The sequence below is a fragment of the Aulonocara sp. 'chitande type north' Nkhata Bay genome, linkage group LG20, assembly GCF_057382095.1.
Source record: "Aulonocara sp. 'chitande type north' Nkhata Bay isolate Kocher_YH1m ecotype deep benthic linkage group LG20, A_spYH_male_GT1.1, whole genome shotgun sequence".
Classification (NCBI taxonomy): domain Eukaryota; kingdom Metazoa; phylum Chordata; class Actinopteri; order Cichliformes; family Cichlidae; genus Aulonocara; species Aulonocara sp. 'chitande type north' Nkhata Bay.
In genome coordinates, this window is record NC_141363.1 from 37,594,673 (window position 1) to 38,171,388 (window position 576,716).

Sequence of the window (576,716 nt, forward strand, 5' to 3'; positions counted from 1 at the left end):
GTGCATACTTTATTTATCACAAATTCGTGACTTCACGTACCTTTTAACAGTAGTTTCTAACTCATAACTTATTTTTAATTAAGTTGGTGGTTAAATGGGATTATACTAATACAGTGGGGCAAAAAAGAATTTAGTCAGCCACCGATTGTGCAAGTTCCCCCACTTAAAATGATGACAGAGGTCAGTAACTTGCACCAGAGGTACACTTCAACTGTGAGAGACAGAATGTGAAAAAAAAAATCCATGAATTCACATGGTAGGATTTGTAAAGAATTTATTCGTAAATTAGGGTGGAAAATAAGTATTTGGTCACCTCAAACAAGGAAAATCTCTGGCTCTCACAGACCTGTAACGTCTTCTGTAAGAAGCTTTTCTGTCCCCCACTCGTTACCTGTATGAATGGCACCTGTTTGAACTCATCATCTGTATAAAAGACACCTGTCCACAGCCTCAAACAGTCAGACTCCAAACTCCGCCATGGCCAAGACCAAAGAGCTTTCGAAGGACACCAGGAAAAGTATTGTAGACCTGCACCAGACTGGGAAGAGTGAATCTACAATAGGCAAGCAGCTTGGTGTGAAAAAATCAACTGTGGGAGCAATCATCAGAAAATGGAAGACATACAAGACCACTGATAATCTCCCTCAATCTGGGGCTCCACGCAAGATCTCATCCCGTGATCATGAGAACGGTGAGCAAAGATCCCAGAACCACACGGGGGGACCTGGTGAATGACCTGTAGAGAGCTGGGACCAAAGTAATAAAAGTCACCATCAGTAACACACTACAACGGCAGGGAATCAAATCCCGCAGTGCCAGACGTGTTCCGCTGCTGAAGCCAGTGCATGTCCAGGCCCGTCTGAAGTTTGCCAGTGAGCACATGGATGATACAGCAGAGGATTGGGAGAATGTCATGTGGTCAGATGAAACCAAAGTAGAACTTTTTGGTATAAACTCAACTCGTCGTGTTTGGAGGAAGAAGAATACTGAGTTGCATCCCAAGAACACCATACCTACTGTGAAGCATGGGGGTGGAAACATCATGCTATGGGGCTGTTTTTCTGCCAAGGGGACAGGACGACTGATCCGTGTTAAGGACAGAATGAATGGGGCCATGTATCGTGAGATTTTGAGCCAAAACCTCCTTCCATCAGTGAGAACTTTGAAGATGAAACGAGGCTGGGTCTTCCAACATGACAATGATCCAAAACACACCGCCCGGGCAACAAAATAGTGGCTCCGTTAGAAGCATTTGAAAGTCCTGGAGTGGCCTAGCCAGTCTCCAGACCTCAACCCCATAGAAAATCTGTGGCGGGAGTTGAAAGTCCGTGTTGCTCGGCGACAGCCCCAAAACATCACTGCTCTCGAGAAGATCTGCATGGAGGAATGGGCCAAAATACCAGCTACTGTGTGTGCAAACCTGGTAAAGACCTATAGTAAACGTTTGACCTCTGTTATTGCCAACAAAGGTTATGTTACAAAGTATTGAGTTGTATTTTTGTTATTGACCAAATACTTATTTTCCACCCTAATTTACGAATAAATTCTTTACAAATCCTACCATGTGAATTCATGGATTTTTTCTTCACATTCTGTCTCTCACAGTTGACCTCTGTCATCATTTTAGGTGGGGGAACTTGCACAATCGGTGGCTGACTAAATACTTTTTTGCCCCACTGTATGACTTAAAAATAATAACTTTTTTGGTTACTTGAACTCAACACTCAACAGACACAGTTTAAAGTTTGCTTTCAAGGACAAAATTTTCCAGGAACAGATCCATGAAAATGAAAAACATCATCAAATTTAAATGGGACTGCACTGATCCTTAAGGTTAACTATTCTGAATTATTATCTGAATCTTTTCTGGGGGTTTTTGTTTGTTTGTTTGTTTGCTTTTTGTTGTTGTTGTTGTTTTTTTTATTATTTTGTGGTGCTGTTGATGCCATTCCAGAGAGGTTTGGGCTTTCTGAAAAGGAACTGAGAAGTTTAAGTTTGATGATTTCATTTACATTCCAAGTGATTTGTTATGTCTCTGTACTCTATAGACGCTACATACTTTTATAATATTATTAAGCTGCATTGCCACAACAACCGTGAAAACCCCTTTTGGGTGATAACCTTCTAACTTGTGTCTATATAATATATATATATATATTTTTTTTCATTTTGTTTTTTTCACTGAAAGGAAACAAAGGACAACATTAAGGATCAATTGTAAAGATTTTGTTCAGCCTCACCATTGCCAAAAACCTTTTGGCCACTTTTCTACTTGTTTTATTTAGCTCTCAGTTTGGCATGTATGTCATCATGATATTATTTATTCCACATGTATAAAGTATTAGACTAGTGAGAAATTTGGCATTCACTGTCATTTACTCCTTTCAGCCTCTTGGTGTATGTAACAATTACGTAACTGTATGTTCATTAAAACACTTCGACCAAGACCACAGGGGTTGTGCTGACTGAAGTTGTTATTTGTTGGCAGTACAATTAAAGAGAATTTAAAATCTGAACAGCATTTATTAATTTTCCTTGAATTTGTACCTTATTTGGAGTAAGCACATACATTATAATCAATATACACTAACACTAATAAGAAAACAAACCAGGCAAAACTGGCCAGTAACTGAAACTCAAAGACACTCTTTTGCACTGACTATTCAAAAGTATGGTCAGTGTTGGGAAGGTTACTTTTAAAATGTATTCCACTACAGATTACAGAATACATGCTCCAGAATATATTTTGTAACGTATTCCGTTACATTACTCAATGAGAATAACGTTGTGCCGTTATGGGTGCTTGTCTGATGCAGGGGCGTTAACACCTTTCTTATATCACAACTCTGAAGATCGATGAACGTTGTTAACAGGTTTACTGACATTCAAAAGGGTGAAACTAAAAACAAGACAAACAATACAGTCATGATATACATATGTGCAGCATAATATGCACTTATATACCACATTGCTACTACATAGCATATGTCATATGTCTTATTATATAAACTTGTACTATCGATGCTATCCCAGATGACCTCCAAAATCGCGGCTAACTAGCTTAACAAAGGGACTAGCTTTACAGCCAAATATTACATTAGCAGGCAACTTATTGCACAAAAGCAAAGTAAGAACTTATACTTTAAGTACATACACAGCAAATTCAAAAGTGTTAAATGTTTTGGTGTTAATAGTCTTCTTGCAAAAGTAGAGTTAATTTTACTCTAAGTAGAGTCACATTCTTTTAATGTAACTCTGAGGTGTAAAATGATAGTAGTTAAAATCGAGTGTTAAAAATGAGTGTTTCTCTGTCAAATCTGGAGGTGTTAAAATGGAAACATTAACTCTTGACCTCTTAACTCTGAACTCCTACAGGGGCTATGACACCAATAGAGTAAATTCACAGACTCCGCCCCCAGCACGGCTCCAATCGAAGCTGAAGTGAAGCCGTTTCAGAACATTTTGCTCTACATATTTGAGTTGTTTGCCATGCTTGGTAAGTCATTTTTTTTTACTGTGCTGCAATTGTTTACTGGATTATTTGTGCCATTAATTAGTGTCAACTAATTTTTATTCAATCTCCGCACAGGATATGCTTGTGAAGATGGAATATGGGGGAGAGCAGAAGTGCGCTGAAGTTCCACAAAGGGATGAATGAAGGACATGCATATTGTATTGAAGAAATAAGTGATGAGAATGCTGTTATTTGCATTTACCATGTCAGACCTTTTGATAAACACAATTCTAATGAAAGTGAGAACATGTATACTGTTACATCTTTCAGAAAATGTTTTGAAATTGTGGTGCACAGTTCAGAATAAATGTTTTTCAAAAACCATTGCATCTTTTTAGTAAATGTTTATTTCCAAAATAAATTTCTAGAAGTTCAGAACAGTAAAATTCCCGCTTTTTAGAATGAATTAGAAGATAACTCTTACGTAGTTAAACTAAAATAATCTTTGAGAGTTAATATATAAACTCTTAAGACCAAGTGTTAAATTATCAACTCCAGACAGATTTGGTGTTTAACACTAAATCGGAGTTAACGTACCAACTCTCCAAAAAGAGTTAAATTAACACTTTCTGGTGTGGACCCATATAGACACTTTAATAGTGTTGAAATCAAATCTGACAGTGTTAATTTGGACATGCTGGATGCTGGATGCTGGACAATCCATTATTATTTTCTTCCTGCTCAATGAAGTTTTTTCAAAATAAAGCAGTTTCTAAAATGTATTGCTTGGAGCAACCACAGAGGGTGCTGTAAACACATAATGAATAACAAACTGAGTCAAAATGATATTTTAGTGATACAACATTTTACAACTTTTATTTATAACAGAACAAAGGTATTCTGAATACTTTGGATTACTGTTGTCATGCTTTTTACAACTACATTAATGTACTATTGCTGTGTGATTTATTACTATTTCTGAAGGCTACTCGCCATATCTATACCAACTATATTTTTAAATTTTAATATAAAATGAGTAACAGTGGGTTGACATTAGATAAGACTGCACTTTTTCCAGCGATTTGTTATAGAAAACTATTCCGCGTATATATAAAACAGGTACGCGGCTCCAAACCGTAGTAAAGAGACCTCTGGCTAGTACATTGGGTTCCGTGTCGGGCTCGTGGCCGAAAATTAGCTTTACTTTATTCCCTGGTTCAACTTTGCTAGTGAGAGACAGAGTGAGGTGTTGAAAGGCTGCTCCAACTGAACTTATTGTTTCGGAGGAAAACACAAACACAGTATACAGTCAAGTCTTAATAGCTTACTTACAACTGGGCTTGTCAGGCACTCTTATAGGCTGCAATGGTTATTATTATATTTACATGCTTCCATCTCCTGTTTCTGGTCAGTGACAACTTGTACTTGTAGACTCTCCTGGCGCTCACAGACACATAATGGGTATGGCAGTCCATTCTCCCTGCAGCACAGACTACACTGCCCATGAGGCTACATTCTTTAGGGCTATGCCTGTAACACTCTGCCTATTGCCTTCATTTTAAAAAATTTTTTGAAAAATAATTTTTAAAAATATTTCTTCACTTCAAGCAATGTGGCATCATGGCAAGTAGAGGTGACATGGGCCGCGAGATTGAGACACAGACATTAGAGCCTCTTAATGCGTGTTTTGTTTAGGTTTCTACCCGCGTGGAATTACCAAAAATAGAGAGGGCATAGCTTAACATATGAAACAGGAAAAAGCTGCTGTGTAATCCTTTTATTTTAACAAAGTAACTGTATTCTGAATACCACCTTTTAAAACGATAACTGTAATGGAATACAGTTACTCATATTTTGTATTTTAAATACGTAATGCTTGTACATGTATTCCGTTACTTCCCAACACTGAGCATGGTAATGTATACCGCTTGTCACAAAAGTAAGAAGAGACCTACTTCATAACTCAAGGATTTAACCTGTTATTATGACTTAACATGCTGCAGGTTCTAATCATGTCATCACCTATCTATGCCAGATCATTTAGCCAAAGTTCTATGGTCATTTCTTTGGTTTTGAGGGGGGGGGGGGGGTTGTAGTTTATTTAACTTTTTAGAACATTTTATACAAAAGGATGAACAGACAAACAGAAAACACAATGAAACAAGGAGGAGATCAGTTTGAGAACAGAAAAAGAAACAAAATACCTCAGCGCCTACAAAAAGCACATGGCTATCAATACACCACAGAAACACGAGACAAGCAACAGGGGCGGGTAAAGGGTAATAGAGAGCTGGTGTAGACATCGCATCCGGTCCTGCAGCATGTCTGCGCTGGTCCAGTCGACCGCCATCTTCCCCGGGAGGGGACAAGCATTGAAGGCGTTTGGAAAGGGAGGGGGGATGAGTGTGTATCAGTTTTTGTGTATGCGTGTGTGTCCAGAGTTCAGCTGAGACAGTGTCCTTCGCCCTGCCAGGCTAAGTAAACAGTCTTCCAGCCAACCCAGGTGGCCTTGCATAGGGGAGGAACAGTCTAAGCACAGTCTGTTATCAGGGTGTTTTTGTTCAGCTCCAGCCTTGAGATCATAGCTGGCGCCGAAGTGGTAGCCGCATGAAGCGATGGTGGTTTTTACTTTAGTGCGAACAACTCATGTGAATTTCAAAGCTGTTCTAACAGTCCGACACTGGTCTCTCAATCTCCTGTTGGAGAGATGTGAGCATCTCCATGATGTTATCAAACTTACGCTCCGTGATGTTGTCCTTCTTGTGCTCAAAGAGCAGATTCTGAGAACTCACGACCGCAGTGAGCTTCTCCAAGATGTAATCAATTTTCGCTCAGAGGTCTTATTCTGAGTGCTTCTCCAAGGTGTAATCAAATTTTCGCTCAGAGATCTTATTCTGAGTGTTCACAGCAGCCGTAAGCTTCTCCAAGATCTTATCTGTGCTGCGCTCAATGAGCCCATTTTGAGAACTCACCACTCGTCCCATCGATTCAATCCCTGCAGGCAGCCTTGTGGGGTTTTAAACAGCCGATTCCGCTTTCTTTAATCTTCGATAAGCCAGGGCCAAGCCAGGGCCAAGCCAGGGCCAAGCCAGCTCCGATCAGCAAGAACCCTGTTATCATGGCTCCGAATAGCTAGATATCTTCAACACTCAGGCTCACCCGAGCCCAGACTTCTCGTTGAGAAAAGGGTGTCAATTGCATTCAGGGACCAGTTGATCAAATCCATAATTCCTCTTTAGGTTTTAGAGAACAGACTGTGAGAGAGTGTTCCAGGGAAAAGTAATACAAAATACACAAGACTGGAAAAGGACACAAGAGGCTAAGCAGGGAAGATAAGGGAGGAGAGGAGAAAAGTGCAACCGACTTCGCCAAGAACCAGAGAGAAAAAGAAAATGTATACAAACAAGAGAAAGGCACACAGAGAACAAGTTGCTTGGAGCAAAGAAAAGACATAAAAACATCTCAGAAGTGCTTTTTATGTATTTATTTGTGCAGGTCGTCAGTATTCCCATGTTTAGGCTGCTGCAGACGTTGGTTATGCAGCAGCCCCAACATCTTGTCAACAGGAAAGGTTTATACCTTTTATATTAGATTATTGATATTGTAATAAGAGGGTTACCTGTTCATTTGTTTTTATTGATAATCATGGCTCGGTGTTGCTTTTGCACATATAGCCTTTAGAACAACGACGAAACCCATATCACCCAATTGAAGCACTTCGCTCTCGCACTGCAGGCTCCTAGAGTATTTAAAAGTAGAATGAGAGGGCCCTCTTCTCTGGAACCAGCTTCGAGTTTGGATTCGGGGAGACAGACACTATCTCTACTTTTAAGATTAGGCTTAAAACATTCATTTTTGCTAAAGCATATAGTTAGGGCTGGACCAGGTGACCCTGAGTCCTCCCTTAGTTATGCTGCAATAGACGTAGGCTGCCCGGGGATTCCCATGATTGCATTGAGTTTTTCCTTTCCAGTAACCTTTCTCACTCACTATGTGTTAATACACCTCTCTGCATTGAATCGTACCTGTTATTAATCTCTGTATCTCTTCCACAGCATGTCTTTATCCTGTTTTCCTTCTCTCACCCCAACTGGTCGCAGCAGATGGCCACCCCCCCTGAGCCTGGTTCTGCCGGAGGTTTCTTCCTATTAAAAGGGAGTTTTTCCATCCCAGCCTGGGATGGTCAATTTAGTAAAGTAAATCCGTTGGGCATCTTTCTTTGCCTTTAGACAATAATTCTGATGGCAAAAAAGCCAAACGGGGCAGGCAAAAGAAAAAAAAAATAAATAAATAAAAGGGAGTTTTTCCTTCTCAGTGTCACCAAAGTGCTTGCTCATGGGGGGTCAAATGATTGTTGGGTTTTTCTCTGTATCTATTATTATAGGATATACTGTACAATATAAAGCGACTGTTGTTGTGATTTGGCGCTATATAAATAAAATTGAACTGAATTGAAACACAGGGTTGAACATTATATCACCATGTTTGGTCCCCCGGTGTTTGCACAGGCGTGCCTCCTCAACCCTACGAAATTGTCGTGGTCTGGGTGGTTTTCCACAGCATCGGCTCCTCCCCACTGGGTGGAGTCTTTGTTGTTCCTCACCTGATGGCAATCGTACCAGCAGTATTTATGACCAGCGCACTCAACTGGTCTTCGCCAGATTATCTGCCAACTTTAGTCAGTTCTCGGCCTCATGTCCGTTCCTTGGTGACTCATCGTGTGTATTAACCGTATCTCTGTTTTTCTCGTCAGCCTCTGAAACCCACCTACCAAGTTCTCCTGGATACCAGTTTGCTGCCGCCGGTAATCCCTCTCCGTTTTGGAACTGCCATTCTCTCCTGCCTGCCTCCCTGCATTGCATACAGCACCCACCTGGACCTCTCCTGCCTCCCCCCTCCACGCAACCCCACCTGCAAGCTTGTAAGACAGCTCAGTGTACTATCCTTAGATTCACTCGCAACCCTCTGTGGGATTCCCCTGACTGCTCTCTCCTCTGTTTCAGTGCCCTGGCCCGCCACAGTTTCCCCTGCCCAGTACCTGCACCCAGTTATCCCTGCCATCTAGTTATCATCACAGTATTTTCTCTCGCCTCAGACATCTAGTTTATGTTCATTGATTCTAGTCTGCACTTTCTGTTAGCCTCTGAGCATTGTAAAATAAAATCTCTTTTCGTTACACCTCACCCCTGGCCTCCGGTTTTGAATCTGCACTTGAGTCCATCCCATTTCCACAGGCCACTGCGCCATGACAGAAATTCCCCATCGCTTGGGAAAAGTTTGCAACCATGGAGCGCCTCGGCATCGTACAGCGCTCGAATAGTGCCTGGGCCTCTCCGCTACACATGGTGCCCAAATCAGACGGTTGATGGTGGCCGTGCAGAGATTTTCGCAGTTTGAATAATGTCACAGGTGATATGTAGGGCTTTCAATGATTTTGTCCTATCATTGCCTATACCCAGGGGATACCATACCCTGCATTTACGGACTTCCTAAGATCCACAAAGAAGGTGTCCCACTCAGACCCATTGTTAGAGGCATAAACTCAGCCACTTACAACATTTCGAAACACCTTGCTACCATTCTAGCACCTCTTGTGGGGAACACCCCACATCACATCAAGAACACCACTGACTTCACCGACAAGGTCCAGAAGCTTACTCTGGATCCAGATGAAACTATGGTGTCCTTTGATGTCTCTTCACTTGCATGCCTACCACGGAGGCAGTGGAGACTGTCAGAAAATGACTACAAGAAGACAGCTCCTTGGAAGATAGAACCAACTTCACTCCCAATCAGATTTGCACACTGTTAGACCTCTGCCTTACCACCACATATTTCATATACAATGGGGGTTTCTACAGACAAAAACATGGATGTGCCATGGGCTCCCCGGTGTCACCTATTGTAGCCAACATTCACATGGAGGAAATGGAAAGAAAGACCCTTGGCTCTTTTAAAGGGAGAGTACCTAGCCACTGGTACAGATATGTAGACAACACCTGGGTCAAAATCAAAACATAAGAAGTGGAATCCTTCACTGCTCACATTAACGCTGTGGATAAAAACATCAAGTTCACCAGGGAAGACACAAAGGATAACTGTTTGCCATTCCTGGACTGTGCCGTGTGCATTGAAGAGAATGGAAACCTCAACCTCTTTGACTCCCACCACCTTCTGGAACACAAACTTGGAGTAATAAGGACCTTACAACACTGGGCAGAAACTGTTCCCTCTAAGTCTGAAGGGAAAAAGAAGGAACACACACATGTAAAGAAAGCTCTTAAAACATGCGGTTTTCCTAATTGGTGTTTCATCAAGTCAGCAAGTCAGCAAAGATGCACAGAAAAGAAGACCAAACACCAGCTAAGGGGGATAAGAAAGACAAATGCAACAACATCCTCTATGTAGCTGGTATATCGGAAAAACCCAGGAGAGTCTTCTCCAAGCACAACATCCCAGTTTACTTCAGACCCAGCAACACACTCAGACAAAAACTGGTTCATCCAAAAGACAAAACGCCTAAACACAAACTTAACAATATAGTGTATGCTGTACAGTGTAGTGAGGAATTCCCAGACCTCTACATTGGAGAGACCAAACAGCCACTTCATAAACGTATGGCACAACATAGAAGAGCCATCCTCCACGGGACAAGACTCAGCTGTTCATCTGCATCTAAAGGACAAAGGTCACTCTTTTGAGGATGCAAGTGTTCACATTTTGAACAGAGAAGACAGATGGTTCGAAAGAGGATTGAATGAAGCCATCTATGTCCACTGTGAATGGCCATCTTTGAACAGAGGTGGTGGTTTACGACACCAGCTGTCTGCCATCCGCAATCTAGTTTTGAAATCCCTTCTCAGGCGCCTTAACGCCCACTCGCATCCTGGGCCATCTAACCTCAGGAAATCACATGATAGGTTGGGGCTAGGTTACACAATGAACTCACCTGAAACCTTGGCTGATTGTGACCTACACCCATTTTCACACTTTAGCTCGTGTGTTTAGGTAGAGGATCAATAGGGGGTCCTTTGTCCCTCTTGAAGGGACACTCCCTTAGGGCTTAAATCTGGGACTCTCCACAATTTGACCCTAGAACTGAAACATCTTCAAATAACTTAAAGAAGTCCAGATGCTTTTCTTTCCAAGCTCCTCCCTAGAACTAACACGAGGAATTTTGCTACTGCTGTGTCAAAAGTGAAAAGGGAGGTTGACCCTGCATTGAGGTAAGAACGAGGTTCAGATGTAGCAAAAGTCTACTTGTTTTGTGGAGCTGGGCATATGCTAAATCTGTGTCCTTCATTTGAAGGAACATTGCACAGTGAAAGATTTTCCTTTTTGAAAGAGAATGGGGTGTATTTTATAGCTGTATGAAGCAAGGACTGTAGGAAATGTGTCGTGTAATCAGAAACACCCATGTCCGCCCCAAGAAGGGAGAAAGTTTTTCAGTTCAAACTAAAGGAGAAGGAGAACCATCACATGAACATGAAGGGTCTCTGTATTCTGTTCAAAGCAGTGGTGTTACTGGGGTCAGTGAGCAAAACAGTGCTCTCTCCATAATCCCAGTGAGTGAAGTCCAAGAAAGGCCCCCAGTAACTGATAACATATACTTTTCTGGATCCTGGGAGTTCAGCATCATTTTGAAGGAAAACTGGCATTCTCTTATGTACAATGGGTCAATAGAAAATGGTCAGTAGCCATATCATCTCAGAATTGCAAGTAGTTGAATTGGATTTAGAGAACTACTATGAATTGTCAGATTTATTTACACAGAAAAGCATGCCTGTTCATCGATGCAACATTCCCCAACAGGAAAATGTCAACAGTTGACCACACTTACAACATATTAATGTCTTGGAGATAAATTTCGGGGTTGACCTACTGATTATGACCAATGTTGTTAGAAGTCAGGATGGAGGTCCCTATGCAGTATAAACTATACTAGGGTTGAATGGCGAATTGCCCTCTTAAAGGAGATTGTAAGACTGAAATTGCTGATGTTATGCTGCTAAATCTATGCAGACCAAGCTCCTGCAGCATTGTATACGGATCAAATAGCCCATAGAAATAGGTAAGCGCCACCCACACGGACCTCTGAGGGACATGGTCGAATGTATTCTCCAAGTCCACAAAGCACATCTAGACTGGTTGGACAAACTCTCATGCAGCCTCAAGCAAGGATAAAGAGCTGGTCCAGTGTTCCATGACCAGGATGAAAAGCCCATTGTTCCTCCTGTATCTGAAGTTTGACTAACAGATGGACTCTCCTTGCCAGCATAGACTTTCCCAGTGAGGCTGAGGAGTCTGATCCCACTATAGTTGGAACAAACCCTGTGGAAACCACCATCCCAGTCTGCCAATCCAGAGGTATCACCCCTAATCTCCATGCAACATTGTAGAGGTGTGTCAACCAAGACTGCCCTCCAACATCCAGAGCCTTCAGGCTCCTGCCACCAACACCCAGAGCCTTCAGGCCCCTGCTACCAAGGAGTTGTCTAACTGCCTCGGTGACCTTGCCCCAGAAATAGACATCTCCGAACTCCTCCCACACCCAAGTTTTTGCTTCAGCCACTGTGTGAGTCATGGTGGCTTCCTTTACCTCTGGTGTCCATCATTTGGGGGGGGGGGGTTACCACTACGACAGGCACCAACAACGTTATGGCTAGGGATGGGAATTGAACACCGATCCTTGTTGAGAACCGGTTCCCACTGTTTCAATACCTTGGAATTGTTTGCCATTTTTGCAAACAATTCCCCTATCGATTCCAGTCGCCTCGAATGATGTCACCATGTTGTTTTACCCAGTAGGAAACATGGTGCCTAAGCGGCACAAACGCTCAAACGCTTACTCTACAAATATACAGAAGCATTTGCTCACAAAACACTAGATAACGTTAAATGAATGTTGTGTTTTTGATTCGCTCCGAACTAGTGAAGCTCAACCCAGCAGCAGCGGTAACGTTTGCATGTCTTCTCCTGTTAATAGGGCCGGTAACTAATCAACTAACATTGCATATTATGTTAGCGTGATTTGCCTTATTGCAAAACCTGCTATTACTGTGCATTGCATTTAGATAACCGTGACAAGAGAGAGAAAGACAGAGTCTGGCTGGCTCAGATGCTGGCAGTTCTCGCTGCAGTCTACCGGTAGCTTCTCCTGTCACAGAGGCAGGGAAAAGTAAAATGATGCAGGCCAGGATAGATGAATGTCACCGAGTAGTGACTAAGTTTGTGGTAAAAGGCACAGTAGATGCCCCCGAGTTTCGGTAAGTGAATGTGTTTAGTTGTAGGCTAAGTCAGGGAATGTCAAAGTTGCATGTTCTCCTCTTACCAAATGTTTCATCCGTTTCCATTTGTATATTTTTTAGAGAAATGATAAAGACTCTGACCCCTAAGTACAAAGCCCCAAACAGAGACAGTTTAACCAACCACTTGATCCCTGCTTGGTATGCAGTTGAAAAGGCAAATCTGATTTCTGACCTGAAACATGTGTTGAAGGTAGCCATCACTGCAGATGGATGGACAAGTTTTAGTCAAGATCATTACCTCACAGCTGCATTATGTCAGGAATGGCCAGGCTCAAGAAAAAGTCCTCAAAACCAAACCAGTGTACCAGGCATAGACAGGAGCAGCTGTAGCAGAAGAGATTGATGAGATCTTGGAGGAGTATGGTATCAAAGACAAGGTTGTGGCAGCCACTGTTGATAATTAGGGATGGGTATCGTTTAGGTTTTGTCCGATACCGGTGCCAAACCGGTACTTTTGAAACGGTGGTGGTACTTAAAGGGTGCTCGAACCTGTGCTTAAAGAATGTAACACACAAACTTTGTCCAAAAATGTCTTATGCTTATATTTTTAGCAGTCTCTTTTTTCTGCAAAATGATAACCAAGTTAGCCTTTTCTGTTGATATAACATACCTGCTTTGGTTGGAACTGGTGCTTAAACAATGGAAAACACAAACTTTGTCCTAAAACCTCTCATGTTTAGCTGTGTTCTTTTGTAAAATGATAACAATGTTAGCCTTTTCTCAAGCTAAGGGCATATATGGTATCACTCTTGGCTGGAAGCAGTGCTTAAACAATGGAAAAAACACAAACATTGTCCACAAACCTCTCATGTTTAGTTGTTTTCCATTTTTTCTTTGGTCATTTTAGCCTTTTTGGCCAGGGCAAAGGGAGTATCTGCTATCAAGAAGACAGCCACATGTAACTACGACAGTGTTTGCTAGTTCACCTTATGTGTATTAATTTAATAACGTGGTTAGCCTACTCACCGTAATTTACACACGAAGCTACTCACCCAGAGAAGAACGGCTGCTGCTGCCATCATCATCCGTCATCATTTCTGCTACACTGGCAGGGCAAGGGCCAGGACTCTCCTCTTCGGGTTCTTGGGGGATGTTGCTAACTCCAAGTCCGATAACAGGCACCACACCCGCAGTAGATGTGCTCGGTGTGAGGTCTTGCAGCAAGTTATCAAATACGGTGCATTTCTCAGCTTTTAAAAAATCGGTATGCGTTGCCAGGTGTTTTATCAGATTCGAGGTGTTACTTCTTTTGCACAATATTACCTTAAAGCACTTGCTGCAGGCTGCTGAGTTTGCATATTTTGCTGTGAAGTATAGCCAGACTTTTGACCGCTTCGCCTTGGGCATTTTTAATCTGTAGCTCTGCTCTAAAAGAACGTACACCTGGGTCGGCCTACTGTCCTTGGAAAGGTAAAATGATTGGCTAGAATCCAATGTGTATGACATGTCAGGAAAAAAAAACACTGAAATAAAGCACCGAAATGTGCACTGCTTTTCGGTATGGTTACTACCATTTATGTCAGAACCAGTGCCATAATGGCACCGGATATCAGTACCCATCCCTATTGATAATGCGGCCAACATGGATGTAGCTGTCAAAAAGCTACAAATTCTCAAGTTTCCATGCTTTGCACACACCCTGAACCTTTGAGCTCAGAAGCTCTACAACTGTCTTGCCATTTCCAACTGGGCGGCAAGAAGTCACTCTGTGATTGTATGGATGAACAACATGGCAAAAGTGGTCCTGAAGGAGAAGCAAGAGTTGCTCAGTAAGCATAGTAAATAGTTTGTTCAGATTGTGTATATGTAAATCATTAGATCATGATCAAAGTAAATGTATAAACTAAGATAAGGAATATTACATTAGCATTTAAGTTGTGAATGCAATACTCCCCAGAGCTGCCCAAGCATATGCTGCTCCTAGATGTAAAGACCAGATGGACCTCTCTGTATTTGATGATGGAGAGATTCTAGCAGCAGTTTCCTGCCATCCAGGCTCCAGCCATCGATCCACAGATAAGAAAGTCAATGGAAAAGGAAAGCTGAGTAGTACTGAAAAATAATGGGTATATGGCTTAACTTGTACTCAGGTTCGGCAATGACGACTTAAGAAAAGTAGAGGAGTTTGTGGTACTCATGCAGAAGCACTACACCTCCACACTAGCAGTTTCCAGCGACAAAAGTCAGACCTGTGGTGAGATTTTGCCCATCCTGCAAAAGCTACAGCAACACTACACCGTACAAGAAGATGACTTTGCCTTCACAAGGAGCATAAAGGAGAACATTTGGAAAGATCTTTCCAAACGATACTAGGATTCATTTATCATAAATAAAATGACAGTTATAAATACTTAAGGATAGTCATGATGTCACATTTTCCTCCCTTTTAAAATTTAAGGACACTGATATCCAGAGATTCATGGAGGAGGCCACTGTCTTGGACCTCCGATTTACAGTGGGGCAAAAAAGTATTTAGTCAGCCACCGATTGTGCAAGTTCCCCCACTTAAAATGATGACAGAGGTCAGTAATTTGCACCAGAGGTACACGTCAACTGTGAGAGACAGAATGTGAAAAAAAAATCCATTAATTCACATGGTAGGATTTGTAAAGAATTTATTCGTAAATTAGGGTGGAAAATAAGTATTTGATCACCTCAAACAAGGAAAGTCTCTGGCTCTCACAGACCTGTAACGTCTTCTGTAAGAAGCTTTTCTGTCCCCCACTCGTTACCTGTATGAATGGCACCTGTTTGAACTCATCATCTGCATAAAAGACACCCGTCCACAGCCTCAAACAGTCAGACTCCAAACTCCGCCATGGCCAAGACCAAAGAGCTTTCGAAGGACACCAGGAAAAGTATTGTAGACCTGCACCAGACTGGGAAGAGTGAATCTACAATAGGCAAGCAGCTTGGTGTGAAAAAATCAACTGTAGGAGCAATCATCAGAAAATGGAAGACATACAAGACCACTGATAATCTCCCTCGATCTGGGGCTCCACGCAAGATCTCATCCCGTGGGGTCAAAATGATCATGAGAACGGTGAGCAAAGATCCCAGAACCACACGGGGGGACCTGGTGAATGACCTGCAGAGAGCTGGGACCAAAGTAACAAAGGTCACCATCAGTAACACACTGCAACGGCAGGGAATCAAATCCCGCAGTGCCAGACGTGTTCCGCTGCTGAAGCCAGTGCATGTCCAGGCCCGTCTGAAGTTTGCCAGAGAGCACATGGATGATACAGCAGAGGATTGGAAGAATGTCATGTGGTCAGATGAAACTTTTTGGTATAAACTCAACTCATCGTGTTTGGAGGAAGAAGAATACTGAGTTGCATCCCAAGAACACCATACCTACTGTGAAGCATGGGGGTGGAAACATCATGCTATGGGGCTGTTTTTCTGCCAAGGGGACAGGACGACTGATCCGTGTTAAGGACAGAATGAATGGGGCCATGTATCGTGAGATTTTGAGCCAAAACCTCCTTCCATCAGTGAGAACTTTGAAGATGAAACGAGGCTGGGTCTTCCAACATGACAATGATCCAAAACACACCGCCCGGGCAACAAAGGAGTGGCTCCGTAAGAAGCATTTGAAAGTCCTGGAGTGGCCTAGCCAGTCTCCAGACCTCAACCCCATAGAAAATCTGTGGCGGGAGTTGAAAGTCCGTGTTGCTCGGCGACAGCCCCAAAACATCACTGCTCTCGAGAAGATCTGCATGGAGGAATGGGCCAAAATACCAGCTACTGTGTGTGCAAACCTGGTAAAGACCTATAGTAAACGTTTGACCTCTGTTATTGCCAACAAAGGTTATGTTACAAAGTATTGAGTTGTGTTAGGGAAAATATTCTAAAACACTTCTTCGGTAAAGACTCAGAGAAGAGAAACACACAGAACTTCTTGCTAGCAAGGGCAGTCTCAATGACTCGCGCTGAGCACTGCCCCTGGTCTTTATTTTATACTCCATTGAACGTGTGTGTGTGTGTGTGTGTGTGTGTCCTGCTGATCAAAGGGTCATAAAAGGTACATCCTTGGTCAGGAGAAGGGTGAAGAAGTCCAGCAGTTAAAGCACTTAGACTAAAACAAACGTAACTACGTTAATCCTGCCATAAAACAATAAAACCAGGTACAAGCTCTCTCGTTCTCCCAGGACGTGGGGGTGCATTCCTGAGGTGCACGCCAAGCCTGCAGCCTGCTAGAGATCACACACAATTGATTATATGCCTCTAAGTATACATGGTTGAATATTTCCTAATACAAATAACTACATGCAGTATTCTACCATATGCAAACTTATATCACTAAAAGATTATACTGACTACTAAATACAATTTTCCATAGACAAGTTGTATTTTTGTTATTGACCAAATACTTATTTTCCACCCTGATTTACGAATAAATTCCTTACAAATCCTACCATGTGGATTCATGGATTTTTTTTCACATTCTGTCTCTCACAGTTGAAGTGTACCTCTGGTGCAAATTACTGACCTCTGTCATCATTTTAAGTGGGGGAACTTGCACAATCGGTGGCTGACTAAATACTTTTTTGCCCCACTGTAAATTCAAAGTGGATAAGGATGAAGTCTGGGACAGGAGATGAGGTATTTCAATATGACAGTTCATTTTTCATTGTAGCACATTTCCATTGCGAGAGTGATACCTTTCATCTATGGATCCGTGGTACTTTGATTTGTTTGTTTATTTGTCACTTTCTACTCAAGCACCTAGAGCAAGGAGTCACACAGGGAGAGTTGCTCGAAGATGAAGATGAGGATGAAGAAGACTATGTAAGTTTAGTTCATTGTGATAATAATTTAAATGTCATGGATTTTTCATTTTTTGCTTCATTTTTTATTATGTCCATTTAATTTCAGGCGCTACCAGTAAAGCAAAAAAACAAAACAAAAAAAAACGGCCTTGGAAGAACTCTTTGAAGAGGAGGACAACGAGCTGCAGTCATTCCAACAATGGCAGCCCGTTCTTTCCCTGGCCCAGAGAGTGGATCAGGAAATCCAGCAGTATAGAAGCCTAACCCCCATCCCCTGCAAGGATAACGCTGTTAGGAGGTGGTGGGTAGGTGTATTGTTGTTGTTTGGGTTTTGTTTTCCTTTTGGTTGTAGGTAGGCGAGGCGGGGCTTGATGGCATTCCAGCACACCTGCGACGCATCGGACGTCATCAGTGAGCAATTTTAGGGAGCAGAGTCACGGACGTCTGGTGTCGGAGTATTGTCGCTGTCACAAGTGGTAACGAGTCAGCACAGGCTGCATCTGTTGATTTTACGCTGTGGAGCTGTATGTTTTAAAGGATCCACATTTCACCTGCTTCTCTTTGTCTTAGCCTGTTCCATCGCCTGCCCGCCTACCTAGGATTTTGTGTTGGCTATTGTGGATCCACGACGGAGTGCTACGTACCATCAGGCGGCGATCACCGCAGCGGCTGTGGTTTGGGTGGTCAAGTAAGCTCTCCAACTCTCTCCGTCCACTTGTGTTTAACGTTCGGCTATCAATGGTACGCCATAAGCTGTGTTTTGTTCCCTGTTGTCAGGTAGCTCCGGTGCGTCTGCTGCCTACCTGCATACTTCGGCTCCGTCTCATCTCCTCGGTGTTTATCTCCTGGCACATTTTTATCCATCACTGTATATAGCCCCTTCCCTTGTAAATATTCCCCCACTCGTGTATATATAAAGCTTGCATCACAAACTATTTTGCGTCCGTGTGTGTTTCTGCCACGTAATCCATCTATGTAATCCAGCAGACCTAACAGAATACTCCGACCATTTTGATGGATTCGGCAGAACACACAGGTCCAGATTTACTCCAGAAACACGAGGAGTCTTTGTCAAGCTTGTCTCGGCAGTTGGCGGCGTCCGAGCAATGGGCGGGCCGGGTTAATGAGACCCTGTCGGCCATTCAAGAGACTTTGGCTCAGTTAGTTCCTCCTACTGTTCCCGCTGTTCCTGCCCCCCCGCCCGTACCGTCTGCCTCACGGGGTGTGGGCTCTGTTCGTGACCCCGCTCCCCCGGCTCTGGTGCCTTTTACGGGAGAGTTGGGCCGTTGCGGGGGTTTTTTGATTCAGGTTTCTCTGCTTTTTCAGCGGTATCCCCAAGCGTTTTCCGATGATGCTTTTAAGATTTCTCATGTTATCGGTGCCCTTCGTGATCGTGCTTTGGACTGGGCCGAGTTTTATCTCGCTCTGCATCCCGTGGAGACTGTCACGTATGAGCAGTTTGTTCGGGATTTTAAGGCTGTTTTTCATCACCCCCTGCGCTCGGATGAGGCCGCGCGGCAACTGCACGGCCTCCGCCAAGGGGGCCGGTCGGTGGCGGAGTTTTCTATTGATTCTATTGGTTAAGGCCGCGGAGACGGGGTGGGGTGATGACGCGTTGCGCGGGGCTTTCGTCATCGGATTGACCGATCGCATGAAGGATGAGCTCGCCACTCGTGACGAACCGGAGAGTTTCGAGGCTCTAGTTAATCTGGCTATTCGTATCGATAATCGCCTTCGCGAGCGTGAGAGGGAGAGTGTCCCGTCCCCCTCCTCCCGGTCCGGCCCACGCATGGTCTCCTCCGGCGCCCGCCGCTGAGGAGCCTATGCAGTTGGGTCGTACACGGCTGACGCTGGAGGAGCGTCGGAGGCGGTTTGAGGGACGGTTGTGTTTGTATTGTGGCCAGCCGGGCCATTTTGTGTCCACCTGCCCGTTGCGGGCACTTTTGGATTCTGGCGCTGAGCAGAATTTTATTGACGGCGGTCTCACGCGGCGTCTCGGTATTGAGACGAAACCCCTGCAGGTTCCCGTCTCCGTTGTGGCTCTCACCGGTCAGTTACTGCCCTCCGTCGCTCATGAGACTGAACCGGTTTCGTTGATTCTTTCTGGTAATCATCGTGAGGTTCTTCGTTTCTTTGTTTTTTCCTCCCCGGAGTCTGCCATCGTTTTAGGTTACCCGTGGTTCGAGCGTCATAATCCTCATATCAATTGGTCCTCCCGTCGCATTGAGAGTTGGAGTAGCCACTGCTTGTCTCACTGTTTACAGTCTGCTCTTCCGCCTTCGCCTGTCTGCTCGTCTAAGCTGGCGCCCGAGGAGGTGGATCTTTCGTCTGTACCTGAACAATATCATGATCTGGGGGTGGTTTTCAGTAAACGCTGTGCGCTCTCGCTTCCCCCCCATCATCCTTATGATTGTGGCATTGAACTGTTACCTGGAGCTCCTTTGCCCACCAGCCGGCTGTATAACCTCTCTGGTCCGGAGAAGGCAGCCATGGAGAGGTATATTACGGAGTCACTGGAGGCGGGCCTGATTCGTCCATCGTCTTCGCCGTTGGCGGCAGGTTTTTTCTTTGTGGATAAGAAAGATGGATCTCTCCGACCCTGCATTGATTTTCGGGGTCTTAATGACATTACTGTGAAGAACAAATATCCTCTTCCCCTGATCTCTTCTGCTTTTGAACCTTTACAGGACGCGGTCATTTTTACGAAGCTGGACCTTCGCAATGCGTACCATCTGGTGCGCATGCGCCAGGGAGATGAATGGAAGACGGCCTTTAACACTCACCGTGGACATTACGAATATCTGGTGATGCCTTTTGGCCTGACAAATGCGCCGGCAGTGTTTCAAGCGTTGATTAATGATGTGCTTCGGGACTTTTTGAGTCGGTGTGTGTTCGTTTATTTGGATGACATCCTTGTTTTTTTGCGGTCTTTTGAGGACCATGTTCAGCAGGTGCGCAGCGTTTTGCAGCACCTTCTGGAAAACAAACTTTTTGTGAAAGCGGAGAAGTGTCAGTTTCATGCTCATTCTGTGTCGTTCCTGGGCTATGTCCTTGCTAAGGGGCGGGTGGGGCCTGATCCTGGCAAAATCAGAGCGATTGCTGATTGGCCGACTCCTTCCTCGCGCAAACACCTGCAGAGGTTTTTGGGGTTTGCTAATTTTTATCGCCGATTTATTAAGAACTTCAGTCAGATCACCCTTCCGCTCACCCGGCTTACGTCCCCGGCTCGAGTTTTCAGTTGGTCTCCTGAGGCCGAGCAGGCGTTTGCTCGGTTGAAGGAGTTGTTTTGTTCCGCGCCCATTCTCGCCCACCCGGATGGTGCCAGACAGTTTGCGGTGGAGGTGGATGCTTCTGATGTGGGTGCGGGGGCGGTGTTGTCGCCGTCTCCATCCGTGCGCATTTTTTTCGCGGCGGTTTTCTCCAGCTGAGCGGAACTATGACGTGGGTAATCGGGAGCTGCTGGCGGTTAAGCTGGCTTTGGAGGAGTGGCGTCACTGGTTGGAGGGGGCGGAACAGCCGTTTGTGGTTTGGACGGACCATAAGAATCTCTCTTACATTCGGAGTGCGAAGCGGCTTAACTCCAGGCAGGCCCGGTGGCAGCTGTCTTTTAGCCGGTTCCATTTTACAGTCTCGTTTCGCCCGGGTTCTCACAATGTTAAGCCGGACGCCTTGTCCCGTCAGTTTCCCCCCCGCGTCTGAGTCTATGGGGGTGGTTCCGATCATCCCCTCGTCTTGCGTGGTGGGGGCCGTGACATGGGAGATCGAGAGCCTGGTGCGCCAGGCGCAGCGGCAGGATCCGGACCCGGGTTCGGGCTCGCCGGGTAGACTGTTTGTTCCGGCGGCCGTGCGCGCGCGTGTTTTGCACTGGGTGCACGCGTCTCGTTTTGCTTGTCATACTGGCGTGCGTCGTACGGTTTCCCTGCTGCGGCGCTTCTTTTGGTGGCCCGCTTTGGCGAGTGATGCCCGCGAGTATGTGCTAGCCTGTGACACTTGTGCGCGCAATAAGAGCCGTCACCTGGCCCCTCCCAGGTTGCTGCATCCCCTGCCTGTCCCTGGTCGACCTTGGTCGCATATTGCAGTTGACTTTGTTACCGGGTTGCCGCGTTCCGCTGGTCACTCGGTGATCCTCACCATTGTGGACAGGTTCTCCAAGGCGGCGCATTTTGTCCCTTTGTCTAGACTTCCTTCTGCCCTGGAAACTGCTCGCGTGCTCGTGGATCACGTTTTTCGGTTACATGGAATTCCTTTGGACATTGTGTCGGACAGGGGGCCTCAGTTTGTTTCTCGGATGTGGAAGGCTTTTTGTACTGCTTTGGGGGTGGGGGTGAGCCTTTCCTCGGGCTATCACCCACAGTCTAATGGACAGACTGAAAGGGCCAATCAGCAGCTGGAGTCCGCCTTGCGCTGTGTGGCCTCCTCTGACCCCGCTTCCTGGAGTGGTCATCTTGCTTGGATTGAGTATGCTTATAACTCTCTCACCTCGGCAGCTACTGGGTTTTCTCCGTTTGAGGTCTGTTTGGGATATCAGCCGCCGTTGTTTCCTTCTCAGGAGGCGGAGATTGCGGTTCCGGCCGTGCGGGATCATCTACGTCGCAGTCGGAGGATTTGGCGCCGGACTAAGGCGGCGCTGCTCCGGACAGTGTCTCAGACTCGCCGGGCTGCTGATCGGAGGAGAACGCCTGCGCCTCAATTCACCGTGGGCCAACAGGTTTGGCTGTCCTCTGCAAATGTTCCTTTGAAGTGCGTGGCCAGGAAGCTTGCCCCTCGCTTCCTGGGTCCTTTCACCATCCAACGCATCATCAATCCTGTTTCTGTGAGGCTGCAACTACCGGCCTCCATGAGGATTCATCCTACGTTCCATGTTTCTCAACTGCAGCCAGTCTCTCGCAGCCCGCTGTGCCCACCCGTGGAACCTCCTCCGCCCGCCCGGGTGGTGGACGGGTGTCCTGTCTATTCGGTCCGGCGGCTGCTGGATGTGCGCCGTCGTGGCCGAGGTTTCCAGTTCCTGGTGGACTGGGAGGGGTATGGCCCAGAGGAGCGCTCCTGGGTCTCTAGGGCCTTCATTGTGGACCTGGCGCTTATTGTGGATTTTTACAGGAGGCATCCTGACAAGCCTGGAGGACCGCCGGGTGGCGTTCCTTGAGGGGGGGATACTGTTAGGAGGTGGTGGGTAGGTGTATTGTTGTTGTTTGGGTTTTGTTTTCCTTTTGGTTGTAGGTAGGCGAGGCGGGGCTTGATGGCATTCCAGCACACCTGCGACGCATCGGACGTCATCAGTGAGCGCTTTTAGGGAGCAGAGTAACGGACGTCTGGTGTCGGAGTATTGTCGCTGTCACAAGTGGTAATGAGTCAGCACAGGCTGCATCTGTTGATTTTACGCTGTGGAGCTGTATGTTTTAAAGGATCCACGTTTCACCTGCTTCTCTTTGTCTTAGCCTGTTCCATCGCCTGCCCGCCTACCTAGGATTTTGTGTTGGCTATTGTGGATCCGCGACGGAGTGCTACGTACCATCAGGCGGCGATCACCGCAGCGGCTGTGGTTTGGGTGGTCAAGTAAGCTCTCCAACTCTCTCCGTCCACTTGTGTTTAACGTTCGGCTATCAACGGTACGCCATAAGCTGTGTTTTGTTCCCTGTTGTCAGGTAGCTCCGGTGCATCTGCTGCCTACCTGCATACTTCAGCTCCGTCTCATCTCCTCGGTGTTTATCTCCTGGCACATTTTTATCCATCACTGTATATAGCCCCTTCCCTTGTAAATATTCCCCCACTCGTGTATATATAAAGCTTGCATCACAAACTATTTTGCGTCCGTGTGTGTTTCTGCCACGTAATCCATCTGTGTAATCCAGCAGACCTAACAAACGCCACCCTATGGTGGTGGAGCAAGAGAGAGACTCTGCCCCTGCTGTCAGCACTGGCTGAAAGGTTTCTGTGTGTGCAGGCATCCTCCACCCCGTCTGAGAGGGTGTTCTCCACAGCTGGAGAGTCCAGAAAGATCACATAGCCTTCCTGACAAAGCAGATATGCTTATATTTCTGCAAAAGAATCTTTAATTCTCCATAGTTGATGAATTGCACAGTGCGCAGTTCCATTGGACTTGAGCTGATTGTATTTTTTGCTGGCTGGTATAGTTTTATTTTTGAGTGTTTAGCTCATATATACTTTTAAAAAGGAGAGTGTAAATGTTACTGGACATTCTTGTATAACAGCCACAGAATAATTTATGTTATACTTTGTTATTGCTACAGAAGAATAATTATTTTACTATTATTTTACATTTACAACTTTTTTTCTGGGGACCTCGTGGCACCCCATCGAGGAGCCATAGGCTGTGGACCTCTTAAGATCTCACTGTTGGGTTTGTAAGGTCATGTTACTCATAAATTTCTATCTTGTTCAAAGATAAGATATAAAACAAAATTCCAAGCTAATCGACCTGTGTGTTCTCCTTTTTTAAAAATAAGAATCGATAAAGAATCAAATTGTTAAACAGAATGGAAAATGGAATCGGAATCATGAAAATCTTATCAATTCCCATCCCTACTTGTGGCCATAGCTCAATGCAGCAGCTTCGGCAATGGAAGTGCTGAACATGGTCTATTTGGACTCAGTGTCCAAAGTCTCCCTCAGAATGCTGTTGAAGCTCTGCCGGAGGTGTGAGTTAAAGATCTTGTGGACCAGGGCCTCTGCCAGGTGTTCTTAGTGCATCCTTAATATAATTAATAACTTACCACCAGGTGGTGATCAGTTGGGGGCAAGGAATGCTGTTTGTATAGTCACTCATTAAGACCATGTTGAACACTAATTAAACGCTAACTGTTAATTCTCTCCTCCCTGTCAGCATTGTAGTTGTAAGAGCAGTACCAAAGCTTTGGTTTCCTTCTCCTGCAGTACAGTGTCATTTCACTGAGACCCAACATTTTAGGACATATTTCTTGCATATTTCATTATGGCAGAATGCACAAGCACATACATTGTTGTTGCTATCATGGTGCTTTCTGTCTGGTTTGCCCTTTTGTATAACTACTCAATTTGCATTTAAATTTAGATTTTATTGAATAAAAAAAACAAAAAAACAAAAACATCATCATGCCATGCTTTCACTTTCAGAAACATTATTCATCAATAACTATAGAATGCCAGCATCACTTTTTGTTTTATTGCTTTATCTTGCTTGTTCTCTCATGACCTGGCTGGCCAAGACAGGGAAGAGGACACAGGAAAGAGGATGCAGACACCACACTGAGCCTCGTAGGCACAGTGAACACAAGATTTTATTTTGGCATGCGAGGGTGACACACAGGGATTAATTGTAAAACACTAAACATGAACTAAAGGTGAGAGGAAAGAAACCTAACCTCTGGAGTTGGTCAAACTGAAATACTTGCGCAATACTACAAACCTAAGAAACTGAGAATTAACTCATTCTATGGCAGGCAAGAAACTCAGAGTTATTAGATACAACACTAGTGAATTACTATGGGACACTATGAACAAAAACAGAAATATGAAGCACTAACTATACTAGAAGAATCTCAGCAATTCACTAAACAGTCACAAAACATGAAACAAGAGTCACACTACAAGTGCGGTAAGAGAGCCCACAGGAAAAAGTCTGTTTAGCTGGCTGGAGAGGCAGCCAGGGAACCCGACACTGGGTATTTTCCAGAACAGGCACCCTAAGTTGCAGGGCAGGTGGAGGATTACGGAGCTACGCTCACAAAGTCATTTTACAGGTGGAGGCGAGGCTTGGGGGAAGTAAGGTCTGTGTGATGCTAAACCAGTCCAGATTAACTAACTGTGGAAAACTGGACAGGGAGGCAGACAGGTGAGTAAATGCCGAAAACAGCGAGCAGACCAGCAGCTGCGTGTAGGGAAGGTAAATGACAGCGGGATCCATCCGTGAGGCTGATATGAATAGAAAGACAAGATTAGCTCAAAAACTACTATGACGATAAGTATTTAACTGTGGCTTTCAGTAACAAGGGTTAGCTGACGTTCCGGCAAGGAATGTTTGTGAGTCTTAAAAGTCTGTCTGCTGATTACTCACAGGTGGAGCAAAGACAGGAGGTGTGGCAACTCTGCCCAGTGGTGGACTCACTGGCACGGTGGAAAACCCAGCACTCACCTGGACTAGGACATGTTCAATGTGTACAACCTCTGTTATATTTATAGAAACCCTAATCGTGCATGGATATATGTGTAAAAAAAAGTGAATGAATTTCCATTAGCTGCTCATCACTGTGTTTGATGTGGAGTTCCGGGAAGAGAAGAACATGCTCCACTCTGAGCTTCTGCAAGGCGCCAAGAACTTTTTGAATTTTCTTCACCTCTGAAGACTAGTCAAGGGAGATGAGGACCCTGTTACCTTTGTAGGTGAGTTGCTGGGTTTTTGACAGATGCAGTATTAATTCCCTATTTAGCGTGAACTAGTAAGGACCCGAGACGAGTGGTGAAGTTCATTTTATTATGTCTTTCACAAGTGTTATTGTTGATTTCCCCTGGTAGCTTTGCCAGATCCTACGCCGCACTCCTCGTGACCGGTGGACTTCCTTATTGCAACTGACTCTGGTTTTCTCATCATCCTCGTTCTTCTCAATCTGAATGTGACCTTTAATACAATTTCTCACTCTATCCTCTTTGTATCCTGTAGACTTGTATCCATTGGCATTAGTCATAACCAGTGTTAGGACTAACGCATTATTAAGTAACGCGTTACAGTAACTACGTTATTATTGTGGTAACGAGCATGGTAACTAGTTATTATGCCAAAACCAGGAACGCGTTACTCGTTACTGGGATTTAAATAGGCTCATTATTCGTTACTTCGTGTGGTGGCTATCGCGGAGTTTCCACAGATTCAATAACATTAGCAAGTGGTGGAGGCCAGCAGGTGGATGAAGGAAAAGGGAGGCAGGAGGAGCAGAGACCCGAAGCGGCTGCCAGTCTGAGTATCAGGTGAACTGAACTTCAGGTAAGAAGTTATGACCTGCAGTCTGAGTCAGATATAAACAAAGTTTAGGTGGAGTTTATTATCGTTGTGCTGACTTTTTCGTACCGCGTACTAGCTAGCATGACGGAGTTTCTATACAGCTGGGTGGGTGCTATGTTACTGATGTTGAACTTTATTTTGTTCATATGGTTAATTATTAGATTTGCCAACTGTCCCGTAAAAAACAGAATCGTCTTGCATTCAGAGAAAATATTACGCGTTTCGTATTGAGGCGAAAAGGAACATTTTGTCCCGTACTTCAGCTACAATGAAAAAGAGACAAAGCTGGAGTTATTCTGTGTTTATGCTGCACAGCTGCCTCTTCTTCTCTCATCCTCTCCCCTCCCTCTCCTGTTTCTACTTCAATCATGAAACTGATCAGTGATCAGCTGATTGGCTTTTCTCTCTTGTTTATTAATCGCCCACTTTGTGCCAGAAAGAGGAAACCAGCGGATGTCGCGCTAACGTTTAAGCTTGATCAGCTGATGTTAGAATTTATTTAATATTACTTTCTAGTATCAGCTGATGTTTGTTGAACAGGTGATGGAGAAACAGGTTTACCTTTTAGGTGACATGAATGAGTTGAAGGGAAGTTATGAACTGTTTCTGAGAGACAAATAACACCAGGATCCTTTTCTAAGTAGCCAACAGCTTGTAACTGTGCAGGGGCGGGTCTAGCAAAGTTTTGTCAGGGGCCCAGGTGGGGCATTAACAGGGAGAGGGGGGCACAAAGAAATACTTTTCTTTCTTATTCTCATTTAAAATGTCTAGCTTTTAAAAAAATAATTATCTGAGTCTTACAACAAACAATTGATTGATTGATACATATATACCATCAGAACAGTGTACATCACTGTCACAACAGTGTTTGTTTTCATTCAAAGTCTGTATGATTTTTCCTATAATGGTGGGCCGGTCTCTAGTCAAATTCCCCGGGACGATTTTTTTTTTGTCCCAGTCCAGCCCTGTATGCAGTTCATTTGCAGTCTGGTGTTACCTACTGAAGGAAATTGCCGTCCCGGGTTCCCTCCGTGGCGTGAGCGATAAGCAGAGTTTTTCCCTTTCCTTATAAGATTCCTAATTATTCAAAGTAACACTCAGGTATGCCGTTCAGCGGGTTAGTTACAGCGCCGGGAGCAGTTAGGAGAACAAAGTGACACATAGACTGTTTCAGTTTGCTCTCCCACAATCAACTCAAGGTTTATTAAGTACACAACAGCTTATATAGAGGAAAAAGGTTCGTGTGTCAGCATGTTCTCAGTTCAAACCGGTACAGACCAAATAAGGAAACGTCTTCCTGCCTTGTGAGCAAAGAAGTATCCTTTGTGTAGTTTATCTCTTCAGTTACAATTTATGGTCATCCCAGCAAAATACACTCCTAGACATAGAATACAGAGTTCTTTCATTAGTGAATTCTGAAACAAACCACCTGGCTTTTTAACAAGCTCTTTTCTAAAAGATAAGGAAGGGAGGATGGGAGTAAGGAAGTGGTCTCGTCTCTGTGGTATTTTCGACCTTGGGGTACCAGCCTGTGATTCTTACACATCAATTCTTGGGTCACAGAGAAAGAGAAAAACAACTAGTAAATGGGCCTTATTGAGTAACTCTTTTCTGTATAATATCACTACAAAACAATATCCTGTAAATGCTACCATGGTATCAAAATATCACAACACCTACATCTTCCTATTCAGAAAGCAGAATTTCCGAGTTCTGAGTAGGGGAGACCGGGGATAGTTGTAACATTTTTGACATTTCTGTCTGTAAATTGGAGCTCGTTTAAGGTAGTGGATTCAAAATGTAATGCAAAAGTATTTACATGTCTCTGCTATTAAATAGTGCAGCTATTTTCTCTGCAGCACAATTACCCATTGCATGGTATGGCCTCAAACACAAAGAGTGAAATGTTACAATTAACCCCATAGTCTGGGTTAGTTGTAACATATCCTGGGGTGAAATGTAACACAATGAAATAAGGGTATACTGATAAAATATTAACATGTAATCTTTGTTTATTCAACACATGAATGCACTTACATCCATTTATGTAGCTATGTGTGTGTGTGACAGAATGCAGAAATCTAGCTTTTGAACACATTCCAACCCCCCAAAAAAGACAAATTATGGAATTTTCTGCAACTGAATATTTCATTAATTTTGGTTGGTCTTCCTAGAGTTTGGCCTCATTGGCTCAGTGGGCATTATAACCTACAACTCTTGCACCAATTTTGAACATAACAATGAAGCTGAAAAAATTTCGTTGTGCACCAGCATCGCAATTCCATTACTTTTTATCATGGCTTACCTTGGTGTGGTTTGCAAAGTGCTTCAGAAAGATGAGGAAATCTGTTTCTTGCATCCATCCTGATTTATTTCCACTACCAGTACTTCCTACTGGTCCATCTCTGACACAGTGGTCTGCATAATGTATGTGTGGGAACACAAACAGTGGAGGAATTGTGTTGCCAATGGCCTTAACCGCATATACAAATGCGACCAGTGAACCTCTCTCTGCTGATGTCGTTGCCCCAACTTGTTTAATATAAGTTAAAGTAATAGTGTGGTAAGTTGTAACATCTGCATTATTGTTACAACTAACCCAGACTGTTGCTGTTACAACTGACCCAGACTCCTACAGCCATGAACTAGCTAACATTACAGCCAACGGCTAAAACATTAGCACTAAAGACCTACACAGAATAGACATACAAATAACATAATTTAAGTTTGATGAGTTTAACTGCAAAGCAAATAATGCTATTAAACATTGAAATAAAGTTGAAAAACTTACTTTTTGGCATACAAATTACTTTTTTTCATGTTAAATTATCTGTGTTTGACAAAATGTGCTGATTTTTCACATGTGATAGCAGAACTGAGTTGGGCATGCACAGGATGAGTCACATCATGTGAAACTTAGCCCTGATTGGAGAAATTGGAAGCGTTACAACTGACCCGCGTTACAACTATCCCCGGTCTCCCCTACAATCGAAAGCACCACGACTGCAGTTTTTGTGTTGGATGTAAAAAGCAGTCTAGAATCATGTGGCGGTCAACGACAGTCCAGGCGTGGGATTTCTCTCGTGGAAATATGCACATTATTTTTTTCCTTTCTACACAGCAAATCCAGCATGTCCAAATTAACACTGTCGGATTTGATTTCAACACTATTAAAGTGTCTATATGGGTCCACACCAGAGAGTGTTAATTTAACTCTTTTTGGAGAGTTGGTACGTTAACTCTGATTTAGTGTTAAACACCAAATCTGTCTGGAGTTGATAATTTAACACTTGGTGTTAAGAGTTTATATATTAACTCTCAAAGAGTATTTTAGTTTAACTACGTAAGAGTTATCTTCTAATTCATTCTAAAAAGCGGGAATTTTACTGTTCTGAACTTCTAGAAATTTCTTTTGGAAATAAACATTTGCTAAAAAGATGCAATGGTTTTTGAAAAACATTTATTCTTAACTGTGCACCACAATTTCAAAACATTTTCTGAAAGATGTAACAGTATACATGTTCTCACTTTCATTAGAATTGTGTTTATCAAAAGGTCTGACATAGGTGAACTGGTAAATGCAAATAACAGCATTCTCGTCACTTATTTCTTCAATACAATATGCATGTCCTTCATTCATCCCTTTGTGGAACTTCAACGCACTTCTGCTCTCCCCCATATTCCATCTTCACAAGCATATCCTGTGTGGAGATTGAATAAAAATTAGTTGACACTAACCAATGGCACAAATAATCCAGTAAACAATTGCAGCACAGTGAAAAAAAAAGGAATCCTCTTTGAGCCATTTCTTGTGTAAAGTATTTTCCCAAAAGACAAAGACACAGGCAACAGGTAATACTGAACTAAATGTAAAACCTCAACCTTTTTCATTTTTACCTAAACCGTGTGCACAAAACTCTGGAGGGATCTATGCTAACGTAGAATCCAGTCAGGACGCCTGCTACTGCTGTTTGCTCGTTTTTTGTTTTTTTTATGGGAAATCGTTTTCAGGCTTCAAGTAGCACCATTATACCAACATTTCACATTCTAGACATTGTTTTAGGTGTATTTGACCAAAAGTTTGACTGAAAATTCACATGCAAGCTTTTTTCAAGGCTGTGGTATTTGCCCGCAAACAATACCTTTCAGCTAGCTAAAACAGAATATTATGCTATAAGTGACCAACATGGCTAATGCCTTTCACACAGCTTTGTCTCAACTCCAAAGAGCCACAGAAGTAAAAGCTAATAGAAATAATTGAAACAATCTTTGAAAAAATGACTTACCAAGCATGGCAAACAACTCAAATATGTAGAGCAAAATGTTCTGAAACGGCTTCACTTCAGCTTCGATTGGAGCCGTGCTGGGGGCGGAGTCTGTGAATTTACTCTGTTGGTGTCATAGCCCCTCTAGGAGTTCAGAGTTAAGAGGTCAAGAGTTAATGTTTCCATTTTAACACCTCCAGATTTGACAGAGAAACACTCATTTTTAACACTCGATTTTAACTACTATCATTTTACACCTCAGAGTTACATTAAAAGAATGTGACTCTACTTAGAGTAAAATTAACTCTACTTTTGCAAGAAGACTATTAACACCAAAACATTTAACACTTTTGAATTTGCTGTGTATTGGTAGGTGGCACAGTGCACTTGTGGCAATAAGCAAGCTAGAAGACTGGCAAAGTTATGGAAGCAAGAGAATTCTGAGTAAAACCAAAGTTACTTTCCCTAGGAAGTAGTTACTCTGAAAGTAACGAGTAACTTGAAGTAACTGAGTTACTTTTGATAGAAGTAACTAGTAATGTAACTAAGTTACTAATTTAAAGTAACTTACCCAACACTGGTCATAACCCCCTTGCCTAGTTCACCTCATGTCTCTCAAATCACACTTAGTTTGTTCAACTTAAATCTCACTCTTTAAATAATTTTTTTTTCTGTGCTCCAGGGTTCAGTACTTTTATTCATTATTTGCATGCTTTCTCTCGCGCTCCCTTAGGTCTTCCCACACCACTCACTTTATTGTCCCCCCTGCCCATCTCACCACTATGGGGAACAGAGCTTTCAGCCACTCTGCTCCCCGACTCTGGAATTCACTTCCTCCTGATATTAGGAATACAGCATCTCTTCCCTTATTTAATTAATTATTATAGCCTTAAGATTTTCTTTAGTGAGACAGCACCCTCACCCTGAGAGCCACCCCACCCTTACATGCAAATGCAGTGCTTAAATATGATTAATTTTACACATTGATGTTGATGGTATAATCTATAGCTGTATTATTAGTGTTGTTGTTTATTTAAATTAGGCCAATTGGAGATCTGGCAGGCCAAGTAAGCATTCCTTTTAAGCCAGTTATACTTTCTGGTCTACAAGTCTGCTAGAGCCCACTCAGGTCCGAGTGACATAAATAGAATCCCCAGCTGGTGAGTGTGAGGGTCTGTGCAGACATGTGCCTGCCTGCCTTTCTTATTGTCGTCTGTGGATAATTCACATTAAAATGCACTAACTACACATGTGCCGCAGGCGGTGGTTTTTAAAGAAATATAACAGGAATGACTATTTTGCTGTTGGGTCTCAAGCTGTCCATGTCTGCAGCAGAGTGTAATCAATGCTTTATACTTCTTTGAAGTTCAGTTGAAGTCTTCTGCCCATGGCACATGTAGCTGGTGGAAGGTAATGTAAAGTCTCTGCAGAAAAGTCACATGGTCAAAAAACCATTGCGGATGTCCACAATGACCTGTACAGTCTGTGTTGATGAAATTTAGATGACTTTCATCGCAGACCCCAGTAGACTCATGAACATGTGAACTAAATTTGAGGCTTTAGTGAATCGGCCCAAAACACAATAGTAGAGTATATATACTAAGATAAAAATGGGGAAAGGATACAGGAAAAACTTCCTCTCATGCTGTTCTATTTTACAAAAATGGAATCAATTTACTAAAATCATGTAATCATGAACTTATTAGACATTTAATCTCTAATAGAAAAAATGTTTTGTAATTGCATGATAAAAGTCAAAACTTACACAAATCCAATGTGTTTATGTGAAAAACAAATGTGTTATAGCAAGACAGAGAAATTCTCATCTTTGTCATAGAAAAAAAAATGACTGTATAGCGGCTATGAAATTGAATATCTTATATTTAAATATTTAAGTGAGCAATGCATTTTCTAATGAGAAACACCATTATCCTAATGCTAGTCCACTAAGTAATTCTCCTATCAGCTGACATAACTGATAGTCACCTTTACATGTAGGTGACCATCAATGATAGTAAATTAAAGCATTTGTTTTCTACTAACTACCAAAAAAAAAGTAGCTATCGCTCTTCAGATGAAATTTGAAGACTACATGAATACTGCAATATGAATCACTAACTCAAGGACATGGCTGTAGAAGTTCAACCCCCCACCCAAGCCGGACCAAGTATATTGTGCACAAGGCATACCGCTGTGTCAAACACACAACACTGTCACAATGAAAGTCCTTACAAAGCGTAATACATCCTTAAATCGCATAATTATTCTAGGAAACATTATGTACCTGGGCTCCAGCTCTCTGATCATGACAGTAAGGGGATTTCTACAATCAGCTTACTGAAGACAGATCATTGTGATTGGCTAATAATATATACATGTAAGTAGTGTGATTAAGCAGTATGAAACCGAATAATAAGCGTGAAATAAATTGCAGGATTCCTCTCCCCCTCCTTTGCACCTGGTGTTTGTTGGCCACTATTGTTTCCTCTGTCCAGTGTTTCATTTAGCTCAAAGATTTCATTTTCACTAACAGCAAAAGAAAGTGACATAATATCTTATTGTAACCAGGTTTTCCACACTTGTGCTGCTATCACCTTCCTCATATTCCATTTAGTGTAATTTCATGTTTTCTCTTAAGTCTGGTGTCTTTTATATGTTATCTCAGGGGTCTCCTAAATATATGATTACAGTGCTTTATAGCATCTTCTGTTGTTTCAGGCCTTGCTCTTGTTCCCTACCCCTTCATTCACAACACCCATGCCTAATCTTTTCACTCTGTTAGCACTTTCAAATTAAGCTTGGAGGAAATCAGGTGTCTTAATAATCTTGCTGCTCTAGACCCTCAATCAGCTTCATTTTGGAAAAAGACTTTAACACAACTAAGTCAACATATCTCAGCTGACAGCTACTCTATAAACATAGGTTTTCAAATGTGACAGAACACACACTCCAACTTGCTGCATAAAGTAAAAAAAAAAGGTGCAGATAAATATAACATACTCCTTTATGTAATATATTAAATGCTGCTGCTACAACATAATTAGACAGCAGTGATCTTTTGTTAAGCATGCACTGGCATTTTTAATAACCCCATTTAGTCTTATGCATTCTTATTTTAAAACGTGGAATGTGTCACAGTCTGCGGGGGCAGACAGTTTGGAGTGTGTGTGGATGAGACATGTGCAGACACAGGCGAAGAGAGAATTAATTCCAACAAAAGGCGAGCCTTTATTTTGGCTGATATACGTGGAACATAAATCAAAGCAAAAAACAAACTAGACTGTGAAACTATGACTTAACAAAGAAAACTAAGCATCAGCTAAGATGACCATGAACTGACTATGATTTCTATGACGAGGGGAAGTTACACAGACGACGTGACAAGGAATGAATGGAAACACACAGACTAAATACACAGTGGTGATGAGGGGAAGGGAAACAAATAGCTGATACAAATTAACATGATGACACCACAGGAGAAAGTGAAACTAAAATAATAAACACAGAACTTTACCTTGGTCTGCAAATGAGCTATTCAATTAAGGGCCTCTGCGCAACAAAAATCATCCAAAAGGTACAGAACCAGCTCCTCAATGAACAGGTGAGACAAACAAATTTTACCATTGATGTGCTAAAATCAACAGAGGAGTGATCGGAGACAGACAATGCTTCTAGATGGGAATACTCTTCAAAAGATGTTTTAATTAACTGAGAAGGCTCATCTAGCACAGACTGAAAAGTCTTAGGCCAGGCAAAAAAGAAATGACAAAGGAATCAGATATGACTTACTTGTTGTCCATCGGAAACCACAGTAAAATACGGAGACTGTCCTCAGCATCCAGAAAAGAGAAGGATGCCACACTATGGACAAGTGGGTGAACAACCTGTCTGACAGACAACTCACACAAGCAGAGTAAAATATAATTGTAAAATGGTTGAACTTCTCTGTGACACCAAGACAAAACCCGCTAGTGGTAAAAACATTGAAACCACATCTCGTCTCTAGATGCAGAAAAAATATTTGATAGCGTTGATAGAGTAGCAACTTTACACAAATTTGATTTTGGAAACTTGTTCACAAGTTGGTTATTATATAATTATTATATAATTTCCCAACAGTCTCATAACAAATGACCAAACATGTTTCAGCGTCTCTCTCCAGAGGAGCACCAGGCAGGGATGCCCACTCTCCTCCTCACTGTATGCAGTTTTTATAAAACCACTAGCAACAGCAATTAGACAGGCTATGGTGAATAAGGCATAAAATGCAATAATGTAGATTATAAAATCAGTTTTTATGCAAATGATGTGTTACTTTTTCTCCAACACTCACAAACCACTCTCTCTGAGGTAATTACATTAATAAACTTGTTCTCAAGAGTTTCAGATTATTCAATAAACTGGCTAAAATCTACAGTTCTTGGGATTAATTGCTACTTTCGTAATTCCTTTGATTGTTGCTGATTGTTTTTCTTCGATTGTCCAGATTGCCACTGCAATCTGGAAATATTAAATACAGTGGAACCTCAACTTACGAAATTAAATCGTTCCCAAGGGTCTTTCGTAAGTCGAACATTTTCGTAAGTCGAAACACCCACTGCGCGTTTTGAGTGAGGCGATGCTGATTTATTTGAAATGTAGTTTTTTTTTTTTTTACCTTCGGGGCCTTATAAGCCTATACTGATGGCATTACTGGTGGTAATGCCATCCAGAGTAAGAATCTAGTTAGATACCATATTTCTAAGATTTTCAGGGCCGAGTACAATAACCTCAGTTTGATCTGAATTAAGGAGCAGAAAGTTAGAGGCGATCCAGGTCTTTATGTCTTTAAGACATTCCTGTAGTTTAACTATTTGGTGTGTATTATCTGGCTTCATAGAGCTGGGTGACATCAGCACATTTGAGCTACTCACTCCCTCCTTTCCTGTGCTGAATCGTAGCACAAACGAATCACTCAGGACTCACTAACCCCCTCCCTCCTGGCTCACAGCTTCTTCCTCCTTCTTCTTCTTGGTTGGCAACAAATGTTCAATGAGTCACTCACTTTGGTGAGTGACTCATTAAAACTCGATTCAATAAGAAGAATTGAATTTACCATCACTAGTCCAAAGCCATTTTAAGAAGTGCAAAATCAACTTCCTTACCACCTGTGAAAGGTAATGCTGGTACAAGTTGGCAATTAGCAGTTCCATCAAGTTGTTGCCTGGCAAGGATCCACTGTCAGTAGGTAGAATCCCTGACTGTAAAGGTGGCTCCATGGGCCCACAGCCAGTTTGTCCAACTTTATACCACAGGTGGAAATGTATATTAGGAGGTGGCAAAGACTGACTGGGTGATGTGTATGGTCCTGGCTGAGATGATCCCTGAGGCTTCAGCTTTTCAGGAGGCTGTGATTATCTGCTGGGAATGTTAGAGCTGTCCACCTCTGTTGCAGGTGGACAAGGCTGAGTTGAGTAGGTGGTAGGAGAGGGATTTACACCTAGCTGCAGACCATATTGATGATCAGCTGAGGGAGAATCCATAACAGGACTAACATGCTGTGTCGGACAGCGATTGGAACATGCTGTAGGTATATCTATTATATATATCAGATATATATATATATATATATATATATATATCAGATATATATATATATATATCAGATATATATATATATATCAGATATATATATATATCAGATATATATATATATCAGATATATATATATATCAGATATCTATTCATATTAATGTACAGAATTCACCTGCTTGCTGCTACTACTGCACATTCACCCAGTGTATATACTATATGTGTATATATATATATATATATATATATATATATATATATATATATATATATATATAATGTTCTTCCTCTACACCCCCCCCCCCCCCACACACACACACACACAATTTTTGCACATGTCGAGGAGCATGTCAGGCTACATTTCACTGTGTGTTATGCTTGTATAACTATGCATGTGACAAATAATAAAGAACCTTGAACCTTGAACCTGGATCCTGGACTTTCTGACCGGAAGGCCTCAGTCAGTACGGATCGGGAACTGCACCTCCAGCACCACCACACTGAGCACTGGGGCCCCACAAGGCTGTGTGCTCAGTCCTCTGCTGTTCACACTGCTGACTCATGACTGTGTAGCAACACACAGTTCAAATCACATCATTAAATTCGCTGATGACACGACCGTGGTGGGTCTCATTAGCAAGAACGACGAGTCAGCGTACAGAGAGGAAGTGCAGAGACTAACGGACTGGTGTAAGGACAACAACCTGTCTCTGAATGTTGACAAGACAAAAGAGATGGTTGTTGACTTTAGGAGGACACGAGGCGACCACTCACCGCTGAGCATCAACGGCTCCTCTGTGGAGATCGTTGACAGCACCAAATTCCTGGGCGTACACCTGGAGAAGGACCTCGGCTGGTCCCTCAACACCAGCTCCCTGCACAAGAAAGCCCAACAGCGTCTCTTCTTTCTGAGAAGACTGAGAAAGGCCCGGCTTCCACCACCGATCCTGACCACCTTCTATAGAGGAACTATTGAGAGCATCCTGAGCGGCTGCATCACTGTCTGGTTTGGGAGCTGTGCCATATCAGACCGCAAGACCCTACAGCGGATAGTGGGAACAGCAGAGAAGATCATCGGGGTCTCTCTACCCTCTATTGAGGACATCTACACCACACGCTGCATTCGCAAAGCCACCAGCATTGTGGCTGATCGGACACACCCCTCTCACACACTCTTTACACTCCTGCCATCTGGAAAAAGGTACCGAAGCATTCGGGCACGCACATCCAGACTGTGCAACAGCTTTTTTCCACAAGCCATCTGTCTCCTCAGCAAAAAGGGACTGACTGATAAACACGCACACACACACATACACTAACATTATCACTCAGCTTAACTCAAATACCTCAAAACATTGAGACTGGACTGACTAACCAACACAAGCGCAAACACACTGACCTACACCACCAAACCATCGCACACACCAACCTGTAAATGCTCTTTTGCACAATATTATTACTAGATATATTATATATTATTATTTTTTTTGCACTAACTTGTCTTGTAGCACCTTGGTTCCTGGAGGAACGTTGTTTCGCCTCACTGTGTATTTTTAAACTGTATATGGTTGAAGTGACAATAAAGTTGAACTTGACTTGACTTGAACCCTTGAAAGGTATTAAAGGTAGTGCGCTGCAGCGGTTTGTATCATATATATCTAATACAATCCAATTTATTCATGTAAATGGATAGTCCTCTTTATACACTGAGGTTAATTATGGAGTTCCACAGGGTTCAGTGCTAGGATCAATTCTGTTTACATTATACATGCTTCCCTTAGGCAGTATCACCAGAAGACATAGTATACATTAACATGCTAACATGCTAACATGCTAGCATGTTAGCATGTTAGCAGAGCGATGCTACTGTGAACTGAGGAGCTGTTGTCTTGATGTGAGCTTTCTACTCAGAGTTTTTTCTTCCAGTTCAGAGTAGAAATTTTTCTGTTAAGATACTGGATGTTGTTTCTCCACAATTTTAATTATAAGCTAGCTATATTCTACTAATGAAATTAGTTTGCTAACAGCAACAGGGATGAGTCAGTGAGTCAGTCGGGCTTGTAAATCATGATTCACGAGTCAGTAAAGTGATTCTCGAGTACTGAACGATTCGTTCATGATTCGCACATCACTACTTTGGACCCCCTGCTTGGTAGTCATAATAATCTCATAGAGCAGTTCAAATATCAAATCCTTCTGGAGCAGTTAAAAATATGAAGTGCTTACGAAGTAGCTCAATCAATCAATCAATTAATCTCCTGCCATATACTGCAGCACTCCAGGCTCTCCAAGATAAATATAGTCAACCTCGCCAGCTCGTACAAAGTGAGCTAGGTTCTATTCTGAACTCTTTACAAATGTCCCCAAGTGGGGGACCCAGAAGCCTTTGACACTGTTGCTCTGTATGTGAAGGGTTTAGTAGGCATGCTTCACTGGAAGGTGAAAGTGGCTATGAACTACAATATGTGGTTCTCATGTTGATAAGCTACTGAGCATGCTCCCAACAAGCTATAGAGATGGATTTATTGAGCCATGCGATACTGAGAACTGGAACTGACAAAGTTTATACCCCGCCAGATTTCTCTGCCTGGCTCCAAGTGATATCACAGGCCAAATGCACATCCAGTAGAGGAGCTGACATGTTTCAAGACCAGACCAAACAAGTTCATACAGTGGGGCAAAAAAGTATTTAGTCAGCCACCGATTGTGCAAGTTCCCCCACTTAAAATGATGACAGAGGTCAGTAATTTGCACCAGAGGTACACTTCAACTGTGAGAGACAGAATGAAAAAAATCCATGAATTCACATGGTAGGATTTGTAAAGAATTTATTCGTAAATTAGGGTGGAAAATAAGTATTTGGTCACCTCAAACAAGGAAAATCTCTGGCTCTCACAGACCTGTAACGTCTTCTGTAAGAAGCTTTTCTGTCCCCCACTCGTTACCTGTATGAATGGCACCTGTTTGAACTCATCATCTGTATAAAAGACACCTGTCCACAGCCTCAAACAGTCAGACTCCAAACTCTGCCATGGCCAAGACCAAAGAGCTTTCGAAGGACACCAGGAAAAGTATTGTAGACCTGCACCAGACTGGAAGTAGTGAATCTACAATAGGCAAGCAGCTTGGTGTGAAAAAATCAACTGTAGGAGCAATCATCAGAAAATGGAAGACATACAAGACCACTGATAATCTCCCTCAATCTGGGGCTCCACGCAAGATCTCATCCCGTGGGGTCAAAATGATCATGAGAACGGTGAGCAAAGATCCCAGAACCACATGGGGGGACCTGGTGAATGACCTGCAGAGAGCTGGGACCAAAGTAACAAAGGTCACCATCAGTAACACACTACAACGGTAGGGAATCAAATCCCGCAGTGCCAGACGTGTTCCGCTGCTGAAGCCAGTGCATGTCCAGGCCCGTCTGAAGTTTGCCAGAGAGCACATGGATGATACAGCAGAGGATTGGGAGAATGTCATGTGGTCAGATGAAACCAAAGTAGAACTTTTTGGTATAAACTCAACTCGTCGTGTTTGGAGGAAGAAGAATACTGAGTTGCATCCCAAGAACACCATACCTACTGTGAAGCATGGGGGTGGAAACATCATGCTATGGGGCTGTTTTTCTGCCAAGGGGACAGGACGACTGATCCGTGTTAAGGACAGAATGAATGGGGCCATGTATCGTGAGATTTTGAGCCAAAACCTCCTTCCATCAGTGAGAACTTTGAAGATGAAACGAGGCTGGGTCTTCCAACATGACAATGATCCAAAACACACCGCCCGGGCAACAAAGGAGTGGCTCCGTAAGAAGCATTTGAAAGTCCTGGAGTGGCCTAGCCAGTCTCCAGACCTCAACCCCATAGAAAATCTGTGGCAGGAGTTGAAAGTCCGTGTTGCTCGGCGACAGCCCCAAAACATCACTGCTCTCGAGAAGATCTGCATGGAGGAATGGGCCAAAATACCAGCTACTGTGTGTGCAAACCTGGTAAAGACCTATTAAACGTTTGACCTCTGTTATTGCCAACAAAGGTTATGTTACAAAGTATTGAGTTGTATTTTTGTTATTGACCAAATACTTATTTTCCACCCTGATTTACGAATAAATCCTTTACAAATCCTACCATGTGGATTCATGGATTTTTTTTTCACATTCTGTCTCTCACAGTTGAAGTGTACCTCTGGTGCAAATTACTGACCTCTGTCATCATTTTAAGTGGGGGAACTTGCACAATCGGTGGCTGACTAAGTACTTTTTTGCCCCACTGTATAGGCAAGAAAAGCCAAAGACAACCTCCAACCTAGTGATATCACCCTATGGAGTGGCTCAACAACAGTTTTGACTTGGATCCAATCTGATTCATGCATCTACAAGGTCTTCGTTGGTACTCAAGTTGCCGTAATAGAAGATCATACTGAGGTGTCAAATTGGAGGCACCTTAGTCCATTGGTTTGGTTGACCCAGTTCAAAGAGGGTTTTGCCCTGATGCGGGGCAAAACCCTCTTTGAACTGGGTCAACCAAACCAATGGACTAAAGGCCCACCTTTCCTTTTAATGAACCCTGATACTTGGCCAACTCTCTATGAGAGTGAGGCCAAGAGAAAAATTAGGAGGTAAGTGGAAAAACACTTTATGGAACCACGAATACATGCAGTCCACATACAACAGTGCCAATTTCCAGTTTTGTCAAATGGTTGTTAAGGCTACCCATGAGATCCTTCATGGGACGGCCACTGATCACAACAACTATGCCATGACTACTGCTGATGCATTAGCTGCTGAACTGCATCACCTGAAACAGGCTCAAATTGATCGTTTCCCAGAGAAATTACAGGCCCTAGCTGCTTGTAAGGCAATTCATAAGCAGACTCTTGGGCTGATAAGAGTCGGGGGAAGGCTCCGAAGAGCAGAAGGTCTGGACTTGGATGCCATGCACCCCATAGTTCTTGAGCCACACCATCCGGTCACCAAACTGCTGATCAGAGAATATGACGATCGGCTCCTGCACCCTGGACTTAAATGAGTGTTTGGGGAGCGGCACCAGCACAGCTGTGGAGAGTGTCAGAGGTTCTAAATAAACAAATAAATAATAAACGAATGCTAATAAAAATCTAATAAACTATGATAATCAAGTGGACCAGTAAAATAAAAGGTCCACTGGGGAAAATCAATCTGGACCTCAGATAATAATTCTGATTGTTAAACCGCTGGACAGGACAGGTTAAAAGAAAAAAAAAAGACCCAAACAAAACAGTTTCACCCAGTTACATTAACATTGTACATAAACATTGTATCACACACATTAAAGTTTTAATGCCTGTGGTGCTCTTTGTTTGGTCTCCTGCGGAAATGAAGAGAACTAATTTTGAACTGCTTAGCAAATTATAAAATTGAGAAAATGTACTTTGACTTTACAGAGTCTCCTCTAAAAAAACAAACCAAAAAAAACCAAAAACAAACAAACAAAAAAATCCTGACAAAATGGAGGAATAAATTGATTGGCTTCAAGAGAAGAAGGCAACTGGAAAACAGGGCCGGACTCGATGGCGGATTGAGCATCAACGGATCTTCTGTACCAACCAATTGATCACTTGCAAGAGAAAATGGGTCCAGACTAAAAATTAGGCACGATCTGCAGCTATGAAAATATAGTTCTACAATTTGGTTAAAAACTCTATCGTGAACAAAGGTTTGGTGGGTATCAGAAAATTCTTATAAGCTGATGTTTTATGAATTCTAAATCTTTTGACTGTAAAGGTTGAGTTTTTCTAGTTATAAAAGGAGAAATGAATAAATATATTGTGGCATGCAGAGGAATCTTTACAAAGAAGCTCACAGAGAGAGATGGAGCTTGTTATTCAACCCCAAGCTGGTAGGGGAAGCTCTTTACACATTGTGCACATTGTAGCACAAGCAAGTGTAAAACACTTGCTTGTGCTACAATGTGCCTCAAGGTTCAACAACAGCACAACAGAAGTCACTCATGGTACAGCACTCTCTCTACAAAACAACAACTGTCAGTGACTCTGCACCACAGCGTAAACACAACATTCAAGATAACAGTTAAAAGTAACGTAACCATAAACAAAACAAGAACATCTAAACAGCAGCATATGTCCCAAGGCATGATGGGAGAGAACTAGCTGTTCCCCCAACACGCCAGAAAATTTTATATTTTCATTAATTTCACCTCTGTATTTGTAAGAAAGTCCAATCTAAAGTGTTTTTGAGATATATGGGGGGGGGGGGGGGGGGTCTTTAGTTTTTTTTTATTTTCATCTCTGCTTTGGAATGTCCAAGCAACAATTTTTTAAGATATAGCGTTTTTAAAAAATGATTTGTGCCATGATTAAAGGCATAAAGTTGATTGTTGAGTATTTTAGGAAAAGTTTTTGGAAATTTAAGGTTAAAGTATGTTTTTTTATTTGAGAAGCGTTTGCTTCTCCACAGCCCTTTGTTGTCTGTGTTTTAGTTTGAAAACGGTTTGTTTTGTTTTTTAAAAAAGGTGTACAGCCTCATGTGAAACCTGCAGTGAAGTGACAGAGCACTGAGGAAAAGTGAAGAAGAGGAAAGAGGAAGAAGGTCTGTTCAGCAGAGTGCGACAACATGTGTGCAAAAGAGGGTTTTACAGATAAAAAGTTTTAAAATGGTGAATGGCCTGTATTTATATAGCGCTTTACTAGTCCCTAAGGACCCCAAAGCGCTTTACATATCCAGTCATCCACCCATTGGTGATGGCAAGCTACATTGTAGCCACAGCCACCCTGGGGCGCACTGACAGAGGCGAGGCTGCCGGACACTGGCGCCACCGGGCCCTCTGACCACCACCAGTAGACAACGGGTGAAGTGTCTTGCCCAAGGACACAACGACCGAGACTGTCCAAGCCGGGGCTCGAACCGGCAACCTTCCGATTACAAGGCAAACTCCCAACTCTTGAGCCACGATCGCCCCACGATCGATTTTAAAGATAAAAAGAGCAAATTAGTGCCAACCTATATGGAATGCCAGGAGTGCCGTTGTAGAGAGCCGCGGCCCATTCCTGAGCCTGGCCAGACAAGAGAGAGGTTAACATTGCAACTTTTGCACGGGCGGTGGCGTATTTAGTGGGTTGACATTCAAACAGCATGTCTAAGGTGGCGAGCAACCCATCAGGCCGGCCATCTACTCCGTTCCACTTATCTGGTAGTCCGATCCGGGGCTCCGCGCTCACCGGTGCTGGCTGACGTTGCAGCAAGGTGACGGAAGAGGAAAGTTGGAGGACAGTTTCAGTGAGAGACTCCATCTTTGTGCTCATCCGATTTACCACACCGCGAAGATATAATACTTCGGCTTTCAGCCGTTCGAATTCCGCTGGGTCTATATGGGGCTCAGACATCCTGTCACGATCGGGTGGAAAAACACTCACAGTTGCTGAATCAGGCGGCGACTGACGTCGGCGAGGTTTCGGAGCTCCTGACATGAAGAGAACGATGTCTGAGCGGCGAACAGGTGGGTGATGTCTCTCTTTTAAACCCGGCCCCGTGATCAGCTGATCACTGGCTGACACGATAACATCACAGAAAAAATCCAGAAGATTTTTAATTCTGTTTTTAAATGGTCAACATTACAGTGTGTTTAAAGAGTAAAATAGCTGCTCGGACTCCAAAAGTCCAGAAGAATCGTTAAAGAAAATTAGAGAACAGGAGTCAACCAGACGGCTTACTTAAGGTTGTAATGCAATGGGTAATGGCTGAATGTAAACCAATCAAGCAAATTTGATTTGATAACTTTCCCTTAAGGTGCTTATTCGATTTAGATGGATTCTATTAAAAGTAAATCTGTAGAAGTTATAGTTGATGGCAGTGACCCTCTTTTGTGTTGTGCACTGGTATTTTAGCAGGTGATGGACATCATTCCAGGCAAATGAGGACCACTACTGTTTCCCGCTCTCTGAGATCTTCATCTGCCATTCATCTTGCTGTTCCTTCTGCTCGTCTCACCACAATAGGGAAAAGAGCTTTCAGTCGCTCTGCTTCGTGTTTTGTGTGTGTGTTTGTGTGTTGTGTATACTAAGCTGCGACCTATCTGCTTATGCGCCTATGTGTAATTTGATGATTGCAATGGGAATGGTCAAAAACAAGTATTGTTTATGGTACATAGACGCAGGCGCTTTATTGATGACTCTGTCATTTTTAAGTTTTCTTCTCTTTTTAATTTTAAACCTTCTTCTGATGATGTTGACATCCTTATTAATTCTTTTAATGAACACTGTCTTGCCATTTTTAATCAGGTTGCTCCTTTCAAAACTAGTCATTGCACTGTTAGTTCCTGCACACCATGGTTAAATAATCAAACCCGTGGTCTTCGACAGTGCAGAGCATCTCTGGAAGTCCAATGGGCTGGTTGTCCATCGGGAACACTTCAAAGAACTTCTTTACTTATATAATGAGTCAGTTAAAGAGGCCAGATCCTCTTACTTCAATAATCTCATAAATCGTCATAAAAATAACCCAAGAATTCTATTTGATACTATCAACAGTATTGTTTCTCCTTCAACTCAGCACGCTGTGTTACTTCCTGACGAAGATTGTAGCACTTTCCTCAATTACTTTGTAAATAAGGTGATGGACTTGAGATCCAAAATCTCCTCAAGTGCCTCCCCTTATGAAGATGCCCCTTGTTGTCCCAGGTCATTTACTTCTTTTTCTCCAATCACACTCAATAACTTAATTGCAGTAATAGGTAAAATGAAATCCTCATCATGCTCCTTAGATATATTACCTCCCTCTGTCCTGTCTGGGACTCTCACCAGCATTGGTCCCACACTACTATCCATCATCAACAATTCACTGAGGGAGGCAAGGCTGTGTTCCGTCCTATTTTAAACATGCTGAGGTAACCCCTCTGTTAAAAAAACAGAATCTCAATCCTACCTCCCCTAGTAGTTATTGTCCTTTTTCATGATTGCCATTTATAAGTAAATTACTAGAAAAAACTGTAGAAAATCAGTTCAGGTCCTTACTATGCTGATTGCAGATTTTCAGTCTGGCTTTCAAAAGCAGCACTCTACGGATACTGCTCTCTTAAGGGTCTATAATGATCTACTAATGGCATCTGATGCAGTAAATTGTTCCGTGATCATTTTGCTAGATCTTAGCGCAGCCATCGATACCGTTGACCACAAAATCCTACTCAACAGGCTGAAGGTTCTGGCTGGTATATCTGGCACCGCCTTAGACTGGTTTTCTTCCTACTCATCAGACAGGACCTTTTCTGTTAGGACTGATAGGTTCTCCTCTAACACTGCTGCCCTAACCTGTGGGGTTCCACAGGGTTCAGTATTGGGTCCATTATTATTTTCTTTTTATATGCTTCCTTTAGCTGGCATTATTCAGTCTTTTAGTGACCTGTCTTATCATTTCTATGCCGATGACATTCAGCTGTATATGTCCTAAGCCTCATCAGCCGGATAGGCTGTCCACCCTACTCCAGGCTTTAACTCAAATCTCTGATTGGCTTTCTAACAATTACCTTGTTTTAAACATGAACAAGACAGAGACCATGATCATAGCTCCTCCTGATCTATATTCTAAAATCAGTCAGGTTCTTGCCCCTTTCCGTTCTTCTGCTAAGCCAAATATTCGAAATCTTGGAGTAATATTTGACTCTTCTTTGGGCCTTGACTCACACGTAAAATCTCGTTCCTGTTTCTTTCATTTAAGGAATATTTCTAAACTGCAACATATGGTCTCCTCAGCTGAACTGGAAAAAATTGTCCATGCATTTGTGTCATCGCGTTTAGATTATTGTAATTCCCTGTCTACCAGCTTGGATAAATCATCTCTTTCTCACCTCCAAGCTATACAAAACGCAGAAGCCAAACTACTAACTCGCTCTAGCAAGCGAGCTCACATCACTCCTATTTTATGTTCTTTACATTGGCTCCCAATAGATTTTAGAATTCGTTTTAAAATTATTGTTTTAACATACAGAGCACTAAATGGCCAAGCCCCAGATTATTTATCCAAGCTTCTCACAAAATACACTACTGCTTGCCGTCTCCGTTCACAAACTCAGAGTTTGTTGGTTGCTCCCAGAACACGTCTGAAGATGAAAGGGGACACAGCATTTCAGTCTGTGGCACCAAGTCTGTGGAACAGTCTACCTCTACAACTACGTTTGGTTGACTCTGTGGAATCCTTTAAAAAACAGTTAAAAACTTTACTGTTTAAACAAGCTTTCTGTTGACCAATGCTTTTTACATTTTTATGTTTTTAATTTACATTTAAACTCTATATTGTGTATATCGTGCATTTTGCTATTTATGGTACTGTTTATTTTAATCTCTGTGTGCAGCGCTTTGTGACTACCTGTCTATGAAAAGCGCTTAATAAATAAACTTTACTTACTTACTTACATGTACATCAAAGTCCTAGGCTTAACCCTAGGACCCTAAGACTCTTTCAATTTAGTCTCGTCTCCAAGTCGTGAATTTGAGTCCCTACTCAGCAACCACATAGCCCTTCCATGAAACCTTTTCAGGATGGTTTTCTTGTCATTATTTAGTGATTGTAAAATCACTAAATAATGAGGCATGAGGCATGACTTGATAGTTGTTTGCATGCACAGATGATTGCTATGTTGTAAACTCTTTATCATTGTGTAGTGTTTGTCAGTGTCCTGGGTCTGAGCGACCCAGGACCCTGAGCAGTTATGGACTAGTATGCTTTATTATATGTATTTTGGTATTGCTGTCCCTCGTTCTCCCTGCTTGTAGATATATGTGTGTATGTAGGGTGTGGGTGTGGCCCTGGCAGGCAATTGGCCACACCTGAAGACCGTGACACACCTGCAGCTGATCAGGCCTCGTCATAGGAGCTACTTGAGAGTGTGGTGGAGCTCTCTCCAATGCTGGATCATTGCGTGGCTTCACGTTAGTCTCTCAACCAGCTAGTTTAAGTCTGCTGCATTATAGTGTGTCTGATAGCTGCCTTTCTCTTATGTTCCCAGGAGTAGCAAGGAGATGAGAGGACAGCGAGCACGGGGTGCTCATCACGGAGAAGCGGAGACAGGAACGCAAGCACTGGGAAGAGGACACGACACGGGGATTTACTGTTATTGTTCCACTCACTGTAAATAAACGCACTGCTTATACACAAAGTACTGCGCCTGGGTCCTCCTTCCCTACATCCCCACGGTTTGCCCTGCCAAACCGTGACAGTGTTTCTGTCTTATCATTAATTGGTTATTACTTTTAAACATATTTCAGGCTCTTAAGGTAGTATTTGCTTCACAAAATCTGGACATTTTTAGTACTAATATAATGTTTGTCCATTCTTTTTTTCAAACATCCCTCAGAGATTCGAGAGACCAATAAAATGTAACATGAGATGCAGTGACCTCCTTTACCAGCGCAGTGATGCACCAATCACATTTCTTCCATTTCAAATATGATACCATTACCTTAGCTTCAGGTTATCTGTAGATATGAGCACAGATCAAAAACCTGCCTTGATCTAATAAACTAGCCCAACAGAGTGGGAACCTTTCCAAGGTGTACCCTGCCTCTAACCCTATGGTACCTGGGATAGGCTCCAACCCCTCCACCTCACCGCCCTGATAAGGATAAAGTGCAGAGGGATGAATGGAAATTGATAAGCTCTGTTCATCAGAGATGGAGAATAAATATTTTATGAGTAAGGTAAATAAGTCTTGAACATTGCTGTCTTAACTTCTATTTAAATATGCTCTGCATTGTTCTCTTAACTGAAAATTCTCTTCCAGCATGTTTTCCTTCTAAAACTGTAACGTCGGACCCAAGAAACATAAGCTGGAGCGAATATTACGACAGCAGAACTTTTATTTAATATTGTGGTTTTGTACTGGGACACAGACACTCCCGCTCTCTCTCACTGCTGTCACGTCCGCTCTCCCCCTCCGACTGTCACTGCCAACATATAAAGAGAGACAATCACTGACAGATCCCCAGCACACCTGTTCACCCCGCCCCTGCGTCGCCCCGGGAGCTCACTGCATCACCCCTCCTCTGCAACTAGCCAGAGACCACACCCACGCCACAAACTTATTTTTAATTTTCGTGTTAAACTGTTGTTCTGACATAGTTTTATTGTTAGAGCATACATAATCAGATTTCCAAAACACCTACACTAAAACATTCAGTTTGTGAGGGGATCTACAAGAATTAAATCTGACATGACCTTGTCCTTTTGATTTGTCTTGAGAATATATTAGCTCTACACTGATAAAAGCTATTTTGGAGAGAGGTATATATCATCTATGCAAATCATATGAAATTTACTCTATTATTGCACTCAGCCAAGGAATTATGAAGTAATGGGTTTATTATACCCTTTTCTGAAGAGTAACAACATTACATTAAAAAATGCAGTAAAATATACCCCCAAACCGTGAGTCTTATGTCCCTAATTGCACATGCGCCAGACCGCGCTTTTTGACTGAGCGGGACTGCAAGAAAATTCTGGGTCTTTTTTTCGGCTTCCATCGAACCCGATCGAACCACAGAAGTGAAGGTAAGCTATTTACATAGGGTGTGTAAGGAAGAGGACTCCCTTACTGCATTTATTTATATTGTATTGTCTGTATAGCACTTTAGAGCACACCTTTCACTTTATTAAAAGCACCTTATCAAGCACTTTATGTAGCATTGCACTTTAAGCATGGATTTGCACACAAGAAGTTTAAATATTTATTGACTATTTATTGGGAATTTTAAAATCAGTTGGTGGCCTTGTTTCAGATCCTGCACAGCTGCTCCTCATCAAGGAATGTGGTGGTTGTCTGTCAGGAGAGAAGAATGGTGATTGAGATTGTGATTAAGGTTTACCAATAAGGAAAACTAGTGATGTGACGTTCTGTATCGAGGCTTCGAAGCGTGTGTCGAGTAATGGAGGGGGCGTTTCCGCGAAGCGCGTATCGAGGCTTGCTTCATTTATGGGAGGAGCTGAAAATGATGACGTCCGAAGCCTCGCTGCCCGGTTGTACCACGTGACTGGTTCAGGAAGCGGTTCGAACTTTGCCGCAAATAATCATTTTCCATACTGCCAGCATAAATATACACAGTATACTGCATCACTACAATATAGATGTTTTACATACTCCTCTTGTTGTTGACATTTACAGGCTGTGTGCAAAAGGCCACACTCTTCAAATTCATGCCAACTAATATTTTTACATCCAGTAGGTGTCCTACTAGAGCAAATGAAGCTTCAAGAAGCTTCGCGTTGGGGTGAACCAATTGGATGGAAAGCTTCAGTGCTTCATGAAGCTTCATCTGCCCATCACTAAGGAAAACTAATGCAAATGTGTGTGTGGAATCTAGGGAAAAGTGTTGCAAATAAGTGTTTGTAAGTTAATGATTACTCACCTTTCTTGCCTGTGTCCTCTTCAAGGTGTTTGGGCAAATGTTTCCCCGGGGGTCCAGACACCATTTAAAGGTTCCGGGAGAGACCATTGGTAAAGGGAGTGTGGTGAATCTTTTTGTGCTTGGGTTTCTGGGTTTTTATAATATTGGGTTTGGTGTAACATTAAAGTGTGAAGTATTTATTAATATGTAAATGTGAAAATGTATTTATGTATTTATTTATTCTTATTGATATATTGTATACTGTGGTGGAAGGTTGGGATTTAAGAATTTACCTGAGAGTGGAATAATGGTTAAGTCTGTGACAGCTGAACATATTTAAGGCTGCCAGTTGTCATTAGGGATTTTTTGTGCTGTGAAGAAGCTCGACAAGTTAATTGTTTTAAGGAGAGCCATATAGCAAATAAATACTTTGTTCCACTACACTTGCCTTGGTCTGTCTCACTGTGTTTCCAGCCGCTAAGGGCTGCCCTGTTACAAGTGGTGTCAGGAGTGTGTCACTCATGCCACAGTGAGAAGATGATGACAAGAGGTGGAAGAAAGCCAGGCCAAGAGGAGCAGCCTGATGAAGGAGTTGGAGCTTCATCTGAGCTAGAGGCCATGGCAGCAACAAGCCCTGAGAACAAATTGGAGGAGTTAACAGGGTTGGTGAAATCTCTTATGTGGTCTCAAGCAGCCAGAGACCAAAAGTGGGAGAAGGATTTGTCACGTCAGGAGCAAAGGTGGAAAGGCATGCAGCATCAATTTCAGCAAATCCAGCTACAAGTTAACGCTGTAACTGATAAGCCTGACCCACCAGAGGCGCCAGCGCCCCCTACAACATCTGAAGAACAAGAACTTGGATTCAATGGTGAAGACATTCCAGTGGCCAGTGGGTCCAGGTCTTTAATTGAACCAAAACTTTTTCCTCTGTCACCAGAAGATGACATTGAACATTTTCTGACTACGTTTGAAAGAATGGCAAACGTGTGTCGATGGCCCAGAGATGAGTGGGCTATTCGTCTGGTTCCCCTGTTGACAGGTAGAGCCCGCACAGCCTACATTCTTATGGATTTAACAGACTCTGAGAATTATGATAAGGTGAAAGAGGCAATTCTGGCAAAATATGAGATCACTGCTGACACCTACAGACGCCGCTTCAGATCTCTGAAAGTTGAGCCAGGTGAGACGCCACGTGAACTTTATGTAAGATTGAAAGACCTGTTTTCAAGATGGATTAAACCTGAAAAATCAACTGTAGAAGAAATATCTGAGCAGATAATTCTGGAGCAGTTTTTGAGAATGGTTAATCCAGAGCTGGAGATTTGGATACGTGAGCATGACCCGAAGACTGCAAAGGAAGCAGCTAGCCTCGCAGAGGTTTTCACTTCAGCCAGAAAAGGAAGCAAGAGCACCTACTTCAGCCGGGAGACCCACTACGCCCAACCAAGTAAGTCCACTGGGGGTGAACAGGGTTCTGGTCAAGTTCAGGCTAGAAATCTTTCTAGTTCTAGGCAGCTCCCTTCCCATAGACCTCACAATGTGAAGAAATCCTTTAAATCTTCAGTTCAGGATATTAAATGTTATCACTGTCATAACTTTGGCCATACACAACAATTTTGCCCTGCACTTAAGTCAAAACCATCTCTTTTATGTGCAGTTCCAAGACCAGCCACAGAGCCAGTAGGAAAGAAAGCTTGTACTGTCCCTGTTTTAATTAATGGGCGTAAAGAGGAAGCTTTGCTTGACTCTGGGTGCTTTCAGACTCTTGTACACTCTAGCATAATTTCAGGAGAAAAGCTAAGTGGGGTTGGGGCTACAATAAGTTGTGTGCATGGAGACGAACACAGGTACCCCACTGCTGAGGTTTACCTGACAGTAGGAGGTCAAACCTACTTGTTAGTGGTAGCTGTTGTTCCCAGTTTGCCATATTCAGTGATACTTGGTAATGACATCCCCACCCTTTTTGATCTAATACACCAGTCAGATTATGACCCTCAAGTGAGTGCTGAGAAAGACATTCAAGGCTTAGGTGATGAATCTGGAAGCTCACTTCCTCTAGATATGACAGTTGAACCATTTAAACCCTGTCATGTAGTCACAAGAGCACAAAGTGCAAAGGAAAGGATGCAAGAACTGCCCTTTTTTGAGGAGTCTCTCGAAACGGAGCCAGGGAAGATTAGGAAGTCTAGGGCTCAGAAAAGAAGAGAAAAGTTCAAAGGCTCAGAGGAAAAAGGTACAGCATTGTTCCCTAAGCCAAATAACCAACTTGAGTTTGATGTTCCCTCAGATTTAGGTGCACTCCAAAGAAGCGACCCTACTCTAAAACCCTGGTTTGAGAAGGTAACAGAGGTAGAGGGGGCTAGTCAAGGTCAGGTAAGCTGTCTTGCAGACACTGTTTACTTGATTAAAGGAGGCATCTTGTACCAGAGAAAGGGGAAGTGCGAAGCTGTGGCACTCCCACAACAGTTCAGAGACAAAGTTATGGATTTGGGTCATTCAATTCCATGGGCAGGTCATATGGCTTTTCACAAAACACTGAATAGGATCAGCAGCCGTTTTGTTTGGCCAGGGATGTATGTCCAGGTTTCTGAGTTTTGCCGTTCCTGTGAAAAATGTCAGTTGACCTCAGGCAAAGGAGTAGCGCGAGCCCAGTTGCAACCACTGCCAATTATTGAAACACCATTTGAGAGGCTAGGCATGGATATTGTGGGCCCTTTAGAGAGGAGCTCCACAGGTCATCGCTACATATTAGTCATATGTGACTATGCAACACTGTTTCCTGAGGCCTTCCCACTCAGATCAATTAAAGCTCGTCACATTGCTAATTGTCTTCTGCAGCTTTTCTCTAGGGTAGGCATACCAAGAGAAATTCTGACGGATTGTGGAACGAACTTTCTATCCAAGTTGTTGCAGCAGGTTTATAAGTTGTTAGGGATAAAGGGACTTAAGACCACCCCTTATCACCCCCAAACGGACGGGCTAGTGGAGAGATACAACCAGACTCTCAAAAGTATGCTGCGCAAGTTTGTCTCTGACACAGGTGCTGACTGGGATCAATGGCTGCCCTACCTTCTGTTCGCCTACCGGGAGGTCCCGCAGGTTTCCACTGGCTTCTCGCCTTTTGAACTTTTATACGGTCGCCAAGTGAGAGGCCCTCTGGATCTGCTTAAGGACTGCTGGGAGGAATCCAAAGCAGAGGGCGAAAACATCGCAGCCTACGTCATCACCATGAGAGAGAGGTTGGAGAAAATGGCATCATTGATGCAAGACAACATGAAAGCTGCACAAAAACATCAAAAGACTTGGTATGATCAGAAGGCCAGGGATAGGGTCTTCCTTCCAGGTCAGAAAGTACTGTTATTGCTTCCCACTAGCGATAACAAGTTGCTGACAAAATGGCATGGACCATACGAGATCATCAGACAAGTGAGTAAAGTCACTTATGAGCTGAATATGCCAGAAAGAGTTAAAAAATATCAGACATTTCACGTGAACTTGTTGAAGGCATTCCACAGCCGACAAGAGCCGGTCTATCAGTTACTGGTGCGTTTAGTTAAGGATGAGGAGGTGACTGAGAAGTTCTTTTCAACTAACATTCAAGTTTGTGCTTCAGTTGACCTTTCTCATTTGTCTCCTACTGAGCAGGCTGATATAAAACCACTCGTGGACCCACAGCTCTTTCGAGAGACACCAGGTTTCACATCACTGGTTCAGCATAAGATACGGGTGAAGGAGGATGCACCCGTTCGACAAAAGAGCTACAGAATTCCAGAACGGTTGGTGCCAGTGCTGCAGAAAGAAATAAAACTGATGTTGGACCTGGGAATCATTGAGGTGTCAAGTAGTGAGTGGTGCAGCCCGATTGTTTTGGTACCAAAGAAAGATGACACCCTGAGATTCTGTATTGATTTCAGATATTTGAATGCAGTATCCAAGTTTGATCCCTACCCAATGCCCAGGGTGGATGACCTGCTGGAGAGAGTTGGATCAGCAAGGTACATTACAACACTTGATCTGTGTAAAGGATACTGGCAAGTGGCTTTGGCGCCAGAAGCGAGAGAGCTGACAGCCTTCAAAACTCCTTTTGGTATGTACCAATTTAAAGTCATGCCATTTGGGCTTCAAGGTGCACCAGCGACATTCCAACGATTAATGGACCATGTACTGAGAGATGTGTCAGCATTCTCTGCAGCATATCTGGATGACGTGGTGGTGTACAGCCAGTCCTGGGAAGAGCATGTCATTCACCTACAGAAGGTGCTACACTCCATCAGAATGGCTGGACTGACTATCAATCCCAAGAAGTGCTCCATAGCCAAGAGAGAAGTGGAGTACTTGGGCTTTGTAGTTGGCTCTGGGAAGATAAAGCCGCAGGTTGGAAAGATTGAAGCAATTCAGTCCTTCCCAGTTCCGACAACAAAAAGGAAGGTGAGAGGTTTTCTGGGTCTAGTAGGCTGGTACCGGAAATTCATACCTTCTTTTGCAGAGCGATCCACTGTACTTAATAACCTCACAAAAGGCTCAGCCCCTAACAAAGTGCGTTGGACGGAAGACTGTGAGCAAGCATTCAGAGACCTCAAGGAAGCAGTTTGCACACATCCAGTTCTACACAGTCCAGACTTCAACAAGCCATTCATCTTGCAAACTGATGCTTCGGGAGTTGGCCTTGGTGCTGTCCTTCAGCAAGAGGTGGATGGTGAAAGAAGGCCTGTGGTGTTTCTGAGTCGGAAACTACTCGACAGGGAGAGGAGGTACTCGACGGTGGAGAAAGAGTGCTTGGCCATGAAATGGGCTATTGAGGCCTTGAGGTATTATCTTCTGGGACGTCACTTCACTCTGGAGACTGATCATCGTGCCCTCCAGTGGTTGAACCGCATGAGGGATGCGAATGCCCGCATTGCAGGATGGTACCTGTCTCTGCAGCCTTATGACTTTACGGTCCAGTATAGGCTGGGGAAGTCAAATGTGGTTGCTGATTGTTTATCTAGGATGACAGAGGACTGAAGCACTTCGTGCTTAAGAGAGGGAGGAGGAAATGTAAGGAAGAGGACTCCCTTACTGCATTTATTTATATTGTATTGTCTGTATAGCACTTTAGAGCACACCTTTCACTTTATTAAAAGCACCTTATCAAGCACTTTATGTAGCATTGCACTTTAAGCATGGATTTGCACACAAGAAGTTTAAATATTTATTGACTATTTATTGGGAATTTTAAAATCAGTTGGTGGCCTTGTTTCAGATCCTGCACAGCTGCTCCTCATCAAGGAATGTGGTGGTTGTCTGTCAGGAGAGAAGAATGGTGATTGAGATTGTGATTAAGGTTTACCAATAAGGAAAACTAATGCAAATGTGTGTGTGGAATCTAGGGAAAAGTGTTGCAAATAAGTGTTTGTAAGTTAATGATTACTCACCTTTCTTGCCTGTGTCCTCTTCAAGGTGTTTGGGCAAATGTTTCCCCGGGGGTCCAGACACCATTTAAAGGTTCCGGGAGAGACCATTGGTAAAGAGAGTGTGGTGAATCTTTTTGTGCTTGGGTTTCTGGGTTTTTATAATATTGGGTTTGGTGTAACATTAAAGTGTGAAGTATTTATTAATATGTAAATGTGAAAATGTATTTATGTATTTATTTATTCTTATTGATATATTGTATACTGTGGTGGAAGGTTGGGATTTAAGAATTTACCTGAGAGTGGAATAATGGTTAAGTCTGTGACAGCTGAACATATTTAAGGCTGCCAGTTGTCATTAGGGATTTTTTGTGCTGTGAAGAAGCTCGACAAGTTAATTGTTTTAAGGAGAGCCATATAGCAAATAAATACTTTGTTCCACTACACTTGCCTTGGTCTGTCTCACTGTGTTTCCAGCCGCTAAGGGCTGCCCTGTTACAGGGTGAATAATATATAATAGCGCATGCAAATGCTAATTTTTGAAGTGATGAGCTATTACACTTTACTTGTATTGCTTAGGTCTGTGTAATGCACCATTACTTGAAATGAAACTTTGAATCTGTTGCTCTCTGTTAACCGTCTAGACAACTGCCAGTAAGTTGCAATGAAATGTGTTCGTGGTGCGCTTTTTATCAGTCAGCATGCATGACCAGTCCCGGACTGGTAATCGGAACACTGAGGTCATGTCCAAATTCATGGGCTGAATCCTCCTGAGGACCCGGCCTTCGCGGGCTATGTGGGCCGGGTCCTCAGAAGGTCGGGTAGGCTGGATGTAAACCTACGTTTAACCTGAGTAGTGAAAGACAGCGGTGATCTGAAAATGATGTGCCGGGAGTTGTGCCGTTCTCGGTGGCTCTAGTGACCCTCGAGCTCTCGGCTAGCTATCGAGCTGTTGGGTAACAGACGTCTCCAAAAACGTTGAAGCACTTTTGCAAATATGCGATATTTTGATAAACCGAGCAGATATTTGAAGTTTACACACCCACATTCTCGCATGAAAATATGTTAAAAGTTTATTATATGACCCAGAAAGAATAATAAGAGTAATTTCAAAACTTAGTAGCGGCCGCCATTGCCGGAAACTGGAGTTTGGCTGAGCCGCGCTATGAATTCTGGGATATGGTGGGCCACGAGTGACACACCCAACCCATCCTTCAAATTCGGGGAAAAGGAGGACGCATTGGTCAGCCTTCGGCACGTTGCTGTGACGTAATCAGTCTACAAATGCGTCCCCGGGAGGATACAGCCCATGAATTTGGACACCCCCAATAATTACAATCACGGTCTTTGCAAACTACTTTCCTGCCTTGATGGAAAAGAAAATGGACATCAGACGATTTTTTATTTTTTATTTTTTTTGAGAAATGAGAGCGGCAATCCTTAAGTTGTGGTGGCTCTGCTTCTGGGTCAACACATAAAGCAGGTAAACAAACTTAAATCCGGTATGTCTTTGAGATTCTATGAACACTGGTAAATGGACTGATTCTTATGTAGCGCTTTTCTACTCTCCCGGAGTACTCAAAGCACTCTGTACAACATGCCTCATTGCCATCAAACACGACTGTTGGGCAGATTATTCCCAACAGTCGTGTTTTAAAACTCTTAAAAAACAGCTGTTGCATCCGTCTGCGTCTCCCCATTAATCTTCACTGTAGCTCATCATCCCGGAGAGCTCACTGAAAGCTTTCTCCCAGCTGTAACGGGCGGCTTTGTTTTAGCAGCACCAGAACTTTCTGAAAAAGCTCTGAAGCATGTTTTCTTGTATTTAAAAATGTGCGCGGCAGTAGTCGCTTGTTCTGTCATGCAGATACAGCTTTGCTCCCGTATCTGCTTCATAATCCGCTCAGCTGTTCGCACTGCGGGGAAACACTGGGACAAAGCAGCATCACGAACTCCAGCTATAGGGAGATTTTTCAGCAGCAAAACAAATAAAGCCAATGCAAAACGATCAGTAAAAAACAAAGACTGCTCTGAGAGTTTGAATTATTAACTGTATTTATTGATGTGTTGTTAAAGAGTATCTTACTCATCAGTAAGTAGGGGCAGGTCCCGCCTTCCTCACCACTGATTGGATAGAAAGTGTCTCCTACTTACTGATGATTAAGATACTCGCTCACGGGGACAAGTATGTCTGAGAGAGGGAGGGCGTCTCATGAGACCATCAGTGCTGCCAATGGTCTCTGACAGAAAGTAGCTGAAGTTCCCTAGGGTGTCACACCAAAATAAAAGCAGGGGGGGTAAAGCTCTCAGCCTGAAATGTTGTCCCAGTCCAGGCCTGTGCATGACTGTCTGACTGCTTGTTTTAAGTTTAAAAATTAGTCAATGCTAGCTTTTTCTAAAACATTGAATCTGGTCCCGTCATTAAAGAAATAATTCTGAGCACTTTGAGAAAACATGGCTGTACATTGGAAGACTCAGTGATTTCAGAACTGGTCAAAGACCTTTGCCGGCTAAGCCCTGTCTGTGCTGCTTTAAGAGTGGAAGGGTCTTTATGCAGTCAGTTCAGGAGAGAGCAATTTAGAAAGGAGCATCTCTCATTGACAGAACCTGTTGAGTACATACTTGATAGTACAGATAATAAAACATTTCAGTATATACCAATCCTCCCATTATTATCTCAACTTGTGGACAACAGAGACATTCAAAACACAATATTACAAAACAAAAGGCCATCTGATGTCTCTTTGGAATACAAATCATTTAATGATGGATCTTTACTAAGAGAAAACAGCTTTTTATGTGAAGACGAACTTAAACTCCCACTCATCCTTTATATAGATGACTTTGAGATATGCAACCCTCTGGGAACATCCCGCAAGAAGCATAAAGTCACAGCTGTGTATTGGGTATTGCCACATTGAGATCTACACTGACTTCCATTTACTTAACCATTTTATGCAAGGCAAATGATGTCAACCAGTTTGGCTATGCAAAAGTTTTGGACCCACTGCTCAAAGATTAGAAGTCCTTTGAAAATAATGGTATTTTTGTTTCAAGTCTGGGCAAAGTGGTCAAGGGCACTGTACTTGCTGTAGTCGCTGACAATCTTGGCGCTCACTCAATAGGCGGGTTTGTTGAAAGCTTTTCAGCTTCACATTTCTGTCGCTTTTGCATTGGCGAAAGGTCACAAACCCAGGAGCATGAAGTAGGAGAAGGACTGTTTCCTCTACGGACTAAGTCCAACTATGCCATCCATGTCAAAGCAGCACTGTCTGATCCTGCAGAAGCTCACCACTGTGGAGTTAAAAGACAGTGTCCAATCTCAGACAGACTCAGTCACTTTCATGCTACATCAGGTTGTCCCCCAGATGCTTTGCATGATTTGCTTGAAGGGATTGTACCTGTTGAAATTTCACTCTGTCTTGATGTGTTAATCAGGAAGAAATACATATCTCTTGAGCAGCTCAACCATTCCATCCGTTGCTTTCCTTACAAATGGAGTGACAAAACAAACTGTCCGCAACCCATTGCCCCAAATTTCACAGCGCGAAAAAGTGTAGGAGGTAATGCATACATGGGGAAAAGAGACAAACAGAAAAGCTCAGCAGAAGAACGTGTAAACGAAGGGCCTATGGCAGCGGCATCGCCATCTCGACATGAAGTCAATACTAGGGCCAATATGGATGAAGGCTCGGGCTTGACCATGATACTGGAAGAATTACGGGACTTTCGAAGAGAGTTCCAAGAATTTAAATCCGACTTGGTCAGAGCCAATAACAGGATAACCGAAGCAGAAACCCGCATTGCAAAGCTGGAAGACCGGGTCCAAAACGCGGAACAGGTGATGCTAAAGATGTTAAAAATTATCAACGAGCAAGAAAACAAAATTGTGGATCAGGAAAGCCGGGCCCGGCGAAAGAATCTGAGGCTGTATAATGTCCCTGAAGGAGTGGAGGGGTCTTCGATGACAGTTTTTGTGGAAAAAGTATTGACGGAATGCCTCGACCTCCCCCAGGGCACAGAGCTTGGTATTGAGAGATCACACCGGGCCCCGGGAGCAGTGAGGAACCGAGAGGGAACCCCACGTTCGATATTGATTTGTTTTGCACGTTACAACACCAAGGAAGAAGTTTTGCGTAAAGCGTGGGCCAAGAGGACTGTTCTGTTGAACGGTCAGAAAATATATTTTGATCAGGATTATGCACCAGCTATTCTGCGAAAACGTAAAGGCTACGCTGAAGCTAAAAGAGCTCTGAAACAACAGAACATAAGGTTCCAGACTCCTTATCCTGCTAAATTAAGGGTCTTCTATCAAGAGGGAACCATGCTTTATGCGACGGCGGAGGAAGCAACCGCGGACATGCGGACAAGGGGATTTCAGATTGATAAAGTTGCCCAGAAGCAGACCTTAACGGAACAGCTGTCAAATTTGACGTGGGCGAAGATTGGAAAGTCGCAGCGGTGTGACTCGGAGGGACATAGAGAAAGTCCCAATAGTGAGCAGCTTCAGCTATCTAGAAGGTGCTCTCCCTCTACGACAGGAGACTAATGGAGATATACTGTGCGGCCGCAATGGGTGAGATAACAAATACTTTTCCCTTATTAGATGATTAAGATTGCAGAGAGACTGTGGAGAAATGCACCTTAAAGGAGCTAGCAGGGGCCCTTGCCCTCCAGTCAGGGGAGGTTTCCCCCTGTCTATGGGATATACGTGCCAGGGTCTGTTAGGACTGACCCCAACCTTGGAATCACATATTATTTTTGTTTTTTTTGTCTTGTTTTGTTTTTTCTTTGTCCGATTCTGGACGATTGTGGTTGTTTATTATTTGGGTTGTTAAAGGGAGTTTACCAGTTGATAAATTAATTAAGTCTGGATATTTTATTTCGGATAAATGACTACTAGAGGAATTAAGGTTATATCTTTTAATGTGAATGGGCTCACGAATCCCATTAAACGAAGTCGAATCTTGAATAAAATGAAGAAAGATCGAGCACAGATAGTATATTTACAAGAGACACACTTGAATAATAATGAACATGAAAAACTCAGGAGGATGGGTTTTACAAATATGTTCTCCTCAGCGTATGAATCAGGCCGCAGACGGGGCGTGGTAATCTTGATTTCCAGGGCACTGAACTTTGAAAAGTCATTTGAACTTAAAGATAAGGATGGGAGATTTATACTGGTACGGGGAACAGTTGATGGTAATCAGGTTACTCTAATGAATGTGTACGCCCCACCAGGAAGTGACCTAAGTTTTTTTAAGTACATTGTTAACATAATGGTGACAGAAACTCAAGGCCCTTTAATTTGCGGCGGTGATCTGAATATACGCCTACAACCGGACCTAGATAGCTCTAAAAGAAAGAAGCCGGGATCGAGTACATTATATAAAAGAATCTCAGCACTGTTCGATGAGGTGGGTTTAATTGATGTATGGAGAAATCGCTTTCCTACAAGGAGGGATTACTCTCATTTTTCAGCCCCACACTCACTTTACACGAGGATAGATTATTTTTTAATGTTTGGAAGAGATAGGGATAAAATCTTAACATGCGAGATGGGCTTGATAGATATAAGTGATCACGCACCGCTGTACCTAACGATTGATATGAATGTACACCCAAAAGTTTCAATTTGGAGATTGAATTCATCCCTGCTTAAAGATGTAGAATTTAGGAAAGTAATAAAGGCAGAGCTCAAAGATTACCTTGAAATTAATGATAATGGGGAGGTTTTACCCCCGATACTATGGGACGCATTAAAAGCTGTTATGAGGGGGAAGATTATAGCATTTGCCTCCTTCCAAAAAAAAGCAAGAGAGAAAAAAATGGAAGATTTACAAGCGATTCAAAAACAATTAGAAAGTGAGCACAAACATAAGCCTTTAGCGGGCACCTTGCAGAAACTAACAATGATTAGAAATGAAATAAATACGCAGAGTATACAGACGATAAAGAGAAAATTGTTATATTTGAAACAGAAACATTATGATGGAGGATCGCAATCAATGAAAATTTTAGCATGGAAACTTAAGAAGAAGATAGCGGAGAATACTGTAACTAAAATCAAACACCCAGAGACGGGGAATATAATGACTCATCCTTGCAAGATACAAAACGCCTTTGAGTCATTTTATAAAACATTATATGCGGGAGTCCCAGGGGGGGCTGAACAGGAAATGGACAACTTCCTGAACTCTTTATGCCTACCAAGCTTTAACGAGGAACAAAATAAAACGATGATAGCGGAGGTGACGGAAGCTGAACTTATGAATGCCATCAATAGGCTGAAATCAAATAAGTCACCAGGCTCCGATGGTTACACCGCGGAGTGGTATCGGGAATTCAAACAGGACTTGATCCCTACACTACTTACTACTTTTAACTGTGTGTTAAAAACAGCGCAAATTCCACCGAGTTGGAAGGAGGCAATTATTTCGGCTATTCCGAAAGAAGGGAAAGACAAAATGGAGTGTGGCTCATATAGACCTATTTCTGTCCTTAACATAGATTATAGATTGTTTACTTCGATAATGGCCAGGAGAATGGAAGAATTTTTACCTGACTTAATTAGCAATGATCAAACGGGGTTTATAAGACGACGACAGACCCAGGATAATATACGTAGAACTCTTCATGTAATACATCAGATACAGACATCTAAGAGTACAGCCATGCTTATGAGTATTGATGCAGAAAAAGCCTTTGATTCTGTAAATTGGGACTTTCTATATAAAGTCCTGGATAAATTCGGCTTACATAAGGGAATTGTTGATACGGTGAGGGCACTATACACTAACCCCACCGCAAGAATTAAAGTTAATGGTTCTCTCTCAAATAGCTTCGTTCTGCAGAGAGGAAATAAACAAGGCTGTGCTTGGTCCCCGCTCCTGTTTGCATTGTACTTAGAACCCTTGGCACAATCAATTAGACAAAATAAAGACATTAAGGGGATCACTATTGCAGGACAGGAACACAAGCTCGCTTGTTATGCGGACGACATATTGATCTATTTAGATCAGCCCACTAACTCCTTGCCTTCGCTGATGAATCTGTGTCAAAAATTTGGGAAACTCTCTGGATATAAAATTAATATGTCTAAAACTCAAATTCTCAGCTATAACTACAACCCCCCAGCTCACATGGTTGTTCAATATCCAATGAATTGGCAAGCACAATCATTGAAATATCTAGGAGTTGTTATTCCCAAGGATTTAACTAAACTATCTGAGGAGAATTTTGGTTCACTACAAAGGAGAATAGTGGGTGATATTAGGCGATGGAACATGATCCCCTTTCTTTCTTTACACTCACGAGTTGAATCTATTAAAATGAACATCTTGCCAAGAATATTATATTTATTCCAAACACTACCAATATCCATTGATCCAAGTCGTTTCAATGAATGGGATAAAATAATATCGCGGTTTATATGGGGGGGGGAAGCGGCCGAGGGTTTGTTTTAAAACTTTACAATTACATAAGAAGGTGGGAGGATGGGGGTTGCCATCACTAAAAAATTATTATCGGGCTGCTCAGTTGAAAACGGTGGTTAATTGGTGTGATACAAGCTACCAAGCACACTGGAAGACTATAGAGGAGAATATGTTTTCCTCCCCAATACAAGCTGTCCTGATGGACTCGAATATTCGAAAATATACTGACAAGACTCATAACCCCTGGGTGTCGTGCACACTTAATATATGGAGAAAAGTCGTGAAAGAATTCAAACTTGAACAGGATTTGGCTTTATTCAAATGGTATGCATATGATTCTGATTTTGCCCCGAATAAATTGGACTCACGTTTTAAAAGCTGGCCTGCTAAAGGGTTATCTACATATGATAGTTTGATAAAGGATGGGAACCTTATTAGTTTTGACACGCTGAAACAGAGACACAATCTAGAAAAACAGGATTTTTTTCGATACTTGCAAATAAGACACTATATAAAGACAACAATCGGTCAGATGTCAAATACTAACGTGGAATTGGTAACTTTATTTAGACAGGCGTACAGTGGGGATGTTGACACAAGACTCATTTTTTTTTGGTACAATTTTTTTATGAATAAGCTTCCACACTCAACTGATTATGTGAAGATGTTATGGGAAAAGGAGGGAGGGATGTGTATTTCTAGGGAAGAATGGACTCAGATGTGGGAATGGCAATGGAGGAGTACTTCCTCCAAAAGCTGGAGGGAGTTCGGATGGAAAACTCTGATAAGGTTCTTTATCACTCCATGTCAAAAGGCTCACTATGATGGGAATCCTCCCATGTGCTGGCGAAACTGTGGATACCAAGGAGCCCATCACACCCATATTATGTGGGACTGTCCTGTGCTACGGACTTACTGGAAAGACATTCATGGTATATTACAAGGCATTTTTAACTGTACATTCCCTCAGGATATGAAGACAATTTTTTTTGGCTGTATACCGCAGAACTGGTCCAAAAATGACATATGTCTGTTAAGAGCTTTATTGGTTGCAAGTAAGAAATGTATAACAAAGAAATGGTCCTCGCAAGACATACCGACTTTGTCATTATGGTGGGAAATTACGTTAGAGATATATAGGATGGAGGAAGTAACAGCTCATGTTAATGACAGGATGGCCTGGTTCCATCTGTGCTGGGATAAGTGGGTCCAATACGTTAATACCTATAAACCGAATTTTCTCTTTAAAGCTTGAAACCACCAATTTAGTTAATTGTTTACTCCCGACAGAGCTTTCTCCTTTTATTTTATATATATATAATTTTTTTTCCTTTTTTTTTTTTTCTTTCTCTTTCTTTCTATCTGTCTTTCTTCTCGTTTTGTTTCGTTTTTCTCTTGTAAACTGTGTTAATTAATGCCTGTAATCATCTTTATGAGGTAATATTGTAGAAATAAAGAATATAAAAAAAAAAAGGAGGTAATGCATACGAAAACTGGTTTGTTGAGAATGATACCACTCATGATTGGTGACAAAGTACCAGAAGATGAGCCTGCTTGGGAGGTTTTGATGACCCTGAAAGATGTTGTTGAGCTTGTCATGGCTCCTCTCCACACAGATCACACAATAGGATACATGCAAAGTAAGATCTCAGAACACCGTTACAGATATTTAGAAGTGAGCCCAGAGGAGAAACTGAGACCAAAACATCACTTTCTCGAGCACTATCCTTTGCTTACAACTGTTTACGGGCCACTTGTACATTTCTGGACTATGCGATTTGAAGCCAAACATCGATTCTTTAAAAGGATTGTGAGGCAGATTGGGTGTTTTAGAAACATCCTCATGACAATGGCAAGAAAACACCAATCGATGATTGCGTATCATACCCACGATTACAACCACCAAAGGCCAGCACTGTCAGTGTTCCAGAAGACTCAAGTGGCAGTCGATGTTCTAAAAGACAGCATTAAGGAGTCCTTTGCAAGGAAGTTCCCCAGGGAAGACTTTGTGAACATAACAAATAAAGCAACCATTTTAGGCACAGACTATAATATTGGCATGATGCTGCCGTTTGGCTCAACAGGAGGTCTACCTGACTTTGCAGAAATCCATCAAATAATCATTGTGCACGGAACTCCTGTCTTTGTTCTGAAGTTGCTTAGAGGCTGGTACTGTGAACACCTGAGGAGTTTCAAAGTAGAGCCCACAGGAGAGACAGAAATCCTTAAACATTCTGAACTGAAAGAAACATACCCCATGGCTGCATACAATACAGCAGATGGCCGTATGGTGTCCCTTAAACACTTCACTTGCACATTATTTTATTATTATTTTTTTTGTGTCTGTTTGGATCTTTAGCCATCAGAATTGTTCTCTTAAGGCCAAGAAAGATGCCAAGCGGATTTATTTTACCAAGTGGATCATCATGGCCTTGCCATATTGGTCCATTTGATTGACCTTTAATATAATTATGAATTTATTTTATTTTCAGTTGCTACAAACGGGACAGACATGACTGGGGGGTAGGACAGGGAGAAAGAATGAAAGAAAGAGAGGGAGAGAAAGAAAACCAAAGGGGAGAAGAGACGGTGAGAAGGGGGGGGGGGGAGAAAGAAAAACAAAAAAAACAAAAAAAAACAAAAAAAAACACCTGGGTCACCTGTATGGAGAAAAAAAACAGAAGAGAAAGCAAACAACAAAGAGCAACATAATAAAAAAAAAACGGCACCATCACAATAAACTAGCTAGCAGTAGATATCAGTAGATACTAAATAATAAACGATATTGTGCAGCACGCAAGATAGACAGCGCACAATGTGCTTTGAGGCAGCAGCCAAGAAAGCTGTAGTCCACATCTGTGAATACCCGTGTGTACACCTGTGTGCATACCTGTGTGGATCAGCATAAGATAAGATAAGATAAGATAAGATAAGATAAGATAAGATAAGATAAGATAAGATAAGATAAGATAACCTTTATTATTCCCACACGTGAGAAATTTGTTTTGTCACAGCAGGAAGTGGACAGTGCAAAAGTTATGAGGCAAAAATTAGAATACAATAAGAATAAATACAGTACACAACTGTACAGAATAGAATAAAATAAAATACTATATACAGTAGAATAAAATAAAATAAATATACAATAAGATAAAAAATAGAATACAAATACAAATACTATATACAACTGAGTAAAAATACAACGATGACAGAAAGGATTATTGCATGCTTGCATTCCAGAGGTTTCTCCATGTAACGATCTGCTAGGGAGTGTGGGGAGCCACAGCCCCGTCCTTCAGGGTATGAAGCAGGTGTGGAGGAGATCAAAACTCCAGACATCCAGAGGCCCCCAGAACACAAGAGACCAAGGAAGACCAACAGAGGGGCAGCCGCGCCACTGTCCCAGTAAGAGCTGAGGAGAGTCCCAGATGAGGGCTCACTCAGCAGCCGCGGAGCAGAAGCCAGGGGGAGTTGCAGTGACGCGCCCGTGAGCTCCGCCGGCAGCCAGCTGTGCCTGAGTGACCGAGCCCCAGGCCGAGAGGCTGGGGGCACCCCACCTCCGAAGTGGCCCGAGCGAGCCCCAGGCTCCAGGCCCCGATAAGCGGCCGCCAAGGAGTGAGCCGGTGTGTACCCGGACGCCCACCCCCAGACACAAAGAACCACCAACGCACCGACACCTGAGGGAGTCCGCCACTGGCAGGGGAAGTGGTGGTGGGTGGAGATAGGCCTCCAAACCTTGGAGGGCTTGAGATGTCCCCAGAGAGGTGGCGTCTGATACCCAACCTGACATATAGACACAGACATACAGGCACACACAGACACAAACATCCATTCCCACCCTCATGCTCTCATATACACTTACTCCACACTCACCCAACGTGGAGACAGACATAAAGAGACGCTGTACACAGGATCACACTCCCCAAGCGTACTCTACGAACCGGGTCTAGGTACCCTTGCCCCTGGAGGGGGGGAACTGCACCCAGACCCAGGTGGTGTTACCCTTTTCCCTGCGGTGGGGAGAGGCAGACCGCCCCGACTCCGCAGCAGCAGGGAGGCCCCACACTCCAGACCGCAGTCGGACGGCCAACTCCTCCTAGCCCCCCCGCTCCAGCAGGCCGCAGAGAACGGGAGTGAGAGAAGACTCCAAACCTCCCTCCACCCGCTCATTGTAGTGTTGATGCATGTGTGTTCTAAGGTGCAATTAAAACCCAGGAGGGCATGGAGCTACCTGCCAGAGAGCAGCAGGTAAGCGCATAGTCCCTCCTGCTAGCCCTCAATGTCTACGTGTATTCAAAATTGAGAGGTGGGCAACGACGCCAGGGGTGAGGTGTACACCCTGATGGTAATTTGGACTCTGTGTATCGTGCCCACCCCCAAGATCCTATATGTATGTGTAATGAGAGTGTGAGTCACTTGCACATTAGAGTAAGTGTAATGGGTTGATTATTTCTGTTATATCAAATGTTTGTGCACTTATTGAAATTATTGAAAAAATATATTATTTTACCAACAACTATATGGCTAGGCGTCCTGTCTTATTTGTTTATTGTAATGTTTATTTAACAGGAACAATACATATAACATTGAAAAAGAAAATGGAAACATGTGATGCATACTTAACCCTCTATTCCAGGGGTGTCAAACTCAAATACACAGTGGGCCAAAATTCAAATCTGGAACAAAGTCGCGGCAGGGCCGTGCAGAGAGGTTTAAAGGGGCGGGCGCTCAAAGTTCAAAAGGGGCACATTGAACCAGGTTGAATAACAACAACACACATTCATCAAGAATCTAATATGGGAAGGGCAGGGCTGTGTTGATCTGAGACTGTAGACATTAAAAAGTCCATAGGAGAGATGGTAGCTGATTAAACAAGTGTCATGAGTAATAACAAAATGCAAAGATTGGTGACAGCGCTTGGAACCATAAGGCAACAAAAAACTGTGAGAAATAATTTAGGCTCTGCCTGTGAATCACTCTTTGCTTCTCTTCTTCCTTCCATCCCATCATTTCCAGTGTTGGGAAGGTTACTTTTAAAATGTATTCCATTACAGAATACAGAATACATGCCCCAAAATGTATTCTGTAACGTATTCCGTTACGTTACTCAATGACAGTAACGTATTTTGAATACTTTGGATTACTTAACATATTATCATGCTCTTTACAACAACGTGAATGTACTATTGCTGTGTGATTTATTACTATTACTGAAGGTCCGCGACTCCGAACCGTAGTAAAGGGACCTCTGACTAATACGGCGGGGTCCCTGTCGGCCCGTAGCCGAAAAATAGCTTTACTTTGTTGTGTGGGTCAACTTTGCTAGCAGAGACAGAGAGAGGCGTTGAAAGGCTGCTCCAACGGAGCTTATTGTTTTTGGAGGAAAACACGAACACGGTGTACAGTCGAGTCTTAATAGCTTACTTACAACTGGGCTCGTCAGGCTCTCTTCTTGGCTGAAGTGGTTATTATTATATTTACATGCTTCCAGCTCCCATTTTTCCTCGATGACAACTCGTACCTTTCCACTCCCCTTTTTCTCCCTCCTCGCGCTCACAGACACATAACGTGTATGGCAGTGCATTCTCCCTGCAACACGGACTACACTGCCCATGATGCTACATTCTTTAGAGCTATGCTTGTAGCGTTCTGCCTGTTAGCTTAGCACAACAACAACAACAACGAAAAGGCGCTCTCTCACCCAGGAAACACACAGTTGGAGAGAGAGAGCGTCGCCCTGTAACCATGGCAACCGTAACGCTGCCGCCTGGAACAAAAGAACGTAGCTGTCAAACAAAACCCAAACAGTCCTGACCCGCGACAATATGAAACAGGAAAGTACCGCAGTGTAATCCATTTATTTCAACAAAGTAACTGTATTCTAAATACCACCTTTTTAAACGGTAACTGTAACGGAATACAGTTACTCATATTTTGTATTTTAAATACGTAACGGCGGTACATGTATTCCGTTACTCCCCAACACTGATCATTTCATATATCACTCTCCACTTGCTGTCCATCTGAGAACAAGGCACAACTTGCTATTGCAATAAACTATAATCTAATTATCCACACCTAACAACTCTTGCACTTAATCTATAATAAAATGATGACAGAAAAATGTTATAGCACTGCCTTTAGTAGCCTCACACAGCTCCTACTGTTTCCTCCTCATGTCCTTACCAGGCACGTCTGGACAATGTTATATCATGAGTAATAATTTAAAAAAATCTATATACATAAAACACACACATGCACGCACACACAGTGACATTTTAGACCTTCTTCAGAATACTGTATATACTATGGGCATCACGGTGCTGATCCAGAATCCTTACATATTTTTTACTAGAGCTACAATAATAAAGCAATGAGGAGGGGGAAGTAATAAATATGAAATAATGTCATTATGATGATTCCATTTGGGGCCAGAGTTTGACACCTATGCTCTATTCTATTGCCCTTATCTCCCTCTTCTTTAAATGACAATCAAAAATTATTTATTCAAAATTCTACTGAACTAAATCTCTGCTTTTATTTCTCTGGCAGAAGATAATGAAGAAAATATATGCATGTAAGCTTATCAACTATTAATAACCTGTCTCAATTTCTTTTCTTTCTCTGTCTCTACAGCTGAGGAAACACAAACCAAACAACAATGGCAGTCCAGTTAAGAGTCATTTTAGAAGAACACAGCATTCAAAAGTTGACACTTCCAATAGGAATTCCTAATACAGTGGAAGATCTTGTTTCCATAATTACTGAAACTTTCCAGTTGCTTGGGGAATTTGGACTGCTATACCAAGACAAAGACTTTGACAATCAGTTTTTCAGTGTCATCTCAACTGCCGACTTGTATGACAAGGCCACTGTTAAAGTGATCCTTAAAGAGCCAGTAATCACCCTTGACTTACAACCAGTATGTGAATCAGGATTATGGTCTACATTGAACTCTTCGACTTCAGTGAGCACTCATCCTGCAAGTACTACTGAAATGGACATCTGCCCTGCCAATCATGATGCACCCTCACAGGTGTCCGACTGCGCATCATCAAGTTCCAGTGACACCATCATTCTCCCTGATTCATGTCACCCTGCTGAATGGCCAGGGCCATTTCAAGTACCGGAGTTTTCCCGAGACATACAACTAATCCTCGCTGAGGCAAACAACTCATATCACAACACTGGAAGACCTTTCATGGATGCCAGTGTTAAATCAGCAATAATGCAAAGATAATTGCAGAAAAAATGAATAAAATGTTCTCTAGCCGAAGAGTTGAAGTGGTCAGCCTCTGCCCCTCTGTGGGTGAGTTAAAGGAAAGGTTGCCAGCATTATTCACTGAGGCTCAGGTGAGTATGTGCGATAACTATTCCTATCCACCAAAAATCAAATGTCAAACAAATGTCAACAAATTGAAATGTCTTTTTTTTTTTGTCCACTTACTTCTTAGCTCATCGAAGAGTTCAGACGCATCACCACAGTTTCTTTGGTGGAGACATTCATGCTGAAACTTGATGAGTACACATCAGGTCTTTTGCAGCTTATGCGTGCCAAAGGAGGAGCCGCTGGTTCCAAGATGAGACCTCTGCTGGACACTTTGAATGACATATGTTATTTGACTTTTTTCACAAATATGTAATTATGGAGGGCTGCAGTGGGTAGCAAGAAGGTCCTGGGTTCAAATCCCGGCCCAGGGTCTTTATGCATGGAGTTTGCATGTTCTCCCTGTGCATGTGTGGGTTCCCCCCGGGTACTCCAGCTTCCTCCCACAGTCAGAAAGCATGGCTGTTAGGTTAATTGGTCTCTCCAAATTGTCCTTAGGTTTGAGTGTGTGCGTGCATAGTTGTTTATTCTATGTTTCCTTGTCATTGACTGTCCAGGGTGTACCCAGCCTCTCACCTGTTGAAAGCTGGAGATAGGCATCAGCCATGTTTTTGTTTTTAAGTAATTCAGTCTTGTCACTAAATTGTATCTCCCTACAGGCACAGAGCATTTAGAAGGTAGCTAATGCTGCCTCATTAGCTACCTCGGGGAAAGACAAGATCTTTTTCATGACTGCCAGGTATGTCATATTCATAACAGTTTACTTATTAACTCAAGGGATCCTAATGTTCTTCTCTCCTGTCCTCTCCTATCCCCTGTTCTCCCCTTCTCCATTCATCTTCTGTCCACTCCCCTCTTTAGATCAACTGAAATGTATTGAAAAAGCATCTTAAATAAAATAAAACATGTGCATGGTTTTTGTTTCTTTCTTTTTAACACGTAGGAATGTGAGGATTACACAGACAATATGATGAAGGTGATCGTGATCCACAACATCATGGCTGAGGAGGATCCATCAGATGTGTCCATTGTGATTGAGGGAAACCAAGTGATGGAGGGATGTGGAAGCCCAACAAAGGCATGTGTACTGCTGATGGGACTGATATATGCCCTCAACCTCGAATATCCGAAGGAGCTTAAGAACACATTTGACACTTTTCAAAAACTGTTTTTGGAACTTGACGGGGCCAAACTACTGAAAAGGGTCCACGGCCTCAAAAATAAGCTTATGCAATGCACACACATTTCCCCTCTTGTTCCCAGAGGACATAGCTTGATGGAGCTGTAATTTTTCTTCTGACAGCAAGCACAGAAACTATTGAATGTTGGTGTTAGTGTTCTGTTCTATCTATCCATATGTTTGATAACGTACATGCACAGAAACAACCTTGTAGAGTTTCTGTATGTGCTTTTGGCTTTTAAAATGGACTAAGTGGCCTTTGAAAGTGTTGTCTGCATTAGCCGTTGTGTAGCACTTTATTCTGTATTTTTATGGAATACTGGCGACCTGTCCAGGGTGTACCCTGCCTCTCGCCCTATGACAGCTGGGATAGGCTCCAGCGCCCCCCGCGACCCTGAAAAAGGATAAGCGGAAGCGAATGGATGGATGGATGGATTTTATGGAATAAAAACATTGAGATGAGGAACCATTTGAATATCTTTTTTTGGGGGGTACATTTTACCTTATATGAATAGGTAATGTTTATCAACTGATAATAATTACATTTTATTACTAATTATCAGGTATTACCAACTAGCAAACAAGAGATAATTTTACCTAATTTCAATGAGTAAGTAGCTGTTGAATGTATACATAAATATGGGGTAAATTTTACCCAATTTAATTAAGTATTTCATAGCTTTTTATTGAAGTTATTTTATACACAATATATTAAACTAAATCTACCCCAAAAAAGTCAATGCAAATTGTTACCTCAGATTTATTGGGTAAATTCTATAGATGACTTCTTACAGTGTACCCAACCTGCCTTTAGGAAGGAAGGTAATTACACTGGGATTTAATGTACACCACAGTTTAGGATTACAAAAGCCTTGTATCAGAAATAGTGTGACCCCACCCCCCATTGTAGTTCCATCGTAGGTACCCGCCATGCTCAGTTGGGATGAGGATATAGCAGACTTGAAAAGTAAATGTAATTTTTAAATATCAAAAGACTTATGATAATTGCTTCCATTGAAGCAATGGACTGTGGGAGATTTCAAGAAACAGGATTACCAGGTTTCACAACTTATCTATACTCATGGCCCTGTTGACACACTGCAAAACTATATATTTCTGTTGCCAGTATAGTTCATTAAACTAATGTTTACTGATAATCTAGAAAGCTAAACAAATTCCAACATTGTGTGGGCTCACAATGTTGTCTATGGCATCCTTTGACAATTATTTGGTCTTAATTGATTTCTATATTCTATTTGGCTCAAAATACAAATAACATGCACTTTTTTGGGTGATGGTGGTTGGGTTGGGCGGTCATTTTATGTCTCTAATCTTTATGGTAGTTTCATGTCTATTAGACTAATAGACAATTCATTCATCAGTGTGTGAGCAAATGTACAAAGTCAATAGGTGATCAAATAATTATTTCCCCCACACAGAGGAAAATAAATTTAAAAATGTGTAGCTGTTTTAATATGTCCAAGATTCAAGAGCTTTATTGTCAATACAGTAGTATACACAATATACAGTGTACCGAAATGCTATTTCACCCTAAGCCCCCCATGGTGCATTTATAAATATATAAAGGATATATCTCCAAGAGATATAAAACTAGGAATTACAAATAAATAACATGCTAAGTTTCGGTAAAAATTAAGAGATAAAAAGGTACTAATTACTAACTATACAATTCTATACAATACTATAATGGTAACTATACAATTCTATGCAATACTATAATGGTAACTATCAGTGATGGGAAGGTTACTTTTAAAATGTATTCCATTACAGAATACAGAATACATGCCCCAAAATGTATTCTGTAACGTATTCCGTTACGTTACTCAATGAGAGTAACGTATTTTGAATACTTTGGATTACTTAATATATTATCATGCTTTTTACAACAACGTGAATGTACTATTGCCGTGTGATTTATTACTATTACTGAAGGTCCGCGACTCCGAACTGTAGTAAAGGGACCTCTGGCTAATACGGCGGGGTCCCTGTCGGCTCGTAGCCGAAAAATAGCTTTACTTTGTTGTGTGGGTCAACTTTTCTTGCGAGAGACAGAGAGAGGCGTTGAAAGACTGCTCCAACGGAGCTTATTGTTTTCGGAGGAAAACACGAACACAGTGTACAGTCGAGTCTTAATAGCTTACTTACAACTGGGCTTGTCAGGCACTCTTCTTGGCTGCAGTGGTTATTATTATATTTACAAATCAAATCAAATCAAATCACTTTTATTGTCACATCACATGTGCAGGTACATTGGTACAGCACATGTGAGTGAAATTCTTGTGTGCGAGCTTCACAAGCAACAGAGTTGTGCAAAATACAATAATGTAAACAAGCGAAATACAAGAATGGCTACATCTGAAACTAATAAATATATGTACAATATATAATAGTATATGCATTTCTGGATGTGTATACTAAATATTTTTCTACGTGTGTGTGTGTGTGTGTGTGTGTGTGTGTACACATATTTTACAAATTAAATAGAGTAAACAATGAATAGAATATATAAAATATATAAAATAAAATATACAGAGTGAGACATGTGCAAAACAGTGGCATTACTGTACAGTATGGAGTGCATAATGTTAAAGTTCCAGTAGTGAAGCTGAGGTGTCTATGAAGTGTTCAGCAGTCTGATGGCCTGATGGAAAAAGCTGTCTCTCAGTCTGCTGGTACGGGACCGGATGCTGCAGAACCTCCTTCCTGATGGAAGTAGTCTGAACAGTTTATGGCTGGGGTGACTGGAGTCCTTGATGATCCTCCCCGCTTTCCTCAGGCACCGCTTCCTGTAGATGTCTTGGAGGGAGGGAAGCTCACCTCCAATTATCTGTTCAGAGCACCGCACTACTCGCTGGAGAGCTTTGCAGTTGTAGGCAGTGCTGTTGCCATACCAGGTGGTGATGCATCCAGTGAGGATGCTCTCAATGGCACAGTGATAGAAGGTCCTGAGGATGCGGGGGCTCATGCCGAATCTTTTCAGTCTCCTGAGAAAGAAGAGGCGCTGCTGCGCCTTCTTCACTGTTTTGTTTGTGTGTACTGACCACGTAAGATCCTCAGCCAGGTGTACGCCAAGGAACCGGAAGCTGCTCACTCTTTCCACAGCAGCGCCGTTGATGGTGATGGGGGTGTGTACTTCTCTGCACCTCCGGAAGTCCACTATCAACTCCTTTGTCTTTGCGACGTTGAGGGTGAGATGGTTGTCTTGACACCAGTGGGTCAGGGCGCTGACCTCCTCCCTGTAAGCTGTCTCATCACTGTTGGTGATAAGACCCACCACTGTAGTGTCGTCCGCAAACTTCACAATGATGTTGGAGTTGTTAGTAGCCGTGCAGTCGTAGGTGTAGAGTGAGTACAGGAGAGGGCTCAGTACACACCCCTGTGGAGCACCAGTGTTCAGTGTGACGGGGGATGAGGTGATGCTGCCCAGTCTGACCACTTGGCGTCTGTCAGACAGGAAGCTAAGGATCCAGCTGCAGAGGGAGCTGCTCAGTCCTAGATCCTGCAGTTTCCTGTCCAGCTTCGAGGGAACGATGGTATTGAATGTTGAGCTGTAATCTACAAACAGCATTCTCACATACGTGTCTCTCTTCTCCAGGTGTGACAGGGCAGTGTGTAGTGTCAGGGCTATGGCATCATCAGTGGACCTGTTGTGGCGGTATGCGAACTGTAGAGGGTCCAGTGAGTCGGGTAGTGCAGAGCAGATGAAGTCCCTGACCAGCTTCTCGAAGCATTTGCTTACGATGGGGGTCAGGGCTAAAGGTCGCCAGTCGTTCAATGAGGAGATGGTGGAGGATTTGGGTACAGGGACGATGGTGGCCATTTTGAAGCAGGCTGGGGCTACAGACAGAGAGAGGGAAAGATTGAAGATGTGCGTGAACACTCCAGCCAGCCGCGCATGACTTGAGGACGCGGCCGGGAATCCCGTCCGGACCAGTAGCTTTGCGTGCGTTCACCTTCCTGAAGCACCTCCGCACATCCTCCTCAGACACAGTGTGCGCACTGACGTCATCCGCGGTACGCACACTGTCCGGTCTCATGGTGTTCGCTGTGTCGAATCTAGCGTAGAATACGTTTAGATCCTCACACAGAGAGGCCGTGGTCTGCGGTGTGCTGGTTTTCCCTCTAAAGTCTGTGATCGTGTTTAGTCCCTGCCACATACTCCGAGGGTTGTCAAACTGTTGCTCCACCCTGTCCCTGTACTCACGTTTGGCTGCTTTGATCGTCTTCCGGAGTTGGTAATGTGCGTGTTTGTAGTCCGATGTGTTCGCGGAGGCAAAGGCGGGGCTCCGTGCCGCGCGAACATCTCCGTTAATCCAGGGTTTTTGATTTGGGAAGGATTTAACTGTTCTGGATGGGACGACATCTTCCACGCATTTCCTGATAAATCCGCAGACTGAGTCTGTGTATTCATCAATGTCCCTAGCAGCCACGTGAAACATTTCCCAGTCCGTGTGATCAAAACAGTCCTGCAGCGCAGACTTCAATTGGTCCGTCCAACAGTGCACCGCCCTCCGGGTTGGAGCTTCCTGTTTCAGCTTCTGCCTGTAGGCGGGCAGGAGCAGGATGGAGCGGTGATCTGATTGGCCGAATGGGGCGCGGGGGAGGGCTTTGTACGCATCCCGGAAAGAGGTGTAGCAGTGGTCGAGTAGCCGATTTCCACGAGTGTTAAAGTGGATGTGTTGGTGGAGTTTGGGTGAGACTTTCTTCAGGTTTCCCTTATTAAAGTCTCCGGCTGTGATAAACGCCGCCTCTGGGTGTGCGGTTTCCTCGCTGCTGATCGCGCTGTACAGTTCCCTGAGTGCTCGGTCAGTGTCGGCTTGTGGGGGAATGTAAACAGCCGTAATAATCACTGCTGTAAATTCCCTCGGTAGCCAGAATAGCCGGCACTTAATCATCAGGTACTCCAGGTCCGGTGAGCAGAAGGATTTGACCGGGTGCACGTTCGCATAATCACACCAGCTGTTGTTGATCATGAAACACACACCACCGCCTCTGCTTTTCCCAGTAAGATCCTGTGACCTGTCCGCGCGATGCACGGAGAACCCCGGTAGTTGTATTGCGGAGTCCGGTACCTTGTCCGATAGCCAGGTTTCTGTGAGGCAGATCACGCAGCAGTCCCGCATCTCTCGCTGGAATGAGATCCGTGCCCGAAGCTCGCACAGCTTGTTCTCCAGAGACTGCACATTAGCCAGTAATAAACTGGGTAACGGTGGTCTGTTAGTGCGCCGTCTCAGTCGAACCAGAACGCCAGATCTTCTCCCTCTGCCTCGGCGTTTGCGGCCTCCAGGGCCAGAGAACAAAGGCGTCTCAGGTGAGATGAATGGGGGGTCTGCAAACGGAGCGTCCGTGTTGCAAAACTTGAACTCCGGAAAGTTATAAGAAAGACCGTCTTTTATGTCCAGTAAGGTTTGTCGGTCGTACACAAGGAGACATGTGCTACTCGCGAAAAAATGAAGGAAAAGTAAAATTAAACACAGAAAAAAGCTGTTGCTTGGGGGAGCTCGCGACAAGGCTGCCATGCTCGGCGTCATCTTGAATCATAACATTACATGCTTCCAGCTCACGTTTTTCCTCGATGACAACTCGTACCTTTCCACTCCCCTTTTTCTCCCTCCTCGCTCACAGACCCATAACTTGTATGGCAGTCCATTCTCCCTGCAACACGGACTACACTGCCCATGATGCTACATTCTTTAGAGCTTTGCTTGTACCGTTCTGCCTGTTAGCTTAGCACAACAACAACAACAACGAAAAGGCGCTCTCTCTCCCAGGAAACACACAGTCGCAGAGAGAGAGAGCGTCGCCCTGTAACCATGGCAACCGTAACGCTGCCGCCTGGAACAAAAGAACGTAGCTGTCAAACAAAACCCAAACAGTCCTGACCCGCGACAAAATGAAACAGGGAAGTAATCCATTTATTTCAACAAAGTAACTGTATTCTGAATACCACCCTTTTAAACGGTAACTGTAACGGAATACAGTTACTCATATTTTGTATTTTAAATATGTAACGGCGGTACATGTATTCCGTTACTCCCCAACACTGGTAACTATACAATATTAACTGTACGATAAATAAAGATAAACAAAGACAGGACAGAGACAATACAAAGTGGAATGTGCAGTAGGTATTGAATACCAGTTTCAAGTTATAGTCAGGATATTATTGACGAGACATAACAAAGACATGTGCAAAATGCAAAATGTGCAAATATAATATAATTTAGGTGTGTGTTCAGAACTATGTGACGGAGTGTGCAAATAAGAATATTGCTCCAACGTCCAGTTTGTAGTGGATTTGTGGTAGTTTTTGTTGATTATTGTAAGGTGTTTGTAGAGGTGTAAATAGGCTGCGAATGGTCTGCATTTGTATAGCGCTTTACTTAGTCCCTAATGACAGTCAATCATTCACACACTGGTGATGGCAAGCTACATTGTAGCCACAACTGCACTGGGGCGCACTGACAGAGGTGAGGCTGCCGGACACTGGTGCCACCGGGCCCTCTGACCACCACCAGTAGGCAAACATCGGGTTAGTAGTAAAACATAATGATATTATTTCAATGAAGTAAGTAATTTGCCTTAGTTAAAAGTAGGCAAAAGGTTGAAAATGGATAGGATGATAGGATGTGGCTGGACATTGGGTGATTATACTTAGAACAAGGACTGGATAGGATAGACAGAAGGAGAGGAAGGGGTAGGCAAAAGAGCATAAAAGAGGGTGCCTGAACATTTGAGGTTGCTTTTCCCTCTAGTTGTTGCGATGAGCAGAAGACATCATCTGAAGATTCTGTCCTGAGGGTCCACAATTAGAAAATGCAGCAAGTAATGCCAGAGGAACCACTACTACACGGCAAACACGGTGAACCGACAAAGTGGTTTTATGATTTTTTTTTACTTGTGCAAGAGGATTTGTATTTGGAACATAGAGATGAGATATCACTGGCCAAGGCATGCCAATTTCTCTCTCTAATCTCTTCCCTTTCCAAAGATTAGAAAAAGAATCTGTGAAAATACCAAATGTACAGTGACAGGGTTAGACTGGCCATGAAGCAGCAACATTAGGGTGATCATATTTTGATTTCCAAAAAAGAGGACACTTGGCCCAGTCATGAAGAACTTTAATAATATAGTTTGCTTAATCATAATGTTTCAGGAGACTCTTTTAGACTCGAGTTCAGAATATTCTGAAGCTAGGTATGTAGAAGGATGCAGAGGTAACCATGAAGAAATCCTTGCTAATTCACTTTATTCTAAAGCAGTGAAGGACCTTATGGGTGAATGGATGGTCAAAATAATAACAACCACTCAGGATTCTACACCCCATTTTCTAACTTCACCTGCTGTCTGCAGCTCACCATCTTCACCAGTAAAGCAATTCTGCTCACCAGCTGATTCTCCTTCGCTTGAGGGTGGATTGGCCACCCACTCGCCAGCTCCATCACCAGCCTGTCACCCACCACTGCAGCCTGCTTCTCATGCAAACAAATTTGGTTCTCGGCAGCAGAATCAGGGTCAACAGCCAATAACCTTCTATCATCTTAAATGTTCCTGAACATTTAAGGTCCTTGGACTTGGCTTTGGGGCTCATAGACTGTCTGTTGCTCAGCCTTCCAGTTTCAGACCAACTCTAGGGTGACCAACTGTCCTCTTTTTTTGCACTTGATGACTTGTAAAAACCTGCATGACCTTTTTTTCCCCAGCATTCATTAACCTCACAAGGAAGGCATCATCATGTTAAAGTTTCTTTAACTCACAGTCAGAATACAACCATGACCATTTTCAGAAAATTTGTTTTTTTTCCCTAAGCCTCTAAACACTGATCTATGAATCATTCAAGCATTATAAAATGACCTAATTCAAAGGATGAACCACTGCTGCTGTTAACAGACAACAGCAAAGTACCAGTTTTAAACTACATCTTTAGATACTAGCAACCTGTCACAAAAACACATAATTCTTTCACATTTCTTTAGTCCACAAAAACTGCCAGCGATGACATTGTTTGACACCTACAAAATGGTATTTTTGCACAGTGTATTGGAATCTGAGCATTTCATTCTTCTCTATTCCCTGTGGCACCATCTAGTGGTGAATGTGACCAGCAAAACTGGTGAAAAAGTGAGCTTGGGGTTTCATAAAACACTTTAAATGCATTGTTTATCTCTAATGGGTCTACTATGATATTTTCATTTGAAGTTTCAAGTTTTGTAATTGCCTTTTCAGATTCCCGCTGTTTTATACGCCAAGCCAGGAGTTTGCTGGGTTTTTCACCTTGGACAAAGAATTGTTGCTTTAATCTCAATAGATTTATAGCAGCTTTTTCGCTTGTAATTTCGTTATATTGCGTTCTCAATAACAATAATTATTTTACATTGTTCTCATTATTTTGGCCTGATTGAAAGCTGGTCTTTTATAACATTTTTATTTTTTCTTCCAGATATTTTATCTTTTGGTTTCTTTCTCTTGTTTTCTTACTAGAATAGCTTATGATATGCCCTATTAAGTATGCCTTGAAGGCTTCCCATCTCACATTTGCCAAAGTTTGATTTGAATTGTGCTCAAAGTATTCATTAATTTGCTTAAAAACTCAAGAAACTGTTTGTCCTGCATCCACTTCAGTTGAAACCTCCATTCAATTCAAGTTTTGATTAGTTTTGGCTCTATGAAAGTCAAAGTAACGGCTGCATGGTCAGATATTATTATTTCCTTATACTGGCAATCTTTTATATAATGAGCCAGCTCAGTTGATACCAAAAAGTAATCTATTCTGGAATACACTTTGTGTGTACCTGACCAGCAAGAATATTGTAATTTGGTTGGATTTTGATCTCGCCATATATCAGTTATATTTAACTCCTTCATAAATTGTTTGATCACCTTTTGTGTTCTATTATGAGTGTTATCCATGCCTGATGATTTATCCTTCTGTGAATTCAAAGCACAATTTAAGTCCCCAGCAATTATACATTTACCTTGTAAATCTGAAATTTTAAGAAATAAATTGCTATAAAAGTTTGGGTTAATAATAATGGATTGCATTTACATAGCGCTTTTCAAGACCCTCAAAGCGCTTTACAATTCCACTATTCATTCACTCTCACATTCACACACTGGTGGAAGCAAGCTACAGTTGCAGTCACAGCTGCCCTGGGGCAGACTGACAGAAGCGAGGCTGCCATATTGCGCCATCGGCCCCTCTGGCCAACACCAGTAGGCAGTAGGTGAAGTGTCTTGCCCAAGGACACAACAACCAAGACCGTCCAAGCCGGGGCTCGAACCGGCAACCTTCTGATTACAAGGCAAACTGCGAACTCTTGAGCCACGATCGCCCCATAATGGTGTTTGGGCCATAAATATTAATTAAATTTAGTCTGGTAGATAGTAAGTTACCTTGTAGTATTAATAAACGCCCATTAGAATCCTTAAGCACATGCTCAACATGAAAGGGTATAGATTTGTGAATCATTATCATAACGCCCCTGGAATTGGAGGAGTAAGGCGCTGAAAAGATTTGACCTGGCCATCTATGTTTCATTCTATTTGTCTCACTGCCTAGCATATGAGTTTCTTGTAGAAACACAATTTTGGCTTTTAATTTCTTAGTCCTACTAATGACTTGTTTTATTTTTGCTAACTTACGCAGACCTCTACAGTTCCAAGAAACAAAGTCAATCAAGACTTCTGCTATATATATTCACTTATGTTAAAGCTGTACTAGTAAATAAATACATATATTAAAAAAAACAAAAAAAAAAACAAAAACAAAAAGCATTGTACCATGTTTAGAATTTACCGATTTGAGAGAACAACCCTTCCCACACCCCAGCCTGTGTAAGAACATACAGGCATCCCTTGACCCCAAAAATACTTCCGCCCTCTTCTTGGAACAGGTCCACCCTAAACCGAGGAACTATTCACCCGCGTTTCAGCAACAGTTGTTAGAGTAACTACAATTGAATAAAAGAATTGAATTAAAGAAAAGAATAATAATAACAATAATAACTAGAAAGCGAAAATTTCTGAAGAAATTTTAAGTGTGCCTATGCCGCCGCTAATCAGTGTAGTTTGCCATTCAAACGGCTACAGAGAGCAAAACTCAGCAGAGCAGCCATTCTCCACCATGAACTATGGTAAAACCAAACACCGCTTGCGCCTCACAGATGACAGCTTACAGTTTTGTGTAAAGATGAGGTGACTTCGTACAGCCCCGATTTGCAGATGCTGTGCGCAGAGGTTCATAAGCAGACCCGACAATGTTTGCATGAACACGCTTTGAAGCATTACGTTATGGACCACTTTTCACAAATAGTTGCTGTACCCACACAGCCGGCTGTAGCTTTTAATCTCACAGCTCGACACATACAAAAAAACAGCCGAGAGAGCACAGACTTTACGCCTGAGAGGCGTGATTGCAGATGCCGCTGAGGTGGGTCCACCTCCCCTGCAGCGGCACTGCAGACCACGCCCTGCCACACACATCAAACGCGTAAAATAAATATTTATGCACTTTTGCATTCACTTTTTGTTTTTTGTTATTTTTACACAGTGTTCTGAATGATTAACAATGGTCTACAGCCAATCTTGTGTATTATTATACAAACTTTGGTTGTAAGATTCAGATAACTATTTAATAAAAGCTAAATATTCTATATGAGAATAAGAAAGAAAAGTATATCTTTGTGTCCCCCTCTCCCTGTTAATGCCCTGCCTGGCCCCCTGGCAAAAGCTGTGCTAGATCCGCCCCTGCACAGTTACCAGCTGTCAGCTACACAAAAAAAGGAGTTTGGTGTTAGTTGTCTCTCAGAAACAGTTCATAACTTCCCTTCAACTCATCCATGTCACCTAAAAGGTAAACCTGTTTCTCCATCACCAGTTCAGCTCTGATGATTCAGTAAGGACATCTCCTGGTTTCGACCAGCCCTTTTTTACAGCTGTGGCTCCAGCAAACATCAGCTGATACTAGAAATTAAAATCAAATGAATTCTAACAACAGCTGATCAAGCTTAAACTGCTGCTGTTGTTTAGCGCAATAAACACACGAGAGAAAAGCCGATCATTGATCAGTTTCACGATTGAAGTTGCAACAGGCGAGAGAATGACAGGGGAGGCTTAGTAACGACAGAATAAATCCAGCTTTGTGTCTTCTTCCATTCTACCTGAAGTACGGGACCAACTGTGTTCCTTTTCAGCTCAATTCAATTCAATCTTTATTGGCAGACTTCATGTCCATAAAAACAAGACAAGAAACACACACACAACTCCCCCCCCCCCCCCCCACACACACACACACACACACACACACACACACACACACAACACAAGGTATAAACCATTAAATATATGTATATAAATAAGTATATAAAACATTAGTAAAAATATAAAACCATAATATACATAAAACACAATTACTTAAAATAAATCAATAAGTACACAAACACTTTAACCAGTGCTTTCTGAGACTGGATGAGTAACGGGAACCACTCACTGTCAGATCTGTAAGTGCTAAAATTATACTGTTACTCGAACCATCCAGTCGTTCTCTAAAATTGAACATTAACTTTCTTAAAAGTGCTTTAAAAGTCCAGACACCCACAGCTACAAACATCTGGCTGGCACTACCACTTCTAGGTATCCTGCAAAGGATTCTCATTGCATCATTATATGCAACATGCAGCTTCTGCATGCTACATTGTTTGTAAGATGATCACACGGGGGCAGTATATAGCGGTGTGCAATACGCTTTAAACAAAGCCACTTTAACTGGAAGTGAACAAAAGCTGAATTTGCGTGCAATAGTATTTGCCTGCACATAGAGCTTACATCGTTGTCTGTATATGTCATCATCATCATTCATTTGCTCAGTAATAAAGTGACCGAGGTATTTCACCTTTTTATGAACTTCAAGAGTTTTTTGTGCCAGTTTAAACAAAGTGAAATTTAGCTGTTTATCCTGCTTGGTTCTACATATCAAAACAGCACTTTTAGCAGCATTGTACTCAATGTCATATTGCACACCATATTCAACGCTAAGAAACGCGTAATATTTTCTCTGAATGCGGGACGATTCCGTTTGCACGGGGCGGTTGGCAACCCAATAATTAACCTTATGAATACAATAAAGTTTTCACCATCAGTAACACAGCACCCACCCAGCTGTATGACTTATTGTAACTGATGTAAAAAGTCAGCACAACGGAAATATACATAACGTCTTACCTGACATTCAGTTCACCGGACACTCGTACCGGCGGCGTGAGGGTGAGGGGGGTGAAACCAGACAGAGAACCGCTCTCGGTGTAAGCCAGGGCCAGTCGCTTGGCGGCCGCCTCGCGTCTCTCTTTTTCCCCATCTCCTTTCTGTCATTTTTTCCACATCGAACAGCATCTGGACAATCCACCACCTTTCACTGTTTTTACCGTTACTAAAATGAATAAATGAATCACCAGCCCACATAAATGAAAAATAAATCCAGCAGCCAACCCAAGAGTCATCAAGAAAGACTAGGGGGTGGAACGAGAGCGTGAGCCGGCCTGGGTGTCAGCCGGCCTGGGTGTCAGCCGGCCCGGCCTGGGTGTCACACAAGCCGCGCTAGCCAGCTAGCCGGCTAGCTGCCATCCGGCGCTAGCAGTAACATCGTGAGAGAACTAATATGGGACTTCTTGATAAAACGAGCAGATATTTGAAGTTTACACACCTACATCCTCGCCTGAAAATGGCTTAAAAGTTTATTTTGCGACCTAGAAACACTAATAAAACACATATAAAATGAAATGGTGGCCGCCATTGCTTCACTCGGTAGAGGCGTGCTATGCATTGTGGGATATTGAGTTTTAAGGCAAAGCATTGTGGGATGTGGAGTTTTAAGGCAAATTTGCACTAAAATGTAATTATTTACAAAACTATAAAAGTTATGAACACCAAAAGTCATAGCATAGTAGTCCAGACCCAGCCGCACAAAATGATATAACATATGTAACCCTTGTGTCAAAACTGTGCGGTACATGAGCGTGGGAAAATTTTCACTAAAATATTCATATTTAAAAAACTATAGAAGTAATAAACACCAAAAGTCATAGCACACCATTCCTGATCCAGCCGCACAAAATGATATAACATATGTGAACCTTGTCTCAAAACTGTGGGGCGAGTTACGCGCGGAAATTTCAGGCTGAAAAAGGAAAATAATAATAATAATAATAAGAATAATAAATCCGAGCAATAGTAATAAGTGTGCCTTTTGGCATAGGCACACTTAATAATAATAATAACTAGAAAGCGAAAATTTCAGAAGAAATTTTAAGTGTGCCTATGCCGCTGCCAATGAGTGTAGTTTGCCATTTATACGGCTACAAAAAAAAAATCCAAATAAGGGTAGACAGGCCGTACTACTGCTGGCATACCACTAGAGTGAGCCAACACACCACAAATTAAGTGAGTGAGCCAACACACCACAAATTAAGTTTCACTTTCGTTTCAAGTTAAGTTTCACTTTCCTTCCCATTCATTTCAATGGGCAAAAACTTGCATTAAAATATTCATTTTAAAAAACTATAGAAGTAATAAACACCAAAAGTCATAGCACACCATTCCTGATGCAGACGCACAAAATGATATAACATATCAGAAGCTTGTGTCAAAAATGTGGGATGAGTTACGCTGCAAAATTTCAGGCGGAAAAAGGAAAATAACTAGAACTAGAAAAATTTGCAATTCCTACGAAAATGCTGTGTGGATGCCTTAATGCTGAAGATGTCGGCTGAAAAAAGCTGAAAAAGTTGAATGAAGAAAAAAACAAACAAAAAAAAGTTGCCCTGAGCAGGATTCGAACCTGGCCCTCCTGAGCTAATGGCAGCTATTTAGCTTATTTAGCTCGCTGAGCCAAACTCATTCTCACAAAGAAGGAGTGGAGAGACTGACAATTGTGCTGAAATGAGCAGAAGAGGCAGAGAATTGTGCTGATAAGAGGTGAAAAGGCTAAAAACGTTGCAGAAAAGCGGTGAATCAGCAGAATTTCTGCTGAAAAGAGGTGAATGAGCAGAATTCTGCTGAAAAGAGCAGAAGCTGCTGAGAATTATGCTGATAAGAGTTGAAATGGTTGAAAATTTGTCAGAAAAGAGGTAAATCAGCAGAATTTCATCTCAAACTCATCTCATTGAGCCAAACTGGTTCTCATATAACTGAAAAAAGGTGAAAAAGCTGAAATTTCTTATTAAAAACAGCAGAAGAGGTTGAGAAAACACTGAACTTTCTAGTGAAAAAAGGCAGAACAACCTGGTTCTGCTCAATTTCAGTCCACCAATCAGAGGTAGTGCTTCTGTCTGCTTCATCAGGCTGTGTACTTGTATGTATTTCTGCCATGGAGCGTTAACAAGAATCTGAGGTCCATATTAGAAAAGCTGCCAAAATCATAAAACGTTGCCGAATTGTAATAAATTATCAATATGAATTACTGGTCTGTGATAGTGTATCAATTTGTAGTGAAAAAAACATGTGGGCCAAGGTGGAATTGAACCCATGAACTTTGGTCGGAAGATCTGTTTCATTTCATTGCCACTGGCAAAGAGAGCAAGCGGCTGGAAAAAAGGGTGATGAGCAGTCAGAATTAGATCGCGGTGAGAGGCGAAAAACGCCGTTTTTTGGAGTTACAAAACGTCGTGTAACTCAAAAACTAGGTGGGATAGAAGCATAATTCTTGCACTGGGTGAATCAGCGGACTTTGGTGAACTTTGACTGCGATTTACATAGTTCTTTGTAACTCCGTCATGGAGATATGACGAGAGAAGAAACGGCTTCATTTTCGGAGTTTGAAAACTGAGAGGAGGACAGATTTCCACCCCTCAAACAAACGTAATTTATGGCTCAACGGTAAGATGACTGCAAAAACTGCTTAGACCGTGAGTGTCAGCAGTGTCTGAAGATGAATTGGCACAAGCCTCGTGTCTTAACTTTGCTTCGTTAATTAGAGATGACGATTTGAAAATGCCTCTCATTTTAGAGTTCCAGCTGTGATTTTGAACAAAGTCCCCATTCACTTTCTATTGAGAGTTTTCAGACATTGTGTTATCTGAAAGCCAGCAAAAATACCTACGTTTTGATGTATAATTTGAGGAAGTTGAGTGGAAATTGAGCGAGTAGCAAGAAGTTGTTTGGACATGAAGAGAAAATTCGCAAAGTTTCACTGTCCACTCTGAGTTAATTGCATAGTAACCATAGCAACACATGTATTTTCTGAAAAATCACAAAGCTGCAACTGAGAACTTAAAGAGGCATTAAATGAAAACGGTAACAGATATGAAAAAGCTGAATCACACAGGAATAGCCCAATCATTTGAGAACGTTTTAAAGTTTGAATGGAGTTTCAAATCAAATCAAATCAAATCACTTTTATTGTCACATCACATGTGCAGGTACATTGGTACAGCACATGTGAGTGAAATTCTTGTGTGCGAGCTTCACAAGCAACAGAGTTGTGCAAAATACAATAATGTAAACAAGCGAAATACAAGAATGGCTACATCTGAAACTAATAAATATATGTACAATATATAATAGTATATGCATTTCTGGATGTGTATACTAAATATTTTTCTACGTGTGTGTGTGTGTGTGTGTGTGTGTGTGTGTGTGTGTACACATATTTTACAAATTAAATAGAGTAAACAATAAATAAAATATATAAAATAAAATATACAGAGTGAGACATGTGCAAAACAGTGGCATTACTGTACAGTATGGAGTGCATAATGTTAAAGTTCCAGTAGTGAAGCTGAGGTGTCTATGAAGTGTTCAGCAGTCTGATGGCCTGATGGAAAAAGCTGTCTCTCAGTCTGCTGGTTCGGGACCGGATGCTGCAGAACCTCCTTCCTGATGGAAGTAGTCTGAACAGTTTATGGCTGGGGTGACTGGAGTCCTTGATGATCCTCCCCGCTTTCCTCAGGCACCGCTTCCTGTAGATGTCTTGGAGGGAGGGAAGCTCACCTCCAATTATCCGTTCAGAGCACCGCACTACTCGCTGGAGAGCTTTGCAGTTGTAGGCAGTGCTGTTGCCATACCAGGTGGTGATGCATCCAGTGAGGATGCTCTCAATGGCACAGTGATAGAAGGTCCTGAGGATGCGGGGGCTCATGCCGAATCTTTTCAGTCTCCTGAGAAAGAAGAGGCGCTGCTGCGCCTTCTTCACTGTTTTGTTTGTGTGTACTGACCACGTAAGATCCTCAGCCAGATGTACGCCAAGGAACCGGAAGCTGCTCACTCTTTCCACAGCAGCGCCGTTGATGGTGATGGGGGTGTGTACTTCTCTGCACCTCCGGAAGTCCACTATCAACTCCTTTGTCTTTGCGACGTTGAGGGTGAGATGGTTGTCTTGACACCAGTGGGTCAGGGCGCTGACCTCCTCCCTGTAAGCTGTCTCATCACTGTTGGTGATAAGACCCACCACTGTAGTGTCGTCCGCAAACTTCACAATGATGTTGGAGTTGTTAGTAGCCGTGCAGTCGTAGGTGTAGAGTGAGTACAGGAGAGGGCTCAGTACACACCCCTGTGGAGCACCAGTGTTCAGTGTGACGGGGGATGAGGTGATGCTGCCCAGTCTGACCACTTGGCGTCTGTCAGACAGGAAGCTAAGGATCCAGCTGCAGAGGGAGCTGCTCAGTCCTAGATCCTGCAGTTTCCTGTCCAGCTTTGAGGGAACGATGGTATTGAATGCTGAGCTGTAATCTACAAACAGCATTCTCACATACGTGTCTCTCTTCTCCAGGTGTGACAGGGCAGTATGTAGTGTCAGGGCTATGGCATCATCAGTGGACCTGTTGTGGCGGTATGCGAACTGTAGAGGGTCCAGTGAGTCGGGTAGCGCAGAGCAGATGAAGTCCCTGACCAGCTTCTCGAAGCATTTGCTTACGATGGGGGTCAGGGCTAAAGGTCGCCAGTCGTTCAATGAGGAGATGGTGGAGGATTTGGGTACAGGGACGATGATGGCCATTTTGAGGCAGGCTGGGACTACAGACAGAGAGAGGGAAAGGTTGAAGATGTGCGTGAACACTCCAGCCAGCTGAGCCGCGCATGACTTGAGGACGCGGCCGGGAATCCCGTCCGGACCAGTAGCTTTGCGTGCGTTCACCTTCCTGAAGAACCTCCGCACATCCTCCTCAGACACAGTGTGCGCACTGACGTCATCCGCGGTGCGCACACTGTCCGGTCTCATGGTGTTCGCTGTGTCGAATCTAGCGTAGAATACGTTTAGATCCTCACACAGAGAGGCCGTGGTCTGCGGTGTGCTGGTTTTCCCTCTAAAGTCTGTGATCGTGTTTAGTCCCTGCCACATACTCCGAGGGTTGTCAAACTGTTGCTCCACCCTGTCCCTGTACTCACGTTTGGCTGCTTTGATCGTCTTCAGGAGTTGGTAATGTGCGTGTTTGTAGTCCGATGTGTTCGCGGAGGCAAAGGCGGTGCTCCGTGCCGCGCGAACATCTCCGTTAATCCAGGGTTTTTGATTTGGGAAGGATTTAACTGTTCTGGATGGGACGACATCTTCCACGCATTTCCTGATAAATCCGCAGACTGAGTCTGTGTATTCATCAATGTCCCTAGCAGCCACGTGAAACATTTCCCAGTCCGCGTGATCAAAACAGTCCCGCAGCGCAGACTCCGATTGGTCCGTCCAACAGTGCACCGCCCTCCGGGTTGGAGCTTCCTGTTTCAGCTTCTGCCTGTAGGCGGGCAGGAGCAGGATGGAGCGGTGATCTGATTGGCCGAATGGGGCGCGGGGGAGGGCTTTGTACGCATCCCGGAAAGAGGTGTAGCAGTGGTCGAGTAGCCGATCTCCACGAGTGTTAAAATGGATGTGTTGGTGGAGTTTGGGTGAGACTTTCTTCAGGTTTCCCTTATTAAAGTCTCCGGCTGTGATAAACGCTGCCTCTGGGTGTGCGGTTTCCTCGCTGCTGATCGCGCTGTACAGTTCCCTGAGTGCTCGGTCAGTGTCGGCTTGTGGGGGAATGTAAACAGCCGTAATAATCACTACTGTAAATTCCCTCGGTAGCCAGAATGGCCGGCACTTAATCATCAGGTACTCCAGGTCCGGTGAGCAGAAGGATTTGACCGGGTGCACGTTCGCATAATCACACCAGCTGTTGTTGATCATGAAACACACACCACCGCCTCTGCTTTTCCCAGTAAGATCCTGTGACCTGTCCGCACGATGCACGGAGAACCCCGGTAGTTGTATTGCGGAGTCCGGTACCTTGTCCGATAGCCAGGTTTCTGTGAGGCAGATCACACAGCAGTCCCGCATCTCTCGCTGGAATGAGATCCGTACCCGAAGCTCGCACAGCTTGTTCTCCAGAGACTGCACATTAGCCAGTAATAAACTGGGTAACGGTGGTCTGTTAGTGCGCCGTCTCAGTCGAACAAGAACGCCAGATCTTCTCCCTCTGCGTCGGCGTTTGCAGCCTCCAGGGCCAGAGAACAAAGGGGTCTCAGGTGAGATGAATGGGGGGTCTGCAAACGGAGCGTCCGTGTTGCAAAACTTGAACTCCGGAAAGTTATAAGAAAGACCGTCTTTTATGTCCAGTAAGGTTTGTCGGTTGTACACAAGGAGACATGTGCTACTCGCGAAAAAATGAAGGAAAAGTAAAATTAAACACAGAAAAAAGCTGTTGCTTGGGGGAGCTCGCGACGAGGCTGCCATACTCGGCGCCATCTTGTTTCTAGGTGAAAGTATGAGGAAGTAGTTAAGTTTCAAAGACAAGCAAGTTTTAGCAGAATTGTGGAAGTTTCCCATTCATTTCAATGGGACAAATTAAAGGAAAAAGTGTAATATTTTAAAAAGTATAATAGTAATAAGTACCAAAAGATATAGCAGTCAAAAGCAGAAATAGCAGAACAGTTTAGAGTTTGAACGGTGAAAATCGGCTGAAAACTGAGGGAGTAGTTAAGCGGCAAAGAAATGGAGCAACTAGAATAATAAAGGATAAAGAATAAAGAGAAACAGGATCTCAATAGAGATTGAAAATGTGACGTCACTCAGGGGTAAAACCGCAAAGAATTCTGGGAACTCGTGGCAAGAGGTACTAGCGCACGCAGGCTTTCAATTGAAATCAGTTATACAGCGATAAAAAGAAACACAAAAAATGGCAAGAAGCTGTTGTATTATTAACTGCAATAGCCGATCGCATGACAGCCACGGGAAGCCGACGGGTAAAGAGATCGGTTGTTATCGGATTACGTCGCTGAAGAGAAATTGTTCGAGCCATGTTTCCGAAGTAACAAAGAGGCGACGGGTGGCCTGGATTGCAGCCATTCAAAGACAAAATATAACGTCCCAGAACACTCCAGCTCACAGGTTAGTCTGCTCCAAGCATTTCCACAAAGATCAGTCTGCTGTTGTAGTTAAGGCGTCATTTTTCTTAACATAATTGGTGATATAGGTTACAAGCAAGTCTGGTGCTGAACAGAAATTGTCGCGCTATGCTCCTTTGTTTATTGTGCATGAATAGTGAATTGTCCTGACACAATATTGTGTTTCGCTTCTGTTATTACCATGGTACACTGACAAAAACATATACTTTTATTCCCAGGATAAAACAGTTGTTTTGTATCACTAATTGCCCAGTGCGATTACAGCATACAATATTATTGTCACTGCTACATTTCTGTGATGCGTACCAGAAATTATTTCTACTACTAATTAATTACCATTGAGCTCAAAGGTCCTATCAATAAACGGTTAACGAATGTGTATTTATGAAGACGATTTGTGAGACTGGTAAACTTATGATACGTACGATGGTCTTTACTTTCTACACGGTGCATTTCAAGGTCCTGTACCCATCCGTCGGTAAACTGTACCTGGGCTTGTTGCAGTGACCTGAAGTTACTAAACTTCACAAGTGTATGCACTCACTCCAAGAACCGTATGATTATAAATATGAGCGTGGTGAAGTTGGGCAGCACGCTAACGTATTTTGTCCCTCTGTGTGCTCGTAAGGATCTAACACTTTCACTGGTTTGATTTTAAATTAATACTATGTTTTAGCACAAATACTATCATTTGGCAGAAATACTATCATTTGGCAGAAATACTATGATACAGCACAAATACTCTGGTTTAGCACAAATATTATAACATAGCAGAAATACAATTATATAGCAGAAGTGCTGTATTTAGAAAGAAAAATATAATATAGTAGAAATAGTATGATTTAGCAGAAATACTGTAATCAGCACATATACTGTAACATGACAGAAATTCCTCCACTTAGTAGTAATACTTTAACATAACACAAATGTTATGATTTGGCACAAAAATCATGATTTGTCAGAAATACTTTAGCAGAAATACTATGATTGAGCAGAAGTACTAAGATGTAGTAAAAGTACTTTGATTTAACAGAAATACAATTATGGAGGAGTAATACTTTAAAATGGGAGAAATATTGATACACACAGACATACACAGAGCCTAAAGGGAGTATTTGTGCCATGGAGTGTTAACAAGAATGTGAGGTCCATATTAGAAAAGCTGGTAAAATCATAAAAGTTTGCAGAATTGTAATAAATAATGAATATGAATTACTGGTCTGTGATAGTGTATTAATTTGTAGTGAAAAAAACATGTTGACCAAGGTGGAATCGAACCCACGACCTTTGGTTTGCAGACCCGTGTCATTACCGCAGTTGGTAATGACACGGGTCACTGGGAAAGAGAGCAGGCACCTTGAAAAACAGGGTGATGAGCAGTCAGAATTAGATCGCGGTGAGAGGCGAAAAATGCCGTTTTTTGGAGTTACAAAACGTTGTGTAACTTAAAAACTAGGTGGACTAGAAGCATAATTCTTGTACTGGGTGAATCAGCGGACTTTGGTGTACTTTGACCGTATTTTCATTGCTCTTTGTACAACCGTCGCTGAGATATGACGAGAGAAGAAACAGCAGACCTCAGATATGATTGGCTGGCTGGGAAGCCGTGCAGGCCCTGATATGTGCATTTGAATGTCTGAGTCCTCACAGCGGATTGGCTGCCTGGCAGAAATATATATAAATAGTATGATTAAGCATAAATACTACATTTAGCAGAAATACTATATTACGCACAAATCCTATAAAAAGCAGAAACAGTATATTAAGCACAAATCCTACAAAAAGCAGAAATACTATATTAAGCACAAATCCTACAAAAAGCAGAAATACTATATTAAGCACAAATCCTATAAAAAAGCAAAAATACTGTAATATGATTTGGTAGAAAAACTATAATTAATCAGAAATACTATATTTGGCAGAAATACTATATTACGCACAAATCCTATAAAAAGCAGAAACAGTATATTAAGCACAAATCCTACAAAAAGCAGAAATACTATGTTAAGCACAAATCCTATAAAAAAGCAAAAATACTGTAATATGATTTGGTAGAAAAACTATAATTAATCAGAAATACTATATTTGGCAGAAATACTATATTTAGCACAAATCTTATAAAATAGCAGAAATAGTATGATTTAGCACAATAGTAATAAGTTAAACAGAAAAATTGGAAAACCAAAATGAACAAATGCTGAACATGCTGAGGGTCCCTCAAATATACTTGTTAAATGAAAAAAATCAGCAAAAAATATATATAACAGCCACACAATCACAAATATGTACACATAAGGAAACACACATGCACAGAGAGACACACACACAAGATCCAATTCAGTCAACCAGTCTAAATATATTGAATTTGAATCTTACAATGAGATCATCCCATTAAAAGGCTCTCTTTCTCTCTCGCTCTCTCTCTCTCTCTGTCTCACACACACACACACACACACACACACACACACACACACACACACATACGGAGAGAGAAGTAAGTTTCTAGCTCAGTCAAGTAGCCTGAGAGCTGCTGAATTTGAATCCACCAATCAGAGAGGCTGTGTACTTTTTCCCGCCAAAACAGGTGCACGCAGCACAGAGAGACACAGGATTTTTGCAGTCTATTTCTCATAGTGACGACTCCCCTCAAACAAATGACCATAATTTCCTAACCGTAGGGGCTAGGCCGGTCATTCTTACACCGTTTTGTTCAGAAGAGATGGGGGAATCTTAAAGTGTTAACAATTTATCATTAAAATATGAATTATTAAAGATATTTGACTTCTAATGCACCATAACTGAGTAGAGCGAAGCAAAAACTGCCTTGACTTGCCCTAAAACAACGCTTTGTAACTCTAAATCTATTTGGAGTATCGATATCATTCTTTCACCGTAAGAGACAGCAGGCTTTGGTGAACAGTCATGGAAATTTTCAGGTCTCTGTGGAAATCCAACAAAAAGTTATGATGAGAGAAAAAAGTGGTTCATTTCCAGAGTTTGAAATCTGAAGAAATCTGAACGAAGGACGAATTTCCTACCTTCAAACAAGTCCAACTCATTTCAGAACGGTACTAGGTGAGAAAGAAATTCTTTGAATTGTGAGCGTCAGGAGTGTCTGAAGATATACTGGGACAAGCCTCATGTCTTAACTTTGCTTCGTTAAGGAGATATGACGATTCGAATATGCCTCTCATTACAGAAATCAAGCGGTGATTTTGAACAAACTCTCCATCGACTTTCTATGGAGAGTTTTGCGACTTTGTGTTGGTCTGAGGAGATTTGCCAAAATTCTATAAATTCCACAACAATGATAGTGACATTTCCTGAAAGCCAGCAAAAATACCTACCTTTTATTGTGTAATTTGTGGAAGTTGAGTGAAAATTGAGCAAGTAGCAAACAGTTGTTCGGACATGAAGAGAAGACTGCAAAACCTTCAGTGGCACACTGGAAGCCAAGAGCATAGCAACCATAACAACGCATGTATTTTGTGAAAAATCACAATTTTGCAACTCAAAACTTTAAGAGGCATAAAAGTAAAACGGTAAAAGATTTGAAAAAGCTGATTTATACCTGAATAGCCCAATAATTTGAGAACATTTTAAAGTTTGAATGGTTGTTCTAGGTGAAAATATGAGGAAGTAGTTAAGTTTCAAAAACAAGCAAATTTTAGCAGAATTGCAGAAGTTTCCCATTCATTTCAAATTAAAGGAAAAAAGCTTAATATTTTAAAAAGTATAATAGTGAAAAATACCAAAAGACATAGCCGTCATTAGCAGAAATAGCAGAATAGTTTAAAATTTGAACGGTGAAAATAGCACAAAAATTGTGGAAGTAGATCCACGGCGAAAAGTGTACGGAAACATCAAGAAGGAACTCAATAGTGTGGATGCTTAAAGCGAAAATTTTAGAAGAAATTTTAAGTGTGCCTATGCCGCCGCTAATCAAAACCTTTCACTGTTTTTACCGTTACTAAAATGAATAAATGAATCACCAGCCCATATAAATGAAAAATAAGTCCAGCAGCCAACCAAGAGTCATCACGAAAGACTAGGGGGTGAAACGAGAGCGTGAGCCAGCCTGGGTGTCAGCCAAGCCGCGCTAGCCAGCTAGCTGCCATGCGGCGCTAGCAGTAACATCGTGAGAGAACTGTTGCTAATATGGGACTTCTTGATAAAACGAGCAGATATTTGAAGTTTACACACCTACATTCTCGCCTGAAAATAGGGGAGGCTGTCAAAAAGTTCAACATTAGTAACTTAGCGCGCACAGCTGTATAGAAACTCTGTCGTGCTAGCTAGCACGCAGTACGAGTTATTGTAACTGTCAGCACAACGAAAATAAACTACACCTAAACTCGGTTTATATCTGACCCAAATAGAGTGCAGTTCATAACTTCTTACCTGAAATTCAGTTCACCTCACGCTCCGACCGGCAGCCGCCTGCTTCTCCTGCCTTCGGTTTCCCTTATCCACAATTGAGCTCCGCGTTAGCCACCACCGGTCGATCGGCGGCCGCCTCGCATGTTTCTTTCCCCGCATACGAGGGGGAAGAGACATACACCGGTGGCTAGCTGCCCTCTGTTGTAGCTCTGCGTCAGCCACCACCTCACGCTCCTGCCTTCGGTTTCCTTTATCCACGATTGAGCTCCGCGTTAGCCACCACTGGTCGATCGGCGGCCGCCTCACATGTTTCTTTCCCCACATACGAGGGGAAAGAGACATACACCGGTGGCTAGCTGCCCTCTGTTGTAGCTCCCCGTCAGCCACCACCTCACGCTCCTGCCTTTGGTTTCCCTTATCCACGATTGAGCTCCGCGTTAGCCACCACCAAACAACTCAGGTATTTTTCCCACATCGACCAGCATCTGGACAACCACCTTTCACTGTTTATACCGTTACTAAAATGAATAAATGAATTATCGGCCCATATGAACGAAAAATAAGTCCAGTGTGAAACAATCGCTTGGCGAGCGATCGGGTGGTGAAGCGAGTGTCAGCCGCTTAACTTTAAGACAAGGCCGGCTGCTTTTGAGCGAAGCGGCGCTAGCCACGCTAGCTAGCCGGCTAGCAGCAACATCGTGAGAAAACTGTTGCTAATATGGGATGTTTTGACAAAACGAGCAGATATTTGACGTTTACACACCTACATTCTCACCTGAAAATATCTTAAAAGTTTATTTTGTGACCTAGAAACACGAATAAGAGGAATATATTAAACGAAGTGGCAGCCGCCATTGTTTGACTCAGTAGAGGTGTGCTATGAATTGTGGGATATGGAGTTTTCCACCAAGCATACACCCTTGCGGTTACCGTAACTATTCAATGGTTCGCGCAACCTTAAAAGTTCCAATGGCTCCTGAAAGCAGCGACGCTGTGCGCACCGTTGATATTGTCGTCATTACGGTAATCCAAATACGGGTAAACAGGTTGTACTACTCCCGACATACCACTAGAGAGAGCCAGCACACCACAAATGAAGTTTGAAATCTGTTTCTAGGGGGCCAAAAGTTGAATCTTTCTCATGGGCCTAGAAATGGGCCAAAATTTGCACTAAAATCTAAATATTTAAAAAACTATAAAAGTTATAAACACCAAAAGTCATAGCATACTAGTCCAGACCCAGCCGCACAAAATGATATGTAACCCTTGTGTCAAAACTGTGCGGCACATAAGCGCGGGAAAATTTTCACTAAAATATTAATAATTAGTTACGTGGCGAAATTTCAGGCGGAAGATGGAGAATAATAATAATAAGAAGAAGAATAAATCCGAGAAACAGTAATAAGTGTGCCTTTTGGCATAGGCACACTTAACTAGAAAGCGAAAATTTCAGAAGTTGTTTTTCCCATAACCGCTAATCAGTGTAGTTTGCCATTCAAACGGCTACAGAGAGCAAAACTCAGCAGAGCAGCCATTCTCCACCATGAACTATGGTAAAACCAAACACCGCTCGTGCCTCACAGATGACAGCTTACAGTTTTGTGTAAAGGTGAGGTGACTTCGTACAGCCCCGATTTGCAGACGCTGTGCGCAGAGGTTCATAAGCAGACCCGACAATGTTTGCATGAACACGCTCTGAAGCATTACGTTATGGACCACTTTTCACACATAGTTGCTGTACCCACACAGCCGGCTGTAGCTTTTCATCTCACAGCCCGACACATACAAAAAAAAAAAAACAGCCGAGAGAGCACAGACTTTACGCCTGAGAGGCGTGATTGCAGATGCCGCTGAGGTGGGTCCACCTCCCCTGCAGCGGCACTGCAGACCACGCCCTGCCACACACATCAAACACGTAAAATAAATATTTATGCACTTTTGCATTCACTTTTTGTTTTTTGTTATTTTTACACAGTGTTCTGAATGATTAACAATGGTCTACAGCCAATCTTGTGTATTATTATACAAACTTTGGTTGTAAGATTCAGATAACTATTTAATAAAAGCTAAATATTCTATATGAGAATAAGAAAGAAAAGTATATCTTTGTGTCCCCCTCTCCCTGTTAATGCCCTGCCTGGCCCCCTGGCAAAAGCTGTGCTAGATCCGCCCCTGCACAGTTACCAGCTGTCAGCTACACAAAAAAAGGAGTTTGGTGTTAGTTGTCTCTCAGAAACAGTTCATAACTTCCCTTCAACTCATCCATGTCACCTAAAAGGTAAACCTGTTTCTCCATCACCAGTTCAGCTCTGATGATTCAGTAAGGACATCTCCTGGTTTCGACCAGCCCTTTTTTACAGCTGTGGCTCCAGCAAACATCAGCTGATACTAGAAATTAAAATCAAATGAATTCTAACAACAGCTGATCAAGCTTAAACTGCTGCTGTTGTTTAGCGCAATAAACAAACGAGAGAAAAGCCGATCATTGATCAGTTTCATGATTGAAGTTTCAACAAGGCAAGGCAAGGCAAGTTTATTTGTATAGCACAATTCAACAACAAGGTGATTCAAAGTGCTTTACAGAGACATTACAAACAAAAACAAATAAAAAGCATGATTTAAAATTGATCAAAACAAGCAAACAAACAAACTAATTAACAAACAAACAAAAGAGTATATAAAATCAAAACAGATAAAATCAGAACAATAGATAAAATCAGTAGTTAAATGTAAGTTTCGAAATTTAAGCTTAAAAGTGTGGATTTGGTGCTTTATTCAAATGCAGCTGAGAATAGGTGAGTCTTCAACCTGGATTTAAATAAACTGTTTCAGCTGAGTTTTTCAGCTGATCTGAGGCTTTCTGGGAGTTTGTTCCAGATATAAGGAGCATAAAAGCTGAATGCAGCTTCTCCGTGTCTGGTTCTGACTCTGGGAACTGATAAAAGACCAGATCCAGATGACCTGAGGGATCTGGAAGGTTCATACTGGGTCAGGAGGTCACTGATGTATTTTGGTCCTAAACCATTCAGAGCTTTATAGACCAGCATCAGAACTTTAAAGTCTATCCTCTGACGGACAGGCAGCCAGTGTAAAGACCTCAGAGCTGGACTGATGTGGTCCACTTTTTTGGTCTTAGTGAGGACTCGAGTAGCCGAGTTCTGATTGAGCTGTAGTTGTCTGACTGATTTTTTAGGTAGACCTGTAAAGATGCTGTTACAGTAATCAAGCCTACTAAAGATGAATGCATGGACTAGTTTTTCCAGGTCCTGTTGAGACATCAGATCTTTTATCCTTGAAATATTCTTCAAATCAAATCAAATCAAATCACTTTTATTGTCACATCACATGTGCAGGCACACTGGCACAGCACATGCGAGTGAAATTCTTGTGTGCGAGCCCCACAAGCAACAGAGATGTGCAAACACAACAACACAAACGAGCAAAATACAAGAATGGCCAACCTGAAACTAATAAATATATGTACAATATATAATAGTGTATGCATTTCTGGATGTGTATACTAAATATTTTCCTACGTGTGTGTGTGTGTGTGTGTGTGTGTGTGTGTACACATTTTTACAAATTAAATAGTAAAAAAAAAATAAATAAAATAAAATAAAATAATAATAATAATAATAATAATAATAATAAAATATATAAAATATACAGAGTTGAATATGTGCAAAACAAGTGGCATTTATATACAGTGTGGAGTGCATAATGTTGAAGTTCCAGTAGTGAAGCTGAGGTGTCTATGACGTGTTCAGCAGTCTGATGGCCTGATGGAAAAAGCTGTCTGTCAGTCTGCTGGTACGGGACCGGATGCTGCAGAACCTCCTTCCTGATGGAAGCAGTCTGAACAGTTTATGGCTGGGGTGACTGGAGTCCTTGATGATCCACCCCGCTTTCCTCAGGCAGCGCTTCCTGTAGATGTCTTGGAGGGAGGGAAGCTCACCTCCAATTATCCGTTCAGAGCACCGCACTACTCGCTGGAGAGCTTTGCAGTTGTAGGCGGTGCTGTTGCCATACCAGGTGAGTATGGAGGTGATAGTAAGCTGACTTTGTTATTGTCTTAATGTTTTTTCTAAGTTTAGGTCTGCATCCATCACTACACCCAAATTTCTCGCCTGGTTTGTGGTTTTTAGGTGTATAGATTGAAGTTCTCTGGTGACCTGTGATTGTTTTTCTTTGGCGCCAAAGACTATTACCTCAGTTTTGTTTTTGTTTAGCTGGAGAAAATTGTGGCACAGCCAGTCATTAATTTCCTCAATGCATTTACCAAGAGCCTGTACAGGGCCTTGGTCTCCTGGTGACACTGTGATATATATTTGTGTGTCATCTGCATAGCTGTGGTAGTTTATTTTGTTGTTCTTTATAATCTGTGCCAGTGGGAGCATGTAAATGTTAAACAGAAGGGGTCCCAAGATGGAACCTTGGGGAACTCCACATGTGATACTTGTCTGCTCAGATGTGAAGTTACCTATTGATACAAAGTATTTCCTGTTTTCTAAGTATGTTTTGAACCAGTTTAGTACAGTTCCTGAAAGACCTGCCCAGTTCTCCAGTCATTTGAGTAATATGTTGTGGTCAACTGTATCAAATGCTGCACTGAGATCCAGTAAAACTAAGACTGACATTTTTCCACTGTCTGTATTCAGACATATGTCATTAAACACTTTGGTGAGAGCGGTTTCAGTGCTGTGGTTCTGTCTAAAACCTGACTGGAAGGCATCGTAGCAGTTATTCTGTTTTAAGAAGTAACTGAGCTGTTGAGAAACTGCTTTTTCAATGATCTTACTTAAAAATGGGAGATTTGAGATCGGCCTGTAGTTGTTCATTTGTGTCTTGTCAAGATTGTCCTTTTTCAGTATAGGTTTTATTACAGCAGTTTTTAGTGGTCCTGAAAACACGCCTAATATTAAAGAAAAGTTGACGATCTGTAACAGGTCTGACTCTAAAGTCTTTGAGACCTTTTTGAAAAAACTTGTTGGCAGGACATCTAAACAGCAGGAGGAGGAGTTCAGTTGACCTAAGATGTCCTCCAGGTCTTTGCTGTTAATAGGGTGAAACTGTTTCATGGTGTTTAAACAGTTTTTCGGTGGACACAGTACATATTCTGTCATGAACCGGCTGTGTGGAGGCAGATGAGGACCCAAACGCAAAACTCACGGAGGCAGGAACTGAACTCAAAATCATTGCTTTATTGCAGGTTTCACAAAGGAACAGAACTAAACTGGGAATACTAACAGAAAACCGTGGGAACACAGAAAGACACACAGGTTCGGGGAGAAGACATTGACGACGCGACACTGACCTGATGGAGACATGCACATAAATACACAGAGGGTTAACGAGGGAAGTGGGAGCACACGGGGAACACAACTGACACAGATAATCATAACGAGACAGGGCAGGAGTGAACACAACATGACGCATACTGACGAGAGACTGTCAAAGTAAAACAGGAAGTACACAGAGGTTCAGACAGGAGGAGAGAGAGCACGGGGAGAACACAGACATGACAGGCTGGGGGAAACATGGAATAAAACACAAGGAGAGACGAGGGCTCATAAATACACAGAGGGGCACACAGGAGGTAACCAAATAAGGAACATCTTAATTAAATAACCTAGGAACCAAGGCATAAATAGGGAACAAAATACAAAAACACACAAAAACTAAGAATACTGGGCCAACATGGCCCAGGACCATGACATATTCTGGATCTGCTGTTGATGTACCAATTGCTTGTCTAATTTTTTGGATTTTTTCTGTGAAGAATTTGGCAAAGTTATTGCAGGCCATGGTCGAATGAAGTTCAGCTGTCACTGACACAGGAGGGTTTGTTAGCCTGTCAACTGTAGAAAATAAGACCCGAGCATTATGGCTGTTTTTAGTGATGATGTCAGAGAAGTAGGACCTCCTTGCACTCCTCAGTTGTAAATTATAATTGTGAAGTTTCTCTTTATAGATGTCATAAGGAACCTGGAGGTTTGTTTTTCTCCATCTGCGCTCAGCTTTCCTACACTCTCTTTTTTCATTTTTCACTAGTGTGGAGTTTCTCCATGGAGACTTTTTCCTTCCAGAGATAACCTTCACCTTAATGGGAGCAATAGTGTCCATTACATTTAACATGTTAGCATTGAAGCTATTGACGAGCTCATTGACTGACCCTCTGGACAGGTCAGGTGTTAATGGGAAGACCTGGTTAAAAATTGTACTACTGTGTTCAGTTATGCACCGTTTTGTGATCACTGTTGTTGATATATTTATGTGGGCTGAGATTTTACTTTCAAAGAAAACACAGTAATGATCAGACACGCCCACATCAGACACAGTAACCTTTGAAATGCTCAGGCCCTTGGAGATCAGTAGGTCAAGAGTGTGTCCTCTATTATGTGTGGCCTCTGTTACATGCTGAGTCAGCCCAAAGTTGCCCAGAGTGTTACTCAGGTCTTTAGTCCCTTTGTCCTGAGGGTTGTCTACATGGATGTTAAAATCCCCAACAATAATTACACAGTCGAAATCAACACAGATCACAGACAGCAGTTCACTGAGGTCATTAAAAAAGTCTGTGCAGTATTTGGGAGGCCTGTAAACATTAAGAAACACAACTTTGGATGGGGCCTTCAGCTGTAAAGCCACATATTCAAAAGACTGAAAACGTCCAGGAGATAGCTGCTTACATTGAAATGATTCATTAAATAAGACAGCAACCCCTCCTCCTCTCCTGCTCACCCTGGCCTCACTGATAAAACTGTAGTTAGGAGGAGTCGTCTCGATGAGAACAGCTCCACTGTTACTTTGGTCCAACCAAGTTTCAGTTAAAAACATAAAATCAAGGCTGTGCTCAGTGAATAAATCATTAATTAAAAATGTTTTCCCAGCTAAAGATCTAACGTTTAATAAAGCCAACTTAAGTGTTTTAGAGGTATTACTTGTCCCCTCGTGTTTGGGAGCAGTCTGTGGCACACAAGGTATGTTTACTATGTTTAAAGATCTTTTAGAGTGCAGCTCTCTGTGTTTTGACCAGGCCACGTGTCTCCTGTCACTTAAAGTACAGAAATTTTAAAACCTTCTAGTAAACAGGGTCCCAGCTTCTCCTGGGAAAAGTCACCACTGTCATAATCCTCGCAGCCCGGACCCTCCACACATCACACATCAGACTGCGGAGACAGGGCATGAAGGTGGTAAGGAGGAACTAAGGGGGGCGAGGCTGGGCAATGTGACTTCGATTGCTCTGTTGAGGGTGGGGCTCGATGGCGAACCTTTGGCTGCTCTGGTGGGGGGTTTATGGGGGACAAAAAGGGATTGGGACAAAAAGGGACAGGCGAGAGAATGACAGGGGAGGCTGTCAAAGTTCAACATCAGTAACTTAGCGCACACAGCTGTATAGAAACTCCGTTGTGCTAGCTAGCACGCAGTACGAGTTATTGTAACTGTCAGCACAACGAAAATAAACTACACCTAAACTCGGTTTATATCTGACCTAAATAGAGTGCAGTTCATAACTTCTTACCTGAAATTTTTGCTTTCAACTAGAAAGCAAAAATTTCAGAAGAAATTTTAAGTGTGCCTATGCCGCTGCCAATGAGTGTAGTTTGCCATTCAAACGGCTACAAAAAAAAAATCCAAATAAGGGTAGACAGGCCGTACTACTGCTGGCATACCACTAGAGTGAGCCAACACACCACAAGAAGAAGAAGAAGAAGAAAGTGTGTACATTATTGTACTTTATTGAGCCCCGTGGGGAAATTGCTCTCTGCATTTAACCCATTCACTCAGTGAAGCAGTGGGCAGCCATTACAAAGCCATTACTCACAAATTAAGTGAGTGAGCCAACACACCACAAATTAAGTGAGTGAGCCAACACACCACAAATTAAGTTTCACTTTCCTTCCCATTCATTTCAATGGGCAAAAACTTGCATTTAAATATTCATATTTAAAAAACCATAGAAGTAATAAACACCAAAAGTCATAGCACACCATTCCTGATCCAGCCGCACAAAATGATATAACATATATGAAGCTTGTGTCAAAACTGTGGGATGGTGGTGGTCAGAGGGCCCGGTGGCGCCTGTGTCCGGCAGCCTCGCCTCTGTCAGTGCGCCCCAGGGCAGCTGTGGCTACAATGTAGCTTGCTATCGCCAGTGTGTGAATGTGTGTGTGAATGGGTGGATGACTGAATGTAGTGTAAAGCGCTTTGGGGTCCTATGGACTAGAAAAGCGCTATACAAATGCAGGCCATTTACCATTTACCATGAGTTGTCAAAGGAGCTTGCAAAGAAAAGCGTCTGGACTTCTTTAAGTTGCTTGAAGACGTTTCACCTCTCATCCGAGAAGCTTCTTCAGTTCTAAGGTCAAATGCTGGAGAGTCCCAGATATAAACCTAGTGGGAGTGACCCCCCACAGAGGGACTGTTACGACCCCCTCTGCTAGGCGTCAGGGAGGGAGTAACATACACGAGCCCCCCAACACAAAACTGAGTAAAGCAAAAGGTTTTAATTACAAACTTTAAACAGAAAACCGACAGGGCTGTGCAACAGACCACTGGGCAGACAATTATTACATAAAGAAAGAACAGTCACGAGTAAAAGTTAAAGGGTAACTAAGGCAGGCTGGCCGCACACAAAATAAAAGCTAGGGTTTTAACTAAGGCAAGCCAGCTTCACAAAATCCTACTCACAGCCCGCTAGCAGCTCAAAACTCTAATCAGGCTAAGTTTAAAGCATGCACCAAGGTTCGACAAAGTTCAGCAATATGAATAAGTTCAAAAAAGATCGACGAGGGAGGCACGAAGGGCAAACTGCATGTTCAGTCCTAAGCAGCAGCCACTGAGTGAAGGACCTCCAGCCTTTTGTAGCCACAGGTGGGTACGATCAGCCACTGATTGCCTCTTGGAGCATCATGGGATCCCGGGGCAGCCAATCGTCCGTGTGGTCTGGCACACTTCATTCTGCATAAGAGAGGGTTGGCACGGGTCTCCCAGTAACCAATCACACACAAGTCCTGGAACACATTGATTTACCTAGAGGAAGGCGGGGCCACCTGAGGCCGGAGGCCGTAACACCCCTCCCCTTAAAACACCAACTATGTCGGGCAGAAGCGGACGTTGCAGAGTGTGAACAACAACAAAGAACAAACACAGTAAAACATGTTTACAAGCGGGACAGACCATCAGCTAAAACATTTTCAGACCCCCTTTTATGGCGAATACTTAAGTTGTATTCCTGCAACAACAGAGCCCAGCGCATAAGGCGCTGGTTATGATTAAACATACGAGCAAGGAACACAAGTGGGTTGTGGTCGGTGTACACAACAAGAGGCAACATGCTGGACCCCAGGTACACGTGAAAGTGCTGAAGAGCCAACAACAAAGCCAGGGTCTCCTTTTCAATGGTGGAGTAGTTTAACTGATTTTTATTGAACTTGCGGGAAAAGTAACAAACGGGGTGGTTCAAACCCTGCAAGTCTTCTTGCAACAGCACTGCCCCAGCCCCGACAGCACTGGCATCAACCTCAAGTTTGAATGGTCGCGTCAAATCAGGTGCAGCTAACACAGGAGTATGGCAGAGGAGGGCTTTTGCACTCTCAAAAGCATCCTGACACTCACTTGACCAGCCAAACTCAACCTTTGGGCTGAGTAGGTCAGTCAATGGCTTGACTACAGAGGAGAAATTCTTACAAAAGTTTCTGTAGTAGCCCACCATCCCTAGAAACCTACGCAACTCATGCCTGGTGGTAGGTGTGGGAAACTCTTTAATCACTGCCACTTTGGCATCTATGGGCCGGACCTGTCCACGTCCCACCTCCCTGCCTAAGTACGTCACTGTAGCTTTGGCAAACTCACTCTTAGCTAAGTTGAGAGTTAGAGTAGCTTGAGCCAAACGGTGAAATACCTGCTGTAACATTTCCAAATGATCTTGCCATGTTTCAGTGTAAACTACTAGATCATCTAGGTAGGCACTGCAGTTGGACAGGCCACGGAGGACTTTATTTACTAGCCTCTGGAAGGTGGCAGGAGCGTTACACATGCCGAACGCCATGACTGTGTATTGTAGAAAATCATCAGGTGTAACAAAGGCAGAGATGTTAGAGGCACGTTCAGTTAAAGGGACCTGCCAGTAACCTTTAAGAAGATCTAACTTTGAGACATACTGAGCAGTCCCAATACTGTCCACACAATCCTCAACTCTTGGGAGAGGATGTGAGTCAGCCACAGTCACAGAGTTCACCTTCCGGAAGTCTGTAATAAAACGGGGCGAGCCATCTGGCTTAGATTCCACTATACAAGGCGAGCTCCAGGGGCTTTGACTGGGCTTCGCTAAGCCATGTTGCAGCAGATAGTCAGCCTCCTGTTTCATGAGCAAGCACTTATGGGGACTGGCTCGATAAGGATGCTGCTTAATAGGTTTAGCTCCCTGGACATCGATGTCATGCTCTAGCACCGTAGTGGAAGTTGGCACATCCCCGAATAAACAGGTGTGTTCCCTAATCAAGGCAATTATGTCTTCTTGCTGCTCTGAAAACAGATGCTCAAGCAAACTTGGCAATGCCTTTAGCATTTCAGAGTTAGGCAGACGGGGTCTAGAACAGGTGGGATAACGTAGTTTTAACCCATCAACCTCGTCCACCCCTCCTTCCTCTAGGTGGCTTGAGGCTACAATAGGAGCACAGAACCCAGCAGGCTCTGGCGTTGACCGAGGATGGTACAGTTTCAACATGTTTATGTGACAGACGCGTGTTTTGCGTCTGCGGTCGGGAGTGCAAATTACATAATCTGTCTCCCCTCTCTTTTCACAAACTTTAAAGGGGCCACTATACCTAGCAGACAAGGTTGAGCCTGGAACAGGCAAGAGCACAAGAACCTGGTCCCCCACCTGAAAGGTTCTTTTAACAGAAGCCTTATCATAATGGCGTTTCATCTTTCCCTGTGAAGCGGCAAGCCAGAGCGTTGGCTTGATTCAAACGCTCACGGAAGTGCTTTACATAACTGCTGACATTCACTTTGAAAACCCCATGTGGGCTCAAAAACGCCTCTTTCAGAGCTTTGAGGGGTCCCCGTGGCCTATGGCCAAATACCAGCTCAGAAGGACTAAAACCAAGTGACTCCTGAACGGCATCACGGGCAGCAAATAACACAAATGGAACACCCTCATCCCAGCTCTTTTCACTCTCCAGGCAGTATTTGCGTAGCATCGTCTTTAAGGTCTGGTGCCACCGCTCTAATGCACCCTGCGATTCAGGATGATACGCAGAGGACACGACATGCTTGACACCTAGAGTGCTAGCCACTTGGTTGAACAACTTAGACTGAAAGTTTGAGCCCTGGTCGGTCTGTATGACCTTTGGCAAGCCAAACACTGAAAAGAATCTTGTCAACGCCTTAACGACTGCTTTTGCTGTAACCTTATGTAACGGGACAGCCTCGGGGAAACGGGTAGCTGCACACATGATTGTGAGAAGGTATTGCTTTCCTGATTTTGTTCTAGGTAGTGGACCCACACAGTCTACTATGACATGGTCAAATGGCTGATCCACTACAGGAATGGGACACAACGGAGCCAGGGGTATGACCTGATTAGGTTTACCTGCAACCTGACATACATGGCAACTGTTGCAAAATTTAGAAACATCACGCTTCATACCAGGCCAAAAGAAATGTTTTAATAGTAGCTGGTATGTTTTCGTGATGCCCAAGTGTCCCGACCACTGGCTTTCATGAGAAAGGGCCAGGATCTTTTGCCGGTACACAGAGGGAACTACAATCTGCTTGACCTTACTCCAATCTGCACCTTCTGCACCTGGTGGAGACCACTGACGCATTAGAACATCATGTTCTACAAAATAGGCTTGTTGCTCTTTCTCGACTTGCTCAGCACTTACCGTACGTTTGAAACAGCTCTGTAGTGTTTCATCAGCTAATTGAGCTGCTGATAGCTGGTCTCTAGTCAAGGGCAGCAAAGAGACCTTAGGAAATGGATCAGGCTCCTCAGGTTTCACAGAGTCTGGGGGTGACAGAACATTGTTTCTGTTAGTGGGCACATCATTCTCCCCGGAAAATGTGGACATCAACACAGAATCAGAGAGGGCAATATCAGTATCTTTACGAGCTTGTGCTCGAGTAATTGCACAGGCTGGATACAGCCCAGGGGGCATAGAAACATCAGAGGCTTTCTGATTCAGGGGGTTGTCTAAAACCTCCAGACGAGGGAGCACTACCCCTCCTGTGATATCATTGCCCAACAGCATGGCCACACCCTCTATTGGCAAGGCCGGGCAAACAGCAACAGGGAAAAATCCTGTAGCAAGGTTTGATTTAATAAAAATTCTGTGAACTGGTCTGGGAGCGTAACCCATCTCTATCCCCCGTAGAACAGAATTAAAACCACATTCACTTTCAGCAGAAAATGGTAATACACTTGAGAGGATGACAGTTTGAGAACCTCCAGTGTCCCTTAAAATACGCACAGGTTTTAACTCAGATGGATTCTCTGTTAGCGATACTGAGCCATCAAAAATGAATGGTTTGAAACAGGGGTCTGGCACCCTACCACCACAACCATGGACCTATGACGGGCCTCAGCTTTTACAAAACCCACCCCTTTGGGTTGCTGAGCATTTGATGTTTTGCGTTTTAAGGCTAAACAGTCAGCAATCACATGTCCAGTTTTATGACAGTAAAAACATTCACGGTTTTCCCTAGACCCAGACACTTTAGCTGTGTGGCGCTGTTGCACAGGGCTAACCCGTGGCTTCTCACTGTCAGTAAACGAGGCTTTATGAGTGAGTACAAACTCATCAGCAAGAACAGCAGCAGATGCGAGTGACGTCACTTTCTGTTCATTCAAATATAGCACAATACGCTCAGGAATGCACTTCTTAAAATCCTCTAACAAAACTAATTCGCGCAGAGTGTCATAGTCACTCGCTTTTGAAGCAACACACCACTTATCAAAGAGAACCCCCTTTTCTCTTGCAAACTCCACATAAGTTTGAGTTGGCAATTTCTTTTGCTGGCGAAACCTTTGCCTATAGGCCTCGGGAACTAGCTCATATGCCTGCAAGACAGCTGTTTTAACGCACGCGTAATCTAAACTGTCCTTTAAAGAAAGTGCAGCCACCACCTCTTGGGCTTTGCCGGACAGTTTGCACTGTAGCAAAAGAGGCCAAATCTCACTAGGCCACTGCAGCGCGCCAGCGATACGTTCAAATGCTGCAAAGTATGTATCAACCTCAGTTTCTCTAAAAGTGGGCACTAAAGAAATGCACTTATTAATTTTAAAAGCAGAAGCGGACGAGGAGGTGGGACCGGAATTGTCAGCAGAGACAGATGAGGCTTGAGACTGAGACTCCAGCTCAAGCTTTCGGAGCCTAACGGCTTTGTCTGCCTCTATTTCCAGCCTTCTTATTTCGAGCTGAACCCGCCTGTTCTGAGACTTCTCCTCAGCCTCCAATTGGAGACGTGCCAGCCGCACCTTCAGCCGAGCTCCGTCTCTGCCTTCTGAACTCCCAGAAGAGAGTGGGTCATAGCGAGGAAGCGTGCGCGGCGTTTTTCCCCGCTCATCCCCCTCACCATCCCCACTAGAACCATTTTGGCCCTCTTCAACTACGGCAGCTTGGCTTGGCACACCAGAGACCACAGGTGAAACAGGCACTTGAAGCACACCAGCTCCCACCAACTTGTCCACCACTAAGGCTTTTATATCACACTTACGGAGGGTTTTTGAAACCTGCAGCTGAAAGTGATCCACAATTTGCAGCAAATCATTTTTGCGACAGCTATTAATAACCTCAAGAGATGGGGCAGCTATAAAGTGCTGTAAACAAAACGCAGCCGACATAGTGCTTAATCTCTAGTGATAAAACAAACACCCCCCCCCCTTTTCTTCTTCTTTTTTATTTTTTTATTTTTTATTTTTTTAACCCCCACTCCCAGGAACAAAGACCCCCTATGAGGGATCCCGGACGAGCCCCCACTTATGTTACGACCCCCTCTGCTAGGCGTCAGGGAGGGAGTAACATACACGAGCCCCCCAACACAAAACTGAGTAAAGCAAAAGGTTTTAATTACAAACTTTAAACAGAAAACCGACAGGGCTGTGCAACAGACCACTGGGCAGACAATTATTACATAAAGAAAGAACAGTCACGAGTAAAAGTTAAAGGGTAACTAAGGCAGGCTGGCCGCACACAAAATAAAAGCTAGGGTTTTAACTAAGGCAAGCCAGCTTCACAAAATCCTACTCACAGCCCGCTAGCAGCTCAAAACTCTAATCAGGCTAAGTTTAAAGCATGCACCAAGGTTCGACAAAGTTCAGCAATATGAATAAGTTCAAAAAAGATCGACGAGGGAGGCACGAAGGGCAAACTGCATGTTCAGTCCTAAGCAGCAGCCACTGAGTGAAGGACCTCCAGCCTTTTGTAGCCACAGGTGGGTACGATCAGCCACTGATTGCCTCTTGGAGCATCATGGGATCCCGGGGCAGCCAATCGTCCGTGTGGTCTGGCACACTTGGCACGGGTCTGGGGCCGGAGGCCGGAGGCCGGAGGCCGTAACAGGGACAAAAGGACCCCCTGATGATCCTCTAATCGTCTGAGCCAAGGTGGGAAACTGGGCGTGGGTCCCAATCAGCCAGAGTTTCGGGTGTGTTCATTGTGAAACCTGGCCCCAACTTACCCTGGATCCAGATGAAACCATGGTGTCCTTTGATGTAGTCTCTCTCTTCACTTGCATACCCACCACGGAGGCCATGGAGACTGTCAGAAAACGACTACAAGAAGACAGCTCCTTGGAGGACAGGACCAACTTCACACCCGATCAGATTTGCACCCTGTTAGACCTCTGCCTCACCACTACATATTTCAAATACAACGAAGGCTTTTACAGACAAAAACATGGCTGTGCCATGGGCTCCCCCGTGTCACCTATTGTAGCCAACCTTTACATGGAGGAAGTGGAAAGGAAGGCCCTTGGCTCTTTCAAAGGAAGAGTACCTAGCCACTGGTACAGATATGTGGACGACACCTGGGTCAAAATCAAGACACAAGAAGTGGAATCCTTCACTGCGCACATTAACGCTGTGGATAAAAACATCAAGTTCACCAGGGAAGACACAAAGGACAACTGTCTGCCTTTCCTGGACTGCGCTGTGCACATTGAAGAGAACGGTAAACTCAACATCGAAGTTTACCGGAAGCCCACACACACGGACCAGTACCTCCTGTTCGACTCCCATCACCCTCTGGAACACAAACTTGGAGTAATTAGGACCCTACACCACCGGGCAGAACATGTTCCCTCTAAGCCTGAAGGGAACAAGAAGGAACACACACATGTAAAGGAAGCACTCAAAATGTGCGGCTATCCTAAATGGGCGTTCTTAAAGTCAGCAAAGAGGCACAGAAAAGAAGACCAGACACCAGCGAGGGAGGATAAGAAGGACAGACGCAACAACATTGTCATCCCCTATGTAGCCGGTGTATCAGAGAAACTCAGGAGAGTTTTCTCCAAGCATGACATCCCAGTGTATTTCAGACCCAGCAACACACTCAGACAGAAACTGGTTCACCCGAAAGACAAAACGCCAAAACACAAACTTAACAATGTGGTGTATGCTGTACAGTGCAGCGAGGAATGCTCAGACCTCTACATTGGAGAGACCAAACAGCCACTTCACAAGCGCATGGCACAACACAGAAGAGCCACCTCCACAGGACAAGACTCAGCAGTCCATCTGCGTCTTAAGGATAAAGGACACTCTTTCGAGGATGCCAATGTTCACATTTTGGACAGAGAGGACAGATGGTTTGAAAGAGGAGTGAAAGAAGCCATCTATGTCCACTGTGAGCGACCATCTTTGAACAGAGGCGGTGGTTTACGACACCAACTCTCTGCCATCTATAATCCAGTTTTGAGATCCCTTCCCAGACGCCTTAACGCCCACTCACATCCTGGGCCATCTGACCTCAGGAATTCGCATGATAAGGTGGGGCCAGGTTTCACAATGAACACACCCGAAACTCTGGCTGATTGGGACCCACGCCCAGTTTCCCACCTTGGCTCAGACGATTAGAGGATCATCAGGGGGTCCTTTTGTCCCTCTGTGGGGGGTCACTCCCACTAGGTTTATATCTGGGACTCTCCACCATTTGACCTTAGAACTGAAGAAGCTTCTCGGATGAGAGGTGAAACGTCTTCAAGCAACTTAAAGAAGTCCAGACGCTTTTCTTTGCAAGCTCCTTTGACTACGATGACCTGGATGACTGAGAACCTTCACAGACATGTGGGATGAGTTACACTCCAAAATTTCAGGCGGAAAAAGGAAAATAACTAGAAAAAATTGCATTTCCTGCGAAAATGCTGTGTGGATGCCTTAACGCTGAAATTGTCTGCTGAAAAGAGTTGAAAAAGTTGAAAGTTGAAAAAAAAAATGTTGCCCTGAGCAGGATTCGAACCTGGACCTTTTGGTTTCAAGGTAGCTACACATCTCACTGAGCCAAAGTCATGCTCACAAAGAAGAGGTGGAGATGCTGACAATTGAGCAGAAGCGGCTTAGAATTGTGCTGATAAGAGGTGAAAAGGCTGAAAACTTTGCAGAAAAGAGGTGAATCAGCAGAATTTCTGCTGAAAGAGTTTTTTTTTTTAAAAAGGCCGAAAAAACTGAAAATTTTGCTGAAAAGAGTTGAATGAGCAGAATTTCTGCTGAAAAAAGTTGAATGAGCAGAATTTCTGCTGAAAAGAGTTAAATTGGCAGAATTTCTGCTGAAAAGGGGTGAAAAAGCTGACATTTGTGTTGAAAAGAGTTAAAAAGGTTTAACTGTTAACTGAAAAAATTGTTGCCATAAGCGGGATTTGAACCCGGGCCTCCCAGTCCGAGAACGGATGCTCATCTCACTGAGCTAAAACACAGGTCAACCCGGCAAGGAAAATCAGTGAGGCCACTGATAATATGGCAGAAATGGGCAAAAAAAATTGCAAAAAAAATTCAATATCTCAAAAAGTATAGAAGTTATGAGCACCAAAAGTCATAGCACGCATTAGCAGAAAGAGCAGAATTTTTTAAGATTTGAACAGTGAAAATAGCACAAAAACTGTGGGAGTAGTTAAGCGCCAAAAAGTGTACGGAAGCAACTAGAATAAAATAGTGGATTAAAGAATAAAGAGAAACAGGAACTCAATAGTGTGCCTGAGGCATCCACACAATAACTAGAAAGCAAAAATTTCAGAAGAAATTTTAAGTGTGCCTATGCCGCTGCCAATGAGTGTAGTTTGCCATTCATACGGCTACAAAAAAAAATCCAAATAAGGGTAGACAGGCCGTACTACTGTTGGCATACCACTAGAGTGAGCCAACACACCACAAATTAAGTGAGTGAGCCAACACACCACAAATTAAGTTTCACTTTCCTTCAGATTCATTTCAATGGGCAAAAACTAGCATTAAAATATCCATCCATCCATCCATTCGCTTCCGCTTATCCTTTTCAGGGTCGCGGGGGGCGCTGGAGCCTATCCCAGCTGTCATAGGGCGAAAGGCGGGGTACACCCTGGACAGGTCGCCAGTCTGTCGCAGGGCATTAAAATATTCATATTTAAAAAACCAAAGAAGTAATAAACACCAAAAGTCATAGCACACAATTCCTGATCCAGCCGCACAAAATGATATAACATATGTGAAGCTTGTGTCAAAACTGTGGGATGAGTTACCCTCCAAAATTTCAGGCGGAAAAAGGAAGATAATAATAAAAATAGTAATAAGTGTGCCTTTTGGCATAGGCACACTTAATAAAAATAATAAATCCGAGAAATAGTAATAAGTGTGCCTTTTGGCATAGGCACACTTAATAATAACAAGAAGACGACGAATAATAAATCCGAGAAATAGTAATAAGTGTGCCTTTTGGCATAGGCACACTTAATAAGAATAATAAATCCGAGAAATAGTAATAAATGTGCCTTTTGGCATAGGCACACTTAATAATAAATCCGAGAAATAGTAATAAGTGTGCCTTTTGGCATCGGCACACTTAATAATAATAATAATAATAATAATAATAATAATAATAATAGAAATAAATCCACCTTGTCAAATACTTACTCTGACACATTTGACACAATAAGTGAAATTACTAGTGAACCTTATTAAGAGAACAAAACAAACAATGTCTAACCCAGCATTGTATAACAACCCTTTGGCAATAAAACAAATTGTTCTGTCCAGTATGGTTCATGAATACAGTTAGAACAGAATTAGTAATCTACCATCATATACCTTATCAAACATCTTGTACTTGTTTGAGGCTCTTAATGTAGGCGTCCACGTCCGCTGATGTATCGAATACATGTGTACATTCCTCGTTGGTCAAAAGCAGCCTCGCTGGATAGATGATCCGATGTTTCGACAGTCCGAACTCTAGCAGCTTCTTCCACACACCATCGTACTGACGCTGCTGTCTATACGCCTCTGCAGGCAGGTCCGGCAGGAAGCTTATCTTGTTGTCCTTGTACGTCAGTTCTTTTGTCATCCTAGTGGCTTTCATGATGCGTTCACGGTCTCTGTAACTTAAGCACTTAATTCGAAAAGTTCTCGATCGGTTTGCAATAGAGCTTTGACTTGTGATTATCCGGTGCGCTCTCTCAAGGACAGGAGGGAGGATTTTCAAAATGTCCGCTAAAAACTACTCCATGAAAGTATGTGCATCTGTATCTTCTTCTTTTTCAGGGATGCCGAGGATTCAGATGTTATTACGCCAACTTCTTCCTTCCAAGTCCTCCACCTTTTTAGTCAGAAGGACTGTCTTTCAAGGCATTCCAAATAATTTTTTAGTAAGGTGATTTCATCCTCCGCATTGGAGATTCTTTTTTCAGCCTCACCCAAGGACACAACAACAGAGACTGTCCAAGCCGGGACTCGAACCGGCAACCTTCCGATTACAAGGCGAACTCCCAACTCTTAAGCCACAATAGCTCTGTCCTAGTACTGACACACCTCCCATTAATCACACAGCTGCTGGTGATGACCTCATAGGGCCGCTTCTAAACAATTTAACATGACTTTCTACTCCCTCCTGAATATAAAATAAGCAGCAGTCAGTTCTTACTGGGTTGTTGTTAGAGAAACAGTTAGTTCAGCCTGTCTCCCAATCTTGTTGTTGTGTCTGCCTGTCTTTGTGCCCAGATTTACTTGGGGATTTCACAACATGGGGTGGTGAGATGACTTTTGTGTTTATTTGAGAGATGATTGGATTCTCTTTGGATTTTGAGGAAGCCTTCAAGGAAATTGGATTGTTAATACTGTTAGATATGGTGGTCCTGACAGGCCAAACAGACTGCAACTTAAGAACACAACGGAAATAGGAAAAGCGACAATGGAAATAGGAAAAAGGAAAACAGAAATAGGAAGAACGAAAACAGAAATAGGAAAAAACACAAGGGAAGTGTTTCCTGGGGAGAGAATAACCCGACGGCCAGATGCAGGAACCCGAAATATGGTAGGCATGTTTTATCATGATTCATATAATACTGATGATGGATTTTTAGGCTAACAGTTAGGCTAACACACTTACCTCTCATCTTTTCTTTTGTCGAGCCCTGCGTCTCCTTGTCAACAATAAAATGACATTTAAAAGAAAAATCGTCTCTGTTATTGAATCCAAGCACAACACATAAAAGTGCTCAGACATGCCATCACACATTCTGTTAACTTTGTCTAATATTAAAATTTGTTTTAACAAACAACTACAACTGAACAACTACACCGCACTGTTGTTCCTTATATTCTTACAGTGTCTTATTTCTTGGTCTTTATGTTATCCTTTATTGCCCCTCATTGGGGAAATTCAAATGTTCCAGCAGCAAAGTTCCAGGCAGATGGAGCATCTAGATTCACACTAAAGTAAAGAATATATTTCTATTCTATTCTATTCTATTCTCAGAAGTAGAAGTATAATTGTATTCCTAAATAGCAGCTAAATCTTTAGGTTTTTCAGTTTCTAATTTTAATACTTGTGTTACCCTTCTTTAAATATTCTCATTCGCATGCTTTTATAAATATAATATGATCTGAGCTGACAGAAAATTAAATTACAAAACCCATAGCTATGCAACCAATTGTTTTTTAAAAACGTGCACAAAGGTGAATAGCAACTTGCACCTATTGTTAGTTTGAAAATAATAATAATACGGTAAGTGACGAGTAAGGTAAGCGACCCATGTTGTAGGTGACGTCAGACGCCGGAGAATTGGCGGAAAAAAAGCAAATGGTAGCATAGAGTTTAAGAAAGGTTTTTCAAGCTTCAGTATTACCAAATATACTAATCAATTGTCATATAACTAACAACATCTGTTTTATCATCTCTAACACACTGGAGGACAACAGGGAGAGTTTAGACGCTCTCCAAGATTACATCGACCGCTGTTTTCAAGATTTAGTAATGAAGAAGGCTCAGAGTGCATCCTCCCCGGCCAAAATTGAGACACCATCATCGAAGAGATGTCGCCCGGCAGACTCCCCCGGTACAACATCGCCTGCCGGCAAAGACATCGCAGACATCCTGGAGTCAATCGACAAGCGATTGTCCAGTTTCGATGCGAGGCTGTCCCTGGTGGAGATTTTACACCGGGAATTTAAATCTCTGAGAGAATCCCTGGAATTCAGCCAGCAGCAGGTGGAAACGCTTGCCGCTGAAAATACCACGCTACAGGAGTCGGTCAAATCTCTCACCGATAACGTGACCCAGCTAAACATTGAAAATAAAAAAATAAAAGAGTCCGTTATCGATCTACAAGCCCGTAGCATGAGAGATAATCTTGTGTTTTCTGGTATTCCAGAATCTGCCGGAGAGGACGCGGAGGCAACGGTGAAAAGCTTCATCAAAATCCACCTGAAGCTGCCGGAGGACACCGTAAAGAACAGACTTTGATAGAGTACATCGCTTGGGGGGCGTGAGGTCGCGGACCGGGAGACCACGGCCTATTGTGGCCAAATTCGGTCAATTCAAACAGAAGGAATAGGTGAAGAGTCGCGGCAGAGAGCTGAAAGGAACGGACTTCAGCGTGAACGACCAGTTCCCCAAAGAGATCCTGGAATGACGCAAGGTCCTGTTCCCAGTTTGACGTAGCTTCATCCAGAAAGGCTCCCGTGCTGTCATCGCCGTCTATGTGGACGGACAGCTCTACCGCGACCCTGGCACCACACCGTGGTTATATTGACTGCACTCCAGATAAGAACCCGCTACACTCTTTTCTTATTCATTCACACTTTCTCCTTGAACATGGGTTTAACCTAGTAATATCAATATGATGTCATAGCAGATATAGGGGCAGGGATAGCTCAGTAGGTAAAGTGGTCGCCCCATGATTGGAAGGTCGGCGGTTCGAATCCACTTAACGGCTACCCTGAGGTACCCCTGAGCAAGGTACCGTCCCTACACACTGCTCCCCGGGCGCCTGCTTAGTGGGCTGCCCACTGCTTCACTGAGTGAATGGGTCAAATGCAGAGAAAAAAACAAGTAATTTCCCCATGGGGATCAATAAAGTATCCATTATTATTATTATTATATAACACCGTCACCCTCCGTCATTACTTTAATTGGAATGTTTCCGTTTCGTTTCTTTTTTTGTTGTTGTTGCTCACAGTTCATGTGGTTTCTTTCTTTCTCTTGTCTTTCACTACTGCGATCACCTACTTCCCCGCTCACCTACAAACAACACCCTCTATTTCTCCATATTTTCACACCATGATCACGCAAACACATCCGCTCAACGGCAGCACATTCACAACAGCCTCACAGCACGCACAGACTTGCAGGACACATAACACAAGCCACGCTTGTTCATATTAGTGAATATTCACACACATAGTCAGACTTATGGAGCCTCTCACCACACTTTTTTTCTCTCTCTCTCTTTCTATTTACAAACAAGGGATGTTTCCACATTATCTCCACCTGTCTAAACGAAACACCCAGCGTACATCATTAGACATACACACACAATTATGGGCATGCTGAGGTTTGTTACATGGAATGTAAATGGAGCTGGCACCAGAGGAAAGAGGTTAAAGATATTTAACCAGCTTAAAAAACTACAGGCAGATGTTGTTTTATTACAAGAAACTCACAGACCTGTCACAGGTTTAAACGAACTTAAAACACCTGAGTTTCCTAACGTGTTTGCAGCCTGTTATAATTCTAGACAACGGGGAGTAGCAATTTTAATACATAAAAATGTTAAGTTTACAGTACTCGATACAGTTATAGATCCAGAGGGTAGATTTCTAATTATTAAACTATCAATATTGAACAAAAAACTATGTATTGTAAGTATATATGGTCCAAATGTTGATGAACCCTCATTCTTCCAAGGATTTTTTAGTGCACTCTCTGAACACCGCGATTGCACACTCATTCTTGGCGGTGACCTCAACCTTGGACTAAATGAAGAAATGGATAGGCTCAACACAACAGGAACTCAGCGCAACTGGCAATCCACAAATATAATCAAACAGTATATGAGCGACTTTGGCCTTCGCGATGCATGGCGCTCCCTTCACCCCAACAGTAAGGAATATACTTTTTTCTCGCATGTTCATCACTCTTACTCTCGTCTGGATTATTTTCTGGTCAGCAGCTCACTGCTGAGTGACATTTCAGACACTGAGATAATAATAATAATAATAATAATAATAATAATAATAATAATACATTTTATTTAAATAGCGCCTTTCAAAGCACCCAAGGACACTGTACAACAGATAAAAACTGGAAATATACACAATGATAAAAATAGAAGATAAAAGTTAAAACATACAGAAATTTAAGAATAGGCAATTTTAAACAGATGAGTTTTGAGGGTGGACTTAAAAAGAGAGAATGAACTAATATTTCTGAGGTCCGGGGATAGGGAATTCCAAAGTCGAGGGGCAGAGCAGCTAAAGGCCCTCCCTCCCATTGTGATCAGACGAGCAGAGGGAACAGAGAGAGAAAGAAAAGATGAAGATCTGAGGCAGCGGGATGGGAGCTTCATCTGTAATAAGTCAGAGAGGTACGGTGGAGAGAGAGAATGAATAGCCTTGAATGTATACAGAATTATTTTAAAATGGATGCGAAATTTGACCGGGAGCCAGTGAAGTTGCTTCAGGATTGGGGAGATGTGGTGGGTAGAAGAAGTCCTAGTAATAATACGGGCAGCAGAGTTCTGGACACGTTGGAGCTTGTTGATAGATTTTTGTGTAAGGCCAAATAATAATGAGTTGCAGTAGTCAATTCTAGAGATAACAAGATTATGGATGAGAATGGCAGTGGCGTGAGGTGTGAGGAAGGGGCGGAGGCGATTAATGTTACGGAGTTGGAAATATGCTGCACGTGTAATATTATTGATATGTGAGTTAAAAGATAATGTGCTATCGAGAATGACACCCAAGCTTTTCACAGAGGGAGAGATAGGGACCAGCGAGTTATTGATGGTGAGAGAGAAATTGTTAATTCTGGATGGCAGTCGTTTAGTGCCAACCAGAAGAAGTTCCGATTTATTGCTGTTGAGTTTAAGAAAGTTGGAGGAGAACCAAGAATTAAGTTCAGCTAGACAGAGGATGAGGGAGGGTGGAGGAAGAGTAGAGTCAGGTTTGGTAGAGAGATAGAGCTGGGTGTCATCGGCGTAGCAGTGGAACTGAATATTATATTTACGAAAAATATGTCCGAGTGGAAGAAGGTAGATGATGAAAAGAAGGGGCCCGAGGACAGATCCCTGGGGCACCCCAGTGGATAAAGGAGAAAGCTGAGAAGTGAAGGATTTTAATTGAATGAACTGAGTGCGGTCAGATAGGTATGATTTAAACCAGGCTAGTGGAGTGTGAGAGAGACCAATAGAAGCTAATCTGCTAAGGAGAATGGGATGAGAGATGGTGTCAAAAGCTGCACTCAGATCAAGAAGGATAAGGATGGAGAGGAGACCAGAATCAGCTGCTATAAGAAGGTCGTTTGTTATTTTTATAAGAGCAGTTTCAGTGCTATGTAGAGGACGAAAGCCAGACTGGAACTGTTCGTAAAGGTTATTATCAGTTAGGTGAAGATGGACTTGTGAAGCAACTATTTTTTCAAGGATTTTTGAGAGAAATGGTAGATTGGAGATAGGACCAAAATTATTAAAGTTGTTGGGATCTAGACCAGTTTTTTTCAGAATTGGGGTAATAGCAGCAACTTTGAAGGAAGCAGGAACAGTTCCAGTGGTGAGTGAAGAGTGAATAATAGCAGATATGAGGGGAAGGAGAGGGAGTAAGCAGGCTTTGACGAGGACAGTGGGGATAGGATCGAGCTGGCAGGTAGAAGGCTTTGATTTATGGATGAGATCAGCAATATCAGCTAAGGATGGAAGTTGAAAAACAGAGAGGAAGTGAGAAGGGGGAGAAGTTAGGACAGAGAAGCTACATTGAGCATTAGGGTCCAGGTCTAAGTGTATTTTATGAATTTTATCAATAAAGAATAGCATTAGAGCATCACAGAAGTTAGATGAATAGAGATGAGCAGGGAGAGAATCAGGTGGCCTGTTAAAAGAGTTGAATAGTGAGAAAAGGGTCTTGGTAGAGTTCTCACTTGAGCAGACAATAGCAGAGTAATAAGCAGATTTGGTTTGACTAATACATTCCTGGTAAAACAGAACGTGGTTATTAAACATATCCTTATGAATAGTAAGGCCAGTTTTCTTATAGAGACGTTCAAGCTGTCGGCCTTTAGCTTTCAGTAGCCGGAGTTCAGGGGTGTACCAGGGTGCAGAGCGAGAAAAAAGTACAGTTCTGGTTTTTTGTGGAGCCAGGGAATTTAGAATACTACTAAGGCTATGATTATAAAAAAGTACCAGGTCCTCTTGAATAGCTAAGTTGTTAGAAGACAAGCAGCTAGAAAAAGCAGAGGAAAGGATATCAAGATTTATATTCTTGATATTCCGGAAAGAAATAATACGGGGATTGTTAATTACAGAGAGGGTCATGTGAACATTAAAGGAGAGAAGTAGATGGTCCGAAATTAGCAGTTCGTCAGCTGTACAGATGGAGGGGGTAAGTCCAGAACAGCAGACTAGGTCCAAAGTGTGGCCCTTAATGTGGGTATAGATTCATCCTATAGCTGTCAGCGATCATGCTCCTGTATCTTTAACACTAATGCACAAGAATAATACTACGCCAAGTAAAAACTGGAGATTTAATACATCATTGCTTAAAGATGAAGACTTTATTAAATATTTTAAAAAGGAATGGACTTCATATTTAGACTTTAATGAAACTCCCGGAATATCTGCTTCTGTTCTATGGGAAGCAGGGAAAGCTGTGATGAGAGGTAAAATAATTTCTTTCTCATCACACAAAAAGAAAGAAGAAAACAAAAATATTCAGGAATTAGAAAAAACCATCAAATCACTAGAAGAAGCTTACGCGTGCGACCAAGATCAGGAAACATTGAACAAAATACGCAAGACAAAACTAGAATTAAATGAAACTATTAATTAAAAAACACAATTCCTTATACAAAGACTTCGCTTGCAGAATTTTGAACACAGTAACAAATCAGGTCGATTTCTAGCTAACCAGTTAAAAATAAATAAAGAAAAAACAACTATATGTGCTGCTAAAGATTTATCGGGGAACACAATATATGACCCTGGAAGAATAAACAACATTTTTAGGGATTTCTATGAAAGTTTATACTCACCACAAATAAACCCATCTAAAAATGAAATTGATCTGTTTCTTGACAACGTAACTCTTCCAAAATTACTAGACAGTCAAGCAATGGAACTGGATTCGCCACTGACGCCAAGTGAACTCCAGGAAGCCCTGATAAGTATGCCCAATAATAAGGCTCCAGGTCCAGACGGCTTCCCTGCAGAATTCTACAAAGAATTCTGGCACCAGTATTCCACGGAATGTTGCTGGAAATCGAGGAAAATGGCAGACTACCACCAAATATGAATTCTGCCAACATTAGTCTCCTGCTAAAACCAGGCAAAGACCCTTTATTTCCCTCAAGCTATCGTCCAATTTCTCTTTTAAATGTAGACCTTAAAATAATCTGCAAAGCTCTATCAAAGAGATTAGAGAAAATAACCCCCCTCTTAATTCATCCTGACCAAACTGGTTTCATAAAAGGTCGGCACTCCTCAACAAACACTCGTAGATTACTTAATTTAACAGACTACTCATACACTAAAAACATCGAAACCATAATATTATCTCTAGATGCAGAAAAAGCATTTGACAGAGTTAACTGGAAATTTTTATTCGCAACTTTACACAAATTTGGTTTTGGAAACTCTTTCATAAACTGGATAAGAATATTATGCAATTCCCCAACAGCTCGTATCAGAACAAATGACCAGACATCCTCCAGCTTCTGTCTCCTGAGGGGCACCAGACAGGGATGCCCACTCTCCCCTTCACTTTTTGCAATTTTTATCGAACCTCTAGCAGCAGCATTTAGACAGGCTACAACAATTAAGGGCATAAAATGTAAGAACATAGAACATAAAATCAGTCTCTATGCGGATGATGTGTTGCTTTTTCTGCAAAACACACAAACCAACCTCTCTGAGGTAATTACTCTAATAAACTGGTTTTCAAGAGTTTCAGATTATTCAATTAACTGGCCAAAATCTACAGTTCTCCCCATTAACTGCTCCTTCCATAATTCTTCCTCTGCCCCACTGCAATCCGGAAATATTAAATATTTAGGTATTAATGTTTCTCCTAAGCTCTCAGACTTAACTAAATTAAACCACATCCCACTTCTAAAGAAAGTAGAAGGCGATCTGACTAGATGGAAATCTTTACCCATATCACTCATGGGAAGGGTCGCCACTATAAAAATGATGATCTTGCCAAAAATAAATTACTTATTTTTGATGATCCCTAACAAACCATCACAAGATTGGTTCAGATCTCTGGATTCATATATTTCCAAATTCCTTTGGAAAGATAAACCCCCGCGTATCAGCTTAAAAACGCTACAAAGAACCAAGGATAGAGGAGGATTAGATCTGCCTAATTTTCACCAATACTTCTTAGCCAACAGGCTTCAGTTCATCTCAGAATGGTCAAAACATACCTTCTTAGATGAGCCTTGGCTAGATGTTGAACAGGCACTATGCAAGGATCTAGAGATTTCAGACCTACCATTTATTAGCTCAAACATCAAAAGATATGAATGCTTTAAAAGTATCAACATCAGCTTCTCTCTGACAGCATGGTGGGAGTTTCTAAAATTGACGGAGTCTTCATTAATCCCATGCAAACGTACACCTATCTGGAACAACCCTGACATATTACAAAACAATAATATGATTAATTTCCCAGAATGGAGTTGTAAAGGAATTAAATACTTAGAACATATATTAGAGGGAACAGAATTTATTCCATTTGACAGACTAGTTGCACAATATGGGATCAACAAGAAAAGATTTTTTAGAATATCAACAAATTAAATCCATAGTAAAAAGGAAATTTAACCTCAGTCAAGTTGAATTACAAACACCACCAAGTGCGGCACATTTCCTTACTCTTAAATCCCCCAAATTATTATCTAAAATATACAGAACACTTTCTAAATTAGATGAATCAATATCCCTTCCTATTGCAAAGTGGGAAGCAGATTTATCAGTCAGCTTAGACCAAAACTTCTGGTCTCAGGTATGCTTAAAAACCTTTAAATTGATTAAAAATCCCAGTCTGCAATTAATACAATACAAAATACTACATAGAGTGCACTATACAGGTCATCGGATGTTCAAGATGGGCTTTACATCTTCCAACAACTGCTCACACTGTCAAGGCAATACACCAGACAATTACATTCACGCTCTTTGGTTCTGTCCACCAGTGCAGAAGTTTTGGCGCGAGATATGTGAGGACTTATCAAAGTGTCTGAAATGTAACATTCCAACTTCCCCCTTAGTGTGTTTGTTGGGCAGCTTAGATAATGTCACTTCAGAAAAGAATATAGCCCATATGGTTTTCACTGCCCTATGCATAGCCAAGAAAACTGTCCCCATGAACTGGAAAAATAAAAATCTTAATTCTAACCAATATAGAAATTATCTATTAGATTGCATTAATCTTGATACAGCCTCTGCCACCACATCAGATCAATTGCTCTGGGCTCCTTTGATCAGCTCCATCACCTAGTGGGGGTGGGGGGTCATAGTTTGGTCCCGCCTTCACTGTTGTGATTGGTGTGGGGGTAGGGACAGGCTTAGGGCGTCGAGGGGTTCCCCGGAGGCATCTTCCTTGGGGGGCTCATCCCGGGGTAGCGGTCATGTCCGGTTGGGGGCTCTTTTGGCTCTCGGGTGACTGTTTCCTCGTGGCTGCGTGTAGCGGGGCTAGGGGAGGGTCTGTGCTGATGGACGTGGGTTACTGACCTGGTAGCCTGTCTGCCCCTGGGTGGGTCCGGGATGGGCGTGAGGTTCTGGGGGTGCTCCATCTCTGGGCTGGGGCCCTGGCCGGGCCTCGGGGCCTTGGGTCCTGGTTTGTGTGTTGCCGGGGTTGTGGGCGGGTAGGTGCATGGGGGCCCATCCCTGGCGCTGGGTGCCGCCGGTGCATCGAGCCGCCTGGGGGACTCTTCAACTGGTGGGGGAGATTGTCACACCTTGCAGGAGCTTTCCTCTCCTCAGGAACTCTCTGCTGGAGGAGGAGATACAGGAGAGGTGGAGGAAGATCTCAGCCTGGGCGTCTATTGTCTCATGTAGTCTGGAAGCTGAGTGGATGGTGGGGTGGGTGCAGTTTTTTCTGTGGTGGGGTTGGGTGGACTGTCCAGCTCTGTGGGGCTGGGGGGCGCTGCTGCGCTGGGCCCCGGTCTGGATGGGCCTGGGCCCCCTTTCCCTGGCGGGTCGCGGAGTATGGGAGTGCCTACTGGGGTCAGCGGGGGAGCTGGCCCCAGGGAGGGGTCACCTGCCCCTCCCTTCTTCCCTCCCCATCTCCAGCTGCCTCCCTCTCCCCGCTCCACCACAACCACCCACACATGCAGGGCCTTGGAGTAGGGGTATGTCACCAGGGTGCAGAGGAGGTTCCCCCCCCCTCTGTCCCCTTCTGGCTGCCTCTGCCTCAATTTTATCCCACAACTTAGACATTCACATTACTCACACTCTCATTACACATACATATAGGATCTTGGGGGTGGGCACGATACACGGAGTCCAAATTACCGTCAGGGTGTACACCTCACCCCTGGCGTCGTTGCCCACCTCTCAATTTTGAATACATGTAGACATTGAGGGGTAGCAGGAGGAACTATGCGCTTACCTGCTGCTCTCTGGCAGGTAGCTCCATGCCCTCCTGGGTTTTAATTGCACCTTAGAACACACATGCATCAACACTACAATGAGCGGGTGGAGGGAGGTTTGGAGTCTTCTCTCACCCTCGTTCTCTGCGGCCTGCTGGAGCGGGGGGGCTAGGAGGAGTTGGCCGTCCGACTGCGGTCCTCTGGGTGTGGGGCCTCCCTGCTGCTGCGGAGTCGGGGCGGTCTGCCTCTCCCCACCGCAGGGAAAAGGGTAACACCACCTGGGTCTGGGTGCAGTCCCCCCCTCCAGGGGCAAGGGTACCTAGACCCGGTTCGTAGAGTACGCTTGGGGAGTGTGATCATGTGTACAGCGTCTCTTTATGTCTGTCTCCACGTTGGTTGAGTGTGGAGTAAGTGTATATGAGAGCATGAGGGTGGGAATGGATGTTTGTGTCTGTGTGTGCCTGTATGTCTGTGTCTATATGTCAGGTTGGGTATCAGACGCCACCTCTCTGGGGACATCTCAGGCCCTCCAAGGTTTGGAGGCCTATCTCCACCCACCACCACTTCCCCTGCCAGTGGCGGACTCCCTCAGGTGTCGGTGCATTGGTGGTTCTTTGTGTCTGGGGGTGGGCGTCCGGGTACACACCGGCTCACTCCTTGGCGGCCGCTTATCGGGGCCTGGAGCCTGGGGCTCGCTCGGGCCACTTCGGAGGTGGGGTGCCCCCGGCCTCTCGGCCTGGGGCTCGGTCACTCAGGCACAGCTGGCTGCCGGCGGAGCTCACGGACACGTCACTGCAACTCCCCCTGGCTTCTGCTCCGCGGCTGCTGAGTGAGCCCTCATCTGGGACTCTCCTCAGCTCTTACTGGGACAGTGGCGCGGCTGCCCCTCTGTTGGTCTTCCTTGGTCTCTTGTGTTCTGGGGGCCTCTGGATGTCTGGAGTTTTGATCTCCTCCATACCTGCTTCATACCCTGGATGACGGGGCTGTGGCTCCCCACACTCCCTAGCAGATCGTTACATGGAGAAACCTTTGGAATGCAAGCATGCTGATCCACACAGGTATGCACACAGGTGTACACACGGGTATTCACAGACGCGGACTACAGCTTTCTTGGCTGCTGCCTCAAAGCACATTGTGCGCTGTCTATCTTGCGTGCTGCACAATATCGTTTATTATTTAGTATCTACTGATATCTACTGCTAGCTAGTTTATTGTGATGGTGCCGTTTTTTTTTATTATGTTACTCTTTGTTGTTTGCTTTCTCTTCTGTTTTTTTTCTCCATACAGGTGACCCAGGTGTTTGTTTTTTTTTCTTTCTTCCCCCCCTTCTCACCGTCTCTTCTCCCCTTTGGTTTTCTTTCTCTCCCTCTCTTTCTTTCATTCTTTCTCCCTGTCCTATCCCCCAGTCATGTCTGTCCCGTTTGTAGCAACTGAAAATAAAATAAATTCATAATTATAATAAAGGTCAATCAAATGGACCAATATGGCAAGGCCATGATGATCCACTTGGTAAAATAAATCCGCTTGGCATCTTTCTTGGCCTTAAGACAACAATTCTGATGGCTAAAGATCCAAACAGACACAAAAAAAATAAAAAATAAAAAATAATAATAATAATTAAAAAAACCAGACACATTACTGTAGAGACAAGCAAAATTTCAGGGCCTTAGTATGCTTTCCTGTTAGGCAATCACAAGCTTTTAGTGTAGATGCTTGTTTTAGTGCTATTAAATAATTTACTTGTGAGATTATTTTTTGCCCACTGCAGTGCAGACAGGCTTGGTTATAGGGCTCTGTGTGCCACGTGACCAAGTAGGAGGGAGTAGATAAGCCATATTAACTTGTTCAGTAACTACTTTTAAAGCAGTCCAGAAACTGCTAGCATTAGGCTGACTACAACATACTGCTATATCTGCTAATCACAATCTCTACCATGAGCAGCGTAGTCCAGAATCCCTATATCAGCCGAACACCAACATCTCGGGTAAGTATTGTTTTGGATACACTGATAATGAGAGGGAGAGAAAAAAACTTACGCTCCACAATGTTGCATTATGTAGCCTCTACAATAAAATACAATAGCCTCTACGTGTTCCATCATCATTACCATGAGGAGAGAGGCTTTTAAATTATTGAGTGACTGAGGATTTTCTGATGTAGGTCAGAGGTTTTTAAAAAATTGAGAGGGCAAAGATGATACTGTTTCTTTTATTTGTATGGTATGTATATTGTAAAGGTTGGATTGAGTTGTACTCAAGTATTGTACAGCTAAATTTTACTTTGTGTGGGTTCATGAAGTTAACAGTTGCAAGCTTGATACCCTCTCTTTGAGTAAAATTTGATTTCTAGAGCTTGGAAATATATCATGATAAAACACTCCTCATTTATGAGTTACATCTTTTTTGAATAGTGTCTTCTTTTGGCGTGGTCACTCTGGAGTCTCAGCAGCACAAGGAATATGCCGAACAGTTTGTTGTCAGCTTGTCTTTGTGTTTCTTGGTTTCACATTTACAAAACAACATGATTATCTTAGCTGCAATCCCAATTTTGGGAGTGGGGTGCTGTGTAAATATAAATAAAAATCTCAGAAACATAATTTTAATTAAAAAGGATAACTAGTTGAGGGGGGCAACTGGGAGCCCAGTGGTGGTTATGAAGTGCTGTGAGGGCCAGCAAGGAGGCCAGTCACAAAACCCTCCAGTGCTTTAGCTTGAAGTCAGCTTGAGTGGAGTGAAAGGATACCTGAAGAGACTTTGAAGAAGGAGTGAAACTGGACAGAAAATTGAAAGCAAGACGAATTGAAAGTAGAAACTGCACAGCAATATAAATGAAATATAATTGGGGAAAACTGTAGACAGTGTTTTTGATGGAACTAAAAGAAATGGGCTGAATGAAACAGGGTTTGGATACAGAAAAGCAAAAGCAAAAAGAGTGCTAACACCTAAATGGAAGAAAACAAGCTTACAGTAGGTTAAATTTTGTTCAGCGATGGATCACAAATGTCTATTTGTGCAGTGCCATTCCAGTGAAACCACAAATATATCTGCCTACAAAACATAGTAAATTTCCCCAGTCATTTATAATATGAGAATTTTTCTGGGAAAATGGCAGTTATTAGTGCCTTGAAACGCCTTTTGTTGTGATTTGGTGCTATATAAATAAAATAGAAATATAAATTTATTGACCTCAACAGTTAATACACACATTCTGAACTCCATATTTCAACACTTGAAACACTGCATGAAACTGACTGAGAAAAACTGGCTGACATAGGTTTTTCTTTCTTTCTTTTTTTTTTCAAATCCAACACACCTTTATCCCCACTCACCCATGAATTATTCAGTTTTAGCACTTGAATATTGAAAGCAGCATAGATTGAGTAGATACCAAGAAAAAAAAGCTGTGATTGTATTACAAACTTATATGCATGTGGGTGTGCTACAGTTTACTAAATGTATGATGATGTACTTAATACAGGGTTTTTGGACTCTTGTTTAATTTTTAAAAAAGTTGTCCTCTTACTTCTAGATGCCCAAACCTGGGACCAGTGGAGGGGTGGCACCTGGAGGTCGAGACAGTAATGGAATTTATCGAAGCGGTAGCATCAGCAGTGGAACTGGAGTGTCTGGCAAGATACTTTCCCTGTCATCAATGAGTGAGAGTGTGCACAGTGGCCTAAGCTGTTTGTTGTCAGAGCAAGCAATGGAGCAGGAAGAAAAGCAACAGCGCAGTCGCCACGTAGCAGATTATCAGCGCCTGAGAGAAGTTCGTGCAGCTGCTCAGCTCAAAAATCTCGAGGACTTCCTTAGGATGAACCACATTTCACTTAGGGACAGTGTGTCTTACACCACTGGCATGATTTACAGGTAAGATACACTTACAGATAATTTAGAAGAGATACTGTTAGTTTCTTATACTACCACTATAAAGGTAGACAATAAACTTATTATTGATCACCGGATTATTGTAAAGGTTGTTTAACATTATTCAATTATTGTAAACTGTTTTGGTGAGCAGGTATACTTTACATACAAGTACACATATGTTGTAATATTATTTGGCCTATTCTTGCTGTTGGTAAATTGATATACCTAATCAAGTTGAGAAAAATAAGAAAATAGGGACGCCAGATGTTATCTATATAAACAGAAGATAAATACCAATTCATTTCAATTCAGTTTTATTTATATAGTGCTAAATCACAACAACAGTTGCCTCAAGGCGCTTACATATGGAACTCCTTGTATGTTTATATAGCAACATGTATTCACATGTATGTATATTAAAGTTGTTAACCATCCATTGTCTAAAAAATAAGTGCACACTCAACACTCTTTGACCCGATGCTGTCCACTTCCCATTAGGGGATAAACCTTTTCTAATAAAAACTTTGTATACGAGAACATATAGTACCTGCATCATAGTAGAGGATTTCACAAGTTCCTTTCTAATATCATTACTATATATTTTTCATTATATGTTCCAAAATTTTCACTCACTAAAGTGTGTTTTGTGTATATGTTTTATATGCCAAACAAAGACTCACAACTTGGCTAGCCGCTTGAATAGGTATACCTGAGAAAGAGAAGGCAGGAGAATAAACCAGCTGTTCTCCACAGAACCATCCAAGGTGTACTTGGATGGCTCTCTTCCACAGCATGTCTTTTATCCTGTCTTCCTTCTCTCACCCCAACCGGTCACGGCAGATGGCTGCCTCTCCCTGAGCCTGGTTCTGTCGGAGGTTTCTTCTTGTTAAAAGGGAGTATTTCCTTCCCACTCTCGCCAATGTGCTTGCTGATAGGGGGTCATTTAATTGTTGTTTTTTTCTCTGCATGCATTATTGTAGGGCCTACCTCACCATAAAAGCGCCTTGAGGCAACTGTTGTTATGATTTGGTGCTGTACAATTAAAATTGAATTGAAATGAATTAAATAAGCTGACAACATGAGAACAGCACCACCAAGGCTGGATACTGAGCAATACTGGAACAGCATATGGGAGAAGGACCCAATCCATATTGGCAATGCTCAGTGGCTAGAGGACCTAAGAGCAGACAACAGCAACCTCCCCGAACAGGGTCCAGTAACCATCACAGTGGCAGATATCCAAGAGAGGGTCTCATAGCATGAGTTGGTCAGCACCAGGCCCCAACATGATTCATGCCTACTGGCTGAAGAAGCTGACTGCAATCCATGAGCATCTGGCAGGACAAATGAACCCACTGTTAGTCAATGAGAGACAGCGAGAATGGCTAACCAAAGGCTGGACAGTCCTGATCCTCAAGGATCCCCAGAGAGACTAGTCCCATCTAACTACCGGCCAATAACCTGCCTCAGTACCACATGGAAGCTCCTGTCAGGCATCATAGCAGCTAAGATTAACAGGCACATGGCCAAATACATGAGCGGAGCACAGAAAGGAATTTGTAGGAATACCAGTGAAGCAAACACCAGCTACACCTGAGACTACAAGAAGCCCTATGACTTGATGCCCCACACCTGAATCCTGGAATGCCTCAATCTGTACAAGATCAATAGAACCTTAAGAGCCTTAATCAGGAACTCGATGGGGATGTGGTATAGAACACTGGAGGCTAAGTTCAACCCAATATCACAAGATAGCATCAAGCGAGGGATCTACTAAGGAGATGCTCTGTTTCCACTGTTGTTCTACATAGGCCTGAACCCCCTCAGTGAGATCCTTTACAAAACAGGCTACAAATACCAAGTACGGAATGGACCTAAGGAGCTTGCAAAGAAAAGCGTCTGGACTTGTTTAAGTTGCTTGAAGACGTTTCACCTCTCATCCGAGAAGCTTCTTCAGTTCTAAGGTCAAATGGTGGAGAGTCCCAGATTTAAGCTCTGTGGGAGTAACCCACCAAGAGGGACAATGGACCCCCTAATGATCCTCTACCTAATCACATGAGCCAAGGTGTGAAAATGGGTGTAGGTCACAATCAGCCATGGTTTCAGGTAAGCTCATTGTCAAACCTAGCCCCACCCTATCATGTGATTTCCTGAGGTCAGATGGCCCAGGATGTGAGTGGGCGTTAAGGCATCCTGGGCTAGGTTTCACAATGAGCTCACCTGGGACTCTCCACCATTTGACCCTAGAACTGAAGAAGCTTCCCAGATGAGAGGTGAAATGTCTTCAAGCAACTTAAAGAAGTCCAGACGCTTTTCTTTCCAAGCTCCTTAGACTACTATGACCTGGATGACTGAGAACCTTCACAGACATACGGAATGGACCAATTGTCAGCAAACTCCTGTACATGGATGACATCAAGCTGTATGCCAAGAGTAAATGAGACATTGATTCACTGATCCACACCACAAAGATCTACAGCAATGACATTGGAATGTCATTCGGACTGGAGAAGTGTAGTCAGATGGTAACGAGAGAGGGAAGGTAGTCAGAACTGAGGGGATCGAACTACTAGAAGCAACATTGCATACACTGAGGACAGTTACAAGTATCTGGGAATCACACAGGCAAATGGGAACCATTAGGAGGCCGCTAGGAAAGCTGCAGCCACCGAGTACCGGCACATACTTAGACAAGTCCTGAGGAGTAAGCTGAATGAAACGAAAGAGATCCGGGCTATCAACACCTACGCCCTGCCTGTGACCAGGTACCCTGTTGGGATAATAAGCTGGTGAGGAGATGGAAGCCACTGACATCAAGACAAGGAAGCTCCTGACCATGCATGGAGGGTTTCACCCCAAGTCCACCACCCTGAGACTGTACGCTAAGTGGAAGAAAGGAGACCAGGACTAGTCAGTGTCAGTACCACGGTCCAGACTGAGACAACAAACATCCATGAATCCACTAGGAAGATGGCAGCTGACCTCAGCAGCACAGAGGCGCTAATCATGGCAACACAAGATCCATTGAGAATGGGGTCTACAGCACCAGACAAGAGCCCAAGTGCAGGCTGTGTAAAGATGCCTCTGAGACAATCCAGCACATAATAGCATTGTGCCAGGTGCTAGCAAGTGTTACTGGCCCCACTATGGTGGGCGTCAGCCAGAATACAATCCTGTAAAACAAGAGAGAAAGTGAACACAGGAGACATGCTGTCATTTGCCTGGTCAGTCTTGCCAGAATTTATTCATACAACACAAGCATATGTTCTCCACTCTTTTTGTAACTCAATTTCACCAGAACTGCTCATTCCCTCAAATAGCTCGTTTTCCACCAGTGCATTTCAATATTAAGCCACACTACTGGCATAAAACAACAAAAGCTTGAAATGAATGAAACAAATGACAAATGCACCTCTTTCCCCTTAAAACTGATAAATAAAATAATTCACATCATCAACGTTGTGTCTTATCATAGAAAGGAAACTTTACCTTCAACATTACTGCACTTCTTGTCCTTGCCAGCATTTTTGTTAGCTGTAGCTCTTTTGCTTTATATGTATTTTTCAGGCTAGTTAGATTCTAACATTGAAACAGCAAGTTTCCACATGACTTCAGGCTGGCCCGGAACACTTTACAGACACGTTATACAAAACATTTGTCATGGACACAAAACTACAAGTTTATCAGGAACTGTAAACCCAGCCGGATTGGTGCGTCTTATTATTATATGGAGACGAGCGCAGTTGCAACAGCTTGCTAGCATTACCCAGGCATACAGCTTAGCTATTACATTCCACAGAGCTAAAGTAGTTTGCATAGCGAAAGTGACATATATCACATATCACACAGCCGTCTTATGTCATGAAAGAATAAGTATCACAGTGTCCAGCTGTGTATTTCTTTATGGTTTTGACCACATTACTGACCTGTAAAACAGGAGAGAAAGTGAACACAGGAGACACGCTGCTGTTGGCCTGGTCAGTCTAGCCAGAATGATAAGCTTATGGCAGCTATGCACCCGACTCAGTTCCCAATAGTGGTGTGTGGATCGATACTGAAATATCGATTCTTCCGATACCAGTAATTTATGTTCTAGAATCGATTCTCATATTAAAATATCAATATTTTAGTACTTTGGGGTAAATTTGTAGTTTATAATTAACAGGAGCCCAATGGAAAGAAACTATATCATTTGGATCGTCTAAATTGGAAGGAACTACTTCCTCTTACGCCTTTCATAGTCATACATATACAGCTGTATAAATGTGTTGCAGGCAGCCCCTGGCGTGCACACTCACAACAATGACTGAGCGTGAACGGAGTCCTGTGTGGACGTATTTTACCTCCACAAACAGTCAAAACGCAGTTTGCGATACATGTGGCAAGACAGTGAGGTGTTGTGGCAACACCACTAACCTTGTTAAACACCTCACAGTAAATCATATCACAGAATATGATGAGCGTATGTTGAGGCCAACTGAAGAGGAGGAGAGGGATAGGAGAGGGTGCTGCAATATTAAGCAATAAGAACAAGTAGTCTGATGTCCTGTAATCATTATGAAGCTATATTATTATTACAATTACATAATACAATTATATATGAAATACAATGAAACATTAAGTTTTTTGTACAAAGTATCTGTATCGGATCAGTATCGTTGATACCACCCTGAATTTTTCTTGGTATCGTATCGGAAAAGAAATCAGTGGTATCGCACATCGCTAGTTCCCAAAGCACACTGCTGCCCCCTACTGTCCAAAGTGTTATAGACTCTCCTGGCAACAGAGTACTTGCATGACATTGTGGACTTAAATTCCACCAATAAACCAGCAACATAAAACATGCATAATAATCTCCATATATCACACCACTTAACTCAAAATTGTGACCACATATTTGTGTGGATCACACAAGCAGGGCATACATTGAATGCCATGTATGGATTCCACGTATGACCACATCCTGGGAACATCTGTGCCGAGTATAGCCTGGAAGTCCCTAGATCAAAATGGGAGACACCGCCTAGGGTAGTCAAGAATGCATGAAATGGACAAACTGGTGATTGCTAACCAAACGGACATAGTAGTGGTGGACAAGCAGAGGAAAACATCCATAGTTAAAATAGAGTAGTGATACAGAATGACAGAAACTTCAGGAAGAAGGAACATGGGAAGCTGGAGAAGTACCAAGGACTCAGAAAAGAGCTTAAGAAGATGTGGGGGGTAAAGGAAACAGTTGTGCCAGTGGTAGTTATCGCACTCGTGCAGTGACCCCCAAGATAGACTAGTAACTCCAGTAGATCTCAGGGACAACATCTGAGATCTTTTTTCAAAAGTAGAACTGATCACGTCTAGTCCTCTCTCCATATTTACAATAATAATAGTCATCTTATTTCATGACAACCTTACCTTTATATAACCTTAGCTTTTATAACTACTGTACGTATGATTAGTTAAGCTAATGTTAGGTACTCAACTGCTGTTAGCTATTCTAGCATTAGTGGTGTAAGTTGATAGTATGTGGCATAAGTTAATGACTACCAGAGAAACTGTCCTAAATATAACTTAAGGAATAAAAACGTTTTTTTCTTACCTTGCATTCATACAACAGTATGTAGAATGTGGGTTTGATTCCAAATTTAGAGTTATAATCGATTGGTTTATACAAGCAGATGGTGCCCCACTTCTTTTTTGTCTTTATCCAGGGATAAAATAGAAAGTCCAGACTCCCAGAAGGCAGCAGTCTGCCATCTAGGTCTGGCTATCATCGATTTTATTATGGTGGAAGCAAAACAACAAACGTAAGAGGGAATTAATGAGGATGTTTATCAAATGTGAAGCGCAGTTTTGATCTTCATTTGTTGCTGGTTCAGTGAATTTTGATTGGAGACTGACAAAATAGTGATGTGTCGGTCGCAAACAAAATGGCTCTTAGAGCCGGGTCTTTGACGTGAACGACGTGAGTCGGCTCCTTATCGTGAGCCGTGGGGTTTTTTTCTTATTCCTTCTCTCATCCTCTCTCGCACTTTTTTCCGCTTCACTCCACACGCGAGTCTTGTGTTTTGTGCTGGGAAGAGGGGGAGGGGCGGTAGTTACACTGGCAGTAGCACAGGAACAGAGCGGGAGGGAAAGAGAGAGAAAGAGAGCCAGGGACACCAACGTCACATTAGAAAGGTATAGTAATCATCCACAACTATTTTCAGTTGCAGATGATAAAGGATTCAGAAAGTTTATTCATGCAGGCTCATATGACAGAGAATATGCATGTTCTTTTTGTTTTCATATTTTAATTTATATTTAATTGTGTTGTGGTTTGCAGCATTTTGTGTTTTGTGTTTCACTTTAAATTTGTTTAAAAGGAAAAAGCTGAAAATGTAAATAGTTAAAAGTTGAAATGTGAATAGTTGGTTTTTGTATTATATGATTTATTTATTACATTTTATGTGGAGTGAATAAATAAAAGTATATTTACGGTGGCCCCTAGAGACAAAGCACTTACAAACACGTACGCACTTCGAAGCACGTACAAACTCAAAAACACGTAAAAACTCAGAAGCACATAAAAACTCAAAACACGTGCAAAACACAAAAGAAGTGCTCCAGGATGCTAGGCGCAGTGTTGAGCTTTTGTTACCTAGTGGCTACACAAGCCAGCAAGTACCAATGACCGGATTTGGTGTGTGGTAGTAACAGGTAAATGAACATTTTTTAAAAATTATTTGAATATATATGAGTGCTTGTGTATAAATACACAAACAATACACATATGCTTTCAATTGTGTAATTTAAGTCAGCGGTCCCCAACCTTTTTTGCGCCACGGACCGGTTTATGCCCGACAATATTTTCACGGACCGACCTTTAAGGTGTCGCGGATAAATACAACAAAATAAAACTAGTACCGGTACCGAAAAAAAGCCGACCCTCGTCAGTGTAACCCCAGCTCTGAAGTGTTTTCACAGCGATTTACCTTACTATCCCTTCGTGTCTCTGTGTACAGATTCCCTGGACCTACCCCTGTGTTACCCGAGTGAGTGGAGTGTGAAGAGGAATGGACGGAGTGTGTGTGTGTGTGTGTGTGTGTGTGTGTGTGTGTGTGACTATCGGCGTCTTTCCCGTTCGTGTGTGGACCCCCGGAGCCCGGCTTTCCCCTCACTTTTGTAAATAATCACCTGGTGTATCATAATAAAGACTCTTGTGCTTTCAAGACCTAGAGCCTGCGCGTGAGTCCGTTCAGTCCCGTTGTGACAATAACGCTGAAAACCGATAAAAACCCTGAAAACCATACATTTCACACCTGAGCCTCAACTCTCGCGGCCTGGTACCAAACGACTCACGGACCAGAACCGGTCCGAGGCCCGGGGGTTGGGGACTGCTGATTTAAGTGATCTAGGTAGCTCTGTTTTGGAAGTTCAGTTAATGCTAGAAATGTGTTTTGGAGTTTGTTAGTGTTTTGGAATTTGTACGTGCTTTGTCTCTAGGGGCCACCGCATATATATAAACATATATAAATAAAACCACTTTTTTTTTACATTAGTAATTACTTTTGTGCATAATTTTATATTATTGTTAATAATAAATTAATTAAAGCAACAAGACAACCTGAAGAGCCGGTTCTGAGCCGAAAGACCCGGCTCTTTTTAGTGAGCCGAGCCGAAAGAGCCGGTTCTCTAATAAGAGCCGGAAATCCCATCACTATGACCAAACATGCAGCATCAGAATCTGTGAGATGTCAGCTTTCAGACCTGATGGCAGGTCTGCGTACGTGCCATCAGGTGAATGATCCACGCTTTGTGTTTACATCTTTGTGCGAAATCCATTTACCTGCTCTCATTTGCTGTTTTAGCTGTTTGGTTGTTGCTGAAATAGTTTTGTGAGCTTTAACCTGAGATTGTTGGGTTTCTGGCAAAATATATTTATATTTAAAAATCGATTCAGGATTTAATTAATCAATATTGCGTTATTTAAGCTAAAATCGATTTGAATTGGAAAACTGATTTTCTAAACCCACCCCTACTGCCAATTACTGGCAGCCGGCTCTTTGCAGGCTGTTTCCAACTATGCTGATTAAAGAGAAACTACCACAGGTTTTTTATAGGTAATAATGCACACTTTTTAGGTTGCTTCAATAAATATTAGAGATGGCACGATACCACTTTTTTTATGTCCGATACCGATATCATAAATTTGGATATCTGCCGATACCAATATGAATCCGATATAGTGTGTTTGAATCAACAAAACTGTTTTTTAAAATATCTTGCTGCATTTTGTATAAGTTCATACTCAAGTTTAAAACAACAACTACACTAAAGCTATTCTGTTATACCTGTATGCAAAAAAAAATATTTCATAGTTCAGCAATACTGATCAATCTAATAAACTTAAACCTACACCATCTTCCCTATTCTGGTATTTTAAAGAGTACTTAGCGTAAATATTAAGCAACCTAACTAATAGGGTTCCAACTCCCAGCAACAACAAAAATAAATAAATAAAAAATAGGGAACCACCCTCTACCTCATGATGCTTAATCGACGTAATCAACCTTAATTTGATGCAGTGTGGAAAAAAATGCACAGAAATAAATTATTTTTCAATATATTAAAATATTAAATAGATTCAACATCTTTCTTCAACAAAATTGCAGACTGCACAGATGGTACCTTCCCAAAGGAAAAAGTACTATAGCTTACTAGGGTATATATATTAGACTTAATAGTTACTATATACAGTAATGGACTTCTATTCATTTTGCATCAAATTAAAACTTTGGGTGTCAGATAATTATTTATTAAAAGCTAGACATTTTAAATGAGAATAAGAAAGAAAAGTATGTCTTTGTGCCTCCTTTTCCCTGTTAATGCCCTATCGGCCCCCCTGGCTAAACTGTGTATCCGCAGATACACAGTTTAGATCCGCCCCTGCACAGTTACCAGCGTCAGCTACGTAGAAAAAGATCCTGGTGTAGAAAGTAATATTAAACAAATTCTAACAACAGCTTAAACGTGCTGCTGTTGTTTATCCGCTGGTTTCCTCTTTCTGGTGCAAAGTGGGCCAAAAACAAACAAGACAGACGGACTCGCAACAGAAAAGCCGATCAGCTGATCATTAAGCAATTTCATGATTGAAGTAGCAGCAAGAAGAGGCAGTCGCTCCATATATCGTTTGTTAAGCTTAACGCAGGAATACTTTACAAACATTCAGAGATGGACTTACACACTTGCTTTACTTCTCTTGGGATAACTTTGTCGGAGATGAAATGCCGGGTTGCTAGCGAAGCTCCACATGCTATCCAGACCACCGACAGGTCCCGCATGCCACAGCCGCTCTATCACGTGATGCATACTGCTCCGACGTGCTAACGTTCTGAGGCGAGTTACGGCGTGTTGCAAGTTTTGTGAGGAGCTTTCGTGATATTTAATGGATCGGATTACATTTTTTATTTTTCTCCGATATCCGATCCAGTAATTTAGGTCAGTATCGGACCAATACCGATACGTAATATCGGATCGGTCCATCTCTAATAAATATTAATATGTTATTAAATAGAAACCGTCAGTTTTGCATTTTGCAGCTCTGTTTTCCACTTATTACACAGAAACTACCAGGTAATTGAGTGGTAATAATTTAGAAACTACCAGATTATGACATTCTTGTGCATTGTGTGTGTGTGTGTGTGTGTGTGTGTGTGTGTGTGTGTGTGTGTGTGTGTGTGTGTACTATTGCCACTTTATTATTGAGCTGTAATAGGAAATGTTACCAAACTTTTTTTATATACATAAAATATACATTTTTTTTCTCATGCACTTGGTCAGTGATCACCACTCTCATGCTTTCAATAGAATAAGTTGCTCATTTAACATGAGTGAAACTGTGACAGAGCATATTGGCACAGCTCAGACAGTATCCAACTGGACAGCTTCATACCCTGTTCTAAGGTAACAGATGCTGCCTTTTCTGTATTCTCAGTATTTTTGCTTCTTTGGGAACTTTTAAAATAACACTTTAAAATAATGGAAATTCAACAGACATTTCCTGTAATTAAAAGAGTTCAAGAGATAGGAAGCTCAAGTTAGAAGCTTGAGATAGAAGTTCAAGCTCCTCTTGAGCTTCTATCACTCACACACACACACACACACACACACACGCCCTCTTACAGCATCCATAAGTGACTGAGACTCTCTTCTAGACACCCACAGGCACAATGTACATTTCATATTTTTAATTTAAATAGTTCAGATTGTCTATTTTATTTAATTCATTTAATGTACATAATTCACCCACTTGCTGCACTCAATGCCACTTACTGCACATAGTGCCCCCCATGTATATATTCACTTAATGTATATAATGTTCTTCTCTCCCCTTTTGCACAGTCGAGGAGTGTGTCAGGATACATTTCACTGCATGTTGTACTTGTATAACTATGCATGTGACAAATAAAGAATCTTGAATCTATCTTGAATCTTGAGTTTCAAAGTGTTCATGTATGTATTTTGTTACAGTTTTTATGGTAAATAAATCTATTCCTACTGCTTATTATTTCTTCTTTGTTAACAGAAATCTTGGTAAATCAGGGCTCAGAGTATCCTGCCTTGGATTAGGTAAGTATGGTATATATGGAACATATACAAATTTAAGGTGTATTCTGTATTCAGTTTTCTTTAAAATGACAAAATACCCGGTATTCCCTTGATACTGTGTGATAAGTCATAAAAATGTGAATCATTTTAAAAGAAATGTTTTACCATGTTAATTATGACGGTTCAGTATGTCCATTTTCAATTTATAAACTATGGCTGTAGTGATGCTAGCACATTTTAGCAGCTCTGGTAACCTTATTGATGTGATAAATATGAACAGATATTCTTTCTCTGACTTTTTGGATCAACAACAAGTACTGTAGAAGTTTTATCTCGTCTCTATCTTGTATCTACTTACTTTTAAGAAGTGTTGAGACATCCAGCAGTTGATGTCATTAGTGCAGCTTATTAATTTGTGGATGGATTTTTTATCATCAGAGGAAAGTGATAAGTAATACTGTGTAATGTAATGGACCGAGGACTGACACAACTGATTGAATTTTTCATTTGTGCAGAACTAAAATTGCGAATTGAAAAATAAAAACTGTTGAGCTGTTGAAATTATTTTTAAAACAGTGAAATACAGATGGGGATGGGGTTGAGTAAAGAGGTATAAGACTTGATGAATGACTGCTTCTTTAGGATTTACAGGTTAGAATGTGAGCATTGAGCCTGTGGCAGTAATTAGATCATTATGTGAGGGAGTGCTAGATAGATTACTATGAGAGGCTAAGATATTACACAAGACACCAATTCATCACACCTATTTGTTGAAAGAAATTCAGTTGGTATGTTTTTGGAGGCATTAAACAGTTTATCAGTGGATGAAGACAAAAAAATGGAATAGACTGGATTTTATTGATCAATTGGGAGATGTAGGATTGTCTGGCTGATTTGATTCCATTGTTGGAGAAGTAAAGTGCATTATTTCTTTTTTTTATTAATTTATGATGATGATGATTATTGCATCATTCTGTAGGATCTCCAGCAGTGTCTGTTTACCACGTTTACCTTTACATTGTTTCTCTAGGGTGCTTTTGATGAACCACATTCATTAATAGTTTTGACAGGGGCAATGTGGTCAATCATTTGATAAATGGTACTACAGAATGTGTCCATCATTTCATCACATAATTACAGTAGTGTACACTTTGAAAACTCACTGATGAATAAATTCAGCTTTGCTGTCATTGATATGATGCTTATTGACAAATCAATTTGTATTTGTTTTTGACAGATGAATAAAATATTTATGAAAAGAGAAAAATAGCTCACCAATTTCTTCCAGGAAGCCGTGTCTCAGTCTGGGAGGATGATATATAGTAAGCAGTAATACAGCAGGAGAAACTGACGTTATAGAATAAATCGACGAAATAGAATTATTAAATCTACATAACTAAATATTTAAAACTCAGATAATTTTCAAGTAGCAAAGTTTTACAATAAAAAAATTTGTTGTTATAAATCACATTGCCCCTCTTGTTTTTATGGATGCAATGTTCAAAAGTGTAATTGGTGGGTGATGCTTCAATCAGCTCTATATTTCCAGTGTCATGAAGCCAGGTTTCAGTAAGAAGCAGTCTGGTCCTGGGCCGGGACCACCTGATCATCTTGCATAACATGTGCAGGCTTAAGTCTGTCAACAGAGACACCCTCCTGCCAACCGCCAAAGTCCAAAAAGAAATGTTTTTCGCCCAGTTTAAGAACGCTGTGTGGCCCGTCATATGGTGGACACAGTCCTATGGGCATCATGCCTGACGAAAACGAAACGAGCAAAGTCCAACGACCTCGGAACAAAAGTGTCAGGCAGGCAGTGGTGCACAGGACCAGGAACAGGAAATGAGTGTCTTGGGGGGCGAAAAGGCAACATAGAGGTATCGAAACACGGGGGGGGGGGGGCTCTCATGTAGTGATGTTCGATTCGTGAACGAATCGTTCAATACTTGAGAATCACTTTACTGACTCGTGAATCATGATTCACAAGCCCAACTGACTCACTGACTCATCCCTGTTGCTGTTAGCAAACTAATTCCATTAGTAGAAATATATCTAGCTTATAATTAAAATTGTGGGGGAAAAACAACAGCCAATTTCGTAACAAAAGCATTTCTGCTCTGAACTGGAAGAAAAAACCCTGAGTAGAAGCTCACATCAAGAAAATAGCTCCTCGGTTCAGAGTAGCATCGCGCTGCTAACATGCTAACAACACATTTGAGCTACTCACCCCCTCGCTTCCTGTGCTGAATCGTAAGCATAAGCGAATCACTCAGGACGCGCTCACCCCCTCCCTCCTGTGTTGAATCAAAGAGCGAGCGAACGAATCACTCACTCACTCACTAACCCCCTCCCTCCTGTGCTGAATCAATGAGCGAACCAATCACTCAGGACTCACTAACCCCCTTCCTCATGTGCTGAATCAAAGAGCGAGCGAACGAATCACTCACTCACCCCCTCCCTCCTGTGCTGAATCATAGAGCGAGCGAACGAATCACTCACTCACCCCCTCCCTCCTGGCTCACAGCTTCTTATTCTTCTTGGTTGGCAAACAATGTTAAGGCGCATTACCGCCCCCTGGCTCACAGCGCAGTGGACATTTAGATGAGAAAATATATATTTGACACACTTAAGGAAAATACTAATAAAATACAAATAAACAAAATAAATGTTTATTAAGCAATTTTGATAGGAAGTTGCTTAATGTCAAAGGAGCTTGCAAAGGAAAGCGTCTGGACGCTTTTCTTTGCAAGCTCCTTTGACTACGATGACCTGGATGACTGAGAACCTTCACAGACGTAGAAGTTGCTTAATTTTAGAAATGTTTTTGCTCTTTTTTCTCTATAAAATAGTTTTGGTTTTTTTTTTAATCATTCATCTTAGCAGTGGGATTTACATGAAAAGCGAAACAAATTAAGTTTGAGTGAAAATGTAAAATTTTGGCACTCTCTGGTCAACTGACTCAGTGAATCAAATGACTCAAAAATCTGATTCACTTTGGTGAGTGACTCATTAATACTCGATTCAGTAAAAAGAATCAAATTTACCATCACTACTCTCAGGTAAGAATTTCCCGGGGACCCGGAGGGGCTGGCCGAGGGAGACCCCGAGGTCTTCTTTAACCGCACTACTCAATCCCAGTAAAACCCACGGAAGACGGTCGACCCAGTCGCCACCTGTTAAGGAAGCCCAGAGCACGGCCTTCCCGTTAGCTTGCGGGTGGTATGCTGTGGTGCGGTGGACCTTGACCCCCAGGCCATCAGCCATGGCAGACCAAAGCTCAGAAACAAACTGGGGGGCCCTGTCTGAGGTAATGTCAGCAGGGGGACCGAAACGCGAAACCCACGTTGACAAAAATGCTCTGGCCACTGTCACCGCTGTCGTGGACACAGGGGTACCGCCTCCGGCCACCTGGTCGTGCGGTCCACCACAGTCAAAAGGTGCGTGAAACCCTGTGACTGCAGCAAGGGACCAACCAGGTCCACATGAACGTGATCGAAACGCCTACCGGGGACACGGAATAGTTCGAGGGGTGCCTGCGTGTGCCGGTTGATTTTCGAGTGTTGGGATGGGATACAAGCTGCCGGCCATTATTTCACCATTTTGCGAAGGCCCGGCCAAACAAACCTGGCGCTGACCAGCTTGACCGAGGCCCGGACGCTGGGATGAGAGAGGGCGTGCACCGAGTCAAAAACACGACAACGCCATGAAAGGGGAACCACCGAGCGGGGGCGGCTGGTGGAGACATCGCAAAGCAGGTGTGGACCGCCGTCCCACACAGAGGTGTCCTCCAGCAAGAGGCCCGTTTTCGTTGACTGAAGGGCAAGGATGTCCGGGTCAGCACGTTGTTCAGCGGACATGGCAGCGTAGTCGATGCCGACATACACCAGAGAAACCAACACGCGTGGGAGACAGTCAGCGACTGGATTGGACTTACCAGTCACATGCTGAATGTTTGTGGTAAACTCTGAAATGGCCACCAACTGGCACTGCTGACATGCGCTCCATGGGTCAGAGACCTTGGACATGGCAAAAGTCAAAGGTTTGTGGTCAACGTACGCAGTAAAGTTGCGACCCTCGAGGAAAAAACAAAAATGTTGTGTTGCGAGGTGCAGGGCCAGCAACTCCCTGTCAAAAACACTGTACTTGCGTTCGGCATCCCGGAGCGTACGACTGAAAAAGGCCAGCGGTTGCCAGAGACCTGAAACCAGCTGCTCCAACAAGGCAACCCAAATGGGCAACATCAATATATCATCCAGGTAAACAAAAACGAACGGCAGCCCGCGCAAAACGGAGTCCATCAGCCGCTGAAAGGTCTGGGTGGCACCTTTCAGGCCAAATGGCATGCGCAAAACCTGGTGATACCCCCGCACCAAGTCAATTTAAGAAAAAAATCGAGGTTCCGGCGAGATTGGCCGAAAAATCCTGAATGTGGGGGATGGGGTAACGGTCATTCTCCGTGGCATTATTTCAACGCCGGAAATCTCCGCATGGCCGCCACCGAGCGACCGATTTGGGCACTATGTGAAGCGGAGAGGCCCATGCACTGTTCGAACGCTGTACAATGCCAAGGCGCTCCATGGCTGCAAACTCTTCCTGAGCGACGGACAGTTTCGCGGGGTTGAGCCGGCGCCTCAACCCTGTGCTTCGTTACCGTTAGGGTAAGACAGCGATGGAAACTCTAAAAGCAAACGCTGAAAAGCAACCCCGGAGGTCACTACATTAGCCCGAATGAGGGGCTCGGCGGCCCGAGTAAAACAGGGTAGCGAAGAAAACGAGAGAGCACAAACATACTGTGGATGCAGGGGCGGAGGACAGAAGAGGGAGACAGTGAGACGGTGGTGGCCTAAAGAGAGAAGGAGGTATAAGCTGTGTCTCCCATCTATTATATTGGGGAACGTTCTGTCACTAGCAAACAAGATAGATGAGCTAACAGTGCTAGCATGGAGTCAAAGGGAATATAAGGAGTGTAGCTTGATGTGCTTCACTTAATCAAGGACGCACCAGGATACTCCTGATGAAAACTTATCCTTGAAAGACTTCCACACTGATCAGACCAGGGGGTTTGTGATTCTTGTTAACAACAGAGAGTGTAACCTTGCTCATATAACAATCAAGGAGCGGATTTATTTTGTCTGCCTTTCTTTGCTGTCAAATAAATTAGTTTAAGGACTTTAAAAAGTCTGTGTTTTGTGTCTGCCTTTGGGCCCATCCTCACTTCGCTCATGACAGTACAACCTGGCCAGTCATGGACCCAGCAGATCCAATATTTGCAGCCATTAAGTCACACGGGGTGCTTTGTCGGGCTCACACAAGCAAGTGTTGCAGTATTTAGACAAACAATGCCAAGGAATCAGCGACACACAAGACAAGATGTGTTTGGTAGTTTGTGACATTCATCCTAGTGTAACTGCTTAGGCACCAAATCTTGAGTGCTAGCGCGGCCTGAGTCTTACTATATATTTTGACCTATTGCGGCGTGCCTTAATTTGTTCACGCCGTTTTTGAAGACAGTTCCACATAGTGACTATTAAATATCCATCAGGGCAGTTGCTGTGAGGCTGATTTTGCAACTATAAAATCAGCCACACATCAACTGTTCCCTGACTTTAAGACAGAGGCAGCTGAGACATGCTGGCCTGAATATGTGCTACTGGGGTTTTAAATAAAAGACCAATTTGTCTCTCATGATGAGCCTCCTTGGTTTGAAAAATTTGTTTCCCTCATGCTCTGTATTGACATTAATGATAGGTTTGTAGCTTAAACCTATTCAATATAATTTAATTACACAGCAAAGCAAGACACGAATAGGCAAAGTTCTTTATGTTTCTTGTGCACGGGAGAGAACTGGACAAACGCCGTTCCTTCGCTCGACCCCATTTGCTCTCGTCTGCTCCCCCGTAACACTGCTCTTTTATTGAGGTTACATGAATATACATAGGTTCATTAACATATGACGTCTACATACACACAAAGAGTACCTTGCCTGTGCGTTGTGTAAGTGTGTGTGTGTGTGTGTGTGTGTGTGGTCAGTGTGTGTGGTCAGTGTATGACCCCATAAAGACTTCCCTAAATCTGCTGGTCTGGAAGTCCAGCAGTTCATCTAAACAAAAGGCACTTAGCCTAAAACAGATATAGATAGGTTTATCCTACCATAAAACAATAAGACAAGGTACGACCTCTTCCCATGCTCCCAGGATGTAGGTGTGAATGCCAGAACACTCTGGAATGCACACCAAGCCTTTGCAGACTATTAAGGATCACACATCCTATCACTACACAATCGATTATACACCTCTAAGCATATATGGAAACAAGATGGCGCCGAGTATGGCAGCCTCGTCGCGAGCTCCCCCAAGCAACAGCTGTTTTCTGTGTTTAATTTTACTTTTCCTTTATTTTTTCACGACTAGTACATGTCTCCTTGTGTACGACCAACAAACCTTACTGGACATAAAAGACGGACTTTCTTATAACTAACAAGTTTTGCAACACGGATGCTCCGTTTGCAGACCCCCCATTCATCTCACCTGAGACGCCTTTGTTCTCTGGCCCTGGAGGCCGCAAACGCCGACGCAGAGGGAGAAGATCTGGCGTTCTGGTTCGACTGAGACGGCGCACTAACAGACCACCAGACCAGTTTATTACTGGCTAATGTGCAGTCTCTGGAGAACAAGCTATGCGAGCTTCGGGCACGGATCTCATTCCAGCGAGAGATGCGGGACTGCTGTGTGATCTGCCTCACAGAAACCTGGCTATCGGACAAGGTACCGGACTCCGCAATACAACTACCGGGGTTCTCCGTGCATTGCGCGGACAGGTCACAGGATCTTACTGGGAAAAGCAGAGGCGGTGGTGTATGTTTCATGATCAACAACAGCTGGTGTGATTATGCGAACGTGCACCCGGTCAAATCCTTCTGCTCACCGGACCTGGAGTACCTGATGATTAAGTGCAGGCCATTCTGGCTACCGAGGGAATTTACAGCAGTGATTATTACGGCTGTTTACATTCCCCCACAAGCCGACACTGACCGAGCACTCAGGGAACTGTACAGCGCGATCAGCAGTGAGGAAACCGCACACCCAGAGGCAGCATTTATCGCAGCCGGCGACTTTAATAAGGGAAACCTGAAGAAAGTCTCACCCAAACTCCACCAACACATCCATTTTAACACTCGTGGAAATCGGCTACTCGACCACTGCTACACCTCTTTCGGACCCTCTTTGCCTGAGTGGCCGCCGTTGCCTTCCGCACGGCCGGCCCCGGACCCTCTTTGCCTGAGTGGCCGCCGTTGCCTTCCGCTGGCTCTGGGTGCTGTGGCTGCAGGTCTGGGAACTGAACAGGATGGTAGACGGGCGACTGGGAGACAGGAGGCGACTGGACTACAGACTGAGCAGGAGCAGACTGGACTGACTGGACTACAGACTGGACCGGAGCAGACTGGACTGACTGGACTACAGACTGGACCGGGGCAGACTGGACTGACTGGACTACAGACTGGACAGGGGCAGACTGGACTGACTGGACTACGGACTGACTGGAGGGGACTGGAGGACAGGAGACGGAAGTACAGGGGGCTGGAGTGAAGGCTGAACAGCAGGTGAGGGAACTGACTGGAGTGGAGGCTGAACAGCAGGTGAGGGTACTGACTGGAGTGGAAGCTGAACAGCAGGTGAGGGAACTGACTGGAGTGGAAGCTGAACAGCAGGTGAGGGATCTGACTGGAGTGGAAGCTGAACAGCAGGTGAGGGAACTGACTGGAGTGGAGATGCTAAGGGATGAACAGAGGTAGGCGAGGCTGACGACGGAGCTGAGGTTGGTGTGGCTAATGGCTGAGCTACAGACTGAGCTAGTGACGGAGATAAAATTACAGCTTGGGCTAGTAAGGCTGGTGCCTGGGCAGGGGACAGTTCAGCTAATCTAACTAGGGATAGTGCGAGGGTGTGAAAGGCTGGGTCAGGAGGTGGATGAAGTGGTGAGGTAGCAGGTGAACCGGTTAGCTCTTCCAAGCCTCTAGGGAGGTCTGGCTGGGTTCTGGCTGCCCTCAGCCTGGGCGCTGGGACAGGCACCCCCACCCGAGAAACAGAAGCAGGTGTGGAGGTAGACTGGGTCACAGCTGCCCTCGTCCTGGGAGCTGGCACAGGTTTGGGTGTAGGCTGACTGATAGGGGTGGAAATAATGACTGGGTGGGTGAATCTGCCAAGTTTCTCAGGGATTATGCTGGTCCTTCTGCCACCACTATTTACAGTCTTTGGGGGAGCAGAGCAGAACAAATCTTCCCAGTCCACAGAATCCTCCAGGAGGGAAACATCCCATGAATGAGAGATGGGTTTATGATTGGTTTTAAGTGGAGAGTCAAATGAGGGTGGAAAACAGTCACTGGAACTCACCACCGGGAATTGCTGGAAATAGTCCATTTTATGGCGGCGTGTGCGCCGCTTTCTCCGGGAGGAGGAAGCGGGCCGGGTACACGTCCGAGCCTCTGGCACGGGAACCTCTGTTGAGCCGAGGTGGGAGGCGGAGCCGCTGTGCCGTGGCGAGGTTGAAGGTCCGGTGAATGAGGCAGGTGACGTGTGAGCGAGGAGCGGACTCGCGAGAGAGGGAGCCGCCGAAGCGCGGCGCGAAACGCCCACTCTCCGCGGCAGATGCTCCGGTGCAGGTGAGGCAGCAGGTGGGAGAACGTGGTGTCTCCGAGGTCCGCCCAGAGCCAGGCGAGTACCCTCGAAGATGTGCTCTCGCTCCGTGAAGAGCCGCTGTTTCTCCTTGAGCTTTTCCGCACACAAGGAGAGCGCTACCTCCTGCCCCTCGTAGAGGTCCGAGTCCGCTGGGTTCCAATCGTGTCTTCGTGGCACGGGTCGTGTCATTCTGTCAGGCGTTGTGTGGAGGCGAGGAAGAAGGAACCCAAACGCAGGACTGGCAGGTAGGTAAAGGTTTATTATAGGGAGTGGGTGAACAGAGGGTGAACGGACACTGACTGGCTGGACAACTGAACGGCTGACTGAAGTGAGGGAACACACGGGAAGGACAACGTAACATCAATGACACGACAGTAAACGGGTAGAAACAGAGTGCTTAAATACACAGACTGATGAGGATGATAATGAGAGGCCGGTGGGTACACAGCTGAACATAATCTGGCTAATGACACAGGAAAAGCAGGAAGTGAGCACATGGAAGTGGCAAAATAAACTGAACATTAACAAAACTGAAAACACTGGGTCACCGACCCAGGAACCCTGACAGGACCCTTTTAAATTTTAGTTGAACACCCCTGTCTGCTAGTTTGGTGTGGCATGTTTAATGTTTACTGACACCAAACAAAATTCTACAACAAATATTTGTATCTTAAGGAAGACCCATTGTATATATGAACAAACTGGGAGCCATTGGATCAAAATATAAAATATCAAAATTTTATTGTCTTAGGAGGACAAGTCATCTTCTTTTATACACTCTGTTTTTATGTAAAAATGTTTCAAAGTTGTAGTAATATTTACAGCCTAAACATGTTCCCCCAATCAGAATTTTGTCCAATGTTTAGAGCAAATAAAAGGTATTACATAATGTCTGCTAAAACATGTGTTTGCACACACACACACAGAAATTTTGATATTTTATTTTTATGTTACTGGAACTTTGGAGGCCAGGTCTGCTACAACATGTGCCACACACACACACACACACACACACACACACACACACACACACACAAACAAAGAAAGTGTAAAGTTTTTATTCTTTTGCAGGAACTTGGGTTACCTTTGGAGGTCAGGTCACAGATGAGGTAAGAGACAACAAATACCTTTTACTTCCGCATGTAAATTCAATCTCATTGTGAAATGAATGGACCCCATGTAGCCTCAGGTGACAGTTTTGTTGTGCTCTATTTGCACAATACATCCTTTTTTTTCTTTATGTTGGGAGATCAGCTTTTCAGCTGCTTCTCCACTCAACTCTGTACTCAGCCACTCTCTCGAGCCTCTGCGTCACTGAAAATAGGGAGAGTCTACGGCGTTATTTTTGTGCCACTATTCTGAGCGCACATAAAAAAATTTTGCAGGTGTTGCATTTTGAGGAGAAATTTATTTTGAGCGAAGAAAAGCTAAATTTGAGTGAAAAAATTCATTGCTGTGTGCAAAAAATGTATTTCAGTGTTTGCTGTTATCCATACACACACACACACACACACACACAATAGCAGCTCCTCTCGCTCAGTTTTTGCATTTGCGCTTGCTCGCATTGTGTTGCTTGCAGTCTCAACATTTCTGCCCATGCGCGTTCAACTTTGATTATTCTATTCTATTCTATTCTATATATTTGTATGGCTCCTCCACTTTAATCAGGTCCAACATCCCCCGTGGAGAAAATTCTGTGAAGGCCTGGGGCACCTCTTGCACTCCAAAACAACAGAGGGTCTAACCAGCAATCCCAATTGCATTCATCCTCATGAATGAAATTTCGAATTTTAAAGTCTTATCCAGCCGCTTCACCACCCTATCAGTCTGAGAGTGGTAGATGCTGGTCCGAATAGATTTAATGCCCAGTAATTCATACAGCTCTTCCAGTGTGCGAGACATGAACGACATGCCCTGGTCAGTCATTATCACAAGATTACCTGAAACAGCGCTTGCGCTACATTCATTGCAGAAATGGTGAGCAGCAGCACTGCTTCCAGGTATCCCCTTGCATAATCCATCAGAACTAATACAAAGCAATAGCCGTGTGCACTCCGGTAAAATAGCCTGATGAAAACCATTCCAATGCACCACCCCTCCACTGCAGCAGAGCCACAGACCAGACCCCTGCCACACTCATGTTTAAGATGGTGTTCCTATGATTCAGATGAATATGCAATTTCTGAGACAATCATGAAATGACAGCAAATAAGAATGATCTGGTACTAACTGTGACTTTGCAAAAATTATAGTTGTTGTCAACAAGCATGTGCTCCCTTAAGCATATTACTAAAAATCTAGATTTAAAATTATCCATCGCTTAAAGGAGAGGTTTAAGAAGTATGCATTTCCAGTTTGTCATTTTAATATTTTGTTTTGTGTCATAAAGAAGTATAATTGAGGAAGAACAGAATAAACAATGTCAGAGCCCCACAAAATGACTTCCAGTTGACCACTGTTATAATTTTCTCTGATAAAAACAATCAGAAACAGACTTCATGAGGGTGACCTGAGGGCCTGATGAAATGGCCCCTTGGCTCACTGGCCAGATTGTGGGACCCAATTGGCATTTCCCATAGAATACCAGAACTGGCAGGCCCTCCACTGGCACCCTGTGCTTTTCACAGATCAGTGAAAGCAAGTACCAGTACCAAGATCTAGCTGGACAAGCACAAGCACAAGAGCACTGTCAGAAGCCATAAGAAGGTTAAGGTCAAGGTCAAATTTATTTATAGAAGTAGACGACATAGGTCAATATAAACAACTTAAACAACAACTACAACTGTTAAAACCAAAATGTTTTGGTCAAAGCGTGTTAAAAGCCAGACCATGAGACTTCCGGTCTGTCGGGCCGAGTGATGGCTGTGTAGAGTAAACACTCCCAACTTTATTACTCTTTTCCCCAACTTATCTAACTTGAAACCTAAAAAACTTGGACTGTAAGTGCTGGATACCTTTTTCCAAAACAAAAATGCCCAGAAAACTCAAGAAAAAGAACATAAGTGAACGTAGAGAAGTGGGATAAGACGCCTCATCCCAAGCTAGTAGTAATATGGAAGAAGAGCAGCAACCTGATGCAAATGCTAATGTGAAAGACCTCCCCCCCTACTAGGGATATGATATTAAAAGAACTGCGTGCTTTCAGAAAAGACACAAATGAGTAGTTTAATGCCATAAGGGAGGATGTGAATGACATCGGCAAAAGACTTGATGAAGCAGATGGATGCATAGTGGAGAACTTGAATCTAGGTTTTGGAGGAGTTGCTAATGGAATTAGCGATATGAGACAAAGCTGATGGATCTAGAGTAATGTTCATTTCGCAAGAATCTCAGAATATACGTCGTGAAGGAAGGGGAAGGACACATTTCCATCGGAGACTTTTTTGGAAAAGACATTGGGTCTCTCTTCTCCCCCCGCGCTGGGGATTGAAAGAGCTCCCAGTACTGTTGCTGAGACAGTACTGGGACGGAACCCTGCCACGCTCATTTGTTGTGAAATTCGCAAGTTATCGTACCAAGGAGGATATTCTCAAGAAGGCTTGGCAGGCTAGGGTGCTTTATTTTCCAAGCCCCAGGATACATTTAGACAATGACTATGCTCCGGAGATACAATGAAGAAGAAGAGAATATGTGGCAACGAAGAAGGTGCTTTGGGACAATAACATCCGCTTTCAGTCCCCTTTCCCGGCCAGGCTGAGAGTGTACTACAGTGATGGAGCAGTGATGTACAACACGGCGCATGAAGAGACTACAAATATAATGAAGAGAGGATTATCGGTAGACGTGAAAGACAGGGCTACACTCTTGGACCAAATAAGACAGCAGACTTGGCAAACAAGTGCGAAGAAGAAACAGTGAAATATGATCCAAAAGCAGGGCTTCAAGGAGCGTCTTCAGGCATTTAGGCACCAGTGTGACTGTGGGTAATTAGGCTACTTGAGATGGAGCATCATATTGGAGGTAAATTTAGGACTATAGAGATTTAAGAGTAACTGAGATCACAGACTATATTGATAAAGATGTTTTAGTTATATATTTTGATAATTTCATAACATGAGCATATAAAAGTAGATTAAAGTTGGGTCACTCATATGCGTAGTGAGCTGGACTCTACAGACCATTGTGCTTTTGGCCTTTGGGCTAAAGAGGGCACTCTTCCACAAGTGGATAGAAGAGCTTTTCCCTCACCAATTACAACTAATATAATGTTTTTGTTCTTGGGAGTCAATGTGATTGTATGTTTTTGCCTTATAGTGTTCTTTTTCACACGTGTTGTTTGTTTGGGTTGTTTTTCTCCCCAGGAGTGTACTTTTCGATTTCTTGTTATTTACAGAGCTTAAAATCACATAATGTTGTAAAATACAGTCTCGTAAGCAAAGTAGTGTCATACAATGTAAATGTCTTGGGGAAACACATTAAAAGAAGCAAAATCATGTCAAAATTAAAAAGAGAAGGAAAAGAAGTTGGCATTTCACAGGAACCCTACCTATCACAGCTAGAGCATGAAAAACTTAGGAAATGGAAATTTAATTAGTATTCACCTTCTTGTCCTCGGGGCTCCAAAAGGGGTGTGGCAATTCTAATATCAAGCAGGAGGGGAGGTTTGTGCTAGTAAAGGGATACCTGGAGGGTACACTGATTACTTTTATTAATATATATGCTCCCCCAGGATCAGAGTTAAAATTCTTTAACCTCCTAAGACCTGAACTCTTTCACGGCATGCATTTTTAATTTCTCTTTGATATTTGGGCTGATTGGGACCCGATGAATGTAAAAACAAAGAATTACCAGATTTTTTTACCTGATTTTTGTTCCTAAGAAAAATGAGAACCACATACAGGGAGTGCAGAATTATCAGGCAAGTTGTATTTTTGAGGAATAATTTTATTATTGAACAACAACCATGTTCTCAATGAACCCAAAAAAACTCATTAATATCAAAGCTGAATGTTTTTGGCAGCCTGGGATCGAACCACCGACCTTCTGATTAGTGGCTGACCTGCTCTGCCACCTGAGCTACAGCCACCCATAAATCAGGTGAACAAGGTGGCCATGTCATTAGTTTTTCTTCTTTTATACCCTTTCTTGCCAGCCATGCTGTGGAATACTTGGACGCGTGTGATGGAGCATTGTCCTGCATGAAAATCATGTTTTTCTTGAAGGATGCAGACTTCTTCCTGTACCACTGCTTGAAGAAGGTGTCTTCCAGAAACTGGCAGTAGGACTGGGAGTTGAGCTTGACTCCATCCTCAACCCGAAAAGGCCCCACAAGCTCATCTTTGATGATACCAGCCCAAACCAGTACTCCACCTCCACCTTGCTGGCGTCTGAGTCGGACTGGAGCTCTCTGCCCTTTACCAATCCAGCCACGGGCCCATCCATCTGGCCCATCAAGACTCACTCTCATTTCATCAGTCCATAAAACCTTAGAAAAATCAGTCTTGAGATATTTCTTGGCCCAGTCTTGACGTTTCAGCTTGTGTGTCTTGTTCAGCGGTGGTCGTCTTTCAGCCTTTCTTACCTTGGCCATGTCTCTGAGTATTGCACACCTTGTGCTTTTGGGCACTCCAGTGATGTTGCAGCTCTGAAATATGGCCAAACTGGTGGCAAGTGCCATCTTGGTAGCTGCACGCTTGACTTTTCTCAGTTCATGGGCAGTTATTTTGGTTTTTCCACACGCTTCTTGCGACCCTGTTGACTATTTTGAATGAAACGCTTTGCAATTTTGAGACTGCTGCATCCCTCTGCAAGATATCTCACTATTTTTGACTTTTCTGAGCCTGTCAAGTTCTTCTTTTGACCCATTTTGCCAAAGGAAAGGACGTTGCCTAATAATTATGCACACCTGATATAGGGTGTTGATGTCATTAGACCACACCCCTTCTCATTACAGAGATGCACATCACCTAATATGCTTAATTGGTAGTAGGCTTTCGAGCCTATACAGCTTGGAGTAAGACAACATGCATGAAGAGGATGATGTGGACAAAATACTGATTTGCCTAATAATTCTGCAATCCCTGTATGAGGATATTCGTTGAAAATTTTGATAGAACAGTAGCAGTATAATGTCCTTGTAAGTGGGTATCAGGCCCTTGTAGAGCAAAATTAAATATTTTGGTCTAAATAACCCAAAATGTGATGTCCACATATGTGGACGCCAGGTCTTAGGAATTGAATTGATTGAACTGATTGTTGTTGTCACAATCAGTGGGCGCAGACCGTGTGGAGGGTGTTTGGAGGACCCAGTTGCGGCAAAACCTTTATTGAACTCAAAGTGAGCCTTTATTGGGGCCAGTAAACAGTAAAGCAAAAATAACCAAACATAAACTATGGCAATGACCTTAACAAAGAGCCTAAACTGGGAAACAGCTAAAGACTAAGACAAACTAAGACTCTAACTTGAACTGTACCTATGAGCTATGAACACGACATGAAAAAGCAAAGAACAGAATTCTGGACTGGCACATGAAAGACTATGAAAACATGACAGGAGCAGATTACTATGAACATGACCAGAACAGAGACTGAAAAACTATGAATCAGTACATATAGCTAGAGTGACAGGAATGGTAACAGACGACGCGACACACTGAATGAAACACAGGGACTAAATACCCACAGGGATGATCAGGAGAAGTGGAAAGGAAGAAGAACAGGTGACACATGAACCTAATGACAGGACAGGGGAAGTGAAACTAGATACAATGAACAAAGAACACCAGACTCTTTTAAAATAAACAGGAAACATGGAGACATAGACATGACACGAACTTGACAACAAGGACAGGTAGACACATGGACCAAGGAGACTTAGTATAGGGGAGATGACAAAAACAACTAAGAAACAAAGGTCTAAACTGCAACCTAGAAATTAACTAGATGAGCTAAACTGGAACACAAATGAATACAAAACATACATAAAAACTCAAACACAAGACATTTTAATTTTGGGAGGGGATTTCAATGTTCGACTCAATCTATCCTTAGAATCTTCAAACCTACATGACCCAGGACTAAACAAAATAACCAAAAATGTTAAATTAATTTTAAAGGATTTAGGGCTTATAGATGTTTGGAGAGATTTAAATCCCATAAAACAGGATTATACTTTTCTCTCTAACCTGCATTCATTCTATTCTAGATTGGACTATTTTTTTATGTTCAAAAAAGACCTTAACAGTGTGGATAACTGTAGTATAGGAGTGATGGATTTATCGGACCGTTTATAGCATCCTTCCATGCAATTGCGTTTGTCCCTAACCACCGGAAACCCTCACGTTAACTTTTATCGAGTGGAAAAAAGTTAGCGTTCATCCTTCAGCTGCACTGTGCTAATGTTATGCTAACATAGCTGTTTTGCTAGCGATCACATAGGACATCATTATATACCAGTTAGTCCAACTTCAGTAACCCTACAAAAGTCACTGCTGTTTAGTTTTCTGTCTTAATTTATTTTGGAAGTGATAGCGTTTTAATTTTTTCAGAAATCTCTCAGTCAGAACATGGCATATGATGTTTAGGTGGAAACTAGCGAGCTAACTTCCTGCTAACTTCTAACTCAGTTGAATTTAATATATTCTGTTTTCATGGATGCCTGGATGTTAAACTTAATTGTTACACCTGGTAAAGCAGCAACACTGATCATTTTATTAAAGATGAAAGAATTTAGACGGTTTTTAACTCTCAGTGATGCCGCAGTGTTCCTTTGACTTTGGGACCTGAAGCAGACATAGTTTTAGACCCAGCTTACTCCGCAAGGCTCCTGACTACGGCAGCCGTAGTGCTCCGGCAATCCATTAAGCGGTGCGCCTTCATAGCTTACCAAAGTCGTACTAAAACATTTTCTAAAACATTTTTTGACAGATTTCTGTCGAGGTCAGTAAGCACAACCAGAATTCATACACTGTTGATTTTTCAGGAAATTAAAGGATTTTAAGTGTGCCTTATAGTGTGTAAAATACGTTATACAGAAGAAAAGAATATATCGCGATATATATTGTTACCGCGCATGCTTCAAATTATACCGTGATATGGATTATAGGCCATATCACCCAGCCCTACTATGAGACAAGAGGGCAATCAGCAAAACTATTAGCCTATAAGTAAAAAAAAAAAAACAATTAGAAAAGATAATTTACAAAATGAAAGAACCTCAAATGAACAGTATACTGTATAAATTGGAAGACATCCAGCTAGCTTTTCTAACATTCTACAAAGAACTATATGCACAATCTAGAGTAGATGATAAATGTATGATATCCTTCTTGGACTCACTCAACTTACCAAAGGTGACTGAAAATCAAAATGCAAACTTAATCAGCAAAATATTCGAAATTGAAATTAAGAAGGCTATCTCAAACTCAAAAACAAATAAATCACCAGGACCGGATGGATTTCCAACATTACATATAATTGACTATGTAGTTAAACATAAAAATCAGAGGGTTCTTATTAGTTTAGATGCCAAAAAGGCTTTTGATCAGTTTAATTGGGAATTTTTATATACAGTTCTGGGGAAGTTCGGGTTTCTTCAGTCATGGTCATTCACGCATTATATAACTGCCCAAGGGCAAGAATTAAAGTTAATGGGGCACTTCAAAATCTTTTGATCTACAGCAGGGGTAGGCAACCTTTTTGATGATGAGTGCCATCTAAAATTTCCTCTGAAGTCAATGTGCCATATAATTGCATTAGCAATAAATTTAATAATGCTCTATATTAACAGTTACACACTATATAGAACAACTTTATAGAATTATATTTTTTCGCAGATGTTGGCAGCTATCAGCAAATAGTTATCAGCTATTTTGAAACAAAAAAAGACACTTTTTATCCAGTGTCCAGCGTTCAGACTACCTGATGACACTCATGTGAGAGAAAATCTGCTCACACAGACATGTAGAGCCAAATACTGTCAATAAAGGCCTCTGCAATGTTCTGAAGACAGTTAAACTTGTCAGGTAGTGATGTCCAGCAGGAGAAAATGCAAGCTCCATGAACATGCACAGCTGTGGATTCCAGCTGCATCTGTAGTACTGCAAAATTTGACCCCCACAGAGTCGAGCTTTTCAGTTCAATCAGCTGCATTTCGATGTCCTCTGTGTCCAGGCGGTTAATGCGAGACAAACCCAGTTGTTCATTAAACCTTTCTGGTTTGATTAGAAATTAAAACATTGGCTTCATGTCACAAGTTAAATTTTCCGGATAGGCAATGAGAGGGTGAAGACGCGTATGCCAGCAGCTCCTGCACCTGATTTGATGAAATTGCGATAATCATCAAAGGAATACATTTTTCTCCTACAAAGTAATACAGGGGTTGTGAAGAGTTCATTCTTCTCCAAATGCCACCAAAAAAACCAAATCCAAAGCAAGCAGCAACCGAAACGGCCGACTTTGGCGTGGCCTCGGCTGAAAATGACAGTATTAAAACCGGCACACCAGCCATCTCCGCATTTGAGGAGTATACACAAGGTAACAACAAGTGCTGTCAACGATTGCTTCTTTGGACACCAAGATAACTCAAATGAAAGCAGACATTTGTGATACCCTACGCGGGGAAATTGCGGGCTGAGGGCTGAAAATGATGAGACCATCTCAGCTTTGAGAACCGTAATGGAAAACCATAATGTCCAGCTGAAAGATTTATCAGAATCGGCGACAAATACTTCGAACTCCGTGGTGAAATTAGAAGAAAAAGTCAAACAACTTTCTAACAAAGTGGAACAATTGTCTGAAAAATGCATTGACCTGGAAGGGCGTTCAAAGAGGAACAATATAAGGTTAGCCGGGGTACCTGAAGGCAGAGAAAATGGACAGCATGTTAGAGATTTTGTGGCAAAGCTGTTACGAGATCTATTGGACCTGGATGAAACTCCGCTGTTGGACCGAGCACACAGAGCCCTGCGAGCGACCCCAGAAGATGAAGCCCCGCCACGACACTTGATTGCAAGGATACATTACTACCACACCATGGAAGAAATACTACGAAAAGTTTCTACCAGAAAGAATCTGGGTAGGGCGGTGGGGGGGGCGAGGGTTGGGGCCCATATCTTGACTGCATAAGTATGGAAAGTAATAGAATTAAGCCGCCTTAATTTATTCAAATGCAAGACAATGGAAATGTAAAGAATGTGGATTTAACCTTTTGTACATGGAATGTGAAAGGTGTAAATGAGCCTATTAAGAGAGGCAAAGTGTTATCACACTTGAAACCTCTTAAAGCGGATATTATTTTTTTACAAGAAACTCATCTGAAAAATGCAGCTCACAATAAACTTATTGTGTAGATGGATGAAACAGGTGTATTATTCAACATTTTCTGCTAAAACTAGAGGGGTAGCTATATTAATTAAGAAAGATACCCCGTTCAAGCATACTTCCACCATAGCTGACAAGAATGGTAGATATGTATTAGTGACCGGGGAGCTGCACGCTACTCCGATTACCCTACTGAACATTAATGGGCCTAACCATGATGATCCAGAGTTCTACAGAAAGGTGTTCAGCTTAATTTCGGATATACCTAATGGTAATTTAATAATTGGAGGTGATTTCAACTTAGTGTTAGACCCATACTTAGATAAATCCCTCTCCAAAAGAACTACATCGTGTAAAGGTAGCAACTTTATCAAAACATACATGAACAATATGAATATCTGTGATGTGTGGAGAACTTTAAATCCATCAGGCAGAGAGTATTCCTTCCACTCTCCTGCACATAACAGTTATTCAAGGATTGACTATTTTTTGGTGGATGGAAAAATGCTCTCCCTAGTTCGTAATGTAACCTACCACAATATTATTATTTCTGATTAATTGCCCTGCCACCTGCTCCTTTGCACTTAGTGATCTCACTAAAGCATGCAGGACTTGGAGATTCGACCCACAACTACTGAGTGATTTAAAATTTCAACAGTATATAAGTTCTCAGACCTCTTTATTCTTTGATATAAACGATAATGCCGAGACCTCACCAGGCATATTATGGGAAACGTCTAAAGCTTATATTAGGGGGTCTGTGACAAAGTGGGTGAGAAGACCATTTGTCTATATTCTATATTCTTGTTTTGATTTAACCATATTTCACATGTAATCTGCAATAGGCAAACCTCTACTATCCCGGGTTTGTTTATGTTCTGCACTTTTACAGATTATATAATATAACATCTTGGTTTAAATCAATTCATACAAGTTTGTTAAGTTAACATGTTATTTATTTCAACTGTTAATTTGTATTGTTTAGAACTTACCTTACCTACCTGTCTTGCAGAAGCAAAAGGAGGAAATGTAGTTTTACTTCCTGCTTTATACCTTCTGGGTTCATCTGAGGTCACAGGAAGAGACCAAGTGCAGAAGGGGAAGAATTCTTGTAATTTAATAAAGTTGATTTTAGAGGGTTTATAAAGAAATAGATTTACTGTTGTGATATGTATTGATTACACCACAGAGTTTATGTTGCCAGTCAAGAGGAGTAGTAGAGGATTGAATATAATCATGTTCATCTTACCTACCTACTGAATGGAATAGTCCAGAGGAGAAATTGTTTGATTAAGTGGACTATTTAAGCAGACGAACTCAGGTGTTTCGAGAGAAAGGTTCAGGTCAGTGTAGCTGTGTGCAGTTTGACCTTAATTTCCGTTGATGTAAGTTCAGTTATGTTTATTTGAATTGAGTTAATTATAGAGTTGAGTTTCTTATTTGTTTCTTTGTAAAAATTGTTTGGGCCACAAAATGGTGAATAAATCACTTGCTACACTGGACAGTAGTGATGGGCAGATGAAGCTTCATGAAGCACTGAAGCTTTTCATCCAATTGGTTCACCCCAGCACAAAGTTTCTTGAAGCTTCATTTGCTCTAGTAGGACACCTACTGGACGTAAAAATATTAGTTGGCATGAATTTGAAGAGTGTGGCCTTTTGCACACAGCCTGTAAATGTCAACAACAAAAGGAGTGTGTAAAACATGTATATTGTAGTGATGGCAGTATACTGTGTATATTTATACTGGCAGTATGGAAAATGATTATTTGGAAATGCTTAAAATGGAAATGATCATTTACTGTGAGGTGAGGTGTGGTTGGGTGTGGACAGTGGTTGTGCTCTTTAACGTTGAGGTATGGACAGCTACACACTGAGGCCTCAGTCCTGCCCATATTTTATTCAGTAAAAACTAAATATTCACTGCTTTTATAACCTTTAGTGGGGAGAACATAGCTAGGATTTAATGATTTAACAAATCTTTTGAATCCTCTCCTCCACAATGCTAAATGGCTGGGAGTCCTCAATCACCATGCTAACCAGGTCTTCATCTATTTGAGATTGTTCTCCTGAGGAAAGACAATAAAGACAAAGCACAAATATAAATATCACACACGTAACTTATTACAGCTGTATAATATTGTTATATCATTTAGTAACATTACTGCATGCTATATTACCATGGCATTTGATGGCTCACCTGGTCTTGCTCCACAATCGGTGTCCCCCTTATTCTCATGCAAAGCTCTGTAGTGCCTAAGCATGGATGAGGTGTTGTTGTTATATCCCAGCTCCCTGGCACATAGCAAACACTTCACCTTGTACAAAAGTAAAGCCGCGTAACATAAATTGTATTGCACCATCAGTGTTATGAAAATACATCTTCTGTAGAAATTTACATACCTTGTTGGGAGGAATAAAATCAAAATGTTCCCACACAGGGGAGGACATCCTCCTCTTCTTAGCTGGCTCCATTCTCTCCTGACTTTCTCTCCTCACTCTCATAAACCTCCAAACTGTCTCCAAACTCTCACTAACCGCAACTCTCCATCAAACACACTCACATTTTGATTGAAGTCTGAGGGGTTTGTATCGCTGTCATAGCTCGCGGCAAAGTTTGAACCGCTTCATGAACCAGTCACGTGGTACAGCCGGGCAGCGAGGCTTCGGACGTCATCATTTTCAGCTCCTCCCATAAATGAAGCAAGCCTCGATACGCGCATCACGGAAACGCCCCCTCAATTACTCGACACACGCTTCGAAGCCTCGATACAGAACGTCACATCACTACTGGACAGCATCAGTCTCCTGCACTTCTTTGACTGCTTAAGTCGAGTCCTACCACAGGGTCCATAATATCATATCAAGCTTCACGGAATAAAAATAATAAACTAGAACAGTTAAAATTAGAAAAAATAATCCATGATTTGGATAACAATGCAAAGGCTCCCTCTTTAGATAAGTACAACACTATTTGTGCATTAAAATATAAACTAAACCAGATATTAACTAGCAATATTAATAGAGCGTTCATTTTTGTAAGACAGAAGTATTTTGAATTTGGGGATAAACCACACAAGTTGTTAGCTAGACAACTAAAGAAGTTAGAAAATGACAGAACGATTCACAAAATTAGATCACGTAATGGAAACCTGGTCACATCGCATAGAGATATTAATGATAACTTTAGACAGATTTATGAATCTCTTTTTACCTCTCATCCCACTGCAGGGCCTAAAGATATGCAGGATTTTTTAGATAAGTGTGATCTTCCTGTGTTAGATCAGGTGAATCGCAATATTTTGAATGCCAAGATTAGAACTGAAGAAATCACTAAATCTATTGGTTTATTAAAAAATGACAAGAGTCCAGGTCCAGATGGGTTAGGGAATGAATTCTACAAACACTTCAAGATTAAACTTGTTCCATATCTATCTAAACTGTACAACCATGCATACAAAGAGGGCACCCTAGCACCAACTTTGAATGAAGCAATTATTATAGTACTCCCAAAAAAGGTAAAGTCTTGGAGGAAGTGGGATCATACAGACCTATTTCTTTATTAAACTCAGATCAAAAAATCCTGGCTAAAATACTAGCGAGTAGACTTAATACGGTAATAGATAAACTGGTACATCCAGACCAAACAGGCTTCTGTCAGCGGTGTGTGTGGAGGCGTGGAAGAGATTACCCAAACGCTGGACTCACGGTGCAGAAATGAAGAGGATTTATTGGAGGGTGAAAGAATAAAGCAGGAACGATGGAGTAGCTGGCTGGCTGACTGACTAACTGAACATACTGGCGGAGAGACACATTACCATCAGACGTACATCAATGACACGACAGAGAACTGGTGAAACCGAGGAACTTAAATACACAGGTTGAACGATTACAATGATTGGAAGCAGGTGAGTACAGGGCTGAACATAATCTGACTAATGACACGGGAGACAAGCTGACACGGGGAAAAAACAGGAAGTGAGAACATTAAAGTGGCGAACTAAACTGAACATGAACAAACTGAAATGACTGGGTCAACGACCCAGGAACCCTGACAGTACCCCCCTACAAAGGCCGGCACCCGACGGCCAAAAGAAAAAAAACCAGAACAGGGCGGGCGGAGGGGGCCCAGGACGGAGGGACGGAGTCCACACAGAGACAGTTCAGGCGGGCGGCCACGCGGCCCGAGGCCAAAACGAGACAGTTCAGGTGGGCGGCCACGTGGAAGGCAGCAGCGACCACTGAGCCGGTCCGGTGGGCGGCTGCAGCGGCCGACATGAGACAGTTCCGGTGGCCGGCCACGTGGTCTGTGGCCGAGATGAGAAAGTTCAGGGGGCCGACCGTGCGGAAGGCAACGGCGGCCACTCAGGCGAAGGCGGTCCGGGGCGGTCCGGTGGTCGACCACGCCGGTGACGAGGAGAAGGCGGCCGAGGAGCAGCTGCAGGAGGCGGCACGGGAGCCGGCGGAGGCTGAGGAGCAGCTGTAGGACCAGGTGAAGCAGAAGCCGAAGCCGAGTCTGAGGCCGGACCAGGCGAAGCAGAAGCCGAAGCCGAGTCTGAGGCCGGACCAGGCGAAGCAGAGGCCGAGGCTGGACCAGGCGAAGCAGAGGCCGAGGCAGAGGCCGAGGCCGGACCAGGCAAAGCAGAGGCCGAGGCCGGACCAAGCGAAGCAGAGGCCAAGGCTGGACCAGGCGAGGCAGAAGCAGAGGCCGGGCCAGGCGAGCAGAAGCAGAGGCCGGACCAGGCGAGGCAGAAGCAAAGGCCGGACCAGGCGAGGCAGAAGCAGAGGCCGGACCAGGCGAGGCACAGGCCAAAGCTGGACCAGGCGAAGCAGAAGCAGAGCTAGGTGACAGCGAGGCAGCCGCAGCGGGCTCCTCGGGCCCTCCAGCTGATGAGGCATGAGGCTGGTGCGGTTCTCCTGAACCCCCAGCTGACGAGGAAGGTTGCTGGACGGGCTCCTCGGGCCCTCCAGCTGACGAGGCATGAGGCCGGACGGGCTCCTCGGGCCCTCCAGCTGACGAGGCATGAGGCCGAACGGGCTCCTCGGGCCCTCCAGCTGACGAGGCATGAGGCCGGACGGGCTCCTCGGGCCCTCCAGCTGACGAGGCAGGTTGCCGGACGGGCTCCTCGGGCCCTCCAGCGAAAACGGTCTCAGAACCAGTGGGCACTGGAGCCCCTGGCACACACAGGACAGAACCAGCAGGCTCTGGGTGCTGTGGCTGCAGGTACGGGAACCGAACAGGATGGTGGACGGGCGACTGGACTACTGACTGGACAGGAGCAGACTGAGCTACAGGTGACTGGACAGGAGCAGACTGAGCTACAGGTGACTGGACAGGAGCAGACTGAGCTACAGATGAGTGAACTGACGGGGCAGGAGCAGACTGAGCTACAGGTGAGTGAACTGACGGGGCTGGAAGCTGAACAGCAGGTGAGTGAACTGACGGGGCTGGAAGCTGAACAGCAGGTGAGTGAACTGACGGGGCTGGAAGCTGAACAGCAGGTGAGTGAACTGATTAGGCTGGAAGCTGAACAGCAGGTGAGTGAACTGATTGGACTGAAAGCTGAACAGCAGGTGAGGGAACTGACTGAATTGAAAGCTGAACAGCAGGTGAGGGAACTGACTGAATTGAAAGCTGAACAGCAGGTGAGGGAACTGACTGGAGTGGAGATGCTAAAGGAGGAACAGAGGTAGGCGAGGCTGACGACGGAGCTGAGGTTGGTGTGGCTGATGGCTGAGCTAATGACGGAGATAAAATTACGGCTTGGGCTAGTAAGGCTGGTGCCTGGGCAGGGGACAGTTCAGCTAATCTAACGAGGGATAGTGCGAGGGCGTGAAAGGCTGGGTCAGGAGGTGGATGAAGTGGGTTCAGCTGGTCGCTGATCAGCTGTCTCCCCCTCTTTCTCTCTTCTCCTCTCTCTCGCCACGGCTGAACTCATTATGGGTTCACGCCCTTGGCCCACGCCCTCGGAGGAAGAAACACCTGCGCCTCATCAGTGTGGTATTTAAGACGGGAAGCAACGGCTGGTCTTCGCTGGATCGTTGTGAGAATCGCGTCAGTGAAAGTCGAGCGCCCCAGCAAGTATTTTCCCATGCAGTGTGTGTTTAGCATTTAACAAGCGTCTCTTTGTGTACAGATTCCCTGGACTGTTTACCTGGTGTGCGAGTGGATTCGTGTCTGGATTGTGTGGAGAGAAACGAGCGTGTTCCCCTGGATTTTCCCCGGACCCCTGCCCCCCTCACCTTTTGTACATAGGACTGCCCCGCACCCTTGTAAATAGCACTGCCCCGTATCTGTGTATATACACTCATTGGACATTGTTCTGTAATAAATTCTCTTGTGTACATCATCCCCGGAGTCCTACGCGTGAGTCCACCTTGTACGTCGTGACAGTCAGGCATCATATCGGCTAAGATGAACAGGCACATGGGTCAATACATGAGTGGGGCACGGAAAGGGATTGGCAAGAATACCAGAGGCGCAAAACACCAGCTACTGGTAGACAGACTGCAAGACCAGACTGACCAACCTGTGCACTGCCTGGATTGATTACAAAAAGGCCTATGACTCAATGCCCCACAGCTGGATACTGGAATGCCTAGAATTGTACAAGATCAACAGGACCCTAAGAGCCTTCATCAGGAACTCAATGGGGATGTGGCGTACAACACTAGAGGCCAACTCCAAGCCCATAGCACAAGTCACCATCAAGTGCGGGATCTACCAAGGAGATGCCCTGTCCCCACTGCTGTTCTGCATAGGCCTGAACCCCCTCAGTGAGATCATTAACAAGACTGGCTACGGATACCGACTACGGAATGGAGCAGTTGTCAGCCACCTCCTGTACATGGATGACCTTATGCTGTATGCCAAGAGTGAACGAGACATTGATTCACTGATCCACACTACCAGGCTATACAGCAATGACATTGGAATGTCGTTCGGACTGGAGAAGTGTAGTCGAATGGTAACAAAGAGAGGGAAGGTAGTCAGAACTGAGGGGATTGAACTACCAGAAGGCAACACTGGAGACATAGAGGACAGTTACAAGTACCTGGGGATCCCGCAGGCGAATGGGAACCATGAAGAGGCCGCTAGAAAGGCTGCAACCACCAAGTACCTGCAGAGGGTCAGGCAAGTCCTGAGGAGTCAGCTGAATGGTAAGAACAAGATCCGGGCCATCAACACCTACGCCCTGCCCGTGATCAGGTACCCTGCTGGGGTAATAGGCTGGCCAAAGGAGGAGATAGAAGCCACTGACATAAAGGCAAGAAAGCTCCTTACCATGCATGGAGGGTTTCACCCCAAGTCCAGCACCCTGAGGCTGTACGCTAAGCGGAAGGAAGGGGGGCCGGGCACTGGTGAGTGTCAGCACCACAGTCCAGGATGAGACAACAAACATCCAAGAATACATTGGGAAGATGGCCCCAACTGACCGAGTGCTCAGTGAATACCTCAGGCAGCAGAAACCCAAGAAAGAGGAGGGAGACGAGGAACCATCATGGAAGGACAGGCCCCTGCACGGTATGTACCACCGGCAGATAGAGGAGGTGGCTGATATCCAGAAATCCTACTAGTGGCTGGTGTTATGGTTCAAAAATATTGGGGATGGACACCAGAGGAAAAACCCACAATAACAACACTGGTCCGGTCGGGTTGAGTCAAACGATGATTTAATGATCACACACGTGGGAGATGGACACTGTATGCAGACAGTCTCAGATCTCATCTCAAAAAACACATCTCCATAGTTTTATGAAATCAGGGTATTAGAACGCCCCCTCATGCGTAGTGACAGGTGTAATACAATCAATGTTGACAATTTTATTTAACACAAAGAATAACATTGTCTCCTTCCCGAGGGCAGACGCTAACTGCCCCCCTTCTCCTGGAACCGTCTGTACCCTGCTGAGACACAACATGGCAACTACAAGGACTCTTTCATTTATTAAGACCATCAGTGTGTATTGCTCTAAATCAAGTATATAATATTAAATGAATATTGCTGGATCAGCTACTTCTACTTAAAACATATTAAAACATGACTAAGCACAAAATCACCAAGAATGACATCTTATAAGTGCTGTGTAAGCGCGTGCGGCCTTCCAAGCTCAAAGCCTTTGCCCTCCATAGATCAGCCAGACTCGCGCTGGCTGTAGCTTTTAACCTTTAATTACCTTGAGCACAACTCTAGAATGAGCAACAAACTGCAATGTGTATGGAATGATCATGGTTACATCTGCAATGGAAAATCATGTTATTATTCTGGTACCTGTAAGAAAAGATCAAACTAAAGTTATCACCATCACTGTAATGCAAAGAATAATGTAAGATCAAAAACTTCAATTTATGCTTAATGCAAAGCTGGTTATATACTTCTAAGGAACTAATAATGGCATATTAAAATATTAAATGATAATGAGAAAAACATCCCCTCCTTATTCTACAATTCCCTCTGTTGACCTCTGGAGAATCCAGAGGTCACAAACAGTTGTGTCCCTCCTTGGCCTACACATTCAGTTCCACATGCATCATTGGCATCATGGACATTGGAGTAATGACTCCAGGGTCCACTGCCCTCACAGACATACTTTTGAACATTCTTCTGGCACAAGGGATGAGACAACAACAAATAACCATAATACCCACCACAATAGACAAAGAAAACATGACCGAAGCGATGACCCCCTTCCACCGTCCGAACACTGAGGTCAGCCAGCCTTCTAACGGATTACCAACACCGGAGTGATCATGCATAGTTTCAGAAAGGCTCTTTAGGCCCTCCAGAGCCTTGGTTACCGACCCATCTGGAGCAGTATTGTTTGGAATAAAGGTGCAACACTGGTCGGCAAACATAGCACATACGCCCCCCTTTTCCGCTAACAACATGTCAAGGGCCATTCTATTCTGCACTCCCATTAACGAGGTCGGACCCACCTGCTCCGCTAACCCCTCCAATCCGTCTCTGGTCAGGTTAGAGAGCCTCAGTACATTGTAATGAACATAATTAATCCTATCTACATTCTTGTTTGGAGTCACTGGAAAGAAAGCAGAAATTATTGGAATATTTTCAAACCCGGCTGCTATTTGGTCAACAAGTTTAAATTCATTTGGAACCCCCCTGGGCACTCCAATGGAGTCGATCCAGGTGGGGGAATTCATTCTAGGGTCATAAACATTTGTGTCTTGTATTCCTCTCTTTCTCAAAATGTGTCTTTTGCGCTTGGCTGCCAAAGTGCGCGTATTGTGTGAGGGAATTGATTTTACCTTATTTCCGATTAGCATAAGTGGCGCTCCTAGTCTCACCATCGCGCACGTCCCCACGCTCCCAAGAGGAACACGTACCAGTAGAGTCCTGTGCCCGCAATAGTAATACAGCCCGCTCCTAGCCCAAGTTCCAATTAGGGTGGCTACATCACTCACATTGTTGGTGGTCCTCCCAATCTGGGTGACCGAACACCAACTGGGGTCAATTTCCCCCAACCGATATTTAACTTTATCTGTGGTAAACTTAAAGCACGTATAATTATCCTTCCGGGGCATAAACGGCCCTACTTGCGTGAGCTTGCCAATAGGGGGAAATAGACTGGACAACACAGTGCAGTTCCCCGTATTCACAGCTCCTCTAGTTATTTGCAACATACAATTATAGCCCCACTGATCCTCTGGATGCAGAGGTGCAGGCTCTATAAATAAACGCGGCCTTGCCGAAGCGCAGGCTACACAATTAGCCACTTTTTGTTCTCTAGCATTTTGGGCTATCCAGTCCAGCCAGATGTTACTGTCACTGAACCCGGTAGCGCGTTCAATCAAATCCTGAGGTTTCAGGGTGGTGTAGTCCACCGACACTACTCGCCTCTCCCTTGGTTCGTGCTCCTCTGGTGTAGCTTCCGATGACCCGCTCCCCTCCTGCCCTGTAAAAGATGCAACAGAGCTGGTGGGAGTAGAAATCACACGAGTTGTTATGTCTTCTCTACCTGACGGTACGCGATTAGTTTTTTCTAGGAAATTAACTTTAATTAACCCTTTTGGATCAACCCCCGCTATTTCCACCCCCAAAATTAAATACATAGATTGTTTGCGATGCCAATTCCCCAATGATAAAGTTAACGCGTTTCCAGAGGGGCTAAAATCCCTCTGTAGTTTAAGCCCGTTTTCTGATCCTGATTCTAACGGTTCCCAATTTTGCCCAGTGTAACCCCTTACCTGGTCCCAATTACGGCACCAGCTGTCATAAGGACGATTTCCCCTCTCGCAGTGCGTACTCACTGAATAATCCCAACAGACCCACACATTGTATCCCCTCCAAGCACTGCCGACGTCCCTGCAATTAACAACATCACACAGATCAAACGTAAAGGAAGTTGTGGAGCCACTAACATAATCTAATTCTAAACCACCATATGTGCTGAGACACTCATCCTTTTTACCAGAGACCTCGCGCTTCACTCTTGCCCGCAACCTTAAATCACTATGGACCACGCGTGATGTACTTGGTGTATCAAACAACGCCGGACTGGCATGGCCTCCGTGCTCAGACTGGTTTCCCGGGTCGGTCTGCAACAAACAAATCAAAAAACAAATAGCCATGATTAGCAACATAGTTAACATCAAACTCATAATAATTTTAAACATTGTGATGGCTTTTGAAACTCTTCTTTCATCACCAGTGTCTAATTGTTGTGATGGCATGGTGGTATGTGAATGTTATGGTGTAGTAAAAAGTTCAAAGCCCTTTATCAGAGCCTCTCTCTTGTTTTAGGTGTTCAGTGTGGTACCGCTCCTTTTCGTTGGCGCGGCGATCTCCTCCTTGGCTGCTCTTCTTTCTTCGACCTTCCGGGTAGACTACCGGTCGGTCCGTTGCACAGGTGTGAGGGATTATTGTGCCGCTCAATTTCACCTGCGTCGGGTTGAGATTGATCCTTCCCCACCAAGCCCTCGTGCGCAGCTGCGCACTGTGTCCAGTGATACCAGGTGTCGCCTTTCCCCTTCAGTTGGACCGCTGTCGCCGTCCGAGCCGATACCTCATATGGACCAGTCCAGCGGGGCTCCTTCCACTTTCGTTTGATGACTCTCAGCCACACTGTTTTCGCGTCTGGGACCTCTCCTTCTCCTGTGGGCCCTTTACAAGTCGCCTGTTTCGTGTAACTGGACACTAGCGCCTTTAGCTCGTTCCAGTAGTCTGCGTGGGACCGGTTCCCCTTTTTGTCCCGTTCACCCGAGCCCACCGTCCAAGGTGCCGGAAACTGTCTCCCGGTTTGCAGCTCGTATGGTGTAAAACCTGTGGATTGATTAACAGAACATCTTATGGTCATCAACGCAACCGGCAGGGCTGCGACCCAATTTAGCCCTGTTTGCGCGCAGATTTTTGCCAATTTGTTTTTCAAATTTAGGTTCATTCTTTCTACTTTCCCCTGAGACTGAGGATGATAGACCGTTCCAAATTTATGCTGGACGCCCAACATTTTTTCTACTTTTTCCAAATCTTGATTTTTAAAATGGGTTCCATTATCTGATCTAATTCTTTTCGGGAACCCATGACGGGGAATGTAATGATTGATTAAACACTTAATGACAGTCTTAGCATCCTCCTTTTTTGTAGCCCAGGCCTCTGGCCAGCCGGTCAAAGCGTCAACACACACTAGCAAATATCTTACACCGCCCGGCCCGGAATCAATCATATCAGTGAAATCAATAACAATCTCCTCTCCCGGCCTCTCAGGGGGCCGAAACTTACCCACTTCCGGTTTTACTGCTGGCTTAGGATTGTGTGCCCCACAGATTAAGCACATCCTGGCCTTCTCCCTTATCATTCCTCGCAGCTCAGGATGCCACCAATGACACAAATTTCTTTCCATCTGGGCTCTCCCCACGTGAGCAAGTCCGTGGGCTTCATCCACCTTCTGTTCTGCCATTTTGGCTGTCAGCACGGGGCGCCCATCTGGCCCCCTCCACAAATGTCCATCCTGCCAGGCTCCTTTGTTTTTCCACACCCCCTTTTCCTCTGGGGATGCCTCCTCCTGGGCCCGTTTAACTTCCTCAATCCGGTCAACAGGTATCTCTTCTTCTGGGGTTACCTGTATCATTTGTCTCCGTCCTTTGTAGCCTGCGGCCTCCTTTGCGGCTTCATCTGCTCTCTGGTTTCCTTTTTCCACCATGCTGGTTCCTTGGGAGTGAGCTTTGCATTTTATAATGCTCACCTCCTCTGGGTCAGCCAAGGCCTTTTCCAGTTCCTCCATTTCATGTTTGTGGGAAATAGGTGCATTGGTTGCTGTTCTGAATCCTGCTCTTTTCCACTGAGGCAGCTCCACATGCGCTGCTCCAAACGCATATGCCGAATCGGTGTAGATGTTCACTCTCCTGTTCTTGGCTAGTCTCAAAGCTCGAGCTAAGGCTATCACTTCAGCTCTCTGGGCCGACTGCTTTCCCTCAATCCTTCCTGACTCTCTGACCTGATAATCTCCTTCTACTCTGCAGACCACCGCATACCCTGCTTTCAGTCCTCCTTCGTCTCGGTGGCAACATCCATCGGTGAACCAGTCCTCAGCTCCCGGTATGGGTTCGGCCTTCAGGTCCTCTCTAATCTTTTCCTCGATCTGTGCTCTTTTGGCGCAGTCATGTGGTTCCCCTACACCCATTAAATCTGCCATGTTAATTCCTTCATGTGTGAATGTCAAATTTGGGGCCTCTAAGACTTTGCTCAGTCTCTGTTGTGCCCGTGGTGACATACAAAATGCTTGTGAATTTACGTATGCCACTATGCTATGTGTAGTGAGTATTTTTAGTGGGTGTTCTCTCACTACATGTGCTGTTTTTTGGATAATTCTAGCGACCCCTGCTGCATGTTGTGTGCATGTAGGATGCTTTGCTTCTGTTGGATGTAGTTTTACACTAACATACATGAGCACTTCTCTACCCCCCCCCTTTTTTCTGAAACAACACTCCATTTACAATTGAGTTTGTTTCAGAAACATCCAAATAGAATGGCTCATCATAATTGGGTGTGGCTAAATCTGAGGCCCTTGACAAATCCTGTTTTACCCTAATAAATGCGGCTTCAGCTTCAGGCGTCCAAGGCAACTCAGCCTTAAAGTTTCGAACACCAACTTGCTTCATTAGGCCCCTTAAAGGGGCAGTTTTGCCTGCATAATCCGGAATGAACTGCCTGCTGTAACCTGTTAAACCAAGAAAAGAAAGCATTCCTCTCACAGTTCGCGGTTTTGGGTGTGTCAAAATTTGGTCTCTGTGTGTGTTCATCAAACCCACTGATTTGTGTGCAATTACCCGGCCCAAAAAGGTCACTTCAGGGCGAACTAACTGCAGCTTGTCTTTACTTACTTTAAAGCCACATTCCGCCAACCTATTCAACACAACGAACGATGCCGCTGTACAATCCGCTGCTGACGGGGCTGCAATGAGAAGATCATCAACATATTGTATTAATGTACAATCATTAGGCAAATTACATGACGACAGGGCTTCTTTAAGCACCTGATTGAAAATGCCTGGAGAAAGTGCAAAGCCTTGTGGCAAACGTGTGTATCTGAGTTGTTGGCCTCTGTATGTGAATGAAAAAATGTCTCTGAGTGACTCATGCAGAGGAAGACAAAAGAATGCATTTGCCAGGTCTATGCACGTGAACCACTTTTGGTCACATGAGATAGCTGATAAAGCTGTGTACGGATTTGGTACCGGTGCAGTAGTAGAGAGCAATATTTCATTAATGGCTCTCAAATCATGTGCCATACGGTATTTTCCTGTTCCATGTTTCTCCACTGGTAGAATTGGTGTGTTCCACAGTGAGTGAGAGGGCTCTAACACCCCGGCCCTTAACAGGCCTTCTATTGTTTCTGTAATTCCTGCCTCTGCTTCAGGTTTGTGTTTATACTGTGGTCTATTGATTGGTGTGTGTGACTTGAGCTGGAACAAGACAGGAGGACACTTAGCTAGGCCAACATCCGTGGGCCCTTTTGACCATAGACTGTCAGGCAGATTCGACAGTCCAGCAACTGCGTGAGGATGATCTACACACTCCTCACCATGTGTTTTTGAAATTTCTTTATGTTCCAAGATCACTGTATCCTCACAGGCACAAGTTATGCGATAGGTTTTACAATTTGGAGCATAAGATAAGTTAGGAATTTGGGTTCTTTGCCACCCTGTGTCGTCCAGTGCTCGCCTGACCATTGGACCTAGATCACCTGCACCATGACCTTGGTGGACCGCCAATGTAATGTGAGGGGTTGAATTTTCTTCCACATTGTACCAAGGCAGTTGTTCATCAGTTAATTTCACAGCCGCGGCTACACCTTCTGGTCCGATGTAGATGTCATGTGTTTGCACATTCCACGTCTGACCTTCAAGATCAGATTGAAATAATTCACGATAGGTGTCGTCATTCTCTTTATCATAAAACAGGGTAACGTGGTAAGGGTCGCGCGGAGGGGAGTAAACTGCCAAGCTCATTATCCAGGGTCTCCACAGCTGAAATTGCCTCAGAACATCCTCTTTCACTAGTCTCCCCCAGTAGATATTGAGTTTTGCTCTTTCACAGTCTTGAAGCAGGTATTGAGTCTTTGAACTTGTTCCCAGGCACGGAAAATGCTGGCCCCCTGGCAGAGTCACAGATAATCCATCTGCTGAACATGTGATTGTGGCGCCCAACTTCACGAGCAGGTCCCTGCCCATAAGATTTACTGGCGCTTGCGATGACACCACATAGTTGTGTTTCAAAGTCTGCTTGCCCAGCTTTGTCAAAGCTGGGTCAGTCACTGGCAGAGTTGTCGGGATCCCGGAAAAACCCACCACCTTCACTGTGTGGCAGGACAACGTTGCACTGTCTGGTGCTGCTCTCAAGGTTGAATATGTTGCTCCAGTGTCTACTAAGAAGGGCAATTCTGTCCCTTCTACAGTCATTAACAGCATGGGATCTGCCATTACCATACTGTTTGGTCCCTCCGGGTCCCTTCAGTACTGGTCCTCCCTCCAGTCAGCCACTGGATACTGCGCGGCTGGTGCTGCACTCGGGTTTGGGGCCTGATATGCTCCCCTAGAGCCATCTCTTGCTCTCGGAGCTCCACGTGCCTGGGATTGGTAGCCTCGTCTTTGATTGTTCTGACGACGTTCTGGGCAATTTCTGTTCCAATGACCCTCTGCTCCACACCTCCAACAGACATTCCAAGGCACTCTGCTGAGATTCCCCGTGTCACGAGCTCTTTGTACTCCCCCCGCTGAGCCACCACGCCCTCTGTACGATCCACCGGTTCCCCAATTCCCTGTGGGTTGGTTCTGCCTTGGTGCATTGGCGGGCCATCCATCATTAGTGCAGGGACCCGGGCCACTATCTGGCCATTCAGGCCCAGGACCAGGCTGGGTCGCAACTATCATAATTTTTTCTGTTTTTTCTTTTTCCTCTTTTTTCTTTTCGCTGGCTTTGTTTCTGGCCTCCACCAACTGTAGTTTGAGTAGAGACGCTTGTGCCTCCTCCAACTCTTTTTTCTGCTTGTTCGCCCTGTCCTGCTCCAGCTGCAAACGATGTGAGACGTGTCTTTCCCACTGCACCGAATCTGCTACGGCAAAATCTGGGTTTTTCTGTAGATCTTCTGTGACCTGGTTTGGCAGCCCTGCCAGCACCGCTGAGCGAAACCACGCCCGATGCTCACCTTCTCTACCCGGATGGGTACCTGTTTCTAACAACCACTGATCTCTGGCTTTTTCTAAAAACTCTCTAGGTGTGTTTTGGGGGTCCCAAATTATTTTAGGTATGGCTCCTGTATTAGGGGTTGGGTACTTTTCATGGACTGCGTCAGACAAAGCACATTGCACCTCATGATAAGGCAAATCATTTGCATGGCGAGTTGTGCGAGCTATAGCCTCTACATCTGCTAGCCCACCACCGAGCATACACCGCGCAGAAATGGCGCGAAAATCGCCAATCGCAAGCTCCTCTCCTTCTGTTAGTCTGCCTAATTCACGCAACCACCTTGCTCCTCCTCCAGTTATAGGTGGAAGCTGTTTAACCAACGCCTCCAAATCTCTTACTTTGTATGCGCGGTACACTGGTTCATTTTTTGCACCAGCCACTAAAGGCAAATTATAATGAGTACCCGCAGCTTTTTCTGCTTTGGTCACAGTTTTACACTGTCCCAATTTTCCCTTGCCTTTTGAACTCTTAAAAATAGGCCTTCTCTGTCCCTGCTCTTTTTTCACCTGTCTTGACCTAAGATTCCTGGCTATACTTGGTTCTGACGCGACTCCTCCTCTGTCGTTATCTTCATCATCTTCTTCCTCCTCTGTGGTAGATGAATCATTGTCGCTCTCCTCTTCTGCCATGCTTTTGGTCATTTTGTCCTTTACGGTCTTCAGTGTATTTAATACTTCCAATAGCCCTTGCGGGGCTTCAAGCATTCGTCTGAATACTTCTCCTGCCCATGTGTCTGACTTGGCCATTGCTTTGGAGTGTTTTGACCTGGTTTGGGCCTGCTCTTCTCTTGCTGGTGTTGGCAGTCCGATGAAAGCCGGTTGTGCCATCCTTTCCACCGGTGAAATCATTTCCTCGTTTGTTGGGGTCCAATCCGCTTCTCCAGTCTGGTCTGGCAGGCTCTCTCTTGATGCTTCGGCTTTTGGCCTGTCTCTTCCCTCATGTGAACAAGAAGGCAAAGGCAAGCCTTCCTCTGCGGCTGATGTTATCTCTTTCCCTTCCCCATTCAGGGACTGACATTTAACTGTCATAGGCCCTTCATTATGAAACACCCGTGGTGCTCTGGTGTATTCAACATCAGCTACTCCTCCCACAACCACTGCCGTCTGTCCATCCTTGAACTTGTCCTCCTCTGAGGGTCATTACAGGCATGACATATTGTCGTCCTACGGCATTAGATGTTAATGTGGCCCAAGGAAGAATCTCTGCTGTGTGATACTTGTTAGCATCTCCTGGTTTTGGAATCCAGTTCTTCATTTGGTTTTCCAGCTTCTTATTTTGGTCTTTCAGTTGTTTCAAAGCCTCCATTATGCTTTCCATATCTTCTGTTTCAGGTGTGTCCTCCTCCTCCATCCAGGAAGATGCTCCATTCCACAAGAACATCCACTTGCAACACTTTGCATGTGTTTGCTGTAGTTTCTTGATTTGTTGTTTAATCTTCCAGTTAATTGAACATTTCTCTGCCTCGGCTTGCAGTTGTTCCAATTGCTGCTCACATCTCTCTCCTTCTATTTTGAGCACAAGACTTAGGGCTATTTTGTCATCCAGCCCTCTCTGTTGGGAAGCAATAAGCTTGTTTAGCTCAGCTTCCATTGCTTTGCCTTCCTTCTCAGCTAACTTTGTTGATCCAGGGGAAGCTAAGCGAATAGCTTTTTTTAACTGTTGCTGCTGCTCCTTTAGAGGCTTATAGCCTCTGTGCCCAGTAGGTGTCGTGTTCGGGCCGTCAGCCATTATCCTAGAACACAAGCTTACCTCCCTTTTTTGTGACGTTATACGGCTCCTCCTTCTGGATCACTCCGCAATGTCTGCCTGTTAGCTTTCAGAATTACTTTCGCTCCTCCCAGGGTCACTATCTCCTTGTGATCTGCTTGGTAAGACACACAGCCAACGCAGTGTGTCAAGACTTAACCAAGCCTCTTTCAATATTCACTTTTAATAACTACTTTTCACTCTGTAACATAAATGTTATAAACTCATACACACTGCATGTTAACTTTGGGGCACAAAACAATAACACAGCTCGAATGCATTCACACAGCCTTAAATTTTTCACAGAAAATTGCTCCAAAGCAATATCATGTTTGCTCACAAACTAACAAATTCACTGTGTTGTTTACCGAGCGAGGGAGCAATGGACCAATTAATTCCAAACTCTTCAATAATTAGCTGTATAGCTCGCTCTACTTCAATGCCAAACCATAGTACTGTGATTAGCTTTATTCAAATCAAATCTATGTTTCAAAGCCTTTCAAACGCACACCCACACACACAATTTCAACCACGCACTCTCAAGCACACATTTGTCTCCTTTAAATCTACTAATCGCTTGGAGACATCTCCACAGATAATTACATTATTTCCCAAGCAAGCATATCAAAATCAAAACCGTCTAGTACCGACTCTACCATAGCCTGAGTAAAGTGGGCGGCCTCTGTGGGCTCCCAATTTGGATCATTTTCATGCTCAGTCATCTCCTTTAAGCCTTGAAATAAAAATAGGCAACGTTGTATATAGTCATTTAGCTCATGCAGCTCAATCTCGGACCACACTGTCATCTCATAAGGTGAAACACCTTCCTCAGTCACTATGTGACATTTACAGGTCACCTCCAGTCGACCCTCTTCCTCTGCTATTTGTATGTTACAGGTTGCAAAATAAAGCACAGGCATGTTTGCTTATTCTATTTAAACAACGATTTAACAGTATTAAATGGGACTGTTTAGTGCATGGGACACAATATAATCATTTATTGTTGAAGGGACAAATGTCAAAGGGGTTCTAACAGGTCCACTTTATTGCGTGCTCATAGATTATTGTTATCTGGGTTACTCACCCAATATGCTTTATTGTTTGAAATTATTAATTATGTCACGCTTATTAGTGGCTCATATTTATTTAAGGCCTATGTTTGAACTTGACAACAAAGGCAGAGCATCATTTCATCCTTTCAGGGTGAAACACTCCACTTTCTCTGTGTCATGGCAGCTCAGAAAACTTCATGAACTTTACTTATTTAAAGATATGGCTTAAAATCAGTTGTGTTATCAGTATAAAATGTTTAAGATTTAATTAAATTGTTTTCAATTGACTTACAGCAGCTTACTCTGATCTAGGAACACTCTCTTATGCTCCTCAAAAACTGAAGTTACTCAGTCTTAAATGCTTTTTACATTACATAAATCAACTGTGATTAACAAATAACCTTCTAGTGATTCCCACTTGGTTTAAAACATTCAAAAGCCTTCTAGGGACCTATTCTGATCATAACCTATGTGTTTGTAAGCTTGTTTGCATTTAACCCTCTGCACTCAAGGCATTTACTACACTTTATCAATCCGGACAGTCACGCCGAATGAAGCTTCTGACCTTCAAAGGCCGAGTGCCAACTCATTATAAGCACATTTGCAAGGTGTGTCTGAAAATTATTTAAACCACTCTTTTTAAATCAAAAACTATTTACATTGTTATAACATCAAAACCAGCAGCATATTTACAAACTTTCAGCAATAAAAAGCCTTCTGCTTATAAGGCTCACACACTCTGGGCAGGAAGTGAAAAGCTCCGTTCTCCTCCCAGCCACACGCTCATTTGCATGTTCACACCGTCTAAAAATAGCTCGCAGCGCTGCAGCTGCGCTCTCATCACACACAGGGTCACACAAAGCTCAGACAAAACTCTATTTTATATCACAAAGACGTCTTATATTTACAATCACTGACAGGCCTGACAGATTCAGCACCTAACAAATTTCGACAAATTTAAGTTAACGGGTCTCACCGAAGAAAGTTTAGCTTTTTTGTAATCAATCAAACAGTATCTGTTACTTCTGGGAACAGTTTCTGACCTAACTTCTAAATCCCTAACTCAATTTAACTTTGTCCAAACAAGCACATGACACCGTTTTAAACGATGAGGAGTCTCGGTAACTCCTAGCTTATTTCGGGATGCCCTGTACCCCACAGTTAAACCAAAACTGAACTATCCCTGTTCGCCGACAGGTCAAGACCGCGCGTCCACGGCCAGGAGGGGGCGTAACCCCCGGGCTATGTGCTTCTTAGCAGACTTCTGGGCTGCCGTCCTATAATAATTTTAACCTAACCGATTTTGAAAAATTTTACCATAACGGATCTCACCGAAGAAAGATAACTTTTTTACGACCAATTAAACAGTCTCTGTTACTTCTGGGAACAGTTTCTGTCCTAATTTGTAAAACTATTAACCAGTCTCTGTTACTTCTGGGAACAGTTTCTGTCCTAATTTCCCTACCAAACTACCTGAGCCTTCAGCTCAATATCCAGGGACTCAAACCCAACATTCTCTGTTACTTCTGGGAACAGTTTCATATTTCTTCAACTTCATTAAATACTCTTAAACAACTTTAACTGCATAACACACGGTGATTCTCATCAAAATCAAAACAGACACCCACCAGCAACGTCAGTGAGCAGGCTTTTAATTTAATGCAGCCCAATTTGGCACAATTTGGGAATCAACTCAACAGGCAGTGCCTTACCTTTTAGATGCACCCGGGAAGCTCACTCACATCAGATCCCTGGTCCGTGCCTGTCCGCTCGACAACCTCAGACCGTCCACACCTCGCACGTCCACCCCAATACCACAGGACGAGCCCCCAAAATGTTATGGTTCAAAAATATTGGGGATGGACACCAGAGGAAAAACCCACAATAACAACACTGGTCCGGTCGGGTTGAGTCAAACGATGATTTAATGATCACACACGTGGGAGATGGACACTGTATGCAGACAGTCTCAGATCTCATCTCAAAAAACACATCTCCATAGTTTTATGAAATCAGGGTATTAGAACGCCCCCTCATGCGTAGTGACAGGTGTAATACAATCAATGTTGACAATTTTATTTAACACAAAGAATAACATTGTCTCCTTCCCGAGGGCAGACGCTAACTGCCCCCCTTCTCCTGGAACCGTCTGTACCCTGCTGAGACACAACATGGCAACTACAAGGACTCTTTCATTTATTAAGACCATCAGTGTGTATTGCTCTAAATCAAGTATATAATATTAAATGAATATTGCTGGATCAGCTACTTCTACTTAAAACATATTAAAACATGACTAAGCACAAAATCACCAAGAATGACATCTTATAAGTGCTGTGTAAGCGCGTGCGGCCTTCCAAGCTCAAAGCCTTTGCCCTCCATAGATCAGCCAGACTCGCGCTGGCTGTAGCTTTTAACCTTTAATTACCTTGAGCACAACTCTAGAATGAGCAACAAACTGCAATGTGTATGGAATGATCATGGTTACATCTGCAATGGAAAATCATGTTATTATTCTGGTACCTGTAAGAAAAGATCAAACTAAAGTTATCACCATCACTGTAATGCAAAGAATAATGTAAGATCAAAAACTTCAATTTATGCTTAATGCAAAGCTGGTTATATACTTCTAAGGAACTAATAATGGCATATTAAAATATTAAATGATAATGAGAAAAACATCCCCTCCTTATTCTACACTGGACAATCATTACCTTCTGGAATGTTTTAAGCCAGGCACCCACACCTCCACTCCGCTGCATCTCAGCCACTATCGCTCTGGCAGCAACGGCGCTAGAGCCAGAGCAGGGGAGAACAAACCATTTTGGGAGGGGGGTAGGGGTTATCTATACTTTTGTTGTTAAAATGTTCCATCTCAATTAAGTACTGTATGCTTTTTATATTTTTAGTAGTGTGTCCCACAAACAGCAAATATTGTCAAAAAAAGTAAGAAATCTTGGGTGGTTCTTTGATTCCCGACTATGTTTGCTACCCTACAATCCGTCCTGCTTCCTTGGAGAGGAGGTTCGTACACCACAGAATTCTTCAGGGCAATGAAGGATTAGGCTAAGTGCAGTGAGATTGTATATATCCTTGATCATAATTGATCAGTGGTCCATTGTGGTATCAATCAGACCACTGGTCTTTGATAATTATGATTGACATGGCAGCACTGAATGCACATGTGCTGTATCAAGCATGCACCGGGACAAAGGAAAGACGGGTGGACTTCCTGGTGGAGCTGGATTCATCATTGCTGGGAAGAAGGCAAGAAAAGAACAGTTGCTTCGGACACAACCCTCCACACCTAGCCCTGGAAAAAGAGCCATGTGTCAGGTCAAACACAAATGCAAGAACAATCATGCCACTGTGCGATGTATTCACTGCTACAGATACACATGTGGTAAATGCAGACTACAGATACCATGGCAGTGCCAGGATTGTGAGCGATTGCTGAAGATGTTGAAATGTACTCACTCACTTTTTATTATTATTTGTAAATATGTGTACAAATGGTTGGGGTTCTTTTGTACTGTTTTTATCAATAAATCTCAGCAACAAAGGAAATACACCCATGTCTGTTGATTTCTCCCTAAGATGGCAAACTGAAACACAAGTTTCCTTGTGGCTCAGGAAACTAACCACTCCAAGTTGGTGACTTTTGGGGATTTATTTTCCTGGATGATTGAGAATGCATCAAGACGAACACAAAAGGAAGTTCACCGCTTTTAGCAGCTCCCCCCCCAGACAAACAAAGAGGCAGTTGGCAGTTAGAAATTAGCAATCCTTCACACACCCCCACTCCCCTCCAGAATTCTCAGGTAACAACCTAATTTACATATGAATGACTAGCCAATTTAGCTTCCACTTGGCTGAACCAGCCATTTGGCTTGTTGGGTCTAAAGTCAGACCCCGCTGATCCCAGAACTTATTCCCGTGAAAGAAAAACAAGGCAAACGGCGATCAATCGTTTTACTCGCAAGGGAGGCCTTGTCGGTATCTCAGCTCATCACAAATGACGACGGCCCCCTCTCGCTCCCTTTTATTGACAACGTTCACACAATAAACAATAGTTTACAACACATACCTTCCCCACGTAACCCCCCTTGGTTACAAAAGACAAGGCACTGGGTGTGTGTGTGTGTGTGTGTGTGTGTGTGTGTGTGTGTGTGTGTGTGTGTGTGTGTGTGACCCTGCTGATCAAAGGGTCATATAACATATGACGCACAGCAGGAACATCCTTGGTCATAAAGAGGGTAGTCTCCCCCACACCCTAGATGGTTCACCCTAGATAACACAGTGAAGCCATACAAAGGGGAGGAAGTTTGCCAACATCAAACAAGGGTGTTCCTGTGATAAAAAAACACTACCACCCCCCCTCCCAGAATCTTAAGGATCTGGGGAGGGGAGGACTAAAAGAATACTTTAAAACTATGTACAAATGATAAACATAAAAATGACAAACATTTAACATTTCAACTTAATATGGCTGGTGGCGGGTTTTAAAGGTAGAAGCCTGGGACTTCCAGTAAGGGGGGAAAAGGGGGCACAGAGTTGCTAGATTGCAAATCTCTCATCTGCTAAGCGCCGCAGCAAACATCGGCACCGAGTTGCCAGGTTCTCGGCTACTCATCCCTCCTCTGCTAAACTCCACAGCAAACGTTGGCACCAGGTCGTCAGGTTCTCAGCCACCTATCCCTCCTTCACAAAATTCTGCCGAAAACCTTGGCACCGAGTTGCCAGGTTTCCAGCCTCTCACGCCTCCTCGGCTAAACTCTGCAGCAAACCTGAGTTGCCAGGTTCCTTTATCCCTCATTCGCAAAAGCAGCAGCAGCTTTTCTACCATCAGGTTGGCAGTTCTCTGCATAGACAAAATAAATTGTAAGGTTCACATAATTGAGGAAGGAGAGTACAAACAACCAGGTCCAGAAGATCTTGGTCAAACAATTGATTTTAATGAATACACGCGTGGGAAGATGACTCTGTACGCAGACAGGAATTAATCTTCGACTTAATCAAAGCATACACAGATTTTTATAGCATCAGGGTTTGAATTAATGACGCCCCTTCATACGTCACAGACAGAATATATACATACGTCAAATCAAAACCACAATGACTTTTAACACAGTTTAAAAGAACATTGTCTTCTATCTTCATGGCCGGTACTTCCTGTCACTGCCGGATGCTCTCTTGTCGTCTTGACACCTCAGCAGCAGTTCTGCGACAAACTGCTCTTTTTGCAACCCCAAGCAAAACATGATTAAACTTCCACCTATAAATGATTCTCTCTAACTGAGTGTGTGTGTGTGTGTGTCGTCCTCAAATGCTCTCTCATCTCACCCGTTGCACTTCTGACCTTTTACCAGACCAGAGGCTCATCCTTATGTGTAATAACCTAACTGAAACTACATGTACTATGTTGAATAAATGTTTTAATCAAGAACCTCTACTAAGAGCTTAATAAAAGAATATAAAAGTATAACAGACAATTTGAATAACCTAATAATTCAAATAGCCTCGTCTAACCTGCTCCTCAGAATAACTTAAACTCTGCTTTCACTTCTGCAAACTCTCTGCAACTTCCTGTCAACTCCTGCAACTTAGTCTTTCTGAAAGACACACACTGTTTAAACCTCCGAATGCAATATCAATACTGTAAATTATATTATTAATACAATGGTAATGATGATGATTATTTAACAATAGCAGTAAAATAATTTCCCTGCTCCACAAAATAAATAAGCAAAAAAGCACCAGGTTGCCAGGTTTTCCTTCATCCCTCATTTGCATGCAGCATCTAGCTTCCCTACTACTGAACTGCCAGTTTCTCTGCATCTATAATTGCAAGCAGCAGCAAACCCTTCTAGCACCATGGTGTCAGGTTCTTGCCATATCTGCCATGTGCAAATCATAGCGACAAGCTTCTTACCCCTGAGTTGCCAGTTCCTGTCCATTCATCATGGCTAAAGCAGCAGAGAATTCTTCTACGTGGTTCTTTCTATATCCATCATTCTTAATCGCAGCAGCAAACTTCTTCCACCACGTTGCCAGTTTCTCTGCATCCATTATTGCAAAGCAGTAGTAAAGCCCTCTGGCACCGGGATGCCAGCTTCTCTTCCTCTGTCCCTCCTTTACGAATGCAACATCAAGCTTGGCACCGAGATGCCTGGTTCTTCTTTATCCCTCATTCGCAAATACAGCAGCACACTTTCTAATATAGAGTTGCCAGTTTCTCTGCATTTATCACAGCAACGCAGCAGTGAATCCTTCTACCGCTGGGATGCCAGCTTCTCTGCATCTACCCCTCACATGCTAAGCAGCAGACGTTCCTTTCGGCCCCAAAATGGCAGGTTCCATGTCTCTATTCCCCATTTGCAATGCAGAAAAAGCTCTTTGCCCCGAGATGCCAGGTTCCATTCTTTAAGCAGCTTACCCTTCTGGTACTGGATTGGCAGCTTCTGCCATCAATCACTTGAGCAAAAAAAAAATCCTCTCTCCAGAATGCCAATTTCTCTGTTTCGTCCAGTCTTCCACAAGATGTAGCAGCAAACTGCTCCAGCACCGAGATGCCAGTTTCGCTGCCATCTTGCCTGACTTCGCAAAGCACTGGCGAACCTTCGTGGCACCGGGATGCCAGGTTCTGTCCTCTATCGCTCCTTTTAAGGCATCCAAACTTCGCCATGTGCATAATTCTTCATTGCGTCCCTTCACTTCTCATGTGCTTTCACTAGCATCATCAGGCATCCACCCTCGACACAATCATTCAAGACGGCTCTCTAAGTCGAAACGCGTCTAAACGGCTTATCATCTCCCACAAAGTCCAGTGGGCTCACACTATGCTCTTGAACAATTTTTGGGGGTTATTATTATAGAGATTATTTTCCTCTAATCAGTCTTTCAATTCATCAACTCTTCCCAAGCTGCTGCTGTCACTTCTGTTCATTCAGAAATCCGCTGGTCGTGGCAGATGGCTGCCCCTCCCTGAGCCTGGTTCTGCTGTAGGCTTCTTCCTGTTAAAAGGGAGGTTTTCCTTCCCACTGTCTCCAAAGTGCTTACTCATAGGGGGTCATATGATTGTTTCCTCAAGACATCATTGTAGGGTCTCGAGGCGTCTGTCACTGTGGCTTGGTGCTGTATAAATATGTCGAATCAAAAATCAAATTATTCCGCTGACATCTTCGATCTTCGTATTGCACTGTTATTACTGCTTTTAGGGGATGCCTTCTTAGGGGATCTGCCATGCCCGGGAACCGTCACCAGTCCCCTTTGAGGCCTTCCCCAAACCGCAGCTCAATTCATGTCCAGGCATTCACCTTTACCTACTAAAACGCTGTCAAACCTAAAATGAGGACGTGGGCCCAGCTAGTGAATTGGAGATTACATATTGGAATTTCAGGAGCGGGACTACGCCTCCAAACACGCTCCTTCCTGTTGTTATCTATGTAGGTTCCCCCAGTTCTGCAAGCTGCTCATTCTTGTTTATGTGCCCCACCCTCCTTCCCTCCTTGTTCTCAATTCTTTAAGTTCTTCACTCCTATTTATTACATGGGGATCTGCAAGGCCTGGTAGCTGTTGCCAGTCCCCTTCGAGGCCTTCCCCCTATCGAAGCTCAATTCATTTCCAAGCATTCTCCTTTACCTACTAAAACGCTGTCAAACCTAAAATGAGGACATGGGCCAAGATAGTGAATTTACATATACAGGCCAGTGGACACTCTGATGAGGACATACACATCCTGGACAGGGAGGAACGCTGGTTTGAACGCGGAGTCAAGGAGGCCATTTACATGAAAAGGGAACGACCATCTCTGAATCGAGGAGGACTAAGGGTAAATCCTTCCCCATTTTACAATGCTGTGATTGCAACCATTCCCCAACTCTCTGTGAGTGGTACTCATAGCCATTGATCAGTGGGCCTTGATCAGTGGTTGTTGATCAATGGTCATGAGAATTTGCATAATTTTGATGAAGGTGACCTCCCAGCCCATTGTTCCTTCAGTGGGCTGGTTTCAGTCATTATGCAAATGTACTCTTTGTAAGACTGGGGAAACCTGCAGTCAGCTGAGACTGAAGAAGTCACTTGGATGAGTGACAAAATGTTTCTCCCACTGAGAACGCTACGTCCAGATGAACAGAATCAACTTTTGTTAGTTATGAATAATTTTCTTTTTTCTTCTGGTTAAAATTTCATTTAAAAAAATCATGAAGTCATTACTAGAAAAGTTTAAAAGAATGCTTGGCTAACCAGGCTCTGACTCTTTGACAGCTTGGCTACAGTGCTGTAAATAAACCAAGCGTTTTTCTTATTTTCTTCAATCAATGATGAATTGTTAGATGTTGTAGAGGTCCGTTGTTAATAAACCCTCAGACAGGATGGAATACTGGTGGTCATGAAAGGGAACAGATGATGGAAAAAAGGCATCAACAGACTTCAGCAGTTTTTCAGGGCTCTGAATATAATTCTTTTAAGTAGAAAAAGGTTCAACAATCTCACCAGTGGTACATCTTAACGTTAGCCACAGCTTATGTCAACCTTGTCAAATCCCCTTATCAAGCTTAAATCTTCCTTAAATAGACACAGACCATGCCACCAACAAAATTAAGAGATCCGCCTCAACACTCCACCTACAAATAAGCATATACAGTGAAATACTGCTGTCATTTTAATACACTACACATAAATCTGACTACAAAACTAATGGCAATTAAATAATATACAAACAAACTAAATAAAATCAAAGTAAACATTCAGTCCTCTCCCACCCTCAGCTCTCAAACCCTCAATGGTTTACCCCACTGAAGGTGGACAATTAGGGAATTCCCTTCAGATGAACATAATTAGCCTATGGACATGCAAACACTCCATGAATCTGGCCTTCAGGAAGTTGAGCTCAAAAGCGAGACTGGTTAGTGGACTTTAAAATAAAAGCTAACAAAACCAAAACAATATTTCTATCAGAGATTGTGAGACAATAATGACAAATAAAATTGTTTTTTTTAGTTTTCCAATTAAGGTGGACAAGGCTAAGAGTCAGGCTTTGAAATGAGCTAAAACTCTGTCTGGTTCTATGGTTGATTATTAATTTCGAGTACAAGATTATCACTACTCCTCATCCTCGTCCAAGAATTCTGACAGTTAATATGACTGTGGTGCTTATTCTTTTATTCTATCACTCTTCGTTACCCCCAGCTGGTTGAGTCAAATGCCTGCCCTTACCAGAGACTTGCTCCTTTCTGTTAAAAGGGAGTTTTTCCTTCTCATTGTCATCAAGTGCTTGCTTAAAAATCCAAAGTAGAAAAAACTTATATATTTTACTGTAACAACGACAAACGTTTAATGAATCATTTTCATAATTTGAAACGAAAATAGACAGCTGGGATATTCAGCATGATTGTTTTCTCATTGAAATCTGAAATGTTTTCTAATTATTCCTGTACTTGTTCTGAGCATAGTATATGTACAAAAAGTGCATGACTGCAAGTCAGAAAGGCTGAGGAAAGTATGAAAAATATCTTAAATATCTTACTTTGGCTACAGTCAGGTGTATGCTTGGACAAAACTAGCAGCACTTAATATAAAACGCTCATATTACCACCTAGTCAGCTTCAGCAAGTTGCTGGGTCAAAACCTTTGCATTTAGCCATAGTTACGACTTGTGTCCGTAGTGGCATCGGGTGTTTTCTTATTTAAAGTTAAAGTAACTGTCAGAAAAACTGACTTGTAATTTAGGTCAAGATTTGCAGTGCAAATGTGAAATATCAACTGGCTGGAATCAAATTGTGGCTATGTATATGTGTTTTCTCACTCTGGTTAAATTTCTACGGTTTGAGATCTTCTCAAACACAGACCTGTGTTTTGTGTTCTCAGGCCATCTGATGTTGAGGATGAGTCGCAAGCACTTGTTGATGAAAATGCTGGTAGGGGTCTTGGTCACCCGCCACGTCTCGGACCCAAACAGAAGGACTGCTTTCACATTGCTGTTGAAGATGCAGATCTTGCTGTGCTGAGATAAGGCTTTGGAGTTCCGGATGGGTCGCAGGGTGTTGAATGCAAGCCTTGCTTTGTTGTTCCAGCTCCTAACGTCTTCATCTGCGTCGCTGTTGACTATGCTTCCTAGGTAGACAAAGCGGTTGGTTTCCACCAAGCCTTCTCCCTGTAGTTGCAGTGGATATTCTTGTCGGTTGTTCAACCGCATCACCATCGTTTTTCTGACATTGATCCTGAAGATCTTTTCTGCCTCTTCAGCGAGCCGGGTAAGCTTGTACTGTGCATGTTGCTGCTTATGGGACAGAAGATTGATGTTGTCTGCAAAATCCAGGTCCTCCAGCTGTTTGGTGAGGGTCCACTGGATACCGGTGTTGCTGCCCTCTGTGGGTTCTTCTCATGATCCAGTCCATGACAATCAGGTGTGGTTCTCTATTGTCTCTTTGTCCCCCAACGCCTCGAAACTGTTCCTGACTTCCCAGTTGAACTCTTTTGCTTTCTTGACGTCTTTCAAAAACTGTATGTTGAACTTATGGTGTGGTCTTCCAGAAGAGTCACAGATGGATCTCAGCTTGGTCTTCAGTGTTGCCACTAGCAGCTGATGGTGTGAGGCTGCATCTGCGCCACGCCTTACTCTGACGTCCAGCATACTTTGTCTCCACTTGCCGTCGATGGTGTAGTGGTCGATCTGGTTGTCAGTATTCCCATCTGGTGAAGTCCAAGTGGTCTTATGGATCTTCCTGTGTGGGTAGATGGTGCCACCTATGACTAGGTCATTGAAGCAACAGAAGTCTGTTAACAGCTCTCCGTTCTCGTTGCAGGTGCCTATGCCTTGTCTGCCCATGATGAGTTCTCTGTCTATGTTGTCGCCTCCCACCTTCGCATTCAATTCGCCCATGACAATCTTTATGTCTCTTCGTGGAGTCCGGTCAAAAAGGGATTGCAAGGAACTGTAAAAATCTTCTTTTTCTTCTGCTTGTGCTGCGTTAGTGGGTGAATAGCATTGAATGATGATGATCCTTCCTGCCCTTGGAGTTGAACCTGGCTATCATAAGTCTTGGTGAGATGGGTTCCCATGCCATCAGCACCCTCGTAGCCTCTGGTGCCAACAGTAGCACAACTCCTTGGGTGTGATTGTGGTCCGCATTCTCGTGCCCGGAGTAGATTATGGTTTCCCCTGAAGACAGTCTGGTCTGGCCGCTTCCATTCCATCGGGTCTCACATAGTCCGAGAACCTTGATGCTGTATCTTCTCATCTCACTGGCCACCTGTGCTGACTTGCCACTTTCATACAGGGTTCTGATGTTCCAGGTCCCTATCCTGGTCTTGGCCGTAAGAAGACTTGTCGGCGAGCTGGCTTCCCGAAGGCTTTCACCGGCATGCGTCATGAGCCCCACTGAAGAGGAGTCTTCCCGTCCAGGCAGTTGTTGGGATGTATTTGTTGTTGTTGCAGTTTCTGTAGCATGGGGTCTCACATAGTCCGAGAACCTTGATGCTGTATCTTCTCATCTCACTGGCCACCTGTGCTGACTTGCCACTTTCATACAGGGTTCTGATGTTCCAGGTCCCTATCCTGGTCTTGGCCGTAAGAAGACTTGTCGACGAGCTGGCTTCCCGAAGGCTTTCACCGGCATGCGTCATGAGCCCCACTGAAGAGGAGTCTTCCCGTCCAGGCAGTTGTTGGGATGTATTTGTTGTTGTTGCAGTTTCTGTAGCATGGCTTATTTTTAAAATGTGGGGTTACTAGCCCCACGCCCAACCCTCCTCCTTTCTCATCCTGGACTTGGGACCAGGCAATGGCGGAGTTAAAAAACCACAACACAATTAAATATAAATTAAAATATGAAAACAAAAAGAAGATGCACATTCTCTGCCATATGCATGAATAAACTTTCTAAATCCTTTATCATCTGCAACTGAAAATAGTTGTGGATGATTACGACATTGTTGTCCCTGGCTCTCTTTCTCTCTCTCCCTCCTGCTCTGTTCCTGTGCTACTGCGAGTGTAACTACCGCCACTCCTCTCTCTTCCCAGCACAATGCACAAGGCTCGCATGCGGAGTGAAACGGAAAAAAGTGCGGGAGAGAGGGTGAGAGAAGGAAAAAAAAGAAAAAACACGGCTGGCGATTAGGAGCCGGCTCGCGTCGTTCACGTCAAAGACCCGGCTCTAAGAGCCGTTTCGTTCGCGACCAACACATCACTACAAGATACAGCCAGAGGTTGGCCATAAGATAGACTTCTTCTCTTCTGCTGCCCAAAAAACGGCTCTCGATCAAAACATAAACAGATCATCCATATTGAAAGGTAAAAGGAGCCGTCCTCAAAAAAGAAAAATCCCACCTGCTACTGTGGAGGAGTTGTCATTGCTATTGGATACTTTGCTGGAACACAGTAAAGCTGTGGGTTGTGGGAATGACCCATAATGTTTTATCTAGGGGTCTAGATTTATGGCTGAAGTGCACTGCCATGTAAATAATTTGCCTTTACTGAATATGTACTGACTGAGTACCACTGTTCAAAAGTTGAATAAAAAAACAAACTAATTTTTGCCTTTTTTATTTTTATTAAAACCACTTTATAGAACATCACATCAGTTACAATGTAGAATCCATGTCATTTATAGTTTACAAATGACAAAATGTTTACACAAAATCATGACAGCATATACATGATGTCACCCACTACTAACACTAATTAATTTACTGTATCTTTTGAAAAATTACCACTATTTATACAGCACAAGACTTAAGAATATTTAACAAGAGCAAGTTTAATTTTTCCCTTGTTTTACTACCACACTGTTCACCAAAACCCAGCAAACCTTCACCATCTTATCCAGAAGGGTCACCTCTTCACCCTCACATGAAATAAGTAATCTGATTGGCATGGTGGTATGTTTGAAGCAGGGATTTCGGAGTGCCCCTTGTGTAGTGCTGGAACCCAGTCACGATGTGTTTTATCCATTTCATAGGCTGGTTTTCTTGCAATAATGCCAAATAATTAGCAACTCTATAAATAGAACATAGTTCTGCAAAATTACTCATTAGGATGTTTGTTCTAATTTGCTATGACCTCAGAGTGCATCGAAAATAAAACAAATGGGCTATCCGGTCTTTAAGTGGTGGCGTGAGGAATCCTGCTTCTGGGCCTAAAGTAGTCTGCATTTAATATGGCTTTTGTGTTGTTAACATGTTTAATGTTTTGTATTTTATTCTATTTAATCTAAAAAAGCTCCTAAAAACAGTCAGTGATCACTGTTGGCCTCCCTTGGCTTTTATTACCGCTAATCATTATTTATATATGTGTGTGTGTTTGTGTGTGTGTGTGTGTGTGTATATATATATATATAACAGTTCTGTAACTGTAACTTCGGTCGTTGCTGTGCTTTTTTTGGAAGTCGAATTTCCCAGAGGAACCCACCCGAGGGATTAATAAAGTTCTATCTTATCTTATCTTATCTTATCATTTTAAAGCTCAGTTTTGAAAACCTTACGATGTAGCTACAGCCCAGCCCATGCAGCAGTATATGATTGACTAACCTATTCATCCTTGTGGATGAATTATCTCAGTTGTTCTCCTGGCTGAAGTTTGGTCGGTTTACAGCAGCGGTCCCCAACCCCTGGGCCTCGGACCAGTACCGGTCCGTGAATCATTTGGTACCGGGCTGCGAGAGTTGAGGCTCAGGTGTGAAATGTATAGTTTTCAGGGTTTTTATTGGTTTTCAGCATTATTTTGTTATCGTTTTTATCGTTTACTCTGTTTTCCTTGGTCTTTTCACATGTGTTATGAATAAATTTTCTTTTTTTCGGTACCGGTACTAGTTTTATTTTGTTGTATTTATCCGCGACACCTTAAAGGCCGGTCCGTGAAAATATTGTTGAGCATAAACCGGTCCGTGGCGCAAAAAAGGTTGGGGACCGCTGGTTTACAGCATTCTGCCATAAGATTACATTTGTTCCTGACCACCGAGAATCCTCACTTTAACTTTCATCAAGTGGAAAAAAGTTAGCATGTTTATATTATGCTCACACAGCTGTGTTGCTAGCGGTCACGTAGCACATCATTATATACCAGCTAGCCAAACTTCAGTAACCCTACAAACGTCACTGCTGTTTAGTTTTCTGTCTTCATTTATGTTGGAAGTGAGAGCAGAGGTGTACGTTTGAATTTGTTTCCAAAACTTCCTGCTAATTTCTAACTCCGTTAAATGTCATGAATTCTGTTTAGTTTTCATGGATGCCTGGATGATAAACTCAATTGTTACACCTGGTAGAGCAGAACGCTGATCATTTTATTACAAATGAAAGACTTTAGATCGTTTTTCAACTCTCAGTGATGCCACAGTGATCGTTAGATTTTTGGACCTGCAGCGGAATTTGAGCCCAAACACGGCTAGTGACGTCAGACTTAAAGACCGGATAAAGAGTGATATGAACATATGTAGAGCTTACCGGAATGAAAATTTCTGGAGCACACCAACAGATATTTGGAGATGGAAGAGAACTGGATATCAGCTCGTCTCACAGCTGCTATCCAGACTAGACGCCTTCTTTTGGTAACATCCGATACATGAGCGGCCTCATATTGCTTCCAGGTGGGGAAAGAATGAAAAGATAAACCTTTTTCAAGCTTATTCCCTTGCCGGTGTTGTGCGGTCTAACATTACAACCGACCGCACAGCAAGTACGAACCATAGCTGGTGTTATCCATGTCCTTTGGCTCCTCTTTCACTAGCGCTTTGTTTGGCCCAGAAACATGGCACCTCAACCAAAAATCCTGCCCATGCCCTCTTTCGTGACATACACAGGGGAATAATGTTTACAAGTGTCACAAGCAAAAGTAAGTGTACTGGAGAAAGTAAGAAAGTAGCGCCACTGGAGATTCAGTTCAGTGATTAAATTTGGAGATAATATTTGGAAGAACTGAACATGATTTATTGACATAGAAAAATTAATACTCAGGAAAGTGATGGTGAAGCAAAGAATAAATTAGCATCAAAAACCCAGGAAAGCAGGCAGATGAATGCATAGGTGTCCTTATTGAACCTATGCATAAACCTAATTTATACAGTGCCAAATCAGAACAGCAGTCACTGCAAGACCCTAAAATATTGTGAAGTTTGCGGACGACACTACAGTGGTGGGTCTTATCACCAACGGTGATGAGACGGCCTACAGGGAGGAGGTCAGCGCCCTGACCCACTGGTGTCAAGACAACCATCTCACACTCAACGTCGCAAAGACAAAGGAGTTGATAGTGGACTTCCGGAGGTGCAGAGAAGTACACACCCCCATCACCATCAACAGCGCTGCTGTGGAGAGAGTGAGCAGCTTCCGGTTCCTTGGGGTACATCTGGCTGAGGATCTTACGTGGTCAGTAAATGGCCTGTATTTATATAGCGCTTTACTAGTCCCTAAGGACCCCAAAGCGCTTTACATATCCAGTCATCCACCCATTCACACACTGGTGATGGCAAGCTACATTGTAGCCACAGCCACCCTGGGGCGCACTGACAGTACACATAAACAAAACAGTGAAGAAGGCGCAACAGCGCCTCTTCTTTCTCAGGAGACTGAAAAGATTTGGCATGAATCCCCGCATCCTCAGGACCTTCTATCACTGTGCCATTGAGAGCATCCTCACTGGATGCATCACCACCTGGTATGGCAACAGCACCGCCTACAACTGCAAAGCTCTCCAGCGAGTAGTGCGGTGCTCTGAACGGATAATTGGAGGTGAGCTTCCCTCCCTCCAAGACATCTACAGAATCAGAATCAGAATCAGAATGGGTTTATTGCCAGATGTTGAGGTTTACAACATTAGGAAATTGCTGCGGTGCTTCAGTGCAGACAATAAGAATTAAAGTGCTATGTAGAAAGAAAGATATGTGCATGAGATATACATGAGATATATACATGAGAATATGAATTATGAGTGCTACGTAGAAAGATATATACATGAGTGCAGGTGGTGATCAGTGCCAAACATATATACATGAGAATAAGAATTATGAGTGCTACGTAGAAAGATATATACATGAGTGCAGGTGGTGATCAGTGCCAGACATGAAATGATGCAGTGACACAGCGTAGGGTCATGTGTTAGTGGCGGGGACAGTCATGTGGTTATTGTTCATGTGTCCAACAGCAGAGGGGAAGAAACTGTTCTTGTGGCGAGAGGTTCTGGTGCGAATGGACCGGAGCCTCCTGCCTGAGGGGAGCAGGTCAAACAGACTGTGTCCAGGGTGAGAAGGGTCAGCTGAGATCCGGGCTGCACGCCGCAGTGTCCTGGAGGTGTACAGGTCCTGCAGAGATGGGAGTCTGCAGCCAATCACCTTCTCAGCAGAGCGCACAACACGCTGCAGTCTCTGTTTGTCCCTGATAGTGGCTCCAGCGTACCACACGGTGATGGAGGAGGTGAGGATGGACTCGATGATTGCAGTGTAGAATTGCATCATCGTCCATGTTGGCAGGTTGAATTTCTTCAGCTGCCTCAGGAAGTACATCCTCTGCTGGGCTTTCTTGATGACGGAGGTGATGGTGGGCTCCCACTTCAGGTCCTGGGTGATGGTGGTACCCAGGAAGCGGAATGAGTCCACAGAGGTGATGGGGGTGTCAGTCAGGATGATGGGGGGGAGTGGGGCTGTGTGCTTCCTGAAGTCCACAATAATCTCCACTGTCTTCTGGGCATTCAGCACCAGGTTGTTGTGGCTGCACCAAGACACCAGACGTTCAACCTCCATCCTGTAGGCAGACTCATCCCCGTCAGAGATGAGCCCAATGACGGTGGTGTCATCTGCGAACTTGATTAGCTTGACAGACTGGTGGGTGGAGGTGCAGCAGTTGGTGTACAGGGAGAAGAGCAGAGGAGAAAGAACACAGCCCTGAGGGGAGCCGGTGCTGATGGTCCGGGAGTCCGAGACATTCTTCCCCAGCCTCACGTGCTGCTTCCTGTCCGTCAGGAAGTCAGTGATCCACCGGCAGATGGGATCAGGCACATTCATCTGGGAAAGCTTGCCTCGGAGATGGTCTGGAAGGATGGTGTTGAAGGCAGAGCTGAAGTCCACAAACAGGATCCTGGCGTAGGTTCCTGGGGAGTCCAGATGCTGCAGGATGAAGTGTAGGGCCATGTTGATGGCGTCGTCTACAGACCTGTTGGCTCTATATGCAAACTGCAGGGGGTCCAGGAGGGGGGCCGTGAGGGTCTTGAGATGGGAGAGAACTAGGCGCTCAAATGACTTCATGACCACAGATGTCAGAGCCACGGGTCTGTAGTCATTTAGTCCAGTGATCCTAGGTTTCTTGGGGACAGGGATTATGGTAGAGGACTTGAAGCAGGCAGGCACATGACATGCCTGCAGTGAGGAGTTGAAGATGCCAGAAAACACTGGGGCCAGCTCGTTTGCACAGTGTCTGAGGGTGGCAGGAGACACACCGTCTGGGCCGGGAGCTTTCCGAGCATTCAGACTCCTAAACTGCTTCCTCACATCTGCTTCATGAATATGAAGAGTTGTGGTCGGAGGAGGTGGTGTGAAATCCTCTTTTGTGTGGGGTGAGGGGGCGGGTGTTGCAGGTGAACAGTTTGAAGGTGGTGATGGCTCTATGGAGGGGGGAGAGGTGGGGGAATGAGTGTCCAAAGTGCCTCTATTGTTGGGGTCGTTGGAGGTGTGAAGGCTGCCTGATGGCTCGTCAAAACGACAGTAGAAGTCATTAAGGGTGTTGGCTAAGAGCAAGTCATCAGTGGAGTGGGGGGTTTTAGGCTTGTAGTTTGTAATATTCCTAAAACCTTTCCACACAGAGGCCGAGTCATTCTCTGAGATCTGCTGCTGCATCTTCTAAGAGTGCTGATGTTTGGCAATGTCCACTTCCTTAGTGAACCTGTACTTGGCCTCTCTGTAGCAGTCCCTGTCTCCGCTTCTGAACGCCTTACTCTTTTCCAGCCACAGCTTTTTGAGTTTAGGGGTAAACCAGGGTTTGTCATTGTTATAACTCACCCTGGTGCGTGATGGCACAATGCTGTCCTCACAGAAGTGGATATAGGAGGTGACAGTGTCCGTAAACTCGTCCAAGCTGTTAGAAGCAGCCTTCATTGTGTCCCAGTCTGTGGTCTCCAAACACGTGCGAAGCTCCTCCACAGCCTCGTTGCTCCACAGTTTTTTGGTCCTCACGACAGGTTTGGAGAGCTTCAGCCTCTGTCTGTACGCGGGGATTAGGTGGATCATGACGTGATCAGAAAGTCCGAGTGAAGCGCGCGGCACCGCGCGATAGGCCCCGCTGATCGTACAGGAAGCGCTGCCTGAGGAAAGTGGGGAGGATCATCAAGGACTCCAGTCACCCCAGCCATAAACTGTTCAGACTACTTCCCTCAGGAAGGAGGTTCTGCAGCATCCGGTCCCGAACCAGCAGACTGAGAGACAGCTTCTTCCACCAGGCCATCAGACTGCTGAACACGTCATAGACACCTCACCTTCACTACTAGAACTTCAACATTATGCACTCCATACTGTACAGTAATGCCACTGTTTTGCACATGTCTCAACTCTGTATATTTTTTAGGGGTGCAACGATATTCGTATCGATATTGAACCGTTCGATACAGTGCTTTCGGTTCGGTATGCATATGTATCGAACAATACAAAATTTGTAATTTATTTTATCAACTTTCCTTCTGACGATGCTGTCTGTGTTGAGCGCTCAGTGAATCTGCGTTCGACTACTCCGCCTAGGCTCGACAGTGCAGCCTAGGCGGAGTAGTCGAACGCAGATTCACTGAGTGCTCAACACAGACAGCATAGTCAGAAGGAAGAGCGCAGGGCACCTCCCCCACTCTCATTCAGATCTGGCGTTTGGAATTATTTTGGTTTTCATGTGATGTATGACCCTGAAGGTAAGCGAGTCATGGACTAAAGTAAAACAGTATGTTGGATGTGCCATGCAATGCTCAATTACATGGGTGGGAACTAGTGTGTTAGCGCAGTTAGCTCGTTAACGTGTTGGCGGTCTAGCCCCATGCACGGGGCGATCGGCGGTAGCTCGTTAACGGAGATTTGCCGTGTTGTGGCGTTAAGGTCATTTCAACGAGATTAACCTGAAAGCACTAGTGGGAACACAACGAATATGACTGCACATTTACGCCGACATCATCCTAGTGCAAAGACAAGTGGAAGCAGACAAAAAAAAGCAAGCATGCTACTAACTTTAGCCGAGTCATTTAGACAGCCGTTAGCACATGATTCTCCTTATGCTGCTGAGAATATAGCCCAGAAGAAGTGGATAGTATAACTTTTATTTTGGAAAGAGACATTTCTCTGTAATAAACTCTCTTTTCCAAAGATGAGTGATTCCTCAATCAGATACAGGGCTCGCAATATCGCTAGCCCGACGTCCCGGGGCTAGCGATTTTTCCAGTCGGGGTACCAAAATCTATCTCTGCCCTGCCCGTCGGGCTATTGTAGGAAGGAAAAATATATGTCAATGCTTTTGCATTCTTTCGGAAATGTAGCTGGGTTATTATGTCATTGGCATCGGTGAGCCACTGTCAATATGTGACATATTGAAATCGCGTTTGAATTTGCGCTTGTTTTTTGCTTTCACTTTGCAATACCGCGAACTGTGTATAGAGAGCGACAGCACTGATCTGTGAGTGATGATAATTTGTGCACCAATTCCTCTGACATCGTCTTATTAATCTTTAGCTTACTATGCAAACATGACAAGTGAAATCTCCCGCAGCTTAAACATGTGAGAGGTTGATCGCGCAGAGAATCGCTGAGCTTATGTGAGTGCGTGTGTAAAAGCAGCAGGATATATATTTTAGTTCTGCTGAGCCAAATCAGGGTGAAGAAGTGACAGCCAAAGAAAAGCTTACCACAAAACGGAGAAGTTATGACAAATCAGACTATAAGGCAAAAAGAAAGTGCAGCTTTATGGTTTCATGGACAAAATAATTTCTGTGGCTGCAATATGACGAGCTAAATAACCAGGGCTGCACATAAGTGGTCCGCAGGTGCGCATTCGCTGTCAAAATAAAAAACACGCACAAGGGTTAGCGTTAAATTTAAAAACTGTACTTTTGAGTTAAAATATATATTTATAATTTTAATAAATGACAAATTAAAAAGGCATGAACATTTTTTTGTATCGAAAAAATATCGAACCGTGACACCAAAGTATCGAACCGAACCGAACCGTGAATTTTGTGTATCGTTGCACCCCTAATATTTTTATATATTTTATTTTATTGTTTACTCTATTTAATTTGTAAAATATGTGTATACACACACACACACACACGTAGAAAAAAATTTAGTATACACATCCAGAAATGCATATACTATTATATATTGTACATATATTTATTAGTTTCAGATTTAGCCATTCTTGTATTTTGCTTGTTTACGTTATTGTATTTTGCACAACTCTGTTGCTTGTGAAGCTCGCACACAAGAATTTTACTCACATGTACTGTACCAATGTACCTGCACATGTGATGTGACAATAAAAGTGATTTGATTTGATTTGATTTGAAATAATACAGAGAAAAATCCTAACAATCTGAGGAGACAAGAGAAAAGATACACTGTGGAAGAGAGACACAGATTAATAATAGCTAATGATTAAATTCAAATTAACAGTTGGTAAATAACGAAGAAATGCTCAGTCCATCCTGGTAACCCCGCAGCAGCCTAGGCCTACTGCAGCATAACTAAGGGAGGATTCAGGGTCACCCAATTCAGTGTCTGTCTCCCGAATCCAAAGTAGGAGTTGGCTGAGGAATAATTCTTTGGAGGATAAACTTGTGGTTAGCAGGAGCCTAGTAAACATAGCACAGAGAGAAGCTTTTTCTGAAGCATCCGAAAAACTGTTTTAGGAGGTACTTGAGGTTCTTTTGTTTTTCATAGAGAGGGTGTACTAGGAACCAAGAGAGATACTAATACCTCACAATAAGGCTGATAAATAGTACAGAAATTACAATAGACACACCAAAGCTGAACTGATTTTTAAATGAGTTAACTTTACAATCTGTTTTCAGATTGTTCTTCAATCTTCTGAAAAAGGCACTAATAGGTTTGCTACAGTTGCAAACTTGCAAAATATGGTGGTAGTAATCTAATACATTTTCGTTTATTATTATTTTTTCTTTCAAATAATGTAAGTCATCATTTTTAAGCAAGGGATTATGTAGTGTAAGCTAATATTTATCAAATGTTGACTAAGGTAAAAATGTTCCTAAATATAATTGTGCAGCAGCTGCTTATCTTTATAGTTATTATGTTTTTCTTCTGAAGGTGGCAGAAGAACTCATGACAATAGCATACGAGAATGGAATCAACTTGTTTGACACAGCTGAAGTCTATAACTCTGGAAAGTAAGTATTACTATATTTCAATTTGTTTGAATAAAAAGTGACTGGACAAATGTTTTGTTTATGCAAAGTTACATACATGCATCCAAGTAGTTGTATTGCATTGGATGCTGCCTAGTTATTTTAGAGATATGAGACAGAACAACTAACTTTGCAAGACAGTAACTGTAGGTTTGAACTACTGATCCATCAGTTCATTCATTTCCTTAAGGGTTAGGATTAATTCAAGGTCACAGGGGGACTGGAGCCTAGCTGGATGTCATAGGGCAAAAGAATAACTTTTTGGTGTATAACATTTATTAATTTAATTGAGTTTTTTTTTAATAGCCACATTTTAAAAAATCTCTCTCTCTCTCTTTCATTAATTCTTTTCCAAGAGCTGAAGCTGTCTTGGGAAGTATCCTAAAAAAGAAAGGATGGAGGTAGAGTTCTTCTGGGCCTTGTTTGTGATTGCTTGCAATTTGTGATATTAAAAGTAGATTTACATTATTACTTTGAAATGTGTACCCATCTTTTGGGATTTTTTTTTGTTTTCAGATGATTGGATAGCACTCTATTACAGCTCAGTAATAATATGGTAGTAGTGGAATACCAAGGGGGCAATAATAAGGTAATAATTTGGAAATTTCCAAGTTACTACTACTACTCAGTTACCAGAAAAAGGAGTTGGTAATAGGGAGCTGGTAATAATCTCATTATTCAATAGTAAGTTAATTTTGGCTGATGTTTTAGCATAATATCATAGTTTTACCATTTGATAATTCTTTATATAATCCTAACTTGGGTTTCCAGCATTCAACTTTTCTTAAAAATAATAATAGATTAAATATAGTGTTCAATGTTCTGGCTTATTAAAAGGAAACATGTATGGAAATTTCTGTGTAATAAGCATGAATCAGGGCAGCAAAATACAAAGTTGCCTGTTTCCATTTATTATCTTGTCAGTCACTGATTAAACGGGTGAACAGGAAAAAAAAAAAAAAAGTAAAATCCAAAAGCTAGTGGTAAAAATATCAATGCACCCATCCATCTTCATCCGCTTTATCCGAGGCTGGGTCGCGGGGGCAGCAGCCTAAGCAGAGAGGCCCAGACCTCCCTCTCCCCAGCCACCTCCTCCAGCTTATCTGGGGGAACACCCAGGCGCTCCCAGGCCAGCCGAGAGATATAATCTTTCCAGTGTGTCCTGGGACCTCCTCCAGCTTATCCAGGGGAACACCAAGGCGTTCCCAGGCCGAGAGATATAATCTCTCCAGCGTGTCCTGGGTCTGCCCCGGGGCCTCCTCCCAATGCACGTTATGCGATTATTGATTACAATATACATTTTATTTTACAATGTTCATTTATTATAAATAGTATTTCAAAAACCTTCAAGAATAATACATATGAATACATATGTAGATATATCTCAGAAGTAAACTGAATAAAAATTCTTGCAAGGGAGCAAAAGCACCAAATACAAGGTTTCATGCAAGTGCTCAAAGGGGGAAGGTACCAGTGAGCTTTTTATTACATTTTATCACTTCCACCCTCCTTTGCCTTAAAACTGTCACACAGTACCATTTTTCCTTCTATGGGCTTCTCACAAGAACAGTTATGAGTGTGTGTACTTTAACGAGCATATATTACCTTTTTTTTGCAACCTGGGCATTCTTCCAGGCACTAAGTGTACTGAGTGTGTCCTTGAAGGCACTCAGTACACTTGTGCCAAATAAAGGTTATTTCCTATTTCAATACTTTCTTTTTCTTTTTCACAGAGTTAAAAAACAGACAATCAATCAAAAGACACTACAGGCAACACTGCGCGTTATGATTCGGACTTGTTAACAGTTCCCTGTTCATATTTTCTTTCTAATACAGTTCAGTGTTATGTGAGTAACAGCTCACACAAATTTTGTCAAATCGCATGCCAAAACATTTGGGGGTTATATTTGACAGCAATTTCACCTTTGAAAAAAAAATTAGCTCAGTCGTACAGCGGTCCTTCTTCAAACTGAGGCTTTTATCTAAGGTGAGATCATTTTCATCTTTTAAAAACTTAGAACGGGCGATTCATGCTTTTATTATATCCCAGCTGGACTACTGTAACTCCTTATACTGTAGTCAGACCTGCCTGGCAAGGCTGCAGTTGGTCCAGAATGCTGCAGCTCGTCTTCTGACACGTACTAAAGGATGTGAACACATTTCCCCAGTGCTCGCCTCTCTTCATTGGCTCCCTGTCCGCTTCAGAATTAACTTTAAAAATTTATTGTTGACCTACAAAGCCCTGAATGGACATCCTCCTGTGTATTTGTCTGACGTCTTGCAGACTTATACCCCCTTTAGATCTCTTAGATCAAGTGATCTTTTGCTTTTAGCTGTATCAAGGTTGAGGCTGGTTCATAGAGGTGATCGAGCATTTGCAGTCGTAGCGCCTAAGCTGTGGAATAATTTACCCCTATACATCAGACAGGCTCCCACTGTCAATCTTTTTAAATCTTATCTTAAAACGCATTTTTATTTATTGGCTTTTAATACAGCATGAGAGTTATTTGTTATTTTATTAGGTATGTTGTATTGCTGTACAGTTTTTTTATTATGTATGTTGTATTCTTGTACAGCACTTTGGTCAACGCTCCTGTTGTAATTAAATGTGCTATATAAATAATTAAACCATTAACCATTAAACCATTAGTACATTGCATAATATATTTTTCCCATAAATATATAAATATAAAATATAATAAAATGGCCAAAGAAAATCAAATACTAAATACATGAAAATACTAAAACTGAAAACATGTGTGGTGTGGGGTGAAATTATTGTAAAGAATGTAAGGCTTTTATATCCTTTAACAAATCACTATGGGCTCCATTTCTGTCTTTACAGAAATGTTTACCCAGTCAGGAATTCCATTCAATAAAGTGTAACATCTCTCTCAGTAATTTCAAATTGATGTTAACTCTAAAATGGTATACCTCTCACTTAAAGATCCTCCAGGCTATCTGCTTCTGTTCTGAGTGAACAACCTCAAGAAAATGACTCGGATGTGTACATACCCATGTCTCATAATCAGCCACTGGTCTGTAAATGTTTTTTCCTTTACTGTTGAGATGTGCAGCAGAGATACTCTGCCACTGTGGAGTAGAGTCTTTCTGGTTTCTGAGCAGACCACCTGCGATCCATCAGCCACAGTTCAAAAGGAACAGCGTTGCCATTCAGATGTGATCAGATTATCAGCTTAGTGTGATAAACAGGTCGGCTATTTGTGCTCTTCCCTCATGTGCTAACTTCTTATTCTTTTGGCAAGTAGAGAGGTGAGTATTTCCATGGTCACCTGCCTACGCGCTTTCTGGTGGCTCCCATGAATCCTTTTTATACTCACCTGCCTGCTCGACGCCTTCTTGCTCCCTCGGACCTCTGTCAAACTCTTCTGTCTGCCCACTCTTCTTTGGCTTCTACAACCTACCTTGAACCAGTCACACTTTTGGCCATTCCCCAAGGCATCTCAATAATTTCCTACTTCAAGTAAGCCAAGACTCTGAGCTCTTTAGCATACTAGTTGGAGCTCAACACATTCTCATCACTTAACACTTTTATTGAGTTTATTGATACTAAGGTTTCTTCTCTTTCCTCCACAGATGAGACAGTCATGGCCTCCCCCATGGCAGCTCCATATGCGGACAGCAACATTGGTTACACCAGCTATCCATCTGGTGGCATTAGAAGCAATTTGTCATAAGAAGCAGAGCTGACCAATGGAAAACACACCCCTTGGTCACTTCAAGTACCTAGTACCTAGTTATGCCACTCACTCGCACAATATATTCCACAAACTTGTTAATGATGCTTTAAGGGATTTCCTGAATGTGTTCATGTCTTTAGATCAGGGGTGTCCAAACTTTTTTCACTGAGGGCCACATACATAAAAATATAGGAGGGCCTGGGCTGGGCCACTTACTAGAAATTAGATAATAATTAATAATTAAAAAGTTAGAAAAATCAATTAAAAGTGGTCAAATATGTTATATTGTTGGATATAATTAAAGAAAAAACTGCCTTCATCACAGCTTTCCATAAATGGATCTTTATTGATTTATTCAGAAAAAGCTTTGGTAGTTCATTCTCACAACAGCAGCCTCAGATTTCTTCTTAGACAGAATTTACAATACAGAGAAAAAACAATAACGGGTAAATTTCAAGCCTGTTATTTGAATTATTAGGCTTAGGCAACACACCTATTAACGTTCGTATCAGCATTAGCAGACTGAACTGGACTTAATAACAGGAGTGCATATAATTTTAGTAAATTACTCTGGTTAATATCAGCTGGGCTGGGTATGAAAATCGGGCGATCCACCTGCGGTGCTGATCCGATGCCACTCGTGCCAAAAATCCGGACAAATGTCACTTGATCAAGGAGCAAATCTGCATCGGATGAGATCAGCTGACTTTGCGTGTGCAATGTGTGCTCTGTGTGTTAACAAGAAAAACGCATATAAGAAAGTGGTGTGCAAAAGCAGGGTAGTGACTAGTGATGTGTCGGTCGCGAACAAAATGGCTCTTAGACACGGCTCTTTAAAGTGAACGACGGAGCCGTGTTGTTTTTTTTCTTTCTCTTAACCTCTCTCTTGCACTTTTTTTCCGCTTCACTCCGCACGCGAGCCTTGTGCTTTGCGCTGGGAAGAGGGGGGAGGGGCGGTAGTTGCACTCGCAGTAGCACAGAAACAGAGCCGGAGGGAAAGAGAGAGAAAGAGAGCCAGAGACAACAACAAGAGACAACATTGTCACATTAGAATAGTGATGGTAAATTTGATTATTTTTACTGAATTGAGTTTCAATGAGTCACTCACCAAAGTGAATCGTGTTTTTTGAATCATTTGAATCACTGAGTCAGTTGCCCAGAGAGTGCAAAAAATACATTTTCATTTAAACTTAATTTTTTTCTCTTTTCATGTATATCCTACTGCTAAGATGAGTGATTGAAAAAGAAAAACAACAATTTTTATAGAGCAAAAAAAATTTCTAAAGTGCACATTTATTTTATTTATTTTTATTTCATTTTATTTGTATTTTCCTCAAATGTATCAAATATATATTTTTATATATATTTAAATGTCCACTGAGCCAGGGGGCAGTAATGCGCCTTAACATTGGTTGCCAACCAAGAAGAAGAAGAAGCTGTGAGCCAGGAGGGAGGGCATGAGTGAGTCCTGAGTGAGTCCTGAGTGATTCGTTGCTACTGTCACTACCCGATCCGTACCGGAAACCCGATCAGTACCCCGCATGCGCAAATCTTACGTCACTTCCTCTCTTTGCCAACATTGCGACATTCAATATATTTGAATGATACGGTTAGCGCCCAGTTAGCTCCTAGCATTTCTCAACAGCTCTGCCTACTTTTCGACTGCCCGGGACATTTAAACAATGGATAATCCGTACACAAAGAAATTCATGCTTTTCTCCTCAACAGAGAGCGTCCCCCGATTGAGCAACAGCGCCGTAAAATAAGAAGAATGGCGCCTAATTACAGAGTTAATAATGCAGACTTTGTAATATCTCACGTGTAGATTCATCAACCAGATTAAGTGTTTACTGACAATTGACAGTGATAGCGCACATCATCATCACTATTCCAACAATCCTCTCCTCACAGACAAGCATAAACACACTCGACTATCGCTAAATCAGATTTAACACACGTTTGTAATGACGATAATTCAGTTTATAATAGGGTTTATTCGCTCAGTCAGCAGGTGGCGGTATCCTCGTACACTGGGGAGTAAACTGCCATTAAACGAACAGAAGAAGAAGAAAACATCTGCACATGCGCGGTACAGATCGGGTAGACCCGATTTGTACGGTCAGACTTTACACATGCGCAGTAAGGATCGGAGAGTCCTGATCCGTAACTTTCTTTTTATTTTTCGTTTTTGTCTACATTGTACTGAAATGCTTCATTATTGCAAACATTTTAAGATATACTTGTTATTCATCTTAACAGATACTCTGACCCATAACTATCGTAAAACGCTACGACCGGAAGTAGAAACCTTTCGCGCATGCGGGGTACCGATCGGGTTTCCGGTACGGATCGGGTAGTGACAGCTACGATTCAGCACAGAAAGGGAGGGGGTGAGTAACTCAAATGTGCTGTTAGCATGTTAGCTGAATGATGCTACTGTGAACCGAGGAGCTTTTAGCTGTGTCCCAAAACGTAGGCTGCATCCTTCGGAGGACCCAGCCTTCGCGATCTACGATCTACGGGCTGGGTCCTTCGAAGACCGAGAAGGCCGGAAGTGCGAGGCTTTGAGATTGGATGGTCTAGCCTTCAGATTTGCATCACTGCTGTGTCGGTGGAGTTTCATAAACTCAGCCGTCTGCTCCTTGCCATCTAAAATACAACAGGACACTGCCGTAAATTCTCGACCATCTCACACTTCTGTTTAAACAGTTTTCTGTTTGATGTTTATTCAGCTGTGTGAAAATCCCGGAGGAACCCACCCGATGGATTAATACAGTTTTATTTAATCTAATAATCTAATAACTTTGATCTCAGCCAAACCGATTTGCTCCGGAATGAATAAAACCCCGAAAAAAGCCAAACAATTACATTTTTAAGTTATCCGAGTGACTTATGTATCATGCTTAACCTGAGTAGTAGCAGCGGGGTCTGAAAACAATGAAGCCGGGTGTCCGCTGCTCTCGCCGGCTCGAGTGACCATTGAACCCCTGGCTAGCTATTGAGCGGGTGGGTAACATATGTCTCCGAAAATGTTGGCGCAGTTTTGCAAATATGCCATGTCTTGATAAACCAAGCAGAGACTTGAAGTTTACACAGCTATTTTCTCGCCTGAAAATATATTGAAAGTTTATTTTGTGACCCAGAAAGATTGGTAAGAGTAATTTTAAAACTTAGAAGCGGCCACCATTGTTGGAAACTGAAATTGGCTGGGCCGCGCTATGAATTCTGGGATATGGTGGGTCACAAAGGACACACCTGACCCATCCTTCAAATTCGGGGAAATGAAGGACGCATTTGTCAGCCGCATTTGAAGGAGTCGACGAATTGGGACAGCCTTCGTTGCCTAATCGGCAGAGGTGTGGACTCGAGTCACATGACTTGGACTCGAGTCAGACTCGAGTCATTAATTTTATGACTTTAGACTTGACTTGAAAAAATGTTCTAAGACTTGTGACTTGACTTGGACTTTTACACCAATGACTTGGGACTTGAATTGGACTTGAACCGGTTTACTTGAAAAGACTTTATATTTTACCCCAAATATAAAATTTAACATGCATATTATATAGAGATTGAAAATGTGACGTCATTCACGGGTAGAACCGCAAAGGATTCTGGGAACTCGTGGCAAGCGGTACTAGCGCACGCAGGCTTTCAATTAAAATCAGTTATACAGCGATAAAAAGAAACACAAAAATGTCAAGAAGCTGTTGTATTATTAACTGCAATAGCCGGTCGCATGACAGCCACGGGAAGCCGACGGGTAAAGACATCGGTTGTTATCGGATTACGTCGTTGAAGAGAAATTGTTCAAGCCATGTTTCCGAAGTAACAAAGAGGCGACTGGATTGCAGCCATTCAAAGACCAAATATAACGTCCCAGAACACTCCAGCTCACAGGTTAGTCTGCTCCAAGCATTTCCACAAAGGTCAGTCTGCTGTTGTAGTTAATACGTCATTTTTCTTAACATAATTGGTGATATAGGTTACAAGCAAGTCTGGCGCTGAACAGAAATTGTCGCGCTATGCTCCTTTATTTATTGTGTTTATTGTGCATAAACAGTGAATTGTCCTGACACAATATTGCGTTTCGCTTCTGTTATTATGGTACATTGACAAAAACATATACTTTTGTTCACAGGATAAAACGGTTGTTTTGTATCACTAATTGTCCAGTACGATTACAGCATACAATATTATTGTCACTGCTACATTTCTGTGATGCTACCAGAAATTATTTCCACTGCTAATTAATTACCATTGAGCTCAAAGGTCCTATTAATAAACGGTTAACGAATGTGTATTTATGACGACGATTTGTGAGACTGGTAAACTTATGATACGTACGATGGTCTTTACTTTCTACACGGTGCATTTCAAGGTCCTGCACCCATCCGTCGGTAAACTGTACCTGGGCTTGTTGCAGTGACCGGAAGTTACTAAACTTCATGAGTGTATGCACTCACTCCAAGAAGCGTATAATTATAAATATGCATATAAATATGCTACGATGAGATAGCTGACTTCATCTAACTAGCAAATGTTTTCCAGGCTACGTTGGTGATGCAGTTTTTTTTTTTATGATATTTTTAAAAAAATATCATTTATTTATGTATGATATTTTTGTCATGCGATTTTAAAGCCAGTCCTACAACCGCATCCAAGAATAACATGCAGCTTATCTCAGAACTGTCGGTGAAAATTATTCTTGGAGCTAGGTTTAATTGAGCTGCATTTTAAAGAGGTGCAATTTCACAATTTGTGTATATTTTCTAAGTTCACTATTTTGTCATGTGTTGAGAAAAACACAGATTTAAAAATTACATGGTCTAATATTTACATTTAGCATATAACTGCAACATGCTTTTTTTCGGGGGTTTTTTAAAGACTCGAAAGGACTTGAAATTCAAAATTTCAGACTTGTGACTTTACTTGGACTTTTACACCAGTGACTTGAGACTCGACTCTGACTTGCCTGACATTACTTGAGACTTGACTTGAGACTTGAGGATAAAGACTTGAGACTTACTTGAGACTTGCAAAACAATGACTTGGTCCCACCTCTGCTAATGGGCCTTCAAATGTGGCCTCCAAAGGATGCAGCCGACGTTTTGGGACACAGCTATTGTCTTGATGTGAACTTTCTACTCAGGGTTTTTTCTTTGAGTTCAGAGCAGAAATGTTTTTGTTAAGAAACTGGCTGTTGTTCTTTTTCCCACAATTTTAATTTTAAGCTAGATATATTTCTACTAATGAAATTAGTTTGCTAACCGCAACAGGGGTGAGTCAGTGAGTCAGTTGGGCTTGTGAATCATGATTCACGAGTCAGTAAAGTGATTCTCGAGCATTGAACGATTTGTTCATGATTCTCACATCACTACATTAGAAAGGTATAGTAATTATCCACAACTATTTTCAGTTGTGGATGATAAAGGATTCAGAAAGTTTATTCATGCAGGCCTATATGACAGAGAATGTGCATCTTCTTTTTGTTTTTCACATTTTAATTTATATTTAATTGTGTTGTGGTTTGCAATGTTTTGTGTTGTTTCACTTTAAATTTGTTTAAAATTTAAATAGTTTAAAGTTGAAATGTAAATAGTTGTTTTTTGTATTATATGATTTATTTATTACATCTTATGTCAAGTAAATAAATAAGTTTATTTACGGTGGCCCCTAGAGACAAAACACGTACAAACTCCGAAGCACGTACAAACTCCAAAACACATACAAACTCAGAAGCACGTAAAAACTCCAAAACACGTAAAATCTCAGAAGCGCCTACAAACTCCAAAACACGTGCAAACTCCAAAGCGCGTAAAAACTCAGAAGTGCGTACAAACTCCAAAACACAAGAGAAGTGCTCCAGGATGCTAGGGGCAGTGTTGAGCTTTTGTTACCTAGTGGCTACACAAGCCAAGAAGTACCAACGACCAGATTTGGTATGTGGTAGTAACAGGTAAATTAACTTTTTTTATTTTATTTGAATATATATGAGTGCCTGTGTATAAATACACAAACAATACAATATGCTTTCAATCGTGTAATTTATATGATCTAGGTAGCTCTGTTTTGGAAGGTTAGTTAACACTAGTAATGTGTTTTGGAGTTTGTACGTGCTTTGTCTCTAGGGCCACCGTATATATTTATATGGAAACAGATAAATAAAACCATGTTTTTTTTACATTAGTAATTTCTTTTGTGCATTATTTTATATTGTTGTTGATAATAAATTAATTAAAGCAACAAAACAACCTGAAGAGCCGGTTGGAAGCTGAAAGAGCCGGCTGTTTTTAGTGAGCCGAGCCGAAAGAGCCGGTTCTCTAAAAAGAGCTGGAATTCCCATCTCTAGTAGTGACAGAATGGATGCACATTATTGATAATTGATGCATGTGTACCAGCACATTAACACACGGGTACTGTGGAAGATATATTTTCACTCATCTAAAGTGAGCACAAGCTTTATCAGACAGTTGCAGTTTAGTGTTGGCTGACAAGTTTTCAATGCATTAGTGATGGTAAATTTGATTCTTTTTACTGAATCGAGTGTTAATGAGTCACTCACCAAAGTGAATCGGGTTTTTTGAGTCATTTGATTCACTGAGTCAGTTGACCAGAGAGTGCAAAAATTTTACATTTTCACTCAAACTTAATTTGTTTCCCCTTTCATGTAAATCCCACTGCTAAGATGAATGATTCAAAAAAACAAAACAAAACAATTTTATAGAGAAAAAAGAGCAAAAACATTTCTAAAATTAAGCAACTTCCTATCAAAATTGCTTAATAAACATTTATTTTATTTATTTGCATTTTATTAGTATTTTCGTTAAGTGTGTCAAATATATTTTCTCATCTAAATGTCCACTGCGCTGTGAGCCAGGGGGCGGTAATGCGCCTTAACATTGGTGGCCAACCAAGAAGAAGAAGAAGCTGTGAGCCAGGAGGGAGGGGGTTAGTGAGTCCTGAGTGATTCGTTAGCTCGCTCTTTGATTCAGCACAGGAGGGAGGGGGTGAGTGAGTGAGTGATTCGTTCGCTCGCTCTTTGATTCAGCACAGGAGGGAGGGGGTTAGTGATTCCTGAGTGATTCTGTCGCTCACTCTTTGATTCAGCACAGGCGGGAGGGGGTTAGTGAGTGACTGAGTGATTCGTTCGCTCTATGATTCAGCACAGTAGGGATGGGGTGAGCGAGTCCTGAGTGATTCACTTATGATTCAGCACAGGAAGCGAGGGGGTGAGTAGCTCAAATGTGTTGTTAGCATGTTAGCAGCGCGATGCTACTCTGAACCGAGGAGCTATTTTCTTGATTTGAGCTTCTACTCAGGGTTTTTTCTTCCAGTTCAGAGCAGAAATGCTTTTGTTACGAAACTGGCTGTTGTTTTCCCCCCACAATTTTAATTATAAGCTAGATATATTTCTACTAATGGAATTAGTTTGCTAACAGCAACAGGGATGAGTCAGTGAGTCAGTTGGGCTTGTGAATCATGATTCACGAGTCAGTAAAGTGATTCTCGAGTACTGAACGATTTGTTCACGAATCGAACATCACTACAATGCATCGCACAACTGTATTACTGGACATGCTGACGTTGTTGAGGTCCTGCACTTTTTCCGGGCACATTATGTCGGCGACTTTAAAGAAGCAGCGTTTTATGAGGTCTCCATCTGAAAAAGGCTTGCCATGTCTTGCGATGAGTTGGGTGACCTCATAGCTGGCTGTAGCCTTTTCCTGGACTTTCTGAGCACGAAAAAAAAATACTGTTGCTGACCCTGCAGGAGAGCTACCATTTGCTTTAATTTCTGCTCTCACTCAGCACCAGTGTAGTATGCATAGGCCTGATGTTTGGTTTCATAATGACGTCGTACATTATACTCTTTCATAACTACCACAGTTTCAGTGCAGATCAAACAGACACACGTCCCCTTGAATTCTTTAAAGAAATATTCACTCTCCCACCATGTCTTTAATTTTCTGCACTCACTTTCTACCTTTCGCTTCTTTGGTTCTGCCATGTTCAGTAACTTGGGGTAAATTTCTCGTGTGATTGTCCTTTTTGGTGGAGTAACTGCCTTCATCAACAGTAGCTCCCCCTGGTGTTAAAACTAAGAAGTGCAATACACTCAAGCAAAAGTTGAAGTGCAGGCCATACTCTATTCTATTTAGAAAATTTCTTACAGGCCAATTAAAAATAGACCGCGGGCCGCAGTTTAACCACAAGAGTTGCTTGTAGTTAAACTAGCAGTGGAAGAGTGGTGTCATTGGTTGGAAGGAGCCAAAATCTTATTAGTAGTAGGACAGATCTTAAAACCCCCTCTTATCTTAAGATTGCCAAACACTTAAAATCCTGTGAGGTTCAATGTTCATTGTTTTTCAGTTGTATCAAAGTCTCTTTTTCATAATACCCATGGCGTTGTTTTTGTGCCACTATTCTGCCAAAAATTTGTTTTGTACTGTTCAGTCTATACTGCTGCTCATTCCTGCCACTGTGCTATATCCCATTTGCCCCCCCCCCCCCCCCCTCGCATTCCTATTTAAGATTTTCTTTATTTAATCACTAGTGTGTACATATATTTATATATACATATATATATCTAGTCTGTTAACTGTTAATCTTTTTTCTTTTACTATATTTTATTAATATTTTGCTCTTTACTATTTTTTCTACTGTACCATTCTGCTGAGTGACTGTCTTCTGCTCGTCAAATACATTTCATTACGATTTTGACCCTGTACTAAATTGCATATGACAAATAAAACTGAAAACATATATACTAACAAGACAGTGTACATCACTGTCACAATAGCATTTCTTTTCATTGAAAGGCTTTATGTTTTTCCTATAAAACCGGGTGGGCCGGTCTGTAGTCAAAATTAGAGATGGACCGATCCGATATTACGTATCGGTATCGGTCCGATACTGACCTAAATTACTGGATCGGATATCGGAGAAAAATAAAAAATGTAATCCGATCCATTAAATATCACGAAAGCACCTCACAAAACTTGCAACACGCCGTAACTCACCTCAGAACGTTAGCACGTCGGAGCAGTGTGCATCACGTGATAGAGCGGCTGTGGCATGCAGGACCTGTCGATGGTCTGGATAGCATGTGGAGCTTCGCTAGCAACCCGGCATTTCATCTCCGACAAAGTTATCCCCGAGAGAAGTAAAGCAAGTGTGTAAGTCCATCTCTGAATGTAAAGCATTCCTGCGTTAAGCTTAACAAGCGACTGCCTCTTCTTGCTGCTACTTCAATCATGAAACTGCTTATAATGATCAGGTGATCGGCTTTTCTGTCGCGAGTCCGTCTGTCTTGTTTGTTTTTGGCCCACTTTGCACCAGAAAGAGGAAACCAGCGGCTGAACAACAGCAGCACGTTTAAGCTTGATAAGCTGTTGTTAGAATGTATTTAATATTACTTTCTACTCGAGGATCTTTTTCTACGTAGCTGACGGCTGGTAACTGAGCAGGGGCGGATCTAGCAAAGTTTAGCCAGGGGGGCCGATAGGGCATTAACAGGGAAAAGGGGGCACAAAGACATACTTTTCTTTCTTATTCTCATTTAAAATGTCTAATAAATAAAAGCTTTTAATAAATAATTATCTGACACCCAAAGTTTTAATTTGATGTAAAATGAATAGAAGTCCATTACTGTATATAGTGACTATTAAGTCTAATATATATACCCTAGTAAGCTATAGCACTTTTTCCTTTGGGAAGGTACCATCTGTGCAGTCTGCAATTTTGTTGAAGAAAGATGTTGAATCTATTTAATATTTCTTGAAAAATAATTGATTTCTGTGCATTTTTTTTTCACACTGCATCAAATTAAGGTTGATTACGTCGATTAAGCATCATAAGGTGGAGCGTGAGGGGTGGTTCCCTATTTTTTATTTATTTATTTTTGTTGCTGGGAGTTGGAACCCTATTAGTTAGGTTGCTTAATATTTACGCTAAGTACTCTTTAAAATACCAGAATAGAGAGGATGGTGCAGGTTTAAGTTTATTAGATTGATCAGTATTGCTGAACTATGAAACTTTTTTTTTTGCATACAGGTATAACAGAATAGCTTTAGTGTAGTTGTTGTTTTAAACTTGAGTATGAACTTATACAAAATGCAGCAAGATATTTAAAAAAAAAAGATTTGTTGATTAAAAAACACTATATCGGATTCATATTGGTATCGGCAGATATCCAAATTTATGATATCGGTATCGGACATAAAAAAGTGGTATCGTGCCATCTCTAGTCAAAATACCCGGGCCGATTTTTTGTCCCAGTCCAGTCCTGTCAGCCGGTGATCGGCTGTGATCAGCTGATCACGAGGCCGGGGTTAAAAGAGAGACGCCACCCACCTGTTCGCCGCTCAGACATCAGTCTCTTCGTGTCAGGAGCTCCGAAACTCTGCCGACGGCAAGGCAGACGCCCTCTCCAGGCAGTTCGCCCAGGACGACTTCACGTCAGACCCTGGACCTATCCTACCGTCTCATTGTTTCGCTGCCCCCCTTCGGTGGCCCTTGGAGGACTCTATCCGGGATGCCCTGACCGCCGAACCGCCTCCGCCGGAGACCCCAGCTGGGAGGCTCTATGTGCCATCCCGGTGCCGTCAGGAGGCCTTGCTCTGGGCTCACTCCTCCCCGCTCTCTGGTCACCCAGGGCCCGACAGAACCCTCCAGCTCCTCCGTCGTGCCTTCTGGTGGCCCTCCATGACTCGGGACGTCCGTGACTTCGTTTCCGCCTGTGACACCTGTGCTCGGGCCAAGTCCTCCACCCAGCCGCCCGCTGGCGACCTTCACCCTCTCCCGGTGCCGAGACGTCCCTGGTCCCATGTCGGCCTTGACTTTGTTACCGGCCTCCCATCTGTGGACGGTCTTGACACCATCCTCACCTTTGTGGACCGGTTTTCTAAGGCGGTGCACCTGGTCGCCCTGGCCGGCCTCCCCTCCGCCAAACGGACGGCCGAGCTCCTCCTGGACCATGTCGTCCGGCTTCACGGATTCCCCAAGGACATAGTCTCCGATCGGGGGCCACAGTTCACCGCCAGGTTCTGGAAGGCCTTCTGCCGCCTGATTGGAGCGTCTCCCAGCCTCTCGTCCGGCTATCACCCTCAGACCAATGGGCAGGTTGAACGGACCAATCAACAGTTGGGGCGCTTCTTACGGTGCTTCGTCTCCGCCCAACCGTCGCTATGGCCTCGTTACCTGGTGTGGGCTGAGTTGTCTCATAACCGTCACATCTCTTCCGCCACCGGTCTCTCGCCCTTTGAGGTCTGTCATGGATTTCAACCTCCTATCTTCAGCCATCAGGAAGCGGAGGTCGACGTGCCGGCTGCTGAACGGATGGTCTGCCGCTGTCGCCAGGCCTGGATCAAGGCGCGGGCTGCCATTTCCCGGGCCAACGCTCTGTACACCCGGCAGCATCATCGCCGCCACCGCCCGGGTCACCCCTTCCGGCCGGGGGACCGCGTCTGGCTCTCCACAAAGCACCTACGGCTGCGCAGTGAGTCCAAGAAGCTCGCTCCCCGGTTCGTCGGCCCGTACGAAGTCACTGCCCGGCTCAACCCCGTGGCTTACCGTCTCCGGCTTCCCCCCGCCATGAAGGTCCATCCGGTTTTCCACGTCTCGCAGCTTAAGCGGCACGTCGCTTCCCCACTGGCGCCCCCCTCCCGGGCCCCGCCCCCGCCCAGGATCGTCGATGGGGGTCCTGTCTACACTGTCCGTCGGATCTTGGACTCCCGTCCCCGGGGCCGGGGGGTCCAGTATTTGGTGGACTGGGCTGGCTACGGCCCTGATGAGCGCTCCTGGGTGCCGTCCCGCTTCATCTTGGATCCTTCCCTCATCTCGGATTTCCGTCGCCGCCGTCCTGGCCCGTCGGGTGCCGGTCCTCGGGGGGGGGGGGTCCTGTCAGCCGGTGATCGGCTGTGATCAGCTGATCACGGGGCCGGGGTTAAAAGAGAGACGCCACCCACCTGTTCGCCGCTCAGACATCAGTCTCTTCGTGTCAGGAGCTCCGAAACTCTGCCGATGTCAGTCTCCGCCTGATTCAGCAACCGTGAGTGACAATCCCTTTCAATCCTTTTTCTCTTCCCGGCTCCGCTCGCTCTCTGTCTGTAACGACAGTTCCGAAGCCACGCTTCGTGCACTGATCATTACTAGAATAACTGCGTGTCTGCTCCAAACCCACCGCTAGCCTTCGCCGCGCTTGGGTCTAGCCAGCACGCCACACGGGCACGCCGAATTACTGTGTGTGATCCGCCCGCCCGTGACAAGTCCTGGCTGACCAGGTGGCCAAGGCGTGGACTCCCAGCATAATGAATTAATTAAATACACCATTAAATAATTAATTAAATATGTCAATATTTAATTAACTAAATGTGCCATAAATATTAAATAATTATTTCCAATTTTAATTAATATTTGATGGTGTATTTAATTAATTTATTATGTCAGTCCTGGGGTTCCATAGTCTTTTGCTACTGGGGTTAAACATGATATATAAATCACTTAGATAACTTCTAAATGTTAATTTCAGTTAATTTCAGGTTTATTTCAGTGTTTGATATTCCTGAGTAAATGGGTTTGGCTGAGATTAAATTTTAACTTCATAACTGGACCGTTTTATTTAATACTGAAGTCTTACTTGGAGAGCTGTCAGTCTATTTTTAATTTCACCCGTCATATTATGAAAATGTTTCCTCCTGAATGTAAATATTATTTTATGTTAGATTTAACTCAGAGTCAGCTGTTTAAATGAGAACAGAACAGGGGATATGACGTGAAAATATCTTAAAATTTATTTTGTGATCCACTGCCTCGTTTGAGTTTTGGACGAAATGCAGTCTGGGATATTTGCCTGGCTGTGGCTACAGTAGCTAACAAGCTGATTGGAGACCAAAACAGCCAATCAGATTTTTTTGCATCCAAGTCTGTGATTGGTTGGCTTTTTGGCAACAATATAACGGTGTACAGAAAGAGTTGAACGCGCAGGGGCAGAAATGTTGAGAGCGCGAGTGACACACTGCAAGCAGGTCCGCAGAGATCTGCGCAAGAGCAAATGCAAAAGATCTGAGTGAGAGGGGCTGCTATTGTGTGTGTATATGGATAATAGCAAATAGGGATGCAACGATACCAATTTTTTCAAACCGATACGATACCGATACTTGGATCTGAGTACTTGCCGATACAGAGTACAAAAACCAATACTTCTACCACACACACACACACACACACAAATGCAATGAATTGGAAGACAGGTTTTATTTTATTCTCTGCTGATAATAAATAATATCTTAATAAAAAATGACCACAAAAAATTTTCAAGTGAAAAATAAGCACTTCTGTTAAATTATTGCAGAGTCTCCACATTGTAATTTAACAAAATATCACTGAACTATTGGCACTGTCTCGAGCTTTCGGAATAATAAATAAACACTTCTGTTTGGAATAAAATAAATACAAATTAGGTTTGAGAATAAAATAAACTTTTCAATTGTTGCAGAGTGTCCATATTGTAAACAAACAAACAAAATAACGAAAGTATTTGGCATTAACGAACGAACTCCCCATCTGCCCGTGGATCATCAGTCCACTTTGCCGTTATACCAAGGACTGACATCGTGCGCACACTACTTGTCTTTACCTCTTTAGAAAGTTTTGGCACCATTATCTCCCTGATGTGTGGGTGGCTGGGAATTTCATATCGCGGCTCAAGTATGCTGAGAAGAATCCTATGTTTTCCACGACTGGCATTGGCTGGTCATCCAGAGCGATAAAATGAGTCAGAGCCTCTGTTATTTTAACTGCCCGTGGATTTTCTCTGGACATTTTTCATCGCTTTTCCAAAACCTGAGTTAAAGTTGGCTGTTCTGTCCACACTGCTGACATTTTGTTTAGCCTAGCTACAGCATCCTCCAGTTTCTCTTTTTTTATCTGGAGCAGCCAGTCTGACTCGTCTAACCCTGTGCCTGTTTAGCACGGGATGTCCCCCTAGTGGCCAATCTAAAAAACTACAACAAAAATGACAAGCCACCCTCTGATTACCGTATTTTCACGACCATAAGACGCACTGTACTAAAAGGCGCAGTCTCAGTTATGTGTGCCATTACTGTATTTAACACACACATAAGGCGCACTGGATCATAGGGCGCATACAAGTACCGTATGCGTATTTAAAAATAAAGCGGGAGCAAACCTGAGTTCGGTACCTTACTCACATTTTTATTACCAGTAATCGTCATCATCAACAACATACAAGCATACAAGTGTGCATATTTAAAAATAAAGCAGGAGCAAAACAAAGTTTGGTACTCACATTTTTATCATCAATCAAACCCATCGAAGTCCTCATCCTCTGTGTCTGAATTGAACAGCTGCGCTAAATCTCCATCAAACATGCCAGGTTCACTTTCTTCACTGTCAGAGTCACTTTCCGTGCCGTGCGGCTCCTCGGAAATGATGCCGGCTTTTGCGAAAGCTCGAACAACAGTGCCAGCAGACATGTTAGCCCAAGCATCTACAATCCATTGGCAAATTGTGGCATAACTCGCCCTGCGCTGCCTTCCACTCTTGGTGAAACTGTGGTCTCCATCGGTCATCCATCGCTCCCAGGCCGCTCGCAGCCTTACTTTGAACGGGCGGTTCACACCGATGTCCAGCGGTTGGAGTTCCTTTGTCAGGCCTCCCGGAATGACAGCAAGCTCACAGTTCATTTGTTTCACTAGTTTTTTCACATCGGCTGTGAGATGGGCACGCATAGAGTCACAGATTAAGAGCGATGGTGATGCGTGGAAAAAACCACCTGGTCTCCTTACATACACCTCCCTCAGCCACTCTTTCATCATTTCCTCATCCATCCAGCCCTTTTCATTTGCCTTAATGATGATTCCTGCTGGAAACTTCTCTTTAGGCAAAGTCTTTCGCTTAAAAATCACCATAGGCGGCAGTTTCTGTCCATTAGCATGGCAGCCAAGCACAACAGTAAAAGAAGACTTTTCATACCCCGTTGTGCGTATCGCTACCGTGCTGGTCCCCTTCTTCTCCACAGTGTGACTCACCGGGATGTCAAAAGTGAGCGGGACCTCGTCCATGTTTGTGATGTGGCTGGGCTGGATGTTTTTGTCGCCGATGTGTTTGCTGCAGTAGGAGCGGAAGATGGCCAGCTTTTCATTATAATCCGCTGGAAGTTGCTGCGCTACCGTAGTCCTGGTCCGGATGGAAAAATGGCACCGTTTCATAAAATGAAAGCACCAAGACGGACCTCCTTGGAAATGTTCAATGTTCATCTCTTCAGCTAGTGAAACTGCATTTAGCCGAATGGTGACCGTCGAAACGCTTCTCCCACTCGTTCTTTGCTCAATGATCCACCGCTCGAGTCTTTCCTCCAACTCGGGCCACCTCGCCTTATGTCCGCGGAAACTCAGCTGCGTTTTCTTGACCTACCGGAGCTTGTTTTCTAGCTTCCTCCATTCCTCCAATCATCGATTCGTTAATCTTAAATTCTCTTGCCGCTGCTCGATTTCCATGTTCCTCCGCGTAGCTGATGGCCTTCAGTTTAAACTGTGCTTCGTAAGCGTGTCTCTTTGCCATTTTCAGGGTTGTTAAAACAACGATGTCCTGCATAATGCACATACCTGTTCTTTTATACAGGTATGTGCGATAAAGTCAACGCATACACTTCACCCTTTAGCGTTCTCATGGTGTTTTCTACTACGTCCTCATTACAACACACAGGGCGCACTGCGCTATAGGGCGCGCCGTACTTTTTGAAGAAAATCTAAGACTTTTAAGTGCGCCTTATGGTTGTGAAAATACGGTAATGAAATAAGTTAGTATCGGTTCATGATATCGGTTAACTTTTACGAGTATGAGTACACACACATTTTACAGTATCGGCCCCGATATCAGTATCGGTATCGGTGCATCCCTAATAGCAAACAGTGAAATACATTTTTGCACACAGCAATGAATTTTGTTCACCCAAATTTAGCTTTTCTTCACTCAAAATAAAATTCTCCTCAAGATGCAACACTTGTACTTGCAAAATTCTTTTGACGTGCGCTTAGAATAGTGGCATGAAAATATCGCTATAAATACTCACCTTAAAGCAGATCACTCTTAAGCTGTAGAGGAAATGGTGTCTCGCTAATTTTGAAGCTCATCATTTAACCTGAAAAAATTGTTTTCAGAAAAATAAATTTGATAAAAAATTATTCCTAACCATCTCATAGGTGTAAAATTATGTATAGCTACTTTTAATATCACTGATATTTATTTTGACTCTTTTTTCCAATTGATCTTTCTGTAATTGCTTCCTCAAACCATGAACATGTCTTTTAGACCCTTCCTACAAGACTGCTCAAAGAAGAACTACCATTATTAATGTGTCGATCTAAATATGACCAGTCTATCTCTATTATTGGTCTCTTGTACCACAAGTGTTCGCAATACCACCACTACTTAGAAAGAACTTGACTATACTACTTTGTTACAGGGATTAGAGCACTTGGTAGGTAATAAAGGTACTGAGCTCCAGTGGTTTGAAACATATCTGTCTAGCAGACTCCATTTTGTTCATGTAATTTGGGAGTCCTCTTCATACACTAAGATTAATATAGGAATTCCACAGGGTACCATGCTAGAACCAACTATTTTTATATACATGCTTCCTTTAGGCAGTATAATTAGAAGGCAAATCATACATTTTGACTGTTATGCAGATGGTATTAAACCATGAAGCCAGATAACACACACCAGTTTGGTAAAGAAAAGTCTTAAAGACACAGAGAGCCCTTTTCTGTGGAACCAGCTTACAGTTTGGATTCGGGAAACACATTCTACTTTCAAGATCAGGCTTAAAACTTTTCTTTTTGTATGGTTAGGGCTGGATCAGGTGTCCCTGAAATTGTCTTAAAATACAATAGGCCCAGGCTGCTGGAGGTTTCCCATGATGCGCTGAGTTTCTTCTTCCATCACCTTTTTCACTGTGTGTTTATACACCACGATGCATTTAATTATTACCTATTCATCATCTCTGGCTCTCTTCTATAGTGTGTCTTTGTCCCTACCCCAACCAGTTGCCGCAGATGACACATACTGAAAAAAAAGTAAAATTTTGAAACAAGGACAATGTTAAAGAAAGCATGATTTGGACAACCTTTGATCAAATTTCATAGATATTGATGTATTTTTGTATGCACCATTATAATTGGTTTATAAAGTAAGATAATTAATCCTTATTTTTCCTTTTCTGCGTAAATTAATATAATTGAAACACATTGGAATATTCACTTAATTTCATTATTAATTAGTAATAATGTCATAAAATATTCTTAAAAACAGAAATGCACAGAAAATTTCATATAGAGAAAACTTGTTAAACCTTTATGGTCCTAATTAATTAATTAATTAATCAGTTAATTAAAAAAAAAACTTCAGGTTACCTACATATTAGTTGTAGTGACAACAGACTGACTAAAAGTCTGTACACAAAGTTAATGTTAAGAATTTCAGTTTTGTTTTGATTGGTTGGAGGATTTGTATAAAACTTATAAAAGTCACAATTAGTTAATTCCTAAGTATTCCTTATTCCTTCTTATTCTTCTGTTCCCACAATTCATTTTAAACGGGTGTAGCCTGGAAGTGTGAAATTCACTGAGGGGTGAATAACTGTAATCTGACTAGTCCACACCTGCAACCACCTCACCCAAACTGCTGGTGCTTAATTTTTAGGTGAATACTTTAAATAACATTAGCCACATTATATAAGTGTTATTTTACAGTCTAGCTAACCATAGCTACCAATACCAAATATATTTATGATGCTACATCTATAGCATTGTGCTGTGTGATCAAACTGCTTATTTCAGAGTGGCCTTTTGTTGTGGTTAGTCTAAGGCCCACCTGTGCAATATTCATTCTGTCTAATCAGCACCTTGACATGCCACACCTGTGAGGTCGGATGGACTAACACAGATCTAGACAGATTTGTGAACAATATTTGAGAGTAATGGGTCTTTTGTGTATGAAGAAAATGTTTCAGGTCTTTGAGTTCAGGTCTTGAAAAACAAAAGTGTTTAGTTTTTATATTTTTGTTCAGTGTACATACCCAGAATAAAGAAAGGTCATTCATTTCTTTTTGGGGCAAAAAAGTGGTCTGGTGATTAGCAGCATGGCAATGATTTCCAGGGTGTACCAATGACAGCTGGGACGATAAACCTCTCTTGTCCCACATAACCTTGAATTGCAGGGGAAAGAATATGTATGGCATATTTTTGCTTACTGGGCATTTAAAGTATGAATTCAATTAAGATTTTTTTTAGATATAAAATATGCTGTGATAGAAGATCCCCTACACTCCAATGACAACACTTATGTATTTATATGTATAATTCCGTTCAGCTTTTCAAAGACAGTTTTAAGTAGACCTCTTTCTCATATATATAATAATATCAGCCATGATAAAATAAATCTGGTATTTTCTGGCTAGCTTTTGATTTCTTTATACATGTTTAAGATTTTTGCATTCAAACGGGTAGTTTAGGATTTTGTTAAACACCTGTTTCAATTTCAATTAAAAAAAATTCCTTTAAGCAAAGCGGAACTTAAGGTAGGATTAACAGCATTTTCACATGTAATATTATCTCGATATGCTAAAACATCAGCCATTATTCTTATCTTATTTTTTATGACGTTATTACCATTTGAAGCCTGTCTAAAACAAACAAAAAACAAAATTTAAAAATTCAAATACACAGAAACACACAGAAAAACACAAGTTATTATATTGTTAGCATGGTATCAGGCTACTATTACTAATTGGTTTTGCTTCATGGGCATATCTTTAATCCACATCATTACCCTTGATTTTGGCCCCCTTTTTTATCCAATTACATATATTTTAGTGTAATATTGCTCAGCTGTAACTATTATGCCACCATTGTAGTACTTGGAAATTAACTGGATACTACTCTGATATAATTAAGTTGTAATAACTTGCAAACATCCACATTATTACCTTCTTATTTCCACCTTGTTACCACTCCATTTTTACACAGCTGTATTAGAAAGTGCTACTGATCACGGTCCAGTGCACTCTGTTGCATTTGTTTTAGTTGCACTGGTATTTAGTGTTATCACTGGTACATATTCTTCCAAACACCTGGACAATAAACTCTCGTATACACAGGTCATCTGTGGGAACAAAGTAGAATGGGATTTGAAGGAGCAGGAAGGATAACCTAAACATAACCTAAACATATACTGTAGGTAACTGTATGAAAATGACTAGTGTTGAAGTGGTTTATTGAAAAATTAAAATATAGAACCTTACAGACAGGAAGACCGCTTATGAGACAGAACAAAAAAGGTGTCACGGTTCTGGGTCCGTTGGACCCAGTATTTTGAGTTTATTGTGTTTTGATTTAAGTTTGCATCAGGGATTGTGTTCTTGTTCTCTTGTCGTGTTATGGTAATGTTTATGTCTATTATTAGAGTTCCATGTTTCTGTTTATGTGGGTTTAGTTTCATATGTCATTTCAAGTCTGTCTCTGTCTAGTCTGTCTTAGTAAAGTGTGTTTTGTTTCCTGTTTTATTGTGAAGGTCTGCGTCTCATGTGAGTGTGTTCAGTTTTACCTTTGTCTCGTCTTGTTGATTATTCCCAGCTGTGTCCACCACCTGTGTGTAATTCCCCTGTGGTTCTCTGTGTATTTAAGTCATGTCTTCCGTCATTGTTGTTGCTGGTCCGTCTGTGTTTCCACCCTGCCTCATCTGTGTGTTTCCCTGCAGTCAACCATCATCTGTTTCCGCCCGCTCTCATTCAGGTTTGTGCTTTGTAGTTTTAGTTGTTTCCCAGTATAGTTTAGTTCTCCGTGTTGCCGTTTGCCTCTCCTTTTGTGTTCAATAAATCACCTTTTACACCTTCACGACTGCCTGCGTGTGGATCCTCCTTTTCCTCCTCCACACGGCTCCTCTCACTCGCGGTGACAGTACGGACCAGCCAGATATGGATCCAGCGGCAGTCACCCCACCCAGGGAGCTTCAGGAGGCCGTTATCCGCTCCGCCTCTAAGTTGGTTTACCGGCTGCTTGAGCATGAGGGAGGGGCGCCTCTTCACTCCGTGGAAGCCGATCTACAACACCTCCTTACCTGTTATCCCTGGCTACTGGACTCTTTGCATCCGCTCGTGCAGGATTACGTTCTCCACGAACTTCACCTCCATCCTCCAGCCGCTACCGCTTCCCAACCCAGCCGGGCGGTGAAGGTTTTTCCCGGCCCGCCGGAGGTTTTGCCCGGCCCGCCGGAGGTTTTGCCCGGCCCGCCGGAGGTTTTGCCCGGGAGGAAGCGACGATCACGCCGCCGGCGCGTCACCCCACAGCCGGAGATTAGGACTCCTGAGTTGCCAGCTGTGGTGAGTGGAAAAGACACACTGTCTTTTTCGCCAGATCTTGTGACTGTTTATACCGGGGCTGGGTTTGTTGAGTTAGCTTCCCAGCCAGAAGCTCAGTTAGCTGCCCAGCCGTCACCTCCATCGCATTCAGCCTCACTACCCATAGCCCAGTTACAGTCTCAGCCAGACTTAGTAGACACTATGTTACAATCCATAGCCCAGTCAATAGCTCAGTTGGTATTAGACTCATCAGCCTTATTATCAGCTCAGCCACCTATTCAGCCATCATCTTCACCAACTCCTCCTGCACAACAAGTTAAGTCCATTCAACCCGAAAAGAACTGTTTTTCATCTGTTCATTACAAGCAGGGAACACACTCCACCACAACATCTGCTGGTTCTCTTACGCTGGCCATGTCAGAGACAGTTGCTCCCTCTAGGGCCTCCCCAGAGGCTGGGTGTCAGTCACCAGCCAACTCTGAACCCCTAGAGGTCAAGACGCCAGTGCCAGCAGCCTCACCGGAGAACTCACCTGACCAGTCTCAGCTCTCAGCACCCCCTGAGAGTTCAAGTGAGTTCACCCGTCCGCCTCAGTCCTCTGCTGAGCGTATTGGGGAACACTTTCAGCCCTCTGAGGACTGCATCCCACTGTTGCTGCCTGAGTTTAGCCACTGTGCTGCTCAGTCCCAGCCAGTGTCCACACTGGCAGAGGTCTCCGTACCTGCTGCTTCAGTGTCTGTTTCCACTGGAGGGCCCGAGGAGCCCGTCCAGCCTCATGCCACGTCTGCTGGAGGGCCCGAGGAGCCCGTCCAGCCTCATGCCACGTCAGCTGGAGGGCCCGAGGAGCCCGTCCAGCCTCATGCCACGTCAGCTGGGGGTTCAGGAGAACCGCACCAGCCTCATGCCACGTCAGCTGGAGGGTCCGAGGGGCCCGTCCAGCCTCCCGTCTCCGCTGGAGGGTCCGAGGGGCCCATTCAGCTGCCTGCTGCTCCATCAGCATCTTCATCAGCCTCGTCTGGTCCGGCCTCCGTGCCTTCATCAGCCTCGTCTGGTCCGGCCTCCGTGCCTTCATCAGCCACGTCTGGTCCGGCCTCCGTGCCTTCATCAGCCACGCCTGGTCCGGCCTCCGTGCCTTCATCAGCCACGCCTGGTCCGGCCTCCGTGCCTTCATCAGCCACGCCTGGTCCGGCCTCCGTGCCTTCATCAGCCACGCCTGGTCCGGCCTCCGTGCCTTCATCCACGCCTGGTCCTGCCTCGTCTGGTCCTGTGGTTGCCACGCCGCCGTCAGAGCCAGCTCGACCTGTTCCGCCTAGCCTCTGCCGGCCGTTTTCCAGGCCTATAAGGTGGCATCATGGCCTTCGGGGACGGCCTCCGGAAAAGGTTTGTCACCGCCGCTGGAATCGTGGCCGCCCTCCGGACTTTTGTTGCCACCCCCGCCTTCTGCGTGGACGACCTCCTACGCACCGCCACTGCCTTCCGCATTGCCGGCCTCCAGAACTGCATTCGCGCCGCCGTTGCCGTCCGCACGGTTGGCCCCCGGACCTGCTTCCTCGCCGCCGTTGCTGCACGCACGGTCGGCCTCCAGAACTGTTTGCCCGTCGCCGCCGTTGCCGTGTGCACGGTCGGCCTCCAGAACTGTTTGCCCGTCGCCGCCGTTGCCGTGTGCACGGTCGACCCCCGTGCTTTGCTGTGGACTCGTGAATAGTCTTGTTTTGTGTTGACCTGTTTTTGGGTTGTTCTGGTCTCTTGTGCTCCTTGTGTTTTGTTTCGGACCTTCCTTCCTGGACCCCCTCCGCCCGCCCTGGCTTGGTGCTTTGTGCTTTGTTTGTTCGGGGCTGTCGGGAGCCAGCCCTTGGAGGGGGGGTACTGTCACGGTTCTGGGTCCGTTGGACCCAGTATTTTGAGTTTATTGTGTTTTGATTTAAGTTTGCATCAGGGATTGTGTTCTTGTTCTCTTGTCGTGTTATGGTAATGTTTATGTCTATTATTAGAGTTCCATGTTTCTGTTTATGTGGGTTTAGTTTCATATGTCATTTCAAGTCTGTCTCTGTCTAGTCTGTCTTAGTAAAGTGTGTTTTGTTTCCTGTTTTATTGTGAAGGTCTGCGTCTCATGTGAGTGTGTTCAGTTTTACCTTTGTCTCGTCTTGTTGATTATTCCCAGCTGTGTCCACCACCTGTGTGTAATTCCCCTGTGGTTCTCTGTGTATTTAAGTCATGTCTTCCGTCATTGTTGTTGCTGGTCCGTCTGTGTTTCCACCCTGCCTCATCTGTGTGTTTCCCTGCAGTCAACCATCATCTGTTTCCGCCCGCTCTCATTCAGGTTTGTGCTTTGTAGTTTTAGTTGTTTCCCAGTATAGTTTAGTTCTCCGTGTTGCCGTTTGCCTCTCCTTTTGTGTTCAATAAATCACCTTTTACACCTTCACGACTGCCTGCGTGTGGATCCTCCTTTTCCTCCTCCACACGGCTCCTCTCACTCGCCGTGACAAAAGGTCTATGAGAGCCACTGAAGGCATAAAAAAATGAGAAAGTATAAAGTATTTTTTGCAAAATTTTCAAGTAGTTCATTATCATTAATAGGGATGGGTATCGTTTAGGTTTTATCCGATACCGGTGCCAAACCGGTACTTTTGAAACGGTGCCGGTGCTTAAACGGTGCTCAAACCGGTGCTTAAAGAATGGAGAACACAAAATTGGTCCAAAAACCTCTCATGTTCAGCTGTTTTTTTTTTGTTTTTTTTTTTTTTTTGTTTTTTTTTGTTTTTTTTTGTAAAAAGATAACAATGTCAGCCTTTTCTGCAGCTATGGGGCATATATGGTATTGCTCTTGGCTGGAAGCAGTGCTTAAACAATGGAAAAAACACAAACTTTGTCCAAAAACCTCTCATGTTTAACTGTTTTCCACTTTTTCTTTGGTCATTTTAGCCTTTTTGGGGGAGTATCTGCCCTCAAACAAGAAGACAGCCGCATGTAGCTATGATGATGTTTGCTAGTTCACCTTACATGCATTAATGTAATAACGTGGTTAGCCTACTAAACGTAAATTACACACGAACAACATTAAGCTACTCACGCAGAGAAGAACGGCTGCTGCTGCCATCAAATACGGTGCATTTCTCGGCTTTTAAAAAAAAATGCTATGCGTCGCCAGGTGTTTCATCAGATTCGAGGTGTTAGCTCCTTTGCACAGTATCACCTTAAAGGACTTGTTGCAGGCTGCTGTGTTTGCATCTTTTGCTGTGAAATACAGCCAGACTTTTGACTGCTTCGCCTTGGGCATTTTTAATCTGTTGCTCTGCTCTAAAAGAACACACGTACCTGGACCCGCCTACTATCCTCGGAAACGTAAAATGATTGGCTAGAATCTAAAGTGTATCACAGCTCAGGAAAAAAAAAAGCACCGAAATGTGCGCTGCTTTTCGGTCTGGTTACTACCGTTTATGTCAGAACTGTTGCCATCATGGCACCGGATACCGGTACCCATCCCTAATCATTAATGAAAAAGACCACAATTGTGGTGCTGCCACACCAGCAGGTCCTTAGCAGGTCTTAAAATTAGGTAAATGTAACCTGAATGATAAATTAGTAAACATGACATATCATGCTATGTTATTATTATTATTATTATTATTATTATTATTTGTATTATTATTATTATTATTATTATTATATATGTAATAAATACATTGAATTGAAAACTACAGGCAAATGAAAAATGGGGTGTATTTAGTTTTGCACAGATTGTTTCTTCTTTTTGGCATTCACCCTTTCTAATTATGTAATTGGAAAGATGTGTTAGGTCCATTTGATCACATTTTTACATTTTTATGGTCTTAAAAAGCTTGAAAATAGAAGGCAACTGGACTTCTTTAAGTTTGTGGAGATGTTTCACCTTTCATGTTAGAAGCTTCTTCAGTTCTAAAAATAAAAGATGGAGAATCACAAGTATTTAACACCCGGTTTTGCTTGTCCCCTTTGGAGGCGGTCCAAGTAAGTAAAATTTCATTTATATAGTATCTTTTAAGACATACAAAGTGAATAACTTAGTTGGACTCAAGTCCAGGACTCGGGGAAGAAGCAGCAAGATGCAGAAAAAGCTTTGTGATACTTTACTGACTTCAACACAAACTGAGGAAAACAATAATTTCTTAAATATGTGCAAAAGGAAATTAAGAGTCACTTGGAACACAGAGTTTAACTGGGTGAGAGACCAGCAAGCATATGGGCAGGCTGGATCTAGGGAAGGAGAGGTTAGATCAGGCAGAGCAGGGAACTCAAGAAGAAAATGTTATCCCGAGTGAGATTGTGAGATGCCTTACTTGGATTCTGAGCGAGAGGGAACCAGGGACGTATTGAGAGGAGAAGCCTTGGTTGAGTCTCTAGAGATTGGAGGAGAAACAGAATTATCCACTTGGCATGGAATCATTCAATGAAAGTAAGACTAACAACTAGCCCATTTACCACTCTAAGAGAGCTGATAATCTGGTGAAGTGTGGATGGACGCACTGGTCCTCAAGTATGGCAGTTCATTGGAGATGAGTAGCAGGTGAACAGAAGAGGAGAGAAGGATGCCCCAGCTCCGCCCAGGTAAGGCAGGGATAGTCGCTGCCTCTTACCCACTGGAAACTTCAAAAGGTGAGAGACCATTGGCTGAGCAGGTCAGTGTGTTGTACGCTACTACTCTATCTACTCCGAGTAGCTGATCACTCTAAGAAGCCACATTCTGTGATGCCACAGCAAAGAGCTGCCTCCAGCTCTTGATTCAGGCGTTCAGTCTCTCAATTGTTCTGAGGATGACATCCTGAACTTAAGTGCACTTTATCTCCTACAGCAGAACAGAAAGCCTTTCACACCTGAGACAGAAACTGGGGACTCCTGTCTGAAACTATTTCTACAAGGAGACTGTGCAGTTTGAAAACATGGTCTATGAGCAGTTTAGCAGTGAGCATGGCACTCAAGTGCAACAAAAATGGGTCGACTTTGACGGATGTAATAGACCAGATGGAGGCTTAATGCTGCTCTTCCTTCTGGAGAAAAAGTAAAGGCTGACACATACTCCTTGGCCGCAGCCCTAGCATGGGCCTCAACCCGAATGACGACTACTTGAAGTGGCACCTGGGACCTGTAGTTAATTATCAAACCTCAAAATGAGGGAAACGAGATCCTCAAAGGAGCACATCTCATCCTGGGATTTTAGCTGGTCCTTCATGGAGTCATTGAGGAAATTCAAGAACGCTCCATGGAGTATGTCAGCGGGCCAACTGGAACTAGCCCCAAGTGTGCGGAACTTAAAGACATGCTCGTCGACACATTTGTTTCCCTGCCGAAGGGCCAGTAGGCGCCTTTGCACTGTGCCCCCACTGAGAGGGTGAGCAAAGGATGCCTTAAGCTTCTAAACAAACTCTTAGAATGAACATATAGAAATGGCTCACGACAGTAAATAAGCCTCTGCCCACATTAGACCCTTATCTTGTAAGTAGCCGACCTCAAAGGAATTACAAAGGCATCATCAGAAAAAGAGCGATGCGACGCACAAAGGCCAGCTAGCACTGGAGCAGGAAACTGACCTCCCCCAAGAAAGGCTTGTGAGAGAATGGGTTTCCATGGCTAAGCAGCTGCATCAAAAGTTCAAAGTGTTGAATGCAATGGTGTAAAGTACGTCACTGCTGGACTCTAGAGAAACCAAGACGTGGAGTGATGAATTACACTTCCCTGTCTGGCAATCCGATGGAATAGTCTGGGTTTCACAGTTGCCATAAGAAAAGCACTTATCTGATTGCACTGTGCCAAGGGTAAAGTTTGGTATAGAGAGGATTATGGTGTGGGGTTTTTTTTTTCAGGAATTGGTGTTGAACTCTTAAATGCTTTGGCATACCGAGACTTTTTGGATAATTTCATGCCCTCAACTTTGTGGAAACAATTTGGGGATGGCCATTCCTTTTCTGACATGACTGTGCACCGTAGCAAAAAGCGCGGTCTATAAAGCTTGGTGTAGAAGAACTTGACTAACCTGCACAGAGTCCTGATCTCAACCTGTTAGAACCAGATTGTGATGAATTAGAGCAAAGACTGAGAGTCAGGCCTTCTTGTCCAATGACAGTTTCAGATATCATAAATGTGCTTTCAGGAAGAATGGTCAAAACTTTCCGTAAATACAGTGTCAAGGCAGACACATATTTACTTCAGGCAAAATAGTGTATATTTGAGAGTGTGCAAATGAAGACCGAAGCCAAAAAGCTAAAGAAAGTCATTGAGTTTCCTATTTCAAACTTTCAAACTCATAATAAAGCATGAGGTGGATGCTTCAGAACTTTATGGTGGGGATATTCTTTCACCTTCTTTTCTCATTGCTTATCCTCACCTGAAAGGTGTCATGACTTTTCTGAGGTGAGGTGAGGTGAGGTGAGGTGAGGTGAGGTGAGGTGAGGTGACGTGAGGTGAGGTGAGGTGAGGTGAGGTGAGGTGAGGTGAGAAGGAGCAGCTCTTGTGGTGGCCAGCAGGCTGTCCCTATCCTATCACTCAGTGTCATCCAATTTATGTGTTGTTGCTGAGTAGACATGCTGCAAATCAATTTCCTATTGGGGACAATAAAGTCACCAATTAACCATAAGTTACCATGAGCTGCTGGTTAAAGAGAGTTAGAAGCACTGGTTAATGGGGGGTGAGCACCCTTTTAAGGTCTGGACCAACCACAAAAACCTGTCCGCCTACAATATGCTAAAAGTTTAAATTCAAGATGAGTGAAGTGGTCTCTATTTTTGGGTTAGTTTTGGGTTGAAAAGTGTAATAAAATGCCCTTAATGGAATGACAGAGGAGGGTGTGAGATGCGGGACGCTTGAAAGAAGAGGTCAATCAAACATCTCCAGTTTCTTCCTCTTGTTAGTTGGAAATTATTATTTTATGTCACGTCAATTAAATACTGAATTATCTGTGGAGTGAGAAATTGTGACTCAAGATCGACCGAGCTGCGTGAGCTGGCCCCAAATCTCGGGAGTCTGATCCATGATTCCACCTTGAGAACCGTTTGCCTAGTGTACCAAGAGCTGTCCAATTAAAGCCACACGTCTTCCCATACCTGGCTGCACCCACCTCGAAAAGTGTCAGGGTTCCTGGGTCGTTGACCCAGTGTTTTTGGTTTTGTCAGGTTCAGTTTATTTCTCACTCATTTATGTTGCCTGTGTGTTGTGTTCTAGTTATTTCCATGTATCATTAGTGAGATTATGTTCAGCTTTGTACTCACCGGTCTCTCATCATTACCATCAGCCTGTGTATTTAAGTCCTCAGTTACCTTCTGTTTGTTCTTGTGTCATTGTTGATGATGTTAATTCCGTGTGTTCAGTTCAGTCAGTCAGCTAGTCATTTCAGTCAGCCATCTTATGTTCTGCTCATCCCACTCACTATAATAAACTCCATCAACTCTCACCATGAGTCCTACATTTGGGTCCCTTCTTCTTTTCCTCTCATCGACACACAAAGCTATTAATTCCTAAATAAATTATGTATGATTGAAGGAAAGCTATTAAAACAGACAAAAGCACAAAGTAAGAACAAGGAAATAAGTAAGAAAAAAGTTGAACTAAAGAGAATGGTAAATGGCCTGTATTTGTATAGCGCTTTACTTAGTTCCTAAGGACCCCAAAGCGCTTTACACTACATTCAGTCATTCACACATTCACACACACATTCACACACTGGTGATGGCAAGCTATATTGTACCCACAGCTGCCCTGGGGCGCACTGACAGAGGCGAGGCTGCCGGACACTGGCCCCACCGGGCCCTCTGACCACCACCAGTGGGCAAACATGGGGTTAATATCTTGCCCAAGGATATTTGGCATGTAGACAGGAGGAGCCTGGGATCGAACCACCGACCTTCCGGTGACCCGCTCTACCACCTGAGCTAAAGCCACCCCAGTTTTGTTGAGAAAATCCCCAAATTTTGTTGAGAAAATCAACACACACCGAAGTACCAGGTCCTGGACACAGAGAACCACCAATCTGGAAGCAAACTAAGGCTTATCATCTGAGAACCCAGTCCTGCAATCCACACCTGGTCACACATTTGGACATAACGTTTTCAGTGGGAGAAACATTTCGTAACTCATCTAAATGACTTTTTCATTCTCAGCTATCTCCAAGTTTCCCCAACCTTAGAAACACTTCCTTTGCACAATGACTGAAACTAGCACCACTGACAAATGCATATGCAAATTGTCATGACTACTGACCAATGACCACTGATCACTGGAGCACAAACTGGATATCATCAGGATGCTACAACACAGGGCAAACACCATCCCCACATTAACAGCGGCCAGGGAAGCAGAAAAACATCAAGAAGGCCCTGATTAAATGTGATTATCCCAGCTGGACATTTTTCAAAGCTGGGCACCTAAAGAAAGCTCCAGGTGATCCAGGAGAGAAGAAGGACGACTGCTATCTAAGCGAAAACCCTTAATGATCCTCATTTGATCTCAGTGAGTCACATGATAGGGTGGGTAAGTTTCACGATGGGTTCACCTGAAACCTTGCCTGATAGTGACCGACACCCGTTTTTAAACCAAGACTAATCATACTAGATCAGAGATTCTTCCACACTCTCCTCTGTCCCAGATAATTTTTCCTTTTCTCTTTCACAGATTTTTTTGTTCAGTTTCTGCAGTCAGTTTTGCCACGCTAGCCTCTCAGGAAACTATTTTTCATTTGTAAATACATTTTCTAAAGTTTCTCCCGTTGTGCTGAGTTTGAATTTAGCAGTGTTGTTTGAGTTGTTTTTTTAAAAACAGCTACTGAGTCCACAGTTCTTAATGCTTGGGGGAGAGAGTTCCACAGTCTAGGGGCCACAGTGGCAAAAGCTCTATCCCCCTTAGTCCTCCTCTTAGTATTTTTATAGCAAGTAAGCCCTGATCAGATGACCTCAAAGACCTGCTAGGGACATAGGGCTGTAGCAGATCAAAGATGTAGGCAGGTTCCAGTCCATGCACAGCTCTGTAGGTCAAGACCAGGATCTTAAAATCAACTCTAAATTTAACAGGAAGCCAGTGTAACTGAGATAATAACAGTGTCACATGTGAGTACTTGGAGGATTTTGTCAAAAGCCTAGCTACAGCATTTTGCACAACCTGCAGACGATCCAGAGAACCTTTGCTTAGACACATAAACAGCGAATTACAATAATCCAAGCGTGACTCCTCCCAGCAGAAGGGAACCTTGAGTGAAGTGAGACGGGTTAGTGGCAGAGCAAGCTTACTATAGTCACGAATGAAACGTCAGTAAAAATGTGCAAAACCCAAGAAACTTTGGAGCTGCTTACGGTTTAATGGGGCAGGCTAGTTAATGACAGCTTGAGCCTTAGCTGGGTCGGCCCTGAGATTACCTTTTTCGATGATGTAGCCCAAAAAGGAAACAATAGTTACAAGAAACTCACACATCTCTCCTTTCACGAATAGACGATTATCGAGGTGGCATTGCAAAACCAGTCTGACGTGACATTCATATTCGGGGACTGAACGTGAAAAGATGAGGATGTCATCAAGATAGACGAAGACAAAGTGATTTATGAAATCCCAGAGCACGTGGTTGACTAAGGCCTGAAACACAGCTGGGACATTGGTGAGGCCGAATGGCATGACAAGATACTCAAAATGGCCTAAATGTGTGTTGAAGGCTGTCTTCCACTCATCCCCCTCCCTTCTTCTAACCAAGTGGTAAGCATCCGCAGATCCAGCTTAGTAAAGATTGTGGCTCCCTGGAGAAGTTCATATACTGAGGTCAATAGCGGCAGCGGGTACTTTTTCTTTGATTGTTATGTGAGACCCCGATAGTCAATGCACAGTCATAGGCTTTTGTCTTTCTTAGTAACAAAAAAGAAACCCGCAGCAACAGGGGATGATGACAGGCGAATTAGACCTGCGGCGAGAGACTTGTTAATGTTTTCTTCCATGCTTTCTCGTTCTGGCTGTAAAAGACTGTATAATTGGCTGGTTGGGAGTGGTGCACCCAGGAGAAGTTTCAGAGTGATTACCAGAGAGGGTTAAGGATATTGGCTCCGTAATGTGGGTGATTGGTTTCTCTCAAAATGTAAAAGAACCCACCCACCACTTTAATCACATTCTAGATCTTGTTTTAACATATGGCATAGAAACTGAACATTTAACAGTGTTTCCTGAAAACCCTCTCCTGTCTGATCATTTCCTGATAACATTTTCATTTACAATAATTGATTGCACAGCGGTGGAGAGTAGACTTTATCACAGTAGATGTCTTTCTGAAAGCGCTGTAACTAAGTTTAAGAATATAATCCACCCACTGCTATCATCTTCAATGCCCTGTACCAACACAGAGCAGAGCAGCTATCTGAACGCTACCCCAACAGAGGTCGATTATCTTGTTAATAATTTCACCTCCTCACTACGTACGACTCTGGATACTGTGGCTCCTGTGAAAACTAAGGTCTCTAATCAGAAGTACCTGACTCCGTGGTATAATTCTCAAACACGTACCCTAAAGCAGATGACTCGTAATCTGGAGAGGAAATGGCGTGTCACAAATTTAGAGGATCATCATTTAGCCTGGAGAAATAGTTTGCTGCTTTATAAGAAAGCCCTCCGCAAAGCCAGAACATCTTACTATTCATCACTGATTGAAGAAAATAAGAACAACCCCAGGTTTCTCTTCAGCACTGTAGCCAGGCTGACAAAAAGTCAGAGCTCTTTTGAGCCAACAATCCCTTTAACGTTAACTAGTAATGACTTCATGAACTTCTTCACAAATAAAATTTTAATCATTAGAGAAAAAATTACCAGTAATCATCCCACAGATGTAATATTATCTACAGCTACTCTTAGTACCATTGATGTTAAGTTAGACTCTTTTTCTCTAATTGATCTTTCTGAGTTAACTTCAATAATTACTTCCTCCAAGCCATCAACGTGTCTTTTAGACCCCATTCCAAAAAACTGCTCAAAGAAGTCCTGCCATTAATTAATTCTTCGATCTTAAATATGATCAACCTATCTCTAATGATCGGCTATGTACCACGGGCCTTCAAGCTGGCTGTAGTTAAACCTTTACTCAAAAAGCCATCTCTAGACCCAGCAGTCTTAGCTAATTATAGGCCAATCTCCAACCTTCCTTTCATATCAAAAATCCTTGAAAGAGTAGTTGTCAAACAGCTAACAGATCATCTGCAGAGGAATGGTTTATTTGAAGAGTTTCAGTCAGGTTTCAGAGCTCATCACAGCACAGAAACAGCTTTAGTGAAGGTTACAAATGATCTTCTTATGGCCTCTGACAGTGGACTCATCTCTGTGCTTGTCCTGCTAGACCTTAGTGCAGCATTCGATACTGTCGACCATAATATCCTATTAGAGCGATTAGAACATGCTGTAGGTATTACAGGTACTGCACTGCAGTGGTTTGTATCATATCTATCTAATAGACTCCAGTTTGTTCATGTAAATGGAGAGTCCTCTTCACACACTGAGGTTAATTATGGAGTTCCACAGGGTTCAGTGCTAGGACCAATTCTGTTTACATTATACATGCTTCCCTTAGGCAGTATCATTAGAAGACATAGCATACATTTTCACTGCTATGCAGATGACACCCAGCTCTATCTGTCCATGAAGCCAGATAACACACACCAATTAGTTAAACTGCAGGAATGTCTTAAAGACATAAAGACCTGGATGGCCGCTAACTTTCTGCTTCTTAATTCAGATAAAACTGAGGTTATTGTACTCGGCCCTGAAAAGCCTAGAAATATGGTATCTAACCAGATTCTTACTCTGGATGGCATTACCTTGGCCTCCAGTAAGACTGTGAGGAACCTTGGAGTCATTTTTGACCAGGACATGTCCTTCAATGCACATATTAAACAAATATGTAAGACTGCGTTCTTCCATTTGCGCAACATCTCTAAAATTAGAAATATCCTGTCTCAGAGTGACGCTGAAAAACTAGTTCATGCATTTATTACTTCCAGGCTGGACTACTGTAATTCATTATTATCAGGATGTCCAAAAAACTCACTGAAAAGCCTTCAGCTAATCCAAAATGCTGCAGCAAGAGTACTGACAGGGACTAGAAAGAGAGAGCATATTTCTCCTGTTTTGGCTTCCCTTCATTGGCTTCCTGTTAAATCCAGAATTCAATTCAAAATCCTGCTCCTCACATACAAGGTCTTAAATAATCAGGCCCCATCTTATCTCAATGACCTTGTAGTACCATATCACCCTATTAGAGCACTTCGCTCTTGCTCTGCAGGCCTACTTGTTGTTCCTAGAGTATTTAAAAGTAGAATGGGAGGGAGAGCCTTCAGTTTTCAGGCCCCTCTTCTGTGGAACCAGCTTCCAGTTTGGATTCGGGAGACAGACACTATCTCTACTTTTAAGATTAGGCTTAAAACTTTCCTTTTTGCTAAAGCATATAGTTAGGGCTGGACCAGGTGACCCTGAATCCTCCCTTAGTTATGCTGCAATAGACATAGGCTGCCGGGGGATTCCCATGATGCATTGAGTTTTTCCTTTCCAGTCACCTTTCTCACTCACTATGTATTAACAGACCTCTCTGCATTGAATCATATCTGTTATTAACCTCTGTCTCTCTTCCACAGCATGTCTTTTATCCTGTCTTCCTTCTCTCACCCCAACCGGTCGCAGCAGATGGCCGCCCCTCCCTGAGCCTGGTTCTGCCGGAGGTTTCTTCCTGTTAAAAGGGAGTTTTTCCTTCCCACTGTTGCCAAAGTGCTTGCTCATAGGGGGTCATATGATTGTTGGGGTTTTTTCTCTGTATCTATGAAGCGCCTTGAGGCGACTTATGTTGTGATTTGGCGCTATATAAATAAAATTGAATTGAATTGAATTGAATTGAATTGAATTGAATTTCCGGGAGACGCTGACCACTGAGGGCGGTGAATTGGAGTGAGTAAGCAACCGAGGCGTCAATGAAATTTTGCTCTGCCACAGAATCAATTAGTGCATGGAGCTGGTAGGAAACCGAGTGAACAGTTAGCTTAGCCGCAAGCATTAAACGTGGAGGGGACCATAAATAGGAAACCTCGCCAACCCGTACTCTCCTCTCTACTGGCGGGTGCAATCTTTTGGCTGTGCTGGACAAGAGATGGCAATATGGACTCTGCGGCCGCAGTAGAAGCACTCATCGGCCCTCCACCAACGTTGTCGCTCCTCAGGAGATGATCTGGAACGCCCATTTTGCATGGGTTGCTCACCCTCGTCCTCAGAATTCCTGTCCCGTTTTCCCACGCCACTGCCTGCGTGTCATTTTCCCGCATCCTAGAGGCCTCTGGGAGTTGTAGTCTCTTGCTCCGCGACACGTGTTCATCCACCTTTACACACAAATTCATAATAGCAGAAAGAGTCACAGGCAATTCTCACAGTAGAAGCTCCCTTTTTAGCATAGGTTATTCAGTAGAGTACTTATCAACGCTGGCTGACCCCACCTGGTCTCCTCAGGCAAGGTCCAAAATTCAACCGAGTAGTCGGCCATGCTCCTTCCCAACACTGGAATTTAGAGTCCCATTTGTGTCAAAACATGACACAGAGCTCTTGTCTAAATCTCGATCATGGTCAGCTTTGCTCACTAATGCAATTGGTATATCGGTACGTTAGCATGGTGCTTTGTTACCAATAGGAGGCTTGTCTGCTATGATGATCAATAAATGAATGTTATTTATTTACTAATACCAGCTGTGTTTCTACACAAAGCAAAAATAATAACTGATCGCATAAAGCATTGAAAGCAGAACCAGCTGCATCTTGCCTCATAAGCTTTGTCTCCGATAACTTTACTGAGAAAGGCCCGAGGTTCATCTGCAATGTGCATATGTAAGCCACCAGAAAACAGTCTGAGATGAAAAGACAGATATCCCTTTGTTTTAATCTATGTCTATTTTTAGATTTGATGAGGTAAGCACTACTTGCCTTCCTTGTCAGAGCAGAACCCTGCAGGTAATGACCAAAATTCATTGAGGTCAGGTGACCTCAACAGGCCACCTTAGCTTACATGATGACTCACATGAACAATAGTTGGTCAGCAACCCTCAGGACCACCACCAAAGGGGACAATAGTTGTCAGTGAACAGGAGGGAGGACAAACACATAGGGATTTGCGTTCCTTTTATATGTATATATAATAAAAATAATTCCCCTCTTACCCCTTCAGATGGTCTATCCTCAAAGCTCGGGTCCTCTACCACAGGCCCGACGGCTTGAGGGTCCTGCACAGTATCTTAGCTGGATCCTAGGACTGCGCTCTTCTGGACAGAGATCTCCGATGTTGTTTGCCACACCTAGTGCTCCAATTACCATTGGGACCACTGTTACCTTCACCCTCAACATTTTCTCAAGCTCTTCTTTGAGCCCTTGGTATTTCTCTAGGTTCTCATGTTCCTTTTTCCTGATGCTGATGTTATTGGGAACTGCTACATCTATCACTACGGCCATCTTCTTCTGTTTGTCTACCGCCACTATGTCCGGTTGGTTAGCCATCACCATTTTGTCTCTCTGTGTCTACAAGCCCCACAGGATCTTAGCTCGGTCATTCTCCACCCCTCTTGGAGGTGTCTCCCATTTTGATCTCATGACTTCCAGGCCATATTTAGCACAGATGTTTCTGTATACTATGCCGGCCACTTGGTTGTGGAGTTCCATGTATGCCCTGCCAGCTAGCATCTTACACCCTGCTGTTATGTGCTGAATTGTCTGGGGCTTCTTTACACAGCCTGCACCTGGGGTTTTGCCTGGTGTGGTAGAGCCTCAGGGTGCTGGACTTGGGGTGAACCCTCCATGCATTGTCAGGAGCTTCCTTGTCTTGATGTCAGTGGCTTCTATCTCCTCCTTTGGCCAGCTTATTATTCCAGCAGGGTACCTGATCACGAGCAGGGCGTAGATGTTGATAGCCTCAGTCAGCTGAGACTGCAAGACCAGGTTGACCAATCTGTGCACTGCCTGTATTGATTACAAGAAGGCCTATGACTCAATGCCTCACACCTGGATACTGGAATGCCTAGACCTATACAAGACCAACAGGGCCCTAAGAGCCTTCATCAGGAAGTCAATGGGGATGTGGTGGAGAACATTAAGCCCATAGCACAAGTCACCATCAAGTGCGGGATCTTCCAAGGAGATGCTCTGTCCCCACTGCTGTTCTGCATAGGCCTGAACACCCTCAGTGAGATAATTGACAAGACTGTCTACGGATACCAACTACAGAATAAGACAAAATAAGATAAGATAAGATGTCTGAAGGTTCTCAGTCATCCAGGTCATCGTAGTCAAAGGAGCTTGCAAAGAAAAGCGTCTGGACTTCTTTAAGTTGCTTGAAGACGTTTTACCTCTCATCTGAGAAGCTTCTTCAGTTCAAAGGTCAAATGGTGGGGAGTCCCAGATTTAAACCTAGTGGGAGTATCCCCCCGCAGAGGGACAAAAGGACCCCCTGATGATGCTCTAATCGCCTGAGCCAAGGTGTGAAATTAGGTGTGGGTCCCAATCAGCCAGGGTTTTGGGTGTGCTCATTGTAAAACCTGGCCCCACCTTATCATGCAAATTCCTGAGGTCAGATGGCCCAGGATGTGAGTGGGTGTTAAGGCGTCTGGGGAGGGAACTCAAAACTGGATTATAGATGGCAGACAGTTGGTGTCGTAAACCACCGCCTCTGTTCAAAGATGGTCGCTCACAGTGGCATCCTCGAAAGAGTGACCTTTGTCCTTAAGATGCAGATGGACTGCTTCACAGACTTAACAATATCGTGTATGCTGTACAGTGCAGCGAGGAATGCCCAGACCTCTACATTGGAGAGACCAAACAGCCACTTCACAAGCACATGGCACAACATGGCTCAGGCGATTAGAGGATCATCAGGGGGTCCTTTTGTCCCTCTGCGGGGGGATACTCCCACTAGGTTTAAATCTGGGACTCTCCATCATTTGACCTTTGAACTGAAGAAGCTTCTCTGATGAGAGGTGAAACGTCTTCAAGCAGCTTAAAGAAGTCCAGACACTTTTCTTTGCAAGCTCCTTTGACTAAGATAAGATAACCTTTATTAGTCCCACACATGGGAAATTCGTTTTGTCACAGCAGAAAATGGACAGTGCAAAAGTTATATAGCAAAAATTAGAATACAATACAAATAATATACTGTACACAACTGTACAGAATAGAATAAAATACTATATACAGTAGAATAAAATATGCAATAGGATAAAAATAGAATACAAATGCTATATATAACTGAGTAAAAATACAACTTTGTCAGAAAAGAGTATTGCACTTAGTCTTATTGCACATGTGTGGATGTGTGTGTTTGATCAGCTGCAAAAGTCTTTGTTGTGGAGTCTGACAGCAGTGGGGAGGAAAGACCTGCAAAATCTCTCCGTCCCATATCGTGGGTGCCGCAGCCTGCCACTGAAGGAGCTGCTCAGTGCTGTCAGAGTCTCCTGCATGGGGTGGGATATGTTTTCCAACAGGAATGAAAACTTAGCCACCATTCTCCTGTCACTCACCACCTCCACTGGGTCCAGAGGGCATCCTAGAACAGAGCTGGCCCTGTGCATCAGCCTGTTCAGTCTCTTCCTGTCCCCGGCAGAGATGTTGCCGCTCCAGCAGACCATACCATAAAAGATGGCTGAGGCCACCACAGAGTCATAGAAGGTCTTCAGGAGTGGGCCCTTCACTCCAAAAGACCTGTGTCTCCGCAGCAGGTACAGCCTGCTCTGCCCTTTCCTGTAGAGGGCGTCTGAATTATGAGTCCAGTCCAGTTTGTTGATCAGATGAACACCAAGGTACCTGGAGCTGTCTACAGCCTCAATGTCCATACCTTGGATGTTCAGTGGTTGCAGTGGAGGATGCTTGTGCCTGCGGAAGTTTACCACCAGCTCCTTGGTTTTACTAGTGTTGATCTGGAGGTAGTTCAGCTGGCACCAGTCCACAAAATCCTGGTTCAGTCCTCTGTACTCCTTGTCGTCCCCATCAGTGATGAGGCCGACTATTGCAGAGTCATCAGAGAACTTCTGCAGGAAGCACTGGATGGAGTTGTGGGAGAAGTCTGCATTGTAGATGGTGAAGAGGAATGGGGCCAGAACCGTTCCCTGTGGGGCCCCCGTACTGCAGACAACCCCGTCTGACACACAGCCCTGAGTTATTACATACTGTGGTCGGTTGGTGAGGTAGTCCAAAATCCAGGTAGTATGGTGATGGTCCACTCCTGAGTTCTCCAGCTTGTCCTTCAGGACTGTGGGAAGAATGGTGTTGAATGGAGCAGTTGTCATCCAATTACATAAAATTTAGTATAACTAACTGTGACCACTGTTGCTATCACGATATTACTTGGATATTAACCGGTTATTATTTTGGTAATTGAGTGGCAATAATTTTATTACATACTTGTTTCTACCTTGTCACCCTTACCTAGAACTTTATTACTAAGCTGTATAAGAAAGTGCAACCAATAACGCTACTGAATTAGGGTAGACTGTGGGACTCCTGTGTCAGCTGTTGGTTACTGATAGGGCCAGCAGAATGCAGCTTTGACAATCATCTTTGCAAAAACACATATTCCATATTCCAGTCTACATGGTGACATGGTGATGTCATGAAAACTGTCAGACAGTGAGGTAAAAGCAATTTTCCATGCACAAAGAGTGCACAGTTGGGATAAGATGTTGTTGACTTTAACTGAGGACAAAATTGCATGGTACCGACTACAGAATGGAGCAGTTGTCAGCCACCTCCTGTACATGGATGACATCAAGCTGTATGCTAAGAGTAAACGAGACATCGATTCACTGAACCATACCACCAGGATATACAGCAATGATATCGGAATGTCATTCAAACTGGAGAAATGTAGTCGGATGATAACAAAGAGAGGGAAGGTAGTAAGAACTGAGGGGATCAAACTACCAGAAAGCAACATTGCAGACATTGGGGACAGCTACAAGTACCTGGGGGAAGAGGCGCTAGAAAAGCTGCAACCACCAAGTACCTGCAGAGGGCAAGGCAAGTCATGAGAAGTCAGCTGAATGGTAAGAACAAGATCTGGGCAATCGACAACTATGCCCTGCCCGTCAGGTACCCTGTTGGAATAATAAGCTGGCCAAAGGAGGAGATAGAAGCCACTGACATCAAGACAAGGAAGCCCCTGACCATGCATGGCAGGTTTCACCCCAAGTCCAGCACCCTGAGGCTGTACGCTAAGCGGAAGGAAGGAGGCCAGGGACTAGTGAGTGTCAGCACCATAGTCCAGGATGAGACAACAAACATCCACGAATACATCACGAAGAGCTTGTGCTCAGTGAATACCTCAGGCAGCAGAAACCCAAGAAAGGGGAGGAAGGCAAGGAACCATCATGGAAGGACAGACAACTGCACGGTCTGCACCACCGGCAGATAGTGGAGGTGGCTGATATCCAGAAATCCTACCAGTGGCCGGACAAAGCTAGACCGAAAGACAGCACGGAAGCACTAATCATGGCAGCACAGGAACAAGCACTAAGCACAAGATCCATTGAGGCTGGGGTCTATCACACCAGGCAAGACCCCAGGTGCAGGCTGTGTAAAGATGCTCCAGAGACAATCCAGCACATAACAGCAGGGTGTAAGATGCTAGCAGGCAAGGCATACATGGAACGCCATAACCAAGTGGCTGGCATAGAATACAGGAACATCTGTGCCAAGTATAACTTGGAAGTCATGAGATCAAAATGGGAGACGCCCCCACAGGGTGGAGAATGACCGAGCTAAGATCCTGTGGGACGTCCAGGACATGGACAAAATGGTGATGGCTAACCAACCGGACATAGTGGTGGTAGACAAACATAAGAAGACGGCTGTAGTGATAGATGTAGTGGTTCCCAATGACAGCAACATCAGAGAGAAGGAACACAAGAAGCTCGAGAAATAGTAAGGACTCAGAGAAGAGCTCGAGAAAATGTGGAGGGTGAAGGTAACAGTGGTTCCGTTGGTAATCGGAGCAATAGGTGCAGTGACTCCCAAACTAGACGAGTGGCTCCAGCAGATCCCAGGGACAACATTGGAGATCTCTATAGAGTGCAGTCCTAGGAACAGCTAAGGTACTGCGCAGGACCCTCAAGCTCCCAGAGGACCCAAGCTTGAAGGATAGACCGCCCGCAGAAGCGGGGATATATATACACCCTCCACATTATTTTTTTTCAGTAATTATATTTGAGATGACTGGAATCCAGCAGTCTGATTTTTGTGTTTATTTGTCTTTTCTCAAGGCGCTCCAGTTTAGTTATCACCACCAAAATCTTCTGGGGTGGAAAGTAAGTATTCATTGTCTTTTCTAAAAGTATGCATGTTTTCTCTCTCAGGTTGCCCACTCATCTCACTTTCTATGATGATGATGATTAATTATAAGAGAATGGTGCTGACAGATAGATACAACTATCTAGACCTTGAAGGCAATTATCAGAATCAAAATCAAAATCCTTAATAATCCCTAAGGAAATGGTGTGGTTACAATTGCTCCAAGACAACAAGAACAGCAACAGACTGAAATAACTTAATTGATACAACATGTAACAAAGTTCCAAGTATGAGAAATAGCTCTAATATGTGCAAGTAGCTTGATTATAAATTTCCAGAATATTACAGCAACTACATATATATGATTGACATTTTAAGATAAGATAAGATAAGATAAGATAGGGTAAGATAAGATAAGATAAGATAAGATAAGATAAGATAAGATAAGATAAGATAAGATAAGATAATAAACAAGATAATCTTCTTGTTGAGAACCGGTTCCCACTGTTTCAATTCCTTGGAATTGTTTGCCAGTTTTGCAAACGATTCCCTTATCGATTCCAGTCGCCCCGAATGACGTCACCACATTGCGGAGTGTCATTTACCTGGCAGGAAACACGGCGCCTAAGCGGCTCAAACGCTCAAAAGTTTGGTTATACTTTACGACAGGGGTGTCAAACTCAAATACACAGTGGGCCAAAATTCAAAACTGGAACAAAGTCGCGGGCTAACATTAATATTTATTGAAATATATTTATTCCTCCAGATATAAGAATGAATCATATCTTATGGACTCAAACACGTTTTGCTGAAAAACTGAATATGGAACAAGCAAAGCTTAATACTAAACCTAAACAATATATATATTAGCTGTATAATACCAGTAGGCCAGCTCTGATAGTAATTTGGTATGGCTTCGCGGGCCAAATGTAAGTAGGCTGCGGGCCAAATTTGGCCCGCGGGCCAGAGTTTGACACCTATGCTTTACGAGAACGGATGACAACAGGGCAACTTGCAGTACTTGAAAAGTAGAGATTTCATTTAAGGGAGGAAACACTACGAATATGCAAAAGCATTTGCTCACAAAACACGCAATAACCTTAAATGAATGTCGTGTTTTTAATTCCGCTCTGGACTCGTGAATCTCAACCCAGCAGCAGCGGAAACGTTTGCACGTCCTCTCCCGTTAATGCGGCAGGTAAATAATCAACTAACAGTGCATATTATGTTAGCGCGATCTGCCTTATTACAAAACCTGCCATTACTGTGCACTGCATTTAGGTGACCATGATGAGAGAGACAGACAGAGTCTGGCTGGCTCAGATGCTGGCAGTTCTCGCTGCAGTCTACCGGTAGCGTCTCCTTTCAGGCCAGGATAGACGAATGTCACCGAGCAGTGACTAAGTTTGTGGTCAAAGGCTTGCACCCATTTGCCACAGCAGATGCCCTGGACCTTGGATGTTCAGTGGTTGCAGTGGAGGATGTTTGTGCCTGTGGAAGTCTACCTCCAGCTCCTTGGTTTTACTAGTGTTGATCTGGAGGTAGTTCAGCTGGCACCAGTCCACAAAGCCTTGTGTCAGTTCTCTGTACTCCTTGTCGTCCCCATCAGTGATGAGGCTGACTATTGCAGAGTAATCAGAGAACTTCTGCAGGAAGCACTGGGTGGAGTTGTGGGAGAAGTCTGCAGTGTAGATGGTGAAGAGGAACGAGCCAGAACTGTTCCCTGTGGGGCCCCCGTGCTGCAGACGACCCTGTCCGACACACAGCCCTGAGTTCTCACATACTGTGGTCGGTCGGTGAGGGAGTCCAGAATCCATGTAGTGAGGTGATTGTCCACTCCTGAGTAGGGATGGGTATCGTTTAGGTTTTATCCGATACCAGTACCAAACTTTTGAAATGGTGCTGGTGCTTAAACGGTGCTCGAACCGGTGCTTAAAGAATGGAAGACACAAACTTGTCCTAAAACCTCTCATATTTAGCTATTTTTTTGTAAACAGATAACAATGTTAGCCTTTTCTGCAGCTATAGGGGATTTATGGTATCACTCTTGGCTGGAAGCAGTGCTTAATCAATGGAAAAAAACACAAACTTTGTCCAAAAACCTCTCATGTTTAGCTGTTTTCCACTGTTTTCTTTGGTCATTTTAGCCTTTTTGGCCAGGGCAAAGGGAGTATCTGCCATCAAACAAGAAGATAGCCGCATGTAACTATGACGTGTTTGCTAGTTCACCTTACATGCATTAATGTAATAACGTGGTTAGCCTACTCAGCGTAAATTACACACGAACAACATTAAGTTACTCACGCAGAGAAGAACGGCTGCTGCTGCCATCATCAACCGTCATCAGTTCTGCTACACTGGCAGGGCTAGGGGCCAGGACTCTCCTCTTCGGGTTTTCGGGGGATGTTGCTAACTCCGGGTCAGATACCAGGCACCACACCCGCAGTAGACGTGCTCGGTGTGAGGTCTCGCAGCAAGCTATCAAATACAGTGCATTTCTCGGCTTTTAAAAAACGCTATGCGTCGCCAGGTGTTTCATCAGATTTGAGGTGTTCCCTCCTTTGCACAGTATCACCTTAAAGCACTTGTTGCAGGCTGCTGAGTTTGCATCTTTTACTGTGAAGTACAGCCAGACTTTGACCACTTCGCCTTGGGCATTTTTAATCTGTAGCTCTGCTCTAAAAGAAAGTACGTACCTGGGCCCGCCTACTACGCTTGCAAAGGTAAAATGATTGGCTAGAATCCAAAGTGTATGACATCACAGGAAAAAAAAAGCACCGAAATGTGCGTTGCTTTTCGGTCTGGTTACTACCGTTTATGTCAGAACCGGTGCCATCGTGGCACCGGATACCAGTACCCATCCCTACTCCTGAGTTCTCCAGCTTGTCCTTCAGGACCGTGGGAAGAATGGTGTTGAAGGCACTGGAGAAATCAAAGAACATGATTCTCACAGTGCTCCCAGCAATGTCCAGGTGAGAGAGGGAACGATGTAGGAGGTGGATGATGGCATCATCCGCTCCAATGCCAGGTTGGTAGGCAAACTGAAGTGGGTCCAGTGATGAGCTCACCAGGTGCCGAAGCTGAGCCAGGACCAGCTGCTCCAGGGTCTTCATCATTCGTTTTACTCTAAACTGTAAAACTTTATTTGTTATTTTCACAGTAAATGCAACTATTACACTGTGTACGGTGCATCAGATAAAATTGTAGCAGGAATGACTTCCTGTGTTGTTCAGTTGTGCATTTGCCTAATCTCAGTCTCTCACTGAACATGCTCCAATGACTGGCTAATAGTTATTGACTGGGTGGAAGGTATTGTCCAACATTGTCTTTATCTTGGACAACGTCTGCCTCTCCGACACCACACAGTAATGGAGGCTGGAGTCCAGTTCTATCTCCACAAGATTTGTAGCTAAACGGATCAGTTTATGGAGTCTGTTGATATCTGCAAACTTTAACCAGCTACCCCAGCATGCAACAGCATGGGAAAAAGGCAAATACTTTTCCAAGGCTATCTAATCTATCTGTAGTGTTGTTAAAAAGTACTATTTTAAATTTTGAATTTAATTTATTATGTTTTTTTTTCAGAGCAGAAATGGAGAGAGGATTATCTAGAAAACATATACTTGAAGGTAAGATTATTAGCTACAACTGTGAATTTGAAATCTTTTCCCCCAGTATGCAAACATTGATCGTTTGCATACTGGGGACCAGTGTTGGTCAAGTTACTTGAAAAAAGTAATCAGTAACTAATTACTGATTACTACCCCAAAAAAGTAATCCCGTTACTTTACTCATTACTTATTTTCAAAAGTAATTAGTTACTTAGTTACTTTTTAAAAACACGATTTACAACCTGAATAGGTGATAAAGCAATAGATCTTTCAGCCCAATTCTACTTTTTCTACATAATCCATCATATAAAATGTAATCAAATGGAAAAGTCTCTTTTTTTAACTTGTTTTATCAGTTTTAATCTTTTAACTTTATGCATCAAGCAAAAATTTAATTATATGCAACATTCTCTGACTTGAATAAATTAGTTTGACATTTAAACCTATTTTCTACACATTCCAGCACATAAAATAAAATATTATTTTGTGTTTACACTCACTCTTTCAAATAGATGCAAGTAAAACACAGCAGAAAATGAATAAAGTCAAAGACTCAGCGGTCCTGTTGCTCTATTTTCACCTGTAAAGCAGGACTGCGGTAGGCGGAGGTTTACCCAGGTGCAGGTGTGCCACGGTCAGTTGAAGAATCCGCGAGTTTCTCTGTGAATTTGTGCTTGCTTGGACGTTTAGGGGGGTTTTTTTTGCTGTAAAAAGAAGTTTTCTTCCCACGCACGATGGACGCTAATGTTTTTGTCACTTTTTATGGAATCAAACTCAAAGTAAGGTCAGTACTTCCATGCTTTAAACGCTGCACGCTCATACTCTCTCCCACAATCGATATGTGATCCATTGTTGATCTGCACACAGGTGTTGTCACTGACGGCGCACTCGCTTACGTCACTGTCGTGAGACATTCTCGCAAAAAATCACGGTTTTAGTAACGCAGTAACGCAGCGTTCCTACGGGAAAGTAACGGTAATCTAATTACCATTTTTGCAATAGTAATCCCTTACTTTACTTGTTACTTGAAAAAAGTAATCAGATTACAGTAACGCGTTACAAGTAACGCGTTACTGCCCATCTCTGCTGGGGACATAGTTTTGTTTTCTTCTTTATCACCAATTACGTTTTTAGTGTGTTTTTCAAAGAAAAGCAATTCATAATTACGTGAGAATTAGATGCTTGAAAATGAGGGAAAACAATTTTCTAAGCATGGAAAATAAAAATATTGGTTTGTTGAATGTCTCCAGCACCAGACCTGGGTTTAATTGCATTTTAGAAAATAGCAGAAACTATTTTTAAACATATGTTTTAAATTTTTAAATAAATGATTTAGTTAGCATTTTAGCTGTGATTGTGTTAGATTATCCAGTTGTACATAACAGTGGGAATAGGTTTGTCTACAATTTTTGTACATAGACCCATAAATGCTTGTGAAATTGTTTTATTTAATCCACTGAAATCGAGCAGACAGTGTACACTTGATTTGTATCTTTACTGATTAATTTAAAATCTCTTGTCAAAACATGCCTTGACCTAAATATTAGAATAGTTTCTTAGCAGGATAGACTTAAAATGACGTCTGATGATTTGAAAAGATACGTAATGTCTGAAAGCTAGTATCAACTAGTCAGATGTTTCTGTCTGATGTCAGACTAGCAAAAATATATCTATACAATTAATACACCCATTGCATAAGCTTGTTCCACATTGTTGGCAATAACTTGTTCCTTGTAGGAATATATATATATATACAGTGGGGCAAAAAAGTATTTAGTCAGCCACCGATTGTTTAAGTTTCCCCACCTAAAATGAGGACAGAGGTCAGTAATTTGCACCAGAGGTACACTTCAACTGTGAGAGACAGAATGTGAAAAAAAAAATCCATGAATCCACATGGTAGGATTTGTAAAGAATTTATTCGTAAATTAGGGTGGAAAATAAGTATTTGGTCAATAACAAAAATACAACTCAATACTTTGTAACATAACCTTTGTTGGCAATAACAGAGGTCAAACGTTTACTATAGGTCTTTACCAGGTTTGCACACACAGTAGCTGGTATTTTGGCCCATTCCTCCATGCAGATCTTCTCGAGAGCAGTGATGTTTTGGGGCTGTCGCCGAGCAACACGGACTTTCAACTCCCGCCACAGATTTTCTATGGGGTTGAGGTCTGGAGACTGGCTAGGCCACTCCAGGACTTTCAAATGCTTCTTACGGAGCCACTCCTTTGTTGCCCAGGCGGTGTGTTTTGGATCATTGTCATGTTGGAAGACCCAGCCTCGTTTCATCTTGTCACGGTTTGCCGGGGCAAGCCGTGTGGAATATTTAACGGACCCAAGATGCAGACTGCTTAAGTGGAGGATGAGCTTTATTTACAATCGGATAAGAACAACAAAAGGGGTGGCGAGAAACAGAACGGTAAAAACTCTAAACTGGGAAAACTAAACTAAACACAAAACCAGAACACTAACGAGGGTACCTTGCGGGGAGAATGACCAGGAAGCTGGAGGAATAAACACAGAATGGCGGCGAGGAAAATAACGCAGACGAACCAGCAACTACCATGACAGAAGACACAACTTAAATACACCCAGAGAACACAGGGAGATTACACGCAGGTGGGGAACACAGCTGGGAGTGATTATCGTGACGAGACTAGGGAGGCAAACTGAAAACACTCACATAAGACGCAGACCTTCACAATAAAACAGGAAACACATACACGCAATGACATAACACACCAACTTAACACAGACTGGGGGACACAGAACATAGGAACATGAACAGAAGAATACAAACACCCAAGGTAACCAAAACCACAGAATACTAATAGACTAAACATAAACACGGAGTCGCAGACTCCGGACCATGACACATCTTCAAAGTTCTCACTGATGGAAGGAGGTTTTGGCTCAAAATCTCACGATACATGGCCCCATTCGTTCTGTCCTTAACACGGATCAGTCGTCCTGTCCCCTTGGCAGAAAAACAGCCCCATAGCATGATGTTTCCACCCCCATGCTTCACAGTAGGTATGGTGTTCTTGGGATGCAACTCAGTATTCTTCTTCCTCCAAACACGACGAGTTGAGTTTATACCAAAAAGTTCTACTTTGGTTTCATCTGACCACATGACATTCTCCCAATCCTCTGCTGTATCATCCATGTGCTCTCTGGCAAACTTCAGATGGGCCTGGACATGCACTGGCTTCAGCAGCGGAACACGTCTGGCACTGCGGGATTTGATTCCCTGCCGTTGTAGTGTGTTACTGATGGTGACCTTTGTTACTTTGGTCCCAGCTCTCTGCAGGTCATTCACCAGGTCCCCCCGTGTGGTTCTGGGATCTTTGCTCACCGTTCTCATGATCATTTTGACCCCACGGGATGAGATCTTGCGTGGAGCCCCAGATCGAGGGAGATTATCAGTGGTCTTGTATGTCTTCCATTTTCTGATGATTGCTCCCACAGTTGATTTTTTTCACACCAAGCTGCTTGCCTATTGTAGATTCACTCTTCCCAGTCTGGTGCAGGTCTACAATACTTTTCCTGGTGTCCTTCGAAAGCTCTTTGGTCTTGGCCATGGCGGAGTTTGGAGTCTGACTGTTTGAGGCTGTGGACAGGTGTCTTTTATACAGATGATGAGTTCAAACAGGTGCCATTCATACAGGTAACGAGTGGGGGACAGAAAAGCTTACAGAAGACGTTACAGGTCTGTGAGAGCCAGAGATTTTCCTTGTTTGAGGTGACCAAATACTTATTTTCCACCCTAATTTACGAATAAATTCTTTACAAATCCTACCATGTGGATTCATGGATGTTTTTTTTCACATTCTGGTTCTCACAGTTGAAGTGTACCTCTGGTGCAAATTACTGACCTCTGTCATCATTTTAAGTGGGGGAACTTGCACAATCGGTGGCTGACTAAATACTTTTTTGCCCCACTGTAGCTGATGACAGTGACGGGGGGAGAAAACTGTTATGCGGGGGAAGAAACCGTTCCGGATCCGAGTGAAGGATCTAGAGCTGGTGCATGACTTCTGGCTCGCCGACATTCAAGACCAGTGCATCATTGGCCTGGATCTGCTGAGCCGCTGGGGGGCCTGCGTCAACACCGCAAAGCTGGCTATCAGTCTTGGCGGAGAGACTTTTGCTCTCCAACGCGGCCAAAAGCAGGGAGCGGGGACCAGACGAGACAGGCGTTGGGCAGCTGCCGCTCAGCAGATTTCGAATGCCGGTGGTCATCTCCACTCGCCTCAGCCTCTCAGCCTGACAAACCTCCTTCGACTGAGACCATCGAGGCTGTTGATGACCTTTGGCAGCGCAGCAGCGTAGGCCTCAACGTCGACCAGCGCCAGCGGTTGAGGTGCCTCCTGGACGAGAATGTGGACATCTTTGCCGCCAGTGACAAAGACTGCAGGCAGACGAGTCTGGTCCAGCACACCTTCGACACCGGCTCTGCTCAGCCCATCCGTCTGCGCCCACACCGGCTGCCCCTCTCGAAACGGCAGGTAGCGGAAGAGAAGATCCGTGAGATGGCTGCGGCTGGGGTGATCGAGCCATCCAATAGCCCATGGGCGGCACCCGTGGTTCTGGTGGGGAAGAAGGATGGCAGTCCGAGGTTCTGCGTGGACTTTTGCCGTCTCAATGCAGTCACCAAGAAGGACTCGTACCCGCTGCCGTGGATCGACGAGGCCCTAGATTACGTTACCGGCTCCAGTTGGTTCAGCTCCCTCGACCTACGCAGCGGTTACTGACAGGTGGAGCTAGCCCCCGACGCAAGGCCTAAGACTGCATTCACCATTGGATAGGGGCTGTGGCAGTTCAGGGTCATGCCATTTGGGCTCTGCAATGTGCCAGCGACGTTTGAGAGGCTGATGGAGAGGGTGCTCGTGGATATCCCTCGTAGCCGCTGCGTTGTGAGCCTGGATGACCTGTTGGTGCACGGTGGCGACTTCGACAGTGCACTGTCTCACCTGAGCGAGGTCTTGAGTGCCATCCGACGAGCTGGGCTGTGGCTCAACCCTGCGAAATGCCGCCTGTTGGTGAGAGAGACCACGTTCTTGGGCCATGTGATCAGCGCTCGAGGTGTCGCCACTGACCCCGCAAAAGTGGCTGCGGTCCAGGACTGGCCGACTCCCTCGAACGTCCAAGAACTGCGGAGCTTCCTGGGCCTAGCCTCCTACTACCGTCGGTTCATCAAAGGGTTCGCGACAATGGCCAGCCCCCTCCACCGCCTGGCTGACAAGGGACAGGTGTTTGGCTGGGGGGATGCCTGTGCTGCGGCTTTTGCACAGCTGAAGGAGGCCCTCACCAGAGCCCCAGTTCTGGCCTACCCCGACGCAACCTTTCATTGTGGACACTGATGTGGGGTCGGGGCGGTCGGGGTGGTCCTCTCCCAGCAAGACGAGGCTGGAGAACGGGTGGTGGCGTACTTCAGTTGTGACTTGGGGCGAGCCGAGAGGAACTACTGCATGACCCGGCGGGAGCTGCTGGCCGTAGTGCTAGCGGTGCGGCACTTCCAGCCATATCTGCACGGCTGTTGGTTCCTCCTGCGCACTGACCATGCATCTCTGACTTGGCTCCTGAACTTCAAACACCCAGAAGGGCAGGTGGCCTGCTGGCTGGAGGTCCTTCAGGGCTATGACTTCGAGATCCAGCATCGGCCAGGTCGACAGCATGGCAAGGCTGATGCCCTCTCCAGACGGCCCTGCATAGCCGTCGAGTGCCGCTACTGCCTGCGACAGGAAGAGCGGGACCAGGAGGTGCTGGGGGTGGCTACTGCTCAGGCCACAGCCGGCGGAGGGGGGTGGCTCCTGTACCGGAGATGGCGGGCCCCCGGTCAGGGCAGAGATCTCCTGCAGCTGTTGGTGCCTCGGTCGCTGCGGTCGCAGGTGCTTGAGCTAGTCCACGGCTCGGTGGGGGCAGGACACTATGGGAACGCCAAAACTCTCCGCGGCCTCAGGGGACGGTTCCACTGGCCTGGCTGTCGACGGGATGTGGAACTTCATGTGCACTGCTGTGACACCTGCACGGCACAGAAGGGCCGCTCCACTGCCCCCCTTCAGCAGTACCTGGTGGAGGCCCCAATGGAAAGAGTGGGAGTGGACGTCCTAGGGCCTTTCCCCGTCACAGAGTCAGGGAACCGGTATGTGTTGGTGGCTATGGACTATTTCACGAAGTGGCCAGAGGCCTACGCGGTGCCGGACCAGAGCGCAACGACGACGGCCGAGAAGCTGGTGGAGGAGATGTTCACCCGTTTTGGGGTCCCGGCTGAGCTCCACAGTGACCAGGGGCGTAACTTTGAATTGAAGGTCTTCGGGGAGATCTGCCGGCGACTGGGGGTGGAGAAAACAAGAACCACATCGCTCCACCCACAAAGCGATGGCTTGGTTGAGCGCTTCAGCCGCACGCTGGCCACCCAGCTCGCCATTCTCACCAGCCGCCACCAGCAAGATTGGGACCGACATCTGCCCCTGGTCCTTTGGTCGTATCGGACTGCGGTGCAGGAGTCCAGCCAGTGCACACCTGCCACTCTGATGTTTGGATGGGAGCTCCGGACGCCTGTGGATCTGGTGTTCGGGTCCCCTCCCGAGCCGGAGATTGATGGTGGGTCAGAGATGGACTACTACAGGAGGCTCAGGGAGCGGCTGCAGGTGGTTCATGACTACACCCGCCAGGCGCAGGCCAGCGCCGGAGTATGACAGAAAAGAGCCTACGGCACCAAGTGCCGAGGGGGGGTTTTCATGCATGGCGACAAGGTTTGGGTGTACTGCCCGGTTCGCAAGAGAGGATTGTCCCCCAAACTCTGCAGTCACTGGCAAGGGCCGGCAGAGGTTGTGGAGCGGCTAACAGACGTGGTGTACCGTATCCGCATGCTGGGCATGGCGCATGGTGGTGTTGCACCGGGACAGGCTCTCACCGTACTGACCGCTCGCTCCAACAGACGCCGGAGCAGGGGATGATGGTGGTACCGCATGTTCTGACCCAAGTGACTTTTCCCCCGCCGGTCGTGACCGTCCGGTGCACCAAAAGAAGGTACCTGGACATTTGCAGGACTTTGTGTGGGGTAATGGGGTCGTCGGGGATGACTGACCCCTTAGGTGGGGGCTATGTAGCGGGTCAGGGCTGTTCGGGGTTCTGTTTGTACAGTTATGTTTTGTTTATGTTGCCATAGTGACAGGTGACGCCCTCTCGCTGCGACGGTGTGTCCTTCCAGGGTCAGAGGGCGGCCTGTGTTGTTGTTGTTGTTGCCACGCTGAGCAGTTAGCTAGCGGCAGTGTTCTTCTGAAATTGTGAATAAACGGTTGTGCTCCCTGGCTAGCTCACGGGAAGCAAGACCAAACAATACCTCCGTCTCCTCCTTGTCTGAGCTCGCCATATATATATATATATATATATATGTACAGAAACATCTGTGCCGAGTATAACCTGGAAGTCCCGCGGTCAAAATGGGAGACGCCCCCACAGGGTGGTGGTGAATTACTGAGCTAAGATCCTGTGTGACTTCCAGTTACAGACGGACAAAATGGTGGTGGCTAACCAACCGGACATAGTGGTGGTAGACAAACATGAGAAGACGGCCGTAGTGATCAATGTACTGGTTCCGAATGACAGCAACATCAGGAAGAAGGAACACAAGAAGCTCGAGAAATACCAAGGGCTCAGAGAAGAGCTCGAGAAGATGTGGAGGATGAAGGTGGTCCCAGTGGTAATCAGAGCACTAGGTGCAGTGACTCCCAAGCTAGGCGAGTGGCTCCAGCAGATCCCGGGAAAAACAGCAGAGATCTCTGTCCAGAAGAGCGCAGTCCTGGGAACAGCTAAGATACTGCGCAGGACCCTCAAGCTCCCAGGCCTCTGGTAGAGGACCCGAGCTTGAAGGACTGACCACCCACAGGAGCGAGTGGGGATTTTTATTTTTTATATATATTAGTGGTGTCAAAATTAACACGTTAACGCAAATTAATCCGCCATCACGGTCAATGTGATTAAAATTTTAAATGCAATTAACACATCTGGAGTGCAGAATGACTCAAAATCCCTGAAAAGTCTCTGTCAACGCATTTCGGGGGGTTTATCCAAGTAGGGTTACCTTCGCACATGCACAAATGGGCAGTTGATCTTGTAGTGACAGGCAGCTGAACCAACAGACTCAATATGAAAGATGATAAATGCACATCGGCCCTCTTGAAAGGGAATTTGAGTATCAAAAAAATAACAAGATGGCACAGTCGACTGACGTAAAGTATTATGCACATTGTGCAAGAAGGAATTTTCTTTTCACCAAAGCACTTCCAGCGTACAATATCATATTGACACGAAGCATACGTTAGCCGGGGATGCTGCTAGGACTTTGGCTAATGCGTCAACCAGCTAGCGACAAACCTCTCCCGGGGACTCAGTAAGTGTACCTCAGAAATATTGACTGATACAATTGCCAAGTGGATTGCAACAAACTGCAGACCTATTAATATCATTGAGAACACGTGAAAAAAGTAATAGTACACCTTGTGTCAAAATTTGATTGATGACCCTAGCCTTGACCTTTTGACATTGCTGGAAGTACTCCAAAAATGACTAATCGAATCCAGATGTGACTAATTTGATCCATATGCGTGACGAATTGCATCCAGTGGGGGAGGTACTCCGCAAGTGACTAATTTGACGTGATGAACTGCATCCGGTGGGAAAAAAAAATTCTGTTTTGTCCAGAGAGGGAGGGGGTCGGTGGAGGGATGGTTGAGGAAAAGTTCAGGGACAATTCTGATCAGAGAGGGAGGGGGGTCATTCCAGGGGCATGAAAAGTCAGGGGGGGTAACACAGCAGATTTCTGATGAGTCAGTGGAGATCAGAGCGCATGCTGCATAGAGAGACAGAATGGTCGCAGCAGTTAGTTTTTCACAGACAAGAGTTGAACTCATAGTTTGAATTCTGTTTAGTACATTGTTTAAATGATTCAGTCTCTATTATTAGCATCAATATTATGGCAAAGATCTTGATAACCATTTTCACCTACAAATGTAACCACTTTCTTGGTAAAGACTGAGGGCTATTTCTTTTTACAATAGCAGCTTTAGATGTATTTTACTTTCTTATATTAACCTTATTACAGATGCAATAAAATAAATACCTTTCAGATTATCAGACTAATAATGGATTAAATTTATATAGCGCCTCAAATTCATTCACTCTCACATCCACACACTGGTGGAGGCAAGCTACACCAGTGCTTGTAATGAAAAAAGAAGGACTTTCTATTGCTTGTAACCTACAGAGTACCATGCAAAGAATTTCATAGAGACCTCCCACTCATCTCCTTGTATGTGTAAAAATAACCCTTAGTTAAAAAAAGCACCGCGCCCATATTCAGAACTCGATCCTATTTAGCATCCCAAATAATTTTATTGAAGCTATTTTACCCCTCTGTGGTAAAGAGTTTTCTTTTTTTAAGAGTCACTTTTACGACAGGTTTATTATTTTTTAAGAGATTGAGAGAAGGAGAGAGAGAGAGAATCGATCAAATTTTTCTACAACACGTTATACCACTCCGGGTCTGGAAGGGTGATATAGCATGGACCAGTCGGATGACTACGTCAGATGGAAGCATGACCAGAAGCGTGGCAGGGACTTTCCCAGTAACCGGAAGCTTACCGGGACTTTCCCTTTGACCTTCATCCTGCTCCATTATCAACCATTAAATGTTTCCTAAATATTGCTGTAATGTAACAACAAAGTTAGTTTGTTAAGATCAGACATTCCTTACACATTCCCGCAGACTTGAGTTGTCACCAAATTAGCTTCTGTGGGACAAATAAGCTTCAGGGACTGACTTGTTTATTAGAGCTGACCTTTACAGACGTTTGACACTTGGTCCCAAAGAGAAATTTGACCCTCCGAAACTAATATCAGATAAAAACAAAACAAACAAACAAAAAAAACCCCACAATGCTGTTTAGTTGTGGCAAACAGTAACCACTTACCTCAACTTTGACATTTTTTTTTCTCAGCCATTTATTCTGAAAAGAAATAAACATGTTAGAAGGACAGATATGGACAGTTTCGAGACAATGCACATTGCAGAGTACATGAATGAGAAGTAGGAATTACTCCTCTCTATACTTACACTCCTTCCTAACAAATGCCAAGTCATCATCTCCATATTGTGTGTATGTGTGTGTGTGTATTTTTCCCACTTTTCGAGTTTCATTGGAGTGTACTCAAGTGCACAAGATGGAAAACAGTGTATTAGTTTTTTAAGCCATTCACCGAGTCCCCGGTCTAGCTACGTCAAGATGCCATTCATTTAAGAGACTAATTTTTTTAATTTAAATTGTGCTAAATCACTTTGTTCAACACAGCCCGGAGTAACATTAAAAATAAAACATATTAGAACTCATTTTTGTTGGACACAAGAACAACTCGAGCATCTTTTTTGGGAGCCGAACTAGGGCTTACAAGTTTGCCGTTCAAGGGTCCAGACACTCCCACAGCGCAGACTTTGCTATCCGCACAGAGCATTTCTGGTGTGGCTTATGCTGGGCTTACACTGTGCGATTTTTGAGCCGATTTTTGAGTCGTGCGACCGTTTTGGCGATCGGCCCGATTTTGGCCTTCATCGTGCGTCGTGCATCGTGTAGTATACGTGGGGTAACGAGACGCGATTAACACCTCACGACCAGCTCCCGATCATCAATCGCTTGGTCGGGAGGATTTCAAACCTGCTTGAAATCCTCGCGACCGTCGTGAGGGTGTCACCGCAGTTTGTCACACTGCGCACGCGCAAACACAAATGTCAGCGAAAAAGACGGCGCAGCACGGCAGTGCAGCGTGTGATCTGGACACAAGCGATGGAGGTACAACTTGTAGAACTTTGGAAAGCTCATCCGAGCCTTTTCGATGTGGCCTCACAAAATTATCATGACCACAACAACCGTGAAAATAGTTGGATCTACATTGCTGCTCAATCACAGCTGCCTGATCAATGTTTTTCATTAGCAATTTAGCAAAGTTGATGGTGGTGGTGTGCGTGTCTGTGTGAGTGAAAGACAGAGAGAGAGAGCGAGCGACAGAATTTCTGTTATAACCTTCATTTTATGGACGCACAGTGTGAGCACTCAGGTCGCATCAGAGCATCGGGTCGTATAGTGTGAGACCCTGCATCGTGACCTATGAACTTCTAACCCCTGCGAGTCAATCGTACAGTTTGAGCAGGAGCTGAATCGCGCGACTGAAAAAATCGCACAGTGTAAGCCCAGCATTAGGCCAAAGAGACATTACAGCGTGTTTCTCTGCTCCCGGTAAGCATGTCTGTTATAGCCTGCGCTTTAAAATGCCTCTTTGATTATTCAAACAGTGTTTTAAAATGTGACTCATTTGTTATCCAAAATATTTTATCTATGTTACTGATTTAAAATATACATATACATATCTCTCTCTCTCTCTCTCTCTCTCTCTCTCTCTCTCTCTCTATATATATATATATATATATATATATATATATATATATATATATATATTAGGGGTGCAACGATATTCGTATTGATATTGAACCGTTCAATACAGTGCTGGTGCGCATATCTATCGAACAATACAAATTTTTAAATTTATTTTATTAACTTTTCTTCTGACGATGCTGTCTGTGTTGAGAGCTCAGTGGATCTGCGTTCGACTACTCCACCTAGGCTGCACTGTCGAGCGCAGATCCACTGAGCACAGCGGAAGCTAGCATGACAGAAGCTGAGCTCGTTGCAACATGGCAAATTTACCCTCCCCCACCCTCATTCAGATCTGGCCTTTGGAACTATTTTGGTCTTCATGTGAAGTATGACCCTGAAGGTAAGCACGTCATGTCGGATGTGCCACCCAATGCTCAATTACATGGGTGGGAACCAGTGGCGGTCCTAGCCTGTTTGGCGCCCTGGGCGAACACTCCCTCTGGCGCCCCCCCCCCCCCCCCCACACACACACACACACACAAAAAGCATATTAAGGATTGTACATTAACATAAAACTCTTGTATACACACACACACACACACACACTAACACACACACTAACACACACACGAAGAGAGAGAGATTATGCATAGTATGCAAATGGCTATCAAACAGCCATCATAATTCGTCATACAATGAGAACAGGAAGAATCAACAATTGACAATGACTAATTGATATTAAAATCTGTAACATAATGGATTGTTTGGAGTTTAGTCTGTTACTGTTGCTATTTTTACCATTTTTTCTTGGAGCAACTGTAATCCACATAATTTCCTTAGGGATTAATAAAGTATTCTGATTCTGATTGTTTCAGGATGACCTGCCATTATCCAATGACACATCTGCTTCACTTTGTCTAGGGTGCATTTCTGAGATTTTACACAACCCAATGAATACATAATGGGCTTGGATTTACAACATTATAAATGAAATGTGCTCTATTTGGAAGCAGCAGGGCCCCTCCCCTTTCGATGGCTTGTGTGTGAGACTTTAAATCATCAAACTGTAAATTTTAAATTGTTATCGATCCCTTTACCCCGAGTCCTAAAGTGTATATTTATTTTCTTACTCTTCTTATTGTTTGTTTACTTGCACTGCTGTAACTGGAGCCTCGTCGTCTCGTCTCTCTATATACTGGACTGTATGTAGCGGAGATGACAATAAAGTTTACTTTGACTTTAGCAGCGAGCAGGCGCACTGAGGGCTCTCGCGCTCACTTTTCGTGTACAGAATTTTGAAAAAAGATCGGTGCAAATTATAAGTCTGTATTATAATGTCTGGTGTTTTCGTGTTTGTTGGTTTGTTTTTATTTTGTTTTACTTTGTGAGTTGGTTATTAGATGCTGCTCCAGCCGGTCAGAAAATCCCCCGCCGCCCCGCCCTCTCTTCTCTGCGCCGCAAGCAGCAGGCGCACCTCGCAAACGGAGGGCGCCCTCCAGCAAATGGGCGATAGAAAACCGATCAGTGCATATGCCATTCCCAATATGCGCTGTCATGACGTCGGGGCAGTTGGCCGTCCAGCCCCATGCACGGGGCGATCCACGGTAGCTCGTTAACGGAGATTTGCCGTGTTGTGGCGTTAACGTCATTTCAGATTAACGCTGACAGCACTAGTGGGAACAAAATGAATATGACTGCACATTTACACCGACATCATCCTAGTGCAAAGACAAGTGGAAGCAGACAAAAACAACAAGCACGCATGCTACAAACTTTATCCGAGTCATTTAGACAGCCGTTAGCACATGATTCTTCTTATGGGGACCTGATATGTTTAATATGCTGCTGAGAGGATAGCCCAGAAGAAGCGTATAGTATAGCTTTTATTTTGGAAAGAGATATTTCTCTGTAATAAACTCTCTTTTCCAAACATGAGTGATTTCTCGATCAGATATATTTATTATTTTATCCCTTTGTTGTTTCAGCAACATTAAATTTTAAAACTGTACGTTTGAGTTAAAATATATATTTATAATTTTAATAAATGACAAATTAAAAAAGCATGAACATTTTCTTGTATTGAAAAAATATCGAACCGTGACACCAAAGTATCGAACCGAATCGTGAATTTTGTGTATCGTTGCACCCCTAATATATATATATATATAACAACACACCCAGAACGCCCCTGCGGGCGGTTTTATCCTTCAAGCTCGGGTCCTCTACCAGAGGCCTGGGAGCTTGAGGGTCCTGCGCAGTATCTTAGCTGTTCCCAGGACTGTGCTCTTCTGGACAGAGATCTCCGATGTTGTTCCCAGGATCTGCTGGAGCCACTCGCCTAGCTTGGGAGTCACCGCACCTAGTGCTCCGATTACCTTTGCAGGTGGCATCCAGATACATATATATATATATATATATATATATATATATATATATATATATATATATATATAGCACTATATGTCACGTTTTTAGCTCAAACAGACTCTTGAGCATATTCATATAGCAAAATCCACAATTGGCATAACCAGTCTGCACCCTAACGCACATCTTTGAACTGTATGTTAATCAGTACATGAAGTGTACCTCTGAAAAGCGTCTTTATCCATCATTTGTCAATCTACTGATTTGTTTTTTAATGTGACACCTGCAGTTTTCACAAACTGCGGATGATGAAATCCTCTTTATTTTAGAAAATGTCTTTAAACTATCGCTGTTCCTACTTACTGAGTTCCCTAGCTACTTCTTTACTATGTTAATAAACTATTTGAACAAGACAGGTATCGTAGATTTAAAGACACATCTTAATTGAAGCAAACACAAAAAATCTGGAATGAAATTTATGTGACTGTTCATTTAAAATCCAACAGAGAGTGAAAATCCAAGAGCTGCTGCAATCCTCTGCATTAATGATCTCTCTGTTTCTCTCTTGCTGTGTGTGTGTGTGTGTGTGTGTGTGTGTGTGTGTGTGTGTGTGTGTGTGTGTGTGTGTGTGTGTGCGCGCTCATAGAGGGGAGGTCACGACAGGAGCTTCCTGAGTTGACTCGTATGAACCATAAAGTCAGTTTGGACTGAGGACTTCCCGAGCAGTTGTAAACATAGAAGTACATCAAGTCTTGACAAAATTATTTTTTATCTACTTCATGCACATTGCATGCACAACAATCCAAATCTCTGCATCACAATGAGTGCATTAAAATCATATTGCTTTATGGGGGCAATATCACAAATCTTTATTAATTACCGTAGTTTAATACTAGGGAACAAAAAAAGGAGGAAAGAAGTGTCACTTCAGCAATGCTACTGGGAGACAGAGGTCTTAACATGTCCTTATAACAAAAGACTTAAAACACAAAAAAACTCTAATATCAGTTACAGCTGGTAAGATTTATTTTAAAAACCAGACTTTCACAGTCTGCATCTTTTACAGGGTTTTTTCTGCTTTCATTCACTCCTAGTGTGATTAAAAAACAACAACCCACAGACACCCACAGACACAGAACCCACTAACTAAATAACTATTAGCTGCTTCCCCCCCCCCCAAACAGTCAGCCAGTTGAATGAGAGAAATGCAATCCACTCAGGTCATCGTGAACGTTGAAGGAGATGTGCTCCATAGTCAAACTTAAACTTATATTTCTTTCACTTATATCCTATGTTCTATTTAAATCCGGCTTCCTTTTATGGTTTCATGGAAAATTAGTTAAACCATTGCTCAACTTATATCTGGATGACGGCAGATAATTCTGATGAAACTGACCTAACTAATTGTAAGCACTTTGCAGCTGAGTCGTGGGCTAGTGGACCATGAGGTGTCCAGCATGAGTACGCGTGCGGCCGGACATTCCATTTGGGACATCTGACAGACTTAGTAGTGTAACTCAGGGTGTGAGCAGCAACTCCTGTATAGTAGACATAAAAAAAGTAATGTGTAGTGGTTAGTGTTTCTTTTTTTTAAAACCGAGATTCCAGGGCTTGTATTCCTCATGCTTATATGGTTTTCTTTTATCCAAAAACAGGTTACTTTAGCAATCGTGTAACTGTGTTCTTGACCTTTTTTACTGGTCTGAGGAGTTGGTTCCTAATGCTGTCTGGTCCAGATATTTAGGATGGGACAAATGCCGAGTCTCTATATGGAATCAACAGGATATTTTCCATGTTATTTCTTAAATTCGTATAAAAGGGATTGGATGATGTCCGATAAAAGTAATGAACAATAAATGTAAATCTCTTTTTTAACCTTGCAGACTTCATTTACCCACTGCAGTGAAAGCGATAAAAAAAGATAATGGCTTTAAAGAGATTAAGAGATCCGGGCCATCAACACGTACGCCCTGCCCGTGATCAGGTACCCTGCTGGAGTAATAGGCTGGCAAAAGGAGGAGATAGAAGCCACTGACATAAAGACAAGAAAGCTTCTTAACATGCATGGAGGGTTTCACCCCAAGTCCAGCACCCAGAGGCTGTACGCTAAGCGGAAGGAAGGGGGCCGAGGACTGGTGAGTGTCAGCACCACAGTCCAGGATGAGACAAGGAACATCCAAGAATGCATTAGGAAGATGGCCCCAACTGATCGAGTGCTCAGTGAACACCTCAGGCAGCAGAAACCCAAGAAAGAGGAGGGAGACGAGGAACCATCATGGAAGGACAGGCCCCTGCACGGTATGTACCACCGGCAGATAGAGGAGGTGGCTGATATCCAGAAATCCTACCAGTGGCTGGACAAAGCTGGACTGAAAAACAGCACAGAGGCACTAATCATGGCAGCACAAGAACAAGCTCTGAGTACAAGATCCATCGAGGCTGGGGTCTATCACACCAGGCAAGACCCCAGGTGCAGGCTGTGTAAAGATGCCCCAGAGACAATCCAGCACATACAGTGGGGCAAAAAAGTATTTAGTCAGCCACCGATTGTGCAAGTTCCCCCACTTAAAATGATGACAGAGGTCAGTAATTTGCACCAGAGGTACACTTCAACTGTGAGAGACAGAATGTGAAAAAAAAATCCATTAATTCACATGGTAGGATTTGTAAAGAATTTATTCGTAAATTAGGGTGGAAAATAAGCATTTGGTCACCTCAAACAAGGAAAATCTCTGGCTCTCACAGACCTGTAACGTCCTCTGTAAGAAGCTTTTCTGTCCCCCACTCGTTACCTGTATGAATGGCACCTGTTTGAACTCATCATCTGTATAAAAGACACCTGTCCACAGCCTCAAACAGTCAGACTCCAAACTCTGCCATGGCCAAGACCAAAGAGCTTTCGAAGGACACCAGGAAAAGTATTGTAGACCTGCACCAGACTGGGAAGAGTGAATCTACAATAGGCAAGCAGCTTGGTGTGAAAAAATCAACTGTGGGAGCAATCATCGGAAAATGGAAGACATACAAGACCACTGATAATCTCCCTCGATCTGGGGCTCCACGCAAGATCTCATCCCGTGGGGTCAAAATGATCATGAGAACGGTGAGCAAAGATCCCAGAACCACACGGGGGGACCTGGTGAATGACCTGCAGAGAGCTGGGACCAAAGTAACAAAGGTCACCATCAGTAACACACTACAACGGCAGGGAATCAAATCCCGCAGTGCCAGACGTGTTCCGCTGCTGAAGCCAGTGCATGTCCAGGCCCATCTGAAGTTTGCCAGAGAGCACATGGATGATACAGCAGAGGATTGGGAGAATGTCATGTGGTCAGATGAAACCAAAGTAGAACTTTTTGGTATAAACTCAACTCGTCGTGTTTGGAGGAAGAAGAATACTGAGTTGCATCCCAAGAACACCATACCTACTGTGAAGCATGGGGGTGGAAACATCATGCTATGGGGCTGTTTTTCTGCCAAGGGGACAGGACGACTGATCCGTGTTAAGGACAGAATGAATGGGGCCATGTATCGTGAGATTTTGAGCCAAAACCTCCTTCCATCAGTGAGAACTTTGAAGATGAAACGAGGCTGGGTCTTCCAACATGACAATGATCCAAAACACACCGCCCGGGCAACAAAGGAGTGGCTCCGTAAGAAGCATTTGAAAGTCCTGGAGTGGCCTAGCCAGTCTCCAGACCTCAACCCCATAGAAAATCTGTGGCGGGAGTTGAAAGTCCGTGGTGCTCAGCGACAGCCCCAAAACATCACTGCTCTCGAGAAGATCTGCATGGAGGAATGGGCCAAAATACCAGCTACTGTGTGTGCAAACCTGGTAAAGACCTATAGTAAACGTTTGACCTCTGTCATTGCCAACAAAGGTTATGTTACAAAGTATTGAGTTGTATTTTTGTTATTGACCAAATACTTATTTTCCACCCTGATTTACGAATAAATCCTTTACAAATCCTACCATGTGGATTCATGGATTTTTTTTTCACATTCTGTCTCTCACAGTTGAAGTGTACCTCTGGTGCAAATTACTGACCTCTGTCATCATTTTAAGTGGGGGAACTTGCACAATCGGTGGCTGACTAAATACTGTAACAGCAGGGTGCAAGATGCTAGCAGGCAAGGCATACATAGAACGCCATAACCAAGTGGCTGGCATAGTGTACAGGAACATCTGTGCCGAGTATAACCTGGAAGTCCCGAGGTCAAAATGGGAGATGCCCCCAAGGGTGGTGGAGAATGACCGAGCTAAGATCTTGTGGGGCTTCCAGATACAGACAGACAAAATGGTGGTGGCTAACCAACCGGACATAGTGGTGGTAGACAAAAAGAAGAAGACGGCCGTAGTGATCGATGTAGCGGTTCCAAATGACAGCAATATCAGGAAGAAGGAACACGAGAAGCTGGAGAAATACCAAGGGCTCAGAGAAGAGCTCGAGAGGATGTGGAGGGTGAAGGTAACGGTGGTCCCCGTGGTAATCGGAGCACTAGGTGCGGTGACTCCCAAGCTAGGCGAGTGGCTCCAACAGATCCCGGGAACAACAGCAGAGATCTCTGTCCAGAAGAGCGCAGTCCTGGGAACAGCTAAGATACTGCGCAGGACCCTGAAGCTCCTAGGCCTCTGGTAGAGGACCCGAGCTTGAAGGATAAACCGCCCGCATAATGCGTGCTGGGTGTATATATACACCCAGCATGGGGCTGGACGGCCAACTGCCCCGACGTCATGACAGCGCATATTGGGAATGGCATATGCACCGATCGGTTTTCTATCGCCCATTTGCTGGAGGGCGCCCTCCGTTTGCGAGGTGCGCCACACACACACACACACACACACACACACACACACACACACACACACACACACACACACACACACACACACACACACACACACAGCAAGAGAGAAACAGAGAGATCATTAATGCAGAGGATTGCAGCAGCTCTTGGATTTTCACTCTCTGTTGGATTTTAAATGAACAGTCACATAAATTTCATTCCAGATTTTTTGTGTTTGCTTCAATTAAGATGTGTCTTTAAATCTACGATACCTGTCTTGTTCAAATAGTTTATTAACATAGTAAAGAAGTAGCTAGGGAACTCAGTAAGTAGGAACAGCGATAGTTTAAAGACATTTTCTAAAATAAAGAGGATTTCATCATCCACAGTTTGTGAAAACTGCAGGTGTCACATTAAAAAACAAATCAGTAGATTGACAAATGATGGATAAAGACGCTTTTCAGAGGTACACTTCATGTACTGATTAACATACAGTTCAAAGATGTGCGTTAGGGTGCAGACTGGTTATGCCAATTGTGGATTTTGCTATATGAATATGCTCAAGAGTCTGTTTGAGCTAAAAACGTGACATATAGTGCTATATATATATATATATATATATATATATATATATATATATATATATATATATATATATATGTATCTGGATGCCACCTGCAAAGGTAATCGGAGCACTAGGTGCGGTGACTCCCAAGCTAGGCGAGTGGCTCCAGCAGATCCCGGGAACAACATCGGAGATCTCTGTCCAGAAGAGCACAGTCCTGGGAACAGCTAAGATACTGCGCAGGACCCTCAAGCTCCCAGGCCTCTGGTAGAGGACCCGAGCTTGAAGGATAAAACCGCCCCCAGGGGCGTTCTGGGTGTGTTGTTATATATATATATATATTAGGGGTGCAACGATACACAAAATTCACGATTCGGTTCGATACTTTGGTGTCACGGTTCGATATTTTTTCAATACAAGAAAATGTTCATGCTTTTTTAATTTGTCATTTATTAAAATTATAAATATATATTTTAACTCAAACGTACAGTTTTAAAATTTAATGTTGCTGAAACAACAAAGGGATAAAATAATAAATATATCTGATCGAGAAATCACTCATGTTTGGAAAAGAGAGTTTATTACAGAGAAATATCTCTTTCCAAAATAAAAGCTATACTATACGCTTCTTCTGGGCTATCCTCTCAGCAGCATATTAAACATATCAGGTCCCCATAAGAAGAATCATGTGCTAACGGCTGTCTAAATGACTCGGATAAAGTTTGTAGCATGCGTGCTTGTTGTTTTTGTCTGCTTCCACTTGTCTTTGCACTAGGATGATGTCGGTGTAAATGTGCAGTCATATTCATTTTGTTCCCACTAGTGCTGTCAGCGTTAATCTGAAATGACGTTAACGCCACAACACGGCAAATCTCCGTTAACGAGCTACCGTGGATCGCCCCGTGCATGGGGCTGGACGGCCAACTGCCCCGACGTCATGACAGCGCATATTGGGAATGGCATATGCACCGATCGGTTTTCTATCGCCCATTTGCTGGAGGGCGCCCTCCGTTTGCGAGGTGCGCCTGCTGCTTGCGGCGCAGAGAAGAGAGGGCGGGGCGGCGGGGGATTTTCTGACCGGCTGGAGCAGCATCTAATAACCAACTCACAAAGTAAAACAAAATAAAAACAAACCAACAAACACGAAAACACCAGACATTATAATACAGACTTATAATTTGCACCGATCTTTTTTCAAAATTCTGTACACGAAAAGTGAGCGCGAGAGCCCTCAGTGCGCCTGCTCGCTGCTAAAGTCAAAGTAAACTTTATTGTCATCTCCGCTACATACAGTCCAGTATATAGAGAGACGAGACGACGAGGCTCCAGTTACAGCAGTGCAAGTAAACAAACAATAAGAAGAGTAAGAAAATAAATATACACTTTAGGACTCGGGGTAAAGGGATCGATAACAATTTAAAATTTACAGTTTGATGATTTAAAGTCTCACACACAAGCCATCGAAAGGGGAGGGGCCCTGCTGCTTCCAAATAGAGCACATTTCATTTATAATGTTGTAAATCCAAGCCCATTATGTATTCATTGGGTTGTGTAAAATCTCAGAAATGCACCCTAGACAAAGTGAAGCAGATGTGTCATTGGATGATGGCAGGTCATCCTGAAACAATCAGAATCAGAATACTTTATTAATCCCTAAGGAAATTATGTGGATTACAGTTGCTATCAATTAGTCATTGTCAATTGTTGATTCTTCCTGTTCTCATTGTATGACGAAGTATGATGGCTGTTTGATAGCCGTTTGCATACTATGCATAATCTCTCTCTCTTCGTGTGTGTGTTAGTGTGTGTGTGTGTGTGTGTGTGTATACAAGAGTTTTATGTTAATGTACAATCCTTAATATGCTTTTTGTGTGTGTGTGTGTGGGGGGGGGGGGGCGCCAGAGGGAGTGTTCGCCCAGGGCGCCAAACAGGCTAGGACCGCCACTGGTTCCCACCCATGTAATTGAGCATTGGGTGGCACATCCGACATGACGTGCTTACCTTCAGGGTCATACTTCACATGAAGACCAAAATAGTTCCAAAGGCCAGATCTGAATGAGGGTGGGGGAGGGTAAATTTGCCATGTTGCAACGAGCTCAGCTTCTGTCTTGCTAGCTTCCGCTGTGCTCAGTGGATCTGCGCTCGACAGTGCAGCCTAGGTGGAGTAGTCGAACGCAGATCCACTGAGCTCTCAACACAGACAGCATCGTCAGAAGAAAAGTTAATAAAATAAATTTAAAAATTTGTATTGTTCGATAGATATGCGCACCAGCACTGTATTGAACGGTTCAATATCAATACGAATATCGTTGCACCCCTAATATATATATATATATATATATATATATATATATATATATATATATATATATATATATATATATATATATATGAGATCATTAACAAGACTGGCTACGGATACCGACTACAGAACGGAGCAGTTGTCAGCCACCTCCTGTACATGGATGACATCAAGCTGTATGCCAAGAGTGAACGAGACATCGATTCACTGATCCACACTACCAGGCTATACAGCAATGACATTGGAATGTCGTTCGGACTGGAGAAGTGTAGTCGGATGGTAACAAAGAGAGGGAAGGTAGTCAGAACTGAGGGGATTGAACTACCAGAAGGCAACATTGCAGACATAGAGGACAGTTACAAGTACTTGGGGATCCCACAGGCAAATGGGAACCATGAAGAGGCCGCTAGAAAAGCTGCAACCACCAAGTACCTGCAGAGGGTCAGGCAAGTCCTGAGGAGTCAGCTGAATGGTAAGAACAAGATCCGGGCCATCAACACGTACGCCCTGCCCGTGATCAGGTACCCTGCTGGGGTAATAGGCTGGCCAAAGGAGGAGATAGAAGCCACTGACATAAAGACAAGAAAGCTCCTTACCATGCATGGAGGGTTTCACCCCAAATCCAGCACCCTGAGGCTGTACGCTAAGCGGAAGGAAGGGGGCCGGGGACTGGTGAGTGTCAGCACCACAGTCCAGGATGAGACAACGAACATCCAAGAATACATTAGGAAGATGGCCCCAACTGACCGAGTGCTCAGTGAATACCTCAGGCAGCAGAAACCCAAGAAAGAGGAGGGAGACGAGGAACCATCATGGAAGGACAGGCCCCTGCACGGTATGTACCACCGGCAGATAGAGGAGGTGGCTGATATCCAGAAATCCTACCAGTGGCTGGACAAAGCTGGACTGAAAGACAGCACAGAGGCACTAATCATGGCAGCACAAGAACAAGCTCTGAGCACAAGATCCATAGAAGCTGGGGTCTATCACACCAGGCAGGACCCCAGGTGCAGGCTGTGTAAAGATGCCCCAGAGACAATCCAGCACATAACAGCAGGGTGCAAGATGCTAGCAGGCAAGGCATACATGGAACGCCATAACCAAGTGGCCGGCATAGTGTACAGGAACATCTGTGCCGAGTATAACCTGGAAGTCCCGAGGTCAAAATGGGAGATGCCCCCAAGGGTGGTGGAGAATGACCGAGCTAAGATCCTGTGGGACTTCCAGATACAGACGGACAAAATGGTGGTGGCTAACCAACCGGACATAGTGGTGGTAGACAAACAGAAGAAGATGGCCGTAGTGATCGATGTAGCGGTTCCGAATGACAGCAATATCAGGAAGAAGGAACACGAGAAGCTGGAGAAATACCAAGGGCTCAGAGAAGAGCTCGAGAGGATGTGGAGGGTGAAGGTAACGGTGGTCCCCGTGGTAATCGGAGCACTAGGTGCGGTGACTCCCAAGCTAGGCGAGTGGCTCCAGCAGATCCCAGGAACAACATCGGAGATCTCTGTCCAGAAGAGCGCAGTCCTGGGAACAGCTAAGATACTGCGCAGGACCCTCAAGCTCCCAGGCCTCTGGTAGAGGACCCGAGCTTGAAGGATAAACCGCCCGCAGGGGCGTGCTGGGTGTTTTTTTTTATATATATAGAGAGAGAGAGAGAGAGAGAGAGAGATATGTATATGTATATTTTAAATCAGTAACATAGATAAAATATTTTGGATAACAAATGAGTCACATTTTAAAACACTGTTTGAATAATCAAAGAGGCATTTTAAAGCGCAGGCTATAACAGACATGCTTACCGGGAGCAGAGAAACACGCTGTAATGTCTCTTTGGCCTAATGCTGGGCTTACACTGTGCGATTTTTTCAGTCGCGCGATTCAGCTCCTGCTCAAACTGTACGATTGACTCGCAGGGGTTAGAAGTTCATAGGTCACGATGCAGGGTCTCACTACGACCCGATGCTCTGATGCGACCTGAGTGCTCACACTGTGCGTCCATAAAATGAAGGTTATAACAGAAATTCTGTCGCTCGCTCTCTCTCTCTGTCTTTCACTCACACAGACACGCACACCACCACCATCAACTTTGCTAAATTGCTAATGAAAAACATTGATCAGGCAGCTGTGATTGAGCAGCAATGTAGATCCAACTATTTTCACGGTTGTTGTGGTCGTGATAATTTTGTGAGGCCACATCGAAAAGGCTCGGATGAGCTTTCCAAAGTTCTACAAGTTGTACCTCCATCGCTTGTGTCCAGATCACACGCTGCACTGCCGTGCTGCGCCGTCTTTTTCGCTGACATTTGTGTTTGCGCGTGCGCAGTGTGACAAACTGCGGTGACACCCTCACGACGGTCGCGAGGATTTCAAGCAGGTTTGAAATCCTCCCGACCAAGCGATTGATGATCGGGAGCTGGTCGTGAGGTGTTAATCGCGTCTCGTTACCCCACGTATACTACACGATGCACGACGCACGATGAAGGCCAAAATCGGGCCGATCGCCAAAACGGTCGCACGACTCAAAAATCGGCTCAAAAATCGCACAGTGTAAGCCCAGCATAAGCCACACCAGAAATGCTCTGTGCGGATAGCAAAGTCTGCGCTGTGGGAGTGTCTGGACCCTTGAACGGCAAACTTGTAAGCCCTAGTTCGGCTCCCAAAAAAGATGCTCGAGTTGTTCTTGTGTCCAACAAAAATGAGTTCTAATATGTTTTATTTTTAATGTTACTCCGGGCTGTGTTGAACAAAGTGATTTAGCACAATTTAAATTAAAAAAATTAGTCTCTTAAATGAATGGCATCTTGACGTAGCTAGACCGGGGACTCGGTGAATGGCTTAAAAAACTAATACACTGTTTTCCATCTTGTGCACTTGAGTACACTCCAATGAAACTCGAAAAGTGGGAAAAATACACACACACACATACACACAATATGGAGATGATGACTTGGCATTTGTTAGGAAGGAGTGTAAGTATAGAGAGGAGTAATTCCTACTTCTCATTCATGTACTCTGCAATGTGCATTGTCTCGAAACTGTCCATATCTGTCCTTGTAACATGTGTATTTCTTTTCAGAATAAATGGCTGAGAAAAAAAAAATGTCAAAGTTGAGGTAAGTGGTTACTGTTTGCCATAACTAAACAGCATTGTGGGATTTTTTTTGTTTGTTTGTTTTATTTTTATCTGATATTAGTTTCGGAGGGTCAAATTTCTCTTTGGGACCAAGTGTCAAACGTCTGTAAAGGTCAGCTCTAATAAACAAGTCAGTCCCTGAAGCTTATTTGTCCCACAGAAGCTAATTTGGTGACAACTCAAGTCTGCGGGAATGTGTAAGGAATGTCTGATCTTAACAAACTAACTTTGTTGTTACATTACAGCAATATTTAGGAAACATTTAATGGTTGATAATGGAGCAGGATGAAGGTCAAAGGGAAAGTCCCGGTAAGCTTCCGGTTACTGGGAAAGTCCCTGCCACGCTTCTGGTCATGCTTCCATCTGACGTAGTCATCCGACTGGTCCATGCTATATCACCCTTCCAGACCCGGAGTGGTATAACGTGTTGTAGAAAAATTTGATCGATTCTCTCTCTCTCTCCTTCTCTCAATCTCTTAAAAAATAATAAACCTGTCGTAAAAGTGACTCTTAAAAAAAGAAAACTCTTTACCACAGAGGGGTAAAATAGCTTCAATAAAATTATTTGGGATGCTAAATAGGATCGAGTTCTGAATATGGGCGCGGTGCTTTTTTTAACTAAGGGTTATTTTTACACATACAAGGAGATGAGTGGGAGGTCTCTATGAAATTCTTTGCACGGTACTCTGTAGGTTACAAGCAATAGAAAGTCCTTCTTTTTTCATTACAAGCACTGGTGTAGCTTGCCTCCACCAGTGTGTGGATGTGAGAGTGAATGAATTTGAGGCGCTATATAAAGTTAATCCATTATTAGTCAGATAATCTGAAAGGTATTTATTTTATTGCATCTGTAATAAGGTTAATATAAGAAAGTCTTTACCAAGAAAGTGGTTACATTTGTAGGTGAAAATGGTTATCAAGATCTTTGCCATAATATTGATGCTAATAATAGAGACTGAATCATTTAAACAATGTACTAAACAGAATTCAAACTATGAGTTCAACTCTTGTCTGTGAAAAACTAACTGCTGCGACCATTCTGTCTCTCTATGCAGCATGCGCTCTGATCTCCACTGACTCATCAGAAATCTTCTGTGTTACCCCCCTGACTTCTCATGCCCCTGGAATGACCCCCCTCCCTCTCTGATCAGAATTGTCCCTGAACTTTTCCTCAACCATCCCTCCACCGACCCCCTCCCTCTCTGGAAAAAACATAAATGTTTTTTTCTTGTCGGATTGAATTCGTCACATCAAATTAGTCACTTGCGGAGTACTTCCCCGACCGGATGCAGTTCATCACGCATACGGATCAAATTAGTCACACATCTGGATTCGATTAGTCACTTCCGGAGTACTTCCGATAAGGTCAAAAGGTCAAGGCTAGGGTCATCAATCAAATTTTGACACAAGGTGTACTGTTACTTTTTTCACGTGCTGTATATGGCTTTGGTTCCTCATTTGAAGGAATTGAAGTGCATCCCCAAGAATGACAAATAGATTGTGGATAAATGTTTACAGAGTTTTTTGTTAGCATGAATGTTCAAGATGTTCAATAAACATGCTAAGTGCGTATATTTTCCCTTTTTTCTCGAGTCTGTTTGTTCATGCAAAATGAAATGTGATTAATATAGAATAAAACTGAATGATATTTAATTGTGAATAATCAAAATTAATCCACAGTAACCCTGTGATGAATAAAATTAAACATTTTAATTGTTTGATAGCACTAATATACATGGTGGGCCATTTATATGGATACACCGTAATAACATGGGAATGGTTGGTGATATTAAAGTCCTGTTTGTGGCACATTAGTATATGTGAGGGGGCAGACTCTTCAAGATGGGTGGTGACCATGTTGGCCATTTAGAAGTCGGCCATCTTGGACACAACTTTTGTTTTTTCAATAGGAAGAGGGCCATGTGACACATCAAACTTATTGGTAATGTCTCAAGAAAAACAATAGTGTGCTTGGTTTCAACATAACTTTATTCTTTCATGAGTTATTTACAAGTTTCTGACTACTTATAAAATGTGTTCAATGTGCTGCCCATTGTGTTGGATTGTCAATGCAACCCTCTTCTCCCACTCTTCACACACCGATAGCAACACCGCAGGAGAAATGCCAGCACAGGCATCCAGTATCCGTAGTTTCAGGTGCTGTTATGACAAATGCAGATGGACCCAGTGAGCAGAACGCACGGAGGCAGAGTTGCGGTGAAGAAAGTTTATTTACAGTGAAGGGGAGGCTTTACAAGGACAGAGAATGTACAACAGCATATGAATGGGGACGCGGAGCCAGGACGTGCAGGAGACGAAAACACACACAGGAAGTGCACTCGATCTAAAAGGAGAGGGACGTGAGAATTAGGAGGGTCTTGCCCGATAACCAAGAAAAGCTTAAAGGAGATTTTACAAAGAGTTGGAGAGCTTACTTGGTACTGGTTGTTGCCAAAACCTGATGGAAACAAACCAGACAAGGTGAAATCCTGGGGAGGAAACAAAACTCCTTACAGTCACCAGAAATAAACCAAAGGCTCCAGCAGGCAGGGGCAGAATTACAGACTCTCCAAAAAACGTCAATACTCCGACACTAGTTGTCAGCTGGTGATCAGCTGATCACGGGGTCGGGTTTAAAAGAGAGACACCACCCACCTGTTCGCCACTCAGACATCATTCTCTTCATGTCAGGAGCTCCGAAACTCTGCCGACGTCAGTCTCCGCCTGATTCAGCAACCGTGAATGTTTTTCCCTTCGATCCTCTTTTTCATCCCGGCTCCGCTCGCTGTCTGTCTGTAACGACAGTTCCGAAGCCACGCTTCGTGCACTGATCGTTACTAGAATAACTGCGTGTCTGTTCCAACCCACCGCTAACCTAGCCGCGTTTGGGTCTAGCCAGCACGCCACACGGGCACGCCGACCTACTGTGTGCAACTCGCCCCGTTGTGACAGGATGTCTGAGCCGACTATAGACCCAGCGGAATTCGAACGGCTGAAAGCCGAAGTGCTATATCTTCGCGGTGTGGTAGATCGGATGTGCACAAAAATGGAGTCCCTCACCGAAACTGTCCTCCAACTTTCCACTTCCGTCACCTCGCTGCAACGTCAGCCAGCGCCGGTGAGCGCGGAGCCCCGGATCGGACTGCCAGACAAGTGGAACGGAGTTGATGGCCGGCCTGATGGTTTGCTTGCCACTTTAGACATGCTGTTCGAGTGTCAGCCCACTAAATACACCACTGCCCGTGCAAAGGTACTGCTAACCTCTCTCTTGTCTGGCCAGGCTCAGGAATGGGCCGCGGCTCTCTACTACAACAAATCGGCAGCTTGCAATGACTATTCCCTGTTTGTGGAGGAATTAACTTCCACTTCGCTCCCCCGAGCAGCGAAGTGGAAGTGGAGTCACAGCTGCTTCATCTACGCCAAGGCAGTCGACCCGTCTGCCACTTTGCCTCTCAATTCCGTACCCTGGCCGCTAAGCTACAATGGGGAGATGCTTCTCTGCGCTCTATTTTTCTGGAGGGACTGGCTGATTACATCCGAGATGAGATGACCGGCCGTGAGCCCCCAAAAACCTTGGATGAGGCCGTGGACTTCGCCCTGAAGATCGACCAATGAGTCGCCACACCCCTCGGGCCTTCAAACCCTTCCAGCCTCAGAGGACCACGTCTTTGCGGCCACCTCCCCCCTCTGATGGAGCCACTGCTAGCCCAAGCAGTACATCCAGCGAGGAGCCCATGCAGCTGGGTGGACTCCCCAAAGAGGAGAAAGAGAGACGCTGGCGTGAGGGTCTCTGCGCCTACTGTGGATCAGCTCGACACCGTCGTCCCCAGTGCCCGCTACATCCGGGAAACGACGACGCCAGGTAGACTGCGGGGGAGTCCCACCTGGCCCTTCCCACTCCTCTGACCCCTCTCGTTTCCTGTTACCAGTAATATTTCACCTGACACACCAACAGTTCTCATCTGAAGCCCTCCTGGACACCGGAGCCGCTGAGAACTTCATCGATCAAAAACTAGCCATTCGACTTCGCATTCCGTTGACTTCCGTCGATCGATTTCTCCCGGTGACCTCAATAGATGGGCGACCACTCCAACCCTACCCGATCCAGTTCCAGACCCAGCCAATCCGCATGTCTATCGGGGATCATCAGGAGGAGATCCGGTTTCTAGTAGTCTCGGCCACTTCCTCTCCTCTCATCCTCGGATACCCCTGGTTCCGTCAACATGACCCCCACGTCTCCTGGTCTTCCTGCCAGATCCTGGACTGGGGTCCCCGGTGTCCACGCCGCTGCCTTCTCTTCCGGACTGAAAAGGACTCTAAGTCAGAAGAGGCGTCACCCCCGGAGCCCATTGATCTGGATAAGATCCCTCCGGCTTACCATGACCTATCTGAGGTCTTCAGTAAGAGGCGAGCCTCTACTCTCCCTCCACATCGTTCCTACGACATGGCCATCGAGCTCCTCCCGGGAGCGGTCCCCCCTCGTGGTCGTCTGTTCTCGCTGTCACCCGCAGAGGATAAAGCCATGGAGGAGTACGTTGCTGAGGCTCTCCAACAGGGCTTCATTCACCCTTCTACCTCCCCTGCAGCTGCGGGATTCTTCTCTGTCAAAAAGAAAGATGGCGGGCTCCGCCCCTGTATAGACTACCGGGGCTTGAATAAAATCACTGTCAAGAACCGCCATCCTCTCCCTCTGCTATCCACCGCACTCGATTCCCTCTCCCAGGCCTGCATCTTCACCAAACTAGACCTACGCAGCGCCTACAATTTGGTGCGGATTAGGGAAGGGGACGAATGGAAGACAGCCTTCATCACCCCTAACGGGCACTGGGAGTATCTGGTGATGCCCTTCGGCCTCTGCAACAGCCCTGCTGTCTTCCAACATCTGATCAACGATGTCTTGCGGGATATGCTAGGCCGGTGGGTGTTTGCTTATCTAGATGACATCTTGATCTACTCCCGCACCGAAGTGGACCATATTCGCCATGTGCGGGCCGTGCTGAGCAGGCTGCTCGAGTACCAGCTGTTCTGCAAACTGGAGAAGTGTGCTTTCCATCAGCGGTCCACCACCTTCCTGGGCTTCACCATCTCCTCCAATGGCCTGACCATGGACCCGCAAAAGGTCCAAGCCATGACCCAGTGGCCTCAGCCCTCCAGCCTTAAGCAGCTACAGAGCTTCCTGGGCTTTGCCAATTTCTATCGGTGCTTTATCCGCAATTTCAGCACCATTGTCGCCCCACTGACATCCCTCACCAAACCAGCTAACCTGCCCAAGCCCTTCTGCCTCTCCCCAGGTGCAAAACAGGCATTCCGAGACCTTATCCGCTGGTTCACTACGGCTCCCGTCCTGCTCCACCCTGATCCTGCCAGAGATTTTGTGGTGGAGGTGGATGCCTCCAATGTTGGCGCGGGCTGGGAGGCTCTATGTACCATCCCGGTGCCATCAGGAGGCCTTGCTCTGGGCTCACTCCTCCCCGCTCTCTGGTCACCCGGGGTCCGACAGGACCCTCCAGCTCCTCCGTCGTGCCTTCTGGTGGCCCTTCATGACTCGGGACGTCCGTGACTTCGTTTCCGCCTGCGACACCTGTGCTCGGGCCAAGTCCTCCACTCAGCCGCCCGCTGGCGACCTTCACCTTCTCCCTGTGCCGAGACGTCCCTGGTCCCATGTCGGCCTTGACTTTGTTACCGGCCTCCCATCCGTGGATGGTCTTGACACCATCCTCACCTTTGTGGACCGGTTTTCTAAGGCGGTGCACTTGGTCGCTCTGGCCGGCCTCCCTTCCGCCAAACGGACGGCCGAGCTCCTCCTGGACCATGTCGTCCGGCTTCACTTATTCCCCAAGGACATAGTCTCCGATCGGGGGCCCCAGTTCACCGCCAGGTTCTGGAAAGCCTTTTGCCGCCTGATTGGAGCATCTCCCAGCCTCTCGTCCGGTTATCACCCTCAGACCAATGGGCAGGTTGAACGGACCAATCAACAGTTGGGGCGCTTCTTAAGGTGCTTCGTCTCCGCCCAACCGTCGCTTTGGCCTCGTTACCTGGTGTGGGCTGAGCTGTCTCATAACCTTCACGTCTCTTCAGCCACCAGTCTCTCGCCCTTTGAGGTCTATCATGGTTTTCATCCTCTTATCTTCAGCCATCAGGAGGCGGGGGTTGACGTACCTGCTGCTGAACGGATGTTCCGCCACTGCCGTCAGGCCTGGATCAAGGCGCGGGCTGCCATTTCCCGGGCCAACGCTCTGTACACCCGGCAGCATCGTCGCCACCACCGCCCGGGTCATCCCTTCCGGCCGGGGGATCGCTTCTGGCTCTCCACAAGGCACCTGCGGCTGCGCACCGAGTCCAAGAAGCTCACTCCCAGGTTCGTCGGCCCGTACGAAGTCGCTGCCTGGCTCAACCCCGTGACTTACCGTCTCCGGCTTCCGCCCGCCATGAAGGTCCATCCGGTTTTCCACGTCTCGCAGCTTAAACAGCATGTCACTTCCTCGCTGGCGCCCCCCTCCCGGGCCCCGCCCCCGCCCAGGTTCGTCGATGGGGGTCCTGTCTACGCTGTCCGGCGGATCTTGGACTCCCGTCCCCGGGATCAGGGGGTCCAGTATTTGGTGGACTGGGCTGGCTATGGTCCTGATGAGCGCTCCTGGGTGCTGTCCCGCTTCATCTTGGATCCTTCCCTGATCTCGGATTTCCGTCGCCGCTGTCCTGGCCCGTCGGGTGCCGGTCCTCGGAGGGGGGGGGTTCCTGTCAGCCGGTGATCAGCTGATCACGGGGTCGGGTTTAAAAGAGAGACACCACCCACCTGTTCGCCGCTCAGACATCATTCTCTTCATGTCAGGAGCTCCGAAACTCTGCTGACGTCAGTCTCCGCCTGATTCAGCAACCGTGAGTGTTTTTCCCTTCAATCCTCTTTTTCATCCCGGCTCCGCTCGCTGTCTGTCTGTAACGACAGTTCCGAAGCCACGCTTCGTGCACTGATCGTTACTAGAATAACTGCGTGTCTGTTCCAACCCACTGCTAGCCTAACCGCGTTTGGGTCTAGCCAGCACGCCACACGGGCATGCCGACCTACTGTGTGCAACTCGCCCCGTTGTGACACTAGTCTTCTGTCAGGTAGCTCCTAAAGAACATTTCTGAAGAATGCATCTGATGAGTAACAGGTGTGCCAGGTTCAGTGACTCACTGCCCCGCCTACCTATACAAAGAGGGAGGCACCAAAAAACACACACAGACAAAAACACCACACAACCAGCTCCTAACAGGTGCTGCACATCTCATATCTTCACACCATAGACAATTGCCTTCAGATGACCCCAAAGATAAATGTCTAAGGGGGTCAGATCGGGAGACCTTGGAGGCCATTCAATTGGCCCACGACGACCAATCCACTTTCCAGGAAACTGTTCATCTAGGAATGCTCGGACCTGGCACCCATAATGTTGTGGTGCACCATCTTACTGGAAAAACTCAGGGAACGTGCCAGCAGGGCCGGCCCGTGGCATAGGCCGTATAGGCAAATGCTAAGGGCGCCGTCCATCAGGGGGCGCCACGCCAGTGCCACAAATGTTGAAAAAAAAAATTGGTACTATTATTTCTAATTACAAAAAATAATCCCACGTTGATTAAAATGCAAAGTAAAGCTTATTTAATAGAAATATTATTTGTTACAACATTACGCCCCCCCCTCCCCGCACGGTGCGCCCCCTCCCTTCCCGTATCATGGTTCCTTTTGGACGTCACCACATCAAAAAATCAACACAAGATGTCAAAACGGCCAAACTGTCAGGTGCCCAGGGAAGAAAAAAGAGAAAAGAAGAGGAGGAGAAACGAGAAAAAGACAGAGGTAGGTAGCGTTAGCCTACATGAAATTATTTGTCTGAATGTGATAGTAACCTAAATTTTTAGCATTAAGCTAATGTTACATGATTCGCTAATTGCTAATCAATAAATAGCTAGTTAACTGTTTTAACGTCAGTTAATATTGTGGAGGGGGCTAAATTGTTATGGAAAATAATAATGTAACGTTAGGTAATTACAGCACTCCCACCTTTCCCACCATTCCTCATTTGTATTAATCTTTTAAGCAGGTGTTTTTTGTTTACATTGTTATTGCCTTCTGGTTAGCTAACGTTTACCCTGCAGGTAATAGTCACTTTTCCACCCCTGTATATATTATAGTTGTAAGCCTAGTTGTTAAAGTGCACATCATTAATGTTAATTAAGCAATATCACATGAGAGGGAATGCTGTTTTTTAATATGAGCACTGCTGTGATTCGGTCAAAGATAATCATAACATAACATTCTCATATGATATTATACTGTTACTTTGCATTCTGCTATTCAGCATTTCACTGTAATGATGACAATAAATTGAATCTAATCTAATTTGCATATCAGTTAACATCATACATATATCTCTTTGGTTTTTCATTTTATTCCTGGAATCCTATTTTATTCCTATGTTTTTATTATTAGACTTTAATACTCAGTGGTGTCACATACTCCTCTCTTCAGATGCACTGTTGAAGTTTCTAAATCCCACCCCTGGGCCATCTACCACATCTACCGCTGCTGCCTCCACTTCAGCAGCACAACCCACCAGTGATGCAGCAGCATCAAGCGGTGTTATTGTATTTCATATATTCATTTTTTATTTTTTGTATTCATTTATTTATTCATATTTTTTTTTATCTTGTTAATTATTCTGATTGTGAATTTGCTTTCTTTAAGTAAAAAAAAAAAGGTCAAAGACAAAGCTATTCGGTTTCTTGTGAGTACATACACTACACTGCCGATGTAGGGGGGCACCACCTAAAATCTTGCCTAGGGCGCCAGATTGGTTAGGGCCGGGCCTGCGTGCCAGCTTCAGTGCATAAAGAGGGAAACACATCATCATGTAGCAATTTCAATGGCCTTGACGTTTCCATTGATGAAGAATGGACCCACTATCATTGTACCCCATATACCACACCAAACCATCACTTTTGTTGTTCCAACAGTCTTGGAGGGATCCATCCAATGTGGGTTAGTGTCAGACCAATAGCGGTGGTTTTGTTTGTTAACTTCACCATTCACATAAACGTTTGCCTCATCACTCAACAAAATATTCTGTGTGAACTGAGGGTCCTGTTCCAATTTTTGTTTTGCCCATTCTGCAAATTCTGTGCGCCGATCTGGGTCATCCTCGTTGAGATGCTGCAGTAGCTGGAGTTTGTAAGTGTGCCATTTGTGAGTAGCTAATATCCGCCGAAGGGATGTTCGACTATTGCCACTCTCCAGTGACATGCGGCGAGTGCTACACTGTGGGCTCTCGCTAGGACAGCCACTGATGTTTCTTCATTAGTGACAGTTTTCTTGCGTCCATATTTTGGCAAATCCAACACTGAACCAGTTTCACGGAACTTAGCAAGCAGTTTGCTAACTGTAGCATGGAAGATGGGTGGTCTCGTAGGGTGTCTTGCATCAGTGTTGGGTGTAATGCGTTACTAAGTAACGCGTTACTGTAATTAAATTACTTTTTCACTGAAAAAGTAGAGTAACTAATTACTGTTCATTTTTAGGTATTTTAATTACAGTTTACTTACAATGTACTTGTGTTACATTGTAACATAATTAAACTTGCTGAATATCATTATTTAATTTCAATGATTTATCTTCTAAACGTAGAAGTAAACTCTGCCGCTTTAACATCGTTGTAGTGCAGGTGCACGTCATTTCGCGCCAGTTTGCTGCATAGTTGTATTCTAAAGCGGAAGATGTCGGACTCGGCTGAAGCGTGTGGCTGTTTTATGAAACTGACATATTCCTGTCTCTTCACTTTTCTGAAATGAGAGCATAGACGAACACTTCTGAGTGATCCTTGTTCATCATCCATGGATAACACCGCGGCAACTCCAGCTAAGCAGGCAAAACTTGATTTTACTTCAGCAGCACAGAAAGCGTCTGAAGGTGAGCTTGAAAAAGTTTGCAGGCTACATTGTGGAAGACATGCTACTGCTGCATACTGTAGAGTCTCCATCTTTAAAAAAATGTATAACTTACCCAACACTGCTTGCATTGAAATCTGCTGCAATGACCCAGTTACTGCGTTCACCAGATATCAACACAATTTCCATCCGCTCCTCACATTTTATCCTCTTCGACATGTCAATGGCTGTGAACAAAGAGAAACTTGTAAATATCTCATGGAAGAATAAAGTTATGTTGAAACCAAGCACACCATTGTTTTTCTGGTGACATTACCAATAAGTTTGATGTGTCACATGGCCCTCTTCCTATTGAAAAAAACAAAAGTTATGTCCAAGATGGCCGACTTCTAAATGGCCACCATGGTCACCACCCATCTTAAGAAGTTTTCCCCCTCACATATACTAATGTGCCACAAACAGGACTTTAATATCACCAACCATTCCCATGTTATTACGGTGTTTCCATATAAATGGCCTACCCTGTATATTATATATGAGTGTATACTTACCTATTAGTACAGTATATAGGTTTTGTATTTCACAGGAGAGAACCTGTGTTAAAAGCCTGAAGAAAACTATTCAAATTCTCTTTGAATTTAAGCATACATTCATTGTGTTTATTCTGCATTTACTTCATTATATTGCATGAATGTCTGTTACAAGCTTAAACATACAGTTAAAAAATGTCATTGCAACCAGGCTATTGATCGTGGCTCAAGAGTTGGCAGTTCGTCTTGTAATCGGAAGGTTGCCGGTTCGAGCCCTGGCTCCGACAGTCTCGGTCATTGTGTCCTTGGGCAAGACACTTCACCCTTTGCCTACTGGTGGTGGTCAGAGGGCCCGACAGCCTCGCCTCTGTCAGTGCACCCCAAGGCAGCTGTGGCTACAATGTAGCTTGCCATCACCAGTGTGTGAATGGGTGGATGACTGGATGTAGTGTAAAGCGCTTTGGGGTTCATAGGGACTAAGTAAAGCAATATACTAATACAGGCCATTTACCATTTATATACACAAACTTCTCTTTATAAAACAGGTCTGAAAGCATCACTTGACAGGCTTCAGCTGGAGTATGTAGACATCGTTTTTGCGAATCGACCAGATCCCAATACACCTATTGAAGGTATGTGGATACTAATCCTCCTACCCACTACAGGGCTAGTGTTATAGCCCTTATTTAAATAAACGTCATCATTGTTTGTCTGCTTGCCCATATAGCATTTTATACCATTCTTTTGATATTCACTTACAAAGGTCAGATATAGAGCGCATGCTTTGCATGTATGAGGTCCTGGGTTCAATCCCCAGCATCTCCAGTTTTATAGGGTCAAGGATAGCTCGGTAGGTAGAGTGGTGGCCCCATGATCAGAAGGTCAAGGGTTCAAATCCACTGACTGGCTACCTTGAGCAAGGTACCGTCCCTACACACTGCTCCCCGGGCGCCCAGTGGCTGCCAGTGCTTCACCCACGGGGATCAATGAAGTATACATTAAAAGAGACAAGGCAAAAATAGAAATTGGATAAATAATGTGTTGATAAAATAAATACATTCAAAATAATTTTCTAAGTAAATGAATAAATAAACTGTTATAAAATGTAAATAAAGTGCAAATGAATTATAGCCTTATAATCTGTGAGTGAATCTAAAAGATGCTTCAGCAGTACACCTTTTTTTCATTGGCAGAACCAGAAGTTACTCTTTATATTTGAGACAAATGAACAACAATAAACATTCACAACAGTCCATTTTTTGACAAGCTGTAACTGCTCTTTAATATTCACCTCCTAAAGAAACATTTGAGCCTGCCTCTGAGACACGATAAGTAGTGATGTGCGATACCACTGATTTCCTTTCCGATACCAAGTAATATTCAGGGTGGTATCGACAATACTGATCCGATACCGATACTTTGTACAAAAACTAATTTTATTTATTGTATCTCAAATTATAGCATCATAATGATTACAGGACATCAGATTACTTGTTCTTATCACTTAATAATGCAGAGTTCATCATATAGAAATAAAAAAACGGAAGTTGTGCGCATTTTGAACACCTTGCCTGCCTGCAGCACTAAAGAACTCCGTGAGAGACGTCTGTCTCGCCCTAGCAGCACCTGTCCCTGTCCTCCTCTTCAGTTCGCCTCAACATACGCTCGTCATATTCTGTGATATGATTTACTGTGAGGTGTTTGACAAGGTTAGTGATGTTGCCACAACCATACATGCCAACCCTGCTGATTTTTCCAGGAGAATCCCGAATTTCAGTGTCCCCCCCCGAAAATCTCCCGGAGCCACCATTCTCCCAAATTTCTCTTGATTTTCCACCTGGACAACAAAGTTGAAAAACCATGTTGCAGAATTCATAGCGCGGCCCAGCCAATTCCAGTTTCCACCAATGGCGGCAGCTACTTAGTTTTAATATTACTCTTATTTCTCTTTCTGGGTCGCAAAAAAACTTTTAACATATTTTCAAGTGAGAATGTAGCTGTGTAAACTTCAAATATCTGAGGCGATCGACACATCGTTTTCAAACCCCCGTGGTCTTTCATTACTCGGATTAAACATGATATATAAGTCACTAAACACTAAATTGTAAGTGTTGTTGCCATTGCACATTGCACTTTTTTCGATGGAATATCTAGGTTGTTTTATCAGGCTTATATTATATTATAGTATTTTTTTAATGAGTGTACGTGATGTGTTGGTTGTATGTTTGTTGTTTGTTTTGACATACTGCAAATCAATTTCCCATCAGGGACAATAAAGTTACCATTGACTATTGACCATTGACTTTGATAACTTCAAAATGTTATTGTTTGGCCTTTTCAGTGTTTTATTTGTTCGTGAGTAAATCGGTTTGGCTGCGTTATTAGATTAGATTCAATTAAATTAAACTTTATTAAATTACATTTAATACATTTAGGATGGTTCCTCCGAGGTTTTCACACAGCTGAATAAACGTCAAACAGAAAACTAATTAAACGTAAAAGTGTGAGATGGTCGAGAGTTTACGTCAGCGCCCTGTTATATTTTAGATAGCAAGGAGCAGACGGCAGAGTTTCACTCCACCGAGGGAGCTTGTGACGTACTACCCGGCTTTCTTTAGACCGCGAAGGCCGGGTCATCAGGTGGAAGCAGCCTCTGAATTTGGACACCCGCGCTGTTTCCAGGTCGGCCAATAATAACGGTGACATTTAACATATTTTACCCGATAAATAAACACTGTAAAATGTATTTTGAACGTCTCTCTAATTCTGAGGTCTCAAGGTTGGCAAGTAGGGCCACAACACCTCACTTTTTTGCCACATGTATTGCAAACTACGTCTCAGCTGTTTGTGGAGGTAAAATACGTCCGCACATGACTCCAATTACGCTCAGCCATTGTTGTGAGTGTGCACGCTAAGGGGCTGCGAGACTTTTATACAGCCGTATTTCGCACATGACTATGAAAGGCGGAAGAAGGAGTAGTTCCTTTGAATGTAGACAATCTGAATGTTATAGTTTCTTTCCACTGTGTTCCTGTTAATGATAAACTACAAATTTACCCTAAATTACTAAAATATCGATATTTTAATGTGAGAATCAATTCTAGAACATAAATGATTGGTATCAGAGGAATCAATATTTCAGGATCGATCCGCACATCACTAACGATCAGATCTAGTCTGGGTGAAGCTCAGAGTACCTTCTAGTGTTACTCTGAGTCTGCTCCGGGCTTTGATCTTGGTTGTGGCCACAATGAAAAATTTTGATTCACACAGATATGTAGTTGTGAATGGAAAAACAAGTTTTATGAGCTCTCAGTGTCAGACATAGGTACTTCTTTAAGACAGCAATCCAGAAGGAGCCCAGGTTTAGTTCGCCCCAATGGAACTTTAAAGTGCTGTCAGTGGGAACTTCCTGAAGCTGGAATTCCATAATTTTCAGTGGGATCCACAGAAAATGCATCCGTCACCTCATGCAACTCTGGTGACATCTTCTTTTTTGCTGCAAGGCTTTTACGAGGGGTGGGTTTTGATTATCGATTTATCGATTAAAATCAATTCTAGCTTGGATAACATGATATCGATTCATTAAAATCCTGAATCGTTTTTTTAATATAAATTTATTTTGCCCGAAACGCCAGAATCTCAGGTTAAACCTCACAAAATTTTAACAACCACCAAACAGCTAAAACAGTAAATGAGAGCAGACACGGATTCTGCACAAAGACGTTAACACAAAACGCGGACCTGCCGACGGATCAGAATCAGTGAGATGTCGCCTTTCTGTCCCGACGGCACGGACAGGGTCGGGGCTGAAAGCCAACAGCTCACTGATTCTGATGTTTCGGCGGGTCCGCGCTATGTGTTTACATCCTTTTGGCACTAGATTCTGAAGCTGCAGGTTTTATCTCTCTCCAAACAATATTGACTGAACCAGCAGCAAAAGAAGATCCAAACTACGCTTCACATAAATATCATCATCAATTCCCTTTTACTTTTGCTGTGTTGCTTTCACCACGATAAAAACCACACTTCTTGCAGAGCTCTCTCTCTCTCTCTCTCTCTCTCTCTGTACTTCAAGAACAGTTTCCCGTCTAAAATCTCTTTTTTCTGTATTATTCGCTTTCTTATTACGCACAAGTTGTTTACAGCGCTGTCGGCCGCTGTTTTTTTCCTTTCACTTACTTCCAAAAGAAAGCCTCATTTCTGCTGTTCAATAGGCTACTGAACAAATTCAAACTTTTTAAAATTATGCAAAATTGCAAAACGCTTAGCTGTGTCTCTAATAAAACCTCTGTGACTTTGATCTGCAGCACTTCAGCAGCATCAGGTAATGTTCATATGTTGACTAATGGTTTTTATTTCGTTTTTGATCTACTGCAGAATATTTTTAAGGTTATCTGCTATAAAATCCCAGGCCAGGAAAATTTCCTTCATGTTTTTCTGTGTTTTATCCTCAGTTACTTTGACACAAAGGCATCTGCTGTGATGCTTACACCTTTGATAAAGTCTTGCAAGTGTTAGCTTTCTTTTTATAGATATAAAAATATGGAAATGTACTGATGCGTGATTAGAATTATAATACTTCTGACTGTCTGAGGCAAAATTTCCCTGATTCAAATAGAATTGAATCGAATCGTGGATCAAATCAATTTGGGACCATATGAATCGGAATTGAATCCATTCTAGAAATCAGTGACGATACCCAGCCCTACTTTCACGGTGGAGAAAACAGTGGGTCCATTTAGCTTCTGGTGCAATATCAAGAATCTATTCAATTCAATTCAATTTTATTTATATAGTGCCAAATCACAACAAAGGTCGCCTCAAGACGCTTCATATTGTACAGTAGATACAGAGACAAACCCAACAATCATATGACCCCCTATGAGCAAGCACTTTGGTGACAGTGGGAAGGAAACACTCCCTTTTAACAGGAAGAAACCTCCGGCAGAACCAGGCTCAGGGAGGGGCGGCCATCTGCTGCGACCGGTTGGGGTGAGAGAAGGAAAACAGGATAAAAACATGCAGACATAGATTAATAACAGATATGATTCAATGCAGAGAGGTCTATTAATACATAGTGAGTGAGAAAGGTGACTGGAAAGGAAAAAGTCAATGCATCATGGGAATCCCCAGCAGCCTACGTCTATCACAGAATAACTAAGGGAGGATTCAGGGCCACCTGGTCCAGCCCTAACTATATGCTTTAGCAAAAAGGAAAGTTTTAAGCCTAATCTTAAAAGTAGAGATAGTGTCTGTCTCCCGAATCCAATCTGCCTTGTGATGCCATGATGCCTGCCAGTCATTGAAGCTGCACCATTACTGACAGCCCACCACAGTTCTGCCAGTCCAGGTCATTGTTAGAGAAGTAGTTGTCAATGCAGCGGAAACATTCCTGAGCCGTAGCTCGTGTTGGTAGCTCTCAAAAACACAGCTCTCCCAGCGATAAGGAAGAAACTCCCAACAGCAATGCACCATTCGGAAAAATTGAGAAAAAAATTGAAAAATTGACTACTTTTTATTCTTTCCAGAAGCTAATGCTGTATGTCTAACGGTGTGTTCACACCGAACGCGATGGATGCGAACAAAACGCCCCAAACGCCCCTAATTTGACGCGTGCACATTCGCACCTCTATGCGTGTCCAAGAAAAATCCAATCGCGCCTCAAAATTGCATATTTTGACGCGTGTGAACCGGAAATGTGGGAGGGATGTGAGAGGAAGTTGTGCCAGACCGGTATGTTTGCTAGATGGCAGCTGTCGAGCTAGCGTTTGAAGAGAGAGTCTCCCTTCTCTATTTACTTTCCCTCGCCCAGTTTGAGGACCTGCTGTCCCGCGTTGGTCCAAGCATCGCCCGCCTAGACACCAACTACAGGCGCTCAATCCCACCTGCAGAGCGCCTGTCCGTCTGCCTGAGGTCAGTAAAAGTGTTTAATACGGTAGTCCTTTATTGATACCTGTGCTAATATGCTAAACTATCGTTTATAGACTGCTAACATGGATGTGCTATGCTATCAATGAATGCCGTCGGTGTTTACTGATAGCGAACTGTGGTACGGAGACGACTCAGAAGGTCTCATCAAGTGCTGATTTAATTCGATTTATGCTGTTATCAGTGTTTGCAATGATAGCATGGCTGTGGTGTCCTATCAATGTATGCACTCGGTGTTTGCTGATATCAAACTGTAGCATTAGGACCACTGAGTTAACCTTTGTAGTAATACTCACTCCTTTTTATTTAGACCTGGTTTAATTCTGGGATAGTTGAATATTTGTATATAATCCCTGCAGCTGTCAGACTCTATAACAGGGGTCACCAGCCTTTATTAAAACAGAGTTAGATAAAACTGAACAGTTTGGTTCATCTTTAGTTACATGGTTCTATCTTGATAAGCTATGTCTTATCACAGATTAATTTTTCAAAAATATTAATGATTTAAGCAAGGAAAGGGCTACATGTCAACATACAACTCTTTATTTCTATTAATGTCTTACTTCATTCCTACCTGATTGACATGTTTAGGAATTATGAGTGATTGGCACACTGTAGTTGTAAAAGTTGCTACCAATCAAATTATGATATGTTAAAGTTAAAACAAAACACAACTGTTTTAGATATTATCTAATAAACATTTTGTAATTATCCTTATAATTACAAAATGTTTTATGTAAGTTTTAAGTTTTGTGATTTAAATCTGACATCACAAAAGTATTTTGGAATTTGAATAATGTATTTTGTAACTGCAGTACACATAATACTATTTTTGAACAATTTTGTCCAGGTTCCTTGTCACCGGGGACTCCTTCAGGACCAAGCATTCAGTTACAGAGTCGGTGTGTCCACGGTGACCCAGATCACTCCCCAGGTAGCGACGGCCATCTGGGACTGTCTAGTGGACGACTTCATGGCTGTGCCATCACCTGGAGACTGGCGGTCCATCACAGAGGGATTCCAGGAGCGCTGGAACTTCCCTGTGTGCTGTGCAGCTCTGGATGGGAAGCACGTCCAGACAAAGGCACCCCATATATCATATAGGAGACACACATTGATATACACTAAATATTTATTTCATTTCTTTTTTGTCGTGCGCAAATTTATGCACCTGCTTGATTTTGTTTAAACAATTATTGCACACTTTTTGTAAATCCAGTAAACTTCTTTTCACTTCTCAAATATCACTGTGTGTCTCCTGTATGATATATTTAACTGACATTTTTTATTGTAACAACCAACGATTTATACAGGAAAATAATGTCTATTAACAAGGTTGCCCAAACTTTTGCATCCCACTGTATTAGTATATTTTGTCATTAGTATAATATGAAATAAATTCTACATGTGTCAAGTCGTGTGCCAACATTTGCTGTGTAGTAGAACTGAGACATTAGTCATTATAAAAATTTATTTGAAATAATATTAGAATTCTCAAACAGAAAAACATTAAACATAAATATATAAAATATAAGTATTTACAGAGAGACAGGAATAAAAAGGACCCAGCTGCTCTCGAAAGCAGGAACAAGGCTGAGGAGGAAATGCTCCATTGGAGACTGGTGTGGCCTCTTCAGGGACTCCAGGATGGCCAGCTCCACCGCCGATGGACCGTCCTGGGACCCGTCCCCCTCTGTGGGCCTGTAAAACAGCACAAAACACAAAGAAATGAGAAGGCTGCTACTAGATTTTAATTTCAACATTGAAAAACAAAAACAGGATATAATCAGATTGGTTGTAGATATTTAGTAAAGGTGATCACAAGGGAATCCCACCGACTAAAAAGGTATCAGTGCTTGCTGTACATACCTGTGGTGCAGCAGCAGGAGCTCAGGGAGCCAGGAGAAGCAACTGCTCTGCTGCAGAATCAGTTGGCTCTATCAATACAGTATTAAATGTTAACAGGTTGAATACAATAATCATAGAGAAAGTGTATACAGTGGTCCCTCATTTATTGCAGCAGGGGTTCTCAGAATAACTAGCCCCTGGTCACGCACTTTATACACCGTTTTCCCCACACACATGAACATTGGTCACAGTTCTCACAATTGATTCTCAAAGTGCGAACCTCTGTAGATTGCAAAACGTAAAAGTATTTTTATGCCGCGGTTTGTCTTCATCTGCCTGCCACTTTCGTGCGCCTTTTTCCCTCGCCGTGCAGGTGTCTATTTCCGAATGAGGCTCATAGTTATGGGTATTTTTGTGCTGTTTTTTCTATTGGACGTGATAGTTATCAAAACCAAACATGATAAATTTGGCAAGCGCAGGAGACACGACACGGAGGAGATTTGTCAATCAGGCTGCAGAATGCAATGCTGTACGGTGCAAAAAAAGAAAAGAAAAAGAAAATCAGCGAAAAAGCGAAGCAGTGACGGATGAACAGTGGGACCACTGTGTGCTGTTTATTAATAAACAAAATATATTCCCAGAGGTGGGACCAAGTCATTGTTTTGCAAGTCTCAAGTAAGTCTCAAGTCTTTATCCTCAAGTCTCAAGTCAAGTCTCAAGTAATGTCAGGCAAGTCAGAGTCGAGTCTCAAGTCACTGGTGTAAAAGTCCGAGTAAAGTCACAAGTCTGAAATTTTGAATTTCAAGTCCTTTCGAATCTTAAAAAAAAAAAAAAAAAAAAAAAAAAAACCGAAAAAAAGCATGTTGCAGTTATATGCTAAATGTAAATATTAGACCATGTAATTTTTAAATCTGTGTTTTTCTCAACACATGACAAAATAGTGAACTTAGAAAATATACACAAATTGTGAAATTGCACCTCTTTAAAATGCAGCTCAATTAAACCTAGCTCCAAGAATAATTTTCACCGACAGTTCTGAGATAAGCTGCATGTTATTCTTGGATGCGGTTGTAGGACCGGCTTTAAAAGCGCATGACAAAAATATCATACACATTAAAAAAAACTGCATCACCAACGTAGCCTGGACAACATTTGTGTCAGGGCTCTGTGTGCGGGCAGGCAGAGATGAGGATCCAAATGCAGGACTCGGAAAATGGAATGTAACTCAAAAAACCTCAGCTTTATTGCTGGCAGGAAAACAAACATGAAGTGAGGACGGAACACTGAGACCAAGAACACACAGGCATAAACTGATGGTACCACGCGACACTGAGCATGGGAAAACACAGGGCTTATATACACAGGGTAGTGACGGGGAAATCGGCAACAGGAGGGAGACACAGCTGGGAGAGATCAGGGCTAACGAGACAGGGGGAACAAAGCTGCACATACTAACATCAGACAGGAACAAGAACCTTCAAAGTAAAACAGGAAACAAAACACACTTTACTAAGACACAGACTAGACAGAGACAGACTTGACACTGACCAAAGGCTACTAAATGATAATCATAATCACAACAGCATCAGATCATAAATCATAATATAGAAAAACACCAAGATAACTGAAACACCAAGTACCAGAGAAACATAAAGGAAAATCCATGATGCAAAAGTACCAAAACATAATGAACTCAAAATACTGGGTCCAACGGACCCAGAACCGTGACAGTACCCCCCCTCTAAGGGCTGACTCCCAACAGCCCCAAACAAAAAAAAAGCACAACAAAGCACCAGGCCAGGGCGGGCGGAGGGGGTCCAGGATGGAGGGACAGAGCCCAAGCAAAAAAACAAGGAGCACCAGAGTCCAAAAAACGCAGGAAAGCATATCAAAAACAAAACGAAACCAGAGCTCACCAAGAGTCTACAAAAAGTCCAGGGGGCCGACCGTGCACACGGCAACGGTGGCGACGTGCGAACAGTTCTGGAGGCAGACCGTGCACACGGCGACGGCGGGCAAACTCTTCTGGAGGCCGACCGTGCGGACGGCAACGGCGGCGAGGAAGCAGTTCTGGGGGCCGACCGTGCGGACGGCAACGGCGGCGAGGAAGCAGTTCTGGGGGCCGACCGTGCGGACGGCAACAGCGGCGAGGAAGCAGTTCTGGGGGCCGACCGTGCGGACGGCAACGGCGGCGGGAATGCAAGCCTGGAGGCCGGCCACGCGGAAGGCAGTGGCGGAAACAGAAGTCCGGATGATGCCCAACAAGCGGCCTGGCAGATGACCGACAATGTGGAGGCGGTAGGAGGGGACCCGAAGGCTGCGTGGCCCCTGCAGCCCCAGGCGAAGCGGAGGTTGGATCAGATGAGGCAGAGGCTGGGCCAAACGAAGCTGGTGATGCGGGAGCTGGACCAGACGAGGATGAGGACGCGGGAGCTGGACCAGACGACGCTGAAGCGGATGCGGAGGCTGGACCCGGCGAAGCAAATAAAGCCGAAGCCGGACCCGGCGAAGCAAATGAAGCTGAGGCCGAAGCCGGACCCGGCGAAGCAAATGAAGCTGAAGCCGGAGCCGGACCAGGCGAAGATGAAGCCGGAGCCGGACCAGGCGAAGATGAAGCCGGAGCCGGCGTGGGTGATGCTGAAGCCGGAGCCGGACCAGGCGTGGGTGATGCTGAAGCCGGAGCCGGACCAGGCGTGGGTGATGCTGAAGCCGGAGCCGAGCCAGGCGACGGCATGGGTGGAGACACGGAGGCTGCAGCTGGCGTGGATGAAGACACGGAGGCTGCTGCAGCTGGCGTGGATGAAGACACGGAGGCTGCAGCTGGCGTGGATGAAGACACGGAGGCTGCAGCTAGCGGCGGCGTGGAAGCTGGAGACGGAGGCGCTGCAGCAGGCGCCGGCATGGATGAAACTGCTGCTGCAAGCGTGGATGAGGCTGCTGGTGGAGCAGCTGGTGGCTGGACGGGCTCCTCGGGCCCCCCAGCTGACGAGGAAGGAGGCTGGACGGGCTCCTCGGGCCCTCCAGCGAGAACAGTCTCAGGACCAGTGGGCACAGGGGCCCCTGGAACACACAGGACAAAACCAGCAGGCGCACGGGCCTCTGGCAGGGACAGAACAGGACCAGCAGGCGCACGGGCCTCTGGCAGGGACAGAACAGGACCAGCAGGCGCACGGGCCTCTGGCAAACACATAGCAGACTTCAGCCGCCCAGAGCATTGACTCTGCTCAGGCAGTGACAGCCGGGTGCAGTCCTCAGCTGGGTTCCTAGCCTCCAGGGGTCCAGAGTAGGCTGAGGGCTGAAACTCAGTCTCTGGGGAGGCCCTGGAGCGCGTCACAGTCTCTGAACTGGCCAGCTTTTTAGGAATGATTACATTATCATGAGGTTTGTTGCTCTGCTTAGAACAAACTGATGAAACACAGTTCCTTTTAGATTGATTTGACTGAGCTTGTTGTACCGGGGTAGCAAGTGACACAGGGTGCAGGGCTAGCGGCTGCTGAACAGGAGGCTGAACTGAGGGTGACTGAAACAATGGTTGGGATGACGACGGTGGTGGAATTGGAGACTGAGCTTGAGGCCGGGCGGCTAACTGAGCTTGAGGCCGGGCGGCTAACTGAGCTTGAGGCCGGGCGGCTAACTGAGCTTGAGGCCGGGCGGCTAACTGAGCTTGAGGCCGGGCGGCTAACTGAGCTTGAGGCGAAAGTGGTGGTGGTGGAGTTGGTGACTGGGCTACAGGCGGCTTCCGAGCAGGTGACACTGGAGACTGAGCTACAGGTGGCTGCCGAGCAGGGGACACTGGAGACTGAGCTACAGGTGGCTGCCGAGCAGGGGACACTGGAGACTGAGCTACAGACGGCTGCTGAGCAGGGGACACTGGAGACTGAGCTACAGATGGCTGCTGAGCAGGGGACTGAGCTGAAAGCGGATGGGCAGCTGACTGAATAAACATAGCTCCAGAATAAACAGATCCAGACGGAACAGTCTTAACTCCTGGATCTGAAAAAACATCAGGCGCACAGTCTTCTGAACCAATGGGAAAATAGTCATTCTTAAAACGAAAACTTTTATTTTCCCGAACCGGAGAAACATGAGCTGTAGTGTTCATGTAGCTGGCGTTCGCAGCTTTGGGGGAAACAGTCTGTCTATCCCTTGACAAAAAAGGCGAATGAAGGGAGACTCTGTCACTCACCCTAGGCGGTTGTTTGAGCTGAATCCCAGGCTCCTGCTGGAGCTGTGAGTGCTGGCTGCGTGTTCGCTGCCTCCCTGTTGAAGAGGGAGCGGCGCTGGCGGAATGTGACGAGGGAGGACTCTGCTGTGGCTGCTCCTGCTGTGATGTGGAAATGCTGGGTGAGTCAGGTGGCACGATAATAATCCCTAACATCTTGTAAAAGGCTTGTGCAGGCGTGAGCTGATTGCTTGCAGGCTCGTAGTAATCCTCCCGGGACCGGCTGGAGCGTTTTCTGCGAGACCTGGGCGTCTGCGGGGAGGAAGCAGACGAGTGGGCCGAAGGGTAGGCTGCCAGCGAGGAACGGCAGCACGGAGGCCCTCCAAGCGCTAGCCGAGTCCCGTCAAAACGGGAGCTGCGCTTCCACGGTGAGTCCGCTGGATCCATTACTGGTCGCGTCGTTCTGTCAGGGCTCTGTGTGCGGGCAGGCAGAGATGAGGATCCAAATGCAGGACTCGGAAAATGGAATGTAACTCAAAAAACCTCAGCTTTATTGCTGGCAGGAAAACAAACATGAAGTGAGGACGGAACACTGAGACCAAGAACACACAGGCATAAACTGATGGTACCACGCGACACTGAGCATGGGAAAACACAGGGCTTATATACACAGGGTAGTAACGGGGAAATCGGCAACAGGAGGGAGACACAGCTGGGAGAGATCAGGGCTAACGAGACAGGGGGAACAAAGCTGCACATACTAACATCAGACAGGAACAAGAACCTTCAAAGTAAAACAGGAAACAAAACACACTTTACTAAGACACAGACTAGACAGAGACAGACTTGACACTGACCAAAGGCTACTAAATGATAATCATAATCACAACAGCATCAGATCATAAATCATAATATAGAAAAACACCAAGATAACTGAAACACCAAGTACCAGAGAAACATAAAGGAAAATCCATGATGCAAAAGTACCAAAACATAATGAACTCAAAATACTGGGTCCAACGGACCCAGAACCATGACAATATGCTAGTTAGATGAAGTCAGCTATCTCATCGTAGCATATTTATATGCATATTTATAATTATACGCTTCTTGGAGTGTGTGCATATACTCATGAAGTTTAGTAACTTCCGGTCACTGCAACAAGCCCAGGTACAGTTTACCGACGGATGGGTGCAGGACCTTGAAACGCACCGTGTAGAACGAAAGACCATCGTACCTATCATAAGTTTACCAGTCTCACAAATTGTCTTCATAAATACACATTCGTTAACAGTTTATTAATATAACCTTTGAGCTCAATGGTAATTAATTAGTAGTGGAAATGATTTCTGGTAGCATCACAGAAATGTAGCAGTGACAATAATATTGTATGCTGTAATCGTACTGGGCAATTGGTGATACAAAAAAACTGTTTTATCCTGTGAATAAAAGTATGTGTTTTTGTCAATGTACCATAATAACAGAAGCGAAACGCAATATTGTGTCAGGACAATTCACTATTTATGCACAATAAACAAAGGAGCATAGCGCTACAATTTCTGTTCAGCGTCAGACGTGCTTGTAACCTGTATCACCAATTATGTTATGAAAATGACGTATTAACTACAACAGAAGACTTGCCTTTGTGGAAATGCTTGGAGCAGACTAACCTGTGAGCTGGAGTGTTCTGGGACGTTATATTTGATCTTTGAATGGCTGCAATCCAGGCCATCCGTTACCTGTTTGTTACTTTGGAAACATGGCTCGAAAAATTTCTCTTCAACGACGTGATCCGATAACAACCGATCTCTTTACCTGTCGGCTTCCCGTGGCTGTCATGCGACCGGCTATTGCAGTTAATAATACAACAGCTTCTTGACATTTTTGTGTTTCTTTTTATCGCTGTGTGACTGATTTCAATTGAAAGCCTGCGTGCGCTAGTACCTCTTGCCACGAGTTCCCAGAATCCTTTGCGGTTTTACCCCTGAATGACGTCACATTTTCAATCTCTATATAATATGCATGTTAAATTTTATATTTGGGGTGAAATATCAAGTCTTTTCAAGTAAACCGGTTCAAGTCCAATTCAAGTCCCAGGTCATTGGTGTAAAAGTCCAAGTCAAGTCACAAGTCTTAGAACATTTTTTCAAGTCAAGTCTAAAGTCATAAAATTAATGACTCGAGTCTGACTCGAGTCCAAGTCATGTGACTCGAGTCCACACCTCTGTATATTCCTATATGACAACATGCATAAAAGCAGAACGGTATTTGTACGTCAGTGGGAAAATAGCGGTAGCTTGCCAGCTTTTGTGCGGCTTCCCCGGGTCAGCGAAAACTTTCAAAAGAGAAATGAATGAACTTACCAGGTTGCCCGATCTCTTTACATATCTTCCTCCAAGCTCGTCCTTTATATTCCTGTCTCGGTACAGAAAGCAGCTGGTGTCGTACGGCTCCGGGTTGTTTGCTACAGCGTTGATTAGCCTTCCCTCCATTGAAGAATGGGCACGGGCTTTGGCTGGATCTGCCCCTTTGACCTAGTAAGTAACAGCCACGTCACCAGGCTCCTGATTGGTTGTCGCGGCGCGATTTGACGCTGGAGTTCAGATTTTCCCAACTCCAGCGGTAGACGCGTAACGCGCGTATGCACAAAATGCAACACAAAAACTCACGCGCTTGGTTTTTTTCGCGAGTCAAACGCTCCAAACGCGCTAGACTGACGCGCTTTTCGGGCGTTTTCGCGACGCAAATCTGCTTCCGAATTTTCACGGGAGCCGCAATCGCGGGTCATCGCGCTTTTCCATTTACTTTACGTGTAAACCTGACGCTCTATTCGCCTCCATCGCGTTCGGTAAGGTCATGTCCATGATATGGTGGCTCACAGTGTCGTCTGAGAGTGGGATGGTCAATAGGTTCTTTGTAGCAGCCTCTCCGATCATCTTACGACACATTTGTACAGCAGCAGGCAAAATCAGCTCCTCTGCTATAATGAAAGACTTTTTACTCTGTGCCACAAGTCTGGATTTGAGGTAGCTAGCTTTTAAAGCAGTGAGTGAGTGACACAACAGACCGTTTCTGTATCTGCAGTCCTTACAATATAAAGTGCCTTGAGGTGATTGTTGTTATGATTTGGCGCTAAATAAATGAAACTGAATTTAGTTGCATTTTCTTTTCTCTTGAAATATTCCACTGGCTTTCTTGAGAGCGTGGGATGTTTGGTTTTGAGATGCCATTTTAATTTTGAAGACTTCAGTGCTTTGTTGGATAGCATTAGTCTACACTCCACACATTGGGCTCATGGGTACGCCGCGTTTCCTCTCTTCACAAACCCATACTTCAGGAAGTCAGGGTTGTACTTGGGAAAAAGTTTTGACTTTTGGGAGGGGAAGTTGTCCCTTTTATCTTCATTTTTGCATTTTAAGAACTCCATATATTTTTCTAACTGCAACCAGCAGGCAGAGTGTCTTCTTCTGTTTGCTTATTGAGTCCAGAGATCTTCTGCAAAGGAAACAAAACACCTTTTCCTGCACCTCCCTAACTTATCCTATTTGGGACTCTTTAATCAAAAGCATGATCCTAATTATGTTCTTAACTTATTGACTTGTATTTATATATATTCTTCAGCGTTACTCATCACTTTAAAACTCTTAAACGTCCGGTTGCTCGCTCTATTTTCCCTTATCTGATCATCACATCCTGTACACAAACTGTCGCTGCTGCAAGTTCCTCTATTCTAATCTAAAGTCACCTTTTTAACAAGAAAATCATTATAAACGCCTATTCTACTAAAAGATCCAAAAGAAAACAACCACTTTAATCAATTAAGTTTAAGCATATAAGCAATTACTCCTGCATGCATTTCATCATAGCTAAATGCTGCCTAGAAACCACTCCTGTGTATTAACACTAACTTCATTTTAAAACCTCACATTTCCTATGTTATAACCTGTTTTTGGTATAGCCTTTTTATTTCATTTTGCTCATTTTAATGTAACAATACCTTCTAATTCTAGTTTATCAGACGTAACCAAAATATATGCTTTCCTTCCTCTTTGGTCCGTCTTTAAGTTCAGCTAAATGAATTTGAGGCCTTTTGCCTGGAATCAATACTGTCATGTGTGTTTCTGGACTCTGTGTCTGTAAGCGTGTGCAATCCTTCAATAACTCATATCATCCTCACAGTAGATTGGCTAATCATAGCGCTAGCCAAAGGCTCGTGACCCTCAAGAGACGAATTGAGCCACAACTCCTTTAAAGGCACAAAATGCAATATGTATAAAAAATCATTTCTACTTATAAGCTCTCCCCTTTATCCTAAAAATAAATCTATGTAATATCTGTATGTAAGCCTACATTATAACCACTACTTCTAGAAATCAAAAAAGAAATCAAACCTGTTCTACTCCTACAACCCTCACTAATTTTCCCCAAAGCATATCTTTTTGTCAACGTGTCCCACAATTTCCCTTTAAGATTTGTATACAGCTTTAAAAACACTGGCATTGTATCTACTAAACAGGATTCAGTTCACTTTAATCCTTTAACCTTAACATAAAAATAACAGTTTCAGTTTTACCATATCCAAATGATCAAAAACCCCAAAAAGTCCTAAAATGATCCTAAATTATTAAACAATTAAATTATTAAATTCCCCCTTTATTTCGACACAAAACTAAAAATACTCAGTTTTCCCCACTCATGATTCAATCTATGTCATAAAAATAAACTTAAAACAGAAGAGTTTATCAGTCATGTGTTTCTTCAATTAATGGTAACATGAGTTACATCAAAAAACATTTCCCCTTTAGCATTTGGCATTCTCCCAACAATATACTATAATCCCATAATCTAACCCCAGTCAATAAAACAGAAATTTTCTCTGGTAAAAGCAAATTGTTTGTCCACATTTATTCATCCCCACCTTCATCCAGTCACACATTCACTCACATGCATTCACACCATATTTTTTGCTAATAGTGGAGCCTCCCGCGCAAGTGATCAGATTCTCCACCCTCAGCAAAATGAGCTCATTTATGTGTTCTATTTTCCATAGGAAAATATTTCTTATGCTTTTGGACTGGATTGACTCGCTACAATCCTTTTAGACAGGGACTTACGACCTCATCAGGTCCCCACAGGTAGCTTTCTCCTCAGCCAGTTGTAATCTGGAAAGCCCACCTTATATTTGCTCTTCCCGAGAATTTGTCAGCGCTGTTATTCACTGTTGCAGGCCTGCTTAGAACAAAAATGAGAAAAAGAGAGCTGATTATTAGCTCATGAAAACACAAACAAAATCACCTGACAGGTTTTCTCTAAGTGCACTGTTACAAAAATAATAGGCCCCTCTTAGACATGTCCATGTTTACTAAAACTCCCTCTATTAAAAACAAAAACAACAACAACCCGAACCTCACTCACAGAATCAACCCATCACCACAACAACCTCAAAAACCTTAAACACACAAGTATTGCCACCACATAATTTCACCTCCTCAATACACCGAAAGTCTTGTTAAAACCACACAATTTGCACACAACAATCACCCCCTTTATGCACTTTAGCATACTTAGATTCAACATAAGACATAACCCCCTTACAACAACATATAATCACTAAACTATAAATTTCCTATCCAAATCTGCACTCCTCTTCTGTCTGCTATGCTTCCTCTCCTGAAAGCCTCAGTCACACACACAGGAAACTCCTTCGTCACCACTCACTCCAGCTAATTTGCATACTGAGTCATATCTCAAGAAGTTGCCGTAACAAAAGAAACATATGTTTAAACATTACCAACTTATTAAATTATTTTATTTCTTTCTACAGTGATCACTAGTGTTGATCACTCAGTACCAGGGCACTCCTAAGTCACTTTTTTAAAACTACTTTAATCACTTTTTCTTTTTCCATAACTCACTCCCTTTGTCATATAGCTTCTTTGAGTTATTCCTCAACTTCAAACTCAAATGTATTTTATTAAACATTCACACCATTCTATCACTCATACAAATAGCAAGCTGTTCTTCATTGCGTATGTTTGTGTTCTCAGCCAGGTTTAATCAATGTCTATGCATTAATCTCCACGAGCTTGTCCTTGTAAGGTTAATGCATTTTCTGCTTGTGTATGTGAATTTGCATATGTTGCTTTTGCAGTGTTTCAGACTCCTGCACAATTCGCCGCTTAAGCAGTCAGTTTTCTTTCCCAAATTTGCTAACCCAAATTTTAAGTTCCCACCTTATTAACAGCATTCCTGGTCCTCAGACACAAGTTAGGGCCCACTTGTCAGGTTTATGGAGACATGGCGCTGTGAACAATTCAACCAGAAACTTGCCTTGACATATCCAGTCATGTTGACCTATAACTTTCTTCCGACCGCTGCACGTGGAAAATTGATCCAGGTCTGTTTCGCCCCTGAAGAAACACAACTAAGACATTTTCATTATTATCATGAGTACTTAAACTACCCGTTTCCCCCTCTCTGGTCAGAAATACCAACTTATGTTATGTGTATAAGTGTAAGCAGGTCTTCATTGCTTTTCCTATGTATGTTAATGTTCAGTGAGTGTAAGCTGCTTTCTTCATTGCCTCTGTATGTTATAATCAGGTTTAATTCATGCATCTTTTCACTGATTTCTTAATTCAAAACTATCTCACTTCTGATTCTTTCCAGAAATAATTTCACATGTAACACTTTGTGTATGTGTGTTTTCTATTCATTGATGTAATTGTCAGTTGTTTTCACTCTTTATTTTACCTTCTTTTTGTTTACCTCTTTAGTTTTCTGGTGGACATCTCTAAACACCATCATGAGTTCAGGCTTCAATTTCAGTCCAATTATACCCTGTGTTCTCACAGTCGAACTCGTCCGGCTTCACCTCTCACTGGTCCCCGTCCTCTTCTCTCAGTGTCCTTTTGTTGTCTTGAATTCTCCAGCAAACACAGTCCGTTTCCTCTCTGTTTCTCTTCAGTATTTTCCTTTTGGATTAAGTTCCAGCCTGGCAAAATATCACAGTCCACCGTGCATGTTTCATCACGCGGTTTCTTCTTCTCTGTTGATCCTTTCAGTCGTCGCTTTCAAGATTACTCCAAGCATGGCAAATCTGACAATCAATGTCCAGTGCTTTCCACAGCTCATTATCCCACTGTCCAACTGCCCAGCCTGTAATTTACAGTGCATGTTTCCATCTCGTGGTTCCTTCCATGCTGCTGGTCCCGTCAGTTTGGTTTCAGTGTTAACAGTTGCACTGTCTTTTGGCTGCTTGTAAATTCTTATCAAGTCCACGATGTTCTGTTGGTCTTCATCAGGAAATTAACTGTCCTTTGAGCTTCTTCTCAGGATGGTGATGGGAAGGTCAAGCTATAAAATTTTAAGCCAAAATCTGGCCTGTTTTCTCCCAATTATGCTACTCTACTGGTTTTGGTTTTGGAATGAAGACACAGTTCCAAAAGCAAATACACTTGGTCGATGCTGAGAGTGGTCCTGTTGCTGAGGTTGGTGTCATCCTGTAATCCTCCAACGCTTCTGTGACTGGGATGCAAGTGAAGAGAGATGTAACGTCGTATGAGACCATGGTTTCATCTGCCTCCATAATGACATCTCTCACCTTCTCAACAAAATCCAGGGTGTTCTGGATGTGGTGTTCAGAGCTGCCCACCAGCGAGTTGAGGATCGAAGCCAGAAACTTTTCATTTACGTGAAAAGGGAAAGACCATCTCTGAATCGAGGAGGGGGCCTAAGGGTACATCTTTCGCCATCTTACAATGCTGTGATTGCAGCCATTCCCCAACTCTCTGTGGATGGTATGGCCATTGATCAGTGGTCTTTGATCAGTGGGTTTTGGTCAGTGGTTGTTGATCAATGGTCATGAGAATTTTCATAATTATGATTAAGGAACTGATCTCCCAGTCCATTGTTCCTTCAGTGGCCTCGTTTCAGTCATTATGCAAATTTACTGTTTATAAGATTTGGGGAAACCTGCAGTCAGCTGAGACTGAAGAAGTCACTTGGATGAGTGACGAAACGTTTCTCCCACGAAACGCTACGTCCAGATGAACAGAATCAACTTTTGGAGATATTATTATTATTATTATTATTATTATTATTATCATCATCATCATTTCTGACTATGGATTGATTGTTCTTGTGATAGGATACAGCTTTGTGATTTTATTGAATGTTGCTTTATACCTTGGGGCGTAGGTGGGTAGGAGAAATTTGAAAAATTGTTTTGCTCCACCTGGGTTTATCCAGTAGAATGATCTATTTTATACTTGGGCAGCTGTGGTTCCAGAGGTAGAGTGAATTGGATGGTTGTTGGCTCAGTACTCTACTTGTCTACATGTCAAAGTGTCCTTTCGCAAGATACTGAATCCTGAAAAATGCCTCCAGTATAATTTTCTATTTGATATGAATAAGTGCTGGATAAGTGAACAATCTAGCCTGGTATGTCAGTAGGTTGATGTAGCAGCTTACTAAATCCTAGGCCTTAATAAATATAGACAAGGACAAGCATAAATACTATTTCATCTTACCTGAGCTTTGTTTGCTCTGTTTTCTTCAAAAAGCAATCTTAAAGTTTGTTGTTGAAACTTTACATATTTTTGTTTTGGTAGAGACAGTAAGAGCAATGACCTATGTGATCAACCAAGGCATGTCCATGTACTGGGGTACATCACGATGGACCTCAATGGAGATCATGGTAAGTTTTAAACTTAGCTGTGAATCTATCCATAGTCTGAATTATGTGAATACTGTAGATTTATTGTTGTTTTCATGTGGCTAGTGTTGGTCTGAATTAGGACTAAATAGAACAAGTTCTTAGTGTTCATTTCATAAATACATGAAATAAATCATGAAATCAGTGCAGGTGGCAAAAGTATAGACACTGTTTACTGACATAGAACACCAGATACTTGTTAAAAATACTCAGGTAAAAGTAAAAGTACTTATTGAACCTATTGACTCAAATAAAAGTGAACGTACAGGCTCAGAAAAGCATTCAAAGAATGAAAGTAAAAAGCAGGACCTGTATTAATATAATGAAATAAATTAGTGCATGGTGATACAAAAACTGCTTTTGACCTCCAAACCTAAGTAGAGCTCTGAGGTTTATTGGTCTACCCTCTACATTGGTGGGGAGGAGGTAGAAAGGGTAGAAAGCTTTAAGTTCCTCAGAGTCCACATCTCGGCTGACCTTACCTGGTCCACAAACATTTCCACCAGGTAGGGAAAGCACAACAAAGGCTGTTACCCCAGAGACTGCTAGTAAACTTCTACCCCTCCACCATCGAGAGCCTGACTTACTGCTGCACTCTCTGGTTGAACTGCTGCACGGCGGAGGCACAAGAGGAAACTGCAGCGGGTGGTGAGGGCAGCAGGGCGGGCAACTCACTAAACCCCCCTCAAAGACATTTATACTGGCAGACTTCAACAAAAAGCCAGCATCATCATCAAGGACCCCTCGCACCCTGGACACTCACTTTTCCCCCCCTTCCCTCTGGTAAACGCTACAGGTCCATCAAGACGAAGACAAACAGACTTAATAGAAGTTTTTACCCACAAGCTTTCAAACATGCCCTACCTCAACCCTGATTGGAGGATAACTGCACTGCCAACACCCATGGACCCTATTTATAAACTGTATTTCTATGTACACTTTAAGGAGGTAGGAATGTTGGTTGCATTAAACTGTATTTATTATAACACTATTTAATATAGTTGCAACAATGTGCAATATCAACCCCCCCCCCCCCCCACACACACACACACACACACACTCAATATGCAATATCACTGATGTGTGTGTATATATATGCAAGCGTGTATGTGGAAATATAAAGTACGCATGCATATATGTATGTATATATTTATATATGTATGTATGCATGGATGTATCTGTATATATACAGGTGTATGTATAACTTGTACATATCTTTCTTGTGTAAATGTAAATTTGTTTGTGTTATTGTGTAAATACTTATGCTATTGTGTACTTAACACACACACACAGATGCCAAACTGCTTTCCATTGTTTTTGTAACAATGACAATAAAGAGCTATTCTATTCTATTCCGAACGCGCGGCAGTGATGGCGACAGAGCACGTCCGGAGGCCGGCCACACGGAAGGCAGATGTGGCGACAGAGCACGTCCGGAGGCCGGCCACACGGAAGGCTCCTTCAGGGGGCCGGCCTCGATGGCGATCACGTCCAGCTAGAGGCCAGGAAAGCGGCCGGTGAAGGCGAGGTGGTACAGGCCGAGCTGGATCAGACGGTGGTGTAGCAACCGTAGAGGCCCCTGGGACCCTCCAGCTGAGACAGACTGCTGAACGGGCCCCTGGACCCTCCAGCAAAGACAGACACAGGACCAGCAGGCACAGAGACCTCTAGCGAGGACGGATGAGAACTAGCAGGCGCAGAGACCCCTATCAAAGACAGATCAGAACCAGCAGGTGCGGGGACCTCTGGCTGACACAAAGGTAACTTGAGCTGCGCAGGGGCCTGGCTCAGCCCAGGCAGCGCTGACATGGTGCAGTTCTTAGGGGACTGCTTAACCTCCAGGAGGCCAGAATCAGCTGGGGACTGAGACCTAGCCTCTGGGGAGACCCTGGAGTGAATAACTGCACCTAAAGCAGCTAAGTTACGAGAAACACCCTGGTTGGGAATGAGATTATCTCCCTGAATAGAGATGATGGATTGTTAAGTGGCTGACAGAACCAAAGACTGAGCTACAGGTAGCGGGGACACTGGAGACTGAGCTACAGGTAGCGGGGACACTGGAGACTGAGCTACAGGTAGTGGGGACACTGGAGACTGAGCTACAGGTAGCGGGACACTGGAGACTGAGATAGTGGCAGCTGGGCAGGTGACTCGGGCAATGCTGACTTTTTAGTCTCTAGGGGTCCACAGGCAACTGAGGGAGGAAACTCAGCCTCTGGGGAGGCCCTGGAGAACATTTCAATTACTGCAACATTACCACTTAATGTCTTTGAATGAGTGTCAGTAGTCCAAGAAATGAAACATTCGGGTGCACACTGAACAGTCTCTTGAGGTGGCAGCTTGGAAAACAAAACAGTCTTAGTATCATCAGAGCTGGGGTTAATTGTCTCTGGGTTGAAAGCCACAGCTTTAGCACACTCTGGGATAGCTGATACGGGGTTAACAGACTCAGAGAGAGTTAATCCAGGCTCAGAAGAAGCAGAAGAAACACAGCCCTTTGTTTTCTCAGAAGTCTTAAAAATACCAACCTGGGAGAGGTCACATACTATGAAGGTAGATAAGCTACGCATATTAGCTCTCATCAACACACCCCGAACAACCCCAGAAGAAAAAGTCCCAAAGGTCAAACCAGTAATATTGTCCTCTTTAATCACCACAGTCGGCCGCTCTGATATCCCGAGGTCCGACTGTGGTCAGAGGCGTTGACGGCGTAAGCACCGTTTCCCTTTCAAAGGCTGGGCCGATGGGCCGGGCAGCGAAGCATTAGTTGCTGGGTGGGTGGTAGCAGCCGGGGGTGAAGGTGAAGCTTGATCAGAAGAAATTCGGTGCGAGCAGGTGAAGTGAGCCAGGGGAGACCAGAAACCAATCGCTGTAGCCGGTTAGCCACAGCTTAGCGAAATTCTTTCCCCTCATGCTCCAATAACAAATTAATTAATTTGTCCACAGAGCTAAACACCATATAACGCAGACAAACCAGCAACTAACAGAGGCAGACGCAAGGCTTAAATACACAGAAGGATACCAAGGGAATGAAACATAGAAGGAGGGCACAGTTGGGAGTAATTAGACATGACGGGACAGGGGAAACAAAAACTAAACACACTAACATCAGCCACGGACCTTCAAAGTAAAACAGGAACTCACACATGCAAAGACACAGACTTAGAAACACTGACTTTACACAGAGGAATACACATGCAGAAATGACTAAACACTAAACTGAAGAAGAACAGAACCAAAAACCAAAGAGCAAGAAAACCAGAACCAAAATACATCACAATAATAGAAAGCACAAAACGCTGGGTCAACAGACCCAGGATCATGATTATTCTGTTCTATTCTGTTCTATTCTATTCTATTCTTTGTGAATTTACACAGCTGAATTCAGCAAGATGTAAGCAGATGTTTCGTATCTATTTTCATTCTTTACACTGACAGTATAGTGTTAACACTATCTTTATACCGGACAGTATACAATTGGTATAAAGGTGGAATTCAGTCTAATCTAAGCATCATCAGTTATAATTCAAAGTATTAATTCATCTCTGTGTGGCTGGGTGTGGTTTGTGGCTCAGCTGCAGAGGATGGATGGAACAGTGGGTTCTGGGTGTGTTGGAAGGCTAACTCACACACTTGATATCGATCATACAATCATGTCCCCCCCTTTTGAGGATGTTGCTGGGACCGGAGAGGAGATCTGTGCATGGTGTGAACCCAGATGAGGACATCTGGAAAGCTTTTGCAGGGAATGCAAATAAAACAAACTGTGTGGGTCCCAACCCAAGCCGCCAGTAATATGGACCTGTGACAGATCCAGCCAGCTGAGGTCCTGGCCCATATGGTGGGTGAGCTGGCGGCCATGCAACAGGAGCAGGCAGTGGTGTTTTACCGCCAGTTGTAACAGTGGCAGGATCAGTCTGAACCCTGGATAAAGGTGTTAGAGAGTCTGATTGCTTGGGCTGGTTCCCTGCTGACACTGCCACCAGGAGGTCTTTCAGGTCATGGCAGAGCCATGCCATTGGAGGAGGAGTGGGCACTGAGGTTGCTCCCACTGAGGTCCAACGAAGCCCAGGCAGCGCCTCTCAGCTTGCCCTTGCCCTAGGTCTCACGGCAAAAGATTATCATTAGCGTTTCCGGGAGGGCTGGATGGAGCCAGAGGACTGGCTTTTCACCTGGCATAGGCAAACAACCGGCAGCAGTCGCAATTGGCCACGAACCTCCTTCGCTCTGCCGTTGCTCCACAGGTCCCAGGTAGTGGGACTGGTGTTCTGTGTCGCTGGCCCTCCAACACCTTCCCTCTTAATGATACACTGTATGTCTCTCTAAGGTGCTGAGGGGGTATACACCAGGCTATGGTGGATGCAGATCCTGGTCCAGCAAACCCTTGTTTGGCCCAGGGCATTGTTGGAAGAAAAATTAAGTTGTGCATGGGGATGTACACATATATCCCATAGTTCTGCTGCAAATAAAATACAAGGGCAAAATGCATAGTGTAAAGGCTATAGTTAGTACATGCCTGACTAACTATAACTATATGTTATATCTGGGGACAGTTTCGCCTAGGTTTAATAATTGCATGTTTACGACCTTTAGCAGCATGTAGTGTGTGCGCTGCACTGACTGTTGAGGTGACTTTGGAACTTTATTTTTTACAATAATTATAGATGTTTTAAGGCTGTAAAACCCCTCACTACACACTTTATACACTTTTCTCAGACAGGCATCAATAGTGAGGAACCACTGTAAGCTAAATTCGAATTTGAATTGCTCAGATTGAATCTCAATTGCTCAACTCAAATAAAATTGAAAAAATAAAATTGAACTCCATCCATCCATCCATTCGCTTCCGCTTATCCTTTTCAGGGTCGCGGGGGGCGCTGGAGCCTATCCCAGCTGTCATAGGGCGAAAGGCGGGGTACACCCTGGACAGGTCGCCAGTCTGTCGCAGGGCTAACACACAGGGACAGACAACCATTCACACTCACATTCACTCGCACATTCACACCTAGTGACAATTTGGATTAATCAATTAACCTATCCCCACAAGCTGCATGTCTTTGGACGGTGGGAGGAAGCCGGAGTACCCGGAGAGAACCCACGCAAACACGGGGAGAACATGCAAACTCCACACAGAAAGACCCCAGCCTGATGGTGTAATTGAACTCAGGACCTTCTTGCTGTGCGGCAACAGTGCTAACCACCGTGCCACCGTGCTGCCTTATAATATATAAAATTGAACTCAAATTCTAAAATTGAATTTGAATTAGCCTAATTTGAAATCCAATGTACTGGTTTGAAAATGATTGTCACTAAATGAAGAAATTTATTTAAAATTGTATTCCAGTACATTCTGGTACATGTATTCCGTTACTCCCCAACACTGCATGCATCTATAGTAACATTAAATGACCAGTGGGTTGCACAGTATGGAGTGACACAGCAGTATCCAGTGTAGTGGTTTATGTGCAAACATACCATTAACACTGACACAAATACAAGAAAACAGCCTTTGAGTAGCTGTCCACTATAGTGACTACTATGCATGAAAGGGTTAAAACACTCAAACTTCAATGAAAGAGGTGATCAACACTTTTATATGCTCAAGTGCATAGTGTGGAGGACCTCATAAGGCCTTAGGGCAATCAGATGTAAAATACAACATTTATGTGTGTTTTAAATTGTAAGTCCATCACATTTGACTCCTTCTGGGGGGTGGGGGGGCCCTTGGACCTTGGGCCTCTGGGCCTGGGGCTCGGTCCACTTTGGCATGGCTAGCTGCTGGCAGAGCCCACAGGCATGTCACTGCAGCTCCCTGTGGCTTCTGCATGGTGACTGCTGGCTGACCCCACACCTAAGGCTCCTTTCAGCTCTTTCCCTGAGGGTGGCACCGTTGCCCTTCTGATGGTCCTTCTTGGGCTTTTATGCTCTGGGAACCTCTGGATGTCTGGGCCTGGATCTCCTCCATGCCTGTTTCATGCGCCGGGGACATGGCTATGGCTTCCCACAGCAGATCATTACATGGAGAAACCTTTTGAATACAAGTGTTCACACAGGTGTCCTGTGGTCCTCACAGACACAAACTATATCTTCCTTGGCTGCTACCTCAAAGCACATTGTGTGCTTGTGTGGTCTTGCATGCTGCACAATACATTCAATATTTAGTATTTACTGTTGCTTACAATTATCTACGTACTTGCAATGTTGTTGTGTTTATTGTATTGCTCTTTTTTTGCTTTTTTTTTCTCTTTTTTCGTTTTTGCTTTTCTCTCAACAGGTGATCAGGGGATTTTTACCTTTTTTTTTTTAAATGTTTTCTCTCACTGTCTCTTTCTTTCTTTCTTTCTTTCTTTCTTTCTTTCTTTCTTTCTTTCTTGTCCCCCAGTCATATGTGTCCCATCTGCAAAAATTTAAAAATTAATTAATTAATTAATTTAAAAAATCGAGAAACAAGGTTGTGCCTACATTACATGCTTCCACTTAAATGGATTGGATTACTCAGTACTTACTGAAACAGGGTCAGTTTCTTGGTGAAAATCATGGACCAATAAAAATGTTTGGTGCTTTTTCCTCTATTATTTGTAGGAGGCATACTCCGTGGCACGACAGTTCAACATGATCCCTCCAATTTGTGAACAGGCAGAGTACCACATGTTCCAAAGAGAAAAGGTTGAAGTGCACCTTCCTGAACTCTTCCACAAGATAGGTAAGCAAGCCACCACTGATGTGTACAGCATCATGTCCCGAAAATTATGACTGTTCATTCTTAACTCTAGAACACTTAATGGAGTTTGTAATCCTATCAATATTACTTGCACATGGAGAAAAATTACCTGACCTTGGTGTTCTAAATTTAATTAGTATGTTAATGCATTTTCTAAGATATTCAATCAGCAACGCTAATATCTGATCCTTGTTTATCCAAATGTTCTCTATTACATCAAAACTATCTCCACTTGTGTTGAGCACGTGTGGAGGAATGTACCTATGTGAAGTGTCGGGAAGGTTACTTTTAAAATATATTCTATTACAGATTACAAAATACATGCCTCTAAATGTATTGTGTAGTGTATTCCGTAACTTTACTCAATGAGAATAATGTATTCTGAATACTTTGGATTACTTAATATATTATCAAGCTTTTTACAACTACATGGATCTACTATTGCTATGTGATTTATTACTATTACTGAGGGTTACTCACCATACCAATACCAACTAGATCTTTAAATCTTAATATCAAATGAGTAACAGTAGGGTGGACATTAGGTAAGGCTGCGATTTTTTGCAGTGATCTTGTATAGAAAATTATTCAGCACATACACTCAACAAAAATATAAACGCAACACCTTTGTTACTGCTCCCATTCCCCATGGGATGGACGTAGAGACCTAAAATTCATTCCAGATACACAATATAACCATCCCTCCCAAACAGTGGTCACAAATCAGTCCAAATGTGTGGTAGTGGGCACATCTGCTATATTGAGATAATCCCTCCCACCTCACAGGTGTGCCACATCAGGATGCTGATCTGACATCATGAGTAGTGCACAGGTGTACCTCAGACTGCCCACAACAAAAGGCCACCCTGGAATGTGCAGTTTTTTGTGCTATTGGGGGTCTGGGGACCCAGAACCGGTCAGTATCTGGTGTGACCACCATTTGCCTCATGCAGTGCAACACATCGTCGCATGGAGTCTATCAGATTGTCAATTGTAGCCTGTGGAATGTTGGTCCACTCCACTTCAATGGCTGTGCGAGGTTGTTGGATATTCGTGGGAACTGGTACACGCTGTCGTATACGCCGGTCAAGCACATCCCGAACATGCTCAATGAGTGACATGTCCGGTGAGTATGCTGGCCATGCAAGAACTGGGACATTCTCAGCTGCCATCTGCCCTGAACAATGTGAACCATGATTCATCCGTGAAGCGCACACCTCTCCAACGTGCCAGACGCCATCGAATGTGAGCATTTGCCCACGCAAGTCTGTTACGGCGACGAGCTGGAGTCAGGTCAAGACCCCGATGAGGACGATGGGCATGCAGTTGAGCGTCCCTGAGACGGTTTCTGACAGTTTGTGCAGAAATTGTTTGGTTGTGCAAACCAATTGTTCCAGCAGCTGTCTGGGTGGCTGGTCTCAGACGATCTTGGAGGTGAACCTGCTGGATGTGGAGGTCCTGGGCTGGTGTGGTTACACGAGGTCTGCGGTTGTGAGGCCGGTTGGATGTGCTGCCATATTCTCTGAAACGCCTGTGGAGACGGCTTATGGTTGAGAAATGAACATTCAATGCACGGGCGACAGATCTGGTTGACATTCCTGCTGTCAGCATGCCAATTGCATGCTCCCTCATTGCTTGTGGCATCTGTGGCATTTTGCTGTGAGACAAAACTGCACATTCCAGGGTGGCCTTTTGTTGTGGGCAGTCTGAGGTACACCTGTGCACTACTCATGATGTCAGATCAGCATCCTGATGTGGCACATCTGTGAGGTGGGATGGATTATCTCAATATAGCAGATGTGCCCACTACCACACATTTGGACTGATTTGTGACCACTGTTTGGGAGGGATGGTTATATTGTGTATCTGGAATGAATTTTAGGTCTCTACGTCCATCCCATGGGGAATGGGAGCAGTAACAAAGGTGTTGCGTTTATATTTTTGTTGAGTGTATATAAAACAGGTCTGTTGCTCCGAACCGTAGTAAAGGGACCTCTGGCTAATATGTTTGATTCCGTGTCGACCTTGTAGCCGAAAGATTACAAAAGCTCATTACAAAACAAAGACAGCTTCTTCGTTAGCACTTGTCTGGGACAACTTTGCTAGCGAGAGACAGAGAGAGGCATTGAAAGGTTGCTTATTGTTTCGGAGGAAAACACGAACACAGTGTACAGTCAAGTCTTTTTGGCTGCAGTGGTTGTTATTATATTTACATGCTTCCATCTCCCGTCTCTGCTCAGTGATAACTCGTACTTTTCAACTCTCCTATTTTTGCACATAACGGGTATAGGGCAATGCTTGGAACACTCTGCTCATATCACTTTCATATTAAATAACTTTTTGAATAATAATTTTAAACAATATTTCTTCATGTGGGCCACAAGTAGGGGTGACATGGACCGCGAAATTGACACACAGGCATTAGAGCCTCTTAATGCGTGTTTTGTTTGGGATTCCACCAGTGTGGAATTACCAAAAACAGAGAGAGCAAAGCCTAACATATGAAACAGGAAAAGACCGCCATGTAATCCATTTATTTCAACAAAGTTGATAGGTTTGTAGCTTGAACCTATTCGCTGGAACGTTGAGGACAATATAATTACACAGCAAAGCAAGACACGAGTAGGCAAAGTTCTTCATGTTACTCATGCATGAGGGAGACCACTCCTTTTATTGTGGTTACATGAATATGCATAGGGTCATTAACATATGACGTCTACATACACACAAAGAGTACTTTGCCTGTGTGTGTGTGTGTGTGTGTGTGTGTGTGTGTGGTGAGGTCAAGATGTGACCCTGTGAAGAGTCTAGCGGGTCCATCTGAACAAAAGGCTCTTATACTTAAACAGATATACGTGTGTTTGCTAAACCATATATCAGAAAGAGAAGATACGATCTCTCCTAGGAGGTGTGTGATCTATGCCAGAACACTCTAGAGAGGAGTGAACGCACTCCCCTCTTCATGCTACACAGAGTTGTTACAGACCTCCTAGGATGAGACATTATTTCAATCTACAAATGATTATACACCTCTAAGCATATATGGTTAAATATTTCTAAGCATAAATGACAATCAACAATACAAAACCTAACAAAGTAACTGTAGAGGCTAAGCCTACGCTTGAAGCCACTGAGGTGGTCGCTAACAGGGGTGACGCGATGTCATTGGTATGCATGAATTAAGTAAACAGTCCAATAAATCCAGCAGTATGTATCTTGTCCTTTTTGGTCTTTATTCCGTATCAACTTAACATAACACCGCAACGGTCACAAACTGTTTGCCTTCTTACAATTAATGACACTCCTTTTTTTTTTTTTTTTTTTTTGCCTGTCCCGTTTGGCTCTTTTGCCATCAGAATTGTTGTCTAAAGGCAAAGAAAGATGCCCAACGGATTTACTTTACCAAATTGACCATCCCAGCCTTGCCATAATGGTCCATTTGATTCACCTTTTATTGTTTATTTTATTTTCACTTGCTGAATACGGGACAGACTTGACTGGGGGAAAGAAGGGGAGAAAGAAAGAGGGAAAGAGAAACAGCTGAGAAGAGGGACGGGGGAGAAGGGCAAAAAACAAAAACCAACAGAATGGGCAGGGGAAAAAAAGAAACAGAAAATGCATATGTCGATCACCTGGATCACCTGTTGAAAAAGAAAAAAGAAAACAAGCAGAAGAGAACAAGAGTAATAGAATAAACAACATCACAATGATATATGGGAATATGACAGTAAATACTAAATATTAAACATTATTGTGCAGCACATAAGATCAACAGAACACAGTGTGCTTTGAGGTAGAAGCCAAAAAGGGTGTAGTTTGTGGGTGCGATCACCCGTGTGTACACCTGTGAGCATGGACGCGCTTGTTTTTTTAAAAGGCTCCTTCATGTAATGATCTGCTAGAGGGTGTGGGGGGGCCACAGCCCCGTCCTCAAGGGCATGAAGCAGGTATGGAGGAGATCAAAACTCCAGACATCCAGAGGCCCCCAGAACACAAGAGACCAAGGTAGACTAACAGAGGGGCAGCCGCGCCACTGTCCCAGAAAGAGCTGAGGAGAGTCCCAGATGAGGGCTCACTCAGCAGCCGCGGAGCAGAAGCCAAGGGGAGTTGCAGTGACGCGCCCGTGAGCTCTGCCGGCAGCCAGCTGTGCCTGAGTGACCGAGCCCCAGGCCGAGAGGCTGGGGCCACCCCACCTCCGAAGTGGCCCGAGCGAGCCCCAGGCTCCAGGCCCCGATAAGCGGCTGCCAAGGAGTGAGCCGGTGTGTACCTGGACGCCCATCCCCAGACACAAAGAACCACCAACGCACCGATGTCTGACGGAGTCCGCCACTGGCAGGGGAAGTGGTGGTGGGGGGAGATAGGCCTCCAAACCTTGGCGGGCCTGAGATGTCCCCAGAGAGGTGGCGTCTGATACCCAATCTGACATATACAGGGAGTGCAGAATTATTAGGCAAGTTGTATTTTTGAGGAATAATTTTATTATTGAACAACAACCATGTTCTCAGTGAACCCAAAAAGCTCATTAATATCAAAGCTGAATGTTTTTGGAAGTAGTTTTTAGTTTGTTTTTAGTGTTAGCTATTTTAAGGGGATATCTGTGTGTGCAGGTGACTATTACTGTGCATAATTATTAGGCAACTTAACAAAAATATACCCATTTGAATTATTTATTTTTTACCAGTGAAACCAATATAACACCTCCACATTCACAAATATACATTTCTGACATTCAAAAACAAAACAAAAACAAATCAGCGACCAATATAGCCACCTTTCTTTGCAAGGACACTCAAAAGCCTGCCATCCATGGATTCTGTCAGTGCTTTGATCTGTTCACCATCAACATTGCGTGCAGCAGCAACCACAGCCTCCCAGACACTGTTCAGAGAGGTGTACTGTTTTCCCTCCTTGTAAATCTCACATTTGATGATGGACCACAGGTTCTCAATGGGGTTCATATCAGGTGAACAAGGTGGCCATGTCATTAGTTTTTCTTCTTTCTTGCCAGGCACGCTGTGGAGTACTTGGACGCGAGTGATGGAGCATTGTCCTGCATGAAAATCATGTTTTTCTTGAAGGATGCAGACTTCTTCCTGTACCACTGCTTGAAGAAGGTGTCTTCCAGAAACTGGCAGTAGGACTGGGAGTTGAGCTTGACTCCATCCTCAACCCGAAAAGGCCCCACAAGCTCATCTTTGATGATACCAGCCCAAACCAGTACTCCACCTCCACCTTGCTGGCGTCTGAGTCGGACTGGAGCTCTCTGCCCTTTACCAATCCAGCCACAGGCCCATCCATCTGGCCCATCAAGACTCACTCTCATTTCATCAGTCCATAAAACCTTAGAAAAATCAGTCTTGAGATATTTCTTGGCTCAGTCTTGACGTTTCAGCTTGTGTGTCTTGTTCAGTGGTGGTCTGCTGCATCCCTCTGCAAGATATCTCACTATTTTTGACTTTTCTGAGCCTGTCAAGTCCTTCTTTTGAGCCGCAGAGAATGGGGGTGAGAGAAGACTTCAAACATCCCTCCACCCGCTCATTGTAGTGTTGATGCATGTGTGTTCTAAGGTGCATTTAAAACCCAGGAGGGCATGGAGCTACCTGCCAGAGAGCAGCAGGTATGCGCATAGTCCCTCCTGCTAGCCCTCAATGTCTACGTGTATTTAAAATTGAGAGGTGGGCAACGATGCCAGGGGTGAGGTGTACACCCTGATGGTAATTTGGATTCCGTGTATCGTGCCCACCCCCAAGATCCTATATGTATGTGTAATGAGAGTGTGAGTAATGTGAATGTCTAAGTTATGGGATAAAATTGAGGCAGAGGCAGCCAGAAGGGGACAGAGGGGGGAGTAGCCTCCTCTGCACCCTGGTGACATACCCCTACTCCAAGGCCCTGCATGTGTGGGTGGTTGTGGTGGAGCGGGAAGAGGGAAGAGGGAGGCAGCTGGAGATGGGGAGGGAAGGAAGGGAGGGGCAAGTGACCCCTCCCTGGGGCCAGCTCCCCCGCTGACCCCAGTAGGCACCCCCACACTCCGCGACCCGCCAGGGAAAGGGGGCCCAGGCCAATCCAGACCGGGGCCCAGTGCAGCAGCGCCTCCCGGCCCCACAGAGCCCGGGACAGTCCACCCAACCCCACCACAGAGAAAACTGCACCCACCCCACCATCCACTCATCTTCCAGACTACATAAGACAATAGACACCCAGGCTGAGATCTTCCTCCACCTCTCCTGTATCTCCCCCTCCTGCAGAGAGAGTTCCTGAAGAGAGGAAAGCTCCTGCATGATGTGACAATCTCCCCCACCAGTTGAAGAGCCCCCCAGGTGGCTCGACGCACCGGCGGCACCCTGCGCCAGGGCTGGGCCCCCATGCACCCACCCGCCCACAACCCCGGCAACACACCAACCAGGACCCAAGCCCCCGAGGCCTGGCCAGGGCCCCAGCCCAGAGACGGAGCACCCCCAGAACCTCACGCCCATCCCGGACCCACCCAGGGGCAGCCAGGCTACCAGGTCAGTAACCCACGTCCGTCAGCACAGACCCTCCCCTAGCCCCGCTGCACGCAGCCACGGGGAAACAGTCACCTGAGAGCCAACAGAGCCCCTAACCGGACATGACCGCTACCCCGGGTTTAGCACCCCAAGGAAGATGCCTCCGGGGAACCCCCTGACCCCCTAATCCTGTCCCTACCCCCACACCAATCACAACAGTGAAGGCGGGACCAAACTATGACCCCCCACCCCCACTAGGTGATGAAACTGATCAAAGGAGCCCAGAGCAATTGATCTGATGTGGTGGCAGAGGCTGTATCAAGACTAATGTAATCTAATAGATAATTTCTATATTGGTTAGAATTAAGATTATTTTTATTTTTCCAGTTCATGAGGACTGTTTTCCTGGCTATGCATAGGGCAGTGAAAACCATATGGGCTATATTCTTTTCTGAAGTGACATTATCTAACTTGCCCAACAAACACACTAAGGGGGAAGTTGGAATGTTACATTTCAGACACTTTGATAAGTCTTCACATATCTCGCGCCAAAACTTCTGAAATAGTGGACAGAACCAAAGAGCGTGGATATAATTGTCCGGTGAATTGGTTTGGCAGTCTGAGCAGTTGTTGGTAGACGTAAAGCCCATCTTGAACATCCAATGACCTGGGGTCCGTTCTTCGTACCTCGCTAAGTAAGTTAGCTGGATTTGATTGTTGACAATTTCGCGTGATCTTGGATCGTTCGGTTCCCCGAAGCTCATCCGGGACTTGCTGTCATAGCAACAGATCCGTAAGCGTAAACCTGCTCGGGAGCAGGCTTACTTTATGTAAACAAGATTAGATCGCGGCCACTCAGGTATGTCCGCTTCATGTATACGAAATCAACAGCGATATTTTACCACTGTTTTTCCATAAATAAATATTATCAATGTAACTAAAGTTAATGCAGTACTTGATCCTTTTATTGATTCCATACAGATACATACAGGTCATTTCCTAAAAAAAGGGAAATGTACTATTAATCATTCTATTTCATGTATTTGATTATTTCAGATGTACTTCATATTTTAGAGTTGTAATTGTAAATTAATTCGTGTAATCAAGATGAGAGACCACGGCTATAAAAGCGAAGGTGGATTTGGGAAGTCTGTCGCAGCCATGTCCTGTCCGTATACGCGAGCCACCCATTGCGGAAGGTGCAAGATTGATAAGGAGAGTTTTCAGAATTCAGAGTATATTGCGGGATAGACAGGATCCTTTAACTCAGCGCGACAGTGTGCTCATAGAGAGATATCGATTTTCCCGTGAGGGTATTATTTACTTAACCAACTTGTTGACGAGGGGGTGCAGGACCACCACCTGTCTTTTTTTGCTCTGCCCTTTTCTTGGTTGCTGTTATAAACAAACAAACAGATTATTTCAGGGTCTCTTTTCAAGAGACTAAAAGCAATATAAGTGATAAATATTACCATTCTGTAGAATATTCTTATATTTCACTTTTACTTGTTCCCATGTTCTAGTGGGTCCTGTCTTGGCTCTAATGTGAAAGAGGATATAATGTAATATAATATAATATAATATAATATAATATAATATAATATAATATAGTGTAATATAATAAATTTACCCTACCGCCTACTGGTGATGGCCAGAGGGGCCGATGGCGCGATATGGCAGCCTGGCTTCTGTCAGTCTGCCCCACGGCAGCTGTGGCTACAACCGTAGCTTGCCTCCACCAGTGTGTGAATGTGAGAGTGAATGAATAGTGGCATTGTAAAGCGCTTTGGGTGCCTTGAAAAGCGCTATATAAATCCAATCCATTATTATTATTATTATTAAATTACTTACAAGTTTAATTTGTCAGCAACTTTCTGCCAGCCATCTCTCCTTGCTTTTGCAGCCTTTGCAGTGTTCCCTTGCGTTTTAATTAAACTCTGAAACTCCTGAAATCCCTCAATCACGAGTTCTTGCTCTGCTGCCGAAAAATACCGAGCGCGCTCCTTCGACATTTTCGCCAACCAATCAAAGGGTTGCCGATCAATGTTTCTACTATCGATGCGTAGCCCCTGTTAAGCCACCCAGTGATCTCACATTACTTCATCCAGCTATACTAATCGTCAACAACAGGTGTGTTCGGAGAACCGGAATAGCGAGCTCAAAGTTAGCGCGATGATTTGATCTTGGATGTGTCATTTGATCTTGGATGTAGTAAGCGAGGTACGAAGAACGGACCCCTGTATAGTGCACTCTATGTAATATTTTGTATTGAATTAATTGAAGACTGGGATTTCTAATTAGATGAAAGGTTTTTAAGCAAATCTGAGACCAGAAGTTTAGGTCTAAGTTAACTGATAAATCCGCTTCCCATTTTGCAATAGGAAGTGATATTGATTCATCTGTTTTAGAAAGCATTCTGTATATTTTGGATAGTAATTTGGGGGTTTTAAGAGTAAGAAATTGAACCACACTTGGTGGTGTTTGTAGTTCAACTTGACCCGGTTTAAATTTCTTTTTTACTATGGATTTAATTTGTTGGTATTCTAAAAATCTTTTCTTGTTGATCCCATATTGTGTAACTAGTCCGTCAAATGAAATAAATTCTGTTCCTTCTAGTATATGTTCTAAATATTTGATTCCTTTACCACTCCAATCTGAAAAGTTTATCATATTATTGTTTTGTAATATGTCAGGGTTGTTCCAGATAGGTGTATGTTTGCATGGGATTAATGAAGACGCCGTCAATTTTAGCAACTCCCACCATGCTGTCAGAGAAGAGCTGATGTTGATGCTTTTAAAGCATTCATGTCGTTGGATGTTTGAGCTGGAGGATGTCTGGTCATTTGTTCTGACACAAGCTGTTGGGGAATTATATAATATTTTTAACCAGTTTATGAAAGAGGATCCACAACCAAATTTCTGTAAAGTTGCAAATAGAAATTTCCAGTTAACTCTGTCAAATGCTTTTTCTGCGTCTAAAGAGAATATTGTAGTTTCTAGGTTTTTACTGTATGAGTAGTCTATCAAATTAAGTAATCTACGAGTATTTGTTGATGAGTGCCTAACTTTTATGAAACCAGTTTGGTCAGGATGAGTTAAGAGGGGGGTTAAAGGAGCTTGCAAAGAAAACGTCTGGACTTCTTTAAGTTACTTGAAGACGTTTCACCTCTCATCCGAGAAGCTTCTTCAGTTCTAAGGTCAAATGGTGGAGAGTCCCAGATATAAACCTAGTGGGAGTATCCCCCCACAGAGGGACAAAAGGATCCCCTGATGATCCTCTAATCGCATGAGCCAAGGTGTGAAACTGGGTGTGGGTCCCAATCAGCCAGAGTTTCGGGTGAGTTCATTGTGAAACCTGGCCCCACCTTATCATGCGAATTCCTGAGGTCAGATTGTGTCAGGATGTGAGTGGGCGTTAAGGCGTCTGGGAAGGGATCTCAAAACTGGATTATAGATGGCAGAGAGTTGGTGTCGTAAACCCCCGCCTCTGTTCAAAGATGGTCGCTCACAGTGGACATAGATGGCTTCTTTCACTCCTCTTTCAAACCATCTGTCCTCTCTGTCCAAAATGTGAACATTGGCATCCTCGAAAGAGTGTCCTTTATCCTTAAGATGCAGAAACTAGCGGATTATAGGAACCATCTCCGTTTCAACCTAAGATGTAGACAAAGCAGAGTTGTTCCTAAGAGCCTGCGCCTTGGATCCACTGTCAGGGGATACAGAGCAGACTTGATTCTACAGAGAGCACAAAATCACCTTTTAAGTGAAAGGATAAGACAGGTCCATTTCACCATAGATGCCCTCCAGATCAAGATCAGCCAGACCCTGCAGGAACTGGAAATCCTTCTACCCTCTCCAATCTTAGAAGAGGTTTACAAGTTTGTGGCCAAGGCTCAGCGGGCCCAACACTCTAAAGGAAAAGAAAGACAACGCAGAAAATTTCACACCTTGCTTTCAAAAACACACACTCCTCCTCCTGAACCTACACAACCCAGAGAAGAAAACACACCCGAAGTCAGTCAGGAGAAATGGGTTAAGAACTTTTCAGACAGGATTCTCACTGAACCTGAAAAGAGAGTATTAGCCAAAGGACTCAATTTTGCCATTTCTCCACAACAGTTGCCCATAGTGGACCTCATCACAGCCACAGAATCTGCCATACGGATTAATAAATTATCACAGACATTATCACAGACAGAAGCAGAGCAAATCAGGATGAAAGTCTCAATTAAAGAGTTTTATTAAAGTCTCAATTCATACTAACTAAAAGAGACGGACAAGCCGCTATCACCATTTAAGAAAACAAACAAAACTCAGGCGTTGGTCAATAAAGTAAAACGTAAGCCAAAAAGAAAGAGAGCACCTCACTAGCTGAAAACCACCAAAAACACAGCTCACTAGCTGAAAACCACCAAAAACACAGCTCACTAGCTGAAAACCACCAAAAACACAGCTCACTAGCTGCAAACACAACACCCACTCAGCTCACAAGCTGTAACCACACTACTGGCACTCTGGCCCAGAGCTCACCTTTCCCTGGGCTTAAATACTTTTAATTACTGATGTGAGTCAGCTGTGTAACAGGGAAAGGTGGCACCTCAGGCAAAAGAGATGGTGGGACACGCCCACACAGGCACCTTCAGGAGGAGGCCCTGCTAGGGCCGTAACAACTGAGCGTGTTTCCATCTTCTCTTCAGATACATATCCTGAGGGTCAAATAGTCCGGGTGGTAAAGATGGTTTTCCTTTCATCAGGAGGATGTGATTTGGTGTAAGTGGCTCTAGGTCTTTTGGATGGGTCTCTCATTTAAAATTGCTTCAATTTCACATAGAACCATATTTAATCCATTGTCGTTCAACTGTTGTTGCTGAAGAACGGATCTCAGAATCTTTCTGATCATACGAATTATCCGTTCCCAAATTCCACCATGATGTGATGCTCCAGGCGGATTAAAACTCCATCCTATTCCAATGTGTCGCAAAGCATCTGCTATTTGGGTATGTTTCAGCAATTCAAGAGCCTCCCTTAACTCTCTGTCTGCTCCGACAAAGTTGGTTCCATTGTCCGATTGGATGTGAGCGACTTGACCTCTTCGACTCACAAAACGGCGCAAAGCATTAATGCAGGCATCTGTGCTTAGAGAGCTAGCCACTTCCAAGTGCACTGCTCGGCTGGCTAAACAGGTGAAAATGACTCCATAGCGTTTAGCTGTACCTCATCCTCTTTTCACTTCAATAGGTCCGAAGTAATCAACTCCGACATTGGTGAATGGTGGGTTATCTGGAAAAATTCTTTCCTTGGGTAAATCTGCCATCTTTTGCTCCAAGGCTTTTCCATGATATTTTCTGCAAAAATTACATTCTGCGATAACCTTCCTTACAGCTGAGTTGGCCTTTGTGATCCAGTATTTTCTCCTTAGTGTGGATAAGGTGTGGTTACGACCGCTATGACCAAGCTGTTGATGAATGTGCTTTAGGATGAGACTTGCTACATGTTGATCCTTTCCAAGAACAAAGGGATGCTTCATTTCTTCTGGTAAGGAGCCCTTTGTCAGTCGTCCCCCAACTCTTAAGAGGCCTTCATCGTCAAGATAAGGATCTAATCTATAAATTGAGCTGTGCCTGCTCACAGAACCTTTCCCACTTGACAACGTAGCAATCTCCTCTCCAAATCTTTGTTGCTGGCAAAATCTAATAATGGCAAGCTTCAGCTTCCAGAAGATCCTTTGAAGATAGTCTGTACAGTTGCATTTTCTTTACTTTCTCCTTTGTAGTACCCTTAAAAATTGGGTTATCTGAGTAAGGTTGCGGTCTTCTTTTCCTGTCTCTCATTGAACGAAGGATTGCCTTCAGTCTAAGGAAAAAAGCAACAGCAACCTTGAGCCTTCTCCAGTCTGAGAAGTACACCATCAATTGACATGTAGCATCAAGCAAGTCTTTTACTTGTGTAACATTTACCGTGGCCTCACCTTTGACTTCAGGGTCCTCTGGTTCTAAGGAGCATTCCATTAGATTGGTTGGCCAATCACTTTCTGGCTTCTGCAGAAAGCTTGGTCCTTCGATCCAGCGGCTGCTATGAACAACGTTCCCAGCCTTGAGCCCTCTTGTAGCATCATCTGCTGGATTTTCCTTTGAGCTTACATATCTCCATTGTGATTGTTTAGTTCCAGTTGTAATGAATGAGACTCTGTTTGCCACAAAGGTAAGGAATCGTTTATCCTCATTCATTATATATTTGAGTACAGATGTACTATCTGTCCAAAATACAGATTGCTCGAGTTTCATTCTCAACTGAGCCCTTAACATGAGATCCACTCGGACGGCAACTACAGCAGCTGTTAGTTCCAGACGTGGAATAGTGACAGGTTTTAGAGGTGTTACTCTTGCCTTGCCCATCAAGAATGCTACGTGGATGGATTTCCTATTGTCTTGCATGCGCAGATAAGACACAGTTCCATATCCAGATTCACCAGCATCTGAAAAATGGTGTAGCTGTGCATGTGAGAGAGGTCCAAACTCTCTTGGTTGTATACACCTTTTAACCTTGAAATGGGAAAGCATTTGCAAATCACTGAGCCAACTTTTCCACTTTTGCAACATGGTTTGGGGTATTGGTTCATCCCATCTCAGTTTCCTTTTGCAAAGCTCCTGCTGCATTCCTTTGGCAGGCAGCAGGACTGGTGCAAGAAATCCCATGGATCGCAAATAGAACTTAATATTGATAACATTCCACGCCTAGTACAGGATTTTTGAGGAACATCCATTTTGAAGTTGAATGTATCAGTTTCCACACACCACTGCAAGCCCAGAGCTCTTTCTACCGGAAGTTTGTCTCTGTCAAGATTTAATTCTTTCAAGTCTTTAGCCCTTTGATCCTCTAAGATACTTTGCAACAGGGTGCGATTGTTATTGACCCACTTGCCCCACAGTCAAATACAATTCTTATAGATCGTTTTCTGGGATGGTAAACTGCATGATGAGGAATGTACCACTTCTTTCCATTTTCGCAAGACAGCTGCTGTGAAGGTATTTGCTCTGCATATCCATTACTTATCATCTCGTCCATAAAATTTTTATATTCTTTATGCAACTGTTCATTGTTGAGAAGTTTTCGTTGTAGACTTTGCCATTTTTGTTTAACTATGGAGAAATTGTTTTGGCATCTTTATGTTATCCTTTTTAAAAGGTAACTTTAAACAGTAGTGTCCATTTTCCATTGTTGCAGATTTTTCCATGATCTTCATGAACTTAAGGTCCTCCCTTGACAAACCCTTTTCCTCTGTAACCCTTTCATTAAAGTCATAGTTATATTGACTTTTCAACATTTCCTCCAGCTTACAAACAGATATCCTATGTACAACTGTTGGTGGGTGCTCGCTGTCCAAGTTGCTTTTACCATCTTCCATGGGCCCATTTATGACCCAACCCAATGCTGTTCTTATAGCATATGGGCCATTTCCCTGGCTATGAATGACCTCCCATGGTTCCAATAACTTGGGAGCGTTGCATCCAATCAACAAGTCCACATTAGCCATTATGTGGGGAATTTGAACCTTTGACAGATGTGGCCATCTGATCAGATCTTCTTCCTTTACAAAGTAATCCTTGGTGACAGACATCCTTTCCTGTGTTGGGATTTCTGGAAGTTCATAGAAGGCATTGCTGCCTAAACCAGAAACTTCAAGACCAGTAAGTGAGTGGGCAGAGACGACCTTTTCTTGACCCATCGTTTGTAACAGGAAGTGAGTTCTTTTGCCCACAAGATTTAGCTTTTGCATGAGGTGCTCTGAACAGAAGCTAGCTGAACTGCCAGGATCTAAAAAAGCATATGTCTGTATGACATGACTACCTTTAACAGACTTTATTTGAACTGGCAGAATGGAAAGCAAACCGCTTTCTCTTCCGGCCCCTGTATGACCACAAGTTTTCATAGGAGTTACATTCTTTGAAGAGGAGGGCTCTCCATAGCATTCAGGGCTTACACCATTGTTATCAATATGGAGGACAGTGGGATGACCTTTACCACACATTCTACATATCAAACGCTTAGCACAGTCCTTGCTTATGTGCCCAGCACCTAAGCAACCAAAACACAGCCCTTTCTCCTTTAGAAAAAGCATTTTGTCTCTGTGCTTCTTCCGCTGAAACTGTTGACACTTCTCCAGTGTGTGTCGTTGAGTACAGCAGACACAAGATGGCTTTACTGTAAAGTCATGGCTTGTTGTAGTAATCAGCCTTTCTGTGCTGTAGGTTTTATTCATGTTCATGGGTGTGACTGTAGCAGCAAAGCTGTTCCCTTTAATTTGTTTGCTTGGTTGCGACTTCAGTCTGTTGTCAACCTTTGAGACAGGGATTGTTGACGTTACATTCTGAATGTCCCCAAATAAAGGATCCGAAAGAATTTTCACCTGCTTTTCAATAAATGCAACCAAATCTTGAAACCGAGCTCTATGTTTAGAGGTTTCCAATATATATATTGTGGGCGAGCGTGGCTCAAGAGTTGGGAGTTCTCCTTGTAATCGGAAGGTTGCCGGTTCGAGCCCCAGCTTGGACAGTCTCGGCCGTTGTGTCCTTGGGCAAGACACTTCACCCGTTGCCTACTGGTGGTGGTCAGAGGGCCCGGTGGCGCCAGTGTCCGGCAGCCTCGCCTCTGTCAGTGTGCCCCCAGGGTGGCTGTGGCTACAATGTACTGTAGCTTGCCATCACCAGTGTGTGAATGGGTGGATGACTGGATATGTAAAGCGCTTTGGGGTCCTTAGGGACAAGTAAAGCGCTATAAAAATACAGGCCATTTACCATATCATATGCAACGGCTCCCCATTTCTCTCTCATTTTATATGGCAACTTGCACAAAATGATTTTCATGTTCACTGGCATAGGGTTAGGGTCATAGGTTTTCATGACATTACAACTCCCACGTAAGAAAAGAGAATATGCTTGCAATGATTTCACATCTTCATTTTTAATTGCAGGCCAAGATAATGCCTTGTCAATGTAAGCAGTTGCAATTTTATATTCATTTCCGAAGTGTTCTTTGAGCAGTTGCTTTGCTTGTATATAGCCTTGTCCTGCAGCCATATGTTGACAACTGCGTACCAGCTCTCTCGGCTGTCCTGTTGTAAACTGCTCCAAATAATACAAGCAGTCCTTCTTATTGGCCTTTTCTTCCACTCCTTGTTCAAACGCATTAATGAAAGAGATGTACTGAAGAGGATCACATCGAATACAGGTATTTTCCTGGATGGTAATGACGATGAACGCTGATGGTGAACAAGGGTTGCAGTTATTTCATTTTGTCTTTGTAAAATGGTACAAATGTCCTCCGACCGTCTTTCTCCCGCTGTAGGAATTGACCTGGGCGATGGAGGATCCACATTCTGAAATTGCGTTTTGATGACCGTTTGAGCTTGTGGCTCACTTTCAATTTCCGTTCCTGACGGGATCATTGCAGATATGTTGCTTTCAGTCTGTACTATTTGCATTGCAGGTTTATCTTCATTGACTGGTGTACTAGGCTTGACTGCGGCTGAAGCAGCTGTTTTCCTGATTTCCCTTTCATAATATGAATTCATAGCATTGAATTCATATTATGAATTCAATACAAGTTCAAAGTATGTTAGATATACTTTGAACTTCAGCAGCTTGGAAAACAGCTAACTTTGCAGAAGAGGCAGAAAGCAACGCTTCAAGCTCAAGCTGTTCACGTTTCCTCCTTAGCTTAAGCTCTTGCTCCTCCAAAGCATGCTTCTCTTTTAGGACTGCCATACGAGCGAGTAATGCTGCCTTTTCTGCTTTTGCTTTGATTTTGGCAGAAGAAGTTGTGCTCACTTTACCACTAGATGACATATCACCCTTTAAATGTAAATGTTCGCAACCTGATAACCATTCTTTCACTTCATAAGTGAACTCATCATAATGCATTGTTTTTGCTTTAAACCATGTTTCATGCTTTTCTTTTTCATCATCTGGTAACAAACACATCAATGAACCATGAACTGTTTTTGCTTCATTACACAAACCAACAAAATCATTGAATGATGCTTGAACCATAGAAGTTTCATTTTTTTTCCATTGAGACCCTTATACTCTCTTTTAAATTATTAGCTTTATTTAATTTAGCTTTTCTATCACGTTGCAGTCTGTCTAGTCTCTCTGCAAGTGCCTTAGCAGTCAATTTCACCACTCGTTTTTCCTTTTCTGGATGTGTCCCAGCCTTGCTGGCGTTCCTACTTTGCACAGCTGATTCTGCAGCAGGCTCCGGGAGCCTGTCAGCAGCTTTATTTGTGTCCATAGTTCAAATGTTCCAAAACTCAAATATTTATCAAGTATTGAGGGTTGCGAAAGTTTGTTTATAAATCAGATTCATTATGTTTGACCACCAATGCATTGGAATTACGTCTTCTTAAATAAGTGTGCACACTTTTATAAATGGCCATTTATTAGTAGCGCTACTCATACCTTGCGTTGGGTGCCATACTGATTCCGATGAAGAATTCTGAGTCCTCTCCAACATCCACGGAACAGTCGCCAAGCATTCCACGTCGTCAGCTGACAGACCAATAGTCCAGCTGTCCGCTCCTCGTGAACCCTCCACGGTAACTTTTTCCAAACACCATTCAGCTCTCCGTGGCGATCGATCACTCAGACTTTAATTGTCCTGTTTGCGCCGAGTCCCAAAAAAGTTGGCACAAACTTTTCCCCAAAGAAAAGCAAGTTTGTGACTCTAATGTAGAGGCTAAGCCTACGCTTGAAGCCACTGAGGTGGTCGTTAACGGGGGTGACACGATGTCACTGATATGCATGAATTAAGTAAACAGTCCAATAAATCCAGTAGTATGTATCTTGTCCTATTTGGTCTTTATTCCGTATCAAATTAACATAACAGCGCAACGGTCACAAACTGTTTGCCTTCTTACAATTAATGACATACATGACGCCGATTACGTGCATCTATCTTAAATACGTTTACATGATCAAAACAGAAAAAGGTGACATCTAGCGACCACATAAGGTATTAACACAAGAATGGCTCCTACAGTAACTGTATTCTGAATACTACCTTTTAAACGGTAACTGTAATGGAATACAGTTACTCATATTTTGTATTTTAAATACATAACACGGTATATGTATTCCATTTCTCCCCAACTCCCCAACACTGCCTACTGTTGTGAAATCAGTTACACCCAGGTTCTTTTATTCCTTGGGCATCCAGAGACGGCACCGGAACTCATTAATCATTTTCACAAAAACCTTTATTCATCTTCATTCATCTTCATTTAAGCATGCATCTTCTAGAAGGGAAGATGTGCAAGGCCTATGTCCCTCTGCAAATCTTCTACTCCTCTGTCTGTGAAACACAGTTTTGTAGAAGTGACCCCATCATAAAACCCCCATGGTGTGCTGCAAACTCTGTGTCTGTGTGTATGCACGAGCACGTGAGTGCCTGTGTGTGTGGGTGTGTGAGTGTAACAGTTTAAGCACTGTGTGTGTGTCTCTGCGTACGTGACTTCCTGGGGGTCATAAAAGTAATCTCACCCAAGCTACACCAAATTCCTCTATACAACATAGAAAACAGAGTTAACATATTACAAACACTGAGACCTCCACTCTGCATCCACTGGGCCATTGGCCTCTTGTCTTACATTTACAGATAAGGTGGAGAGTCTCCTGCAAACCTACTTCTAAGTTATAACAATTATGAGTTTTATTAAAGGTACAAGCATCAGCATCAACAACCCCCAACTGTAGCTTCCTGTCTCCTTTTATGGCAGTGCCAGTGTCCATAAATTCCTTTCTACGTACGTGTGTGTGTGTGTGTGTGTGTGTGTGTGTGTGTGTGTGTGTGTGTGTGTGTGTGTGTACACATATTTTACAAATTAAATAGAGTAAACAATATATAAAATATATAAAAATATACAGAGTTGAGACATGTGCAAAACAGTGGCATTACTGTACAGTATGGAGTGCATAATGTTGAAGTTCCAGTAGTGAAGGTGAGGTGTCTATGACGTGTTCAGCAGTCTGATGGCCTGGTGGAAGAAGCTGTCTCTCAGTCTGCTGGTTCGGGACCGGATGCTGCAGAACCTCCTTCCTGATGGAAGTAGTCTGAACAGTTTATGGCTGGGGTGACTGGAGTCCTTAATGATCCTCCCCGCTTTCCTCAGGCACCGCTTCCTGTAGATGTCTTGGAGGGAGGGAAGCTCACCTCCAATTATCCGTTCAGAGCACCGCACTACTCGCTGGAGAGCTTTGCAGTTGTAGGCGGTGCTGTTGCCATACCAGGTGGTGATGCATCCAGTGAGGATGCTCTCAATGACACAGTGATAGAAGGTCCTGAGGATGCGGGGGCTCATGCCGAATCTTTTCAGTCTCCTGAGAAAGAAGAGGCGCTGCTGCGCCTTCTTCACTGTTTTGTTTGTGTGTACTGACCACGTAAGATCCTCAGCCAGATGTACACCAAGGAACCGGAAGCTGCTCACTCTCTCCACAGCAGCGCCGTTGATGGTGATGGGGGTGTGTACTTCTCTGCACCTCCAGAAGTCCACTATCAACTCCTTTCTCTTTGCGACGTTGAGGGTGAGATGGTTGTCTTGACACCAGTGGGTCAGGGCGCTGACCTCCTCCCTGTAAGCCGTCTCATCACTGTTGGTGATAAGACCCACCACTGTAGTGTCGTCCGCAAACTTCACAATGATGTTGGAGTTGTTAGTGGCTGTGCAGTCGTAGGTGTAGAGTGAGTACAGGAGAGGGCTCAGTACACACCCCTGTGGAGCACCAGTGTTCAGTGTGATGGGGGATGAGGTGATGCTGCCCAGTCTGACCACTTGGCGTCTGTCAGACAGGAAGCTAAGGATCCAGCTGCAGAGGGAGCTGCTCAGTCCTAGATCCTGCAGTTTCCTGTCCAGCTTCGAGGGAACGATGGTATTGAATGCTGAGCTGTAATCTACAAACAGCATTCTCACATACGTGTCTCTCTTCTCCAGGTGTGACAGGGCAGTATGTAGTGTCAGGGCTATGGCATCATCAGTGGACCTGTTGTGGCGGTATGCGAACTGTAGAGGGTCCAGTGAGTCGGGTAGTGCAGAGCAGATGAAGTCCCTGACCAGCTTCTCGAAGCATTTGCTCACGATGGGGGTCAGGGCTACAGGTCGCCAGTCGTTCAATGAGGAGATGGTGGAGGATTTGGGTACAGGGACGATGGTGGCCATTTTGAAGCAGGCTGGGACTACAGACAGAGAGAGGGAAAGGTTGAAGATGTGTGTGAACACTCCAGCCAGCTGAGCCGCGCATGACTTGAGGACGCGGCCGGGAATCCCGTCCGGACCTGTAGCTTTGCGTGCGTTCACCTTCCTGAAGCACTTCCGCACATCCTCCTCAGACACAGTGTGCGCACTGACGTCATCCGCGGTGCGCACACTGTCCAGTCTCATGGTGTTCGCTGTGTCGAATCTAGCATAGAATACGTTTAGATCCTCACACAGAGAGGCCGTGGTCTGCGGTGTGCTGGGTTTCCCTCTAAAGTCTGCGATCGTGTTTAGTCCCTGCCACATACTCCGAGGGTTGTCAAACTGTTGCTCCACCCTGTCCCTGTACTCATGTTTGGCTGCTTTGATCGTCTTCCGGAGTTGGTAATGTGCGTGTTTGTAGTCCGATGTGTTCGCGGAGGCAAAGGCGGTGCTCCGTGCCGCGCGAACATCTCCGTTAATCCAGGGTTTTTGATTTGGGAAGGATTTAACTGTTCTGGATGGGACGACATCTTCCACGCATTTCCTGATAAATCCGCAGACTGAGTCTGTGTACTCATCAATGTCCCTAGCAGCCACGTGAAACATTTCCCAGTCCGCGTGATCAAAACAGTCCCGCAGCGCAGACTCCGATTGGTCCGTCCAACAGTGCACCGCCCTCCGGGTTGGAGCTTCCTGTTTCAGCTTCTGCCTGTAGGCGGGCAGGAGCAGGATGGAGCGGTGATCTGATTGGCCGAATGGGGCGCGGGGGAGGGCTTTGTATGCATCCCGGAAAGAGGTGCAGCAGTGGTCAAGTAGCCGGTCTCCACGAGTGTTGAAGTGGATGTGTTGGTGGAGTTTCGGTGAGACTTTCTTCAGGTTTCCCTTATTAAAGTCCCCGGTCGTGATAAACGCTGCCTCTGGGTGTGCGGTTTCCTCGCTGCTGATCGCGCTGTACAGTTCCCTGAGTGCTCGGTCAGTGTCGGCTTGTGGGGGAATGTAAACAGCCATAATAATCACTGCTGTAAATTCCCTCGGTAGCCAGAATGGCCGGCACTTAATCATCAGGTACTCCAGGTCCGGTGAGCAGAAGGATTTGACCGGGTGCACGTTCGCATAATCACACCAGCTGTTGTTGATCATGAAACATACACCACCGCCTCTGCTTTTCCCAGTAAGATCCTGTGACCTGTCCGCGCGATGCACGGAGAACCCCGGTAGTTGTATTGTACCTTGTCCGATAGCCAGGTTTCTGTGAGGCAGATCACGCACCAGTCCCGCATCTCTTGCTGGAATGAGATCCGTGCCCGAAGCTCGCACAGCTTGTTCTCCAGAGACTGCACATTAGCCAGTAATAAACTAGATAACGGTGGTCTGTTAGTGCGCCGTCTCAGTCGAACCAGAACGCCAGATCTTCTCCCTCTGCGTCGGCGTTTGCGGCCTCCAGGGCCAGAGAACAAAAGCGTCTCAGGTGAGATGAATGAGGGTCTGCAAACGGAGCGTCCGTGTTGCAAAACTTGAACTCCGGAAAGTTATAAGAAAGACCGTCTTTTATGTCCAGTAAGGTTTGTCGGTCGTACACAAGGAGACGTGCTACTCGCGAAAAAATAAAGGAAAAGTAAAATTAAACACAGAAAAACAGCTGTTGCTTGGGGGAGCTCGCGGCGAGGCTGTCATACTCGGCGCCATCTTGTTTATGAACCTCTGATCTAAACAAATTTAACACATCATATTATAATAATTATTTTCTTGTACTCACACTACCTGTGGTTAGGGATGGGTATCGTTTAGGTTTTATCCGATACTGGTGCCAAACTGGTACTTTTGAAATGGTGCTGGTGCTTAAACGGTGCTCGAACCGGAGCTTAGAGAAATGCGAACACAAACTTTGTCCAAAAACCTCTTATGTTTTTATTTTTAGCAGTCTCTTTTTTTCTGCAAAATGATAACCAAGTTAGCCTTTTCTGTTGATACAACATACCTCCTTTGGTTGGAACCGGTGGCTAGGGCTAGGACTCTCCTATTTGGGTTCTTGGGGGATGTTGCTAACTCCAGGTTCGATAACAGGCACCACTCCCGCAATATATGTGCTTGGTGTGAGGTCTTGCAGCAAGCTATCAAATATGGTGCTCTTCTGGGGTTTTAAAAATACGCTATGCGTGTTTCATCAGATTCGAGGTGTTACCTCCTTTGCACAGTATCACCTTAGGCTGCTGAGTTTGCATCTTTTGCTGTGAAGTACAGCCAGACTTTTGACCACTTTGCCTTGAGCATTTTTAATCTGTAGCTCTGCTCTAAAAGAACGCACATACCTGGGCCTGCCTACTATCCCTGGAAAGGTAAAATGATTGGCTAGAATCGAAAATGTATGACATCTCAGGAAAAAAAAGCACCGAAATAAAGCACCAAAATGCACTGGGTGCCATAATGGCACCGGATATCGGTACCCATCCCGACCTGTGGTACTATGTGACTGTGTGCGTGGGTTGTGTAAAATGTAATTATTGACAAGAGTCAACAAGCACTGATAGTGTAATCTACAGCTGTGGCCAAACGTTTAGAGAATGAGAAGTCTTGGGGTTTTTTTTGTTTGTTAAAGTTTCTTTTTACAAACTTTGCTGTTTCAATAATAGTTGTATACCATATTATATCACTTCAAACAGAGGTGATCCAGTAATGCTGCACTAATGAATTAAACTATTCACTTTAGCTAACATTATGTTGTGCAAGACATTAATAAACCTAAAATACAATGTTTTGGACATTCATTTGTATATTTCCCTACTGTAGGGGGCTCTGAGAGGGTACAATATGACAACTGTGGAATTCTATAAGAAACAGTCAATCATATTTGTTTGTCAAAGCTGAACCAAGGGCAAACTACGCCAAATTATAAGCATAAAAGTTACTGTACAACTACCATTTTTTAACATGACGCTTGTTCTTATACATGTGATACATTTATTACCAACCAGAGAGTTTATCTGCTGACTTTTGAAGTCTTAATCCAGCTCCAGCTCAAGATAATGTAGATTCCCATCAGTAACAGCTTCGTTCCACTGATAAAATGTAGTTCTATTAATCTGCGCTCAATTACCCTGGAAGCGGAACTGGATGCAAGTAACAAAAAAAAAGAATTTTGGAACTGAAATTCCAACTGAAACTGAATGGTGATAAATGAAACTGAAATTATTCAAGAGCTACATTTTTAAAGGACAAAATACAGTTTCAAAGCAAATTAATTAACTTCAAATTCAGTTTCTGATGGCACAAAGGTCTGCCCATAGTACTGGCCATGTTCCTGGCACTTCGGCACTTCCTGTCTCGATTGCGTGGTTGTCTAGACAGACAGCACAGTTGCCGCAGCCTATATCAACCAGCAGGAGGAGCTGGGCTCTCCTCCCCTCTGCAAACTGGCCGCCCAGCTGTGGCAGTGGGCTCACTGCCAATTCCTCTCCCTCTGGGCAGTTCATGTGCCAAGTTCCCTGAACATGGCAGCAGACATTATGTCCAGGGGCAGTCCATGCCCAGGGGAGTAAAGGGCAGAGGTTGACTTCTTTGCCTCCAGGAAATTGACACACTTGCCCTCTGTACTTCTCCCTGAAGTCCGACGACACCCCTCTAGGGTGAGGTGCCCTTGTGCATCCCTGGCCCCAGGCACTCCTTTACACCTTCCCCCCTTTCTTCCTCCTCCACTCGGTCCTCCGCCCTGGTTTTAAGTAATCCCACCCCTCCTGGATGGCATGCCCTGGGACCTCCTGCCCCAGGCCGGAGGGTCGCTCTTCCATCCTTTCCCCGCAAGGCTGCGGCTGATGGCCTGGCCCCTGAGGAGGAGAGGCTGCGCTCCTTACGACTTCCTGCCCCTGTTGTGAACACCATGCAGGAAACTTGTGCACCATCCACAAGGGCTTCCTACTGCTATCACTGGGGAGTGTTTGCTTCCTGGTGCGTGGTCCACAGGCTGGACCCCATGGTGTAACAGTTGATGCCATGGTGGTCCATGGACTGGACACCCAAATTGCCACAGTCAATACCATCCTGCAGTCCCAGCTAGAGGCAGGCAGAGCTGCTGTTATCCTTCATGGGTTAGTGGCTGTGATTAAGGCTGTTCACCTTGGTCGCTCAGTGCTCAGCAACTGAGCACTGAGCGACCAAGGTGAACAGCCAACTGCAAAATCAAAGCAGCGTCAGCGTTGCGCTAACGCTGCTTTGATTTCGCGTTTGCTAGGGGTGTCCAGGACCTAACAGCTCGGTTTCCCCTTGGGACCTGGAACTGGTCCTTAGTGCCCTCCAGTGCCCTCCATTTGAGCCCCTGGAAGATGCTAAGTTGAAGTGGCTATCGCTTAAGACCACCTTCTGGCCATAACTTCCACCAGAAGAATAAGTGAGCTCCATGCACTGTCGGCCACAGTGACTGCTTGATGGGAAGGGGGTGGTCCTCGGACCCAACCCTGCATTCTTGCCTTCTTGCCACAAGTCCTCTCGGACTTTTACTTTTCTCAGACGGTTGAGCAGCACTCAGCTCCCACTGAAGGGTTGGAATGAGAGGCAGCTCTGCGTCTGCAGGCTCTGTGACCTATCCGAGCTCTGGTTCTGTATGTTGCACGTACCCCGTCACTTTGGACAATGGACTAGTGGTCTAAGTCCCAGTTAATCCTGCAGGCTTATGCTTCAGTAGGAGCTCCTCTTCCCTCAGGTGTTCAGGCCCACTTGACCTGCAGGGTGGACTTCTTGGGCCATATGGAGGGGCGCTGCCCTCTTGGCCATTTGTACATTGATGACTTTGTCCTCGGCCACCACCTTTACGCAAATTTTCCGCTTGAACGTGGCAGCCTGCTCATCTCTTGAGAGCAGATGCTGGGTGCCCATTGGTGGTAGCCATCGTTCCCCGGTCAGCCTAGCATCTTGTGGGCTGACCTAGAGTGGCCGCTCAGTTGCAGTCCTTACGTCTTTTGGGACCAGTTCAGGCCAGTCTTGCGTCTGGCGAAGCCCTGACCGGGGTGGCATATGTATATGTACATTTGTAAATAGTTTGTAAATACATTCTGGGATTTGGTTGCACTGTCTTCTCGTGGGGTGTCTTACAGAGTTACCCCGTACATATGGAATATATAGCAAACTGGAGAGTCTCGATATGATAGAGAATGTAAGGTTACATTGTAACCTTTGTTCTCTGGGTCATACCCCATACATATGGAATATGTAATGGAGTGGAGAGATATTATCTCACTCAGAGAACCAAGGTTACAATGTAACCATATGTTAAGTGGCCTTCTGAACACCGATTCATAATCTGGAAATTAAAGAAATAATTTTTTAAAATATTCTGTATGTATTCCTTTTGGACATGCAGGCATTGGAGCTATGACATGGTGTCCACTGGCTTGTGGGATCATCTCAGGGAAATATAACAATGGAATCCCTCCTTATTCACGTGCTTCACTTAAGGTAATATCCCAATATTTAATATCCATCTGGTATTAAACAAAGGAACTGTAATGGTCCTGGGTTGTTTGACCCAGTTTTTTGTGTTTCATTGTATTTTGATATTCATTGTTTATGTTTTGGCTCATTGAGTCTTTTTTGAGTCTGTGTTCCGTCATGCTACCTGTTCCAAGGTTGCCTAGTTTCAGCTCTTTATTCATTTAGACTCCTTATGTCATCTTCCCTTGTGTTGAAGTTCCCCTTGTTGTTGTGTGTGTCTTACCTCTTATGTTATGCCTGCGTGGTTTATGTTGTCAAGTTCGGGTCACGTCTGTGTTCCGTCATGCTACCTGTTTTATGTTGAAAGTTGTTGGGTCTGTGTTTCCACAAGCCCCGCTAATTCTAGAAGAAAACAAGACAGTCGATCGATTATTTGCGCAAGGGAGGCCTCGTCTGTGTCCACCACGAAAATGACCCTCAGATCTGACCTCCTCCTGCTACCTTTTATTGAGAGACAGTTCACACAAAACACGTCAGAACAAAGCCACGCCCCCTTAGTTCTAAGACAAAGCATTGTATGTATATGTGTGAACTTCTGTAAGAATGTGTGTGTGTGTGTGTGTGTGTGTGTGTGTGTGTGTGTGTGTGTCAGACCTCCTGCTGACCAAAGGGTCGTAAACGCAGGAAGCTTACATCAAAAGAAGCAGATCTTCCAGATAGGATGTATCTGCAATAAAACATTACAGCCCCCCACCAGAACCTCAAGAATCTGGGGGGAAGGACAGTGGAATTTCTTTCATCAGAGCTGGCAAGCATAGAAATGACAACATTTAACAATTCACTCTAATAAAAGTCCTTGTGTTTCTTTGCTCATTGTATTTAGTCTTACTCTCCCCTGTGTTGTCATTGTTTCATTGTAGTCAGAGCTGTGCCCTCCTGTGTCTCCACTTTCCCTGATTACCTCATGCGTGCGTTTAGTCCTATATATATATATATATATATATATATATATATATATATATATATATATACTAGGGGTGCAACGATATTCGTATCGATATTGAACCGTTCGATACAGTGCTTTCGGTTCGGTACGCATATGTATCGAACAATACAACATTTGTAATTTATTTTATCAACTTTCCTTCTGACGATGCTGTCTGTGTTGAGCGCTCAGTGAATCTGCGTTCGACTACTCCGCCTAGGCTGCACTGTCGAGCGCAGATCCACTGAGCGCTCAACACAGACAGCATAGTCAGAAGGAAGAGCGCAGGGCAAGCTAGCGAGACAGAAGTTAAGCTCCCCTTGCAACATGGACCTCCCCCACCCTCATTCAGATCTGGCGTTTGGAATTATTTTGGTTTTCATGTGACGTATGACCCTGAAAGTAAGCGAGTCATGGACTAAAGTAAAACAGTATGTTGGATGTGCCATGCAATGCTCAATTACATGGGTGGGAACTAGTGTGTTAGCGCAGTTAGCTCGTTAACGTGTTGGCCGTCTAGCCCCATGCACGGGGCGATCGGCGGTAGCTCGTTAACGGAGATTTGCCGTGTTGTGGCGTTAAGATCATTTCAACGAGATTAACCTGAAAGCACTAGTGGGAACACAACGAATATGACTGCACGTTTACGCCGACATCATCCTAGTGCAAAGACAAAAACAACAAGCATGCTACTGACTTTAGCCGAGTCATTTAGACAGCTGTTAGCACATGATTCTCCTTATGCTGCTGAGAATATAGCCCAGAAGAAGCGTATAATATAGCTTTTATTTTGGAAAGAGACATTTCTCTGTAATAAACTCTCTTTTCCAAAGATGAGTGATTCCTCAATCAGATACAGACAGGTCTTGCAATATCGCTAGCCCGACGTCCTGGGGCTAGCGATTTTTTTCAGCCGGGCTACCAAAATCTATCTCTTCCCTGCCCGTTGGGCTATTGTAGGAAGGAAAAATATATGTCAATGCTTTTGCATTCTTTCAGAAATGTAGCTGGGTAATTATGTCATTGGCATCGGTGAGCCACTGTCAATATGTGACATATTGAAATCGCGTTTGAATTTGCGCTTGTTTTTTTGCTTTCACTTTGCAATCGTGCGAACTGTGTATAGAGAGCGACAGCACTGATCTGTGAGTGATGATAATTTGTGCACCAATTCCTCTGACATCGTCTTATTAATCGTTAGCTTACTATGCAAACATGACAAGTGAAATCTCCCGCAGCAAGCTTAAACATGTGAGAGGTTGATCGCGCAGAGAATCGCTGAGCTTATGTGAGTGCGTGTGTAAAAGCAGCAGGATATATATTTTAGTTCTGCTGAGCCAAATAAGACAGGTCAGGGTGAAGAAGTGACAGCCAAAGAAAAGCTTACCACAAAACGGTGAAGTTATGACAAATCAGACTATAAGGCAAAAAGAAAGTGCAGCTTTATGGTTTCATGGACAAAATAATTTCTGTGGCTGCAATATGATGAGCTAAATAACCAGGGCTGCACATAAGTGGTCCGCAGGTGTGCATTTGCTGTCAAAATAAAAAACACGCACAAGGGTTAGGGTTAAATTTAAAAACTGTACTTTTGAGTTAAAATATATATTTATAATTTTAATAAATGACAAATTAAAAAGGCATGAACATTTTTTTGTATCGAAAAAATATCGAACCGTGACACCAAAGTATCGAACCGAACCGAACCGTGAATTTTGTGTATCGTTGCACCCCTAATATATATATATATATATATATATATATATATATATATATATATATATATATATGTGTGTGTGTGTGTGTGTGTGTGTGTGTGTGTGTGTGTGTGTGTGTGTTAGAAGTCATTATTTTCCTGTATAAATCGTTGGTTGTTACGATAAAAAATGTCAGTTAAATATATCATATAGGAGACACACACAGTAATATTTGAGAAGTGGAATGAAGTTTATCGGATTTACAGAAAGTGTGCAATATATATATATATATATATATATATATATATATATATATATATACACAGTGTATATATATATATATATATATATATATATATATATATATATATATATATATATATAAATATAAACAGTGGGATGCAAAGTTACATATATATTAGGGGTGCAACGATACTCATATCGATATTGAACCGTTCGATACAGTGCTTTCGGTTCATTACGATCTGCGTTCGACTACTCTGCCTAGGCTGTACTGTCGAATGCAGATCCACTGAGCGCAGCGCAAACTAGCAAGACAGAAGCTAAGCTCGTTGCAACATGGCAACTACCTCAGTGCTACCCAAAATTGAACCTCCCCCACCCTCATTCAGATCTGGCGTTTGGAACTATCTTGGTTTTCATGTGAAGCGAGACCCTGATGGTAAGTGTGCCATGGACAAAAGTAAAACAGTATGTTGGATGTGCCACGCAATGCTCAATTTTTGGGAACTAGTGCAATAGCGCAGTTAGCTTGTTAACGTGTTGACGCCATCCAGCCCCAAGCACGGGGCAATCCGCGGTAACTTGTTAACGGAGATTTGCTGCGTTATGGCGTTAATGTCATTTTAACGAGATTAACGCTGACAACACTGGTGGGAACACAACAAATATGACTGCACATTTATGCCGACATCATCCTAGTGCAAAGACAAGTGGAAGCAGACACGCATGCTACACACTTTACCCGAGTCATTTAGACAGCCGTTAGCACATGATTCTCCTTACCTGATACGTTTAATATGCTGCTGAGAGTATACCTCAGAAGAAGCGTATAGTATAGCTTTTATTTTGGAAAGAGCCATTTCTCTGTAATAAATTCTCTTTTCCAAAGATAAGTGATTTCTCGATTAGATAGATTTATTTTTATTTTGTTGTTTCAGCAACATTAAATTTAAAAACTGTACTTTTGAGTTAAAATATATATTTCTAATTTTAATAAATGATAAATTAAAAAGGCATGAACATTTGTTTTTGTATCGAAAAAATATCGAACCGTGACACCAAAGTATCGAACCGAATCGAACCGTGAATTTTGTGTATTGTTGCACCCCTAATATATATATATATACACTCAACAAAAATATAAACGCAACACCTTTGTTACTGCTCCCATTCCCCATGGGATGGACGTAGAGACCTAAAATTCATTCCAGATACACAATATAACCATCCCTCCCAAACAGTGGTCACAAATCAGTCCAAATGTGTGGTAGTGGGCACATCTGCTATATTGAGATAATCCATCCCACCTCACAGGTGTGCCACATCAGGATGCTGATCTGACATCATGAGTAGTGCACAGGTGTACCTCAGACTGCCCACAACAAAAGGCCACCCTGGAATGTGCAGTTTTGTCTCACAGCAAAATGCCACAGATGCCACAAGCAATGAGGGAGCGTGCAATTGGCATGCTGACAGCATGAATGTCAACCAGATCTGTCGCCCGTGCATTGAATGTTCATTTCTCAACCATAAGCCGTCTCCACAGGCGTTTCAGAGAATATGGCAGCACATCCAACCGGCCTCACAACCGCAGACCTCGTGTAACCACACCAGCCCAGGACCTCCACATCCAGCAGGTTCACCTCCAAGATCGTCTGAGACCAGCCACCCAGACAGCTGCTGGAACAATTGGTTTGCACAACCAAACAATTTCTGCACAAACTGTGAGAAACCGTCTCAGGGACGCTCAACTGCATGCCCGTCGTCCTCATCGGGGTCTTGACCTGACTCCAGCTCGTCGCCGTAACAGACTTGTGTGGGCAAATGCTCACATTCGATGGCGTCTGGCACGTTGGAGAGGTGTGGGCTTCACGGATTAATCATGGTTCACATTGTTCAGGGCAGATGGCAGCTGAGAATGTCCCAGTTCTTGCATGGCCAGAATACTCACCGGACATGTCACCCATTGAGCATGTTCGGGATGTGCTTGACCGGCGTATACGACAGCGTGTACCAGTTCCCACGAATATCCAACAACCTTGCACAGCCATTGAAGTGGAGTGGACCAACATTCCACAGGCCACAATTGACAATCTGATAGACTCCATGCGACGATGTGTTGCACTGCATGAGGCAAATGGTGGTCACACCAGATACTGACCGGTTCTGGGTCCCCAGACCCCCAATAGCGCAAAAAACTGCACATTCCAGGGTGGCCTTTTGTTGTGGGCAGTCTGAGGTACACCTGTGCACTACTCATGATGTCAGATCAGCATCCTGATGTGGCACACCTGTGAGGTGGGAGGGATTATCTCAATATAGCAGATGTGCCCACTACCACACATTTGGACTGATTTGTGACCACTGTTTGGGAGGGATGGTTATATTGTGTATCTGGAATGAATTTTAGGTCTCTACGTCCATCCCATGGGGAATGGGAGCAGTAACAAAGGTGTTGCGTTTATATTTTTGTTGAGTGTATATATAAGATAAAAGTAAATCATAAAATTCAATTGTCTAGGAGTGTTAAGCTGGGAGGTGTATCCTGGACACAAGCAAGGTTGTAAGGTTGTAATTTTTCTGTTTTTTAAATTTCTATTACAAAAGGGCCATTATAGGTTTTCCAATTTAGTTTGTAATTGAGTATTTTTCTAAGACAGCTAAACTTTCTGACCCAGAGCGCAATTAGGGGTCAGGGTCCAGTGACGATCTTCCCATCTCTTGTTTTCGTCCGGCCTCTTGAGGAGAGACACCTTGGCCATTCACCATATCTGACACTGGCGATGAAGGTGGTATTGAACTGAGGAGACCGACAGTTCATTTTCCTGAATGGGGAACAGGCATGGTTAATACCCCAATAAGACTTCAAATGGGGACAAACTGGCAGCAGAGGAGGTCAAGGAGTTGTGGGTGTACTCAGCTCAAGCCAAATGCAAGCTTCAGGTTGACTGAGATTGGACCATGCAACGAAGAGCAGCCTCCTGCTCCTGGTTAGACCTCTCTGCCATTTTTATGTCTGTGAAATCCAGAAGAGATTCTAACCTTGGCTGTCACAGTCCTGGGTGATCCAGTGGTTTGAGTTTATTGTGTTTTTTTTGTCATTTTTGTACTTTGTTAAGTCTAGTTTGTTGTTTCTAAGGATCATTCCATATTACCTGGGTTGTTTTGATTAGGTTTAGTTGTTAGATTTCCCCTTGTGTCTTTACCCCCTGTGTCTCCCTCCGTGTGTCTGTGTTAATATTGTGGTATGAGTTCTTGTGCCATTTTTCCCGTCGTGTTTTATTCTGTTATGTTTATCTATGTTCCCCAGTTCCTTCTCTCTCTCCAGTCTGTGCCTCTATGTACTTCTTGTTTTACTTTGATAGTCTCCCATCAGCTTGCCCTTCCCTGTCTCATCTGTGTATTTTGTGCCTGCCGTGCCTTCCAGCTGATTCTTCTTTGCCCTGTATCCCTCTGTGTATTTATGTCAGCGTATCCCTCAGTCACGTGTCGTAATCTCCTCATACATGGCTGTGTGTTTCCCTATGTGTCTCTCCATGTGTTTAATTTATATTTTCCCAGTGTAGTTTTTCTAAAGTTTTCACTGTCAGCAATAAAGCTGCTTTTTAAGTTTACATTTTCGCCTCCGTGAAGTCTGCATTTAGGTCCTATTCTGCCTGCACACAGCTGTTTTGTGACATCCCAAACTCGAGAGGTGAACTGAGGTCCACACTCCGAGACAATGTCTGGTAATAGAGCCAAAAAACATGGTTCCTGAGGAACTGAGCCATTTCTGAAGCTTAAGGGAGTTGTGGAAGGTGACAGAGTGCATAGCCTTGGAGAACTGTCTATAGATGTTAGTATAGAGTTATTACCCACTGATAGAGCCAGTAATGAAATCAATGGTGATGTAGGACCACGGCTGTCCTGGGACCATCAATGGACACATGTGGCCAGCAGGCAGAGAGTGAGCTGATTTACTCTGGTCACAGATTTAAAAAGCCACAACTCTACAGCTGCCAATGAATCAGAGTGATTCATCTCATCCCAAGAGGACTTCTTGGGTGAAATCTCTAAGAGAATGGCAGTGCTTAGTTTTTTATTTTTAGCTTATTCTTCTCTTTGTAATTTCGGTAAACTAGTTAACAATCAGATTTTCTTACAGTCTGTTTAACTATCTGTAACAGGGTTATCAATGGCTAAAAGACAAGATCCTAAACGAGGAGGGGCACCGCCAGCAGGTGAAGCTAAAGGAGTTGCAGGCAGTTGCTGAAAGAATAGACTGCACTCTTCCCCAACTGGCTATTGGTAAATGAATAACATTACTATATGTATAATAATACACTGGCTTCCCTACATTAAATATTGTTGTATGTTATATTCTCTGCAAATGACTGTAGAAGTAAAAGAAAAAATATAATAAACATAATACAAAACACATTTGTCCTGTGAAAATACAATGCAGTTTTCTAGAAAACATTGTATTTAACTTGATTTGATATCATTGACATTAACATTTTCTCTCTGTGCTGTAAACCCCCACAGCCTGGTGCCTTAGAAATGAAAGGGTAAATTCTGTCCTGTTGGGAGCTTCCAGAACTGACCAACTGATGGAGAATATCAGAGCAATACAGGTATAAATATCTATCAGTTAGTACACAGAACTATAATTGTTCTCAACATAAAATAATACCAAACATGTTCCATTCAGTGTTTGGAGTGCTTTACATAATTTCTGAGTATCCTCTGTGGCAGTGCCCCTGGTGTATTCACTGCTGTTGATAAACAAATTATCGGCAAACCATCCATCATTGTGTGTGAGAGAGTTTGTGTGTAATGAAAGTGGTTAAAGTTCATAGATCAGAGACCTGTATCATTTGCGTCTGTTATGAGGACTAAGACTAGAAAGGTTCTATAATGAAAACACTATTGTCACCATTTATCATTTGATTACTGTTGTATGGTAAATGATAAATAGCCTGTATTTGTATAGCGCTTTACTTAGTCCTTAAGGACCCCAAAGCGCTTTACACTACATTCAGTCATTCACCCATTCACACACACATTCACACACTGGTGATGGCAAGCTACACTGTAGCCACAGCTGCCCTAGGGAGCACTGACAGAGACGAGACTGCTGGGCACTGGAGTAAGTGAATCACCCCTATTTCGACAAATAAACTTAGGGTTATGCCGGTGTCACGTCGGCCATGACGTGGGGCAGCAGAGGGTTACGAAATCTGAAGAAAGTTAAACAAGTCATGAACAGAATAAAATTTTTGCAGTCTAACATTGTGTTTCTTCAGGAAACACATCTGATGCATAATGAGGACTTGAAAATTAAGAGGAGGTGGAGAGGCAAGATCTGGTCTGCATCGTTTAACTCTCAAGCGAGAGGGGTGCATAAATCCATACCACTCCAGGGTTGAGTCAAACGATGATTTTAATGATCACACACGTGGGAGATGGACACCGTACGCAGACAGCATCAGATCTCAAAATGGTGGAGCATTGATCAAACTCTTATAGCCTCTAGTGGCCCCCACCTAATCATAAAAGCCTAAACATTCACATTCTTTCTCTCACACAGTGCCTAAGCTACGACCTTGGCTCCCTGTTTATCTGCTCCTGCTGAGATGGGGCAGAAAACTCCAGTATGTTCTGTTCTCTTCTAATCAGACAAATAAGGCGATGACTTTCTGCGAACAGTATTTCTTATAACTCAGCAGTATAATGCATCATAAAACAATATCATTCATTCACAATCAATCAGCAGTCTAATGTAATGCAAATCAGTTTAACAAATGCAATAGTTATCACCTTCTTCTAATTCAGGAGAATAATGCAAACTAAAATTACATAATAATTCACAATCTTTAATTAAGGGTCTAACATGGCATAAAATAATATTATAATCCCACACTATACAGCGCTTTATGAAGGAATTGAACTTAATAGCTATCTGGAGGGAAGAAAATCCGGACTTTCTAAAGTTCTCATGTTATTCTGGTGCACACAAGTCCTATTCAAGAATTTACTTATTTTTGATATCTGCAGAGTTGGGACTAAAATCAAGGAATGCTCCAATGAGGCTATTCTAATCTCAGATCATGCTCCCAATTCATTGGTATATCAGGACTTGTGAAAGATGCTAGGATTTGGCGTTGCAAACAAAAATGGTTGGCGGACCCTGGTTTTGTCTTGCTTTTGGATGAACAAATTAGCCTCTATTTTGAAATGAATAAAACAGAAACTTTTGCAAGCATAAGATGGGAGGCTTTTAAGGCTTTTATTAGGGGCCAAATAATTAGATCCAATCCAATCCAAAAGGCAAAAAAGTTAGAGACAAACATAAAGGAATTAGACAATGAATACTATCACACAAGGTCCCCTGAAATACAGCAAAATGTATTGCTGCTTTGGGCCTAATGGAATGAACTCTCTGCCTCAAAAGCTGTGGCCAGTCTGCTGCAACTTAAACAGTTCTTCTACAATCAGGGTGAAAAACCTGGGAAGGTTCTTGCATGACGTCTCAAGCAGCTCCAGAGTGAAAGGGCTATTATCTCACTGCAAAAATGAGCTAGGAGAAATTATTGTGGATCCGGCAGGAGCCTTCAGGAAATATTATGAAGATCTTTACAGTTCAGAAATATCTAATGACCACTCAGAACTAAAAAAGTTTTTAGATAAGATAAATATACCCAATATACCAGAAGACCTTAGGGCTATTTTGGAGAAAGATATCACTGTCGAGGAATTATCTGCTGCAATCGATAGTATTGAATCGGGGAAAAACCCCGGACACGATGGCCTCCCAATTGAAATTTATAAAAAGTTTAAATATAAACTGTTGACTTCCAATTTTAGAAATGTTAACAGAATCCTTTCAAAAGGGCACCTTACCACAGTCCTTGAAAGGAGCACTAGTTAGTCTGCTCCCAAAGGCTGGTAAACCACACAATAAATGTGAAAACTGGAGACCCATCAGTCTTCTTAATGCAGATTTAAAAATACTTTGTAAAATCTTAGCCAAGAGAATCGAAGAAATACTACCTAAAATAATTGGGAGGGATCAGAACGGATTCATTAGGGGCAGACAAGGATTCCACAATGTCCGAAGGATTCTGAACATTCTTTATGACCAAAAGGGGGGCTCTTGACACTGCTTTACTGTCACTTGACACTGAAAAGGCATTCGACAGAGTGGAATGGCCTTTATTTGTTTGAGACTCTGGCGCGCTTTGGTCTGGGAGAGGATTTTTGTTATTGGGTAAGATTACTTTATAAGGAATCATATGCACAGATCCTGACTAACAATAATATCTCAAAAACCATAAAAATAAATCGAGGGTGTAGACAAGGGGACCCTTTGTCCCCACCGTTGTTCATTATTGATTGATTGATTGATTGATTGATCATATATTATGGCAATTGAGCCTTTGGCTATTGCAGCGAGATGATAGTATGATATTATTTCTGGTATAACAATAGGACAGACAGAATATCGCTTAGCCTTGTATGCTGATGATTTAATTATTTTTCTTAAAAATTTTAACAAATCTATCCCGGTGTCACGGTTCTGGGTCAGTTTCGACCCAGTATTTTGAGTTTTGATTGATTAGTTTATTTTTGAATGTTTGTTGTGGTTTTGGGCGTTATGAGTATTATTATTAGAATTCTATGTTTCTGTTTATTCATGTTTAAGGATTTGTTCTCGGTTGTATCTCACGTTTAGTTTAGTTCAGGTTCCATGTGTCATTCTGTCTGTCTGTCTCAGTGTCAGGTCTGCGTCTTGGTGCAGTGTTCTCTTTTCCTGTTTTATTGGGAAGGTCTGCGTCTCATGTGAGTGTGTTCAGTTTTACCTGTGTCTCGTCTTGTTGATTATTCCCAGCTGTGTCCACCACCTGTGTGTAATTCCCCTGTGTTTCTCTGTGTGTATTTAAGTCGTGTCCTCTGTCATTGTAGTTGCTGGTCCGTCTGTGTATTCCACCCTGCTTCATCTGTGTGGAAACACCGCCAGGTGTTTCTGCTCACTTTCATTCATGTTCAGGTTCAGGTTCGTGTTCTGTAGTCAGTTTGTTCCCAGTCTAGTTTAGTCCTTGTTCGGTTCGCCTTTTGTCCATTTTTATTTTGTGTTTAATAAACCACCATCACACCTTTACAAGTGCCTGCGTTTGGATCCTCCTTTATTTTCCACGCGGCTCATCTCACTCGCCGTGACAGTACAGACCAGCCAGATATGGATCCAGCGGCATTCACCCCACCCACGGAGCTTCGGGACCTCATAACGAACTCTGCTTCAAAATTAATCAACCTGTGGCTAGAGCATGAGGGAGAAGCATTTCTCTACCTTCTGGAAGCCAGGCTACAACAGCTTATTTCCGATTATCCCTGGCTATTGGACTCACTGCACCCTCTGGTACAAAACTTCATTCTCCACGAACTCCACCTTCACCCCCCCCCGCCGCTACCGCTCGCCCGCTCGTTTCAGTGGAGCACGTGCCGTCCGAACTGCGTACCCGGCCCGTCGGAGCCGACTCCAAGGAGGAAGCGACATTCGCGTCACCGGCGCGGCACCCCACAGCCAGACTTCAGGATGTCAAAACAGCCGGCTGTGGTGGGTGAAACAGACACTCTTTCTGTTCCTTCTGACCCAGATACTAGGTCTATTTCTTCTGGAGCTATTTTTTGTGTCTCCTCTAAAAATAATAAGGATTTCTCTGTCTCACCCATGACCATTGCTCCTAAGACTGCCTTTGTTGAGCCGACTTTTCGTGTTAATTACTATGTTCACGCTGTTGTTCCCATGCCCGGAGTAGCTGAGCCTAGCACTACGAACATAGGGAATTTAAGTGTCAGGGAAGCTTTCTTGTCTCCGTCAGTTCCTTCAGGGAAAGCAATAAACCTTTCTGAAACTGGTTTTTCTGGCCGTATTGTCCCATCCTCACTTTCACCCCAGTCAGCAGCCCAGCTGCCCTCAGTTCAGTCAGCAGCCCAGCTGCCCTCAGTTCAGTCAGCAGCCCAGCTGCCCTCAGTTCAGTCAGACACTCCACAATTTATTACGCCTCCACTACAACCGTCTCCGCTACTGGTAGGTCAGTCTGTAGCCGCTTCGCTGCCTATAGCTCTGTTGCCACCAGTTCAACTGTCTGCCCACTCATTTACCCAGCCACCATCCTCACCTTCTCATCCAAAGCAGGAAACACACTTCACCACAATATCTGCTGGTTCTCTTAAGCTGGCCATCTCAGAGACAGTTGCTCCCTCTAGGGCCTCCCCAGAGGCTGGGTGTCAGTCACCAGCCAACTCTGGACCCCTAGAGGTCAAGACGCCAGCACCAGCAGCTCACCAGGAGAACTCACCAGAACGGTCTCGGCTCTCAGCACCCCTGAGAGTTCAAGTGAATTCACCCGTCCGCCTCTGTCCTCTGCTGAGTGTATTGGGGAACACTTACAGCCCTCCGAGGACTGCATCCCACTGTTGCTGCCTGAGTCAAGCCACTGTGCTGCTCAGCCCCAGCCAGTGTCCACACTGCCAGAGGTCTCCGTACCTGCTGCTTCAGTGTCTGTCTCCACTGGAGGGCCCGAGGAGCCCGTCCAGTCTCAAGCCACATTAGCTGGGGGTTCAAGTGAACCCAGCCAGCGTCCTGCCTCATCGGCTGGAGGGCCTGAGGAGCCCGTCCAGCCTCAGGTCTCGTCGGCTGGGGGTTCGGGAGAACCCAGCCGGCCTCAAGTCTTGTTAGCTGGAGGTTCCGAGGAGCCCGTCCGGCCTCATGCCACGTCTGCTGGAGGGCCCGAGTCGCCCGTCCAGCTTCAAGCCACGTCTGCTTGAGGGCCTGAGCCGCCCGTCCAGCTTCAAGGCACGTCTGCTGGAGGGCCCAAGCCGCCCGTCCAGCCTCAAATGTCGTCTGCTGAAGGTCCCGAGTCGCCCGTCCAGCTTCAAGCCAAGTCAGCTGGTGGGTCCGAGGAGCCCATCCAGCATCACGCCTCGTCTGCTGGGGGTCCTGGAGGACCCAGCAAGCACATCCTCACATCTGCTGACGTTCCGGGGAAGTTTGTTCAGCCACCACCTGCTGAATCATCCCCTGTGACTTCTACACCGTTGCCTGCGTCCACATCACCTCCTGCAGTATCACCACTGTCTGGTTCCGCAGCCGTCCCGCTGCCGTCAGGTTCCGCAGCCGTCCCGCTGCCGCCTGGTCCAGCCTCTGTGCCTTCATCCACGCCTGGTCCAGCCTCCGTGCCTTCGTCTGGTCCTGCCTCGTCTGGTCATGCCTCCGTGCCTTCATCTGGTCCTGCCTCGTCTGGTCCTGCGGTTGCCACACCGCCGTCAGAGCCAGCTCGACCTGTTCCGCTTCGCCTCTGCCGGCCGTTTTCCAGGCCTCTAAGTTGGCATCATAGCCTTCGGGGACAGCCTCCGGAAAGAGTTCATCGCCGCCGCTGGCATTGCGGCCGACCTCCGGACCTGCTTAGTGGCCGCCACTGCCTTCCGAGTGGTCGGCGTCCTGATTGGTTTTGCCTGCGCCGCCGCCGTTGCTGTGTGCCCGGCCGGCCCCCAGAACTGTCTTGGTCCTTGTGTTGTTGACCCCCGGGTCAACCCCCTGAACTTTTCTTGGACTCTTGTTGAGCTCTAGTTTGGTTTTGTTTTTGATCTGTTTTCTTGTGTTCGTGGACTGTTTTCTTGTGTTTTTGGACTGGTTTTGGACTCTTGTGCCCCTTGGTTTTGGTTGGCTCTGCTAGAATTGATTAAGGAGTTTAAGGAATTTCTGGTTACAAGATCAATATGTCTAAAACATCCATTATGTTAATAAACCAATTAGATAGAGAAAACCCAACCTCTGTTGTTACTCAATTTAGGTTGTTAATAGCTTTACCTATTTGGGCATCCAAATTCTTCCTTTGCTTAAGGATATCATAGAAATTAACTATAATTCAGTTATGCAAGATGTCTCAAAATCTCTGGATAGATGGACTGCTCTACCAATGTCATTAATGGGGAAATTAAATATTCTCAAAATGAATATACTCCCTGAACTGCTGTACTTATTTCAAAACTTGCCTCTGCCACCACCAAGCAATTTATTTTCTCAACTGAGGACACTCTTCATCAAGTTTTTATGGAAGAACAGACGCCCCAGGTTGTGCCTATCTCTATTGTATCTGCCTTACGACATCAAGTTAAGACTCACCTCAATGAAGTTAATTCACTCTCAGTATTCAGCCCGATATGGGGGAATGATCATTTCCCCCCAGGACAGGGTGAAGGGGGATTTAAAATATGGGCCGAAAGGGGGTTACAAAAAATAGTAAATCTTTACAACCCAGATAATAAACACTTACTGTCCTTTGATGAAATGGTTTTCAAGCATGACATAGCCTGCAGCCAGTTCTTTAGCTATTTACAGCTGAGAGACTTTATTAGAACACAGCAAAACCAGTCCTTGTCCATTCCTGGCCTATCAACCCTTGAAAAAATGATGGTGAAAGATTGCCAGGGAAGGGGCTTGATTTCTAAAATCTATAATAAACTGGTGGCCGCCTCTACAAAAACGTCCGTAAAGAAGCTTGAATCCTGGAGAGAAGACTTACTCCCTTGAAGAGTGGGAGAGGGCTTGCGCCAGGGCACAATCACAAACAGTGAACACTTATTTAAATCTCTTGCAGTACAACTGGTTAATGACTCCAGTCAAACTTAATGCTTTCTACAGTACCATCCCGGATGTTTGTATAAAATGTGACGAGGAAAAGGGAACACTTCTCCATTGTTTGTGGCAGTGTGCTGAAATTAGGAAATTCTGGGAAGAAGTGAAACAATGCACTGAAGAAATTTTAGAAATAAAACTGCATTTAGAACCAAACGTTTTTTGCTGGGCATCAATCCATCTAACTGTAATACAACAAGGAAACATCGCTTATTTTTAGACATAGGGCTGCTGATGGCTAAGAGAGTGATTGCCATTACTTGGAAAGAGGTGGATAGACTGAGAAGAAGTAAATGGATTTCAGAGTTAACATCTACCCTGCCCTTAGAAAAGATCACCTACGCAATCAGGGGTAAGCAGCAATGCTTTGATAGCATCTGGGGCCCCTTCAAAAACTTCCTTGCTAATAAAAACTTGCCCCACTTGGTGGAAATTTTTGGGGACGATTCATAGGTGGCCCTCTGCAGTCCACTTGGGAATATGTTTATTGCTTGACATTGAACAACTACTTTCTAATTTACATTTGACATATACCTGTGAGGGTGCATAATTTGTGGGAGATGCACACAGTTGTTCCCCCGTTTTCCCTTTTTTTGTCCTTGTTTGTTTGTTTTGCTTTTGTGTGTTGTTTTTGTTGTTTTGTCATTGCTGTTTTTTTCTCATCCTTTCCTATATGGTGTATATGTATAAAGGCAGTATGTCTATCTTGTAGTTTATGTAAGTTCAGCTACTTATTTTGTTACGCTTCATAGATGTGTACATTGCTATGTTCAAAATAAATAAAGACATTGTTGGAAAAAAAAATGGTTGTGAAGATAGTGTCAGTGCCTTTGTCTATAGATTTCACATTTTTCTGTGCCTTCATGGGTTTTTGTCATCTATACTTGTTTCTTCCCAGCCCTAACAACACACATCACATAGCTCTGTGATGTGTGGTGAGCGCAACCTCTCAGGATTGCATTACAGCTAGATGGACCCTAAGTCAGGCTCAGGGAGGAAAAGCCATCTGCCATGAGCAGTTGGGGGTGATGTGTGGAAGAGAGAAAAAGATTAACAATAACTAATGATTATGGTTGTGTATGAACACATAGTGAATGAAAAAAGTAAGTGAAGAATATTCAGTGCATAATGGGAAGCCTAAGCATAAGGGAGAGTTCATGTGATCCAGCCCTAACTATATGCTTTATCAAAAAGGAAAGCTTTAAGCCTAATCTTAAAAATATCTTTTTTACCGCAATGTTAATTAGGAGGTTCAATGCAAAGAAACAACCATCAATTAGTTGTGGTCTATCTCAAATCAAATCAAATCACTTTTATTGTCACATCACATGTGCAGATACATTGGTACAGCACATGTGAGTGAAATTCTTGTGTGCGAGCTTCACAAGCAACAGAGTTGTGCAAAATACAATAATGTAAACAAGCAAAATACAAGAATGGCTACATCTGAAACTAATAAATATATGTACAATATATAATAGTATATGCATTTCTGGATGTGTATACTAAATATTTTTCTACGTGTGTGTGTGTGTGTGTGTGTGTGTGTGTGTGTGTGTGTGTGTGTGTACACATATTTTACAAATTAAATAGAGTAAACAATAAATAAAATATATAAAATAAAATATACAGAGTGAGACATGTGCAAAACAGTGGCGTTACTGTACAGTATCTCGGTTTATCTCTGAGGATGTTTTACCAGTCAGTGGTTGCTTGAGTACTTTTCTATGCTGTGGTGTGCTGGGGGAGCAGCACAGCAAAGAAGGACTCATCCAGGCTGGAGAAACTGATCAGGAAGGCTAGATCTGTGGTCGGCATGAAGCTGGACACTCTGGTGACAGTGGCAGAGAAAAGGACACTAAAATAACTGCTGGACATTATGGACAATGCTGGGCATCCTCTGCACATGGCCATTAACAACCAGAAGAGTCTGTTCAGTGACAGGTTGCTTCTCCCCAAGACAAGAACTAACAGACTTAAAAACTCCTTTGTCCCACACGCCATCAAACTGTTTAACTCCTCTCTGGAGGAGGGAGGGGAAACAGGAGGACAAAGGAGGGGGGAACAACTAAGCTGTAGTGCCTCTTCACTTCACTGTGCAATACCTTTTGTGCAATACTTTTGTTAATAGTCAATGGTGCAATAGACCTCAATACTTGAAATGTGCAATTCACTTGTATTTTTATTTTTATTCCTATTTATTCTATTTATCGTATATTTTATTTATACTTGTCTCTGTATTTATGTGTGTGTGTGTGTGTGTGTGTGTGTGTGTGTGTGTGTGTGTGTATATAATATTCTGTAACTCTGTAACTTCTGTCGGTGCTGTGCTTTTGGAAACTGAATTTCCCAGAGGAACCCACCCGAGGGATTAATAAAGTTTTATCTTATCTTATCTTATCTCTTATCTTATCTCTTATCTTATTTGATAACTTAAGTGATAACTTAAAGGAAGGCACACATTGCTAAAATCTGAAAGAGAAAACAAGGTTGGACTGTAAGTCACTAACTTCAGAATAAAGGTTTAAACTCAGAAGAACAAATCAAACTCACCTCAGCTGCCACCCAATGTGGCAGTGAAAATAGTGAGCTGACGCTGAGTGCAGTCCTTATATAATGTGTGCCATGTAAGTTCAATTAAGGAACAAACTCCTGAGCCAATCAGTGATGAGAAAGTAAAATAGGAAACAAGGTAAGTCTGGTGAGGTGAGGGAGATTGAGGAAAAGGGTAAATAGAATAAGAATCTTTACAACAACATTGTTTCTAAGGTTTTTAGGACCAAGTACAATAACCTCAGTTTTATTAGAAATTAGAAGCAGGAAATCAAAGGTAATCCAGATCTCCAGGTTTTTATATTTAGGGTCCGTGCCCTGATAGCGTCGCGGTTTCGGCAACGTCCGGTAAGCTTTTACTGGCCCTTGAAAATCCAAGGGAGAAGGTGTAAGTCTCATGCCATACCGTACCCATATCCACAGCAGGCATGTTAGAACCAGGCAGAACAGGAAGTCAACAAGTCAGATGCATAACTTTGGGAAAAGGATTGCCTCTAAGGGCTGGTCAGTCGGGCTGGGGTGCGAAGCGTGGCTTGAGGAGCAGTCGCTCCATCGTACTCCTCTCTCAGCTGCCGGAAGCACGGTGAATGGCCCACCTGACGGAGCTCCATCTGTGTGCGCCTCGCACATCACACAGTGTGGGTTTTTGCAGGGCAGTGTCTGCCACCTTGACTCTCCTGGAAAGGTGCATCACTCACTCACGCTTTTTGTCTGGAGTACCAGGGGCGTGCCAGGGCCAAAACAGCAGTTGTTGTACCTATATTCACAAGGAGTCTGTAGACAGGGCGCGTGGCAAAGTTTTTCGATCGTGTGGTGGAGGGCAAGTGCAAGAGGGCAGGCTACTGAGGGACTAGAGCAGGGCATGATGTGCACGAGGGAGAGAACTGTGACGAGCACCGCTCCTTCCGCTCGAACCCTAGTCGCTCTCCTCTGCTCCCTCGTAGCACTGCTCTTTATTTTGGTTACATGAATTTGCATAAGTTTATTAACATGACATCTTACATAGGCATACATGTGAACAAAGAGTACCTTGTCTGTCTGTCGTGTGTGTGTGTGTGTGTGTGTGTGTGTGTGTGTGTGTGTGTGTGTGTGTGTGTGTGTGTGTGTAGGGTCAAGATGTGACCCTGTGAACGACTGCCCAAAGCTGGTACCAGGAGTCCAGCGGTCCACCTAAACAAAAGGCACTTATACTTAAGCAGGTACAGAGTAGGTGTCCTCCTATACCATAAATCAGTAAGAGAAGATACGACGCTCTCATGACCTTAAGATGTGTGTGTATGCCAAAGTGCTCTGAGAGGCACACAGAGTCTTTGCAGACTGCTAAGGATTAGACAACCTATCAATATGCAATCGATTATAAAACTCTAAGCATATATGAGTATATATTTCTAAGCATAAATGGTAATCCACAATATAAACCTAACAAGAACTTTGACTCCCCCATTGTTATCGATCGAGCTCACTAAAACAGAAACTCCGTAGCGCCGGCATCCAATACAGCCTGTATTCCATCCATCCATCTTCATCCGCTTTATCCGAGGCCGGGTCGCGGGGGCAGCAGCCTAAGCAAAGAGGCCCAGACCTCCCTCTCCCCAGCCACCTCCTCCAGCTTATCCGGGGGAATGCCAAGGCGTGCCCAGGCCAGCCGAGAGATATAATCTCTCCAGCGTGTCCTGGGTCTGCCCCGGGGCCTCCTCCCGGTGGGACATGCCTGGAACACCTCACCCAGGAGGCGCCTAGGGGGCATCCTTGTCAGCTGGCTCCTTCCGATGTGGAGCAGCAGCTGCTCTACTCTGAGCCCCTCCCGGATGGCCGAACTTCTCACCCTATCTCTAAGGGAGAGGCCAGCCACCCTTCGGAGGAAGCTCATTTCTGCCGCTTGTATCCGCGATCTCATTCTTTCGGTCACTACCCACAGCTCGTGGCCATAGGTGAGGGTAGGGACGTAGATCGACCGGTAAATTGAGAGCTTCGCTTTTACACTCAGCTCCCTCTTCACCACGACGGACCGGTGCAGCGTCTGCATTACTGCAGCTGCAGCCCCAATCCGTCTGTCGATCTCCGGCTCCCTTCTCCCATCACTCGCGAACAAGACCCCGAGATACTTGAACTCCTCCACTTGGGGCAGGAACTCATCCCCGACCCGGAGTGGGCACTCCACCCTTTTCCGGCTGAGAACCATGGCCTCAGATTTGGAGGTGCTGATCCTCATTCCCGCTGCTTCACACTCGGCTGCGAACCGTTCGAGTGCGAGCTGGAGGCCCTCACCGAATGAAGCCAACAGAACCACATCATCCGCAAAAATCAGAGATGAGATTCTGAGGCCACAAAAGCGAAAGCCCTCCGCCACTTGGCTGCGCCTAGAAATCCTGTCCATAAAAATTATGAACAGAACCGGAGACAAAGGGCAGCCCTGGCGGAGCCCATCACCCACCGGGAACAAGTCTGACTTATTGCCGGCGATGCGAACCAAGCTCTTGCAACGGTTGTATAGGGATCGAATGGCCCGTAGCAATGGGCCAGACACCCCATACTCCCGCAACACCTCCCACAGGACACTCCGAGGGACACGGTCGAATGCCTTCTCCAAGTCCACAAAACACATGTAGACTGGTTGGGCAAACTCCCATGCACCCTCAAGTATCCTCGAGAGGATAAAGAGCTGGTCCAGTGTTCCGCGACCAGGACGAAAACCGCATTGTTCCTCCTGTATCCGAGGTTCGACTAGCGGAAGAACTCTCCTTTCCAGCACCCTGGCATAGACTTTCCCAGGGAGGCTGAGGAGTGTGATCCCCCTGTAGTTGGAACACACCCTCCAGTCCCCCTTCTTAAAGATGGGGACCACCACCCCGGTCTGCCAGTCCATAGGTACTGCCCCTGATCTCCACGCAACATTGCAGAGGCGTGTGAACCAGGACAGCCCTACAACGTCCAGAGCCTTCAGGAACTCGGGGCGGACCTCATCAACACCAGGGGCTCTGCCACCAAGGAGTTGTTTAACTGCCTCAGTGACCTCGCCCCCGGAAATTGGTGGGTCATTCCCCTCATCCCCAGACTCTGCTTCCTCCTCGGAAGACGTGTCAGTGGGATTAAGGAGGTCCTCAAAGTATTCCTTCCACCGCCTGACAATTTTCTCAGTCGACGTCAGCAGCGCTCCGCCAGCACTATACACAGTGCAGGTAGAGCACCGCTTTCCCCTCCTGAGACGCCTGACGGTTTGCCAGAATCTCTTCGAGGCAGTCCGAAAGTCTTTTTCCATGGCCTCTCCGAACTCCTCCCACACCCGAGTTTTTGCTTCAGCCACTGCCCGAGCCGCATTCCGCTTGGCCTGTCGATACCTGTCGGCTGCCTCCGGAGTCGCACAGGCTAACCAAGCCCAATAGGACTCCTTCTTCAGCCTGGTGGCTCCCTTCACCTCTGGTGTCCACCATTTGGTTCGGGGATTACCACCACGGCAGGCACCAACCACCTTGCGGCCGCAGCTCAATGCAGCAGCTTCGGCAATGGAGACGCTGAACATGGTCCATTCGGACTCAATGTCCCCAGTCTCCCTCGGAATGCTGTTGAAGCTCTGCCGGAGGTGTGCGTTGAAGATCTCGTGGACTGGGGCCTCTGCTAGATGTTCCCAGCACACCCTCACTACGCGTTTAGGTGCACCAGGTCTGTCCAGCGTCCTCCCCGGCCACCTGATCCAACTCACCACCAGGTGGTGATCAGTTGACAGCCTGTATTGTCCAGCCAAACTGGTGATCACAGCAAACGGTTCCAGGTACACGTTCACCGACGCACAAGCGACGCACAAGAGCCCATTTTTTATGAAAGGGGAGGAGGGCGGGGAGAGGAGAGAAAAGAAAAGAGAAAAAATCCCATGGGTTGCAAATCTTTATCCACAAGTTAAGTAATGGTTATTGATAAGTATAAAAACCCAGTAAATTTTGTCTCATGGAATTGTAAAGGGCTCAATGGTGCTGGTAAGCAGGGTAACATTCTAGTACAACTTAAAAACTGGGAACAGATATAGGGTACTTGCAGGAAACTCATTTGAGAAATCACCAGAAGTTGCGGGGCAGATGGATCAAGCAGGTGTTTCACTCTAACTTCACAGCTAAGAATAGAGGTGCAGCCATTATTATCAGAAAAGAGATCCCTTTTACAGCGCCAAAAGTGTTATCGGACCCTCGAGGACGTTATATCATAGTTACAGGGAAACTTTATAATAAGCAGGTTATACTAGCAAATATTTACGCCGCTAATGTTGATGATGCAGGCTTTATATAATCTTTTATATCCTCTTTACCTGATATGGTGGAGATTTTAAATTCATTTTGAATTTAAAACCAAAATGAGGCGTGGCCTGGCCGAGCAAAGTCTACGACAGCAGATCACTTGTAAACATTGGTGACAAGGTTGCACATTTAATCTTGGATATTTTAAACCCGAGCCGTCCTGGCCGCCAGACATACTACGCAGCATGAATAACGACAAAGGACGGGCCGCTCACCTGAGGCATAGAACAAAGAAGCAGACGGCAGCAGCTTAAACACCTGGTGCCATTTTGATGACCCTCTGGAGTGCCTTTCTGTGTGCTGTGATGCAGCTGGAGAACCACACACCAATGCAATATGTCAGCACACTTTCAATGGAGCAGCGGTAGATGGTCAGCAGCTCCTTCTTCAGGTCTATTTTTCTGAGGATTCTCAGAAAGTGGATAAGCTGTTGGGCCTTCTTTAAAACCGCAGAGATGTTAGAGCTCCATTGGAGGTCTGTGTCTAGGTGCACACCCAGAAACTTGAAACTGGAGACCCTTTCCACACACTCCCCGTTGATGCTGACAGGCTGCAGCTCAGACTTCCTTCTTCTGAAGTCAACTACCAGTTCTTTTGTTTTGGGGATATTGAGGTCCAGGTTGTTATCTACACACCAATCTGACAGCTTCTGAACTTCAGCTCTGTACACCGTCTCATCTCCCCTAGAGATGAGCCCCACCACGGTGGTATCATCTGCAAACTTGATGACTGCATTGTCTGGGTGGGTACTAACACAGTCATGTGTGTACAGAGTGTACAGTAGGGGACTCAGTACACAGCCTTGTGGAGAGCCGGTGTTAAGGCTGAGGGCCGGCTGAGGAAAGATGAGGCCCCACTCTAACTCTTTGTACACAGTCTGAGAGGAAGTCTCTGATCCAGCGGCAGGTGGTAGAAGGAAGTCCGATTTCCAGCAGTTTAACTATTAGTCAACAAAGAGCAGCCTGGCGTAACGGCGAGAGATGGTGGTGTGGAGCAATGGCATCTTCAGTTGATCTGTTAGCTCTGTATGCGAACTGGAGCGGGTCGAGTGTGGGTGGCAGGCAGGACATGATCTGACGTCGGACCAGTTTCTCGAAGCAATTCATTATAACAGGTGTTAGAGCAACTGGTCGGTAGTCGTTGAGGCTGCTAATGTTGGCAGTGGGACAATTGTGGCTTACTTTAGGCACGGCGGGATGCAGGACTGGGACAGTGAAGTGTTGAAGATTTTAGTGAAGACCCCATCCAGCTGGTCTGCACACTCTTTTAGGACCCTTGCGGTTACCCCATCTGGTCCGGCGGCCTTCCTGGGGTTCACTGCCCTCAGTGTGCGCCTCACCTCATATTCCTGCACCATGAGGCTTGGGCTGCTGCTGCTGCTGTCCGATGTTTTTGCTGCTGCCGCCTCTGGTCCCTTCACCTCAACGCGTGCGAAGATGTGGTTCAGCTCCTCCTTATGCACCGCGTTACCCTCAGTCAGCGTGGTATTGCAAGGTTTGTAGTTGGTTAAGTGCTGAACTCCCTGCCATAACTGTTGTGAGTTGTTGCTGTAGTGGTCTTCGATTCTTTTCTTGTATGCTGCCTTGGCTTCTCTGATGCCTCTTTTCAACTCAGATCTGGCTGCAGTGTAATGCATACCATCACCGGATCTAAAAGCGGTGTCACGTTGCCTCAGCAGGACCTGGACCTCTTTAGTCATCCAGGGTTTCTGGTTGGAATACACCCAGAGACGTTTGTCTACAGTGACAGAAGTTAATATATGAGAGCACTGATGTTGTGTGCTCTTCAAGGTCCTGATGTTCGAACACGCTCCAGTCGGTGTTTTCAAAACAGTCCTGCAGCTGATGTGATGCACCTTCTGGCCAGGTTTTCACAGTTTTTGTGACTGGTGGGCTCTTCTCCTAATGGGACTGTATGCAGGGATCAGCAGCACGGACATGTGGTCTGACAAATCTAGATGTGGTAGAGGGGTTGCTCTGTAGCCTTTTTGGATGTTGCTGTAGGCTTTATCCAGTGTGTGTTTCCCCTTCGTTGCACATTTAATATGCTGTTCAAATCTGGGGAATACTGACCTTAAATCAACATGGTTGAAGTCCCCAGCTATAATGTGCACTGCGTTTGGATGGGAATTCTGCTGATTGCTTATTGTCTTGTGCAGCTCCTCCATGGCCGAGTTAGCATTAGCATCGGGTTAGTGTCATGACGGTGGACCATGCGGCCTGCTAGCTCAATCCGGTTGTTCAGTCTGACGTCACTAGCCGTGTGTGGACCTAAACTCCGCTGCAGGTCCATATGTCAAACGATCACTATGGAATTACTGAGAGTTGAAAAACTGTCTAAAGTCTTTCATCTTTAATAAAATGATCAGCGTTCTGCTCTACCAGGTGTAACAATTGAGTTTAACATCCAGGCATCCATGAAAACGGAATTTATGACATTTAACGGAGTTAGAAGTTAGCAGGGAGTTAGCTCGCTAGCTTCTATCTAAATACAATATAGCATGTCCTGACTGCGGGGTTTTGGAAACAAATTAAAACGTACACCTCTGTTATCACTTCCAACATAAATGAAGACAGAAAACTAAACAGCAGTGACATTTGTAGGGTTACTGAAGTTTGGGTAGCTGGGTATATAATGATGTGCTACGTGACCGCTAGCGACACAGCTATGTTAGCATAATATAAACAAGCTAACTTTTTTCCACTCGATAAAAGTTAACGTGAGGGTTCTTGGTGGTCAGGAACAAATGTAATCGCATGGCAGGATGCTGTAAAAGGCCCAAACTTCAGCCAGGAGAACAACTGAGAAAATCCATCCACAATATGAGGTTAGTCATTCATATACTGCTGCATGGGCTGGGCTGTAGTTACATCCTAAGGTTTTAAAAACTGAGCTAAATGATTAGCGGTAATAAAAGCCGAGGGAGGTCAACAGTGATCACTGACTGTTTTAGGAGCTTTTTGAGATTAAATAGAAGAAAGTACATAACATTAAACATGTTAACAACACAAAAGCCATATTAAACGCAGACTACTTTAGGCCCGGAAGTAGGATTCGTCACGTCATCACTTAACAATCGGATAGCCGAGTCCGGAATTGATGGCTGCAGCCAAGTCTCTGTGATTAATATTATATATATAATGCTGCTGTCCCTTACACACTCGTTGAATGCAATTTGTAATCTCAGTTCGGCGATTTTGTTGGTAATGGACCTGACGTTGGAGAGGAAAATCCTCGGAAGCGGTAGCTTAAATGGCTGTTTCTTTAGCCGTGCTAGTGGGCCCGCCCTGCAACCGCGCTTTGGCCTCCTTTCTTTACGTTTCCTCTTTGTCTTGCTGCTGGGAAGAACCAACCATGGAGACCCTGGAGCTCTTATTATGTCCTCCGGAATGCTGTGAAAGTGGTGGTAGTCCGACGTAATGCTCCTTGCACAGCGTAATCCCAAACTCAGAAGGTCCTGACGACTGTAGATGGACTCTACTCAATGTATAATAATAAAAAATACACCCATCCACACAGATACATGTAGAAGAAGTAAAAAACAAAACACCGAACATGAGGAGCAGTGAGCCGCTACGTCTGTGTGCGCCGCCATCTTCTCCTCCTCCATCCCAGACACCAAAGATCTGCTCCAGTTTGCCTACTGACCCAACAGATCCACAGAGGACACCATCGCTCACGTCCGGCACACCACCCTCAGCCACGTGGACACGAAACAGGGTAACTATGTGAGAATGCTGTTTGTTGATTACATTTCAGCATTTAACACAATAGTGCCCAGCAGACTGTTCACAAAGCTGATGGATCTAGGACTCAACACCCGTCTGTGTGCATGGGTGTTGGACTTCCTCACTGGCAGATCTCAGGAGGTGAGGGTGGGTAGATGCGCCTCTAACAGCATCACCATCAACACAGGAGCACCACAGGGATGTCCTCTCGCCACTGCTCTACTCCCTCTACACTTCAGACTGCTGACAACACAGTGGTGTTGGGTGCCATCTCCAACAATGATGAGACGGCCTACATGGATGAAGTAAATAGTAAATGGCCTGTATTTGTATCGCGCTTTACATAGGACTCCAAAGTGCTTTACACGTTCAGTCATCCACCCATCCACACACACATTCACACACTAGTGATGGCATGCCAGATTTTTCTAGTGAAGAATCTGGCATCATGGTGCCATGATAACCATCTCCAGCTAAACGCTGGCAAGACCAAGGAGCTGGTGGTGGACTTCAGAAGGAGTCAGCACAGAGACTAGAAGCCCATTATCATCAATGGCGCTCCAGTGGAGAGGGTGCAGTCCTTCAAGTATCCGTCGGTGTCCACATCTCCTCAGACCTGACATGGTCTTCCCACATTCAGGTGCAGACCAAAAAGGCTAGGCAGCGCCTGTACCACCTACGACAACTGAGGAAGTTCAGGGTATCTCCAGAGATCCTCAGGACTTTCTATACAGGTGCTGTGGAGAGCATCCTCACACAGAACATCACGTCCTGGTTTGGGAGCAGCTGTGTTAAGGACTGTGGTGGGGCGTGGTCTGCGGGGCCGTGCGGACGCACCTGCACGGCATCCGCAATCACGCCCGCCGTGTTAAAACACGGGGACTCAGGGGTTGGTGGTGGTGTGGTGTGACGTGAATCAAATAAAGTTGGCTCTGAACGTCGCTCCGTGGTCCCGCCGTGCCTTATTCATGCCACATTGGTGCCGAAACCCAGGAGGCGGCATGGCGGGTACCTACCAGAGCCAGGAAAGGAAAGAGCTGGCCGAGAGGGTGGCCGAAATAGCGGCCACCCAGCGGAAGCAGGCGGCGGAGGTGCGTCGCCAACAGGAAGAACTGCGGAAGGAGAGCGAACGCCACCTGGGGAAGATGGCAGAGCTGGCAGCGCTGCTCTGGGCCTGGGCGCCACCCCCACAAGTGTGTCCCGAGGACAGTGAAGCGGTGGAGGAGCCGTGTGGGTCACCTCGGCAGCCGGAGGTGGTGGACGAGCCACGCGGGGGTCCGAGCCTGCCGGAGGAGGAGGAGCAGCCGGGTGAAGGGCTGCTCCTGCCGGGAGCGGTGGAGGAGCCGCTCCAATCGGAGGCCGAGGACGAGGCGGGCGAGGGTCTACACCTGCCGGAGGCAGAGGAGTCGCTCCACCCAGAGGTGGGCGAGGGGCTGTGCCTGCTGGGGGCGGAGGCGCAGTGCGCGGAGCCGCTCCAAACGGGAGTGGCGGAGGTGGTGGCGGAGCAGCTGTGCGGGGAGACGGAGGTCCCTGCTCCAGGGCAGCCTGTGCAGCCGGAGTTGGAGGCAGAGGAGCGGGACAGCCCCGCTAGGCCGGGGATCGGCGGGCTGGCTAGTCCAGCCTCGCTGCCACCAGTCGATTCTGCGCGCCTGACGTCTGCCCAGCCGCCTGTGTGCAGGAGCTCACGGCCATGCCTGTGGGGCCGTGTCCGCTTGCTACGCGGCCGACCTCCGGACCAGCTTCGCCGTTGCCGCTGGATGCGCGGGCGGCCACCAGAACGGACGCTTCCCCGTCGCTTGGTCAGGGGCTGGGGCGCCGATGTGTAGGGGCCGAGTCTCGCCCCAGTTCGCGGGGGGGGAGTAGGTTCGGCCAGATTGCTCCCCGGCCTCAATCGGGCGATGGGGGTATGTGGTGGGGCGTGGTCTGCGGGGCCGTGCGGACGCACCTGCACGGCATCCGCAATCACGCCCGCCGTGTTAAAACACGGGGACTCAGGGGTTGGTGGTGGTGTGGTGTGACGTGAATCAAATAAAGTTGGCTCTGAACGTCGCTCCGTGGTCCCGCCGTGCCTTATTCATGCCACAAGGACCAAAAAAGCTCTTCAGAGGGTGATCCGTACAGCAGAACGTTGCTACAGGATTGCTCTCCCCCCGCTTCAGGACACCTTACACCAGGAGATGCCAGACTAGAGCAGCGCAGATACTGAAGGACCCGTCCCATCCTGGCAACAAACTGTTTGAACTTCTGCAATCCGGTAGAAGGTTCCGCATTATCCAGGCAAGGACAGAGAGACTCAAGAGGAACTTCTATCCCCAAGCCATCTGGGCCCTAAATCCCCCCCCCCCCCCCCCCATCTCCTACACACAAACACACACACGCCCTCTCACATCATCCATAAGTGACTGAGACAGGACTCTATTCTAGACACTCTAAACCCACCAGCACAATGTGCATTTCAAACTCCTTTAATTTTAAATATGTTCATATTGTCTATTTTGTAAAATGTTCAGATCGTCTATTCTTATTTAATTCGCTTAATGTACAGAATTCCCCTGCTTGCTGCATACAATGCTACTTCACCTAATGTATATAATATATAATGCTGTTCCTCCCCCCTCCCCTTTTTTTTTTGCACAAGTCGGGGAGCGTGTCAGGTTAGATTTCACTGTGTGTTATATTTGTATAACTATGCACGACTAAAAGAACTTGAACTTGAGCAAAGATTGGCATCTAGGTCAAAATCAAAATCTGCGAAAGTCATTCAGGAGTTTATGAAGTCATATAAAGTGATTTAGAGCTTTTTCCCCTTTTTCCCCTTTTTTCCCCTCGACTTTTTCTTAATAGATAATAGATTTCTTGCACAGACCCAAAGTTGGGACTATAAGGCAAAAGTTTTATCTGACCATAGTCCAGTATTGCTACAATTAGCAATAGGAGATAGAGCTAATATACCAAAATAGCGATTTATAAATGTTTTGTTGTCAGATAATATTTTGGTAAATGAAATAAAGGATCAAATCAAACTATTTATTTCAATAAATGATATACCTGATGTTATATTTCCACTGTAGTGTGAATACACTATTAGAGCTTATGCCGAGTCAGACTGCACACACAATCGTTTGTTTACAAGTTGACTTCTTCTTTATTGGGATCACACAGGATGGTATGGCGCGGAGCGGATGTGTTTGACTCCATTAGCTTTCAGGAACACCCTGAATTCCTCAGAACAGAACTGCGGTCCGTTATCACTCACCAGGACGTGGGGAATGCCATGGCGACTAAAGAGACCCCGTAGCACTTGTATGGTTTTACCAGCTGTGGTGCTATCCATAATATGCACTTCAGGCCACTTGGAATGTGCATCTACCACCACCAGGTACATGTGACTTTCAAATGGACCCGCAAAATCCACATGGATCCGTTCCCACGGACAGGAAGGCCACAGCCAAGGGTGTAAAGGTGCTAACCCAGGCTCTTTTTGCATACGCTTACAAGAGTGGCAGGCTTTAGCTTGAAGCTCAATTTGAGAATCAATGCCAGGCCACCAAACATAGCTGCGAGCTAAGCTCTTCATCCTCACCATCCCTGGATGTGCAGTGTGGAGCTCTTTCAGGACATGAGAGCGCAGCTTAGGTGGCACAACCACCCTCACGCCCCACATAAGGCATCCCTGCTGTATTGTGAGTTTATGTCTGCGCATCAGATAGGGTGACAGCTCTTGATCTGTGTCCTTTGTTGCTGGAAAACGTCCAGTTATTACCATTTCCAGCACACGAGACAAAGTGACATCAGACAAAGTGTCACGTCTGATCTCGGCGACACTGACTGGTAATGTGTCCAGCTGAGATGCGTAGAATACCTCAACTGCTCCCTGTTTCTCTTTCTGTGCAAGGGGCAGAGGTAAACGTGACAGACCGTCAGCATTGGCGTGATGTGCCCCCTTCCGATACTGTAAGGTGTGTGTGCTGACAGAAGGAGCGCCCAACGCTGCATTCGCGCAGCTGCCATTGATGGTGTACCTTTTACTGGACTCAGAATTGAGGTCAGTGGGCGATGATCAGTGAGCAAGGTGAACTTGTTACCATGGAGATACTGGTGAAACACTCCAAAAACAATTGCCAACGCCTCCCTCTCGATCTGAGCATAGTTTCGTTCAGCTTTGCTGAGGGTTCGTGAAGCATAAGCAATTGGCCGTTCTTGGCCATCAGGCATGACATGTGAGAGCACGGCTCCAACGCCATATGGTGAAGCGTCACATGCCAAACGGAGAGGCAGTTCAGGATTGTAGTGGGTGAGTATTTTTGGTGAGGCCAGACGTTCTTTAGCTTTCTGGAAAGCTGACTTGCAGGCTGATGTCCACTGCCATTTCTTCTCTTTACTGAGTAGCTCATTCAGCGGCTTCAGGACTGTAGCTAAATCAGGTATGAAACGTCCATAATAGTTGAGCATTCCCAGAAAAGAACGTAACTGGCTGACATCAGCTGGTGCTGGAGCTTCCATAACGGCACGCACCTTTTCTGGTGATTCGTGTAACCCTGCCGCATCAATTATGTGGCCCAGGTATTCCACCGATTCTTGGAAAAACAGGCACTTCTCCTGTTTGAGGAGGCCATAGTCCTCCAGCCTGCCCAAAACTGCCTTAAGGGTTCTCAGGTGTGTCTGTTTATCTGGACCACTGACGAGGATGTCATCCAGATAACAATGGGTGTATGGTAGGCCGAGAAGCACTTGATCCATAGCCTTCTGAAACAATGCAGGTGAAGACGCCACTCCAAAAGGCAAGCGATTGAAACGGAACAGCCCTTTTTGTGTCGAAATAGTCAGCAGCTTCTTAGACTCCTCTTCTACCTCCATCTGTAGGTAGGCATTTGCTAAGTCTAGCTTACTGAAATGCTGACCTCCTGCTAGAGAAGCAAACAAGTCCTCAATGCGTGGAAGTGGGTACTTATCCACACAGAGCTGCGAATTAAGAGTGACCTTGAAATCACCACAGAGTCTCACTGAGCCATCCTTCTTGTTGACAGGGACCACGGGCGTAGCCCAATCACTATGCTCCACTGGTGTGATCACCCCAAGCTCAGTCAGGCGTTTCAGTTCTGCCTCCACCCGAGGGCGGAGAGCATAAGGCACGTTATGTGGTGGATAGAATTTGGGGACACTATCATGCCTAAGAGTCAATCTGGCTTTAATTCCTTTCATTGTGCCCAGCTCCTTAGAGAAAACGGCTGAGTGTTTCTTTAGCACAGCCTCCAGATTGTCATTTCCGCTTTGTTCTCTGGCATGGACCATCTTTAAGTCTTTCCAGTTCAGCTTAATCACTCTCAGCCACTCCCTACCAAACAGTGGTGGAGCATCCACCTTTACCACGTACAAGGGTAGAGTTGCGCGCTGCTTATTCAGTTCAACTTGCACCTTGATGACCCCTTCTGGTGCCAGCGGCTCCCCAGTGTACGTTTTCAGCATGATGTCAGTGGGTTGCAGCGGCAACTGACTCAGCATACTTTTATATTGTTCCCATGGAATCAAAGACACAGCAGCCCCTGTATCCAGCTCCATCTCCATTTTCTTCCCGTTAACTACAGGCATTAGGGAGATACGTGAATATTTCTCTTTTCGTGACAAAGAATACAGCTCCAATTCACTATCAGTGTCGGGTCTGGTTCCTTCACTTTCACTCTCCTCTGCAGCAACATGATGAATTCTCCTCTTTTTGTCCTTTGCTCTGTTTTTAACTGCATTGCCTTTCAGCTCAGGCTTCCCCTCTTTCTCTTTCCTGTTCCAATCTTGGCTGCTTCTGGCTCTACCTTTACACATGCGTTTCGTGTGGCCCTTCCTTCCACACTGGTGACAGTCACGGTCTTTGTACCAGCAGTCATCATCAGTATGATTAATTTTCCCGCAGCGGCGGCATTTATCACCTTTATGTGACAGCACCGCATTCACTTTAAGGGAACCACTCAACTGCTGCACTTCACGTGTTGCTGTCTCTGCCGACACAGCATAATCAACTGCTTTGCGAAACGTCAGATCATTTTCAGTCAAAAGACGCTTCTGCACAGTTTCACACTTTAATCCACACACAAATCTGTCTCGTAGAGCATCTTCCAGATACGCACCAAACTCGCAATGTTCTGACAGTCTTTTCAGCACCGCCACATACTGTGCGACCGTTTCTTCTTCCCCCTGATTCCTCTTGTGAAACTGGAACCTTTCAGCTATTACCAGCGGTTTGGGAGCAAAATGAGCTTGCAAAACACCCACAATATTGTCATACTGCATTGTCCCAGGCTTGCTTGGCGCCACTAGATTACGCAGCAGACCGTACGTCTTGGGACCCATCACACTCAGCAGCACCGGGACCCGTTTCTCAGGCTGAATGTCATTAGCAAGGATGTAATGCTCAAAACGTTCAATATACATCGCCCATTGCTCACCAGCATCATCAAAGGGGTCCATCTGCCCAATCATTCCAGCCATGATGTATCCGCTGTCCACAGCCAACACTGTCGTTTCTGACTCGTCTGCGAAAAAGCAGCTAGTAGCTAGCTCTGATGCTAATTCACCACGCGATCGTCCGTTTTCCGTCCAAACTCGGCCACGCAGTCAGTTCATGCTCAGTAGACGGCCAAGTCTTCCAGACGTCACAACTCGTCGCCAATTTATGTTATATTTCCACTGTAGTGTGAATACACTATTAGAGCTTATGCCGAGTCAGACTACACACACAATAGTTTGTTTACAAGTTGACTTCTTCTTTATTGGGATCACACAGAAGTAACACACACACATAACTGGGCGTGGTGCCCCCTACTGGCGATGGCTTGCATAGCACACAATAATTCTTGGTTCATACATAACACCTGAAATTACGAGATCCACATCATGGGACACATTAAAAGCCTACTTGAGAGGCCAAAACATCTCACTGAGTTGTCATAGACACTAGCAATGAAAAGAAAGAGAGTCAAACATAACAATGGAACTTTTAGAAATAGATCAAGAATATGCCATCTCCAAACTTTATAAAAAAGGTCTCACTGCAGACAGAACTTAAATTGCTTTACACAAACGACACAACAAGATTACACTTTACCCTACCGCCTACTGGTGTTGGCCAGAGGGGCCGATGGCGCGATATGGCAGCATCGCTTCTGTGTGTCTGCCCCAGGGCAGCTGTGGCTACAAGTGTACAAGTGTTGCCTCCACCAGTGTGTGAATGTGAGAGTGAATAGTGGAATTGTAAAGCGCTTTGGGTGCCTTGAAAAGCGCTATATAAATGCAATCCATTATTACTTACACAATTTTGTCATAAGCACTATGAACACGGAGAAAAAAACAGGTAGTTTACTAGCAAGGAAAATTAAAGAAGTTACAGTATCCAGATTGATCACAGAAATAAGAACTAGTACAGGGCAAATAACAACTGATCCAAAGATAATTAATGATATATTCCGAGAATATTACGCCGCACTTTACTCCTCAGACTCACAAAAAGATCCAGACATAATTGAAAGTTTTTTCGATTCTATCCAAGTTCCATCTATCAATATAGAATAGGGGTAGGCAACCTTTCTGATGAGGAGTGCCATTTAAAGTTTCCTCAGAAGTCAGTGTGCCATACGATTGCATTAGCAATAAATTTAATAACGCTCTATATTAACGGTTACACACTATATAGAACCACTTTATAGAATTATATTTGTTCGCAGATGTTGGCAGCTATCAGCAAATAATTATCAGCTATTTTGAAACAAAAAAAAGACACTTTTTATCCAAAACAAGAACTCTATAACAGCAAATGAACTGTACAACAGAAAATACAAATGCTATTTATGGTGTCCTCACAACAATGATAAGAAAAATAAACTGGGCCAATATGGCATGTTTGTTAATACACTCTGATCTCTGGTCTCCCACTCAGAGACATAGGTCTCCAAGTGTCCAGCATTCAGATGGCTACCTGAGGACATTCATGTGAGAGAAAATCTGCTCACACAGATATGTAGAGCCAAATACTGTCAATAAGGCCTCTGCAATGTACTTGTCAGGTAGTGATGTCCAGCAGTTGAAAATGCACGCTCCATGAACACGCACAGCTATGGATTCCAGCTGCTTCGATGTTATATGTATGATTTCTATACATTTTACGTCAGATAAAAACTTTGGTTGTAAGATTCAGATAATTATTTAATAAAAGCGAGACATTTTAAATGAGAATAAGAAAGTATTTCTTTGTGTCCCCTACCTGGCCCCCTGGCAAAACTTTGCTAGACCCGCCCCTGCATAGTTACCAGCTGTCAGCTACATAAAAAAAAAGGATCCTGGTGTTATTTGTCTCTCAAAAACAGTTCTTAACTTCCATTCAACTCATTCACTTAAAAGATAAACCTGTTTCTCCATCACCTGTTCAGCTCTGATGATTCAGTAAGGACATCTACTCGTTCCATCTTCATGTTTCCCTCTCACCAGATATACAAACCGATATCATGACCAGCAGCTTTTATAGCTGTAGCTCCAGCAAACATCAGCTAATACTAGAAAGTAATATTAAATACATTCTAACAACAGCTAATCAAGATTAAATGTGCTGCTGCTGTTTAGCGCGACATCCGCCGGTTTCCTCTTTCTGGCGCAAAGTGGGAGATAAACAAGCAAGAGAGAAAAGCTGATCAGCTGATCATTGATCCGTTTCATGATTGAAGAAGAAACAGGAGAGGGAGGGGGAGAGAATGAGAGAAGAAGAGGCAGCTGTGCAGCGTAACGACAGAATAACTCCAGTTTTGTGTCTTTTTCCATTCTAGCTGAAGTATGGGACAAACTGTCCCTTTTCACCTCAACACGAAACGCGTAATATTTTCTCTCAATGTGTAATATTTTCTCTCAATGCAGGACGATTCCATCTTTTTACGGGATGGTTGGCAACTCTACTAACTAACCTTATGAATTAAATAAAGTTCAACATCAGTAACATCAATGCACCCACCCAGCTGTATAGAAACTCCGTCATGTTAGCTAGTACGCAGTACGAGTTATTGTAACTGACTGTAAAAAGTCAGCACAACGAAAATAAACTACACCTAAACTTGGTTTATATCTGACCCAGATAGACTGCAGGTCATAACTTCTTACCTGAAGTTCAGTTCACCTGACACTCGGACCGGCGGCTGCCTTGGGGCTCTCCTCCTGCCTCTCTCATCCACCTGTTGGCCTCCACCCCTTGCTAATTTTACTGAATCTGAGGAAGCACCACCATAGCCACCATAGTGGCTGTAGCTCAGGAGGTAGAGCAGGTCATCTACTGATCGGAAGGTTGGTGGTTTGATCCTTGGCTCCTCCAGTCTGCATGTCAAGTATTCTTGGGCAAGATACTAACCCCAAGTTGCTCTCCGATGCGTTCCTCGGAGAATGTAGTTAGAAAGCACTAAGTATAGATGAAGTGCTTGTGAGAATGGGTGTGATTGGGTGAATGTGGCATGTTGTATAGAGCGCTTTGAGTACTCCGAGAGAGTAGAAAAGCGCTATATAAGAATCAGTCCATTTACCAAACAACTGAGTTATTTTTACACACTGACCAGCATCTGGCCAATCCACCGCCTTTTATTGTTTATACCGTTACAAAGAAAGAAAGAAAAAGTCACTGGGCCACCCAACAAAGGCCCAGTATGTCGGATGGCCAGTCCAGCTATGGTCGTGCCATCAGTTAACCCTCCGCGTGCCAACTGTGGCACGCGTGCCTAGGGTTGCCGACCCCTGGTATAGACCAATAAGTCTATTGAATGTAGATAACAAAATATTGGCAAAAAGTTTGGCTATGTGATTGGAGATAGTTCTCCCAACAGTTGTGTCGCAGGACCAAACGGGATTTGTTAAAAATAGACAGTTATTTTTTAATATTAGAAGGCTGTTTAATGTTATATACACACATAATACTTACGATCAATCTGAAATACTACTCTCACTAGATGCGGAGAAGGCCTTTGACAGGGTCGAGTGGGATTTCCTCTGTCAAAGTTTGGCATAGGCCCTAATTATATCTCACTTGTTAAGCTGCTTTATACAAAGCCCCGGTTAACACAAATAATATAATTTCTAGTCCTTTCCTCCCTCCATCGCTCTATGAGACAAGGGTGCCTTCTGTCCCCATTGCTTATTTGCACTTGTTATAAAACCTCTTGCCATTCAATTATGCTTCCTATATAAAGGAATAAGGAGATTTGGTGTAGAACATAAGGTGTCTCTCTCTATGCAGACAATTTGTTGCTATATATCACGGAACCTACTAAATCATTGCCAAAAATTATGACAATTTTAGCAGAATTTGGAAAAATCTCTGGATAAAAAATCAACCTAAAAAAAAGCATATTGTTTCCTAATTGTTCTTCAGAAAAGTTAGATAGCACTACATTGACTTTGTTTCCTTTTACTACCTCAAATACTTATATCTTGGAGTAACGATAACCCGTGAATTCTCTGGCCTCTTCAAACATAATTTCATTCATTTGTACCATCAAACTGAGGAGAACTTTGAGAGACTGTCTAAATTGCCCATCTCGCTTGCTGGCCGAATAAATGTCATTAGGATCGACACTTTACCCAAAGTTTTATTTCTGTTTCAATGCATCCCAATATTGATCACAAAAACATTTTTTTAAGAAATTAGACCAATTAATTTCTCAGTTTACCTGGAACAGGAAGATGCACAGATTAAAAAAGACATTTCTCCAAAGACCCAATATTGTAGGAGGTATGGGGTTGCCCTGCTTTCAGCTCTATCATTGGGCCTGTAACATACATTGTTTTTTGGGTGGGAGAACATGGACCTGATTGGGAACGGATGGAAAGTATGACTTTTTCCCCTAATACTCTTAAATCGTTGGTTCATTCAAATTCAGATCTGGGTAAGCATAAATGTAAAAATCCGGTAGTGCCCAACTCACTAAAAATTTGGTCTCAGATTAGGAGGCATTTTCATTGGTGCCAATGTTCAATCTTTACTCCATTAATTCATAATCAAGGACACACATTGTTCTCAAGATCCACATTCCAGCTATGGACTTCCAAAGGGATAGACACAATTAAAGGATCTGTTTATTGATAATAATTTTCCTTCGTTTCAACACCTTCAGCAAAAATTCTCCATAGAAAACAGAGATTTTTTTCAAGTACTTACAAATATGTCACTTTATTAAAGAAACGTTTCCATCCTTTCCCAATGAACCACAAAGGCTCGCTTCAGATGACCTGTTCCTGGTGAACCCGCTAAAGACAGGAGCTATTTCCAAGATCTACAATCAATTTTCATAAATCGAAAACACAACTACATTGGAACATTTGAGGAATGCTTGGAGCGAGGAACTGGGTATTGATATCACTGAAGATCAATGGACTAAAGCACAAGAGCTGGTTCACTGCTGCAGACACTGTCATGAACCAAAGTTCCACGCACAAGCTGGACCCAGGCGCAGAACACACACACAGTGGTACGAGAGAACAAAAAATAAACTTTATTATAACTGAGGGTGTCCGAGGCTTGCATTGTTATGAATCACGGTTCGGTTCGGTTTGATACTTTGGTGTCATGGTTCGATATTTTTTCGATACAAAAAAATGTTCATGCCTTTTTAATTTGTCATTTATTAAAAATATAAATATATATATTTAACTCAAAAGTACAGTTTCTGATTGAGAAATCACTCATCTTTGGAAAAGAGAGTTTATTACAGAGAAATGGCTCTTTCCAAAATAAAAGCTCTACTATACCCTTCTTCTGGGCTATATTCTCAGCAGCATATTAAACATATCAGGTCCCCATGAGGAGAATCATGTGCTAACGGCTGTCTAAATGACTCAGGTAAAGTTTGTAGCATGCCTGCTTGTTGTTTTTGTCTGCTTCCACTTGTCTTTGCACTAGGATGATGTCGGCGTAAATGTGCAGTCCTATTCATTGTGTTCCCACTAGTGTTGTCAGCGTTAATCCTGTTAAAATGACATTAACGCCATAACGCTGCAAATCTCCGTTAATGAGTTACCGTCCCATGTGTGGGGCTGGACGGGGTCAACACATTAACGAGCTAACTGCGCTAACGCACTAGTTCCCACCAATGTAATTGAGCATTGCGTGGCACATCCGACATACTGTTTTACTTTTGTCCATGACGCGCTTACCATCAGGGTCATACTTCACATGAAAACTAAAATAGTTCCAAACACCAGATCTAAATGAGGGTGGGGGAGGTTGAATTTCGGCTAGTGTTGAGGCAGTTGCCATGTTGCAATGAGCTTAACTTCTGTCTCGCTAGCTTGCGCTGCGCTCAGTTGATCTGCGCTCGACAGTGCAGCCTAGGCGGAGTAGTCGAACGCAGATCCACTGAGCTGTCAACACAGACAGCATCGTCAGAAGAAAAGTTGATAAAATAAATTAAAAATTTTGTATTGTTCGATACATATGCGTACCGAACCGAAAGCACTGTATCGAACAGTTCAATACCGATACGAGTATTGTTGCACCCCTACTATGTCACGGTCCTGGGTCGTTGACCCAGCGTTTTCTGTTTAGTATGATGATTGTCTTCTGTTCTAGTTTATTCTGTTTTTGGTATTCTGTGTCCTCCCTGTGCCCTGTTTGTGTCCCTGAGTTCGTGTTGTGGATTTCATGTTTTACTTTGAAGGTCTGTGTCTGTTGTCACTGTGTTCGGCTTGTATCCTCCGGTTGTCTTGTGTATTAGGATCAGCTGTGCTTCCCACCTGTGTGTCATTACCTGGTCTCCTTGTGTGTGTGTATATATAGTGGGTGTCGGTCTGCGTTCCTTGTCGGCTCGTCTGCGTTTCATGGTGTTCTGTTCCTTAGTCTGCGTCTCTCTGCCCCTAACCCCGTTTCGTATGATCTCAGTCATTGCCTGTATTTTGGGTCCTTTTCCTCCAACACCACGCAGCTCGCCCCGGCAGCTGTGACAATAGACTAATAAGTAATCTGGGAGAGATGGCCTCCTCCTATATCTCCCATATCTGCTCTAAACTTGTACATATATTGTACTGTTCTGTTCTGTTCTGTGATTGTTTATGTAATGATACTTATGTTTTATGTATGTTTGATGTTAATAAGAAAACCAATAAAAAAGATTTTGGAAAAAAAACAACAACAAATGAACGTTACTAGGGGGTGGCTGTAGCTCAGGTGGCAGAGCGGATCAGCCACTAACCAGAAAGTCGGTGGTTCGATCCCAGGCTGCTCCAGTCTGCATGCCAAATATCCTTGGGCAAGATATTAATCCCATGTTGCTCTCCGATGCATCCATCGGAGTGTAAATGTGTACTAGATACTTAGCACTTAAGTCTGTGAAGGTTCTCGGTCATCGTAGTCAAAGGAGCTTGCAAAGAAAAGCGTCTGGACTTCTTTAAGTTACTTGAAGACGTTTCACCTCTCATCCGAGAAGCTTCTTCAGTTCTAAGGTCAAATGGTGGGGAGTCCCAGATTTAAACCTAGTGGGAGTATCCCCCCACAGAGGGACAAAAGGACCCCCTGATGATCCTCTAATCGCCTGAGCCAAGGTGTGAAACTGGGTGTGGGTCCCAATCAGCTAGAGTTTCGGGTGAGCTCATTGTGAAACCATGTGAATTCCTGAGGTCAGATTGTGTCAGGATGTGAGTGGGCGTTAAGGCGTCTGGGGAGGGAACTCAAAATTAGGACCCTACAACACCGGGCAGAACATTTTCCCTCTAAGCCTGAAGGAAAAAAGAAGGAACACACACATGTAAAGGAAACACTCAAAACGTGCGGCTATCCTAAATGGGCGTTCTTAAAGTCAGCAAAGAGGCACAGAAAAGAAGATCAGACACAAGCGAGTAGGGATGGGTACCGGTATCATGGCACCGGTTCTGACATAAACGGTAGTAACCAGACCGAAAAGCAGCGCACATTTCGGTGCTTTATTTCGGTGCTTTTTTTTCCTCAGATGTCACATACTTTGAATTCTAGCCAATCATTTTACGTTTCCGAGGATAGTAGGTGGGTCCAGGTACGTACGTTCTTTTAGAGCAGAGCTACAGATTAAAAATGCCCAAGGCGAAGCGGTCAAAACTCTGGCTGTACTTCACAGCAAAATATGCAAACGCCTGCAACAAGTGTTTTAAGGTGATACTGTGCAAAGGAGGTAACACCTAGAATCTGATGAAAAAGCCAAAAAATGCGCCGTATTTGATAGCTTGCTGCAAGACCACACCGAGCACATCTACTGCGGGTGTGGTGCCTGTTATCGGACCCGGAGTTAGCAACATCCCCCAAAAATCCGAAGAGTAGAGTCCTGGCCCCTAGCCCTGCCAGTGTAGCTGAAATGATGATGGATGATGATGGCAGCAGCAGCCGTTCTTCTCTGCGTGAGTAGCTTAATGTTGTTCGTGTGTAATTTACGTTGAGTAGGCTAACCACGGTATTAAATTAATGCATGTAAGGTGACCTAGCAAACACCGTCGTAGTTACATGCAGCTGTCTTCTTGTTTGATGGCAGATACTCCCTTCACCCTGGCCAAAAAGGCTAAAATGACCAAAGAAAAAGTGGAAAACAGTTAAACATGAGAGGTTTTTGGACAAAGTTTGTGTTTTTTCCATTGTTTAAGCACTGCTTCCAGCCAAGAGTGATACCATATATGCCCTATAGCTGCAGAAAAGGCTAACATTGTTATCTTTTTACAAAAAAAACAGCTGAACGTGAGAGGTTTTTCGACCAATTTTGTGTTCTCCATTCTTTAAGCACCGGTTTGAGCACCGTTTAAGCACAGGCACCGTTTCAAAAGTACCGGTTTTGCACCGGTATTGGATAAAACCTAAACGATACCCATCCCTACCAGCGAGGGAGGATAAGAAAGACAGACGCAACAACATTGTCATCCCCTATGTAGCCGGTGTATCAGAAAAACTCAGGAGAGTTTTCTCCAAGCATGACATCCTGGTGCATTTCAGACCCAGCAACACGCTCAGACAAAAACTGGTTCACCCGAAAGACAAAACGCCAAAACACAGACTTAACAATGATGTACAGTGCAGCGAGGAATGCCCAGACCTCTACATTGGAGAGACCAAACAGCCACTTCACAAGCGGATGGCACAACACAGAAGAACCACCTCCACAGGACAAGACTCAGCAGTCCATCTGCATCTTAACACTCTTTCGAGGATGCCAATGTTCACATTTTTGACAGAGAGGACAGATGGTTTGAAAGAGGAGTGAAAGAAGCCATCTGTGTCCACTGTGAGCGACCATCTTTGAACAGAGGCGGTGGTTTACGACTCCAACTGTCTGCCATCTATAATCCAGTTTTGAGTTCCCTCCCCAGACGCCTTAACGCCCACTCACATCCTGGGCCAGGTTTCACAATGAGCTCATCCGAAACTCTGGCTGATTGGGACCCACACCCAGTTTCACACCTTGGCTCAGGCGATTAGAGGACCATCAGGGGGTCCTTTTGTCCCTCTGTGGGGGGATACTCCCACTAGGTTTAAATCTGGGACTCCCCACCATTTGACCTTAGAACTGAAGAAGCTTCTCTGATGAGAGGTGAAACGTCTTCAAGTAACTTAAAGAAGTCCAGACGCTTTTCTTTGCAAGCTCCCTTGACCTTAGCACTTAAGCTTAGAAGTGCTTGTGTGAATGGGTGTGATTGGGTGAATGAATTAGCTGTATAAAGCGCTTTGAGTGCTCGGACAGAGTAGAAAAAGAGTAGAAAAGTAGAAAAGCGCTATGTCAGAACCAGTCCATTTACCATTTATTACAGCAAGTGAAAAACCTCAATACACACTAGTTCAGTGGCTAAGTGAAGGCAGTGATTATGACGTGGGGATATCTACACAAGTACACTTGGACTGATTAAAACAGTATATACAAAGGGTGGGGCTGATACACACACTGACAGCTGGAACTACTATGACTGGCACCTGGCGAAGAAGTAGGCAATGAAGGGCTTATAAAGTGAACTAGGAGTAGACTGTAACTATGAACAGACGCTGTAAACAGGAAGCCAAATCGCTGCCTTGGTTATGGCCTTTTTTTTCTCCCCTCTCTGGATGAGCAGTTTAAGGGTAAGGACTAGCAAAGGTGGCCCCCATCATTTATGGGGGCCACCTTTTTAAGCATACACCCGTAGCCGGGTTTCGATGGCACTGGGATGGCAAGGGGAGAGCGACAGGCTGCCACGGCAGCCTCCTCTTCCAGCCTACCTCCCTACCGGCCTTCCCTCCCACTCAGATTGACTGGCAAACGTGGCCTGTCATCGGAGGGCCGTCCCCAGTGCACTGGTGCCGGTGCCTTCGGCAGTCCATTCCAACGGTCCGCAGGCTTGCCTCTAGTGCCGATCAGGAGGTCCAGCACAACGGTTGGAGGGGGTGGTGATCCCCTCTGGGGCACCCCGGCCGCTTTGTTTACTCTAGAGCACAGGTGTCGAACTCCGGGCCTCGAAGGCCAGTGTCCTGCAGGTTTTAGATGTGTCCTTGATCCAACACAGCTGATTTAAATGGCTAAATTACTTCCAGTTCTCCAGAGGCCTGGTAATGTACTAATCATTTGATTCAGGTGTGTTAACCCAGGGTGAGATCTAAAACCTGCAGGACACCGGCCCTCGAGGCCTGGAGTTTGACACATCCTGCTCTAGATAACCTGGAGCAAATTGCTGGCCCTCCACTCATTTGAATTAGAGTGTTCAAATGAGACATTAATTTGAATGTCTGCCCTAGCAAGTGGTACTTTATGTGCCTTTAATGGTGACCACGGGTAACGGGGAATCAGGGTTCAATTCTGAAGAGGGAGCCTGAAAAACAGCTACCACATCCAAGGAAGGCAGCAGAGTGCAAATTACCCACTCCCGACTTGGGGATGTAGTGACGAAAAATAACAATACAGGACTTTTTCAAGGCCTGTAATTGGAATGAGTACACTTTAAATCTTTTAACAAGGATCCACTGGAGGGCAATCTGGTGCCAGTAGCCGCGGTAATTGCAGCTCTAATGGCGTATCTTAAAGTTTCTGCAGTTAAAAAGCTCGTAGTTGGATCTTGGGAATGAGCTGACGGTCTGCCACATCTGTCCCAGCCCCTGCCACCTCGGTGCTCTTGGTTGAGTGTCCCGTGGGGTCCGAATCGTTTACTCTGGAAAATTTAGAGTGTTCAAAGCAGGCCCGTTCAGCTGAATACCTCCGCTAGGAATAATGGAATAGGACACTATTCTATTTCTATTCTGTGGGTTTTCTCTCTGATCTGGGGTCATGATTAATGTAGCGCTGAATTAGCTCCATGGCTAACTTTAGCATTAGCGTGCAGTGGCACTTAAACTGCTATTATTGTTATCACTGTGAGCTCTCTTGGCAACTAGAAGGCTCTACACTGTACCATCATATATTCTCTGTTCAGACAGCAGTGGACAACTTTAACTGTGGTGTTGGTATTGTTCACATACACCAGCAGACCTCCTCTGTGCTTCTTACTCTTTGTTCCTGTCCTCTCTGAGCGTACCGTGGCCGTCTAATTCAATCGCAGTGTCTGGGGTAAAAGAGTCCAGCCAAGTCTCTGTGATGATCATAACACAGTAATCCCAACGGTGTGAGGTGATCCGCAGTTGTTGTATAGTGACCGTGAATTGGTGAGGAAGAGAGTCAGAATAGTCAGTCTGTGTGAGTTAGCTCTTAGCTTAGTCCTCAGCCCCTGCTCTCTTCCCCCTCTTCTGTTTCCTGTGCCTCTGTCGCCTACGCCAGCGGTCCCCAACCTTTTTTGCCCGACAATAATTTCACGCCTTTAAGGTGTCGCGGATAAATACAACAAAATAAAAGTAGTACCTGTACCGAATAAAAGAAAATTTATTCATAACACACGTGAAAAGACCCAGGAAAACTGAGTAAACGATAAAAACGATAACAAAATAACGCTGAAAACCGATAAAACCCCTGAAAACTATACATTTCACACCTGAGCCTCAACTCTCGCGGCCCGGTACCAAATGACTCACGGACCGGTACCGGTCCGAGGCCCGGGGGTTGGGGATCGCTGGCCTACGCCACTTCAGCGGTGGTATAATGAAGATGGAGTCCGTGTTCCTCTGGATGTTAGGGGGCATTGAGTCCTGGTCTTTGTCAGCAAGGGTGAACAGTTTTCTGTGGTTTAGAACCACAAGCAGTTCAGCTTTACTGTACTGGATATGTGCTCCTGTATGTCAGAGGAAAAGTGAAATAAAAATTATATATTATAATGTTATATTAATATATACAAGTATGATTCTTCTTTTTTTTTTTTTTTTTTTTGCCTGTCCCGTTTGGTTCTTTTGCCATTAGAATTGTTGTCTAAAGGCAAAGAAAGATGCCCAACGGATTTACTTTACCAAATGGACCGTCCCAGCCTTGCCGTATTGGTCTACTTGATTCACCTTTGCTTTTATTGTTTATTTTATTTTCATTTGCTGAACACGGGACAGACTTGACTGGGGAAAAGAAAAGGGAGAAAGAAAGAGGGAAAGAAAAAGAGCGGGGAAGAGGGACAGTGATAAAGAGCAAAAACCAAAAACCAACCAAACAAACAAACAAAAAATACATATATCAATCACCTGGATCACCTGTTGAGAAGGAAAAAAGAGAAAACAAGCAAAGAAAAAGAGAGCAATACAATAAACAACATCATCGCGATGATCTATGTGAATATAACAGTAAATACTAAATATTAAATATTATTGTGCAGCACGTAAGATCGACAGCGCACAGTGTTCTTTGAGGTAGCAGCCAAAAAGGGTGTAGTTTGTTTGCAAGTATGATTCAAAAAGAATAATTAACAACACTTCTTGTAAGGCATTAAAATCAGTCAGTTCAATTCAATTCAGTTTTATCTATATAGCGCCAAATCACAACAACAGTTGCCTCAAGGCATTTTATATTGTACAGTAGATCGTATAATAGTAGATACAGAGAAAAACCCAACAATCATATGACCCCCTATGAGCAAGCACTTTGGTTCTGCTGGAGGTTTCTTCCTGTTAAAAGGGAGTTTTTCCTTCCCACTGTCGCCAGAGGGTAGCAAACATTAACAACACAACAGAGGGCAAAGGCAAGCAAGGGGCTTAAATACACAGTTGAGTAATCAGAAAATGGGAAACAGGAGGGAAACACACCTGGGAGAAATTAGGGCTAACAAGACAGAGGGAAGTAACACCGAATACACTGACATAAGTCATGGACCTTCAAAGTAAAACAGGAAACAAGAAACAATTTACAAAGACGCAGACTTGACACTGAGAGACAGACTGAAAGAATAATAATAATCAAAACAGCGCAACTAAAGAATCTGAACATAAATTATGACACCGAAAAATACCAAAATACAAGAAACTTAAAATGCTGAGTCAAAATGACCCAAAACCTTGACAAGACCCCAATTTAGACAATCGCAGGCTCCCTCCCCACTGGAGAGGTGACATTCAATGTCACAAAGTCAGTCTGGATAGCCCTTACCACCACCCGACACATAATAATGTCATGACTGGATATTATTAAAATGGGCTATGCAAACATGGCCAATAACTTTTCATTTTGATGATTCAGGATAATTTGGGCACAAAACAAATTTCATTGTTTAAAAACTTGCAGACTTCACTTTATACAGTGTAGACAATGTGGACTCTCTAAACTAAATTTGTGGGATATGATCTTTCAAGTGATGCAGACCCAAACTGTTGTTGTTTGTATTTACTTAAACAGCATGCCTGTAGAATTAGCTGGAGTCATCAGCAACAGCATAGAACAGTCGTAACACAAAGAAGACAGGAACAGATCAGTAAAGAAACAACTTTCCTGATTAATATAAATGACAATTACTAATATATTGGAAAACCAAAATACATATCACTCAGTTGATGTTTTTCTGTCCAACAGTTCCTTTTCTAGACTTGTAAGGATGCAATGTGGGGAGTGCTGGTCCCAAGCCTCAAAGACAGTAAGAAGCAAGCAGAGGGAGAAAAAACTCTAAAATTATTTAGAAGCTGATTTGATTCTTAATGGCTGTGCAACTGTTACAACTTATAACACAAAAGGTCAATGTAGACCTCATGCAACCAAATTAGACTAGCTTATATAGTACTTATTAATGTTTTTAAAAAGTCATTTAAAAACACCATCTACTACTGTGTCTAAATGTGTAGTGTTTGTTTTTCTTAAACAACCTAATTTAAATATAATCATTACATGCTTGTTAAAAGCTAACTTCAAATATATAAAGTTTCTAAGTACAATGACCAGATAAAACATATGGCAGTGTTTTTATGTAACCGCAAAATGTTTCTGACGACTCAACTGTGGAATTAAATTAATTCTTTAGAAGGACAAGCTAAATTATTTTCAACTATAAAGCCAACATAGACTTTAACCATTTAACAGGCCACTAATCTGGTTTATGGCTCTGGACTTTCACAACAAAACTTGTGTCTAAACACATTTTTTAACAAAACAAATACTATTGTTAATAATATTAATATTACTATCATTTACAATGTAATTAAAGAGAAATCTTCATTAAATATAAAAGCAGTTTACCTATGTTGCTGAAGAAAGGCTAGATTTGACATTAATAGATGCCACAGATGCACTGAAACTATCATAAAGCATTAAAAAAAAGCTACGATTAAAAGCATTAAAAAAGCTACCATTAAGCATTAAAGTTTTTTTTAAAAAAATACAGGGGTTAAGAATATACAGGTCATAAACGTTTATATGGATTAAAGAAGAGAAGCAAAAGAAGCAAAATTTGCAGCTTAGTTTTTCTTTCTTAAGACAACTCAAATAAACTGAGATAATTCGTGTTTTTTTTTAAATAAAAAACTCTTAACTTACTTAACAAATTAATAAAAACTGAGTTCAGTCTACTTAATATTTTTAATTAAACACAACATTGGATTTTACAGTGTACAAAGAAGGAATAGATCAACTAGGTATTAACTCCCTCATTTCCAAACACTCCAGACAGATGGCTGCCCCTTCCTGAGCCTAGTTCTGCCAGATGTTTATGTTTTGTCCCCTTAAAAGCAAGTGTTTCTTTCCTACTATTCCTAATTTCTTAGTTGCCGAGTGGTAGTGATTTGAGTGTTGGAGTTCTTGCTATTATTGTACTGTATTTATATCACAATACAAAATTTTACCACCTAATTTTGCCAAAGCTCTTTATTTAAAAAGCTAATAAAAAATAATAAAAGATTTTAAGTCATGGTAATGCTTTGTGTTTGTTTTACAGGTTCTTCCAAAGATGACCCTTTCCATCGTGTCTGAGATGGATTGCATCTTGGGAAACAAGCCATATAATAAATAGGAACTGAGGTCCTAGAAGTCCCTGAGATAAACTGAAAAGTTATACTCACATGTTGAAAGAGCTGGCAATAATATTAAAAAATAAATAAATCTGGAAACTGTTTTCAAAAAGATATAAGCAAGTAAAATGTTGTGCCAACTTAATCACTATTTGCACTTGTTTCCACTTAATAAAATGAACTTGAGCAGTATGGAATGCCTACTAAAATAGATACACTGTTTTGAACTAAGACACTAATACATGAAAAAAATCACCTGCAATGTAAGTTCGGGTTGATTCGTACTAAGGAACTGTTTTAAATGTCATCATCTAACTGAGCATGTAAAAAAAATTGCTTAATTTGCAAAATGGATTACATTTGTATCAAAAACATAAACTCCTTGCCTGAAAAGAAACTGAACACAATACATGTAATGACTGTTTATTGGCATGATTCCTTTGACTAGTTCCCACTCACATTTGAATTTCAATTTATTGATATTACTTGATATTACTTGATACTCATCTTAATGATATTAAGATGAGTGAGGTTTAATATGGGCCTGATGGATTTCTGACGCAATTCATAAATTGAGTTCACGCTAATTAAATATTACAGTTTTCTACTTATAGTAATTCATGTTTAATGTAGTTGTTAAGATTTTCTGTTTAATAAAACCTTTAACTTTACCAGCTTTTAAAGTCTCTTTTGTAATTACATTTAATTTGATTAATTATGAAACTTGAACTGAACCGAAATTTTACATGTGAGTTATCTTTTTTAGCCATCTTAATAGCTTGGGTGGCTGAGAGTTAGGATTAGAAAAGTAACACAATGATTCCCCCGCATGATCCACTGACAGCATACATGCCAACCCTCCCGATATTTCCGGGAGAATCCCAAATTTCAGTGTCCCTCCCAAAAATATCCCGGAGACACCATTCTCCCGAATTTCTCCTGATTTTCCACCTGAACAACAAAATTGAAAGACCATATGCCAGAATTCATAGCGCGGACCAGCCAATTCCAGTTTCCAACAATGGTGGCATCTAAGTTTTAATATTACACTTATTACTCTTTCTGAGTCGCAAAATAAACTTGTTTTCAGGCGAGAATGTAGCTATGTAAACTTCAAATATCTGAGCAGGGGAGAAGAGCAAAGTCCCGGCACATCGTTTTCAACCCCATACAGTCTTTCGCTACTCAGGTTTAACGTAATATATAAGTCACTCAGATAACTTAAAAATGTTATTGTTTGACTTTTTTCAATGTTTTATTTGTTCATGAGTACATTGGTTTCGCTGCAATTACAGTTATTAGATTAGACTTATTTATTAATCCCTCAGAAAATTAACTGATGAAAACAGCACAAAGTACCACATGTGCTGTCAGTGAAAGCTGCAGCTGTTTTATTGATAAAGTTAAAGACAAAAAGTCAAAAGGATTAATCACCCATGTAACTGTGTCACTATATGCCAGCATTAACAAGACCTGAGTATGGTGTTTCAGAGAGCTGCTGATGTCAGACCTGCAAAGCTTCCGTTTTAAACACTTGATGTACTCAGCTGCATGAAGAGCACATTTGATTTTCTCTGACACAATTAAATAAAACCTGATGAAAGTCAAAGGTCGTCACTTGTATGTCGAACTACAAACTTGTGATCTGGAATTCTTTCACAGTTTGATGATTCAGAGGTATTCATACCAGAGTAACCAGAGAGGATAATATATTTTTTAATATATAACTTTCTACAGGACTGAATATAATATCTTTATGTAACAGCCTCTGGGGAGTATCTGAGTATTTATAACATTACACAAACCAAAGGTCTCATCACAGTGTTCATGAAATGCTGGCTTTATCCATCTTCTGAGCTGGGCCTACGATGGAGCTCTAAAGATTTCTGTGTGAGGGAGCTGCTGGTGAAGATCAAGAGTCCTGCTTGATCAATGCGGTAAGCTTCAGTCTTCCTGGTGTTTCTTAAATGAAGCCTTCTAAATTATACCAGGTCCTGTGGTGCTGGCTGAGGCCATCTACATTACACCATGGCCTGTGCTGCTGCTTGAGGCGTTCTTCACAACATCAGGGGCTGGGTTTCTGTTGGTAGAGGTCATCTACAGCACAACAGGGCCTGTGCTGCTGGCTGAGGCCATCTACAAAACATCAGGGCCTGTGCTGCTAGCTAAGACCATCAACATTGCAACAGGGCCTGTGGTGCTTTCTTGGGCCATTTAAATCACAACAGGGCCTGAGCTTCTGTTGGTAGAAGCCATCTGCATCACACCAGGGCATGTGCTGTTGGCTGAGGCCATCTATACAACATCAGGGCCTGTGCTGCTGGTTGAGGCCATCTTAATTGCACCAGGAGCTGTGTTGATGACTGATGCCATAAACACCATAGCAGGGCCTGTGCTGATAGCCAAGGCCATCTAGAGCACACCAGGGTGTGTGATGCTGGCTGAGGCCATCTACATTACACCAGGGCCTGTGCTGCTATCTTAGGCCATCTAGAGCACACCAGGGCATGTGCTGCTCGCTGAGGCCATCTGCATTACACCAGGGCCTGTGCTGCTAGCTAAGACCATCAACATCACACCAGGGCCTTTGTTGCTAGGTAAGGCCATCTACATTACACTAGGGCCTGTGCTGCAGGCTGATGCCATCTACATTACACCAGGGCCTATGCTCATGGCTGAGGCCACATACATTACAGCAGGGCCGGTGATGCTAGCTAAGGCCATCAACATCATAGCAGGGCCTGTGCTGATAGCCAAGGCCATCTACATTACACCAGGGTGTGTGATGCTGGCTGAGGCCATCTACACAACATCAGGGCCTGTGATGCTTGCTTAGGTCATCTAGATTACATGAGGGCCTGTGCTGCTAGCGAAGACCATCAACATCACACCAGGGCCTGTGCTGCTCGCTGAGGCCATCTACACATCATCAGGGCCTGTGCTGCTTGCTTAGGCCATCTACATTGCATGAGGGCCTTTGATGCTAGCTAAGGCCATCAACATTGCAACAGGGACTGTGCTGCTTTCCTAGGCCCTTTACATCACACCAGGGCCTGATCTTCTGTTGGTAGAGGCAATCTGCAGCACACAATGGCATGTACTGCTGGCTGAGGCCATCGACACAACATTAGGTCCTGTGCTGAGGCCACCTACATTACATCAGGGCCTGGGCTGCTGTTGGTAGAGTGCAGCCTGTTTTGCTGCTTGATCTGCAAAATTATTTCCTTTTGTGACAATATAATTGTCTTTTTGATGTCCTGCACATGTGCAAAGTGCCAATTGTTTTGGCAAGGTGATCACTTCCAGCAAGATTTTTTTTTCTTCTCTATAGATGCAACATTACATTCTCACTTGAGGCATTTTTAGATAATTTCTAGTTTTTCAAAGAATTCACACATCTCACACATCTTACATATTTCAAACTTTGAAATTAGGGTTTTATATATATATATATATATATTTTTAAACTTTGAATTGCTCACAATTCTAAAACTGGGCATTTGTAAATCTGTCACGGAGGAGCAGGGAGGACTCGGCGCAGACTGAAATCTCAGAAAAACAGGTTTATTTACACACTCCAGGTGCACTATATACAGGTGAAGGAGAAGGGGGCCAGGGTTCCCAGGGGTGCAGAGCGGGGTCGGGAAAAGCGTCCAGAGTCTCCAAACCAAACACGAGAAATCTGCATACAGAGAACAAGGGTTAGCACGGAACTTTCACGGACAGAGCTCAAAACTGGCTGAGGCTAAAGTAGCACTGACGAGCGTTATTCAATAGTCCAGCGGCGAGGTGCTCTCAGTCACTGCCTTAAGTAGCGGGAGCAAACAAGGTGAGGAGCCACAGGTGATTGCCTACAGGTGGTGGAGGCCGGGAGCTCACAATGAGCTCCGCCCAGGCAGCGAGCAGAGAGAGAGGAGAGAGAGAAAAGACAAAACATAACATGTAGCCACACAGGGCCAGCCGAGCAGGCACGGGGACCATGACAGTACCCCCCCCCCCCCCCCCCTCAACGGGAGCCTCCCGGCGACCCACCAGGCTTACCCAGATACCGACGATGGAAGTCCCGGATCAACTCCTTGGCCAGGACAGCCGACCGGGGCACCCAGGATCGTTCCTCCGGCCCGTAGCCCTCCCAATCCACCAGGTACTGGAAACCCCGTCCCCGGCGCCGAGAGTCCATAATACGAGTGATGGCGTACACCTCCTGACCATCCACAAGCTGGGCGGGCGGAGGGGCCCTAAGAGGGGGGCACAGCGGGCTGGAGAGCACGGGCTTGACCTGAGAGACATGGAAGACGTTGTGTATGCGCATATTGCGCGGCAGCTTCAGGCGAACAGACACCGGGTTGACAACAGAGTCAATTTCAAAAGGCCCAAGGAAGGTGGGCGCCAGTTTCTTAGACTCAGCGCGAATAGGCACAAAGCGAGTGGACAGCCATACCTTCTGACCCGCGGCGTATGCAGGGGCAGGGGTCCAACGGCGATCAGCGAGGGCCTTGTTTCGCTCCTTAGTTCGGAGCAGGGCCGCTCTGGTAGTACGCCAGGCCCGACGGCACCTTCGGAGGTGGTGTTGCAGAGAGGGGACCGCATGCTCGCCTTCAAGAGCAGGAAACAGCGGCGGTTGGTACCCCAGAGAAGCCTCGAACGGCGACATTCCCGTGGCGGACGACGTGAGGCTGTTATGAGCGTACTCAATCCACGGTAACTGGTCGCTCCAGGTGCCTTGATTGTGGGAGACAACACAGCGAAGGGCAGCTTCCAGCTCCTGGTTGGCACGCTCCGTCTGTCCGTTGGTCTGAGGGTGAAAACCAGATGAAAGACTAACCTTTGCGCCCAGGGTCGTGCAGAACTCTTTCCAAACCCGCGAGGTGAACTGAGGGCCTCTGTCGGACACGATGTCGTCAGGGATGCCGTGCAGCCTAAACAGCAGTTGAGCAGTTGAGCAGTCTCCAGTGCGGTCGGGAGCTTTGTGAGGGCAACAAAATGTGCAGCCTTAGAAACACGGTCCACAATGGTTAGTATTACTGTGTTACCTGAAGAGGACGGCAGCCCCGTGACGAAGTCCAGGGCGATGTGGGACCAGGGCCGGCCAGGAGTGGGGAGAGGCTGGAGCAACCCGGACGGCGGTTGGTTGGGACGCTTGTTTTGAGCGCACGTGGGACAGGCGGTCACATAGTCTCTAGTGTCTTTTATCAGGGAGGGCCACCAGAAGTAACGTTGCAAGAAGGAGATCGTGCGATGAAGTCCAGGGTGGCAGGAAAAGCGGGCGGTGTGACCCCACTGGAGAACACGTGACCTGACGGACGTGGGAACATAAAGCCGCCCTGGTGGGCCCGTCCCTGGGTCGGGTTCGGTGACTTGCGCCTCGAGGATTTGGGATTCAATCGCCCAAGTGACTGCTCCGAACACGCAGGAGGAGGGGAGGATGGGCTCAGGGTCAGGGTCTTTCTCCGTAACGGTGAACAGCCGGGAAAGGGCGTCAGGTTTTACGTTTCGTGACCCGGGCCTGTAGGTGAGAGAAAAGTCAAACCGTGAGAAAAACAGAGCCCACCTGGCCTGCCGGGAGTTGAGACGCTTCGCTGACCGGATGTACTCCAGGTTTTTGTGGTCTGTCCATACAATAAAGGGATGCTCAGCACCCTCTAGCCAGTGCCTCCATTCCTCTAGTGAGAGTTTCACAGCCAGCAGCTCCCGGTCCCCGATGTCGTAATTCCGCTCCGCTGGTGTGAGGCGGCGAGAGAAGAAGGCACACGGGTGGAGTTTACCTTTAAAGCGCTGAGACAGGACTGCCCCAACCCCCGTCTCCGACGCATCCACCTCCACCACGAACTGTTGGTTGAGGTCAGGCTGTTGAAGGATAGGAGCGGTGGCAAACCTTTCCTTTAGGCAGGCGAACACCTCCTGGGCTGGCGGGTCCCACTGAAACGACACCTTCGGGGAAGTAAGTCTTGTGAGAGGCAATGCGATCTTACTATAATCTTTAATGAAGCGCCTGTAGAAATTGGCAAAGCCCAAAAAACGCTGGAGCTGCAGGCGATTTGGGGGCTTGGGCCAGTCTAGGACTGTTTGGACCTTTGCCGGGTCAGGCTTCAGATTACCTTGAGCGATGATGTACCCCAAGAACGCCACTGAGTCTACGTGGAAGTCACATTTCTCCGCCTTCACAAAGAGTCTGTTCTCCAACAGGCGCTGGAGAATCTGTCTCACATGGACTTCGTGCTCCTTCACAGTCTTTGAAAAAACAAGAATGTCATCAAGGTAGACAAAAGCACAGCGGTTAATAAAATCCCTGAGGACATCATTGACTAGCGCTTGGAAAACAGCAGGGGCGTTCGTCAGACCGAAGGGCATTACCAAATACTCAAAATGACCAAGATGTGTATTGAATGCCGTCTTCCACTCGTCTCCCTTTCGAATCCTCACTAGGTGGTAAGCGTTTCTCAGATCGAGTTTGGTGAACACTGTAGCCCCTTGAAGTAGTTCAAAGGCAGAGGAGAGAAGGGGCAGCGGGTATTTGTTTTTGATCGTGATTCTGTTGAGGCCACGATAGTCTATACACGGCCGGAGGGTTTTTTTCTTTCTTGCTGACAAAAAAACCCCCCGCACCCACAGGAGAAGAAGAGGACCGCATAATGCCCGCGGCCAGCGAGTCGGTGATGTATTTCTCCATTGTCTCTCTCTCAGGTTGGGTGAGACTATACAAGCGGCCAGAGGGAAGTGGCGCCCCCGGGAGGAGGTCAATGGCACAGTCGTAGGGCCTGTGGGGGGGAGCATTTTTGCTTTGTCCTTGCTGAATACTGCTGCCAGGTCGTGATAGACAAAGGGAACAGCAGACAAATCGCACTCCTCTGTGGGCTCAACTGTGGTTAGCCGAGTGACTGGGGGGGGTGGCAGTTTTAAGACAGTTCATGTGGCATTCCACACTCCACCCCGTAACACGCTCTTTCTTCCAGTCTATCTGGGGGTTATGTTGCACCAACCAGGGGTAACCTAACACAAGTGGTGCAAACGGTGTCTTGAACACGAAGAAGCTAATCCTTTCAGTATGGTTACCGGAGAGTGTGAGAGACAAGGGTTCAGTAATATGAGTGATGTCTGGCAAACGTTGGCCTGATAAAGCAGACACACGGAGCGGATTAGGCAAAGCTGTGGTAGCAACGTTCAGCTTTGTGGCTAGTGAGATATCAATGAAGCTCTGCTCAGCACCAGAGTCTATTAATGCAGAAAGAGGGTGAATCGCTGTCTGTATCATGAGCTTTGCGGGCAATGTTAAACGTGGATGGGAGTGTTTACCAGACAGGTCGCCCACCAGTACCCTCTCCATTACTGGTGGGCGCGCTCTTTTGCCAGAGCCAGGCAGGTGGAGATAAAGTGACCCTTACGGCCGCAATACAGGCACTCACCAGCAGAGAACCGACGCTGACGTTCCGCGGGTGAAAGGCGGGAGCGTCCTATCTGCATCGGCTGCTCTCCTTCCTCGCCCCCGCTGTACTCACGGGCTCCTCGTGACTTGGGGGAAGGGTCTCTTGTTGCCCGCGGCTCCCGCGGTGCGTGCCTCCGCACGCTCCGGCGCGCACGCAGCCGATCATCCACCTGAATACACAGCGACATAACAGCCTCCAGAGATTGAGGGAGTTCTCGCATCATTAATTCGTCCTTTAGGTCGTCGTTGATGTTGTTTAGTAACGTGGTCCTTAATGCCTCCTGCCCCCACTTTGTTTGCGCTGCCAGGGTCCAAAAATCAACAGAATAATCAGCCATGCTGCGCTTACCTTGTTTAAGGTTGAGTAAGCGGTGACCGGCGGCTTCTGTGCTGGAGCCCTTATCAAACACAGCCTTAAACTTGGAAAGGAAGTCAGCATACGTAATTACAGGGTTTGCTTGAAGTTGAGCCTGCGCCCAGGTCAAAGCACGGTCACGTAACAGCTGAACGAAATAGGCGATCTTGACCTCATCGCTAGAAAAGACATGTGGCAATTGGCGAAAATGCATAGCGCACTGCATCAAAAACTCCTCAGGAGCTCCCTCTGCAGGAGGGGGAGATACAGGAGAGGTGGAGGAAGATCTCAGCCTGGGTGTTTATTGTCTTATGTAGTCTGGAAGATGAGTGGATGGTGGGGTGGGTGCAGTTTTCTCTGTGGTGGGGTTGGGTGGACTGTCCCGGGCTCTGTGGGGCCGGGCGGCGCTGCTGCACTGGGCCCGGTCTGGATGGGCCTGGGCCCCCTTTCCCTGGCGGGTCGCGGAGTATGGGGGTGCCTACTGGGGTCAGCGGGGGAGCTGGCCCCAGGGAGGGGTCACTTGCCCCTCCCTCCCTTCCCTCCCCATCTCCAGCTGCCTCCCTCTTCCCGCTCCACCACAACCACCCACACATGCAGGGCCTTGGAGTAGGGGTATGTCACCAGGGTGCAGAGGAGGCTACCCCCCCCCCCCCCCCTGTCCCCTTCTGGCTGCCTCTGCCTCAATTTTATCCCACAACTTAGACATTCACATTACTCACACTCTCATTACACATACATATAGGATCTTGGGGGTGGGCACGATACACGGAGTCCAAAGTACCATCAGGGTGTACACCCCACCCCTGGCATCGTTGCCCACCTCTCAATTTTAAATACACGTAGACATTGAGGGCTAGCAGGAGGGACCATGCGCTTACCTGCTGCTCTCTGGCAGGTAGCTCCAAGCCCTCCTGGGTTTTAAATGCACCTTAGAACACACATGCATCAACATTACAATGAGCGGGTGGAGGGAGGTTTGGAGTCTTCTCTCACCCCCATTCTCTGCGACCTGCTGGAGCAGGGGGGCTAGGACTAGGAGGAGGAGTTGGCCGTCCGACTGCGGTCTGGAGTGTGGAGCCTTCCTGCTGCTGCGGAGTCGGGGCGGTCTGCCTCCCCCCACCGCAGGGAAAAGGGAAACACCACCTGGGTCTGGGTGCAGTTCCCCCCTCCAGGGGCGGGGGCACCTAGACCCGGTTTGTAGAGTACGCTTGGGGAGTGTGATCGTGTGTACAACGTCTCTTTATGTCTGTCTCCACGTTGGGTGAGTGTGGAGTAAGTGCATATGAGAGCATGAGGGTGGGAATGGATGTTTGTATCTGTGTGTGCCTGTATGTCTGTGTCTATATGTCAGGTTGGGTGTCAGGCGCCACCTCTCTGGGGACATCTCAGGCCCTCCAAGGTTTGGAGGCCTATCTCCCCCTACCACCACTTCCCCTGCCAGTGGCGGACCCCCTCAGACATCGGTGCGTTGGTGGTTCTTTGTGTCCGGGGATGGGCGTCCAGGTACACACCGGCTCACTCCTTGGCGGCCGCTTATCGGGGCCTGGAGCCTGGGGCTCGCTCGGGCCACTTCGGAGGTGGGGTGCCCCCGGCCTCTCGGCCTGGGGCTCGGTCACTCAGGCGCAGCTGGCTGCCGGCGGAGCTCACGGGCGCGTCACTGCAACTCCCCCTGGCTTCTGCTCCGCGGCTGCTGAGTGAGCCCTCATCTGGGACTCTCCTCAGCTCTTTCCGGGACAGTGGCGCAGCTGCCCCTCTGTTGGTCTTCCTTGGTCTCTTGTGTTCTGGGGGCCTCTGGATGTCTGGAGTTTTGATCTCCTCCACACCTGCTTCACGCCCTGGAGGACGGGGCTGTGGCCCCCCCACACCCTCTAGCAGATTATTACATGAAGGAACCTTTTAAAAAACAAAAAACAAGCGCGTCCATGCTCACAGGTGTACACACGGGTGATCACACCCACAAACTACACCCTTTTTGGCTCCTACCTCAAAGCACACTGTGTTCTGTTGATCTTATGTGCTGCACAATAATGTTTAACATTTAGTATTTACTGTCATATTCCCATATATCATTGTGATGTTGTTTATTCTATTACTCTTGTTCTCTTCTGCTTGCTTTCTTTTTTCTTTCTCAGCAGGTGATCCAGGTGATTGATATATGCATTTTTTTTCTCTGCCCGTTCTGTTGGTTTTTGTCTTTTGCCCTTCTCCCCCGTCCCTCTTCTCAGCTGTTTCTCTTTCCCTCTTTCTTTCTCCCCTTCTTTCCCCCAGTCAAGTCTGTCCCGTATTCAGTAAGTGAAAATAAAATAAACAATAAAAGGTGAATCAAATGGACCATTACGGCAAGGCTGGGATGGTCAATTTGGTAAAGTAAATCCGTTGGGCATCTTTCTTTGCCTTTAGACAACAATTCTGATGGCAAAAGAGCCAAACGGGACAGGCCAAAAAAAAAAAAAACCCGCGCACTTCCCCAGCTCCCCCGTGAATGCCTCAGGTGTGGGCAACAGCTTATCCAAAGACACAGAGGAGAGAGGTGGTGCAGCAGCGCTTGCAGCAAAGCCTGATGTTACCTGAGGAGATGAGGCAGAGGCTGGGCGCTCCGGGGGGCTCGCCTCGGGGGGGCTCGCCTCTAGTGGTGTTCGTTGGGCGACGGCCAGAGCCAAGGCGGCCACCTCTCCACTGAGCCGGACTAACATCTGCTCGTGCCGGTGTAGTAGCTCCTCCAAGGTAATCGGAGCTGGGGCCGAGGAAGCAGAGTCCGCTGAGTCCATGGTTGGCTGGACTATTCTGTCACGGAGGAGCAGGGAGGACTCGGCGCAGACTGAAATCTCAGAAAAACAGGTTTATTTACACACTCCAGGTGCACTATATACAGGTGAAGGAGAAGGGGGCCAGGGTTCCCAGGGGTGCAGAGCGGGGTCGGGAAAAGCGTCCAGAGTCTCCAAACCAAACACGAGAAATCTGCATACAGAGAACAAGGGTTAGCACGGAACTTTCACGGACAGAGCTCAAAACTGGCTGAGGCTAAAGTAGAACTGACGAGCGTTATTCAATAGTCCAGCGGCGAGGTGCTCTCAGTCACTGCCTTAAGTAGCGGGAGCAAACAAGGTGAGGAGCCACAGGTGATTGCCTACAGGTGGTGGAGGCCGGGAGCTCACAATGAGCTCCGCCCAGGCAGCGAGCAGAGAGAGAGGAGAGAGAGAAAAGACAAAACATAACATGTAGCCACACAGGGCCAGCCGAGCAGGCACGGGGACCATGACAAAATCATATGCCTAATCACTATGTGTCACTGTGATCCATAAGTATGGTCACAAATTTGTTTCCAAATCAACAAAATAAAATAATCAAACAAAACAGAAAACATACATGAGTCAGGACCCAAAAAGAAAAATGCTGCTACTGAAACAGAGCAGACGTGTGAGGGAAAACTGAGCTCACAGACAGCTGCATGTGTTGGCTTTTATGCAGCTTCTGCTCTAAAAACAAATAAATAAAAAGTAAAAGAAAATGTGTAACATGCTCATCAACTTAGCGGTGTCCACATGGTAAATGGTAAATGGCCTGTATTTGTATAGCGCTTTTCTAGTCCCTAAGGACCCCAAAGCGCTTTACATATCCAGTCATCCACCCATTCACACACACATTCACACACTGGTGATGGCAAGCTATTTAATTCAGCTTCACAATCCTGTAACTTTAGCTGTTGTCAACAGGGTTTGGCTTATTAGTTGTTACTATAGATGTGCTCTATATCTCAGTAATATTTTATCCAGGGTAAATGACAGGTTTTCAAGCATGTCAAGTGCCTCTATGCACCTAATTAGTGTGAATGCTTGAAAAGCATTCACAGTATTGTTATTCGAATCTTTATTATTATTATTAGTGTGAATGCTTGAAAAGCATTCACAGTATTGTTATTCTAATTAGTGTGAATGCTTGAAAAGCATTCACAGTATTGTTATTCGAATCTTTATTATTAGTGTGAATGCTTGAAAAGCATTCACAGTATTGTTATTCGAATCTTTATTATTATTATTATTATTATATTTTATCTATTCCGTACGTTTTTTGTAATCCTATAACTTCAAAACCGTTCAACTTAGAAAAAACATTCAAACACCGTTAGATTCCTATTCTTTTGGACAACACTGCTTCTAAATTTCATATTTTTAACATTTATATTTTTAATTTTATTCAACTTTATTCAACAAAAATTTATAATGTATTTCAATGGGGAGACCCTTCAAATCCTCATTCAACTTACTCATTTTTAAACTCTTACTACTTCCACATACATTGACATAGAGCCACCATTCAAACTTTAAAACGAAGACAAGACATTCAACTATTCAACTTGTATTTATCTTTTCAATATCTATTATACTTTTTCTTCAGTTCCAGTTTAAGTTTCATGATGTTTTTTCACCCGTTTCAGAGTTTATAATGGGTGTGTATGGGACGGAATGTTGGGGCTAGAGTGAGGCAGCTCAACTGCTAGAGTGAGAGGAGCAAAAAAATTAATCTTAAAATCTTTTTTAAAACTGCTGCTGTGTCCGCAGCGTTTGCTCTACAGGTATGATTTTACCCTCAAAACGTAGCCATGGCTGTCCTCTTTCATCCAATGTGTTTACTATTGTCCTAGGTGTTATGGTTCTTTCATAAATGTCACCAATGCACAGCCTCCTCCCTCCAACTCTTCCATAGACTCTAATGTTAAAATGGCTCAGAAGGTTCGTTTGAAAATCAGAAGAGCATGGTGTCTTTACACTGTCACCACGTCCATATAATAAGCTCCACAGGCATGAAAACTGAGAATTAGGTAGACTAGAGATGGCTGTCGCTCACGGTGAAAGAATTTTGTCAGTACGACATGTACTTTTCATTTGGGAACGATTTGTTTCGGCCTGACTTTTCTGTTCATTTTAAGCAGCAAAAGTGAGGCGCATGTCTGTGTCGTGTGTATGGAGCCATTGGGTGCGGTCACTATAGCAACCAGGCTCACACCTGCCTGCTTAACGAGCTCTGCCTGCCACTCTGCCAAGATTCATCTTAAACACTTCTCTTTCAACTGCTGCTGTGTCCACAGTGTTAAAGCCATCATTTTACCCTCAAAACGTCGCCATCGTTGTTCTCTTTCCAACATCTTGTCTTTCAAAGCTCAGAGATGTAAACTTTTTAAACTGTGTGGGTCCAAGTGGAGGGATCACATTTGAGTCATTCAGTGATTCAAAGAATATGACCTTTTAGTATTCTTTCAGATGTTTTCTGACTCTAAATGTTCTTTTCTCATTTCTTAGGTTTTTCTAATTTACAATTAAAACATTTTCAGCTTTTTTCCAACTTCTTCTTCTGTGTAACCTTCAGCTTTTAGCAGTTCAGCACTGTTGTTTTCAGGTTAAATTCAGGTTGTTTTTTTTTTATTTTTATCTCATTCAAAATTTTTAACTCAAAATTCAGCAATTAATTCATTTCAGTCCATACATTCAGATTCAAGCATTCACACTGCAGTTTCTTCAGAAAATGCACTTTCTAGTTAGTGTGAATGCTTGAAAAGCATTCACAGTATTGTTCTTCTAATCTTTATTAGTGTGAATGCTTGAAAAGCATTCACAGTATTGTTATTCGAATCTTTATTATTAGTGTGAATGCTTGAAAAGCATTCACAGTATTGTTATTCTAATCTTTATTATTATTATTATTATATTTTATTTTTCCGTACGTTTTTTGTAATCCTATAACTTCAAAACCGTTCAACTTAGAAAAACCATTCAAACACCGTTAGATTCCTATTCTTTTGAACAACACTGCTTCTATTTTTCATATTTTTAACATTTATATTTTTAATTTTATTCAACTTTTTTCAACAAAAATTTATAATGTATTTCAATGGGGAGACCCTTCAAATCCTCATTCAACTTACTCATTTTTAAACTCTTACTACTTCCACATACATTGACATAGAGCCACCATTCAAATTTTAAAACGAAGACAAGACATTCAACTATTCAACTTGTATTTATCTTTTCAATATCTATTATACTTTTTCTTCAGTTCCAGTTTAAGTTTCATGATGTTTTTTCACCCGTTTCAGAGTTTATAATAGGTGTGTATGGGACGGAATGTTGGGGCTAGAGTGAGGCAGCTCAACTGCTAGAGTGAGAGGAGCAAAAAAATTAATCTTAAAATCTTTTTTAAAACTGCTGCTGTGTCCACAGCGTTTGCTCTACAGGTATGATTTTACCCTCAAAACGTAGCCATGGCTGTCCTCTTTCATCCAATGTGTTTACTATTGTACTAGGTGTTATGGTTCTTTCATAAATGTCACCAATGCACAGCCTCCTCCCTCCAACTCTTCCATAGACTCTAATGTTAAAATGGCTCAGAAGGTTCGTTTGAAAATCAGAAGAGCATGGTGTCTTTACACTGTCACCACGTCCATATAATAAACTCCACAGGCATGAAAACTGAGAATTAGGTAGACTAGACATGGCTGTCGCTCACGGTGAAAGAATTTTGTCAATACGACATGTACTTTTCATTTGGGAAGAATTTGTTTGGGCCTGACTTTTCTGTTCATTTTAAGCAGCAAAAGTGAGGTGCATGTCTGTGTACGTGTGTATGGAGCCATTGGGTGCAGTCACTATAGCAACCAGGCTCACACCTGCCTGCTTAACGAGCTCTGCCTGCCACTGTGCCAAGATTCATCTTAAGCACTTCTCTTTCAACTGCTGCTGTGTCCACAGTGTTACAGCCATCATTTTACCCTCAAATTGTCGCCATTATTGTTCTCTTTCCAACACCGTGTCTTTCAAAGCTCAGGCATTTAAACTTTTTAAACTGTGTGGATCAAAGTGGAGGGATCACATTTGAGTCATTCAGTGATTCAAAGAATATGACCTTTTGATATTCATTCAGATGTTTTCTGACTCTAAATGTTCTTTTCTCATTTCTTAGGGTTTTCTAATTTACATTTAAAACATTTTCAGTTTTTTTCCAACTCCTTCTTCTGTGTAACCTTCAGCTTTTAGCAGTTCAGCACCTTTGTTTTCAGGTTAAATTCGGTTTTTTTTTTGTTTTTTTTTAATCTCATTCAATATTTTTAACTCAAAATTCAGCAATTAATTCATTTCAGTGCATACATTCAGATTCAAGCATTCACACTGCAGTTTCTTCAGAAAATGCACTTTCTAGTTATTATTAGTGTGAATGCTTGAAAAGCATTCACAGTATTGTTGTTGTAATCTTTATTATTATTATTATTATTATTATTATATTTTATTCTGTATTCCGTACGTTTTTTGTAATCCTACTCCTTCAAAACCGTTCAACTTAGAAAAACCATTCCAACACCGTTAGATTCCTATTCTTTTGGACAACACTGCTTCCATTTTTCATATTTTTAACATTTATATTTTTAATTTTATTCAACTTTATTCATCAAAAATTTATAATGTATTTCAATGGGGAGACCCTTCAAATCCTCATTCAACTTACTCATTTTTAAACTCTTACTACTTCCACATACATTGACATAGAGCCACCATTCAAACTTTAAAACGAAGACAAGACATTCAACTATTCAACTTGCATTTATCTTTTCAATATCTATTATACTTTTTCTTCAGTTCCAGTTTAAGTTTCATGATGTTTTTTCACCCGTTTCAGAGTTTATAATGGGTGTGTATGGGACGGAATGTTGGGGCTAGAGTGAGGCAGCTCAACTGCTAGAGTGAGAGGAGCAAAAAAAATAATCTTAAAATCTTTTTTAAAACTGCTGCTGTGTCCGCAGCGTTTGCTCTACAGGTATGATTTTACCCTCAAAACGTAGCCATCGCTGTCCTCTTTCATCCAATGTGTTTACTATTGTACTAGGTGTTATGGTTCTTTCATAAATGTCACCAATGCACAGCCTCCTCCCTCTAACTCTTCCATAGACTCTAATGTTAAAATGGCTCAGAAGGTTCGTTTGAAAATCAGAAGAGCATGGTGTCTTTACACTGTCACCACGTCCATATAATAAACTCCACAGACATGAAAACTGAGAATTTGGTAGACTAGACATTGCTGTCGCTCACAGTGAAAGAATTTTGTCAATACGACTTTTACTTTTCATTTGGGAACGATTTGTTTCGGCCTGACTTTTCTGTTCATTTTAAGCAGCAAAAGTGAGGCGCATGTCTGTGTGCGTGTGTATGGAGCCATTGGGTGCGGTCACTATAGCAACCAGGCTCACACCTGCCTGCTTAACGAGCTCTCTCTGCCACTCTGCCAAGATTCATCTTAAACACTTCTCTTTCAACTGCTGCTGTGTCCACAGTGTTAAAGCCATCATTTTACCCTCAAAACGTCGCCATCGTTGTTCTTTTTCCAACATCTTGTCTTTCAAAGCTCAGAGATGTAAACTTTTTAAACTGTGTGGGTCCAAGTGGAGGGATCACATTTTAGTCATTCAGTGATTCAAAGAATATGACCTTTTAATATTCTTTCAGATGTTTTCTGACTCTAAATGTTCTTTTCTCATTTCTTAGGTTTTTCTAATTTACAATTAAAACATTTTCAGCTTTTTTCCAACTTCTTCTTCTGTGTAACCTTCAGCTTTTAGCAGTTCAGCACTTTTGTTTTCAGGTTAAATTCGGGTTTTTTTTTATCTCATTCAAAATTTTTAACTTAAATTCAGTAATTATTTCATTTCAATGCATACATTCAGATTCAAGCATTCACACTGCAGTTTCTTCAGAAAATGCACTTTCTAGTTATTATTATATTTTATCTATTCCGTACGTTTTTTGTAATCCTACTCCTTCAAAACCGTTCAACTTAGAAAAACCATTCAAACACCGTTAGATTCCTATTCTTTTGGACAACACTGCTTCTATTTTTCATATTTTTAACATTTATATTTTTAATTTTATTCAACTTTATTCAACAAAAATTTATAATGTATTTCAATGGGGAGACCCTTCAAATCCTCATTCAACTTACTCATTTTTAAACTCTTACTACTTCCACATACATTGACATAGAGCCACCATTCAAACTTTAAAACGAAGACAAGACATTCAACTATTCAACTTGTATTTATCTTTTCAATATCTATTATACTTTTTCTTCAGTTCCAGTTTAAGTTTCATGATGTTTTTTCACCCGTTTCAGAGTTTATAATGGGTGTGTATGGGACGGAATGTTGGGGCTAGAGTGAGAGAGCTCAACTGCTAGAGTGAGAGGAGCAAAAAAATTAATCTTAAAATATTTTTTAAAACTGCTGCTGTGGCCACATCGTTTGCTCTACAGGTATGATTTTACCCTCAAAACGTAGCCATCGCTGTCCTCTTTCATCCAATGTGTTTACTATTGTCCTAGGTGTTATGGTTCTTTCATAAATGTCACCAATGCACAGCCTCCTCCCTCCAACTCTTCCATAGACTCTAATGTTAAAATGGCTCAGAAGGTTCTTTTGAAAATCAGAAGAGCATGGTGTCTTTCCACTGTCACCACGTCCATATAATAAACTCCACAGGCATGAAAACTGAGAATTCAGTAGACTAGACATTGCTGTCGCTCACGGTGAAAGAATTTCGTCAATACGACTTGTACTTTTCATATGGGAACGATTTGTTTCGGCCTGACTTTTCTGTTCATTTTAAGCAGCAAAAGTGAGGTGCATGTCTGTGTCCGTGTGTATGGAGCCATTGGGTGCGGTCACTATAGCAACCAGGCTCACACCTGCCTGCTTAACGAGCTCTCTCTCTCACTCTGCCAAGATTCATCTGAAACACTTCTCTTTCAACTGCTGCTGTGTCCACAGTGTTAAAGCCATCATTTTACCCTCAAAACGTCGCCATCGTTGTTCTCTTTCCAACATCTTGTCTTTCAAAGCTCAGAGATGTAAACTTTTTAAACTGTGTGGATCCAAGTGGAGGGATCACATTTTAGTCATTCAGTGATTCAAAGAATATGACCTTTTAATATTCTTTCAGATGTTTTCTGACTCTAAATGTTCTTTTCTCATTTCTTAGGTTTTTCTAATTTACAATTAAAACATTTTCAGCTTTTTTCCAACTTCTTCTTCTGTGTAACCTTCAGCTTTTAGCAGTTCAGCACCTTTGTTTTCAGGTTAAATTCGGTTTTTTTTGTTGTTTTTTTTAAATCTCATTCAATATTTTTAACTCAAAATTCAGCAATTAATTCATTTCAGTCCATACATTCAGATTCAAGCATTCACACTGCAGTTTCTTCAGAAAATGCACTTTCTAGTTATTATTAGTGTGAATGCTTGAAAAGCATTCACAGTATTGTTCTTCTAATCTTTATTAGTGTGAATGCTTGAAAAGCATTCACAGTATTGTTCTTCTAATCTTTATTATTAGTGTGAATGCTTGAAAAGCATTCACAGTATTGTTGTTGTAATCTTTATTATTATAATATTTTATTATCTATTCCGTACGTTTTTTGAAAGCCTACTCCTTCAAAACCATTCAACTTAGAAAAACCATTCAAACACCATTAGATTCCTATTCTTTTGGACATGATTGCTTGTATTTTTCTCATTTTTAACATTTATATTTTTAATTTTATTCAACTTTATTCAACAAAAATTTCCCATGTATTTCAATGGGGAGACCCTTCAAATTCTCATTCAACTTACTCATTTTTAAACTCTTACTACTTCAACATACGTTCACATAGAGCCACCATTCAAACTTTAAAACGAAGACAAGACATTCAACTATTCAACTTGTATTTATCTTTTCAATATCTATTATACTTTTTCTTCAGTTCCAGTTTAAGTTTCATGATGTTTTTTCACCCGTTTCAGAGTTTATAATGGGTGTGTATGGGACGGAATGTTGGGGCTAGAGTGAGGCAGCTCAACTGCTAGAGTGAGAGGAGCAAAAAAAATAATCTTAAAATCTTTTTTAAAACTGCTGCTGTGTCCGCAGCGTTTGCTCTACAGGTATGATTTTACCCTCAAAACGTAGCCATGGCTGTCCTCTTTCATCCAATGTGTTTACTATTGTACTAGGTGTTATGGTTCTTTCATAAATGTCACCAATGCACAGCCTCCTCCCTCCAACTCTTCCATAGACTCTAATGTTAAAATGGCTCAGAAGGTTCGTTTGAAAATCAGAAGAGCATGGTGTCTTTCCACTGTCACCACGTCCATATAATAAACTCCACAGACATGAAAACTGAGAATTTGGTAGACTAGACATTGCTGTCGCTCACAGTGAAAGAATTTTGTCAATACGACTTTTACTTTTCATTTGGGAACGATTTGTTTCGGCCTGACTTTTCTGTTCATTTTAAGCAGCAAAAGTGAGGTGCATGTCTGTGTACGTGTGTATGGAGCCATTGGGTGCGGTCACTATAGCAACCAGGCTCACACCTGCCTGCTTAACGAGCTCTCTCTCTCACTCTGCCAAGATTCATCTTAAACACTTCTCTTTCAACTGCTGCTGTGTCCACAGTGTCACAGCCATCATTTTACCCTCAAAACGTCGCCATCGTTGTTCTTTTTCCAACATCTTGTCTTTCAAAGCTCAGAGATGTAAACTTTTTAAACTGTGTGGATCCAAGTGGAGGGATCACATTTTAGTCATTCAGTGATTCAAAGAATATGACCTTTTAATATTCTTTCAGATGTTTTCTGACTCTAAATGTTCTTTTCTCATTTCTTAGGTTTTTCTAATTTACAATTAAAACATTTTCAGCTTTTTTCCAACTTCTTCTTCTGTGTAACCTTCAGCTTTTAGCAGTTCAGCACTTTTGTTTTCAGGTTAAATTCGGGTTTTTTTTTTTTATCTCATTCAAAATTTTTAACTTAAATTCAGTAATTATTTCATTTCAATGCATACATTCAGATTCAAGCATTCACACTGCAGTTTCTTCAGAAAATGCACTTTCTAGTTCTATTTTATTATTATCTATTCCGTACGTTTTTTGAAAGCCTACTCCTTCAAAACCGTTCAACTTAGAAAAACCATTCAAACACCATTAGATTCCTATTCTTTTGGACACTGTTGCTTGTATTTTTCTCATTTTTAACATTTATATTTTTAATTTTATTCAACTTTATTCAACAAAAATTTCCCATGTATTTCAATGGGGAGACCCTTCAAATTCTCATTCAACTTACTCATTTTTAAACTCTTACTACTTCAACATACGTTCACATAGAGCCACCATTCAAACTTTAAAACGAAGACAAGACATTCAACTATTCAACTTGTATTTATCTTTTCAATATCTATTATACTTTTTCTTCAGTTCCAGTTTAAGTTTCATGATGTTTTTTCACCCGTTTCAGAGTTTATAATGGGTGTGTATGGGACGGAATGTTGGGGCTAGAGTGAGGCAGCTCAACTGCTAGAGTGAGAGGAGCAAAAAAAATTATCTTAAAATCTTTTTTAAAACTGCTGCTGTGTCCGCAGCGTTTGCTCTACAGGTATGATTTTACCCTCAAAACGTAGCCATGGCTGTCCTCTTTCATCCAATGTGTTTACTATTGTACTAGGTGTTATGGTTCTTTCATAAATGTCACCAATGCACAGCCTCCTCCCTCCAACTCTTCCATAGACTCTAATGTTAAAATGTCTCAGAAGGTTCGTTTGAAAATCAGAAGAGCATGGTGTCTTTCCACTGTCACCACGTCCATATAATAAACTCCACAGACATGAAAACTGAGAATTTGGTAGACTAGACATTGCTGTCGCTCACAGTGAAAGAATTTTGTCAATACGACCTATACTTTTCATTTGGGAGCGATTTGTTTCGGCCTGACTTTTCTGTTCATTTTAAGCAGCAAAAGTGAGGTGCATGTCTGTGTACGTGTGTATGGAGCCATTGGGTGCGGTCACTATAGCAACCAGGCTCACACCTGCCTGCTTAACGAGCTCTGCCTGCTACTGTACCAAGATTCATCTTAAGCACTTCTCTTTCAACTGCTGCTGTGTCCACAGTGTCACAGCCATCATTTTACCCTCAAATTGTCGCCATTATTGTTCTCTTTCCAACACCGTATCTTTCAAAGCTCAGGCATTTAAACTTTTTAAACTGTGTGGATCAAAGTGGAGGGATCACATTTTAGTCATTCAGTGATTCAAAGAATATGACCTTTTAATATTCATTCAGATGTTTTCTGACTCTAAATGTTCTTTTCTCATTTCTTAGGGTTTTCTAATTAGTGTGAATGCTTGAAAAGCATTCACAGTATTGTTGTTGTAATCTTTATTATTATAATATTTTATTATCTATTCCGTACGTTTTTTGAAAGCCTACTCCTTCAAAACCGTTCAACTTAGAAAAACCATTCAAACACCATTAGATTCCTATTCTTTTGGACATGATTGCTTGTATTTTTCTCATTTTTAACATTTATATTTTTAATTTTATTCAACTTTATTCAACAAAAATTTCCCATGTATTTCAATGGGGAGACCCTTCAAATTCTCATTCAACTTACTCATTTTTAAACTCTTACTACTTCAACATACGTTCACATAGAGCCACCATTCAAACTTTAAAACGAAGACAAGACATTCAACTATTCAACTTGTATTTATCTTTTCAATATCTATTATACTTTTTCTTCAGTTCCAGTTTAAGTTTCATGATGTTTTTTCACCCGTTTCAGAGTTTATAATGGGTGTGTATGGGACGGAATGTTGGGGCTAGAGTGAGGCAGCTCAACTGCTAGAGTGAGAGGAGCAAAAAAAATAATCTTAAAATCTTTTTTAAAACTGCTGCTGTGTCCGCAGCGTTTGCTCTACAGGTATGATTTTACCCTCAAAACGTAGCCATCGCTGTCCTCTTTCATCCAATGTGTTTACTATTGTACTAGGTGTTATGGTTCTTTCATAAATGTCACCAATGCACAGCCTCCTCCCTCCAACTCTTCCATAGACTCTAATGTTAAAATGGCTCAGAAGGTTCGTTTGAAAATCAGAAGAGCATGGTGTCTTTCCACTGTCACCACGTCCATATAATAAACTCCACAGGCATGAAAACTGAGAATTCAGTAGACTAGACATGGCTGTCGCTCACGGTGAAAGAATTTTGTCAATACGACTTTTACTTTTCATTTGGGAACGATTTGTTTCGGCCTGACTTTTCTGTTCATTTTAAGCAGCAAAAGTGAGGCGCATGTCTGTGTACGTGTGTATGGAGCCATTGGGTGCGGTCACTATAGCAACCAGGCTCACACCTGCCTGCTTAACGAGCTCTGCCTGCCACTGTACCAAGATTCATCTTAAACACTTCTCTTTCAACTGCTGCTGTGTCCACAGTGTTACAGCCATCATTTTACCCTCAAATTGTCGCCATTATTGTTCTCTTTCCAACACCGTATCTTTCAAAGCTCAGGCATTTAAACTTTTTAAACTGTGTGGATCAAAGTGGAGGGATCACAATTTGAGTCATTCAGTGATTCAAAGAATATGACCTTTTAATATTCATTCAGATGTTTTCTGACTCTAAATGTTCTTTTCTCATTTCTTAGGGTTTTCTAATTTACATTTAAAACATTTTCAGTTTTTTTCCAACTCCTTCTTCTGTGTAACCTTCAGCTTTTAGCAGTTCAGCACCTTTGTTTTCAGGTTAAATTCGTTTTTTTTTTTTTTTTAATCTCATTCAATATTTTTAACTCAAAATTCAGCAATTAATTCATTTCAGTGCATACATTCAGATTCAAGCATTCACACTGCAGTTTCTTCAGAAAATGCACTTTCTAGTTTACATTTAAAACATTTTCAGTTTTTTTCCAACTCCTTCTTCTGTGTAACCTTCAGCTTTTAGCAGTTCAGCACTTTTGTTTTCAGGTTAAATTCAGGTTTTTTTTTTAATCTCATTCAAGATTTTTAACTTAAATTCAGTAATTAATTCATTTCAGTGCATACATTCAGATTCAAGCATTCACACTGCAGTTTCTTCAGAAAATGCACTTTCTAGTTCTATTTTATTATTATTCTGTATTCCGTACGTTTTTTGTAATCTATCTCCTTCAAAACCGTTCAACTTAGAAAAACCATTCAAACACCGTTAGATTCCTATTCTTTTGGACAACATTGCTTCTATTTTTCTCATTTTTAACATTTATATTTTTAATTTTATTCAACTTTTTTCAACAAAAATTTATAATGTATTTCAATGGGGAGACCCTTCAAATTCTCATTCAACTTCCTCCTCTTTAAACTGTATCTACTTCCACATACATTGACATAGAGCCACCATTCAAACTTTAAAACGAAGACAAGACATTCAACTATTCAACTTGTATTTATCTTTTCAATATCTATTATACTTTTTCTTCAGTTCCAGTTTAAGTTTCATGATGTTTTTTCACCCGTTTCAGAGTTTATAATGGGTGTGTATGGGACGGAATGTTGGGGCTAGAGTGAGGCAGCTCAACTGCTAGAGTGAGAGGAGCAACAAAATTAATCTTAAAATCTTTTTTAAAACTGCTGCTGTGTCCGCAGCGTTTGCTCTACAGGTATGATTTTACCCTCAAAACGTAGCCATGGCTGTCCTCTTTCATCCAATGTGTTTACTATTGTACTAGGTGTTATGGTTCTTTCATAAATGTCACCAATGCACAGCCTCCTCCCTCCAACTCTTCCATAGACTCTAATGTTAAAATGGCTCAGGAGGTTCGTTTGAAAATCAGAAGAGCATGGTGTCTTTACACTGTCACCACGTCCATATAATAAGCTCCACAGGCATGAAAACTGAGAATTAGGTAGACTAGACATTGCTGTCGCTCACGGTGAAAGAATTTCGTCAATACGACCTATACTTTTCATTTGGGAGCGATTTGTTTCGGCCTGACTTTTCTGTTCATTTTAAGCAGCAAAAGTGAGGCGCATGTCTGTGTACGTGTGTATGGAGCCATTGGGTGCAGTCACTATAGCAACCAGGCTCACACCTGCCTGCTTAACGAGCTCTGCCTGCCACTGTGCCAAGATTCATCTTAAGCACTTCTCTTTCAACTGCTGCTGTGTCCACAGTGTTACAGCCATCATTTTACCCTCAAAACGTCGCCATCGTTGTTCTTTTTCCAACATCTTGTCTTTCAAAGCTCAGAGATGTAAACTTTTTAAACTGTGTGGGTCCAAGTGGAGGGATCACATTTTAGTCATTCAGTGATTCAAAGAATATGACCTTTTAATATTCTTTCAGATGTTTTCTGACTCTAAATGTTCTTTTCTCATTTCTTAGGGTTTTCTAATTTACATTTAAAACATTTTCAGTTTTTTTCCAACTCCTTCTTCTGTGTAACCTTCAGCTTTTAGCAGTTCAGCACCTTTGTTTTCAGGTTAAATTCGTTTTTTTTTTTTTTTTTTTTTTAATCTCATTCAATATTTTTAACTCAAAATTCAGCAATTAATTCATTTCAGTGCATACATTCAGATTCAAGCATTCACACTGCAGTTTCTTCAGAAAATGCACTTTCTAGTCTTTATTAGTGTGAATGCTTGAAAAGCATTCACAGTATTGTTATTCGAATCTTTATTATTATTATTATTATTATTATTATTATATTTTATTTTTCCGTACGTTTTTTCAAAGCCTACTCCTTCAAAACCGTTCAACTTAGAAAAACCATTCAAACACCGTTAGATTCCTATTCTTTTGGACAACACTGCTTCTATTTTTCATATTTTTAACATTTATATTTTTAATTTTATTCAACTTTATTCAACAAAAATTTATAATGTATTTCAATGGGGAGACCCTTCAAATCCTCATTCAACTTACTCATTTTTAAACTCTTACTACTTCCACATACATTGACATAGAGCCACCATTCAAACTTTAAAACGAAGACAAGACATTCAACTATTCAACTTGTATTTATCTTTTCAATATCTATTATACTTTTTCTTCAGTTCCAGTTTAACTTTCATGATGTTTTTTCACCCGTTTCAGAGTTTATAATGGGTGTGTATGGGACGGAATGTTGGGGCTAGAGTGAGACAGCTCAACTGCTAGAGTGAGAGGAGCAAAAAAATTAATCTTAAAATCTTTTTTAAAACTGCTGCTGTGTCCACAGCGTTTGCTCTACAGGTATGATTTTACCCTCAAAACGTAGCCATGGCTGTCCTCTTTCATCCAATGTGTTTACTATTGTACTAGGTGTTATGGTTCTTTCATAAATGTCACCAATGCACAGCCTCCTCCCTCCAACTCTTCCATAGACTCTAATGTTAAAATGGCTCAGAAGGTTCGTTTGAAAATCAGAAGAGCATGGTGTCTTTACACTGTCACCACGTCCATATAATAAACTCCACAGGCATGAAAACTGAGAATTAGGTAGACTAGACATGGCTGTCGCTCACGGTGAAAGAATTTTGTCAATACGACATGTACTTTTCATTTGGGAAGAATTTGTTTGGGCCTGACTTTTCTGTTCATTTTAAGCAGCAAAAGTGAGGTGCATGTCTGTGTACGTGTGTATGGAGCCATTGGGTGCAGTCACTATAGCAACCAGGCTCACACCTGCCTGCTTAACGAGCTCTGCCTGCCACTGTACCAAGATTCATCTTAAGCACTTCTCTTTCAACTGCTGCTGTGTCCACAGTGTTACAGCCATCATTTTACCCTCAAAACGTCGCCATCGTTGTTCTCTTTCCAACATCTTGTCTTTCAAAGCTCAGACATTTAAACTTTTTAAACTGTGTGGATCCAAGTGGAGGGATCACATTTTAGTCATTCAGTGATTCAAAGAATATGACCTTTTAATATTCTTTCAGATGTTTTCTGACTCTAAATGTTCTTTTCTCATTTCTTAGGGTTTTCTAATTTACATTTAAAACATTTTCAGTTTTTTTCCAACTCCTTCTGTGTAACCTTCAGCTTTTAGCAGTTCAGCACCTTTGTTTTCAGGTTAAATTCGGGTTTTTTTTTGTTTTTTTTTAATCTCATTCAATATTTTTAACTCAAAATTCAGCAATTAATTCATTTCAGTGCATACATTCAGATTCAAGCATTCACACTGCAGTTTCTTCAGAAAATGCACTTTCTAGTTATTAGTGTGAATGCTTGAAAAGCATTCACAGTATTGTTCTTCTAATCTTTATTAGTGTGAATGCTTGAAAAGCATTCACAGTATTGTTATTCGAATCTTTATTAGTGTGAATGCTTGAAAAGCATTCACAGTATTGTTCTTCTAATCTTTATTATTAGTGTGAATGCTTGAAAAGCATTCACAGTATTGTTCTTCTAATCTTTATTATTATATTTTCTTATTCCGTACGTTTTTTGAAAGCCTACTCCTTCAAAACCGTTCAACTTAGAAAAACCATTCAAACATCGTTAGATTCCTATTATTTTGGACATGACTGCTTCTATTTTTCTCATTTTTAACATTTATATTTTTAATTTTATTCAACTTTATTCAACAAAAATTTCCCATGTATTTCAATGGGGAGACCCTTCAAATTCTCATTCAACTTACTCATTTTTAAACTCTTACTACTTCCACATACATTGACATAGAGCCACCATTCAAACTTTAAAACGAAGACAAGACATTCAACTATTCAACTTGTATTTATCTTTTCAATATCTATTATACTTTTTCTTCAGTTCCAGTTTAAGTTTCATGATGTTTTTTCACCCGTTTCAGAGTTTATAATGGGTGTGTATGGGACGGAATGTTGGGGCTAGAGTGAGGCAGCTCAACTGCTAGAGTGAGAGGAGCAAAAAAATTAATCTTAAAATCTTTTTTAAAACTGCTGCTGTGTCCGCAGCGTTTGCTCTACAGGTATGATTTTACCCTCAAAACGTAGCCATGGCTGTCCTCTTTCATCCAATGTGTTTACTATTGTCCTAGGTGTTATGGTTCTTTCATAAATGTCACCAATGCACAGCCTCCTCCCTCCAACTCTTCCATAGACTCTAATGTTAAAATGGCTCAGAAGGTTCGTTTGAAAATCAGAAGAGCATGGTGTCTTTACACTGTCACCACGTCCATATAATAAACTCCACAGACATGAAAACTGAGAATTTGGTAGACTAGACATTGCTGTCGCTCACAGTGAAAGAATTTTGTCAATACGACTTTTACTTTTCATTTGGGAACGATTTGTTTCGGCCTGACTTTTCTGTTCATTTTAAGCAGCAAAAGTGAGGTGCATGTCTGTGTCCGTGTGTATGGAGCCATTGGGTGCGGTCACTATAGCAACCAGGCTCACACCTGCCTGCTTAACGAGCTCTCTCTGCCACTCTGCCAAGATTCATCTTAAACACTTCTCTTTCAACTGCTGCTGTGTCCACAGTGTTAAAGCCATCATTTTACCCTCAAAACGTCGCCATCGTTGTTCTTTTTCCAACATCTTGTCTTTCAAAGCTCAGAGATGTAAACTTTTTAAACTGTGTGGGTCCAAGTGGAGGGATCACATTTTAGTCATTCAGTGATTCAAAGAATATGACCTTTTAATATTCTTTCAGATGTTTTCTGACTCTAAATGTTCTTTTCTCATTTCTTAGGTTTTTCTAATTTACAATTAAAACATTTTCAGCTTTTTTCCAACTTCTTCTTCTGTGTAACCTTCAGCTTTTAGCAGTTCAGCACTTTTGTTTTCAGGTTAAATTCGGGGTTTTTTTTTTTTATCTCATTCAAAATTTTTAACTTAAATTCAGTAATTATTTCATTTCAATGCATACATTCAGATTCAAGCATTCACACTGCAGTTTCTTCAGAAAATGCACTTTCTAGTTAGTGTGAATGCTTGAAAAGCATTCACAGTATTGTTATTCTAATCTTTATTATTATTATTATATTTTATTTTTCCGTACGTTTTTTGAAAGCCTACTCCTTCAAAACCGTTCAACTTAGAAAAACCATTCAAACACCGTTAGATTCCTATTCTTTTGGACAATACTGCTTCTATTTTTCATATTTTTAACATTTATATTTTTAATTTTATTCAACTTTATTCAACAAAAATTTATAATGTATTTCAATGGGGAGACCCTTCAAATCCTCATTCAACTTACTCATTTTTAAACTCTTACTACTTCCACATACATTGACATAGAGCCACCATTCAAACTTTAAAACGAAGACAAGACATTCAACTATTCAACTTGTATTTATCTTTTCAATATCTATTATACTTTTTCTTCAGTTCCAGTTTAAGTTTCATGATGTTTTTTCACCCGTTTCAGAGTTTATAATGGGTGTGTATGGGACGGAATGTTGGGGCTAGAGTGAGACAGCTCAACTGCTAGAGTGAGAGGAGCAAAAAAATTAATCTTAAAATATTTTTTAAAACTGCTGCTGTGTCCACAGCGTTTGCTCTACAGCCACCATTTTACCCTCAAAACGTAGCCATCGCTGTCCTCTTTCATCCAATGTGTTTACTATTGTCCTAGGTGTTATGGTTCTTTCATAAATGTCACCAATGCACAGCCTCCTCCCTCCAACTCTTCCATAGACTCTAATGTTAAAATGGCTCAGAAGGTTCTTTTGAAAATCAGAAGAGCATGGTGTCTTTCCACTGTCACCACGTCCATACAATAAACTCCACAGGCATGAAAACCGAGAATTCAGTAGACTAGACATTGCTGTCGCTCACGGTGAAAGAATTTTGTCAATACGACTTGTACTTTTCATATGGGAACGATTTGTTTCGGCCTGACTTTTCTGTTCATTTTAAGCAGCAAAAGTGAGGTGCATGTCTGTGTACGTGTGTATGGAGCCCTTGGGTGCGGTCACTATAGCAACCAGGCTCACACCTGCCTGCTTAACGAGCTCTCTCTCTCTCTCTGCCAAGATTCATCTTAAACACTTCTCTTTCAACTGCTGCTGTGTCCACAGTGTTAAAGCCATCATTTTACCCTCAAAACGTCGCCATCGTTGTTCTTTTTCCAACATCTTGTCTTTCAAAGCTCAGAGATGTAAACTTTTTAAACTGTGTGGGTCCAAGTGGAGGGATCACATTTTAGTCATTCAGTGATTCAAAGAATATGACCTTTTAATATTCATTCAGATGTTTTCTGACTCTAAATGTTCTTTTCTCATTTCTTAGGGTTTTCTAATTTACATTTAAAACATTTTCAGTTTTTTTCCAACTCCTTCTTCTGTGTAACCTTCAGCTTTTAGCAGTTCAGCACCTTTGTTTTCAGGTTAAATTCGTGTTTTTTTTTTGTTTTTTTTTTAATCTCATTCAATATTTTTAACTCAAAATTCAGCAATTAATTCATTTCAGTGCATACATTCAGATTCAAGCATTCACACTGCAGTTTCTTCAGAAAATGCACTTTCTAGTTAGTGTGAATGCTTGAAAAGCATTCACAGTATTGTTATTCTAATCTTTATTATTATTATTATTATATTTTATTTTTCCGTACGTTTTTTGTAAGCCTACTCCTTCAAAACCGTTCAACTTAGAAAAACCATTCAAACACCGTTAGATTCCTATTCTTTTGGACAACACTGCTTCTATTTTTCATATTTTTAACATTTATATTTTTAATTTTATTCAACTTTATTCAACAAAAATTTATAATGTATTTCAATGGGGAGACCCTTCAAATCCTCATTCAACTTACTCATTTTTAAACTCTTACTACTTCCACATACATTGACATAGAGCCACCATTCAAACTTTAAAACGAAGACAAGACATTCAACTATTCAACTTGTATTTATCTTTTCAATATCTATTATACTTTTTCTTCAGTTCCAGTTTAAGTTTCATGATGTCTTTTCACCCGTTTCAGAGTTTATAATGGGTGTGTATGGGACGGAATGTTCGGGCTAGAGTGAGAGAGCTCAACTGCTAGAGTGAGAGGAGCAAAAAAATTAATCTTAAAATCTTTTTTAAAACTGCTGCTGTGTCCGCAGCGTTTGCTCTACAGGTATGATTTTACCCTCAAAACGTAGCCATGGCTGTCCTCTTTCATCCAATGTGTTTACTATTGTACTAGGTGTTATGGTTCTTTCATAAATGTCACCAATGCACAGCCTCCTCCCTCCAACTCTTCCATAGACTCTAATGTTAAAATGGCTCAGAAGGTTCGTTTGAAAATCAGAAGAGCATGGTGTCTTTCCACTGTCACCACGTCCATATAATAAGCTCCACAGGCATGAAAACTGAGAATTAGGTAGACTAGACATTGCTGTCGCTCACGGTGAAAGAATTTTGTCAATACGACTTTTACTTTTCATTTGGGAGCGATTTGTTTCGGCCTGACTTTTCTGTTCATTTTAAGCAGCAAAAGTGAGGCGCATGTCTGTGTACGTGTGTATGGAGCCATTGGGTGCGGTCACTATAGCAACCAGGCTCACACCTGCCTGCTTAACGAGCTCTGCCTGCCACTGTGCCAAGATTCATCTTAAGCACTTCTCTTTCAACTGCTGCTGTGTCCACAGTGTTACAGCCATCATTTTACCCTCAAATTGTCGCCATTATTGTTCTCTTTCCAACACCGTGTCTTTCAAAGCTCAGGCATTTAAACTTTTTAAACTGTGTGGATCAAAGTGGAGGGATCACATTTGAGTCATTCAGTGATTCAAAGAATATGACCTTTTAATATTCATTCAGATGTTTTCTGACTCTAAATGTTCTTTTCTCATTTCTTAGGGTTTTCTAATTTACATTTAAAACATTTTCAGTTTTTTTCCAACTTCTTCTTCTGTGTAACGTTCAGCTTTTAGCAGTTCAGCACCTTTGTTTTCAGGTTAAATTCGGGTTTTTTTTTATCTCATTCAATATTTTTAACTCAAAATTCAGTAATTAATTCATTTCAGTGCATACATTCAGATTCAAGCATTCACACTGCAGTTTCTTCAGAAAATGCACTTTCTAGTTATTATATTTTATCTATTCCGTACGTTTTTTGTACTCCTACTCCTTCAAAACCGTTCAACTTAGAAAAACCATTCAAACACCATTAGATTCCTATTCTTTTGGACATGACTGCTTCTACTTTTCTCATTTTTAACATTTATATTTTTAATTTTATTCAACTTTATTCAACAAAAATTTCCCATGTATTTCAATGGGGAGACCCTTCAAATTCTCATTCAACTTACTCATTTTTAAACTCTTACTACTTCCACATACATTGACATAGAGCCACCATTCAAACTTTAAAACGAAGACAAGACATTCAACTATTCAACTTGTATTTATCTTTTCAATATCTATTATACTTTTTCTTCAGTTCCAGTTTAAGTTTCATGATGTTTTTTCACCCGTTTCAGAGTTTATAATGGGTGTGTATGGGACGGAATGTTGGGGCTAGAGTGAGACAGCTCAACTGCTAGAGTGAGAGGAGCAAAAAAATTAATCTTAAAATCTTTTTTAAAACTGCTGCTGTGTCCACAGCGTTTGCTCTACAGGTATGATTTTACCCTCAAAACGTAGCCATGGCTGTCCTCTTTCATCCAATGTGTTTACTATTGTACTAGGTGTTATGGTTCTTTCATAAATGTCACCAATGCACAGCCTCCTCCCTCCAACTCTTCCATAGACTCTAATGTTAAAATGGCTCAGAAGGTTCGTTTGAAAATCAGAAGAGCGTGGTGTCTTTCCACTGTCACCACGTCCATATAATAAACTCCACAGACATGAAAACTGAGAATTTGGTAGACTAGACATTGCTGTCGCTCACAGTGAAAGAATTTTGTCAATACGACTTTTACTTTTCATTTGGGAACGATTTGTTTCGGCCTGACTTTTCTGTTCATTTTAAGCAGCAAAAGTGAGGTGCATGTCTGTGTCCGTGTGTATGGAGCCATTGGGTGCGGTCACTATAGCAACCAGGCTCACACCTGCCTGCTTAATGAGCTCTGCCTGCCACTGTACCAAGATTCATCTTAAACACTTCTCTTTCAACTGCTGCTGTGTCCACAGTGTTAAAGCCATCATTTTACCCTCAAAACGTCGCCATCGTTGTTCTTTTTCCAACATCTTGTCTTTCAAAGCTCAGAGATGTAAACTTTTTAAACTGTGTGGGTCCAAGTGGAGGGATCACATTTTAGTCATTCAGTGATTCAAAGAATATGACCTTTTAATATTCTTTCAGATGTTTTCTGACTCTAAATGTTCTTTTCTCATTTCTTAGGTTTTTCTAATTTACAATTAAAACATTTTCAGCTTTTTTCCAACTTCTTCTTCTGTGTAACCTTCAGCTTTTAGCAGTTCAGCACTTTTGTTTTCAGGTTAAATTCAGGTTGTTTTTTTTTTTTTATCTCATTCAAAATTTTTAACTCAAAATTCAGCAATTAATTCATTTCAGTGCATACATTCAGATTCAAGCATTCACACTGCAGTTTCTTCAGAAAATGCACTTTCTAGTTAGTGTGAATGCTTGAAAAGCATTCACAGTATTGTTATTCGAATCTTTATTATTATTATTATATTTTATCTATTCCGTACGTTTTTTGTAATCCTACTCCTTCAAAACCGTTCAACTTAGAAAAACCATTCAAACACCGTTAGATTCCTATTCTTTTGGACAACACTGCTTCTATTTTTCAAATTTTTAACATTTATATTTTTAATTTTATTCAACTTTATTCAACAAAAATTTATAATGTATTTCAATGGGGAGACCCTTCAAATCCTCATTCAACTTACTCATTTTTAAACTCTTACTACTTCCACATACATTGACATAGAGCCACCATTCAAACTTTAAAACGAAGACAAGACATTCAACTATTAAACTTGTATTTATCTTTTCAATATCTATTATACTTTTTCTTCAGTTCCAGTTTAAGTTTCATGATGTTTTTTCACCCGTTTCAGAGTTTATAATGGGTGTGTATGGGACGGAATGTTGGGGCTAGAGTGAGACAGCTCAACTGCTAGAGTGAGAGGAGCAAAAAAATTAATCTTAAAATCTTTTTTAAAACTGCTGCTGTGTCCACAGCGTTTGCTCTACAGGTATGATTTTACCCTCAAAACGTAGCCATGGCTGTCCTCTTTCATCCAATGTGTTTACTATTGTACTAGGTGTTATGGTTCTTTCATAAATGTCACCAATGCACAGCCTCCTCCCTCCAACTCTTCCATAGACTCTAATGTTAAAATGGCTCAGAAGGTTCGTTTGAAAATCAGAAGAGCATGGTGTCTTTACACTGTCACCACGTCCATATAATAAACTCCACAGGCATGAAAACTGAGAATTTGGTAGACTAGACATGGCTGTCGCTCACGGTGAAAGAATTTTGTCAATACGACATGTACTTTTCATTTGGGAAGAATTTGTTTGGGCCTGACTTTTCTGTTCATTTTAAGCAGCAAAAGTGAGGTGCATGTCTGTGTACGTGTGTATGGAGCCATTGGGTGCGGTCACTATAGCAACCAGGCTCACACCTGCCTGCTTAACGAGCTCTGCCTGCCACTGTACCAAGATTCATCTTAAGCACTTCTCTTTCAACTGCTGCTGTGTCCACAGTGTTACAGCCATCATTTTACCCTCAAATTGTCGCCATTATTGTTCTCTTTCCAACACCGTATCTTTCAAAGCTCAGGCATTTAAACTTTTTAAACTGTGTGGATCAAAGTGGAGGGATCACATTTGAGTCATTCAGTGATTCAAAGAATATGACCTTTTAATATTCATTCAGATGTTTTCTGACTCTAAATGTTCTTTTCTCATTTCTTAGGTTTTTCTAATTTACAATTAAAACATTTTCAGCTTTTTTCCAACTTCTTCTTCCGTGTAACCTTCAGCTTTTAGCAGTTCAGCACTTTTGTTTTCAGGTTAAATTCGGGTTGTTTTTTTTTTATCTCATTCAAGATTTTTAACTTAAATTCAGTAATTAATTCATTTCAGTGCATACATTCAGATTCAAGCATTCACACTGCAGTTTCTTCAGAAAATGCACTTTCTAGTTAGTGTGAATGCTTGAAAAGCATTCACAGTATTGTTCTTCTAATCTTTATTCTATTTTATTCTGTATTCCGTACGTTTTTTGTACTCCTACTCCTTCAAAACCGTTCAACTTAGAAAAACCATTCAAACACCATTAGATTCCCCTTCTTTTGGACATGACTGCTTCTATTTTTCTCATTTTTAACATTTATATTTTTAATTTTATTCAACTTTATTCAACAAAAATTTCCCAAAATTTCCCATGTATTTCAATGGGGAGACCCTTCAAATTCTCATTCAACTTATTCATTTTTAAACTCTTACTACTTCCACATACATTGACATAGAGCCACCATTCAAACTTTAAAACGAAGACAAGACATTCAACTATTCAACTTGTATTTATCTTTTCAATATCTATTATACTTTTTCTTCAGTTCCAGTTTAAGTTTCATGATGTTTTTTCACCCGTTTCAGAGTTTATAATGGGTGTGTATGGGACGGAATGTTGGGGCTAGAGTGAGGCAGCTCAACTGCTAGAGTGAGAGGAGCAAAAAAATTAATCTTAAAATCTTTTTTAAAACTGCTGCTGTGTCCGCAGCGTTTGCTCTACAGGTATGATTTTACCCTCAAAACGTAGCCATCGCTGTCCTCTTTCATCCAATGTGTTTACTATTGTACTAGGTGTTATGGTTCTTTCATAAATGTCACCAATGCGCAGCCTCCTCCCTCCAACTCTTCCATAGACTCTAATGTTAAAATGGCTCAGAAGGTTCGTTTGAAAATCAGAAGAGCATGGTGTCTTTACACTGTCACCACGTCCATATAAGAAACTCCACAGGCATGAAAACTGAGAATTCAGTAGACTAGAAGCTGCTGTCGCTCACGGTGAAAGAATTTCGTCAATACGACTTGTACTTTTCATATGGGAACGATTTGTTTCGGCCTGACTTTTCTGTTCATTTTAAGCAGCAAAAGTGAGGTGCATGTCTGTGTCGTGTGTATGGAGCCATTGTCACTATAGCAACCAGGCTCACACCTGCCTGCTTAACGAGCTCTCTCTCACTCTGCCAAGGTTAAACCTAAAAATGTTAGATTGTAGTAAGATTAACTTTTTCAAAAGTACAATAAGACAGATTTGACAGGGTTTTGCCACAGATTAATAGTTTGTCACTAGTTAGTATATGCCAACTAAGTAGAGCATTGTGATTGGCACAAAGGTTTTTCAGATCTGGGCAGTTGGAGTCAGTTGATGACTTCAAAATCATCCTTTCTGACTGGATAATTAAAGCTCTCAGCATCTATCGGTCTGTAGTTAATTTCCCCACCTTTTAACTAACGTTTAACTAACCTAATCTCATTTAATGTCTCTGTTTATAGTCTGTATAGTTTATCTCCCCACGAATACACTCAAAGTAGTCTTAAAATAAAACCCACAAAACAGTTCAAGATTTAATACTTTTTATTTGCTCATTTAATGCCAGTTGCCCTGTTTTTCTGTATGTCACTCATTCGCTTATACTTGGGCAAAAAGGACCAATTTTTACACTAGTATAGTGTATTTTTTCCCTCTATCTCTCTATGTCTGTCACACACAGAGACCAACACACAGACATGTATATGCTCATTATTGCTGTTCAAACTGATGGTCAAATTTCCAAGCACCACCTGAACGCCTCATCTGTTTTTAACCTATCACTGGACCAACTGTCGTCATTCCGCTTTGCTCTCTGCTGTGGTAAGTACAGTACACTCAGTACTGCAGTGTTTTATTTTTATGATGGAAAAAATACATGTTTGACATTTAAACTCACATATCAAGTCCAACAGAGTTAAAAACAATTCAAAGAAGAAAGAAAGAAAAAAGAATAACCTTCGCTATCATTTATATACGTTTATTACGTTTTGCTGTTAGCAGCAGTGCTAACGCTAGCTTCAATGCTAATGCTAGCAACAATGCTAACGCTAGCTATAGTGCTAACACTAGCCTTAGCAGTTGTTAACTGACAAAAATAATATTCCTGTGATATTTCTTGCTGGTCAGTGAGACAAAAGTAAGAAATTAGCTTTATTATTGCCATTGTGGCTCAGTTTTAACAGTAAGAGTGCTAGCGCTAGCAGCATTGCTAGCGCTAGCAGCATTGCTAACGCTAGCTGCAATGCTAACGCTAGCTGCAATGCTAACGCTAGCTGCAATGCTAACACTAACTGAAGTGCTAATGCTAGCCGGAATGCTAGCGCTAGCAGCAATGCTAAGGCTAGTAACAGTCTAACAGTAGCCTTACATAAGTGGCAATACTTCAGTTAACTAGTTTGAATTGTAAAATGACTGCTGTATCAGTTGGTGTGCTATATTACTCTATAATTACCCTGCTGACTAGAAGTTCAGTGTATCATGTCGTGTGGGCTTTGTATTTCTGTTAGTCTGATAACACTGTACAGACAACTAACGTATTATTTCTCGTTTCTTTCAGGAACCTGACTGACACTGTGCTTTGCCTGGTAGGTGTGCACATACTGTAAGAGAAGTAGACCAAAATAAAAAAATAATATGACTAATATAAGCTGTAAAGTGATGGGTTCAAACTTTGTGCTAGACCTTTTAAACACAATTTTATAATAAATACACATAAGTGCAGCTTAACAATTGGGCTAAAATATTTTTTTCGTACATTTTTGTAGTCACACTACATGTGATTAATTAATGATTCACTCAATCATATTTGTATTTAAAAATATTATTGCTGAATTTAATTAAATATTTATTCTTTTAAAAAGTGCCCAATTATGCAACTTTTTGCACATGGCAGCCGACAACAGTTTAGCTTGAATATTTGTTTTGTCCTTTTGCAGTAGTCACATTTAGTTCATACAATTACCATGTGATATAATTTTAATAAAATTATTATTTTTTTCTTGTTTTTTGTTCAGAGTGTGTAGAAGAAGAAGAACAAGGACCAGATCTCCAGTCTTCTCTCTCACATCCCAACCCCCCAACCCCTCTATCCTCTGCCCTGCTCCACCTATTGTCTCTGCCTTCTTTCCATCTGTATTTCACTCTGTGGTTTGTGAGAAATTTTGCCAAACCAACAATCCTTTTGCGGTTTGATTTAAAGCCGTGTCTCTCCTGCTCTGTCTGTTCTCTCTGCTAAATTTTCTCTCTACCTGTTTTTCACTCTTGGCTTGCTGCTGAAAAACGCCAAGCCAACAAAGCAATAAAGAGTGCATATTTTGCCTCAACCTATGAACAAACTGAACAAACAAAGAAAAATCTGCGGTTTGATTTAAAGCCGTGTCTCTCCTGCTCTGTCTGTTCTCACTGCTAAATTTTCTCTCTACCTGTTTTTCACTCTTGGCTTGCTGCTGAAAAACGCCAAGCCATTAAAGCAATAAAGAGTGCATATATTGCCTCTACCTGAGAACAAACTGAACAAACAAAGAAAACTAATTCACGGTTTGATTGTGATTTCCCAGCCGTGTCTCTCCTGCTCTGCCTGTTCTCTCTTCTAAATTTTCTCTCTACCTGTTTTTCACTCTTGGCTTGCTGCTGAAAAATGCCAAGCCAATAAAGAGAGTGCATAATATTCTCTCAACTGAAGAACAAACTGTCAAACGAAAGACAACTGTTTAAGACAAATAAAAACTGAAATATAAAAACAAAGACAACATCTCCTGGTGTGTGCCACTCTTGTGAACATATTTTCTAGAGACTAAGAAACACTTGCAGGTGTGTGAAAATGCCAAGGAAGCAGAAAAAGTCACAAGCTGCAAAACAACGCTGGAAAAAGTTTCATGAGTTTCACAAAGTACCAACATGTGAACAAGCTGAGTTTGATTTTCCTCAGAGCTCTGCAGAAGACAGTGTGTCTACAAAGACCAATTCTGACAGTGTCAAACAGGCAGGTCAACATGTTCCTGCACATGTACAACAGGTATCTTATGCTGATGCTGTAAAGAGTGGACTGCAGCATGAATTTAATGAACAACATGAGGTGTCATGTAACCCACAGGTGGGTTATGCTGATTTTTTGAAAAGAGGCTGTCACAGTGATGTGGCAGGACCATCTCATGCAGAAAGAGTGAACCTTGAAAACCAGCCCTCTGTTATACATGTCTGTGCATCTCGCAGCCAGGCTCATCCTAAATATGGAGACTCTAGAAACAAGCAGTGCACATGTAACTCACTCACATTTCTTGCTTTCCTTCATGAGAATGAAAACATGACTACAGCTGACCTTAATCTGGTCTTGGATAAAGGTGATGTGATGTACAAAGAGGCCAAGAAAAGATTTCCTAAAAATATTCATTTGGCTACCGATGAGCTGCCAGACAAAGTTGATGCTCGCAGGTCTATGTATCATGTCAACATGACACAGCCTTCCCGGTATGGGACATTTGAAGAACCTCCAGAGGAGGCAGTAGATACCTTTCTCAGCTTAGAAGCAGGACTGAGCTGCCTGTTGTCAGATGTGCAGTATGCCTTACTGATTATGAGTGGATTGTGTATCGCAGTGTTCAGATCCACATCAGGCAAATATGGTTTCTTTGACCCACACTCCAGAACACCCAGTGGTCTTCCTCTATTACTACAGTCACGTAATCGTGGTACAGCTGTGATGCTGAAATTCACACTCCTCAGTGACATGATTAAGAGGCTACAAGATTCTTATGAAATGATGGAGATATCACCCTCTTGTAACTATGAACTGAAGCCTGTGCAGTTCTACAGTATGAGCACAGTCAACCTGAGTGATACTATCACAGACACAGTCTGCAGACCAACAGCTGCCACTGCTGTGGCACCTACTCACTCTGATACAACTGTTGATGAAGCAAACTCCTCTACTCCAAGGAGAAACACAACCACTGATCCGACTGAAAATATCTTTTGTCAAATGTCCATTTGTACGCCACTGGTGAAACAAAAAGAAGTCCACGTGACTCAATTCACATCATATGAAGATCAGAATGAACCTCCTAATATACCCACTGAACAACTATGCAGTGAATTAAGTTTCCTTCCATCAAGTGATGCTTTTTCATGTCAATCAAATGCTGCAATAAAAAATGTTGCTGCCTGTGACCTTTCTGATATAGTTTTACAAAAACTGAAAAAAGTTAATAAACAACAAAGGCACAAAATGAAAAGAAGATTAATGGCATCAGAGAAACCCAGAAATCAGAGAAAAGAAAACCAAAAAAGGAAAGAACGACAAAAGTATGCTTCAAATAAAAATTACAAAGAAAAGAAAAAATCTTGCACAAGCGAGGCATATAAAAACAATCCTGAAGTTAGACAGAAAAAACAACAGTATATGAAAAGATGTTACCATGCGAATGCTGAATTCAGAAAGAAACAACAACAGTATGTTAAAAGACGTTACTGTGAGAATGCAGAATTCAGACAGAAACAACAACAGTATGTTAAAAGACGTTACTGTGAGAATGCTAAAGTTAGACAAAAACAAAAACAATATATAAAAAGACGTTACTATGAGAATACTGATTTCAGAGAGGAGAAAAAAAGCTACATCACTAAAAGGTATCGAGAAAACTTTGAATTCAGAGAGAGACAGAGACAACTGATGAAACAACTAATGCGAGACAGGTATCAAAGTAATCTTGCATTTAGGATTATGCACAACATGAGATGTGCCATGAAAATAAAAAGGAAATACAGATGGGTGAACAGACAAACCCAAGAGAGTGACAACAGTGTGATCAACGAGGCCATATCTGTGTTCAAATCACAAATCAAAGCTGGACCATCATACCCATGTACTGTATGCTTCAAGGCTTCATTTCCAAACCAAGTACGACCCTGCACAAGGTCAAATTATGTCAAAAACCCACATGTAGTTACAACATGTTTGACAGGAAAGTTTGTTCATGTTTGTGATGAAAACTGCAGAAATGAGCAGTGCAAAGTGCCTGATGAGAGAAAGAGAGAGTGGATATGTCACACCTGCCACGATCATCTTAAAAATGGATCCATGCCAGCACTTGCTGTTGCCAATAAGTTGGATCTTGCTGATATTCCAGCTGAACTTTCTGATCTCAACATACTGGAGAGACATCTCATAGCCAAGTGCATACCATTTGCCAAGATCATTCCTCTTCCCAAAGGCAGACAAAGAGCAATTAGAGGAAATGTGGTCTGTGTCCCATCAGAGGTACAGGAAACTGTTGAAACACTACCTCGATTGAGAATTAATTCTCAGGTCATGAGAGTAAAATTGAAGAGACGCTTGTCTTACAAAGGTCATCAGCTGTTTCAGACTGTAAGCTGGTCTAAACTTGTGCAAGCACTGCATAAACTCAAGCAGATTCATCCACAGTATAAGGATGTGAGCATCAGAGATGATGCTGAGCTGTGTGATCCAACTCTTCCTGATGAAGATGATGATGATGATGATGATGAAAACATGAATGAGGACGATTATGATGAGGCTGATTTAATGGAAATTGACAGCTGTGAGAAAAATGCACTGAGTGAAGCACAAAATATAAATGAACAGGACATTGACATGTTACCCTGTGATGGTGAACAATCGCATGAACAGATGAGAGATGATTCAGAGCAAGCAGATGGACTGACTAATGGTGGTTTTGCACTCGAGTCCTGTTTGCAGCCCCCTGATGTGGCTGAGGAGATATTATGTTTCAGTGAAGGAATCTACTCTGTTGCTCCTGCAGAGAGAAACAATCCAATAAGTTTTTTCAAAACACCTAAACTGGAGGCCATGGCCTTCCCTGTGCAGTTTCCTACAGGCCAAAACACACTTGATGAAAGAAGGCTGATCAAAGTATCCCCCAGTGGGTATTTCAAATCAAGACTTTTCTGCATTGATGATCGTTTTGCCAAAGACACAAACTATTTATTCTTTGCACAGTTTGTGACTGAAATACACTTGGCTACATCCAGCATGACAGTACAGTTAAGGAAGGCAAAGCCTCTGACCAGAGATGGTAGAAAAATAACCTCAGGCATGTTACAAGATAAACATGAGGTGGAGAAACTGGTGCGAAATAAAGATGCAGTGAGATTCATGCAGCCTCTGAGAGGAACCCCAGCCTATTGGGAGAAAACAACAAGAGATCTTTTTGCCATGATCAGACAGTTGGGAACTCCCACGTTCTTTTGCACATTTTCAGCTGCTGAAATGCGCTGGCCTGAAGTGATCGAGGCAATAACAAGGCAGCAAGGTGAACAAGTGAATTTTGAAGGACTCGACTGGTCAGCAAAGTGTGACATCCTGAGAAGCAATCCTGTCACAACAATGCGCATGTTTGACAAGAGAGTTGAAGCATTATTCAGAGATTTACTCTTATCTCCCGCAGAGCCACTTGGCAAAGTCATTGACTACTTTTACAGAGTTGAGTTTCAGCACAGAGGAAGCCCACACATACACTGCCTCCTGTGGGTAGAAGGTGCTCCTGTGTTTGAGGAGGATGATGAGCAAACTGTTCTTGATTTTATAAACAAATACATCACAGCTCAGCTGCCTGATCCACATAAACAACCTGAACTGTACAAAAAAGTAACAGAAGTGCAAAAACACAGTAAGAACCACACAAAGACATGCTTTAGGAGTTTAAGCTCCGGGTGCCGTTTTGGTTTTCCCAAACCACCCTGCAATGAGACAATGATCACAAGACCCAGTGAGGATGATGCACTGGAAGTAGAAACGGCAAAGAACAAGCTCAGACCACTGAACCAGCTGCTGAATGAACCTGAAACTGCTTCCATGAGTTTAGAGCAGCTCTTGGAAAGATGCAAGTTGACACATGCAGAATATGAGAGATACCTGAATAAAATGAACATGAGGAGTACGATCATACTAAAGCGTGATCCAAAAGACTCTTGGATAAACGGCTATAATCCACATCTGCTTGAAGCCTGGAACAGTAATATCGACATAAGCTTTGTTTTAGATGCTTTTGGTGCTGCAAATTATTTAATGAAATATATATCAAAAAAAGAGGGCGGGCTATCTGAGTACCTGAAAACTGTCATTGAGAACTCCCATAAGGACAGTGTAAATGAGTGCGATGAAATGAGAGCCGTCATGCAGGCATATTCAAAGAAGCGAGAGATCAGTGCACAGGAGTGTGTTGCTCGTGCATGTGGTCTTCACATGAAGCAATGCTCACGTGCTGTAATATTCATTCCAACTGATGATAATCCTGTGAAAATGAGTCGTCCCCTGTCAGTTCTGGACAACACAACACCTGAGTCTTCCAATGTTTGGATGACATCTTTGAATGACAAATACAAAGCCAGACCTGAAACACCAGAGTATGAGGAGATGTGCATGGCAGACTTTGCTGCTACTTGCAGGATTGTCTATGGCCAACAGAAAAAAGGTAAAGATGTTTTGCCCCTTCTCAATGAGATGGGGTTTGTGCAAAGGCGCAAAAACAATAAGCCTGCTATCATCAGATTTCACCGCTGCTCACAAGAAAAACATCCAGAGCAATATTACGGAAGACTGCTTAAACTGTACCTTCCTCATCGTTCAGACCACGAACTGAAAACACCATCGTTGCCAACCTATCAGGCTTTCTATGGTGCTGGCTGTGTACAGCTACCAGGTACTGACCATCTTGAGTACGTGCAACACATTGTCAAAAGAAACAGAGAAAAATATGAGAAAAACAGTGAGGAGATCGAGAGCGCTGTTGAGGAATATGAGCAGAACAGAGGTGTGACTGACGAATGGTGTAATCTGGCACCTGAATCAGATCTCGTAAGGTTGCCACTTGTCGAACAAGAAAGAGAGCGAGACAATGAAAATGAACAGGAAGATGTGCCCGACTACAGCCGTCAGGCTGATGCTTCAACAGAAGTCAGAGCCATCAGGGAACCCCCTGCTATTGATCCCACATTGTTACGTCAGATGTTTCAGAATCTGAACAAGAAGCAAGCCTGCATATTTTATGCAGTTAGAGACTGGTGCATTAAAAGAGTCTGTGCTCTAAATCCAGAGCAGTTTTTCTTTTATATTAATGGTGGTGCTGGAACAGGAAAATCACATCTTATCAAATGCATCTACTCAGAAGCATCTAAGATACTGAGCAAAGTGCCCAGATATGCAGACGACGTTGACATATCAAAACCCACTGTCCTGTTAACTGCTTTCACTGGGACTGCAGCTTTTAACATTTCTGGAACAACACTGCATTCTCTTCTCAAGCTGCCTAGAAGCTTAAAACCTCCCATTCAGGGACTTGGCAATCAGCTGGATGAAGTCAGATCAGAACTTTTGAATGCTGAAATAATCGTCATTGACGAAGTGTCTATGGTGTCAAGACATCTGTTTGCATATGTAGATGCAAGACTCAAACAGATCAAAGGGACTCGGAGACCCTTTGGAGGCATGTCAGTCATTGCTGTCGGAGACTTCTATCAGCTACCCCCAGTGCGACAGTCTAAACCTCTCTGTGTGCACGACCCGTCTGAGATCGACCTGTGGCGGGAGCATTTTCAGATGATCACACTGACTGAGATTATGCGTCAGAAAGATGATGTTGTCTTTGCAGAGATGCTGAACAGAATTCGTGTGAAAGGAAAGTTGGATGAGCATTGCGAAGCAGATAGAAATTTGTTGTCACAGGCCATAACTGAACCAGCCCTTTGTCCAACTGATGCGTTGCACATTTTTGCAACTAATAAAGAAGTGGATGCACACAACTCTGCAACACTGGCTCTGCTCCACACTCATATCATTGACATCCATGCAGATGATTATAGAAAAGATCCTAGAACTGGCAGAATGGCACTTCAAGACAGACCATTGAAAGGAGGTAAAAACGAGTTACCAGACACACTGAAAGTTGCAGAAGGAGCTCGTGTCATGCTCACCAGAAACATTGACATACAAAATGGTTTGGTTAATGGAGCTTTTGGAATACTACTTAGAGTAGTTCACTCTGAAAACGACCAACACATCATCAAGCTTGGACTTAAAATGGATAATGAGACATCTGGAAAGAATAACCGCACACCAGCAGACGACATGGTGTACATTGAGAGAGCAGAGGAGAATCTGAAGCAGAAAGGAGTGGTACGAAGACAGTTCCCAGTGAAGCTGGCCTTTGCATGTACAATACATAAGGTACAGGGTATGACAACCACATCAGCTGTTGTCTCTCTTAAGAGCATTTTTGAGCCCGGCATGGCCTACGTAGCTGTCAGTAGAGTGACGTCTCTCAGTGGACTGTATCTTCTTGATATGGAGGAGAAAAAAATATTCACCAACCCAGAAATCACTGCAGCGCTTGAGAACATGAGACAAGCCAACCTTGATGACATGATGCCTCTTCTACACGTGAGGCAAACACTGAGCAGGTCAGAGGTTTTCACCATTGTTCATCATAATACAGAGGGACTGCCAGCTCACATTAATGACATCAAAAGTCACCATGAATTGTGTCTAGCAGATGTTTTGTGCCTAACAGAAACACACCTGCGGGGCTCTTTTGTCGCAGAGAGTCTCCACTTGGAAAATTACAATTTGTTCAAACGCAACAGACACCTGTCCTACACAAACTTTCCCCAGATGGCAAACAGAAGTGGTGGTGGAGTTGCTGTTTATGTGAAAAGTGACATTCAAGTGCATGAAAAACAGTACATCCATAATGTAACTGACCTTGAATTTCTGGCTTTAAAGGTTGAAGCACCAGTCAGTGCTCTGATTGCAGTTGTATACAGACCTCCAGACTACACTCTGAGGCCATTCCTGAAAAACCTGGTAAGCCTATTAGACTCATTGGAGATCATGGACTGTCATCCCATCATAGTTTGTGGTGATTTTAATGAGAATGTTTTATCCAGTGCAAACAAACCAATCCTGGAGCTGTTTGAGTCTAGGGGATACGCACAGGTCATCACTGCCCCTACCACAGAGAAGAACACACTGCTTGACCTAATTTTCATTTCTCAGTCAGATCGATGTCTCCATTCTGGAGTCATGAAGACCTACCATAGTTACCATGACCCAGTATACTGTGTATTGTCCTGTGATGATTCATGATCTAGATCTTTGAATACAGTAAGTAATATCTATATTTTTGAATGACTTAAGAAAGTAGAGCGATGCTTGAACTCCAGAAAGAAGTCCAGACGCTTTTCTTTGCAAGCTCCTTTGACTACGATGACCTGGATGACTGAGAACCTTCACAGACATAAAGTAGAGCGATATTTAAAAGTTGACGCCCTGCATTGCAGTATAATGTTTGAATTGTTTACATAAAATACAATTACATGAATTAAGTAATGATATCAGTAAAAGATGAAAATTTTATTTATTACAGAAAATCTAAAATTCACTAACAGTAACCTATAAATGTCAGAAAAATCTAATATAGCAGTTTAAAATGAATAGTGTAGGCATATCCTCTCTGCAGCCAGGCTTCAACATCCTGCCAGGCTGCCCCAGTCTCACTGTGGCTGGGAGGGAGGGAGGGTGGACCAGAGGATTGCCTACACAACACATAAATGTTCAACAGCTTCTTCATTGTTTCTGAGAGAACAATAATGACTAAAGGTTGCTTTTTAAAAAAACAAACAAACCTAATTACAGCAATAATGACAGTTAAGCCACTTTATGTGTGCCTCTATTTTGAAATACCATTTACAAAAATGTTATTATTTTGGTTTGTTATAAACTTTAAACTTTTTCAAAAGTATACGATTATATTTTTGGACCAATTTTACTATGAAACATAAATTTTTATGAGCTTTTATCATGTTTCTGGCCAGTGCAATCATCAGGGTGGGTCTGGGTTGATAACTGCACATTTCTGGCCAGAAATGTTTCAGCAGTGTTACATATGTAGTGCATATGTTACACTTGCTTTCTGTTACCAGCTGATACCCTACATTTGTATAGACATTGGATGGTGTGAGGTTGGGGAGTTGAGTGGGAGGGGGGGGAGGGTACGGTGGGAGTTGAGGGGGGGGGGGTTTCCTTTCCTGTTAGGTTTCCTTTTTTTTTCTTTTTTTTTTTTTAAAGCAAGACACAGTCCTCCTGTGTCTTCTCCAAGCTTCACATGTAAAATCCAACAATGTGAAGCACATAGCAGCCAGAAACTGTAATGCCACAGATCAGAGAAACTTCATGATCACCATCTTCATCGCCATACGATCAGAGCGTGAGACTTCACATCTGGAGCACAGGAGAGATTCTGTGATAAGTCCTCCTTCTAGCTTGTCCCACAAGCAGCCGGTGAGATTTACTCACAACAAAAAGGGTTAATGACATAATTTCCATGAAAACATGTATTCATTCTTTGTGAAGTGTTTAAATTGTGTTTTCACTTGACCTTAGGAGTGTTAGAGTGTATTGTAATGTCTGTACTCAGGTGTTTCCCTCTGTGATCCATCCCCTTCAGAGCTGAGACACTCAGGACTGAACAGACGGCACAGTTTCTGTGACTGAGCCTCCAAAACACCTTCTTTGAAACCACTCATGATAGAAGGGCTTCATATTTGCAGCAGCACTACTACAGGTATTCAGTTTATTACAGGATGTGTTTGTTTCTTAGGACCAGCTCTGAGTGCACACTACCTAACATATACACCTTTCTGTTCATTACAAACCCACTACTCTGGATCATATGGCCAGTTGGCAGGAATGTTGCTGCAGGAAAACATCCCTGGAGATCACCATCATTGTCAGACTGACTGTGCCTCCTCTGTGCAGTGTCAAGATCCTCCCTAAATGAGTGTGTAAGTTAACATTTTCATTATTTTATTCCCTTTGACAAGACAAGTATCACTGATATTTACATTTACAACTACATATTCCTGTTTTCTGCTCTTCTTTTAAAGTCCTCAGCTATCCTGCTTCTGTGCTGCTTGCCACACATCAAACACTGGCCGGATGACAGGGAGGATCCACTCTGAAGTCACTGGACATGATGAGGATCATATGGGACTTTATAGTTTCACAGAAACGATGTGCTCTGTGATTACAGGTTTTAAATGGACATAATGACTGCCTCTCTCTGATCAACAGGCTAAAGGATTGTTGTCATTGTTAGTGCTCTGTACAATGTATGCTTATTTAGTATTTCATCACAGAGCAAACCTTTTTTTCTTTAACATATTTTTATTTTTTTATTTGTGGGGATAGGTTAATTGATTAATCCAAATTGTCACTAGGTGTGAATGTGCGAGTGAATGTGAGTGTGAATGGTTGTCGGTCCCTGTGTGTTGGCCCTGTGACAGACTGGCGACCTGTCCAGGGTGTACCCCGCCTTTCGCCCTATGACAGCTGGGATAGGCTCCAGCGCCCCCCGCGACCCTGGAAAGGATAAGCGGAAGCGAATGGAGGGATGGATGGATATTTTTATTTTGTTCTAATGTTGAATTAACTGTGGGGATTTTTTTTAAGTGGGCACTCGGGATGTCATATGACCAGAAATGTGGTAACTGGAATTCAACAGTATGGAAGAAAAAATCTGCTAAGAACAAAACACACACAAAACCCCCCAAGAAAATTCAAATTCATTCCATGTAATCCAATCTAAAACATTTTAAACTGCTGAACAGCAACACAAACAGCGTTAAAAAACAGTGTTAACAGAATGATTATGATGATTTTGTACCAAAGTTTCAGGTCACATGGCACACCTAGTGTGTAGTGTGGGGTATCAGCTGGTAAGTATAGGTTTTTTTTTTCATATTTGTGTCCTTAGAGTTCAGATAGATAAAGCCTTGTGTATAATAATTAGTCATAACCACAACTCAAAGTCAGGGACTAACTAACTTTGGGACTTTGTGTCTGAGCCCAGGTTAAAACAATGTGTAAAAAAGCATTTAGTGGCATGGCTGAACAATGCTGTATTGATACTTATTTATCCATGTTCACAAAAAGGACTAATGTGTTTATTTGATTATTTGCACGTGTTAAACTGTGTCACCACCTTACGCTTTCATTTGACTTTACTCAAAAATCTCTATACAGTTCTCTTTTACCACTGTGTGGACTCTGTTTACATTAAAACATAAAGAAGAATGAGTAATAAAAAGATGTGTAGACAGATTAAGTAGACCGATAGAAACAGCTGTTCAGCCATGTTCTAAGAAACCAACACAATTTAAAGGTTCAGGATTGTGGTTTTAAAAGTTGAATTTTCATGTATTTCATATCTTGCTTATTATTTTTTATTTAGTTATTTAATTTAGTTATTTTTATTTATTCTACTAGTCCTTTTCAGAAAGAAGCTGTAAAATATGACTTAAGATTTTTATGTTATTTTCTATGACATACAAAACAAATTGATGTATGTAATACTATTAAACATGATATACACATGTGTATATGTCTGAAAAACATTATGCTGTATATTAAAGTTTGTATTTTCTCCAGAATTTTTGTTCATCTTTTAAGTTCATTTCAATTAGAAGAATTTGAACTTTTAATATTCATTCAGAGGTTTTCTGACTCTAAATTTTCTTTTGTCATTACTCATCTTTTTATTATTTACATTTTAAACATGTTTAGCTTTTTTCCAACTTCTTCTGTGTGAACATCAGCTTTCAAAAGTTCTGCACTTTTGTTTTCAGGTGAAAATTTCTGTATTTTCCAGCTCATTCAGAATTTTTAACTTAACATTCAGCAATTAATTCATTTCAGTGCATACATTCAGATTCAAGCATTCACACTGCAGTTTCTTCAGAAAATGCACTTTCTAGTTAGTGTGAATGCTTGAAAAGCATTCACAGTATTGTTCTTCTAATCTTTATTATTATTAGTGTGAATGCTTGAAAAGCATTCACAGTATTGTTATTCTAATCTTTATTAGTGTGAATGCTTGAAAAGCATTCACAGTATTGTTCTTCTAATCTTTATTATTATTATTATATTTTATCTATTCCGTACGTTTTTTGTAATCCTACTCCTTCAAAACCGTTCAACTTAGAAAAACCATTCAAACACCGTTAGATTCCTATTCTTTTGGACAACACTGCTTCTATTTTTCATATTTTTAACATTTATATTTTTAATTTTATTCAACTTTATTCAACAAAAATTTATAATGTATTTCAATGGGGAGACCCTTCAAATCCTCATTCAACTTACTCATTTTTAAACTCTTACTACTTCCACATACATTGACATAGAGCCACCATTCAAACTTTAAAACGAAGACAAGACATTCAACTATTCAACTTGTATTTATCTTTTCAATATCTATTATACTTTTTCTTCAGTTCCAGTTTAAGTTTCATGATGTTTTTTCACCCGTTTCAGAGTTTATAATGGGTGTGTATGGGACGGAATGTTGGGGCTAGAGTGAGGCAGCTCAACTGCTAGAGTGAGAGGAGCAAAAAAATTAATCTTAAAATCTTTTTTAAAACTGCTGCTGTGTCCGCAGCGTTTGCTCTACAGGTATGATTTTACCCTCAAAACGTAGCCATGGCTGTCCTCTTTCATCCAATGTGTTTACTATTGTACTAGGTGTTATGGTTCTTTCATAAATGTCACCAATGCACAGCCTCCTCCCTCCAACTCTTCCATAGACTCTAATGTTAAAATGGCTCAGAAGGTTCGTTTGAAAATCAGAAGAGCATGGTGTCTTTCCACTGTCACCACGTCCATATAATAAGCTCCACAGGCATGAAAACTGAGAATTAGGTAGACTAGACATTGCTGTCGCTCACGGTGAAAGAATTTTGTCAATACGACTTTTACTTTTCATTTGGGAACGATTTGTTTCGGCCTGACTTTTCTGTTCATTTTAAGCAGCAAAAGTGAGGCGCATGTCTGTGTACGTGTGTATGGAGCCATTGGGTGCAGTCACTATAGCAACCAGGCTCACACCTGCCTGCTTAACGAGCTCTGCCTGCCACTGTACCAAGATTCATCTTAAGCACTTCTCTTTCAACTGCTGCTGTGTCCACAGTGTTACAGCCATCATTTTACCCTCAAATTGTCGCCATTATTGTTCTCTTTCCAACACCGTATCTTTCAAAGCTCAGGCATTTAAACTTTTTAAACTGTGTGGATCAAAGTGGAGGGATCACATTTGAGTCATTCAGTGATTCAAAGAATATGACCTTTTAATATTCATTCAGATGTTTTCTGACTCTAAATGTTCTTTTCTCATTTCTTAGGGTTTTCTAATTTACATTTAAAACATTTTCAGTTTTTTTCCAACTCCTTCTTCTGTGTAACCTTCAGCTTTTAGCAGTTCAGCACCTTTGTTTTCAGGTTAAATTCGTTTTTATTTATTTATTTTTTTTTTTATCTCATTCAATATTTTTAACTCAAAATTCAGTAATTAATTCATTTCAGTGCATACATTCAGATTCAAGCATTCACACTGCAGTTTCTTCAGAAAATGCACTTTCTAGTTATTATATTTTATCTATTCCGTACGTTTTTTGAAAGCCTACTCCTTCAAAACCGTTCAACTTAGAAAAACCATTCAAACACCATTAGATTCCTATTCTTTTGGACACTGTTGCTTGTATTTTTCTCATTTTTAACATTTATATTTTTAATTTTATTCAACTTTATTCAACAAAAATTTCCCATGTATTTCAATGGGGAGACCCTTCAAATTCTCATTCAACTTACTCATTTTTAAACTCTTACTACTTCAACATACGTTCACATAGAGCCACCATTCAAACTTTAAAACGAAGACAAGACATTCAACTATTCAACTTGTATTTATCTTTTCAATATCTATTATACTTTTTCTTCAGTTCCAGTTTAAGTTTCATGATGTTTTTTCACCCGTTTCAGAGTTTATAATGGGTGTGTATGGGACGGAATGTTGGGGCTAGAGTGAGGCAGCTCAACTGCTAGAGTGAGAGGAGCAAAAAAAATAATCTTAAAATCTTTTTTAAAACTGCTGCTGTGTCCGCAGCGTTTGCTCTACAGGTATGATTTTACCCTCAAAACGTAGCCATGGCTGTCCTCTTTCATCCAATGTGTTTACTATTGTACTAGGTGTTATGGTTCTTTCATAAATGTCACCAATGCACAGCCTCCTCCCTCAAACTCTTCCATAGACTCTAATGTTAAAATGGCTCAGAAGGTTCGTTTGAAAATCAGAAGAGCATGGTGTCTTTCCACTGTCACCACGTGCATATAATAAACTCCACAGACATGAAAACTGAGAATTTGGTAGACTAGACATTGCTGTCGCTCACAGTGAAAGAATTTTGTCAATACGACTTTTACTTTTCATTTGGGAACGATTTGTTTCGGCCTGACTTTTCTGTTCATTTTAAGCAGCAAAAGTGAGGTGCATGTCTGTGTGCGTGTGTATGGAGCCATTGGGTGCGGTCACTATAGCAACCAGGCTCACACCTGCCTGCTTAACGAGCTCTCTCTCTCACTCTGCCAAAATTCATCTTAAACACTTCTCTTTCAACTGCTGCTGTGTCCACAGTGTTAAAGCCATCATTTTACCCTCAAAACGTCGCCATTGTTGTTCTCTTTCCAACACCGTGTCTTTCAAAGCTCAGAGATGTAAACTTTTTAAACTGTGTGGGTCCAAGTGGAGGGATCACATTTTAGTCATTCAGTGATTCAAAGAATATGACCTTTTAATATTCTTTCAGATGTTTTCTGACTCTAAATGTTCTTTTCTCATTTCTTAGGTTTTTCTAATTTACAATTAAAACATTTTCAGCTTTTTTCCAACTTCTTCTTCTGTGTAACCTTCAGCTTTTAGCAGTTCCGCACTTTTGTTTTCAGGTTAAATTCGTTTGTTTTTTTTTAATCTCATTCAAAATTTTTAACTCAAAATTCAGCAATTAATTCATTTCAGTGCATACATTCAGATTCAAGCATTCACACTGCAGTTTCTTCAGAAAATGCACTTTCTAGTTATTATTATTATATTTTATTTTTCCGTACGTTTTTTGAAAGCCTACTCCTTCAAAACCGTTCAACTTAGAAAAACCATTCAAACATCGTTAGATTCCTATTATTTTGGACATGATTGCTTCTATTTTTCTCATTTTTAACATTTATATTTTTAATTTTATTCAACTTTATTCAACAAAAATTTCCCATGTATTTCAATGGGGAGACCCTTCAAATTCTCATTCAACTTACTCATTTTTAAACTCTTACTACTTCCACATACATTGACATAGAGCCACCATTCAAACTTTAAAACGAAGACAAGACATTCAACTATTCAACTTGTATTTATCTTTTCAATATCTATTATACTTTTTCTTCAGTTCCAGTTTAAGTTTCATGATGTTTTTTCACCCGTTTCAAAATTTATAATGGGTGTGTATGGGACGGAATGTTGGGGCTAGAGTGAGACAGCTCAACTGCTAGAGTGAGAGGAGCAAAAAAATTAATCTTAAAATCTTTTTTAAAACTGCTGCTGTGTCCGCAGCGTTTGCTCTACAGGTATGATTTTACCCTCAAAACGTAGCCATGGCTGTCCTCTTTCATCCAATGTGTTTACTATTGTACTAGGTGTTATGGTTCTTTCATAAATGTCACCAATGCACAGCCTCCTCCCTCCAACTCTTCCATAGACTCTAATGTTAAAATGGCTCAGAAGGTTCGTTTGAAAATCAGAAGAGCATGGTGTCTTTACACTGTCACCACGTCCATATAATAAACTCCACAGGCATGAAAACTGAGAATTTGGTAGACTAGACATGGCTGTCGCTCACGGTGAAAGAATTTTGTCAGTACGACTTTTACTTTTCATTTGGGAACGATTTGTTTCGGCCTGACTTTTCTGTTCATTTTAAGCAGCAAAAGTGAGGCGCATGTCTGTGTACGTGTGTATGGAGCCATTGGGTGCGGTCACTATAGCAACCAGGCTCACACCTGCCTGCTTAACGAGCTCTGCCTGCCACTGTACCAAGATTCATCTTAAGCACTTCTCTTTCAACTGCTGCTGTGTCCACAGTGTTACAGCCATCATTTTACCCTCAAATTGTCGCCATTATTGTTCTCTTTCCAACACCGTGTCTTTCAAAGCTCAGAGATGTAAACTTTTTAAACTGTGTGGATCCAAGTGGAGGGATCACATTTTAGTCATTCAGTGATTCAAAGAATATGACCTTTTAATATTCATTCAGATGTTTTCTGACTCTAAATGTTCTTTTCTCATTTCTTAGGTTTTTCTAATTTACAATTAAAACATTTTCAGCTTTTTTCCAACTTCTTCTTCTGTGTAACCTTCAGCTTTTAGCAGTTCAGCACTTTTGTTTTCAGGTTAAATTTGTTTTTGTTTTTTTTATGTCATTAAAAAAGTTTTAACTCAAAATTCAGCAATTAATTCATTTCAGTGCATACATTCAGATTCAAGCATTCACACTGCAGTTTCTTCAGAAAATGCACTTTCTAGTTATTATATTTTATTCTGTATTCCGTACGTTTTTTGTAATCCTACTCCTTCAAAACCGTTCAACTTAGAAAAACCATTCAAACACCGTTAGATTCCTATTCTTTTGGACAACACTGCTTCTATTTTTCATATTTTTAACATTTATATTTTTAATTTTATTCAACTTTATTCAACAAAAATTTATAATGTATTTCAATGGGGAGACCCTTCAAATCCTCATTCAACTTACTCATTTTTAAACTCTTACTACTTCCACATACATTGACATAGAGCCACCATTCAAACTTTAAAACGAAGACAAGACATTCAACTATTCAACTTGTATTTATCTTTTCAATATCTATTATACTTTTTCTTCAGTTCCAGTTTAAGTTTCATGATGTTTTTTCACCCGTTTCAGAGTTTATAATGGGTGTGTATGGGACGGAATGTTGGGGCTAGAGTGAGACAGCTCAACTGCTAGAGTGAGAGGAGCAAAAAAATTAATCTTAAAATATTTTTTAAAACTGCTGCTGTGTCCGCAGCGTTTGCGCTACAGGTATGATTTTACCCTCAAAACGTAGCCATCGCTGTCCTCTTTCATCCAATGTGTTTACTATTGTACTAGGTGTTATGGTTCTTTCATAAATGTCACCAATGCGCAGCCTCCTCCCTCCAACTCTTCCATAGACTCTAATGTTAAAATGGCTCAGAAGGTTCGTTTGAAAATCAGAAGAGCATGGTGTCTTTACACTGTCACCACGTCCATATAATAAACTCCACAGGCATGAAAACTGAGAATTCAGTAGACTAGAAGCTGCTGTCGCTCACGGTGAAAGAATTTCGTCAATACGACTTGTACTTTTCATATGGGAACGATTTGTTTCGGCCTGACTTTTCTGTTCATTTTAAGCAGCAAAAGTGAGGTGCATGTCTGTGTCGTGTGTATGGAGCCATTGTCACTATAGCAACCAGGCTCACACCTGCCTGCTTAAGAGCTCTCTCTCACTCTGCCAAGGTTAAACCTAAAAATGTTAGATTGTAGTAAGATTAACTTTTTCAAAAGTACAATAAGACAGATTTGACAGGGTTTTGCCACAGATTAATAGTTTGTCACTAGTTAGTATATGCCAACTAAGTAGAGCATTGTGATTGGCACAAAGGTTTTTCAGATCTGGGCAGTTGGAGTCAGTTGATGACTTCAAAATCATCCTTTCTGACTGGATAATTAAAGCTCTCAGCATCTATCGGTCTGTAGTTAATTTCCCCACCTTTTAACTAACGTTTAACTAACCTAATCTCATTTAATGTCTCTGTTTATAGTCTGTATAGTTTATCTCCCCACGAATACACTCAAAGTAGTCTTAAAATAAAACCCACAAAACAGTTCAAGATTTAATACTTTTTATTTGCTCATTTAATGCCAGTTGCCCTGTTTTTCTGTATGTCACTCATTCGCTTATACTTGGGCAAAAAGGACCAATTTTTACACTAGTATAGTGTATTTTTTCCCTCTATCTCTCTATGTCTGTCACACACAGAGACCAACACACAGACATGTATATGCTCATTATTGCTGTTCAAACTGATGGTCAAATTTCCAAGCACCACCTGAACGCCTCATCTGTTTTTAACCTATCACTGGACCAACTGTCGTCATTCCGCTTTGCTCTCTGCTGTGGTAAGTACAGTACACTCAGTACTGCAGTGTTTTATTTTTATGATGGAAAAAATACATGTTTGACATTTAAACTCACATATCAAGTCCAACAGAGTTAAAAACAATTCAAAGAAGAAAGAAAGAAAAAAAGAATAACCTTCGCTATCATTTATATACGTTTATTACGTTTTGCTGTTAGCAGCAGTGCTAACGCTAGCTTCAATGCTAATGCTAGCAACAATGCTAACGCTAGCTATAGTGCTAACACTAGCCTTAGCAGTTGTTAACTGACAAAAATAATATTCCTGTGATATTTCTTGCCGGTCAGTGAGACAAAAGTAAGAAATTAGCTTTATTATTGCCATTGTGGCTCAGTTTTAACAGTAAGAGTGCTAGCGCTAGCAGCATTGCTAGCGCTAGCAGCATTGCTAACGCTAGCTGCAATGCTAACGCTAGCTGCAATGCTAACGCTAGCTGCAATGCTAACACTAACTGAAGTGCTAATGCTAGCCGGAATGCTAGCGCTAGCAGCAATGCTAAGGCTAGTAACAGTCTAACAGTAGCCTTACATAAGTGGCAATACTTCAGTTAACTAGTTTGAATTGTAAAATGACTGCTGTATCAGTTGGTGTGCTATATTACTCTATAATTACCCTGCTGACTAGAAGTTCAGTGTATCATGTCGTGTGGGCTTTGTATTTCTGTTAGTCTGATAACACTGTACAGACAACTAACGTATTATTTCTCGTTTCTTTCAGGAACCTGACTGACACTGTGCTTTGCCTGGTAGGTGTGCACATACTGTAAGAGAAGTAGACCAAAATAAAAAAATTATATGACTAATATAAGCTGTAAAGTGATGGGTTCAAACTTTGTGCTAGACCTTTTAAACACAATTTTATAATAAATACACATAAGTGCAGCTTAACAATTGGGCTAAAATATTTTTTTCGTACATTTTTGTAGTCATACTACATGTGATTAATTAATGATTCACTCAATCATATTTGTATTTAAAAATATTATTGCTGAATTTAATTAAATATTTATTCTTTTAAAAAGTGCCCAATTATGCAACTTTTTGCACATGGCAGCCGACAACAGTTTAGCTTGAATATTTGTTTTGTCCTTTTGCAGTAGTCACATTTAGTTCATACAATTACCATGTGATATAATTTTAATAAAATTATTTTTTTTTCTTGTTTTTTGTTCAGAGTGTGTAGAAGAAGAAGAACAAGGACCAGATCTCCAGTCTTCTCTCTCACATCCCAACCCCCCAACCCCTCTATCCTCTGTCCTGCTCCACCTATTGTCTCTGCCTTCTTTCCATCTGTATTTCACTCTGTGGTTTGTGAGAAATTTTGCCAAACCAACAATCCTTTTGCGGTTTGATTTAAAGCCGTGTCTCTCCTGCTCTGTCTGTTCTCTCTGCTAAATTTTCTCTCTACCTGTTTTTCACTCTTGGCTTGCTGCTGAAAAACGCCAAGCCAACAAAGCAATAAAGAGTGCATATTTTGCCTCAACCTATGAACAAACTGAACAAACAAAGAAAAATCTGCGGTTTGATTTAAAGCCGTGTCTCTCCTGCTCTGTCTGTTCTCACTGCTAAATTTTCTCTCTACCTGTTTTTCACTCTTGGCTTGCTGCTGAAAAACGCCAAGCCATTAAAGCAATAAAGAGTGCATATATTGCCTCTACCTGAGAACAAACTGAACAAACAAAGAAAACTAATTCACGGTTTGATTGTGATTTCCCAGCCGTGTCTCTCCTGCTCTGCCTGTTCTCTCTTCTAAATTTTCTCTCTACCTGTTTTTCACTCTTGGCTTGCTGCTGAAAAATGCCAAGCCAATAAAGAGAGTGCATAATATTCTCTCAACTGAAGAACAAACTGTCAAACGAAAGACAACTGTTTAAGACAAATAAAAACTGAAATATAAAAACAAAGACAACATCTCCTGGTGTGTGCCACTCTTATCTTGTGAACATATTTTCTAAAGACTAAGAAACACTTGCAGGTGTGTGAAAATGCCAAGGAAGCAGAAAAAGTCACAAGCTGCAAAACAACGCTGGAAGAAGTTTCATGAGTTTCACAAAATACCAACATGTGAACAAGCTGAGTTTGATTTTCCTCAGAGCTCTGCAGAAGACAGTGTGTCTACAAAGACCAATTCTGACAGTGTCAAACAGGCAGGTCAACATGTTCCTGCACATGTACAACAGGTATCTTATGCTGATGCTGTAAAGAGTGGACTGCAGCATAAAGTTAATGAACAACATGAGGTGTCAAGTGCCCCACAGGTGGGTTATGCTGACTTTTTGAAAAGAGGCTGTCACAGTGATGTGGCAGGACCATCTCATGCAGAAAGAGTGAACCTTGAAAACCAGCCCTCTATTACACTTGTCTGTGCATCTCACAGCCAGGCACATCCTAAATATGGAGACTCCAGAAACAAGCAGTGCACATGCAACTCACTCACATTTCTTGCATTCCTTCATGAGAATGAAAACATGACTACAGCTGACCTTAATCTGGTCTTGGATAAAGGTGATGTGATGTACAAAGAGGCCAAGAAAAGATTTCCTAAAAATATTCATTTGGCAACCGATGAGCTGCCAGACAAAGTTGATGCTCGCTGGTCTATGTATGATGTCGACATGACACAGCCTTCCCGGTATGGGACATTTGAAGAACCTCCAGAGGAGGCAGTAGATACCTTTCTCAGCTTAGAAGCAGGACTGAGCTGCCTGTTGTCAGATGTGCAGTATGCCTTATTGATTATGAGTGGATTGTGTATCGCAGTGTTCAGATCCACATCAGGCAAATATGGTTTCTTTGATCCACACTCCAGAACACCCAGTGGTCTTCCTCTATTACTACAGTCACGTAATCGTGGTACAGCAGTGATGCTGAAATTCACACTCCTCAGTGACATGATTAAGAGGATCCAAGATTCTTATGAAATGATGGAGATATCACCCTCTTGTAACTATGAACTGAAGCCTGTGCAGTTCTACAGTATGAGCACAGTCAACCTGAGTGATACTATCACAGACACAGTCTGCAGACCAACAGCTGCCACTGCTGTGGCACCTACTCACTCTGATACAACTGTTGATGAAGCAAACTCCTCTACTCCAAGGAGAAACACAACGACTGATCTGACTGAGAACATCTTTTGTCAAATGTCCATTTGTACGCCACCGGTGAAACAAAAAGAAGTTCACGTGACTCAGTTCACATCATATGAAGATCAGAATGAACCTCCTAATATACCAACTGAAGAACTATGCAGTGAATTAAGTTTCCTTCCATCAAGGGATGCTTTTTTATGTCAATCAAATGCTGCAATAACAAATGTTGCTTCCTGTGATCTTTCTGATATAGTTTTACAAAAACTGAAAAAAGTTAATAAACAACAAAGGCACAAAATGAAAAGAAGATTAATGGCATCAGAGAAACCCAGAAATCAGAGAAAAGAAAACCAAAAAAGGAAAGAACGACAAAAGTATGCTTCAAACAAAGAGTACAAAGAAAAGAAAAAGTCTTGCACAAGCGAGGCATATAAAAACAATCCTGAAGTCAGACAGAAAAAACAACAGTATATGAAAAGACGTTATTGTGAGAATGATGAATTGAGACAGAAACAACAGAGATATATTAGAAGACGTTACTGTGAAAATGATGAATTCAGAAAGAAACAAAAACAATATGTTAAAAAACGTTTTTCTGAGAATGCTACAGTTAGAAAGAAACAACAACAATATATTAAAAGACGCTACTGTGAGAACGATGAATTCAGAAAGAAACAACAACAATATATTAAAAGACGCTACTGTGAGAACGATGAATTCAGAAAGAAACAACAACAATATATTAAAAGACGCTACTGTGACAATGCTGAATTTAGACAAAAACAAAAAAACTATATAACTAAAAGGTATCAAGAAAACCCTGAATTCAGAGAGAGACAGAGATCTCGAGTGACTCAGCGTTATGCACGTGACAATGCATTCAGAGTAAGACACAGACAACTAATGAAACAACTAATGCGAGACAGGTATCAAAGTAATCTTGCATTCAGGATTATGCACAACATGAGATGTGCAATGAAAATAAAAAGGAAATACAGATGGGTGAACAGACAAACCCAAGAGAGTGACAACAGTGTGATCAACGAGGCCATATCTGTGTTCAAATCACAAATCAAAGCTGGACCATCATACCCATGTACTGTATGCTTCAAGGCTTCATTTCCAAACCAAGTGCGACCCTGCACAAGGTCAAAGTATGTCAAAAACCCACATGTAGTTGCAACATGTTTGACAGGAAAGTTTGTTCATGTTTGTGATGAAAACTGCAGAAATGAGCAGTGCAAAGTGCCTGATGAGAGAAAGAGAGAGTGGATATGTCACACCTGCCACGATCATCTTAAAAATGGATCCATGCCAGCACTTGCTGTTGCCAATAAGTTGGATCTTGCTGATATTCCAGCTGAACTGTCTGATCTCAACATACTGGAGAGACATCTCATAGCCAAGTGCATACCATTTGCCAAGATCATTCCTCTTCCCAAAGGCAGACAAAGAGCAATTAGAGGAAATGTGGTCTGTGTCCCATCAGAGGTACAGGAAACTGTTGAAACACTACCTCGATTGAGAATTAATTCTCAGGTGATCAGAGTGAAACTGAAGAGACGCTTGTCTTACAAAGGTCATCAGCTGTTTCAGACTGTAAGCTGGTCTAAACTTGTGCAAGCACTGCATAAACTCAAGCAGATTCATCCACAGTATAAGGATGTGAGCATCAGAGATGATGCTGAGCTGTGTGACCCAACTCTTCCTGATGAAGATGATGAGGAGGAGGATGATGAAAACATGAATGAGGACGATTATGATGAGGCTGATTTAATGGAAATTGACAGCTGTGAGAAAAATGCACTGAGTGAAGCACAAAATATAAATGAACAGGACATTGACATGTTACCCTGTGATGGTGAACAATCGCATGAACAGATGAGAGATGATTCAGAGCAAGCAGATGGACTGACTAATGGTGGTTTTGCACTCGAGTCCTGTTTGCAGCCCCCTGATGTGGCTGAGGAGATATTATGTTTCAGTGAAGGAATCTACTCTGTTGCTCCTGCAGAGAGAAACAATCCAATAAGTTTTTTCAAAACACCTAAACTGGAGGCCATGGCCTTCCCTGTGCAGTTTCCTACAGGTCAAAACACACTTGATGAAAGAAGGCTGATCAAAGTATCCCCCAGTGGGTATTTCAAATCAAGACTTTTCTGCATTGATGATCGTTTTGCCAAAGACACAAACTATTTGTTCTTTGCACAGTTTGTGACTGAAATACACTTGGCTACATCCAGCATGACAGTACAGTTAAGGAAGGCAAAGCCTCTGACCAGAGATGGTAGAAAAATAACCTCAGGCATGTTACAAGATAAACATGAGGTGGAGAAACTGGTGCGAAATAAAGATGCAGTGAGATTCATGCAGCCTCTGAGAGGAACCCCAGCCTATTGGGAGAAAACAACAAGAGATCTTTTTGCCATGATCAGACAGTTGGGAACTCCCACGTTCTTTTGCACATTTTCAGCTGCTGAAATGCGCTGGCCTGAAGTGATTGAGGCAATAACAAGGCAGCAAGGTGAACAAGTGAATTTTGAAGGACTCGACTGGTCAGCAAAGTGTGACATCCTGAGAAGCAATCCTGTCACAACAATGCGCATGTTTGACAAGAGAGTTGAAGCATTATTCAGAGATTTACTCTTATCTCCCGCAGAGCCACTTGGCAAAGTCATTGACTACTTTTACAGAGTTGAGTTTCAGCACAGAGGAAGCCCACACATACACTGTCTCCTGTGGGTAGAAGGTGCTCCTGTGTTTGAGGAGGATGATGAGCAAACTGTTCTTGATTTTATAAACAAATACATCACAGCTCAGCTGCCTGATCCACATAAACAACCCGAACTGTACAAAAAAGTAACAGAAGTGCAAAAACACAGTAAGAACCACACAAAGACGTGCTTTAGGAGTTTAAGCTCCGGGTGCCGTTTTGGTTTTCCCAAACCACCCTGCAATGAGACAATGATCACAAGACCCAGTGAGGATGATGCACTGGAAGTAGAAACGGCAAAGAACAAGCTCAGACCACTGAACCAGCTGCTGAATGAACCTGAAACTGCTTCCATGAGTTTAGAGCAGCTCTTGGAAAGATGCAAGTTGACACATGCAGAATATGAGAGATACCTGAATAAAATGAACATGAGGAGTACGATCATACTAAAGCGTGATCCAAAAGACTCTTGGATAAATGGCTATAATCCACATCTGCTTGAAGCCTGGAACAGTAATATCGACATAAGCTTTGTTTTAGATGCTTTCGGCGCTGCAAATTATTTAATGAAATATATATCAAAAAAAGAGGGCGGGCTATCTGAGTACCTGAAAACTGTCATTGAAAACTCCAATAAGGACAGTGTAAATGAGTGCGATGAAATGAGAGCCGTCATGCAGGCATATTCAAAGAAGCGAGAGATCAGTGCACAGGAGTGTGTTGCTCGTGCATGTGGTCTTCACATGAAGCAATGTTCACGTGCTGTAATATTCATACCAACTGATGATAATCCTGTGAAAATGAGTCGTCCCCTGTCAGTTCTGGACAACACAACACCTGAGTCTTCCAATGTTTGGATGACATCTTTGAATGACAAATACAAAGCCAGACCTGAAACACCAGAGTATGAGGAGATGTGCATGGCAGACTTTGCTGCTACTTGCAGGATTGTCTATGGCCAACAGAAAAAAGGTAAAGATGTTTTGCCCCTTCTCAATGAGATGGGGTTTGTGCAAAGGCGCAAAAACAATAAGCCTGCTATCATCAGATTTCACCGCTGCTCACAAGAAAAACATCCAGAGCAATATTACGGAAGACTGCTTAAACTGTACCTTCCTCATCGTTCAGACCACGAACTGAAAACACCATCGTTGCCAACCTATCAGGCTTTCTATGGTGCTGGCTGTGTACAGCTGCCAGGTACTGACCGTCTTGAGTACGTGCAACACATTGTCAAAAGAAACAGAGAAAAATATGAGAAAAACAGTGAGGAGATCGAGAGCGCTGTTGAGGAATATGAGCAGAACAGAGGTGTGACTGACGAATGGTGTAATCTGGCACCTGAATCAGATCTCGTAAGGTTGCCACTTGTTGAACAAGAAAGAGAGCGAGACAATGAAAATGAACAGGAAGATGTGCCAGACTACAGCCGTCAGGCTGATGCTTCAACAGAAGTCAGAGCCATCAGGGAACCCCCTGCTATTGATCCCACATTGTTACGTCAGATGTTTCAGAATCTGAACAAGAAGCAAGCCTGCATATTTTATGCAGTTAGAGACTGGTGCATTAAAAGAGTCTGTGCTCTAAATCCAGAGCAGTTTTTCTTTTATATTAATGGTGGTGCTGGAACAGGAAAATCACATCTTATCAAATGCATCTACTCAGAAGCATCTAAGATACTGAGCAAAGTGCCCAGATATGCAGACGACGTTGACATATCAAAACCCACTGTCCTGTTAACTGCTTTCACTGGGACTGCAGCTTTTAACATATCTGGAACAACACTGCATTCTCTTCTCAAGCTGCCTAGAAGCTTAAAACCTCCCATTCAGGGACTTGGCAATCAGCTGGATGAAGTCAGATCAGAACTTTTGAATGCTGAAATAATCGTCATTGACGAAGTGTCTATGGTGTCAAGACATCTGTTTGCATATGTAGATGCAAGACTCAAACAGATCAAAGGGACTCGGAGACCCTTTGGAGGCATGTCAGTCATTGCTGTCGGAGACTTCTATCAGCTACCCCCAGTGCGACAGTCTAAACCTCTCTGTGTGCACGACCCGTCTGAGATCGACCTGTGGCGGGAGCATTTTCAGATGATCACTCTGACTGAGATTATGCGTCAGAAAGATGATGTTGTCTTTGCAGAGATGCTGAACAGAATTCGTGTGAAAGGAAAGTTGGATGAGCTTTGCGAAGCAGATAGAAATTTGTTGTCACAGGCCATAACTGAACCAGCCCTTTGTCCAACTGATGCGTTGCACATTTTTGCAACTAATAAAGAAGTGGATGCACACAACTCTGCAACACTGGCTCTGCTCCACACTCATATCATTGACATCCATGCAGATGATTATAGAAAAGATCCTAGAACTGGCAGAATGGCACTTCAAGACAGACCATTGAAAGGAGGTAAAAACGAGTTACCAGACACACTGAAAGTTGCAGAAGGAGCTCGTGTCATGCTCACCAGAAACATTGACATACAAAATGGTTTGGTTAATGGAGCTTTTGGAATACTACTTAGAGTAGTTCACTCTGAAAACGACCAACACATCATCAAGCTTGGACTTAAAATGGATAATGAGACATCTGGAAAGAATAACCGCACACCAGCAGACGACATGGTGTACATTGAGAGAGCAGAGGAGAATCTGAAGCAGAAAGGAGTGGTACGAAGACAGTTCCCAGTGAAGCTGGCCTTTGCATGTACAATACATAAGGTACAGGGTATGACAACTACATCAGCTGTTGTCTCTCTTAAGAGCATTTTTGAGCCCGGCATGGCCTACGTAGCTGTCAGTAGAGTGACGTCTCTCAGTGGACTGTATCTTCTTGATATGGAAGAGAAAAAAATATTCACCAACCCAGAAATCACTGCAGCGCTTGAGAACATGAGACAAGCCAACCTTGATGACATGATGCCTCTTCTACACGTGAGGCAAACACTGAGCAGGTCAGAGGTTTTCACCATTGTTCATCATAATACAGAGGGACTGCCAGCTCACATTAATGACATCAAAAGTCACCATGAATTGTGTCTAGCAGATGTTTTGTGCCTAACAGAAACACACCTGCGGGGCTCTTTTGTCGCAGAGAGTCTCCACTTGGAAAATTACAATTTGTTCAAACGCAACAGACACCTGTCCTACACAAACTTTCCCCAGATGGCAAACAGAAGTGGTGGTGGAGTTGCTGTTTATGTGAAAAGTGACATTCAAGTGCATGAAAAACAGTACATCCATAATGTAACTGACCTTGAATTTCTGGCTTTAAAGGTTGAAGCACCAGTCAGTGCTCTGATTGCAGTTGTATACAGACCTCCAGACTACACTCTGAGGCCATTCCTGAAAAACCTGGTAAGCCTATTAGACTCATTGGAGATCATGGACTGTCATCCCATCATAGTTTGTGGTGATTTTAATGAGAATGTTTTATCCAGTGCAAACAAACCAATCCTGGAGCTGTTTGAGTCTAGGGGATACGCACAGGTCATCACTGCCCCTACCACAGAGAAGAACACACTGCTTGACCTAATTTTCATTTCTCAGTCAGATCGATGTCTCCATTCTGGAGTCATGAAGACATACCATAGTTACCATGACCCAGTATACTGTGTATTGTCCTGTGATGATTCATGATCTAGATCTTTGAATACAGTAAGTAATATCTATATTTTTGAATGACTTAAGAAAGTAGAGCGATATTTAAAAGTTGACGCCCTGCATTGCAGTATAATGTTTGATGACAATTTTATTTATTACAGAAAATCTAAAATTCACTAACAGTAACCTATAAATGTCAGAAAAATCAAATATAGCAGTTTAAAATGAATAGTGTAGGCATATCCTCTCTGCAGCCAGGCTTCAACATCCTGCCAGGCTGCCCCAGTCTCACTGTGGCTGGGAGGGAGGGAGGGTGGACCAGAGGATTGCCCACACAAAACATAAATGTTCAACAGCTTCTTCATTGTTTCTGAGAGAACAATAATGACTAAAGGTTGCTTTTTAAAAAAACAAACAAACAAACAAACAAACAAACAAACCTAATTACAGCAATAATGACAGTTAAGCCACTTTATGTGTGCCTCTATTTTGAAATACTATTTACAAAAATATTATTATTTTGGTTTGTTATAAACTTTAAACTTTTTCAAAAGTACACAATTATATTTTTGGACAAATTTTTCTATGAAACATAAATTTTTATGAGCTTTTATCATGTTTCTGGCCAGTGCAATCATCAGGGTGGGTCTGGGTTGATAACTGCACATTTCTGGCCAGAAATGTTTCAGCAGTGTTACATATGTAGTGCATATGTTACACTTGCTTTCTGTTACCAGCTGATACCCTACATTTGTATAGACATTTGATGGTGTGAGGTTGGGGAGTTGAGTGGGAGGGGGGAGGGGGGGGGGAGGGTACGGTGGGAGTTGAGGGGGGGGGGGGGGTTCCTTTCCTGTTAGGTTTCCTTTTTTTTTTCTTTTTTTTTTTTTAAGCAAGACACAGTCCTCCTGTGTCTTCTCCAATCTTCACATGTAAAATCCAACAATGTGAAGCACATAGCAGCCAGAAACTGTAATGCCACAGATCAGAGAAACTTCATCATCACCATCTTCATCGCCATACGATCAGAGCGTGAGACTTCACATCTGGAGCACAGGAGAGATTCTGTGATAAGTCTTCCTTCTAGCTTGTCCCACAAGCAGTCGGTGAGATTTACTAACAACAAAAAGGGTTAATGACATTATTTCCATGAAAACATGTATTCATTCTTTGTGAAGTGTTTAAATTGTGTTTTCACTTGACCTTAGGAGTGTTAGAGTGTATTGTAATGTCTGTACTCAGGTGTTTCCCTCTGTGATCCATCCCCTTCAGAGCCGAGACACTCAGGACTGAACAGACTGCACAGTTTCTGTGACTGAGCCTCCAAAACACCTTCTTTGAAACCACTCATGATAGAAGGGCTTCATATTTGCAGCAGCACTACTACAGGTATTCAGTTTATTACAGGATGTGTTTGTTTCTTAGGACCAGCTCTGAGTGCACACTACCTAACATATACACCTTTCTGTTTATTACAAACCAACTACTCTGGATCATACGGCCAGTTGGCAGGAATGTTGCTGCAGGAAAACATCCCTGGAGATCACCATCATTGTCAGACTGACTGTGCCTCCTCTGTGCAGTGTCAAGATCCTCCCTAAATGAGTGTGTAAGTTAACATTTTCATTATTTTATTCCCTTTGACAAGACAAGTATCACTGATATTTACATTTACAACTACATATTCCTGTTTTCTGCTCTTCTTTTAAAGTCCTCAGCTATCCTGCTTCTGTGCTGCTTGCCACACATCAAACACTGGCCGGATGACAGGGAGGATCCACTCTGAAGTCACTGGACATGATGAGGATCATATGGGACTTCATAGTTTCACAGAAACGTTGTGCTCTGTGATTACAGGTTTTAAATGGACATAATGACTGCCTCTCTCTGATCAACAGGCTAAAGGATTGTTGTCATTGTTAGTGCTCTGTACAATGTATGCTTATTTAGTATTTCATCACAGAGCAAACCTTTATTTATTTAACATTTTTTTATTTTGTTTTAATGTTGAATTAACTGTGGGGATTTTTTTAAGTGGGCACTCGGGATGTCATATGACCAGAAATGTGGTAACTGGAATTCAACGTTATGGAAGAAAAAATCTGCTAAGAACAAAACACACACAAAACCCCCCAAGAAAATTCAAATTCATTCCATGTAATCCAATCTAAAACATTTTAAACTGCTGAACAGCAACACAAACAGTGTTAAAAAACAGTGTTAACAGAATGATTATGATGATTTTGTACCAAAGTTTCAGGTCACATGGCACACCTAGTGTGTAGTGTGGGGTATCAGCTGGTAAGTATAGTTTTTTTTTTTCATATTTGTGTACTTAGAGTTTAGATAGATAAAGCCTTGTGTATAATAATTAGTCATAACCACAACTCAAAGTCAGGGACTAACTAATTTTGGGACTTTGTGTCTGAGCCCAGGTTAAAACAATGTGTAAAAAAGCATTTAGTGGCATGGCTGAACAATGCTGTATTGATACTTATTTATCCATGTTCACAAAAAGGACTAATGTGTTTATTTGATTATTTGCACGTGTTAAACTGTGTCACCACCTTAGGCTTTCATTTGAGTTTACTCAAAAATCTCTATACAGTTCTCTTTTACCACTGTGTGGACTCTGTTTACATTAAAACATAAAGAAGAATGAGTAATAAAAAGATGTGTAGACAGATTAAGTAGGACGATAGAAACAGCTGTTCAGCCATGTTCTAAGAAACCAACACAATTTAAAGGTTCAGGATTGTGGTTTTAAAAGTTGAATTTTCATGTATTTCATATCTTGCTTATTATTTTTTATTTAGTTATTTAATTTAGTTATTTTTATTTATTCTACCAGTCCTTTTCAGAAAGAAGCTGTAAAATATGACTTAAGATTTTTTTTTTATTTTCTATGACATACAAAACAAATTGATGTATGTAATACTATTAAACATGATATACACATGTGTATATGTCTGAAAAACATTATGCTGTATATTAAAGTTTGCATTTTCTCCAGAATTTTTGTTCATCTTTTAAGTTCATTTCAGTTAGAAGAATTTGAACTTTTAATATTCATTCAGAGATTTTCTGACTCTAAATTTTCTTTTGTCATTACTCATTTTTTTATTATTTACATTTTAAACATGTTTAGCTTTTTTCCAACTTCTTCTGTGTGAACATCAGCTTTCAAAAGTTCTGCACTTTTGTTTTCACTTTAAAAATTCTGTATTTTCCAGCTCATTCAGAATTTTTAACTTAACATTCAGCAATTAATTCATTTCAGTGCATACATTCAGATTCAAGCATTCACACTGCAGTTTCTTCAGAAAATGCACTTTCTAGTTATTATTATTATATTTTATTCTGTATTCCGTACGTTTTTTGTAATCCTACTCCTTCAAAACCGTTCAACTTAGAAAAACCATTCAAACACCGTTAGATTCCTATTCTTTTGGACAACACTGCTTCCATTTTTCATATTTTTAACATTTATATTTTTAATTTTATTCAACTTTATTCAACAAAAATTTATAATGTATTTCAATGGGGAGACCCTTCAAATCCTCATTCAACTTACTCATTTTTAAACTCTTACTACTTCCACATACATTGACATAGAGCCACCATTCAAACTTTAAAACGAAGACAAGACATTCAACTATTCAACTTGCATTTATCTTTTCAATATCTATTATACTTTTTCTTCAGTTCCAGTTTAAGTTTCATGATGTTTTTTCACCCGTTTCAGAGTTTATAATGGGTGTGTATGGGACGGAATGTTGGGGCTAGAGTGAGGCAGCTCAACTGCTAGAGTGAGAGGAGCAAAAAAAATAATCTTAAAATCTTTTTTAAAACTGCTGCTGTGTCCGCAGCGTTTGCTCTACAGGTATGATTTTACCCTCAAAACGTAGCCATGGCTGTCCTCTTTCATCCAATGTGTTTACTATTGTACTAGGTGTTATGGTTCTTTCATAAATGTCACCAATGCACAGCCTCCTCCCTCCAACTCTTCCATAGACTCTAATGTTAAAATGGCTCAGAAGGTTCGTTTGAAAATCAGAAGAGCATGGTGTCTTTCCACTGTCACCACGTCCATATAATAAACTCCACAGACATGAAAACTGAGAATTTGGTAGACTAGACATTGCTGTCGCTCACAGTGAAAGAATTTTGTCAATACGACTTTTACTTTTCATTTGGGAACGATTTGTTTCGGCCTGACTTTTCTGTTCATTTTAAGCAGCAAAAGTGAGGTGCATGTCTGTGTCCGTGTGTATGGAGCCATTGGGTGCAGTCACTATAGCAACCAGGCTCACACCTGCCTGCTTAACGAGCTCTCTCTGCCACTCTGCCAAAATTAATCTTAAACACTTCTCTTTCAACTGCTGCTGTGTCCACAGTGTTAAAGCCATCATTTTACCCTCAAAACGTCGCCATCGTTGTTCTTTTTCCAACATCTTGTCTTTCAAAGCTCAGAGATGTAAACTTTTTAAACTGTGTGGGTCCAAGTGGAGGGATCACATTTTAGTCATTCAGTGATTCAAAGAATATGACCTTTTAATATTCTTTCAGATGTTTTCTGACTCTAAATGTTCTTTTCTCATTTCTTAGGTTTTTCTAATTTACAATTAAAACATTTTCAGCTTTTTTCCAACTTCTTCTTCTGTGTAACCTTCAGCTTTTAGCAGTTCAGCACTTTTGTTTTCAGGTTAAATTCGGGGTTTTTTTTTTATCTCATTCAAAATTTTTAACTTAAATTCAGTAATTATTTCATTTCAATGCATACATTCAGATTCAAGCATTCACACTGCAGTTTCTTCAGAAAATGCACTTTCTAGTTAGTGTGAATGCTTGAAAAGCATTCACAGTATTGTTATTCGAATCTTTATTATTATTATTATTATTATTATTATATTTTATTTTTCCGTACGTTTTTTCAAAGCCTACTCCTTCAAAACCGTTCAACTTAGAAAAACCATTCAAACATCGTTAGATTCCTATTCTTTTGGACAACATTGCTTCTATTTTTCATATTTTTAACATTTATATTTTTAATTTTATTCAACTTTATTCAACAAAAATTTATAATGTATTTCAATGGGGAGACCCTTCAAATCCTCATTCAACTTACTCATTTTTAAACTCTTACTACTTCCACATACATTGACATAGAGCCACCATTCAAACTTTAAAACGAAGACAAGACATTCAACTATTCAACTTGTATTTATCTTTTCAATATCTATTATACTTTTTCTTCAGTTCCAGTTTAAGTTTCATGATGTTTTTTCACCCGTTTCAGAGTTTATAATGGGTGTGTATGGGACGGAATGTTGGGGCTAGAGTGAGACAGCTCAACTGCTAGAGTGAGAGGAGCAAAAAAATTAATCTTAAAATCTTTTTTAAAACTGCTGCTGTGTCCGCAGCGTTTGCTCTACAGGTATGATTTTACCCTCAAAACGTAGCCATGGCTGTCCTCTTTCATCCAATGTGTTTACTATTGTCCTAGGTGTTACGGTTCTTTCATAAATGTCACCAATGCACAGCCTCCTCCCTCCAACTCTTCCATAGACTCTAATGTTAAAATGGCTCAGAAGGTTCGTTTGAAAATCAGAAGAGCATGGTGTCTTTACACTGTCACCACGTCCATATAATAAACTCCACAGGCATGAAAACTGAGAATTTGGTAGACTAGACATGGCTGTCGCTCACGGTGAAAGAATTTTGTCAATACGACTTTTACTTTTCATTTGGGAACGATTTGTTTCGGCCTGACTTTTCTGTTCATTTTAAGCAGCAAAAGTGAGGCGCATGTCTGTGTACGTGTGTATGGAGCCATTGGGTGCGGTCACTATAGCAACCAGGCTCACACCTGCCTGCTTAACGAGCTCTGCCTGCCACTGTACCAAGATTCATCTTAAACACTTCTCTTTCAACTGCTGCTGTGTCCACAGTGTTACAGCCATCATTTTACCCTCAAATTGTCGCCATTATTGTTCTCTTTCCAACACCGTATCTTTCAAAGCTCAGGCATTTAAACTTTTTAAACTGTGTGGATCAAAGTGGAGGGATCACATTTGAGTCATTCAGTGATTCAAAGAATATGACCTTTTAATATTCATTCAGATGTTTTCTGACTCTAAATGTTCTTTTCTCATTTCTTAGGGTTTTCTAATTTACATTTAAAACATTTTCAGTTTTTTTCCAACTCCTTCTTCTGTGTAACCTTCAGCTTTTAGCAGTTCAGCACCTTTGTTTTCAGGTTAAATTCGTTTTTTTTTTTTTTTTTTTTTTAATTTCATTCAATATTTTTAACTCAAAATTCAGCAATTAATTCATTTCAGTGCATACATTCAGATTCAAGCATTCACACTGCAGTTTCTTCAGAAAATGCACTTTCTAGTTATTAGTGTGAATGCTTGAAAAGCATTCACAGTATTGTTATTCGAATCTTTATTAGTGTGAATGCTTGAAAAGCATTCACAGTATTGTTGTTGTAATCTTTATTATTATAATATTTTATTATCTATTCCGTACGTTTTTTGAAAGCCTACTCCTTCAAAACCGTTCAACTTAGAAAAACCATTCAAACATCGTTAGATTCCTATTCTTTTGGACATGATTGCTTGTATTTTTCTCATTTTTAACATTTATATTTTTAATTTTATTCAACTTTATTCAACAAAAATTTCCCATGTATTTCAATGGGGAGACCCTTCAAATTCTCATTCAACTTACTCATTTTTAAACTCTTACTACTTCCACATACATTGACATAGAGCCACCATTCAAACTTTAAAACGAAGACAAGACATTCAACTATTCAACTTGTATTTATCTTTTCAATATCTATTATACTTTTTCTTCAGTTCCAGTTTAAGTTTCATGATGTTTTTTCACCCGTTTCAGAGTTTATAATGGGTGTGTATGGGACGGAATGTTGGGGCTAGAGTGAGAGAGCTCAACTGCTAGAGTGAGAGGAGCAAAAAAATTAATCTTAAAATCTTTTTTAAAACTGCTGCTGTGTCCACAGCGTTTGCTCTACAGCCACCATTTTACCCTCAAAACGTAGCCATCGCTGTCCTCTTTCATCCAATGTGTTTACTATTGTCCTAGGTGTTATGGTTCTTTCATAAATGTCACCAATGCACAGCCTCCTCCCTCCAACTCTTCCATAGACTCTAATGTTAAAATGGCTCAGAAGGTTCTTTTGAAAATCAGAAGAGCATGGTGTCTTTCCACTGTCACCACGTCCATATAATAAACTCCACAGGCATGAAAACTGAGAATTCAGTAGACTAGAAGCTGCTGTCGCTCACGGTGAAAGAATTTTGTAAATACGACTTTTACTTTTCATTTGGGAACGATTTGTTTCGGCCTGATTTTTCTGTTCATTTTAAGGAGCAAAAGTGAGGCGCATGTCTGTGTACGTGTGTATGGAGCCATTGGGTGCGGTCACTATAGCAACCAGGCTCACACCTGCCTGCTTAACGAGCTCTCTCTCTCTCTCTGCCAAGATTCATCTTAAACACTTCTCTTTCAACTGCTGCTGTGTCCACAGTGTTAAAGCCATCATTTTACCCTCAAAACGTCGCCATCGTTGTTCTTTTTCCAACATCTTGTCTTTCAAAGCTCAGAGATGTAAACTTTTTAAACTGTGTGGGTCCAAGTGGAGGGATCACATTTTAGTCATTCAGTGATTCAAAGAATATGACCTTTTAATATTCATTCAGATGTTTTCTGACTCTAAATGTTCTTTTCTCATTTCTTAGGTTTTTCTAATTTACAATTAAAACATTTTCAGCTTTTTTCCAACTTCTTCTTCTGTGTAACCTTCAGCTTTTAGCAGTTCAGCACCTTTGTTTTCAGGTTAAATTCGTTTTTTTTTTTTTGTTTTTTTTAAATCTCATTCAATATTTTTAACTCAAAATTCAGCAATTAATTCATTTCAGTGCATACATTCAGATTCAAGCATTCACACTGCAGTTTCTTCAGAAAATGCACTTTCTAGTTATTATTATTCTATTTTATTATTATCTATTCCGTACGTTTTTTGAAAGCCTACTCCTTCAAAACCGTTCAACTTAGAAAAACCATTCAAACATCGTTAGATTCCTATTATTTTGGACATGATTGCTTCTATTTTTCTCATTTTTAACATTTATATTTTTAATTTTATTCAACTTTATTCAACAAAAATTTCCCATGTATTTCAATGGGGAGACCCTTCAAATTCTCATTCAACTTACTCATTTTTAAACTCTTACTACTTCCACATACATTGACATAGAGCCACCATTCAAACTTTAAAACGAAGACAAGACATTCAACTATTCAACTTGTATTTATCTTTTCAATATCTATTATACTTTTTCTTCAGTTCCAGTTTAAGTTTCATGATGTTTTTTCACCCGTTTCAGAGTTTATAATGGGTGTGTATGGGACGGAATGTTGGGGCTAGAGTGAGGCAGCTCAACTGCTAGAGTGAGAGGAGCAAAAAAATTAATCTTAAAATCTTTTTTAAAACTGCTGCTGTGTCCGCAGCGTTTGCTCTACAGGTATGATTTTACCCTCAAAACGTAGCCATGGCTGTCCTCTTTCATCCAATGTGTTTACTATTGTCCTAGGTGTTACGGTTCTTTCATAAATGTCACCAATGCACAGCCTCCTCCCTCCAACTCTTCCATAGACTCTAATGTTAAAATGGCTCAGAAGGTTCGTTTGAAAATCAGAAGAGCATGGTGTCTTTACACTGTCACCACGTCCATATAATAAACTCCACAGGCATGAAAACTGAGAATTAGGTAGACTAGACATGGCTGTCGCTCACGGTGAAAGAATTTTGTCAGTACGACTTTTACTTTTCATTTGGGAACGATTTGTTTCGGCCTGACTTTTCTGTTCATTTTAAGCAGCAAAAGTGAGGCGCATGTCTGTGTACGTGTGTATGGAGCCATTGGGTGCGGTCACTATAGCAACCAGGCTCACACCTGCCTGCTTAACGAGCTCTGCCTGCCACTGTACCAAGATTCATCTTAAGCACTTCTCTTTCAACTGCTGCTGTGTCCACAGTGTTACAGCCATCATTTTACCCTCAAATTGTCGCCATTATTGTTCTCTTTCCAACACCGTATCTTTCAAAGCTCAGGCATTTAAACTTTTTAAACTGTGTGGATCAAAGTGGAGGGATCACATTTGAGTCATTCAGTGATTCAAAGAATATGACCTTTTAATATTCATTCAGATGTTTTCTGACTCTAAATGTTCTTTTCTCATTTCTTAGGGTTTTCTAATTTACATTTAAAACATTTTCAGTTTTTTTCCAACTCCTTCTGTGTAACCTTCAGCTTTTAGCAGTTCAGCACCTTTGTTTTCAGGTTAAATTCGGGTTTTTTTTGTTTTTTTTTAATCTCATTCAATATTTTTAACTCAAAATTCAGCAATTAATTCATTTCAGTGCATACATTCAGATTCAAGCATTCACACTGCAGTTTCTTCAGAAAATGCACTTTCTAGTTATATTTTATTTTTCCGTACGTTTTTTGAAAGCCTACTCCTTCAAAACCGTTCAACTTAGAAAAACCATTCAAACACCGTTAGATTCCTATTCTTTTGGACAACATTGCTTCTATTTTTCTCATTTTTAACATTTATATTTTTAATTTTATTCAACTTTATTCAACAAAAATTTATAATGTATTTCAATGGGGAGACCCTTCAAATCCTCATTCAACTTACTCATTTTTAAACTCTTACTACTTCCACATACATTGACATAGAGCCACCATTCAAACTTTAAAACGAAGACAAGACATTCAGCTATTCAACTTGTATTTATCTTTTCAATATCTATTATACTTTTTCTTCAGTTCCAGTTTAAGTTTCATGATGTTTTTTCACCCGTTTCAGAGTTTATAATGGGTGTGTATGGGACGGAATGTTGGGGCTAGAGTGAGGCAGCTCAACTGCTAGAGTGAGAGGAGCAAAAAAATTAATCTTAAAATCTTTTTTAAAACTGCTGCTGTGTCCACAGCGTTTGCTCTACAGGTATGATTTTACCCTCAAAACGTAGCCATGGCTGTCCTCTTTCATCCAATGTGCTTACTATTGTACTAGGTGTTATGGTTCTTTCATAAATGTCACCAATGCACAGCCTCCTCCCTCCAACTCTTCCATAGACTCTAATGTTAAAATGGCTCAGAAGGTTCGTTTGAAAATCAGAAGAGCATGGTGTCTTTCCACTGTCACCACGTCCATATAATAAGCTCCACAGGCATGAAAACTGAGAATTAGGTAGACTAGACATTGCTGTCGCTCACGGTGAAAGAATTTTGTCAATACGACTTTTACTTTTCATTTGGGAGCGATTTGTTTCGGCCTGACTTTTCTGTTCATTTTAAGCAGCAAAAGTGAGGTGCATGTCTGTGTACGTGTGTATGGAGCCCTTGGGTGCGGTCACTATAGCAACCAGGCTCACTCCTGCCTGCTTAACGAGCTCTCTCTCTCCCTCTGCCAAGATTCATCTTAAACACTTCTCTTTCAACTGCTGCTATCTCCACAGTGTTACAGCCATCATTTTACCCTCAAAACGTCGCCATCGTTGTTCTCTTTCCAACATCTTGTCTTTCAAAGCTCAGAGATGTAAACTTTTTAAACTGTGTGGATCCAAGTGGAGGGATCACATTTTAGTCATTCAGTGATTCAAAGAATATGACCTTTTAATATTCTTTCAGATGTTTTCTGACTCTAAATGTTCTTTTCTCATTTCTTAGGTTTTTCTAATTTACAATTAAAACATTTTCAGCTTTTTTCCAACTTCTTCTTCTGTGTAACCTTCAGCTTTTAGCAGTTCAGCACTTTTGTTTTCAGGTTAAATTCGTTTTTTTTTTTATCTCATTCAAGATTTTTAACTTAAATTCAGTAATTAATTCATTTCAGTGCATACATTCAGATTCAAGCATTCACACTGCAGTTTCTTCAGAAAATGCACTTTCTAGTTAGTGTGAATGCTTGAAAAGCATTCACAGTATTGTTCTTCTAATCTTTATTATTCTATTTTATTATTATCTATTCCGTACGTTTTTTGAAAGCCTACTCCTTCAAAACCGTTCAACTTAGAAAAACCATTCAAACACCATTAGATTCCTATTCTTTTGGACATGATTGCTTGTATTTTTCTCATTTTTAACATTTATATTTTTAATTTTATTCAACTTTATTCAACAAAAATTTCCCATGTATTTCAATGGGGAGACCCTTCAAATTCTCATTCAACTTACTCATTTTTAAACTCTTACTACTTCAACATACGTTCACATAGAGCCACCATTCAAACTTTAAAACGAAGACAAGACATTCAACTATTCAACTTGTATTTATCTTTTCAATATCTATTATACTTTTTCTTCAGTTCCAGTTTAAGTTTCATGATGTTTTTTCACCCGTTTCAGAGTTTATAATGGGTGTGTATGGGACGGAATGTTGGGGCTAGAGTGAGGCAGCTCAACTGCTAGAGTGAGAGGAGCAAAAAAAATAATCTTAAAATCTTTTTTAAAACTGCTGCTGTGTCCGCAGCGTTTGCTCTACAGGTATGATTTTACCCTCAAAACGTAGCCATGGCTGTCCTCTTTCATCCAATGTGTTTACTATTGTACTAGGTGTTATGGTTCTTTCATAAATGTCACCAATGCACAGCCTCCTCCCTCCAACTCTTCCATAGACTCTAATGTTAAAATGGCTCAGAAGGTTCGTTTGAAAATCAGAAGAGCATGGTGTCTTTCCACTGTCACCACGTCCATATAATAAACTCCACAGACATGAAAACTGAGAATTTTGTAGACTAGACATTGCTGTCGCTCACGGTGAAAGAATTTCGTCAATACAACTTGTACTTTTCATTTGGGAGCGATTTGTTTGGGGCTGACTTTTCTGTTCATTTTAAGCAGCAAAAGTGAGGTGCATGTCTGTGTCCGTGTGTATGGAGCCATTGGGTGCGGTCACTATAGCAACCAGGCTCACACCTGCCTGCTTAATAACGAGCTCTCTCTCTCACTCTGCCAAAATTCATCTTAAACACTTCTCTTTCAACTGCTGCTGTGTCCACAGTGTTACAGCCATCATTTTACCCTCAAAACGTCGCCATCGTTGTTCTTTTTCCAACATCTTGTCTTTCAAAGCTCAGAGATGTAAACTTTTTAAACTGTGTGGGTCCAAGTGGAGGGATCACATTTTAGTCATTCAGTGATTCAAAGAATATGACCTTTTAATATTCATTCAGATGTTTTCTGACTCTAAATGTTCTTTTCTCATTTCTTAGGTTTTTCTAATTTACAATTAAAACATTTTCAGCTTTTTTTCCAACTTCTTCTTCTGTGTAACCTTCAGCTTTTAGCAGTTCAGCACTTTTGTTTTCAGGTTAAATTCGGGTTTTTTTTTTTTTTTATCTCATTCAAAATTTTTAACTTAAATTCAGTAATTATTTCATTTCAATGCATACATGCAGATTCAAGCATTCACACTGCAGTTTCTTCAGAAAATGCACTTTCTAGTTAGTGTGAATGCTTGAAAAGCATTCACAGTATTGTTCTTCTAATTAGTGTGAATGCTTGAAAAGCATTCACAGTATTGTTCTTCTAATCTTTATTCTATTTTATTAGTGTGAATGCTTGAAAAGCATTCACAGTATTGTTCTTCTAATCTTTATTCTATTTTTTTATTTATTATTATTCTGTATTCCGTACGTTTTTTGTAATCTATCTCCTTCAAAACCGTTCAACTTAGAAAAACCATTCAAACACCGTTAGATTCCTATTCTTTTGGACAACACTGCTTCTATTTTTCTCATTTTTAACATTTATATTTTTTATTTTATTCAACTTTATTTAACAAAAATTTATAATGTATTTCAATGGAGAGACCCTTCAAATTCTCATTCAAATTCCTCCTCTTTAAACTGTATCTACTTCCACATACATTGACATAGAGCCACCATTCAAACTTTAAAACGAAGACAAGACATTCAACTATTCAACTTGTATTTATCTTTTCAATATCTATTATACTTTTTCTTCAGTTCCAGTTTAAGTTTCATGATGTTTTTTCACCCGTTTCAGAGTTTATAATGGGTGTGTATGGGACGGAATGTTGGGGCTAGAGTGAGAGAGCTCAACTGCTAGAGTGAGAGGAGCAAAAAAATTAATCTTAAAATCTTTTTTAAAACTGCTGCTGTGTCCGCAGCGTTTGCTCTACAGCCGCCATTTTACCCTCAAAACGTAGCCATCGCTGTCCTCTTTCATCCAATGTGTTTACTATTGTCCTAGGTGTTATGGTTCTTTCATAAATGTCACCAATGCACAGCCTCCTCCCTCCAATTCTTCCATAGACTCTAATGTTAAAATGGCTCAGAAGGTTCGTTTGAAAATCAGAAGAGCATGGTGTCTTTCCACTGTCACCACGTCCATATAATAAGCTCCACAGGCATGAAAACTGAGAATTAGGTAGACTAGACATTGCTGTCGCTCACGGTGAAAGAATTTTGTCAATACGACTTTTACTTTTCATTTGGGAGCGATTTGTTTCGGCCTGACTTTTCTGTTCATTTTAAGCAGCAAAAGTGAGGCGCATGTCTGTGTACGTGTGTATGGAGCCATTGGGTGCGGTCACTATAGCAACCAGGCTCACACCTGCCTGCTTAACGAGCTCTGCCTGCCACTGTACCAAGATTCATCTTAAGCACTTCTCTTTCAACTGCTGCTGTGTCCACAGTGTTACAGCCATCATTTTACCCTCAAATTGTCGCCATTATTGTTCTCTTTCCAACACCGTATCTTTCAAAGCTCAGGCATTTAAACTTTTTAAACTGTGTGGATCAAAGTGGAGGGATCACATTTGAGTCATTCAGTGATTCAAAGAATATGACCTTTTAATATTCATTCAGATGTTTTCTGACTCTAAATGTTCTTTTCTCATTTCTTAGGGTTTTCTAATTTACATTTAAAACATTTTCAGTTTTTTTCCAACTCCTTCTTCTGTGTAACCTTCAGCTTTTAGCAGTTCAGCACCTTTGTTTTCAGGTTAAATTCGTTTTGTTTTTTTTTGGTTTTTTTTTATCTCATTCAATATTTTTAACTCAAAATTCAGCAATTAATTCATTTCAGTGCATACATTCAGATTCAAGCATTCACACTGCAGTTTCTTCAGAAAATGCACTTTCTAGTTTATTATTATTCTGTATTCCGTACGTTTTTTGTAATCTATCTCCTTCAAAACCGTTCAACTTAGAAAAACCATTCAAACACCGTTAGATTCCTATTCTTTTGGACAACACTGCTTCTATTTTTCTCATTTTTAACATTTATATTTTTTATTTTATTCAACTTTATTTAACAAAAATTTATAATGTATTTCAATGGAGAGACCCTTCAAATTCTCATTCAAATTCCTCCTCTTTAAACTGTATCTACTTCCACATACATTGACATAGAGCCACCATTCAAACTTTAAAACGAAGACAAGACATTCAACTATTCAACTTGTATTTATCTTTTCAATATCTATTATACTTTTTCTTCAGTTCCAGTTTAAGTTTCATGATGTTTTTTCACCCGTTTCAGAGTTTATAATGGGTGTGTATGGGACGGAATGTTGGGGCTAGAGTGAGGCAGCTCAACTGCTAGAGTGAGAGGAGCAAAAAAATTAATCTTAAAATCTTTTTTAAAACTGCTGCTGTGTCCACAGCGTTTGCTCTACAGGTATGATTTTACCCTCAAAACGTAGCCATCGCTGTCCTCTTTCATCCAATGTGTTTACTATTGTCCTAGGTGTTATGGTTCTTTCGTAAATGTCACCAATGCACAGCCTCCTCCCTCCAACTCTTCCATAGACTCTAATGTTAAAATGGCTCAGAAGGTTGGTTTGAAAATCAGAAGAGCATGGTGTCTTTCCACTGTCACCACGTCCATATAATAAACTCCACAGGCATGAAAACTGAGAATTCAGTAGACTAGAAGCTGCTGTCGCTCACGGTGAAAGAATTTCGTCAATACGACTTGTACTTTTCATATGGGAACGATTTGTTTCGGCCTGACTTTTCTGTTCATTTTAAGCAGCAAAAGTGAGGTGCATGTCTGTGTCCGTGTGTATGGAGCCATTGGGTGCGGTCACTATAGCAACCAGGCTCACACCTGCCTGCTTAACGAGCTCTGTCTGCCACTGGGCCAAGATTCATATTAAACACTTCTCTTTCAACTGCTGCTGTGTCCACAGTGTTAAAGCCATCATTTTACCCTCAAAACGTCGCCATCGTTGTTCTCTTTCCAACATCTTGTCTTTCAAAGCTCAGAGATGTAAACTTTTTAAACTGTGTGGGTCCAAGTGGAGGGATCACATTTTAGTCATTCAGTGATTCAAAGAATATGACCTTTTAATATTCTTTCAGATGTTTTCTGACTCTAAATGTTCTTTTCTCATTTCTTAGGTTTTTCTAATTTACAATTAAAACATTTTCAGCTTTTTTCCAACTTCTTCTTCTGTGTAACCTTCAGCTTTTAGCAGTTCAGCACTTTTGTTTTCAGGTTAAATTCGGGGTTTTTTTTTTATCTCATTCAAGATTTTTAACTTAAATTCAGTAATTAATTCATTTCAGTGCATACATTCAGATTCAAGCATTCACACTGCAGTTTCTTCAGAAAATGCACTTTCTAGTTATTATATTTTATTATTTTTCCGTACGTTTTTTGAAAGCCTACTCCTTCAAAACCGTTCAACTTAGAAAAACCATTCAAACATCGTTAGATTCCTATTCTTTTGGACAACATTGCTTCTATTTTTCTCATTTTTAACATTTATATTTTTAATTTTATTCAACTTTATTCAACAAAAATTTATAATGTATTTCAATGGGGAGACCCTTCAAATTCTCATTCAACTTACTCATTTTTAAACTCTTACTACTTCCACATACATTGACATAGAGCCACCATTCAAACTTTAAAACGAAGACAAGACATTCAACTATTCAACTTGTATTTATCTTTTCAATATCTATTATACTTTTTCTTCAGTTCCAGTTTAAGTTTCATGATGTTTTTTCAGCCGTTTCAGAGTTTATAATGGGTGTGTATGGGACGGAATGTTGGGGCTAGAGTGAGACAGCTCAACTGCTAGAGTGAGAGGAGCAAAAAAATTAATCTTAAAATCTTTTTTAAAACTGCTGCTGTGTCCACAGCGTTTGCTCTACAGCCATCATTTTACCCTCAAAACGTAGCCATGGCTGTCCTCTTTCATCCAATGTGTTTACTATTGTCCTAGGTGTTACGGTTCTTTCATAAATGTCACCAATGCACAGCCTCCTCCTTCCAACTCTTCCATAGACTCTAATGTTAAAATGGCTCAGAAGGTTCGTTTGAAAATCAGAAGAGCATGGTGTCTTTCCACTGTCACCACGTCCATATAATAAGCTCCACAGGCATGAAAACTGAGAATTAGGTAGACTAGACATTGCTGTCGCTCACGGTGAAAGAATTTTGTCAATACGACTTTTACTTTTCATTTGGGAGCGATTTGTTTCGGCCTGACTTTTCTGTTCATTTTAAGCAGCAAAAGTGAGGTGCATGTCTGTGTGCGTGTGTATGGAGCCATTGGGTGCGGTCACTATAGCAACCAGGCTCACACCTGCCTGCTTAACGAGCTCTCTCTGCCACTGTACCAAGATTCATCTTAAACACTTCTCTTTCAACTGCTGCTGTGTCCACAGTGTTAAAGCCATCATTTTACCCTCAAAACGTCGCCATCGTTGTTCTTTTTCCAACATCTTGTCTTTCAAAGCTCAGAGATGTAAACTTTTTAAACTGTGTGGGTCCAAGTGGAGGGATCACATTTTAGTCATTCAGTGATTCAAAGAATATGACCTTTTAATATTCTTTCAGATGTTTTCTGACTCTAAATGTTCTTTTCTCATTTCTTAGGTTTTTCTAATTTACAATTAAAACATTTTCAGCTTTTTTCCAACTTCTTCTTCTGTGTAACCTTCAGCTTTTAGCAGTTCAGCACCTTTGTTTTCAGGTTGAATTCGTTTTTTTTTGTTTGTTTTTTTTTATCTCATTCAATATTTTTAACTCAAAATTCAGCAATTAATTCATTTCAGTGCATACATTCAGATTCAAGCATTCACACTGCAGTTTCTTCAGAAAATGCACTTTCTAGTTATTATATTTAGTGTGAATGCTTGAAAAGCATTCACAGTATTGTTATTCGAATCTTTATTAGTGTGAATGCTTGAAAAGCATTCACAGTATTGTTATTCGAATCTTTATTAGTGTGAATGCTTGAAAAGCATTCACAGTATTGTTATTCGAATCTTTATTCTATTTTATTATTATCTATTCCGTACGTTTTTTGTAATCTATCTCCTTCAAAACCGTTCAACTTAGAAAAACCATTCAAACACCATTAGATTCCTATTCTTTTGGACATGACTGCTTCTACTTTTCTCATTTTTAACATTTATATTTTTAATTTTATTCAACTTTATTCAACAAAAATTTCCCATGTATTTCAATGGGGAGACCCTTCAAATTCTCATTCAACTTACTCATTTTTAAACTCTTACTACTTCAACATACGTTCACATAGAGCCACCATTCAAACTTTAAAACGAAGACAAGACATTCAACTATTCAACTTGTATTTATCTTTTCAATATCTATTATACTTTTTCTTCAGTTCCAGTTTAAGTTTCATGATGTTTTTTCACCCGTTTCAGAGTTTATAATGGGTGTGTATGGGACGGAATGTTGGGGCTAGAGTGAGGCAGCTCAACTGCTAGAGTGAGAGGAGCAAAAAAATTAATCTTAAAATCTTTTTTAAAACTGCTGCTGTGTCCGCAGCGTTTGCTCTACAGGTATGATTTTACCCTCAAAACGTAGCCATCGCTGTCCTCTTTCATCCAATGTGTTTACTATTGTCCTAGGTGTTATGGTTCTTTCGTAAATGTCACCAATGCACAGCCTCCTCCCTCCAACTCTTCCATAGACTCTAATGTTAAAATGGCTCAGAAGGTTCGTTTGAAAATCAGAAGAGCATGGTGTCTTTACACTATCACCACGTCCATATAATAAACTCCACAGGCATGAAAACTGAGAATTAGGTAGACTGGACATTGCTGCCGCTCACGGTGAAAGAATTTCGTCAATACGACCTATACTTTTCATTTGGGAGCGATTTGTTTCGGCCTGACTTTTCTGTTCATTTTAAGCAGCAAAAGTGAGGCGCATGTCTGTGTACGTGTGTATGGAGCCGTTGGGTGCAGTCACTATAGCAACCAGGCTCACACCTGCCTGCTTAACGAGCTCTGCCTGCCACTGTACCAAGATTCATCTTAAGCACTTCTCTTTCAACTGCTGCTGTGTCCACAGTGTTACAGCCATCATTTTACCCTCAAAACGTTGCCATCGTTGTTCTTTTTCCAACATCTTGTCTTTCAAAGCTCAGAGATGTAAACTTTTTAAACTGTGTGGGTCCAAGTGGAGGGATCACATTTTAGTCATTCAGTGATTCAAAGAATATGACCTTTTAATATTCTTTCAGATGTTTTCTGACTCTAAATGTTCTTTTCTCATTTCTTAGGTTTTTCTAATTTACAATTAAAACATTTTCAGCTTTTTTTCCAACTTCTTCTTCTGTGTAACCTTCAGCTTTTAGCAGTTCAGCACTTTTGTTTTCAGGTTAAATTCGGGGTTTTTTTTTTTATCTCATTCAAGATTTTTAACTTAAATTCAGTAATTAATTCATTTCAGTGCATACATTCAGATTCAAGCATTCACACTGCAGTTTCTTCAGAAAATGCACTTTCTAGTTATTATTATATATTCCGTACGTTTTTTGGCATCTAACTCCTTCAAAACCGTTCAACTTAGAAAAACCATTCAAACACCGTTAGATTCCTATTCTTTTGGACATGACTGCTTCTATTTTTCATATTTTTAACATTTATATTTTTAATTTTATTCAACTTTATTCAACAAAAATTTCCCATGTATTTCAATGGGGAGACCCTTCAAATTCTCATTCAACTTACTCATTTTTAAACTCTTACTACTTCCACATACATTGACATAGAGCCACCATTCAAACTTTAAAACGAAGACAAGACATTCAACTATTCAACTTGTATTTATCTTTTCAATATCTATTATACTTTTTCTTCAGTTCCAGTTTAAGTTTCATGATGTTTTTTCACCCGTTTCAGAGTTTATAATGGGTGTGTATGGGACGGAATGTTGGGGCTAGAGTGAGACAGCTCAACTGCTAGAGTGAGAGGAGCAAAAAAATTAATCTTAAAATATTTTTTAAAACTGCTGCTGTGTCCACAGCGTTTGCTCTACAGGTATGATTTTACCCTCAAAACGTAGCCATGGCTGTCCTCTTTCATCCAATGTGTTTACTATTGTACTAGGTGTTATGGTTCTTTCATAAATGTCACCAATGCACAGCCTCCTCCCTCCAACTCTTCCATAGACTCTAATGTTAAAATGGCTCAGAAGGTTCGTTTGAAAATCAGAAGAGCATGGTGTCTTTCCACTGTCACCACGTCCATATAATAAACTCCACAGGCATGAAAACTGAGAATTCAGTAGACTAGAAGCTGCTGTCGCTCACGGTGAAAGAATTTCGTCAATACGACTTTTACTTTTCATTTGGGAACGATTTGTTTCGGCCTGACTTTTCTGTTCATTTTAAGCAGCAAAAGTGAGGTGCATGTCTGTGTCGTGTGTATGGAGCCACTGGGTGCAGTCACTATAGCAACCAGGCTCACACCTGCCTGCTTAACGAGCTCTCTCTCACTCTGCCAAGATTCATCTTAAACACTTCTCTTTCAACTGCTGCTGTGTCCACAGTGTTAAAGCCATCATTTTACCCTCAAAACGTCGCCATCGTTGTTCTCTTTCCAACACCTTGTCTTTCAAAGCTCAGGCATTTAAACTTTTTAAACTGTGTGGATCCAAGCGGAGGGATCACATTTTAGTCATTCAGTGATTCAAAGAATATGAACTTTTAATATTCATTTAGATGTTTTCTGACTCTAAATTTTATTTTCTCATTTCTTAGGTTGTTCTAATTGACAATTAAAACATTTTCAGCTTTTTTCCAACTTCTTCTTCTGTGTAATCTTCAGCTTTTAGCAGTTCAGCACCTTTGTTTTCAGGTTAAATTCGGGTTTTTTTTTTTTTATCTCATTCAAAATTTTTAACTCAAAATTCAGCAATTAATTCATTTCAGTACATACATTCAGATTCAAGCATTCACACTGCAGTTTCTTCAGAAAATGCACTTTCTAGTTATTATTATTAGTGTGAATGCTTGAAAAGCATTCACAGTATTGTTCTTCAAATCTTTATTATTATTCCATATTCCGTACGTTTTTTGGCATCTAACTCCTTCAAAACCGTTCAACTTAGAAAAACCATTCAAACATCGTTAGATTCCTATTATTTTGGACATGACTGCTTCTATTTTTCTCATTTTTAACATTTATATTTTTAATTTTATTCAACTTTATTCAACAAAAATTTCCCATGTATTTCAATGGGGAGACCCTTCAAATTCTCATTCAACTTACTCATTTTTAAACTCTTACTACTTCCACATACATTGACATAGAGCCACCATTCAAACTTTAAAACGAAGACAAGACATTCAACTATTCAACTTGTATTTATCTTTTCAATATATATTATACTTTTTCTTCAGTTCCAGTTTAAGTTTCATGATGTTTTTTCACCCGTTTCAAAATTTATAATGGGTGTGTATGGGACGGAATGTTGGGGCTAGAGTGAGACAGCTCAACTGCTAGAGTGAGAGGAGCAAAAAAATTAATCTTAAAATCTTTTTTAAAACTGCTGCTGTGTCTGCAGCGTTTGCTCTACAGGTATGATTTTACCCTCAAAACGTAGCCATCGCTGTCCTCTTTCATCCAATGTGTTTACTATTGTACTAGGTGTTATGGTTCTTTCATAAATGTCACCAATGCACAGCCTCCTCCCTCCAACTCTTCCATAGACTCTAATGTTAAAATGGCTCAGAAGGTTCGTTTGAAAATCAGAAGAGCATGGTGTCTTTCCACTGTCACCACGTCCATATAATAAACTCCACAGACATGAAAACTGAGAATTTGGTAGACTAGACATTGCTGTCGCTCACAGTGAAAGAATTTTGTCAATACGACTTTTACTTTTCATTTGGGAACGATTTGTTTCGGCCTGACTTTTCTGTTCATTTTAAGCAGCAAAAGGGAGGCGCATGTCTGTGTCCGTGTGTATGGAGCCATTGGGTGCGGTCACTATAGCAACCAGGCTCACACCTGCCTGCTTAACGAGCTCTCTCTGCCACTCTGCCAAGATTCATCTTAAACACTTCTCTTTCAACTGCTGCTGTGTCCACAGTGTTAAAGCCATCATTTTACCCTCAAAACGTCGCCATCGTTGTTCTCTTTCCAACATCTTGTCTTTCAAAGCTCAGAGATGTAAACTTTTTAAACTGTGTGGGTCCAAGTGGAGGGATCACATTTGAGTCATTCAGTGATTCAAAGAATATGACTTTTAATATTCATTCAGATGTTTTCTGACTCTAAATGTTCTTTTCTCATTTCTTAGGTTTTTCTAATTTACAATTAAAACATTTTCAGCTTTTTTCCAACTTCTTCTTCTGTGTAACCTTCAGCTTTTAGCAGTTCAGCACTTTTGTTTTCAGGTTAAATTCGGGTTGTTTTTTTTTTTATCTCATTCAATATTTTTAACTCAAAATTCAGTAATTAATTCATTTCAGTGCATACATTCAGATTCAAGCATTCACACTGCAGTTTCTTCAGAAAATGCACTTTCTAGTTATATATTCCGTACGTTTTTTGGCATCTAACTCCTTCAAAACCGTTCAACTTAGAAAAACCATTCAAACACCGTTAGATTCCTATTCTTTTGGACAACACTGCTTCTATTTTTCATATTTTTAACATTTATATTTTTAATTTTATTCAACTTTATTCAACAAAAATTTATAATGTATTTCAATGGGGAGACCCTTCAAATCCTCATTCAACTTACTCATTTTTAAACTCTTACTACTTCCACATACATTGACATAGAGCCACCATTCAAACTTTAAAACGAAGACAAGACATTCAACTATTCAACTTGTATTTATCTTTTCAATATCTATTATACTTTTTCTTCAGTTCCAGTTTAAGTTTCATGATGTTTTTTCACCCGTTTCAGAGTTTATAATGGGTGTGTATGGGACGGAATGTTGGGGCTAGAGTGAGACAGCTCAACTGCTAGAGTGAGAGGAGCGAAAAAATTAATCTTAAAATCTTTTTTAAAACTGCTGCTGTGTCCACAGCGTTTGCTCTACAGGTATGATTTTACCCTCAAAACGTAGCCATGGCTGTCCTCTTTCATCCAATGTGTTTACTATTGTACTAGGTCTTATGGTTCTTTCATAAATGTCACCAATGCACAGCCTCCTCCCTCCAACTCTTCCATAGACTCTAATGTTAAAATGGCTCAGAAGGTTCGTTTGAAAATCAGAAGAGCATGGTGTCTTTCCACTGTCACCACGTCCATATAATAAGCTCCACAGGCATGAAAACTGAGAATTAGGTAGACTAGACATTGCTGTCGCTCACGGTGAAAGAATTTTGTCAATACGACTTTTACTTTTCATTTGGGAGCGATTTGTTTCGGCCTGACTTTTCTGTTCATTTTAAGCAGCAAAAGTGAGGCGCATGTCTGTGTACGTGTGTATGGAGCCATTGGGTGCGGTCACTATAGCAACCAGGCTCACACCTGCCTGCTTAACGAGCTCTGCCTGCCACTGTACCAAGATTCATCTTAAGCACTTCTCTTTCAACTGCTGCTGTGTCCACAGTGTTACAGCCATCATTTTACCCTCAAATTGTCGCCATTATTGTTCTCTTTCCAACACCGTATCTTTCAAAGCTCAGGCATTTAAACTTTTTAAACTGTGTGGATCAAAGTGGAGGCATCACATTTGAGTCATTCAGTGATTCAAAGAATATGACCTTTTAATATTCATTCAGATGTTTTCTGACTCTAAATGTTCTTTTCTCATTTCTTAGGGTTTTCTAATTTACATTTAAAACATTTTCAGTTTTTTTCCAACTCCTTCTTCTGTGTAACCTTCAGCTTTTAGCAGTTCAGCACCTTTGTTTTCAGGTTAAATTCGTTTTTTTTTTTTTTTTTTTTTTAATCTCATTCAATATTTTTAACTCAAAATTCAGCAATTAATTCATTTCAGTGCATACATTCAGATTCAAGCATTCACACTGCAGTTTCTTCAGAAAATGCACTTTCTAGTTGTGTGGATGCTTTAAGCATCCACACTATTGAGTTCCTGTTTCTCTTTATTCTTTATTATTGTGTGGATGCTTTAAGCATCCACACTATTGAGTTCCTGTTTCTCTTTATTCTTTATTATTATTATTATTATTATTCTAGTTGCTTCCGTACACTTTTTGGCACTTAACTACTTCCACAATTTTCAGCCGATTTTCACCGTTCAAATTTTAAACTATTCTGCTATTTCTGCTAATTTACGCTACGATTTTTGCTATTTTTAACTATTATACTTTTTAAAATATTAAGCTTTTTTCCTTTAATTTGTCCCATTGAAATGAATGGGAAACTTCTGCAATTCTGCTAAAATTTGCTTGTTTTTGAAACTTAACTACTTCCTCATATTTTCACCTAGAACAACCATTCAAACTTTAAAATGTTCACAAATTATTGGGCTATTCAGGTATGATTCAGCTTTTTCAAATCTTTTACTGTTTTACTTTTATGCCTCTTAAAGTTTTGAGTTGCAAAATTGTGATTTTTCACAAAATACATGCGTTGTTATGGTTGCTATGCTCTTGGCTTCCAGTGTGCCACTGAAGGTTTTGCAATTTTCACTTCATGTCCGAACAACTTCTTGCTACTTGCTCAATTTTCACTCAACTTCCACAAATTATACATCAAAACGTAGGTATTTTTGCTGGCTTTCAGAAAATGTCACTATCATTGTTGTGCGATTTATAGAATTTTTGCAAATCTCCTCAGACCAACACAAGGTCTCAAAACTCTCCATATAAAGTCAATGGAGAGCTTGTTCAAAATCATCGCTGGATTTTTGTAATGAGAGGCATATTCGAATCGTCATATCTCCTTAACGAAGCGACTTTAAGACATGAGGCTTGTCCCCGAATATCTTCAGACACCCCTGACGCTCACAATTCAAGAATTTCTTTCTCACCTATTACCGTTCTGAAATGAGTTGGACTTGTTTGAGGGTAGGAAATTCGTCCTTCGCTCAGATTTCTTCAGATTTAAAACTCTGGAAATGAACCACTTTTTTCTCTCGTCATAATTTTTTTTTGGATTTCCACAGAGACCTGAAAATTTCCATGATTGTTCACCAAAGCCTGCTGTCTCTTACGGTGAAAGAATGATATCGATACTCCAAATAGATTTCGAGTTACAAAGCGTTGTTTGAGGGCAAGTCAAGGCAGTTTTTGCTTCGCTCTACTCAGTTATGGTGCATTAGAAGTCAAATATCTTTAATAATTCATATTTTAATGATAAATTGTAAACACTGGAAGATTCCCCCATCTCTTCTGAACAAAACGGTGTAAGAATGACCGCTCTAGTCCCTACGGTTTGGGAATTATGGTCATTTGTTTGAGGGGAGTCCTCACTATGAGAAATAGGCTGCAATAATCCTGTGCCTCTCTGTGCTGCGTGTGTAAAAAGAGGCACATGTTTTGGCGGGAAAAAGTACACAGGCTCTCTGATTGGTGGATTCAAATTCAGCAGCTCCCAGGCTGACCTAGAAACTTAGTCCTCTCTCCCTGTGTGTGTGTGTGTGTGTGTGTGTGTGTGTGTGTGTGTGTGTGTGTGTGTGTGTGTGTGTGTGTGTGTGTGTTTAGTGGGAGAGAGAGGACCCTGCCCTTATTTGACAGCATGTCATTGTAGGATTTAAATTGAACATAGTTAGACTGGTTGACTGGATTAGAGCCTGTGTTTGTGTGTCCCTCTGTGCATTTGTGTTTCAATAAGTTATTACTATTCTGCTAAATCATAGTATTTCTGGTACTTTTCGGTACTTGTGCTAAATACAGTATTTCTGCTAAATCATACTATTTCTGCTTTTCATAGGATTTATGCCTAATATAGTATTTCTGCTAAATTATAGTATTTCTGCTTTTTATAGGATTTGTGCCTAACATAGTATTTCTGCTAAATTATAGTATTTCTGCTTTTTATAGGATTTGTGCCTAACATAGTATTTCTGCTAAATTATAGTATTTCTGCTTTTTATACTATTTGTTCTAAATTATAGTATTTCTGCTTTTTATAGGATTTGTGCTTAATATAGTATTTCTGCTAAATTATAGTATTTCTGCTTTTTATAGTATTTGTGCTAAAACATAGTATTTCTACTAAATGTAGTATTTATGCTTAATAATAGTATTTCTATATATTTCTGCCAGGTCCCCAGGCAGCCAATCCTCTGTGAGGACTGAGACATTCAAATTTTCAAATCAGGGCCTGCACAGTTTCCCAGCCAATCAAATAAGTGTCCTGAGGCATTCAAATTTGCATATTGGGGCCTTCGTGGCTTCTAAGCCAGCCAATCATATCTGAGGGCTGAGGAATTCAAATCCACAAATCAGGGCCTGCACGGCTTCCCAGCCAGCCAATCACATATGTGGTCTCAGGCATTCAAATTTGCATATTGGGGAATTCGTGGCTTCTAAGTCAACAAGTCATCCATGTCATATATCTCTAAAAATTCATATTTTAATATTAAATTGTCAACACTTGAAGATTCCCCCATGTCTTCTGAACAAAACGGTGTAAGAATGACCGTTCTAGCCCCTACGGTTAGGAAATTACGGTCATTTGTTTGAGGGGAGTCGTCACTATGAGAAATAGACTGCAAAAATCCTGTGTCTCTCTGTGCTGCTGCGTGTGTAAACAGATGCACCTGTTTTGGTGGGGAAAAGTGCACAGCCTCTCTGATTGGTGGATTCAAATTCACCAGCTCCCAGGCTGACCTAGAAACTTACTTCTCTCTCCCTGTGTGTGTGTGTGTGTGTGTGTGTGTGTGTGTGTGTGTGTGTGTGTGTGTGTGTTTGTGTGTGTGTGTGACAGAGAGAGAGAGAGAGAGAAAGCCTTTTAATGGGATGATCCCATTGTAAGATTCAAATTCAATATATTTAGACTGGTTGACTGAATTGGATCTTGTGTGTGTGTCTCTCTGTGCATGTGTGTTTCCTCATGTGTACATATTTGTAATTGTGTGGCAGTCATAAATTTTTTTGCTGATTTTTGTCATTTAACAAGTATATTTGAGGGAACCTCAGCATGTTCAGCATTTTTTCAGCTGTCCATTTTGCTTTTCCAATTTTTCTGTTTAACTTATTACTATTGTGCTAAATCACACTATTTCTGCTATTTTATAAGATTTGTGCTTAATATACTATTTCTGCTTTTATAGGATTTGTGCTTAATATAGTATTTCTGCTTTTTATAAGATTTGTGCTTAATATAGTATTTCTGCTAAATGTAGTATTTATGCTTAATCATACTATTTCTGCTTTTCATAGGATTTGTGCTTAATATAGTATTTCTGCTAAATTTAGTATTTCTGCCAAATTATAATATTTGTGCTAAAACATAGTCTTAATTTAAAATTACAATATTCATAGTTCATCACAGTGTCTCTGGTAAATCACAATATTTCTGCTCTGTTGTACTATTTTTCTAAATCATAGTGTTTCTGTAATGTTTAAGTATTTTTGGCTAAATATATTCTTTCTGTTATCTTATACTATTTCTCCTAAATTCTTGTATTTTTGAGAAGTTATCATGTTTCTGGTAAGTTACAATATTTCTGCTAAATTCTGCTATGCTATTGTATTTCTGCCAAGTATTATGTTTCCTCTAAGATATTGCAGTTCTGCTAAGTTATTCCATTTTAGCAAACTTCTTTTGCTTCTGCAAAGTTTTTACAATTTCTGCAACTTTTCAGCTTTTTCAGCTACTTTTTGCATACAGCTTCAGCTTTAAGCATCCACACTGCATTTTCGCAGGAAATGCAAATTTTTCTAGTTATTATTGTGTGGATGCTTAAGCATCCACACTATTGAGTTCCTGTTTCTCTTTATTCTTTATTGTGTGGATGCTTTAAGCATCCACACTATTGAGTTCCTGTTTCTCTTTATTCTTTATTATTATTATTCTAGTTGCTTCCGTACACTTTTTGGCACTTAACTACTTCCACAATTTTCAGCCGATTTTCACCGTTCAAATTTTAAACTATTCTGCTTCTTCTGCTAATGTGCGCTATGACTTTTGGTATTTTTAACTATTATACTTTTTAAAATATTCCACTTTTTTCCTTTAATTTGTCCCATTGAAATGAATGGGAAACTTCTGCAATTCTGCTAAATTTTGCTTGTTTTTGAAACTTAACTACTTCCTCATACTTTCACCTAGAACAACCATTCAAATTTTAAAATGTTCACAAATTATTGGGCTATTCAGGTATGATTCAGCTTTTTCAAATCTTTTACTGTTTTACTTTTATGCCTCTTAAAGTTTTGAGTTGCAAAATTGTGATTTTTCACAAAATACATGCGTTGTTATGGTTGCTATGCTCTTGGCTTCCAGTGTGCCACTGAAGGTTTTGCAATTTTCACTTCATGTCCGAACAACTTCTTGCTACTTGCTCAATTTTCACTCAACTTCCACAAATTATACATCAAAACGTAGGTATTTTTGCTGGCTTTCAGAAAATGTCACTATCATTGTTGTGGGATTTATAGAATTTTTGCAAATCTCCTCAGACCAACACAAGGTCTCAAAACTCTCCATATAAAGTCAATGGAGAGCTTGTTCAAAATCATCGCTGGATTTCTGTAATGAGAGGCATATTCGAATCGTCATATCTCCTTAACGAAGCGACTTTAAGACATGAGGCTTGTCCCCGAATATCTTCAGACACCCCTGACGCTCACAATTCAAGAATTTCTTTCTCACCTATTACCGTTCTGAAATGAGTTGGACTTGTTTGAGGGTAGGAAATTCGTCCTTCACTCAGATTTCTTCAGATTTAAAACTCTGGAAATGAACCACTTTTTTCTCTCGTCATAACTTTTTTTTGGATTTCCACAGAGACCTGAAAATTTCCATGACTGTTCACCAAAGCCTGCTGTTTCTTACGGTGAAAGAATGATATCGATACTCCAAATAGATTTCGAGTTACAAAGCGTTGTTTGAGGGCAAGTCAAGGCAGTTTTTGCTTCGCTCTACTCAGTTATGGTGCATTAGAAGTCAAATATCTTTAATAATTCATATTTTAATGATAAATTGTAAACACTGGAAGATTCCCCCATCTCTTCTGAACAAAACGGTGTAAGAATGACCGCTCTAGCCCCTACGGTTTGGAAATTATGGTCATTTGTTTGAGGGGAGTCCTCACTATGAGAAATAGGCTGCAATAATCCTGTGCCTCTCTCTGCTGCGTGTGTAAAAAGAGGCACATGTTTTGGCGGGAAAAAGTACACAGGCTCTCTGATTGGTGGATTCAAATTCAGCAGCTCCCAGGCTGACCTAGAAACTTACTTCTCTCTCCCTGTGCATTTTTTTGCTGATTTTTTCATTTAACAAGTATATTTGAGGGACCCTCAGCATGTTCAGCATTTTTTCAGCTGTCCATTTTGCTTTTCCAATTTTTCTGTTTAACTTATTACTATTGTGCTAAATAATACTATTTCTGCTATTTTATAAGATTTGTGCCTAATATAGTATTTCTGCTAAATTACAATATTTCTGCTTTTTATACTATTTGTGCTAAAACATAGTATTTCTACTAAATGTAGTATTTATGCTTAATCATACTATTTCTGCTTTTTATGGGATTTGTGCCTAATATAGTATTTCTGCTTTTTATAGGATTTTTGCTCAAACATAGTATTTCTACTAAATGTAGTGTTTATGCTTAATCATCCTATTTCTGCTTTTTATAGGATTTGTGCTTAATATAGTATTTCTGCTAAATTATAGTATTTCTGCTTTTTATAGTATTTGTGCTAAAACATAGTATTTCTACTAAATGTAGTATTTATGCTTAATCATAGTATTTCTATATATTTCTGCCAGGTCCCCAGGCAGCCAATCCTCTGTGAGGACTTAGACATTCAAATTTTCAAATCAGGGCCTGCACGGTTTCCCAGCCAATCATATATGTGTCCTGAGGCATTCAAATTTGCATATTGGGGCCTTCATGGCTTCTAAGCCAGCCAATCATATCTGAGGGCTGAGGAATTCAAATCCACAAATCAGGGCCTGCACAGCTTCCCAGCCAGCCAATCATGTATGTGGGCTCCAGGTATTCAAATTTGCATATTGGGGAATTCGTGGCTTCTAAGTCAACAAGTCATCCATGTCATATATCTCTAAAAATTCATATTTTAATGATAAATTGTCAACACTTGAAGATTCCCCCATCTCTTCTGAACAAAACGGTGTAAGAATGACCGCTCTAGCCCCTATGGTTAGGAAATTATGGTCATTTGTTTGAGGGGAATCCTCACTATGTGAAATAAACTGAAAGAAGCAGGTCTATGTCTCTGTGCTGCGTGTGTAAAAAGATGCACCTGTTTTGGCGGGAAAACGTAAACAGCCTCTCTGATTGGTGGATTCAAATTCAGCAGCTCCCAGGCTGACCTAGAAACTTAGTCCTCTCTCCCTGTGTGTGTGTGTGTGTGTGTGTGTGTGTGTGTGTGTGTGTGTGTGTGTGTGTGTGTGTGTGTTTAGTGGGAGAGAGAGGACCCTGCCCTTATTTGGCAGCATGTCATTGTAGGATTTAAATTGAACATAGTTAGACTGGTTGACTGGATTAGAGCCTGTGTTTGTGTGTCCCTCTGTGCATTTGTGTTTCAATAAGTTATTACTATTCTGCTAAATCATAGTATTTCTGGTACTTTTCGGTACTTGTGCTAAATACAGTATTTCTGCTAAATCATACTATTTCTGCTTTTCATAGGATTTATGCCTAATATAGTATTTCTGCTAAATTATAGTATTTCTGCTTTTTATAGGATTTGTGCCTAACATAGTATTTCTGCTAAATTATAGTATTTCTGCTTTTTATAGGATTTGTGCCTAACATAGTATTTCTGCTAAATTATAGTATTTCTGCTTTTTATACTATTTGTTCTAAATTATAGTATTTCTGCTTTTTATAGGATTTGTGCTTAATATAGTATTTCTGCTTTTAATAGGATTTGTGCTTAATATAGTATTTCTGCTTTTTATAGAATTTGTGCTTAATATAGTATTTCTGCTTTTTATAGAATTTGTGCTTAATATAGTATTTCTGCTAAATTATAGTATTTCTGCTTTTTATAGTATTTGTGCTAAAACATAGTATTTCTACTAAATGTAGTATTTATGCTTAATCATAGTATTTCTATATATTTCTGCCAGGTCCCCAGGCAGCCAATCCTCTGTGAGGACTGAGACATTCAAATTTTCAAATCAGGGCCTGCACAGTTTCCCAGCCAATCAAATAAGTGTCCTGAGGCATTCAAATTTGCATATTGGGGCCTTCGTGGCTTCTAAGCCAGCCAATCATATCTGAGGGCTGAGGAATTCAAATCCACAAATCAGGGCCTGCACGGCTTCCCAGCCAGCCAATCACATATGTGGTCTCAGGCATTCAAATTTGCATATTGGGGAATTCGTGGCTTCTAAGTCAACAAGTCATCCATGTCATATATCTCTAAAAATTCATATTTTAATATTAAATTGTCAACACTTGAAGATTCCCCCATCTCTTCTGAACAAAACGGTGTAAGAATGACCGTTCTAGCCCCTACGGTTAGGAAATTACGGTCATTTGTTTGAGGGGAGTCGTCACTATGAGAAATAGACTGCAAAAATCCTGTGTCTCTCTGTGCTGCTGCGTGTGTAAACAGATGCACCTGTTTTGGTGGGGAAAAGTGCACAGCCTCTCTGATTGGTGGATTCAAATTCAGCAGCTCCCAGGCTGACCTAGAAACTTACTTCTCTCTCCCTGTGTGTGTGTGTGTGTGTGTGTGTGTGTGTGTGTGTGTGTGTGTGTGTGTGTGTGTGTGTGTGTGTGTGTGACAGAGAGAGAGAGAGAGAGAGAAAGGCTTTTAATGGGATGATCTCATTCTAAGATTTAAATTCAATATATTTAGACTGGTTGACTGAATTGGATCTTGTGTGTGGGTCTCTATGTGCATGTGTGTTTCCTCATGTGTACATATTTGTGATTGTGTGGCTGTAATAAATTTTTTTGCAGATTTTTGTCATTTAACAAGTATATTTGAGGGACCCTCAGCATGTTCAGCATTTTTTCAGCTGTCCATTTTGCTTTTCCAATTTTTCTGTTTAACTTATTACTATTGTGCTAAATCATAGCATTTCTGCTATTTTATAAGATTTGTGCTTAATATAGTATTTCTGCTTTTATAGGATTTGTGCTTAATATAGTATTTCTGCTAAATGTAGTATTTATGCTTAATCATACTATTTCTGCTTTTCATAGTATTTGTGCTTAATATAGTATTTCTGCTAAATTTAGTATTTCTGATTAATTATAGTTTTTCTACTAAATCATAGTACAGTATTTCTGCTTTTTATGGGATTTGTGCTAAAACAAAGTATTTCTACTAAATGTAGTATTTGTGCTTAATCATACCATTTCTGCTTTTTATAGGATTTGTGCTTAATATAGTATTTCTGCTAAATTATAGTATTTCTGCCAAATTATAATATTTGTGCTAAAACATAGTCTCAATTTAAAATTACAATATTCATAGTTCATCACAGTGTCTCTGGTAAATCACAATATTTCTGCTCTGTTGTACTATTTTTCTAAATCATAGTGTTTCTGTAATGTTTAAGTATTTTTGGCTAAATATATTCTTTCTGTTATCTTATACTATTTCTCCTAAATTCTTGTATTTTTGAGAAGTTATCATGTTTCTGGTAAGTTACAATATTTCTGCTAAATTCTGCTATGCTATTGTATTTCTGCCAAGTATTATGTTTCCTCTAAGATATTGCAGTTCTGCTAAGTTATTCCATTTTAGCAAAGTTCCTTTGCTTCTGCAAAGTTTTTACAATTTCTGCAACTTTTCAGCTTTTTCAGCTACTTTTTGCATACAGCTTCAGCTTTAAGCATCCACACTGCATTTTCGCAGGAAATGCAAATTTTTCTAGTTGTGTGGATGCTTTAAGCATCCACACTATTGAGTTCCTGTTTCTCTTTATTCTTTATACTTTATTCTAGTTGCTTCCGTACACTTTTTGGCACTTAACTACTTCCACAATTTTCAGCCGATTTTCACCGTTCAAATTTTAAACTATTCTGCTTCTTCTGCTAATGTGCGCTATGACTTTTGCTATTTTTAACTATTATACTTTTTAAAATATTAAGCTTTTTTCCTTTAATTTGTCCCATTGAAATGAATGGGAAACTTCAGCAATTCTGCTAAAATTTGCTTGTTTTTGAAACTTAACTACTTCCTCATATTTTCACCTAGAACAACCATTCAAATTTTAAAATGTTCACAAATTATTGGGCTATTCAGGTATGATTCAGCTTTTTCAAATCTTTTACTGTTTTACTTTTATGCCTCTTAAAGTTTTGAGTTGCAAAATTGTGATTTTTCACAAAATACATGTGTTGTTATGGTTGCTATGCTCTTGGCTTCCAGTGTGCCACTGAAGGTTTTGCAATTTTCACTTCATGTCCGAACAACTTCCTGCTACTTGCTCAATTTTCACTCAACTTCCACAAATTATACATCAAAACGTAGGTATTTTTGCTGGCTTTCAGAAAATGTCACCATCATTGTTGTGGGATTTATAGAATTTTTGCAAATCTCCTCAGACTAACACAAGGTCAGAAAACTCTCCATATAAAGTGAATGGAGAGCTTGTTCAAAATCACCGCTGGATTTCTGTAATGAGAGGCATATTCGAATCGTCATATCTCCTTAACGAAGCAAAGTTAAGACATGAGGCTTGTCCCCGAATATCTTCAGACACCCCTGACGCTCACAATTCAAGAATTTCTTTCTCACCTATTACCGTTCTGAAATGAGTTGGACTTGTTTGAGGGTAGGAAATTCGTCCTTCGCTCAGATTTCTTCAGATTTCAAACTGTGGAAATGAACCACTTTTTTCTCTCGTCATAACTTTTTGTTGGATTTCCACAGAGACCTGAAAATTTCCATGATTGTTCACCAAAGCCTGCTGTCTCTTACGGTGAAAGAATGATATCGATACTCCAAATAGATTTCGAGTTAGAAAGCGTTGTTTGAGGGCAAGTCAAGGCAGTTTTTGCTTCGCTCTACTCAGTTATGGTGCATTACAAGTCAAATATCTTTAATAATTCATATTTTAATGATAAATTGTAAACACTGGAAGATTCCCCCATCTCTTCTGAACAAAACGGTGTAAGAATGACCGCTCTAGCCCCTACGGTTTGGAAATTATGGTCATTTGTTTGAGGGGAGTCCTCACTATGAGAAATAGGCTGCAATAATCCTGTGCCTCTCTGTGCTGCGTGTGTAAAAAGAGGCACATGTTTTGGCGGGAAAAAGTACACAGGCTCTCTGATTGGTGGATTCAAATTCAGCAGCTCCCAGGCTGACCTAGAAACTTACTTCTCTCTCCCTGTGCATTTTTTTGCTGATTTTTTCATTTAACAAGTATATTTGAGGGACCCTCAGCATGTTCAGCATTTTTTCAGCTGTCCATTTTGCTTTTCCAATTTTTCTGTTTAACTTATTACTATTGTGCTAAATAATACTATTTCTGCTATTTTATAAGATTTGTGCCTAATATAGTATTTCTGCTAAATTACAATATTTCTGCTTTTTATACTATTTGTGCTAAAACATAGTATTTCTACTAAATGTAGTATTTATGCTTAATCATACTATTTCTGCTTTTTATGGGATTTGTGCCTAATATAGTATTTCTGCTTTTTATAGGATTTTTGCTCAAACATAGTATTTCTACTAAATGTAGTGTTTATGCTTAATCATCCTATTTCTGCTTTTTATAGGATTTGTGCTTAATATAGTATTTCTGCTAAATTATAGTATTTCTGCTTTTTATAGTATTTGTGCTAAAACATCGTATTTCTACTAAATGTAGTATTTATGCTTAATCATAGTATTTCTATATATTTCTGCCAGGTCCCCAGGCAGCCAATCCTCTGTGAGGACTGAGAAATTCAAATTTTCAAATCAGGGCCTGCACGGCTTCCCAGCCAATCATATATGTGTCCTGAGGCATTCAAATTTGCATATTGGGGCCTTCATGGCTTCTAAGCCAGCCAATCATATCTGAGGGCTGAGGAATTCAAATCCACAAATCAGGGCCTGCACGGCTTCCCAGCCAGCCAATCATATATGTGGTCTCAGGCATTCATATTTGCATATTGGGGAATTCGTGGCTTCTAAGTCAACAAGTCATCCATGTCATATATCTCTAAAAATTCACATTTTAATGATAAATTGTTAACACTGGAAGATTCCCCCATCTCTTCTGAACAAAACAGTGTAAGAATGACCGCTCTAGCCCCTACGGTTAGGAAATTATGGTCATTTGTTTGAGGGGAGTCCTCACTATGAGAAATAGGCTGCAATAATCCTGTGCCTCTCTGTGCTGCTGCGTGTGTAAAAAGATGCACCTGTTTTGGCGGGAAAACGTAAACAGCCACTCTGATTGGTGGATTTAAATTCGGCAGCTCTCTCCCTCTGTGTCTGTGTGTGTGTGTGTGTGTGTGTGTGTGTGTGTGTGTGTGTGTGTGTGTTTAGTGGGAGAGAGAGGACCCTGCCCTTATTTGGCAGCATGTCATTGTAGGATTTAAATTGAACATAGTTAGACTGGTTGACTGGATTAGAGCCTGTGTTTGTGTGTCCCTCTGTGCATTTCTGTTTCAATAAGTTATTACTATTCTGCTAAATCATAGTATTTCTGGTACTTTTCGGTACTTGTGCTAAATACAGTATTTCTGCTAAATCATACTATTTCTGCTTTTTATAGGATTTATGCCTAACATAGTATTTCTGCTAAATTATAGTATTTCTGCTTTTTATAGGATTTGTGCCTAACATAGTATTTCTGCTAAATTATAATATTTCTGCTTTTTATACTATTTGTTCTAAATTATAGTATTTCTGCTTTTTATAGTATTTGTGCTAAAACATAGTATTTCTACTAAATGTAGTATTTATGCTTAATAATAGTATTTCTATATATTTCTGCCAGGTCCCCAGGCAGCCAATCCTCTGTGAGGACTGAGACATTCAAATTTTCAAATCAGGGCCTGCACAGTTTCCCAGCCAATCAAATATGTGTCCTGAGGCATTCAAATTTGCATATTTGGGCCTTCGTGGCTTCTAAGCCAGCCAATCATATCTGAGGGCTGAGGAATTCAAATCCACAAATCAGGGCCTGCACGGCTTCCCAGCCAGCCAATCACATATGTGGTCTCAGGCATTCAAATTTGCATATTGGGGAATTCGTGGCTTCTAAGTCAACAAGTCATCCATGTCATATATCTCTAAAAATTCATATTTTAATATTAAATTGTCAACACTTGAAGATTCCCCCATCTCTTCTGAACAAAACGGTGTAAGAATGACCGTTCTAGCCCCTACGGTTAGGAAATTACGGTCATTTGTTTGAGGGGAGTCGTCACTATGAGAAATAGACTGCAAAAATCCTGTGTCTCTCTGTGCTGCTGCGTGTGTAAACAGATGCACCTGTTTTGGTGGGGAAAAGTGCACAGCCTCTCTGATTGGTGGATTCAAATTCACCAGCTCCCAGGCTGACCTAGAAACTTACTTCTCTCTCCCTGTGTGTGTGTGTGTGTGTGTGTGTGTGTGTGTGTGTGTGTGTGTGTGTGTGTGACAGAGAGAGAGAGAGAGAGAGAGAGAAAGGCTTTTAATGGGATGATCTCATTCTAAGATTTAAATTCAATATATTTAGACTGGTTGACTGAATTGGATCTTGTGTGTGGGTCTCTATGTGCATGTGTGTTTCCTCATGTGTACATATTTGTGATTGTGTGGCTGTAATAAATTTTTTTGCAGATTTTTGTCATTTAACAAGTATATTTGAGGGACCCTCAGCATGTTCAGCATTTTTTCAGCTGTCCATTTTGCTTTTCCAATTTTTCTGTTTAACTTATTACTATTGTGCTAAATCATAGCATTTCTGCTATTTTATAAGATTTGTGCTTAATATACTATTTCTGCTTTTATAGGATTTGTGCTTAATATAGTATTTCTGCTAAATGTAGTATTTATGCTTAATCATACTATTTCTGCTTTTCATAGTATTTGTGCTTAATATAGTATTTCTGCTAAATTTAGTATTTCTGATTAATTATAGTTTTTTTACTAAATCATAGTACAGTATTTCTGCTTTTTATGGGATTTGTGCTAAAACAAAGTATTTCTACTAAATGTAGTATTTATGCTTAATCATACCATTTCTGCTTTTTATAGGATTTGTGCTTAATATAGTATTTCTGCTAAATTATAGTATTTCTGCCAAATTATAATATTTGTGCTAAAACATAGTCTCAATTTAAAATTACAATATTCATAGTTCATCACAGTGTCTCTGGTAAATCACAATATTTCTGCTCTGTTGTACTATTTTTCTAAATCATAGTGTTTCTGTAATGTTTAAGTATTTTTGGCTAAATATATTCTTTCTGTTATCTTATACTATTTCTCCTAAATTCTTGTATTTTTGAGAAGTTATCATGTTTCTGGTAAGTTACAATATTTCTGCTAAATTCTGCTATGCTATTGTATTTCTGCCAAGTATTATGTTTCCTCTAAGATATTGCAGTTCTGCTAAGTTATTCCATTTTAGCAAACTTCTTTTGCTTCTGCAAAGTTTTTACAATTTCTGCAACTTTTCAGCTTTTTCAGCTACTTTTTGCATACAGCTTCAGCTTTAAGCATCCACACTGCATTTTCGCAGGAAATGCAAATTTTTCTAGTTATTATTCTAGTTGCTTCCGTACACTTTTTGGCACTTAACTACTTCCACAATTTTCAGCCGATTTTCACCGTTCAAATTTTAAACTATTCTGCTATTTCTGCTAATGTGCGCTATGACTTTTGGTATTTTTTGCTATTATACTTTTTAAAATATTAAGCTTTTTTCCTTTAATTTGTCCCATTGAAATGAATGGGAAACTTCAGCAATTCTGCTAAAATTTGCTTGTTTTTGAAACTTAACTACTTCCTCATATTTTCACCTAGAACAACCATTCAAACTTTAAAATGTTCACAAATTATTGGGCTATTCAGGTATGATTCAGCTTTTTCAAATCTTTTACTGTTTTACTTTTATGCCTCTTAAAGTTTTGAGTTGCAAAATTGTGATTTTTCACAAAATACATGTGTTGTTATGGTTGCTATGCTCTTGGCTTCCAGTGTGCCACTGAAGGTTTTGCAATTTTCACTTCATGTCCGAACAACTTCCTGCTACTTGCTCAATTTTCACTCAACTTCCACAAATTATACATCAAAACGTAGGTATTTTTGCTGGCTTTCAGAAAATGTCACTATCATTGTTGTGGGATTTATAGAATTTTTGCAAATCTCCTCAGACTAACACAAGGTCAGAAAACTCTCCATATAAAGTGAATGGAGAGCTTGTTCAAAATCACCGCTGGATTTCTGTAATGAGAGGCATATTCGAATCGTCATATCTCCTTAACGAAGCAAAGTCAAGACATGAGGCTTGTCCCCGAATATCTTCAGACACCCCTGACGCTCACAATTCAAGAATTTCTTTCTCACCTATTACCGTTCTGAAATGAGTTGGACTTGTTTGAGGGTAGGAAATTCGTCCTTCGCTCAGATTTCTTCAGATTTCAAACTGTGGAAATGAACCACTTTTTTCTCTCGTCATAACTTTTTGTTGGATTTCCACAGAGACCTGAAAATTTCCATGATTGTTCACCAAAGCCTGCTGTCTCTTACGGTGAAAGAATGATATCGATACTCCAAATAGATTTCGAGTTACAAAGCGTTGTTTGAGGGCAAGTCAAGGCAGTTTTTGCTTCGCTCTACTCAGTTATGGTGCATTACAAGTCAAATATCTTTAATAATTCATATTTTAATGATAAATTGTAAACACTGGAAGATTCCCCCATCTCTTCTGAACAAAACGGTGTAAGAATGACCGCTCTAGCCCCTACGGTTTGGAAATTATGGTCATTTGTTTGAGGGGAGTCCTCACTATGAGAAATAGGCTGCAATAATCCTGTGCCTCTCTGTGCTGCGTGTGTAAAAAGAGGCACATGTTTTGGCGGGAAAAAGTACACAGGCTCTCTGATTGGTGGATTCAAATTCAGCAGCTCCCAGGCTGACCTAGAAACTTACTTCTCTCTCCCTGTGCATTTTTTTGCTGATTTTTTCATTTAACAAGTATATTTGAGGGACCCTCAGCATGTTCAGCATTTTTTCAGCTGTCCATTTTGCTTTTCCAATTTTTCTGTTTAACTTATTACTATTGTGCTAAATAATACTATTTCTGCTATTTTATAAGATTTGTGCCTAATATAGTATTTCTGCTAAATTACAATATTTCTGCTTTTTATACTATTTGTGCTAAAACATAGTATTTCTACTAAATGTAGTATTTATGCTTAATCATACTATTTCTGCTTTTTATGGGATTTGTGCCTAATATAGTATTTCTGCTTTTTATAGGATTTTTGCTCAAACATAGTATTTCTACTAAATGTAGTGTTTATGCTTAATCATCCTATTTCTGCTTTTTATAGGATTTGTGCTTAATATAGTATTTCTGCTAAATTATAATATTTCTGCTTTTTATAGTATTTGTGCTAAAACATAGTATTTCTACTAAATGTAGTATTTATGCTTAATCATAGTATTTCTATATATTTCTGCCAGGTCCCCAGGCAGCCAATCCTCTGTGAGGACTGAGAAATTCAAATTTTCAAATCAGGGCCTGCACGGCTTCCCAGCCAATCATATATGTGTCCTGAGGCATTCAAATTTGCATATTGGGGCCTTCATGGCTTCTAAGCCAGCCAATCATATCTGAGGGCTGAGGAATTCAAATCCACAAATCAGGGCCTGCACGACTTCCCAGCCAGCCAATCATATATGTGGTCTCAGGCATTCATATTTGCATATTGGGGAATTCGTGGCTTCTAAGTCAACAAGTCATCCATGTCATATATCTCTAAAAATTCACATTTTAATGATAAATTGTTAACACTGGAAGATTCCCCCATCTCTTCTGAACAAAACAGTGTAAGAATGACCGCTCTAGCCCCTACGGTTAGGAAATTATGGTCATTTGTTTGAGGGGAGTCCTCACTGTGAGAAATAGGCTGCAATAATCCTGTGCCTCTCTGTGCTGCTGCGTGTGTAAAAAGATGCACCTGTTTTGGCGGGAAAACGTAAACAGCCACTCTGATTGGTGGATTTAAATTCGGCAGCTCTCTCCCTCTGTGTGTGTGTGTGTGTGTGTGTGTGTGTGTGTGTGTGTTTAGTGGGAGAGAGAGGACCCTGCCCTTATTTGGCAGCATGTCATTGTAGGATTTAAATTGAATATAGTTAGACTGGTTGACTGGATTAGAGCCTGTGTTTGTGTGTCCCTCTGTGCATTTGTGTTTCAATATGCCTCCATATTTGTAATTTTGTAAGTTATTACTATTCTGCTAAATCATAGTATTTCTGGTACTTTTCGGTACTTGTGCTAAATACAGTATTTCTGCTAAATCATACTATTTCTGCTTTTCATAAGATTTGTGCCTAATATAGTATTTCTGCTAAATTATAGTATTTATTATTTTTATAGGATTTGTGCCAAACATAGTATTTCTGCTAAATTATAGTATTTCTGCTTTTTATACTATTTGTGCCTAATATAGTATTTCTGCTTTTTATAGGATTTGTGCCTAATATAGTATTTCTGCTTTTTATAGGATTTGTGCTTAATATAGTATTTCTGCTAAATTATAGTATTTCTGCTTTTTATAGTATTTGTGCTAAAACGTAGTATTTCTACTAAATGTAGTATTTATGCTTAATCATAGTATTTCTATATATATATCTGCCAGGTCCCCAGGCAGCCAATCCTCTGTGAGGACTGAGAAATTCAAATTTTCAAATCAGGGCCTGCACGGCTTCCCAGCCAATCATATATGTGTCCTGAGGCATTCAAATTTGCATATTGGGGCCTTCATGGCTTCTAAGCCAGCCAATCATATCTGAGGGCTGAGGAATTCAAATCCACAAATCAGGGCCTGCACAGCTTCCCAGCCAGCCAATCATGTATGTGGGCTCCAGGTATTCAAATTTGCATATTGGGGAATTCATGGCTTCTAAGTCAACAAGTCATCCATGTCATATATCTCTAAAAATTCATATTTTAATGATAAATTGTCAACACTTGAAGATTCCCCCATCTCTTCTGAACAAAACGGTGTAAGAATGACCGCTCTAGCCCCTATGGTTAGGAAATTATGGTCATTTGTTTGAGGGGAATCCTCACTATGTGAAATAAACTGAAAGAAGCAGGTCTATGTCTCTGTGCTGCGTGTGTAAAAAGATGCACCTGTTTTGGCGGGAAAACGTAAACAGCCTCTCTGATTGGTGGATTCAAATTCAGCAGCTCCCAGGCTGACCTAGAAACTTAGTCCTCTCTCCCTGTGTGTGTGTGTGTGTGTGTGTGTGTGTGTGTATGTGTGTGTGTGTGTGTGTGTGTGTGTGTGTGTGTTTAGTGGGAGAGAGAGGACCCTGCCCTTATTTGACAGCATGTCATTGTAGGATTTAAATTGAACATAGTTAGACTGGTTGACTGGATTAGAGCCTGTGTTTGTGTGTCCCTCTGTGCATTTGTGTTTCAATAAGTTATTACTATTCTGCTAAATCATAGTATTTCTGGTACTTTTCGGTACTTGTGCTAAATACAGTATTTCTGCTAAATCATACTATTTCTGCTTTTCATAGGATTTATGCCTAATATAGTATTTCTGCTAAATTATAGTATTTCTGCTAAATTATAGTATTTCTGCTTTTTATAGGATTTGTGCTTAACATAGTATTTCTGCTAAATTATAGTATTTCTGCTTTTTATACTATTTGTTCTAAATTATAGTATTTCTGCTTTTTATAGGATTTGTGCTTAATATAGTATTTCTGCTAAATTATAGTATTTCTGCCAAATTATAATATTTGTGCTAAAACATAGTCTCAATTTAAAATTACAATATTCATAGTTCATCACAGTGTCTCTGGTAAATCACAATATTTCTGCTCTGTTGTACTATTTTTCTAAATCATAGTGTTTCTGTAATGTTTAAGTATTTTTGGCTAAATATATTCTTTCTGTTATCTTATACTATTTCTCCTAAATTCTTGTATTTTTGAGAAGTTATCATGTTTCTGGTAAGTTACAATATTTCTGCTAAATTCTGCTATGCTATTGTATTTCTGCCAAGTATTATGTTTCCTCTAAGATATTGCAGTTCTGCTAAGTTATTCCATTTTAGCAAACTTCTTTTGCTTCTGCAAAGTTTTTACAATTTCTGCAACTTTTCAGCTTTTTCAGCTACTTTTTGCATACAGCTTCAGCTTTAAGCATCCACACTGCATTTTCGCAGGAAATGCAAATTTTTCTAGTTATTATTGTGTGGATGCTTTAAGCATCCACACTATTGAGTTCCTGTTTCTCTTTATTCTTTATTATTATTATTATTATTATTCTAGTTGCTTCCGTACACTTTTTGGCACTTAACTACTTCCACAATTTTCAGCCGATTTTCACCGTTCAAATTTTAAACTATTCTGCTATTTCTGCTAATTTACGCTACGATTTTTGCTATTTTTAACTATTATACTTTTTAAAATATTAAGCTTTTTTCCTTTAATTTGTCCCATTGAAATGAATGGGAAACTTCTGCAATTCTGCTAAAATTTGCTTGTTTTTGAAACTTAACTACTTCCTCATATTTTCACCTAGAACAACCATTCAAACTTTAAAATGTTCACAAATTATTGGGCTATTCAGGTATGATTCAGCTTTTTCAAATCTTTTACTGTTTTACTTTTATGCCTCTTAAAGTTTTGAGTTGCAAAATTGTGATTTTTCACAAAATACATGCGTTGTTATGGTTGCTATGCTCTTGGCTTCCAGTGTGCCACTGAAGGTTTTGCAATTTTCACTTCATGTCCGAACAACTTCTTGCTACTTGCTCAATTTTCACTCAACTTCCACAAATTATACATCAAAACGTAGGTATTTTTGCTGGCTTTCAGAAAACGTCACTATCATTGTTGTGGGATTTATAGAATTTTTGCAAATCTCCTCAGACCAACACAAGGTCTCAAAACTCTCCATATAAAGTCAATGGAGAGCTTGTTCAAAATCATCGCTGGATTTTTGTAATGAGAGGCATATTCGAATCGTCATATCTCCTTAACGAAGCGACTTTAAGACATGAGGCTTGTCCCCGAATATCTTCAGACACCCCTGACGCTCACAATTCAAGAATTTCTTTCTCACCTATTACCGTTCTGAAATGAGTTGGACTTGTTTGAGGGTAGGAAATTCGTCCTTCGCTCAGATTTCTTCAGATTTAAAACTCTGGAAATGAACCACTTTTTTCTCTCGTCATAATTTTTTTTTGGATTTCCACAGAGACCTGAAAATTTCCATGATTGTTCACCAAAGCCTGCTGTCTCTTACGGTGAAAGAATGATATCGATACTCCAAATAGATTTCGAGTTACAAAGCGTTGTTTGAGGGCAAGTCAAGGCAGTTTTTGCTTCGCTCTACTCAGTTATGGTGCATTAGAAGTCAAATATCTTTAATAATTCATATTTTAATGATAAATTGTAAACACTGGAAGATTCCCCCATCTCTTCTGAACAAAACGGTGTAAGAATGACCGCTCTAGTCCCTACGGTTTGGGAATTATGGTCATTTGTTTGAGGGGAGTCCTCACTATGAGAAATAGGCTGCAATAATCCTGTGCCTCTCTGTGCTGCGTGTGTAAAAAGAGGCACATGTTTTGGCGGGAAAAAGTACACAGGCTCTCTGATTGGTGGATTCAAATTCAGCAGCTCCCAGGCTGACCTAGAAACTTACTTCTCTCTCCCTGTGCATTTTTTTGCTGATTTTTTCATTTAACAAGTATATTTGAGGGACCCTCAGCATGTTCAGCATTTTTTCAGCTGTCCATTTTGCTTTTCCAATTTTTCTGTTTAACTGATTACTATTGTGCTAAATCATACTATTTCTGCTATTTTATAAGATTTGTGCCTAATATAGTATTTCTGCTAAATTACAGTATTTCTGCTTTTTATACTATTTGTGCTAAAACATAGTATTTCTACTAAATGTAGTATTTATGCTTAATCATACTATTTCTGCTTTTTATGGGATTTGTGCCTAATATAGTATTTCTGCTTTTTATAGGATTTTTGCTCAAACATAATATTTCTACTAAATGTAGTGTTTATGCTTAATCATCCTATTTCTGCTTTTTATAGGATTTGTGCTTAATATAGTATTTCTGCTAAATTATAGTATTTCTGCTTTTTATAGTATTTGTGCTAAAACATAGTATTTCTACTAAATGTAGTATTTATGCTTAATCATAGTATTTCTATATATTTCTATATATTTCTGCCAGGTCCCCAGGCAGCCAATCCTCTGTGAGGACTTAGACATTCAAATTTTCAAATCAGGGCCTGCACGGCTTCCCAGCCAATCATATATGTGTCCTGAGGCATTCAAATTTGCATATTGGGGCCTTCATGGCTTCTAAGCCAGCCAATCATATCTGAGGGCTGAGGAATTCAAATCCACAAATCAGGGTCTGCACAGCTTCCCAGCCAGCCAATCATGTATGTGGGCTCCAGGTATTCAAATTTGCATATTGGGGAATTCGTGGCTTCTAAGTCAACAAGTCATCCATGTCATATATCTCTAAAAATTCATATTTTAATGATAAATTGTCAACACTTGAAGATTCCCCCATCTCTTCTGAACAAAACGGTGTAAGAATGACCGCTCTAGCCCCTACGGTTAGGAAATTATGGTCATTTGTTTGAGGGGAATCCTCACTATGTGAAATAAACTGAAAGAAGCAGGTCTATGTCTCTGTGCTGCGTGTGTAAAAAGATGCACCTGTTTTGGCGGGAAAACGTAAACAGCCTCTCTGATTGGTGGATTCAAATTCAGCAGCTCCCAGGCTGACCTAGAAACTTAGTCCTCTCTCCCTGTGTGTGTGTGTGTGTGTGTGTGTGTGTGTGTGTGTGTGTGTGTGTGTGTGTGTGTGTGTGTTTAGTGGGAGAGAGAGGACCCTGCCCTTATTTGGCAGCATGTCATTGTAGGATTTAAATTGAACATAGTTAGACTGGTTGACTGGATTAGAGCCTGTGTTTGTGTGTCCCTCTGTGCATTTGTGTTTCAATAAGTTATTACTATTCTGCTAAATCATAGTATTTCTGGTACTTTTCGGTACTTGTGCTAAATACAGTATTTCTGCTAAATGATACTATTTCTGCTTTTCATAGGATTTATGCCTAATATAGTATTTCTGCTAAATTATAGTATTTCTGCTTTTTATAGGATTTGTGCCTAACATAGTATTTCTGCTAAATTATAGTATTTCTGCTTTTTATAGGATTTGTGCCTAACATAGTATTTCTGCTAAATTATAGTATTTCTGCTTTTTATACTATTTGTTCTAAATTATAGTATTTCTGCTTTTTATAGGATTTGTGCTTAATATAGTATTTCTGCTAAATTATAGTTTTTCTTCTTTTTATAGTATTTGTGCTAAAACATAGTATTTCTACTAAATGTAGTATTTATGCTTAATAATAGTATTTCTATATACTTCTGCCAGGTCCCCAGGCAGCCAATCCTCTGTGAGGACTGAGACATTCAAATTTTCAAATCAGGGCCTGCACAGTTTCCCAGCCAATCAAATAAGTGTCCTGAGGCATTCAAATTTGCATATTGGGGCCTTCGTGGCTTCTAAGCCAGCCAATCATATCTGAGGGCTGAGGAATTCAAATCCACAAATCAGGGCCTGCACGGCTTCCCAGCCAGCCAATCACATATGTGGTCTCAGGCATTCAAATTTGCATATTGGGGAATTCGTGGCTTCTAAGTCAACAAGTCATCCATGTCATATATCTCTAAAAATTCATATTTTAATATTAAATTGTCAACACTTGAAGATTCCCCCATGTCTTCTGAACAAAACGGTGTAAGAATGACCGTTCTAGCCCCTACGGTTAGGAAATTACGGTCATTTGTTTGAGGGGAGTCGTCACTATGAGAAATAGACTGCAAAAATCCTGTGTCTCTCTGTGCTGCTGCGTGTGTAAACAGATGCACCTGTTTTGGTGGGGAAAAGTGCACAGCCTCTCTGATTGGTGGATTCAAATTCACCAGCTCCCAGGCTGACCTAGAAACTTACTTCTCTCTCCCTGTGTGTGTGTGTGTGTGTGTGTGTGTGTGTGTGTGTGTGTGTGTTTGTGTGTGTGTGTGACAGAGAGAGAGAGAGAGAGAGAGAGAGAGAGAAAGCCTTTTAATGGGATGATCCCATTGTAAGATTCAAATTCAATATATTTAGACTGGTTGACTGAATTGGATCTTGTGTGTGTGTCTCTCTGTGCATGTGTGTTTCCTCATGTGTACATATTTGTAATTGTGTGGCTGTCATAAATTTTTTTGCTGATTTTTGTCATTTAACAAGTATATTTGAGGGAACCTCAGCATGTTCAGCATTTTTTCAGCTGTCCATTTTGCTTTTCCAATTTTTCTGTTTAACTTATTACTATTGTGCTAAATCACACTATTTCTGCTATTTTATAAGATTTGTGCTTAATATACTATTTCTGCTTTTATAGGATTTGTGCTTAATATAGTATTTCTGCTAAATTTAGTATTTCTGATTAATTATAGTCTTTCTACTAAATCATAGTACAGTATTTCTGCTTTTTATGGGATTTGTGCTAAAACAAAGTATTTCTACTAAATGTAGTATTTATGCTTAATCATACCATTTCTGCTTTTTATAGGATTTGTGCTTAATATAGTATTTCTGCTAAATTATAGTATTTCTGCCAAATTATAATATTTGTGCTAAAACATAGTCTTAATTTAAAATTACAATATTCATAGTTCATCACAGTGTCTCTGGTAAATCACAATATTTCTGCTCTGTTGTACTATTTTTCTAAATCATAGTGTTTCTGTAATGTTTAAGTATTTTTGGCTAAATATATTCTTTCTGTTATCTTATACTATTTCTCCTAAATTCTTGTATTTTTGAGAAGTTATCATGTTTCTGGTAAGTTACAATATTTCTGCTAAATTCTGCTATGCTATTGTATTTCTGCCAAGTATTATGTTTCCTCTAAGATATTGCAGTTCTGCTAAGTTATTCCATTTTAGCAAACTTCTTTTGCTTCTGCAAAGTTTTTACAATTTCTGCAACTTTTCAGCTTTTTCAGCTACTTTTTGCATACAGCTTCAGCTTTAAGCATCCACACTGCATTTTCGCAGGAAATGCAAATTTTTCTAGTTATTATTCTAGTTGCTTCCGTACACTTTTTGGCACTTAACTACTTCCACAATTTTCAGCCGATTTTCACCGTTCAAATTTTAAACTATTCTGCTATTTCTGGTAATTTACGCTACGATTTTTGCTATTTTTAACTATTATACTTTTTAAAATATTAAGCTTTTTTCCTTTAATTTGTCCCATTGAAATGAATGGGAAACTTCTGCAATTCTGCTAAAATTTGCTTGTTTTTGAAACTTAACTACTTCCTCATATTTTCACCTAGAACAACCATTCAAACTTTAAAATGTTCACAAATTATTGGGCTATTCAGGTATGATTCAGCTTTTTCAAATGTTTTACTGTTTTACTTTTATGCCTCTTAAAGTTTTGAGTTGCAAAATTGTGATTTTTCACAAAATACATGCGTTGTTATGGTTGCTATGCTCTTGGCTTCCAGTGTGCCACTGAAGGTTTTGCAATTTTCACTTCATGTCCGAACAACTTCTTGCTACTTGCTCAATTTTCACTCAACTTCCACAAATTATACATCAAAACGTAGGTATTTTTGCTGGCTTTCAGAAAATGTCACTATCATTGTTGTGGGATTTATAGAATTTTTGCAAATCTCCTCAGACCAACACAAGGTCTCAAAACTCTCCATATAAAGTCAATGGAGAGCTTGTTCAAAATCATCGCTGGATTTCTGTAATGAGAGGCATATTCGAATCGTCATATCTCCTTAACGAAGCGACTTTAAGACATGAGGCTTGTCCCCGAATATCTTCAGACACCCCTGACGCTCACAATTCAAGAATTTCTTTCTCACCTATTACCGTTCTGAAATGAGTTGGACTTGTTTGAGGGTAGGAAATTCGTCCTTCGCTCAGATTTCTTCAGATTTAAAACTCTGGAAATGAACCACTTTTTTCTCTCGTCATAACTTTTTTTTGGATTTCCACAGAGACCTGAAAATTTCCATGACTGTTCACCAAAGCCTGCTGTCTCTTACGGTGAAAGAATGATATCGATACTCCAAATAGATTTCGAGTTACAAAGCGTTGTTTGAGGGCAAGTCAAGGCAGTTTTTGCTTCGCTCTGCTCAGTTATGGTGCATTAGAAGTCTAATATCTTTAATAATTCATATTTTAATGATAAATTGTTAACACTGGAAGATTCCCCCATCTCTTCTGAACAAAACGGTGTAAGAATGACCGCTCTAGCCCCTACGGTTAGGAAATTATGGTCATTTGTTTGAGAGGAGTCCTCACTATGAGAAATAGGCTGCAATAATCCTGTGCCTCTCTGTCCTGCGTGTGTAAAAAGATGCACCTGTTTTGGCGGGAAAACGTAAACAGCCACTCTGATTGGTGGATTTAAATTCGGCAGCTCTCTCCCTGTGTGTGTGTGTGTGTGTGTGTGTGTGTGTGTGTGTGTGTGTGTGTGTGTGTGTGTGTGTGTGTGTGTGTGTGTTTAGTGGGAGAGAGAGGACCCTGCCCTTATTTGGCAGCATGTCATTGTAGGATTTAAATTGAATATAGTTAGACTGGTTGACTGGATTAGAACCTGTGTTTGTGTGTCCATCTGTGCATTTGTGTTTCAATATGCCTCCATATTTGTAATTTTGTAAGTTATTACTATTCTGCTAAATGATACTATTTCTGCTTTTCATAAGATTTGTGCCTAATATAGTATTTCTGCTAAATTATAGTATTTATTATTTTTATAGGATTTGTGCCAAACATAGTATTTCTGCTAAATTATAGTATTTCTGCTTTTTATACTATTTGTGCCTAATATAGTATTTCTGCTTTTTATAGGATTTGTGCCTAATATAGTATTTCTGCTTTTTATAGGATTTGTGCCTAATATAGTATTTCTGCTTTTTATAGGATTTGTGCTTAATATAGTATTTCTGCTAAATTATAGTATTTCTGCTTTTTATAGTATTTGTGCTAAAACATAGTATTTCTACTAAATGTAGTATTTATGCTTAATCATAGTATTTCTATATATTTCTATATATTTCTGCCAGGTCCCCAGGCAGCCAATCCTCTGTGAGGACTTAGACATTCAAATTTTCAAATCAGGGCCTGCATGGTTTCCCAGCCAATCATATATGTGTCCTGAGGCATTCAAATTTGCATATTGGGGCCTTCATGGCTTCTAAGCCAGCCAATCATATCTGAGGGCTGAGGAATTCAAATCCACAAATCAGGGCCTGCACAGCTTCCCAGCCAGCCAATCATGTATGTGGGCTCCAGGTATTCAAATTTGCATATTGGGGAATTCGTGGCTTCTAAGTCAACAAGTCATCCATGTCATATATCTCTAAAAATTCATATTTTAATGATAAATTGTCAACACTTGAAGATTCCCCCATCTCTTCTGAACAAAACGGTGTAAGAATGACCGCTCTAGCCCCTATGGTTAGGAAATTATGGTCATTTGTTTGAGGGGAATCCTCACTATGTGAAATAAACTGAAAGAAGCAGGTCTATGTCTCTGTGCTGCGTGTGTAAAAAGATGCACCTGTTTTGGCGGGAAAACGTAAACAGCCTCTCTGATTGGTGGATTCAAATTCAGCAGCTCCCAGGCTGACCTAGAAACTTAGTCCTCTCTCCCTGTGTGTGTGTGTGTGTGTGTGTGTGTGTGTGTGTGTGTGTGTGTGTGTGTGTGTGTGTGTGTTTAGTGGGAGAGAGAGGACCCTGCCCTTATTTGGCAGCATGTCATTGTAGGATTTAAATTGAACATAGTTAGACTGGTTGACTGGATTAGAGCCTGTGTTTGTGTGTCCCTCTGTGCATTTGTGTTTCAATAAGTTATTACTATTCTGCTAAATCATAGTATTTCTGGTACTTTTCGGTACTTGTGCTAAATACAGTATTTCTGCTAAATCATAATATTTCTGCTTTTCATAGGATTTATGCCTAATATAGTATTTCTGCTAAATTATAGTATTTCTGCTTTTTATAGGATTTGTGCCTAACATAGTATTTCTGCTAAATTATAGTATTTCTGCTTTTTATAGGATTTGTGCTTAACATAGTATTTCTGCTAAATTATAGTATTTCTGCTTTTTATACTATTTGTTCTAAATTATAGTATTTCTGCTTTTTATAGGATTTGTGCTTAATATAGTATTTCTGCTAAATTATAGTTTTTCTTCTTTTTATAATATTTGTGCTAAAACATAGTATTTCTACTAAATGTAGTATTTATGCTTAATAATAGTATTTCTATATATTTCTGCCAGGTCCCCAGGCAGCCAATCCTCTGTGAGGACTGAGACATTCAAATTTTCAAATCAGGGCCTGCACAGTTTCCCAGCCAATCAAATAAGTGTCCTGAGGCATTCAAATTTGCATATTGGGGCCTTCGTGGCTTCTAAGCCAGCCAATCATATCTGAGGGCTGAGGAATTCAAACCCACAAATCAGGGCCTGCACGGCTTCCCAGCCAGCCAATCACATATGTGGTCTCAGGCATTCAAATTTGCATATTGGGGAATTCGTGGCTTCTAAGTCAACAAGTCATCCATGTCATATATCTCTAAAAATTCATATTTTAATATTAAATTGTCAACACTTGAAGATTCCCCCATCTCTTCTGAACAAAACGGTGTAAGAATGACCGTTCTAGCCCCTACGGTTAGGAAATTACGGTCATTTGTTTGAGGGGAGTCGTCACTATGAGAAATAGACTGCAAAAATCCTGTGCCTCTCTGTGCTGCTGTGTGTGTAAACAGATGCACCTGTTTTGGTGGGGAAAAGTGCACAGCCTCTCTGATTGGTGGATTCAAATTCACCAGCTCCCAGGATGACCTAGAAACTTACTTCTCTCTCCCTGTGTGTGTGTGTGTGTGTGTGTGTGTGTGTGTGTGTGTGTCTGTGTGACAGAGAGAGAGAGAGAGAGAGAGAGAGAGAGAGAGAGAGAGAAAGGCTTTTAATGGGATGATCTCATTCTAAGATTTAAATTCAATATATTTAGACTGGTTGACTGAATTGGATCTTGTGTGTGGGTCTCTCTGTGCATGTGTGTTTCCTCATGTGTACATATTTGTGATTGTGTGGCTGTAATAAATTTTTTTGCAGATTTTTGTCATTTAACAAGTATATTTGAGGGACCCTCAGCATGTTCAGCATATTTTCAGCTGTCCATTTTGCTTTTCCAATTTTTCTGTTTAACTTATTACTATTGTGCTAAATCATACTATTTCTGCTATTTTATAAGATTTGTGCTTAATATACTATTTCTGCTTTTATAGGATTTGTGCTTAATATAGTATTTCTGCTAAATGTAGTATTTATGCTTAATCATACTATTTCTGCTTTTCATAGTATTTGTGCTTAATATAGTATTTCTGCTAAATTTAGTATTTCTGATTAATTATAGTTTTTCTACTAAATCATAGTACAGTATTTCTGCTTTTTATGGGATTTGTGCTAAAACAAAGTATTTCTACTAAATGTAGTATTTGTGCTTAATCATACCATTTCTGCTTTTTATAGGATTTGTGCTTAATATAGTATTTCTGCTAAATTATAGTATTTCTGCCAAATTATAATATTTGTGCTAAAACATAGTCTCAATTTAAAATTACAATATTCATAGTTCATCACAGTGTCTCTGGTAAATCACAATATTTCTGCTCTGTTGTACTATTTTTCTAAATCATAGTGTTTCTGTAATGTTTAAGTATTTTTGGCTAAATATATTCTTTCTGTTATCTTATACTATTTCTCCTAAATTCTTGTATTTTTGAGAAGTTATCATGTTTCTGGTAAGTTACAATATTTCTGCTAAATTCTGCTATGCTATTGTATTTCTGCCAAGTATTATGTTTCCTCTAAGATATTGCAGTTCTGCTAAGTTATTCCATTTTAGCAAACTTCTTTTGCTTCTGCAAAGTTTTTACAATTTCTGCAACTTTTCAGCTTTTTCAGCTACTTTTTGCATACAGCTTCAGCTTTAAGCATCCACACTGCATTTTCGCAGGAAATGCAAATTTTTCTAGTTTATTCTGTATTCCGTACGTTTTTTGAAAGCCTACTCCTTCAAAACCGTTCAACTTAGAAAAACCATTCAAACATCGTTAGATTCCTATTATTTTGGACAACATTGCTTCTATTTTTCTCATTTTTAACATTTATATTTTTAATTTTATTCAACTTTATTCAACAAAAATTTCCCATGTATTTCAATGGGGAGACCCTTCAAATTCTCATTCAACTTACTCATTTTTAAACTCTTACTACTTCAACATACGTTCACATAGAGCCACCATTCAAACTTTAAAACGAAGACAAGACATTCAACTATTCAACTTGTATTTATCTTTTCAATATCTATTATACTTTTTCTTCAGTTCCAGTTTAAGTTTCATGATGTTTTTTCACCCGTTTCAGAGTTTATAATGGGTGTGTATGGGACGGAATGTTGGGGCTAGAGTGAGGCAGCTCAACTGCTAGAGTGAGAGGAGCAAAAAAATTAATCTTAAAATCTTTTTTAAAACTGCTGCTGTGTCCACAGCGTTTGCTCTACAGGTATGATTTTACCCTCAAAACGTAGCCATGGCTGTCCTCTTTCATCCAATGTGTTTACTATTGTCCTAGGTGTTATGGTTCTTTCGTAAATGTCACCAATGCACAGCCTCCTCCCTCCAACTCTTCCATAGACTCTAATGTTAAAATGGCTCAGAAGGTTCGTTTGAAAATCAGAAGAGCATGGTGTCTTTCCACTGTCACCACGTCCATATAATAAACTCCACAGGCATGAAAACTGAGAATTCAGTAGACTAGAAGCTGCTGTCGCTCACGGTGAAAGAATTTTGTCAATACGACTTTTACTTTTCATTTGGGAACGATTTGTTTCGGCCTGACTTTTCTGTTCATTTTAAGCAGCAAAAGTGAGGCGCATGTCTGTGTACGTGTGTATGGAGCCATTGGGTGCGGTCACTATAGCAACCAGGCTCACACCTGCCTGCTTAACGAGCTCTGCCTGCCACTGTACCAAGATTCATCTTAAGCACTTCTCTTTCAACTGCTGCTGTGTCCACAGTGTTACAGCCATCATTTTACCCTCAAATTGTCGCCATTATTGTTCTCTTTCCAACACCGTATCTTTCAAAGCTCAGGCATTTAAACTTTTTAAACTGTGTGGATCAAAGTGGAGGGATCACATTTGAGTCATTCAGTGATTCAAAGAATATGACCTTTTAATATTCATTCAGATGTTTTCTGACTCTAAATGTTCTTTTCTCATTTCTTAGGGTTTTCTAATTTACATTTAAAACATTTTCAGTTTTTTTCCAACTCCTTCTTCTGTGTAACCTTCAGCTTTTAGCAGTTCAGCACCTTTGTTTTCAGGTTAAATTCGTTTTTTTTTTGTTTTTTTTTTATCTCATTCAATATTTTTAACTCAAAATTCAGCAATTAATTCATTTCAGTGCATACATTCAGATTCAAGCATTCACACTGCAGTTTCTTCAGAAAATGCACTTTCTAGTTAGTTTAGATATTTCCTTTATTTTCTTCATCTCCTATGTCATTATACTGAGTTTGAGCAAGCCTTAAGCTTGATGCAGACTACTTCATAACAATTGTCCATCTCACATCATAACTGACTAGGTTACTTCTTATTATTATCATCTTTTTCTTTCTATATAATAACATTAGTATATTACAATATTTTATTAGTGTATATCACTATACTACTACTGAGCCAATTTAATAGTTAGGATCATCTTACTCAGCAGACAGATAACTTAGAATTCATCCAATCTGTACAAATTTGCTTCTTCTCTGAACAGGTTTGTGTCTACTTTTTAGACTGGTCTTCTGTTTGCCTCATCTCAGATCCAACGTTCGGTCACTTTCATTCTCTCTGTTGCATGTCGAACCAAGCAATTTATTATTATATATTTTATATTTTATTTTGTGTCCATCAAGGGTTTCGGGTGATCTGCAGCTTCACCTTTAGAATCAGAATCAGAAACTTTATTGTCATTGTCACGAGAACAACGAAATGAAGAATGGTCCCCGATCATTGCATCATCCCTAGCAATATCAAAATATAAATAAAACAATAAAATTCAATAAATAATATAGATAGAATACTTAAAATACTAATAAGATGTAACAGTAAAACATTCACATGCAGTGGGGCAAAAAAGTATTTAGTCAGCCACCGATTGTGCAAGTTCCCCCACCTAAAATGATGACAGAGTTCAGTAATTTGCACCAGAGGTACACTTCAACTGTGAGAGACAGAATGTGAAAGAAAAATCCATGAATCCACATGGTAGGATTTGTAAAGAATTTATTCGTAAATTAGGGTGGAAAATAAGTATTTGGTCACCTCAAACATGGAAAATCTCTGGCTCTCACAGACCTGCTAGCGCTACACTACATTTGGGCTGAAAACAGAGCTTTGCTATTGCAATGGAGTCCCCTCCAAAATCATTTGGAAACTCACGTGCAGCAAGTCCACGTTAGCAAACCTTTACCGGGCAAAACCCTGCCTGTACTCTTTTCTTAGTAGCACTTGCGACATTAACTGACGTGTGAACATATATATGTAGACGGGCTTTACAAGAAAAATGACTTCTTCAGACGTTACAGGTCTGTTTGGCAACATTTAACTGCCATTTGTGTTCCTGCTGCAACATAGCTTCAGAGCAGGAGTATTTTTCTCACATTAACAACCATCTAAAATGTAACGAGACTGTGCATTGCATGTTTGAGGGTTGTTCTTTCAAAACAAATATCTATGGTACATTCAAGTCTCATCGAAATAGGAAACACAATCCTTATACCTTAAAGTTGGTCATCAATTCTCTCAAAAGAAGAGGGAACAGTAATGTGCATCCCAATCAAGTCAAGAAACCCAGGAGAGCGGAGGTGAATTTCTGCCCTGATTATCCAGCTGGAGAAACCCGAAAGAGTCAGGAAGAAGAAAGGTTGGTGCTGCTTTCAGAGTTCAAGAAGAAGAACAATGATGAAACCATCAAAGCAAAAATGGCCCAAACCTTTCCTCACCGGAGGCAAGAAATTCTTCAGGACATGCCCTTCGTAGCTGACTTTAAAAGCCGATGGCCAGCTCTTTTTTCTCCACGTGAGGTAACTGAATCAGTTGATCTGCAAATGCACTCCACATGCAATATTTTAAACCCATCACGCTAAACATTTGTTTATTTTACAGATAAATGCTGAATTCCAGCGCATCACTACGGTCCCGCTAACATCCACATTTATGGCACAGCTGGACAACAACACAACCAAACTGACCAAAGTCTTCAGAAACAAGGGAGGAACATCTGGATGCAAGATCACAGAAATCATGGCTGCAATTGATGAGGTTTGGAATTAATTTTTTTGAATGCTTCATTCCCTCTTTTAATACATATGATTTTGTTGTCTCCTTCTATTGTAAGGTAAAGTTTAATGTTGGTATTATGGGATTGTTTATTCTTTGTCCTTTTCATGATAGTGTTGTCACAGTAATAAAGTTTTAAGTTGATTTGGATACTTCATAAAAAAAATTGCCAGAATTAAAAGCTGTTTTTACAGGACCGTAGCGTTTCCAAAACGGGATTTGCCGCGGCTCCCTGGGGAGAATTTTGGCATTTATAGTAGAAAAGCTGAAGCTAGAATAAACTGCCATCAGTTGAAAGTCCGTGTTGCTCAGCGACAGCCCCAAAACATCACTGCTCTCGAGAAGATCTGCATGGAGGAATGGGCCAAAATACCAGCTACTGTGTGTGCAAACCTGGTAAAGACCTATAGTAAACGTTTGACCTCTGTTATTGCCAACAAAGGTTATGTTACAAAGTATTGAGTTGTATTTTTGTTGTTGACCAAATACTTATTTTCCACCCTGATTTACGAATAAATTCTCTACAAATCCTACCATGTGGATTCATGGATTTTTTTTTCACATTCTGTCTCTCACAGTTGAAGTGTACCTCTGTTGCAAATTACTGACCTCTGTCATCATTTTAGGTGGGGGAACTTGCACAATCGGTGGCTGACTAAATACTTTTTTGCCCCACTGTACATTCCCACACACATGCTTCAGGCCGTGCATAGATTAACACAAGAGTGGCGTGATGGACATTTTTTTGTAGTATTCAGATGTGTTATTGCAGTTGGATAACAGCTGTGTTTGAGTCTATTAGTCCTTGCTCTGATTGCCCTGTACCGTCTGCCTGAGGGCAACAGTTCGAACAGGGAGTGGCCAGGATGTGGCCAGGATGTGAGGTGTCTTTTATGATGTTTTGGGCCTTTTTAAAACAGTGGGCATTGTGTAGAACTTCCAGTGTGGGGAGAGGGCAGCCAGTGATCTTTTGGGTTAATGTTAATGATCCCTTGGAGTGCTTTCCTCTGAGCCCCTGTGCAGCTAGTGTACCAAATACATATGCAGTAAGTTAGAACACTCTCAATGGTGGCTCTGTAGAAGGACACCAGCAGTTTCTGTGTGATGTTATTCCTCCTGAGAATTCTCAGGAAGTACAGTCTCTGTTGGGCCTTTTTCAGCAGCTCGGAGGTGTTCACACTCCAGGAAAGGTTCTCCTCTATATTGACTCCCAGGAAGCGGAAGCTTGCCACCCTTTCTACACAGTCCCCATTTATGAATAGTGGTTGGATCTCTGCCTTTTTCCTTCTGAAATCTATTATGAGTTCTTTGGTTTTTGAAGTGTTGAGGAGGAGGTTATTGGCCTTACACCATGACGTCAGCTGCTCCACCTCGTCTCTGTACGTAGACTCGTCTCCCTTGGAAATGAGCCCCACCACTGTGGTGTCATCTGCAAATTTCACAAAGATGTTGCTGTGGTGGCGAGGAGTGCAGTCGTGTGTGTAGAGAGAGTAGAGCAGTGGACTGAGCACACAGCCCTGGGGTGAGCCAGTGCTGAGACTCAGGGCTGAGGATGTGTGATGGCCAACTCTGACTCTCTGTCTACGGCCCGAGAGGAAGCTGTTGATCCACATGCAGGTGCTGTATGGAAGCCCCAGGTCTTGTAGCTTGGCCACCAGTTTGTGTGGAAGGATGGTGTTAAAAGCTGAGCAGTAATCCACGAAGAGCATCCGCACATAGCTACCATGCTCTTCCAGGTGAGTTAATGCAGCATGGAGTGCTGTGGCTACAGCGTCTTCCGTGGACCGGTTTGCTCTGTAGGCAAACTGGTGTGGATCCAGGCTGCGGGGCAGGGCTGCTGTGATGTGTCTGCGGACCAGCTTCTCAAAGCATTTCATTACAACTGGGGTGAGTGCCACCGGTCTGTAGTCATTCAGGCCGGTGATGTGGGGCTTCTTAGGCAAGGGGACTATGGTGGAGGACTTCAGGCAGAGTGGGACAGTCGCCTGTGCGAGGGATTTGTTGAAGATCCTGGTGAAGATCCCAGCCAGCTGTTCTGCACAATCCCTCAATATTCGACCTGGCACACCATCAGGACCCGCCGCCTTCCTCGGGTTAACAGCCTGCAGCATGCGCCTCACCTCGTGCTCTTCCAGGGTGAGGGTGGTGCTGCTATGGGTGGCGTGTTCCTGCTGTGGCTCCAATACCTCCGGTACCCTGGTCTCAAAGCGGGCGAAGAAGATATTCAGCTCTTTTTATTTATTTTATACATTCTGGGCATGAACGTCTTGCCAACTATGTTTCATTGTTAATATAAGTTTACAGGTTGTTATCCTTCCTATTATTAGTTTCAATACATTAAAAATAAGTTCTAATGTAATTTTGTGTTTATTTATTTTATTTTTGTACTTCTTATATTTATATCTATTCATTGGGGTCTGTTTCCAACCTTTTTAAACTACTTTGATCTCTAGTTTTCACTTAATAAGGGTTTTATCAGTCACTGCAGAGGGACTACATTTTCCCTCCCACGCAGTGCAGTTTAGTTTCTTTGGGTTTCTCCATCTATTTGCACTAATTTGTCCGGCGCCTGGACATTTTTTCTCTAGCCACTGCTTGTCAGCAGTGAGTTTTGTTGATTTATTACCCTTTTTTTTCTTTCTCTATTTTTTTTTTAATTAGCTCATAGATATATTTACGTTTACACACACACACACACACACACCCGTGGTGCTTTCTCTGGCACGAGGAATGGGAGAGGCTATTAACACAGCCTTCTACTTTCAAGCTAATCTTGAAAGCGGTGTTAATTTTATGTGATGAAGCACAACCTTCTTCCCGTTCCACCAGTACTTGAGCAACCAACGGTAAACAATTTGGTGGAGTAGTTCAGCCTTCTTAATGTGCTGTAAAATCAACTTACTCCACCAACAAAACAGTAAAACAAAAGATCATACGCGTAATGAGTATTATTCTGGGCAACTCTGTGTCTTTCTACATTTATTTGCTCCGAGCCCTTTTTCAGGCGAGCCACGTAATACTTGCTCCAAGCCCTTTTTCAGGCGAGCCACGTAACCTTCTACCAGTCCTTTTTCAGACGAGAATGTTACTAACAGGTGAGCTACATAACCTCTACCAGTCCTTTTTCAGACGAGAATGTTACTAACCTGTCGTATTTTGACGTGAAACTATTTTATGTACAGACCACAGGTTGCCTCAGTCGTTTTTCGCAAAATGTGGGTGAGTGTTAAATATTCACCTGAGTTATTGTGTGGTTGTTTTGGTTTCCTCCCTCAACCCCCGAAGTCGTGGAGCTCTTATAAAAACGCTGGCCAGAACCCGAATTTCACGTCTCTGGACTTTTTTCCTCTGCCTGGAGAGGAGTTGTTGACAGCGTGGGCTTCTCACGACGTCAGGACTTGATGAAGGTTTCCTATTGGAGCATGAAAAAAAATATCAATGTCCCTCCGGCTCGAAGGACCAATTAAATGTTAGAGATTCTTTTATCAAGCACTCAGATGTAATGAAATAACACTCAGACACTTCAGCAGTTTAACGTGCACGGGTGAAACCTCAAAAGAGATTCACACCGTGGAGCAGCTTTCTGCCTTTATTTATACATGCAGGAAGCATACAAAAAAGGAAATATCATGGTTATCTTGTCAAGCAAGCAGGTGGGATTTCTCAAGAACTTTGTATTCTCTACAAGGTTGTTTCTTGCTCTTGGGTGGCGGTTTCCTGCTGCTGACAATTAATGTGAAGGCAAACAGTTTCCGTTACAGAGTAGAGAGCCAGCAATTAAAATATGCAGCTGGTTGAGTACAAGAATATGCAGCTGTTTGAGTACTAGACAGAAATATAAACACTCTTAGCTGATTATTATATGAATAATAAAACCTTTAAAAACAAAAATCCTCTGACAACAAGGGACAGTGCTTCCTGTGAGGCCATCTTAACGACACCAGGGCCTGTGCTGTTGGCTGAGGCCATCCACATTTCAAAAGGGCCAGTGGTGTTGGCTAAGGCAATTCACATTACACCAAGGTCTGAGGTGCTGACCAATACCATCCACATTTCACCAAGGCCAGTGTTGTTGGCTGATGCCATCCACAATACACAAGGGCTTGTGCTACTGACTGAGGCCAGCTAAATTTCACCAGGTCGTGTGTTGCTGTCTGAGGCCAACTACATTTCACCAGGGCCTGTGTTGCTGGCTGAGGCCAACTACAATACACAAGGGCCTCTGCTAGTTGCTGATGCATCCACATTCCACCACGGCCAGTGCTCCCTGTGAGGCCACACCAGGGCCTGTGCTACTGGCTGATTCCATTCACAATACACAAGTGGCTTTGCTACTTGCTTATGCCATTATCACCATACCAGGGCCTGTGGTGCTGGTTGAGGCCATCCACATTACACCAGGGCCTGTGATACTGGCTTATACCATCCACATTACACCAGGACCATTGCTTCCTGTGAGGCCAGCTAAATTTCACCAGGGCCTATGCTGTTGGCTGAGGCCATTTACATTTCACCAGAGCCTTCGTTGCTGGCTGATGCCATCCACATCACACTAGGGCCTGTGCTACTGACTGAGGCCAGCTAAATTTCACCAGGTCGTGTTGCTGTCTGAGGCCATCCACATTACACCAAGGTCTCTGGTGCTGGCCATTACCATCCACATTTCGCCAGGGCCTGTGCTGTTGGCTGAGGCTATCCACATTACACCAGGACCTGTGCTGCTGGCTGATACCATCCATATTTCACCAGGGCTTGTGTTGATAGCTGATGTGATCCACAATACACAAGGGCCTGTGCTACTTGCTGATACCATCCACACTACACCAGGGCCAGTGGTGTTGGCTGAGGACATTCACATTTCACCAGAGCCTGCGTTGCTGGCTGATGCCAACCACATTTCACCAGGGCTGGGGCCATACACATTACAACAGGGACAGTGCTTCCTGTGAGGCCATATTCACCCCACCAGGGCCTCTGCTGCTTATTGATGCCATCCACATTACACCTGGGCCTATGGTGCTGAGCGATATCATGCACATTTCACCAGGGGTTGTGTTGCTGGCTGATGCGATCCACAATACACAAGGGCCTGTGCTACTGGCTTATGCCATCCACATTACACCAGGGCAAGTGGTGTTGGCTGAGGGCATTCACATTACACCAGGGCCTGTGGTGCTGGCCAATACTAGAGATGGCACGATATCACTTTTTTATGTCCGATACCGATACCGATATCATAAATTTGGATATCTGCCGATACCGATATGAATCCGATATAGTATTTTTTTAATCAACAAAACTGTTTTTTTCAAATATCTTGCTGCATTTTGTATAAGTTCATACTCAAGTTTAAAACAACAACTACACTAAAGCTATTCTGTTATACCTGTATGCAAAAAAAAAATATTTCATAGTTCAGCAATACTGATCAATCTAATAAACTTAAACCTACACCATCCTCCCTATTTTGGTATTTTAAAGAGTACTTAGCGTAAATATTAAGCAACCTAACTAATAGGGTTCCAACTCCCAGCAACAAAAAAAAAAAATAAATTAAAAATAGGGAACCACCCTCACGCTCCACCTCATGATGCTTAATCGACGTAATCAACCTTAATTTGATGCAGTGTGAAAAAAAATGCACAGAAATCAATTATTTTTCAAGAAATATTAAATAGATTCAACATCTTTCTTTCTATGAAGTTGTACAAAAACGCTTTCTTTCGCCAAGACAGTGCATTTCTCACTGTTACATGCATTTGAATGGGGAACTCGACTGAAACAAAGTATAGGTTTTCATTATGTGAATAACTTGGAAATCTTAGCTCAAACAGCTGCAAAACCTGTTTTCCCAGCACGGAGACCTTGAGTTCTATAATATAAGGCCATAAACATGTTTGTCTGAGTCTTCTATCAAAAGTTACAGCTATTTCTATGAAGTTGTACAAAAACGCTTTCTTTCGCCAAGACAGTGCGTTTCTCACTGTTACATGCATTTGAATGGGGAACTCGACCGAAACAAAGTATAGGTTTTCATTATGTGAATAACTTGGAAATCTTAGCTCAAACAGCTGCAAAACCTGTTTGCCCAGCACGGGAACCTTGAGTTCTATAAGATAAAGCCATAAACATGTGTATCCGAGGCTTCTATCAAAAGTTACAGCTATTCATATGAAGTTGTACAAAAACGCTTTCTTTCGCCAAGACAGTGCATTTCTCACTGTTACATGCATTTGAATGGGGAACTCGACTGAAACAAAGTATAGGTTTTCATTATGTGAATAACTTGGAAATCTTAGCTCAAACAGCTGCAAAACCTGTTTTCCCAGCACGGAGACCTTGAGTTCTATAATATAAGGTCATAAACATGTGTATCTGAGTCTTCTATCAAAGTTACAGCTATTTCTATGAAGTTGTACAAAAACGCTTTCTTTCGCCAAGACAGTGCGTTTCTCACTGTTACATGCATTTGAATGGGGAACTCGACCGAAACAAAGTATAGGTTTTCATTATGTGAATAACTTGGAAATCTTAGCTCAAACAGCTGCAAAACCTGTTTTCCCAGCACGGAGACCTTGAGTTCTATAATATAAGGCCATAAACATGTTTGTCTGAGTCTTCTATCAAAAGTTACAGCTATTCATATGAAGTTGTACAAAAACGCTTTCTTTCGCCAAGACAGTGCGTTTCTCACTGTTACATGCATTTGAATGGGGAACTCGACCGAGACAAAGTATAGGTTTTCATTATGTGAATAACTTGGAAATCTTAGCTCAAACAGCTGCAAAACCTGTTTGCCCAGCACGGAGACCTTGAGTTCTATAATATAAGGCCATAAACATGTTTGTCTGAGTCTTCTATCAAAAGTTACAGCTATTTCTATGAAGTTGTACAAAAACGCTTTCTTTCGCCAAGACAGTGCGTTTCTCACTGTTACATGCATTTGAATGGGGAACTCGACCGAAACAAAGTATAGGTTTTCATTATGTGAATAACTTGGAAATCTTAGCTCAAACAGCTGCAAAACCTGTTTGCCCAGCACGGAGACCTTGAGTTCTATAATATAAGGCCATAAACATGTTTGTCTGAGTCTTCTATCAAAAGTTACAGCTATTTCTATGAAGTTGTACAAAAACGCTTTCTTTCGCCAAGACAGTTCGTTTCTCACTGTTACATGCATTTGAATGGGGAACTCGACCGAAACAAAGTATAGGTTTTCATTATGTGAATAACTTGGAAATCTTAGCTCAAACAGCTGCAAAACCTGTTTTCCCAGCACGGAGACCTTGAGTTCTATAATATAAGGCCATAAACATGTTTGTCTGAGTCTTCTATCAAAAGTTACAGCTATTTCTATGAAGTTGTACAAAAACGCTTTCTTTCGCCAAGACAGTGCGTTTCTCACTGTTACATGCATTTGAATGGGGAACTCGACCGAAACAAAGTATAGGTTTTCATTATGTGAATAACTTGGAAATCTTAGCTCAAACAGCTGCAAAACCTGTTTGCCCAGCACGGGAATCTTGAGTTCTATAAGATAAAGCCATAAACATGTGTATCCGAGGCTTCTATCAAAAGTTACAGCTATTCATATGAAGTTGTACAAAAACGCTTTCTTTCGCCAAGACAGTGCGTTTCTCACTGTTACATGCATTTGAATGGGGAACTCGACCGAGACAAAGTATAGGTTTTCATTATGTGAATAACTTGGAAATCTTAGCTCAAACAGCTGCAAAACCTGTTTGCCCAGCACGGAGACCTTGAGTTCTATAATATAAGGCCATAAACATGTTTGTCTGAGTCTTCTATCAAAAGTTACAGCTATTTCTATGAAGTTGTACAAAAACGCTTTCTTTCGCCAAGACAGTGCGTTTCTCACTGTTACATGCATTTGAATGGGGAACTCGACCGAAACAAAGTATAGGTTTTCATTATGTGAATAACTTGGAAATCTTAGCTCAAACAGCTGCAAAACCTGTTTGCCCAGCACGGAGACCTTGAGTTCTATAATATAAGGCCATAAACATGTTTGTCTGAGTCTTCTATCAAAAGTTACAGCTATTTCTATGAAGTTGTACAAAAACGCTTTCTTTCGCCAAGACAGTTCGTTTCTCACTGTTACATGCATTTGAATGGGGAACTCGACCGAAACAAAGTATAGGTTTTCATTATGTGAATAACTTGGAAATCTTAGCTCAAACAGCTGCAAAACCTGTTTGCTCAGCACGGGAACCTTGAGTTCTATAAGATAAAGCCATAAACATGTGTATCCGAGGCTTCTATCAAAAGTTACAGCTATTCATATGAAGTTGTACAAAAACGCTTTCTTTCGCCAAGACAGTGCGTTTCTCACTGTTACATGCATTTGAATGGGGAACTCGACCGAAACAAAGTATAGGTTTCATTATGTGAATAACTTGGAAATCTTAGCTCAAACAGCTGCAAAACCTGTTTGCCCAGCACAGAGACCTTGAGTTCTATAATATAAGGCCATAAACATGTTTGTCTGAGTCTTCTATCAAAAGTTACAGCTATTTCTATGAAGTTGTACAAAAACGCTTTCTTTCGCCAAGACAGTTCGTTTCTCACTGTTACATGCATTTGAATGGGGAACTCGACCGAAACAAAGTATAGGTTTTCATTATGTGAATAACTTGGAAATCTTAGCTCAAACAGCTGCAAAACCTGTTTGCTCAGCACGGGAACCTTGAGTTCTATAAGATAAAGCCATAAACATGTGTATCCGAGGCTTCTATCAAAAATTACAGCTATTCATATGAAGTTGTACAAAAACGCTTTCTTTCGCCAAGACAGTGCGTTTCTCACTGTTACATGCAATTGAATGGGGAACTCGACCGAAACAAAGTATAGGTTTCATTATGTGAATAACTTGGAAATCTTAGCTCAAACAGCTGCAAAACCTGTTTGCTCAGCACGGGAACCTTGAGTTCTATAAGATAAAGCCATAAACATGTGTATCCGAGGCTTCTATCAAAAGTTACAGCTATTCATATGAAGTTGTACAAAAACGCTTTCTTTTGCCAAGACAGTGCATTTCTCACTGTTACATGCATTTGAATGGGGAACTCGACTGAAACAAAGTATAGGTTTTCATTATGTGAATAACTTGGAAATCTTAGCTCAAACAGCTGCAAAACCTGTTTTCCCAGCACGGAGACCTTGAGTTCTATAATATAAGGCCATAAACATGTTTGTCTGAGTCTTCTATCAAAAGTTACAGCTATTTCTATGAAGTTGTACAAAAACGCTTTCTTTCGCCAAGACAGTGCGTTTCTCACTGTTACATGCATTTGAATGGGGAACTCAACCGAAACAAAGTATAGGTTTTCATTATGTGAATAACTTGGAAATCTTAGCTCAAACAGCTGCAAAACCTGTTTTCCCAGCACGGAGACCTTGAGTTCTATAATATAAGGCCATAAACATGTTTGTCTGAGTCTTCTATCAAAAGTTACAGCTATTTCTATGAAGTTGTACAAAAACGCTTTCTTTCGCCAAGACAGTGCGTTTCTCACTGTTACATGCATTTGAATGGGGAACTCGACCGAAACAAAGTATAGGTTTTCATTATGTGAATAACTTGGAAATCTTAGCTCAAACAGCTGCAAAACCTGTTTGCCCAGCACGGGAACCTTGAGTTCTATAAGATAAAGCCATAAACATGTGTATCCGAGGCTTCTATCAAAAGTTACAGCTATTCATATGAAGTTGTACAAAAACGCTTTCTTTCGCCAAGACAGTGCGTTTCTCACTGTTACATGCATTTGAATGGGGAACTCGACCGAAACAAAGTATAGGTTTTCATTATGTGAATAACTTGGAAATCTTAGCTCAAACAGCTGCAAAACCTGTTTTCCCAGCACGGAGACCTTGAGTTCTATAATATAAGGCCATAAACATGTTTGTCTGAGTCTTCTATCAAAAGTTACAGCTATTTCTATGAAGTTGTACAAAAACGCTTTCTTTCGCCAAGACAGTGCGTTTCTCACTGTTACATGCATTTGAATGGGGAACTCGACCGAAACAAAGTATAGGTTTTCATTATGTGAATAACTTGGAAATCTTAGCTCAAACAGCTGCAAAACCTGTTTTCCCAGCACGGAGACCTTGAGTTCTATAATATAAGGCCATAAACATGTTTGTCTGAGTCTTCTATCAAAAGTTACAGCTATTTCTATGAAGTTGTACAAAAACGCTTTCTTTTGCCAAGACAGTGCGTTTCTCACTGTTACATGCATTTGAATGGGGAACTCGACCGAAACAAAGTATAGGTTTTCATTATGTGAATAATTTGGAAATCTTAGCTCAAACAGCTGCAAAACCTGTTTTCCCAGCACGGAGACCTTGAGTTCTATAATATAAGGCCATAAACATGTTTGTCTGAGTCTTCTATCAAAAGTTACAGCTATTTCTATGAAGTTGTACAAAAACGCTTTCTTTCGCCAAGACAGTGCGTTTCTCACTGTTACATGCATTTGAATGGGGAACTCGACCGAAACAAAGTATAGGTTTTCATTATGTGAATAACTTGGAAATCTTAGCTCAAACAGCTGCAAAACCTGTTTGCCCAGCACGGGAACCTTGAGTTCTATAAGATAAAGCCATAAACATGTGTATCCGAGGCTTCTATCAAAAGTTACAGCTATTCATATGAAGTTGTACAAAAACGCTTTCTTTCGCCAAGACAGTGCGTTTCTCACTGTTACATGCATTTGAATGGGGAACTCGACCGAAACAAAGTATAGGTTTTCATTATGTGAATAACTTGGAAATCTTAGCTCAAACAGCTGCAAAACCTGTTTGCCCATCACGGGAACCTTGAGTTCTATAAGATAAAGCCATAAACATGTGTATCCGAGGCTTCTATCAAAAGTTACAGCTATTCATATGAAGTTGTACAAAAACGCTTTCTTTCACCAAGACAGTGCGTTTCTCACTGTTACATGCATTTGAATGGGGAACTCGACTGAAACAAAGTATAGGTTTTCATTATGTGAATAACTTGGAAATCTTAGCTCAAACAGCTGCAAAACCTGTTTTCCCAGCACGGAGACCTTGAGTTCTATAATATAAGGTCATAAACATGTTTGTCTGAGTCTTCTATCAAAAGTTACAGCTATTTCTATGAAGTTGTACAAAAACGCTTTCTTTCGCCAAGACAGTGCGTTTCTCACTGTTACATGCATTTGAATGGGGAACTCGACCGAAACAAAGTATAGGTTTTCATTATGTGAATAACTTGGAAATCTTAGCTCAAACAGCTGCAAAACCTGTTTGCCCAGCACGGGAACCTTGAGTTCTATAAGATAAAGCCATAAACATGTGTATCCGAGTCTTCTATCAAAAGTTACAGCTATTCATATGAAGTTGTACAAAAACGCTTTCTTTCACCAAGACAGTGCGTTTCTCACTGTTACATGCATTTGAATGGGGAACTTGACCGAAACAAAGTATAGGTTTTCATTATGTGAATAACTTGGAAATCTTAGCTCAAACAGCTGCAAAACCTGTTTTCCCAGCACGGAGACCTTGAGTTCTATAATATAAGGCCATAAACATGTTTGTCTGAGTCTTCTATCAAAAGTTACAGCTATTCATATGAAGTTGTACAAAAACGCTTTCTTTCGCCAAGACAGTGCGTTTCTCACTGTTACATGCATTTGAATGGGGAACTCGACCGAAACAAAGTATAGGTTTTCATTATGTGAATAACTTGGAAATCTTAGCTCAAACAGCTGCAAAACCTGTTTTCCCAGCACGGAGACCTTGAGTTCTATAATATAAGGCCATAAACATGTTTGTCTGAGTCTTCTATCAAAAGTTACAGCTATTTCTATGAAGTTGTACAAAAACGCTTTCTTTCGCCAAGACAGTGCGTTTCTCACTGTTACATGCATTTGAATGGGGAACTCGACCGAAACAAAGTATAGGTTATCATTATGTGAATAACTTGGAAATCTTAGCTCAAACAGCTGCAAAACCTGTTTGCCCAGCACGGGAACCTTGAGTTCTATAAGATAAAGCCATAAACATGTGTATCCGAGGCTTCTATCAAAAGTTACAGCTATTCATATGAAGTTGTACAAAAACGCTTTCTTTCGCCAAGACAGTGCGTTTCTCACTGTTACATGCATTTGAATGGGGAACTCGACCGAAACAAAGTATAGGTTTTCATTATGTGAATAACTTGGAAATCTTAGCTCAAACAGCTGCAAAACCTGTTTGCCCAGCACGGGAACCTTGAGTTCTATAAGATAAAGCCATAAACATGTGTATCCGAGGCTTCTATCAAAAGTTACAGCTATTCATATGAAGTTGTACAAAAACGCTTTCTTTCGCCAGGACAGTGCGTTTCTCTCTGTTACATGCATTTGAATGGGGAACTCGACTGAAACAAAGTATAGGTTTTCATTATGTGAATAACTTGGAAATCTTAGCTCAAACAGCTGCAAAACCTGTTTTCGCAGCACGGAAACCTTGAGTTCTATAATATAAGGTCATAAACATGTTTGTCTGAGTCTTCTATCAAAAGTTACAGCTATTTCTATGAAGTTGTACAAAAACGCTTTCTTTCGCCAAGACAGTGCATTTCTCACTGTTACATGCATTTGAATGGGGAACTCGACTGAAACAAAGTATAGGTTTTCATTATGTGAATAACTTGGAAATCTTAGCTCAAACAGCTGCAAAACCTGTTTTCCCAGCACGGAGACCTTGAGTTCTATAAGATGAAGCCATAAACATGTTTGTCTGAGTCTTCTATCAAAGGTTACAGCTATTTATATGAAGTTGTACAAAAACGCTTTCTTTCGCCAAGACAGTGCATTTCTGTCTATTACATGCATTTGAATAGAGTTCTCGCACGAAACAAAGTATAGGTTTTCATTATGTGAATAACTTGGAAATGTTAGCTCAAACAGCTGCAAAACCTGTTTTCCCAGCACGGGGACCTTGAGTTCTATAAGATAAAGCAATAAACATGTTTGTCTGAGTCTTCTATCAAAAGTTACAGCTATTTATATGAAGTTGTACGAAAATGCTTTCTTTCGCCAAGACAGTGCGTTTCTCACTGTTACATGCATTTGAATGGGGAACTCGCCTGAAACAAAGTATAGGTTTTCATTATGTGAATAACTTGGAAATCTTAGCTCAAACAGCTGCAAAACCTGTTTTCCCAGCACGGGGACCTTGAGTTCTATAAGATGAAGCCATAAACATGTTTGTCTGAGTCTTCTATCAAAAGTTACAGCGATTTATATGAAGTTGTTCAAAAACGCTTTCTTTCGCCAAGACAGTGCGTTTCTCACTGTTACATGGATTTGAATGGGGAACTAGACCGAATCAAAGTATAGGTTTTCATTATGTGAATAACTTGGAAATGTTAGCTCAAACAACTGCAAAACCTGTTTTCCCAGCACGGGGACCTTGAGGTCTATAAGATAAAGCCATAAACATGTTTGTCTGAGTCTTCTATCAAAAGTTACAGCTATTTATATGAAGTTGTACAAAAACGGTTTCTTTCACCAAGACAGTGCGTTTCTCACTGTTACATGCATTTAAATGGGGAACTCGCCTGAAACAAAGTATAGGTTTTCATTATGTGAATAATTTGGAAATCTTAGCTCAAACAGCTGCAAAACCTGTTTTCCCAGCACGGGGACCTTGAGTTCTATAAGATGAAGCCATAAACATGTTTGTCTGAGTCTTCTATCAAAGGTTACAGCTATTTATATGAAGTTGTACAAAAACGCTTTCTTTCGCCAAGACAGTGCATTTCTGTCTATTACATGCATTTGAATAGAGTTCTCGCACGAAACAAAGTATAGGTTTTCATTATGTGAATAACTTGGAAATGTTAGCTCAAACAGCTGCAAAACCTGTTTTCCCAGCACGGGGACCTTGAGTTCTATAAGATAAAGCCATAAACATGTTTGTCTGAGTCTTCTATCAAAAGTTACAGCTATTTATATGAAGTTGTACGAAAATGCTTTCTTTCGCCAAGACAGTGCGTTTCTCACTGTTACATGCATTTGAATGGGGAACTCGCCTGAAACAAAGTATAGGTTTTCATTATGTGAATAATTTGGAAATCTTAGCTCAAACAGCTGCAAAACCTGTTTTCCCAGCACGGGGACCTTGAGTTCTATAAGATGAAGCCATAAACATGTTTGTCTGAGTCTTCTATCAAAAGTTACAGCTATTTATATGAAGTTGTACAAAAACGCTTTCTTTCGCCAAGACAGTGCGTTTCTCACTGTTACATGGATTTGAATGGGGAACTAGACCGAATCAAAGTATAGGTTTTCATTATGTGAATAACTTGGAAATCTTAGCTCAAACAGCTGCAAAACCTGTTTTCCCAGGACGGGGACCTTGAGTTCTATAAGATGAAGCCATAAACATGTTTGTCTGAGTCTTCTATCAAAAGTTACAGCGATTTATATGAAGTTGTTCAAAAACGCTTTCTTTCGCCAAGACAGTGCGTTTCTCACTGTTACATGCATTTGAATGGGGAACTCGCCTGAAACAAAGTATAGGTTTTCATTATGTGAATAACTTGGAAATGTTAGCTCAAACAGCTGCAAAACCTGTTTTCCCAGCACGGGGACCTTGAGTTCTATAAGATGAAGCCATAAACATGTTTGTCTGCGTCTTCTATCAAAAGTTACAGCGATTTATATGAAGTTGTTCAAAAACGCTTTCTTTCGCCAAGACAGTGCGTTTCTCACTGTTACATGCATTTGAATGGGGAACTAGACCGAATCAAAGTATAGGTTTTCATTATGCGAATAACTTGGAAATCTTAGCTCAAACAGCTGCAAAACCTGTTTTCCCAGCACGGGGACCTTGAGTTCTTTAAGATGAAGCCATAAACATGTTTGTCTGAGTCTTCTATCAAAGGTTACAGCTATTTATATGAAGTTGTACAAAAACGCTTTCTTTCGCCAAGACAGTGCATTTCTGTCTATTACATGCATTTGAATAGAGTTCTCGCACGAAACAAAGTATAGGTTTTCATTATGTGAATAACTTGAAAATCTTAGCTCAAACAGCTGCAAAACCTGTTTCCTCAACACGGGGATATTGAATTCTATAAGATAAAGCAATAAATACGCATATCTGAGTTTTCTATCAAATGGAAGAGCTGTCTTTATGAAGTTGTAAGCGCTTTATTTCGCCGAGACAGTTCGTTTCTGACTGTTACATGCATTTGAATGGAGTTCTCGCACGAAACAAAGTATAGGTTTGCATCTTGTGAATAACTTGAAAATCTTAGCTCAAACAGCTGCAAAACCTGTTTCCTCATCACAGGGTGTCTGAGCGCTCTATCAAAAGTTACAGTAACTTCATGAAGTTGTACAAAAAGGCTTTATTTCGCCAAGACAGTGCGTTTCTGACTATTACATGCATTTGAATGGGGAACTCGCCTGAGACAAAGTATAGGTTTTCATTATGTGAATAACTTGAAAGTCTTACTCACACAGCTGCAAAACCTGTTTGCCCAGCACGGGGATATTGAATTCTATAATTATCTTATAGAATTCAATGTATAAATATAAATGTGTATTTTTGAATCTTCTATCAAAAGTTACAGCTATTTATATGAATTTGTACAAAAACGCTTTATTTCATCAAGACAGTGCGTTTCTGACGATTACATGCATTTGAATGGGGAAGTCTCCCAACCAAAGTATAGGTTTTCATTATGTGAATAACTTTAACATCTTAGCTCAAACAGCTGCAAAACCTGTTTGCCCAGCACGGGGATATTGAATTCTACAAGATGAAGCCATAAATATATGTGTCCGAGTGTTCTATCAAAAGTTACACCGATTTATATGAAGTTGTGCAAAAAAGCTTTATTTCGCCAACACAGTGCGTTTCTGACGATTACATGCATTTGAATGGAGTTCTCGCCCGAACAAAGTATAGGTTTTCATTATGTGAATATCTTGAAAATCTTAGCTCAAACAGCTGCAAAACCTGTTTGCCCAGCACGGGGATATTGAATTCTATAAGATAAAGCCATGAATATGTATATCTGAATCTTCTATCAAAAGTTACAGCTGTCTTCATGAAGACCATTAAAAACGCTTTATTTCACCACGTTAGTGCGTTTCTTTCTATTACATGCATTTGAATGGAGTTCTCGCCCAAAACAAAGTATAGGTTTTCATTATGTGAATAACTTGGAAATCTTAGCTCAAACAGCTGCAAAACCTGTTTTCCCAGCACGGGAACCTTGAGTTCTATAATATAAGGCCATAAACATGTTTGTCTGAGTCTTCTATCAAAAGTTACACCTATTTATATGAAGTTGTACAAAAACGCTTTCTTTCGCCAAGACAGTGCGTTTCTCACTGTTACATGCATTTGAATGGGGAACTCGACCGAAACAAAGTATGGGTTTTCATTATGTGAATAACTTGAAAATCTTAGCTCAAACAGCTGCAAAACCTGTTTGCTCAACACGGGGATATCGAACTTTATAAGATAAAGCCATAAATATGTGTATATGCGTCTTCTATCAAAAGTTACAGCTGTCTTGAATGAAAGCATTATAGCAGCTTACCTCGATCATGTGGTAGAACAGACACATGGGCCACCTACGTGTCCTCCTACGGCAGGAGTAGTTGCCACAAACCTGCAAAACAAAAAGAAATGATCAGATGACATGAACAGATTTATACAGCCATAAGCAAGAGATTCTTCCTGCCTGTGGGCGTCAAACTGGACCCCCCCCCCCCCCCCCCTCTCCTTACTGTAGCTATCAAAACTATCATAGTCTAAAACTATCATCTCATATCAAAACTATTATAATCACATTATCTGACTTTATCAGTTATAACAATGAGAAACGGTAAACAATTTGGCAAATAAATGACTTATAATTGTGCTTACCTGGTCCAGATGATCCACAGTCCCTTTGCATTTGTTATAATCCAGGATGATGTGGGGCTTTCTCTTCCCAGAGTCCTGGACTTGTAGCTCACGGTGCCTGGTGCTCAATAAGACAACCTTTTTTCTTTGCTTGGGGATGTAGGAAACCACAGCCTTGCCCCCCCTGTAGCGACCTGGACGGGAGAGACAATCATCGAATCTTACTGCCCGATTAATTTGCTCAAATCTTTTTTTTTTTGACATGGTAGCAGGAAACAGAAGAGCCCTGTCTCCCCATTTCACAGGCTTGTTGTCGTTTCATGTTGAGACCTGTACAGGCTAACCAGCATCACAAGCCCCATGTAAGCCTGCAACTCCTCATCTATGTCCTTCCAGTCTTTTACTGACCTGTTGCCCCTGCGGGTTGGTGAAATGCAGGATTAGCTGCATAATGTCCTCTGCAAAAAAAAGATGGAAAGTGCTCACAGGGCTGCTGATCCTATACGAATTGCATAATGGGTTGGTCCTGGGGTTAAAATGGGGGGAGGAAAAAATGGCAGGACCTCTTCGTGTGTGGGTTGCCACATGATTTCTCCATTTTTAGATCTCCACTGGCCATCCTCCAGTCTTGTCTCTTCCTCCTGCTCTTCTTCCTCCTTCTCCTTCTCCTTCTCCTCCTCCTCACATGAGCTGCAAAGCTCCTCGGTGCCTGGCAAAAATTCTTCTTCGCTGTCAGAAGTATCTCCACTGCTTGTGGAGAGTGCAAAACTGCAGCAACAGCCTCCTCTAAACTGAGTGCACGCTTCATTGTGTCTGTGCAGAAATGACCACTCAGACCAGGCTGCAAAGTATTCTCATAGACTTCAAAGGTGCACCTGAATAAACATGCTATACCATACATCCAATAAGAGAGAGGAGGCACACTCATGATCAAGAAAAAACATAAACGCACGCCTTTGATCTCTCTCCCCCCCCCCCCCCCCCCCCCCCCCCTCTGTCTTTCTCTCTCTCTCTTACACACGCACACATACATACACACACAATACCATTTTATGGTGGTTAGCTGTTTTATTGTCATGCATTTTACAAGGTAAGATAACCATGTCCTGCATTCAAAACCACTGAAAATGTCTATGGTGGTGCTGTGCCTAATATTGTGCTGGTGTATGCTGGGTAATGGCACAGCTAGCGACTGGGTGACTTTATTCACCCGCTTCGGCTGTTATCACTCCATACAATGGGCGTTATTAGCACAAATCAATCCCATAGATATGGACCATTTCCTGCTAGATTGTTCAGAAGGTTGTTATCATCCATCCAGATGGAGGATCACTAACAGGAGCGTGGGAAGACTCCAGAATCCACTCTGGCTGCAATCCGGTGGATACAGCAGTGTTTACAGGTAATACCATTTAAACGGACAGCATTTATAGAATGACTATTAAAAATCAGCGAGTGTCAATAATGTTAATGTGGTTATGTTAGTAATACACCGAGTGCTAATATAACAGCTTTAAGATGCATTTGTAGATGTTATTACGTGTTTTACCGTCTTTATGGTGCTAGCTTAAAGTTACGGTGTAAACGTTAGCTTATATTGGAGTAAAGCTGTTACTGTTTAAACGATGTTAGCACAGAAATATTAGCTTCTGTCATGACTGACGAAGTTACTAGTTAATAAAGTTTCCAGTAAAGTGTTTAATCGCAGCCACAGACTGACAGCAAATATCTCGATTAGCTTCAGTGCATCTGTAATAAATATGTGCAAGTTTCAGTGCTTCGTTTAAACTGTATGATACTTATACTGACCCAGGGTCAGTGTAAAATACAATCCTAGCTGTGTGAACAAAGCCTGGCTCCTTTAATCCTGCATGAAAAACCTCAGGATGCAGGCTATTATTACGCTTTCCTGCTGGCACACCTGTCACACCTGAGAGTCAGCTAGAAACTTACAGTGACATGGACATCATGCAAAGACTGCCAGACTCTGTAATACTGCAAATGATCAGTGACTCAAGTTAACACTAAACTTTAAACGGTGCCTCTGTGTCTCTGTGTGCTGAACATTTAGGATTGAGTCAGGCTGCATCTGTGTTAGTCCTCTGACAGACTGGTGACCTGTCCAGGTGTGCTCTACCTATGACTACTGGGACAGGCTCTAGCTCCTGTAATAGAAATTTTATGTTATTCTCATTTAAAGCATTTAAGTGCTTATGCATATGCTTAGTTGTGACACTGTTATAGACTGTTCAATGAAAGTTTCTAAAACTAGATGAACTTACTTCAGCAGTTTGAGAAAACAACTCCCTTTACAGGTGCTGATAACGTCAAGGGCACAAAACAGCATAACCATTGATCCGTTAGGTTTCATAGCGAGACACGTGAAGTGGCAGAGCTGACATGACTGAACTGTGATGTTTGATGTGTGTTTGCTCTCCTGTGCACAGTAATAAATAGCATGATCACAGCTCTTTCTGTGTTGCAGACTTTATTAAAAAAATTCCATGACATCTACTATAACTGAACCAACCTGGTGCTCTTCATTTATGGAGGCTGTTGAGTCTGAATGTTGGATGTTGTGTATCTCGTGTTCTCTGGGCTTTGTTGTCCTCAGTCTTTTTGCAGGATCAGAAAACAAAACCGGGAGGCGCGTAAATGTTTCTTCTCCATGATGTTTCTTCAAATGTTTCTTCTGGATGATGATATGACCGTGACACGGGATGCCACCTTTGGTCTTGTGACGAAGCAAAGCTCAGGAAGAAGTGTGATTAAATGGTACCCACATGTTGAGAAGGATGTACAGGGCACCTGCAGCCAAATCCAAGCTTCAGCTTAGTTGTAGTTGCAGAATGCTATAGGACTGAGACATCTAAGGCATCAAATGTTTGATTAAATGGATGAAAAAGAGAAGTTTTTTCCCTATAATTATCACTTCTTAAAATCTGTAGCAACTTCAAGTCTGTCAGCATGCTGAGCATGCTCAGAATGTGACAATATATTTTTGTTCAATATTTAATTTCTTTCAGTTGCAATTGTTAAATGAAAAAATATATATTCTTATAATTTAGCAAATGAATTTATCAAAAAAAAAAAACATATATCTGTATTAGTTTTAGTAAATTAATTTGACACCTGTATTGAAAATACCATATTGTATTCATACAGAATCAGTATGGTATCATTGTTTGTCTGTTCACTGATTGTTGAAGCTAAGACCTACTTTGATCTGTTTAGATCTAAAGTATCCAAAGTTGAGTTCTAATGTTTCTTCACCCCTGTGTGTGTGATATGTGATTTCCTACATGCTGGCAGAGCAGAGCAGCAGTTTGTGCTCACAGATGGTGACGGTGTGGAGAGACGGTGGTATTTCCTCAGAAGAACCAGCAGAGTCACAAAGGACACCAGTCCATCTCACCACCTTGACTTGCTGACTGATGTTCGTCTGCACTGCACAGAGGAAATCAACTGACCGAGGTTTGTCCAGTGACGTGTTATGAAATGTATATTTGTTTTATGCTTACAGATATGTTTTTCTTGACAGGCTCTGCAGAGGTTAGACAAAGCAGAGAAAACATGTGCTTTACATTTTACTGTGATTTATTGAGATATTTGTTGCCTGATGTTCAGCAGGAATGGAGAAATAGAATCAAAGGGAGATGTTTTTCCTGTTTTTGTAATGATGTAAGTAAATCTTCAATATTATTTATTTGCTTGGTTATATTAGGAGCGTTTCTGAGTGAGGGAGAGAGGAGTCATCATCCAGGTAAAGTGACGTGGATCAGTGGATACACTTGTCTCCCCTTTAAAGGAGACGATCCAAGTCATCCTTAAATGTTAGCGCTTTCAAATACACAAACATTTTTAAAGGACAAAAATGAACATCCAACTTTGACTGTAATACAAAATAAATCTTTGCATGTGTGTTTTCAAACTCTCAGATGGGCAGTATATCAGTCTTGGACTGTCTAACCTGCCGGAGCAGCACTGAATGACCACCGCACGAGCATGTTCCTGCAACATTCAGCATCTGATCCTTCATCTGTGTGCTTCTGCTTTTGGTAAGTAGAGTTACCCAACTCCAGTAACTCTAAACACATGCCATCCATTTCTAACGGCCTGGTTACTTCCTGTCAGTTACTTTAGAAACCATGTGGTCACCTGACCTAACACTGTTTCTTCTTCTTCCCCTTAATGTTGAAGTGTCAAATGTCAAACAGCTGGAGAGGAAACTACACCAGTGTACTGGGATGTTTCAGCAACACGTGCCAGATGCTGTTCCTTCATGGTGACATCACCAGAGACAGTCCCGCCCACCTCAGGACCCATTGATTATGATGATCTGATCCATCAAACCCCCAGCAGGTGAACTTTATTCATGACATAACACCGCAACAATGTAAAAAATTAAACAGCAACAGTCTAAATGTAAAGTGCATTCTAAAGTCCTCTTCAATAAATTGTATGCAAAGAGTCATTCAGGTCACTACAGAACCCAGAGTCTTCATCATTAAATCTCTGGTTGCTTCATTTTTCTATCCTATATCAGATATTTTAAAGGTTATCTTAGGTAAAGTTCCATTCTCATGGTGAGGCAAAGTGCTTTATGTGTGTGTGTGCCCGTGTCATGAACGGCTATAAAAGGCCTATAATTAAAGAACAAAGCGGGGTTTGAGTTCGAGTTGCGGCAGACTGTCACTACTTGTAAATGGAACGCAGCCTTCCTACGGCGGACAGCTAATAACAGGAATCGGACGCGGTCCAGCCAAGTCCACAGCAACCACCATAGCAACCGCCTAGCATGACCTTAAAAACATATTCTGTCTTCATAACTATCAAAATCGTGAAATGATTTGCAAAGTGTGAAAGTGTTACAGCTGCAGAGAGCTATGGCGGTATCTATGGAAGCTGTTTACATAGCTAATAATATACGATGTAACCATGGAGACAGTCAGTCACTTGAGCTAGCGGTGCATGTTTACTACAGTGAATAAGGTGATTGAGTGCACAGCGTCCACACTCTGCAGGGGGTAAAGACATTACTTCAATATTATTTTATATTGATATATATTAGCCTTCTGTTGACCATCACCTCAGGTTCACCATTACAGTTTCAGATTACAGATGCACACTGTCTAAACACATTCAAAAACTCATGTCTCAGAAATAAGCACAGCTGTTCATGTTTGTCATTAGAGTTTTATTTGTAAGAAAATTATGAACTTCATATTGTGCATTAAATAAAAGAACATTTCACAACTCTGAGTCAACAGAAACAGGTAACAGAAATGTCTCTAATGTGTACAGTGTAGTGTAAGCATTAAAAGATCATAAAGGAAAAACTAACATTTATGTGAAACTAATTGTAATAAAAAATGAGCAGGTGCTTTATAGATTTAAAAGAAAGAATCTGAAAACAACACTTTTTTGGTCTAAGTGATCAAAGTAGAAAACAGAACTGATGTTCAAGAACAAACCGTAGCTGCACTAATATTACACATCTCGATCGTTGTACTGAACAGACATGTTGCTTTTAAAACCACATGCAGTGTGTGACCATGACTGTTCACTGAGACCATGAACGCCACTTCGCTGAAGCATTCTTCTTCTTCTTCTTCTTGCCATTAAATTGGAAGCAGAAGCAGCACGAGCTGATTTGATCTACTGAAAGGAAAAAGCAGAACATCTGAGTTGAAACCAGTCAGCTGAAATCATTAAGACAGGAACAAATTCAATGCAGTGTCTCACGTGGCTTAGCCTGTTACAACTGTTGATACAAGCTAAATACGGTTAACACACAGTGTCAGGGAGCTCCAGTGTGGGAACTAGTGGCTTTAGGTTTGTAGTCATTTAACTTTCATCCATTCATTCATTTAATTCAGGAGGAAGAAATGCCAGGTTGGTGCAGGCTGGTTACATGCATTTGGTCCCATGCTGTCTTTAATTAAATGACTTGGTTCATTTTATGGCTGGGCTGTATGTGGGGTTATATCATGTTATTTGGGCAGGAGTACCTGTCCCCTGTTAGACTTAGAAAGTTTCTCCATAAGTAGAGTTTCTAACTCTTCTAGCACATCTGTGGCTGACAGCTTTTTGGTGGCTCTTTTTACCCCACACTGGTTGTGAGTGTGTAAATAGCCCCACTAGTTATTTTGGGTTGCAGTTAACTAGGGAGGAAGGGCTGGGTATGCCATGATTAGGTGAATAACAATTATATGTGATACATAAATTTCACAATGCATGCATATATCTCTATCAATTAAACCTGGCCTGAGGGCTGCCATTTTTTACATTCAGTTATTTCTCTTAGAAATGTTGGAACTAAATAATGAATGTGTTACAGTTAAAGTGAAACACTGGTCAGTGTAAATGGCTCGTTGGGACACAGAAACCTTTAAATTAAACCTGATATCTAGTGTCAAACAATATCAAAGCTGTAAAAGATGTTTACATTCAGAATTTATAAAACTATGATTGTAAATAAATTCAAACAAGTGAGCTTTTCTCTTTGTGCTGAATATCAACACTGTGGTTTCTTAGACTGTAAGCTTTACTTTAGTGCAACCAGTTGCAGAAGCTGCCACTCCAAATGTCTTTTGATAACAAGAAAAAAATACCTTTTCAGTACACGGCCTGAAGTTCTTCTCCGACATCTTCTGAAGATTTTAAAATTATTCACATAATGAAAACCTATACTTTGTCTCGGGCGAGTTTCCCATTCAAATGCATGTAACAGTGAGAAACACACTGTCTTGGCGAAAGAAAGCTTTTTTGAACAACTTCATATAAATCGCTGTAACTTTTGATAGAAGACTCAGACAAACATGTTTATGGCTTTATCTTATAGAACTCAATATCCCCGTGCTGGGCAAACAGGTTTTGCAGCCGTTTGAACTAAGATTTTAAAATTATTCACATAATGAAAACCTATACTTTGTCTCGGGCGAGTTTCCCATTCAAATGCATGTAACAGTGTGAAACGCATTGTCTTGGCGAAATAAAGCGTTTTTGAACAACTTCATATAAATCGCTGTAACTTTTGATAGAAGACTCAGACAAACATGTTTATGGCTTTATCTTATAGAACTCAATATCCCCGTGCTGGGCAAACAGGTTTTGCAGCCGTTTCAGCTAAGATTTTAAAATTATTCACATAATGAAAACCTATACTTTGTCTCGGGCGAGTTTCCCATTCAAATGCATGTAACAGTGAGAAACACACTGTCTTGGCGAAAGAAAGCGTTTTCGTACAACTTCATATAAATCGCTGTAACTTTTGATAGAAGACTCAGAAACTCATGTTTATGGCTTTATCTTATAGAACTCAATATCCCCGTGCTGGGCAAACAGGTTTTGCAGCCGTTTGAGCTAAGATTTTAAAATTATTCACATAATGAAAACCTATACTTTGTCTCGGGCGAGTTTCCCATTCAAATGCATGTAACAGTGTGAAACGCATTGTCTTGGCGAAAGAAAGCGTTTTCGTACAACTTCATATAAATCGCTGTAACTTTTGATAGAAGACTCAGACAAACATGTTTATGGCTTTATCTTATAGAACTCAATATCCCCGTGCTGGGCAAACAGGTTTTGCAGCCGTTTGAGCTAAGGTTTTAAAATTATTCACATAATGAAAACCTATACTTTGTCTCGGGCGAGTTTCCCATTCAAATGAATGTATCAGTGAGAAACACACTGTCTTGGCGAAAGAAAGCATTTTCGTACAACTCCATATAAATCGCTGTAACTTTTGATAGAAGACTCAGACAAAAATGTTTATGGCTTTATCTTATAGAACTCAATATCCCCGTGCTGGGCAAACAGGTTTTGCAGCCGTTTGAGCTAAGATTTTAAAATTATTCACATAATGAAAACCTATACTTTGTCTCGGGCGAGTTTCCCATTCAAATGCATGTAACAGTGTGAAACGCATTGTCTTGGCGAAATAAAGCGTTTTTGAACAACTTCATATAAATCGCTGTAACTTTTGATAGAAGACTCAGACAAACATGTTTATGGCTTTATCTTATAGAACTCAATATCCCCGTGCTGGGCAAACAGGTTTTGCAGCCGTTTGAGCTAAGATTTTAAAATTATTCACATAATGAAAACCTATACTTTGTCTCGGGCGAGTTTCCCATTCAAATGCATGTAACAGTGAGAAACGCATTGTCTTGGCGAAATAAAGCGTTTTTGAACAACTTCATATAAATCGCTGTAACTTTTGATAGAAGACTCAGACAAACATGTTTATGGCTTTATCTTATAGAACTCAATATCCCCGTGCTGGGCAAACAGGTTTTGCAGCCGTTTGAGCTAAGATTTTAAAATTATTCACATAATGAAAACCTATACTTTGTCTCGGGCGAGTTTCCCATTCAAATGCATGTAACAGTGTGAAACGCATTGTCTTGGCGAAATAAAGCGTTTTTGAACAACTTCATATAAATCGCTGTAACTTTTGATAGAAGACTCAGACAAACATGTTTATGGCTTTATCTTATAGAACTCAATATCCCCGTGCTGGGCAAACAGGTTTTGCAGCCGTTTGAGCTAAGATTTTAAAATTATTCACATAATGAAAACCTATACTTTGTCTCGGGCGAGTTTCCCATTCAAATGCATGTAACAGTGAGAAACACACTGTCTTGGCGAAAGAAAGCATTTTCGTACAACTTCATATAAATCGCTGTAACTTTTGATAGAAGACTCAGACAAACATGTTTATGGCTTTATCTTATAGAACTCAATATCCCCGTGCTGGGCAAACAGGTTTTGCAGCTGTTTGAGCTAAGATTTTAAAATTATTCACATAATGAAAACCTATACTTTGTCTCGGGCGAGTTTCCCATTCAAATGCATGTAACAGTGAGAAACACACTGTCTTGGCGAAAGAAAGCGTTTTTGTACAACTTCATATAAATCGCTGTAACTTTTGATAGAAGACTCAGACAAACATGTTTATGGCTTTATCTTATAGAACTCAATATCCCCGTGCTGGGCAAACAGGTTTTGCAGCTGTTTGAGCTAAGATTTTAAAATTATTCACATAATGAAAACCTATACTTTGTCTCGGGCGAGTTTCCCATTCAAATGCATGTAACAGTGAGAAACACACTGTCTTGGCGAAAGAAAGCGTTTTCGTACAACTTCATATAAATCGCTGTAACTTTTGATAGAAGACTCAGAAACTCATGTTTATGGCTTTATCTTATAGAACTCAATATCCCTGTGCTGGGCAAACAGGTTTTGCAGCCGTTTGAGCTAAGATTTTAAAATTATTCACATAATGAAAACCTATACTTTGTCTCGGGCGAGTTTCCCATTCAAATGCATGTAACAGTGTGAAACGCATTGTCTTGGCGAAATAAAGCGTTTTTGAACAACTTCATATAAATCGCTGTAACTTTTGATAGAAGACTCAGACAAACATGTTTATGGCTTTATCTTATAGAACTCAATTTCCCCGTGCTGGGCAAACAGGTTTTGCAGCTGTTTGAGCTAAGATTTTAAAATTATTCACATAATGAAAACCTATACTTTGTCTCGGGCGAGTTTCCCATTCAAATGCATGTAACAGTGAGAAACACACTGTCTTGGCGAAAGAAAGCATTTTCGTACAACTTCATATAAATCGCTGTAACTTTTGATAGAAGACTCAGACAAACATGTTTATGGCTTTATCTTATAGAACTCAATATCCCCGTGCTGGGCAAACAGGTTTTGCAGCTGTTTGAGCTAAGATTTTAAAATTATTCACATAATGAAAACCTATACTTTGTCTCGGGCGAGTTTCCCATTCAAATGCATGTAACAGTGAGAAACGCATTGTCTTGGCGAAATAAAGCGTTTTTGAACAACTTCATATAAATCGCTGTAACTTTTGATAGAAGACTCAGACAAACATGTTTATGGCTTTATCTTATAGAACTCAATATCCCCGTGCTGGGCAAACAGGTTTTGCAGCCGTTTGAGCTAAGATTTTAAAATTATTCACATAATGAAAACCTATACTTTGTCTCGGGCGAGTTTCCCATTCAAATGCATGTAACAGTGTGAAACGCATTGTCTTGGCGAAATAAAGCGTTTTTGAACAACTTCATATAAATCGCTGTAACTTTTGATAGAAGACTCAGACAAACATGTTTATGGCTTTATCTTATAGAACTCAATATCCCCGTGCTGGGCAAACAGGTTTTGCAGCCGTTTGAGCTAAGATTTTAAAATTATTCACATAATGAAAACCTATACTTTGTCTCGGGCGAGTTTCCCATTCAAATGCATGTAACAGTGAGAAACACACTGTCTTGGCGAAAGAAAGCGTTTTCGTACAACTTCATATAAATCGCTGTAACTTTTGATAGAAGACTCAGACAAACATGTTTATGGCTTTATCTTATAGAACTCAATATCCCCGTGCTGGGCAAACAGGTTTTGCAGCCGTTTGAGCTAAGATTTTAAAATTATTCACATAATGAAAACCTATACTTTGTCTCGGGCGAGTTTCCCATTCAAATGCATGTAACAGTGAGAAACACACTGTCTTGGCGAAAGAAAGCATTTTCGTACAACTTCATATAAATCGCTGTAACTTTTGATAGAAGACTCAGACAAACATGTTTATGGCTTTATCTTATAGAACTCAATATCCCCGTGCTGGGCAAACAGGTTTTGCAGCTGTTTGAGCTAAGATTTTAAAATTATTCACATAATGAAAACCTATACTTTGTCTCGGGCGAGTTTCCCATTCAAATGCATGTAACAGTGTGAAACGCATTGTCTTGGCGAAATAAAGCGTTTTTGAACAACTTCATATAAATCGCTGTAACTTTTGATAGAAGACTCAGACAAACATGTTTATGGCTTTATCTTATAGAACTCAATATCCCCGTGCTGGGCAAACAGGTTTTGCAGCCGTTTCAGCTAAGATTTTAAAATTATTCACATAATGAAAACCTATACTTTGTCTCGGGCGAGTTTCCCATTCAAATGCATGTAACAGTGAGAAACACACTGTCTTGGCGAAAGAAAGCGTTTTCGTACAACTTCATATAAATCGCTGTAACTTTTGATAGAAGACTCAGAAACTCATGTTTATGGCTTTATCTTATAGAACTCAATATCCCCGTGCTGGGCAAACAGGTTTTGCAGCCGTTTGAGCTAAGATTTTAAAATTATTCACATAATGAAAACCTATACTTTGTCTCGGGCGAGTTTCCCATTCAAATGCATGTAACAGTGTGAAACGCATTGTCTTGGCGAAAGAAAGCGTTTTCGTACAACTTCATATAAATCGCTGTAACTTTTGATAGAAGACTCAGACAAACATGTTTATGGCTTTATCTTATAGAACTCAATATCCCCGTGCTGGGCAAACAGGTTTTGCAGCCGTTTGAGCTAAGGTTTTAAAATTATTCACATAATGAAAACCTATACTTTGTCTCGGGCGAGTTTCCCATTCAAATGAATGTATCAGTGAGAAACACACTGTCTTGGCGAAAGAAAGCATTTTCGTACAACTCCATATAAATCGCTGTAACTTTTGATAGAAGACTCAGACAAAAATGTTTATGGCTTTATCTTATAGAACTCAATATCCCCGTGCTGGGCAAACAGGTTTTGCAGCCGTTTGAGCTAAGATTTTAAAATTATTCACATAATGAAAACCTATACTTTGTCTCGGGCGAGTTTCCCATTCAAATGCATGTAACAGTGTGAAACGCATTGTCTTGGCGAAATAAAGCGTTTTTGAACAACTTCATATAAATCGCTGTAACTTTTGATAGAAGACTCAGACAAACATGTTTATGGCTTTATCTTATAGAACTCAATATCCCCGTGCTGGGCAAACAGGTTTTGCAGCCGTTTGAGCTAAGATTTTAAAATTATTCACATAATGAAAACCTATACTTTGTCTCGGGCGAGTTTCCCATTCAAATGCATGTAACAGTGAGAAACGCATTGTCTTGGCGAAATAAAGCGTTTTTGAACAACTTCATATAAATCGCTGTAACTTTTGATAGAAGACTCAGACAAACATGTTTATGGCTTTATCTTATAGAACTCAATATCCCCGTGCTGGGCAAACAGGTTTTGCAGCCGTTTGAGCTAAGATTTTAAAATTATTCACATAATGAAAACCTATACTTTGTCTCGGGCGAGTTTCCCATTCAAATGCATGTAACAGTGTGAAACGCATTGTCTTGGCGAAATAAAGCGTTTTTGAACAACTTCATATAAATCGCTGTAACTTTTGATAGAAGACTCAGACAAACATGTTTATGGCTTTATCTTATAGAACTCAATATCCCCGTGCTGGGCAAACAGGTTTTGCAGCCGTTTGAGCTAAGATTTTAAAATTATTCACATAATGAAAACCTATACTTTGTCTCGGGCGAGTTTCCCATTCAAATGCATGTAACAGTGAGAAACACACTGTCTTGGCGAAAGAAAGCATTTTCGTACAACTTCATATAAATCGCTGTAACTTTTGATAGAAGACTCAGACAAACATGTTTATGGCTTTATCTTATAGAACTCAATATCCCCGTGCTGGGCAAACAGGTTTTGCAGCTGTTTGAGCTAAGATTTTAAAATTATTCACATAATGAAAACCTATACTTTGTCTCGGGCGAGTTTCCCATTCAAATGCATGTAACAGTGAGAAACACACTGTCTTGGCGAAAGAAAGCGTTTTTGTACAACTTCATATAAATCGCTGTAACTTTTGATAGAAGACTCAGACAAACATGTTTATGGCTTTATCTTATAGAACTCAATATCCCCGTGCTGGGCAAACAGGTTTTGCAGCTGTTTGAGCTAAGATTTTAAAATTATTCACATAATGAAAACCTATACTTTGTCTCGGGCGAGTTTCCCATTCAAATGCATGTAACAGTGAGAAACACACTGTCTTGGCGAAAGAAAGCGTTTTCGTACAACTTCATATAAATCGCTGTAACTTTTGATAGAAGACTCAGAAACTCATGTTTATGGCTTTATCTTATAGAACTCAATATCCCTGTGCTGGGCAAACAGGTTTTGCAGCCGTTTGAGCTAAGATTTTAAAATTATTCACATAATGAAAACCTATACTTTGTCTCGGGCGAGTTTCCCATTCAAATGCATGTAACAGTGTGAAACGCATTGTCTTGGCGAAATAAAGCGTTTTTGAACAACTTCATATAAATCGCTGTAACTTTTGATAGAAGACTCAGACAAACATGTTTATGGCTTTATCTTATAGAACTCAATTTCCCCGTGCTGGGCAAACAGGTTTTGCAGCTGTTTGAGCTAAGATTTTAAAATTATTCACATAATGAAAACCTATACTTTGTCTCGGGCGAGTTTCCCATTCAAATGCATGTAACAGTGAGAAACACACTGTCTTGGCGAAAGAAAGCATTTTCGTACAACTTCATATAAATCGCTGTAACTTTTGATAGAAGACTCAGACAAACATGTTTATGGCTTTATCTTATAGAACTCAATATCCCCGTGCTGGGCAAACAGGTTTTGCAGCTGTTTGAGCTAAGATTTTAAAATTATTCACATAATGAAAACCTATACTTTGTCTCGGGCGAGTTTCCCATTCAAATGCATGTAACAGTGAGAAACGCATTGTCTTGGCGAAATAAAGCGTTTTTGAACAACTTCATATAAATCGCTGTAACTTTTGATAGAAGACTCAGACAAACATGTTTATGGCTTTATCTTATAGAACTCAATATCCCCGTGCTGGGCAAACAGGTTTTGCAGCCGTTTGAGCTAAGATTTTAAAATTATTCACATAATGAAAACCTATACTTTGTCTCGGGCGAGTTTCCCATTCAAATGCATGTAACAGTGTGAAACGCATTGTCTTGGCGAAATAAAGCGTTTTTGAACAACTTCATATAAATCGCTGTAACTTTTGATAGAAGACTCAGACAAACATGTTTATGGCTTTATCTTATAGAACTCAATATCCCCGTGCTGGGCAAACAGGTTTTGCAGCCGTTTGAGCTAAGATTTTAAAATTATTCACATAATGAAAACCTATACTTTGTCTCGGGCGAGTTTCCCATTCAAATGCATGTAACAGTGAGAAACACACTGTCTTGGCGAAAGAAAGCGTTTTCGTACAACTTCATATAAATCGCTGTAACTTTTGATAGAAGACTCAGACAAACATGTTTATGGCTTTATCTTATAGAACTCAATATCCCCGTGCTGGGCAAACAGGTTTTGCAGCCGTTTGAGCTAAGATTTTAAAATTATTCACATAATGAAAACCTATACTTTGTCTCGGGCGAGTTTCCCATTCAAATGCATGTAACAGTGAGAAACACACTGTCTTGGCGAAAGAAAGCATTTTCGTACAACTTCATATAAATCGCTGTAACTTTTGATAGAAGACTCAGACAAACATGTTTATGGCTTTATCTTATAGAACTCAATATCCCCGTGCTGGGCAAACAGGTTTTGCAGCTGTTTGAGCTAAGATTTTAAAATTATTCACATAATGAAAACCTATACTTTGTCTCGGGCGAGTTTCCCATTCAAATGCATGTAACAGTGAGAAACGCATTGTCTTGGCGAAATAAAGCGTTTTTGAACAACTTCATATAAATCGCTGTAACTTTTGATAGAAGACTCAGACAAACATGTTTATGGCTTTATCTTATAGAACTCAATATCCCCGTGCTGGGCAAACAGGTTTTGCAGCCGTTTGAGCTAAGATTTTAAAATTATTCACATAATGAAAACCTATACTTTGTCTCGGGCGAGTTTCCCATTCAAATGCATGTAACAGTGAGAAACACACTGTCTTGGCGAAAGAAAGCGTTTTCGTACAACTTCATATAAATCGCTGTAACTTTTGATAGAAGACTCAGACAAACATGTTTATGGCTTTATCTTATAGAACTCAATATCCCCGTGCTGGGCAAACAGGTTTTGCAGCCGTTTGAGCTAAGATTTTAAAATTATTCACATAATGAAAACCTATACTTTGTCTCGGGCGAGTTTCCCATTCAAATGCATGTAACAGTGAGAAACACACTGTCTTGGCGAAAGAAAGCATTTTCGTACAACTTCATATAAATCGCTGTAACTTTTGATAGAAGACTCAGACAAACATGTTTATGGCTTTATCTTATAGAACTCAATATCCCCGTGCTGGGCAAACAGGTTTTGCAGCTGTTTGAGCTAAGATTTTAAAATTATTCACATAATGAAAACCTATACTTTGTCTCGGGCGAGTTTCCCATTCAAATGCATGTAACAGTGAGAAACACACTGTCTTGGCGAAAGAAAGCGTTTTCGTACAACTTCATATAAATCGCTGTAACTTTTGATAGAAGACTCAGACAAAAATGTTTATGGCTTTATCTTATAGAACTCAATATCCCCGTGCTGGGCAAACAGGTTTTGCAGCCGTTTGAGCTAAGATTTTAAAATTATTCACATAATGAAAACCTATACTTTGTCTCGGGCGAGTTTCCCATTCAAATGCATGTAACAGTGAGAAACACACTGTCTTGGCGAAAGAAAGCATTTTCGTACAACTTCATATAAATCGCTGTAACTTTTGATAGAAGACTCAGACAAACATGTTTATGGCTTTATCTTATAGAACTCAATATCCCCGTGCTGGGCAAACAGGTTTTGCAGCTGTTTGAGCTAAGATTTTAAAATTATTCACATAATGAAAACCTATACTTTGTCTCGGGCGAGTTTCCCATTCAAATGCATGTAACAGTGAGAAACGCATTGTCTTGGCGAAATAAAGCGTTTTTGAACAACTTCATATAAATCGCTGTAACTTTTGATAGAAGACTCAGACAAACATGTTTATGGCTTTATCTTATAGAACTCAATATCCCCGTGCTGGGCAAACAGGTTTTGCAGCCGTTTGAGCTAAGATTTTAAAATTATTCACATAATGAAAACCTATACTTTGTCTCGGGCGAGTTTCCCATTCAAATGCATGTAACAGTGAGAAACACACTGTCTTGGCGAAAGAAAGCGTTTTCGTACAACTTCATATAAATCGCTGTAACTTTTGATAGAAGACTCAGACAAACATGTTTATGGCTTTATCTTATAGAACTCAATATCCCCGTGCTGGGCAAACAGGTTTTGCAGCCGTTTGAGCTAAGATTTTAAAATTATTCACATAATGAAAACCTATACTTTGTCTCGGGCGAGTTTCCCATTCAAATGCATGTAACAGTGAGAAACACACTGTCTTGGCGAAAGAAAGCATTTTCGTACAACTTCATATAAATCGCTGTAACTTTTGATAGAAGACTCAGACAAACATGTTTATGGCTTTATCTTATAGAACTCAATATCCCCGTGCTGGGCAAACAGGTTTTGCAGCTGTTTGAGCTAAGATTTTAAAATTATTCACATAATGAAAACCTATACTTTGTTTCAGGCGAGTTTCCCATTCAAATGCATGTAACAGTGAGAAACACACTGTCTTGGCGAAAGAAAGCGTTTTCGTACAACTTCATATAAATCGCTGTAACTTTTGATAGAAGACTCAGAAACTCATGTTTATGGCTTTATCTTATAGAACTCAATATCCCCGTGCTGGGCAAACAGGTTTTGCAGCCGTTTGAGCTAAGATTTTAAAATTATTCACATAATGAAAACCTATACTTTGTCTCGGGCGAGTTTCCCATTCAAATGCATGTAACAGTGAGAAACACACTGTCTTGGCGAAAGAAAGCATTTTTGTACAACTTCATATAAATCGCTGTAACTTTTGATAGAAGACTCAGACAAAAATGTTTATGGCTTTATCTTATAGAACTCAATATCCCCGTGCTGGGCAAACAGGTTTTGCAGCTGTTTGAGCTAAGATTTTAAAATTATTCACATAATGAAAACCTATACTTTGTTTCAGGCGAGTTTCCCATTCAAATGCATGTAACAGTGAGAAACACACTGTCTTGGCGAAAGAAAGCGTTTTTGTACAACTTCATATAAATCGCTGTAACCTTTGATAGAAGACTCAGACAAACATGTTTATGGCTTTATCTTATAGAACTCAATATCCCCGTGCTGGGCAAACAGGTTTTGCAGCCGTTTGAGCTAAGATTTTAAAATTATTCACATAATGAAAACCTATACTTTGTTTCAGGCGAGTTTCCCATTCAAATGCATGTAACAGTGAGAAACACACTGTCTTGGCGAAAGAAAGCATTTTCGTACAACTTCATATAAATCGCTGTAACTTTTGATAGAAGACTCAGACAAAAATGTTTATGGCTTTATCTTATAGAACTCAATATCCCCGTGCTGGGCAAACAGGTTTTGCAGCCGTTTGAGCTAAGATTTTAAAGTTATTCACATAATGAAAACCTATACTTTGTCTCGGGCGAGTTTCCCATTCAAATGCATGTAACAGTGAGAAACACACTGTCTTGGCGAAAGAAAGCGTTTTCGTACAACTTCATATAAATCGCTGTAACTTTTGATAGAAGACTCAGAAACTCATGTTTATGGCTTTATCTTATAGAACTCAATATCCCCGTGCTGGGCAAACAGGTTTTGCAGCCGTTTGAGCTAAGATTTTAAAATTATTCACATAATGAAAACCTATACTTTGTCTCGGGCGAGTTTCCCATTCAAATGCATGTAACAGTGAGAAACACACTGTCTTGGCGAAAGAAAGCATTTTCGTACAACTTCATATAAATCGCTGTAACTTTTGATAGAAGACTCAGACAAAAATGTTTATGGCTTTATCTTATAGAACTCAATATCCCCGTGCTGGGCAAACAGGTTTTGCAGCCGTTTGAGCTAAGATTTTAAAATTATTCACATAATGAAAACCTATACTTTGTCTCGGGCGAGTTTCCCATTCAAATGCATGTAACAGTGAGAAACACACTGGCTTGGCGAAAGAAAGCATTTTCGTACAACTTCATATAAATCGCTGTAACTTTTGATAGAAGACTCAGACAAAAATGTTTATGGCTTTATCTTATAGAACTCAATATCCCCGTGCTGGGCAAACAGGTTTTGCAGCCGTTTGAGCTAAGATTTTAAAATTATTCACATAATGAAAACCTATACTTTGTTTCAGGCGAGTTTCCCATTCAAATGCATGTAACAGTGAGAAACACACTGTCTTGGCGAAAGAAAGCATTTTCGTACAACTTCATATAAATCGCTGTAACTTTTGATAGAAGACTCAGACAAAAATGTTTATGGCTTTATCTTATAGAACTCAATATCCCCGTGCTGGGCAAACAGGTTTTGCAGCTGTTTGAGCTAAGATTTTAAAATTATTCACATAATGAAAACCTATACTTTGTTTCAGGCGAGTTTCCCATTCAAATGCATGTAACAGTGAGAAACACACTGTCTTGGCGAAAGAAAGCGTTTTTGTACAACTTCATATAAATCGCTGTAACTTTTGATAGAAGACTCAGACAAAAATGTTTATGGCTTTATCTTATAGAACTCAATATCCCCGTGCTGGGCAAACAGGTTTTGCAGCTGTTTGAGCTAAGATTTTAAAATTATTCACATAATGAAAACCTATACTTTGTTTCAGGCGAGTTTCCCATTCAAATGCATGTAACAGTGAGAAACACACTGTCTTGGCGAAAGAAAGCGTTTTTGTACAACTTCATATAAATCGCTGTAACTTTTGATAGAAGACTCAGACAACCATGTTTATGGCTTTATCTTATAGAACTCAATATCCCCGTGCTGGGCAAACAGGTTTTGCAGCCGTTTGAGCTAAGATTTTAAAATTATTCACATAATGAAAACCTATACTTTGTTTCAGGCGAGTTTCCCATTCAAATGCATGTAACAGTGAGAAACACACTGTCTTGGCGAAAGAAAGCATTTTCGTACAACTTCATATAAATCGCTGTAACTTTTGATAGAAGACTCAGACAAAAATGTTTATGGCTTTATCTTATAGAACTCAATATCCCCGTGCTGGGCAAACAGGTTTTGCAGCTGTTTGAGCTAAGATTTTAAAATTATTCACATAATGAAAACCTATACTTTGTTTCAGGCGAGTTTCCCATTCAAATGCATGTAACAGTGAGAAACACACTGTCTTGGCGAAAGAAAGCGTTTTTGTACAACTTCATATAAATCGCTGTAACTTTTGATAGAAGACTCAGACAAAAATGTTTATGGCTTTATCTTATAGAACTCAATATCCCCGTGCTGGGCAAACAGGTTTTGCAGCTGTTTGAGCTAAGATTTTAAAATTATTCACATAATGAAAACCTATACTTTGTTTCAGGCGAGTTTCCCATTCAAATGCATGTAACAGTGAGAAACACACTGTCTTGGCGAAAGAAAGCGTTTTTGTACAACTTCATATAAATCGCTGTAACTTTTGATAGAAGACTCAGACAACCATGTTTATGGCTTTATCTTATAGAACTCAATATCCCCGTGCTGGGCAAACAGGTTTTGCAGCCGTTTGAGCTAAGATTTTAAAATTATTCACATAATGAAAACCTATACTTTGTTTCAGGCGAGTTTCCCATTCAAATGCATGTAACAGTGAGAAACACACTGTCTTGGCGAAAGAAAGCATTTTCGTACAACTTCATATAAATCGCTGTAACTTTTGATAGAAGACTCAGACAAAAATGTTTATGGCTTTATCTTATAGAACTCAATATCCCCGTGCTGGGCAAACAGGTTTTGCAGCCGTTTGAGCTAAGATTTTAAAATTATTCACATAATGAAAACCTATACTTTGTCTCGGGCGAGTTTCCCATTCAAATGCATGTAACAGTGAGAAACACACTGTCTTGGCGAAAGAAAGCGTTTTCGTACAACTTCATATAAATCGCTGTAACTTTTGATAGAAGACTCAGAAACTCATGTTTATGGCTTTATCTTATAGAACTCAATATCCCTGTGCTGGGCAAACAGGTTTTGCAGCCGTTTGAGCTAAGATTTTAAAATTATTCACATAATGAAAACCTATACTTTGTCTCGGGCGAGTTTCCCATTCAAATGCATGTAACAGTGTGAAACGCATTGTCTTGGCGAAATAAAGCGTTTTTGAACAACTTCATATAAATCGCTGTAACTTTTGATAGAAGACTCAGACAAACATGTTTATGGCTTTATCTTATAGAACTCAATATCCCCGTGCTGGGCAAACAGGTTTTGCAGCTGTTTGAGCTAAGATTTTAAAATTATTCACATAATGAAAACCTATACTTTGTTTCAGGCGAGTTTCCCATTCAAATGCATGTAACAGTGAGAAACACACTGTCTTGGCGAAAGAAAGCATTTTCGTACAACTTCATATAAATCGCTGTAACTTTTGATAGAAGACTCAGACAAACATGTTTATGGCTTTATCTTATAGAACTCAATATCCCCGTGCTGGGCAAACAGGTTTTGCAGCTGTTTGAGCTAAGATTTTAAAATTATTCACATAATGAAAACCTATACTTTGTCTCGGGCGAGTTTCCCATTCAAATGCATGTAACAGTGAGAAACGCATTGTCTTGGCGAAATAAAGCGTTTTTGAACAACTTCATATAAATCGCTGTAACTTTTGATAGAAGACTCAGACAAACATGTTTATGGCTTTATCTTATAGAACTCAATATCCCCGTGCTGGGCAAACAGGTTTTGCAGCCGTTTGAGCTAAGATTTTAAAATTATTCACATAATGAAAACCTATACTTTGTCTCGGGCGAGTTTCCCATTCAAATGCATGTAACAGTGAGAAACACACTGGCTTGGCGAAAGAAAGCATTTTCGTACAACTTCATATAAATCGCTGTAACTTTTGATAGAAGACTCAGACAAAAATGTTTATGGCTTTATCTTATAGAACTCAATATCCCCGTGCTGGGCAAACAGGTTTTGCAGCCGTTTGAGCTAAGATTTTAAAATTATTCACATAATGAAAACCTATACTTTGTTTCAGGCGAGTTTCCCATTCAAATGCATGTAACAGTGAGAAACACACTGTCTTGGCGAAAGAAAGCATTTTCGTACAACTTCATATAAATCGCTGTAACTTTTGATAGAAGACTCAGACAAAAATGTTTATGGCTTTATCTTATAGAACTCAATATCCCCGTGCTGGGCAAACAGGTTTTGCAGCTGTTTGAGCTAAGATTTTAAAATTATTCACATAATGAAAACCTATACTTTGTTTCAGGCGAGTTTCCCATTCAAATGCATGTAACAGTGAGAAACACACTGTCTTGGCGAAAGAAAGCGTTTTTGTACAACTTCATATAAATCGCTGTAACTTTTGATAGAAGACTCAGACAACCATGTTTATGGCTTTATCTTATAGAACTCAATATCCCCGTGCTGGGCAAACAGGTTTTGCAGCCGTTTGAGCTAAGATTTTAAAATTATTCACATAATGAAAACCTATACTTTGTTTCAGGCGAGTTTCCCATTCAAATGCATGTAACAGTGAGAAACACACTGTCTTGGCGAAAGAAAGCATTTTCGTACAACTTCATATAAATCGCTGTAACTTTTGATAGAAGACTCAGACAAAAATGTTTATGGCTTTATCTTATAGAACTCAATATCCCCGTGCTGGGCAAACAGGTTTTGCAGCTGTTTGAGCTAAGATTTTAAAATTATTCACATAATGAAAACCTATACTTTGTTTCAGGCGAGTTTCCCATTCAAATGCATGTAACAGTGAGAAACACACTGTCTTGGCGAAAGAAAGCGTTTTTGTACAACTTCATATAAATCGCTGTAACTTTTGATAGAAGACTCAGACAAAAATGTTTATGGCTTTATCTTATAGAACTCAATATCCCCGTGCTGGGCAAACAGGTTTTGCAGCTGTTTGAGCTAAGATTTTAAAATTATTCACATAATGAAAACCTATACTTTGTTTCAGGCGAGTTTCCCATTCAAATGCATGTAACAGTGAGAAACACACTGTCTTGGCGAAAGAAAGCGTTTTTGTACAACTTCATATAAATCGCTGTAACTTTTGATAGAAGACTCAGACAACCATGTTTATGGCTTTATCTTATAGAACTCAATATCCCCGTGCTGGGCAAACAGGTTTTGCAGCCGTTTGAGCTAAGATTTTAAAATTATTCACATAATGAAAACCTATACTTTGTTTCAGGCGAGTTTCCCATTCAAATGCATGTAACAGTGAGAAACACACTGTCTTGGCGAAAGAAAGCATTTTCGTACAACTTCATATAAATCGCTGTAACTTTTGATAGAAGACTCAGACAAAAATGTTTATGGCTTTATCTTATAGAACTCAATATCCCCGTGCTGGGCAAACAGGTTTTGCAGCCGTTTGAGCTAAGATTTTAAAATTATTCACATAATGAAAACCTATACTTTGTCTCGGGCGAGTTTCCCATTCAAATGCATGTAACAGTGAGAAACACACTGTCTTGGCGAAAGAAAGCGTTTTCGTACAACTTCATATAAATCGCTGTAACTTTTGATAGAAGACTCAGAAACTCATGTTTATGGCTTTATCTTATAGAACTCAATATCCCTGTGCTGGGCAAACAGGTTTTGCAGCCGTTTGAGCTAAGATTTTAAAATTATTCACATAATGAAAACCTATACTTTGTCTCGGGCGAGTTTCCCATTCAAATGCATGTAACAGTGTGAAACGCATTGTCTTGGCGAAATAAAGCGTTTTTGAACAACTTCATATAAATCGCTGTAACTTTTGATAGAAGACTCAGACAAAAATGTTTATGGCTTTATCTTATAGAACTCAATATCCCCGTGCTGGGCAAACAGGTTTTGCAGCTGTTTGAGCTAATATTTTAAAATTATTCACATAATGAAAACCTATACTTTGTTTCAGGCGAGTTTCCCATTCAAATGCATGTAACAGTGAGAAACACACTGTCTTGGCGAAAGAAAGCGTTTTTGTACAACTTCATATAAATCGCTGTAACTTTTGATAGAAGACTCAGACAACCATGTTTATGGCTTTATCTTATAGAACTCAATATCCCCGTGCTGGGCAAACAGGTTTTGCAGCCGTTTGAGCTAAGATTTTAAAATTATTCACATAATGAAAACCTATACTTTGTCTCGGGCGAGTTTCCCATTCAAATGCATGTAACAGTGTGAAACGCATTGTCTTGGCGAAATAAAGCGTTTTTGAACAACTTCATATAAATCGCTGTAACTTTTGATAGAAGACTCAGACAAACATGTTTATGGCTTTATCTTATAGAACTCAATATCCCCGTGCTGGGCAAACAGGTTTTGCAGCTGTTTGAGCTAAGATTTTAAAATTATTCACATAATGAAAACCTATACTTTGTTTCAGGCGAGTTTCCCATTCAAATGCATGTAACAGTGAGAAACACACTGTCTTGGCGAAAGAAAGCATTTTCGTACAACTTCATATAAATCGCTGTAACTTTTGATAGAAGACTCAGACAAACATGTTTATGGCTTTATCTTATAGAACTCAATATCCCCGTGCTGGGCAAACAGGTTTTGCAGCTGTTTGAGCTAAGATTTTAAAATTATTCACATAATGAAAACCTATACTTTGTCTCGGGCGAGTTTCCCATTCAAATGCATGTAACAGTGAGAAACGCATTGTCTTGGCGAAATAAAGCGTTTTTGAACAACTTCATATAAATCGCTGTAACTTTTGATAGAAGACTCAGACAAACATGTTTATGGCTTTATCTTATAGAACTCAATATCCCCGTGCTGGGCAAACAGGTTTTGCAGCCGTTTGAGCTAAGATTTTAAAATTATTCACATAATGAAAACCTATACTTTGTCTCGGGCGAGTTTCCCATTCAAATGCATGTAACAGTGTGAAACGCATTGTCTTGGCGAAATAAAGCGTTTTTGAACAACTTCATATAAATCGCTGTAACTTTTGATAGAAGACTCAGACAAACATGTTTATGGCTTTATCTTATAGAACTCAATATCCCCGTGCTGGGCAAACAGGTTTTGCAGCCGTTTGAGCTAAGATTTTAAAATTATTCACATAATGAAAACCTATACTTTGTTTCAGGCGAGTTTCCCATTCAAATGCATGTAACAGTGAGAAACACACTGTCTTGGCGAAAGAAAGCATTTTCGTACAACTTCATATAAATCGCTGTAACTTTTGATAGAAGACTCAGACAAAAATGTTTATGGCTTTATCTTATAGAACTCAATATCCCCGTGCTGGGCAAACAGGTTTTGCAGCTGTTTGAGCTAAGATTTTAAAATTATTCACATAATGAAAACCTATACTTTGTTTCAGGCGAGTTTCCCATTCAAATGCATGTAACAGTGAGAAACACACTGTCTTGGCGAAAGAAAGCGTTTTTGTACAACTTCATATAAATCGCTGTAACTTTTGATAGAAGACTCAGACAAAAATGTTTATGGCTTTATCTTATAGAACTCAATATCCCCGTGCTGGGCAAACAGGTTTTGCAGCTGTTTGAGCTAAGATTTTAAAATTATTCACATAATGAAAACCTATACTTTGTTTCAGGCGAGTTTCCCATTCAAATGCATGTAACAGTGAGAAACACACTGTCTTGGCGAAAGAAAGCGTTTTTGTACAACTTCATATAAATCGCTGTAACTTTTGATAGAAGACTCAGACAACCATGTTTATGGCTTTATCTTATAGAACTCAATATCCCCGTGCTGGGCAAACAGGTTTTGCAGCCGTTTGAGCTAAGATTTTAAAATTATTCACATAATGAAAACCTATACTTTGTTTCAGGCGAGTTTCCCATTCAAATGCATGTAACAGTGAGAAACACACTGTCTTGGCGAAAGAAAGCATTTTCGTACAACTTCATATAAATCGCTGTAACTTTTGATAGAAGACTCAGACAAAAATGTTTATGGCTTTATCTTATAGAACTCAATATCCCCGTGCTGGGCAAACAGGTTTTGCAGCTGTTTGAGCTAAGATTTTAAAATTATTCACATAATGAAAACCTATACTTTGTTTCAGGCGAGTTTCCCATTCAAATGCATGTAACAGTGAGAAACACACTGTCTTGGCGAAAGAAAGCGTTTTTGTACAACTTCATATAAATCGCTGTAACTTTTGATAGAAGACTCAGACAAAAATGTTTATGGCTTTATCTTATAGAACTCAATATCCCCGTGCTGGGCAAACAGGTTTTGCAGCTGTTTGAGCTAAGATTTTAAAATTATTCACATAATGAAAACCTATACTTTGTTTCAGGCGAGTTTCCCATTCAAATGCATGTAACAGTGAGAAACACACTGTCTTGGCGAAAGAAAGCGTTTTTGTACAACTTCATATAAATCGCTGTAACTTTTGATAGAAGACTCAGACAACCATGTTTATGGCTTTATCTTATAGAACTCAATATCCCCGTGCTGGGCAAACAGGTTTTGCAGCCGTTTGAGCTAAGATTTTAAAATTATTCACATAATGAAAACCTATACTTTGTTTCAGGCGAGTTTCCCATTCAAATGCATGTAACAGTGAGAAACACACTGTCTTGGCGAAAGAAAGCATTTTCGTACAACTTCATATAAATCGCTGTAACTTTTGATAGAAGACTCAGACAAAAATGTTTATGGCTTTATCTTATAGAACTCAATATCCCCGTGCTGGGCAAACAGGTTTTGCAGCCGTTTGAGCTAAGATTTTAAAATTATTCACATAATGAAAACCTATACTTTGTCTCGGGCGAGTTTCCCATTCAAATGCATGTAACAGTGAGAAACACACTGTCTTGGCGAAAGAAAGCGTTTTCGTACAACTTCATATAAATCGCTGTAACTTTTGATAGAAGACTCAGAAACTCATGTTTATGGCTTTATCTTATAGAACTCAATATCCCTGTGCTGGGCAAACAGGTTTTGCAGCCGTTTGAGCTAAGATTTTAAAATTATTCACATAATGAAAACCTATACTTTGTCTCGGGCGAGTTTCCCATTCAAATGCATGTAACAGTGTGAAACGCATTGTCTTGGCGAAATAAAGCGTTTTTGAACAACTTCATATAAATCGCTGTAACTTTTGATAGAAGACTCAGACAAACATGTTTATGGCTTTATCTTATAGAACTCAATATCCCCGTGCTGGGCAAACAGGTTTTGCAGCTGTTTGAGCTAAGATTTTAAAATTATTCACATAATGAAAACCTATACTTTGTTTCAGGCGAGTTTCCCATTCAAATGCATGTAACAGTGAGAAACACACTGTCTTGGCGAAAGAAAGCATTTTCGTACAACTTCATATAAATCGCTGTAACTTTTGATAGAAGACTCAGACAAACATGTTTATGGCTTTATCTTATAGAACTCAATATTCCCGTGCTGGGCAAACAGGTTTTGCAGCCGTTTGAGCTAAGATTTTAAAATTATTCACATAATGAAAACCTATACTTTGTCTCGGGCGAGTTTCCCATTCAAATGCATGTAACAGTGTGAAACGCATTGTCTTGGCGAAATAAAGCGTTTTTGAACAACTTCATATAAATCGCTGTAACTTTTGATAGAAGACTCAGACAAACATGTTTATGGCTTTATCTTATAGAACTCAATATCCCCGTGCTGGGCAAACAGGTTTTGCAGCCGTTTGAGCTAAGATTTTAAAATTATTCACATAATGAAAACCTATACTTTGTTTCAGGCGAGTTTCCCATTCAAATGCATGTAACAGTGAGAAACGCATTGTCTTGGCGAAATAAAGCGTTTTTGAACAACTTCATATAAATCGCTGTAACTTTTGATAGAAGACTCAGACAAACATGTTTATGGCTTTATCTTATAGAACTCAATATCCCCGTGCTGGGCAAACAGGTTTTGCAGCTGTTTGAGCTAAGATTTTAAAATTATTCACATAATGAAAACCTATACTTTGTTTCAGGCGAGTTTCCCATTCAAATGCATGTAACAGTGAGAAACACACTGTCTTGGCGAAAGAAAGCATTTTCGTACAACTTCATATAAATCGCTGTAACTTTTGATAGAAGACTCAGACAAACATGTTTATGGCTTTATCTTATAGAACTCAATATTCCCGTGCTGGGCAAACAGGTTTTGCAGCCGTTTGAGCTAAGATTTTAAAATTATTCACATAATGAAAACCTATACTTTGTCTCGGGCGAGTTTCCCATTCAAATGCATGTAACAGTGTGAAACGCATTGTCTTGGCGAAATAAAGCGTTTTTGAACAACTTCATATAAATCGCTGTAACTTTTGATAGAAGACTCAGACAAACATGTTTATGGCTTTATCTTATAGAACTCAATATCCCCGTGCTGGGCAAACAGGTTTTGCAGCCGTTTGAGCTAAGATTTTAAAATTATTCACATAATGAAAACCTATACTTTGTCTCGGGCGAGTTTCCCATTCAAATGCATGTAACAGTGAGAAACACACTGTCTTGGCGAAAGAAAGCATTTTCGTACAACTTCATATAAATCGCTGTAACTTTTGATAGAAGACTCAGACAAAAATGTTTATGGCTTTATCTTATAGAACTCAATATCCCCGTGCTGGGCAAACAGGTTTTGCAGCTGTTTGAGCTAAGATTTTAAAATTATTCACATAATGAAAACCTATACTTTGTTTCAGGCGAGTTTCCCATTCAAATGCATGTAACAGTGAGAAACACACTGTCTTGGCGAAAGAAAGCGTTTTCGTACAACTTCATATAAATCGCTGTAACTTTTGATAGAAGACTCAGACAAACATGTTTATGGCTTTATCTTATAGAACTCAATATTCCCGTGCTGGGCAAACAGGTTTTGCAGCCGTTTGAGCTAAGATTTTAAAATTATTCACATAATGAAAACCTATACTTTGTCTCGGGCGAGTTTCCCATTCAAATGCATGTAACAGTGTGAAACGCATTGTCTTGGCGAAATAAAGCGTTTTTGAACAACTTCATATAAATCGCTGTAACTTTTGATAGAAGACTCAGACAAACATGTTTATGGCTTTATCTTATAGAACTCAATATCCCCGTGCTGGGCAAACAGGTTTTGCAGCCGTTTGAGCTAAGATTTTAAAATTATTCACATAATGAAAACCTATACTTTGTTTCAGGCGAGTTTCCCATTCAAATGCATGTAACAGTGAGAAACACACTGTCTTGGCGAAAGAAAGCATTTTCGTACAACTTCATATAAATCGCTGTAACTTTTGATAGAAGACTCAGACAAAAATGTTTATGGCTTTATCTTATAGAACTCAATATCCCCGTGCTGGGCAAACAGGTTTTGCAGCCGTTTGAGCTAAGATTTTAAAATTATTCACATAATGAAAACCTATACTTTGTTTCAGGCGAGTTTCCCATTCAAATGCATGTAACAGTGAGAAACACACTGTCTTGGCGAAAGAAAGCATTTTCGTACAACTTCATATAAATCGCTGTAACTTTTGATAGAAGACTCAGACAAAAATGTTTATGGCTTTATCTTATAGAACTCAATATCCCCGTGCTGGGCAAACAGAACAGGTTTTGCAGCCGTTTGAGCTAAGATTTTAAAATTATTCACATAATGAAAACCTATACTTTGTTTCAGGCGAGTTTCCCATTCAAATGCATGTAACAGTGAGAAACACACTGTCTTGGCGAAATAAAGCGTTTTTGAACAACTTCATATAAATCGCTGTAACTTTTGATAGAAGACTCAGACAAACATGTTTATGGCTTTATCTTATAGAACTCAATATCCCCGTGCTGGGCAAACAGGTTTTGCAGTCGTTTGAGCTAAGATTTTAAAATTATTCACATAATGAAAACCTATACGTTGTTTCAGGCGAGTTTCCCATTCAAATGCATGTAACAGTGAGAAACGCATTGTCTTGGCGAAATAAAGCGTTTTTGAACAACTTCATATAAATCGCTGTAACTTTTGATAGAAGACTCAGACAAACATGTTTATGGCTTTATCTTATAGAACTCAATATCCCCGTGCTGGGCAAACAGAACAGGTTTTGCAGCCGTTTGAGCTAAGATTTTAAAATTATTCACATAATGAAAACCTATACTTTGTTTCAGGCGAGTTTCCCATTCAAATGCATGTAACAGTGAGAAACGCATTGTCTTGGCGAAATAAAGCGTTTTTGAACAACTTCATATAAATCGCTGTAACTTTTGATAGAAGACTCAGACAAACATGTTTATGGCTTTATCTTATAGAACTCAATATCCCCGTGCTGGGCAAACAGAACAGGTTTTGCAGCCGTTTGAGCTAAGATTTTAAAATTATTCACATAATGAAAACCTATACTTTGTTTCAGGCGAGTTTCCCATTCAAATGCATGTAACAGTGAGAAACGCATTGTCTTGGCGAAATAAAGCGTTTTTGAACAACTTCATATAAATCGCTGTAACTTTTGATAGAAGACTCAGACAAACATGTTTATGGCTTTATCTTATAGAACTCAATATCCCCGTGCTGGGCAAACAGGTTTTGCAGCCGTTTGAGCTAAGATTTTAAAATTATTCACATAATGAAAACCTATACGTTGTTTCAGGCGAGTTTCCCATTCAAATGCATGTAACAGTGAGAAACGCATTGTCTTGGCGAAATAAAGCGTTTTTGAACAACTTCATATAAATCGCTGTAACTTTTGATAGAAGACTCAGACAAACATGTTTATGGCTTTATCTTATAGAACTCAATATCCCCGTGCTGGGCAAACAGGTTTTGCAGCTGTTTGAGCTAAGATTTTAAAATTATTCACATAATGAAAACCTATACTTTGTTTCAGGCGAGTTTCCCATTCAAATGCATGTAACAGTGAGAAACACACTGTCTTGGCGAAAGAAAGCGTTTTCGTACAACTTCATATAAATCGCTGTAACTTTTGATAGAAGACTCAGACAAACATGTTTATGGCTTTATCTTATAGAACTCAATATTCCCGTGCTGGGCAAACAGGTTTTGCAGCCGTTTGAGCTAAGATTTTAAAATTATTCACATAATGAAAACCTATACTTTGTTTCAGGCGAGTTTCCCATTCAAATGCATGTAACAGTGAGAAACACACTGTCTTGGCGAAAGAAAGCATTTTCGTACAACTTCATATAAATCGCTGTAACTTTTGATAGAAGACTCAGACAAACATGTTTATGGCTTTATCTTATAGAACTCAATATCCCCGTGCTGGGCAAACAGGTTTTGCAGCCGTTTGAGCTAAGATTTTAAAATTATTCACATAATGAAAACCTATACTTTGTCTCGGGCGAGTTTCCCATTCAAATGCATGTAACAGTGAGAAACGCATTGTCTTGGCGAAATAAAGCGTTTTTGAACAACTTCATATAAATCGCTGTAACTTTTGATAGAAGACTCAGACAAACATGTTTATGGCTTTATCTTATAGAACTCAATATCCCCGTGCTGGGCAAACAGGTTTTGCAGCCGTTTGAGCTAAGATTTTAAAATTATTCACATAATGAAAACCTATACTTTGTCTCGGGCGAGTTTCCCATTCAAATGCATGTAACAGTGAGAAACACACTGTCTTGGCGAAAGAAAGCATTTTCGTACAACTTCATATAAATCGCTGTAACTTTTGATAGAAGACTCAGACAAACATGTTTATGGCTTTATCTTATAGAACTCAATATCCCCGTGCTGGGCAAACAGGTTTTGCAGCTGTTTGAGCTAAGATTTTAAAATTATTCACATAATGAAAACCTATACTTTGTTTCAGGCGAGTTTCCCATTCAAATGCATGTAACAGTGAGAAACACACTGTCTTGGCGAAAGAAAGCATTTTCGTACAACTTCATATAAATCGCTGTAACTTTTGATAGAAGACTCAGACAAAAATGTTTATGGCTTTATCTTATAGAACTCAATATCCCCGTGCTGGGCAAACAGGTTTTGCAGCCGTTTGAGCTAAGATTTTAAAATTATTCACATAATGAAAACCTATACTTTGTCTCGGGCGAGTTTCCCATTCAAATGCATGTAACAGTGAGAAACACACTGTCTTGGCGAAAGAAAGCGTTTTCGTACAACTTCATATAAATCGCTGTAACTTTTGATAGAAGACTCAGAAACTCATGTTTATGGCTTTATCTTATAGAACTCAATATCCCCGTGCTGGGCAAACAGGTTTTGCAGCCGTTTGAGCTAAGATTTTAAAATTATTCACATAATGAAAACCTATACTTTGTTTCAGGCGAGTTTCCCATTCAAATGCATGTAACAGTGAGAAACGCATTGTCTTGGCGAAATAAAGCGTTTTTGAACAACTTCATATAAATCGCTGTAACTTTTGATAGAAGACTCAGACAAACATGTTTATGGCTTTATCTTATAGAACTCAATATCCCCGTGCTGGGCAAACAGGTTTTGCAGCTGTTTGAGCTAAGATTTTAAAATTATTCACATAATGAAAACCTATACTTTGTTTCAGGCGAGTTTCCCATTCAAATGCATGTAACAGTGAGAAACACACTGTCTTGGCGAAAGAAAGCGTTTTCGTACAACTTCATATAAATCGCTGTAACTTTTGATAGAAGACTCAGACAAACATGTTTATGGCTTTATCTTATAGAACTCAATATTCCCGTGCTGGGCAAACAGGTTTTGCAGCCGTTTGAGCTAAGATTTTAAAATTATTCACATAATGAAAACCTATACTTTGTTTCAGGCGAGTTTCCCATTCAAATGCATGTAACAGTGAGAAACACACTGTCTTGGCGAAAGAAAGCATTTTCGTACAACTTCATATAAATCGCTGTAACTTTTGATAGAAGACTCAGACAAACATGTTTATGGCTTTATCTTATAGAACTCAATATCCCCGTGCTGGGCAAACAGGTTTTGCAGCCGTTTGAGCTAAGATTTTAAAATTATTCACATAATGAAAACCTATACTTTATCTCGGGCGAGTTTCCCATTCAAATGCATGTAACAGTGAGAAACGCATTGTCTTGGCGAAATAAAGCGTTTTTGAACAACTTCATATAAATCGCTGTAACTTTTGATAGAAGACTCAGACAAACATGTTTATGGCTTTATCTTATAGAACTCAATATCCCCGTGCTGGGCAAACAGGTTTTGCAGCCGTTTGAGCTAAGATTTTAAAATTATTCACATAATGAAAACCTATACTTTGTCTCGGGCGAGTTTCCCATTCAAATGCATGTAACAGTGAGAAACACACTGTCTTGGCGAAAGAAAGCATTTTCGTACAACTTCATATAAATCGCTGTAACTTTTGATAGAAGACTCAGACAAACATGTTTATGGCTTTATCTTATAGAACTCAATATCCCCGTGCTGGGCAAACAGGTTTTGCAGCTGTTTGAGCTAAGATTTTAAAATTATTCACATAATGAAAACCTATACTTTGTTTCAGGCGAGTTTCCCATTCAAATGCATGTAACAGTGAGAAACACACTGTCTTGGCGAAAGAAAGCATTTTCGTACAACTTCATATAAATCGCTGTAACTTTTGATAGAAGACTCAGACAAAAATGTTTATGGCTTTATCTTATAGAACTCAATATCCCCGTGCTGGGCAAACAGGTTTTGCAGCCGTTTGAGCTAAGATTTTAAAATTATTCACATAATGAAAACCTATACTTTGTCTCGGGCGAGTTTCCCATTCAAATGCATGTAACAGTGAGAAACACACTGTCTTGGCGAAAGAAAGCGTTTTCGTACAACTTCATATAAATCGCTGTAACTTTTGATAGAAGACTCAGAAACTCATGTTTATGGCTTTATCTTATAGAACTCAATATCCCCGTGCTGGGCAAACAGGTTTTGCAGCCGTTTGAGCTAAGATTTTAAAATTATTCACATAATGAAAACCTATACTTTGTCTCGGGCGAGTTTCCCATTCAAATGCATGTAACAGTGAGAAACACACTGTCTTGGCGAAAGAAAGCATTTTCGTACAACTTCATATAAATCGCTGTAACTTTTGATAGAAGACTCAGACAAAAATGTTTATGGCTTTATCTTATAGAACTCAATATCCCCGTGCTGGGCAAACAGGTTTTGCAGCTGTTTGAGCTAAGATTTTAAAATTATTCACATAATGAAAATCTATACTTTGTTTCAGGCGAGTTTCCCATTCAAATGCATGTAACAGTGAGAAACACACTGTCTTGGCGAAATAAAGCGTTTTCGTACAACTTCATATAAATCGCTGTAACTTTTGATAGAAGACTCAGAAACTCATGTTTATGGCTTTATCTTATAGAACTCAATATCCCCGTGCTGGGCAAACAGGTTTTGCAGCCGTTTGAGCTAAGATTTTAAAATTATTCACATAATGAAAACCTATACGTTGTTTCAGGCGAGTTTCCCATTCAAATGCATGTAACAGTGAGAAACGCATTGTCTTGGCGAAATAAAGCGTTTTTGAACAACTTCATATAAATCGCTGTAACTTTTGATAGAAGACTCAGACAAACATGTTTATGGCTTTATCTTATAGAACTCAATATCCCCGTGCTGGGCAAACAGGTTTTGCAGCCGTTTGAGCTAAGATTTTAAAATTATTCACATAATGAAAACCTATACTTTGTTTCAGGCGAGTTTCCCATTCAAATGCATGTAACAGTGAGAAACGCATTGTCTTGGCGAAATAAAGCGTTTTTGAACAACTTCATATAAATCGCTGTAACTTTTGATAGAAGACTCAGACAAACATGTTTATGGCTTTATCTTATAGAACTCAATATCCCCGTGCTGGGCAAACAGAACAGGTTTTGCAGCCGTTTGAGCTAAGATTTTAAAATTATTCACATAATGAAAACCTATACTTTGTTTCAGGCGAGTTTCCCATTCAAATGCATGTAACAGTGAGAAACGCATTGTCTTGGCGAAATAAAGCGTTTTTGAACAACTTCATATAAATCGCTGTAACTTTTGATAGAAGACTCAGACAAACATGTTTATGGCTTTATCTTATAGAACTCAATATCCCCGTGCTGGGCAAACAGGTTTTGCAGCCGTTTGAGCTAAGATTTTAAAATTATTCACATAATGAAAACCTATACGTTGTTTCAGGCGAGTTTCCCATTCAAATGCATGTAACAGTGAGAAACGCATTGTCTTGGCGAAATAAAGCGTTTTTGAACAACTTCATATAAATCGCTGTAACTTTTGATAGAAGACTCAGACAAACATGTTTATGGCTTTATCTTATAGAACTCAATATCCCCGTGCTGGGCAAACAGAACAGGTTTTGCAGCCGTTTGAGCTAAGATTTTAAAATTATTCACATAATGAAAACCTATACTTTGTTTCAGGCGAGTTTCCCATTCAAATGCATGTAACAGTGAGAAACGCATTGTCTTGGCGAAATAAAGCGTTTTTGAACAACTTCATATAAATCGCTGTAACTTTTGATAGAAGACTCAGACAAACATGTTTATGGCTTTATCTTATAGAACTCAATATCCCCGTGCTGGGCAAACAGGTTTTGCAGTCGTTTGAGCTAAGATTTTAAAATTTTTCACATAATGAAAACCTATACGTTGTTTCAGGCGAGTTTCCCATTCAAATGCATGTAACAGTGAGAAACGCATTGTCTTGGCGAAATAAAGCGTTTTTGAACAACTTCATATAAATCGCTGTAACTTTTGATAGAAGACTCAGACAAACATGTTTATGGCTTTATCTTATAGAACTCAATATTCCCGTGCTGGGCAAACAGGTTTTGCAGCCGTTTGAGCTAAGATTTTAAAATTATTCACATAATGAAAACCTATACTTTGTTTCAGGCGAGTTTCCCATTCAAATGCATGTAACAGTGAGAAACACACTGTCTTGGCGAAAGAAAGCATTTTCGTACAACTTCATATAAATCGCTGTAACTTTTGATAGAAGACTCAGACAAACATGTTTATGGCTTTATCTTATAGAACTCAATATCCCCGTGCTGGGCAAACAGGTTTTGCAGCCGTTTGAGCTAAGATTTTAAAATTATTCACATAATGAAAACCTATACTTTATCTCGGGCGAGTTTCCCATTCAAATGCATGTAACAGTGAGAAACGCATTGTCTTGGCGAAATAAAGCGTTTTTGAACAACTTCATATAAATCGCTGTAACTTTTGATAGAAGACTCAGACAAACATGTTTATGGCTTTATCTTATAGAACTCAATATCCCCGTGCTGGGCAAACAGGTTTTGCAGCCGTTTGAGCTAAGATTTTAAAATTATTCACATAATGAAAACCTATACTTTGTTTCAGGCGAGTTTCCCATTCAAATGCATGTAACAGTGAGAAACACACTGTCTTGGCGAAAGAAAGCGTTTTTGTACAACTTCATATAAATCGCTGTAACTTTTGATAGAAGACTCAGACAAAGATGTTTATGGCTTTATCTTATAGAACTCAATATCCCCGTGCTGGGCAAACAGGTTTTGCAGCCGTTTGAGCTAAGATTTTAAAATTATTCACATAATGAAAACCTATACTTTGTTTCAGGCGAGTTTCCCATTCAAATGCATGTAACAGTGAGAAACACACTGTCTTGGCGAAAGAAAGCATTTTCGTACAACTTCATATAAATCGCTGTAACTTTTGATAGAAGACTCAGACAAAAATGTTTATGGCTTTATCTTATAGAACTCAATATCCCCGTGCTGGGCAAACAGGTTTTGCAGCCGTTTGAGCTAAGATTTTAAAATTATTCACATAATGAAAACCTATACTTTGTCTCGGGCGAGTTTCCCATTCAAATGCATGTAACAGTGAGAAACACACTGTCTTGGCGAAAGAAAGCGTTTTCGTACAACTTCATATAAATCGCTGTAACTTTTGATAGAAGACTCAGAAACTCATGTTTATGGCTTTATCTTATAGAACTCAATATCCCCGTGCTGGGCAAACAGGTTTTGCAGCCGTTTGAGCTAAGATTTTAAAATTATTCACATAATGAAAACCTATACTTTGTTTCAGGCGAGTTTCCCATTCAAATGCATGTAACAGTGAGAAACACACTGTCTTGGCGAAAGAAAGCATTTTCGTACAACTTCATATAAATCGCTGTAACTTTTGATAGAAGACTCAGACAAAAATGTTTATGGCTTTATCTTATAGAACTCAATATCCCCGTGCTGGGCAAACAGGTTTTGCAGCTGTTTGAGCTAAGATTTTAAAATTATTCACATAATGAAAACCTATACTTTGTTTCAGGCGAGTTTCCCATTCAAATGCATGTAACAGTGAGAAACACACTGTCTTGGCGAAAGAAAGCGTTTTCGTACAACTTCATATAAATCGCTGTAACTTTTGATAGAAGACTCAGACAAACATGTTTATGGCTTTATCTTATAGAACTCAATATTCCCGTGCTGGGCAAACAGGTTTTGCAGCCGTTTGAGCTAAGATTTTAAAATTATTCACATAATGAAAACCTATACTTTGTCTCGGGCGAGTTTCCCGTTCAAATGCATGTAACAGTGTGAAACGCATTGTCTTGGCGAAAGAAAGCGTTTTTGAACAACTTCATATAAATCGCTGTAACTTTTGATAGAAGACTCAGACAAACATGTTTATGGCTTTATCTTATAGAACTCAATATCCCCGTGCTGGGCAAACAGGTTTTGCAGCTGTTTGAGCTAAGATTTTAAAATTATTCACATAATGAAAACCTATACTTTGTTTCAGGCGAGTTTCCCATTCAAATGCATGTAACAGTGAGAAACACACTGTCTTGGCGAAAGAAAGCGTTTTCGTACAACTTCATATAAATCGCTGTAACTTTTGATAGAAGACTCAGAAACTCATGTTTATGGCTTTATCTTATAGAACTCAATATCCCCGTGCTGGGCAAACAGGTTTTGCAGCCGTTTGAGCTAAGATTTTAAAATTATTCACATAATGAAAACCTATACTTTGTCTCGGGCGAGTTTCCCATTCAAATGCATGTAACAGTGAGAAACACACTGTCTTGGCGAAAGAAAGCATTTTCGTACAACTTCATATAAATCGCTGTAACTTTTGATAGAAGACTCAGACAAAAATGTTTATGGCTTTATCTTATAGAACTCAATATCCCCGTGCTGGGCAAACAGGTTTTGCAGCTGTTTGAGCTAAGATTTTAAAATTATTCACATAATGAAAACCTATACTTTGTTTCAGGCGAGTTTCCCATTCAAATGCATGTAACAGTGAGAAACACACTGTCTTGGCGAAAGAAAGCGTTTTCGTACAACTTCATATAAATCGCTGTAACTTTTGATAGAAGACTCAGACAAACATGTTTATGGCTTTATCTTATAGAACTCAATATTCCCGTGCTGGGCAAACAGGTTTTGCAGCCGTTTGAGCTAAGATTTTAAAATTATTCACATAATGAAAACCTATACTTTGTTTCAGGCGAGTTTCCCATTCAAATGCATGTAACAGTGAGAAACACACTGTCTTGGCGAAAGAAAGCGTTTTTGTACAACTTCATATAAATCGCTGTAACTTTTGATAGAAGACTCAGACAAAGATGTTTATGGCTTTATCTTATAGAACTCAATATCCCCGTGCTGGGCAAACAGGTTTTGCAGCCGTTTGAGCTAAGATTTTAAAATTATTCACATAATGAAAACCTATACTTTGTTTCAGGCGAGTTTCCCATTCAAATGCATGTAACAGTGAGAAACACACTGTCTTGGCGAAAGAAAGCATTTTCGTACAACTTCATATAAATCGCTGTAACTTTTGATAGAAGACTCAGACAAAAATGTTTATGGCTTTATCTTATAGAACTCAATATCCCCGTGCTGGGCAAACAGGTTTTGCAGCCGTTTGAGCTAAGATTTTAAAATTATTCACATAATGAAAACCTATACTTTGTCTCGGGCGAGTTTCCCATTCAAATGCATGTAACAGTGAGAAACACACTGTCTTGGCGAAAGAAAGCATTTTCGTACAACTTCATATAAATCGCTGTAACTTTTGATAGAAGACTCAGACAAAAATGTTTATGGCTTTATCTTATAGAACTCAATATCCCCGTGCTGGGCAAACAGGTTTTGCAGCTGTTTGAGCTAAGATTTTAAAATTATTCACATAATGAAAACCTATACTTTGTTTCAGGCGAGTTTCCCATTCAAATGCATGTAACAGTGAGAAACACACTGTCTTGGCGAAAGAAAGCGTTTTCGTACAACTTCATATAAATCGCTGTAACTTTTGATAGAAGACTCAGACAAACATGTTTATGGCTTTATCTTATAGAACTCAATATTCCCGTGCTGGGCAAACAGGTTTTGCAGCCGTTTGAGCTAAGATTTTAAAATTATTCACATAATGAAAACCTATACTTTGTCTCGGGCGAGTTTCCCATTCAAATGCATGTAACAGTGTGAAACGCATTGTCTTGGCGAAATAAAGCGTTTTTGAACAACTTCATATAAATCGCTGTAACTTTTGATAGAAGACTCAGACAAACATGTTTATGGCTTTATCTTATAGAACTCAATATCCCCGTGCTGGGCAAACAGGTTTTGCAGCCGTTTGAGCTAAGATTTTAAAATTATTCACATAATGAAAACCTATACTTTGTTTCAGGCGAGTTTCCCATTCAAATGCATGTAACAGTGAGAAACACACTGTCTTGGCGAAAGAAAGCATTTTCGTACAACTTCATATAAATCGCTGTAACTTTTGATAGAAGACTCAGACAAAAATGTTTATGGCTTTATCTTATAGAACTCAATATCCCCGTGCTGGGCAAACAGGTTTTGCAGCCGTTTGAGCTAAGATTTTAAAATTATTCACATAATGAAAACCTATACTTTGTTTCAGGCGAGTTTCCCATTCAAATGCATGTAACAGTGAGAAACACACTGTCTTGGCGAAAGAAAGCATTTTCGTACAACTTCATATAAATCGCTGTAACTTTTGATAGAAGACTCAGACAAAAATGTTTATGGCTTTATCTTATAGAACTCAATATCCCCGTGCTGGGCAAACAGAACAGGTTTTGCAGCCGTTTGAGCTAAGATTTTAAAATTATTCACATAATGAAAACCTATACTTTGTTTCAGGCGAGTTTCCCATTCAAATGCATGTAACAGTGAGAAACACACTGTCTTGGCGAAATAAAGCGTTTTTGAACAACTTCATATAAATCGCTGTAACTTTTGATAGAAGACTCAGACAAACATGTTTATGGCTTTATCTTATAGAACTCAATATCCCCGTGCTGGGCAAACAGGTTTTGCAGCCGTTTGAGCTAAGATTTTAAAATTATTCACATAATGAAAACCTATACGTTGTTTCAGGCGAGTTTCCCATTCAAATGCATGTAACAGTGAGAAACGCATTGTCTTGGCGAAATAAAGCGTTTTTGAACAACTTCATATAAATCGCTGTAACTTTTGATAGAAGACTCAGACAAACATGTTTATGGCTTTATCTTATAGAACTCAATATCCCCGTGCTGGGCAAACAGGTTTTGCAGCCGTTTGAGCTAAGATTTTAAAATTATTCACATAATGAAAACCTATACTTTGTTTCAGGCGAGTTTCCCATTCAAATGCATGTAACAGTGAGAAACGCATTGTCTTGGCGAAATAAAGCGTTTTTGAACAACTTCATATAAATCGCTGTAACTTTTGATAGAAGACTCAGACAAACATGTTTATGGCTTTATCTTATAGAACTCAATATCCCCGTGCTGGGCAAACAGAACAGGTTTTGCAGCCGTTTGAGCTAAGATTTTAAAATTATTCACATAATGAAAACCTATACTTTGTTTCAGGCGAGTTTCCCATTCAAATGCATGTAACAGTGAGAAACACACTGTCTTGGCGAAAGAAAGCATTTTCGTACAACTTCATATAAATCGCTGTAACTTTTGATAGAAGACTCAGACAAACATGTTTATGGCTTTATCTTATAGAACTCAATATCCCCGTGCTGGGCAAACAGGTTTTGCAGCTGTTTGAGCTAAGATTTTAAAATTATTCACATAATGAAAACCTATACTTTGTCTCGGGCGAGTTTCCCATTCAAATGCATGTAACAGTGAGAAACGCATTGTCTTGGCGAAATAAAGCGTTTTTGAACAACTTCATATAAATCGCTGTAACTTTTGATAGAAGACTCAGACAAACATGTTTATGGCTTTATCTTATAGAACTCAATATCCCCGTGCTGGGCAAACAGGTTTTGCAGCCGTTTGAGCTAAGATTTTAAAATTATTCACATAATGAAAACCTATACTTTGTCTCGGGCGAGTTTCCCATTCAAATGCATGTAACAGTGTGAAACGCATTGTCTTGGCGAAATAAAGCGTTTTTGAACAACTTCATATAAATCGCTGTAACTTTTGATAGAAGACTCAGACAAACATGTTTATGGCTTTATCTTATAGAACTCAATATCCCCGTGCTGGGCAAACAGGTTTTGCAGCCGTTTGAGCTAAGATTTTAAAATTATTCACATAATGAAAACCTATACTTTGTCTCGGGCGAGTTTCCCATTCAAATGCATGTAACAGTGAGAAACACACTGTCTTGGCGAAAGAAAGCGTTTTCGTACAACTTCATATAAATCGCTGTAACTTTTGATAGAAGACTCAGAAACTCATGTTTATGGCTTTATCTTATAGAACTCAATATCCCCGTGCTGGGCAAACAGGTTTTGCAGCTGTTTGAGCTAAGATTTTAAAATTATTCACATAATGAAAACCTATACTTTGTTTCAGGCGAGTTTCCCATTCAAATGCATGTAACAGTGAGAAACACACTGTCTTGGCGAAAGAAAGCGTTTTCGTACAACTTCATATAAATCGCTGTAACTTTTGATAGAAGACTCAGACAAACATGTTTATGGCTTTATCTTATAGAACTCAATATTCCCGTGCTGGGCAAACAGGTTTTGCAGCCGTTTGAGCTAAGATTTTAAAATTATTCACATAATGAAAACCTATACTTTGTCTCGGGCGAGTTTCCCATTCAAATGCATGTAACAGTGTGAAACGCATTGTCTTGGCGAAATAAAGCGTTTTTGAACAACTTCATATAAATCGCTGTAACTTTTGATAGAAGACTCAGACAAACATGTTTATGGCTTTATCTTATAGAACTCAATATCCCCGTGCTGGGCAAACAGGTTTTGCAGCCGTTTGAGCTAAGATTTTAAAATTATTCACATAATGAAAACCTATACTTTGTTTCAGGCGAGTTTCCCATTCAAATGCATGTAACAGTGAGAAACGCATTGTCTTGGCGAAATAAAGCGTTTTTGAACAACTTCATATAAATCGCTGTAACTTTTGATAGAAGACTCAGACAAACATGTTTATGGCTTTATCTTATAGAACTCAATATCCCCGTGCTGGGCAAACAGGTTTTGCAGCTGTTTGAGCTAAGATTTTAAAATTATTCACATAATGAAAACCTATACTTTGTTTCAGGCGAGTTTCCCATTCAAATGCATGTAACAGTGAGAAACACACTGTCTTGGCGAAAGAAAGCATTTTCGTACAACTTCATATAAATCGCTGTAACTTTTGATAGAAGACTCAGACAAACATGTTTATGGCTTTATCTTATAGAACTCAATATTCCCGTGCTGGGCAAACAGGTTTTGCAGCCGTTTGAGCTAAGATTTTAAAATTATTCACATAATGAAAACCTATACTTTGTCTCGGGCGAGTTTCCCATTCAAATGCATGTAACAGTGAGAAACACACTGTCTTGGCGAAAGAAAGCATTTTCGTACAACTTCATATAAATCGCTGTAACTTTTGATAGAAGACTCAGACAAAAATGTTTATGGCTTTATCTTATAGAACTCAATATCCCCGTGCTGGGCAAACAGGTTTTGCAGCTGTTTGAGCTAAGATTTTAAAATTATTCACATAATGAAAACCTATACTTTGTTTCAGGCGAGTTTCCCATTCAAATGCATGTAACAGTGAGAAACACACTGTCTTGGCGAAAGAAAGCGTTTTCGTACAACTTCATATAAATCGCTGTAACTTTTGATAGAAGACTCAGACAAACATGTTTATGGCTTTATCTTATAGAACTCAATATTCCCGTGCTGGGCAAACAGGTTTTGCAGCCGTTTGAGCTAAGATTTTAAAATTATTCACATAATGAAAACCTATACTTTGTCTCGGGCGAGTTTCCCATTCAAATGCATGTAACAGTGTGAAACGCATTGTCTTGGCGAAATAAAGCGTTTTTGAACAACTTCATATAAATCGCTGTAACTTTTGATAGAAGACTCAGACAAACATGTTTATGGCTTTATCTTATAGAACTCAATATCCCCGTGCTGGGCAAACAGGTTTTGCAGCCGTTTGAGCTAAGATTTTAAAATTATTCACATAATGAAAACCTATACTTTGTTTCAGGCGAGTTTCCCATTCAAATGCATGTAACAGTGAGAAACACACTGTCTTGGCGAAAGAAAGCATTTTCGTACAACTTCATATAAATCGCTGTAACTTTTGATAGAAGACTCAGACAAAAATGTTTATGGCTTTATCTTATAGAACTCAATATCCCCGTGCTGGGCAAACAGGTTTTGCAGCCGTTTGAGCTAAGATTTTAAAATTATTCACATAATGAAAACCTATACTTTGTTTCAGGCGAGTTTCCCATTCAAATGCATGTAACAGTGAGAAACACACTGTCTTGGCGAAAGAAAGCATTTTCGTACAACTTCATATAAATCGCTGTAACTTTTGATAGAAGACTCAGACAAAAATGTTTATGGCTTTATCTTATAGAACTCAATATCCCCGTGCTGGGCAAACAGAACAGGTTTTGCAGCCGTTTGAGCTAAGATTTTAAAATTATTCACATAATGAAAACCTATACTTTGTTTCAGGCGAGTTTCCCATTCAAATGCATGTAACAGTGAGAAACACACTGTCTTGGCGAAATAAAGCGTTTTTGAACAACTTCATATAAATCGCTGTAACTTTTGATAGAAGACTCAGACAAACATGTTTATGGCTTTATCTTATAGAACTCAATATCCCCGTGCTGGGCAAACAGGTTTTGCAGTCGTTTGAGCTAAGATTTTAAAATTATTCACATAATGAAAACCTATACGTTGTTTCAGGCGAGTTTCCCATTCAAATGCATGTAACAGTGAGAAACGCATTGTCTTGGCGAAATAAAGCGTTTTTGAACAACTTCATATAAATCGCTGTAACTTTTGATAGAAGACTCAGACAAACATGTTTATGGCTTTATCTTATAGAACTCAATATCCCCGTGCTGGGCAAACAGGTTTTGCAGCCGTTTGAGCTAAGATTTTAAAATTATTCACATAATGAAAACCTATACTTTGTTTCAGGCGAGTTTCCCATTCAAATGCATGTAACAGTGAGAAACGCATTGTCTTGGCGAAATAAAGCGTTTTTGAACAACTTCATATAAATCGCTGTAACTTTTGATAGAAGACTCAGACAAACATGTTTATGGCTTTATCTTATAGAACTCAATATCCCCGTGCTGGGCAAACAGAACAGGTTTTGCAGCCGTTTGAGCTAAGATTTTAAAATTATTCACATAATGAAAACCTATACTTTGTTTCAGGCGAGTTTCCCATTCAAATGCATGTAACAGTGAGAAACGCATTGTCTTGGCGAAATAAAGCGTTTTTGAACAACTTCATATAAATCGCTGTAACTTTTGATAGAAGACTCAGACAAACATGTTTATGGCTTTATCTTATAGAACTCAATATCCCCGTGCTGGGCAAACAGGTTTTGCAGCCGTTTGAGCTAAGATTTTAAAATTATTCACATAATGAAAACCTATACGTTGTTTCAGGCGAGTTTCCCATTCAAATGCATGTAACAGTGAGAAACGCATTGTCTTGGCGAAATAAAGCGTTTTTGAACAACTTCATATAAATCGCTGTAACTTTTGATAGAAGACTCAGACAAACATGTTTATGGCTTTATCTTATAGAACTCAATATCCCCGTGCTGGGCAAACAGAACAGGTTTTGCAGCCGTTTGAGCTAAGATTTTAAAATTATTCACATAATGAAAACCTATACTTTGTTTCAGGCGAGTTTCCCATTCAAATGCATGTAACAGTGAGAAACGCATTGTCTTGGCGAAATAAAGCGTTTTTGAACAACTTCATATAAATCGCTGTAACTTTTGATAGAAGACTCAGACAAACATGTTTATGGCTTTATCTTATAGAACTCAATATCCCCGTGCTGGGCAAACAGGTTTTGCAGTCGTTTGCGCTAAGATTTTAAAATTTTTCACATAATGAAAACCTATACGTTGTTTCAGGCGAGTTTCCCATTCAAATGCATGTAACAGTGAGAAACGCATTGTCTTGGCGAAATAAAGCGTTTTTGAACAACTTCATATAAATCGCTGTAACTTTTGATAGAAGACTCAGACAAACATGTTTATGGCTTTATCTTATAGAACTCAATATCCCCGTGCTGGGCAAACAGGTTTTGCAGCTGTTTGAGCTAAGATTTTAAAATTATTCACATAATGAAAACCTATACTTTGTTTCAGGCGAGTTTCCCATTCAAATGCATGTAACAGTGAGAAACACACTGTCTTGGCGAAAGAAAGCGTTTTCGTACAACTTCATATAAATCGCTGTAACTTTTGATAGAAGACTCAGACAAACATGTTTATGGCTTTATCTTATAGAACTCAATATTCCCGTGCTGGGCAAACAGGTTTTGCAGCCGTTTGAGCTAAGATTTTAAAATTATTCACATAATGAAAACCTATACTTTGTTTCAGGCGAGTTTCCCATTCAAATGCATGTAACAGTGAGAAACACACTGTCTTGGCGAAAGAAAGCATTTTCGTACAACTTCATATAAATCGCTGTAACTTTTGATAGAAGACTCAGACAAACATGTTTATGGCTTTATCTTATAGAACTCAATATCCCCGTGCTGGGCAAACAGGTTTTGCAGCCGTTTGAGCTAAGATTTTAAAATTATTCACATAATGAAAACCTATACTTTATCTCGGGCGAGTTTCCCATTCAAATGCATGTAACAGTGAGAAACGCATTGTCTTGGCGAAATAAAGCGTTTTTGAACAACTTCATATAAATCGCTGTAACTTTTGATAGAAGACTCAGACAAACATGTTTATGGCTTTATCTTATAGAACTCAATATCCCCGTGCTGGGCAAACAGGTTTTGCAGCCGTTTGAGCTAAGATTTTAAAATTATTCACATAATGAAAACCTATACTTTGTCTCGGGCGAGTTTCCCATTCAAATGCATGTAACAGTGAGAAACACACTGTCTTGGCGAAAGAAAGCATTTTCGTACAACTTCATATAAATCGCTGTAACTTTTGATAGAAGACTCAGACAAACATGTTTATGGCTTTATCTTATAGAACTCAATATCCCCGTGCTGGGCAAACAGGTTTTGCAGCTGTTTGAGCTAAGATTTTAAAATTATTCACATAATGAAAACATATACTTTGTTTCAGGCGAGTTTCCCATTCAAATGCATGTAACAGTGTGAAACGCATTGTCTTGGCGAAATAAAGCGTTTTTGAACAACTTCATATAAATCGCTGTAACTTTTGATAGAAGACTCAGACAAACATGTTTATGGCTTTATCTTATAGAACTCAATATCCCCGTGCTGGGCAAACAGGTTTTGCAGCCGTTTGAGCTAAGATTTTAAAATTATTCACATAATGAAAACCTATACTTTGTTTCAGGCGAGTTTCCCATTCAAATGCATGTAACAGTGAGAAACACACTGTCTTGGCGAAAGAAAGCGTTTTTGTACAACTTCATATAAATCGCTGTAACTTTTGATAGAAGACTCAGACAAACATGTTTATGGCTTTATCTTATAGAACTCAATATCCCCGTGCTGGGCAAACAGGTTTTGCAGCCGTTTGAGCTAAGATTTTAAAATTATTCACATAATGAAAACCTATACTTTGTTTCAGGCGAGTTTCCCATTCAAATGCATGTAACAGTGAGAAACACACTGTCTTGGCGAAAGAAAGCATTTTCGTACAACTTCATATAAATCGCTGTAACTTTTGATAGAAGACTCAGACAAAAATGTTTATGGCTTTATCTTATAGAACTCAATATCCCCGTGCTGGGCAAACAGGTTTTGCAGCTGTTTGAGCTAAGATTTTAAAATTATTCACATAATGAAAACCTATACTTTGTTTCAGGCGAGTTTCCCATTCAAATGCATGTAACAGTGAGAAACGCACTGTCTTGGCGAAAGAAAGCGTTTTCGTACAACTTCATATAAATCGCTGTAACTTTTGATAGAAGACTCAGACAAACATGGTTATGGCTTTATCTTATAGAACTCAATATTCCCGTGCTGAGCAAACAGGTTTTGCAGCCGTTTGAGCTAAGATTTTAAAATTATTCACATAATGAAAACCTATACTTTGTCTCGGGCGAGTTTCCCATTCAAATGCATGTAACAGTGTGAAACGCATTGTCTTGGCGAAATAAAGTGTTTTTGAACAACTTCATATAAATCGCTGTAACTTTTGATAGAAGACTCAGACAAACATGTTTATGGCTGTATCTTATAGAACTCAATATCCCCGTGCTGGGCAAACAGGTTTTGCAGCCGTTTGAGCTAAGATTTTAAAATTATTCACATAATGAAAACCTATACTTTGTTTCAGGCGAGTTTCCCATTCAAATGCATGTAACAGTGAGAAACACACTGTCTTGGCGAAAGAAAGCGTTTTTGTACAACTTCATATAAATCGCTGTAACTTTTGATAGAAGACTCAGACAAAGATGTTTATGGCTTTATCTTATAGAACTCAATATCCCCGTGCTGGGCAAACAGGTTTTGCAGCCGTTTGAGCTAAGATTTTAAAATTATTCACATAATGAAAACCTATACTTTGTCTCGGGCGAGTTTCCCATTCAAATGCATGTAACAGTGAGAAACACACTGTCTTGGCGAAAGAAAGCGTTTTCGTACAACTTCATATAAATCGCTGTAACTTTTGATAGAAGACTCAGAAACTCATGTTTATGGCTTTATCTTATAGAACTCAATATCCCCGTGCTGGGCAAACAGGTTTTGCAGCCGTTTGAGCTAAGATTTTAAAATTATTCACATAATGAAAACCTATACTTTGTTTCAGGCGAGTTTCCCATTCAAATGCATGTAACAGTGAGAAACACACTGTCTTGGCGAAAGAAAGCATTTTCGTACAACTTCATATAAATCGCTGTAACTTTTGATAGAAGACTCAGACAAAAATGTTTATGGCTTTATCTTATAGAACTCAATATCCCCGTGCTGGGCAAACAGGTTTTGCAGCTGTTTGAGCTAAGATTTTAAAATTATTCACATAATGAAAACCTATACTTTGTCTCGGGCGAGTTTCCCGTTCAAATGCATGTAACAGTGTGAAACGCATTGTCTTGGCGAAAGAAAGCGTTTTTGAACAACTTCATATAAATCGCTGTAACTTTTGATAGAAGACTCAGACAAACATGTTTATGGCTTTATCTTATAGAACTCAATATCCCCGTGCTGGGCAAACAGGTTTTGCAGCTGTTTGAGCTAAGATTTTAAAATTATTCACATAATGAAAACCTATACTTTGTTTCAGGCGAGTTTCCCATTCAAATGCATGTAACAGTGAGAAACACACTGTCTTGGCGAAAGAAAGCGTTTTCGTACAACTTCATATAAATCGCTGTAACTTTTGATAGAAGACTCAGAAACTCATGTTTATGGCTTTATCTTATAGAACTCAATATCCCCGTGCTGGGCAAACAGGTTTTGCAGCCGTTTGAGCTAAGATTTTAAAATTATTCACATAATGAAAACCTATACTTTGTCTCGGGCGACTTTCCCATTCAAATGCATGTAACAGTGAGAAACACACTGTCTTGGCGAAAGAAAGCATTTTCGTACAACTTCATATAAATCGCTGTAACTTTTGATAGAAGACTCAGACAAAAATGTTTATGGCTTTATCTTATAGAACTCAATATCCCCGTGCTGGGCAAACAGGTTTTGCAGCTGTTTGAGCTAAGATTTTAAAATTATTCACATAATGAAAACCTATACTTTGTTTCAGGCGAGTTTCCCATTCAAATGCATGTAACAGTGAGAAACACACTGTCTTGGCGAAAGAAAGCGTTTTCGTACAACTTCATATAAATCGCTGTAACTTTTGATAGAAGACTCAGACAAACATGTTTATGGCTTTATCTTATAGAACTCAATATTCCCGTGCTGGGCAAACAGGTTTTGCAGCCGTTTGAGCTAAGATTTTAAAATTATTCACATAATGAAAACCTATACTTTGTTTCAGGCGAGTTTCCCATTCAAATGCATGTAACAGTGAGAAACACACTGTCTTGGCGAAAGAAAGCGTTTTTGTACAACTTCATATAAATCGCTGTAACTTTTGATAGAAGACTCAGACAAAGATGTTTATGGCTTTATCTTATAGAACTCAATATCCCCGTGCTGGGCAAACAGGTTTTGCAGCCGTTTGAGCTAAGATTTTAAAATTATTCACATAATGAAAACCTATACTTTGTTTCAGGCGAGTTTCCCATTCAAATGCATGTAACAGTGAGAAACACACTGTCTTGGCGAAAGAAAGCATTTTCGTACAACTTCATATAAATCGCTGTAACTTTTGATAGAAGACTCAGACAAAAATGTTTATGGCTTTATCTTATAGAACTCAATATCCCCGTGCTGGGCAAACAGGTTTTGCAGCCGTTTGAGCTAAGATTTTAAAATTATTCACATAATGAAAACCTATACTTTGTCTCGGGCGAGTTTCCCATTCAAATGCATGTAACAGTGAGAAACACACTGTCTTGGCGAAAGAAAGCATTTTCGTACAACTTCATATAAATCGCTGTAACTTTTGATAGAAGACTCAGACAAAAATGTTTATGGCTTTATCTTATAGAACTCAATATCCCCGTGCTGGGCAAACAGGTTTTGCAGCTGTTTGAGCTAAGATTTTAAAATTATTCACATAATGAAAACCTATACTTTGTTTCAGGCGAGTTTCCCATTCAAATGCATGTAACAGTGAGAAACACACTGTCTTGGCGAAAGAAAGCGTTTTCGTACAACTTCATATAAATCGCTGTAACTTTTGATAGAAGACTCAGACAAACATGTTTATGGCTTTATCTTATAGAACTCAATATTCCCGTGCTGGGCAAACAGGTTTTGCAGCCGTTTGAGCTAAGATTTTAAAATTATTCACATAATGAAAACCTATACTTTGTCTCGGGCGAGTTTCCCATTCAAATGCATGTAACAGTGTGAAACGCATTGTCTTGGCGAAATAAAGCGTTTTTGAACAACTTCATATAAATCGCTGTAACTTTTGATAGAAGACTCAGACAAACATGTTTATGGCTTTATCTTATAGAACTCAATATCCCCGTGCTGGGCAAACAGGTTTTGCAGCCGTTTGAGCTAAGATTTTAAAATTATTCACATAATGAAAACCTATACTTTGTTTCAGGCGAGTTTCCCATTCAAATGCATGTAACAGTGAGAAACACACTGTCTTGGCGAAAGAAAGCATTTTCGTACAACTTCATATAAATCGCTGTAACTTTTGATAGAAGACTCAGACAAAAATGTTTATGGCTTTATCTTATAGAACTCAATATCCCCGTGCTGGGCAAACAGGTTTTGCAGCCGTTTGAGCTAAGATTTTAAAATTATTCACATAATGAAAACCTATACTTTGTTTCAGGCGAGTTTCCCATTCAAATGCATGTAACAGTGAGAAACACACTGTCTTGGCGAAAGAAAGCATTTTCGTACAACTTCATATAAATCGCTGTAACTTTTGATAGAAGACTCAGACAAAAATGTTTATGGCTTTATCTTATAGAACTCAATATCCCCGTGCTGGGCAAACAGAACAGGTTTTGCAGCCGTTTGAGCTAAGATTTTAAAATTATTCACATAATGAAAACCTATACTTTGTTTCAGGCGAGTTTCCCATTCAAATGCATGTAACAGTGAGAAACACACTGTCTTGGCGAAATAAAGCGTTTTTGAACAACTTCATATAAATCGCTGTAACTTTTGATAGAAGACTCAGACAAACATGTTTATGGCTTTATCTTATAGAACTCAATATCCCCGTGCTGGGCAAACAGGTTTTGCAGCCGTTTGAGCTAAGATTTTAAAATTATTCACATAATGAAAACCTATACGTTGTTTCAGGCGAGTTTCCCATTCAAATGCATGTAACAGTGAGAAACGCATTGTCTTGGCGAAATAAAGCGTTTTTGAACAACTTCATATAAATCGCTGTAACTTTTGATAGAAGACTCAGACAAACATGTTTATGGCTTTATCTTATAGAACTCAATATCCCCGTGCTGGGCAAACAGGTTTTGCAGCCGTTTGAGCTAAGATTTTAAAATTATTCACATAATGAAAACCTATACTTTGTTTCAGGCGAGTTTCCCATTCAAATGCATGTAACAGTGAGAAACGCATTGTCTTGGCGAAATAAAGCGTTTTTGAACAACTTCATATAAATCGCTGTAACTTTTGATAGAAGACTCAGACAAACATGTTTATGGCTTTATCTTATAGAACTCAATATCCCCGTGCTGGGCAAACAGAACAGGTTTTGCAGCCGTTTGAGCTAAGATTTTAAAATTATTCACATAATGAAAACCTATACTTTATCTCGGGTGAGTTTCCCATTCAAATGCATGTAACAGTGAGAAACGCATTGTCTTGGCGAAATAAAGCGTTTTTGAACAACTTCATATAAATCGCTGTAACTTTTGATAGAAGACTCAGACAAACATGTTTATGGCTTTATCTTATAGAACTCAATATCCCCGTGCTGGGCAAACAGGTTTTGCAGCCGTTTGAGCTAAGATTTTAAAATTATTCACATAATGAAAACCTATACTTTGTCTCGGGCGAGTTTCCCATTCAAATGCATGTAACAGTGAGAAACGCATTGTCTTGGCGAAATACAGCGTTTTTGAACAACTTCATATAAATCGCTGTAACTTTTGATAGAAGACTCAGACAAACATGTTTATGGCTTTATCTTATAGAACTCAATATCCCCGTGCTGGGCAAACAGGTTTTGCAGCCGTTTGAGCTAAGATTTTAAAATTATTCACATAATGAAAACCTATACTTTGTTTCAGGCGAGTTTCCCATTCAAATGCATGTAACAGTGAGAAACACACTGTCTTGGCGAAAGAAAGCATTTTCGTACAACTTCATATAAATCGCTGTAACTTTTGATAGAAGACTCAGACAAAAATGTTTATGGCTTTATCTTATAGAACTCAATATCCCCGTGCTGGGCAAACAGGTTTTGCAGCCGTTTGAGCTAAGATTTTAAAATTATTCACATAATGAAAACCTATACTTTGTCTCGGGCGAGTTTCCCATTCAAATGCATGTAACAGTGAGAAACACACTGTCTTGGCGAAAGAAAGCGTTTTCGTACAACTTCATATAAATCGCTGTAACTTTTGATAGAAGACTCAGAAACTCATGTTTATGGCTTTATCTTATAGAACTCAATATCCCCGTGCTGGGCAAACAGGTTTTGCAGCCGTTTGAGCTAAGATTTTAAAATTATTCACATAATGAAAACCTATACTTTGTCTCGGGCGACTTTCCCATTCAAATGCATGTAACAGTGAGAAACACACTGTCTTGGCGAAAGAAAGCATTTTCGTACAACTTCATATAAATCGCTGTAACTTTTGATAGAAGACTCAGACAAAAATGTTTATGGCTTTATCTTATAGAACTCAATATCCCCGTGCTGGGCAAACAGGTTTTGCAGCTGTTTGAGCTAAGATTTTAAAATTATTCACATAATGAAAACCTATACTTTGTTTCAGGCGAGTTTCCCATTCAAATGCATGTAACAGTGAGAAACACACTGTCTTGGCGAAAGAAAGCGTTTTCGTACAACTTCATATAAATCGCTGTAACTTTTGATAGAAGACTCAGACAAACATGTTTATGGCTTTATCTTATAGAACTCAATATTCCCGTGCTGGGCAAACAGGTTTTGCAGCCGTTTGAGCTAAGATTTTAAAATTATTCACATAATGAAAACCTATACTTTGTCTCGGGCGAGTTTCCCATTCAAATGCATGTAACAGTGTGAAACGCATTGTCTTGGCGAAATAAAGCGTTTTTGAACAACTTCATATAAATCGCTGTAACTTTTGATAGAAGACTCAGACAAACATGTTTATGGCTTTATCTTATAGAACTCAATATCCCCGTGCTGGGCAAACAGGTTTTGCAGCCGTTTGAGCTAAGATTTTAAAATTATTCACATAATGAAAACCTATACTTTGTCTCGGGCGAGTTTCCCATTCAAATGCATGTAACAGTGAGAAACACACTGTCTTGGCGAAAGAAAGCATTTTCGTACAACTTCATATAAATCGCTGTAACTTTTGATAGAAGACTCAGACAAAAATGTTTATGGCTTTATCTTATAGAACTCAATATCCCCGTGCTGGGCAAACAGGTTTTGCAGCTGTTTGAGCTAAGATTTTAAAATTATTCACATAATGAAAACCTATACTTTGTTTCAGGCGAGTTTCCCATTCAAATGCATGTAACAGTGAGAAACACACTGTCTTGGCGAAAGAAAGCGTTTTCGTACAACTTCATATAAATCGCTGTAACTTTTGATAGAAGACTCAGACAAACATGTTTATGGCTTTATCTTATAGAACTCAATATTCCCGTGCTGGGCAAACAGGTTTTGCAGCCGTTTGAGCTAAGATTTTAAAATTATTCACATAATGAAAACCTATACTTTGTCTCGGGCGAGTTTCCCATTCAAATGCATGTAACAGTGTGAAACGCATTGTCTTGGCGAAATAAAGCGTTTTTGAACAACTTCATATAAATCGCTGTAACTTTTGATAGAAGACTCAGACAAACATGTTTATGGCTTTATCTTATAGAACTCAATATCCCCGTGCTGGGCAAACAGGTTTTGCAGCTGTTTGAGCTAAGATTTTAAAATTATTCACATAATGAAAACCTATACTTTGTTTCAGGCGAGTTTCCCATTCAAATGCATGTAACAGTGAGAAACGCATTGTCTTGGCGAAATAAAGCGTTTTTGAACAACTTCATATAAATCGCTGTAACTTTTGATAGAAGACTCAGACAAACATGTTTATGGCTTTATCTTATAGAACTCAATATCCCCGTGCTGGGAAAACAGGTTTTGCAGCTGTTTGAGCTAAGATTTCCAAGTTATTCACATAATGAAAACCTATACTTTGTTTCAGTCGAGTTCCCCATTCAAATGCATGTAACAGTGAGAAACGCACTGTCTTGGCGAAAGAAAGCGTTTTTGTACAACTTCATAGAAATAGCTGTAACTTTTGATAGAAGACTCAGACAAACATGTTTATGGCCTTATATTATAGAACTCAAGGTCTCCGTGCTGGGAAAACAGGTTTTGCAGCTGTTTGAGCTAAGATTTCCAAGTTATTCACATAATGAAAACCTATACTTTGTTTCGGTCGAGTTCCCCATTCAAATGCATGTAACAGTGAGAAACGCACTGTCTTGGCGAAAGAAAGCGTTTTTGTACAACTTCATATGAATAGCTGTAACTTTTGATAGAAGACTCGGATACATATGTTTATGGCTTTATCTTATAGAACTCAAGGTCTCCGTGCTGGGAAAACAGGTTTTGCAGCTGTTTGAGCTAAGATTTCCAAGTTATTCACATAATGAAAACCTATACTTTGTTTCGGTCGAGTTCCCCATTCAAATGCATGTAACAGTGAGAAACGCACTGTCTTGGCGAAAGAAAGCGTTTTTGTACAACTTCATATAAATAGCTGTAACTTTTGATAGAAGACTCAGACAAACATGTTTATGGCTTTATCTTATAGAACTCAATATCCCCGTGCTGGGCAAACAGAACAGGTTTTGCAGCCGTTTGAGCTAAGATTTTAAAATTATTCACATAATGAAAACCTATACTTTGTTTCAGGCGAGTTTCCCATTCAAATGCATGTAACAGTGAGAAACGCATTGTCTTGGCGAAATAAAGTTTTTTTTGAACAACTTCATATAAATCGCTGTAACTTTTGATAGAAGACTCAGACAAACATGTTTATGGCTTTATCTTATAGAACTCAAGGTCCCCGTGCTGGGAAAACAGGTTTTGCAGCCGTTTGAGCTAAGATTTTAAAATTATTCACATAATGAAAACCTATACTTTGTTTCAGGCGAGTTTCCCATTCAAATGCATGTAACAGTGAGAAACGCATTGTCTTGGCGAAATAAAGTTTTTTTTGAACAACTTCATATAAATCGCTGTAACTTTTGATAGAAGACTCAGACAAACATGTTTATGGCTTTATCTTATAGAACTCAATATCCCCGTGCTGGGAAAACAGGTTTTGCAGCTGTTTGAGCTAAGATTTCCAAGTTATTCACATAATGAAAACCTATACTTTGTTTCAGTCGAGTTCCCCATTCAAATGCATGTAACAGTGAGAAACGCACTGTCTTGGCGAAATTAAGCGTTTTTGTACAACTTCATAGAAATAGCTGTAACTTTTGATAGAAGACTCAGACAAACATGTTTATGGCCTTATATTATAGAACTCAAGGTCCCCGTGCTGGGAAAACAGGTTTTGCAGCTGTTTGAGCTAAGATTTCCAAGTTATTCACATAATGAAAACCTATACTTTGTTTCAGTCGAGTTCCCCATTCAAATGCATGTAACAGTGAGAAACGCACTGTCTTGGCGAAAGAAAGCGTTTTTGTACAACTTCATAGAAATAGCTGTAACTTTTGATAGAAGACTCGGATACACATGTTTATGGCTTTATCTTATAGAACTCAAGGTTCCCGTGCTGGGAAAACAGGTTTTGCAGCTGTTTGAGCTAAGATTTCCAAGTTATTCACATAATGAAAACCTATACTTTGTTTCAGTCGAGTTCCCCATTCAAATGCATGTAACAGTGAGAAACGCACTGTCTTGGCGAAATAAAGCGTTTTTGAACAACTTCATATAAATCGCTGTAACTTTTGATAGAAGACTCAGACAAACATGTTTATGGCTTTATCTTATAGAACTCAATATCCCCGTGCTGGGCAAACAGGTTTTGCAGCTGTTTGAGCTAAGATTTCCAAGTTATTCACATAATGAAAACCTATACTTTGTTTCAGTCGAGTTCCCCATTCAAATGCATGTAACAGTGAGAAACGCATTGTCTTGGCGAAATAAAGTTTTTTTTGAACAACTTCATATAAATCGCTGTAACTTTTGATAGAAGACTCAGACAAACATGTTTATGGCTTTATCTTATAGAACTCAATATCCCCGTGCTGGGAAAACAGGTTTTGCAGCCGTTTGAGCTAAGATTTTAAAATTATTCACATAATGAAAACCTATACTTTGTTTCAGGCGAGTTTCCCATTCAAATGCATGTAACAGTGAGAAACGCATTGTCTTGGCGAAATAAAGCCTTTTTGAACAACTTCATATAAATCGCTGTAACTTTTGATAGAAGACTCAGACAAACATGTTTATGGCTTTATCTTATAGAACTCAATATCCCCGTGCTGGGAAAACAGGTTTTGCAGCTGTTTGAGCTAAGATTTCCAAATTATTCACATAATGAAAACCTATACTTTGTTTCAGTCGAGTTCCCCATTCAAATGCATGTAACAGTGAGAAACGCACTGTCTTGGCGAAATTAAGCGTTTTTGTACAACTTCATAGAAATAGCTGTAACTTTTGATAGAAGACTCAGACAAACATGTTTATGGCCTTATATTATAGAACTCAAGGTCCCCGTGCTGGGAAAACAGGTTTTGCAGCTGTTTGAGCTAAGATTTCCAAGTTATTCACATAATGAAAACCTATACTTTGTTTCAGTCGAGTTCCCCATTCAAATGCATGTAACAGTGAGAAACGCACTGTCTTGGCGAAAGAAAGCGTTTTTGTACAACTTCAAAAGCTGTAACTTTTGATAGAAGACTCGGATACACATGTTTATGGCTTTATCTTATAGAACTCAAGGTTCCCGTGCTGGGAAAACAGGTTTTGCAGCTGTTTGAGCTAAGATTTCCAAGTTATTCACATAATGAAAACCTATACTTTGTTTCAGTCGAGTTCCCCATTCAAATGCATGTAACAGTGAGAAACGCACTGTCTTGGCGAAATAAAGCGTTTTTGAACAACTTCATATAAATCGCTGTAACTTTTGATAGAAGACTCAGACAAACATGTTTATGGCTTTATCTTATAGAACTCAATATCCCCGTGCTGGGCAAACAGGTTTTGCAGCTGTTTGAGCTAAGATTTCCAAGTTATTCACATAATGAAAACCTATACTTTGTTTCAGTCGAGTTCCCCATTCAAATGCATGTAACAGTGAGAAACGCACTGTCTTGGCGAAAGAAAGCGTTTTTGTACAACTTCATATGAATAGCTGTAACTTTTGATAGAAGCCTCGGATACACATGTTTATGGCTTTATCTTATAGAACTCAAGGTTCCCGTGCTGGGAAAACAGGTTTTGCAGCTGTTTGAGCTAAGATTTCCAAGTTATTCACATAATGAAAACCTATACTTTGTTTCAGTCGAGTTCCCCATTCAAATGCATGTAACAGTGAGAAACGCACTGTCTTGGCGAAATTAAGCGTTTTTGTACAACTTCATAGAAATAGCTGTAACTTTTGATAGAAGACTCAGACAAACATGTTTATGGCCTTATATTATAGAACTCAAGGTCCCCGTGCTGGGAAAACAGGTTTTGCAGCTGTTTGAGCTAAGATTTCCAAGTTATTCACATAATGAAAACCTATACTTTGTTTCAGTCGAGTTCCCCATTCAAATGCATGTAACAGTGAGAAACGCACTGTCTTGGCGAAAGAAAGCGTTTTTTGTACAACTTCATATGAATAGCTGTAACTTTTGATAGAAGCCTCGGATACACATGTTTATGGCTTTATCTTATAGAACTCAAGGTTCCCGTGCTGGGAAAACAGGTTTTGCAGCTGTTTGAGCTAAGATTTCCAAGTTATTCACATAATGAAAACCTATACTTTGTTTCAGTCGAGTTCCCCATTCAAATGCATGTAACAGTGAGAAACGCACTGTCTTGGCGAAATTAAGCGTTTTTGTACAACTTCATAGAAATAGCTGTAACTTTTGATAGAAGACTCAGACAAACATGTTTATGGCCTTATATTATAGAACTCAAGGTCTCCGTGCTGGGAAAACAGGTTTTGCAGCTGTTTGAGCTAAGATTTCCAAGTTATTCACATAATGAAAACCTATACTTTGTTTCGGTCGAGTTCCCCATTCAAATGCATGTAACAGTGAGAAACGCACTGTCTTGGCGAAAGAAAGCGTTTTTGTACAACTTCATATGAATAGCTGTAACTTTTGATAGAAGACTCGGATACACATGTTTATGGCTTTATCTTATAGAACTCAATATCCCCGTGCTTGGGCAAACAGGTTTTGCAGCCGTTTGAGCTAAGATTTTAAAATTATTCACATAATGAAAACCTATACTTTGTTTCAGGCGAGTTTCCCATTCAAATGCATGTAACAGTGAGAAACGCATTGTCTTGGCGAAATAAAGCGTTTTTGAACAACTTCATATAAATCGCTGTAACTTTTGATAGAAGACTCAGACAAACATGTTTATGGCTTTATCTTATAGAACTCAATATCCCCGTGCTTGGGCAAACAGGTTTTGCAGCCGTTTGAGCTAAGATTTTAAAATTATTCACATAATGAAAACCTATACTTTGTTTCAGGCGAGTTTCCCATTCAAATGCATGTAACAGTGAGAAACGCATTGTCTTGGCGAAATAAAGTTTTTTTTGAACAACTTCATATAAATCGCTGTAACTTTTGATAGAAGACTCACACAAACATGTTTATGGCTTTATCTTATAGAACTCAAGGTTCCCGTGCTGAGAAAACAGGTTTTGCAGCTGTTTGAGCTAAGATTTCCAAGTTATTCACATAATGAAAACCTATACTTTGTTTCAGTCGAGTTCCCCATTCAAATGCATGTAACAGTGAGAAACGCACTGTCTTGGCGAAATTAAGCGTTTTTGTACAACTTCATAGAAATAGCTGTAACTTTTGATAGAAGACTCAGACAAACATGTTTATGGCCTTATATTATAGAACTCAAGGTCCCCGTGCTGGGAAAACAGGTTTTGCAGCTGTTTGAGCTAAGATTTCCAAGTTATTCACATAATGAAAACCTATACTTTGTTTCAGTCGAGTTCCCCATTCAAATGCATGTAACAGTGAGAAACGCACTGTCTTGGCGAAAGAAAGCGTTTTTGTACAACTTCATAGAAATAGCTGTAACTTTTGATAGAAGACTCAGACAAACATGTTTATGGCCTTATATTATAGAACTCAAGGTCTCCGTGCTGGGAAAACAGGTTTTGCAGCTGTTTGAGCTAAGATTTCCAAGTTATTCACATAATGAAAACCTATACTTTGTTTCGGTCGAGTTCCCCATTCAAATGCATGTAACAGTGAGAAACGCACTGTCTTGGCGAAAGAAAGCGTTTTTGTACAACTTCATATGAATAGCTGTAACTTTTGATAGAAGCCTCGGATACACATGTTTATGGCTTTATCTTATAGAACTCAAGGTTCCCGTGCTGGGAAAACAGGTTTTGCAGCTGTTTGAGCTAAGATTTCCAAGTTATTCACATAATGAAAACCTATACTTTGTTTCAGTCGAGTTCCCCATTCAAATGCATGTAACAGTGAGAAACGCACTGTCTTGGCGAAATTAAGCGTTTTTGTACAACTTCATAGAAATAGCTGTAACTTTTGATAGAAGACTCAGACAAACATGTTTATGGCCTTATATTATAGAACTCAAGGTCCCCGTGCTGGGAAAACAGGTTTTGCAGCTGTTTGAGCTAAGATTTCCAAGTTATTCACATAATGAAAACCTATACTTTGTTTCAGTCGAGTTCCCCATTCAAATGCATGTAACAGTGAGAAACGCACTGTCTTGGCGAAAGAAAGCGTTTTTTGTACAACTTCATATGAATAGCTGTAACTTTTGATAGAAGCCTCGGATACACATGTTTATGGCTTTATCTTATAGAACTCAAGGTTCCCGTGCTGGGAAAACAGGTTTTGCAGCTGTTTGAGCTAAGATTTCCAAGTTATTCACATAATGAAAACCTATACTTTGTTTCAGTCGAGTTCCCCATTCAAATGCATGTAACAGTGAGAAACGCACTGTCTTGGCGAAATTAAGCGTTTTTGTACAACTTCATAGAAATAGCTGTAACTTTTGATAGAAGACTCAGACAAACATGTTTATGGCCTTATATTATAGAACTCAAGGTCCCCGTGCTGGGAAAACAGGTTTTGCAGCTGTTTGAGCTAAGATTTCCAAGTTATTCACATAATGAAAACCTATACTTTGTTTCAGTCGAGTTCCCCATTCAAATGCATGTAACAGTGAGAAACGCACTGTCTTGGCGAAAGAAAGCGTTTTTGTACAACTTCATAGAAATAGCTGTAACTTTTGATAGAAGACTCAGACAAACATGTTTATGGCCTTATATTATAGAACTCAAGGTCTCCGTGCTGGGAAAACAGGTTTTGCAGCTGTTTGAGCTAAGATTTCCAAGTTATTCACATAATGAAAACCTATACTTTGTTTCGGTCGAGTTCCCCATTCAAATGCATGTAACAGTGAGAAACGCACTGTCTTGGCGAAAGAAAGCGTTTTTGTACAACTTCATATGAATAGCTGTAACTTTTGATAGAAGACTCGGATACATATGTTTATGGCTTTATCTTATAGAACTCAAGGTCTCCGTGCTGGGAAAACAGGTTTTGCAGCTGTTTGAGCTAAGATTTCCAAGTTATTCACATAATGAAAACCTATACTTTGTTTCGGTCGAGTTCCCCATTCAAATGCATGTAACAGTGAGAAACGCACTGTCTTGGCGAAAGAAAGCGTTTTTGTACAACTTCATATAAATAGCTGTAACTTTTGATAGAAGACTCAGACAAACATGTTTATGGCTTTATCTTATAGAACTCAATATCCCCGTGCTGGGCAAACAGAACAGGTTTTGCAGCCGTTTGAGCTAAGATTTTAAAATTATTCACATAATGAAAACCTATACTTTGTTTCAGGCGAGTTTCCCATTCAAATGCATGTAACAGTGAGAAACGCATTGTCTTGGCGAAATAAAGTTTTTTTTGAACAACTTCATATAAATCGCTGTAACTTTTGATAGAAGACTCAGACAAACATGTTTATGGCTTTATCTTATAGAACTCAAGGTCCCCGTGCTGGGAAAACAGGTTTTGCAGCTGTTTGAGCTAAGATTTTAAAATTATTCACATAATGAAAACCTATACTTTGTTTCAGGCGAGTTTCCCATTCAAATGCATGTAACAGTGAGAAACGCATTGTCTTGGCGAAATAAAGTTTTTTTTGAACAACTTCATATAAATCGCTGTAACTTTTGATAGAAGACTCAGACAAACATGTTTATGGCTTTATCTTATAGAACTCAATATCCCCGTGCTGGGAAAACAGGTTTTGCAGCCGTTTGAGCTAAGATTTTAAAATTATTCACATAATGAAAACCTATACTTTGTTTCAGGCGAGTTTCCCATTCAAATGCATGTAACAGTGAGAAACGCATTGTCTTGGCGAAATAAAGCGTTTTTGAACAACTTCATATAAATCGCTGTAACTTTTGATAGAAGACTCAGACAAACATGTTTATGGCTTTATCTTATAGAACTCAATATCCCCGTGCTGGGAAAACAGGTTTTGCAGCTGTTTGAGCTAAGATTTCCAAGTTATTCACATAATGAAAACCTATACTTTGTTTCAGTCGAGTTCCCCATTCAAATGCATGTAACAGTGAGAAACGCACTGTCTTGGCGAAATTAAGCGTTTTTGTACAACTTCATAGAAATAGCTGTAACTTTTGATAGAAGACTCAGACAAACATGTTTATGGCCTTATATTATAGAACTCAAGGTCCCCGTGCTGGGAAAACAGGTTTTGCAGCTGTTTGAGCTAAGATTTCCAAGTTATTCACATAATGAAAACCTATACTTTGTTTCAGTCGAGTTCCCCATTCAAATGCATGTAACAGTGAGAAACGCACTGTCTTGGCGAAAGAAAGCGTTTTTGTACAACTTCATAGAAATAGCTGTAACTTTTGATAGAAGACTCGGATACACATGTTTATGGCTTTATCTTATAGAACTCAAGGTTCCCGTGCTGGGAAAACAGGTTTTGCAGCTGTTTGAGCTAAGATTTCCAAGTTATTCACATAATGAAAACCTATACTTTGTTTCAGTCGAGTTCCCCATTCAAATGCATGTAACAGTGAGAAACGCACTGTCTTGGCGAAATAAAGCGTTTTTGAACAACTTCATATAAATCGCTGTAACTTTTGATAGAAGACTCAGACAAACATGTTTATGGCTTTATCTTATAGAACTCAATATCCCCGTGCTGGGCAAACAGGTTTTGCAGCTGTTTGAGCTAAGATTTCCAAGTTATTCACATAATGAAAACCTATACTTTGTTTCGGTCGAGTTCCCCATTCAAATGCATGTAACAGTGAGAAACGCACTGTCTTGGCGAAAGAAAGCGTTTTTGTACAACTTCATATGAATAGCTGTAACTTTTGATAGAAGACTCGGATACACATGTTTATGGCTTTATCTTATAGAACTCAAGGTTCCCGTGTTGGGAAAACAGGTTTTGCAGCTGTTTGAGCTAAGATTTCCAAGTTATTCACATAATGAAAACCTATACTTTGTTTCAGTCGAGTTCCCCATTCAAATGCATGTAACAGTGAGAAACGCACTGTCTTGGCGAAAGAAAGCGTTTTTGTACAACTTCATATGAATAGCTGTAACTTTTGATAGAAGCCTCGGATACACATGTTTATGGCTTTATCTTATAGAACTCAAGGTTCCTGTGCTGGGAAAACAGGTTTTGCAGCTGTTTGAGCTAAGATTTCCAAGTTATTCACATAATGAAAACCTATACTTTGTTTCGGTCGAGTTCCCCATTCAAATGCATGTAACAGTGAGAAACGCACTGTCTTGGCGAAAGAAAGCGTTTTTGTACAACTTCATATAAATAGCTGTAACTTTTGATAGAAGACTCAGACAAACATGTTTATGGCTTTATCTTATAGAACTCAATATCCCCGTGCTGGGCAAACAGGTTTTGCAGCCGTTTGAGCTAAGATTTTAAAATTATTCACATAATGAAAACCTATACTTTGTTTCAGGCGAGTTTCCCATTCAAATGCATGTAACAGTGAGAAACGCATTGTCTTGGCGAAATAAAGCGTTTTTGAACAACTTCATA

The 576,716-nt window shown here is 41.8% G+C and overlaps 8 protein-coding genes, 4 long non-coding RNA genes and 2 pseudogenes across 18 annotated transcripts; 12 read left to right on the forward strand and 2 right to left on the reverse strand.

Annotated features, from left to right (window-relative positions):
• The first annotated feature begins 9,334 nt into the window (after positions 1-9,334).
• Positions 9,335-10,155, forward strand: LOC147306242 (uncharacterized; annotated as a pseudogene).
• Positions 10,156-22,750: 12,595 nt separating this feature from the next.
• LOC147306243 (uncharacterized) lies at positions 22,751-23,248 on the forward strand. Its single transcript, XR_015126627.1, has 3 exons — positions 22,751-22,875; positions 22,970-23,087; positions 23,177-23,248. It is a non-coding gene; the product is annotated as an uncharacterized LOC147306243 (long non-coding RNA).
• A 46,559-nt stretch (positions 23,249-69,807) lies between these two features.
• On the forward strand, positions 69,808-71,171 carry LOC147306244 (uncharacterized). Its single transcript, XM_086278954.1, has 4 exons — positions 69,808-69,909; positions 70,011-70,170; positions 70,570-70,622; positions 70,827-71,171. The coding sequence occupies exons 1-4, from the start codon at positions 69,808-69,810 to the stop codon at positions 71,169-71,171; spliced, it is 660 nt and encodes a 219-aa protein (XP_086135080.1).
• Positions 71,172-125,960: 54,789 nt separating this feature from the next.
• LOC147306245 (voltage-gated potassium channel subunit beta-2-like) lies at positions 125,961-379,174 on the forward strand. 2 transcript variants are annotated; one of them, XM_086277816.1, is made up of 15 exons: positions 125,961-126,074; positions 127,619-127,956; positions 138,518-138,561; positions 148,284-148,321; positions 197,249-197,328; positions 197,703-197,747; positions 240,687-240,731; positions 244,300-244,343; positions 279,912-279,998; positions 299,920-300,005; positions 306,606-306,726; positions 331,811-331,905; positions 338,973-339,093; positions 339,331-339,419; positions 378,303-379,174. In XM_086277816.1, exons 1-15 carry the CDS (start codon positions 126,024-126,026, stop codon positions 378,375-378,377), a joined length of 1,359 nt encoding a protein of 452 aa, XP_086133942.1. In that variant the 5' UTR covers positions 125,961-126,023; the 3' UTR covers positions 378,378-379,174. The 2 variants fall into 2 exon arrangements, with proteins under 2 accessions (XP_086133942.1, XP_086133943.1); XM_086277817.1 differs by lacking the exon at positions 197,703-197,747.
• Positions 168,119-170,255, reverse strand: LOC147306246 (uncharacterized). The gene is made up of 2 exons (XM_086277543.1): positions 169,210-170,255; positions 168,119-168,753 (listed from the first exon to the last, which is right to left on the reverse strand). Exons 1-2 carry the CDS (start codon positions 170,198-170,200, stop codon positions 168,239-168,241), a joined length of 1,506 nt encoding a protein of 501 aa, XP_086133669.1. The 5' UTR covers positions 170,201-170,255; the 3' UTR covers positions 168,119-168,238.
• Positions 172,440-174,999, reverse strand: LOC147306247 (uncharacterized; annotated as a pseudogene).
• LOC147306248 (uncharacterized) lies at positions 285,066-292,405 on the forward strand. Its single transcript, XM_086277885.1, has 2 exons — positions 285,066-285,102; positions 288,908-292,405. The coding sequence occupies exons 1-2, from the start codon at positions 285,066-285,068 to the stop codon at positions 290,335-290,337; spliced, it is 1,467 nt and encodes a 488-aa protein (XP_086134011.1). The 3' UTR covers positions 290,338-292,405.
• LOC147306249 (uncharacterized) lies at positions 357,860-359,128 on the forward strand. Its single transcript, XM_086278062.1, has one exon. It carries the CDS (start codon positions 358,022-358,024, stop codon positions 358,877-358,879), a length of 858 nt encoding a protein of 285 aa, XP_086134188.1. The 5' UTR covers positions 357,860-358,021; the 3' UTR covers positions 358,880-359,128.
• Positions 379,175-412,922: 33,748 nt separating the features above from the next.
• LOC147306250 (uncharacterized) lies at positions 412,923-415,649 on the forward strand. The gene is made up of 2 exons (XR_015126690.1): positions 412,923-414,485; positions 414,915-415,649. It is a non-coding gene; the product is annotated as an uncharacterized LOC147306250 (long non-coding RNA).
• A 52-nt stretch (positions 415,650-415,701) lies between these two features.
• LOC147306251 (uncharacterized) lies at positions 415,702-421,731 on the forward strand. The gene is made up of 6 exons (XM_086278955.1): positions 415,702-417,436; positions 418,322-418,457; positions 420,198-420,350; positions 420,507-420,878; positions 421,317-421,557; positions 421,728-421,731. Exons 1-6 carry the CDS (start codon positions 415,721-415,723, stop codon positions 421,729-421,731), a joined length of 2,622 nt encoding a protein of 873 aa, XP_086135081.1. The 5' UTR covers positions 415,702-415,720.
• On the forward strand, positions 421,582-425,181 carry LOC147306252 (uncharacterized). 4 transcript variants are annotated; one of them, XR_015126691.1, is made up of 4 exons: positions 421,582-422,737; positions 424,380-424,496; positions 424,613-424,716; positions 424,819-425,181. XR_015126691.1 is itself a non-coding variant. In XM_086278525.1 (2 exons), exons 1-2 carry the CDS (start codon positions 421,760-421,762, stop codon positions 424,383-424,385), a joined length of 984 nt encoding a protein of 327 aa, XP_086134651.1. In that variant the 5' UTR covers positions 421,582-421,759; the 3' UTR covers positions 424,386-425,181. The 4 variants fall into 4 exon arrangements, 2 of the variants coding, with proteins under 2 accessions (XP_086134651.1, XP_086134650.1); XR_015126692.1 differs by lacking the exon at positions 421,582-422,737 and adding an exon at positions 423,948-424,213; XM_086278525.1 differs by having other exon boundaries at positions 424,380-425,181.
• A 7,151-nt stretch (positions 425,182-432,332) lies between these two features.
• On the forward strand, positions 432,333-442,399 carry LOC147306253 (uncharacterized). Its single transcript, XM_086278956.1, has 5 exons — positions 432,333-432,993; positions 433,731-433,758; positions 434,187-437,896; positions 439,637-441,773; positions 442,369-442,399. Exons 3-5 carry the CDS (start codon positions 434,998-435,000, stop codon positions 442,397-442,399), a joined length of 5,067 nt encoding a protein of 1,688 aa, XP_086135082.1. The 5' UTR covers positions 432,333-432,993; positions 433,731-433,758; positions 434,187-434,997.
• A 920-nt stretch (positions 442,400-443,319) lies between these two features.
• Positions 443,320-445,723, forward strand: LOC147306254 (uncharacterized). Its single transcript, XR_015126724.1, has 3 exons — positions 443,320-443,811; positions 443,928-444,031; positions 444,134-445,723. It is a non-coding gene; the product is annotated as an uncharacterized LOC147306254 (long non-coding RNA).
• Positions 445,724-515,438: 69,715 nt separating this feature from the next.
• On the forward strand, positions 515,439-518,836 carry LOC147306255 (uncharacterized). 3 transcript variants are annotated; one of them, XR_015126606.1, is made up of 6 exons: positions 515,439-515,490; positions 515,722-517,175; positions 517,713-517,874; positions 518,125-518,233; positions 518,339-518,458; positions 518,601-518,836. It is a non-coding gene; the product is annotated as an uncharacterized LOC147306255 (long non-coding RNA). The 3 variants fall into 3 exon arrangements; XR_015126607.1 differs by having other exon boundaries at positions 518,125-518,163; XR_015126608.1 differs by lacking the exon at positions 518,125-518,233.
• The last annotated feature ends 57,880 nt before the right edge of the window (positions 518,837-576,716 follow it).

Coding starts and splice junctions, on each gene's coding strand:
- LOC147306244 (XM_086278954.1), top strand. CDS start 69,808: ATGAATAAAATGTTCTCTAGCCGAAGAGTTGAAGTGGTCAGCCTCTGC. Junction 69,910..70,010: donor CATTATTCACTGAGGCTCAG/GTGAGTATGTGC, acceptor CTTACTTCTTAG/CTCATCGAAGAGTTCAGACG. Junction 70,623..70,826: donor ATCTTTTTCATGACTGCCAG/GTATGTCATATT, acceptor TTTAACACGTAG/GAATGTGAGGATTACACAGA.
- LOC147306245 (XM_086277816.1), top strand. CDS start 126,024: ATGAGCAGCGTAGTCCAGAATCCCTATATCAGCCGAACACCAACATCT. Junction 331,906..338,972: donor ATTCACGTGCTTCACTTAAG/GTAATATCCCAA, acceptor TATCTGTAACAG/GGTTATCAATGGCTAAAAGA. Junction 339,094..339,330: donor TCTTCCCCAACTGGCTATTG/GTAAATGAATAA, acceptor AAACCCCCACAG/CCTGGTGCCTTAGAAATGAA.
- LOC147306246 (XM_086277543.1), bottom strand. CDS start 170,200: ATGTCACCACGGGCACAACAGAGACTGAGCAAAGTCTTAGAGGCCCCA. Junction 168,754..169,209: donor AGCAGTAAAACCGGAAGTGG/GTAAGTTTCGGC, acceptor ATCAATCCACAG/GTTTTACACCATACGAGCTG.
- LOC147306248 (XM_086277885.1), top strand. CDS start 285,066: ATGTGGGAGGGATGTGAGAGGAAGTTGTGCCAGACCG. Junction 285,103..288,907: donor GAGGAAGTTGTGCCAGACCG/GTATGTTTGCTA, acceptor GACTCCCAACAG/CCCCAAACAAAAAAAAAGCA.
- LOC147306249 (XM_086278062.1), top strand. CDS start 358,022: ATGCCACATTGGTGCCGAAACCCAGGAGGCGGCATGGCGGGTACCTAC.
- LOC147306251 (XM_086278955.1), top strand. CDS start 415,721: ATGCCAAGGAAGCAGAAAAAGTCACAAGCTGCAAAACAACGCTGGAAA. Junction 417,437..418,321: donor GTTACTGTGAGAATGCTAAA/GTTAGACAAAAA, acceptor ATTCATCCACAG/TATAAGGATGTGAGCATCAG. Junction 420,879..421,316: donor TATTGATCCCACATTGTTAC/GTCAGATGTTTC, acceptor TTGCATATGTAG/ATGCAAGACTCAAACAGATC.
- LOC147306252 (XM_086278524.1), top strand. CDS start 421,760: ATGGCACTTCAAGACAGACCATTGAAAGGAGGTAAAAACGAGTTACCA. Junction 422,738..422,820: donor GGCCATTCCTGAAAAACCTG/GTAAGCCTATTA, acceptor TGTTTTATCCAG/TGCAAACAAACCAATCCTGG.
- LOC147306253 (XM_086278956.1), top strand. CDS start 434,998: ATGCCAAGGAAGCAGAAAAAGTCACAAGCTGCAAAACAACGCTGGAAG. Junction 437,897..439,636: donor TTTAATGGAAATTGACAGCT/GTGAGAAAAATG, acceptor GTCCCCTGTCAG/TTCTGGACAACACAACACCT. Junction 441,774..442,368: donor GTGAGGCAAACACTGAGCAG/GTCAGAGGTTTT, acceptor TTCATTTCTCAG/TCAGATCGATGTCTCCATTC.